Below are 576,716 nucleotides of genomic sequence, written 5' to 3' on the forward strand. Positions count from 1 at the left end.
CAGTATTTGTTTCTCATCATAAGGGGCTTCTTGTGGCAGCTTGATGCACCAATTTTTAGTATATTTTGGGAATTATTGGTTTTACTATAATGCCTCTTTTACAGGACTCTGTCAGTGGAAAGCCACTTAATGTTGTGGATTTGCTGGGTAGGGAGTAGAAAATTGTCTTGTTGCAAAGAGAGGTTGGCCTTTGCCTCTAGTCTGGAGTAAGGCTTGCAGAGCTGTGTGTTGCTTTATGTGTTTTGTTAACAATGAGTTAGACTGAGAGCATCAAATAGATCCAGCATCTGAACAACAGCTGCACTAATTTCTGTGACCATGGGGGAAAAATGCAAAACATGTAGATCCAAGGAACAACAATTAAAGGTTTTTCGATTGCAGAACCTGAGCAAGGCTCAAGCAACAAACTCAGCATGATCTCAAAATTGTAGTTCATTTTAGCTGTCTGAGTGTAGTTACCTCAGATTGGGAATGCACATTGGGCAGTCTATGTCCAGTCTTTGAAGCATTTCTTATAATCAAACACAATAATTTTAGTATTTCTGTAACATAATTATTTCCCTAAGGATATTTCCAAACACCAGGGAATCTCTGGAGAATGTCTGAGCTCTACAAGTTGGCAAGTGAACAAGCTGGTCCAAGCCTTTTCAAAAGCTCAGATCCTGGAAGGCTGCATTAATAGCTCTGGGAAATTGTGTCATCGGCACCTCAGTTCACATCTCCTTACAGTGTCCTCCAAAAGCTGTCACAGATTCTGCATTGAATCTTGCATGTCTTGCCTGTCAAAAGTCACAAGGCCTGAGGAGCAACATAGTCAAAAGGGGAAAATGAAAATATAACAGAGCTGATCTTAAACAAAGGTGTGCAATGGAGCAGAGATAACTTATATTGTGAGAAAATCCAAGCTTTAAAATATACTCAGTGTGCCTAAGACCACTATTTTCCACACCAGCAATAACTGAAAGACTTGGTGGCAGCTTTGTGGGTTCATCTTTTCCAGAAGTGCAGCCAAATGATGCTCATCTATGAGAAACAATTTAGGGATAATGTAATCATTCTGCCAGTGTGATTTACAACAGATTCCATTGACCCAAAGGTCACTGTAATTCCTCAAGCACAGATAACTTGCTATTATTTCATGGCCAAAAAATCATTTATATATATATATCTTTGTATATGTGTGTATATATATATGTATACACACATATATATAAAAGCCCTTTATTTACTGTAACTAACTGTAGAGATCTGATCAGGCATCACTGCCTCAGCAGAGGCAGCCTGACTCCATAAAAGTACATTAAATCATTGCTGCTAGGATTATGAATAACCACTTATGGGAGTCCTCAAGAAAGTCCTATAACCATTTAAATTAAGGAAAGAACTGTGTGTATGCTGTTCTCCTTCCTCCAAGAAAAACTTTTAATTTATAAAAGCAGTGCATTGTTCAATATCCATTGTGTTTTCTTCATTAACTCCAGGGTTTGCCTCATTTCATTTTTCCACCAAAGGGGAAGAATATATTGAGCTGTCAGTGATGTTATCTATGAAGAGAGGCTGCGGATTTCATATATTGAATCTAGGCTGTACAAATAGTCAAGTAATGGGAAAGGCTTTGTAATAAAACACGGGTAAAAATAAGCTTGCAAAACAAAAGGGAAAAGAAAAACCTAAATTGTTTATATAATCAGTTATACTCCCCTGAGTTGTTGATCTGTCTCTTCCTTTTGAAAATTTTCTCTTGTATTTTCCAGAGTTGGTAAACCAGTATTTGAAAACGGCTGCAGAAAAAGATTATCTCAATTGCTTAGCAGATATTGTGATCCAGCTCTTATCCATGTGGGAGGAAGCTCAGATGTGCACATACATGCACAGACTCTCCAATCTGATTGGGTTTTGGAAAAGTGAATTAGGAACCGTGTAGGCACACACAGTTTGTGGTGATTGGGAGTGGGGCTGAGGCAGAGCCTCATCCCCAATGGGCACAGCTGTGAGAAGCAGGTGAGCAGCATTGACAGCACTGAGCCATGGAGTGCCCAGGGGCACTGACCAACCCCCAAAGGGAGCAGAGGGCACACAGGTGCAATGCATGAACGTGAGGGGATAAAAGGTTGGGCTAAAGAACAAGGAGGGCAGATGACTGAAACCTTCTGATGGGGTATGGTGTTACTCTGTTTGGGTTGGAGCTTTCTGGAATTGTGTGGAGATACTCTGTGTATCGTGGCTGTCTCAGCTATGACGGAACAGAGCAACATTGACTGGGTAAGATCACAGAGAGTGAAAGGAGGTTTCTGTTAAAAGTTGGGCTTTGGTCATTTCATTTGATCCTGAACCATTTGACAGGGGAAAACCTGCAATGCCAAAGAAAGGAAATATGGTTGCTAGGAGTGAGAAGAGATTGGAAGCGTTTCCATGAAAATGGCAATTGAACAAGTTTGAGTGAGTGGGAGAACTAATGCTGGGGAGTAGGGAGGTATCCTGTGAGGTTGGAGGAACCTCAAAAGTCTTAAAAATGTATCATTATGGGGGAACTAGCAAAACTAATTGAGAAGATAGAGTTTAGATGACCAGAAGGACTGAAATGAGGTCAAAAGGACATTTGAGACTTTGGGAATAGCCATTTCAACACAATAAAAAAAAAAAAATCAATTTACAAAAATAAACTACTTACATGGAAATAACAGAGGCAGAAATCAGGCAGCAACAGGAGCTGGAGGCAGTGTGGGGGTGAAATTGTCATGAAGCTTTGTGGAGAATGGCCATTGAGTAAAATATTTCCTACAGTGAGATGATAAAGAGCCATAAAAAGGATTGAGGAATGTGAGTGGATGTTTCAAACACCATGGGAATGGGAGAAATAACAATCTAGTGCAATGACCAATCCACAGGTGACTTTGGAGCCTGTGGCACTTCTGATAACTCCAAGTTATATAATAAACTACCTTGATATATTAAATTTTATCACAAGACATTGAGGAACATAGCTTCACTTAAGTAAATACAATGTGTTCCCGAGCAAATGTTTTCCAGATTCCATCCCAGCTGTCTTCAACTCTTGGGATAAATGTTGAGGCACATCACAAAAATAGTGCAGACTGAGATAGGAATATTACAGGTCTGCCAAAACTTTGCCTGCCAAACTGACTAGAGAATCAATATAACAATAGATGAAATTGTGTTTACTTATATGCCCCATGTATTTGTTTCACACACAGTCCCCCAGCAGTCTTGTATTCTCTCCAATTCTCTTTCCTTTTTCTTAAGTCTAATTTTCTTTGTAGCAGTTCAGCTCTAGATGCTAGAGACTTTTGTTTGCTTGTTTAGTGAATAATCATCCAAAACCTCTAGAGCTTATCCTTTTCTAATCTAATGTGAAATGTTAAAAGCTGCTTACCAGCAAATTAGCTCTTTCCAAATTATGTGCACACCAGATCCTACAAGTCAAATAAAATTAAACTGAAGTTTGGTTTCCACTTTGGTAGAGATAACTTTAGAAACTGGCCCTGGGGCGCACAGTCAACTAGCTGGCTGTCTGGCTTAATAGCACAAAGCACATTCTGTAATTATGCCCATCATTTCCTCTTAACCACTCATTCCTGCAAAATGAGCATTTCAGAGAGGTTTACCTGCTTTTTCAGGGGTAAGGTACACCATGAAATTCTACTGGCCAAACACACTGCAAGTCACAGTTTATAGCATGCTGCTTTTCAGGAATATTCTTGAGGTGTTTGAGAGCTAAACATCATTCAACATGAATGACAATAGCCCAGAAGTCTTCTGCTTCCCCAAGCTGCATTTTTCAACCCCTTCTGTACTTCATTTGGAGTATCCTGCTTATTTGCACAAGGGTGTGCTAGAACAAGACATTGTAAAGAATTTCATGGTTCAGACATTGTCTGACAAGGATTTATCTGCTGCTTTGATTACAAATGACTTTTTATTCCAAAGTCTGGGTTTCTGTCTCACAATCACAGCCTTGATGATAGAAATGCATCAGGAGAAAAAACTCTCCCACCCTTAAAGGGTAAAGCCCCACCTCTGCTGAAATCAAGGGCTGTTTGACCCCGTGCAGCCTGCAGAAACTAAATGCAGGGAGAAAGGTAGTGGGACAGGTTAGAAAAGGGAGTTTCCTCACTTTGAGAAGAAGCCTGCCTGTTTATCATCGTTCACTCCAAACCAGAAACCTTCCACGATGCAACAAGAAGCTAACTCAGAACAAAAAAATGTGAGAGAAAGACGAAGAGCGGGACACTGCAGGGTTTTGTTGTTGGTGGTGCCAAGCAGTCCATGAACTCACCTTTCTCAATACCACTACATGAGTTCAAGCAATTATCCTGATCTGAATCTCACTGAGCTTCTGCTTCTCACAGGCTTTGGGTCAAGCCCATAGTGTGTGTTAACACAAGCATGTGTAGTTGTAACACAAGTATTTCTTTAATTTATGCAGGTTTAATTGAACAAGTGAGTGCCACTAATCAGCCAAGGTGAGTTCACAAGGACAGAGAAAATCCTCATGATGTGCCTTTTCAAAGGACCAGCATGTTATCTATAAAAAAATTCTTAAATTATTTCTAATGGTTGAGTTCCTTCAAACTAGATTGTCAAAATACACCTAAAATGCACCTGTGAGGCTGAAGCTATTCATAAAACATAACAATTTTCAGCTAGAAAAAAAGTTTTAAAGTGATGTTTGTAAAATTATAGAGGAGGGTTTCAGAATAGAGCAGCTCCGTTTAGGGTATACCTGAAAGGATATTTTTCAAAAAGAATTAATTTATGAGTGAAAAATCAGTTCAGATTGACTAAATTTTAATATATGATGGGGGGGGGGGGCAAGGTCTTTTTGGTTTTTCAGTTTTGTTTGATGGTTTGTTTTCTTCCTCTTTTGTCCACGAGTCCATGAGTTTTACTGCTCAGCTCCTAGGGGAAATGCTATTTTTATAAACAATGTGTTACCAGAATATATGCCTAATAAAGCAATGTGGTTTCATGATATACTTTTAAGACTACTAGCCCTGTCAGTGATTAATTCAGCCTCTCTGAAGTGGAATGCAAAGCAGAATATCAAGGAAGATAGATAGTAATCAATCAATATTGTAAATCACTACTAAAATCCAGAGACAGCACAAATGTAGAGTAAAAGCAACACCTTTATATGGAATTCATGTCAAAGCAGCACTGCTCTGGCACCCTGGGGTTCAATTATATCTACAGTGGCTCTCTTTAGGATTAGCCTCTCATCTCTGGGAGAGTGGAGAGAATGGGAGAGGAGAAGGAGAATGTCACCCAGAATTGTCAAACCTTGAATGAAAAATGTAGGTGTGATCGTTCTTCCTGGAACTTTAAAGTGAGTTTAATTCAAATGAAACAATCCAATAAATAATACCTTGCAGCTGACTTTGAAATGTTTGCACTGGCACTACTGAATTCTACAGCTGCAAACTTTCATTCCCATCATAAATGACACGCCATAATTATATTTTTTACAGGGTCTCTATATATGTTGATTTATTTTTTTAATTTCTTTTTCATTAATAGCTTTTTTCTTCCTTGGCAAGATAAGGTGATCTGAAAAAATGCCCACTGGCTTATTCAGTGACCCTGTTTTTATGGCATGACAATACCAATAATAAAAACTAATTTCCTCCTCTGATTTCCTCATACATACAAAGCAAAGATTACTTCTGTCTGTGCTTGAAAGCTATTGAGAATGCAAAGGCCATCAAATAACTGGCCTAAAACGCATGCATATTTTTTCATCTTCTCTTTAGAAGCTCACTTTTTAATCCATTAACAATCACAAGCAGCAAACTGAGTCACGGGTGGTTTAGGTTCCCTGTTGTGCTATGTCACTGCTGTAATTGATTGCCAGTTAACTTGTGTTAGCCAGCCAGTTCAGTAAGCCACAAACATTCATCTCTGGGAATAAATGTTTGCAGACTGTCTATACTAGCATTTACAAATGCATTATCTAACCAGAGTTAATTCCAGCCATCCTTTAACAAAATTAAATCTAGTATAGAGAAGAGCTCTGTTATCAGTTCTCCTTGTACATCTGCTTCTTGGAATGTTTAGATGTGCCATTTGTTACTGACAGTATTGCATTATGGACTCTCACACGGGGGTTTCCCTGGAGCTGGCCTTGTCTGTCTTTCCTCCTTGGGATTTTTGTCTTCCATCAATGCTTTTTCTCTGTGATGCCTCCTGGGAGCCCTTCCTGAGCCCATGTGTGGGTCAGCTGTCTGGCACAAATCTGTTTTACCTGTGGGGGTGGTCTGCTCCTCTCCGTGGTGTATGTACACACCTTGATGTGCATCAGCACCAGACAGAGGGCTGTGGAATTATATGATATACTGTTTCTGTATCCCTAAATGTAAATGTGGGTTAAGGGAGGGCATGCAGACACGAGAAATGATTCTTTCCCCAGGAAAATTATGAAGTGTCCAGCTGACATGGGAGGAAAGTCAGGGAGGAAGGACACAAGACAAATTCTGTGGTCCTTGTTTTTGATGTTGAAGGAAGATAGAAAAATGGGAGAGATAAGGGAAGTAACAGGGTAATGGCAGGAAACCATCAGGAAAAAGTGAAGGAAGAGCAGGTAAAGTCAGGATGGTAGCCAAGCACATTTTCCAGTGGATGTGAGAAGTGGTGCTCATGCTTTTGCTGCCATTTCCCAAGGCTATTGAGCACTGAGGGAGGTAGTAACAGGTAGTAGTAATATGCGGTAGAAAAAAGGTCATAATAACTAGTCTTACAGGGACTAAAAAGAGGTTTCAAGTTCACTGTGAGTATCCCGAAGAAGCTGCAGAGGTCTGTGCATTAAAGCCACAACACTTTTACCACTGAGCCTCTGTGTGAAAGGAGAGGTTATGAAAAGCAGCTCTACACAAGAAAACATCTTTAGGAATGAGCAGAGAGGATTCAGTGATCCAGGGAGAGGTGCTAAGCCAGGCTTGTACCTGTATAAACACATAGTTTGAATGTGTTTACAACCCCTTAAAGCAGAATTTGACTTCTCTTCACTAAAATGCCTCCAGACAGCCTCAAGGCTGCTTAGGTAAGGACATAAATGGTTTGTGATGCTGAGGGTCCCACTGACAAATTGCCAGGAGGCTGAGTCACGCTTAATTTGCATATAAATTGCAACCATTTTTATCAAATATAAATGCACACAATCATAATAGAGCATTTGCTTATTCTTCCTTCTCCTTTGAGAGATGAATACAAATTGTTTGCCTTTAAGTTTAATATTAAATAGCTGCAGCATCTCAACATTGCAGAAAATGGAGGAGGAGACGTTTGCAGTGGAACCTGACTTCGGATCTTGGCAAACCAGGTCTGACCAAGCATGGATTTAGTGGATATTTACATGAACCATTTGATACCTTCAGGCAAACCAAAGGTGAACAAATTCAAGCCCAGGGATATGCCAGATCAGTTGCACAACTACCAGAAAGTTCAGACCAGATGCAAAACTTAATTGTATGTGAGATTTATACTGGACTCAAGCCCGATTACTACTGCAACAGGGCTCCTGCAGTTCTGGATTGAAAGGTACAAGCTATTTTACCCAAGGAAAATTCTGGTAGTGGGGGTGTTGGCTCTGTTAACATCACTAGACTTGTAGTCATAGTTTTAGATAATGGGATAAACACAGTTCTTAAGACACCAAATTACACTGTCCCAGGTTCCTAAAAAACAATGCCCTGAACTTCTCCTGCCCTTCCTGTGCTTGCTGACTGGGGATTGCAAAGTGTGAGAGCATTAATGCCTAATGTTTTCACCACTGTTCAGAACTGATTTCATTCACAATTAAACACTGTGTCTACTCTTAGCCAGACAGTATAGTCTGTGGGGTTTAGTGTCTTTGTTTGACAATGACACAGGTCAAGAATATCACTATTAGCTTCTAATCATGCATACTGATAATAATCCCTTCTTATCAAGTGCTGGGGGCTGTGAGGAGACAGAAGGAAGGAATCACCACTTTAAGGCCAGAGGGAAGGATGCTGATGAGCAGCACTTGGAGCCTGTGCAGAGATCAAGGGAGAAGGCCCTGAAGCTAGAAGGTAAGGAGAAAAATGCTGTATTCATGAGCCTGGGACAGAGAAAGTTTTCATTTGTGCATAGGAAACATGGAATTAGCTGAATGCACATTGACAACAAGAAAGAGTCTCTCTTTGTAGTGGATGAATGAACTTGTATGACCTCCTGCCATTGTTATGGAGCAGCTAACAGACAAGTTTTCATTTTTGATGCTGAGTTTTCTTTTACAGTTTGGAAGAAGCTCTTTGTCTCTTTCCTTTTACCTTACAGCTAACATTTCCCTCTCCCTTGTGAGGAAACCACTATACATGCAGTTTCTTTTTCTTCACAGCCAGTGCTGTGAAGATACCCAGGGCTAAATTTGGCTCTGAGCAGTGTGTCCTAGCAGACTCTTCCAAACTGCACTGATAGCTTCCCCAGATTCATGGAGAGCCTGTCTTTTGTTTTTCCATTGGTAACATGGAAGAAACTACAGACAAACTGCTACCAGTTCTGTATGCAGAAAATGAATCTGTGTATGCAGAGCTCTGGAGAGTTCATCATCTATTGAAGAGCCTTTTCCCACCCTCCTCCAATAAAGAGTGACCGAAACAAGAAGAAATTTAGGTTCCACAGTCTAAGCACAATCTTCCCTATTGTCATCTCCAACCCTGGCAATGTGGTGAAATCAAATGTTCATACAGACATACAACTTGAGGGGTAGATGATGGCAAATTAGAGTCCCACATGCAAATTTTTTTGCCAACTTCTAAATACCTAAGGATATTCATGGCATAGAACTGTCCTCCTCTCCCAGATGACTATATCAGCTATCACAGCTGGGGATTTGGTAAAAGGGACGTGTGTTTTCTGGATAACATAAGATTTAAAATGTCTCTCAGAGGACTTTGAATCTTCTTTGTAGCCTTTAGCTCATTTCTTGCTTATTGAGCAGCAATTTACATCAGAACTAGCAGTCAAAAATGGGTTGCTGTGATGTACATGCTTCTGGCAGTGTAACAGGGGTTCAATACATAAATGAGAATAAAGTCAGGTATTTCAAGCACCTGCCTGAGAATCAGTGTTGCAGGAGAGTGTTTCTGGCTGTGGCTTAGTCTCACTAGGGAGAAACAAATGCCATATGCAAAAGAACATGAGAAAAAACACAGGAAGGAAGAAAGTTTGCTGCCCTCCTCTTTCCAGAATTGTGGGATTTAATATCCTCTGAACACCACAAAGTTTTGCTTGTTACACATTTACACATTGAATAGTCTTGGCCTTTGGTATCACTGTAAATAGCATGATTAAAGGTACTCTGCACCTCAAGTAATAGTGATCAATACATATAGCAATGGCCAGCAGTCTGACTTTTCATCATTCCAGAGCTGCTCCCTAAAATGTCTAGACATTTATAATTGCAGCTTGTTGCTATGTAAATTAGTGCTAATGCTAGGAGAGAAAATGTTATTTACAGCAGAAAGGTCATTCCTTCAAAAGGGGTCTTCAGTCCTACATATGTCCTAAGAAAATGTGTTACATGCAATTTGTACATTGCTAAATTATGTCAACAGTTGTGGAGTCTATTGAAAAAAAAATTTAAACCCAGCAGCAAAAACATTAATCATATAAAATGTCTAAATGAAGAATTGAACTGGGAGTATTATCAAGAGAAAAAAAAATTAATCTTTAACTACAAATAAGTTAAACTATGTGTGTCAAGAAGTCAAATATACCCAACAGGCAAAAGAAAATGCCAGAGAAGGACTCTTTTGGGCCTGGCTTTAACATTTTGCTTGGTCTCTGTGCCAAGGCTGACAGCCCACCCTGAGTTACTTGGTGGCACAGGTGAGGAAGAGGATCTTACATGGACCCCAAGCATCCTCAGGTGGAGCTGCTCAGGTTGATGATGCCTTTCACCCACAGCTGTAAAGGCAAGGAGGAGCCCTAAGCCCCATCTGCTGTGGTGTGACAGGGGCCAGCAGCAAGGGAGCTCTGGCAAACCTGCCCTCTACCCTGGGGGTGACCTCAGTGCCACCCCTCCTCATCAGACCTTCAGGGACCTCGTGTCTCAAGGTATTTCCACAGGGAGGTTGGAGGGGCCCTCAGCTGGGGCCAACACCTTTCTTGGGTGGCTTTTCTCAGTGAAGGGAGCCCTTTCCCCTTCAGGGGGATGAAGCTGCACTCCCCCTTTAATGCTGATAAAATCCCCAGGCCCTTCCCTTTCACCTTTCCACCCTTTGGTACATCAGTACAAGATGAGTTTCTTACCCCAGGGCTCAGATATTGAGTCCAGTGGAATCAAGAAATGCCAGCTGCTGTGGGCAGCACACATGCTCTTTCCCTTCCTGGAGAATAAGAAATGCTCCTCTGTCTTCTTCAAACTAAACAATATCCCAGGCACTAATCCCATTTCTTAACCTCATATTGCTTTATCACTAGGGGATTTGACACTGTAGCATTTTATGTTATTCTTAGCTAAGTCTAGAAGAAATTAAGCCTTTCTTATTGTCCATTTGTGAAAATTTTCTTAATCCTAACAGAATATGAGAACCTATTTTTCTCCATAGTCTATAATGCATAAATATTTTAAGTAGACTGGATGATAGCTCTAAAGTTTCAGTAAAAAATAGTTAACTCAAACAAATGGACATTAAAAATAAATAAACTATTTTTTCAAGTAATTTTAGAGAAGTTAACAATACAAAATAATGATGAATGCTAAATCAATACAAATTTGCTGTCTTTATAATTCTTGTTTTCTTTCTGATAGATATGTTTTGGTTGCTGTTATAAAGTATATGGAATCTGATTTTTTTCAAGCAAATATTCTCCAAGTGATAAAATATTTCAGATGGAGCTTTTTGGTAGCCTTGGTTTTTGACTATTTAAACACATCACTAGTAAATAATTAAACATGAAAAATTGAACTTAGTATCTGCTCTAGTGAGAAGATGGCACATTTTACCTCAAAGGCATGTAATAAGAAATCTTGTTTCACCAGTTAAGCAAGCAGAAATAAAATCTGCACAGCCCATTGCAAAACTTGCTGCAGTCAATAGAAACAGACCTATTAACATCAAAGGGGTTTAGGTTATCTCTTTACTGAATAAGTGCTTGCATTATTAGAGTGGTCAGGGACAAAGGGAATCAGTTGTTACTGATAGGACAGCAATTCAGCTATCTTCTTTGTTATTCCTGCAGGATGCATTGCCTTTGGCTGTATGGGCATTGAGAGGCACAAGGGCTTCTCAAAGACTCAGGATGGGTAAGTTTTGATTTCTTTTCTTTTCCTTCCCGTGCAAGTGAAGGAGGATACTCTCCTGTGATATAACCAGGCCATGTGTTTTATTGCCTGATGTCTAGAAAAAGCCTCAAATGGCAGTTTAACTCCAGAAATTTAGGTGTACAAAATTTCTTTGGATGGAAGAAAAGATGTTCCTCCACCATGCACAAACTCTATGACAGAGCAGACCACAGCATCTACATTTCATGTCCAAGTGACAGATCACAGCTCCTCCTGCTGCTCCTGGAGAAAGTGACTGGGGTGTGCTGAGCTGGGCAGTGCCAGGCTCCACGAGTGACACAGCAAACACAACTCACATCAGAGGGTGTCCATGTCCACTTACATGTGCATCACCCATACCACTGTAACTTTGCTTCATCCACCCACAGAAAGGTCCTCAAAAGCCCTGCACAGTATGCAAGCACTCACTTTTGAGAATAAACCCAAACATCTTTTAGCTTTGGTGCAGTTTCTTATATAAAATTCCCTCAATTATCTTCTTTGGCTACTCTACTTTTTGTTGCTTCCTAGTCTGAAATGTGTGATCGTGACTGTGGGCTGTTTATCAGTTCACAGATCTGTGCTCCTCTTCAGCCACAGGTACATGCAGCAGTAGTTTTGTCTTTGCCCTGCTTCTGTTACCATCAAAATCGACAAATTTGCTTTGACTTATTGTAGTAAGGGCCTATTGACTTCCCAAGAAAGGTACTCTCCACCTTGTGCTTGACTCAGTGCATTAAGCTGTAAACCTGAAAAAAAATGAACTGTGCGTCCCTTGAAAAAGAAAATTGAAAGACCTTTTCCAAAAAAGCAGAGGAAAGGTCCCTTAATGGACTTAGACTGCATTAAAGCTGCTATAAAATACCATGCAGCTTATTATATTACTCCTGCCATTTGTATTGAGTAAGCAAAAAAAAATTCCAAACAAAAAGCCCCTAAAATTTCTAAAAATCTATTTTAATACCACCTGAGTTAACATTTAAGCAGTTTTGGGGTGTTTTTTTTTATTATTTTCTGTTTTTCTTCCTTTCATTTTAATTTATTTTCTGTATTACTGTGTTAGGAGCAACAATTTCCATACAAGTGATGGCCACATAGCTTATTGATTTCTCAGTCAGTTATGCCATGACATATCAAAGTGAAAACATTACAAATCAGTTCAGTGCCATTGATATTAGTTGCAGCAAAGACTTTAAATGCCTGAGTCAGCATTACAGCAGCTGAAAGATCACACCTCGGATATATCAGGTACCTCAGCAGGAAAAAGGGCCAGTAAGGAATCAAGAGACAGGTTTTGGGGTCCAGCTGAAGGTGTATGTCTGGGAGAGGTCATCATCACTGTGGGGACAGCACACACACACAAACACACACACCCTCATGCTGAGCACAAAATAGAGAGTCAGGATTCCCTTTGTCTCCAAGCCAGGTTGATTCAGCAGGTAGGTTTGGGGGGATGATTGCCTGGATTATCTCTCAATGCCCCATTCAACTTTTAATAGCAGGTATAAAAATTTTATCTGATTTTCTACTTTACTCTTTTGAAATATTAACCATTGATAAATTATTAAACTAAATATAAAGTGGTACAAATGTACATAGATTTCATAAAGAAGTCTGCTCAGGCAGGCTACATAATGGGACTGCTTCTGCCACCCAAACAGGTCAGAAACCAGCTCCTCTTGTCTTTTTTTTGTTTTAATGCCCATTGGCCCAGGTATTTCCAAGGTAGCTGCCTGTTAAACAATCCATTTTTCTCAAAAGGTTAATATTAAGGAGCCCCAAAAAGCCTATTCATGCATACTAAAACAGTTTCAGTACATTCTTGCTTTGAACCAGCCAATATTCAACTAAGCTGTTCTTAAGAGACCCCAGCAGTAGAGGCCATGAGGCCTCCCCTACTTGTTAGTACTATAATAATTTTTTGTCCCTTGATATCTAACTGAAATACATCCCTGATGGCCTTGTCAGACTGATATCTTTTGTTTTATGCCAATATAGAAAAAAATCTAAATTAAATACCATAGCTATTCTTGTGCCTTCATCTTCACTCTCTTTTCCTCCTGACTACACAAGCCATGTCCCCACAGCTCATACCCTTAAAATTTTGGTCGTTCTCTGCCCATTTTCCTGGGATTCCTTTAAATTATATTTGTGGAGGGACCTGAAACCATATTACCACAGCAATGTGTCTCTCATGGTGAACTGCCTCCCACAGTGGGTCCAGTCACCCTGGAAAATGAAATCCCACTTGGGACCCTGGCCACAAGACACAAGGAGGAACACGATGGCTGTGAATGGCAACTCCTGAGCACCATCCTGCAAAGGAAGATGTTGATGTTTCATGATTTGGCAGGCATTGCTTCATTGGCTCCTGAAATGCCAAGAATTCTGCCATAAAGATGAGAAAAAATCCTATTTTTTTAGTCATTACAAATGTAAAAAAATCAGGAAAGTACAGAACAAGTAGCTATTACACCAGCTCTTAGCAAGAGTTGTGCGCACCAGGGAGCAAAACTTGCGGCTTGCTCAGACATTGTATTGTGGACTTCAAAGAGACACAGTGTAAGTCATTAGAGAAAGAGCTTAAACGTCACAGCTGGTCATGTCCTTACATTTTTTGTCACATAATTCCAGTAGCTTTAGCACTATAAAGAAAAAATGTAAAATCTGGCCCTAATATGTATTTGTATTTGGAACCTGGTGAATTACCCTGGATATTAGCTGTATTAAGTTACCATGAAAATATAAGCCTTAGCAGAAGTAATTAGCACTGATACCTTGTTTTACATGGGCAATGCACTTTGTGGACAAGAGAATAACAGAGGTGTTAAAGTCGTGCACGTTGTGCTTTATCAGACTAGTGTATTATAGCCCTTCAGGTTAAAGGGTTCAGAATAATGAAAGAAAATCCAGGTGCAATTTCCTGCTGCTGTTTTGCTGTAATATCAAATCCTTGCAGAGTTAACTCTTTACTTGCTAGATTCCCTGAGTGTTTGCAGTTTCAAGTTGCCACGAGATCATTTGCAGAACCTATGCAATTGCTTGTTTCAAGAATTATGGGAAGCATTATGTATGAAAAAAGTGGGAATACAGATCAAGAAACAGGTAGCAGAAATCCATCTAGATTTATTTTCCCATTTTTAAAATGGGTTTTTTTTTGCTTTGAAGACCATAGGCAGAAGGATCACTGCATATTCATGGGGATATGCTTGCACCTCTATCTTTCGCACAGATTTTTATTTCTGCCTTTCCCTACAAGGAAAAGTAAGATGAAGAGCTGCTGCCCTTTCCCACAACTTGCCATAAATCATCCCCTTTTGTGCGGCAGAACATTTATTGGAAACATGGGTATAGTGACAAAAATGCTCATATGCAACTGATTTCTGGGTTAATTAAACCAAGATATAAACTGGGCTGTGAAGTGGCTGATGAGAATCCCAAGCCAAATCAGAGTTACCTGAGTGCAGCCTTTGGAAACATAGCTTACCTTTTCTACTGCACAACGCTGCAAAATTACTTCTTGAGTCAGTACTCATCTTTACTGCTTCCTCTCAGCTGACCTCCCTAAGAGAAAAACAAAAATCCAAGGTTGCTCAGAGCTCAAGACTTTCCCTGAGGAGGATATCAGACAATGAAGACATCAGCAAAAATAATCTAGGACCTTTTACCATCAAAAAAGTTATTTCATTGATCATCATATAACATATCACATTTTCTGGCACATGTAAAATTAAATGAATGCAAGTTATCTTTAATGTTCTCTCAACTTAAAAATAAACATTTCATGAGTGCTCTATATATATACCACATATATATTCATGGGTTTTTTCTCAGGAAGCATGACAGTTTTAACTATTCACATGAAGGAAGGAATTTTCTTATTCACACATGGGCATCCTGGGAGGCTTTTTCCCATAAGTTAATAATGTCAGTGTATTAGGATGGAATGGACATTCAACAGGTAAGAAAATCATCAGTCTCCTGAAAATCCTCCGAGAAGTATTTTACTAAACACAGAATTCTTGAAAGGGATATAAGCCCACAAACCCACATGCCTTAGGCTTTAACTCAGCCTCTAACTACCAGAGGTTAAAGCAGATTTTGTGGACAATCTTCTCCATAATTAAATACTGTGGGGTTTCTTGCACTGTGTTTGCAGGTTTTATCAGCCATTGCTAGAGAAGGAATTTATTAACAGACTGGATTACAGTCTGCTCAGGCAGTACTAATTTTTACTGTAGAAATTGACACCTTTCATAAAAGTAGAGGTATGCTTTAATTGAGGTATCAAAATTAATTCTAATATGCTTAAAATAATCATGATGGTTTGATAACTCTCTTAATGTTTTCTCCTAGGTTTGTTTGCTAATGTGCAATACTTGAGGTAATCCAGCTGACTTCTGTAACAGGACAGAAGGCAGGCTCAGTTCTGTCTCAGTATCAGCATTCAAAATACACCTCATATTTATAGGAGTATGGAGAGTGCGCCATAGAGGGGTGTACATTAGATAGGAAGTCCCATGTATTTATTTTTTTCTCACTGCATTCCATCCCTGGCCTGACATCCCTGGATATGCTCTTTTCCATCACCATGACATGCCATTTTAAAGTAATGCATTGTAAGTGAAGCAAGTGTTGCCATAAAGAAATCTTTCATAAAATCATGTCAATGGAAAGTAACACATTCCATTCAGACCAATCTCCTTGATGGAAAAGGGGGCTTTGAATAAGCAGAGATTGTCTAGCTCCATGGATAATTTATCAGTGCCACCAGCTGATCTCTAGAAAAGGCTTAAAAATAACAAAAGACAACTAATCCATTTTTTGAAAAAAAAAAAAAAAAAGATTGAAGATGTGTTTCACAAGCTCATTGGTGCCTCTGGCATTAAAAAGCTTACCCTGGTGCATTCCATCGATGGCATTAGACTATTCATCATATCATTTGCATGAAGAGGCTTACAGCTCTCCCCAGACAGAGAGAGGATTACAAATGTTCCTGAGTCAATAGCCTTCGCATTTTAAAGTATTTGCTTATTAAAGGCTACTTTAAAAAGTTCAGAATCAAAACCTTGCTATTCCTGTTTGACAAGAAAACCTTGGCAGTTCCCTAATTCTCAGTATAAAAATGATGCTTTACATTTCTTTAACAGTTTCTCTCCTAGGAGCTCCAGGTGCTTTGGATAATTAACATAACTCCAATATGTGTCCCTAGAAACATCCCTCTGCAGTACAGAACTCTTTTCACCACCCTCTCTCAAGAAGAGGTCACAAAGCTGGCATCAAAGGCAATCAATTCAGAGCTTGGATTCCTACTCATGGTTTTTGATAGATTACTGATGGATTTGATAGATTGTTTGGTGTTGTTAGGGCTGAAGGACCTTCCATGGGCACACTGGCTGACCTTCACAACAGTGAAGGATTGTGCCCAGTGAATCTCTAAGCTCTTAATCCCATGGTTATGGCCCCAAGATGTTATTCTGTCTTTGCCCAGATCTCAGAGGAGGAAAAGGCAATGTGATCATGCTGTCTGCACGCTCCAGAGTGTCCTTGCAACCCACAACTCTCAATCTATGAAGAATTCTAAGCCATTTTGGCATAGCAAAAGAGACCTCACAGATGCTCAAATAATTTTATGGGGAAAAAATTGTAGGTCTCAGCACTCAATCTATTACTGCAGGGGAGCTCTAGGGATATAAGACACAAATCCACAACAGACTCTCTTCATTAGCCAGGATGCTCATGGACCAGGCTATTATACTGGGACAGATAAAGCAATTCAAATTCCAACAGAGACAGGGAGAAATGTGTAGGACTAATACTACAAAAACATTGGAGTGATTGCACCTTTATCTTAATTCTCACTAAAGGCTGTAGCAAAAGGATTATTCTGTATTAAGAAAAATAAAAGTATTTACCAGATATAATAAAATTCAAGGTGCAAATAGACTGTTGCAGAGTCAGAGACAACATTTAGTTTTACTGATTTGCAAGCTGTAGCTGTAGCCAGAATTTCATCCTCTTTCCAATAGGGACAAGACAGGCTGGTTTGGAAAACTAGGAAAAAAAATTGAAAAAACAATTGGGCACAAGGCAAATAGCAAATATTAGATCAAAAGAACCTGGTAGAGTAGAGGAGAAGTGGCATCTGTTTTACAGGTGATAATTTTTCCTTTATTGACTCTGGCCAAACTGAAACATGCTGGTTTTGTGGGATTACTAAACTGAATAAAAATACAAAGAGAAAATAATGACATTCTAGTAAGAAGCCCTTGTGCATGATGTTTACAGTTGAATTTGGATCATATAGATGGCTTAAAAGAACATTGCATTAGTTTTAACAATCCCTATTTTTTCCCAAATGAACTCACTGGTAGGCTGATTTTTCTGCAGAGTCCTTCCTAAATATTAAAAGGTAGAGAAAAAGAAAAAAAAAAAAAAAAAAAAAGAAAGAAAATGCCAAATTATGCCTTTCCTATGTGGAAGAGCTAAATGTTCCTAGTGTTAAAAGTTTCAAGTTCTCCTACAGACCACTACCCAAAATAATTTTACCAGTACATTGTTTCACTTGCAGAGAACATGCCTTTCTACTGCAAGAGAAAATCAATACCATTTTATAAATTGTATCAGTGTAAAAGTTCTTAGTAGCTGGGTAGTATATTGCCCTTTCTGGACAGATATAAGATCTATTACTACAGGTACCTTAATACAGATATACATGACTCTACTCTTATAGTGCTATGTCTTATTTATACTAGAAATTTTGAAAGCAACTTCATATTTTTTACTATAAAAAGATGATCTAATATTATTTAATACTTGTGCTTCAGCTCTCTCCCTCTTTTCTCCCACTCAGAGTGAAGAAGAGTTTAATATTCTTCCACCCACTGCATGTCTTACTTGTCTAAATATATAATTTCTTTAGGTCAGAGTCTTTTACTTAAAGTGAGCATGTGTGTATCTACATATGCTTTGTGCTGAGCAACCTGGGCACAGTGATAACTGCTTGGGAAGAGCTGGTGAAGGGATGCACGGCCCTCCACCCCATTTAAATCCTTTAGAGCTGTTGAAGTAAACTCAAAAGATGCACCCTGGATGAATCAGTGGTCATGGGTTCAAAGTAAAATTTCCTGAGTGAAACGCGAATGTCTGACAAGCAGCCAAAGAAACAGTAGATAACTCTAATGGAAACTAGTGTATTATTTGGATCTTATCTAATCAGGGCTGCTTAGCAACATTATGATAACAGAAAAATTAATACTAGGGAAAACCTTCACCACAGACTAGCTGCATCTGGGCAGATATAGGTGCAAAGAGATGTGGATATAGATGTAGTTTAGCTGTAGATGATGGATATGTAGATAAAAAGGGGGGCACTTTTCTAAGTATTGGAAGCCCAAATGCTAGGATGAAGTAGTCTCAGAGTCTCCATCTGTGGCACAGGGAACCACCACACTGAAGACCAGTAGGGAGCTTCCAGATGTCTATCAAGTCAGTTCAAGCTGCTTCAAGAAATATCAGCTAAAGCATGTTGGCTGCTGTTTTACCTTAACTTCCCAATGCTGGCATAAGTGACTGACTTATAGCACTTGCAAGCTGAGGATATGAAAGGGGGAATGAGACTCTTGACTGGCTTAGTGACAGAGTTTGTCTGCTTTGGGGGATTGTTAATTATTATCCTCTTAACTGAATCACCCTCATGTGGAGCTTATCAGTCCAGGTAAGTAGACAGACGGCTATTGAGAGCAAAACTCTGCATCTCATTTGACCTTCATTTAGCACTTTCTTCTTTAAAATGTAGCCCTAATGTGTAAGGTATTTATCCTATTCAATAGCTGATTGCACACCACCTAATCCCTTGATGTTGGTCTAATCCATCCCTGCCATGGATTTTTGTTACTGTCGCCAATACTGGACTGTCTTTATTTATCACAGTCGCTCTCAGTGCATCTTCTCAGAGAGCCACATCAATCAAGCAACCATTCTGATTTGCTGCATCCCAGGGTAACAAGAAATGCTTTGTTCTAACTGTATATTTCTAAGCTATTTTGAGTTCTCCCACAAATTAACTGAGATGGCTCTCTGTGTCATGGGGGGGAGCACCACAAGCTGTTCACAGCATTAGGGTGGGCTCTCAGTGGTGACAGGCAACCCCTACTTACCCTGAATGTTTCTCTCAGGGGTTTTCTCAGCCACCCAGGCTCTGTTTCCCACAGGGGTGGAGAGGAGGCTGGCCAGACACCCCAGTGCAGGGTTCACCCTAATGTCCCCATGGACCTAAAGACACCACCTCCCCAGGGACAATAGCGCACAGGGACTGTCCACCAGAGAGAGGGGCTCTGTTGTCCTCAGACAGTTCCCAGCTGGTCCTCAGTTCATTTTCATCTTTCCAAATTTGTCCTAAAATTTTCTCTGCAACTCAGAAAGGCACCATGGAACACCCTGGTGAACCACTAGAGTCTCTGGGCTGATTTACCCGCCCTGGTCTCGCCATCCAAACCAGGGGTCAGTGTTGAGGGGCTGGGAAGGGCAGGAGGGGTGGGAGGAGGGCAGAGGAGGGGATGCTTGGCTGAGTTTTCTTATCTTGGGCAGGATTTTTCTGTCCCTCACAGGGGCATCAAGTTTGAGATGTAGGCCTGATCCAGGAGCTCTTCTAAAAAGCCTCACTTTATGAATAAAGGAAACAAATGTGTAAACTCTACTAGAAAAATTACACTCATCAAAACATCCATAAAGCCATGCATATTTGCACACAAATCTAAAAACTTATAAAATTACAGCCTAAATCATTTTCCAAAGAAGTTCTCTTTAATTGGCACAAGGTGTTGAATTATGCAGAACAGATCTCAACAGAGATTTTTTTTAATATAAAGTTAATTACCTTATCTTGGTGTGCATGAGGAAGCACAATACTTTTTGCAGTGACTCTTTGTATCAGAGACAGCCAGTATCCATGTTAGTCTGTTCATGTAATAAAAATCAAATTGCATCAATTCCTTAACAAAGCACAGCAGAGGCTTCTCTTAATGGAATCTTTATTAGAGAATCAGATACAGCTATCTCCAAAGAGAGGATTTTTAAAAGGTACTGGGATTTCTCTGTAGTTTATTAGCTAAAGCAACACTGGGATTAGCTGCTGGGAGATGTCATATTGGAATAAGAACTGCTGGGTGGAAGCAGAGGCAATTGGGATACCCTCTGCTGTTGACATGATTCAATGGAATTTTTTTATTTTATGAGCTAAGCTGGAGAGGTGAGAGGTGCAGAAGTGCTGCCAGTTGACATTTTGACTCTTCCATTTCCATCTGCAGAGAGCTCCTCCCTCATATGCATTTCACTCCCAGCAAGACCAGGGTTGCAAAGCAAAACCATTCAACTCTGGAATCATTCCTGATATCCCATCACAGGAAACACAGGGAAACAGGGAACTCTGGGGGTTCTGCTGTGATGGGATTTGGCTTAACCTTCTTCCTTTGCCCCAAACAATTTAACAGGCCAAATCTGGGCTTCAGAATCTGTAAGCAAGCAAGTGAATTTTGCACACCTTTGTGTGGAGAACAGTTCTCACAGGCTCATCCCCAGCCTGAAACTGTGCTCAGTTTGAGCCCTGAAGCATGAGGATTGACAGCCCTGTTGTTTGCTGCCAGCCAGTGTGGGTGCCTTATCTCAGCAGAGCACACCCATTGCAGTGGGACTCCTCTGGGAAAACAATGAGCAGCAGCAGTAATGACAGCAGGGCCATGCTCAGGCTGGAGGAACAGACCCCCTGTGCATCTCAGAGCTGCTCTCCACAGCTCCCCAGGCATGGCTGGGATGCTGCTGGCAGGAGGTTGGCAGGGTGTTAGGAGGCTGCTGTCAGGGCTGCCCAACCAACAGCCACTGCAAAAGCCCCCTGGCAACTTCAGTACTTCAGAGATTAGGGTTTTGGAAATTCTAACTTGTGACATTTTAAATTACTGGTGCCAGACCCTTCAGTCACCACTGCTTATGGTATTCTTGGCCACTGCCCTTAATTTGTTGGTCCATGCAGAGTTCAGTGTATGCCCCAAGCTTGTGTTCAGCCTGATGCTGATAGTAAAATGCCAGGCAGCACCATGGCACCCAGGGTTACCCTCCTTCCTGCAGCATCCTCTTGCTCCAGCACTCCAGAGCTGCTGAAGTGGGGAAAGTGAAATTGCTTCTAAAACATCCTGCCTCTTCAGAGTTATATTTTCCCTCCTGGCACGCTGCTATATAAAAGGTTTTACAGACCAGGATTTGAAAATGAAACTAGTTTTCCCCTTTCCCCTCTGGCTGTGGTGCTTTAGAAGTGCATGGACAACACCTGCAATACAGAGGAGGTTAAAGAGTCAACAAGAAAACTCTGTGAGGGTTCCAGGATTTGGAGAGGGAAGAGACAGCCAAGGGAAAGGAGTAGGAGCAAAAGCATTGCTTGCCAAAGCTGAGGGTGTTTTGAAACTGCTGTGGAGCTGGATCAGAGGGAAAATGGCAGAAAGTTACACATTCCCATCTCCCTCTTTGTCTTCATTTTCCAGATAGACAAAAAGACTGTTTCTCTGCTTGGGGACCTAACAAAACCAAGGCAGGAGCAGCTACTGATACCTGACTGTCACAGAACCAGAGATGTGCCAAGGGTGATGCTGAACCCTCATCAACTGCCAAACTCCAAAAAAAGCAGGCGAGATGCAGTTCAGCAGCACTTTTTGTATTCATTCCCTCTGACATGAGGTGTCTAACTGAGCTGTCACCCTCATGCCCTGCTACAATCAGCAGCACAGACAGGACCTTCCACAGACATGGTGTCTTGTGTGGGCTGAGTCACACTCCAAAGATCCTAATTTCTGAAACTGTTCCCCATGCAACTGTCTGGGAGTGCAGCAGGAATCTCCAGCAACTCTGTCCCTATCTCAAACCCTGAACAAAAAAATCTGTAGCAGCGGGTGCAATGATACAGGTTTGCGTAACCTTACCTAACTTAACCATAAATCATCCGCTTAAATATGTGCCCTGATGAGCTGCACGTGCTGTTTTTTAAGTAAAAACCTACCTGTAACAATTTTAACAAGCACTAGCTGTTAAATATGAGCATTATTAAGCATGTTCTAAAATGCTCATGGCCAGAAGAGAGCAGCAACATGACTTTTGGACAGTTCCAGCTTCAACCCCTTCTCAGTTTGCACTGTGGGAAAAAGGGAATCTGGTCCTGCCCTCTGAATTTTTGTTTCCCACCTACCTCAGGCAAATACCAGGAAAAAGTGTTAAGTGCTTGTTTCCAGCTTGCAGACATTTGAAGACAAGAGACAAGTTTAAGTGGAGCTTGGCATCCCGTGGGGTGAACTTTTTCAGGCAGCCAGAGCAATGATATTGAGCACTATCATTCTCTGCTGTACACATCTTTGCCTGACCTTATCCTGGACGCATCCCCTTTGACTCACTTCTTTAAAGAGCCTAATAGATTTTCTTTAGCTTGAGGCAGAGCAAACCTCTGCTGGATTGAAATAATGTAGAAGTATTAGAAAAGATTGGTGCTGGGAATTTTTTTCCCCTCTTCCCCTTGCTGAACGATAGGAAGAAAATATATGACCCAAATCTGCCAAGCACTTTCAAAGGGAAGGAAGAAACACATGTGGAAAAGCATTAGAAGGCCACCCATCTCCCTTTAATTATAATGAGAATGCCACCATTGCTAAATGAATAGAAAATAAACGGAATAAGTATTAAATAATTATGGTTTCCCTCACATATTTCTTCTCATCTATTCAGCAGCAGATAGTTTTACAACATAAATAAATCTTTTGAGATGTAAACAAGTCTGCAGCAGCCGGTGCCGGGGCTGGCGGAGGGCGAGCGGCAAGCCGCGATCTGCAGCACCCCCTGCAGCATCCCGGCACGGCTCCCATCCAGCCCTGGCACCTTCCCGGGATCTAAAGCGCTGAAATGCACTTACATGCAGGGTTCGCTACTGCCGGTTTCTCATTGTCTCGGTCTCCGCCCCGCAAAGAAGGAAAACTTGTTTTGGAATCAGAAGGTTTGTGAAATGCGCTTTGTGCAGAGCCCTCGCTCCCCGCGGGGCCATTCTGCTCACAGGGTCAGCGGAAGGGAGAGGGAAGGTTTGCAAATCCCTGCAATTTGGGAAGAAAACAATATCTAGATTTTTTTAAGAAACCTCAATCTCTTCCCGAGGCTGGATGTAGACTGCTGCATTGCTTTCCTTTGGTCTGCCTTCTCCCTGCACTAGAGACACATTCCAGCCCCCAGGCCTGACTGGCTCTATAGGGTGGACCAAAAAAATATAATTACACTCTTAAGTTCTTGAATTTTCCAATTTAGTCCTTGATATGCTGACCAAATGGCTTTCCATCTCCACAGATCCAGCACCAACCTGCTTACCTATTGAAATGCAGAAAGAGCACAAGAGAGGGATTATATCCCTTTAAATTCACTAAAATGAGTTAGAAGTCTAGTTCCCATACAGCTACACAGCATCGGGTACCCTGTGCAGGGAAACATCAGTGTGGGGACTGTTCCAGCTGCAAAATCTATAACCCAGTAAGAATACAGAGCTGCACTGCAGCAGGGCTCTGTCCCACCCTGTTGTCCATCAGAGATGCTCCCCAGTTTGGTTTGACCCCTCTAGGAGAAGGACCACCTGATTGCAGAGCTGTTGGCTGCCAGTGAGCCCCTTTGCTGAAGTGCAAACAAGAACTTCAACATATTTTCCTCAGAATCAGGATGGTCTGAGCCTGTTTTTTTGCAAACACAAGAGAAAAGAAAATTTACAAATTGTTCTTTTCTTTTCCAGACTGCTTGCCAAGCAGGTTTTGAGCAGAGTTAATTTGACACATCCCCACAGGCCTCCCTGGTGACAATTATGCAACAGACCCCTCTCATGTGGGGCATTTCACACCACTCAAACATGCATCTGGGAAGAGACCTGTTTATATTGTATTTATATCCTTCTTTGCATCCCTGAGCTGCTGAGTGCTGCATGCTCCTCTTCAGCTGCCCACAGTCTCCAGCCCTTCCCTCCTGCCCCTTCTGTTGAGCACCTAGTGTGACTTTTCTCCTGTGCCCTGTCCCCTTGTCAAGTCACCCTCCTGCAGAGCAGCTGCTGCTGGAGCAGATGTAAAACGCTTCAGTAACACTCACTAAGATTAGCATTGACACCAGCACAGAGAGGAAATAAATTCTTTTCTGGGGGAGAAGTACAAATTACTTAATGCAGCAGATCAGAGCAGCATCTGTAACAAAGATGGAAGAGAGCTGGTTTAATATCTCCTTGAATATAACACACCAAAAAAAGCAGAGTCACCTGCCCACCAGCAGCCATGGTACAGCCTGTCCCAGCAAACCATGTGCAACCTGTGGTGATTCTTTCCCAGCCTTGCAGGACTCTGGTCATTAATCTAGAATCTATTTGTCATTCCATAAAACACTGCTTCCAAGGGCTTTTTCCATGACAGTTACAGCTGGCACTAGCAGCACTGGAGAGGTGGGTGAGGCATGTGGAGATGGAGGGGCTGCTTGCTGGTGTTTAATCAGGCACAGGTCACAGATCATGAAGTGGGGTGACAAGCAGCACCCAGGCAGGATCAATCCCCTCCATTCATACTTTGGCACAAGCCATGCAAGAGTCTGGCAGGTCAGTGGGAGGAGCAGAGGGGTTTACAGTGGCTAGGGAGCCCAGATGAAGTGTTGGAGTGACTTGAAGAGGTTTCAGCTTCCTCCTCAAGGAAGAGAAGCTTCTCATGGCTATGTGCATTGCTCAGCAGTCAAATCCCACCTGTGCTCTGTACTATGAGGCCTTCAGCTACAAAACCTGCTTTGCCAGTGATCCTGGTTCCAGCCCAGACAAAAAAAGGGATGCAGGGATGGAGCTGCTGCACAGGGTTCAAGGACTCTGAAACACTTCTGCCTGCAGGAGTGTCCTGTCCTCTGCTGCTCCAGCACACCTCCAGCCAGAGAAATGGATTTACTCTGCCCTGAGTGACTTTTCCAAGGCAGGAGTGAGGCCAATGATTTATGGTGGCCTTGAGCTGGAGAGTAATCACATCTCATTCCTGTGTTACGTGCCAGGTTTTCTGTGCGTACCATAAAGATTTTCACCTGCCTCTGAAATCTCATGTACAAGAGGGATTCGACAGGGATGGGATGACCTAGTATGCAAATGATTACATTCCTGACCTGGAAACTCCCCTTGTTTCTCCTTTGTTCTGCATTTGGGATGAAATCAATGAGAGCATTTCAGCAAAGTCAGTACCAGCTGCCCTGGTGGGAAATACCTTCAAAGAGTCCCTTTTGCTGGTGCTGCAAGGCTGAACACAGCTCAGGAACTAAGGAAACACATCAAATTTAGGAACTGCAGCCACTGACACCACCAGTAATTGGCCCATTGTCCCTTTGAGGAGTTCTAATGGAAATCTGGGCCGGTGATGGGAGTGTTGATGTGTTAATCACCAGAGCACACACCCGCCTCCATTGTTGGCCAGCTCTGTGAACAATTTCTGCTCAAATTATAGATTGGTGCACCATGTGCAACACAGAGCAGCATATCCAGGCAGAAAGAAAATAATGAATTCAACACAAAGAATCAAGAAACTAAACTGTTTAGATAACCTCAGGCTTTTTCTGCTAAGAAAATCAATATGGTTAGAAGCAGGGAAACTACCCGTATTGCCAGCGGAGTGAGGGTGCAGAGACACAGAAACCAATATGAATGACCAAAACAGTTTAGTTTCCTTTTCTTTTTGCTTATGTTACCTTTTTAAAACACTACTAACAGTACTAACACTGTAGTTTACACCTATCTCTTAAGGTACCTTTGCCTTAAAGGTAAAGTTCAATATTATTTGTATCCAAAATCTTGGTTTTGCAAATACTGAGAAGTCTCCTGTATCTGAAATGCTACAGCCCTACGAGTTCCCTTTCCTTTTGATGATGTCTGTTATTAGAGGAACAAAAATCTGGCATAGAAAAGACTGTGTCAACTTGCAGCTTCCCAGCGTGGGTAGTTTATTCTCTGTATTCCATTCACACATTTCATGTCCTCGCCCGACAGCCAACATGGGTGCTAATTAGCAGCTACACTCCTCCTGGCAGGTTGTGTGGGCACCCTTCAAGTAGAACTTGACATGAATTTAATTCACATCACGGATTAACTGCTGTGTTATTTGCATTGCAAAAACACCATCAGGTCCCAGGTAGGGCTGGGACCCCAAGGCACAGAAGACTGAGAAGGACAGCATGGAGAATGTAATCTGGAAAATGTAATTAGGTGTGAGGGCATTAATAGGCCTCAAATAACCCTAACCAGCCTCAGCTGGGACCCACAACCACACCCTGCCCCCTGGGTCTGAGGATCCCACTTAAGCAAAGGCCAGTGGGTTCAACCCTTCCCCAAGCTGTGCTGTGGCTGTATCTGCTCTCAGCTGTGCTGCAGAAGCTCTTTTCAGACCTGGCCTAGGGCTGTAGGTAGCATCTTTCCACCCCTGTCTCATGGATGGTACCTGGACAAAGGCTGCAGCCTTGTCTCTCCTCTTTTGCTGCCGTGTACGTTCTTTGCATGGATTCTGGCCTTGATGTGCTGCCTTTCTTTATCTGGGATTGTTGGTAGACCCTGTTACCTCCAATGCTGTGGTCTTCCTCAGCTCACAGCTTGCCTTCTGCTCTTGCTGCTCCCTGATAACAAGACAAGAGAAGTGGGGAGGAAGGAGTGACTACAGCAGGGAGCACTGGAGGAGCTGCCACTAAAGAGTGAGTGGACAAGGAAGAAAACCTATCCTCGTGTGCTGCAGTGAGGAAGAGAGGTATTTGGTAGTCTTCATCCCACAGGATGGACAGAAGGAATTTGTGGGACTACCTGAGCTTTCCTTACCCCTCAGGTAAGCATTCAAGGAGGAGAAAGGGTGTCCATACCACCTCTTACTCCAGCAGTCAGTGGATGCAGTCATTGCAGGCAGCCAAGGACAGCAGTGGGTTGTGCTTGCTGTGGATCAATCTTTGATCCTTGTCTAAAGGTGCAGGGGAATCACGGGCAGGAGTTCTGAAACCCCTGGCCTGGGGACCCATCTCTGGGTGTACCCAGAGCCCCCTCTGCAGTGGGAATGCCAACAGTGCTTTAGCTGATTTCATGTCTCCCTCTGCCCAGCCTGAGAGACTGAGTACATGCTCCTGGTTTCCTGAGTCATTCCCACCTGATAAAAGGCTGCAACACGCTCTCTTTAGCTGTATAGGTATGCCCTTAAGTTTGAGATGGCATACAGAAAGAATTCTGATTAATGGAGGAGGAAAAACATAAGAGCAAAGAACTCTTTTTAAGCAAATAACAAAATAATCTTTGGAAGAAGTTTGATCCCTCTGTGTTTTAAAGCTTATGCTGCAGAAAGGAGATGCCATTTGCTGCAAGTTTTATTTATTTTTTTTTATCTTGGGAAGACTAAAGACAGAAGTACTCAGAAAAAATAACTATCTACAGACACTGAAGAGTCAGGAAACAGTGAGATCTCCTCCCTTTCCATGCTTTGTATGCCAAATGGCTACCAGTGCTTGTCAGCCCTGCAGAGTATCAGGGAGTGTAGCAGACTGTGTGCTCCATACGGAGAGCCAGCTGGGCTGCCCCATAAGGCACTGCCTCACTCGGTGCTGCTGAGCCATCTACATCCCAGCACCAATGTCAGGCTGGTGAAAACCAAGCTGGGCCCCCCCAACAAAGCTCAGAAAAGGGAGTTCAAATCCCTTGTGGGGGTTTCTTAAGCTCATCTTGCTGAGCTGCCAGCCTGGAGCCTGCATGGAGCTGCATCAGCCCAGGTGGAATACTGTGTGAAGCAGCTCCACATGCTGTGGGGAGGAAAACTTCAGAAGATTTTTATTGAGCAAGAAACCTTAGATTTCCCCCTAGGGACCAGGGATGTGCATAGTGAGGTGTTGGCTGATGATATAATCTATAAAACTCTCATGCAAAAAGGTGTTTCTCTGTAAAGAATGAAGCGATGCTAAACAGTGGGAGATTAATCACTCCTCCTCCCCTTTCCTCCCACTTACCTCGTGGATCATTAGGTCTCAGGAAGGTTTTAATTCTGCATGTACGTGGAAAAATTGACACGAGTTTCACCTGACTGGTGACTAGGTCATGTTAAGATCTGTATCACAATCAACACTCATTAGTCCAGAACAGCAAAGAAACAATGCATCCTACTGGGAGAGGAGGAGATTTATCAAATTAGAGGCTTTTATGGGGGAAAAAATGTCAAAATCTTGACAGCTGTACATACAGCTCTCCCACAAAAGCTTCCACTAATATAAACAGGAGGCAGGGAAATCTGGTGTCCCCTGGCATCCCTCTCACTTTAGTGACCACAGCTTTGTGTCCCAGACTGCTTCCCCCAAGGAGGGTTTCCATCACAGGAGCTTTGGGGTGAGAATTTCAAAATGCCTTTATCAAAACTCTTCTGTTTAGTGCTGAAGTAATGTCTCACTCAAATGCAAAGCCCTGAAGACTGTCCTGGATTGGATTTACTCCAATCTGAGTACTACTTTGTGCCTGGAGTTATTTACGGTGGAGCTGTTGGGAACTGGACTTTGCCATGCAAAACAACAGCTGTGATTCACCCTCAGTCATATATTGATCAGATTTTGATCCTTTTTCAGAGCAAATGCTCCTGAGAATCTATTTCTGTCCAGAAGAGATTGAGTTGTGTCTGCTCTTTATGGGTTAACAGTTGGATTCTTGTATTCATCTGCTGGTGCTTCAAGCAATGCTAATCTGTGCAGAGAACAGGGACAATAATATGGGATTTAAGGGATCAAATAAACCAAAGTAAAAATCAAGATTGCAGAGGAAAGATATTTGACTTAAATGTTTGAACTAAGATAAAACTCAAAGGCTGAAAACTTGCAAGTAAGAAGGGAAAATATTCAAATATAATCTTTATTTCTTATCCAGTGTTTGAAAAATAGAAATAGATTTTTTTTCTAGTTTTGAAGCTTCTAGTTTTTATAGTATTGGTAACTAAAGTTAGAACTAGCTTAGAACTTTAAAAATCTTTAAAAGTAGTTTATAATGACTAGACTGGTCTTTTACAGAGAAAAAAAATCTGCTGCTTTCCTCCCCAGTTTACCAAAAGAGGCATCAAAATTCAGCCTTTCCTTCTGCAGATTAAACTAGAAGCAATATTTTACTCTGCCTATTCCAAAGGTGATTCCACTGGTAAATGCTTCCATGGGGGGGTTGCAGTGAATTCTAAACAGTCCATCCTCCTTCTGTGAAAGACGTTATTGAAGTGTATTACAAGCTGTTATCAAGTTTACAAAAGAGATTCACTCTGGAGTTATGGTATTTTATACCAACTTTCAGCTTAAACTAAACTTTTATAGCCAGGATATAAACTCGTGAATATGGGGTCTTCGTAATAGAAAACTTGTCTGACTAGAGGGTCAGGAGGAGCAATGGTATAATCCAATTTATGGCCTGCTCAGCCTGGATTTACACTTCATCACAATACAATATCAGGAGCACATGTTACAATGACAGTTCTTTTTTTTTTTTTTTTTTTTTTTTTTTGTTGCTGTGTAAAAACAACACTTTTTAGTCCTTAACCAGAACTGCTGTTTTCCTAGTGGGAGAGGTGGGGTAGCTCATGTTTCCCAGAAGTATTTTTATAAGCATAGCTTTTGCAATAGCAGCCCCTCAGATACCCCCAAGCCCCTTCAAATACAGGGGCATTCAACATAAAATCTCTGGATTTGGCCTGTGAAATTAGAGATTAGAAGCACAGGAAAATTAAAGGCTGAGCTTTCTTGAGACAAAGATCAAGCTGTAGGGGCTCCAGGTGTTGGGAACAGGAAGCCTATTTTAAAGATGAGAGACAGGGCATTTGCCATGGGTGGAATTATTATGTTTGGAAAAGGAGTACTCTGACCAACACCTGCTCAAAGCAGGGCCAACAGAAGGAATAAAGTCACTTTTTAATGGTCCATGCATATAACTTGCACTCAAGAATGTTGCAGTGCTTGCTCAGTGCCCAAATCAACCAGTTCAGTGACAGATATGTCACCCTAATGCTGCCTGAATAGAAACTTTCTCCCTGGATCGCAGTGCAGTGTGCATGTAACAGATAAACTAGAAGTGCTGAAGCCTTCCCTTGTCCCCTTGCAATCCTGAACCCATTTCCTTTTTACTTTGCTGATAGAACAGAAATTAACAGTTGCTTTAAGATATGTAATAATTATAAAAACACTCTGTTTTGAACCCTGGGTGTTGCTGTTTGGGGGAAACTAGTATGCATTACAGTTTTGATCCAGTCTGGCTTGTCCTGTGATAGCTCACTGGGACCAGATAGTTTTTTGTTCTGTGCTTGTTCAGAGTCTGATCTGAGAAGGGAGAGTTCAAATACACAGCTCCCAGGCATAACTGGAAATTAAATAATGATATAGGAATGTCTCCCAGTAATTTTCAAAAAACTGATTATATGATATTGACTGCAGAAAATCAGGTATGTGACTATTTCTGTCTTTTTTTCTTTATTTCTGTCTGCAAGGCTGAGGGAAGACCAGTCTCCTTGCACCACCTCTTTGTCACTGTTTAGATACTTTCCAGGGTACAGAACTCCATTTCTTGCCATCTACCAAATTATAGCTCTGAGGAGAGGGCAATGTTGGCAATATTAGCTAGGAAATTCTTGGGTGAGACTGAAGCTTTCTAACAATTCAGCTGGTGCCCATTGTTGAGGCATCATTACCTCCATAGCTGCTGGTGCTCTGTGCCACCAGCAAGGCTAGCAGTAAAACAATGACATTTAAAATATATCAAGTGCATTCTACTCTCTTTAGCTAGCTCCTGGCTGCAAGAAATGCTGTGAGCTACCAATGAACCCTGGCTGAGAGTTAATGCCTGCCATTTCATGCTTTTGGGCAGGTTCCCTGGTGTTTCCTAACAGTGCTGCTGGCCTTGAAGGTGCCAGCAAATCCATGCACTGAAAAGGGCAATGATGGTGTCTGTTTGAGGAGGTCAAAGAGTGAAAGCACTGAAGGGAGAAGTTCAGACTGTTGCAAGAGGAGACTGAAAATACACCCTTGTTTAATATTCTGTTATGTGCCAGTGTGTACCAAGACCCATCCTGGGTCCCATCCTGGGCAAGACATCCAGAGCAAGGTTCAATTTGCCATGTCCTGGCTATATTGCCAGTGAGATTTGACTGTGAAGCTTACAAACTCTGTACAGCTAAACCTCCAAAACATTCAGCCTTCTGATTTGCAAATGGCTACCCAGACTGGCCTTTTACTATAAGTCCATGCATCTTTTCCCTTGCAAAGTCTTTCCCAGGAATAAACTTCCTGATGCCATTTTGGCTTGTCTGAATTGAATATGCATGCACATGATTTTCAAGGTATTGTTTAGAATTTTTAAAGTTTTCTAAGCATTAACTACAAGGGAAGCAAGGACTATATGTGGTTATAATAAGAGTTTCTCCTGACTCTATGTAATTTACTGTTGGTCATAAACCAAAGCACCAGAATGGATCTTCATGGCATCTGTGATGATATCTAGTAGGCTGGGTGCTAAAGGACAGAGCAGAAGCTCTGGTTTTCCCTGTCAGTTCCCCTCACTTTGCTGCTTTCCTTCTCCACAACTACTCTGCTTCCACCCTGACTTCCTACCAAGTCCTCTATGTATGCACAGTTTGTCACTCCATGATAATCTTGATGGAGGCATCAAGGAGAAATCAGCATGAAAGAGAGGTAGGATGAGTGATTAGAAAATTTCTGGAGGATGGGATGACGGTGAATCTCATAGGCAGGAATTTTTCTCCCCTCCCATAATTCTGAAGAACCCAAGACTTTCAATTAGGGCAGATGTGTTTTGTGTTTTCACACATCAATCTTTCATTGTCCTTGCATCAATCATTCACTGGTTTGTGCAAATAACTTCTCCCAAACAATATTCTCCTGTCAGAATCAGGCACTGTCATCTGCAAATCTGTTTGAATATTTCATTATTACCAGATGATGCTTTTTGTTGAGGCTTTTTGTGCATTTTTCTGAGTGACATAGCAATATAATCCCTGTGCTCCTTGTCCTAATGAAGCTGGAAGGCAAAGGTAAAGGCAGACAGTGACAGGGGCTGTGTCCTAGAAACCTTTTCTTTGTAGTCTGTGCAGGGAGGAACAAAGGTAGCTGCAAACAGGGAGCCCTTGTTCACTGCTTGTTTGATTCCAGTCTGGCCAGGCTCAACGTAGCTGATGTCAGGAGTGACTAATTGGTTTTATAAATCCAATTTATACGCATACAAAGCTTACTTTAGATACCTATTCCTTCAGGCAAGTATTAAGCCATAGGTTACAGCTCCAGCAGTTGTCAGATTGCTTGTTTGCTGAAGGTGCTACTGACCAAGCTCTTTGTGCATGGTCCCTGAGAGGCCACGCTGGCCCAAGTCTGGGTCAGTATGGCTGAAAAGGGCTTACCTGGGGAGAAGCAAAGCACAGAACTGAGGGGAGTGCTGGTGAAAACTAACCCACCCAACAGCTTCTGAAAAGGAGGTCTGGCCAGCCATGGGACACTACAGTAACTTGGCTGATCTGAGTACTGAAAACTAGGCTGTCAGCATCATATCTTATGAAAAATCCTCTTTGCCCAGGATTCTTCTCCTGGGAAGCTGAGAAGCCTCAGAGAAAAAGGAAAACAATATTATCTGATTTGCTTCTCCTGTGTTTTGCTGCTTTGGAATGTGGTTGGAGATTGTTTATCCAACATGTGAATTGTTTTTACTTAATGATCAATCACAGTCAGGCTGTGTTGGACTCTGAAGAGAGAGTCACAAGTTTTCATTAGTATCTTGTTAAGCCTTCTGTCTGCATCCTTTCTGTATTCTTTAGTATAGTTTTAGTATAGTACTCTTTAATATAATATCATAAAACAATAAATTAGCCTTCTAAGAACATGGAGTCAGATTCATCTTTCCTCCCCACGACAGGGGACCCTGAAAATACCACCCTAGGCCTGCCCAGAAAGTGCATCACTGATGCAGTAAGCAGTAAATGCCAAAGAACAGGGCTAGCTCATGGCTTGGGCAGTGCAGTGTTCACCCAGTGACAAGAACATGACACTTATAATGGAAGAGAATTTTTATTCCTGGTGACACAGAGATCACCATTACTTTCTGTGATGGTAAATAGCCTCTGCAGGAACAGTGCTTAACTCAATATAGGTCTTTTCAAAAGTGCATCAACAGATCAAAACTACAAATTAACACCATGTTGCTGTGTTCCTGCAGTCTCAGATTTCCCCCTCAATATACAACAGCTCCTGCAAGTGTGTATCAAACTTTTTTGTCTTTGTGCTCTCTCACCAGGTTTCTTGGTGCTATGCTTCTGCAGTAGAAAAGGCTTTGAAATCAATTGCTGAAATGTAGCTCAGTTTATGGTTCATAAAGGGCTTTGAGAAACCATTTTGTATAGAATGTGTAACATAAATAAAGGCAGCATATTCATTCCCTTTTCTTAGTTTTGAAATTATCCTATTAAGCTGGCAAACATGTCAAATATGTAACTTAACTTACTGAAGCCCTACCTACCAAGAGGCACTTAAGTGGATGCTTAAAATTAAGCGTGTGATTTAATCCTGCCTTATACAGTTCCTAACCACAGGCATAAGTCTCACTGGAGTCAAGGCAAGCACATTAAAGCTAAGTGTGTGCTAAGCTCTTTGTTAAACCAAGGCCTAATTCTGGTTATTTTCATATGCTTTTTTAATGCTGAAAAACAACAAGTATGCCACAACAGGCAGTGACATCTCAACTTCTGCCCCCATTAAATAAGTTTAAAAATCATGAATCCTAAAGCAATTGTATTGCCATCATACTACTTTTCTTTTATGATTAATCCAGAGTTTGATATGTCTTTCTATAGGATTAATATCTTAACAGCAAGGTAATAGGTAGTGTGACATTTAATCTCTTTGATTAAATTCCATACTAAAAATGTCCCATAAATAAAAGAAACAATTGAGGCAATCATAAATTACCTTCATTGTTGCAAAGTGATGGATTTAGTGGTTACAGAGTGTAAAATCTCATGAGCTCATTAAAAGCTATAAGGGTTTTTTCCTTCCAGAGCCCTAGAAGACGTTGTGGCCTACGGCAGGTTTTCTCACATTGCTTTCATTTAATCAGTTGAAACCTTAAGAGGAAATGGGAGATGCTTTATGTATGTGTGCATTTCATTTCCTCGTAGAGATTACCAGAACCAAACAGGGCTTTCTATCTCAGGTGCCTCCTGTGCCTTCAGTACTCTGTGCCTAATGAGAGAGAGTGCATTTTTTGAGTTAACAGCCAGAATGAAATTATTTCAAAATCTGAGCTTTTCAACTCTGGCACTGACCTCCACTGTGACCTTGGGCAAGTCACAGAAGGCCAAGTATTCAGGAGCTCAGTATCAACCACCAGAGCCAGATCAAAATGTATCAACCATCCATACTGCCAAATTAGCATGGTTTGGATGCAGCCCAGCAAGCTGCTCTTTTGAGTACTTGCCTGAAAGCATCACAAGGGAGATGCTTATCTGAGTGTCTCTGGAAATCCATGTGCAGGTGAAGGTCCCAAACCTTTCAAGGCTCCACTCTACTACTTAAATGCACCTAGAGGATTCATTTCTCCCTTTCCAAAATTAGCAAAAGGTTGTACCCAACCAGAAGGGCTTCGCTTAGCATAGTAAGACATCATTTTTCTGTTCAATTAGAAACTTTTTACTACAAATACTAAGACACCTTTGACCTTTCTATTAGACTCTAGCAGGTAAAAAAGTCAAGTGACAAGGGCAATAAAGTGAACAAGACTCTCATCCAAATTGCTGGGGGTTTCAAGGGCTCTCATAAGAACTTTTCTTGCTCCTGAAATCTGTGCTGTCCCTTTGATTCCTCACAATGAACTGTCATGACATGGAACCCCTCCTCCAAGAAGAAGCACACAGATGCACAGGCTGCACCATGCCTCTGCTGAGCTGCAAGGTTAGGTATGGACAAGAGGCTTCTATACTGTCTCACAGTGCTGCTAAAGAAAAAAAGAATTAAAATGGGATTAAGGACTCGAATGAAAAGCTTTCTGTAAGGAAGCATTTTCAATATAAAAGGCTAACAGCAGAGAAGTCCCCCATGGTGCAGTTTGTAGGATCTTGTAAGAGTTTAGCAAGATTAAGTTAATGTAAATTACTTGAGGAGTAATCTGTGTAACCCACAATGAGGTTGGTTTTGCTGCACATTCACCAGATGAAATGCTGCATTTCAGAGTTAAACCTCACTCAAGTGCCCATGAAAACAGCACAGCTGACAGTGCTGGGAGCAGCAGGCTTCCTACTGGGGAATTAGCATTAGTGCCCATGGCATGGGTGTTCTGCACAGCTGGGCCAGGAGTGGTTTTGCTGGAGGTCTTTGCCATCAGCAGAAAGGGGAAAATTCCCAATTCGGCCTCAAAAAACAAACAAAACAACAACAAAACCCAAAATGAACAAGAAAACCCCACAAAACTATCAAGGAAAAAAAAACTCTGCCCATACTGACCAAGAAATTCCTCATTACTGTCTCAAGGGCTGCCCACAGCTGATCTCCCTTAAATTGTGGGAGGCCTGTTTTAGCGAAGATTCATGGTAGGCAGAAGCTTGCTGACAGGCCCTGATAAATCAATCAGATCTTGGATTGCTTTTTAAAAACTTCAGCCTGTTTTTCTGAAGTCTGTTATTAAGCATGCCCTGTTCTGACCAGTTCCTTTCACAATGACCTCCAACATTGTTTTGCTGGAAAAGATATAAAAGGAGAATGGGCTTAGGGCCAGGGACCCTGGAAAAAATGCCTTGCTATAGAGGATGGCAGGACCTCCAGACAGTGCAAGAGTGGGCCAGGACTGCATCAAAAATTCCTGTTAGTGGAGATTTAATAATGCTTTGGGTGCATTACCAGGGAATGCATCCCAAAGAGTCCAAAAAGGGAGGAAAACCATGACTTAGCATCCCTGTGCTTTGGTTTTCTTGTCTTTCTTTGTGTGCCACCATACTGTGACTGGTTTATCACAGACTGGGCCAGTGCAAGCCTGGATTACTGTAGAAATCACAGTAAATCTCCAGACATGTGGATTCTTCATAATCCTTGCCAACCACTTCTCTTCCATCACCCATGTCACCCATGTTGGTCTGAGTCACAGCCTGGGGCTGGGGATGGAGATATTTTGCATTCCCAACAGGACTTCTTTTTAGATTTTCACACAAAACCCAAACATTTTTCACTATGACTGAATTTGATTCAAAACTCAACTGTCCATAGGGAGGGGAAATTCAGATTTTTTTTCCCCACCTCCTTTGTTATTAAGCTGATTATGCTCCAGGCAAGAACTAATAGGATTTAGAGGGAACTGGTAGCTACCAGGGCAACTTCAGTAGTTTGTGACATGACCTGAAGAATTGATTGATTTACACAATCCCTTGGCAAGGAAGATAAGTCATGTGCAGGGAAGGAAGCAGCCAGGCATCTGAGGTCAATTGACCAGCAATCCTACAGTGCAGAGATGGGGTACAGAGCAAATGAAGCACTTTCTTCAATAACAGGAATTCAGCCCTGGTTTCTTTGAAGCTGAGAGAATTGTTTTCAATGTGTTCTGATTTATATTATAAAGAAAGAACCCATCTCAGGAAGCTGAGTTGTGTAATTCAGACCAAAGGAAAACATTTCTGACTGCTTTAATATTTGTTTGGCAGATAATATTTTAGACTGAAACAGGCAATTTTTTGATACAACTAAGTCTTAATGATTGCTGGTGTTTTCAGTTTACATTTTTTCTAGTTCCCTTTTTCCAAACAGACCACTTCACCCTTTGCTGGTAATCACAAATGAGCTATAAGTGTAGTCCTTGCTGCAAACACAGCATTCCTCTTTCATTGCTCACTTTCACTCTCTCCATGTCAACCTCATGCCATGTGCATTTTAACAAGTGAATTTCCAAAGTTTGTATGGACAAGTTTTTACAGGAGCTTCTTGTTTTCCCTCATCCTTTGTATATCTATTGAGCCTGGTGCCCTATTTGCAGGTATTTGTTCCCATAACATATTTCAATCAAGAAAACTGGCATAGTCATAAGGGCTGTCATGAGGGTCACCCTAAAGCAGAGGGTTAGTACTTTTTCAGGTAGACTCTGAATTTGTATTCATATTTAGGGGTGATTTACAAGTTATTCTCTGTAGGGTTTTACAGATACTTGTTTTTTCCCCCTTCCCTTAAATACTGCAAAATGTATCTCAGGTTGGCTTGAAGAACTGTGCATATTTATTTGATTTCTCTTCTGGAAGAACATAACTGTAGCAGATTCAGAAAATGAACTGTAAAACAGAAATCAAAACAGGGAGCTCTGGCATTGCAGGCAGTGTCCTGCTTGAGCTAGAGGCTTGAAAAATGGGTGAAAGCTGCAGATATGCTGCCACATTCATTGGGCAACAACTAAGCAGAATGAGAATTCAAAAGAGGGATTGAGCTAGGGAGAAAAGGGATTTACTGGATGTATTTCAGTGGACCAGCATATAGGATTTGATGGCATCCTAGGATTGACCCCAGCACTGTAGACAGCCTTGAAGACAAACACAGTGTTTCTGTCATGTATTTGCAAATACCCTGGAGCAGCAGGCTCCAGCCACAGCCAGAGGGTTTCTTTGGGGTTGACAATATATATTGATAAAACTTGGCATTTACTTGCCAAGTTGAGAATTACTGGTGCTGGAATCTTTGTCTGCTTAGTTAAGGAGAGAACAGAATTAACACAATCTGATTTCCCCAGCCATTCACACCTTCACAATGAAGCCTGAGCTTCTAATGCTCCTGGTCCCGTTGCTGTGTAGGCTTTCTTTAAACTATCAAGTTCATATGATAAATAGGTTTGAGGAAATCTCTTCATTTCAGTGGATCCCATGAGCAAAAAAAGTAGGGCTGTGTATATGAAATAAAGTATTAATTCTGAATTATTTACTCAGCTCTACTTACTTGTTCTCATTTCCTTCTTTTTTACTTAAACTAGATCATTCATCTTCTCTTCCTTCCTTAAAGATATTTCAAAGGTTTTTTAATCATTTTACACATATCAAATGCAGTTAGATACCACAATCATACTTCTGTCTGGGATGCCTACAAATAATATTATATACATTGAAGATAAAGAAACCTCATTACCTTTATTAACTCTATTAATCACAGTTAATGATGTTAATGAAGCTTATTTTAACGTCACTGTCAGAGATTCAGGACTAATTGATCTCATTATTAACTTTTGTGGAATTACGATAATCTTGAAATTTACCCCTCAGTACTATCAATTTTTATGTGAAGTCAACATTTTCCTATGAGATTTTGAAACATAAATTAAATGAAAAACATTGATTTTTGAAGCATTTTGAAGGTTTTGAGTTTGATGGCAAAAGGGCCTAAGAAGTAGGAAATGAGGAGGACTGGAAATTGAATGGGAAACTACAGAGAGTCAAACTTCTTCTCTTCACTTTTTACACTCTATTCCCCATGTGACAGAGGTGCCACCTGAGCAGCAGTGTCCCAAATCCCAAACAGGACTCAGTCACCCAGGAGCCAGGTCTGACATAAAGATATTGACTCAGAGGCACAAAGGCCACTCCAGTGGTCTCCAATGCACATAGACTTTACCTCCTATTCCCTCCCAGGCTCTCCTGAATACATTTATGCACTTGGATCTCCACATCTGGGGGGCTGCAGGAGGGTGTTAGCAGACTAATGTATTAGTCTATTTATAGGCTGCACTAAAACAGTTTTATTTAGCAGATTGTACAGGCCTGACCTGATAAATTTAATTCTATACAGAGCCACAGAAAAGATTACTTTATTTTCCTTAAAATGTTGTTCCTTTTTTTGGTGAAATGTTGACAAAACCACTATATTACATTTCCTGAGCATCTTAAAATTTAAAGCAGCACCTCTAATGTTACACTATTTTCTACTTTTGATGCCTTTTTTTTTTCCCCCATATATCTCCCATTCTGTTTTCTGGCATGGATTAGAATTGGCAGTATCTAAAATAGCTTGAAAAATATGTCTTCCAATAAATGTTTGCAGTTGAAAGTAGGAATACCCAGTGATATAAAAGAGCTAGTTTTGCAGTTAGACTTGATAAGTATCTATTCACATTAATACATACCAGCCTTCTCTATGAGGTACCCAAATCTTTCTCAAGCACAACAGCCTTTCCTTAGAGTTCTCCCATTCCCACAGCATGAAAACAGATCAGTTGCTCATTTCAAAAGTGCTAATCCTACATAAACATAGTTTCTGTATTTTGGTCTCCAGTTATAAAATGTTAAATGTCTGTGTTGGGCTTGAGGTCAGTCAGTTTGAATTTTTTAAGAACCAAAGCCTGAAGTATCTCCAGTGTGGCATTCCCTCAGTCAGGCAGCCTTAAATCCCTTTCCCACTCCTCATGCTTCACAAAATAAGACATTTTTATTCCTACATAATTACCAGGCAGAAAGATTCAGGGAAAAAAAAAAAAAAAGGGGGGGGGGGGAAGCAGGGGAAGACACTTTAGAGCTCTACCTAGTGAACTGTCTGAGCCTTTCCATCAGTTCCCTTTAACTGCTCTGTGCTTAACTTCCCAGGTTTCTTTCAGTGACTAATGCTGGTTGTTAGTTTAACAGGTCATAGTTACTGATTGGATCATAAATACAGAAATCCCACCACTAAAGCTTAAAAAAAATCCCTCAGAGCTATTCAAGAGGAAAGTAAAACTCAGCACAGCAACCCAATATAGTACACAACTGTTGGCTTTCCCTTGCCAAGAGAGCCTTTCCTGACCCTGCTGCACTTCCCCTATGTGAAAACGGTGGTTATTTCCTCCAGAAGTCCAGATTTTATAATATCTTACACCAAATTATATTTCCCTTTTCTTTGGAAGGGAGGGGGATCAAGGCAGAGGCTATGAGTACAGGTCACTGGAATGACTTAGAATTTGTTTAGAATGATGAAGATCATCAGTTTTGCCAGGTGTCAGTGGCATTTCTGTTCCAGGGCAGTCTGATACAACCTCCTTATTGCAGTGCTTTATTGGAGTCTTTGAGGGGTAACTAAGGAGCTATTTGCATTGACCTTGACAACACTGGCCTGAGGCTGAGAACAGCATGGCAATATTCCTTGCCAGTAGAGCTCTGCAGAGATACCTCACACTGCAGGAGGTGGGAGGGAGGCAGACAGTGCTGGTACAGCAATGGCCTCAAAGTTTTCCAGGTGCAAGGACTCAGAGGTTCAATGTGCACCAGTGCCTGGGGGCTGTTTCCAGCCCTGCTTGTGTCCCTTGCTCCTGCTCTGCAGAGGTGCTGCACTGCCATGTGCTGCAATGGAACCACCTGCTCATTCAAAGTTTTAAGACTGACATTGCAGACCTTTGTGAAATCTCACAGCCTCCAGGACTGCATTTTACTTTGATTTGTAACTTTTGGGTAGTATTTGATCACATTCACACATCTCTTTAGAGCTGTAAAAATGAACTTTAAAAACAAGTGAATACTGAAGCTCACTGGGCTCAAGTGTGGAGTCTTTAAAATAAAAGTATTTCAAGACTCCAAATCCAGAATGTGAGTAGTACCATCTGAGTTGGGTTGTTAATGCTCTTTTCTCACACTATAGATTTGCTCAGGAACATTCATTGTATCAGCTACTTGCATCTGAGTTCCACCTTCAAGGAAATATGAATCTTAATGAAATATAATTTCCAGGGACAGGTTCACTGTCTGGCATGTGTTAGGAAGAACAAACCAGAATGTGTATATTTTTACCACATTTAGTCTTCTTAGGACTTCCTGGGAAGGAAAAAAACCCTTGCCTTTCCTACCAAAATCCTTGCCTTTCAGTCATGTATAGACACACATTAGGGGGATGCAGATGTAAAAGAAGCATGCTATCCATTTCTTGTAACTTTATTTAAAGCTTTCTTTTCAACACAATGTTTCAGTATGTTTTCCCATTCAGAATCTGAGCCAGCCATATTAGCTTTCAGACAGGCTCAGATGAGTTTTCATCCTGTGTAACAGAATGAAAACCTGAGTATGATGTGAAAGGCTCAAGAACTCAAAATTAGTTCATTGTACTTTGGATGAAGCAAATTTCAAATTCAGGAAAAAGGCACAAGTCAAATACAGCTTGACAAAGATTTATCATCTTAACAGAAATGTAAGAGTAAAAGAACTTCCTGAATGACAAAGTTTAGTCTCCTGCTAATACCTGCATGATATAATCCCTTAAGGAAAAATTAAAAAACAAAAGGATAAACTTTAAATGGACTTTTATTTTAAAAGATAGAGTAGTACTTAGTGAAAAGGAAAAGACTGAAAGTTTTTCAGTCCTGGCACAAATAGGTAGGCAAGGGTTAAAACAGAAAACAACAGCTTTAGCGATGATCTTCTGTATGAAATCAAGGTGACTGAGGAATTTAAGGAGTGCAAGGTGGGAGGATCAGTCGCGTGCCCAGCAGAAGCAGATAGGAGCTTCTGCTATCTTTTATTCTAACTGGAGAGGAACACAGGCAGTGGCACAGGAAAAGACTGTCTGCAGTGATAAAGCATCCTGTAAACCTTGTAATTCTGTGCCTCCTGTGAAGTATGCCAGAACTGCAGCAGAAGCAGCACACCCAGAACTGAGCGACACTTTGCCAAGGAAAGGCGCAAGCGCAGGAATGAAAGGGTTGCCATCCTCTCCTTACAGCTCAAAGGCCTCACAGAGATAAAGGTTACCATGAGTAACAAGTCTCATCTCCCAGGGAGAGAACATGCACACCACAGCTCCTCACATACGGAAAGCGGTAGTGGAGCAGTGGGCTGGGTGCACACACAGGCTCGGCATTAGCAGCACCAACAGAGCTGACTTCCCCGCTGTCACGGCGCCAGCTGCAGAAGTTCCATGCTGTTCCTAACTGATCTCTCAGTAAATCTTCAGGAACATGGAAGGAAAACCGCACTCTGAAAAATTATGCACCCTACAAACAGGAACCCTTGCTGTGTCATTTCAGAGAGCTTTGAAAATGCAAAAAATAGTAGGCTATAGGATCAAAAATAGTATTGGCTTTGCCTCAGGCCTCGGAGAACTTCTGAAGTCATAAGGTCATCAGAGCTCCTGTTTTCTTCAGAATTTGCCTCAATCCCTTGTAGCTACTTAATTAGACTGAAATAATCAAGAAACAATTGATTCTGCATCCCAGTTTAACTTCCTGATGGAATATGAGTCCGTCACAAAAATTAAAGCATGAAGTAAAAGACGCACTTAATTAAATGTTTAGAAGCTTCAGGAATAGACTATTACATGAGGCAGAAAAAACAATCCTGCATTTTACTTAGTATTTAATATTTCTCCTTGAGCATCTTATAATAATTGATATTTTGCTAACAATTAGCCAGCAAGGCCATCTTTGATGTGCAGAATTATCCCAAAGAAGTCAGGAGCACTGAAGGTGATTTGATCATTCTAGGATTATTGAGGAGGTAGGTGAAATTACTCTTCTTGTGTTGTTGCCTGATGCCCAGAGATAAATCTAGTTGATGTCAGATGCCCTCTGCCCTTGCTCTCCACAAGTTAAAAAAAATCCATGAGTGAAAGCAAGACTATTTCAAGACTTCCTTGTTGAATGTTCTACATCTCTTTCTAGTTATTTTGCCATCCTTAATTTTCCTCATAGTAAATACTCTGGGGCTTTTCGATGTGTGCTGGTAACAGTGTTGATAATTTAGGGATGTTTCCATTATTGCTGAGCAGCACTTGCACAGAGTCAAGGCCTTTTCTGCTCCTCACCCCACCCCACCAGTGAGGAGGCTGGGGGTGCACAAGAAGCTGGGAGGGGACACAGCTGGGACAGCTGATCCCAGCTGACCACAGGGAAATCCCATCCCATATGGCATCATGCTCAGCACATAGAGCTGGGGGAGGAAGGACAGGGAGATGTCCAGAGTGATGGAATTTGTGTTCTCAAGTCATCATTACATGTGATGGAGCCTGGCTGTCCTGGGAATGGCTGAACACGTCCCTCCCCATGGGAAGTGCTGTATGAATTCCTTGGTTTGGTGTCCTTGTGTGCAGGGCTTTTGCTTTGCCTATTAAGCTGTCTTTACTTTGACCCTGGAGTTTCCTCACTTTTATTCTTCCAATTCTGTCCCCCACCCCACTGCAGTGCTAATTGCTGACAGGGGTTAAACCATTATAAATACTTGCACTTTTCTCCCTTCTTCTTTCTGTCTTTTTGTCTGTCTACCTACTAATACACTGACAGGATTAAGGTAATGCTTGATTGACTGCTTGTTGTCAATCAAGCCTCTCTGCCTTAACAACCAAACAGTCATTTAGGTAGCAAATTCTCTCATAAATAGGAGGTGTAATGGAGGGAAGGCTCAGTTTAGCCTCCCAAGATTCATCCTTATAAAAGAGGGGACAAAATTCTCTTTCTGATTTCATCTTTGTGTTTTGTTTTGTTTTGTTTTTTTAATCCAGAATATGCCTGTTAGCCATTTGTGATGTGCAGTACGTGGTAACTGATGCTCCCCACCTCTCCAACAGGCTTAGTGGTATTCCTCCTTTCCCAGTTAGGGAGATTGAATTTCTTCCCTGTTTTCACTAGTGTTATCCCCTCGGCAGCCCAGTAACCTGTGCAGCTGCAGCAGGGAGGGGGCGGGCGGTTCCCTCCTGCCTCTGCTGCTCCGCCGGAGGCTGCGGCCGCATCCGTGTGCGCCGTGTGCCACCGCGCGGTGCGGCTGCGGCACTGCCACCCGGGCACTGCCGCCTACAGCGCTGCCACCCGGGCACTGCCACCCGGGCACTGCCACCCCCAGCACTGCCGCCTACAGCGCTGCCAACCCCGGCACTGCCACCCGGGCACTGCCACCTGCAGCGCTGCCAACCCCGGCACTGCCACCCGGGCACTGCCACCCGGGCACTGCCGCCTACAGCGCTGCCACCCGGGCACTGCCACCCGGGCACTGCCGCCCGGGCACTGCCACCTGCAGCGCTGCCACCCGGGCACTGCCACCTGCAGCGCTGCCAACCCCGGCACTGCCATCCGGGCACTGCCACCCCCAGCACTGCCACCCTGGCACTGCCACCCGGGCACTGCCACCCGGGCACTGTCACCTGCAGCGCTGCCAACCCCGGCACTGCCACCCGGGCACTGCCACCCGGGCACTGTCACCTGCAGCGCTGCCAACCCCGGCACTGCCACCCCGGCACTGCCACCCGGGCACTGCCACCCCCAGCACTGCCACCTGCAGCACTGCCACCCAGGCACTGCCACCCGGGCACTGCCACCCCCAGCACTGCCACCTACAGCACTGCCACCCGGGCACTGCCACCTGCACCCTGGCAGCGCCCTGAGCCAGCCCGGCTGCACACACAGCCCCATCACTGCTGCCCCCCAGCCTGCCCTCGGCCCTGGGGACGGCTGCTCCTCCAAGGCTTCCCACGGACCATCAAAAGCTCCCACAGAGAAATTAGTGAGTGGCCAAGGAAGAGGATGGTGGGATCTGCCTAGAGGATTAGTGCCTGTCCTGACTCCCAGAAGGAGCAAAATGGGGACTCATTCTTTTTCTATAGAGCTGTCTTCATTTGGATTTGGGAAAGATACAAGGAAGCTGTATTGGTTTTTAAGCACTCTTTACACTGCCAAGTGATCAGCCCTTGTCAGGTCCATCAAGAACATCAGGGATGTAGGGCACACAGTTGTCTCCTGCGCTCTCTTTTGGCTGGCTTGTGCTAAATTCTGAACTTTTTCTAGTGCTTCTTGCTATGTAAGTAATGGCAACATTAGTGAGGTTAGAGACTCTAGGAAATACATGGCTAATGGCATTCTAGCATATTTTCTAAATTGCATTATATTTTCCAGTAGGTTTTGACAGGGAATAATCTGTCTCATTATCCTGATTTTCTGTAACAGCAAAGTTTGCAGGACTGTAAGTATCTCCACTATTCTTTCCTTCAGTTTGAATTTGTTTGACACCGTGGAAGTTTTAAAGACCTGAAATTCCCATACATTTTACAAAAATAAGAAAAGATCAGAGAGACTCTAGTAGAGCTTTTACCCAGAATAAAGAGCTAAAGAGCGGAGCATAAACTGACCCTTGATTAGACATCAAAGTATGCACTTGAGAGAGCAGCTGGAAGACAAAGTCCATAGAATCACCGTCTCCTTTTGATATGTTACTTGAAAAATTACATGTTATTCTCCCCTATTCGTGCAGAGACAAAGCAACATAAAGTGAACATCACAAGTGCTTCTCACACTGCTGCAATTTCCTAACGAGTCATTTTATAAGGTCATGGCAATACTCTGAAATTGTTAAAATGGCATCTGGGCTGCCTTTTGATCTAGAGGATTCCATTATCATTCCTTTTTTACAGTTTATTGTAGCAAGAAAGCACAGACCCTGAAAATCTATAATCCAATATTTGCTTCTCAGGAATATTTATATTCTTATAAATATACAAAGAAAGAATTCTTCCAGATAAATAATTTGTACTATAAAATTATTTCATGTAAGGCCAAATACAGAAATCCATGTTTCTAATGAAGTACAGTCTTCTGAGTGAGTTGTCACAATAAAGCAAACAAAACAATTTTAGAATAAAAATTCCTATTACCTATAGATAGTAGGAAAATCCTTAAATCAATTCAGAAGAAAGTGTCCCAAAAAAGGGCATGGACAAAATCACACACCAGAAAGAAGTGACATATTGCTAGAAGATGGAAAAGGAGCCAACTGTATCAAGTAATTCTGCAGTGCTTTGATTACTCTTTTTTTTTTTATATTTAGCTCTTTTGAATCATAGGTTTGAGACCCATGGTACAACAGGAAGCACATGCCCATGCTATATGCAAGCCAAACTAAGTTACACCTATACAGCTATACCTCTTCCCCTTGGCCCCTTTAAACTCTTCCTTCCTGCACTAATTGTCTTCATGAAGTTTTTCTTAGAGTCTCTGTTCTCTCTTTACTTTTTCCAAGTGATGAGAGGCTAAGGAGTCCATGACAAATAGCAATTCACTCAGCTCTATCTTAACTACTTTTCACTTTTACCTTTATTTCATCTTCTCAATTTCATCTGCCTTTGACTCCCTGAAACAATTCAGTTTAGTTTGAAGATTTTTTTCTTATTATTAATACAATGGCTCATTAGATTAATCTCTGCTTAAAATTCATGTCCTTCTCTCTCACCTCTGAGAGACAAGCACTGAAAAGTGGCCTCCTCTGATATGTATTTTCTGGCTGTTGAAGGTCACTTTGTGAAAAACCTATTTCCTTCCCCAAAAGTCTAAAGATTCAGGATGAATGGATGATAATCCATATCCTGTCCTCTTCCTTTATAGCTTGTTGTTTTAGATTTGAGGGTTTGGGGGTTTTTTCAATCAAAGGAGATTTAGAAATGCTTGCAGGAATTCAGTATTTGTTATTCAAATTGTCTGTGCCACTGTCTTGACAAAGCAGCTGTGCTCTGAAAATGATGACATTTTACCCCTCTGGGCTAGAAAAGGAAACTTCTGTCCAGGCTACACGGATCTCTAGTGACATTAGAAGAGATTTTCATGAAGTGGAAGGCAAACACCATTAAAAGCTGTAATTTTTGCTCTTAAGAAATTATGCATATTTAACCAGATGTCTTTGAACTCATGCCACCTATGTAAAAAAAACAAACAGCTTTTTTGAGAATTTGAGGATTATTTTACATGAGAATTTAATTTGTTTTAAAGGAAATGAATATGGATGAGGATATTTGAATAGGTTTGGTGTGTTTGTCAGTCACAACTGCCAAGCAGGGACTAATCTTGGTGATTAGTACGGGTAGTGATAAAAAATATGCTTGTACCCAATGTGCCTCCTGATTGGCAGTTTATTGCTCCTAGAGGACCAGATGTCAAAAGCCATATGCTAATACTCAGCACAGAACAATCCTCTGGTTTATGCTTTAAAATGCACCATCATCATATGTCAATATTCAGCAGAGAACAATCCTCTGGTTCATGCTGGAAAAGGCACCGTGGCTGTCACTGCTGAGCAGTGAGCGAGCAGCAGCCCTGGAGGACAAGAGCCCTTTCAGGCAAAAGCAGCATTTGCTGCAGCAGTTGGCAGAGGGGAAGCAGGGGCTCCTGGGGCTGCTCCAGGCTCTGCTGCCAACTCCTGGCATCCTATGGAGACCATCAGGGAAGGGGACATAAAATATTTTACCTAAACTGCACTTCATACTTATTTCAACCAGGAATTATTTTCTCTTTACACAGCATCTGGCATAGTGTGGTTCTGCCTCATTACTGGAGGTGCAGCAATGGAGTTACTAAATCAGAATTTAAAAGTGTGTTACGTGAGAAGTGCATTAAAAAGAAAAAAAAAAAAACCTTTGGATATCAATGACTTAAAATGTCTTCTGTTTATATAGGATCTGAGTTCGTGATCTTCTTGAGCAGGGGAAGTTTATATTTTTACTGGAATGATGAGTTTTGAATACAGAATTAACAATGAAACAAAAAACCTCCATTAACTGGTTTCTTTAAAAATAGAAGTGCAGGCAAAAGAAAAAAAAAAAACAAACCATGGAGGAAGAAATACCCTTGAAGCATTTCACTTACATAAAAACAAAGCCAGCTTCTGCCTGCAGTTAAACCTTCCAGCCCCAAAATTCAGTGATACAAAGTTTGACTATAGGCAGAATTAGGACAGATTTATTCTGGTACCATTTTCCATATGCCAAATATATTAACTATAACTATTCCAGGTAATGTTAGCCATAACGTCAAGGAAATAATTGTCAGAGCCATCAGCATTTGCTGTCCACCCAATCAAACCACAGGGACAGCAATGGGCAGGTCTCTCTCAGGACAAACCAGGCTGTAGAAATGCAGAGAACCAACAAGATTTCCAGCCACTGCCAGCAATAAGCAAACCCACCACACCATTCTTTAAGGCAATGGTGTTCTGCAACACACTGCTGCAGTTTCCTTAGGATTACTCTGAAGTTTCAATTCCCTCTGATTTGATAGCTGCTGCAGAAAAAACTTCTATTTCAAAGATAGCTGAGGTGAACAGTACTCACAGTAGCTGGCCTTACACGTGTTTAACCTGATTTTACATCCCATTCTCTTGTACAGAGACTGAAACAAGCAGACTTTTGTAGCTGTGTAGTTCCATCTCCAAATGCATCTACAGCCACAGCCTAAATGGAAAGTGTGTCTTTGAAACATCTCCATTCCAGGCTGTATTTTGATGTAAGATGAGAATTACAAAAGCCTTACAAAGAGAAGATCACTTGAGTTTTTTTCTTTAACGAGAATACTCAGGTTTCAGTGTGTAGGAGCCAGAATTTCAAACTTTTGTAAAGTTTGGTCATCTTGAAATGTGCTCTGGAGTACATTTAAATTGGAGCAGATACCCAGTGATAGTCCTGAGTGCAGTTCCTGTACAGCTGTATTACATCTGGCATGAGCTTCCCCTTACCTCTGGGCTTTGGAGAGCTCTGTCTCATTCTAAAGGAGAACTGTCAATATGCTCTGGGTGAAGGAGATATTAATCCCATTCTTATGCTATTCCCCTCTATTTTTTTTCTCAAAGTAGAAATATAGTGAGGTCATATGCTTCTTCACAATGATCATTTGATTTGCACTATTTAATGAAGTTCTTTTCATGAGTTATGTAATTCCACACCAATTAAAGAGGGCTTAATAGACCATTACATCTCCCTTGTGTTCCTCTTGGAAGGTGTCATACACAGGGAGGACTGAACAGGAAGGAGCTCAGTGGGGGTAAATGAGCTTCTGGAGGCAAATGGTCCTGTGTGTCTGTAGGAGACAGTGTTTGAGGACAAAGGTGTGTGTTCCATGCTTCAAAGTATGTAGATTATGCTTATCTTACTGTTGTTCTCTCTTGGTTTTTAGCTTTGGGAGAGGATCTTGACAGAACATGCTGGAAGGCCCTGGGCTTCAGAGGATGCTGTTGGAGCAAGAGGTATTGTTCACTGTGACAGTGCTGTTGGGATTGTGATGGCTGAGGTAAAAAAAAAGAGACTTATAATGGCATCTTCAGAGAGTGCATGTACTCCTGCACAAGTAAGTTTTAAGTTGTGGACTGTGTGGCCAGGGAATGATGCACAGACGGAGGTTTTTTACAGGGCTTTGAACTAGAGCTGGTTTGGAGCCTGCCAGCTGGGAAATGCAGGCAGAGTTGGCATGCAAACCCTGAGCCCCAAATTATTGATGTGTTCTGTAACACCTTAGTTTTAATGTATTTCTTGAGAGCTGGTTTAATATTTCACCAAAGGCTTTAACAAGGTGAAGCTTCAGCAAATTCCAGACTCATCTGCTGTCTTAGTCGGGTGAGCAGAATGTGCTTTAAGATGCTCCAATGATTTGTAAAAACTAGTCTTGGGCTGCCTGAATTTTCCCAGTGTTTTTCAGTCTGATAGTTTTATTAACTGCTTTTCTAGTACTGTATTATAAATCCATTAATTTATTTAGTTCAGGCTGTAATACTGACGTGGGTGGTGTTCTACAGCCCTGGCTTTTAAGAATAGTAGCTTAAGAGTTTATTGAAAAGACTAACAAAACTACAGTGGTTTATTTATGGGCAACCAAACTTCTGTAAAGGATGTAGGCTAAAAAGGGTGGTTTTCAATAAGTAGGATCACTTGTAGTTTGTTTTTTGTTTTACAAAGAGGGAGAAAAATCAGTCAGGATGAAACTCCATTGTGGTTTTCCTGTCACATAAATGAGAAATGCTGAAGCCTTCTCCTATGTATTATGAGTCCCTTAATAAAATTGTTTATGGTTAGGATGAGCACTACATAGACACAGATATTTTTCTCATGTACTTTGATAAGGTGATTAAAATCAATGACTTAAAATGTCCAGAGCATTGCACCTCAAGAGAGCCCTGTCCCTGAAAGTGGTTTACAAAGTCACTTACAATCTTGCTGTGAATCATAATTGATTAGCTGTTTTAAACACCAAGATATTTATAAGAATCTAGCTGAAACTCATGAGCTGTCAAGATCTAAAGGGCTGAGGGATTTCTGAATTGTCTGCTATTAGATTGGATCAAACTTTTTTAAGAGGTAGGAATACAGGGAACCATAACTGCACACAGATAATTATCTCTAGGGATGTTAATTAATTTCTGCCTGCTAAAAATCACTTGACTTTGGACTTAACAAAGATGAAACTTCCCTTTCATTTGTTACAACTCCATATATTCTGCAGCATTAGTACTAATATAATAGACATATTTTATTTTTTCAGCATATACTCTAAGAGGTCATGTAATTTTCAAGTTTCTGATTACTCCAAACTTAATGATTCTGGGGAGAAAAATCTCTCAAGTTTGATTCACTAAGTCTTAACAAGTAATGCAGATGCTACAAGTCACAGTCTTGTAAGCCCTTAATTTACAATTCTTTTGAAGCACATTATATATCCAAGTCACCTTGCTAGCAAGTGCACTTGGTAGAGGGAGGATGATGCTCTCAGGGGGGTTATTCAGGCTCTGTTTGTTAAGCTGAATGACCCTGGTAGACTTAGAATGACCCTGGTGTGGCTGAGACTTTCAATATTTATTTGAAACCCCATTCTATATTCTGGTTGAACCTCCACTAAACCCAGAGCCTACTTCTAACTAGCTCATAACAAGGCTGATGTGTCACTTTGGGGAGGCCATAGGATCACTTTTTCAGTGGAGCTGGGGAATCCCTTTTTTCTGGAAGAGGCTCTGGGTAGGAACCATCTCCAAGTGTCCAGATATGCCCTTGGCTGTGTTGAGCTGGGCAGGCCCCTGGGTGAAACACAAGCAGGGAGCAGAAACAAATGACTCGGAGCAGGGAGGAAGCTCAGGTTTGTGTGCTTTCATAATCTGGTTTTTGATACTGAAAACAGCATTCTGATGTCCTGAGGGATGCCTACCCAGGGTAAACTGAGAGTATATCTGGATATTGCTAGACTTGCCTTCTGAATGGGATGTTCTGAAAAATCAGTGCAGGCTGGACTGGATGTGGTCTCATTGTTTTCCTGACACCCTGGTGGATTTTCACCTGAGGGAAAATTTCCTCATCCTGACATCATTCCTTGTGGGGTCTTTTGAAAAGCAGCTGTCATCTGGGCCTATTTTGTGTCCTCTTTCTGTCTCAGGGGAGAAGCAGATGGAAGCTTTGTGCTTCTTCTCTTTTTAGATACAGTATGTTAAGAACACAATGGTTTCTGTAACCAAGGGTGGCTCCTAGCCAGGCCAGAAGCCAAAACATTTGTTTGCCCCATATGTGGCCCAAGTGCTAAGTTTTAAGGAATGTCCCACAGCTCAAAGTATGGGTTTATGAAGAGTTTGTGCTCTGTAAGACAGGTGTGATGAGCTGTTCCAGCTTCTGTGTGTAAGAGGAAGTGGCTGCTGTAGGTGGCTCTTCAGTGCTTACTTTGCCAGGGACCCTTGGCACACCTGGCAGCACTTCAGTCCCTCTCTTCTTCTGTTTATTTAGACCCAAATGTGTCAGAAACCAAACTCTTTCTTTTATCTTCTTTTGCTGAATTTATCATTTAGCATAGTCTGCAAATCCTAATTGTAACCGCAAATTTTTAAAATTGGAGGGAGGACACAGTTTATCAGCACATTCATTTTGATTTCCCAAGTATTACTGTAGACAATATTCTCACAATCGTAACTCTGTGGAGGCCAAAGAAGTTAGAAGCATAGAAATATCACTAGAGCTCAACTGAATTACTTGTGCTAAAATAGCCCCATGCTCCTGCAGGGCGCTCTGAATCATTTCACTTGCAGCTTTAATTTAGAAGTGTAAGTACTTTTTTCATCTCTCAATCCCTGCAAAGCTGTTTCTAAGGCAATTCCTGCAACTTTTGGACAGTCCAAATTGATCCCAGACTCAGAGCAGTCCTGAAATCCTTTACAGGTCCCCTTGACATCTGCTGTTCCCAAAACGGCTGGAGCGGCCATCTGTCAATTTTAAGCCTACAAATGTCAAGTAGCCAGGATGAAAACAACCAGGAGAGGGCTGCAAACTCTTCCCAGCTGTGTCTGTTGACTGAGTGAAAAACATCCTTTGCCTGTTTATATCTCATGTGTGGACTGTCACCATTGGTGTTCCTGGTCTCCCTGTTCTCCTGCCTCTTCTGCCTCCTGACTGGTCCAGGTCTGCTCACAGCAGAGCTGCCTGCTCCTAGGTTCTACTCCCTTAGTAAGGGAACAAGGAACCGAGCACACAAGGGATTAAATTTCAATGCTTTCTGATGCCAGAGGCTTTCTCTAGCTCTACTTAGGCTGTCTCATCCTGCCCGTGCTGGGAAGTGCTTGAACGTGAAGCATTCACACATTAGGTGGTGCTAAACTCCAATAAATGTGGGCAAAGTGATTTCTGCAGCTGTTTCTCATCTCATGTGCTGCCACCTGCCAAGGCTCTGGACTCATCCTCATGCTCTGAATGCTGCCCTGAACAGAAGTGATTGCCAGTTCAGAAGCTTGCCAGTTTGCTGTTAAACTTGCCATCAAATAATTTGAGATTGGAACTTTCCTGAGTACTTTTTTTCTTTCCAAAAAAATTACACCAAATATTACCAAGTTTAGGAGCCTGAATTTAATGTTTTGGGACTTTCCTGCTCTGAGCTACATCTCTGTTGCATTTAAGGGGCAGCATAATAGTCAATCTGCTGTTGGGTATCTGGTAGAGCTTGAGACATGCTGCAGGACTATGAGGAGAGAAGGACATCTGTGGTCTTCCCTGTACACTGCTGAGCACAATTTTTTCATGCTCTGCACACACCCCCAGGCTGCATAAAAGGCCATGGGATGCAGCAAGAATTGGCATGGAGTATGTGGAACTTGCAGACACCTATCAGAGTTTGCTTGTAAAACATTTAAGACTCACAGAAAGTTCCTTTGTGTTCTGTTGCACAGGAGAAGCTCTGCCTTAGGAGATCAGGACCTTACAGGAAAATTGTGGACAATATTAGGAATGAAAGCATGTAAAATAGCTGAAGAGGTGCTTTGAAACAAGCTGCCAAGTAATGAATAATCACAGGGAACTTAAACGAGACTCACAGTACAGCCTTTTGTTTCTTAAGTCTCTTGGACTTCTTTTCCTCTCTGAGAACAAAAGGCAGAATCAATAAGCCAGTCAAAGAGACTACTGGAAATTACTTTGAAGTTGATGATGAAAGAGAATTTTCCTTCCTGTTTGAATTGCAGATTCCTTAAAACAAAATGTGGCTGGATCACTTCCACCTCAACAAATCCACCTGAAGAGTCTGAGTTTTCACTCTACCCTAGCACCCAGCCCTCCTGAGCACCACTCCACCAAATGAGTTCAACCAGCTCAGTCTCTGCTGCAGACATTGCCTTTCAAAAGAGGAGCTGAATCTGCTGTTTCACCACCACAGCTCTCAGGAAGTTTTGCTGTGGCTATTTTTAAGTTGTTATATATTATAGGGCGGGGTAGGGGGAGGTTGTTTCTCAAACAGTCCTAAGATCTTTAACCTTTTGGGTTTTGCCTTTAGTTTGTGTTCATGGGTTGAGAGAGCTGCAAAAGTACCATAATCATTACCAGTAAATTAAGAGTTAAGTTATATTAACATGTAAATAAGCACTTCATAGTTCCAAAGGGTCCAAATAGTTAATGAACTATTGGTTGGAAACTGGTTGGACCAAAAACCATATAATTCCTAAAGAAGAACAAGTGCTACAAATCATATCAGTCTTACTTTCACCTTTTAAACATATAACACAATGAAGATGGATCTCTTGACTTTCTAACTCAAACCTGAAGGACACCACCACTTTTTCCTGGCTGATTCTGGCAGCTAGGGGATGTTTGCTCATGACTTGGCTCCTACTTTACAGACACTCAGTCTCTCTTCTGCAGTTTCAGAACTGCTCAAAGGCAGGGCACCAAGGGGAGTAACTGGTTGTGGTTATCCAGGGACTATTACATTTTAATCTTATGATGTTCTTATTCTTTACTGCCATTATGAGTTAGTAGCCATGACAGAGGCATGGGTGGTCTTTATTGGCATGCAGTCATGCAATACCAGATTGTCCTTGACCACTTCCACTTCAAACATATCCCTGACAGGGGTGGCTTGTATGCTCTGTATGTTTGCAGCACCTTTCCATTGAGGCTCACTAATTAATATTTTACTCCATTCAAGTATGAGACCTTGAACATTAGAATAGCAACTTCCAGATAGATGAGTAATTGGCAAGGCAGAATTTATGTAAGCTTTCTTAATCATAAAAATTACCTTGCTAACCCTGGATGGTGTGTAAACTAATCTTGCATCTTACTGCATAATCACTCAGGCTTCATTTGTTGAACTACAGCCTTTCAAACCACCAGGACCTGCTTTCTATCTGCAGAAGTTCATGCTGCCCTAGTGGGTCTCAGGAGAGCTGCCCACATCCCACCTAGCAGCTCCCTGTAGGTCCTGTTGGGTCCTTCAGTTAATCTCCTTTTAAGAGGGGAAATGCAGAATGACAAAACTTGGTCCCTCTTACTGATGGCAAGATGGACCCAGGATGAAGAGCATTTCAGAGGCCCAAGAGAAGACATCTCCACCTTCCCTCAGGTTCTCCCAAACACATTTCAAAAGACCAGGTATGCCACAGACTTTGAAGGAAGTTCACCCAACAGAAGTGCTTTCATACTGCAAGTGACCTTAAACACCTGGGTTCCTTCTGAGCTAAGGTAAAGTTGCAGGGAGATTTCTTCGAGTGAAGGGTGGGAAACAAAAGGTTAACCAGCTGACTGCAAAGCCATTCCCTTTAACTGCAGGCAGGGAGGCATGCTGCATTTTTTATAGCTTGGGACAGAAAAGTGCACAGCATGGCATGGATGCAGAATAAATGTTTCATGAGTCTCCTAAGAGACTACTCCCTGAGAGGAAGGAGCTGGCATGGTGGTGGCAGCCTCAGGGCCTGCAGGAGCAAGCCATGAAGTCTCTGGTAGCTGAGGCAGCTTTCTTAGAGGATCTTCCCCCTTGGGCTTCCATTGCTTTTCTTTAAATAAAACTTGGGCCCTTTCTTAGCAGAAGGGTGCTGTGCATCCAGCACACACTGCACTGGACACAGAGGCAGGCAGTACTGGAGATGTGTTTGATGCAGCTCTGTGAGCCTGCTGGCCCTGTACTTGTGAGCACATGAATAATTGAATGCTCTGTCAGACCACGCTCTTATTTTTAGTAGCATTGTTGCCAATACCCTTTGTGCTACAGAGATCTCTTTCTGCAGAAAGAATGTCATTTGCAATCTAATTTCAACATGGTTAGCAGAGTTTGCAAACACGATAATAGCCTTGGGAAAAATTGTTTCTATGAGAGAAGAACCTTTGGTTTAGTCTGAGACTGTTATTATTCTATCTCTCATGGTATCTCTGTTCTATGGCAGAAAGATTGCAAGGAATTTGTTACAGCTTGCAGTGAAAACAGATGGTGCAACAAAGGAGTCAAAAAACAGGGATAAGAAAATAGACTGTGTTATTAGATTAGATTATGTATATATTATTATCTGAGACACTTAGGTCAGTTCTTTTAAAAATGTCAAGCATCAGCTTTCTGGTATCAAATATAGATGTCAGGTAGGTTTTTTTCAGAGTAACTAACTAAATTACTGCACATTCTTCCACAAAATCCCTTTGCTCCAGTTACCAGGGAACAATCTTTACCCCCTGACTGTTGCAAGTCCCAAGGTACTTTCATAGTCCCACCACAAGAAGGTGTCAAAAAAAAGAATTGTCCCCTGGCAACAGCATCATGATCTTCACCACTCATAAATGATGACACTCCACAAGCAAACTAAAAAATTCATTCATCACTTCCCATGGTCAAGATGTTCAGCCACCTCCAGTGTAAAAGCAACTGAAGAAAACAAACACCATCACACTGAACAGCCCCTTTCCTTCTCCCCCCAGCTTTATGCTGAGCATACAGGATATCCCTGTGGCCAGTTGGTGTCCTCTGTCCCAGCAGTGCCTCTTTCCAGCTTCTTTTACCCCCTCCCCAGCCTCCTCAGTGGTGGGGTGGGGAGCAGAAAAGGCCTTGGCTCTGTGTAAGCGCTGCTCAATAGTAGCAAGAGGTGTGGAAAGGTGTTTAGGAGGCATCTGGATCTGCAGCTGGGAGATAAGGTTTAGTGGTGTAGGGGTTACAGTGATAGCTGGTTTCACAGTTGGACTTGATGATCTCTTCCAACCTTCATGACTCTACTGTTCTGGGAGAACATCCCTAAATTATCAACACACTGGCAGCACAAATCAAAACCATAGCCCCATACCAGCTACCATGAAAAAAATTAACTCCATCTCAGCCAAAACCAGCAGAATCACACTGAATAAAATAAAATATTAAAATATTAAACTATCTAAGTTGGCATGAAGAAACACATCTGGAAGCGTGGAATAACAAGGGTTGTGATGCTCACACTGCCTGGCGCAGGGACCAGGCTGTGTCATTTATTCTGTACAGAACTTGAGCAGTACCTCAGTGTGCACATCTGGAGGCCAGGAGTGCCACCACTACCTGTGTGAATATTTTGCTATTTGGTCTGGCCACAGACAGCTCCAGTGACCACTAAAACCCCGGTTTTGTCCTGGTCTCCGGGCATGGGGAGCTGCCCTGTGCCAGGAGCCGGCTGCAAGCTGCTGTTACGGGACTCTCCACTTCGCGTCCTCGCTCGCCTGCTTTTGCATCAACGAGGAAAAGGAAGGGCTCTCGTTTCAGGAAGGATAGAGGCTGAAAAGCAAGAAGACCTGAGTTTACCCGCATTTTTTACGACAAGAATTAATCTGAAAAATTCAGTCCTCCCCAGGCTCTGACTGAGCACCTTGAGGTTGCAGCATCTTTCCTGATGCCTCTCGGGTTTGAATGGCTTCAGGATGGGACCCACACTGTGTAGACATTGTAACCCACATTCAGGGGCTTATCTTGGCTCCTCGAAGCCCGTGGAGTATGGCAGACTGATCTGTAGGGTCTGATACAGAGCTGAAAATCCCCGGGAATCCCCTCTGATCCAGACATGTCTGCCTCACCGTGGATAAACAAGTGTGAAGCTTTCACACCATGTCTGCTAATTGGGTACTGGGCAGAAGGTATTGGTCTCATTTTGAGTCCTGATTCTCTAAAGCATCAGTCTGTGCTTCTGCTGAAGGTAATTCTTCCCTTGCATGTTCACTGATAACTAAGCAATCCAACTGGGAAACATCCCATAGACCTCTGTGTGTATTTCAGAATGGAGGAAAAACCTGACTCAGTTTTCACAGCTGTCTCTGTTAAGCTCATATTACTACCTTTAAAGTTCAACTAGCTTGTTAATAAAACCTCATTCCCTGGATGTTCTCAAGGGAGAATAAGTTCTGTGCAGACCAGCTCATGTATTGCAATCACCTCACAGGACATGTGGAATTGCAGGGGAATCTCTTCACACGTCTTCTTTGCCCAATTCCACAAACCTGAAATGGATCCCCTTATAATGGAAATTATTTTAGTAAATGTAATGGAAGAATTTATAACTAATTTTATAACTTTAGTATGATAACTATTGCTCAGCATCATGAAATGTCTTTGCAGCTTTTATATTATGATAACAAGGAGTGCACAGAACAATGCACCTGCTCCAAAAGTTTCCACCAGATTGGACAGAGGAGGATTGAACGTTGCTGAGCAGCCCTGGGCCATGCCACAATAATTCTTTCAGGAATCTTTCTCTACTTGGGAGTCTGGAGCCCTGAAAGTTTCAATTCTGTAGCTGGTAGGAGACAAAAACCTATTTTGAAACTGAAGTCTGTCATGAAGGAACAACATTGTATTTCATATTATCCTCCTTTTACCAAGTTCTCCTATTTTAAGGTCAAAACCTGTGGGTTTTATTTCAGATCTTTTCTCCATACAAAAGCAAGAATGTGAGACAATCCAGCCCTTCCATTTGTTCCAATCATAAAAACTATCTTGCCCTATTTCTTTTGTGAAACTTTTCCAGCTTAAGTTTGCAGCATGTTGCTCAAGTACTGCCAATGCTGTTAAGGTAAACTTCAGAGGGATAAAATCATCCTGTTAATGGTAAATATTCATGGCATCAATTCAGGAGTTGGACTTTCACTCCTAATAATAATAATAAGAGGATTATCTCCTTTAGTTCCCATTCCTGTTCCCCAAACTCAATGCTCATCAGTCCAAAGTCTCTTAATTATTTTCTAGAGCTTCTGACTTTTGTTCAATGGAACATTACCTTGACTAATTGTATCTTTCAATATTTTATGTCTATTTAAATCCAGCATAATTCTCCTTTGCCATATAATTCTTGATTCCTTTTCTTTGTCCTGACAAATACCAGGACACAGGCCTTTAAGCTGGGTTTTTTTTGCAAGATCAAGAACAAAACTGAAAAAACAGAAGCATTTATTTCTCCAAGATATAGAGCTAGAGCAACTAAAAGGTTTGGGCAGTCACTGATGTATTAGGTGTGAAATACCCACTACCTTTAACAAGGTGAATCTCTGACAGCAAAGCCTTTTATTCATGGCACCAGGGAGAACTGCATCCATGGGCCAATTTTCTGTGCAGCTGAAAATCACACTATATTTCTTTACAGAAAATGCACTTTCCATGCAGGAACTGATTGTATTTGGGTGAGTTCTACTAAAGGAATTATTGCTATTTTAAAAATAACTGTTATTGGCTTTATTTTGATGTGGAATACAATAAAAACTAGGCCAAATTATGCAGGGTTACTATAATTATTTTGAAAGCTCAGCATGGAAAAATTTGTAACAGCTCATGTGCTCACATCAGGGTTCATTTCAATTTTACCCTCATGAACAGTTGTTCATTCATTGCTGATTGCAACAATCTTTTAATCAAGAAAACAGTGTGGATATTTTACTCCAGCTGGTAACAGGGATTGGGGGAAATGGTGAGATTAATTTTACAAGCTGAATTTGAGAACCAAATTCTTCAAAGTAGTAATACTTGCTAAATAGAAAGAAGTGGCTTTAAAGCTTCTTTAAAAGGAAAGGCAGTGTCAAATTCAGCCTTTAAGTAGTGTGTTGCAAATGTTCTTGTTAGTTATTGAATGGCTTCAATGGCCCAAGAAGCAGCAGTGGGAAGGTCTGTGTCACAGTCAGACCACAGAGGGAGCTTTTCCCCATTGCTCTTCATGTGGCAGCGATGGGCAGCAGCTCTGGTTTGCTTCACCAGCAACAAATTATAAATCACTAAATGAATGAGACAACACACAACAAAAACAGCTGGAAGCCAGGATCTTCCCTTTCCTTCTCCTCAACATTGCAATTAGCTCATGCAGCGCTTATTTACTCTTCACTGTCCAACCCCAGCATCTGACTGACTACCTTAGAGCTGGTGTCATCTGACAGCAGAAGGGTGGACAGACATCTCTGTGCTTCCCAGAGAGGCAGATATAGGGAGAGGACAGATAACAAGTCTTCTCTCTGTCCAAGTCCCATACTCCTTGCATGTTACTCACCATCACAGCTGTCTGGAAAGCACCTTTCAATATTTTCCCATTGTTAATGTGAAAGAGGGAACAAAGGCAGAGAATGTCTTTAGATGTTGTTGTTGTCAACTTTTGTGGATTTTTACCTCTGGAAAACGTTGAGGTTAAAAGTACTAGAGGTATCCAGTGAAAGCAGGAGAATTCTTGATGAAACCTGGCTTAAGGATTGACCCCCAAACACACACACACACACACACACACACACACACACACACACACACACATGTACTTTCTCAACAGAAAATGGTACTTCTGGAGGAAAGAACCCAAACTTTTCTGACCACTGTTTGATCAGTTCCAGGATGACGGCAAATCCTTCAGATTATGATTATAGTCTGATGGATTATAGTCTGCATCATTATTTTTAAGTAGGGCCCATCCAGATATTGCACAAGAAACAGCACTTGCATTGCAGAATTCCCTTGAAGAAGGACACATTTGGGCATCACTTGCACCAACACTGTTCTGCTTCAGGTTGCTGCAGGGCTCAGTTGCCTGCTCTTACTATGCTGGCTTGTGTTTGCTCTGTCTCTGCTGTTGAACTGTTTGGATCCATTCTTCCCAACAGGACACTGCTCCGCTCCGAGAGCAGGATGCTAATTAGGCTTCTCAGATGGCCCATCTGAAGAGACAGCAGCAGAGTTTACCCCACAGACCTCACAACTGTTCTCAATGACCAGGTTTGGAAACATGTGAAGGAGATGCCCAAGAGATTATAATTTACTCTCAATTCAGTTTTCAGCAAATAAGCAGATTTGGAACCAGACAAATATCTGGTTTGCAGTCAGGAGATATGACTAAATAGTCTATGGGACACAATGCTTTTATCAGTGATCTTGTACTCTAGCAAGCAGAGGAAAAACTGCATCAAAGATGTACTTTTTAACAGTAAAGTCCCACTGCAAAGTTATATACAAGTTGGGGGCTTTCTGTCAGTGTAAAAGGATAAGGCCCAGGCTCTTCAGCCTTCCCAGGCACAGCTGGAGTGACACCAGATATCAAAGGTGATACTGATAGGCTTCACTCCCCCTGCCCTGGTTAATGCTTGGTGGCTTCACTGGGGATCTTGCACACCTGCAGAATTCAGGTTGGGGCTAGTCATCATTACTACAACAAAAAGCAAATGAGAAATCCCTGCTTAGGTGTGTTATTAGTATCTGTTTTCACAGATTGCTCTCCAGACTGATTTATTTGGTTTAGGGGGCTGTTTTTTCTACTGGTTTTTCTGGAATGCTAATAGGGACTGGGAAACTTGAACCTATTCAAATTGATCTCTTGATATTTCCCATTCATTTATGTATTGAGATTATTCCATCAAGAGAAAATGTTTGGATTTTTCATACAGAATCAAGCAGCTTTGATATGCCATACTTTACCCCAGCCAGTATCTTCTACATAGAGGGAGTATAGATTGACCTCTGTCATGGTGATATTTTCCTTATCTTTTTAGCAGCATGAAAACTGGCAAGTAAATCTTCTATAGAAGCTCCCAGCACAAAAGTGAAAATGAAATATTTAATCCCCATGGAAACAGCTTATCATGGAAGGAGGATTTCCCCAAAAATCAGATTGTCAGCTTCCAAGAACACATCCTAAAAATGGTGATTTCACATCAAAGCTGAAAAGGCAAGTGGGAGGAGAGAGATTTGGAGGAGGAGGGGGAACCTGACTGCTGGTGTTCACCAGGCCTGTGCAGTCTCACCCTCCAGGACCTAACTCCTCTGGATTTAGTGTACATTTGAGCACTTCCTCAGATTTTAAGCACTATGGGCAGAAGTGGCATTGTTAGGTATTTAATCTGAAAGTAAAGAGGATTGTCTTTCTTCCTTTCAAATCTAAATCCCTTGTTAGCTTAATTTCTTAAGAGGGAAACACAATCAGATGAGGTTTTTTCCCCCCAGTGCAATTGAGAGTCAGGCTTCTTTTCTGTCCTTACTCCCAAAGAAAAGTTATAAAGGAATGCTTACTTTTATTTGTAGCTTTTTTCTGATCACTTAAGTGCACGTGATATGTCCGTCCCTCAAATCCCTTTATTCTGTGTCTGAGTCTGCTCTCGTCCAAGTATTTTGTTTTCAGTCTGCTGTGTCACTTCCCATTTTCCTCAGAGGTTCTCCTTTTACCTACAGCATTTTAAAGCTCAGTAACCACATCCTATCACACAACTACACCATCTTCTCTTAAGTTTTAGATTTTCTAATCTACTTCTAGGCAGTGATCAATGCACTTGATTGCTCATGCCATCTACCAGTAGTGGAAGAAAGGAAAATCTGTCATGAATGGCCCAGACCACTTTTCACAATCCATGGTTGAACTAGGTCCTTCTGCCTTTGTGTCCTGGAATTTATTTTCTTTCTGCAAGTCACTGAATTGTCCTCATATACTTTTATGATGATTCCTTAAGTGTCTCAAGTCATGGCACTTGGACTCCTCTTTTCTGTGGCTTCTCTGCTTTAGAAACAGTGCTCAGGCACTCAAGTTATTTAACTGTTCATGATCTTTGCACAGCTGAGGGAGAACAGATTGTTCCCAGCAAGTAGCCCACTTCAGAACCTTTTATTCCTAATCTCACTGATGTGGATCTTGGCTGATGTCTGAGTAAAAACTGACATTACTTGACAGCTGGTTTTGAAATGAACTGGCAGTTTCTGTTTTCTAAAGGTATGTGGTTGATATGGAATACTGGAAATTTTGGTGACACATTCGTAACAGAGAAGAAGCCAAGGATGGAATTAGCATGCAATCTGAATTACTGCAGCATGATGAAACATCTCTTTAGATCAAATTAACCTCTTGTCAGTGCAAACCACCCCCATGTGTTCAAACTGTTTGGATTATTCCTTTGGAACCTGGACTATTGCAGAATTCAAAAGATTACATTGTCAGATATAAAGACCTGTGCAAGCAACAGAATCCTTTGGACAAAGGGACTTTGGAGTGGCAATATACGGAGGGTGAGGTGGAGCCTCAGCACTGCAAGCAGCTTTGCATGTGCCCACCCAACCACATTCAAGCAGAGGCTCTTCAAGCATTGGAGGCCTTCATCCTCCACTGAAAGCCCGAGATCAGCTTTGCTTCTTGGAAAGACATATTGTGGAAATGTCTGGCCTTCCAAAAACACCACCCAGTCCTAGTGAGTGAGGGGATGGGGGTGTGAAGGGCTTAGTCCTTCCTCACTCAGGCAACATATCATTAATTTCTTTCTGAAAAGAAATAGTTCACTTTTATTAAAACTTGGCAGCAAACAGAAGTCTGAAGAGCAGCACAATCCCAGCAGAATCCCCATGAGGTGTCCATGTGGGGCATGGATGCTGGGCAAGCAGTGTCTCTTCAGGCTGAAATCATTGCTCTGCCTTTGAAGCTGTGCCAAACTCAACTCCCCCTGAGGAAGCACTGAAAAAGAGTGGACTTGTACCAACCATTTGGGGCAATTTTAGTGACTTCCATTCCAACACAGTCCTTCTTTGAGTAAGGAGTTTCAGTTTGTTTGTGACCTGATCTAATGCCTGCCACATTCACTGAGCTGAAAGGTTGTCTCCTCAAATTTGCTTTGCTTGAAGGTTTTCCATCAATTGCCTGTAAAACAGTGAGGCAAAGAGCCTGTTTTCCCATTTCCCAGTGAGGCTTGTTTGACTGATGTTTGTAAAGCACATGGTAGTTTCTGCTTGGGGATTTCAAAGATTTGCACTTCTGCCTAGTCTAAGTACCCTGACCTCAGCAAAGTTATGAACCAGATTAATATCTCCATCTTGTGCTAGTAACTCCTAACTAATTTTATTAAATCCTTTCCAGACCCAGATCAATATCTGAAATGCACTCTGTCCTGTAATTAATCTGATGAGCCATGCTAGCCTTGTTTATAAGTCCCTTCAAATTTTTTCTTAAGAGATTTTTATTTTAAAAAGTAAAATGGCTGTCTTAGAAGAAGCACAGTCATGATCTCTGTTTCTCAGTAGCTTTTTCATGCCCTTATTAAATCTCCTGTGCTGAGTGCATTCAGTAATTCAGTGATCCTGCCTGGTGAACAGGGTTGGACACCAGGTTCTTAGAGACCCTGCACAAGGGCATGTTTGGCAGTCTGATGTCTCATTGTGAAAGGAATTGATCAAAACAACCTGACAGATTTGTGGATTTGTTCCTCAGACACATACATATGTGATGAAGTGTGTGGAACTACACAAGTTAGAGTAGTGTCAGTAGTCCTGGCTCCTGCCTCGTGCAGCCACGTGTCCTCACCAAGGCTTGGTCTGCTTCAGCTCTTGAGGACAGGGTCCACCTCTTGGCAAGGATGGTTTCCTGACACCTGGCTCTTTCAAAGTGAAGGGCTATTCAACAATCAGTGATAAACCACTAATCAGTGCTTAGTGCTACTAATTGATTAGGGCATTAGACCACCGTCCTTAAGCTTCATTGCTCTCCAGAAAATTATCTTTGTTTATTAATAGTATAGATGACAGCAGGACTTAGAAGTAAGCTTAGGAACAGAAGGAATGAACGGAGCAATATCCTGACCCAATTCTGTTGCCATTGACCAACAGTCACATAGCTCACGTACATGAGAGTGCAGGAAATTAACACTCCACTGTTGTGTGCAGGCTCAAACCCACAGCTGTTGGTCTGCTGATGGCAGTAATTTCCAGTCTGAGCAGTAGGCTGGACTGCAGACCTCCACAGGTCTCTCCCAACAAGCCTTTTCAGGAGTCTATGTCCCTGCCCAGGAGTCCTGTCCTGTTGCGTGACACACAAATGTTCACACTCTAGTGAGAAAGAAAGGGGTCTAAGGATGGGGAGAAGCTGTTGGATATACACACAGGGAATCATTACAGATCTGAAAACAATATCATGGTGTTGGTTTCTTTTCCTTCATTGGTCTTTAGTATTCTTCTTTGGAAGGGACTCAGCTAATTGAAGACATCAAGGAAGTGCTGAAGAGCCTTTTGGCAACAAGGGCATCAAGCAAGGTAAGGCTGAGACAAAGCACTGAGATACTGAGAGCAAAGCTTACAAGTATTTCCAGGTCCCTAGAGCTTTCTATGGAAGTCTGAAGTTTTCCCCATTTAAAGAGTGGGACCCACAAAGATTTTTGGCCTCAGATTTAAGATTTCTCCACGAGACACAAAGAATATTGCACAGCTCAAAATGCAGTATGTGCAATCACTGAGAAAGTGTCAGCTCTTGGACATTGCTGTTGCCCCTAAAGGAGGTCAAAGGCCCTGTGAGGAGATCCATGCCAACCCTTTTTATTATTTGAAGCTTATGTCATCATAGAATTGTTTAGGTTGAAAGAGAGATTTAAGATCATTGAGTCAAACCATTAACCCAGGTCTACCAAGGCCACCACTAAACCATGTCCCCAAGTGCCACATCCACACATCTCTTAAATGCCTCCAGGGACAGTGATTCAACCACTTCCTTGGGCAGCCTGTTCCAATGCTTAACAATCCTTCCAGTGAAGAAATTTTTCCTAATATCCAATCTAAACTCTCCCTGTTGCAATTTGAAGCCATTTCCTCTGTCCTGTCCCCTGTTACCTGGGAGGGGAGAAGAGAGAAATGGGCCTTTTTGTCTCTTCTGAAGAGACTTAAGGCACTTAAGTCAATAAACAGTTCAGCTAATGCTTCAAGTTTGGCGCAGCTCTAGAATGTTCTTGTGCCCAGTTCATGTATCTTGTAGCTGATACATATGCTAGTTTGGATTCAGAGCCCATTTAAGAACATCTTCCTTATCTCTGAGGGAATTTGCATGCCTCACTGTTCCCCTTCCACAATGAGGAAAGTCTGACCCTCCAGCTTGTGAAAATCACCCCACAGCTTGTGAAAATTACCCCACTTTTGCATCAAATTTTTTGCCTGGGTCTAGTGACCCGGCCAGCCCTGACTGGGAGAGATAACTTGACCCGCCAGAACCGTACTGGGCTGAGAGGAAATTGGCAAACTCAGTTCTGCAAGGAGCTGCTCAGCTGGGCTGCTGCTGCTGCTGTGTGGGATGTGAGGATAAGAAATCCATCCAGGATGAGATCTGGGACACAGCCCGACCCTGTGTGTGGGCTTCCCTACCAGGGTCACACAAGACCCCTGCTCCTGCAACAGAATTTGAGAGGAGTGCTCGGCATAGTTTGAATATCCCAGCGTGGGGTGGGGGTAAGGGAGCAGCTGGGGGGCTCTTCCTATCACCCTTCATCCTCATGGGAATTAAACATGAGAGCTAAGTGCTCCTTTTCTGAAGCTATTATTGGCAACCAATGCAAAATGTCCCTTTTCATGACAAGTAAATGACCTGCTAAGTACAAGCTATAAAAATTCAGGTCATGTTTTCTGTTTCATTAATATGCTGCCTGACAAAGCCTTTGCCTGCTGGGGCTCTCTGCTGGGGAATGGGAGTTCGAAAACCCTTAAGGATTTCTCACTGTCATTACGAGATAGAAAGGCAAACAGGCTTCTGAAGGAAAGACGGCTCCCAAAAGACAAGGCTTTGTGTCCTGATCTCATGAACAACCACAGGAGGAGGCAAGTAATGCCATTTACACACAGTCCCAGTAGTGTGGGGTTCGAATGCTTTTATGTTTCACTAATAGCTGGGCCTGACTGTCCCAGAAGTCAATAGAAGGTTCTTTTGATTGCAACAGGCAGTGGACCAAAAACGCTATTTAGACACAGAAATGTTTGTTAAGTTGGCAAGGAGGGGGAGAAGAACAATATTAATCAGAAGGAGAATTCAAGGGAGAGTCTGAAATGTTTTTCCAGAAAAATCATAGAAGGGTTTACATTGGAAAAGCTCTCTAAAATCATCAAGTCCAGCCATTAACCCAGCACTGCCAAGGCCACCACTAAACCATGTTTCTAAGTGCCTCATCTAAACCTCTTTTAAATACTTCCAGGGCTGAGGACTCCACCACTTCATGGGCAGCCTGACCAAGGCCTGACCACCCTAACAGTGAATAATTTTTTTCTAACAAACATCCAATCTTAACCTTCCTTGGTACAACTTGAGGGCATTTTCTCCCATCCTGTCCCTGGCTGCCTGGGAGAACAGACTGACCCTCCTCTGGCTACAGGCTCCCTTCAGGGAGTTATAGAGGGCAATAAGGTCACCCCCAAGCCTCCTTTTCTCCAGGCTAAACACCTGCAGCTCCCTCAAATGCTTCTCATAGGACTTGTGCTTCAGATCTTTCACCAGCTCCCATGGTGACTGTAGTCTTTGGGCCAGCAGCATCAAGAATTTACTGGAGATTTTTTAATGTGGTTGTTCTTACCACATAAAAATGTCTTTTAGAAATCAGAGAACTGTCTCTCTGCAGGAGACATCCAAGGTGGATTCAGAGGGTGCATCACTTCTAGCTGTAACTACAGGGATTTCCCATAAAGGATGTAGCAAGGCTGGACCTTCATTCTCATGCTTGGCTTAAGCTGGATGAATCTAAAGCTAGGTTCTGGACCTAAAATCTTCTTCCAGTGTAAGGAGTTTGAGCTTGAAGGACTTTGAAGAGCATTAGGTTTTGATGTGTCCTGCCTTCCTGAGTATGTTCTCTGGGCTTGCAGGGTGGTAACTGATGTGCCTAGGGCTGAGGTTTGGCTTTCCACCTCCAGGTCAATTCCCATCTTCTCACCTGTCCTGCTTCCTCGACTACAAGCTGATAAAGTGAGTTTCATGTGGAGAGCATGGAGGCTGAGACACAGCAGGGAGATCCAAAATGTAACCTGAATGCCATTCAAAGGGTTATAAACATATAATTTATAAATAAAAATCACTGCCATTCAGAGGGCTATAAATATTTCCTTGAGCCACCAGGTATTTCCATGTTTGGCATCCAAATGTCCTGATGAATTACTTCTTGCCAAAGGTAGGTTTTAGGGACCTGGCTGCTTTGTGCCCTTTGTGTGGTTCACTACCATGTATTTTTTTCTCTGCAGTGCTCTTGCCCAGAATGCCAATGTTTTGGAGCAGCACTATCAGCCTCATTCCAGGGATACTCAGCCTGCAATGAATGCATTGATTCATAGTTTATTTTCAAAGCCAGAAGGAATTGCTATGCTGATCTGCTCTGACCTCAAGCATTCAGTGGGCACAGGAGTATTTATAGCTCTGTTTACAGCACTCTGCTCTGTATACAAGCAAACAGGGACAAGAGCAGGTTCCCTGTCCCAATGTAGGTTTGACAGCCACTACAAGTTCAACTGCTTTATTAAGGTATTGCCCTCAGTAACTGGCAGGGCAGATTAGAGAGAGCAATTCCAGAGCACGTGGGCAGGGAGTCACCCACACACAGCACTTGTGCATACAGTTATGGTCTGCCTGCAGCACAAGCAGAAATAAGCTCCAGGTGCAAGGACAGAGATCTGGGAAATTCTGGGTTTGTCTTTCTCAGTCTCCTTGCTAAGCCTGTCTTGTGTCTCCTCTTGGGGGATCCTCTGTCCTATGTTTTAACCATAGGGAAGCAGCTCAAAAGATGCATAAGATCACTGGATAAGATGACTGAAAAGAGCTTAGTAAAAAAAAATACCTTGTAGGGAGGTTCTAGAGAGCAGCAGGACAGAACCACGACCAACTGCAGCTGTTTCAGCTCCCCCAGTATAATATGTCTCAGACACATATATGTGTGTTCCCTGCTTTGTCCTCAGAGTCACGCGCCAGGACACAGTGTGTTCCAGAGCACACCACGCTGCTGCATTTCAGATGTGGTGATGAACAGACCTGCCCCAAGCTCAAGCAGTCCCAGAAGATAAGCTCACTTCTATGTGTGCAACTCAGACGATTAAAATGGAAACTGCTGAAAGTTACCTCACTTTCCACTTGCCATGCCCTGTCTTCATGCCTTGCAGCACACAGCCAGTCTGCATGACCATTTGTCCTTCCCCTGAGCTTAACTCTGTTCCTGAGCTCCTGATGTGTGGTGAATGTCCAGCCAGAATCCTGAGCAACAACCAAATCTATTCATTAGACAGATTAGCTAGTTTTTCTTCCTGTTCAAGGTCAGATTTCTGCAGGTTAATGCCCTGGAACTGCCAGTGCAACATAAGACACCCGTGTCACTTTTCTCCCAGCAAAATGGAATTTGCTACATTCCTTAGAACATTATTTTCATAGCTAAATTTTGCTAGAGTTATGATTGACATGTGTCCTGTCAGGTTCAAATTCCCCTGAGAGCCTGCCTTTTTCACCAAACTGTATTTGTGAGTGAACACATAATTGTCCAACATTGTACAACCCTCAGAGGAAATCCCCAAGAGGAAAAGTAATTGCTTTTTTACATGCACCAAAGTAAAATCAGCTGGAGCTAATGCTCTGATAGTTAAGAGAAGCAGTTATTAATTTTTCTGCATGGAGGCAGGACAGCCACCAAGGCCTTGCTACTGTGAATCTCACAGTCTTGCTCTTGGGCAAAGTATATGCAGTCATCTCTAATCTGTTCTATCTCTCCCCAAGCAGCTTACCCAGCAGAGTGAACAAATTGCCTGAAAATGTCGTCATCGGGCTTCATCTGGCACTATCTCTCCTTCTGTCTGGGTCATTGATTTCCTCATCTCCTCTGCCTTGAAACTCACATCACACATTAATTTGTGGCTCTCTGGTACTGAAGCAGCTGCACTGTGCCTTCGCTGCTCAACACCAGCAGCTTTCAGCCTCTGAAGTGTCCTTCACTGCTGCTCACATGAAGACCTCCTGAATGTGTCTCAAGTGGCCTCCCTGCCTGCCACATAACAACATGTGCTCTGCCAGCTTTTGTTTCATCACAAGAGAGCTTAGAGCTCTTCTGCTTTCGGAAATTGGGTAAGATTCAGTCTCCTTCCTACAATGACTCAGTGTGCTGCAGAAATTACTCCTGCCTTGTATGAGCAGCTACTGTGGATCTCTCAGAGCTGTGCCAGTCTCTGCTAGCCACCAGCCGCCCTCTGGAGAGCAGAGCAAAGACCTGGGGCTGCTCCATGCTCTGGTCTTATGATTCCTAAATATAGTCCATTGATAAATAACATAAATGCAAGAAGGGCACAAAATCAACAGCTGTTGCAGGTGCTAATGCAGCCTTTTCCTCTGTTCTTTCACCCGTCTCACTGATGCCTTTCAACATCACCCTTTGCATTTTGAGTAGGTATTGTAGCTTTGCACAGCTATTTCCAAGGATCTAATCTGGCCAGCAGATTGTGTTTGCAACCTCCTGCTTGTGTTTTATTAGGAGTAATAAAAGTCTCACCTTTCCTCAACACTCTTAAACTGAGTGCATCTGACATGGAAGTAAGTACAAGATGGTGAGACCTCAAATGTGAAGCCCTTACTCCTAAATTAATGGTGATCTTAATGGGAATAATTCCATTCAAAGGAAGTGTCAGATAAAATGAGTCCATTTCCTTAGGGAAGTGTGTTCTTTTATAAAGCTCTGACAATCCTTGCTTTTTTAGAAACCAAATTGGCAGTCTCTTTGTTTTACATCCAAATTTCTGATCCTAGGCCTGGAGTATGTCTGGGAAAACATTTTTAGAGAATCCCCTGTTATAAATAACCTGGAGGAGGGAAGTATCCTTTATATCCTTCCTAGAACAAAGAGCAGCAGGCTGTAAAAGGGCATGGAGAAAGGGCTGATCTCTTGTACTAGAGAAAAAAAAATCTTGATCTTGAGGCTGATGTTTGCAGCATGTGCTCAGGATGAGTCACATGAAAGGCAAATTGAGATAAGAGCAAAGACTCCTGAAAGAAAACGGCCGATTTTAATCTCTGTATCCCAGTTTACATGGTCTTTGCTGTAGAAATAAAAGCTCTGCACTCCATTGTAATGTCTCCTTAAAAGATGCAGCACCACCAGCTCCCTTGAGGTTCCTACCTGTGCCCTCACTGTATGTTCCCTAAGCCTCTCAGGAGCTTTTTCTTTGTGACCCGTTTATAGAGGGTGCTCATGGTCAGCCTGTCCCAGCCCTCCTGCAGCTGTCACAGCCACACCGTGTCCCGTCTCCAGCCATGCTGACTCTGAAGAAGTCACATGAGAAATTTTATCAGTTTATGTAGTTTATGTAGTTGCATGGGAATATCACTAGATGTCCTCTACTGCTAAGCAGCTTCACCGTGGTCTGTGCCAAGCACCAGGGAAATCTGGTGAAATCAATCTCAGTTGTTATGGCTTCATTGTTCCTAGTCCATAGAAGCAGAGCAACACTGTTCATCCATAGCCTGAAAGTGTGATCTGTTTTCTCTGACCAAATGGACTCACAGTGGCAGCAGAGCTACTGCATTGGCTTCATGCAGGTTTGGAGTCAACTGGCTGTGTAGGAACACAACGTTTTCCTTTGCAGGTCGTTTGAGATTGTGCCATCTGACAGAGCTCAGGATGTGGTCTCTGTGCTCTTCTCCAAACTCAACACCGAGGGTCAAGCCCACAGGGCTCTGCTCTATCTAGCAAGATCCAATCTGGTGCAGGATGGTGCTTTTATCTCCACAGGGTGCAGCAGGTACAGCTCCCTGCTCCAACCTGCCTGTCCTCCTGACAGTGATGCCAGCAGCACCTTGCGTTAGTTCCTGGGAGGGCCACTGCATCCCCTCAAACCCCATCTCCATCCCCTGACTTCCCTGAAGTGACCTCTTATCCCCGGCTATATGGCACAAGCAGGAACTTGTACTGACAAAAATCTTACGCGTTGCACTGTTCCTGCAAGGAAAACTTTTTTCCTTTTTTTTTTTTTTCTTTTTTCTTAAATTTTGTGCAAATAGTCTGTCTTGCTGTGGTGCTGTGCAAACCCTTGTGTTTGCAAGCTCCTGCTGCAGAGCCTGGGCAAGGGAAGTGTCCCCAGCAGCCCAAAAGACAGCTGCCAACAAAACAAGCCAAGAGGCTCATGCTGCACTAACCCACTCAGCTTTAATATGGGATAATAAACAGCCACATTCATCTAGACCTAATAGTGAAATACTATGCTACATACATAATGCATCCTCTGATTTAGTGAGAGCTCGCCTGAAGTATAATCTGACTTGGGGAGTTCAGAGGTTGCACGGTCACTTTAATCTATTCACTGAAGCTGAAACAGACTGGAAATGTCATGTGCTTAAATCTGTATGGGGAAAATGTTGGCTGAAATTTTAAGGCGCTCTTTTCTTTTAGCTTTCTATTTCATTCCAAGGTTTGAAGTGTCGTCCATCCTGCAGTCACATCCCCCAGGGAGGGCTGGTAAAGGGGAGGCTCTTGATGCCACTGCCTCTGCTGTCAAACTGAACATGATGTTTTGTTTGAGGGCTCCTTGGGGTGACTCAGCAGGATACAAAAATGCACTTAAAAAGGAGTTGTATTGTATAAGCGCTCAACCACAGCAGAAATTCCCCTTTAGCAATGTTGTTAACTAATACGCACTACAAGAAATTTAATGCTGCTCCAGATACTGGATGGAATTGAAAGAGGACTTTTTAGCTTTCCTCCATCCATAATTTTAGTATTTCTTATGGTAGGAAGGCTCCTGAGAACTGAGCAATAAACTGGACACCTGATGTAGAGGAGCCAGGCCACAGAATTCCTTGTTAAGTGTTACTGACTTTGGTATGAAATGCATCAGAGATTTTCAGGTTTAGATGTCTGAATATTGGGCTTGGGTGGCAAATGCAGCTATCTCGACAGAAGCAAAAGTGTGCAGCTCTGAAGGGTGATTTGTTTGAGATGCCCAAATAGAAAGCTGGATGCTCAGATTTAAAGATCTAAACCTGAAATCTTTGGCCTACCAGTCCCAGGACTGCTGCGTCCCCGGCATTTAGTGACAGCATTTCCACACTTCTGAGGGTGTATAAATTACCTGCTGTGTGCAGCTTTGCCAGTTCTGCCCTCCCTGGTGGCAAGATGTGCTGATAGCAAAAACCAGATTCCTCGTAGCCAGTCGCCTCCATCACTGCACTGCAGTCTGCCCTGGGAAGATGAGGAGACTGTTTCATCCTAGATGGAAAATTTGTAACCAACAGAGAAGCTGTTTCACATCAAATTCAGGTGTAAACATGTGACTCCTTTTGACGAATGCAAATCTTACAAACCCAGCTGTCAATTCACGTGAACAAAACACATCTGTCCCACAGTTTGGTTTGGAAACCTGTGGGGTTCTTCTGGTCTGCTCCCTCTCTCCTCTTCCATGCTGCTGGACCAATACAGGTTTTGAGGCAGATACTCACGTATCTTGTTTGTAAAATGGCAGTACACTTCTCTCTGCCTCTTACACATGTGGGAAAGATAGCACGGAGGCTGTCCTGTTCTGTGCATGCCGCAGCGCTGTGCCAGACTCCTTGGGTAGATCTTTCTAGGGACTACTGGAGTGTACACAATGCTCATTCAGCACAGGGACTGTTCACTTGGGTTAAAGAACCATTTTGAGTTCCTGTACCTCTGCGTAGCACACCACCAGGGAGGTAAGCACTGACCTAGCATGGTAAATCAGCAGGTGACTAAATGTACCCCTTGAGATGCTGTGGGCACTCAGTCTGTACCTGAGCACCACCCAGGGTTGTGCCCAAGGTGCTCCTGTGGTAGGACACATCCTTCCTGTCATGGATTATTCTCACACAGCCATCGCTAGCATCCTCTGTGAGGACAGCATGTGTCAGCAGGTGTGTGTAGCGGGAGCAGAGCTTTTGCTGGTGTCAGGTGCAAGGTCTGAGGTGGCAAAGGAGCCCGCAGGTGGCATAGTCAGTGCTGCTTTGGTTCTGCCTCCCAGTGCCAGCCAAGGGCACACATGAGAGGAAAGGAAAGTAACCACTGCCCATGTGTTCCCTGGGCGCTATATAGGATGAGCTCTGGTGTATTAAACACCAGTTCTCTTATTGGAATTAAAGTTGATGAGGCTTCCTCGTATTAAGTATGAATATATACAGATATATATATATGGGGGAGGGGGAGAAGAGGGGTTGTGTGCGCACAGTAGCTGGTTCTCAAAGGCTCGGTGTGTGCCGTGTTCATGCGGCGTGAACGGTGCTTGTGACAGTCCGTGCCCTCCGGCTGCTGCCCCGTCCGTCAGACAGAACCGGCTCTTTACTCTCCTCCTCCTCCTCCTCCTCCTCCTCCTCGTTTGCTGGCGTCTGCACAAACCCGGCGACCGGAGGGTCGGTCCGCTCCCTTCAGCCACAGCCCCGTGGGGCCCGGGGTGCCGGGCGGGGAGAGCGGCCCGAGCGGTTTGGTTTAAGGTGCCGCCGCCGCTGCCGCCCCACTCCGCTCCACCTTAACGCGCGGCGGCGGCGGACGGGCCCATTGCCGCGCCGGGGGTCGGCGGGCCCGGGCCCCCGGGAGCCGCGCCGCCGCCGCGCCCGCCGGACAGCGGCCCCCACGCGCGGCCCGAGCGGCCATCGCGGCCGAGCCGTAGGTGACGGCGGGTCCCCGCACAGCCGCGAATCCCCCTCGGCGGCGCCTGGCCCGGCCCCCGGCGGCGGGGCCGGGCTATTTATAGCAGCCGCCGCGGCGATATAAGGGATGGCGGGCGCGGGCTGCGCGGCCGCGGCCGCCGGGGCCAGAGCGCTGCCGGGCCGCGGGCGCCTCAGGGCGGGCGCTGAGGGCGCGGCCCCGCAGCCCGGGTGAGCGGGCGGGGAGCGGGCTCGGAGCGACGCCGCTCCGTTCTGTGAGCGGGGCGGGGGGACACGGCCGAACAAACAATAACCGGGTGCGATCTGCCCGTCCTCCGCGGGACAGCGCCGCGCACTTTCGGCACTCCACGCGTGACAAGCCCGCGGGAGGGGCGGGACCGCCGGTAACCGCGGCGGGGCTTCCCCCTCTGCTTCTTTCCTCTCCCCACAGCGATTCCTGCTGAAATGCGGCGCCCCACGCTGGGATGAGCCCCGCCGTCGGGAGCAGCGCGCCCCGGGCACCGCCGCTTTCCCTGGCCGCAGCTCGGTGTCGGGAGAAAAGCGCTGTCGCCGCGGAGCCGCCGCTGGCGGCAGCGCCGGACGCCGGGCGAGGGACGGACGGTACGGACGGGGGCTTCGTGCGGCGGGCGGGCTGCGGGGGGCTCGGGGTCCCTGCCCCGCCGAGAGCCGGGGAAAGGGAATGTATGGCGCAATGGTCGGAACGCCGTGCGGAACGTGTCCGCTCCGGGGTGAGCGCTGGGGAGAGGGGTCGCTCTGAGTTACGCGGTGTAATGGAAGATCTTTGTAAGTTGAGGGTTTGTTGGGTTTTGCTTGTGTCAGGGGTTGTTCCCCCCGCCACAGATTCAGAGTCATGGTATTATTTTAGGTTCCTACCCCGGGTGTGTTTGGATGTGATCTGGGTATGGCGAGGATTCTTATCTTACATTAAAATTGCTCTTGGATCACTGAGTACTTTGTATAAGCTTCCATAACTTTTAGAAGGATAGAGATGCTATCTTCAATTACAGAGAAAGGAGGAGGAGGTACGGGTTTGGGTTTGGTTGGTTTTGGTTTTTTGTTGTATTTTTTTTTTCTGGTTTTACTTCACTTTTACTTTGCTTTTATACTTTCTACTTTAAGAAAACAAACTGAACCACAGACAGGACAAGGATTTTTCAGACCTTGTGATTGGGATTGCTGGGGATTAGAAAGAAAACTTGTAAGTTTTTTGTTTGTTTATTTACTTTAATCAATGGCTCAAGAGCCCTAGAAACAACGTATGAAGCCCCGCTTCCTAGGCAGAGAGAAACTAAGATAAAGCCACGCTGGCTGCAAGCTGAGGAGCAAGTTAAATGTTAGACCTCGAGTGGATCACTCTCAAGCATCCTGCACTGCTCTGCTCCAGTGACTCCCCTTGTCGTGTAGCAAACTGGAACTTCACACCAGCAGGTCTGAGTGGAGACAGGGCTTTTCTTGGAAGAGTAAAGCTCACAGGGGAGCCTTGACTCTGGCGTGAGGCTTTTTCCCAGCACAGGGAACTGCAGCCCTTCAGCACTGTCAGCTGGCACTGATCTCCACTAATGCCACGGAAATACGAAAATCTAAGCCACCAACTCGTCAGGTAGCTTAAATCATCTAAATTCGGATTTTGTCGGCAGGCTTAAAGGGATGCTATTGACTGGCAGTGTTTATGTACATCTTACCCGGAAACTGTTGTTCATACAAGAGCTGATATTAAGAAAAGTGAATCAACTTTATAGTTGTATCAGCTATAGATGTGCTTTCTGAGTTTTCACTCTGAAATTACCTGGTTAGCTCAGGCTCTTTTTGCATCAGAGAGATGCATTTCAAATGCCTAAAACTGTTATTTTTCTTTATGAAAGGTACTTGCCTCTTGCTCTGAATCTGTTAAAATGGATTTGCAAAAACGGGGTCTGTTAATTTAAGAAAGGCTAGGAGAAAGATAAGAGAAAGAACAAGGGGTGTGGCAAGGAAATTGCACGAAGTAACAGCTTTAAAGAAAAACTCTCTGTAGGAGAGCTTCAGACTGCCTGAGAGGTAAGATTTCTTTCCAGATATTTGAGTCTCAAAATACCAAGCTGACAGCATCTCCTTAAAAATAATAGTGTATGTAGAAAATAGGTATGAATAGCTTCATATTGTTGTTCTGCATCAATTTGTCTTTCTTTGATTTTGTTCCTCCATTCCAGGAGCTATCCAATATGATAGAATGTATACCCAGATTGCAGAGAGCCAAACACCCCACCAGCATCTCTCCTGAACTAGAGCAGCTGGGTCAGAGCTGGCCCAGCACCTCTTTTTCAGAAATTATCTGAGATACAGTTCTATTTATTGAAGTTTTTGGTGGGTGTTTTCGCAAGCTCCAAATTTTTTGCAGAGAATGCTAAGAATTGCAGGAACTAAATTTCCTTCTTTGGGGGGAACTTTTTGGTATGTGTTGGATTGGATGTTCTTTTCTTGACCTGAGGGACTGAGGCTAACGCTAGGGAGGAATAACATTGTATCAGAAGAAGGTGGTTAGAGAGGACTTTCTTCTTTCTCCCCACCTGTTTTTTTGGCTCTGATGGACAAATGGCATTTGGGGACTGGAAGGAGGAGGATGAGTCCTGCACGTGAGCTGGTGTTGTCATTGGCAAAGGCAATGTAAGGCAGGTGGATGTAGGAAAAATGGGTGTGATGATTCATTATTGTTGTCATTGTGCTGGGGTTTCTTAGACTCCTCTTTAACAGCAGTGTCCTGTACCAAGTCCTCTCTGGCCCATTAGCTGCTCCGTGTGCTCCTAGTGGTGTTTCTGGGCTGACAACATTTGAGCAGAAACTCCACTCCCTTTTCTTAATTCTAGAAGGCTCCTTGAGGAAAACTGTTAAGCTTTATTCAATTCTGCCCTTTTATTTTTATCTTCCTTCCTTGGATGTGAAGTCCTTTTTGTAGCTGGATTCAAGCCAAGAACTTCTACCCACAGCTGCCAAGCCTGGCATCCCTACTGGCTCCAGGTGAGTCAGTTCATTAGGATGAATCAGTATGCCCTGTAAAAGTTTTAGGCTCCAGACTTCAGCTTGACCACTCTTAATAATTTGGTTTTACCTGGTTTATTTGTTAGTCACTGCTTCAGCTAAGCTGTCACTTCTGGTGGCTCCTTGCTTCAGACTTGCTCAACCTTTGGAGCCATGCAGGGCCTTCAGTCAGTGTCCCTACACTTTGTGGAGCTGCATTTGCCTCAGCATTGTAACTTCTCCATGACCACTCATCCCCTTATCTCTCTTACCTGCACAAGGGGAGTTAGGGGGGATTGCCTCAGCATGGGAATGGGCAGCTCTCAATGCAGGGAGTACTTCAGACTCTGGAGGTGCAGAATATCAACATGAATCCACAGGAATGAAGAGGGGACTGTTTTTGCATGGTGGAGGTGTTTGCATAAGCTTTTACAGTCATAAATAAGTAGATTGTGATTCAGGGGACAGATTCAATGTGAAAAATAGGGAATTAATTTTCAGGCTTCCAAGGCAGGGCTGAAGAAGAGAATGGTGTTAAAAGATATGGAAATGTACCTTGAAAGTAACCTTGCAAAGATGGATGACATTATTTTTGTTGTATGAAGCACCCAAATTTAACGAGGTATAAAGCAGAAGGCTTGGGAGGATTTGGTCCAAGTGAAAACAGAATGAGCGTGGGTCTGGCAGATGGGAGGAACATTAGCCCACTCCTTGGTGGAGTTATTACTTCTTTCTCCTGTTGTTGCTTACAGGGGTGCTTGAGAGAAGATCCTTACTGGGGAGGGAAGAATAGCCTTCCTGTTCTACTTGAATGTCACTGGCTGTATTTTTCTCTGTGGGGAAACAAAGTTCCAGTGCTCCAGTGGGTCACATCCTGAGTGTCTGTATCCAAAGTAAATCTAGAGCAACACTGACTACTTCAAAAATATCTGTAATAAGCCAAGACTGGCTCTTTCTGAACAGAGAGGATAAATGAGCGATTGTAACTTCAGATGCTGAATTTTTTGGCATACTTAGTTTTTTTCGAGATTTATGGCTCTTTTATTCTCTGTTTGAGAATGTAGTGGAGCAATTGCTGATCTGTGCATGTGTATGTGTGAGAAAATGTCAGTGGAGGAGTAATATATATGGAAATCTTGCATAGAGATACAACAGGCAGCCAGTTTGCCGTTAGATAATGAAATAATTGTACAAAAATATATCTCCTGAAATAACAATTGAGGGAAGGGGTAGGGACAGGGCTGGGGGAGGTTAACAGTATTTTTGAGTAATTTGCTCTACTTAGAGTACTTGTTACTGACTCTCCTGCAGTTTTACTGCTTCAGACACTGCTTTTCCAGCGAGTGGTGCTTAGTGTTGTGCAGGCAGATAGGTTCCATCTGAGACACCAGCCCAGTTCCTGGAGCTAGGTGAGGGGATGGGAAACTGTCCCTGAGTATTTTCTCTGTGACCTGGCCACCTCTTAGAGGTACCAATGAACCTGCCTTTCACTAAGTCCACTCTTCTTTCTAAAATGGGGTAGTAGAAGTTATTTCTTTGTGGGGTGTCTTGGGAGCATAAATATAGCTAAGATACTTCAGAAGGCATCTAAGTATTTGAGACAGTCTTGGATGAGATTCCCCTTCCTGCTACTTCTCTTCTGGCCAGAACTGACCAGCAGAAATGTTCATTGCTTGTACAATTTACATATTCATTTTTGGCTAAATTTTGTTAACCTTGAAATTTGACATTGATAGGCTCAAGTGTAAAATCTTTAACTACTTTCTTGTACTTTCTTCTACTATAGAGCGGCTTAAAAAGTTCCTGGCACTCTTTCACCTTCTCCCAAATAACACAATACTTGCCTTGGCTTCTGTTTGAGAAGGTCTGCTTCTGAAAAGAATGTTGTACCAAATATATAACTTTATGCAAGGTGGTAAAAATTGTTTATTCTTTCTTCATCCCAGCTCTTGACTGCATCTGCCTAGTTCTTGGTCTAGAGATAAATGTCAATGAGGACTGCCTGGGGACTATTTTGCATATGAATGGTGACTTGTAATGATTCAGGTAATGGGCCAGACCACTGTTTTATGTAGTAACCGGTGCTAGTCCACTGAAGTCCAAACAGCTGCTCCAAGTTTCTATCATCTCCAGTGAAAACAAGTGCAACAGCATCAGCTTGCAGCCAGTTTACAGTAAACCTGCTCCCTGGGCTGTGGGTTAACCTCCTTAAATATCCCTGTGGTCAGGTCTGTTAGTCTTGTATGTGAAAATAAGTCTTGGTGTGCTTTCTGATTTACTGAAGTGTAAATAAACCAAGAAGGTCTTTCACGTTCAGGCTCTCTCATCAGCATATATTAGTAACGCTCATCAGCTCTTGACTGGAACTTTGATGGCATAATTACTCTGAAGTGGTAACATATTCAAAACTACCTGTGTGACTTTGGGAGTTAGATTCCTCAGAGTCTTAGTCATTATTTTAAAAAGCAATTAGCTTTTTAAGCTACACACACTCCTGGAAGTTTTAAGCAAAGGCTTCTGTTTATCTTATCTTTAAAATGCCAGTTTCTAGGATGAGAGCAGTGGCTCTACCACTCCACTTATTTCAGATATTAAATAAGAGTGTTGGAGAAACAATTAGAAAAATACTGTGGTAAATAAATTATCATGGGTAATCTTACTAGAGAGGTCCAAGAGGTAAAAATGTACTTTTCAGTCACCTGACAGCAGGATGGATATGGGCATGCATTTTCAACTATGTCTTTAGGACAGCTGAGAGGATGACTGATGTCTCAGCTGTTATTGGAGACAGAGCAAAGCATGTATTTCTCTAGACAGGATTTGGTGTGCTTAAACAGCTTGTGACTAGAGCAGTTCAAGTCACTGGGGCAAACATGGTTATCAGCAGAAGCAGATAAACTAAGAAAACAGTCTTGCATACTCTAATGTTTGTGTAGGTAAGATTTTAATTTGCTATCAGTCCTAGGGTTCTTTATGAGCAGTGATGGATTAGTCTTGATACTTCTGCAAGTTTTAAAGCATTCCTGTAACACTTGTAATGCAAAATCTATTTATTTTGCAGCATACCTGTGAGATAGGGACCTGCTATTTATCTCATTTGTACAGCTACGGAACTGAAGTATTCAGTAAACCTAAGCACAGCATCAGGGATTGATCACACAAGAAAGTCTGCAGGAGGGCGCTCAAACAGTCTTAATTCTCATGAAAATCAACAAGCTCTGGTCCTTGCTTTTCCCATCTGATTCTTTCTTAGCGCTTCTGAAGCGGCTTGTGGCATTTGCTTGGTTAGACATGGGTTTGGCTTTTCTAAGGAAGAAAGCTCAAGCCTGGTGATGGAGGGAGGGAGGTCATGTGTGTCTGGGGAAGGTGAAGAGTGGGGAATCCCCCAGCTAGAGATTCCTCCACCACCACTACTTCAGTGAGTGGCTTCCCCAAGACTGGCACAGGCTGCTCCTCAGTTACTGAACTATGTTCCTCTCTGGCAAATCCCTGCTCTTCCTGTACCCAGAGCCAGCTCTGCTCCTCTTAATAAAGTTGGTATGAGTGGCTGGGTTGATGATGGAGCTTCCTGCCCAGCTCCATATCTGCTGCCACAGTGCTGAGTCCCTGTGCTGCCTGGGTTCCCTGATGGAGCAGAGCTTCCACTGCTCCATCTCAGCCATGTGAGGGTCACCAGTGCTTGGAGTTTGGTGGAGGAAGTTGTCCAAAGCTGGCAGGAGGAATTTTCTGCCATGGTTGCATGATGAACAGTAACAATGTGAGTTTTATTGCTCAGAATGTATCCACATTTATAGGATGCTATATTTAAAAAGGAGAAAAAATGAGTCATGGGGAGCTATGCTAATGCTAAGTATTTATGTCTACCTCTTGTGAGACTGAAGGCAGTGGGAGTTGAGCAACATTCTTGTGAAGTGTCTAGAGGATTTATGGATCAAACTAAAGCCTGCTGAAGTCAGCTGTAAGTCATGCAGTGCCTTGCTTGGGGCCCATGTCATGTACTGTGTGTGGGTTACAGTGAAATATTCCTCTTGGGAAACCCAGGAGTGCTCTGTGCTGCCGGCTTCCCTGGGCTTGGGCAGGAGCTTGACTTGCTCCCAGTGGTTATTACTCTGCCACTGGGAAGTCACTCCTGGCTTGCTGCCAGGGCAGGAATGTTGCTGTGCCTCCCAGGCCATGCCTGCAGCACCATAGGTATGGTTACCTGTGCCCTGAGTGGGAGCAGGCAGAGCCTGGCATGTCTCAGCTTCTCCTGCACTCCCAAGGAGATGTAGTGTCAGGGTCTGCTGTGGTACAAGCTGCTGGAGCTTTCCTTTCAGAGCTGGCTAGGGTCACAGGGATGCCAGGGTTCAGATGCTTTCACTTCTGGCATGTCTTGACACTAATTCAGTTGGCTTGCACTTAATTATGAAGTGCAAATGTTGGAGTTTGTTTTATTTAAAAGTTCTTTAATGAAATTGCGATCTGATTGAGAGCGCCAGTGAATTCAGCTTTCCAGGCGTCTGCTTGCCAGCATGCCTCAGCTCCTGTCACAGCTATAAGGAAGGACTGGGAGCAGGATTTCAGTGGTGGGTGAGCCAACAATGGAGTATGAAGAGGGACTCTGTGAACAAACCCTGACAGAGCCATGTGTCCAAAAAATGCAGATTTGGCAACAGCAAGAGGATCTGCAGATCCTCTGTGTAATCCACATATTGGAAGGAGAAGGTTTTGAAGTGAGCAAAAAATAATTATTAAAGTGAAATCTTCAGCTTTATTGGACTTTTTAATTTCGTTTTCTTGTGATTTTTTTGTTTTTTTTTTTTAAGAATTGGTCATATCAGTATGAAAGTGAATGTATTTAATCTTCCTTGGATATAGTTTTGAGTGGTGCACTATTGCAACCTCTTTTGTTTTCCAGTGCAAGGCATGCTCTGGTTTATGGAAACAACTACTTGTTCATCTTGCAAATATAAGAGGGGTTGAAAGGCTTTTGAATAGGGATCTGCTCTTTGCACTGCTGGAAGCACTAAGCCTCATGGTGAGCAACAGATGATAGGCAATAGCTGGAACAAACACCCACCCATTTCAGAATAAAAGGATGTTAATGGACATCAGTGTAGTGGGAATCACAGCCACTTTTTTCTTGAACTGGCCTTCCCACATAAAGAACAACTAAAACACCACTGTAGCATGCCTTCAGGTACCTGGTGACTTCAAGGAAGCATTTAAAGGATTTTTCCCTGTAAACTTGTGATCTTGTGATACAAGTTGTTTACCAGTTGGCTGTTGAAACACTCACTCTGAAGGGGTACCAAATGACAAAAGTAACAGGATGCAGATGGAATTTAATCTCTTGGTCACATTCAGACACTATTATTGGGTCTATCATCTGTACTTAGCATACCCAGATAGCTCTTGAGTGGTCTGCATAGACAACTGGCAGTTTAGTAGAGATTGTGATCTTCAGAAAATATGTAGCTGATGTCTTGTGTAATACTCGCTATGGAAGTATTGGTGTCACCAGCCTAAGTGCAACACTTGTGGGGTGGGGAACACGTGTCTGTAAAGCAGGACTCTTTGGAAGATGTTATTCAATACCCAAGCACTCAATCCCAGAAAGAGACCTAAGGGCATCCACAGAGCTTGTGCTGCAGGGTGATGAACTGGGAGCAGGGAGATCACTGAAGGAATCCCTTTGGCTCAGCAGTTGCTTGCTGCTGGCTGCAGTTGCAGACTGAGGCTGGTTTGGTGGCTGCTGGTGTTTAGTAGGGACGAGAATCCCTAACTAACCTTGGAACAGGAGGAGACATGCCCCAGTGCTCTGGAAAAACCCTCAGCTGTTGTGAATTGTTTTTGTGCAGCAGTGCAAGGTCAAACACTGCTGTTGTAGCTCTCAGAATAGTGCATGATCTCGCTGTTAAGGTACCTGCCTGCATCTGACACAGCTGCCCTTGGAGAACAAGGCAGGTATTGCCTGAGCCCACTCTGTGCACTTCACCTGAAGAGACCTTGGTGGTAGCTGGGGAAGGATCATAGCTTGGAATTCGAGCATCCAGAGGTTGTGATCAGCTGGAGGATAAGGTGGACTTGAATAAGTACTTGCAGCAGTACTTCTCTAAGAAAATATTCTGTAGCTCAAGGGCAGAGTGCTTTGAGAGAGACTTCTGTTTCCTCCACATGCTGTGGATGCTTTCAGATCTAATCTGCAAACAGGGAATATGTCAGGCATGAGGAACTGTGCAGACCATTTGCTTTTCTTGAGCTCTGGGCAGGTCCAAAGAGATACTGAATGCTCTGTTGAGATGCTCTGCTGGGCATTGCTTCTTCTGCGCATCCTGCAAAATAGGTCCAGGAAGAACAAGGATGCTGACAAGCTGCTGCATCACCCTTGTCCTGTGAGCAGCAAGGGTTTTGTTACATGAGATTTACTTGTAGAGTATTAAGTCTGTTTTCAAAAGTTTTCCTTGGACCAAACGCCTGTGGAGCATGAAAAGGCTTTCATGTTAATCAGCCAAGTTAGCTAAGAGAATATATAATTCCTTATTCTTTTTGCAATGTAGCAAGCCTGTTTAATTAGGCAACTGGGATTTGAATTATTAAATAACAGAACAGTTTCAACCTACTTTTCTGTTGGTAAAGATCTCCAGCAACCCTGTTTTTATTCCATGGATTTTTGAATTATGAGTTCCAAAAACTCTTTGAACCTCAGGAGGATGACTTACTGGATCCAGGAGGACAGAGAAATAGGACTCTTATTTTAAGGTCTGGTGAGCACAGCAAGTTACTTTCTGTTGTTTACATACCAGCCTCACAAGAATATGGAAATAAATGCTAGGCTATCGAAGCAAAGCAGAAAAATTGTGGTTTTGGGCATCTCCTGTGTTGAAGCATCTGTTTGGTTTTGTGCAGCATAGGAATAAATCCTACTGCACAAAACTCTGGGAGCAGCTCTCTCTCTGATTTAGAGTGAAAGAGAATAGAGCAAAGTAACAGGAGCCACAGTTCATGTGGGCTTGGGAAGACTCTCGAAGATGAACTGGCATAGCTGGGAGATGAGAAGTGATGAAGAGGAGCTGTCTCAGCCAGAGCAGTGAAGAGCTGCTGAACTTAGGCAGTGATTGGAGGTCTGCCACCTTCAAGGCAGTGACAAAAAGGCTGAGGAAATGCCTGCTGGTGTCCATGGTTGGGGCAGACATGCCAGCAGCCCTGGGCCGGGTGTCCTTGTGGGCAGCAGGAGGCGAGGGACTTGCTGACAAAGCCACTTGGACCCAAAAAACTCCTGAAATATCTTCCAGCCTCAGGCTCTCCAAGCCCTCCTGACCCTAGGCTAATGTATTCTGGCTCCTGTTTGGGACTGGTGCACTTCAAAAGCCTTGTTGAGTGGATGGGTGGGTGGAACTGATGACCCAAAATACCATTTCCCCTTCCTAAGGCTAGGCGTATACCAAACTTGTGTCTCTGTGTGGTAAAAGAATATGAACCAAAAGTGCTGAGAGATGCAGTGGTTAAATTGAAACATGCTGTGGCAGGATGAAAGTAATCTTGTCCCTTACAAGGCCTTAATACTTTGGGGCTTTATTTTTTTTTTTTTCCAAGTGGCTGCCATCCATGCTGTCTCTATCTGTGATTTTAATAGAGATATTTTTATATGCAGACATGTGTCAAGATTAAATCACCCCATGTTATATTATCACTCACTAGGTCGATATAAAAAACCAATTTCTATAGCTGTGTTTTATTTAAAATTTGAAGTCTGAATTGTCATTGAAGGTGCTGAAGTATAAGAGAATAACTGTGTTAGGGTCTGTGTCCCTTGCAGTACAAAGAAGGAAGGGTCAAATCCAAATTTTTTGCTGTTTCTATGAGTCTGGTATGTAAAATATGATGCAAATCAGAGATTTACATGGATTGCCAAGACTAAGGCTAATCCATAATCTCTTTGCTTGGTGTTTAAAAATAATGGCGCTGTACCTGCATAGGAATGCCATATGAGATCTACCCTAAGGCTAGAGCAACATAATGCTGCATCCCACTGGTTTTGAGAAGAGACTTTGGTGTCTTGACTTGGTTACAACTTTGCAGCAGGGTAGCTGTACTTTGGAGCTGTGTGGTGGATGGAAATTATAAATGGGTCTTATGCCAGAACCTGAGACATTTCCTTGGAATTTCTCAGCCAAGGTTTTCAGGAGACTGAACATGTTTCCTTGCTCAGATCCTTCTGAGTTTCAAACAGGAGAAGGAGAGCAGAGTAATTGAACCAAAGCAATGATTTGGAAGAGCTAATGAAGGACCAGGGATTCTTCTTTGAAGGTAGCTCTTGATTTACCTTACCTAGATACAGAAACTTTGTCCGGTTATTTGCTTTATTTGGTTCATGCGTGGCCTTACCTGTGAAGTGACCCGTCCCACTGCTCAGGTAAAGCAAAGTTCTGTACACTGCTAGGAGCTCTGAACCACTCAGCTACAGCTGCAGTGTCCAGTGGCATTGTAGTACCACTCACAGTGAGAGAAAGGTGAGTGTGCTCCAGCCCCAGAAGATGACAAGCAGCGTCGTGATACCAGTGTTTAACTGATGCTTTATCCCCTTGTCCCATCCAAGGTCCTTACTGGCCCTGTTGCCAAGACTCAGAGGTGTGTTCACTGCCTGTATTGCTCTGTAGCCCAGCACATCTTCTCATTCCTTTGGGACAGCATCCCCTCAGGGAATCTGACTGTGCAATTTCTGCAAATCTGTCAGTGTCAGCCTGATAATAAGACAGAAGGAGGCCTCATGTTGGGCGTGGAGCACTGAGTACCTTGAAAGCTGACTGCTGAAATGAGTACAACCAAGTGTGGTATGCTTCTCCCATGTGAAAACAGTTTATAGGGCAAAAGCAGATGTTATTGTTTGGTGTGTGTGAAAGATGCTTTGTGGCAGAAGCGGGTGTGCCTCTCTTTTCCTTTAACTGGCAAGAGAATCTGCTGTTCCATTCTTCTTTTATTTTTCTTTCCTTTTTTTTTTATTCCTCCATGCAATGGTGATTGAGTTTTGAGGGGGTTTATCTTTCCCTGAAGTTGTGGGTGAATTTCTGATGTGATTGCACAGTGTAGTGGTGGCTGGAGCCGTGCTGTTGCCTTGTTCATCAGAGCTGCTTCACGAGAGTGCAGAATACTTTTGAGGTATGATTTCCCATCACATGCTAATCCAGTGAAGTGCTGTAGATTCACTTGCTGGCACTGTTTAAATCCATAATGCAGCACCACCTGCCAAACCACAGGGCATAATGGAAGTGTTAATGAATGTACATATATACCCTCCCACATGGCTGCAAGTTGAATGACTTAAGAGTCAAGGCAGAGAATTTAGGCTGAGTGTAGAAGGAACCAGAATTAGGGTATCCTGATGCAGATCTCAGCTGAAACTGGGGAGTGAGGAGTGGCCACAGGGGGTGTAAAATTGGGTCAGCTGACTTACAGGGTGCTTTCAGATGTGTTGATTTTCAGCTGCTGCTCTATGGATTCGTCCAGTCACGACACCTGAGATGTAACTTGGGCATTCAACACCAAAGTGCAGGTACTGAGCAGCACCAGCTGGGGCCCTCGTACCTCTCTTCTGAGGGGTATTCTCATGGGATGCTTCTCTCCAGTGCTGGCAGGGTGAAGGCACTCGATAGGAGAGTGGACTTGAGTCATGCAAGGCTAAACTCTGTTCCTCAGGGGTGGTTTGGCCAGCTGCCCACTGGTTTGAGTGTCAAGGTGTGTGTTTGCCACCAGGATGGCTTGTCCAGGCTGGCACAGAGCGGAAGGAGAATACCAAGGAAAGAGCTAAACAGGGACAGCCAAGGGGTTTGCCAAAGAGAGTGGCTAGGAAGAGGCAGCAGGGCTGGCCTGGCATATGGCTGGGATGTTGGCATTTCCTGCACCCTGTCCTCAGGCAGGTTCAGTGGAATGCTGTGGCTTTGCAAAACCCTACATCACCATGTGTGAGGCAGAGGAGGGGCCCGTGCATCCACCCCTCATCCCACTCCTCATCCCTGTACCCAGCCCTGAGTTCTGCCCACCCTCCTCTTTGAGACAAGCAGTTGGATTTGCCAAGTATGGAGTCACCTCCTCAGCAGGCTGTTCGTAAATAAGAGGCTTATGCTCTTGGCAGACACTGTAACAAGCCTGGAAAAAATTACTGTTATGGGTCCTGGCCCAGTGATGAGATCTTGGAGTCTTCCAAGTGACAGAGTAATGACATGGACCTGGGAAATGCCTGGAATAGCCTTCCACACAGTTCTGGGATTTAGCGTCATTAGATTCTGAATAAAATAGGCCATGTGCCTATTTGGGTAAATTTGAGAGGCAGCTGTTCCTTCCTCTTCTGAAGTCCATGCTGGTGAAGCTCTACTAAATCTCCAGCATTACAGACCACCATACTCTCTGTTATTCTGTACTTGTGAGTATCAGATGTGTTGTGGGGAACCAGGGGGACTGTCCTTGATCCAAGACCCTGGGAAAATTTATAGAGAGCCGTTCAAGCCTGTCCTGTGCCTTGGGGTGTAGAACTATTGAAGAAATATCAGTGCTGCCCCACAGCTCACAGATAATTTCTGGGAACCTTGTGATGCAAAGTGAACAGGCAATGTGTCTTTTTCCATATGTTATGTACAATAGTATTTTTGCCTAGGAAGGACATAGACATGGGTCAAGTTTTGGAACAGACTTGCAGGAAGAGGAGAGATTTTGTAAATAGCCTGAAGATCCCTACTCTCCTCACCTTCCTTCATCTGTCCCTTGGACTTGGTAGGATTCACCCATCCCCTAGTGGAAATGCTATTACCAGGGAACTTCACAGCCTTTATCTCTTTGCAGCTGTCTAAGAGATGCAAAGTGTGTTTGCCAGGAGGGAAGGGAGTCTTTAAAAAGCCATTTACATCCTGAAAGACATCCGGTAGCAACACTGGAGATGTAAAAGCATTAAATACTGAATTGAGCCTGACTGGAAGACAAATGTGGAGCCAAATGCATTGATTGATTTGCAGAAGGGTGACTGGAATGAGGTGGCCCTGTACCCTGTCTATCCATTAATCATCTCCAAAGCATCCATGGGTGCCATGAAGTCTGTGCCTTGGAGCAGCCATGTGTGGACAGCATGGTGCCCATGAGGCTGCAGGGCAATGAGCCTTCAAGGAGCTGGGCAGAGGGGTGGATGCACTCCTTGTTTGGCAGGGGCTTTGGGACTGATGTGGGAAAGGCAGGGTGGAGCAGTGAGGAGGTCCATGCTGGGCAGTCCTTGGTGCTGCTTAGGATCCCCTCACAGCTCCATGATGCAGCACAGGAATTTGTTGCCTGGACCACTTCCACCTGCCCAAGGTGATGCTGGGTGAGGCCAGGAGGGCTGTGCCATGCACATGTGGTTGCATTGCCAGTGTCCACATGCAGGCAGCAGAACATCTGGGCTGCAAACAGGACATTGCTAAAGCACTGGGCTATTGCTTCAGAAACGTCACTGGGCAGTATTAAGAGCAGCAAACCACCCAAGGCAGTGAATTTGGGGTCTTTTCTATTGGTGTGTCAGCAGACTGGGATGTTTAGGAGGGAAGCTGCCCATTTCCAGGGATTGTGCAAGCAGGAAGGGCAGCTATTGGAATTCGAAGCCGCTTCCTCCACTAAATTTGTTCTTGCTGTGTTATCTCTGCCTGGGCAGGGCAGGGGAACATCTTGGCAATCTGCTTTTTTGCTACAGTATGTTTAGGTCAGCTTCATTGGTTCCATGATAACATAGGAGCGGCCTTCCTGGCCTCACTAGCAAAGAATTTGCAATAGTAATGCAGGAATCTGTCATCCTCTGATGTCTCCTGAGAGTTTTGGAAATAAATGAGTAAGGAAAGAGATGGTGGATTTAAGCACACAAGAAGTAATGGAGGTAAGAGTAGCTGAGCCAAGCCCCAGTTACTGAGTATGATGCTCTCATTTCATACCTTGGCAAAAGGCTTGGATCAGCCTCCAGTGGACACCCCTAAACTGGCAACAATACAGTTTTATTTGAGGTCTTAGAGATCAAGGAATGGATCTTGTGTAGCTGCTTTCTGGTCGCATAACTGGATTCTTCTACAGAACTGGTAGTGGCAGAGCTGTAACTACAAATGACCCAAATCTGGCTGAAGTACTGCTTTTAATAATAATAATAATAAAAAATCTGGCATCTGCACCTGACTGTTAGTTTGTCAGTGACGGAACTCTTCTTACATATTTTGAAAAGGACACTACGTCACCCGGGGAAACGGGCTGAAGATTAATGGAGTTGTTGTGGGAGGTGGAGGAGGAGTTGGGAGAGGGAAGCAGAGTTGGTTTTGGATGACATTTGTCGGTGTGATTGACTCATGCTGTGCTGCACTTTACATACATTGAGACACCGACAAGCACGTGCTTCCCAGTAAAAGCAAATGAGTCCCTGAACCCAGGCTGGCCAGGGAAAGCTGCTGCTTAGCTCTTCAGCAAGGGATCCTCCTTACATCACTTAGGGATTCGCAGAGGGGGAAGGTGGGGGGCTGCCTACTACCTAAGCCACTTCCAGTGACGTGGCTTTTTATTATTATTATTTGTTCAGGCTATAATTCTGTGTTTCCTGAAATAACTACCAAGTATTCATCAGGCAGCTCTTGCCTTTAGCTGCCTTTGTGTGAATCTCAAGTGCTTCATTACTCCCCCGGTGCGTTTTCTTTCTCTTACAGTAAATCTGAGCAGCATCTCTGTGGTGGGGGAGGTGATGCAATTTTGGGTTGAAAGGGAGAAAAGGTCTGGCTGGCACAGGAAGCCAGTGAGCAGTTTAGGGAACATAACACTTGGGGTACAGCATCTTTTTGCACAGGAGGAGAATTGATGAGGCCACTTCCAGGACCCACAGTTACATCCCCCCACATTCAAAGCCCAGCCAATTGCAGCTCTTCATTGCTTGGTAGAGGATTTTATTTTTAAACGACAGTTGGTTTAAGGCTTTCTTTTTTTCCCTCTCCCTTTTAGTAGCAATCTGATAGTGCTTTGATCACTACTCCAAAAGGAAATGCCTGTAATTTCCTGTGCAGGTCTTACCAGGTGCTGGGCTCCGTCAGATCCGGAAGCTGATGGGAGTTGGGAGCACCTGTTAGAATCTGCCTTCTTAGAAAACCTCAGAGACTTGAAATTTCATTTGTGTTTTGCAAAACCTAATGCCAGAGCTACAAAGGGCATCAGACTCTGGCTTCCCACGTGACAGATCTGTTCCATGCTGCCTTCCCACTGAAGACTGAACACAGTCCAGCTTTTGTTCAGTGTGTCCTTTTGGAGGCATTGACTGGGAAGGAAATCTGACAGACTGGAGAAAACTTGGCTATGAGTTATTCATTTTTATTTAATAATAATTGGCAGGTTTTTTTCATACACCTACGAGTCCTTTGGCTCTTGATGGTTTGGGACATGGTCATGCCTACTTGAGGGAGAAATTCCTGAAGTTCATTCAGTCCTGATCAGCATGACTCAAGGGAAGTAGCAGCCTCCTAAAAGGGCATGTCCTGTCTTTCAAGGATTCTTAGTAGTTCCCAGCCCAAGGGATTGCCTACAACACATCAGGCTGAACTATTTTGGTACCTGGCTGGCGTCTCTGGGTGTGTCGTGGTGGTTGTGTGGCTGCAGCCAGCAGTCTGCAAGAGGAACAGAGAGGGAAGTGTTCAGATTTTGCAGAGTTTCAGCCCTGCAGGCACTGCATGGAGCTGCTAATGCTTACAAAGTGGCTGGGTAAAAGGGTGTAATCGAGTGAGCTGTGGGCAGGGGAAGAGTTCTTAATTGCAACCGTAGGAGGAGTTGGCAGCCTCGGTGGCTGATAGTCTTCCTCAGGTGAGATTGGCCTCCTCAGGTATTCAGAGCTCTGTCAGGCCATGGGTGAGGAGCCATGGACCAAAACAAGCTGATGATAGGAAAATTGTCTTGGCCATGGGTTGATGGAATCATCAGCATCCGAGCCTATATATTAGTGTGTGCTAAATCATGGCCTGTCTTGCTGAAGTGGACATCAGCTCCCTAAAGTTGTCCGCTTTGGAGATCTGCAGCAGAGGAGGAGGGAGCTTGGTAGTTCCCACACAGGCCCTGCTGTAGCTTTTCTTGGAGGTTTTATAACAGAATTAAGCAATTTGTGTTGCATGTTGCCATGGAGACTGTAAATCACTGTCATGCTGGTCTTCTCAGCCAGGGAGTTGGTGTCTTTAATTGCACTAACCTCCCCTACAAATCCAGGACTTGGTTCTGAGCTTGCTGACCTTCTGGAAGGGCCTCACCCTGGGAGCTCAGCCTTCAGGACAGCAGAGCAGAAATCAGGGAAAGGGGTGACAGCACATTGAGTATCAACTATCTGGAGTCCATTTTATTTTTTATTATTGTCTTATGTGGCCACAATTCTGCTCAGAAGCTGTGCTTGGACCCACTTGCATTCAGGGCAAGTTTTGTAATGAGGCTGGGAATTAGATACGCTACCTACATTTTGTGGGCCAGTCATACAAACTAAAATGAATTTGGTGTTTTTATGTTACTTGGCTGCTCCAAGGGGATAGCTCAGCCCTTCCACTCCACCTCCATGTCCAGACAGGTAAATGGGGTTTTATACAGTTTGTTCTGCCTCCTAAAAGAAAATACTTTTTGCTGAGGAGGCTCAGTTTCAGTGACACCCTCGGACCAATGTTTCTTTTTTCTTCCCATCCACCTACCCCAGAAGTAGCCACACTTCTGACTGTCTCAGCATTACTGGCTTGTGCTGTCAGGCCACCAGTCTTGCCAGTGTGTATGAAGATGGTTGTATAAATGGCTGTATAAATCAGCCTCCTTCCAGTGATTAAACCAGAGCCCTGACAGCATTTGCCAGCGTAGGGTATGGATCCTTCTCTGGGCTGCCTCAAAATAAACAACTATATAAATTGTAAGATGATTATCATCAGACCTTATTAGTGTATTACCACATGCTGCTTTGTATTCAGACAATAGATAAAAACATTTGTGCTTCACTTTTCTCAGTCAGATCTACAGCAAACACGCTGATTCTTGCTCCCATCTGAGGAGGACTGTGTCAGTACTCTTGCCAAAAACACATGAAAATTAGCCCAAGTCTTTTGCACTTGCCTGTAGCTCTGTGCACCTTTGTGAGTGTTCAGTCTTTTCCAGGAAATGATATATGTTGTTTTAAAGGTTTGAATCATGAGCTGGTTAAGTTCATAATCTTGTCAAGGCATGAGTTGTCTTCGTGCTTTGGTTATCAGGGTAGATGGAGGGGCAGAGGGATGGAAGTGCTTGACTTTCTGAAGGTTTTCTTTATGTGCGGGCATGGCTGGAGCATGAGACCTGTCATCTCAGTAGAAAGAGTAGTGTTTCCATGAGCAGCAAAAACAACCCTGCAGAAACATCTAAACTTGCTGCCTTTTGACACTCTGACGTTTTCATCTGTTGTGTTAGCATCACCTAAGATACAGGGAATTGTGCTCAACAGGCCAGCCTACAGTTCTTGACTTTTTTTTTTTTTCAATTGTTTTTTTTCAGTTCAGTTCTTGTTGTTTTCCCCAGGCTATGTAAGAGTCAGTCTGGTGGTTCAGACACACAGCATGACCAAACTTCTGGAAACAACGGGAAGCAAATGCCCCGATTCAGCCGATAAGCATGCTGGGCAGAGACACAGTTTGTACAATGGGCTAAACATTATCCTAGCACTTTGGGGAGCATTTCATGCAAGATAAGCTTGAGGCTTCTTAGGAGTGGGTTAAAGGGCTGGCACAAAATGTCAGTAAAAATGTAATGCTTGTTGCCAAGCAGCAGCTTGTGGTTTTGTGAGGAGGTCAAAAATCGTGCACAAACGGAGTATGTTTTTCACATCTACAGACTGTCCCCTGCCATGTCAGTAACAATCAGTCTTTCATTCTGCCTGGCTGGAGCTGCTCTGCTGTGTAAAGAAGGATGGGGTGAAATCTTGGCCATGGGCAAAGCAAAAAATGGTCATTAACTGTGTTGGAAGGAGAGGCAGAGCTTTAGCCAGGATCTGTGTCTCAAAAAGCCTGTGAGGATCATCTGACCCCAGAAGGATTACACAAAAATAAAACTTGGTATTTCAAGCAAAAATAAGACATTTACTTGAAATTTATTGGTTTTTCAGTAGCCCAGCCTGCTGTGTATTGATGTGTGGTCTCCTAAATATGAGAAAGTGGCTTACTCAAAAATAGGGCTAAGAAACTTTTCCTTGGGGTTGTTGTGAGGAAATGCAGTGAGACTGTTTGAAACTTCAGCTGGTTTGGTCTTCTCCCCATCCAGCAGATGTTGCTTGCAGTGGAAATTCTTGCTATTCTCAAGAATTTCCTTCAAAGGTGGTTTAGAAACAAGCAGACTTGATCATGTTTCTTGCTCTGAAAATGTTGGCTGGTCTTAATTTGGACAAGAGGTCTTTGCTGTTCTTAGACTCAGAAATCTCATCTTCTGTCTCCTTATGGGCTTTTCTTTTTAGCGGTGGTATGGGGTCTCCAGTGTACTGAAAGAACATGAGACCCCCAAGTTCACCAGGTCAAAAGTGCTTTTATGATTCAATATTTTGGATTAAACCAAAGTAATGATTATGGAGAAAGGGACTAGAGGAATCAAAAACTAGATTAGATGATTATGTTTTTGTGTTTTCACAAGAACACAGCTTCTGTGGCACAGAGCACATCAGACTTGCTTGGTGGTTTCTGAGAATGAAAAAGTTGTATTTTTAATGAAAAAGAAATCCCTAGGGTTATTGGGAAAGCCTCCAAAAGCTTGTATTGGTTGGTGGGGATACAGGTTTGGAGCCAACAGTTTATGGAGGTCCCCTCAGAGCAGTCTTGGTCCCACCTCAGCGCTGACCCCAGCCGGTGCCTGCAGCCCAAAGGGCACCAGCAAAACCAGAATGTCTGGGAGCAGGTGCCTGCAGAAAGTGTCACCACAGCTGCTGCTGCACTGAGCAGTATTTTCAAGAAAACCAATACCAGGAAAATCAACTGCCTTGTCTTCAGCCTTATCATTATGATGAATATTTTTTTTCTCTTTAAGTGTGTGAAAGACCTCGCAGAAAATGCAACGGTCATTCAGATCTGGGAGGTGGCCACCTGTTTCCTCTGAGATCTGAGTCAGTATCACTGCTGCCCGAGGGTGGGTGGAGGGCACTTACATGCACAGAACCTCCTGTCTTCCTTCTCCTTAAGTGAGCAGTTTCTGCTGCTGAGTGTTGAAATTGGCCAGTCAGCAACGGCTGCCTCTTCTCCCTTCTCCACAAACCTGTGCTGTTGCCCAGTTTCAGCCAGGGAATTTTTTTCATTTTTCTTTTAGGAGGTAGCTCTGAGATGAGGGAAGCAGTGTGACCATGCTGCTGGGAAGCTGCTCTCTAGGCTGTGTCACAGCCACAGGCACCAGCCTTCCTGCCACAGCAGGGTTGAGGGTTTAAAAAAAAGGCAAAACAAAAACCACCTGTTATTCCTGGCCTGCTGCCTTCTTGGTTTTATTTCTCAAACTTGAAAGTGAGAGAGAAGAAAGCAGCTAAGTGCATTTTTGTGTGCTGTCAGAGCCGGGCTTGGACCTTTACCTCCAGTTTCATCCATCACCAGCAGCTCTGCCTGCAGGTCTGGCCCTAGGATGTAACATACCATTTAATGTTTGCTATACCTTGGGTTAAGCAGTGAGGAATAGCACAACTCTGACTTATCAATGGGATTTGGTCACTGGCAACAGGAAACTGTTAGGAGCTTGATAAGTGCACTGAGCCAGGGTGATTTTTGTCATTGCTGTGTGGACCCAACCCCTGTAGGAAAGGTATTCAGTGGCATAGGTGTTGCATGTGCATTTGGTGACAATTAGCAATGCTTGCAGACAAACAAGGCACAGAGGTGGAGATCTCTGCACTTGTAAGTGCTGGGTGTGAGTTGCAGTAGAGCTGTTGGGAAGGATTGGTGCTGCTGCTCCTTTCCAAAAGGATTTTGGATGTCAGAGCTGCCTTCATTCTCACTTCTTAGGCAGCAGGTAAAAGCTGCCTAGTGCATATTGCCCGTTTGTTGTTGCTGCTGAGTGATTGGAGATGATCTGTTTCTCCAGCAGGTACAGCACACTGGCAGCATGGCTACAAGCGCTGTTCCCAGCGAAAACCTGCCCACATACAAGCTGGTGGTTGTTGGAGATGGTGGTGTGGGCAAGAGTGCTCTCACTATTCAGTTTTTCCAGAAGATTTTTGTGCCAGACTACGACCCAACTATTGAAGACTCCTACCTGAAGCACACGGAAATAGATGGGCAGTGGGCAATTCTTGATGGTAAGCAAGCTACTCTCATGATCCCCTTTCCCTTCTAGGTGAGTGCAATTGCAAATAGTCCTCAGTGTCTCCCACAGCATGTTGTGTCTCTGTCCCTCCTGCTCTGCTGTGGGCTGGCAGGATCTGGAGCTGCAGTGCATGGTCTGCAGCTGGTCTCCAGCAAAGCTTCTGCTTCCAGTTGCTTTGGTTCCAGTTCTGCACAGAAGTGTTTCTTGCAGGCCTGTGAAAACCTACAGATCCTCATTGACATCTGGAGTAGGCTTCTGCAGCCAGTGAATTACAGCCCTGCCAGGTGGCTATTGCTAATGATACTTCATTGAGGCTGAACTTATTCCCTGGGAAATAACTGTGAGTGGGTAACTGAGTGAGTGTTTATAACCAGAAAGAATATTTAATCAAAACTGTTGTCCAGTGACAGTGAAGAATTTTTACAGCTCTTAAACTCAGTCATTCAGGATGATGTTTTCATATTTAATTAGCTGTCTCATTTCAATATGGGTAGGGTAGCAGCCTGGAGATCTGTTGTAACCAAGTTTTCAGTTCTTTGAAGAAAAACTGCCTTTTTTTTTTTAAACAAAACAACAACAGTGAAACACACAGAAAAAAAACCACACACACACACAAAAAAAAAAAAAAACAAACCAAAAAAAAGCCCAAAAAAATCCCCAAACCAACCACCTTGATTAGCAGGAGAGGAGAAAGCCCTGTATTGCCTAAAGCTGCAGCTTTTTCATTTATGCTTCATGAAGCAGACTAACTACAGCTACAAAGGGAGTCTTGCTCTTAAACGTTGTAAGTTTTGTTTTCATTTATAGAATAACTAGGTAGTACATAAAATCTAGCAAGTATTTTGTGCCTTAATTACCCAAGTTTATGTATGTGGCCACTAACATAACTGAGCTAAATTTAGCCTCACTTTTGCCAAGTTCTACCTCCGCCCTCTTATCGTGAAGGTGCTCAAGATCTTTGGTGTCTCTGCATAAGTGTCACTGGTGTGTGGGGACAGAAAGCTGGGGAATTGTCATGAGTGGTGGAATATGGGTGCTGGTGGGATTTGCTGTGAAGACTGTTAGCTTGGTCTGGAAACCTGAGGTCTTAGTTGCACTCTTAAGGATTTATCAGGTATAATTTAGTGAGTACAAATGGCCACAAAGTCCTTAAAAGAACAGCTTTTATTCAGAATTAAAAAAAACAAAACCAGCAAACAACAAAACGAATTAATCTTGCCAACATTTGTTCATTTGAATATGTTAACAGTTGATATGAGGCAGTATTTGTGAAATTAGTGCTGAAATGTCTATTCTTGTCATCTGCTTTAGAGATATCTGCTCCCAATTAATCATCTCATAATGTATACATGTACCTTTATTTTTAAAATGTCAGTCCTGTATAAAAGAAAAATCCAGTCCTGCTGTAAATTTAATTCATTATTTTGAGTCCAGAATCCAGCCCTCTAAAATGTGTGACCTTTATCTTCACTGGTATGCCCCATGTTGTGATATATGTATACCAGCTGCTCTACCTGTTGGTGTTAGCTGAAACAGCCTTGGCTTTGCAAATTACTGAAAAGTAGAAAAGGCATCTTTTACTGAGTATTTGGAATTTTTGTTTATACAAAACAAACAAAACTTCAACAAAAACCCCAACCAAACCTGATCAGAGTGGGAGTGATGAAAGAAATTGTTTTCCAACGAGCAGAAACTTAACCCTTTGTTTTAATGACAAAGCATTTCTTTTGCTCAGATGGAGCTTAATGGCTGTACTTGGGCTGAACAGAATTCAGCTGTGACCTTGAATGGCATTTTGGGAATCCCTGACTTCCAGGGCTTGTGTGCCCACAGATGCTTCACAGCCAGAGAAGTGAAACTGCAGCTGCTTCTCTTTGCTACCACTTGAGATTTTGAACAATCACAATTTTGGAAGAAAGGCAATATTCTTGCCTGAAAAAGGATGTGACCCTTCTCCATCTGCCCTGAAAAAACAGGGCACCAGGACTGACTAACACTTGTGTCATTTGCCTCAGCTCTCTGTCACAGGCTTTGGATCTAGGCCATTCTCAGAGGTCACCATATCCTGGGACAGCTGCTCTGCTCTGGCTGCATGAATCACTTACGGGATAAAATTAGGGACAGACATGATAGGTAGGGTCAAGATGCATCATGATAAATCCTAGACTTTCCAGTTGTTCTTTATGACCAAAGCCTTTACGAGCTGAGGTTTCATGCAGTGCTTGGTGGGCAGAAGCAGCTGCCCACCCCCAAAATAGGAACTAGTTTTGGAACATGAACAAACAAGTTCACGAGGAGCTCTATAAGCTCTCAAACAAGCACGAGGAGCTCTATAAGTTTTGAAATTTTCAGAAACAGTTATTATTAAAAAAAAAAAAATACATAGACATCCAACAACTTTAAAAAAAAAAGGGAAACAGTCCACCCTTTTCCAGGCTGTTGCCTGAGCAGTTCTGTACAAAGCATCTCAAACATTTTGTAACTGCACCAGCATTATGTTGTAAAAAAACCCTTCTGCTAGCCAGCTTGCATAAAGCATTTGGCTTCCCTCCATGAAGACCTTCACCCACATTTATTCAAGAGCACTAACTGCCTGCATGATGAAATGTTTGACTTGCATTTTTTTCTCTAGCTGAAATCTCTCAGTGAAAGTAGACTGAAATGGAATAAAATTTAAATCTTGGAGCAAAAGCTACATTCAAAATCTTCCTTTACCTGTTTGTTCTTTGGCTTGGGCATGTTCCATTTTTCTCACCAGGAGTTGTCTGTGATAGTTCCCTGCCTCCCAGAAGATTATGGGACCTGTGTTTGTTGTGTTCACGTTCCATACTACACAAACCCACTTTGTTGTTGACCTTATGCCAGCTTTAGAAGACCATCAATGCAGTGTTTAGAAGTGTTGTAGAGTGGAAGAGGGCACTTAACCTGAATCAAAGATGTGCAGGCACTTTGTGGCTAGCCCATTTTTTGGTTGCTGCCGCTCTAATGAGGCTTTAGGACCAACCTCCAATTTTCTCTGCATATGTTATCTTGGTTTATTCCCTGCTGGTAGTGCTGAAATCAGCACAGTGCTGTGTTCAGTGAAATGCACATAGGTGCTGTACAGACATGAGGGCAGAATTAAGTGAGGGCCAGGGTTAATCTGCTTTGATTAGCTCTTGCTCCAGTTGCATTGCTGTGATTAATTTTGCACATTCCTTTCTGTGTGCAGGCTAACTTAGCAAGTAGCAGAGGATTTCTTTTGGTGTGGCTGCAAAATGCCAGTCTGGAATTATTAATCTGGGCATGAAGCCAAAAGTGGAATACCTTAATATGGCAAAAAGTTCCCTATGGTTCAGAATTCCTTATGGTTCATACATCACACAGAGATAAAAAGGTGGCAAGCAAAGGGATATGAAGAGATGACCACAAGCACATGGCTTGGTCTTGTTGGGAATTAGGCTGAACTCTTAGCTCTCAGTAGGGCTGTGCCAGTTGGTACGAGCCAAACAAGGAATTGTGTTGGCTGAAAGGAAGCTGTGGTCTCCCTTCTCTTCCCTTTCCTTTCCCTGGTATGATTTTGATCAAACTCTCACAGCCTAGAAGTTGTCTCTGCTCCTGAGGTTCAGTTTCCCTTCTGGTTCTCTTCCCAAGACCTCCTCCCAGTCCTGGGGTGCCCTTGTACTGGGCTGGACCTGCACAGCCTGGTGTGCACCCCTGTGCATCACACCAGGCTCTATTCCTTCCCCCACACTCTATCTGCCCTTCCCACCTGTCTATCCCTTGCATCCCTTTTTGTTGAGGGTTTTTGCTTCTAGTCTTTCCTGGGCACACTGTCTGCTTTTCTTCTGGGGAAACTTGAGATCAACTCAGCCACAAGGCCAGAGGGAGATCAAAGGTCACTTCAGATTTGCAGGCAGAAGGGTTGGTTTGTGGCTTGCTTTCTTCTCGTTTTTGTTAATTTAGAGTAGCATCACTAAGAGCATTAAAATTCAAGTTAAATTTGTACTTTCATTATTTTATTTGTGTGTACAGTATTTGCCCTCCCTTAATTGCTGTGATTTTGCAACAATAAATGAGGGGGTTTTGTCTTGGTTTGGATTTTTTTCCTGCCAGGAAAATTTTGATGTTGCAACACGGAAAACACAAAGCTTTGAATACTTGCCCTTTGTTAGAGAAAGGGCTCCTTTAAGGGCTTGCATCTTTTTTCTGTTTATTGATGTGGAAGCCTTTCTTCTTTTTGCTTAAAGAAAGGGCAATAATTCAAGTACTTGGGTTTTCCATGTTATAACTTCTGTGTATTTAGCTAGGGCACAGAAGAAGGGCTCATAAAAGCCCCAGTGTTTTCCTGTCATGTGTTTTTTGCTGAGGAAAGCTGTCATGCCAGGGGCAGCGTGGCTGTGTCTGAGAAGGAGCAGAAGCATCAGAGTGACCGAGTGAAGCATCTGCCTTGCTTTGCACATGGCAAGGGCACCTCATACCTCTTCAAGGTGACTTGGGGTGTGGGGACACAGAATAGGAGCTGTGACCCCAGTACCCCATCTGTGCAGTGCCCAGAATACCAATTCCTCAGCTCTAGCCAGTGGCTGATAGGAGTGCCCTCTCCCATGGTGCTGCTGATGGGAGACAGAGACTCTGGAGGTGGCTTTCCTCAGCCTGAGGCTCATTAGTTTGACTTGGCAATTCAAGCTCAATTTTCCCATGAGCTTAGGTACCAAGCTGCAGGGCAGTGAAACCCAAAGGCTGAAGGACAGAAAATGGGTTGACATGCCTGTCAGTTCATCTTTATCCCCTCTAGATGCCATGGACAGTGGAGAAACTCTCTTGAGGTGACCTATACACCCTGCTGCCTGGCAAGGTAAAGATGTAGGAGGACATTTCGCCTAGATTTGAAAAGAGAAGAGCTCACCTGCACAACCAGATCTGAGCTCCTCGAAGGCTGGGAATGCTGTGTTTGAACTGAATCCAGCCTAGGCTCCAGAAAAAGCCATGCCATTGCTGGCTTAGAGTTCACAGTGTGTCTCTGCCTTTGGTTTAGATTGACCAAGTGCCTTTGTCTCTGGATGGGCACTTGGAGCACTGTCAGTTGCAGAGACATTGCCACATGGTACACCTTGAAGCACCAAGGGCTTCTATTTTGGACCACAATTCCCGTGTATTCCTGGGTTCCTGTGCTTGCTCAGAAGTGCTCTCTAGGCAGCTGCACTCTCGCATAACCCATCAGGATTCACATAAAAATGGTATGGAGAGCTCTAAAGGGGCAGGATTCAATTAGCAAGGAGTTCATCACAGCAGCTGGGGGTCACATCCACTGGAAACTCGAAAAGGCCATCTCTTCACTCAGCAACCTCTTACCTGCAAAGCAGGAGACATCCCTGCTGGGCTCTCACAGCCTAATTGCTCTTAGTTTAGTCTCCAGCTGGTCTCATGATAGCTCTAAATGGCTTTGCCCTCTTTGGATGTCTGTTCCTACATCATACATCATCCTTGGCTTCTCTCTCCTTCAGCTTATCCAAATGCTTTCCTAATTGTTCCTCCTTGCTTCTTTGGTCAAATCTGTGAGAAGTTTATGAAGTTTTCTGTTGGAAGTCCCTGACTATGTGCAGCCTATGAGTCTGATTTCAGTTCTTGGAAGAATGAGGTAGAAGAAACCCCCTGTGCTTTGGTCCTTGTTTCTGTGCTGGCATTTATGTGCTGCCAGTGGGGCAACTGGTGGTTCAAAGTGTACCAGCTCACAGTTCTCTGCTCATGGTTCTTTCTGTCTTCTGGCATCCTGTCTGTAGAAACAGGAATTTTAAAAGAAGGTGAATGCTGGCTAACATGCTAAATCTTCTCATCCCTTTGGGAAGACAATCACCTTCTGAGCTACCCCTTCCCTAGTTTCTCCTTGCTCCTTCCCATTTCTATAGGTAGGAGTTTTCTTGAAGCTTTTATGCCACAAGGTACCACAAGCAAAGCCACTTATATCTGGCCCTTTTTTGGTGCTGATGCTTTTCAGGATGGGGTGCTTTCCTGCCCACAAAGGATCCAGGTCCCTTTCCTCTGTTGTTTGCAATTCACAAAGCACAGAAGTGTTAGGCTGGGGGTTTGCCTTGATGAAGAGCACATTTAATGTTAAGACAAGGTCTTTCTCTGGCCATCTACACAATGCTTAACTTTGTATAAATAACCTTAACCTTCACACTGCTGTGTGTCTTTTACTTACACTTTCAAATTGCCATTTTAAATGCTGCCTGGACTTGCTCACCTTTTTATCAATGCTGCAAGTGAATTCCCTTTAAATAGCAGCTGCTGACACAGCAGCTCTGCCTGTGTTTAGTGTGATGGCCAAGATCCGGGCAAGATAGGAGAGCCCCATGCAGTGGGGTATCCCCACAGCCCCTACAGGGCTTGCCCCCTCTCCCAGGGGATGCAGAGCTTTGGAGAGGCAGCAGCTGGGGATGGGTTGATGGGTGCAAAGGCACAGCTGGATGCTTCTTATGTGTTTCATGAGAAGTTTGCAAATGTGCCAGAGCAAGGGGAAGTCCCTAAGCAAATTACCATGCAGGATACAGCACATCCATCTCCACCTTCCTGCCCACAGCTTGTGCTGGAGCACCTGCCCTGTCTCAGGGGGAGGGAGGGCAGGAGGGCTCGGCTCTCAGTGGGGAGCTCTCCCACTCCCCCACAAGTTGGGTTTGTGTGCTGGCTGTCAGCTCTCAGCCCTGCCCTGACACCGTGTCTAGCTGCTGCAGGAGTCAGATGAGGGCAGCCCAGCCTCTCTGGACAGGTTGGGCAGGTAGGAGAGATCAATTTCCTCTTCTGTCCCAGCTCCAGATTCCTGGCCTTATTCCATGGTAGCAATTCTGCCCAGGGCATAGAAATTTACCAGCACATGCGGTCTCTTTGGGTTTTCTATTTCTTTTTTTTTCTTTTTTTTCTGTACAGTCCTTAAGAATAGCTGAAATGCCTTTAAGTTGAGACCATTGTTTCCTAGATTTAGAGGAGAGGAGCAGGATAAAAGGCTTTGAAGAGGCTCAGGTGACTTTCCACCAATCTTGGCAAATAAGCCTAAATCTCAGCATCTTTGCAAGAGCCTGGAAGCTCTTTTTACCTTAAGAGCTCATGAAAGCAGACATTCAACGCCAGTTAATGCAGGAGAACATATGAGGCTGAAGGCTGTAAAGGGCCTGCCAGCACCAAGGATGGTCTCCAGGTCTTCCAGTGTAGCTGTCTCTCCTCCAGACACGCAGGGGAGGTGTGTGGCTGTCTCCTGGGGTGTGCTGTGACATGTAGCATGTCCACCTGTGCTGATGCAGCAAAATGGTCTTTATCATGGTCCCATCTGGAAACTGGGGCAGCCTGAGCACTTCCCCTACAGGGAACACCTTGCTGGGTCTGTGGCTTGGTTCAGACCAGACAAACCTGTATGAAGCCCTGCTGCTCTGTCAGCAGTATGCTCCTGCCACTGTCTCCAGCCACAGCTACCCTGGGCTTTCCCCATCACTTGTGGGAAGCAGATGTTTATACCACGGCTGTACAGCAGAGGCAAAACAGTTTTCCCACCCAGCCCAGTTGACTGGGATTTGAAAATGCTTGCAGTCATCATGAAGGTCCCATGTTTGCCTCTGGGGTGCAATGATGCATTAGGACTAGTACTTCTGAGCAGCTGGTGCACTCTGAGTGCACCCCATGTTGGTACTGGCACAGCCTAAACTGATGAACTCCTCTGCAAGTCCAGACAAAATCCTGGCTGTGCACAAAGCTGGGGCTCAGGAGCTAGCACTGCTGTGTGGATGTGGTGTTTACCCAGAAGGCTGGGGTAGCTTGTTCCACAAGTGATGGGACCCCCTGCAAGACAGATCCATGGAGAACCATTGAGTTATGGTTCCATTAAGTTTAATCTAGTGGGGAGCAGCATCTGAGTGGCTGTCACAACTGAGGTGTTTTAGGGCATTTGAGCATGGATTTATTCACCAAAACGTGATCACTGTATTGGATGTGCAAGGTACTTAAAGCTTTTCCATCTGTTTTAGTTACCTCCTTAGTATCAGCACACCATTTGAGACTAAATATTTAAGGGGAGTTCCCCAAGGCTCACTCTGAAAGGACAAAATTGTCTAGAAATAATATCCAGGTGTTGAGAAAAAGAAAATGCTTGTAGCTTTTACTTTGGGTTGTCTCCCAGCTCTGCTTCACCAAGCATTTTTTAGGTTATCCCTGACATTTAAACTGGCTTTTAGCTAATCTTCCAGTCTTGGGTTTTCTTTTCTGGGAGAGGGGAAAGTTGGGAGGGTTGTGAAATACTTTGAGCTGTATCTTGCCAGAGGAGCAACTCTCCAAGTTCAGTGATCTGTATTTGGTACTGGAAAAGGAAAATTAAATCCAGAGTGTCATCTTCCCCTGCTCCCAACTTAGGCATACAAGGGCAAGTGAGGTCTGGGACAGAAACCCCCTTGTCAATCCAACGTGATTTCATCACATCTTTGCAGTCTTTGAGGAAGCCCAGCAGAGGCAGAAAGGCCACAGGACGCATAGTGGTGCCAGCAGCTACAGGTCCCTCACAGTAATTAAAAACCTTTGTCTCTTCTGTCCTAGTTCTGGATACTGCAGGCCAAGAGGAGTTCAGTGCAATGCGGGAGCAGTACATGAGGACTGGAGATGGTTTCCTCATCGTCTACTCGGTGACAGACAAGGCCAGCTTCGAGCACGTGGACCGGTTCCACCAGCTGATCCTCAGAGTCAAGGACAGGTGGGTGCCATGGGGCTCCCCACCATCCTGGGGGATGGCTGCACGTCTGACCCCAGCTTCTGCCTTCTGCGTGTCCTGAGACAAATCATAAGGTGGCATTTGTGGACCTCATGTGGTGAATAAGAAGGGGTTTACTTCTGATAAGCATGAAGGGCTTTCAGTGTGGAAAGGGTCAGTGGTGTTACAATGGAGTGAGAATGTGTCAGAAGGGAGAAACTTCTGCCAGAGCAGTGTGAGGAAGAGAGATCAGACACCTTTGAAGGTAACCAGCTCAGCTCTGAAGAGAGGGAAGGATGCTCTGTGCACAGTGCAGGCACTTCAGGATCACCAGCAAGGGGTCAGCAAGCATTTCAGCCCTAATTATTTTGTGTGTCCTGGTACCATCTTCCTGTCCCTGGCTTGTGCCACACACACCTTCGAAGGCCCTGCATTATTTGGGGGTGTGAGCAAGTGTCTTGAAGGGGAAAAAACTTGTGCTGGAACTGTATTTGTTACCAGGGGTGTGATGTAGTTAATGCACTGTGCTCTGCAGTGAACAATTACATAGAATAAAACATCTGTCTGTGCCTGGGGAGACAGCAAGTGAGGTCGCCTCTCTCCTTCTTGCATGTGCAGGGGAGAAGGTAGCACTGGGAATTTAATCATGGTAAATAAATGTGTCCTGGCACAGTGAGGGGAAGCTGCTGGTTTATCTACAAGATAACTCCCTCTTCCCATCCTGGTTCAAGAGGCAATGGATCCATTCTCACTGGGTGGGGTGTGAATTAAGCCCTTATATGTCTGCAGCTTTGAATCACTTAGTTCTTCCGTTCATAATGACTTTTAATTATGGAAGTCATCAAGAAAAGTCACCAGAGGGTTTGGGCCTCGTTGCTGGCTTCCTTTCACAGCTCTGAATAACTTCCCCACAGGAAGGGTGGACTCCTATCATGTGAGGTTCACAGCTGACAGCTCTTCCAGTAAGGCATCCAAAGTGTAACCCACAAGAGTGAAAAGTAAAGGAAAAACCACCCTTTGATTTCATTGAAATGAAGAAGAATGTCAGTCCCTCAGTCAGCCTCTCAGATCACAGCAGCCTCAGCACTGCTGGCTTAGCTTGGGGCAAAGTAAATCTGTTTCTAAAAGCTGAAGGAGACGGGACAGAATTTCCTGTAACCTGCCCCCAATCTGATGCTGATTTTATCTAATTTAACTTGGTGAAAATAAGATGTGGCATTCACTGTTTGCTCTGGACTGAAACTTTTGCCCTCCATACACGCTGTGCAGTGCTGCAGCAGCGTGTGAGAGGCAGGAAGTGAAACGGGCTGGCGAGGCTGTTTGTGCTCCCCGCTCAGCGCCACTCCGAGCGTGAGGAGCGTATTAATGCTTCACCAAAACCTGAGCTGGGGCAGAAAATCGCAGCAGTGGGAGCAATGTGAGTAAAAAACCCTCCTGCTAAACCCACAGCGAGCTGGGAGCAGAGCATCACCCTGGTTTTCAGTCTGGCAGGCAGTTTTGGCAACTTAAAATCCAAAAGAATTGCAGGCTGCTGTGTTAGCAGGGCTGTTCAAAGCCTTCCTCCCATTTTCTTTCCACAACTTTCATTATAGTAAAATTTCCAACTGTAGCAGCTTTGTCCAACTAGCAGTTGTACAGCTTACAATAGGGAACAAAGTCCCCATAGAGTTTTATGCCTGATGTAAACAAGGAAAATGAGATACCATCCAAAAGTAATCCCTTTCTAATCAATGTGCTGCAAGCCACAAAGCAATCAAATAATTCAGACAAGCAAACATTTTGCTCCAGAAGGATCAGAGTCAAAATATATCAATGCTCAGGTATTAACATTAAATCACAGTCACATTATCAGAATGAATAACTCTAAGACTCATTTAAAATGCAGAGTGCAGTACAGTATTTTTCCAGCCAGAGCAATGGGGCAACATGCCAGAGGGAAGATGGAGCTCTTATCATCTCGATGAAAAATGACCCAGAAACGCTGTTTAAAAATCCAGAGTTACCAGGGAAGTGTTTTATACAGAAATTAGTATGGCCAGCTGCTCCTTACCCCAGTAAAATCAGCTCTGTTACAGCAGAGAACACTGGGATCATTTAGGAGGACTTAAATATAAGACAACAATACTGCAGTAAGTGTCAGTGATCAGAAGGGACCTCCTCCCTCCCAGCAGTGGCCAAGAGGCCCTGCAGCAGCTGATTGCTCTGTTTCATTAAGCCAGAGGAGAGAGTGTGGCACTGCCAACACCTCCCTCCCATGGCTCCCAACCTTGGTTCTGTTTATCACTGGAACAGTGGAGCTTTCTGCAGGGGGAGAGGGGGAGAGCCTTGCACAGGACATACTGTGGATAAATGGATCTCTTCTCAGGTGGTAGCTGAAGGCAGGCACTTACATGCCAAGTAGTTAAGGAAATACTGAGTATTATTGCAGAGGGAGATGGGTTTGGTATTTTTTTCTGGGATTAGAAACAGGAGATGGTAGGTAATAGCACTGGAAGCTTAACAAATCTCTTTGGTTCCTTCCAGCCTCCTTCCAGCCACCACTGCCAAGCCCAGTTTGTCTTGGGGTAACAGCTGATGGGCTTCTCTTTGCACCCACTCATTTTCTCCACCATTTGATGCCCCTCTAAGCACTAGCTCCCAGAGTCCATCTTTCTGTCCCCCACAGTTGCTCTCAGTAGATGACCAGGAAAGAAATTACTCCAATTCTTCCATCATCCCTCAGTATCTTGCCAAGATATGCAGTCACTGAGATGCCTTAACTAATACAAAAGAGTCCCAGTCTCTTGTCCAAGATCTGTCTTTATGTCTCAGTTGATTTTCTGGCTGATTCTCTAGATCTTTCTTCACCTAGTTGGATCTTCAGGCTTAGTTATCATCAGGCATTGCAGAAATTGTGACAATAAGTTCCTGAAGTCTCTACGAATAACAAGGAATGTGTGCATAAATGCAACTTGTCAAGTAAATTTTTACAATATGAACATATGTATAGCACAGCCTGGGGGTTTCCTTTTTATTTCTTTACACATATGTGGTATGTCTGTAGCTGAATGTTAGATGATGTCAGAATCGAAAAGTGAAATTTATGCTCATAATTTTTGTTGTACTGTGGTAATAATTGGGTGGTGGTTTTGATGTTTTCCAGGGAGTCTTTTCCAATGATTTTGGTGGCAAACAAAGTTGATCTAATGCACTTACGGAAAATTACAAGAGAACAGGGGAGAGAAATGGCAACAAAACATAACGTAAGTTTGCAGGATTATTTAATGGCTTCTTTAAAGTCCTATTACAGGCATTCAGAATCAAAAGCTGTGCTCATTAGGAGCTGCATTAAAGCTTACAATGAAACATTTGTAAATACAGTTTTGACTACTACAAAGTAGCAGTTCTGCAGTTTCCTTCCAGTAGGGCCAATTCATCACTGAAACCAGAACCTCTGCTGTGCACCAGGCTGTAGGAGAGGTGTGGCCATCACTGAGACTTCTGTACAAGGTGTCTGAAAGTGCTGAGAAGTGTTCAGGATGAGGGAAGAAAGTGCACCTCCCTGGAGTGAAAAGGCAGAGTCAGGCATTAGGAGGTAAATCCAGGTGCCTGAGCTTGTTAAAGATAATGAAGTTAACAGGGTTGTTAAGCCTATATAAACCTGGCCCACCATCTCAGCTCTGCATTATTCATGCTGTTAGTTTAGCCTGAGAAATTGGTCTTAGATGGGTGTAGATCACATGCTGCTCCACTAATCACCTCGAAATGCCAGCAGCCCTGAATACCCAGAGGGATACAGCAACTCCCTTAGGAGGTGGAACTGAAGGAAAAGTTAAAGGCAAACAAGCCTGAGACCTCTTGGCAGCTTGCTGTGCCTAAAGGACAAGTGTGTGGTGGTTTCTAAGCAGACCTCGATGGGAGTTTGGCAGGGCAGGTTCACTCCCCCTCCCCACGGAATCTGGTTTCTGTCAGAGCCAGGACACCTAAACTGCAGCACAGCATGTTGTATCCATCTGTATACGCACGCCTTGGAAAAGGCCATGCATGAAAATACCTTATCAGAGGCAGTTTTATAAATCTGCCAGTGTGCTGGACAAGCACTCTAGGAGGCCCCATCTGGCTGTCAGACTTTGAAGGGGAAGATCATTTTACACTGAAGGGGAATTGTAGTCATGAAATATTCATGCAGTAGTCCCAATAAAATGTGGCAAGCAAGAATTTTTGGCAAGTGCTGGTCTTTCAACAACCTTTGGCTATTTTCATGTCTGTGAGCAGAGCTCAGGGGGAGAGAACATCTGACAACATGAAGTCTGGGATTATTCTCCCCCAAACCCACACCTCAATAGCAGCTGTTTAGCCTGGTGCTTATTCCAGACCTTTTGTAAGCAGTCACTGACCTTGCTGCAAGCGTGAGGGTGTTGATAGCAGTGTCATGGCAACACTTTGTTTACCTGTATTTCTGTGGTATTAGCAGCCCGTTTCTCCAGCCTTCAGGCTTTTCATTTTGAAACTGGTATTATCACTGATCTCTTTCATGATACACTTCTCTCCTCCAGATTCCTTATATAGAAACCAGTGCCAAGGACCCACCTCTGAACGTGGACAAAGCCTTCCATGATCTCGTGAGGGTAATAAGGTAAGCTGCAAACTCCTCCCTTCCTTACTGCCCATGGATGGGACGTGCAGGAGTCATGGCCCAGAGAGTCAGGAGCCAACTTCTGGGGAGCCAGGTTTTCTTGGGGGTGGGATATTTCTGGTGTTTATTAACTTTCTTGTCCTGTATCTGCTTAGGTCTGTTACTAGCCCTTAGCTACCTGTGCAGGACATCAGTACCATGCCCAGTAAGAAGTAGCTGTGGCTGTAATGAAAATATTTTATTCAATGAACAGTGCAAAACCTACTATAATGGTCAGCTCTAAAAGGCTTGCATTGAAAGCTCTGGACCAGTAATTTGGGTTTTCATAGTTTTGTCCTCTCAGGATCTTGCCTTGCTAGAAGTTAAAAAGGACCAGCAAAAAATTCTACAAAATTCTAATTCTGTAGGTGACTTCTAACATTTTCTGCTCGCTAAATGGAAAAAATTAGGCCATTTTGTATGAGAAACTGCATGACCTAATGGCTAAGCCCCAGGTTTCCTCAGACTGCAGAGGTTTGTTCCCAGTTCTGGCATGAGCTGCCTTTGCTCGTTTTGGCAGACGCGCTCTCCGGGCGAACCCCTGCTCGGGCTGCCAGCAGGGAGGGACTGCCTTCCCAGAGCCCGGCTCCCCTGCAGGAAAAGAGCTGCACACACATCCCAGTATCTCCCTGATAACCTCAGTTCTCTCTGAGAAGATTTGTTTTTCTGGCACTAGTTGTCTGCCAGATTTTCTGGGCCCTCATTTTTCATGTTTTGGGAGGGCACTGAGCTGAAATCATGCTCCTCCCTGCCGCGCAAAGCGCCTCGCCCAGCAATTAAACCACAAGGCACTTATTCACAGCATATCTGTACTTGTGAATATCCTAGCAGAGCCTCAAGCCAGCCTCCATCAAAACCAGATGGTACTGCCCACTCTTCCCACATGTCTCAAAAGCAGAGGGCAGAAAGTCTTTGGAGAACTGAGTTGGAAGTGTCCCAAGCTCTTTCCCAACTGTTCTCTAACTCAGTATTAGCTGGCTGGATATTACTTTTGTGTTGCAGCAAGCTCTTATCACCATCTACTCTGCTCTGCAGGAAAGAAAAACAGCCAAAAAAGATGGAAAGGCTTTGTTTGCTTTCTCCACGTAACACAGCTCCAAGCAGGCTGAAAGGAGTATTGTAATGAGGCATTACTAATTTCAAGCCCTGAAAATGCACTCCATAACCTCAAAAATAAGTGGTACACCTCAGTTTCCTGAGTAGCTACTGTGAAATCCATGCCAGCCTGTGATGTCAAGGGCACCAGCAATGTTCACAAGAGCTGGAACTTGGGTTAAGTCAGAGAGCAGGAAGATGCTGTATGATCTGGCTGGTCATTGGCTACAAAGCAGCTTTGCTTGGTTTTTGGACTTTACAAACTGTCCATAGTCAAGGGTAGCATCACCTATCAGGTATTGTTTTTCTGGTTTTCAAGTAAGCTTTTTCAAATAAAATGCAAATTTCAGCTCCTTGATAACTGTCATTGACAAAGTGCTTTGCAAATGAAGTGCTTCCTCAGAGCCCTTGTGAGCTCTCAGGGTGAGGATGCTTGTTCAGGGTTGCACTGTTGGTGCTTCTTGCACTTGGCTGATTCCCAGTTTATTTAGCTTCATGCAAGAAACTGTTGTCTGGAAGTAATCCAGAAAGGAGCAGGGTGATTGAGTCCACTCAATGGATGTTTTAAATTTCCTGTGCCCCTTTTATGCTGCAGCAGTGCACACACAGGAACTGTCACAGCAGAAGCCCTGAGCAGGCCCAGGGTGTGGTTTCTGGATCTCTAAAACAGATCCAGAAGATCTAAAACAGATCCACAGCTTGTGGTCACTTAGTGTTTATCCAGATTTAAAGTATTTTTTTAAATTACATCTTTGTAGTTTTGAGCTTTAAAGTCTTATGTTTTTCACATCTCCAGCCCTCATATTCACCAAGAAAAAGTCTTACTAGTCAAGGCTGAGTTTTTCAGGTAGTTGCAAGAATTTGGAAGCTGAGGCTGTAAGAGAAACACCAGCTAAAGCCATAGTGATTTATGCCCCAGTGATGTCTCATCCTGGTCTGGATTACTTGGTATGAACACTTGGTTTAATGCCTGGAATATTACATGACCAAGAGGCTGCTTTTGAACTGTTCAGACTCTCAGGTTTGAATCTATGGAAGCTGCTGGTGTCTGTATGTTTTATCTTGCACTAAAATCTGCATCTACAGGCTGCCTGTCAGGTGTTTGAGCTACAGAGCCTTCACTGGATTTGCACTGCTGGGCTGGCAGAGTAGCTGCTGCAGCTGGGTGCAGCTGCAAACAGGCATTTGGACAGTACCTCACCTTACTGGACAGGGAGAAGTCCTGAACAGAATGCTTCAGAGGCTGCTCACAGCTCCAGGGCACACTGCTGGAGGGCTCTCAGCTGTGTGTTCCTGGTGGCTGTGACTTCAGACAGCCAGGGACATCTTTCTGGGATCAGCTCATTCTCTGTGCACCAGTGCTCTTCACAACATCAGAGGAAGCCAGAGTCCCTTCAGCAGCAAACTCAGTTTATTTTTTAGCTCCCCTCCATCACCAAGTCTGCATGAGTGCAGCTGGCTAAAGGCAATGCCAGCTGAATGGCAGAAGAGTGTATTTCTCTGTGCTCTCTGTATCTCTCTCATCCTCTTCCCTACTGAGTGTCAGCAGTGTAATGGATGAGATTGCATCGCTTGGAGCATCCCTGTTTCCCAGAGGAGCCCCCATGGCAGGGGAGGAGGCAGCAGTTCACCATGGGCAGCTGGAGGCATAGTGCCCTGGCAGGACATACATCCCTGCCATTATCCTTAATGGCTTCTTTCCTCTTTCCTGAAGAATTCAGGCCAGGCCCAGCAGTGTGGCATGAAAAGCCATGCAGTGCTGGAAGGGTATATGGAGAAATGTATACACATATGCACACCAATATACTGCTCTACAGGCTGCCCAGGGCTCTGGATCCAGCCCAGCCTTATGTCTCACCTGCCTGCTTTCTTCTCTGTCTCCCAAAACAGGCAACAGATCCCAGAGAAAAGCCAGAAGAAGAAGAAAAAGACCAAATGGCGGGGGGACAGAGCCACGGGCTCCCACAAACTCCAGTGTGTGATTTTGTGACAGGACACCTTGGGAGTGTCTTGGATGCCTCCCTCCTCCCCTCCTGACCCCCCAGCAGCCCGGGTGAGGAGCTGCAGCCCGATGCTGATGCCCACAGGGCCCCGTGGTCCCCGGGCTCCTACGGCGGCTCAGACCCAGAGCAGGCGGCTCAAAGGGTCCGGACCCTGGAGAGGGGCTGCACGTCAGGGCCAGCGTGGAAGCTGTGTCAATGGGAGGCAGAAGGGATCAGCAGGACCTCAACTCTCAAACATCCCCAGCACCTTCCAGGGGCCTCCATAATGTTTATAAAAACAAAACAAAACAAAAAAACAAGGCAGAAGTTAAAAAAAAGTGTTGGTTTGATCTGCAAACATTTCTCTTTGTGACCCATTTCTGAACAGCCTTGAATAGACCCCCTGTTTGGTACAGTTGTCTGTGTTTGTGGGGGAAGGGAAAGGGTTTTTCTTTCTCTTAATTTTTTTTTTGTCCTCTTCTTCTTTTTTGTTGTTTGCTTAGCAAGTGCTGGGTTGCAAAGAAACAATGGCCAGGCTTAGATTTTTTGCACTGGACTCTCTCTTGGGCAGCAGTGCCAAAACACAGCTTCATATGAAAGTGCATAGATTTGGAGGAAGAAAATTAATTCCAGCTGCTCTGGGTGCTCCAGACATTGTGTCAGACTCTGGAGGGTTGCCAGCTCACAGACCATAAACTCCAGTTTAGGAAAGGAGGTTTGGGCTTGGATTATATATTTTTTTCTTACCCTTCGTCAAGAGGTTTTGTTTCTGTTTTGTAACTTCGGACATGTCAAACTTAAGGCATTTTGTTAACCTTAAAGTATTTAAATTAAAGCAATTTACAAATGGAAGGGTATTTCATTTTTGGGGGAGGGGGGTGGAGGGGAAGGGAGAGAGGAAGTAAAATCTGAACTGAATTTGTTGTTTGGGTGTTGAATTTCTCCCTCATAAATGCATGTAAAGTGGTGTGATCTAAATCACTCTATTATTCCTTAACCTTTCCCTGCAAAGCCACTCGTGGGTAGATTAATTGTTTTGCTTTTCCCAGGCTCATCTCACACACACAGGAAACAAAATCTGTTTATGGAGTTTGGCTCAATGTTTCTTCTTCTCCCTCCTTCACCAAGTTGGTGACTTGAAAGGAAGAGGTGTTTTTAAAATTATTCAAGTGGGATGGGTCTCTTCATAAGCTGACTCTATCTAAAATGTCTCCCTGAAAACAGCAAGGACTAAATATGCCTTATGAAAAGACAAGGCAAAAACCCTGCAAGCATTCAAACTGCCATCTGTAGCACCAGAAATATGGCTGTGCACATCCTGGAGGGGCCACGTGTTCTTTCACACCTTTCCTGGCAGGAAGAACTGCAGTAGCAAATTTGTCTTTAATGGTATGTCATGTGCTGGATTGAATCCATTGGCTCCATTCACATGGTCACCAAATCTGTTTAAAAGTAGCAACTTGCTTTTCATCACTTGAATCCTATTCAAATATGCTTTGTGGGCATGATTTAAAATATTGGCAGAGTATGAATGCCTGTGATTTATGTGTCTGAGCACAGAAAATCCTGGTATTGGATATTGAAGATATCCATCCAAGATGATGATCATCACAAACTTAGTTGTCCGTACTTGTCTATTTGCCCCCAGATTTAATTTCTTGACCCTTTGCCAGGCCACTTTTTAGAAGTGAGTTGGCTGCTGATTATTTTTCAGGTGAATGAGGGTAATGGAAACATGTTCTTAATTTGTCCAGTCTTCATTGCAGCCAGAAGATGGCAAAGGCCTGTGGCTGGCTCAGCAAGCTGCTTGGAGTAATGCTGGCTCTGCTGCCTCTGTCCCCTTTGGTGTGGTGACAGATGCTGGGGATGGATTAAGCAGAGGGATATTGGAAAGAAGTGTCTCTCACAGACTCTTAGGTTGGATGTGGGCCATACACTTCAGTGAAGTAGCAACATGCTGTGTCAGCTGAGATGTGGCTCCCAACCATGGCAGCATTTCTCCCAGTGCTGGCTGAACAGAACTGCAGCAACTGAAGCCATCCACTTCAAATCCAGTAAATCAGAAATTGTCTGATGATCTTTGCAACCACCCCATTTCACCATCACCCCTGTAACCACTTCCCTACCAGAATCCGTGTCTAGCCTGACTGCTGGCTTAATAGTTTTAATTATACACTACTAATGCTATGGGATCCCACACAGAAGAAGATTATGGCAATTTCAGGGAACTCTTTTAATGCCCCTTAGAGCCCTTCCACTTAAAAATAACTTGATTTCTGCTGAAACACCTCATCCTTATTATTTTTATCTAAACCCTTGGGAATGCTTGCCTGAAAACAGCATGTGTGTCTCTTGAGTCACATCTGCTGCGTACTCAGCACGGCATGTGAGAAATTATCTGTTTTTTCTAAAGCTTCTTAATTGTTTCTTCAATTCCTTTAGCAACTAACAGCTGTTGCAGAATAATGGAGAGGAGGAGGAGGGGAAAGGGGCAAATTAACAACAGAATATGGAGTAGTGGCCAGTGGGGAAAGCATGGCTGTTTTCTTCTACGTTCATCAACTTGTTTACAGCAAGGAGTGTTTTCCAGCAAGGATTGTATCTCTGACAATTCTAGGGTGCTGAAAATAGCAAGGTATACAAAGCCTTCTGCCACCTAACCCACCCTGTCATATTCAGGGCTGCTGGGAAATGGAGAGCACAGCACCTACAAACCTGGTAGGGAGACACCAGTTGGTGACACAACAACTGCTGCTGTGGGTGGCTTATATTTTTCTGTGGAGCATCCAATGGATAGGGACATTTTTGTTGTGGTCAGGGGCAGTCTGGAGAAGGATCCTGTAAGGGCACACCTGGGGCTCATTGCCAAAGAGCTGATGGTCCAAGTGACCTAACATCATCTGATGTTAGACCTGACCTTGCTTTCAACACACAGTTTCAAACAAGATAAAAAGAGGAGTAAAACCTTACAGATTTATTGGTATTTAATAGCTGAATAACCTCCTTTTTCTATTTTAGACCCTGAATAATATTTGTAGAACAACAAACCAAAACTATTAAGCCACCTAAGATTTGGCTTTGCAAAGGTGTCAACACCTCCCTGACCTGGGATCCCATAGCGTTTGTACCACTGCCATCAGGTAAATCATGTTGCTGTTTCTTCTCTCTGGTCCTGCCTATAAGGTAGCCACTGGCTTTGTTTTCTTACCAACTTCTGAGGTGCAGGACATTTATTGTACCAAGCCAAGTCACCTGTTTTTCTGTTGACCTCATGTCTCTCAAAAGGGGGATAGGAAGGAAGAAAAGGAGAAGTACCTGGTTGAAATAAATACACATTCCTTTGGCATGAGCAGAGTTTAATTGTCCCTCTCTGCCTGCCAACTCTAAATGGCACAAAAGCCTCATAACAGCAAAACCAAACACCACCACCCCACAGCTGAGGAGGCCTGCAGGTGGTGGCCACCTACAAACCTGCTGTCTTGGCTGCCTCAGCCAAGGCCAGGGCTGTCACTGGCAAAGCTGCTCTGTCATAGCCTGGGTACATATAAATAAACCATGTTCAGATGATGGTGCTCAGCAGCAAAACACTGGAGATGGTGAACAAGAGAAGCAAGTATTTAACAAGGGGCTGAAATTGCTTGGTTTGGATCAGATATCTCAGTTTAACAAGAGGCCATTGCCGTTTCTTGCTCGGTTCCTTAATCTGCAATTATTAATTTGGCCGGCTCTTTTAGCTTACAGCTGTACTAGAATTTGCAAAGTAGGACAGGCTGAGGGGTTTAGACATACATGGTGTGTCTTGTCTGGAGAGGAAATGAGCATTATTGGGCACAGAGAGGACAGCATTGTAATGCCGGGTCAGATTTTTTTGTTTTAGCTTGTTTCCATCCTCAGGCCAAAATGGACTGCCCAGTGATTTATTCAGCTCCAGTGATTTCAAGGGATGGTCCCTAAATGCTGCTGAAGTGCTTGGGAAGAAGGTGATCCTCCTGAAAGCTCTGCTAAGAGTAGAATATAATGGGGAACACAGAAGATACTTTAAGAGACACAACTTACAGTCTACCCCAGATATCAGAGTTCAGATATTTATTAAAGAGGGAGACAGAGGGCTTGAGAGAAGTTTGGCATTAGGGAAATAGCCAAGGCCTTTGACAACTGCCACATCAACCTGTGTACCTTGGAATGGACAGAAGAGCTTTGTGTCTGGAAATCTGCTCTCTGTGAGCTGGGTTCAGTGCCAGCCTACTCTATCTGCTGCAGGCTGGGCAGGAAGGAGGAGTTTTAGTGCATTTATTAAGGACTGCATTAAAGTGCACAGCAAATATGACAGTGAAAAGGAGAGGAAGGATGCTGTGGCATGGGAAGTGTTGCTGTTCTTGGTCACTGCTCCCTGTGCTGGGAGGTCTCCAGCAGTCACAGAGGCTAAATTGAGTGTTCTGCATTTATGCATTTAATGCCATCTGAAGGTGCCTGGGCTATCCAGGGCATTTACCTGTGAGTTTCAGCTATAACACAAGACCTATGGGAAACCTGGGCCCTTCTGGAGCAGCAGCCACCAGCCAGGCAAGGATTCACCTGAGCATCTCAAATGGCTCCACATGTGTACCTTGGGCAGCCAGTGGGTGCTCTGAGAATCCTCTTCTATTTCCCAGCAGTGCTCTGAGAGAAGTCAGTGGATATTTCAAGAGTCTCTGGATATCCTAGTACTTCTCCTGCAAAGTGATGTCACCTGTGTTTTAGGTGACAATGCATCTAGACAAAGTCTGAAGTAGAGGTCACCAATTTTGTGAAATGTATGAATTGCATTTTGCAGCCTAGGCGATCTCATGAGTATCAATTGCACAATTAGGCTGTAAATAATTCAATATTTGGCTATCAGGGATTCCATCAATATTATGCAGGCCTTTTGCTTCCTTTTCTCTTGCATGCAAGGGAAAGAAATATTTCATAGATGATCTCACAGATGGCTTCTGGGATGACACAGAAACCATCTTGCAGCAGGAGATCAGGGATAGTGATGCCTGCATGTGCTGGATCCCATGATAGGGAGGCACAAGGTGTTACAGCAGAGAGGTAGGCTCTGTTCTCAGGGAGTTTCCCACCACTGTGGTAATCACTGCTGCTTCTCTCCAGCTCCAAGAAGGCACTCATGAGTGGCCAGAGGTCAGGCAGGTCAAGACTTCCTGAGGCAGGAGAAACATGTAGGCACTGTGTCCCTGCTGTGCCAAAGGGAGGGACCAGGGAAGGAAGGCTCACACCCAGCAGTGGGACCTGCCAGGTGGGTGAGTGCAGGGGTTACTGCTAATGACAGGAGGGGGATGTTCAGCAGTGCTGAGTGCAGAGAGACAGCCAAAATCCCGTAATTCTTGCAGTTTTGGGACAGCTTTTTAATTCTTTTGAATTTGGGGATCCCTTTGCCAAATCCTGGGGGATCAGCAACATCATGCCCAGCCAAACACAGCAGTGTGACTTTCCACAAACATTAGTGCTCCTCTGGTTTCCATCCCTCCTCCCAGGTCTCTCTCATGCAGACCAGGACATGTACAACATTGTCTGAGAGCTCGCACTGGGCATGTGGTCAGATCCAGGAGCCCGAGAGAGGGACTCAGGCAACATCCTGGATTTGGTCAATAAGAGAGCAGGAGTAAGAGGTGAAGGAAGGAGCTTTGTGAAACAGAACCCTGTCCTGTAAAGCCAAATCCTCTGCAAATCTGGGCAAGAGACATTGTACAGCTTGTGATTAAGACAATCTCTGCTGAGAAGTCAGCCCAGCTGAACGAGTCACGAGCTGCTCCTTGGGCTGCCACACACAGAGGGGGTTATCATGTGGCTGCTGTGACAGCAGCTCCTCTCACTACAGAAGTCAGGCCCAGCCAGCCCAGACCCAGGCAGATACTGGGCATGCCTCTTTGCAGCTCAATAGCCCATGTCCCCACAAAGCAGGGAGCTCTTTTCTGCCAGCTCCATAGTAAGAGCTGTGTTTCAAACAACAGTCCCTGGGATGGAGCCGACAGCAAGCAGGAAATTCGAAGTTAAGGCTGATGCTCCGGGCTTTGCTCACACAATTGTTGAGGTTGAACAAAGCACAATGATGTGAGCTGGGGACAGGGTGCTACTCACCCTCCCCTGGGAGCTTCCTGCCTTGCCTCGTCTCATCTCAGTCTCCAAACTTTCATGAAAGCTTGTGCTGGTTTCTGGCATTGAGTTTCCCACAGAGCTGGTCACAAAGATTTGTTCCCATGGTTTCCTTGCTTGGCTTGGTGAAGTCTCTTTGTCTCCCCCAGCACCCTTTGGGCGGCAGGGTAAGAGTGGTGCTGGGGGTGTCTGGGCAGCCTTTGGCAGAAGGTGCTTTGTGGGGAAGAGGAGGTTCAGCAGGAGACAGGGAAAGCAAAGCAGTCACATCATCAGCATAAAACACTTAAAGGCAAAGGTGGCACTCAGCTAGGTTTTTGTTGATTTTACTTTAGCACATAAAAATTGTTCTGGGAAAATTCATGTGACACCTGCTATGATAAAAGAATAGAGAATAGAGAACTAGAATAGAACTAATGAAAGAAGTAGAGAACTAATGATTTTTCACTTCAGGATATTAAAGCATTCAAGAAAAAATCCAACCTCTTGCAGTCAGGACTCTTAGAAGCAGCAGATCCTGTTCCATAGGCTGAAGAAACAAGAGCACAGACATCTGAAATGTAGACAAAGAACAGGGGCTAGTGAGATGCCCAAACATCAAACACTGCTGGGACTTGTGACCAGTTTGTTTCAAGCTGTAAAACTATAATTAACATAGACTTAGCTGAAGATAAATATTAAATGCAAAAAGAAGAGGTCTAAGTCCAGCTATCTCAAGAGCTTCAACCCCTGATAAAATCTGTAAATACCTACTAGATGTAGGCTGCTTTCATAAGTGGCATTTTCTCAGTATTATCAAATGATTTTTCCCCCTAAGCAATCTATTTCCTCCCTAATTTAGGATTCATCTTATCACATCATAGAGATAAACTAAAAATGGAAAAGGTCACAAGTTCTACTTAATTTAGGGGGAAAAAATACCCTTTGTAAAATGCCTTTGGACTTATTTACATTACTGCTTTTGTTTTTCTTAGAGAACAAAAGCTTGACTCCTGCTTGTCCCATGGAGCCCTCAATACCAGTGACTGGATCAGGGACGGGCTGCCTGAGGAAATCAAACCTGTGAGCACCACCTGGAAGCTGTGTGAGCCCACAGATAAGTTGCTGGTTTAGGTTTCCAAGGGTTGGAGGCTACTGCTTAATTTTAAAATGACAGGTCCTGTGGTAATGTTCTCCTAAGACAACAACAAAGAAATGGCACCTCCTAATGCCAGTGACTGTCCCTCCCAGCAACCAGAGGGCCACCAGACCTGGCCGTGTAAATAATGGCACTGATGTCTGTGTGGAAAAAACGACCTCTGCTTCTTGAGACAGGAGTTAGCACCAGCCTGACCAATGCTCCAGGCTGCTGCCTATTTGTTTATGTTTTATTGCCAACTAATGCCAAACTCCAGGCTTAGTCAGGTCTACCAATACTCCAAGTTGGATTTCCTCTTACTGTGACTAGGATGGGACTTGTAGCACTGAAAATTCACTGGAAAGTCAGTCTAGGCACAGCACAACATTTTGTTACTGCCCAGCTGCCTCTTGTCTGCAACAGCCTTTTACCACGGGCTCTGAAAAGGTGGGACAGAGCTGCTGCTGCTCCCTGGAGAGAGGTAAGTGCCTTGAATTTGATTGTGTGCGCCTGGGCCTGTGTCTGCTGCATGCCTCTATCATTAAGGGGATCTTAGCATCTCTTTAGGGCAATTTGGCTTTACAAGAAATGAATTATCTGCATTGACCAGCTGAGGGCAGGAACAATTTGTCTATGTTTTCAGGTGGTATCAGAATTAAGTGGTGGCTTATATATAGATTAAGCCTCAGGAGAGCATCTGTGATGAGAGATGACCTTACCTGCCAGGTGGACTGACCTTGTCCCAGCCCAGGCTCTGTCAGTCACCTGCCCCTTGCAAAAATGTTCAGCAGCAAACACACACACGGGGTGGGTGGCACCTGGCATGAGCAGTGAAGTCAATGCAGCCCAGGACCCCTTCATGTGTGTGCAGTGCATGTGCTGGCAGCAGGAGTGCTCAGCACCACTGGGAATGCACTGGGGTCCTTAGTAAGGGCACATTAAGCTTTTCCAGATCAGTCCTGCCTCCCTCTCTTGCCTGTTGGTGCAGAAAATAACCCAAAGAGCAACTAAACAGCAGACAAAGAAAGCTTCCCTAACATCTTTGTGTCCCTTGTCAGTGAGGGCTGGGAGTAAAACTGTCCCAGACACAATGGTTAAAAAAATGCTGAAGGGGGAGAGTGTAACAGAGAAACTACAATGTGCACTTGTGCTGGTGGCGGATGTTTTTTATTACTGTTATTGGTTATTCAAACACTTACCCAAAAAAAGAAAAGGAGAAGTGGAGACAGCAGCCTCAAATCAAACAGATTTCAAACACTTCACTAACTTTTTCAAAATATATTAATCTTCCAAGTACTCTTTATCCTGTTAGTTAGATTTAAATAATCATGACCTAGTACTTACTAAATAACTACAATCTTTTGAGAGTTCATATTTATAGTCCAGATCCCTGCAAAACAAAGGGCAGAAAGAAATCCCATTTGGATGTGAATATTTAATGCAGCATTTGGAAAGCTGCTGCACTGACACTAATTTGAGCAGATAATCAAATAAGTATTAAAACAAACAATTGTGCAGACATATAATTAGAACAGGAAAAGGTTCTAAGTTAAGCCAATAGAAAATGGTTTATAAAGCCCATTTGATCACAGCCTTTCAAACAGAACTGGAACAAAACACCAAGGCTGTTACTTTATATAATTTGGGATTATAGATCAGTGGAGGTACCAGCAGTGGCTGGAATGTAAATACAGGATGGATGCTGGGTCTGTTCCTCAGGGATGCATTTCAGAGCCTGCAAATGTTAACTGGAGCCTTTCTGTTATGTCAAACAGGCTTTGGGTCAGGATCCATCACCCTCTGATGAGGGAGTCCCACAATTCCTTTATTTGGCAGCTTGCAGGAGAAGCAGAAGTAAAACATATTGCAAAAGCCAGGCTCCAACAGGAGTTCTGTTCAATTATGTCTTAACATTAAACTGTAGCTAATGTGCTTTTACCAGATGTCCCGATGAAATACTATTACAAGCTGGTGCATTGCATTAATTAAAGTGAAATTTCATAATGAATTCTTTTTTCAAGGCAGCAGGGATGAATTGATGACCTACATAACCTCCCTTTGCTTTCCAAACTAATGAAATGAATCCCCCTGGTTGTGGCAGGGGAGCGGAGCAAGCTGTGCTTTGCATCCCAGCTACACACTGCGACAGGAAAAAATCTGGGCACTCTCCACAGAGATTATGGCTTGCCTTTCATTGTGTCTAGCAACAAGAGGGAACTTTCAGAGGCAGGAGGACTCTCCATTAAGGCACCTTGCATAACGGGAGGCTTTTGAAAGCTCCATTAAAATTCTTGGACAGTGCCCTCACAGAGAAGCTGGGGGATAAGCTGGCTGACCCTCTACCTTATAAACTGGCACAAATGCACAGACAGTTAAATGCACATTTGTTCAAGTTTAAGAGGCTTAGAATATGTCATTAAAATATAATCCACAAGGGACAACAAACATGCCCACAGCTGGCAGGCTCAGACCCGTCTCTGCGGCGAGCGCGTCGGGAGAGAAGCGCGAGGATCAGCATCACACAGCCCGTGTGTGTGGGGAGCTGATGGGAGGAGGGGAGGCCTCTGTTCCCAGGCATATGTTTTTAAAAGAGAAAATATTCCTGTGAATTCTGATTATGCCTGTGTTAGTACATTTTGATCCATGGTGGTTAGAGATTAAAAGCGATTTATGGTGTTGCTAAGTCTCAGCAGTCTATATTTCACTGAGCCATTGCAGTGCAATCAAAACAGTGCCTCTACCAGTGCTGGATTGTGCCAGTGAGTCCTAATTGCCTGAAAGATAATGGTGTCATTAAAGTCTCTTGCCTCTGTGAGCCTTGTACTCCCCGACAGAAAAGATGCTTTTACTGTTGGTTTCAAAGGAGCCCTCAGTCACTGCTAAAGCACATTGTCCATTCAGAGGTATTGGGAGGCTCCATTCTGTAGCTCCTTTATTTCTCAACTTCTCCCTTCATAAGTAGTGGGCAGGCAAGAGCAATGGAGAGAAATGCAGAAAAAAATATTGACTTTTCAACAAGCAACACAAAATATAAATCAGATATGATTCAGTTAGACATCATAAGGGAAAGAATTGTCTAAGATCTTGCACTGGTTTAGGCTTCTAGCAACGGAAATGGAGAATGCTTATGTATAAGGAGACACACTCCACAAAAAATGCCAACTTCACCAATAATTTTCAAGTCAGTTGTCATTTTGACAGAAAAGCTATGACCAGCTTCTTTATTCATACAAGAGGCATGTGGCCCTGCAATTACACCTTAACTCATGGCCATTCTTCTTTCTGGACAATTTCAATTAAGAAATGACCTCTCCATAAAACATTCAATTCTGCTACAAGATTTATTCCTGTCTTCATCTGGCAACATCTTCCTGAAAACCAGACAGACACTTATGCAGGTAAATTTATCACTTGTCTATTGGTGTGAGTTTTCTTAAACAGAAGAAGGTTTTGCTATTATTATTTGCCTGTACTCTGAATCTTGTTATTTCTTGTGCTTTGAGAATCACCTTTCTATTTGCTTTGCACAGTGCCCTGCTCACTCATGGAGCCTGTCTTCACTGGCTCAGCAATACCAGACCACATACATATGACAGTGACATGCAGAGGAGCCTATAACAAGAGTTTTCTGTATTTGTGCCATCCAAAACTGAACAGAGATGTATTTAATCTCTAAGACCACAGCAGTGTCAGGACATGTCATGTCTGCTGAGTACAGCAAGAAGCTTGGTTTGCACAGGGGCTATAGTCCACCCAACCCGCTATCCTCATAAAATCCTTACAGCTAAATTTACACTCAGCTACCCTTAACAGACTTAGGGAAGGCCATTATAACATAATCCAGAGTGCTCACCAAGGCATGCATTACACAAAAAGTGCTTGGCCTTGCTGCTGCAGGGTATTTTCAAGCAGAGAAGAGCCTCCACAAATCAGCACTCAGATAATTTTCCTTTCATACTTTCCTTCTCCTGGTCGGCCTTTCTCCTAGCTGTTGCTTTTACTCCTCCAGCTGTTATCTTTCCATCTTCTATCCATGTTATCCGTCATGGTGGGTATAAGAGCCTTTCTTCGTCGCATCACATTTCCGGAGTACTTTGGAATATTCTGTTGTAGTTTTGCCAGATTCTCCATTTGTTGAAGACTTACTGGCATTTAATGTTTTTTCTTTGCTGAAGCCTTTTGAATGTTGTATCTAAACTACAGTTTTGCTCAGGGCTGTGCCTGTAAGGTGGCACCAGAGCAGGGGCTTTTTCTGAAGGCAGGAGGGGTCTCAGCTGGATGAGTTAGAGGGGCCTTTCACATGGAGGGCAGTAATTACACAGAAGAACTTAATGCTTCTTGCCTGAAATGTAAGTGGCAGAGGGCGAGTGTTTAAACCTCAAAACCAAATTTGGAGACTCCTCCTCTTCATACAATGCAGTAGCCTGGAAAGGGCCAAAGTGGTCATTGATAACCACACCAGAAAGCCCAGGGCAGCAGCGTGGGCAGCTCTCCCCAGCCTCTCAAATCCATTTCTGCACACCAGGCCCTGCCAGGGACTTGCTCTGATGCCCAAACCCTGGAAAATGTGAGCTCAGATCTTAATCTAGTGTATTGAAAATAGACAGAGTTTTACTTGTTTTTACAAAGAACCAGAGCACGAACAGCAGTAAACCCATGAGCCTTTTGGCTTAATCCCATTTCAGACACAAAAAAGAAACTCCTGCCTGACAGCCACAGCCTCTCTGGGAAAAGTCAGCTCTTCCTATGTTTCCCTAACTATATTTACTCTGCCATGTGCTGTCATCCTCCAATCCTCCTTGAGTGTCACTTGAAGAAAAAAATCTGTAGTGAATTATAATGACAATACATTGAAGATGGCTTACAGCAGAGAATGGCACTTCATAGCAGCAACTGTGACAAATCTGGGTTGGGAGAGAACATTGTGCATGTCCCAGAGATTAGAGCTTTTAAAATAAAAACCTCATTCGTGTTCCCTGGGGCTTTTTAATGAATTGCCACATGCAACAATGCCTTAAACGAATCATTGGTGATTATCCATCTGACTGTGGCTCAATGATTACAGAATAAAAAAACAGGCAGCATCCTGAAAACTCTAAACCTACTTGAAGAGGTCCACTGATGCTAAGGATAGTCCTATTTAAAAGGCAAAGAAGTAGAGGTCACCAAAGGAGAGGTGGGACGTCTTACTGTGGTTAACATTTCTCAGCAAGACAAAACTCCCACATCTGAGCCATGGACCAGTTGCACCACACACAGAATAAGGGTAATAAGTGCCAGTCAGATCCCAGGATGATTCAGACACCTGACTATATGAAACCCATGTTTTGCACTTCTGGCAAGAGCTAGAACAAGGCCAGGAGCAGCAGTACGGCTGGTGTGACCCAGAGGGAAGCGGTTCTTGGAGCACGAGGATGCAGTCCAGTGAGGGTTACAGGTCTTACATCTAGGACAATGGACGTCCTGTCCCATCCAGATATCTGCTTAAACACATCAACACTATGGCTTTTCCCTCTTGGACAGATATGCTGGTCACAGCATTTAACTCTGCGTTTGGCTTAGGGGTGCAAGGGAAGAGTCTAAACTACCACGGCTCCCTCTGCAGTTGCTGGGTGAGATGAGCTCCTCTCCCTTGTAACGCAGGCTGTCCTGTAGATCATGCTGCAGCAAAGTCTACCACTCTCCAGGGACTGTACAGGGGTTCTGGAGACTATAACCCAAAATGCCTCAGCTTGGGCTGTGCAAATACACACCACAGCACCAAGTAGCAGTGGAGACTTCCAGCTCCCTTTTCCATCTTTAACCACTTTTCCAATGCCTGTGCACTGGCCCTCTGGGACTCTCCCAGTGCTCCACAGTCTGTACAGCCCTAACCACCCCTCTGAGTCCAGAAGCATGTTTTAAAGCATCCCAAACTTGATTGCTCTGAATAGCCTCTGCACATACAGAAGGAGGCTGATGCATCCCAATGCACTGGGCTTGCTGCTCATGGAACACAGTGTCCCTCTGCCTTTCCCAGGATGTCCAGATGCCCAGCAGCCTGGCTGGCACATTCCCAGATATCCACTAGCTCACTGCCTGTGCCACTGTGGAGCTGGCAGGTCCCCACACTTCCTCGACGTTCGCCCCGCATTCATTTTCTGTTGCTCCTGGGCTTGGCAGTTTCCAGGGTAAATCTGGGTCAACATCTTTCCATAGGATTTCTGTTCCCTTCCTGCCATGGCTGGCAGAAGGGGATGTGCCAGGACAATACTGAAGAGCCATTGACTGATGAGGAAGGACAGGCAGGGAATGAGGGTTTTTTGGTTTAACTATGTCAAAGCTGTGCACAAACACAGACCCACAGGCATTGCAAGCAAATGTCAGTAAAAATCAGGCTGATGTACAAAAATCTCTTGTTGTCTCCAAAAATTGCACAGATTCATTTAAATCCAGTGGGAAATTCAGTGTTTGCTTTTTTACTGTGATTAATAGCTATTCAGGTTTTCAAAATTTTAAGCCTTTATTCCTAATATATGTAACAAAGTAAGTTTAAAACCATAGACCACTTCAACTCTGAATGCTGGGAAACCCACAGGAAAAAACAGTCCCAGCCCTATTTCTGTAAATGTGCAGGAGGATCAGTATGAGTAAAAGCTCCTGTTAGTTCTCTCATGCTTTGCTCTTAGTAATTGGTTGATATTTTAGGAATGGAATAATCTGTGGAAGTTGCTTTCTGTAGCATGTGCTGCTAACCCTTTTTTTTTTTTTTCTGTCAGAAAATCCTTTTGAAATTAGACCCAACTCCTGGAATCAACCCAGACACTGCTTTTCAAGCCAGAAGCATATGTATAAGCATCATCAATCATGCCACTGACTCTTATCACTACTCTATATTCACTTTCTACCTGGTTTGAATTCCTAATTGGCCCTGCTGAGCAACTTAGAGCCCTGAAGAAAGTGGTGGAAGGGAGGTGGGAGAGAATGTGACTTTCCAGCTGGGACTGGGAGGGTTTTCTGCAAATTACACTGATAAAGTCTGTTTCCTGGGGAAAATAGACAAGAAGCAGTTGGCAACAGGGTGAGTAAGAGTTGGATGCAATGGGGTATGATGTACAAAAGTGTGTACAACTGGCTCAATTATCATCTGAGCAGTTGGCCTGGCAGCTGCTTATATCATGTGTTTCAGGCTCGTGTACTGCAATGCAAGCACACGAGGAGTCACTTGGACAGGAACGGGGTAAATAATTCAGGAGACAAGGCTGGGTTTCTGATTTAAGTACAGGAGAAGTTCTGGAAAAGGCAGGCGATTTCCTGTGCCACCTAGAGCAGGATTTCTCTTTCTCTCCCTAGGAAAACACTGATGTTCTCCCCACCCTCTAGCTGTCATTTACAGAAATCTCTTTCTCACAGTAAGGTTGTCCCAAGCTGCCTAAAACCATGCAAATTGGGTGGGAGCAGCCTCAGGGACTGGTGACCCAGGACATGCTGATGGCTCTGGGCTGTGCCAGGGAAAGGGCTGCCTCCTCAGGCAGGGATGGTGGGTCTCAGGTACAGCTAACCCAAACAGGGACTGGGGCTACCTCTCCATCTCAGGTGCAGAGTAAGCACCAATAGTGTGCACACAGAGCAGTTATTGCATTGCTTTGCCCCCCTGCTGTCCCCCACCCTCTTCCCATTAAGCAATCACACATGCTGCTGAAAGCCAGGGCAGCTGTATTCATCTATCAAAGCCTGTCAGCTTGAGAGCATAGGCTCTTCCCATTAATTAAGCAAATGTAATGTGATTAGCTAAGGCTGTAAATGTTTCTAGGCCCATTTAGGAAGCTACAAAACACTGAGCATCACCATCTCTTGTTTGCATGTGCTTGTGCTATGTGGGATGCTCCTCTGGGGCTGAGACTTAAGCTTTAAAATTTTTGTGTGTGAGAAAAAATAGGGAGATGTAAGAGAAAGCACAAAAAATGGGTCATGTAGTTCTAAAATTGCTGTTTGAATCTGAAGAAGAAATTAGTTTCTGCACTTTTAAAAGACTTTTGCCTACATTTTTTTTTAATGGATGCAACAATAACTGCTAGAAGCTGAATTTTTGGTAAGAATCTATATAGCTCATTTAAGTTTTCTACTTGCTTTGATGAAAAATATATATTACTTAGCAGCTAAGTATCTAAACTGGGGTGCTTTAGGCTGTCAACCTGAAAGCAAATGGAACAGCCAGTGGGAAGTTGTACACAGAATAAGAAAATTCTTGAAGGAAATTTGAGTGTTATGAACTAGAGCTACTTAGGGATTTAAAGCTGAAGTGGGATGCCTAAATCTAATACTGTGATACTGAATGCAGCCCTTGCCAGACTTTCAGTGTGTACGAACTCCAAAGGCTTAAAGCTCTCCAGATGTTTACAGTCATTTTGATCTCTGGGTCTCAAAAGTGCTCCCACCCCATCCAGGCTGAGCTGCTCAGGAATGTCATGTGAATCTGCAGCTCTTTGGGATCCAGAAATTTAGCATTTCTTTCCCCAGTTCCTTGCACAGGCTTAGCCTGGTAGGTATGCACTAAGAATACCTCAGACAAAGGGGAGCAGCTTAGACCACTCTTGAGCTCCTACAAGGACTTCCTAGAGGCTGCATCCACACATGGATCACAGCAAGGGAAGCCCAGTGCCTGATGTTTCACCATCTGTGGGTTCTGTGCCAGCTCTTGAGATCAAAGTCTTGGCACATCACATACTTTAACGTGGATGTTAAAAAGCCCTCAGGACTCAAATCATGAGAGTCATTTCCTGAAGCTGAATTCATTTAAATGAACCATTCCATCAGACACTGACATCCTCTCTAAAATCTCTTATATTGATCCAAATTCCCAACTTTGTTTCCAGCATGGGTGAAGAAGAAGCTACCATCATGGCAGGCAAGGCAAGAACAGGGATGAATGCCTGGTAAGTTCTTTTCCAGCAAGGCAAAAAGCTTTAGGGAGCCTGGGATAAGAAGGTGCTCCCTGCAATCCTTATCTCACTGCTCTCACAAACATCCTGGGGGACAAAGGGAGGAAAATGCTCCTTGAAATCACTTTAAAGCTTTCCCTGAAACGGGGCAGCACAGCAAAGAGCTGCTGCTCTCAGCAGTCAGGGCCAACAGAGAGCACATGGAGGAGTTTCATCAGTGGCACCTCACAGCCTGGTGCTTTCTGAGGGATTGCTCCTTTGACTGCCCCAGCCTCTTCCCAGGGAGCATTTCTAACTGCTGAGGTAGAAATGGAAGGGGGAAGAGAAAGCTGTTGCTCTAATTATCCTCTCATCTAGATGAATGTGTGATTAGATGTGAGGTTTGCCCTTATGGGGGGTCTGTGGTGCTTGAGACCAGACTGGGCTCAAGCCCAATCCCTGTCAAGAGCTGTTTGTGCAGCTGGGGCCACAGACACACCTGGGCCTTTCTCTTACAACACATGGCTGCAGTTGCTAGAAAGGCAGCAGCAATGCCACATTTTGTGTAGTTTCCTAATGTTGGGATCAGCAAGAAGCAGGATTCAGAGGAGATTCAAAGACCTCTCATCAAGACAGTGCCTTGCTTATAGGAGTTTTTGAGTGGAGAAATTTCCCATCTCTCTTGGATCAAAAGCAGAGAAAAGGACTATCAGGGTTATATGGCCAAAGAGCACTTAGAGAATAGGACAATGCTGGAGTTTCATGTTTTGGGCCTTCACCTGGCTGTTAGCATAACTGAGAGTAAACAGATCTATTGAAATACGGCAGCATCTCCTGGCAAATCCTTTTAATGCTGTTAGACCCAGGCCATCAAATGTGATTCCAGTGAGTGTAAGACACCAAAATATCTCCTCTGACTTATTAGCTTTCAAAGAAAAACAGGTTATCAGTCTGATTTCTGGGGGTGTGTTAGCACTGGAAGCAACACAGAGAAACCTAAGTGGCATTTGGACAAGGTACCCTTGGGTTCCCAGGCCTGGTAAAAACCATGGAAGCCTAATAAATGGGATGTTGTGAAACTCTACTAGGTGTCACTCTCCTTCTTCAGGCAAGATCCCCTGGAGTGTTATAATGCCCTTAAAAATCAGTGGTGCTTAGATGGCTGAATGCTTTCAGAAATCTGGCCTCCACCTTTCTCAGAAATGGGAAATTTTCCCTATGATTTATGCTATTGAGGTGTAGCCTCTGACAATAATAGTAGAAACCTAATTTTACTCAGAGGACTCAAAGAGCCTTTTTCATACCTCAGTTTGAGGTTGGCATTCAGTTAATGTTGATGTAATGTCTTTTTTAAAAAGACTGTAATTAAATTTACCGACACAGTCACCAAAGAGCCATTTATAAATTGTATATATAGCTGCAATTCAGCATCTGTTGTGACTATTTCATTGGGTTAGTCCTAACATCACAAGCTAATAATACTAGAAACAGGGCTATGGATAATTCACAAAGGACACTGTACTCAGTATATAGCTAACAGTGATTAAGTAGTCTGTGCTCTCAGAAGAAAGATAAGGGCCAAAAAGAATAGGTCCCTCGATAATATCAGGTAATTCTTTTATATGGTCCTTCATGACACAGGCATAAATCACAATAAAACCCATCTGCAGATCTAAGGGGTGAAACCATAAATCCTGCTTTATAAATGAAACCTGCACATCTGATAGTGTACATTGCTCCAGATTTACAGCAGCTGTAAATGATGTACAAAGGTTCACAAACCCATTTGCACTCCCTGGCTGAGGAGAAGGGAGGTGAGATTTTACTGGGAAGGAGAATATATTGGAAGATGCAATGAGAGGGACCATATGGGTGTGTGTGTGCATGTGCAAGTGAGAAATGTGTCTTTTACACAGACTTGATTTTACATTTGAGACTCCCTCCTCCGTCCCCAGTTTCTGTAAATTCATGGTGCTGTGTTATGCCTTCCCATTCACTCCAGGTCTGACAGGGTAAATGCAGGTGATGGGGCCAAAGGCTCAGCATTTGCTGCTCACTGGAACAAACTGGGCTCAAATAAAACCTTTCATGCTGGCCAGCAGCCTGTGCCTTTTTCAGGCTGCAGCTTTGCCTGAAGCAGGTGAAACCCAAGTGATCATTTAAGCAAGTGCAGGGTGATGATGATCCAGCACCTTTCCTGGTCATGGCCCATCTTCTGGACAAAGCTGGCCAGCTTGTCCAGCTGCTCCTTCTCCTCTGGGCACTGTAGGGTGCATCTCCCCTGGCAGCTCCACCTTCCTCTGACCACAGAGCTGCCTCTCATCGGCAGCACTGAGCCCCCTTGGGGCCACTCCCCACTGCACCCACAACATGAAACATCTCTGGGGCTGCTCCCAGGATGGCAGGTTTGGGATTTTGGCTTGCCCAGCTCCTTGTGTTGCTGTAGCTCTCCCATGACTGCATTTTGCAGGGTGTGTACTTGTCTTTTCTGTTGGCAGCACAAGACATTATTTGCCTGGTGCTCTTCTGTGGTTTGACAATGCTGAGCACAGGGTAGAGGCTGACTGGGCACATTTTCTCACCTGTGAAATGTTGTTATTTGGATTCCCTCTCCTTCACACTGATGCCTCTGCAGGGGCTAACAAGGGTTAAAGTATTTGTGCCGGCACTTCCCTCACACTCTGCTCCAGCTCAGACAGTTAAACCAAGGCATGGTCCAAAATGTATGACTGATTCTTTCATTTTCATTGCTGGGACTGGGGCCTTGGAAATCCCCTGGGTTTCCTATAACATTTGAAATTCACATTCATTAGGATATTTTCCCAATGGCACTCTCGGAGTTTGGCTTCATACACCCAAAGAAAGGTGGCCTTCCTCACACAAGCTTTTGCCACAAAAGTCTTCTCTAACCTTCATTTTTAGCACTTTACTGTGAAGTTCCAGTAAACTCTGCAGCCAAGGTTAGTGTAATCCAGCAGTGCTAACTTCTCTCCCTGTTTTGGTGTTGCTGCCATCCCAAATTTACATTTCTAAATAATTGAGCCCAGCAGTGTTGCTTCTTTCAGAGCAGTTGGAGGTCCCAGGCGTGAGCTCTCTGTGTTTCCAAGTTTCATCTATGTAAAGTTCAGCACCTCCTGAACAATCAAATACGTTCCTGTGTTTTCCTGTGAAATGCCTTAGGGAATGAATGTAACCAAAATGTCAGTCTGAGGAAGAAGTGTCTCCCAAAGAGCGAACAGAGTGTGTAGAAATATGGACTTTGTTTCTCTAGGGGCACCTGCCAGAGATCAGACAATGCATATAAAGCTATTTGCTACCTGTCAGCTCCCCAGAAATCTTTCTTTTCAAGCTAGTAAAGACCACTTTATTTTATTACAGGTTGTTTGGTTTTTTTTTTTTTTTCTGTCATACATAAATATAACATTCTAGCTTTTTAACATAGCTTCCTAAGACAACTGAATCCATGCAGTCCCTCTGTGGTCTGCCTGTGGTAATCTGAATTTCTTGTCCATATAAACACGTATGGCAGACAAATGGAGGCTTCCAAGAGAAGTTTCCATAAGCTCAATGTAGAAATCTATGGCTGGAGAGAGATGAAAAAGTTATTAATGCCTCTACTGAGTGAAAATTGAGGGCCATCCCCTCTGCTTGCTGATGGCTGATTGCCAGCTAGCCCAGTGTAGCTTCAGATCAGCCAAATCCCATAATCCCTTTTGACACGGCAAGAGGAAAAATACATGATGGAGGGCAAGGAGGCAGCTGGGAAGTTGGCTTAGAAGCCATATCATGAAGTGAAAGACAAGGACAAATGAGAAAAAGGAGAGAAAAACATGGGAAAAATACCACAGAGAGGTGTGAGGAGCAAGGTGTGCTCTTTGGGATGTCCTAGGGAGCAGCAACAAAGAGATGGACTATTGCAGGGGGCAGTGCAGGAGCGTGGACCACAAACTGTCAGTGGGCTTGCTTCTTGTGGAAGACTTATTTCAGTGGTGATGGACCTGTGTTTCCATTGCCTCATTAGCCTCTACCTGGCCTCAAAGCCTAAAAGCAAGCAATGTGCCAGCTGCTTTTAAGCAAACTCTTTCTGAAATCCTGTCTGTGGCTCCTGGAAGGCATTCCTGAGTGCTACTGGGGCTTCTCAGACCCCTCTCCCCTGCTGTGGGCACCTGCTTGATATATGAAAAAGGTTGTGAAAATGATGGTAGTGTTTTCTTCATTCAGAAGGTTTATAATATATTTGTCACCTTTTCATACTGCCTTATCTCTCTTCATTGTTGCTGTAGTGTCCATAACTTGGCCCTTTGTGCAAGTCAGCTGAAAGCTATTGGAATTGTCAAGCAATTCAGAACCACTTACTGATACACACAAAGCTGCTTTCCCACTGCTGTCTTCATCAGTTTTGCTGACATTTGCAGCTAATGAGGACAGAACAACAGAGGGTCTAAATCAGTTGTCTTCCATATTTCCAAAGTTTAAAATACAGGAGGGCTATTAACTGCCCCTTTGTCCCACTTTAATGATTATTTTATTTTATTTCACTTTATTTTGTTCTATTTTATTAGCAAGCACTCCAAATGGCTCGCCCTAGGCCAGCAGTTGTGGTCAGGGCTTACCTTACTGCCTGGGGCAGCAAGGGCAGTGGGGTGGCTCTGAGGAGTTAAGTCTCAGTGATATTTCTAGTAGGTGTTTGTCGTGGTTCCTCGGGGCTAAAGGAGGCAGGAGAAGTTCCCTGTGTTTTAGAAAACGTGAGGAGCAAGAAGGGGCCTCCCCAGCTAACAGAGCTGGCACAGGGCAGGTCCTGGTTGCGTGCCCGGGAGCGGCGCTGCTCCAGGTCGCTGCCAGGGACTGTTTGTGTGAGCTGCAGTTTGAAGTTGGCCGAGGGGAGCTCTAGGCAAAGCTCTTTTGTTTAGGTGCTGGCTCAAGGTTCTGCTTGGACCAGAGCTGAGGAAAGAGCTTTAACCCCTCCAGCAGGCCACCAGCTACAGCCAAGAGGAATCACCAGTGGTCTTCTGGGCTATAAAGCAGGGGGGAGGTGGGCTCTGTGACCCTGAGGGAGCTGTTAATTCCCAGGGGTGCTCATCTGAACTGCTCTTGCCAGAAATCCAGAGGATAGGATGTGTTGTGCTTTAAGGGCCTCTTACTATTATTGAAACTTGAAGAGCAGTGCTTCTTGTTTGTCAGTGCAGCAGGGATAACTCAGCTTGGCACCTCTTGGGACTGTTTCACATGAACATTAAGTACATGGTTTAGGACTTCCTCACCTCTCCTTCCATCCACACACAGTTTGCTGGAGGGAGCAGCTGCTCATGTCCCCCAGACAGCAAAGGATGTTTCAAAGTGAGTTCTGTTACAGTTTCAGATATTAACAGATCTTTAAAGTGCACGTTTAATGCTGCTAACCCACTTCAAAGAGAAGCAGTACCTTCTAACCATCCCCTCCATAACATGTGAAAGCTTTCCTAAATTCTTATTTCCCCTGAAAATTTGTTCACAGCCTTATAGACGTGTTGAGCATCTTAACCCTCCTGGATTTTCAGGGTGTCCCATCTCAAGAACTCAGCTGCCTGATTTCAACAGCCAGACCTGTTCCTTGTCTCTGTGCTCTGCTTTGATAGATCTGCTCAGCTTGTCCCTGACTGTTTGGATACTGTGGTTCTTCCTAATATTAGGAGCTGGCCAGGATGGGAGCACTGGACCTGACAGCTGTGGGCACTGTGGCCATGAAGGAGCAAACAAAGGCTTTTCTGTTTTGGGGGCTGTCAGTCTCCAGGCAGGGAAAGGATCACTTGCTGTTCCCTTCCCCTCCTGTTCCCTAAATGAATACAATACCCCATTTTAAACGTGCAAAACTTACCTTCCCCCGCTTCAACTGAGCATCTGGGAGCTTAAAACGGACTCCACTAGTAAATAAAAAAGAAGCAGCTCGATTGGTTTTATAGCAGTAAAAGGGGGTTAATCACTAAAACGGCTTCTTCTGCTGCCATGGTTCAGATAAATGTGTTTAGCACAGCAAGCAGCCAGGGCACGCATTAGTGGCTCGTTCTGCAGCAGAGGAGGAGAGCTGCTCAGCCCATCAGCCCTCCGGGGCACAGCCTGCTGCCTGTGAGCATGGTGGCAGACTTCCTGCTGACTTCAGTGGAGCTGAGATCGTGCTGCAAATAAATATATGTGCTTCCAAAGGGTACAAGAGACAGATCAAACATGAGAGAGCTTTTCTGGTATCTAGTATGATCTTTTCCCTCTATTTCCTCCACGGATTTCCACAGCATTAAAGCTTCACTAAAAAGAAAGTGATTTAAAAATTGCATTTACCTAGAGCCTGTGACGATATGCAGCCATATTGCCACATAAAATTCATGTGTATTCTCAGCTCCTATTGGATTTCAATTGTGGCATCTATAGCACCTGGGCACAGTGATATCCACTCTGACTCTGCCTGTGCAAGCCCGAAATCGAAAGCACCAGCAACTGGTAGCCAGTACCAGCTGACTGTTTGCAGCCTAGAGCCAAAGATAATTCAGGATAATTTTGTTAGTCTGGATGCAGGACTTGGAATATGCTAAATGAGTGGCTGTAGTCTGTATTTGTTCACGCAGCAGCTGGAGCAGGGAATGTGAAGCCAAGGAGGGAAATGGGTATCACCTTCCAGGCAGGAGGGGAAATGCATGAAGGCTCAGTGTAACCTTTGGAGTCTAGAGTTTGGCTAAAACTTTAGGGGGGAACCTTTGAAATATAAAACATGAGGGGTTTTTATGTCCAACCTGTTGTTGGCATAAGGTAAAGCTGTTGGTAAATTATTGGTAACCAAATTTTGAAAGTATTGTATTCCATTAGCACACTGCTACAAACTCTTCAAAAGCAGTTTTATGGGGTAGGGAGAAAAATGCAAGATAGATTTCCATTTCCTGAGTGAATAACTACAACAACTCCTCCAGAACAAATACTTGCATAGATGGCTAAAGGATTTGATTTCTGACATTTCATGTGCAGCAGTGGCATTCACTCCTGCACAGCAGACTCACTGTTCATAAACACAGCAGAAACTCATCATGTTTTGGTGCTTATTGGCTTTGGTACTGGCTTTTTGCTGTGATGTTATTTATCCATTTTTCTGGCAAACTCTCACCTAAAACCCATTAAGATGCAAGAAATCATTAACCTGTGACTCTCATCTCTTGTCAGTTCACCAGGAGACAGCCACCACAGCCCCTTTCCTACAGCATGCTGCTCACTTGAGAGGCTTTCCAACTAACCCTGGGGATCTCACCAAATCTGCACAGGTGGCTGTCAGACAGCCACACCACCCTCCCCTTCTTCACAGAAAGCAGTAAATGAAATCTATACTTATTGACTGTAGCAGACAAGCCATTTCAGGTGCATGTGGAAGAGAAAAGCCATTTGGTGGGTTTTCACTTCAGCAAAAAGCTCTCACACCAGCTGCAACCCTCAGCTCTGCTCCCAAGCCCTGCACAAGCCTTCCCTCATCCCCTCCTCTCACAGTGCCAGTGCTGAGCAGGGAGATGCTGTGTGTATCTGCTCTCAGAGCAGCTCTCTAGGCTGGTGGGAACTGACAGATGGTTGCTCTGAGATATTTCCAAAAGAGGGAAAAAACAGGAGCCTCTCAACCCACTGCAAGTCCCTTGTTCTGGCTGCATTGGTAAGGCAACATGCTTAAACGAACCAGGGGAAGCAAATGAAGTAAGGGGAAGGGTTTGGTTAAAGTAGGTCTCAAATCAGAGTCCTCAAGGCAAATTTTTGTGTAATCTAAGTTTCCATTCTCTTCCCCAATTGCTCAGCTGTTGCCCAATTTATGAGGGAAGCAGACCCAAGCAAATGATAATCAGAAAAATCTTGGGAACTTTTCCAGGAATCAGTGTTTCTCTTTTAGCCACGGCATTCAGATTTCTTATTTCTTCATTTGCCGTTTGGTTGAAAGGAGTAAGCATGTCCCAGCAACAGGCACTGAAATGGGAAGGCCTTGTGTCTGTGCTTGAATTCCTCACTGTTTCTTGCAGAAGGCTGCTGACACTGTTGGATGCCCAGGGGCTCTGTCACAGCTGCTCTCACTCAGGGCTGGTGCTGCTGCTTTGTGGTGAGGCACCCTTACCCTGCCCCACTGCTGCTGCTTCCCTCTTCTCTGTGCTGTGGCTTTTCCACACATCCAAGGCTTCCCCAGTTTGTCTCTTCCCAACACTTTCCCTGGCCTCAGGTTAACCCTTGCACTGCCAAGATCCCTAGATTGCTGATGAAGGAGGAACTTTAAAGATTCCACGTCCCTACTGAGTGCTTTGCCTTACAGTAGGTCTCAACTAATTTGAAGTGGATATGGAGCTATTATAACCCAGAAAAAAGGCTGTTAGTGGGGAAGGGGAGTTGAAGGACAAAATATCAAAACACTGTGCCTTTGTAGCCCTGGGAAATACAGAGATGTCACAACTCTTTGGGAACAGTATTATGCCACTGACAAAAGCTATTTCAGCTTCTCCTTCTTGTTTTTTAATGATATTAAATAGCATTCACTCTCTCTCCTCGGGGCACATTCTGGATAATTCGTATTTCACTGTAAACCAAAAGCATTTCCACTAATTTCAGCAAAGACTGACTCAGTGGAAAGTAGGATTTTTAACCAGATAATTAGGGCATGAAAAATAGGGTGGTTGTCAGGCTTCAAAATTTTTCTCCAATATCTTTGCAATAATCTTTCTGCAAAGATGAACATGCAACAAAGGAACCTGCTTTAATAATTAACTCAACCCTCCCCTACATAAAAACTATGCTGATATCTAAATTAAACAACCAAAAGTCACTCTTAGAATGGCTACTTTGTTACACTGACATTTGTGATGATGAAAACATGGTCAATTTCAACACCTTGCAGCGCTCCTCATTGGCAGAGATTTGATGATGCCTTTTATAACTGACAATACAAAACACCAGACTGCTCAGTTTTTAGCCATGTTACCATTTGAAAACAGTCTTATGCAACAACCCTGTCACCCACATCCTTCTTCTCCCAGTCCTATCACTGTCAGCTATATCACCCAAATTTAAAACAACTGATAGGGGAGGAAAATAGAATCTGAAATGTTATGCAGTGCCCACATATTTAATTAAATAAGGGAGAAGACAAATGCTATTAAGGACTCAGCTTACTGCACAGGGTGAAGGGAAGGCTGGGATGGAGATGACCCTTCCTAGATCTAGGAGGGTCCATGCTGGAACTCTGCCTGTACATGAACCCTCAGGAACAACATGTCTGTGGACTCATTGCTCAGGCTTTGATGTCTCTGTGCATGGCTTTCTTCCCACCCCATTTAACATTTTAGATGAGAAGGCATCCTCCTAATGTGGGCTATAATCTCTGTTATTTCCACAGATCACTGATGGGACCACGAACAAGCAAGTGAGTACATCTGGGTTTCTGTTCCTCCACTTTCCTCCCCTGTCAGCAGTAGCAACTCTTTCCTCCTTTTCCTACCCCAGAGAAGCACAAACACCATGAACATTGTGAGCACCCTCATTTACCACCTCTGTTCACTCCAATCCCAAATGTGTTTTTATGCTTACAACAGAAATACTCCAAACACTCTTTCAGTGCAGGTCCCCGCCTACAAGACAAAGACTCTGAACAAGTGTGTGCATCCTTGCACAGACCATGTTGTCCAAGCAGGTCCATGCATTTGCTATGGGCCTTTGGGGACCTATCCTTTATAGAGCAAGTGCATTTTATATGATGCTTACACACCAGCACTTCACACTTCCTCCCACACCCCCACATTAGTTTGCTCAGGTTGGTAATTCACCATTGCTTTGACATCTGGCACTACAGTCAAAGCAGGATCTCACTTACTGAGGCTGCAAGGCAAGCACATCTCTGTTTCCCTACAGTTTTGTCACCTCATCATGTTTCACAGCAGAAAGTTCATTGCTGCCCCCATGACAAGGCTCTTCTGCTACTAAGGAATTGGTTTCCCATCAGGACTGCTCTGGCAGCAAAGCCTGTCCAAGAAGTTTGTCTGAGTTCAAGCTCCCACCTACAGGTTCTTCACCCCATTCAGGTGTGCTAACTTAACTTTTTCCTGTAGTTATGCCCTCAAACGTTTTTTTTAAGTGGATTTGCTTCTGGGAAACTGTAATGTAGCATGTCACAGAGATTCAACTACTCTTGCCAAGCAAGTAAGATTTCCTCTTACACTATACCATAAAATACTAATGCACACACAGCGAAGCCTGGACAAAAAAAAAGCAATTTGGTATAATTTTGTATGTTTTGGATGGAAGAAAGGCTGATCAAACTTCTGGTAAATTAGGGTTTACTCCTATGTTGCTACTAAATTAGGGATTATTCCCATGCTTCCTACCCTACAATAAAGTATATTAATTTCCAGACCAGAATGTGCACATAGGAACTTACTCTGCCAAGCACAGAATGAATCAGAGGGATATGAGAGGATCTAAGGACTCAGCTCAACTTTTCCCACTGTGCCCATTCACAGCTGCATTCAGTGGCACTAAGTCACAAGACAGATGTTCGTCAGCCCTTCCACACATGACCCTGCCCCAGGAGCTCTGTGGTCAATGCCCCCAAATAAGACAAATCCTTCACAGAAGTACAAGAAAGTCAGTGCAGGAATGAGGGCACAGGTAAAGCAGTTCTGTATCTGAAATGTGATTTGTTGGGATCTGTCATCTCTTTTGTTGGAAATGAAATCAACATTTCAGCAATAACTGCTCTATCACACTGTATATATATATATATATATATATATATATGTATTAAAAAAAACTAACAAAAACCAAAACCTTGAAATTATATAAGAAAAACAGAGCTAGAAAAATTTTAAACTTCCACCATTACCAGCCTCTCTTGGGATCTAGCTGATTTTATTTCCATCATCTTCCCCAACCATGCTATGTATTATTTCAGTCAATTTGATGTTGAGCAGTGTGGTTACCTACCCTTTAGGAGCAGGCTCTTATATTTGCTTTATAATTGTCAGTTGTCACTCTGTGTTTTTCCTGCTATCTGCTGCTTATGCTTTGGATTTCTTTCCCACTCTTTGTTCCCAAATGCTGCAACTACAAACCATGGATCTGTAAACTTACAGCCATTCCTTCATTTACAGGGCAGGCACCAACACATCTCTGAGATCTGTCTGCAAGCATCCAAGCAAAAATCAATTCCAGACATACTGTATCAATTTCAGCACTATGTAGGAACTGGCAGAGTTTAAATCTCTTAGCTTTGTACATCTTGAATCAACTCTGCCTTTCCCTTGCATAGATACAAAGGTAGAATAATCTTCCTAACTTTGAAGGGGTTTGATTCATGGGTACATCTGTCTAAAGAAATGAAATAAATGTGTTTCTCCCAATTCATACATTTTCTGAGGAAGGGGGAAGATGCAATCACTTGATTTTGACACTTCTAGTGACCATCAGCTAATTTTACCTTAGTCCCACATTCTCTGAAGGAATCACAATGGAATAAAAGCTTAATCTTGTTCTCATTCAAGTCAATAAAAAATTCCCATTGGTTTAAATTAGAGCATGAGTGATCCTGAAATATGAGTCAGAATTGCACAACTCAATTTTCATTGGGCTAGGCCTAAAGAATCTCCTTTAAACCACATACTCACTCAAGTTCCTCATGTGCAAAAATACTGGTTTACCAAGTGAGTCCCCAAACCCTGACTCACTGAATTCCCACTACAGTACTGTAAATATTACCTAGGGATTTAGAGATTTGTTCTTTCACCTTATAGCACCATCACTTTTTTCCTTCCCTAAGTCTTCTCCTCTGCAAGCCCCTACACTTTGCCCTGTGCCTTTATAGAAACAGCAAGAGCAATAAACTTTTGTTTCCCTCTACAAACATTATGAAGCTGCTTAATTATTAAAATGACTGTGTTGTTTCACTAGAGGGAAAAAGTCAAGCTCTGCATGTTCTAATTGTTTGTTTTCTTCTCAGTTTCCTTGGCATAGGTTTATTTTTTTTATAAAAGCTTAAGCAAACATTTCTTCAGGCTCAGAATTCAAAAAGTTCCTGGTGAATTAAACCAGTTGCGACTCACCAACCTGAATCTTTCCATGCAGACATGATGAGGGGAGGTGATTTCATTTTATGGTAAGATGCCTGCAGGACATCTATGAATCTCTGGAAGTGAAAGAATATTGTTGGCCTTTCAAACCCCAAGAGTTACAGTCTAAAACCTTCTTGAATCTGTAGCTGAGCTACAGGCAGTGTATTGCAGAGGGGGTTTTCTAGTCAAGATGTAGCTGATGCTGTAATAAACTGTGGTTCACGAGATCTTTGTGGCTGCCAGGCCCTTGCCTGGGCCATCCAGCACAGCAGCAGCTGTGCAGAGAGGCTGTGCAGGCACAGCTTGCCACAGCACTCCTCACAGCAGTGACACAGGACATGGCTCCTGTCTGGAGAGACAGCTTCCTGTCAAAGAGCTCAGGCCCTAACTCTTGCCCCACATCACTCCTGCCCATGCTGGGAGCTGCCTGCAGGAGCTGCAGGCAGGAGAGAGCTCTCACTTCCCTCTCTTTATGAAAATTGTCATCACTAAGGTTTAAGCTCCCTTTCTCTTTGCCTTTTCAAGGCCCCTCAGGCTCAGCTCCAGCAGATGGGCAGCACAAACGTGGTGATTCCAGCAAAGCTGAAGCCAGCATATGCAGGGGATTTGAGTGTGCTCAACGGATCCAGTCCAAATGTCAGCCAGCCTGGGAGGGGTTCCAGCCACAAATGAGTTCAGGACAAATGGCCAAAGTCTTTTTTCAGCCTGGAGAAAGTTGGCTTTGTGAAACATGCCCAGTGAAACCTGCACATATGGTAGCTTTAGCTGCAGAAGACTTCATGTGCATAATCCGCCTTCCCGCACTTCTGTCGCTGACAGCTGGGAGGTCACTATAATTATCCTGAATTTGGATGCTGAGCAGCACTCAGCACTTGTCTGTTTAGGGGAAGAGAGAAAATCTGTTTGCAAACGGCTTGTAGCGTAATGCCTTCAAAGAGTGCCTGCCCCTTCTCCTTTATAAGGCCTGTGCACTGGGAGATCAAGCAGAGGATTAATGGAGTGGGTACTCATCCACTCGAGGTTTTGTTAAAGCTGAGTCACAAAACCCAATTAGTCGTTGGGATGTCCAGGCAGGATTAATTTGGGATTGGAAATAGGCTGGTAAAGAAATGCTGGGTGTGTTTCTCCTCCTCCTCCTCTGTCAGTGCTGTGAGAAGATTTCGTGTGTGTGGGATGTGGTGTGATCAAGTGGCTAGTCCATGAGGGAGGTTCTCAGCAGCAAGTGGAATAAGACATGTTACTCTCTAAGCTGCAAGGAAAAACAGAAGGAAGGTCACTTTGTTCTCTCTTTGCAATATTTACCTGCTATTTTATCAGAACTGCAGAATCCTTCTCTATTAAAAAAATTATCTTAGACTCTTGATGAAGCTGGGCAATTTTTAATCAGAGAGAGATACACTTAAGGGGTTGTACAGTTTCTCAAATTTTTTTCATGACAGCTAAGTCCTGTTCAGTTATTTATCAAGTAACACCCAAAAGGTACTTAAAGAAGCCCAGAAGGATCCAAATTTAAGGCCAAGAAGACAGCAGAACTGTCCTGATCTTCCCTACTAGAAAGAGAGCACATCATCCTGTGTGCACTACTCAGGTTATAGCAATGCAAATTTTTCAGGATCAAGAATCTTTTGGGATGGTGGCAATCAGAGTGGGATGTGCACAGTGTGCACTTCCAAGTACATTCCTCAAAACCACATTTTTGTGTCAGTCCTTCCCTTGGAGGGCAGTAGGCTGGAGGACCTAAGAGGATGGACATGACAGGTCAGAAGCACTGTGGTGTTCCACAAGCAACTCCCAGAGTGGCAATTTGTAAAGGACCTCCTGTACCTGGGACTTTCTCCAAATAACAATTAGACTTTCCAGGAAAGTACACACAAAAGTGTGATGTCGTGACTTCTGAGAACACAGCACTCTCTGCTTCAGGATTTGTCCTTAAAATGTACAGTGCCTTCAAACAAAGAGAACTGGGGCTTCATGCCTCTGTTTAACTCTGCTCCTACGCATAGTTACTCAATGTTCTTCAAAGTGGATGACATTACCTGCTCTCAGCTATGCAGGTGTACTGTGCAAGCAAGGAACTGTAACACAGAGCAGCAGGATGGCATCAGAAGGAAGGGTCTTTCATTTTTGACTTATTCATGACCCATACAGCTAATTTAAATTATTTGTATAATTCTGTTTAGACAGAATGTGTTGATGTTTTGCTCTCTTAAACCCAGAGGGCATTTTTAGGTGATCTAATATGCTATTCCAATGCTTTCAATACTAGTTCTTGAATGAACTCTCTGATCACAGAATCATCGAATGGTTTGGGTTGAAAGAGACCTTAAAGATCATCTCTTTCCAACCCCTCCATCTTCTAGTAGACCAGGCTGCTCAGAGCCCACATCCAACCTGGCCTTGAATACTTCTAGGGATGGGGCATCCACAGCTTCTCCAGGCAACCTGTGCCTCACCACCCTCACAGTGAAGAATTTCTTACTTATATCTAATCTAAACCTGTGCATTCGTCTGTCAAACAGAAGTATTTCCCATAAAATCTAAAGGGGTACAAAACTGTAAAGGGTATAGTGACCCATTGTTTGTACTTGGGAGGAGAGGAGACCTTCTGGGTTAGCACAAAGCTTTAGAAAACAGAGGCCTGAAACACAGCTCTCTGCTCTGATGTCTTCCTGCAACAGCCCCTGGAGAAAAGTATAATTTATGAAGCACTGAGCTTGCAAGTTAAATGAGCCATGTTGTGTGATCTGTGCATTCAAGAACAGGCTCACTTCTTACATGATATGTGAGATGCCGCAGGCTGCTCTTAGAGAAGCGAGTGACACTCCTGGACCAAGATGATTCAGTGTTTCTGCTTTCCAGGTCCTGCTATTGTGCAGATATTAAAAGATGGAAGAGGCACAGCATACAATGTTTGTTGTGCACTGCAGTGAATCTCTTCCCAGTCACACAGCCAAGTTTGAAGCTAAATTCAAATGAAAACAATTCATTTCAATGAAGATAAATTGAAGTTTGCAAAAGATATTTCCCAGAGAGTGCAACTGAGACAGATGATTTCCTCATCATCTTTGGAAGGAGAAGGTCACTTGGGAAGAGGTGAGTGAAAATTAGTCAAGAGTGCCTGTCCAACAGCCCTTCACAGGGAACTGGATCAGATTCAGCTTTGGTGGATGAAAAATAGCGAGACAGGCATTCTGTCAGCTGCCCTTTCCCCCTTCCTGCCATCAGGGGATTCTCTGGTACCAAGCTTTAGCCTTTCTCCTAAGAATAATTATCAGATAGAAAACCCTGTGGACTCCTCCAAATACCTTAATTCTTTCAGTGCATAAGGCGCTGCCACTGGGGGTGACAAGATGAAACCACCCCTGGAGAACTGACAGGGCTAAGCCCATGCTGCTTTCTGCCAGCTTGTGATCCACTCCACTCTCTCATCACATGCACCAGTCAATGCCCGTGCCAAAGCAGACAAATGCCTCTCACTCAGTAGCTGGGAAGTACAGAGACATCTTTTCCTGTTTTCTGGACCATAAAGCACAGGGAAATGTGCCACGGATTACCTGATCTGCTGGTGCTTTTTCCAGCAGAAACCCCCCAAAAGGTGGAAGGTAAGAACGACCTCTTGCAACTGCTGCCTTTTTTAGGAACAGTGGTGCCCAGGGCTGGCTGGCAGCTGATGGAAATGGGCATGAGTGGTACAGAGCCCAGCACCCAGAAGGTGCTGCAGGGGAGGGGCCACTGGTGCAGGGCACAGGTAAAATGCCAGGGGTCAGCTGGAAGAGGGAGGTGGCCATGTGTGCATTAAAGGTGAATAAAATGGGAGAACTTATTAAATCATTGTAAGGCATTTCCCCTTGAACAGACATTCCTCAAGCAGAGGAAATGGAGGTGGAATTTGGGATGAGTTTTGAAACCATTCTTATCTATAATAATGCAACAATAATCAATAATCCTATTACTTGTGCTTCCCCCCATGGTGATCTTACTTGGCACACTGACTTTTTGGAGCCTTGTGTCCAACTTTATCTACACAGTGTTTAGGGCTCTGAACACATTTGGTTGTTGCATGAAGTCCCCAGCTACTTTAAACTAGTATTAATTGAAGACCAGCATAAGGAAGAACTGAAGAGTCTGTTTTTCAAAAGAAAAAGTCTCTTGGACAAGTCTAAGCAGATCACTCTTCTGCTTAGAAAAAGAGAGTAAACCCCAGGTTAAACCACTGAAGAGCACATGCAGCCCTAGTGACCTCCTGGGAAAGATTGTGAATTGAGACCCATCCGTGTGTTGTTTATCAAAAATGATTATGTCAACAAAAATGCACTTATTTTTCTCTGCTGCTTTTCTGACAATCTCTTGTAATTACCTTGGTTTGAGATAGCATTTGATAGCATCTAGCAACTGAACAACCTTGACTGGCACCTCTGATTACAAGAGACTAGATGGTGGGAAACCTGAAATTTAGCTTTATTTGCTTTAGAGTACTTATTCTTTTATACTTGATCCAAAGCCCACTGGAGTCCAAATGAAAGTTTCCATTTCTTTAGGTTTTAGTTCAATACCTTTGCCAAAAGTAATTTAGTCACAGACTGACTACTAGCATATGGAATCAAAACCAATCTTACAAAGAGATGTTACACAGTGTTTGTGGACAGCAGGGGCTCAGCATGGACTTTCACATGGGAGAAAGAGGCTCTCTAGGTCACTCCTGAGGTACTTTGGCAGGATAAAGAGTAGTACCACGAGTGCTCAAATGTTGTGTTGTCCATCTGGCACAATTGGGCCAGACAGATTGATTCTTCAATGACCTCAATGCAGCAAACTTTCCCCTAACAAACCCAGATTCTGTTATTTCTTGTCTGGACCTAGAGTAACTTAGGAATGCAGATTGTTAGAGCTTAAACATGTAGTCTCTGAAAAACAAACCTGCAGGCAGGTTTTGTTACAGCCATTTAAATGGATTAACTCTAATACAGACAAAGTTGGTTACTCTATTTATTTCCCCCTGCCCTGTTTTCATGCATATTATCTTACTTCCTGCAATCCCAGTGGCATAGAAATCAAGCATCTCTTCATTAAAATTCAGAGCTAATAATTTTGGCATCCTCTGTGCAATGAGCAGCTTTATTTCAGATTGCACATAGCCTACATTTTGTACCATAGACAGCTTTACAGAGTAAAGCAAGATATATAGTGGCCAAATAAAAGATGAAAGGAGCAGGTTGAACCTTTCAGGCACAGAGGGTTTTTGGCTAGAAGGTCTGCCAGGACTACATTGTCCTTGTGGTCATTATCAGAACAGGGTTTTTAGGTTTAGAGTTTTTATTAGACTTTCCCCAATACTAACAACAGTATACACACAATTGAGATCTTGATTTTTGTGTAAAATGGCTAACTAGTACTGCTCACATCTTTAGAAATGGTCCTTAAGGTTCGTAAATTTGCAGGTTAGAAAGGAAACAAGACTCAGGTGGCCTAGATCATGAGATGAATCAATTAAACTGGGGTACATTTAAGGGAGAGAGAGAAGTTGTTAGTGAATGAAGTCTGTTTTGGAAAAAAAGGGTATTTCTGTTTGGTCTTTGTATTGGTTTTTTTTTTTTCCCTATGTTGCCAGTTGTTCTGCAAATGAAGCTTTTCACACTGCTCCTGACTTACTGCATTACTGAGGATAGGCTTGGACAACAAACAGGTTTGTTAATTTTTTTTCATTTAAAAATTTTTTTTGGTCTGCACTATAGTTTCTGTCTGTGTGTGCATTTCCATGAAAATTGTTCGTTGCTGTTCTTCCTTAGTATGGAGCAAAAACAAGTACCTGAATGTTCTCCAAGAGTACTCAGGAACAGTCTTCCTGTCCTGTAACTGGATGGAATGTTGGCATCTGTGTGCAGAAAATCATGGTATCAGAGGGATCTGTGAGCTATAGTCAGCTCTTGCTGGTTAGAGTGCTGTTCTGCACGTTCTCCTAAACTTAAATCTGTTAACTTTGAATGAGTAAATCCTGTGACATAAAAAGATACATTTATTACAATTCTTTTCTGTGTTTGAGCTGTGGACACTATGACTCCTCACCTGGTTCTTAGATGTTGTCCCTCATCTGTGAAGTTTCTCTCTGTAAACCACTTTGGCTATCTGTAGCACTTGATATGGCTGCTCCTGACTTTAACATTAAATTATCTATGACATACTATCCAGTGAGTAGCTATATTATGTGTTAAGTTTTCCTTTGTTTTTATGGGTAATATGGACTGCTCCTTCAAACACAGCTTCCAGCTTTTTGATTGACTCTCCAGTTCTCCAGTTTGTCAGGTCCATGTGATTCTCCAGATGCAATTGTGCAATCAGTCACTGTTATCAGCTCCAGATTAGCAGGGAGATTGGTTTGCATTCATCAGAAGTATTCTTGGCATTTACCAACTTATGTTTCAGAATGTGGATTATTGGTTATCCCTGTGTCTTCCCATGTGACATACAAATGTAAACTTCAGTGCTAATAGCCTCTTGCAGGTGTGGCCTAACAATCACAGGTCCCTGCCTTGCATATTCTTAGTCATAGAGTTTCATACTTGTTTATCTGCACCTAGAATTTTATCCTCACCATAGTCCACTTTCTCAGTCCTTTGTTTATATTTTAAGGTGAAGAATACCTTCAGTTGGGGAAAAACAATGGTTTCTACTTTGGGTTTTATTAATAAATTGTTAGGAGGCTTGAAGAGAATGTAACACCACTGACACAAACAACAGACTCTCTGAAACAAAACTGGTTTCTGCATACCAATGCACATCCCCTTTTGTAGGATGCTGGATGGGTTGAAGTTTGTCTCTGGGTTTTTATGGTTATTTCTCCTCATACAGAGTTATTTGTAGGATATTGTTTTATACCATGAATATGCGTTATCACTTTAAAGGACGCTGAACCTGTGGTCCTTCACTTTTCAGTACTGAGATCTGGATGATTTTAGTTTTGGGCAACTCTTGGAAGACAGCAAAAAATTTGTTGTGGTGTGACTGTGGGTGGCAATAACATCAGCTGTGTAGATCTTCAATGCTTATTTTAAAAGGTACTCACAACATCTTTCTTTAGAGCTTACTTTCACAGATTGGGATGCTCATGCTGCAAGCCAGCTATAGGAAATTGTGTGTAGCCTGCACTTCATTAGGCATCATCAGCAATATATAATTGGAGTGGCAGTAGATGTATAAATGAACTTGATATTATGGTATCTGGATTTCCCTTTAGCAGCTATCCTGAAAAAGCTATTGACCTGGAAAGCTAGTATTTGATTAAAGAGATGCTCATAAACCATGTAAACAAACCTATCTCTTTCAAAACAAATTTACTGCTTAAACAGGAACGAGTCTCTCTGGATGATACTGCTTTCTTAAGACCTTTTATCTGAGAGAGGATCTCTTCAAAACTTAATTTATTTGCAAGCACACAAGAACTGATCCAGTTATATATAAAGCTGCAATATGTGCAGTCTCAGAGATCTGTGCAGTCTGAAATACAGCTCAAAAAGTTTCTTAAAGTACTGGAAGATCCTTAAGTGACTGATGAAATAGAAAACATGGACTGTTCAGTGGCCGAACACGTTTTCCCAAGAAGAGTGTGTGGGATCAGACCCCTTCCCTCCTACACACTGCCATACCACAGTGCTAAAGCAGACAGATTTCACCTGGTTTGCAGGGTGGTTGGTTTATGGAGAACAGCTTTGGTTTACTGTAGCTGCTCTCTGCTTCACACACTCTGTGTAAGACTTGATCAGCTCCCACTCAGAAGCTGTTATTTTTCTCCTGTTACACATGCTGTCCAAGAAAAAAGCTGTGTGTTACAGCTATATGTGATCCCATCTTCTCATGATGACCTTTTCTGAAGTATTTTAAAGTAAGACCTCTGACTGAGGGGAAAAAAACCTAGGTGCCACTTTGAGAGAGGGTAAAAAAACTGTAGGCAGGTGTCTTTGAATTAGAAACTCAACAGACTGGGCCTGAGTCTCCAGCTCCCCACCAAAGCACTGGGCAATCAGTAGGGTAACATAAAGAAAATGCTGGATTTCCAGTGCTAAAGAAAATTATTTGTGCATTAACAGAATGTGTCTTTTGTTACTGTTATCAGCATGAGTCTCCTTTTCCTAGACAGTAAAAATGTGGGTCTGAGCTTTGGTAATAACACTGAATAAGACAAGTCTTAAACAGATTGAATTAATAGGAATCCAATGTTCCAAATAGATCTCACTTTAACATTCATCTTGCATTTTCTCATAATTTAATTCTGTTATTTCTAGTGATAGCTCTTCCCTAGAACTGGGATGTCTTTTCAACTGACTTGAGGCAGAGTGGAATCTCTGGTCTGGTACTACAGTAGAATGTACTGGTTTTTAGACTAGCTGGCATTCTGTCTGTAGCTTCCACAGCTTTTAATGAGACAGGAAAAATTACCTTTATCTGCAGTGATAAGGACCTTCCTGGAAGGTCACAGCATTTGTGAAGTAATCCAACTATGGAGTAGTGCTCAGTGACCACCTAGGCTGATTGACTCAGTGAAACAGCCCCAATTTCTGCTTGCTTTCAAATATTATTACCTTTGCAGTAACTTCAAATATTCCCAAGGTTAGACAGTATGATTCAATCTGTTAAATATTATACCATTGCCTCAAAGAACTGGCATCCTCTCCTTCCCAAGACACACTTCTTCCAATTCTGAAGGGAAACGGTGCTAATTAGCTGTATTATGAAGATATGACATCTTAATTCACTACAGTACCTTCCTTTTAGGAGAGCTAGCTAAATGCAGGACCAGAGCTCTTTAAAATAACTGTATTAGTTATAGACAGTGAACAATTGTCCTGGTTAACAGCTTGGCTCATGTGCACTGCCAAGAAAACCCAGGCTAGACAATGAACTTATGTTTGTCAGTTTTCATTTGATTTCATCAAATGACATCACAATGGTGTCTGTAGTACAATTAATGCAATATGGTATAGGGTCTGTCTGCACAATGTGGATACGCCTGAAGCAGTTTTAAAGAGCAGTAGACTACTTGCAGAACCATGGGCTTCAGCATGAATTGATTTGACCAGATGCTGCAAGTGGTTTTCTTCTCAGCTCTCTGCTGCAGGTATCCAGATTTTCTACTAGCACCCGTGTTCACCTGCTGGATATCACAGAATCAGCAAGTTTGGAACAGATCTTCATGATCATCCAGTCCAACCATCAATGTAGCACCACCACAGTCACTCCTAAACAAGGTGGATGTGTGTATTAACCTCAGCAGAGATTGCAAAGCACATTCAGATCAAGGATTGTTTGATGATTACGCTCAAAGGAATCCTGCTTGAAGGAAGGATTTTCTATTTTACTTCACAGGGTGCTCACTCTTTATCAGCTTCTGGTACATCCAGATAGAGGTGAGGGAGCTTGTACAATTAGCCCCCAGCTCTGAAAATGCAGTAGCAAAGAGATAAAAACCTGCATATTTTCCCTTTTCTGTGTCTGCTGCCACAGAGAGCCTGTCTGTGGTTTAGGCAGGTCTGGATCAGCAAATCAATACTTCAAAAACTCTGGAAAGAAAAGTTAGTCCCAGAGCTGTGTAGCCATCCAAATGACTTGCAGCCTCTTTATGGCTTCCAAAACACTAGTTTTTCATTCCCTGATCAGTTCCAAGCTGTGATATAGTAGGAAGAAAATATCTTCCCAGTTCTTTAAAGACTCTCTGCTTTACTGTGATCTATATACCTGCCAATACCAACAACAAAATTAGTCATCTTTTTAGTCCTTCTTTAATATATATATATAAATACAGGGGTTTGAAGGTTTGATTTGAGACCAGAAATATAACTACCTCTTCTCATGGCTGTGTTTCTGAATGTTTATCCTTTATTATGCTTGTCTACATTACCCATCTTGAGAGGAAACACAAGGTACTATCTTTAATAACATGAACATACCCCAGGTATAAGAAAAATAGTTGTGAATAGTTCATCTTTTTCAACAGAAGAGGTCTAACAAGGAAATGGGAACTTTTTTTTCCTACTACTTCTTATACATGGCTTTGATTATCAGCATAAGAATGCCATTTCAGCCAAACCTTGTCCGTAAACCTGATAGAAAGGAAAATGTGGTTTCTAATCTGCGTTAACTGAGCCAAAAGCAAACTCCTGGTATACAGGCAAAATTTGCAGTTGTGTTCCCCATCAGCTGGTGAGTGTGAATGTTCCATGGGTGGAACACACGGGACTATGAGGCACAGTGGAATGGGACATGCAGGGATATATTATCAATATTTGCTGCTACCTCCCCTTTCCAGCAACAGAAACTGCTGAGATCTGAAGAGCTGCACCTTCATGCTTTTGCTCAATGCCGTGTATGCTTCAATCCCACTGTCACTGTGCTATTTGCTGCAATTTGGAGATGGGCAACTTGCTCAGAATGACAGCTGGAAAGCCCATCTTGCCACAAGCTCTTCTTCCCCTTCAGTGCAGTTCAAGTACGAACAGGCTCAACCTTTTGGCACCTGTCAAGAACATTAAAGGTCACTTAATACAGCAATTTTCAATGCATTTTGTGCTGAGCTGGAAGTAGTTCCAGCACAGGCCGTTGTAAGTCACCTTAGTACAGGTACTTCCTAGGCATATGTTTTGCTTCAGAGCATTGCACTGCTTCTGCATGTTCATTACTGAAGCACTGCATTCAGCAATACTGAAAAGTGGGCCAGGGAGCTGCTCTTAAAAGAAGGCTCACAAGTCATACCCTTCCTGCACAGTAGGATCTTCCCCAGATCAGTCAACACATCTCACTTCAGGATCTTTTTGCCCTCTAACATTCCCTCTGTTCTTCATCAGATTTCTCTGTCCTCATGTCCTGTAAAACTCCCTAATGTCCACGCTCCAGTTCCCTGGCTTTCATGATTACATCCATAGGTAACTGGTGGATGATCTGTGTCCTGTAGGCTTTGGAATCTCTCTCCTCCTGCTGCTATCAATGCAACTCTATAGACATGCATAGTGTAATTTCCTAATCCCAGACTCCTGCAACCTCTCATCTGACACCTGGGACATACAATGTTGCATAAATTTGTGCCAAAATTATAAGGTTCCCTCTGTTAAAGCTCATACCTAGAGGATGGATTGTGGAAAATCTTGCATAAAAGGGCAGATAAATCAGATAAACAGACTCCATAAAGTAAGAAGATGTTGAGGGGAGACATGTCTACATCTTGGGCTCGTGGACACTCACTGATCACATTTACATTTCTACTTTGGAAATCACATGAGCAAAATAGACTGCAAGACCATATAAATCATTAAGCAAAATGAATGATTTTCAGTTCTGTTTTTAAATGTCAGCCTTTTTCCTAATGTAGCAACAAGGCTTCATACATACAGATTGCAAGTTAGAGAGGCAGATGATGGTAGGTACCTCTATCTTATGGTAAAATATGCGAGAGAACTGGATCATGTTCCTGAATGAGTAAGGCAGAGCGTGTCCTACAGCACCACCTAGCAGGCTAATTTAGAAGTGGTCCATATCCCTGGATCCATGACTGCAATGATGTGTATGTGCATTAAAACCAGGGTGCCCTTCGGTCTTGTTTCACCTTCCTTGGTGTAACAGCTGCTTCTTGAAACAAGAACCGTGCCAGCGTGGTGATTAGTAAAGCTGGGGTGCTGTTTCTCCCAGTTGTATTAATTATAAATCTCTTAAGAGAAACCATAGTAAGAATGCAATGCCAGATTTTTGAGGTTTAGTGTAAGAAATCTTTGTTTTCTAGATCTCTCCACCTGGTGCAGACACACTTCCCAAAGTCAGATTTCACAAACCCACCCAACCTTTTCTCTGTATTCACCAGCAGGATAAGTAAATCTCAGTGTGATGAGGGATTTTTAAAGACTGAGAGTCTCTGAGTGTTTCAGTTAGTGGGAGTCTGTTGTCTGTCATCACCTACATACATGTTTTCTTTGTGCATCTGCATGAAGTTTGAATACCAATGCCAGCTTACAAATTGTAAGTTTTGGCAGATGATGAAGCTCCATGCTGAGGCTGCAGAACAAAGACTGTAACAGCTCTCTGCTGATATAAAGAGGGATGTGAAGTTTTTTAGGTTTTTTGGTTGGTTGGTTTTTTGTGGTGTTTTTTTGTTTTTGTTTTTTTGGGTTTTTTGTTTGTTTGTTTGTTTTTGTGTTATTTTTTTTTTCTGGCTGCCTCATACCTTGTTAGAACCTTGGCACTTCTCAGAGCTTTCAATGCCCCCATTCTGCTGGATAACCTAGCAGAAAATGATGCCTTTTTGTCGGTTACTATGTTTTCTGCTAATAGTGAGATAAACGTGATGCATAAGAGGGTCTGATGGGTGACAGAGCTGGCAAAAAGTGGCTCACAGGGGGACAGGTGAAAAAGGTGGGATCTTTTCTCTGACTTCTCCCTTTGGGTGGCAGCAAACTATTCACCTGCCTTGCCATACTGCATAAAACCATAACCTAAGGGTAGAACTGTGCCCTGTCACAATGGAGTGTGTTTTCTTAGCAACCTGCTTATTGGAAGTTAAAACCAAGGCTGCCATTTCCAGCTTCTGTTCACAACAGGCTATGCCTAGCCAGGCCTGTTTAGTACTAGCATTTCTAAAAATCAGGTCATCTAGTGGGAAAACATAGGATAAATGTATTCATTTGGATACTTTCATGAAAGTCCTAAAAATCCCCATGAATTTGAATTAGAACTCCTAAGTAGTCAGTTTACAATCTTAGTCCTTTAATGTGAACTCGAGTGTCATGCTAAAATGTCTGGAAACTAAACCTTTACTGTAAGAAATGCTTAACTCAGGGGCTGCTGCAAAGAAAGCAAGACCTGTCAAAATGAATCACAAGTAGAAAGTAGGAACAGCTTGCTTTTATTTCTATTCTGTTGCCTCTCACCCAGCATAACTTCCATTTGGATAGTGAAAAATCATTACCTTATGACTGCCTGGTGTGGAGGAACACTTTAAAACAATCATCCAGCATGAGTGCAAGCTTCCTATAAATGAGACAAACCCAACCTTTCACTATCTCCATCCCAAATAAAGCCCTAACCTGGCCAAAACCTATTCTGTATTCTGTCTTTGCAAGGGCAGCACATCCCAGGGGCAAGGCTGGACTTCCCAGAGCCCAGCCCTCGGATGCCGGTGCTTCCAAAGGGTGCTGCCCTGCCACCCACCTCCTCTAATTCCACGTCTTCCAGGGCCTTCGGGGTGCCCAGGCTGTAGATCAAATCCACAAGGACTTACTGAGAAACCACACTGGCCATATGCTTTGAACAAACAATAACTGTAAAGCAAATTTTAAAAAATCCCTGCGTATGTTATTTTACCATAAGAAATGACAGATAAATCCTACACGACGGATGCCAGCTCTGCCACTTGCTGCCTTAGCGGCAAGCATTCCTGCCCTGCAGCGGAGAGAGCTGAATTAACAATACAGATGTAAAGTATTTCGCAGGAAGAACGTTGGGACTTAGAACACAGAAAAAAGTCATGAGGCGGGCAGAGAGCGGCAGTCCCCGCCTCATGCTGCGGCTGCCCTTGGAGGAGTAGGGGGGGTGTCTCTTGCTCTTCGCCTGCAGGGGCAGCGGGTCGGATCCGCCCCTCGGTGCGTTCGCCCGAGGCCAGGTTCAGAGGGTCGGATCCGCCCCTCGGTGCGTTCGCCCGAGGCCAGGTTCAGAGGGTCGGATCCGCCCCTCGGTGCGTTCGCCCGAGGCCAGGTTCAGAGGGTCGGATCCGCCCCTCAGTGCGTTCGCCCGAGGCCAGGTTCAGAGGGTCGGATCCGCCCCTCGGTGCGTTCGCCCGAGGCCAGGTTCAGAGGGTCGGATCCGCCCCTCGGTCCGCTCGCCCGAGGCCAGCCCCGGGCTGTGTCACTGCAGCCACACCCGGCCGCTGTGAGGGGAGCCGAGCCCCGCCCGCCATGGCGCCTCCGCCCGCCCCTTCCGTCCGCAGCCCCGCCTCGGCCCGGGACCCGCGGTAGGTGCTGGGCGGCCGCGGGGCGGGGGGGGCCGGGGCTGTACATTTGTATCACTCTCCTCTGCTATGTTTTTAATTTCGTGACAGCCGGAGCCCTGGAGGTGGGTGCGGCCCGCGCCCTGTTTCCTGATGGATCGTGCCTTAAGCTGGGCTTTCCCTTCGACTACGTGCGATTTTAAAGCAATAAATTCAGTAACACACACGTGTTATGGCCAAACCTGCCCAGATATCCCTCATCTGAACTTTAGCTGATGCAGATCTCTGAATTCAAGTGAGAATTAAGTGCTTGTGACACCGCAGAGATAGAAAGTATTTCAGCATGTGGGGGAGGGCGCCGTGTAACCGTGACTTCATGGTTACTAAACGATTAAATTAGCAGGATATGGGCCACATAAATTGCCTTGCAGTTTCCGGTTGCTATCCTCATACATAAATTGCACAAAGTTTATGAATAAAATAAAGATGTTGTGCACGGTTAGGGTTGCAGTGGGATATCTGCAGGAGCTGAGCATCTGCACTGACCCCTGAGGAAGGTTTGGAAGCATAAATGCTAAAATGTTTTGTGGGCAGTTTTCCTTTTATTTTCCTGACTATTAACTATTATGAGAAAACAAATGTGGCATTTCCTGCTTACTTTTGCATTCGATGTGCACTATCACATTTGATCATGCAAGGAAGGAGTTTTTATTAGGTGATGCAAGAAAGGAGAGTGGAGTTTTCAGTGTGGTCTGTCCTTCCCCACACGGGTATGGATGTAAGCTGAAGGGGGACTTTTTCCTTGAAGCATTTCTAATCTTAAAACGATGTTATCTGTCTCCAGTGGGAGGCCATTCTCTGACAGGAGAAACCTCTGAAGTCCCTGCCTCAGCTTCACATGAGGATCAAGTGGTAGGCTCCCTACAATCATCCCCTTGGAAGTGCTTCCCCCTGCACTGTAAATGACATGACCTTTTCCATCAGATCTAAATACCAGATTTGCTGAGAGGTCATAAACTTCAAAATGGTCGTTTGGTATTAAGTACTACCATTTTCTGGGTTTTAGTTCTATTATCAAGGAGATTTTCTCCTGAAATTTGGTTTCATCCAAGGTCTCGGCTCTTTGGCGTGTTTTTCTTAAATAAGATTGTCAGAAAAACACTCACCTCTGTCTTCAGCAGAATATAAGAATACCACTAGTTATTACACTAAAAAATACATATTAAATTACTGTATGATTACATACATCATTGTTTTTATTAAGCACTCAGTGTGTGTTTAGTGCAGCATAAATATTAAACAAGATTATTCTCCCCCTGGTGGGTTTACAGTCTGAAAGATCTTCATAGGAAGGAGTAGTAATAACATATCATTAAAACACCCCTTTAAATTAATCTCTTTTTGTTTCCCTGTGGTTAACTTTCATTTGCTCTTGATCATGACTGGTGTATCCTGGCATGTTCCTGTGGTGCTGTTTGATGATGTTACAGACCCCAGTTGTCCACTCTGCCCCTCTGTGAGAAGTTCTTGTTCAGCACATGTGGAAGGAGAGCATGTGTCCCTGCTTCAGCTGCTGCCACACAGAGCCCAGCAGCATAGCTGAGACCCACCTTTGATGGCACTGCACGCTCAGACTTGGTTGTATCAAAGCTCAATTCCCTTCTTCCACCTTGGCTTTCTGTGAGGACAGCTGGAAACACTCATGTCTTTAACAGCTGCAGCAAGATTCTGTGAAGCTCGTATGTGAAAGCCCTGAGAGAAGAGACTCTGCAAATGGAAAAAGTGGTGCCCAGTTTTCACTGATTTCTGCTGGATTTAGGTGCCTAATTCACTTTTATACCCTCCCAGTAGGATTGTTCTAGGCGGGAATTTTGTATCCAATAGAATTTTTTTTAAGAGGAAATTGGAGCTTTCCTGGGAAGAGCATGTAATACGGCTTGGACCATAAAAAGAACTGATGTTTCCCAAGGGAAGCATGACTCTTGAACTGAATGAGTTGGCAGGTTTGAAAGTTTTTAAGTTTATTTGCTTATTTAAAGAGTCATAACATAGTCATAGGCCCTGAAACAATTTATCTTCCAGTTTCTGCTCTAGACTGAACATAGTATTTGTCAGAGAAATTATTTCAGAGTCAAATTTTTAAAAGTAGCTGCTGAAAGCATGCTGCTTTCTGAAAATACCTTTTTGCTGAATAAGCTAGAACCACTGCCTGGGAGTTTAAATCTGAAAGAAAAGAAAAAAATGTATAGAAAGCACATACTGTTTCTTGTTGGTTTTTGATTGTTTGGTTTTTGTTGGTTTGTTTTTTTGTTTGTTTGATACTGAGCTTGACTATCCATGAGTACAAACTCCTAAAGGAAAATTCTGTCTCCTGAAATTTTTCAAATCAAAATGTGATCCTGTTTGGAAAGTTGTTGTCAAACTCAGCTTATTGAATTTAGTATTCAGGTTACTGATTAAAATTTTTGCAGCTGTACTGTAGAGGAGGTTGGCATAGACTGATCTAATTATTGGCTCTTTCTGACCTCAGTACCTGTAGACTGTATAGTGGAAGGCAGGACTGGGATTGTGCTAGCAAGGACTAGACAAGTATGTTGGGTAAATACAGGGTATATATTGATTGCTGAGGGAGGAGGAAGTATGGTGGCTTTAGTATTGTCTTTATTGTGGTAAATTGATTTACTGGAGGAAAGGGAGAAGTTAATTCTTCGTATCAATCATCCTGTGTTGCAAGGCCCCAAAAATTATTGTGTATCTCTTCCTCTTGTAAAATTGTTTTGCATTTTGTTAATGTAAAAAATTGTTTCTTTGGTTATTGTGCTCTGCTTCTTCTCATGTTTTCTGCTTTGGTTGTTTGGGGTTTTTTTTAGCACTAGAGAGATGACAAGCCTATCTATGCACACTTTAATTCCTGGTTTTGTGTTACAAACAGGTTAGGATTTGACTATGGCAGTGCGGTTCCTGTGGAAGGCATCAGTGTGGTTCAAGAAGCACAAGATCACTGTGTTGGCCGTTTCTTGCATGGGACTGCTTGGCACTAACCTTTCCTATCACGTGTTTCCTGAGCAGACATTCAAACTGCTGCATGAGTGCTGGTCAGAGGGGCAGCCAGCTGAGCTTTCGGAGAAGCTCTGTGGTGTGTTTCAGGATGTCCTTCAAGATACTGGTGTGAAGTCCACTGGCTCCTACAGAGCCTTTGCAGCTTCTAGCTTCCACCCTGTGAGCGCTGGAATTCCCTGGCTGCCTGAAGGCTGTTTGGTGGGCATCCCGCCTAACTTTGATAGCACAGCTGAGGATAAAAAAGGAATAGTCAACCATGTTGTTGTAATAAATGGCAAGGAAGTAGACTGGGAGAGCAGTGAAGGTGTGGCTTTGAAGGGAGCTCTCACATTTTCCCTTAAAGCTCAGAAGTTTGCCATTGCCAGAGAAGTTGTGTACTTGCAGAATGGCAGCCCTTTAGCAAGTGCAGTTGTGGCTCCAACTTGCTTGGTTGGGACGTTTGTCTGTGGGAGCGCTCTAAAGCTGCTGCTGGGGTTATCCAGTGGCCCTGTGATCCTCCGGGGCCTCTGTAACCTTGTCACTGCCATGGGAGGACTGCTCTGCTACTATGTCTCTTCTGATGCCATCACCTATCACCTGGACTGCAGGGCGGACTCGAAGGCAGCCAGGCTTTCCAAGGACTATGCTAGCGGTGGCCTTGAATTTTATGATAAAATCTTGTCCCGCAACAGGATTTTTCGTGGTTTGATGGGCAAAGAAGGGATGAAAATGTATGCCCCGAGTGGTAACCTTTTCCCAAGGCACTGGTTCAGAATAAAGTATACCCCATACACTTACCGGAGAACTTTGATTCTTAATATTTTAAGAGAGCTCCAGGCATCTGATGGGAGTGCTTGAATTTTAAACTTGTGAATTATGTATTTTGGAACACTGCTGTGCTGCTTTTTTTCTTTTTTTTTTTTTTCTTCTGTATCTTCATTAGAATTTTGGGGTTTATTTTTGCATATAGTTCAGAAAGAGTTATTGCACGTTTCTTGAATAAAGAATTCTCTCTTAAAATATTAAAGACTTGCTTCCAAAGTGCTCGGTTCTGTGTGCATCTCAAATCACAAGACTGCTGAGAAGGGAAACTTTTCAGACACTGATCTGGAAGTTCTGCTGTGCTGCTTTGCCTTCCTGCCATTTCAGTCTGGCAAATTGCAAGGTGCAAGTCCAGCGGAGGTTTGGGGATCATTATAATTTAAACTGAGGTGTTTGCTCTTTCTCCTGTGGAACAACACAGATATTTAAAAAAATGGGCGGTCTGTATCATGTGGTTACATAAATATCAAGACAGAGTGTTTCTGTTCTGTGTAAGTTCTTGTGCTGTGTATATTCTTATGCTGCAGTCACCATTCTTCATGGTGAGACATTAGTTATGCTGCAATTCCTACCAGTACAGACAGTTTATTACCAGCACCTGCATAATTTGCTTAAATCTAGTTCTGCTCTCTCTAGTACATGGTGACTGCAATGTCCCCAGGAGTGGTAGTGTGTAAGAGGACTGTCCTGGATTGTCTTCTCACAAGTAGGATAAGCATGTTGAGAAAAGGTTTTTCTGCTTGCTTTGGTAGAGTTTTTTGTTTCATTTAAAAATACGTGTAGATGTATGTCACCTGTTATGTCAGTGATGGCAAGGTATGAGACATAAGTCTGACATTTGGTGCAGAAACTGGTAAGGTCTTGGATGCAGAGTTGCCAAAGGAGATTATTCTCCTGGCTCAACAAGATTTTGTCTGGCAGGCCAAGCTTTGCCCAGGATTACTTATCTTCTGGAGAAGTCTTTAGTGCATGGGCAGTAAGCTTTCCACTATAGTCTCGCCTTGATTTTCAAGGTGATAGTTTTCAAACTTTGTGGTTCCTTCTTTCCTATGTTTCTATTGCTGTTCCAGTAGCTCTCCCTGGTGACGTCAACACAGTTCTCATCTCTGTCGTCATTCTCACCAGCAGCTTCTATTATTTTTTGTCTTCTCAGTCAGAGATGTGCTGAGTGTCCTCTCTGCCCTGGCTTTGTCCTTTCTTCATCTGCCTCAATAAGAACTGTCACACCTGTGTTTGCTCAAAGCATTACTGAGTTCTGTTTCCCTTTTGAATCACATGGTGACATAAAATTGATATTCTGGCTGCTGAAGCACTGCTGTTGCTTTCCATTGCTGAAGCCATGTGTGTGAGATGTTTGAGTTTCTGCTGAAGTAATCTGTGCCATATGCTTCTGAAACATCACCTATTGCTTGCACTTATCCTCAGCAGGTCATGAGATATCTCTCTGGTGTTTTTCTGGCTGTAAGGCATAAAGCTATTGTTTTTGTGTCCTTTTTGAAAGAGTGATAAAATTTTCCTGGTCTGTGGAATAAGAAGAGACTTTACTTTTAGGCAGGGGTCTTTAAAAGCTTTGAGCTTTTTTTTTTATTATTTACTTGTCTTCCAGATAAATCCAATATAAGACATCACAGAAGTTTGTTGGTAGTGACATAGGGACTCAAGATTGGAATATAATTCCTGGTTTATATAGTCTGTGAGTTTATTTCATCCTCCTGTTACTCCTTCATACAAATCTAAACTCTGTGAAATATTCTGAGGGAGAACTTGGCCCATTTAGTTTATGTGGTTGAAGGAGCTGCTGCTACATAAAGAGTGCAGAGAGGAAATCAAGGCCTTCTTGGCGATTTACAACAAGTAATAGTTTAAACAAAATGAAATTAAAGTAATCTACTTGTCTTCTATCACTCTTTACCGTTGCTTTTCATCATGATGCCTGCAGCTAGTGTGGTTATTTGACATTGTTGGGGTGTAAAGCCCCAGTGGTGTAATGGGTTTTGCAGCTGTGCACTTCACTAGACTCTTGCAGTGGGATTCTCCAAGAAGCTCCATGTATCTATAAATGCTGTGTCCCATTTAACCTTCTCTGAACTGGCTGTGGCACATTGGTGTTGGTAAGGAAGGGCTGGCTAGAACTAAGATGCATGACCCTTCTTTCCACAGACAGATTCTTGCCAAGGGCTTACACACCTCCCTCTCTATACAGTTGAGCATAGTGTCAATACAGGGAAAACAGGAACTGCAATCACAATTGCTTAGTAAGATTTCCCTGAACTTTGGGAATGTGCAGGTAGTCCTGGAAAAGATTTTTGTGTGTATGTGTTGCTAGGTAATTGCTGTGTGCAAGATCACCCGTGCTATTTGGCAAGTAAGGATAGCACAGATCAAATACATGGCCATAACAGTACTCGTGAAAAGTCTTTTGTTATACTGCAGGTGTTTTCCTGTAGGTAGAACTATCATTGAAATCAAACGTGAACTCTACATACTGGTAATAAAAATGGTCTGGTTTTGAGAGTATCCCAGAATTAAAGGTGGAAATGGAAATGTTCCATATTAAGAATGGTCTGATGTAGAAAAGCAAGTTCATTCAATGGCCCAGAAAAGGCCAAACAAATCAGTTTTCAGTAAATCGTGTGATATAGCCTCCCCCAGCTCTGAAGCTAAAAATCTGAGGAATTTGAAGAACTTGTTTTAGTATTAACTGGCTTGTCTTTTGCTGCTCAGACAAGACACACTTTGTATAAATTTTTGTGTAGAAAAGCAACAAAAAATGTTAAGCTAAAAGGAATTGCTAGGAGATGTAGATAAAAGAAGTCTAAGTCTAGAAACTGTAAAAGCAAAGATGTCAGTGGAATAATGAGCTCTCATAAAAATGGATACTATCTACAGATATGAACCTCTCTGTCTGGTGAAGTGATTAAAGGATGAAGAAGTATAAGTAGCAAATGACCAAAATGAGCTGCTAGTTTAAATTTAGATAAAATCTGGTTTAAAGAGGGATTTGCTTGACTGGTTTATTTGTGTTATTATCCTGAATGTTCTATGTAACCGGAAAGAAAATGATCCTTGTAACTTCTTTTTTATATAAATGCAATTCTTGCTGCTTCATAAAGCTTTAGTGGGTGATGCTGCAAGAGATGAGGGTTGGCCACCAAGGTGCTTTGCTCAGAATTCCCACTGAAGTGTAAGAAATGTACTCCAGGACCTGACTCAGATATTTCTTTATCCTAAAAATTGCAGTTTCTTGTTGTGGAGGTATTTTCAGATGGTTTAATGGTCAAAAAGATAAAGTTGTCTGAAAAGAGCAATATTGAGACCTAGACAGTTTTCTTGAAGACAAACAAGTGGAAGTCATCTGATTACAGCAATTCCAGAATCAGCTGCTATGGGTATCTGGCTTCTCTAGCAGTTTACAGAAGCAGGAGCTTCAGAAAGAGGGAAATCTCTACCCAGGTGGCACTGAGTAAAGCATGTGGACTTGCCCAGAGGAGTTCAGTTGAAGGGCAGTGGTCCTTTAGAAAAGAGCCTTTTTTATTACAGTAGAGCACTGCTATCACCCCATTTCACATTAAGGTGGTTTCCAGAATTTGACAGGTAAGATGGTGAGAGAGCTGACTGCAGAGCTGTGGAGCTTCTTGCCCTGCAGGGAAAGCTGGTGGTGTTGGGAGAAGTGATGCTGAGAAGAGCCTACTACTGTTTTGCCCTTGGCTGCAGCAGTTGTGAAACAACCACAGTGACAAAGTGTGGCTTGCATGGGTGGGGTGTGAATTTGAATGTATGAATCAAATCATAATGACTGAAACACAAGTGGCTTTCACCAGAGGAACAAATGCAGAGGATCCATCAAGGAGTGCGTACTGCTATGTGCAGAATGTGGACCCTATCCTGCAACTGTTATCTGCTCCTGTTCACTAAAAGCTCCATGTAGCAAGTGTGATTACATTCATATAAAAATCAGTAAGTTGCAGACAATCTGCTATCCATGCATCCAGTCTCTCCTTGATTTCACTCATCTCAGCTGGAAGTCTATATTATTCTGCCTTTCAAGCAGAACAGTGCTGATGTAGGAAGACATACTTAAGATCTTGGAATAAGGAGGGCACCTTCAGGGAGAGAGAAATTTGGTTGTTGTCAAAACCAGACTAAAGAATAGAAAAAACTTATTATTCTCCAGGAATTGGTATGTTAGACAAATTCAACTGAAGGCACTGAAAAATGGCTTATGGATGTTTTGCTGGGCATCTTTTTCACTGACAATATATTGGTTTGTTAAGTTGAAGTGAGTATATTTGGGCTGCTCAAACTGCCAAATCCATAAAGTAGAGAAAATTACTAAAATTTGGCCAGAAATCCATCTGTTTTTCCCATCTGGAAAAGTACAAGCCAAACTCTTAAGCTTCGTAGCCAGAAATGAACATTGAAATATCTCAGCAGTTGGAATTATTTACTGTCCTCAGTAAGACCAAGTTTGCCAAAATCTACCAGGTCTTCAATTTTGAGAGAAAGTGTGTTCTTAAAAACTCAGTTTTGTGTCCAAAAATGCACTTTGATAAACACAGCCAACCCAGGTGTACTTTTTTTGATTCCTACCTTAGTTTTTCTGTAGGAAAAACATACTGATAGAAGAATTTGTGGTGCTCTCAGCTTGTCTTGAAAAAATAATTGTCCCCCAAATCATGCTTACTGGAGAACTTTTTCCTGTTTATTTTTTTTTTCCTCCCATGGTTGAACTTCCATCATCTGGAAAGTTGATCCTCTTTCCAGTCCTGACCTGGTTTCTCAGAATCACTTTCTGCTTTGGTTTGCAGGAGTATTACCTTGTTAATGTAGTCAAGGTGTTAACAGCTTCTTTCAATATAAATAAGTAACAGATGAAGCTGAAGCTGTGTCCTCCTTTGTGTATAATAAAACTGCTTCTGTAGAAGTCTTACAAAAGCAGATCTCATTAGGTTGACTAAGAGTATTTAGAAAACACAAGACATTGTGAGCCTGATCCCAGGTTCACAGTTCCAGCAGTTCTTGCAGAGTGAACATGAAGAAAGGAAATGGAGTATCCAAACAACTTTTATCCAGTAACTGTTTAGTGGTTTAGTGCAGACCTGCTGACCTCTAGAAGCTTTGTTTCTATCATATGCTGGAAATTTTCCAGTGGGAATGTTGTTGTTTCTTCATTCTCTGTTTCATTTCCCCTTGCTCTGTTACTCTAATTGCCTCTTCTGCCTACTGACTCATCTTACAAGCTGCTTTAGCTTGCTCAAGCAAGATTTGTGAACTTTTTAGTGCTCACTTGCTGCTTGCACTTTCATTTGCACCTCCTACTTTTTCCTCAGTACTTACCTGCCAAAGACCACAGCAGCTTCCATTTTCCTGTGTTTTACTACATTTAGTCTACATGTTTTCTCAGGGAAAAATGCTTTTGACTACATGAAAAATAGGCATTGTAGTTAAAATCTTTCCTATTTTGCCATAAGAAAATAATTTGATGTTACTTTTGAAATTTCCGCTTAGCTTTACTCTTTAAAAGATGTATTTCTTATTTGCTGCCTATGGCACCCAGTTCACTTTTGATCTTAATTTGCCTCTGTCACTTTTAAGCTGTTATTCCCTTTAAGCCCTTAGAAACTGTTTCCTGTTCCTGAAAATTGCAGGGTATTTCATATACTTCTGGCTAGGTGAGGTATTGTGAGTTGAGAAGTTATAACTTACGCAGTGCTGTTAGCTGCTTGTACTTAGGCACATCCATGTGCTGGTTTTGAGAATTGTGGATTCTTATATTGCCAGTTACACTGAGGACTTTATACATGGGTTTTAATTATCTGCCACAAGCAGCAGCAGAGGGGTCTGCTGGGTTTTGTCTGCTGAAAAGAACACTTAATTTTGATAAAATATTTTTAATGAGTCTTGCAAGGATGAGGGGTTTGGAATGAGGAAGAAAAGTGTAGGCAAAACCAAAGAAACTAATCCCATGTTCCTTACATGCTCTAAGTCTTGATGTTTACAGAGATGTGTACTGCACAAGAATTGCAATGCATTCTGTAACCAATTGCATCTGATTTCTGGGTTGTCTGTTCAGTGCATCCTCAAGCAGCACCTTTTCCATCCTTCTCAGCTCCTTGTATGCAGGCCTCTTCCAAGTATTCCAGGTAACACAAAGCTTCTGCTTCAGCCCCCTTACCCAAACCAGTTGCTCTTCAGTGCTCCTTTGCCCTGGAAGCAGCTGCTGCTCTGCCACTGCAGATGTCACTGAAGCAAGCCCTGATTTAGAGGAGATGAAAACTCAGTGTGATGGTTCCCTCTCCAACTTGCACTGAGCAACATGGCAGTTCAATATCCCAATGGCACTACCAGGTGTGCTGATCCAAAAAGCCCATGCTACTGCTATTTCCAGCCAAAGAAAATGGAACTTTGCAGAGTTCTGTTACCACAAATATAGTGGTCAATATCAATGTGAATTGGCTAAGACTGAAGCCATAATTTGTGATATAAAAATCTGAAGTGGGATTTTAGAAGTGCAAACTAGTAAATTACACCACTGTAGCTATTAAGAGATTCAACTTATGAGGAAACAAAGATAAAACTATAACCTGCATTAGTATTTTAAAGCTACATTGATTCTTAAATTAATTACTGCACAGTGAAATACTGGATGCGTTTCTCAGGGAAGATTTAAAATTAAGATCAAGCCATGTTGTAAATAACAAGCCTGTTTTTTTTTTAAATATCTTTTCTCCCCCATTTTTTTATTCTTCATTTTCTGACTAGACTGGAGGCAGCTATATAAATATTTCAGACAACAGAGCAGGGTAAGAATTACTCTGTAGAAAGTTTTCCTTGTAAGATCTTTTCTCATTTGGGATGAGTTTCATTGCCTCAGTGACCATGTTTTAAAAGTATGTTATATAATTCTCTGTAGATACCCATAGACAGCTGTATTTATGGTTTTTGGAAACTTCATGTAATTTAGGCATAAATCTTGAAGTGTATTTTATAGTTCCTCATTAATAATAGTTGAGAATTATGCTCATCTAAGGCAGCACACATAAATTCTTAATGTTCAGACATTCATTATATGCCTGTGATGGTTAGAAGTTGCCATAGGAAAATAAAAGCCAGTGATCCCAAAGATTATTTTTATATATTCTTTTAAGCAACTTGGAAAATTGTGTTCATCCCCTAACAGTTATTTCCCTTTGATTTCCACATTCTTCATCTTAACCTAAAGATATCATACTGAATATTGAAAAAGTCAAGTCAGCAACCAGACAAACTTTTTATTGAAGTTTTCATTAAGCATGGTAGAACCTTATAAAAGGAAATGCTGAATCCATCATTTTATGGAAGTTATAAATTCAGGTAATTTTTTTGCAATTGCAATTTAGAGATCCTAATCATGTTTGCCTATATCTTAGATGAAGACAGCTGTGGCACAGTTGCAGGTGGCTGGATGAAAACTTGGCATGTGTACGATGGCTTTACACCTGTGAAGGTGAAAAGACAAAGGTTTTTTCTTGCTTTTCTAGCCAGAACATAATTTATGTATTGCAAATTTAAGTCATGCTTTAGCAATTGCAAATTGAGCTGTAAAAACATTTCTTTCAATTTTTTTTTTTTTTTTACTTTCCAGTAGCAGAACTGGATATATAGAGGCATGGAAATTATCTGAGAGGTGAATGAGAAGAAGAGTAATTGGGATTTTCTACATATTAGGGATTTCTTTCAGTTAGTATTAAAGGAAAAAATCTCTGCTGAGACCTCACAATAGATGAATCAAAAAGGTACATTTTCTTCTGGAGTCACAGGGGACTAGATCTTTTTTTCTGCATATGCAGAAAAAAAATGCAGTAGCCAAGCATGATGCCATTTTCTGAACAAGCAGTTCAGCTGGCACACACATTTATTACTTCCTTGATCCCCATAAAAAATTTGCTTGCACTGGAGAAGTGTTATGTAGAAATACTAAAGGGAAGTTCACCTGTAGCACAGATTTCCCAAATTTTAGCATGGCTGTCTCTGAAGTTTATTTTATTCTGAGGCTGGAAAAAGATTTGATGCAGCTTTGAACTCTGCAAAAATGTATGTGTGCATGTTCTGTGATTGGATATGTCCAAATTTTTTCTCCTTTTACTGAACATTGTCATGTTGGACTTTACAATATGTTGTCTGGTCTGAAATAATTGTTTCTTAGCTGTTTTTTATAGGTGTTTGGGTGCATGTTGGCTTCAGCCTAAACTATGAAAGCTTCTGGAAAAGAACAGACCTACTATGCACTAGTTTTATTTCCTGGTGTTGCTCTGATTTTAATCTTAAAGATTTTCTACTCAATTTGGCTTTAAATGGTACAGAGAGAGCCAATATTGATGGCCAAATCCAACAAAGGTGCTTCCCTCAAACCAGCAGGAGGCATGGCTGATGCTGTGATACAAATTGGAAGCGAAGGAAGGTGCATCACCCCAGCACAAGCTCTGCTTACCTGGCAGGCAGAATGCCAGGCTCTGCAAGTGACCCGGTCGTGCTGCTGCCGACCAGGGAAGATTCCTGCTCAGCCCCTGGGTCACTGCTCCTGGATCTGGGGAGGGGATCAGACTGCTCTGTGCTCAGAGCCACCCAAAGCTTGGCCCATTACCACTGGGATCTGGGATGTCCTTTTATCACATGGCTGCAGGAGGTGACACTGCGCCCACTGTGTTGTGCCACATGTTAGCGTGCATGTTGAGAATATAGATCTGTGCTAAATCGTCTCTTCAGGCTTATGATTTGTAGATTTAAACCATAATCTCCTGGAGATTATATGAGAGAGGGAGTTGCAGGCACGAATGGATGAAGGGGATCCCAGTGTCATGGTGCAGGAGGAAATTTAGGAATTGTGGCTTTGGAAGAGGAAGAGACAGAGGGAATATTATGGTGGGTTAAACAGAATGGGGACTGGGATACTTGTGTCATGCAATCCAAGGAATATTTCCATCATATTCATTGTAGCTAATGTGGAAAGTGTTTAACTCCTTGGGAAACAAGGGACTGAAACCAAGTAATCCCACAAGGAGGCTGACCTCACCACAAAGCACTAATCGGGTTTTCCTTGGACGGATTATTTTCAGCAGTGTGGAACAATGTACCCTCTGCCTCCTTCTCAAGTCTTATTTTACCTTGGGTTTTCTTTTTATGTTGGCTTCCTAAAAAGAAAAAAAAAAGAAAAAAGAATCAAACCAACACTTTCATTGCTACTAAATAGGTTATGGAGAGGAAAAAGACTGCTAAATTATGATAAAAAAAGCCCCTTTCTATAGACTTTGGCACAGAAATATTATCACCTTGTGTCTTTTACAATTTTCTATCTTTACAGCACTTTTTAGTACTTTGTAATTTCCTTAGGATTAGTTTCCATCCAGGCTATCAAAGAGCATGCAATATAAATTTCTTATTGCATGAACAGGTTCCATGAAAAGCAACGTGTCAAATACAGATTATGTTGTAGCTGTTTTATTTTCTTGGTGTTTAATGTGTGCATCCATCACACCATCAGAAACTCATTGTACATTTTGTAACTCAGCTATTAAAGGTTTTCCACCCTGCAGTTTGTGGATGGGTTCATGGGCTGTCAGCTATGAAACAGTGATTCCCTAGCTTAAAAATGACTGCTCAATGTCCCTATAAATAATTTAAGGAAAATCACAAATTCAGAAGTTTTCCCCTGCCCTGTTTCTGGGGGCAGGGGAATAAATATATTGTGGACCAAAGAGCAGTGGTTTGCCAGGCAGAGAACATCCAGGGAAGCCTCTGTGTGTCAGATGTGAACTTTGTGTCCCTCTTTGCAGGCAGGCAGTCACACATGTACTGGCAGCAAATCAGTGATGAGCATATGTGCTTGAGTAACTCCTGCCCAGTGGGGATAACACTTGACATTCTCTCTGAAAGAGAACTTTTTTCAGGAATTCAGCAAGGCACAAAGACTTCGAGGACATGACTGCTTTTCCTGGAATTAACAGGCTGAATGGAGTTGCAGGCTGAGATTCTTTGGTTCACCTAATGTTACATCTGCCATGTATAATCCTGGGATTTTAAGTGCCCAGGCCATGCTGATAGGAAAGCTAGTATCTAGCTCGAGGGCTTGATTAATGAGAGTCAAACCAAGGGGAAGGGAGACTGGCTCAAGGTTGCTGTCATCTAATTAATAAGACTAAAATGAAGAGTCTGCATTGTGGCAACTCTGAATTATTTATTTACCACAGATGGACAGGATGCCATTTGAGTCAAGAGGGTTTGGCCAGACACTGGCTTTGCTTAAAGCCTGGTGTCAGGCACATGCAGCAAGTGTCTTGTCTTGCCAACTGAGCCATTTTCTTTTTCCCATGGAGCCATGGCCCTTTAGCAGCCCAGATGTTGGTCCCTCAGAAGGAACTGAGTGATCCTTCTCTAAGAGGCAAGACTTTTATTTGTGCCAAATTTGCCATTCAAAAAAAATAGGGTAGTTCCAAGGTGCCTTCAATGTTCTGTCCCTAAAAATTTCTGTTTGACCAATAATGGAGAAAAATGATCAGCACAGCATTGCTATTTCTCTGTGGTAACTGTTTGCCAAGTAAATGGTACCATAGGTTTGATGTGTAGATTATTTTCAGGCAGCTCTCAGTTTGTGCTTACCAAGATAGCAGGGGAACAGGTGCCACATCCTGGCTATGGCTCCTACCTGGATTTTCAGTGTGCTGTGTGTGCCAGCCCAGCATGGGCTGGTGAGAGTGGCAGGCACCATTCCAGTCCCCCTGACCTCAAAGCAGAATGGGTTTTGTGCACCGTCAGCCTAAAGATCCTGTATTTGGTCTGGTTTGTTTGGTGACTGGCTTTAACAAAAATTAATATTATAGGGAAAAGCATTTTGTCCAGTTAAGTATTCACCATCACCAAACTGGTTGCTGCCATCCAACTTTCCAAGTATCTCATGTAACTTCACTCCTATGTGAGGATGAGGATATCTTCTATTTGGAGATGTTTGTCTGATGTCTGTCCAGCATATTTAATCTTTCTTGTATAACAGAGGACCACTAACATGATATAGTTTTCTAGACAGACAGAATCCACTTTCTTTATGCAAATATGTTATTTGGAGTCAACAAGAAATAGAATGGTTGCACTGGAAAAGGGTTGCTAGCTGTGAGTTCAGAGACAGAAGGGTTTTGCTGCAGAACAGTAAGAGAGCTTGAGACTGTTTAAAACTATAATATTTTAATGTGCTAAATCTCAGTTCCCTGAACTCACAGTCTTTTTATATTATGGTAAGCTTGTCATAACTTGCAGATGTAGGCTGGTAAATAATCTTATATTTAGCAAATCGGAAAAGAAAATTAAACTTTCCCTGTAGAATTTTTTTCTACTTAAACTTACTGGAAAAATGCAAGATGACATGAACTGTGACGTACCAAGACAGCAAATTTAGATGAGCTTTTTCCTGGGGATGAATATTCAAGGACACTGAAGCATTTCTGCTTCAATTCTGAAAAAGATGCAGACAAAGTAAATTCTAGGTTTGTACTGATTTCTTTTCTTTGCACATCAGGTACCAAGGCTTTTGCCAGTTTTTATTTTGGCATGCCTTATTATGAGGTTTGCTTGCCAAGGCTGTAGAGAAACATCATTTGTTGGCAAGATGGACTAGATGACATAATGTTCATGGTCGTTCCTTGCTGCAGCTTCTTTACTTCTGCTAAACATTGCAGCACTGTTGTTTGGAGGTTTTGTTATTGCCCACTGAAGTAAAAGCTACTTGCTTATAATAAAATAAAGTGCAATGTATTTGAAAGATATGAGCATTTATCAAAGCTCTATTCACAGGGTTTGGGTGTCTGTGGGTCACATTTTCAAAGGTGCCTAAAAACATAATAAACATGTGGAGAAACATGAAGTGACTGAGAGCCTAAGTGATAGTTTGCTCTTTGAACCCAATCTCCTGGTAATGAATGTTTCTCTACTGAGCAAAAGGATTTGGAAGAACAGATTTCCACCTATTTTACCACGTGAGAAAAATCTATTAATCTCTCTCCCCTCTGCAGGGGTGCTATAAATGCACCAAACCATGAAGTTAAGTGTTTTTATACCTTGTAATGATAAATTGTCCATGTTACTCTTCTTTTAAAAGCAGGAACTATATAAGGCACTTCTTCAGGAAATTGGCTCTCTCCTCATTAAACTAATCTTTCACCCCAGAACATGGAGTATTCCACGTGTTCACAATCACTAAAACATGCTCTCACCATTAAGTTGTTAATGAAGGTACCTAAGTAAGAGATACCATTACAGTCATTACCTAGTGACAAGATATAAAATTATTCTGACACCTCATCTTTTAGGCTGAATTCTGTTCTCATTTGGTGTTTCATTATCAAGATAGGAATTAAAATAATACAGACAGGGTTTAGCAAATTTGTTTCTGATCTTGAAGCCATATGGTCCTGTTTCATGATGGTAAGTGCTGCGACCTTCATCTGTAAGCAGAAGAGTGGCAGTAAATAAAGATGTTAAATAATTCCTATGGTTATTGTTCTAAAAAACATGACATAGGTGAATGGGAAATTGCCTAAACTAGAACTGGATAATCACCATTTACTTTGGCTGTCCCTGGACCACAGGATCCTATCCTAATCCCCTCTCTCTCCATCACCTGAGATTTAGATCTGGCCAGAACCTGTGCTGCTATTATCTTTTCTTTCTTGACACATCAGTGTTTTCTTTTAAAAGTAGCTATGACTTACATTTTTCTATGTTCAAAAATTACAAAGTCATAAATATCTGACTGATCTGTCCGATCAGAGATCACAACAGACTTTTAGGTAGTTGGCAGAGTAGACAGAGACCCTGTTCTGTGAATTTGCTTTCTGTTTGTTTATTTATTTTGAGGACAACATGTAGTAATGTGCATTATATTTAAGTAATGTGTGGATGTGTTCGATGTGTTTATTTTCTTTTGCTTCAGCTGCAGTGATCAGCAAATGCAAGTGCAAAGCTGAGTAGAGATAAATTGTAATGCTAGTAAATGGTTTGCCAGAGCCTCATTACTGGGAGGAAGCAGTAATGCCAGTTTGCAGCTAGAAGCATTTTTAAAGTAGCATTTCATTCTAGCAGAAGGGAGCTTGATCTGCTGCAGGAGAGTAACATCTGTGCACACGCTGTAGGGTGCACCTGCACCAGCATTTCTGTTTGGTCCTGGAGCATGATTTTGAAATGTCTCTCCTAACTCTGCTGAGTGTTACTCCCCATCACCTTGGCTGGTTATCCAGTGTCACCCAGAGCCCCCATGTTCCTGCACACCCCACAGCAGGCCAACAGCCTGACCTGTAAAAGCCTTGCCCCAGGGGGCTGCAGCACAGGCACCACGTTATTTCACACGTGGTGATTTGAAAAAAGCCAGCTCCCTGTTGTGGCATTACCATAGCAGCAGTAATAACAGTAATAATGACAGTAATGATGGTGTCTCACAATAAGAAGGGCCATCCTGTAATGTGTGTGTGACCTTTCTAAGAGGGAGGGAGCCCTGATCCTTATGGACACAAGCCGGCCTGTGCCTCCAGGAGCTGGGAATCACTGGCCACATTTTACCTCACGGTATGCACATCTTGTCTATAATTTATAAGAAGAAATACTTTCCCTCAAACTTGGAAGTACAGGCTGTCCACAAGGTTTTGCACCACAAAATGCCAGGGCTGTCCTGTTTTGACCACTGATGACAAAGGTGAATTTTGTTCATGGTGATGGTGTGTTTATATTTGAAAATTAAAGGAAAGGAGACAAAAGTAGTACCTGCATGTCTTGGAGAATATTTGCACGACTGGAGAATTATTTAGAGTTTTGTATGTACAGTCCTGCAAGAACAGCATTTGATCAGAAATTCAGGACTAATTGCAAGCAAATATAAACTGGTCAATCTCAAACAAATAGACAAGAAAATATGAGATTGAGTGTATTCAGGCATTAAAAGAAGAAAAGGACAGAAAGACCAAAACCAACATAAAGAATGTCAGTCAATGGAATAAGGACATAGAACTGATACATATGCATTGACTTCATATTTTGAACTTTTGAGTCACTTTTCCTTGGTTTCCTGTGTTTTTTTTATCTCCATGTTGATGCCAGAAATATTGTGATAGCATGGAGATCTACTGTGTGCAAGAGTTTGCACGTATGAAGCTGAGATTGCAAGTACTTTGGGGCTAACACCAAGTCTGTTTATTAGCCTAGAGACAAACAAGCTCCATGAATACCATTTATTCATTTGTAATGATTAAATAACACAAAGGAAATTGATTTGGAAATAACTATTCAAAGGAAGAAAGAGCTAATATTTCAGTGCAACATTTGCATGAAGAATTATTTGCAAGGTGTTATTCAAACACACATCAAGGTACTGAATAAGGAAAATATTTATCCATAATAAGTATTTGATAAAAATATTGCCCAGCTTTGCAATGAATAATTCAGTCTGCATTAGTAAGATGTGCATGACTTTGCACATTATTCATATCGTTATAAATGCTATGGTAAATTGCTACAGGTTAATAGGTACTTACATCTTTTTCTGTGTAGAATGCTATTAGGTCCAATTTCTCAAAGGAGTTGAGCCACCCAGAAGTTTAAATATGATAATGAGTTGCAGGTAATAAATCTGTGTGTAAATCAGGCCATGGTGATGTTAGTCACAGGGAGGCTGTTTGGGACTTGCATGGAGGAACAATGCAGCAGCCCAAACCAGCGATATGTTTTGTAGGACTCTGTGTGTGTTCGTTTCACCCTAAACATCCCTTTCTTACCAATACAAAAGGCATGTTTAAAATGGATACAATTTAGTGTTTAAAAGATGATTAGAATCTGAACAGATTGCTGATGGGAAATACCAAAGGATGGATAAGACTGGTTATTGGACACTGTGATGAAAGATGAAACCCTTGTGAAAAACAAGACACAATAATCTAGAAAGCTCACTCAAAAAGATCTCCCCACCATGTTTCTTCTTCTCTTTCATTATAATTGACATTTAGGCAGGCAGTGGGAGTCAAGCAATGTAAATAGCTGTGAATCTGGCATCCTGTTGTTAAGCCCTGGACAGGCAGTGAACAAACCCATGTTCCAAGCCACAGAGGTGTATATGAGGTATGTGTAAGAGAAAAAAAAGAAAAATATATTGTGGAACAGTAATAACATTTCCTTTAGATTTAGATTTTTAAAAGCTTGTCATTCTAAAGCAAACTGCAATTGCTTGATTCCAAAAACTGTGTGAGAGGATTTAAAGTTAAGCTGGTTCGATTATTCACCCTCTGACTTCAAAGAGCTCTCTAGACTGTATCAGCCCATGTGTCTGGTTAAAAGTTTGCATCTGTTGTAAAGCAGTTTTGATAACACAGCAGTCATACTGCCATAATGAAGATACATTAATAATAGAACATTAGGAAAACGTTGTATCTATTAATATCTCTCTGCTTATCTTTATGCACGTCCCAACGGACCATTATTTCTGTACATTGAACTATCCAGTGACCTTAGAGTGGGGATGTACACATTGTGCTAGTGAAACATGAGTTATTTTATCAGGAAGCCAGGCCTCGAAGTTCACTGTAAAAAAAGCAGGGCAATACAGTGCAGGCCACCAAAAGCACAGGAACACAATGTCAGCAGGGCCTTGAAGGCACAGGACATTACCACAAGCCTAAAGTACACATCACAATTAGTAAATTACTTTTCTCAAGAGAAATGAAATCTTGAGAGCTGGCTGAAACCAGTTTTAGGGACTAACTGGGACATGTGTTGAGTTGTGTAACAGCCTATTGCAGCTGGCTGGCAGCACAGGTGGAGGCTCCTGTAGATGGAACAAAAGATTGCAATAAAACCAAATAGTCACACAGGAATCTTATTTCAGAATTGGGTATGCAAATTGATCACTCTGATATCCTCTATGGATGCATATTTAAAATTATTTCATCATTGTATTTGCTCTTGTGATGTATTGCTTTTGTTTGGTTTGAGCCTTTGGTTTAATTTGGGTGCAGAAAGCAATACCCTTTGGTTTTTCTTGGAAAACAAACATCTAACTGCTGTATTGCTTAAAACACCTTTGCTTTATACAAAGCTTGCAGACCTTCATCATCCCTGATGATGCCATTCCATATGTCCAATTCTAGCATAATTGGCATTGTAAATCACTGGAAAAGACTGCAAGAAGCAGATATGTTTAGACATAAATATGGGTTTACAGCCTATATGGTCTTTGTAGGAACAAAATTCTTGTGACTTGATTTTTAAGCTAAAGAAAATTCATGTGCCTTTCTACCTGCTTTTATTTTGTGCTGACATAGGCTGATATAGCAAATAAATAAATAATGTCTGCACAAAGCTGTACTAGAATCATGTAGGTTTTATAGCATGGTCACACCTAAACAGCTTGATGATGTTGAGTATTTAAATTAAAGATGTTCTTGCTGCATAAAAAGATGCTGCATGTTGTAAGTGACAAAGCTGAAACACTGACTTACAAATTAGCCGTGCCATCCGGTGAGCTTGTTAAGCAGCATCCCCTCAGGAGACAGTAGTAATGTGAATGATCAGCCATGAATCCACTTAGTGGATATCCTGTAAGGATTCATTTTGAGCCCACATTTTTTATCTGCAGACAGTTCTGAAAAACAGTATCTGTGAAATGATTCCTTAGTGCAGACATTTGGTACAGGGCTGCTGTTACAATTCCAGGACCACCTTTTTCTCAAAGTAATAATAAAGGATTTGACTAGGAAATAATGTGAGCAGGATTCTGATCCACCAGAAGTTGACAGTGCATGTCAGCTGTGGGTACCGGCAGCCAGCCTCCCTTGGGATCACACAGGACTCTGCGTTAAGGCAAATCTGCTTTCCCCCTCCCTTGAGACAGAAGTTCCCACTTCAGCTCTTATTGACACCTCATTGCCAGAGGCATTACTCTTTGATTTTGAGACCTTCTTACCGCTTTTCCAGATTCGACCTGCTTTTTCTTTTCTTCTTGAGAACTAGTGTTACATGCTATTCTAAATGAGACACTTAAACATTCTCTGAGAGATGCCTTCTCAGAGCTCTTCTTTGGGGTTTTTTCCCCGTGTTGTACCTGATGTTATCTACACAAGTAGTCTGTGTTTTTAGGAAGTCATTGAACTCTGCTGTATCAAATCTTAGCATGTTCATTAAGGACCTCTTTCAAACGGGCAAAATCCTCTCAACTTTTCCTTTCTATCCTTGGTATCTGGCCTCTGGCTAATGTATTCTGTCTCCTCACGCTGCCTCCCTCAGCAGCCTTCATTCTGGAAAGCTTTGCTTGGTAAGTACCTGACTTCCTCCGAAGACCCCTCTAGGAGAAAATGAGGTGCTATTGGCAAGCTGAGGAATAAATAGCTGCAGCCTCCATGCTGAGACAGGACAGAGTGCCTTCAGACCAACTCCAGGGTAGCTCACGCTGCGGATCTGAGCAGGCTCTGACACGAGGTTATTTAGTCCAAGTCACAGTTCTGTAGGGTGTTTTAGTCACCTCAGCTCTAACAGGCTGTGTGATGTAAAAGCAAAAATGCATCTATTTTGCTGAATGTCTGAGCAGTTGAATCTTAAATATATATTTTCCATTTATATTTTCTCTTGAGAGGCTATTCGTGCAATAATAACCTGAATTGGTTTGTACTGAAAAGACCTACTTTTATGCCATTTCTCAGCTTCAGAAACTATGTTTAAATTTTATTCTAGCAGGATCTAATTCCTTATTTCACTCAAGCCAAACCCAAGATGTTCACGCTGCTAAAAACAAACAACAACCAAAGAAACCTCAACCTGGCAGTTTCAGCACAATTTTAATAGTATTAAATGATGCATTAGCCAAGACCTCATTACTCTCACCAGATATAGATAGCATGGTGTGTTATAACTATTAGCAAAACTGACCTTCAGTTGTGAAATTAATAGATTTGAGGCACATTTGGCCAAACTTCTACACTTAGTTTGGCAGGGCATCCCCCGAGGCTACTCTGAGATATGCAGCACCTTGGCAGTACTGCTGGCATGTCAAAGCTGATAGTATAGAGCTGTATTCTCCTCCTAAGGTGGGGTGTGAAGGTAGAAATCACAAGTGATTAGCCTTCAGGTGGGCTCAGAGCACCTCCCTATGTGGACCTTATTCCAGGGTTAGTTCCAACATTTGGGGCCAGGTGAGGTTACAGGGACCAGTCAATCTGACCGTCCATCAGAGAACTACACCCACTGCAGTTGGTAAATTTGCCTCATACAAATTATATTGCTGCACCTGGGCTGCTTTCAATTGAGCACTATATTTCCCTCTTTATTTGTGCCTCATCTTTGGCAAAATCACTAATATACAGTGACAAAAAGCTCCACAAAAAATACTGTGAGCCTGGGGTAAAATGCCAAGAAGTGTAATTACTGATGTGCACAACAAACCATTTCACTTGTGGTGGAAGTGTGATCCTAGCATTGGCTTTTTCCATTAAACTTTGTGTATGATGCATTAACAGTGCTTCAGTGGGTAGATATAAAAATCTGTCACTTGTTAGAGCTGCCTCAGTGCCTGCCTTCTAACAGCCTCCAAACCTGTGCTGTGCTCTGCCAGGGGTATTGCAGTGGTGTGAGAAATGATCACTTTGACACATAAGAAACCAGATAGTGAGAGGGGACATGGCAGCACATTCTGTGTGCAAGATTGCATCTGCCACATCACCCTGAATGGTGCAGGCAAGGGAGTCAGGGGGTGGCAAAGTGGGCAGGAATTAAATGAGGAATCTATCCCCTGAGATGGGGAGCTGACAGTGCCAGTGTATCCTGGCACTGCATGTGGGGCACAACCTGCTATGCTTGAGGTTGGGTGAAGCCCTTTGTCTCATCCTCATATGAAAGCACTGATCCAAGGCATGAATGAAAAAAGAGCATTCCCACAGTTCCTATTTCTATGTAAGGACATTTTCTAAATCCCTAAATATAACTTCTGTGTTATCCACTTGGTCCACCTGCCAGCAAATTTGCTTTTGAAACACACAGTAAATGGTTGCTTCATGTGGCTTAGCCATGCTGCATAAAGTTTTAATTTCCTCCCTGCCCCACATTCAGAGGTTCTTTACTTTCCTTAAAATATGTGTGAGGTGTCTCACTAGGATCTTCAGATCCACAAAAAAGGACAGCAAAAGGAGTCAACGGCACACTGGACTCTCCATCTTCCAGAGGTGGAAGTTTTCGGAAGGAACAAAGTGTAACAAGAGTCAAGGATGCACTGTCAGATGCTGTGGTTAGAAGTCTGGGAGGGCAAGAAGAGGTGGGAGAGTGCATCAGAATCCACGCAGCATTTGGATGAATCCAGAAATAACGGTCTTGTACCAGCCCAACCTATGATCATTCTGGAAAAACTTGCTCAAGTTCAAGAGGTTACAGACAAGATAGTTAGCAAAAGATACAGTGGAACTGGGAGAGAAGCAGGGAGGATTGGGAGAGTGAGAGGGGATAATGTGAAGGACTAAGTTTTTGTAGATTGTGGTTTAACCCCAGCCAACAACTCAGCCCCACACAGCTGCTCGCTCACTGCCCTTGGTGGGATGGGGGAAGAGAAATGGAAGGGTGAGAAAACTCTTGGGTTAAGAAAAGTACAGTTAAATAACCAAAATAAGATTAAATTGATAAGAATTTGTAGCAAAAATTCTTTTTTTTGAATTTATGAAAGAGAGAGAAATAGAACCCCAGAAAGACAGGTGATGAAAAAAACCCCAGCTGCTCACCACCAACAGACCAATGCTCAGCCTGTTCCTGAGCATTGTCCCCTCACCAACGTCCCCCAGCTCCGTATGCCGAGCGTGATGCCATATGGGATGGGATATCCATGGGGTCACTTGGGGTCAGCTGTCCTGGCTCTGTCCCCTCCCAGCTCCTTGAGCACGTCCCAGCCATTTCACTGGTGGGTGGTGCAGAAAAGGCCTTGACCATGTATGTGCTGCTCAGCAATAATGGAAACACTGTGAATTATGAGCACTGCTTGCAGCACAAATCCAAACCACAGCCCCAAAGCAGCTACTGTGAAGAAACTGAGCTCTACCCCAGCCCAAACCAGCACAGTGCAAAAGCAGTGCAGTATTTCTTGAATGTGCTAAATGGAAAAGTGGTAATCTGCAGAGATTTTGTATCATAGGGTCAGTTTATGTGTGCATGTGTGCATGCATTTTCCAGTGCTTGATACCTGCAAGTGGTATCACTCATCCAGACTTTCCTGGGACTAGTTCTACCATAAAATGACAGGCACTCAACAATTGTGATTTGAAGATATGTTAAATTTATTTAGTATCAGCAGTGCATCATTCTACATGGCTTGGGGCAGTGTGATTCATCACATGCAAGGCAAGAATATTAACTAATCTTATAGGAATATAAATGTGTTGAAGAAATTAGGCCTCAAAAATGACTTCCTTGTTTTCAGTAATTCCTATTACTATTTCTTTTTAAGTAAACTTTCCAATACTGCAAACTGCAACAATTCCTGACTTTGTTGCGGTTTCTTGTATGGAGCAAAAAAGGTCCATGTAATGTTTGGGTTTCTCCCTACAAATGGCAAGAATAAGCTCCAACCCAGGGACTTTGAAAACTAAATGCTTCCTCCCTGGTATTCCTTAGCAAGCAAAATTTCTCCACCCAAAAATTGTCTGATGCTGTGCAAACACAGAAGCCAGCAGAAGTGGAAAAGAAACACAGGGATATTTTTGCTTTCTTCCCTAGTACAGGCAGGTAAAGAGCAATATTTGTCTGCACACATGAGATCACTTAAACTTTTGTAGTACCCTATCAAATTTGTATTCCTCCTATCTCCCCCACTGGCACCAAATGAGTTCTCTAAGTCACCCCTTGTGATGCTGCCTCTGTTGGTCTGACTCCACAGAGTCACCTGTGTGGTCCTGCCTGCAGTTACCAGCAGCTTCGTGGAGGTGCTCAGCAGGGCCATGGGAGAGGCTGCCCAGCCTTGCTGGTTCTCTTGTGATGGTCTCTCTCCAGTCTGTTCTCTTGCCATGAACCACCTCTCACAGGGGAGACCTGGAGCAGCCCTTGAACTTGCTGCTCCACTCAGAAGACTGAAATCCCTGCCTGAACAGCAGAGGTGCGAATCTGCTGCTGCCCAGCCACATCTGCCTTTCCCTGTGGTCTGTGCCCCCCATGTGTCTCCAGCTTTGCCAGGAGGATCCTTACGGCTGCTCCTCAGCCTGACCTCTCTGTTGGAAGGCTGCCAGCAAAATTAGAAATTAATTTCAGGTCTAGTGGTGGTTTTACGCGATGCAACTGCTTGTCTGCTGGGAGCATGATTCAATTCCCAGAGTCACTGGGCACTGAACAGACTGTGCAGAGTAACAGTTTTCAATCAATACTGACCTGAGCTGGAGATGAACCCATCTGGAAAAGATGAAAGCTCTGCAAAGCTCCCATTTACAATTCCCTTTGACATGCTGATTCCCTGCCACTGGCCGATCCCTTCCTTCCCAGGTTCATTATGAAGCAAACTCTATTTCATTTAGGTCATGACCTTATGTCTGATTTTTCAGAGAATTATGACCTACTTTGAGGCTGGGCTTCGTGCTTGTTTTTAACTCTTCAGATGGAGTAAATAGAAAGTAAGTTAATTACCTGAGGACAAGCATTTATTTTTAGTACTTTTAATAATTTATTTTTAATATTTTTAATAGCTTCTCGGTATAACCAGTGCAATGTAAAAATATTTAGGGCCCTTCTTAGTAAATCTGTGGCTTTTACTCCTAACCTTGACTTTTACTCCTCACTGCAGAGTATTACATTAAATTCTGCCAAAATGAAACCTCTGGCCTGAAACACTGTAGAGTCCATAGCTTAGAATAAATAATGCTGCATCTTGCCACTGGCTAAACTGATCTAAGCTTAACCATGTCTACAGGAAGAAAAGAAAAACAAAAAAGGAGATTCCCCCTCACCATGCTCTTAATCCACCTTTCTCTATACTAATCTGAAGATGAGCTTGTGAATGGTCAATAAGGAGGCCAGGGCCCAGTTTGCTGAGCATGTGGCCTAGATCCTCAGCTGATGTATATAATTTATATTTTGAACCTCATGACACCAGCAGCAGATTATGTTCCTGAACAGTAAATATTGACTGCCATTAGGCCCTGTTGAGCTTCAACAAACCATTCTTTTCTATTCTAGTTCTTTTCCCAGATTAAGACCAGATAAGCAAATTAAAGCATGTCACAGCAGGACAGGCCAATATAGCAGGGTTTGGAAGCTGTGTTTTGATTTTTGCTGGAAAGGAAGTATATCACTGATGCTGTACCTTAACCAGGTCATATTGCAGTTTTCTCAAATTACATTTACCCCTTTCTTGAAACAATAGAGGTGCTGCTAATTGGGTTATAACACACAGCACATTTCTGAATAGTGTGGTACATAATAAATAGACCTTTAGGAATGGGGGGTAACCAAAGACCTGATAGACACACAGCCCTGAAGACCTCAATTAGCTGAAACAGTCTCCGACCTTCACTTCGCTTTGTCCAAGTAGAGCCTCCAAGACAGGCTGGAACACATTCATCCAATAAACTTGTCACATGAGAAAGGCTCTGCAGCAGTGCTTGGTTGGGCCTGCCTGCACTGAGAGGTAAGAGGATCTCAGGTTGTTTACCAGAAGGTGTTGCACAACGCACAAGTTAAAACCAGGCTGGCAGGCTCTGTGGGAGCCACACTGCATAGCACTTCCCCAGCTGCCTGGGTCAAAGGCTTGCATAACATCAAGAAAAGTAATGTGTATCTGTGATATTATTTGAAGAAGCTTCATAAAAAAAAATATAATCTCGTGTAATTTTCCAGCTCAGCATGCAATTTTGAATTTCTAAGATATAAAGAGAAAAAAGGACTAGCTCATTGTATTGGCATATATTATTTGGTTAATTTTAGATTTTGTGGCACTCTCAGTAAACCATTTCACACATTTAGGTGATTTCTTGATACAATTGCATATGAATAATAATGCCAGTAAACACAAACTTGCTTTATCCCTCTTTCATGCAGTGCCAAGTAAGAATCTCTGATGAAGTCAGAGCTCTTACTCCAATGTGAAAAGCACAAGTCTCACCCTCACACCACACAGAGCAATGCTGTCACTGTTTTATTTTAAACACACTATTCTGCACTAAGTCTTCAAATTTATGTTATTTGACTCAATAAATGTTTGATGGTCTCAGTGTAGCATCTAGTGGAGAAAGGGTAAATAACAGAAAAAATGCAAAGCAGAACAGTGCCATTAACCCTGGTGCACGGTGGGGATGAAATTGTGCCCTGTTGGGGAGGGGGAATACTGAGAATATTCCCTCAGATCATTCAGTGGAACACTTTGGGGGTTTCTGCAAAGTGGCTGCAGTTAACTGGGTACAGTACAAGGCTTCTAATCCAGGCAGAGCAGGATGGTATCACTGGCCTGAATTCAGCTCAGGACAGTCTCTGTGTCTGAGGTACACAATTGCTATGAAGGCAAATTGTCCTTTAGAAACTTCCCTACTTAGTTTAAATTTGCTTTTGCTGCAGCAATAATGTTTCTGTCCTGGCTTACTCAGTTTTGTGTTTTTTGAGTTCATGCTAATACCGTCTCCAATTAAACTACAGACACAGAGCTGCTGTTCCCCAAATTTTGTCCTGACTTAGCCCTTGCACAACCTGAACGATGTCAGTGTTTCTGCAGCACCTGGTCACACTGGAAACACCACAGCCAGATCTGGCTCACAGGGGACTTGGCTCAGGACTGGTCCAGGACCCATGATGCAGCCAAACCTTGCAGGGCTCAGGGAAGTTGTGAATACACAAGCAAAGCAGGAATTGTTCCCACTGCCTTTGCATATTTAATCTGGGATTCAAGGGCTTAGCTTTCGAGACATACCAAATCTCAGTAGGTCCTGAAAATGGGGTCCTCTGTGTAATTACTTAACAGTAGCAAAAAAAAAACTTAGTGTAACATTTTTAATATATTTTTTTCAGAATGTTATTACTATATTCTGTTTCTAAACAAATTAGAGTAGCATATCCATGGCAAAAGAGAAGAAATCTTAATTTTCAATAACTGCGACCTTAACAGAGTAAAGAATAGAAGGCTTGTTTTATAATTATTTTCTTTAAACTTTATTGTGACTTTTTAAGTGCATAATGTCTTCAGTATTTCATGGGGAGGTGAACAAAGAAGCACAAATCCATACACCAGAGTCTGCCTCTAGGCACAGTTCATTGTGAAGAGTCCTCCACTGTTAGAGGGGGGGAGACAGCTATGAAATTAATGATGGCTTTGTGGAGCCAGTTCCTCATGATATGGCATGGAAATGTGCTGCCTTGGGCAGGAATACAAAGTAGAGGGTATGTCCCTCATTAAAAGTACCTCTAGAGAAAACTGTGATTAATCCAAAATTATCTAAGATACAATTTCTTTGCAATTCATGGGGCCTTTGTATGTTGCCACATATGTGTAGCAAGCAATTACAGAAGAATCTACATTAGCCTTGTGGCACTAACCAATAGGCAGCAGACTCAAAGGTTCCCCATTCTGTATTTGTCCTTACTAAATCTTGGGAGCAAGATAGATCAGATCCGCTACCTCCTTAATCCCCATTAGCACATTGGAAGGTGTAAAGTAGGGGGGATTCCTATTTTCCTACCTTGGTGCAAAGAGTAGAGATGATAGTGCTGCCTGCAAGCAGTGGGACTGCCCAGCTGTCTTCCAAAATGCCTCCCAGGTCATCTCCTAAAGTACCTTTCAGCTCTGTCCTAATCTCTGTCCAGCCCCTCATTACTTGATGTTTTCCTGCTCCTCTGAACTGCTGAGAGTCCTGTCCTGTGATCCCAGAACAAGTTCACTGCAATGAGGGTAACTATACTGGTTTTTGAATACTTAAGAAATGGCAGCAGACATCACCAAAAAACCCCTCTCACTGCAGTCCAGTCAGTGACTGCTGAGCCTGGAGCTGGAGAGAAAGAGCTACAGATTTTTACAGATTTTTACCTTTTTATGCAGACAGGAACATAATCACACTTTCTAGTGTCTTAAAAGTGACTTGGGAGTATCAGTAACAACATTACTGGTAAAGGCAAGCATTCAAAAAAGAGTTTGTTTCCAAGATTGTGAAATAATGTAGGTGCATTTTAATTTTCATTCTGTTGTTCTCTGGGTTTTTTTCTGACTTATTAAACTTCCACGTTTCCAAGTCCCCACAACTATTATGACTAGAAACTTCGTCATTATCACTCATCATCAGTACCATGGCTGTTGGTAACACTAGCACACAAAAACTAAGATTCTTAGATAACAAGCAAATTTTATGAGCTGTGGGTAACATTACAGACCTGCTCTAGATCAGATAAAAGCCACATTCAATGTGCAAATAAATGCTAGCCTTGGTGGTGGTGTTACCGGAGCCATGAAGCACTGAGAGATCCTGTCCTCCATGTGTGGTCCCTTTGGGGTTGAGTAAGGAAGGTGCAGGTAGAGTAGTGGTGTAAGAGCAATACTGTGCTTTGCTGGTTTCAATGTTGTCAGTCCATAGGGCTGCTAACTTACCCTTTACTGGCATCTCTCTTCTTCTATTCCCTGGTAACCCAGAAGCCACTTTTGTGTCTGTGAAAGCATCTTTCCGGGTTCTATTCACCAAATGGCAGTTTGAAAACTCCCGATGGCTCTCTGGTCCTCTTGTCTTTGCTGAAAGTTTCAGATGTTATCTGGTACACTCTACCCATGCTATCGTTAGGACACAAATATTTTTATATAAAAAAGCAACACGTACAACATTTTGCATTCTTGATCTGAAAATATTTTTCTGCCTGATTAGAAAATGCAGTGAGCTGAATTTTCTGTAAATGTTGATGCTTTTTTATTATAATTAGTCTGGCTAATTTCTACATGATCAGCCCAAGCTTTCTAAAATTTTTTCTGCTTATGACATGAACTTTGGAACCACTTCAGGAAGCCAGAAAGTGAACATTCTATGAATCAAAAGTGCAGAACAGGTTATACAGTTCTTGGAAGAACTTAACTGGTCAAAAAATCTGTCTTGGCAATTTTTTTTTGCAGGAGGCCAGAACGAGGGTGTACCAGGAAGTATTTTGCACATATGTTTTGTTTAGTTGAGTTGCTGCTGTGCCATCTTCGTCCTTTTCTTAGGACAGGCCAAATTTGGCAGTTTTCTGTACTGCGCTCTAATTCAAGGTCAGAACAAACCACAACAGTCAACACATGCTCTTTTATTTTCTTCTTCAAAAATACTTGTAAAGAACACTTTGGAAACATGTCATGTTATACTGCAATGGAGAAAGGCATTTTCAGGACTGGGGGTGCATTTCTGGCTATGTTTTACCAGTGAGGGAAAAGCCCTGCACTGCTGCTGGCTGTTGGCAGACAATGCCAACCTCAAAACCACAACTGTGAAACTGCGGCACAGTGAGAGGTGACACATGGTCTCCACTGGGTCTCACATGAGTGAGGAGTTCTGTGCAAACTTTTATAAAGCCTGGGAAAGGCTGAGGTAACCAAGCACTACAGTATTTTTTTTAAATCCTCAGGAAAAAAAACATGGGAAGGGATGACAGAAAGGCCATTTCTCCTCTCTTCTTCTGTATGTACTGGTATTTTTCAAAAGGTTTCCTGATGTTGTACTGGAAACAGGGCTGAAATATGAAACTGCCCATTTGAAAGTGTGAGCTTATTCCAGTGTTTGTCTTGTAGATCAAGGAAGCAAAACCAACTCAAGCAACTTCTTTACTGATGTACAGTGTGCACTGCTTATCTACACAAGTTGCTGTCACCTTAAGAGAATAAAGTGCTGTGGCCTTCACTCAGGGATCTTAGCAACAGAAATGTAAATAGCATTGAGTATAAAACACAGCAACCTGTGCGCTTACATCATTCTTATTAGAACCAGTGCTATCTGACTTTCAGCTTTGAAAGAAAACTGTCTGCTTTCTGGATAGTTACCTACAAGTCAGTCAAATAAAGGTCGATGTAAAGTTAGGGAAAAATAAAACAAAGCCTGTGGAGGTGAAACCTGTATGTGTCAGCTGCTCATTTCAAATATTACTTCAATTATTTTTTATCACTGCAGAAAGAACTCAATAGTAGTATTGAACCAATTCCACACAAATGGAGCCCAGTTATACTCTGCTTTTTGCATGTATTTTTCTCTCCTCCCAAATACTCCAGAAATTTTCTGAAGAGTTCCAAATCCAGAAGGCTTTAGTGGCAGTTGTCAGTGCTGGGTTGCTTAATGATGGGCTTAGAAAAAGAAAAAAAAACTATTTTAAAATTTGCAACACAGCTCAAACCAAAGTTATAGGCTGTTGCAGAAATTACTGGGTGAGGTTCTTTGGGCTAAGTCAAAATGAAGGTCTAACTAAACCATCATTTTTGGCTTTGTATCTATGCAACGCGTTTGCTAAATTAAGATCTTAAAATGTTGATTAAATCCCTTTTAAAGTTCTAAAAACGTTCATTAGATGTTCCATTGATTTAAATGTTTTACTGGGATTTCTCAGGTTCAGACCCCACAGGATATGATAGGAAGCAAGAGGTTTGAGGTGGGGACATCTTTCTGCTGCAGCTGCAATACAAGAAAGGCTGACCCAAGCCACACCAAAAGTCCAGGTAACCTGGTGCCCTGCAGTTCCCTAGAGTGGAAATATAAGGATAGAGCAGTTACAGCTTAATTTCTCCTCCTATTTACCAGTTCAATCTCTGACTATCTAAGGATGGAATTGGAGGCTTTCACCATTTCTCTGCAAAGCAGCCTGTTTTTCTGCAAATTTGTCTAGGAACTTCTTGCAGCCCTAAGTATTTTTGGCACTAAAAGATCTCATGATGATGAATTATCCAAATTAAGCAGATGTTGTTTAAATAGTACTTCCTTTTGCTTTTTTTACACTTCCATTTGAAAAAATATTATTAGATTCATCGTTGTTCTCGTAAGAAATGAGTAATTGTTCCCTATTCACCTTTCCCATGTCAGACTTGATTTTTGATACCTGTATTGCATCTGCCATTTCTCATCTATTTTCTAAGTAATTCCAGAGTAATTAACCTGTCTTAGAAAGTAGTCTATCTTTCTGATCAATCTGGGCACTCTTTTTCCTGTTTTTTTACGTTTTTCCAATGCTTAAGATGCTACCACGTGTCAAAATGCTATAAGCAGAATTTTGTCTTGTATTAAAGGAAAGAACACGATTCCTGAAGATTTATACAGTAGCATTTTATTTTATTGTTGCTTATTAATTCTCTTCTGTCCTTATCAGTCCAAACTGCCTCTCTGAGCACTGAGATAACAATTTCAGAAAACTTATCCATAGTAACTTCAAAATATCTTTGCTGACTGATATGAACTAATTAGAGCCTACTATGTTGCACAAGTAGATATTTTTTTTGTTTTACTTTCATTGACATCTGATCATTTCATTTTAGCTGGTATTTTATCACCTACTCCATCTTTATCATGATGTTTTTTTCTGTTGGCTACTTTGTGTCAGCCCTTTTGGTTTTGATTTTCCTAAATAATTGTGAATCCCTAGTAAACACTGTCCAATCCTGTTTCACTTACCACTTGTGAACATGTTGTAAAGCTCAGGTGCACTTGGAATCTCACCGGTTACTCCCTTTGTGATCATTTACCCATCCATCTTCCCTTTGAAGCAGTTACCAATCACAAAGAGAGCTTACCGCCTGGGCTTTTTAAACTGTTTGGGGAAATCTTCATATGTGATTGCTTCGTCCAGGCTGCATGTTAAATGTTCTTCAGTCATGTCCATAGCTTCTTTATGGATCAGACGGGGAAGATACCCCAAACATGCTCTGTCTCCCCTGGTGCCATACATTTGGGTTTCCTTTCTGCAGCAATTAGACTGAGAGTAAAAGCAAACTGGGAGGAGGAGAGGAGGAAGAAGATAGCAGAAGCTGGTACAGACTTGGTCTTCTTCCAACAGGGAGTTGATTAAGGCTGAAGACTCCAGAGTCCCAATATTTATACAAAGTCTACATAAGCCAGCTCCTCTTTATCAATATTTGTTGACTTTGCTGACATTTTTAAAGCACTACCAGGTTTGCAGTTTCCACTTCTTCTCATTATATGGTGATGAGCCATGTGTTAGACTGACTGGGTTGTCATTTTTGTTTTCTCTGAAGTCTTGTCTAAAAATTTCTATTCTTCCAGAACGGGGTTCACTCCAAACCATAAATTACAAAGCACAGTTAATAGTTTGGCGATTTCAGATCCAAGCTCCTTTTGAACTCTGGGGTGAAAAATACATTGTCCTGGCAGTCAGGTACTGTACAGTTTACTGACTGGCTCCAAAACCACAGACACGCAGTTTTTGCAAATATGTTTTTTCTGACCACGCCCCTAAAAAAGGTTTTGTTGTAGCAATTACCTCAAAATCTGACAAAAAGAACAGTGACAGGAAAAAAGTACTTCGTTTTCTCCCGTTTTCCCTGAATGCTTCTGTTACATCTCTGTTGCCTGCTAGTTCCTCACATTCTCTGGCAGATCTGTTCTTGATGTGTTTGGGGAAAAAAAATTATGCTTCAAAATACTTTTTACCTGGTTTATTATGGTTTTGTTTTGCCAGTTTCTGCTATCTGCCAGCGTTTATGCTTCTTGTGGACAGAAGCAGAAAATAACAGCGTGCCCATGAGTGAATGCACAAGCGGACTTCACAAAATCACTGGGCTGTTTGCAGTGGGTATCTAGCAATTCAACCTTGTGGTACTTTGATGTGTATTAAAGGCAAAGAAGTTTGTCAAAGGCTGGCTGGAGAAAAAAAGGACTTGGTGGAACATGGTCCAGAAACTGTAAGTACTGATGTTTCCATTATCTTTTTGTTTCGGTGCATTTCTGAGCATTATCTATAACATATATTTATAAAATAAATACAGCCAGCCTCCAGACTGGATGATAACTACAACAAGCTTATTACCACAAATTACTATTTTGCAGTATTCTAACAATTAGTACTGTGGAGCCCTATGGCACCAGGTATTGCACAAACTTAAAAAGAAAGTGAGTCCTTGTCCCAAGCAGCAAAATTCTTCTGTCCCCATAGCTTAGGACACTGCTGAGCACTCACGTTCAGTATTTATGTCCATACAATGCTTTGTGGATATAGTAACAGTGATCCCAGAGCCATGCTCCAGCACAAACTTCTCTGCCATTAATGCTGAGCAGTGGCACTGCCCACGTGGGATTTGGCCAACTTTAAGGTTGTTCCCTGAGTAATGTGTGTATGTTTAAAAGGCTTTGCTGAATTAGGACCTTACTTTATAGAAAACCTATCTGCTAACAAACACGTTATGCTTGATCAAGCTTAGCGTTAAGATTAAGTGCCTTGTCTCCTGTTTTCACAGCTAAACTCCACCTGTGGTGAGAGTAATTTATCTTGAATTGCTTTAATGCAGTGTTTAAGTATGTCTTCTTGACCACAAAGCAGTTTGCATGTATTTCAGTGAGAGGCTTAAAATCCCATTCACATTTTTAATATACAGTTTTCTCACATAAATTAATCACAGCTTGGTTGGCAGGCCTTGCATGAATAATAAGGTTGTTGGCACAAACACATACCATGGGTCTGTTAGGTAAAGGAGAAGCTTTTGTTTGCTTCTATATTTACACAAGAGGTTTAACTTGTACAAAACGGTTTAAGATAGAGGTGCTTTACTAGCAGGACACAACAGGCCATGAGATAACATATCCTCCCCAAAATGCATCAACATAGTACAGATAAATCCCCACACACTGCTTTGAAAATTAAACTCTTGCTATGCAAAATATTTTCACAAAATGCAGCTTCCATTGCTTATGTACACAGGCAGACAACAGCCAGAAACTTGCTGTTATATGAAAGAGCCATGCTCTTGAAAGAGAATTGAGCTGAATGCATTTTTTACATGAGAAAGGAATGTACTCTTTTGAGTAAATAATGACAAAATGACATTTCAGTTTGCTTTCTCTCTTTCATTCATAATTTTGGGAAGTGATTGCTCAGGGTTTATAACATGTAACTCAGAATTCTGCAAAGTAAGTTTTTTGCTGAATTCATCTGAGCAATATCTGCACTCAAACATTCTGCAGTGCAATTTTGCTCCATTGCTGTTGTAAGAGCATGAGCTGGAGAGCTCTGTTTCAATATCTGTTTAGTGCTCTTGCAATGTAGGCCTGACCTGAAGTACTCTGCACATGGTGGGAATCTGCCACTGCCTTGATTTAGGGCTTTCAATCAAGTCTTCTTTAAACAAGAAAATTCAGAAAAGACAATGTATTGCAAGGAATTAACATTGGAATGCACATATAATATCTGTATGTGTCACTAATTTTGTGTTAGATCAGCAAAACAAATCCCTTTGTAACACTGCAAGGTTGCATTTGCCAAAATGATGTTGTGTAGCTCCACTGTCACCACATGGAGTGCTTTGGGTTGCTCCTCCATCACACACTCTGTTGAAAGCAATGTATTAATTATTGCTCTTCTCAGATGGAACATAACTGTATGTCTGACACAAACCATGCACAAGAAAGTGATATGAAAATGTGAGAGGCAGAATTGGAATCTCAAATGCAAATTGATTGAAATGCACATGTGCAATTTGTGCCTAAATTTGACATGAACTGAAAAAGAATTATCAGGAAATCAAGACAACTCTGCAGCCAAGGATGCCTTTAATGCACAGAGGAACATATGCCCTGCTCAAGAGGCTGGCAGCAGCTCGCAAATGCAGGATACAGTTGCTGTATGTCTCTGCTTACACCACAATCGGTCTGTCAGTGTAACTACAGAGATGTTCAGGAAGAGCTGCAGGAACAGGAATGCAACAAAGAATGGCATTACTGATGCTGTGTGTATTATTTTGGGGCTTTATGAAATCATCAGTCTAGGAAGTGTTCGATCCAGGGGAATCATTCACATTTTCAAGCTTTTAGACTTTTGTTAATAAAATGTAAATCTCAGCAATTTATAACTGTTTTCTATTCATTATCATTAAGAAGTCTATTATTTAAAAGTGCTCCAGAGATGGTGATCTGAAATTTCTGCTTGACTGCTTTCCCCAAATTCGGTCTTCTCACCCCTGATTCAATTTGTTCCTGAAAGAAATCGTGTATATCCTAATACTCTAAGGAAATGGGAAAGGTTACAAGTCCTTGGATTATTTAGCCCATTAACATGGAGGGGGTACGAGTGCTTTATTAAAAGTAATTGAGGCAAAACACTGCTAAGAGGGAAGGGCTATTTAAGCAAAAGAACAAAACTGGCACAAGAACAATTTAGGCTGGAAATGTATGTAAGGTTTGCAAACATCAAACGAATAAGATTTTAGAAAGCTTCCTAATTAGAAGAGAATATGCAAATTCCTTCAGTATTACTCCACATCTTGCTATGGTTAGAAATTTAATTGTGAAATCCAAGAACTCATTCCCAAACATTGGACTCAGTAATCTTAAGGGTCTTTCCCAGCCTAAATGATTCTATATATTTTATGTGTCTGTTACTCGGTAAGGAGCTTGTTGTGAGAGGTTGTATTTTAATAAGTGGACATTAAAGACATTTTTAACCAAACCCTTTCATACACAATATAAGTACATCAAAGGACCGGATTGTGTTAAACCACGTCTTTGAATGCAAACCTTCCCATGGGCCACATATGAAAATGTTTATGTGGCCAGGATGCACAATATACCTCATGCTCTGGAAAGCTCCGGCAAGGACCTACAGGCAGTAATGACCCTCTGGAACATTTGCAGGGTGAGGCTGGGTGGCCATGTGACCAAGACGGAGGGTTACGACATTAACACACCCCCACTGCTCCACTGTGGCTCATTTTTCCCTCGGAACGGAGCGGGTCAGAAGAGCAGCCTGCGGCTCCCACGGGCACAAGGATCCCTCAGAGGGCCGCGTCCCCCGGGCGAGCTGAGAGCGGCGAGAACCAACCCGAGGCACGGAGCGCCGCGGAAGGCCGCCTGCCCCAGCGCACCGCTACAGGTGCGAGTTACGGCTCAGCGGACCAATCAGTGCTCACCGCCGCCTTCCGCCGTGGTAAAGCCAGCCAATCAGACCGCCAGCTGCACTCCCGGTCCTGCCCCCTCCCTTTTACGGACACATGACGGACCAATAGAAAGGAGAGCACAGCGCCCGCCCCCCATCGGCTCTCGCGAGCTTTCGGGGGCCACCTCCCGCCCTCCGCTGGGTGACTGCGCAGCCGCCATGTTCGTTGCTATGCTGCCCGCGTGAGGCGGGCAGGAGGGCGGCGATGAGGGGAGGAGGCTGCAGGTCCTCCCCCCTCCTCTCCCACGGGCGCTCGCTCGCTCGCCGGCAGGGAAGGCGCCTCCGCAGCGCCCCGGCGCTCCACCTCCCCCCGGTCCCCTTTGCCTCCCGGCCGGGGCTGCGTGCGGGGCAGCCGCCGGTCCGTGCTAGGCAGTGCCGCGCTCCGTGTGGGACAGCCCCGGCCCCTGCGGCCCCTCCGGCCGGTCGCTGAGAGGAGAGGGGGGAAGGAGAGGCCGGAGGGTGGGGGTGTCCTCCGCCTTCCCCCCGGGGCTTCTCCGTCCTCTTCTCCCCCAGCTCTTTTCCCTCTCCTCCCCCCCCGCTCCCTCGGCCCAGTCGCTGCAGTACGATGCGGCGCTCGCCGCTGCGGTGGGGCGCGGGGCGGCTGCTGTCGCTGCTCCCGAGGCTGCGGCTCCGGCGGGCGCTGCGGGAAGACTGAGGAGGGGGCGGCGAGCGGCGCCTCCGCTCCCGGACTCGATCCCGATCCCGCGGGGGGGTGCGGGCGCTGCGCGTGCCCGAGCGTCTGCGGCGCGCGTGCCCGTGCGCGCGCCCGCGGAGGCGGGTTGGGGGTCGCGCGGGGCGGCAGCGGCGCGAGCGCGCAGCCCCCGCGCCTCTTCCCTCCGCGCTCCCCGCTCCATCTGGAACCAGGACGTGGATGTTACATGAAGGTAAAGGCGGCCGCCGGCGCCCTCGGGGCTCCGGGCTGGGGGGGCGAGGGGTACTGCGAGCCGCGTCTGTGGGTGCTGTAACCCTCCCCGGTCCCCCTCCCGCAACTTCGCGCTCAGGTCGCCGCGGGCGGAGAGCGACTCTGCCCTGAGCCCTTTTGGGAGGTGGCGGGGGGGTTTGTGTGTGCGCTATCCCTCCCCTTCCCTCTCCGAAAAAGCAGGAGAGCCGGCTCCCCTCTGGCCAAGGGGGTGTGGGGCTGTGTGGGGGTGGGGGGCGTAAATAGCCTCGAGGGGAACGAGCTGCGGGGGCAGGTCGGGGTCTAAAATGCAGTGAACTCTGCCGAACGCCCGAAACGGATTTTTATTTTAGCGTGTTTAATAAAAAACTTTGCGATCCTGTGCTTTCTAGGCACATGTGCGCGTTGCCCTGGTTATGGGTAGGGAAAATAGGTTTGAGTGCTGTCGCTGCATTCCTCTGGTACATTTTTAGTGTCTCCCTCGAGCAGAAGGCTTGTATAATCGCTGTGTCTATATGCGACAGAGGCTTTTCGTGTACCTGGCGATGGGTTAACTCGTGCATGCTGTTGCAGCACCGGCTGGAAGAGCCATAACGTCTTTTTCCTTTAAAAATCTCTAAGAGCTAGTAGCTAAAACTAGATAGCTGCCAGTGTACGTGAGATGTTCCCGTCTCTGGTCTGTTCGAAGGATATACATCGTTCGGATGTAAAATACACGTGAACGAACTTTATGCTGTTATTTATACCCATCCAGGACTTCAGTGTGGCCAAGCTGTTACAATTTTTTAAACTGTGAGATAGAAAATATTTGTGTGACTTGGTGTATTACAGAAGTGCTAATGGATCTCAGCTGAAGAATAATTGTTAGACTGCAGTGTGCACATACATTTGCTCACCCACGGGGCATTTCTCTTGCCCTGAGCTAAACTCAGAGTTCAGTGCTGAGGGGGTTTTGTGAGTGCACGTTTGCCTGCTTGTTTTGGCAAATTAATGCTCTGTAATGTTGAGAGCCACCGACGTGTTCACACGCATGCAGACATTGTGTGCTCGTCACATTGTAAATGTGCGTTGCAGGAATACAGGAAGGAGTTCCATTAGAATTGGTAAAACCATTTTTTGTTAGATATGTATATTGTAGGAAAGTTTTCCAGTTCATTGCTTGAACATAATATATTCAGTATTGTAATCTTATGGGTGCCATTTTCTTGACAATGGATTTCTTGCTTCACTGACCTAAAAAGTTGTTTTTACATATTGGCACGACTCTGGCTTGCACCATGTTGATAAAATATGATTCTGGGTGATAAGCTTACAAATATGTACATGTGTGTCAATATGTTTCCCAGGCAAGTTTATACTTTATGAACTCAGAAGTGTACTGTTGGTCCGATTTTTTTTTTTTGCTATAATTTTGTTGTCATTACAGTTTCTTTGTATTTTTAGATGTGTGTTTTTAATTTTAGTTTTTCAGAGTCAGATTAAATATTGAAATACAAATGCATATTCTTCACAAGCAGAAATGTATTAAATAATTTTACCTTTCAGTATGTTTTCCTTACGTTTGCAGTTAAATTTGTTTGGAATCGGATTTACCTGTTTAGAGTTTACTTCGATGGTTACTTCGTGTTCAACAAAATTGTCCATGGAATGTATTGTTTGTTGCCATGCTTTACAATTCTCATGTCCTGTTAATGCCTAATTTAGGTTGTACGTAGCAGTATTGATTGAACATCCTTGCTAAAAATACTTTCAGGGTTGGGTACACTTACACCATAGTAGCAGGAAAGTTCAGCCAATATCGTTTTTCTGTGACTAGAATTAATTAATTATTAGCAGCTATACTTTTAAAACATGAATAAAAACCAAAATCCTGTAATCTTAGAAGTAATGCTAATGGCTCTGTGGAGTGGATGAGCTCTCTGTTAATGAGCAGGGTTCATGTAGTACTATTTACATGTTACTGCCATTGCCATATTTGAAATATATGGTAAGTTAATACTCAGGGTACATCATTTTGGCTCAGATCCTGCAGCGGCCCCTCTTTGGGCAGATGGATCCACCTGCACAGAAGTTGCTGCAGGAACTTGAGCTCCAGCATTGGTTCAGTAGACATCAGGCCTGTGTTTGTCCTGGGCATTTGCTGTGTGTGAATGTTTGGTTGTGTTTGTGTGATGTCACAGGGGCTTCTGGGCATGCAGAGCTCCAGGGCTGGCAGCCTCATACAATAGTGTGTGACATGATTACTGGGGATAAAGGGACTTCTAAAAGATTGCTTTCATATTGTAACAGCACTGCTGAAAGGTCCTGAGCAGCATCTGGGGGCTCCATTTCACTGGGCCATTATTTATGGTTGCTACTTCATAAGGATTTTGTTGAGTGTACATGGGAGTTTTGTGCATTGGTTTGTGTGCACATATAGAAGGTGGGATGCACACTGAGAGCTGAGGGGAGGTTACACTGGAGGGGAAGGTAGCCAGGATGGGTCAGCCATCAGCTCACCTATGTGTGGGAAAAAGAGCAGCTTGCTTGGGGCAGTTTAGGCTTTGGATGTAGTCAGTGGGTTGGGCAAATGTCTTCTTAAAATTACAATGGATTAATAGTCTGTTCTAACTTTTCAACTGGTCAAATCTTTAATTAAAACAAGCAGCAGACATGTGCATGGCTTTTTTTTGGTGTTGGAATCAATGTTAAACTATTTTCCCTAAACTGATAAATAGTGCATTCCTATGGTTTGTCTTCTTGGGTCTTCTTACTACCAATAGTTTGATCCTCTGATTCATCATGATTGTGCCTTGCTCCTCCCCTCCCCCCGTGTGGGTTTAAATTTGGTGCAAGATCATATGAATCCCATGCCTTCACATCCTGTTTCTGTGTCACCTCACTTCCATTCTCACCAATTAAAAAATGGCCAAACAAGAGAATCTTTCAGCAGATGGTTGACTGTGCTTTTTTTTTTTTTTTTTTTTTTTTTTTAAATACAACACTTTCACTCTGGTGCTGTCACTTTTCATTAAATGCCCAGACAAAATTCTCGTGGGTATTAATGTCCTCCAACCTAAATAACTGTAAAAATGGTTTGTGTATGTATATAATATGGAATTGTTCATGGGGGAAAGAAGGAACTGAAGGTGGAAGAGCAACGGGAGGGGAGAATGGCCTGAGCAGGAGACAAAACCCAAGGAGCTCAGCAGTGTGCTGGTAATACAACAGCAGGTCTTTACTGTCTGGACCAGCTGTTCATGTATGCTTGTTTGGGAACAGAGGCTGTTTTTCCTTCAGGACTTGTAATCCACTGAAGTAGCACAAAAACAATTTTTTCTAGGCTTTTGAAAACCTTTAATTTCTAAAATTTTGGAGTTCTTTTAAGTCTATATATATATACACACACATATATAATTATTACAGTGTTGTATATGCAGGTACATATTCAAATTCTCCATCTTTATTTAGATGGAGAAAATTAGAATTAGAAAACTATTGCTGTTTCCTATTTACAAAATAAATTACTTCAAGTTTATAGCAGTTAAAGGGTTCACAGAAGTTTTACTGATGTGCTGACATACCGGAATTCAGGGTCCAGATGTGTAGGTTAAAAGAATCTGGTTAACAGCACACTGAAGTCTGTGCTGGTTGTATGCAGTGTCCCAGTACATGCCACAGAATGTTACAGCTGGTGGTCACAGAGATTCCCAGTAGATCAGACAAACATAACTTGATGAATTTCTCTTTGAAATGTGAGAATTGAACCAGCTTCTCCTTTCTCAGCTTATGCACCTTCAAACAAAGACTTGGTAGGGTGATGCAATTAGGCCTCTCTTGGCACCCTACTTTGTCTCACACTGCAATTACTCTTGGACAAGTTTACTGTGACTATTGGATGATAAATGCAATTCCATTTGTGTGGTTTATGAGACACTGCCATCTCTACAGTTACATGAGGAAGCGGGAAATGGCTAATATCCATTTAAAAATAAACAGTCTTTTGATTATGAGTATTTATGATCTGTAATGAAGAATGCTCTGGGAAATATTTTTCCTGATTGGAGTGTGAAGTGAGCTCTTCATTGCCACTTGACAGTTTTCAGTCTGACCCTAAGATTGATGAGGGAGAAATAGACAATCCACTTCTTATGGCACGTGCGTTCTTACATTGCCTTTCTGAGTATTTCTTATCTTTTTCAGGGTAACTAGATTAGAGAATAATAACTGAATTATTTTGCATGACCAAAAGCCCAGATCTTCAAATGACAATCAAATGTAGTGCTGCTAGAGATTAACATTTTCATACTTGGAATTTTTACTTTTTTAAAATTCGTTTAAGGAGGATGTATTCAGTTCTCTTATTAGCCTGGATTTTGGACTTTAAATTAAAAATTGCTCAATATCTGCTAGTCAGAACCTTGTTCTACTGGTGCTTTTTTTTTTGAAAAACATCAGTTAAAGTCTGAAGGTACTGAGTTCTATATGATTTTGCTATTTTGTTTGATAGTTTTAGTAAGCCAAATTGAAAAAAAAATAAATATAAGCTCTTTTCTGGTGTTTGCTAGAAGTAACAATTTTAACTGGTTTGGTTTTGTGCTGTTAGCTGTGCTTGGATTAAGCAAATGATCCTCATTTTGTCTTTAGAAGGATATTAACCTTTAAGACAGCTGAGTGTATTTTAGCTTTTCCCGAGTCCTTTGGCCAGTTTTTTGCCTTTGTGTACCGACATGTCTCTGATCTACAAATCACCCACCCTCCCAAAAACCCACCCACCAACCAAACCTCCAAGGAGTGTTTTGTGTCTGCTGCAAATGACAGAAATGAGAAACAAATTATATCAGTAGTGCTCTGAAGCTTGTGTCAATTATTGAGTGCAATGAAAGTTACGTAAGTGGTGTTTTCTTAAATGAGAAAACGACTCTTAGTTGTTTGCTTTTTTTATGTCAGGTTTAAAACCAGAAATTGAAACTGTATCTGCAGCAGATCGCTGTCCACGCAGCTGCTGGTAAAAGAGCCTGCTGTGGCTCCTTTGTCTCAGAGATGTGCTGGCATACTTTGTCTTGGAGGAGGTTAACAAGCGAGATTTCTGTTTTTTCTGGCCACAGTGGAAGGTGGTATGTGCAAAAGTGTCCAGCAAATGGATTTGATAACACTGCAAAGCTGTGTTTTTCAAAGGAGAAATTCAAGTGTGACGCACCAGAGCTTGTGCTCTCTTGTATGTGCCAACAGACATACAGTGCTGAAGTAACTTCATACTTAGTTCAGGCTTGACTAGAACTGGAAATGTTGTTCATTCCTGTCCTTCAGGTAGAGAAATTACCACATGATCAGTAAGAGCACCTGGAAAATATACCAGTCAGTGGAAGAACAGTTATTGCTACTGATGCTCTCTGAAATTCCAACTTAGCACAGTTTTTTATCCAGGCCAATAGAGAATTTCTTGATGGTGCTTTCCCTTATATTTTCCTAGGCCATGAAGTTGCAAAACATGTTAATTTTAATTAAAGTTCTTATAACTGATTTGAAAAAAAAAAATAAAATCCAAAATGTAATGTATTTCTTTTGGTACTGAAAAAAAATGCTTCTCAGATTTTACAGCTTTGAGTCAATGCTTTTGATTCAATGCTTTTAAAAATGACCATTAATGAGGAAGATCACATAATAAAACTGGGTTTATTTTGTTTCTATTAGCCTTGTCAGTGAATTCAGAGATGTTTTTGGGGAAAAAACCTGCAGTCTTCCCATGAAAAATTGGCTTTGGAGAGAGTTAAAATTAACATATGTCACTTTGCATTTGTCTGTCTTGATACGTGCAACAAGCTTGTAGTGTCATCTGAAAAAGTGAGACATATTTTTGTCTTTTGATGTGTAAATAGGGTTAAAGATGACCAGTGCTGATGTCCAGTGATGTGTTGCATTGTAAGTTGTTTTTTCCCATACGAATTGTGTGTGTGCACTGCATATGCCAGTTTTGCATTGTCTCTAAACTGCATAGAGCCTCAGTACTGCTCTTAAAATGTTTTTCTGAGTTTATTGAGTGCCCCTATTTAGAAAAGCTTTACTTTTGGAGAAGGGATGTGTATCAATTTGTTTGACTTAAAAATAAAATTTTATGGAACTTGGCATTTGAGTTTTAAATCTGTGGCCTGTAAGCTCCAAACTATGAGCTGCTATCAAGACTTCTCTTGGAAGAGGCTCTTGCCTTTTTTTTGGGAGGCAGGCTGCAGTTAGGATTGATGCCACAGTCTGTTTTTAGTACTTGAGTGCAAATGAGGCTATGGATGGGAATCCTAATCTACAAGTAATTCCCCACTTACTGTGTTTTAGGCTTGTGTGTTGATTCTGTAAGGAGAGAGTGCATCCTGTTAGCTCATCCAAGTGCACCTGCTTTCCATGGAGCAGATCTCTTTAATGTTTGCAAGGGTGTAGTATTTATGAAAAGAAGGTTTTGAAAGACTGAAATGTGTCTGCCTCCAAAACTGAAGGAGCGTATCATCTTTGTCTAAGTTGGGATAGAAAAGAGAGGAAAGAGAAGGACAGCTGCCCTGCAACAATTTTAAAGTGTGTTGGGTTTTGGTAAATGTAATGAAGAAGAAGAGGTAAATACTTTTTTTTTTTTTTAATTGTCTGCAAATCTCATGACCTGTTGTGAAGTTTGTGCTGAAATAACTGTGGCACGCACCACCACAGAAGGGAGAAACTGAAATGCAGAAGTTGTGTTACAATGGAACAAACACACCAGATGGTTACATTATGGGGTCTTACCTCCAAGTGATTTGAAGTTTTTTTTGGGCTTATTTGTTTCCTGTGGGCTTAAGTGAGACTACTGATTTAGATTCTCCAGTACTAAGAGGTGATGCAGTTGCTGCTAGTGGTTCTGTCACCTCTTCTCAAGTTTGCTATACATGCAGCTGGGTGAGGAGGGACAGAACATTAATGGTGGCAAAAGCTTCTTACCTTTCTTAACCCTTCCCTAATTAATATTTTGCTTCTCCTTTCATTGTATGATATATTAAAATATACCATGTAGTCAGATTTGTAAACTACTCAGGCTCTAAATGGTCTTAGATATTCAAATTTGGACTAAGGAAATAATTTTGGAGTTGGTTGTTGGGAAAAGGTTATTTTTGCTTTGCTTTTCTGGGTGGTGTAATGTGGTTACAATTTTTGGCACCTTCACCTTAAATGGTTTGCTATTACTTAAGAGACTGGCAGTATTGGTGATACTGTCTCTTCCCTTTTCTCATAGTATAGATTTGAGTATTTTGTTCAACAGTTCCTGGATCTGTCTGGGGAAGTGACCATGTGAGTGTGTGCCTGGGGAGGGATTCACTGTGGTGGATGTTCCCTGGATTCTTTTGGTAAAGCTGTTTTGGACTTTCCACAATCCCCATGCTTGCAGAAACTCTGGATTATGTTCAAGCTTTTCAATAGTTAAGTAAATTGTATAGGATTGAATAACAGACATCATAAAGATATTAATTAAAATATCGCTGCTTTCAAAGACATGCCACTTGAAGGATTGAGAGCTGTCCAGTAAGAAAATGAGGTGTGAGTAACCACTAAGGATGTGTACATACAGTTACACTTAGAACAGAATTCCTCAGTAGAGGGCTAGAAAATAGATTGAAAATGAACATCTGACAAAAAGTCCTCCAAGAGGAAATTCCTGCAGGAGAACTTCATTTTTGAGATTAATTAAATGCAAGATTAGAAATTCTCTAGATAGCTGTAAGCTATTTAATAAAACTGAAGTGAGCAATTAAAAGGCTCAGTTGTAGTTAGTAGCAGAAGCATTGCCTCCTTTTAATGATCGTGGTGCTGTCCCCTCCCCAGTTACATGTGTTCTCCCTCCTTTTACAGGAAAGCTATATGGGAGCTCAGTAATGCTGGATGCTTTCTGCAGGATTTTCATAAAAAGCATCCGTCTCTGAATAAGGGTGATGTAGATTATAACTTCTTTGGCATTGGAAACACATACACAGTCCTGAGAAAACAGAAATAAAAGTGCTTTGTAGAAATTATACTAATGAAATGTATGTGAGAGAGTAGCTTGAAAGAGAGACCTGATTAACATCTGAAACTTCAGCTCATGTTCAGCCACCTTTGAATAGAACTTATGTTGCCAGTAAAGCTACTTTGTCAAATCTCTGTTTTCTATTTCTAAGTTACATTGATGTAAGCATTTTCCAATCCACCTTTTTACAGTATTTTTCCCTTTGTTTGCCAGACAAACAGATTCATTCTAACTGTTGTGGGAAATGATTGTAGCTGCTCTGGTATCTGCAAAAGCCTTTTTCCACTGAAGTCTTTCATATTCATTTGAATATATTTTGTGTTGTGGTGTGCCATGATAACTGTGTGTGCTCCAGCAGTTGTGTACAATAAGCTGGGATGTGTTACATGATCAGAGATCCATCCCTCATTGGATAGTAGTGCATGATAGCAAATTATGTCATCATGTTAGGGACAAAGATGTGTAACTGCAGATTCAAAGAAGTTGCTATAGTTCAGCAGAATGAGTGTGCCATGAGTAATTAGGAAAAATAGAAAAAAATTAATATATGTATTGAGTAATGCTGTAATAATAATTTTAAATTGCTTCAAAATAAGGTACTACTTAAGTTGTTGAAGAGCACTCTGTGGTAAGATTATTTTAAAAGTGCTCATTACTTTCAATGAGAAAACAAATGTGGTTTCTATTAAAATAAAAATAGGCTGATACAGAAGTTCTGAAGATAAACTTATTAATGTTACTATTTTTCTGCTGTAAACAGAAAGCTACATTCTAAAAATCTGCTTTCCAGACTTAAATGTCTCTTATTAGTACTCAGAAAAACCCACAGTGAAACCTTTTCTTTTGGCATTGTATAAATATCCTTATCTTCTTAGCATAATTAACATAATATACACTTTGGATATATCTGTATGCATAATAAGTAAAATATCATCATATTGGGTGTATAGTGGATAAAAAGATGGAGAGATTGCATTTTAAAATTCTGTAAAATAAAACTATGTTTTACTATAGATTATATTTCAAGAGTATTGCAAGTCATTAGAAATAATGTCTGAGAAGCAAATACCAGTGTTTATGCTTCCTCTTCAGGAGTGATGGGGAAATGTATTTTGAATATTGTTTTTGTATTAGACTTACTTTCTGTCAAGCCATGCCATACATGCTTGCAGTTTAAAAAACATTGAAATGTTCTGTTGACTTTTTGAAACTTTTTGGCAATGTAACACTCTCCATTTATTTTGTCCCTTGTTTAACAGTTTTTGTGTGTGTTTTCAAAAGCACTTCCATTCACCATTCAAGGAATTCAATAGAATTCTAATAGGAACTGCACATAAATAACTACAGAAATCAATGCTTCAATTCAGCCAGGAGTTTTTTTGTGACTTCAAAAGCCACAAGAGCATTTATTATTAGAAACATACAATTGACTTTTCTTGTATTATGATTTTGCATAGTGATTTGGTTTTTACCACTACAACAAGATTGTTTGACAGTTTCATTTGAAAATGATGTATTTACATTCGGCATTCCAAAACAGTGTAATTTTTATCTTTTCTCTCAAGCTCTATTCATGTTATTTTGCATGTTGAGCGCTGTGCTAAGGTTGTTAGTGAAATATTCCCTGGTGGATTTTTCCTCAGAGATCAACCAAATGTTAGGCACAATCTCCTGTTCTTATATTGTGATGAAAATGTAAAAATAGTCTTCAAAGAGTGGGGTTTGGTTAATTTTCATTTGTTCAACTCATGCAGTGTAAAGCATATCCTCTCCTCCAAAACACTCAATTTTCTGATGCTAGCAATCATAGAAGTGACCAAACTGTGATCATGCAGGGTTATGCTGGAACTACTTCCAGCCTCTAGTGTTCATATTACACCTCAGGCCATGTCATCTGCAACAGTTCCTTTGATCCTGAAGTTTTTAGGTGGGTTCTAGGAAGTGAGATTATCTTCAGGGACGTAGTTTGAGCACACCAGAAGCTTTAGAAAAATTGATGCTTGTCTTTTGAAGTAGTCCCAAGATGATGTGATGTGAAATACAGCACTCTGTGTTCAGTAATGCTTTGCTTTTATAAATGAGCCCTTTGAGTGGTGTTGCTTTTGGGCAGCTCGTGCAGTTCCCCTCAGGTAATGGTGCAGTGTTACCACCTGGGGTGGGGAGCACATCTACAAGGGAAGAGTTTTGTTCTGGTTGTCAGCAGGGTACTCAGATTAATGGATTTTTCTGTGTTCTAGTTTTACTTTTCACTGTTGCTGATAATTCAGAGAACCAAGTGAAGGTACCAGCAGGACCTTTTAGATGATAGCTGCCTTTCCCCACCCTCCCAATCTCCTAATTCCTCCTCACTAGACAGTCTGGTTCTGTGTGAGGAGAAGGAGGTGTTAAGAGCTGCTTTTTGGAATTTCATCTTGAGAACCAACTAATGCTGAGACTTGCTGCCACCAGTCCAGTCACCTTGAGATGCAGACCCACAGTCCCCTCCTCACCTACCTTGCTGCATGAGCAGGTGCATGTTTTGGCACTTGAGAAGCATTTCAGCTCGGTAGAGATGTAGGGAAGCATGGCCTGTCTCTAGTCCTTCCCTGTCCTAACACTTGGAGTGGAAACATTCTTCAGCTGAAATTTACACTGCACCCTGAGAAGTGTTTTGCTGGTGATGAGGGGAAAGAGGGGCAAGGTAGAGTATGGTGAGGAGCAAGATTGGTACCACAGACAATATCATAGCTACAGAGACACTGGTGTTCAGTGTTCTCATTTGGAATTATATGCATTTGGGATTTAAATCCTGTCATGGTGTTACCTTAAAAAAAAAAAAAAAGTGAAATGAAATTAGATCTTCTGTTGGTTCCTGAAAATTCTTCCCCATTTCCTTTTCCACTTCTAATTCAGATTGCATTTGAGTCAGCTGCTTTCATCTTGACACTTATGTCATTCAAGGATCCACAAAGTTAGTATGTTAATGTCTGCATTTCAACTGACTGATAGGTACACCAAAACCTATCTTAATTTTGTCACTGCAACATGAAGCTTCTTTTAATTTCCCAGGCTGTTCTGCATTTATCAAAACAAGATAATGGAACGTTGCTTGCACAATTTGCAATCCTAATGTTTAAAGTTTATTAAACATGACTTTTTTTCTTAAAACACATTCTTGCCCTTCCTCTGTTCTTCTAGGTCCTTTGAATGTCACAAATTTATAAGCTGGAAGAAATAATCATGGGCATCTAAAAATAGTTTAGTTAGGGAAACTTGGTTCTGCTAAAGGGCAAAAAATAATTTTAAATCTCTCTAAAAGTGAGCATCACTCTGTATTTTTAGGTTTATCTGTGTTCTGTTTCTTTATGAAAAACAGTTCATGGCAGTAAGCAAGACAAACCCAGTACCTCATATTTTCTTTGACATGGATCAAATATTTGTGGGGATTATCAATCTTCTTTGGCAGTGCTGTTCTTAGACAGCCAACCTCAAATATATCAGAAAACATTTTGATACATTTTGCATCAAATGTTTATAATTTATTTTGAATGCAAGAAGAAGAAACAGAAGTGGAAAAACCAGAGAATGCCAGAAGTGGTAGGAGATGAGGACGACTTGGAAAGCAGCAATCTATCCAACTCATGCAAGTAGGTGCCAGAAAACCTGAAACAGAGATATAATAAAATATAGTATTGGTATGGAGCAAGAAAGAAGTTATTATTTGATATAGCATAGTGTGTTTCATAGCTCCCCACTGTCAGGTAATCCCTTTTATTGAACTTTGTTTCGAAGTATATACAAGTATATATCTTGTTTGTGGAACAGGTAGTTAAAAATTTATCTCAGGGACAAAAATACGGTCCTAAATTTGAACTAAATCCTTCCCTGACCACTTTACTGTGTTTTGTACTTGTCATCCCTTTTCCAGAAGTGCTTTCTTGTGCTAGGGCAGGGTTTGTGAGTGTGTTGCACTCCTCCTTACCATAAGAAAAGAACTGAGTCTAATATCTAATTGATGTAATATTGAATGTCTTAGTAAGCATTCTATCAGCTATATATGGATAAAAATTGTTTCAAAGTGCTTGAAAGCTGTAATACATTCAATTTCTGTAGTATTGTATGAAGTAACCAGACTGTTCTTATTTGACCTGCATCTGGTTTAGGAAGCTTAAAACCAAGTCCATTTGAGGTTTTGCAATGCTGAGAATCATGAGAGAGGACCTTCATCTGTCCCGTGGGCTGTGCGCCTGACTCCGTATCCTCAATGAGGAATTCCCTCTCTACAACAGCATGACATAGTTGGTTTATGTTTGTATCTTATGACCTACTAAAAATATTCTCTTGCCTTCCCACTTACCTTCTAAGATCCTTTTCAGCAGAATTGGTGTATAACCACCTTGTATGCAATTCCGGTATTTTTGTAGTGAATCGTGCCTGCTTGAAAGAGTAAAGAAATTCTCCAAACTTATGAAGGAAATGTATGTTTTCAGAAAATAGTTTTCTTTTATTATTCTGGATTGAAAGCTGAACATCTGAAGCCACTTGCCTTGATATTTTGGAGGAGGCCTTTTTGTTTTTATTTCTTGAGGAAAAAGATTTTGTGGAGTCTTTTTATGTATCTTGAACATCTCATGTGTAAAAATAGAGAGATGCAGAAAATATCAATATGTATGGAACATAATATTCAAACAAGTAAGAAATTAATTCATGTCATGTGATAGTTATAAACTTCTATTCCTTGACATGGACTCCTAAGCACTTACAACTTTTGTTATGGAAAGTAAATTTAAAATACTATTTTAGTATCAGCCTCTCTTTTAGAAAGAAAATATTGCTCTCTGCAAATCATCTCTCAATTTTTAACCTGTAGCTAACTAAGCTGTCTAATAGACAAGTACACCTAAAAATATATAGGGATATGCCTTCTCCTTTCCCTATGCCCAATTAAACATTGGCTACTTTGTATAAATATTTTTGTTCTGTAGCAATTACTGCTCCATGCCAGGTAGTCACTTTCCAGAAGATGTTAGTTTAGCCATGCATAGTTAAGCCCGTGTCCCCTCAGCTATTCTCACTGCTGTATTGCCTCTATTGACTATAGCAGTTATACATCCCTTGAGCACTGCAGATCCTGTGAAACAAGGTTATCTATGGCTATGTGGATTCCAATGTGTGTTTAAAAAATAGAATTATTCTAAATGTTATGCATACTTTGGCTTTTCAAGGGAATGTATACATTTACTGGCAACTAATGAGTTGTATTTGTACATGAGAAGCTTAAGAGCATGTGTACAGGAGGGGCTGCTCCCCCCACCTGTGGGAGCCTGCAGCGGTTCCTGGAGGGAGATTGTGTCATCCAACTGCCTTTGCCTTTGTAAGTCCAGTGCCACCATCTCAGCACATGTCATGATCTTGTGTCACCAGGGTGTGACAGGGGTGTGTGCTTATTGCTGATGTGGATTGATAGCTTTTTGATTGGCATGGTGCAGCAGAAACAATCACGCAGGGGCTCAAGATCCAGGATCCTACATTTAAATATCTGTATGAAAGAGCCATACCCTATCTGTTTGAAATAATGACAGATGTTTGGAAAGGATGGCGCAGATCCTGCTTTCTCTCTTCCTTCAGCTGCTGGTGGTTTTCTGCTTTACCCACAACAGGTCTTTGGAGTCTGTGTCTGTACAGTTACATGGCATTTTCAGGTGGGAGAAGATGTATCAAGCAGCTACATAATCAACTTGGCCTTGCCTGCTCACCCTCTGTTGCCTGATCTGAAAGCTGTGAGCCAGTTACGTTGAATGCACTGGCATGAAACTCTTCATAGCCCAACCTCTGTGTTTCCATACATCAGAATGGCATTCTTTGTTTTTCATTGGCAAAAGTGGCAATCATTATGTCCAATATGAGTTTATCTATTTGGACTTGGACATGTGCAGGATAAGAAAAATTGTGAACTAAAAGTCTCGACTCCATCAGTATTCTGGCAAATGGTAAAACTGAATGCACAGTAAGAAACTTCAGTGAAAGTGCTGCTGCAGAGACTAGTTGTGGGAAAATGTATTAGCACCAATTACAACAGTCTTCCTTTTTGGAAAGGTCTCCAAAGTCATTGATGAAGATAAAATCCAACCTTTCCTGTGGTTGTGTGCCAAAGATGATATGCTAAAGGGATCATAGAATTGATGCCAAGTTCTGTGGGTTTTAAGAATTGCTTGTTAACTAGAGGAGATTTTTTTTCTTTGAGTTGCATAAATTAACCTTTTTTCTAACAATTCATCTTTTGTTTATGTGTTACTGTTCCTTGTTCATTTGTACTGTCATCGTCATTCTCCCCCCACCTCTCATGCACTAGTCACTTTTCATACCACAGGGGGAAAATTTTGCATCAAAAGGGCTGGCACAGCACGTGCTGCAGATAAGAATGGGAGTGCACTCTTGGATCAGATAAAAGATCCGGAACTCAGTAATCCTGACAGTGGTGAATAATGTGGAGACCTATCAGACTCGTGTCCTGTATACAGAGAATCTTCCTTGATGTAACCACATACAACTGATTATAGATCCATTCCTAGGTTTGTGTGGTTTTAACTTGTAGCTACTCATAGCTATAACTTTTATTCTGTAGAATATTTAACTATTTTAAAATGTTCATTGTAAACCCAAACACAAAAGCATTCCTGGTATCTTTCAGTCAAAGAAATACTGGGCTGAAAAAAGAAGGCACTAATGTGTTATCTTTTAAATAGAGTGCATTGTATAAGCTTCGTGTTCATTTTCTGAGCAAAAGAAAGAACGAGCATAAATTTGAAATTGTGAGGATCATGTTGTTGATACATATGGATGTAACTATTATAAAAGACCTTATTCTAATGCCAGTACCTGATAAGAACAGCAAGAGATGTATGACCAGTGTGGGCTGCTGCCACTGACTCACTGTGTAATGACAGGCAAATTACTTGGTTTTCTGCATCTTGTTCTATTCCTCTATAAATGAGAAATAGTTTCCCAGTAAAACTCTGAGATCATTGGATAAAAGAAGATATTTTTTGTACGCCTACTGAGTATATAAATTTGAAGATAGAAAGTGCAGCAAATACCAGGTTCTGTGCAAGTCTTTTACCAGTACAGACACAGTAGGGTGAGTGTTGCTGCTCATTATGGATTGTATTAAGCCACGTTGTACTTTTGAAGACCTCTTAATGCACAAAGAAAAGTAGGGGTTTTGGTCAGATTCAGCACTTCAGGGCATATTCTGCTCAGTTTCTTTTTGTAGTTAAGTACAGCTTCAATAAAACTGCTCTGGTGTCTGCATTGGTAACTACCATTCCATTTTCTTTGATATGCCAGACGTTGCACCGCCTTCAGATGAAACAGTACAGGGAGCCCTTTAGAGTAGCTCACTGTCAATCTCCATCACCTCTGTCATGTTATGTCTTTGGCTGCATTTCATCACTGAATTTTCATAATGTTTTGGGGAACTTGACCTTTTCAGAATTGTCTGTATTAACACTATAGTCTTAATCTTTCCCCTGGCACCTCCTGAAACAAAATACAAATTAGTGATTCAGACACCACAAAACAAATCACATGCCACTTGTTTCTTCCCAATGATTCTTCATTGTCATTGTTTACTGTATTGTATGCAAGTCCTTGTGTGTTCTGTGGTGAAAGGGCCTAAATAAGGCAGGAAATTTTTAAGGGAGGTCTGTAGCAGATAAGTAGGAAAATGATGCAACAGTTTCAGGTATATATATATAAAAGATGATTTGGATAAACATATAAAAAAGGCATTATTTCAGCACTGGCATATGGAAATTAACAGGTTTGATGTGTGCTTTGTTTTTTTAATAAAGTTGTACTTTTATTGTGATAGTCCATAGGTACCTATGGAACAAGTGGGAAATACATGAAATTTCTGGTCTCCAGTGCTGTTTTTGCACCTTCATCTCCTTCCATTCTGTTTGTCATCATTCTTAATTCCTTTTTAATTTGCTCACTTTCTTAGATGTTTTTCATCACATTAAATGTTTGCTTTAGCTTCATAATTTAAAAAAAATCCTGTTGATGATTCTAGTTATCACCCCACTTTATCTGGTTGTATTCTGCCCCAGATTCAGGAAATGCAGAGTCGAAAGCTTCAGTTTTGAATTTATCTTCACATTTTCCTCACCTTTTCAACATTTTCCACCCTTTTGTTCTTTTCTTGAAAAGGCATTTAACAAAATGGACGAGTGAATTATATAAATTTGGCTGGATGCTCATACCACTACTCTTTTCCTTGTTTTGACCATGAAGGAAGCCTTCCTCTCTTCATGGCCACCTGCTGCCCTCCTTGTGCTGCTGTAGTGCTTTTGCCGCTGCACAGTGAGTCATATTGGGGAATTGGTCTGACTGAAGAATAATTTTGCCAGAATTGTGTTGCTTCTTATTTCCCCACTCTGGTTTACCATATGGCTGTACAAATGGCTATGTCAGCAGTAGGGAAAGAATGATGCAAGGCTGGAAGCAAGAGGCCAGACTCAGGAGTGGGTCAGGGATGCTGTGTTAGCTAACACTGCCAGGTTATGTCAAAATAAAAAGAGTTTGTCAGAGTAAAGTCTAGATGTCTGTGATACTGTCACATCCTACTTCTAGAAATCATGATCTCTGCTGCTTTTTTCCTTAACCTCTCTACCTCTCCCCCTTACTGTTTGACACATTTTACAAAGCTCCTTGTTTATATCTTTCTTAGAATAAGTGATCAATGACAACATCAATAGAAAGCCTCCATTTCTCAGTGTGCTCAGGAGGTGGAGCCTGTTGCTCTCAGGATAGGTTGAAAACCTGTTTGAATAACTTGTGTGGACATCGTGAGTTAAACCTGTACTGTCATTTGTACATACCCATAAAATAATTACAGTGAGGTTTAGACTCATAAGGTGTTTGAGTTAGATATGTATAAGTTTAAAAAAAAATATTTAAATCAGTTGTTGTCCAAATCAGTACAGTATGGTACCTGCTTATTGTGAAATTTGAAAAACTTTAGCCATTGTGGTAGAATCATTGGTAACAAAAAAATGTAAGGTTGCAAACCTAACCTGCTTTCATAGTGTCTTTCCAACAGTGACTGGATATCTTGATAACAAAATATTTCATGTCCCTGAAATTAATCACAAGATGTGCTTGGCAAACCAATGCACTAAATAATCCCTTCCTTTTCCTAAGTCTGCAGAGATGAACTTCATTACTTTGCAGTCAAGTTATTAACAAGCAGCATGAAAGTGTTTGTTTGGTGTTTTTTTCTTCTTTCTATGTTTGTTGGGGGATGTTAGTTTTACTCTACAGATATTAAACTGATGCTGAAATGGTAAAATGTACATCTGAATTTAAGTTACCTGCAAATATGATCATTTTTCTGAACTTAGGTTAAAGTCCACCAAAAATATGAATTCCCCTCTAAATGCAATTCTGCATTCTCCCATGTAAATAGACTTGTTCCAAGCCTGTGAGTAATGGTGTGGCTACAAGTGTTGAAGTCTCCAAACATCTCAACTAATGTAAGAGCAGAGTAACTTTTTGTTGTATGTTGCAGTGTGATGCCATTTCCTGTTTCACCTATCCCAACCCCCCAGGTGTGCCAACCTCTCCTTTCCCCTCCCCCTGTCTCCGGGCTTAAAAGGAGACGGGACCATGCGGTCTGCATTCTGAGCAAGGGTCAGATGGGCCCACGCACATCCCACCCAGTAATATTGGGATTAATATTCCACAGTTGTTCTTAAAAATTCATGTATATTATGTTCCCTCTATTCCTGTACTTATTTGGAAAAAAATAACAGAAAAAGTGGCATTGTTTAACAGTGTGATGTACAACCTTTCAGAAAGGAGTGATATTAGTTAACCTCTGGTCTGTCATATGAGCTATAGTTCATTGTCTTGTCCATGCCTTCTTTCTGGCTATCATAATCCCAATTATTGACTTTGTAAATTTCCATTTGTTTCTATACAAATGAGTCAATGTTTGGTTCTTTCAAAGATTGAGCTAAGAAGTAAAACAAGAATGTGAGCTTAATGCACCAAAACAGACATGAGCTCACTCAGGCTACACATGATCATTCAGTATTGGGCTTTTTAGTAAATAGGTCATTTTCCAGAGTTTAATACCAGGAATGGATGCACTGCCCTGATGAAAGTGAACCACCAAATTCCAGTGTCTTGAAGTATAATCCCAAATTGGAAATAGAAAGCAAACTGTCTGTGGCACATAAGGTGTAAATAAATATGACGTTTTGTGGGTTCCTCTCTAGATCTTCTCCCAAAATATCCTATGGCCTTGTTATGTGCACACTTGGGGATCTGATGCTCAGATCATCAGGCTGGCAGCACTCCTCTGGGAGCTCTTTCCATCACCTCCCTCCTGTTCTCAGTAGTTGTGTAATGTCTTTTTAGCTTGTATCAGTTCTGTATTGCTCGTGCCTGCTGATAACATAGATCCTTCTGCCTGCTCTTTTCCATAAGCCCCTGGACCCTGTTCTTTTTTCCCAGCTGAAAGGAAGGCATGATCTTCATTCAGGAGTTGCTCTCAGATTTCTCAGGTAATACTTTCCTGGATCTGCTGCCAGTGGAGACAATGGTTGTGTTCTCTTTACCTTAATGTTGCTGACAAATTTTCAGCTTTGTCTCCTGTTGCCTTGCCTAGATTTCATATAGTTTCCATAGATGTTGTGTTTTTATCTGTAAATGTTCTGAAAACAGCATTTAAGTAATAGCTCTCTGATCATCTCTAACTCTGATATAGTTACTCTGGAAAGCAATTTTTTATTCTCTTAAACTCTCAACCATATTCAATAAAAATTGAAAGAAACTTCTTAGTGAAGCCAACAAAACAGGAAAATAAGCTAACTACAACAGTGAATTTTACATAAATGTTCAAACACCTACAATTTTAACACTTTTCTCATTCCTTGTGGTTGAGACTAAAAATTCATCAGTCCATGGAACTGCAAGATGAGATGTAAGAACCAGATTTGTAGTGGTATTAAAACTTGCTATGTAATGGTGGTATGGCTGCTCCTACTCCAGCTACCAGCATCTTCCCATATCATTTTTCAGAGGACTATTATGGTCATCTTACAAAGTGGCTTAATAGAATATATAGTGACAAAAATATTAGTGGCTGGTCATAGATTTTTAAAGTTATTTTGCTGTAGTGACCACCATGTGACAGAGATGTCCAGGTAGTGTAGCCTCTATATCTGTTAAAAAACAAAGCCTACCACGAGGTATGCATAAGCTGTAGGTTTTGGTGTATGTGTTCTTGAGTTACTTATTTTGGATTTCTTGAGAGCTAGATGAGATTTTTCTGCACTTTCATGAGCTCTGTCAGCACTTGTTCAGTCTAGTTGGCACCTTTTCATTTCTCTCTGTTTTTTTCAGCAGATTTTCTTACAGAAAGGCGGATGATCTAAGACTGTGAAGAAATTCTAATTTGTGTTTCTCTTTATATACTTCCAGAGGACAGATGGACACGTCTGTTATTTAATAATGCTTATGTTACATCCTTCATGAGGAATCAGAATAGCTTGTAGCAGTCTGCCTGCCTGTCAGTAGCAGACAGAAGCTTTTTGCCGATTTTGTGTTAAATAACAGGGATTTCTGCTCTCTGGGCTCTCGGTTCAGAATTTGAGAACAGAAAATTCTCAGATGGGCATTGTAGATTGTTCATACTCTTAGCTGCTGAGAAGCTCCCTCAGATATTTTTGGGTGACCTGGTAAATAGGCATGCTGTGCTGGTTCTTGGAGGGTGGGAGCTACTTTTCATAAGGATAATGTGGTGGTGATATTAAGCTCTTTACCATTGCCTCTCTCCATGATGTACATAACATCATGCTCATCATTCTTAAGAAGTTGCCAGAGCACCCTGACACTAGTTTCTGCATCTGGAAAGGACAAGCCTTGATACATTTCTCCCCTCTGAACAGTCAGAACTAAAGAACCCTTCAGATACTCTTCAGCTTGAGACACCCAGCCATCGAGTAATGCTGAAGGAGTCATGGTGCATGACACTGACCACCCACTGTTCCATGGGCAGTGCATATTCCTGGCAGCCTCAGTTCAGTAATTGTGTGATCCATCTGGAGCTGCATCACTTCTTCCTTGGTTTCACAGACTCCAGCTTTGGACACACTAAGACTGACTTCTGAGGAGAGGACCCGTTACAGCAGTGGACAGAGCTAAAACTTGGCAAACCTTTACTGGACAGTAAAGGGGCTCATTCATCTGTTTTTACTCTCTTTGCAACTTTCTGGAGCTACCAAAACATTTCCAGTCATGGGTCACCAGGATCTGCTTCCTGTGGTCTAGGGAACAAATTGTGTCGTGTCACGTCTTTCCACAGAAGGTATTAACTATTTCATGGTATGTTATCATTGGTGCTAGTGTGCTGACAGTTCTGAGACTCTTGAATTCTCCTGTCATCCCATTTCAACAACTGCATGGTTGTACCTAGGTGACTACTCCATATGTATTTATCCATGGCAACAGACACTTGCTCAAGTGTGTACTTGTTCTGTAGTCAGTATTGCTAATGCTGCTGGTTTGGTAGCTGGAGTTCAGAAGGATCAATTCAATCTGGACTTTGTCAGACAGAGTGCTCTGCATAATCATAATGCAAATGTGGTGGCTTCAGTCTTATTTTTTATTCTGTTAAAAAACGTAGTTTCTATGTCTGTTCCCAGGTTTAACCTGTAATGGGAAAAAGAATGCTTTCCTTTTTGTGGGTTGAAGTTTTTTGCCTTTTCATAATACAGCAAGCTTGTTCATCTCTGTCACTGATCCACAGATTGTTTCAGAGAAGACATAACTGGGAAAACTGAACTAAGAAGCCAGTGGTTTTGGTTTGGTGCTCTGCACTTGGTGAGCCTTTTTGTTCTGGGCTGTCCTGTACATCTTTGTTAAGAGGAAGCTTGTTGCTAACTGAGTTTACCAATGCAGTTTTGAAAATACTGAATTTCCTAAGGTCCCAATTTAAAGTACTTTTTGCAGTGAAAGATCTGAGTTCCCAGAATAACTGAGTCTGATCTCTGATACTCTGATGAGTCTGTCTTGCTGTTTAGAGAGAAAGTGACTGTGTCTCACTGGTGAGTGTGATGGCTATGGTTAGTGTCTTTATTTTTGGAAAATACCTCTTCTGAGCAGTTCTGGGAGCATGGGGAAGAACTTTGTGTCCATAGTACCACTGTTCAGAGAGACCTTCACTGCAGACCAACATTCCTGCTGCCTCCACCTGTGGCTCCTGCAGCTTTTCTAGGGGACCTGGGCTGTGCTGCAGAGCTGCCAGCAGGGAAAAGGGCATGTGAATAGACTTGGAAAATAGCAGAAACCAGTTGCTTGGTTTTCTTTGTTAATGTGCATGTTCCGTATCCTGCCATATGTCGCTCTTCTGTAGCCTTTTAATTCTGGGATGCTATAGATGTAACGAGTTTGGGGAAGCTGAGTTTAATTACAAAAGAGTGCCTAAAGAAGCAGGTGTGAGAAAGCCATTTTGGCCTGACTGCAGGGGCACATGAATGAACAGAGTTCTTAAACACAGTGCCCAAGAGGAGCAGTGCAGATGTGCTGACTCAGCTTGTTGCCTTTTAATGCCATCTTCATTTGTATGTTGGTAGACTGTTCCTTCTCAGTGCACTTGGTACAATATTTTCACTGTAAAGAAAGGTGAGTGTTATTTTTTATCATCTGTCTCTTCACACTTAGAATCTTGGAATTGTTTAGGTTGGAAAGATCACTAAAGATCATCAAGTCCAACAGTTAGATAGCTAAGTCCAGCTTGATAGATAAAAAGCTTTCTTTTTAGGTATCAGAAAACTTAACAAATTACTCATGTCACTGTCAACGTGTTTGTGCATGTTGAGAATAAATGTGTACTTCATCAGTTTTCCTTTTGGGTCTTCTGTTTTGAAAGTCTTTTTTTTTTGAAGGAGGTTGTCCCTAAGCATTACAAGCTTGACTTAATTTTGTTGGTGAAAATGATATAAAATTAAAACAGATTTAAGTAAAAATGTATGTATGTTGGAGACTGCTAGGGTGAAATAACTTGACTGCATGTTCTTAATGGATTTTTGTAATGGTTTGGAAATCTTTCTGTACTGCATGTTAAAATGTGTGAAATTTAACAGCCTTTTAATGATTTTTGGTAATGCTGCGTAGATGATTAGGTTGCCATTTATCCCTTCCATTCATAACCACATGGAAAGCATCTCAGGAGAATGCATCAGACATCTGTGCTGTTACTCTGACTGTGGATGTACCTGGCAGGTCTGTATTAACCTTGGGAGTGGACTTGGGCATGGCTCTTGTCTCTTGGCTACAGTTTCTCTTATTGCCTTCAGGCAGAACCTGTTTGATTTTCTGTGCATTTTGGAGACATTCTTGTGATTTCTGTTGCTGTTCCATCTTCTGTACCCACCCCAAAGGAGGAGGGCATCGAGTAAGCCAGAGGAAAGTTGAAATGTGATTAGAGAAATGGACAAAATGTAGGAAAGGATTTGAGTGATGAAGGAACCTGAACAGTTAGAAGAGGGACTGTTAGAGCCTTAAGAAAGAAAAAACATACATGGAAGAGATCTGGAGTATTTGCAGGAAGTGAATGGTAGGAAACTGATGGTTTAAGTGATGAATTTATTACCTCTGTAGTTTCAGCATAGCTACCTCATCAACCTGTGAATCTGACCCATGTTTGTACTTGCCTATCCAGGGAGAACAACAGGAGCAAGAGCCACGCTATTTTAAGATTAGTTAATATACTGTTTAAATTGCTTAATAATGCCTAATGACTTTTAAAGGACCCCATTGAAATGTCCAAAAATCTAAACAGTTTATGTTTTATGTTCAGCTTAATGGTGTGCTATCTCCACTGTCCATTGTTATCTGTTATTTGTGTTAGGAATCACAGCATACTTGCTAAGACAAAAAATCTTGCTTTTCATGTCAAATATTTATAGAAGAATGATTCTCCCAAAGGACACCATGTGTCATTATAAAACAAGAAAGTATATTAGAAAAAAATGTATTTTTTTATATTATCAACTTAGTAGGCTGTTTTTTGACCATAATGGTATTCATAAAAATAAGTGAAATATTCATTATTGTAACTTGTTTTCATTTCTGTGCAAGTTTCTGTTGATACCTTTGAGCTTTTTATTGTGACTTAGCAAACTCTGGATGTAAGCAAGAATTGTAGTGGGAAATATTAGAACTGCACTGTCCTTTATATAAAACAAAAATGTCTTGAGAAAGCTCTTTTAGAGCTTTTGGAAAACTAAGCCAGAATTTTGTCAGAACTTGCTCCATTCATTATTTTTGATGTTTGCTTATTGAATTGTTCTTGCAGGTAAGATTTCTCATTTTTTCAAGGTAGCACTAGTGGTGAATAATCACACCTGACCTAGTGGTGACATTTCTTCTAAGGACTGCTGGTAATTTGGGGCTGGCCCAGGCTGACCCCGGGTTGAATTGAAGATGTTCCTTCCTTTGACCATCAACAACCTCTGCACTTGTGTTATTCAGAGGGCTGCACTGGACAGATAGTCATTTGTGCTCTGTACTTTGAGAGGTGGAGGCTTTTTTTTCCTTTTTCTCCCACAGTAGCTTCTGTTCCCTTTTAGAAAAGAGAAATGAACCTGTCCCAGAATGTTGACTGCTTGGCAGTTAAGCAGAAAAAAAAGTGTTTAATGGTGGATTTAAAGGAAAGGTATTTAAGGAAGTGGTGATTGTACTTGCTGGCAGCTTCCCTTCCACTGCTTTTATAGACAACAGCTAAAAATCTTTATTCTCACCTTTACCAAAAGGATAAGAAGCTGGGAAACTTGGGTGCATTCTGCAAATCTTTTTCTCTGTAAGGACACTTAGGTTTATAATTTCTGTAAAGAATTTTGAGGTTTTTTGGCTCTACAGGCTTGGAGGAATTTCAGAGTTCATTTGTCAGAGATTTGCATCTTCACAAAGCAGTTCACACTGCAAGTATGGGTCATAGAGATCCTTGAGAACTGTAATGCTGGGCAGAAACTTGTCTACTGATGTAAGTCCATTGCTGTGTTTGGCTTTACCATAATTACACCTGAGGATGTAGTTATGTCCTAGATTTCAGGACTGCAGCACAGTTTCTGTGCTTAGTTCTGACCAAGGAGTTACTGTCGTCTTTCATAGTGATTTAACATCAGCATGTCTACGTAAAGCTCGTATGAATTACCAAATGTTGAAGGTATACTATCATAAAAGTACATTGACTTGTGTAACTGAGATGCTTCTCAAGTAGCTTTGGAGTCAGGATGTTGCCCCGTGTATAAAAATAACAAATATGATACCAGGGTGAGTTTTACACTGTGACAGTTTCTTATGCTGTCATTGCCAACAGTAGATCGGCTGCTTGAAGTGTGTGTTCCTTGCATGCTTTTGGAAATTGTGGGATGTTTGTTTTTCCTTGCAGATTTACATTGCCTTTTTACTTGGACTATGAAATTCCTTTCTGGTATTTATAGTGTGCCCACTTCGCTGCAGACAGGCTCACTAAGCCTTGCTTTGGGTCTCTGCTGTCAGGTTTTTATAGGCTACCACATGCTTCCAGTCGTTGTTACGAATTTGAAACAGAGAGACATGCAACGTTCTTATGTACTTTTTCAGTAGAATGAAAGGAGAACTGAGAGCACTGAGGGAATCGGTTCAATTCTGTCATTCAGACCTGCTGCCTTGCATAGCCCCTGGCTCAGCAGGGGTGGGGCTGGGAGTTGAGCACTTGCCTGGGGCAGCAGAGAACTCACCGCAGGGAAAATGGGACAGCCCTGCAAAGTTCTGGTTTCTGACAGCCTGGAGACTATAACTGCTTCTGTTGTCTTACAGTCTCTCTTAGCCTGCAATATAGTAGAAGAGACTATCCAAATGGATTTTTTGCTAAGCATTTTGTAAAGCTGCTGTATGTTGAAAGGTGAATTAGCTTGTATACAAGGTGTCTAAATCAAGTTTACAGCTTTAGTCCTTTGATTTTAAAAAGAGTGCTATATCCTTAGTTTTATTATAGTGGGAAAAGATTGTTGAAGACTAGAACATGGCAATCTCTCCTGTATACAGCTGAACAGTAAAGTTCATTTTTGACAGTAATTTTCTGTGCAAGCACTATGATTCTCTGGCATAGAAAGCTAAATTAATCACTGGATTAAGACTTCTTCTGAGAGCAACTATTGTGCTTGGATTACTTTATTATGAAGAAATAGATATCAGTTATAGGCACTATAGTATAAAAGTTAATTTGTGTTACACTTACTCAGAGTTTAGTGACTAGATATGTAATCTTCCCTGACAGCATGGTTTTCTTAGTATTAGGCTTTATTGAAAAGAAAAAATAAATAAAATTGGTCAGGTCTTTCATACCACAAGTTGGAGAAAATTTGAAGTGGTGACGTGGACATCTGTATTGGGCTGTGGTTACAATCAAGATGGCATTTAGGGTTGTACTAGGAGAAAAAATCAAAACCCAAACTTGCCCCCAGCCTCTTGGCAGAGACATAACTGTGTGCTCTCAGCTGCAGCACAGTGAAAAGGCTCGAGGTGAGGATTTGAACCATACTGCAGTTTTAGTGACAGAATACACGTTTTTACAGGGTCCTTCCAGACCTCTGGTTGTCTTACAAGGAAGAATAAGAGGTAATCTGATTACTGCCACGAAATCATCAGTGCCAATGAGCTCTCCCCACACTGGTTTGTGGCAGGAGGTGTGTGCTTGTGTCCTAGCAGGGAATCAGTTTGGCCAGATGAAAGGAAGTCCTTGGGAGCAGCAGAGAAGTAAATGCAATTGAAGGCCCTGTGACATGCAGGTGAATAAACTGCATTCAAGGTTTTGTTCTTGCTTAGAGTTGGTAAATGCATGAGAGAAAGCATAAATAGCAGTGTGATTAAATAGTAGCATGACATGAAGCCTATAAATAGCCTTTTATAATTTTGTAGTACTTTCTCCTTTTAATAGCCTTTTGCTCTTTAACTTCAGTGCACACAAACTCTACATGTGGGGGTTCAATTGCCCTTATTGGTAATGTTTTATTCCACTGGAGTTGTGGTGTTTCTTTTATTGCTTTGTTTTTAGTTGAATAACTGGTTTGTACCATGGTTATGTGCCTGTTTTCTCAGCGGATGTGAAACTTGATACTGAACTGAGTCAATATGATAAACAAGCATTAAAGCCTCTGTGTCTTCCTGAACATGAATGCATTAGAGGAGATGGTAGAAGTTATTTTCCTTCTAAAAATATATTCAGTAGTTGATAGGATAATTCACTTCAGTTAATCTCAGACCAACCAAATTGAAAGTTTCTTGCTGGTTCTGAATGGCAGCTGATTATAGAAGTTTCCAGCTCCAAGCAAAATGGTCAGGTAATTTTTCTCAGTTGGTATTTTATTAAATTCAAATACACTAGATGGCTTTTTCTTTATAGTACATGTTTACTTTATACCTGGAAAGTGATTTGCTAATATGCTAGTAAAAGAAATCTAACTTCTAATAAAAGGTTTGAGGTTGAATAGATGAGGTATAATGCAGAAATATGTATATATGCAGTTTGTCAGTGAATTTTAGTTTCACTGGGGTATCATGGTGTCTTCAGTCTGGAGCTAGAGTGCATTATAAACTTTGTGGTTTTGGCTCTTCCTCCTTTTCCAATTGTATACCTTCAACTTTGTGCCTTTACTTTTTGGATTTAGGGATGTAGGGATTTCTGCTCCCCCCTCCCCCCACAGTATATTCATAGTTAGCCATTGCAGTGTTATATTTTCACACTGTTAATAGTGTCTGCTATTTTTGTTAATCTTATTTTGTGAAAACTGTCAAGTATTACTGTGTAATTCTATAAAGAACAAAAGCTAAAAGGAAGAAAACAATCATATTCAGAAACAAAAAAATTAAACTTTAAGGGGGTTTTTGAAGTTTGGTTTGATGAACCCTGGTAAGAATTACAAACTTTTATGAAATTTTGGATCTTGTCTTTCCTCTTGCATTATTCCCCTTTTTTTTTACAGATGTTTCTGTAAATTTGTCAATTTATTTTGAAGAGAAGGAAATACATCCCAAAGTGAAAAGTATTTTTAGATACTCTTAGAAATATGCATGAAGATCATTTATCTTCTTATTTATGTCCAAACTTGAGTGTAGCTTAACAATTTTCAAACCTCTGAATGCATGAATATGAGTGCAGGGGGTCTGCAGTCTGCCCTTAACGTGTAAGCGTGTCATAACCCCTGACAAAGGTGTGCCTGTTGAGGTCAGTATGCCACAATTTTGGGAAACTTTTGATTTGGCTCAGAGTTTCACTTTGTTAGAAGTACAGATACAATTGTTACAAAGTGGATTTGTACAATTTACAAATCTGTGGAGTATAGACATCTTTAAGATACTTTGCTAAAGAAACTAAACACACAAAAATGTGATTTTTATATTTCCTGTTTAAAATTCCATTGCATGTGAATGATTATAAGATTTGATTGCTTGAACATCATATGCATGATATTTTCATTGTCATTTTATATGCATGATAGATTCTTTCAGGTAATTTTGAATTTCTAATCTTGATCTGGCTTGAAAATGGAAATTATTTCCTATTAAGAAAGTCTTTGAGAAGAGGCAGAAGTCAGAAGAAAACTTAAACTGAGGTGGAATTGTGAAATGTAGTAAATAAATAAATAAATAAAAGGAGGCCTTAAAATTTGGGATGATGCAAAATAGGATGGTTCTTTTGCAACTGGACAGGTACACCAGCTAGACTGATCTTGCCTCATGTGGGGAGCTCCTTGTTGCAGTTGCCTGGTTTGCTTTGGGGTCCCTCGAGTGCTCATCCCACAACCACCCAAAAGGTGACCTGCTGCCTTTGACAGCCACGGCGCTGTGGAGAGGCTGAGTGCCCGGAGTGCAGGGCAGGGTGGCTGAAAGCCAGGGCCACGGATGGACTGAGGTCACTTTTCTGAGCAGCACTGCCAGAAGACATCCCTTGGCTTGTTTTCTGCTGAAGGAAGAAGCGGAGTTGACAAGCGTTTTCCAGGCAGGTAGCCAGATAGGCATTATTTCAATGTTTCCTGCAGAAAATTGGTGGGTTTTGGCAAAACTGAAAATTTCCACGTGAAAATTTCTATTTTATGGAAATGGTGTTTCTGATTAAAAACTAATTTTGATGGAAAGTGTCCAGTTGGTTACACTGAGCCATAGAATTAGCATCTGCTGTGTTTAAATCTATTGAAGATAATTTGGCTTAGGTTTAGAAACTCTGAACAAAATATACACAGACAACTTTTCCTCCCCCTGTCTAATACCTCAGTTTTAGTGCCAGCCAAAATTCAACTTGAAGTTGGCTATGAGTAGAATACAAGCTTTTTCTGAGTTTTGCCAGTTTGTTTTCAGTTCAGACTGCCTTTAACTTCAAAGGCTTCACAACACAGGTGCTACAGCTGGACCTACAGCTGCCGGTTCCACTGGCTGCTCTGGACTTGCGGGTCCTTCAGCGTGCAGCAGTATTGATCCGTGGGTGCTCAAGTGGCTAGTGGCAAGCCCCCAGATTTTCTCCATCGTATGTTTTCTGTCAGTGTTGTTTTCAGATAATTGTGGTTGGGGCTTGTGCAACATACAGGACACAGTGGGACTTGTGTTCATTTACAGTCTCACCAAATTAGAATGTGTAATTTTGCATCATTTGGTGTTTTACCCGTCTGCTTAATTGTGTACCACTGTTGAGGACCATCAGTTGCTATTTGCATGTAACTTTTCTCTTTTTGATTTCTTAAACTGTGTTAAAATACCCCTCTTATTTGTTGATGGAAAAGCTGAAATCAAAACCTAATTTTCACTTGTTATATTTCCTCGATTCAGGGTGTGTAGTTGGGTTGTTGCTCAAATTTAGACCTGTTAATAATTAGTGTCATGAAAGGACTGTACTTGGTTATCCTAGCTACAGGCAGTTGTGCATTGTCATTAAAAGCTCAAAAATTTAAAAGACTCCTTTTATATATCGAGGAGCTTTAGTTTTCTACTAGGTCTGTGGAGAAATGTAAAGTCTTTTCTTTAATAGGTGGAGAATTTTTTTTAAAGTCATATTGCAAAGGGGAATCAAATTTAATTATGCTTTGAAACCTTTGAGGAAAACTGTAGGAAGAAATTTGGATTTGGGGGGTTTTGAGGTGGCAGTGTATATTCTCCCTCCCCTTAAGCAAGACATTAAATACTAAGTTATCACCTGGTGCTTCTGAACTTACTCTGATTTCAGCCCTTTTTTCTTTTGATAGGTAATATTTAGGCTTCCTGATCTTAGAGTCGTATCAGAGCCAGATTTCCCTTTAATGAAAGATCTATTTAAATCTATTTAACCTAGTTTAAGAACACATTTTAAAAAGTACTGGGGATTTATTTTGAGAAGTCTCTATCAAGATATTTTAGTAATGTTTCGTTATAGTCTTCATTTACTACATCTTATTATAGGTTTGAGTCATAAAAGCAAGAATAAGAGATCCAGCTCCAGGAATGGGAAGAGATAGATGTAGTAATCATCTGTGTGAAGGTCATGGATTACCATTTTTAATGCTACTTTCAAACAAGGGCAGGTTATGGATAGAATCAAGTTTAAAATAATGGAGGTAGAACTCACTTGGAAAACTTTTCTATTTATTCCTAGTAATCTTTAACATGATAAACACTTCCAAATATCATGAACTGAGAGCTGCATACTGGCAAACAAGGAGGTTTTATGTCTTATAAATGCATTTGCATATTTGTTTAATTTAGAATATTTTTTAAATATAGAAGGATAGTTGAAATCATCATTTAGTGATATTTAAACACTGCTCCTCTTCCTATTCTTGTTTTTCCTGGCAGACGAATCCTTTACTGACTGCTTCAGCTATCTGCCCTTCCACAGGGATTGGTTGGCTTTTTAAAAAAAAAGTTAGATTTAATCTTTTTCCCTGCTAGCTTTGCTGTTTCCATCCTCAGTGGCTCGTTGCAGGAGTGTGGGTTGCTGCTGCTGCTGTGCGTGTTTGCTGCCTGCCCGCCTGAAGTGGCCACAGCTGTGCCCCTGGGGCCTCTTCCCCCTCTGTGGCCTTACTGCCTGACAAGCTGGCACTGCTCGAGCTGGTGCTTGCCATCAACTTGTGTTCTCATGTAACAGACCTTACATGATACCAGTATTGTTACATAAAAACATTTCTAGCCTCAGCTGCCTTCTCTCTGTTTCTTCACACCAAGGTATGGCTCCCTAACCCATTCTGTAAAGCAGTCATGCTGTGATCAGGTGATTCCTGAAGATCAGCTATAGTCCATTGCTTAACAGGGGGATAGATGTGCTCTTTTTTCTGATCCTTAAGGTGTGTAGGGGTGTATTGCATATTACAGAGAAATTTTCTGTGGTTTTGCTCAAAGTCATCTCTGAAACCTCATGTGAGGTTCTTCACACATCTTGTTCACATGTATTTGTGACTTGTTCTGTAAAACCTCCCTAACTCCTGAATAGCACCTAGAAATGAAAAGTCTCCAGGTCAGAAACAGAGCTGCATAAATTCATGTGATGTTTCCACTCTGATTGTGGCTTCAGTGTGTCACCTGCAGGACAGATGGGTTTGTGTTGCTTGTGAATAATCACAGGTGCTCCCTGTGAAGCTTTGCCTAAAGGCATGTGCACTCCAGGCATTTTTCTTGTATTATGTGAAAGGTCTTGTCTCTTCTGCAGTATTGTTATCATCAAGGCAGTGAGTACTGAGCCATGAGCTGGCAGGAATAGCTGGAAGGAGGTTTTCTGTTGTCTTTACATTTGTTCACACTCTGACCTGTAAAACTGATGCAGTGAAAAAGGAGATGGGGGCCCTGATGAAGTAGGATGGGGTGGGGGGGAAAGGTGTGTTTTAATTCTAGCACTTTCTTGGTTGCAGACTTTTAGTCTATTGGTTGAGTTTCTTCAGCCACTCTGACAATCCAAAGCTGTAATGTGTTTGGACAGGTGTTCACTAAGACTAAATCTGAAGCTTAAAAATGGGTTTGAGCCATATTGAGCTGTTTGGAATTTATAAGTTTATTTGCCTTTTTTTTTCCCATTTCTTTTTTCCTTGCCAAGGAAATTTTAATATCTTCTCAGGCCGTTATCTCATCTAGAGTCCTGGATAGTGAAGATGGAAAGGTTATTGTCTGCATGTGAAACATGACTGAGCACAGAAAGGGAGGACATAAAGGGCTTAGGTTCAAAATAATGATCAGTGTTGATGGCATGGTTTCTAAAAACTCTTTTATTTATTAATATTGCTCCTAAACTGCCAGTAGGTGTTGTAATCTCTAACTAATGAATTTTACCTTGCTGTTATGTGTTTCCTGAAATGTTGCACACAGGAGCAAAGCAGATACCAGTCTTCCTGTACTGTCCTGCTTCTGACTCAAAACAGAGAAAGGGATCAGCTGAATTTGAAAGGCTTTTTTGTGAGTGTGGTGCATGCAGTTCAAGCATAATGAGTATTGACATTTAATTAGATAGAAGTGTCATTTATAATAGGCTTCTCTGTTAGCTGTGCCCTTCTTGGGGGCAGGGAGGAGCAATGGAGGGAGTTGTCAAATTGTCCAAATAGTTTATTTTTCAGAGGAAACAGTAGCGTGCTACGGTACTGTCTCACTAATTTGCTGTGTTCTGGTGTACAGCCTCCAGCTGTCTCTAGCAGATCCTATGTAGAGTGATTGAACACTCATTAATTATTATTTTTATGTTAGAAAGTATGAAAATCTGGGCGTGACAGAGCAAGGTGTTTCATCTTTAACCTTTGTCTCTATCAGTAATTATGTGATTATAACAGTGAGCATCTTGCTGATATCACACAGCAGTTGTTCAAATTGGAAATTCCATTTCAGAGAAGTAGATAAAAAGCATTATTCAAGGAGGTCTTAGTTTAGTAAAATCCTTGAGTAATTTTTTAACTGAGAATGCTTATTAATTTAGGCATCAAGACTGCACTGAAATCCACAGCAACCCTATGAAACCCTCGTGTTCCTGAGATGCATTAACAGTCTTAGAAATTTATCTAAGTGGCTAGAATATTAAATTAGTTCTTTGCTATTGGTTCATGTATAGGAGAAGCTGATGGTGGAGGAGAGGGGCTAAATTCAACTTCTTTTCTGTCAGTTGTTGGACTTTTGGCCCAATATTTTCAGAAACTGTCCTATATACATAAGAAATAATGCTTTTTTTGTTAGATTTGGCTCTTATGATTGAGGATGTGGAAAAGGAGGATGTAAGAGTAGCTTATGCATGGAAATGCAGGTGAGATAATGGATGTTCTGAAGAGAACATAAGTATGTTTCTCTTGGTGACATTGAGAAGTGAAGTAGGATTTTCCTTTACTGTTTTATATTTCTGGCATCCATGAGGGATTTGCTCAAGCAGCTCAGTGTCTGCAGATAGTAGAGATCTTGGAGGAATGTGTAGAAGCAGCTGCAGATCAGCTCAACTTGTGTGCTGTTTTTGCACAGGAAGCGTGGAGACTGCTCAGTGCCAGGCTGTAAGGGAGGATGCAGGAATGCCTGACCCAGGAGCAGGAGAGTTTGGAGTCTGGGAGCTGCCAGCCCCATGCAGGTACCAGGCTAAAGAGCACAATCTGGTTACCCACCAGTGGAGAGAAGTAGTGGAGGTTTTGGGAACTTGAGCTTCCTAGCTTCCAAAGGCGGATCTCCTTGTATCCAGTGCCCTTCCCAGAACTGTGTAGGAACATAGTAGCACTGAAGAACCAGTGGCTGTAGTTACATTGTATGGTCAGAATAATTGTCCTAACAATTGAGTTGGGCCAACAGTGTACTGATGGTCAACAGTAAAGATGTGATATCCGTTTTCTTCAGTAAAGTTTTAGGAAAAGTTTAATAAGTGGCCATATGATAACTTTTCAGAAGTATATTATCTTCCTTATGTAGAATGAATGTGGTTGATTTATATGTAACTGATATTAAATAAACTTAGAAATAAAACAAAAGGGTCTGATAGAGCCTGGAATCATTAATGATGCTGTTGCCTGGCTAGAAGTCTTGCTGGAATCCTTGCACCTGTGACTGCAAAGTGAAATAAGTCAGGGTTTACATATGAACTTTAATGATACTTTCCATTATTTGGTCAGCATAAAGCAGGAAGGAATCACAGAATCTTAGACTATCCTGAGTTGGGAAGGACCCACAAGGATCATCAAGTCCAACTCTCATTGGAAGTTTCAGGATTGTAGTGCATGGGTCGATTCACTTAAATGAAAATGCATTTCTGCTCTGCTTTCATTTATAAGCAATGTCCTGAAGCTGTATACTGCATCAGAATTGCTGAAAGCTTTCAAAACAAGACAAGAACATTTTCTTTGAACTTAATGTGGAATTCCCTCAGAAAATGCATGACCAGCTAATGTTTAGCATTTTCAAACTAGTCTGGATTGAAACATTTAATGTAGTGTCACTAATGTGTTTTCAATAAACCTCTATGAAGATGGGCTCTAGGTGTATCTCACTGTTTGTCTGAATTGCAGTATGTTGTATTATTCTATTTAAACCTTCATAATTGTCTTTGTACATTTAAAAGGGTGTTTTTTTGTTTTTTATATATATATATATATAAATAATTAAGTTGTCTGGATAATTTTAGTAACATTGGGGTCTGCATTTTACTTATTATATTCAAGCTGCATCGTGTTATAAGGACATGGGTCTTCTATGAGTCTGACCTACTTTCCTACTTCTAGTAGGAAATTCATGTACTGTGTTGGACCCAAATGAGCAGGTGGGCTACAGTGCAAATCTGTGCCTTCTGGGTTGCTAAAATACAAGCTCCTAAACAAATGGAAATCTGACAATGCGTGAGCTTCTATAGCTGCTTTAGATGAGCCATGAAAAATGAAATTTCTCATGTCCTTGCATGCACATGTGCATACAGTAATGTGTTAAGGTGGTTGTTTTTCTGTGCATTACATCAAGAGTTCTTTTAAAGAAAGTTCGCATCAAGTCAGCAAATTGGCTGCACTCTTGGATAAATTAAATTTCAGTTAATTACCTGCTTAACCAACTGCTTATTTATTAAGCTGCTTAAAATCAGTTAGTTTATTGTATGCCCAAGCAAATTGTCGTTATACTGGATACATTTACATAAAAGAATAAAGGATGCCGAAAATTCACTTGTGAAGCTTCTGTGTGCTCTTTAGTGCCCTAACCAAGCCAGTATTGCAGGAATGTTCTGCCCTTTGATAGGGAACACTCCCTGGAATTGCTTCACCACTTGAAACCTGAGCTCAGGCAGGAAATGTACAACTTACTCCCTCCACAGACCTGAGAGGTAAGTGGAGTTACTTTGCACGAGTTCTGTCCTTCTCCAGTTGCTGTACAGCATGTTCTTTAGATTGTTCATTCACATAAATATTACATGCTTACCAGAAGATGCTGAAAAATTATAAGCAGAAAACCTTCACCATATGAGAAGATTAAGTCCGGTTTAAATAATCCACTTGCATGTATAAAAATATTTTAGCATTAAGTGGCCGTGGCACTGCCCACAACATGGATATGCACACACAGTAGTACCTTGCTTAAGTTAGCCTGCTGTTTAAGCCAGATGTTCTCAAACTGGTTTTTTGGTTAAGTCTCAGCTTTTGTTTTTACTCCTATTTCTTTTGGGGATGCAGATTTTACTTTGGAGCCTAAAGCAGTCCTCTGTTCTGTACTAACATTAGCTATAATATTTTTATTGCAGAAGTATGCAATGAGTGTAGCTGAATTTCTGTCACATTTTCTCATTTTCTATATCAATATTTGTTAGGAAATCAGCTGTAATTTGTAACCTTATAAGCAAGAGCTAGCCATCTCACTATTAGTAAGTTTTCAAAATATATAGCAAGAATGGCAATATGTGTTTGGGAGACATAATCCTATCTGTGTTCTTGGCTTATGTATTCCTGAAAGAAAGAAGTTGCAAAGATGATATGGGTACAGTTTGGGGCCAATTATGTTGTAAAACAAGTGTGTCAGTAAAACCAGTAATTGCAGAGTCTATCTGTGCTTAACAACCGCGTCCTTTTTGTTAAGTGTACATGTGCTGATAGAGGTTTAAATATGGGTTGTGTGCACATGATTGGCCACAGAGCAGTTCTGTGTAATAACCCTGGCAGGTCTTAGAAGGAGGAGTATTTTTGAAAGTGCATGTGATGGTGAAGGTGTTTTAACATATTCTTACATTCTTCCATAGTTTCTTTGCTGACATAGAGGGAAAGATTAACTTGGAATGTGGCTTACAGAAGACAGTCAGTCTCTTGTCACCTTTCTCTCTATTAGTTTCATGGCTGTTTATTTCCGTTTTGTAGGTGCATTTCAGGATTTGAGTCATTATACTTGTTAAACTGTGTTCTGTAGTTGCAAAAACCTCTTTGTTTCATGCAAGAAACTTGTCTGCTATGAGATGGTGGTTCCAGCTACGGTGTATTTTATATGGGACATAGAATATAATGTTTCATTGCATAATCTGAAAGTACAAAACATAGTTTCTTAAGTCTACGAAGAAAACATTCATGAATTGCTGATGTCCAGCATGGTGGAACTATGAGCTTCCCACCGGGAAGATGCTAAACTCCACTGGAACAGCATGAGAAGTGTGTGTGCCCTATTTGTTTGTTTCTTCCTTAGAGAGAGTGGAGAAGGCATTGCCCCTCCAGTCTTCAAGATACACAAACTGTTGTTCTGGCCCAATGTAGCTGCTCCTGTTTCCATAACAAACTCATAATACAGTGCTTCTTTCTTGAATTTGATCATTTCATTTATGTACATTGAAGAAAATCCAGTCATTGTGCGTAACTATGCAATATTTTTTTGTTTGGCTGGAGCAAAGATGATCTGTGTTACAGCAAGAACCTTGATAGATCTGCAGGTTGGGTCTATTGAAGGGACAGAGTGAATGGTTTCATGGTGATAAAGAATTTTGAGGGTCACTAAGGGATGATTTTCTCTTTGCTCACTCTTTCGGATTTGTTGCTGTGTCTGAAACCAAGTTTTCTGTCTAGTTTAAGGCAGTGATGAGGAAGGAAAAAGTATTGCTGGTCTTGTCTTGATCAGCAAATATGACAAAAATAGAGGAAAGAATAGGAGAAAAGGTGAGACTTACCATTTTCTTCTCTTAAAACATGATGGTTTTAAGATTGTTTTCTAGTTTTTAATAAGTCCTTTTTTTTCCCCTCTCCTGCAAAACTATGCTTTGTTGAGTTACTCTCCTAGCTCACTACCAAATGCATTTGTGAGGACTGCAGTACTTAAATTTGAAAGCTGAACATTCCTTTGTGCACTAGTCTTTGTATTTGTGGAAAAGCACTCTGAAGATGACACTCACTGTTTCTTGGTTTATTTGTTACTTTTTCAAATCCTTGTATATTACACCTGCCAAGGGGTTGTTTCTGTGGTATGGAGAAATTGGTTTTAATCAAATTGTGTGCTTTCCTGAAAACTTCTTAGTTTTAGCTCAGCAGCAAATAGCATCCTAACATTTTGGCTGTAGTTCTCAGTTGTGTAGCTGCACTGATAATGCCAACCTTTATGCCATTATGACTAGTAAGGCTTGTAGATTGTGTGGCAAAACACTAGCTACAAGCCTTACTACTGAAATGTACATTGTGAAATGTTACATGGTTGGCTTGGATCACTGGTATGGAGGTTCAATTCCTCTTTGGTGTTTAAAGGTTTTCTCCTGCTTTTTATCATTGAGGTCTGTAGAAAGTATAGCAGAAGCAGCCTCTACATGAGGAGCTGTCAGATGGGCTTTGTTTTTAGGTTTTACTTGAGAGTTTTAATGTTTTGACACAATTTTTCATAAATTTGTCATTAAGACATAGTCATAAATTTAGCAGCTGGTGGCTTTATCTGATGTCTGTATCATTCAGTTTGTCTTGTTGGTTTAGCAAAACAAAAATAAACTTGCTGGAATTCTACATGAATACAGCATTTCAGTTCTGAAGCCAGTGACCAAGTAGCCAAAATAAAAAAGCTGTCTGGTGAGGAAGCAGTTACTAGTTAATCTGAAAATGCTGAGTAAGTCAAAACAAGCATTTTGCAAGGATGGATGATCATCAAGCAGATTTTTGTATGTCTTAGGTGTGTGGTCATACTAAAGAGCTGAAGATGTGATCTAGAAAAGCAAAATACCTCCGGGATTTTTAGGGCAGTTGCTCAGGAGGTTGTCTGCAGGCAGTGGAAAGATGATGGAACTGCAAAGTCCCAGCTTGGTTCTTGGTATTCCACTTTCCCATGAGAGCCTATGTATCTGAGTTACCAACTATTTAGGAGGAATTGATCTTTCATTTCTTACCCCTCCCTCTTCTTTTATGTATATTGGAGCATGGATACCTCTTATGATACATGCAAGCTCTCTAATCACTGCTGGAATATTTGCTGTCCTCTGCTAAATTGTCCTTTTTTTTTTTTTTTGTCATCATATGCTCCTGTCCCCCTCCACAAATGTGAAGTTAATACATAGATGTGTTTGAAGGCTTCATAATTTTATGCAAGATCAGGAAAATCAATCTTTTATATTTGGTTTTGAATGTATATGTGCTCTTTTGCTACTCTCAGGGTATTTTAATTTTATGTCTCAATATATTCTCTACTTAAGTTATGAAACTTTCTGTTTGCTTACGCCCTTGTCAAAGGATGTAGAAATAGTTTGCTGAGTGTGTAATTAAGTGAATCACAGGCCCTGATCCTGTGAGGCACTTGAGAAAGTAGCTGGTATCATTGGATAGAGCTGATAGCTTCAGGTGGGCCCGTAAGGACTTTGCTGGGCTGGGGCTGGATGATAATCACAAGAATCTTAGATTAGAAAAGTGGAAGTCAATTCTTGCATTCTGTTGATTGGCTCTCAGCACAGGGCATACACTTGTGATGGTCATGGTTGCTTGCTGAGAGGATGAGAATTGTTTATGCTCCCAAACTAAATGTGTAAATCCAATCAAATTGACATAGACAGAAGATTCAGTAGTTTGACAAACATTAAACTATTCATGTTGTAATTAAAAAAAAAAAGGGGGGAAACAATGCTAATGTTTTGTTACCACTGTACGTTCTCATATTTTCTGATTTTATAGTGAATGCACAGGCCTTGCAGAATAATGCATCAGTCTTGTTTGTTTGCTGTTTTCTTTTTCTCTATAAAGCTTTTTATGTAAGCATTTTTTGCTGTTTTGCACTGAAATTAGTTACTTAATTGCATCTAATATCAGGAAGCTAGTAGCCATAATGCCTAGCAATTACAATGCTTTTTGAATTGAAAATGTTGTTGTGAATCTTTAAAAACAAACAAAAAATGCAACGAGAAAACAGCAAACCCACAAAACAACCTTAAAATAGGGAGGGTGTGGACAATGGGCAGAAAGTAAAGGACTGAGTATTTTGGTATAAGGTTGTGTTGTAACATGTAAGGCGTTGCTTTCTTATTGGCTACTGTGAATTTCGTATTCACTTTTCTTCTGTCTGTAATGGACTTTTTAAATAATGGACTTGCTGTCTTTTCACCTTTCTTTGAAGTGAGACACTCTTGCATTTGCATTTTTTGGCTCTTTTTAAATGTTCTGTTGGTTTTGCCTGCAGACCCTGTGTGGACAGTAATGACCGCACGTTTCCGATTGCCTGCTGGCAGAACCTACAATGTCCGAGCATCTGAGCTGGCACGAGACAGGCAGCATACGGAGGTGGTCTGCAACATTCTTCTCCTGGATAACACTGTACAAGCTTTCAGAGTTAGTGTAAGTAATGCTCTTACTGCAAATCAATATCTGGCTTATTGCAGATCAATATCCCGAGCTTGCCTTCCTTTCCTGCGTTTGTATGGCTGGAGTTTGACTTTCAAACAGTGTGAAGTAGAGAATAAAAGGGGAAGTTGTGTTCAGGCAGGCATGCTTGTACACGTGTGCACAGTTACTGGGAACTTAGTCATTCTGGCATCCTCTGTCACACTAACACATCTTCATTTCAAAATCCATTGTATGGAGCATAATTTATTTCTAGTAATTCTCTTCATGGATTAAAGTTGTCCAGTGGAAATGGAGGACAGTTTTGCCATTGAGTTGAGTGCAGCTTTTGTTCTGCTGCATTCTGGTTTTTATATTTTGAGCACAAGTAAGGTGGAGTGGGAACTCTTCCCATAGCTGTGTAGCTGTGTTCAATCACCTGTATGGTTATACTTGGTCACAGCTGCCATCTTAGAGTATCTCCCTGCTCTTTGCTTTCCTCAGATAATATTATTGTTCTGTGATTTCCCTCACTTCAGCTCACCGCCTTCTACTACACTAATGAGAATGACAGGAAGGAAAATGGAAAGCTGGTTGCTGAATACTGAGAACTGCTAATGGAAAAAAATCAACAACTTTTACACGTGAACCAGAATTTAAAATATGTTATTCATCCCATTTTCTAATGAAAATGTTCATGATGTTGTGTATATGTTACACAAGCGCAACCCTTTCTTTCAGCTTCCTGAGGGGGAAAAAAAAACCCATGAAAAATAGGCAAGGACCTCACAAGAAAACATTAAAGCACTTAAAGTCATCTGTGTGTGAGAAGAACTAGAACTCCACAGGAAAGAAGCTGTAGGTTTTCCTGTGGTAGTAGAACTCTGCTTTTACTTTGAAAGCTATAGAATTGATGACTTATATAGAGAAAGGTTGAATAATGTGATGGTGAAAGTTAACAGGTGGCATAATAATTAAAATTTTTCAGAAGGAAATTGAACTTCGGCAAATGGAGTGTAGGAGTATCAAATAAGGCTGTGGCACTTCAGATGGGAAGTGAGGGAGAAAGTGAAGCAATTGTCAAATCTATATGGAGAAATACAATTCAGAGTATTTGAAGAAATTCTAATGCTCAGTAATTATATTGAATTATATTGAAACCCAGTGTTCAGCAAGGATATTGATAGATTTGAATGTTTCAGGGAAGATTTGTGAGAGGGATTGCCTTTTTCTGTTCTGTAATCAGTGGTTAGAGCCTGCAGCTGCTGATCACAAGTGAAAGCTGTTATCTGGCAAAAACTTGCAAGAATGCAGCATCCAGAGGCTTGAGGTTCAGAGGCAGATCTGATGGTTATTTGTTTTGGATATGTCAGTCAAGATGGAAGGGTTTAGGATATTCTCTTGAAGTATTTTTGTAGTTCATTCAAAAAATACTTAATTTTCCTGGACTTCTGAGTAGTAAAGTGTGGGAATTTTGGATGATGGAGCTGAGGGACAGATTTTTAAAGACTTGAATTTATTAACATCAAGCCTCCTTTCCCTTCTGAGATAATTTTTTCTATATGCTTTCCCCTTTTCTGTATCTCTTAACTTCTCATCCTTGCTAATAGTTTCCCAGTCTATACTGCCTGCCAAAAAATCACTATGTGCAAAATGTAGTTGGATATAAAGCATTAGAAGTGCATAAGAAATTGTAAATGTTGTCATCTTTGCTTTCAGGTGCATGAGTTTTCCATTAAAGTATCTGTCTTGTGTTTTTTTCTTATGAAGAAAGTAAAAATAGGGAAGAATAAGGAATAATTGTTGGGCAGTAGGTATGGGAGATGTGCTTCCTTCTGATCTAGGTGTTCAAAAGCTGTACATTTTTAGAGGATACTAGTGCCTCTAAGAAAAGCAGAATCACCAGCTATAAATCCTCAAAAGTCTGTTCTGTCTCTCCCAAGAAAAAATTATGTAATATGTTCTTACCACCTCCCTAGTGTACTAAATATTTTAGTTGCATGGATCATGCTTTACTGCTTAGACAGATCAGCCTGCAAGTTTGTCTATTAAAACTGAGTCTAGGGAATTAAAAGTTCCTTGATGCTGAACATCTTGATCTCATGTCTTAGCCTCAATCTGTTTTTTCACAAATAGGGAGTAATAAAGTATTCATTTGTAGCAAATGTAACCTACATGCCATACAGGTTCTCAGGTTTTATAACTTTGGTTTACTTTATTGTGGTTGACACTATACTTAGCCATAAATATTTATGGACTTGTTTTCAAAATAGGAAGAACAAAGTTAACATCAAATAAATTAGCACCTTTTATTTTTCTCCTGGTGATTGCTATAGGTATTTTGTATGCTAATGATTGTAAAAATCATCTGGAGGATGCAGTGATGTGTTAATAAAAATGTACTCAAATGCTATTTCTTCTCCAACAGCAAAGTGCTGATCACAGACAATGTCTCTCGATAATTTATATGATGTTCTAAGTTCACAATTCAACCAGCCCTTTCCATTGATCTGAACAAAAGGCACCTTTGTGCTAAGCCTTACCTTGTAGAGAGCGTAACAAATCAAACCAGATAATCCCCATGGTTTATAGCCAGAGAAATGCTGCATTGCTTGCAGGCAGAAGAATCAGTTAGAATGTACCTGTGCCTATGTTTAAGGAGTAAAAACCCTTTCTTTAAAATGCTCTGCTTACCAAATGAAGAAATCCTCCTTTCATCCTGAAAAGCAGATTTCAGTAGATCATGCAGCTAGAAGAAAGAGGGCTGATGTGAGTTAACAACATGATCAGGATGATTTGCATTACCGTAAAACTGTTTCTTCGAGATCAAATTACTTTAATTTGTTTTAATTACTTGTTTAAATACGTAAAATTACATCTTTCCCACGCAGGCTGGCTTACTTATATTTCCTGAAAGCCAATATGTCAAGGTAGATGGGGTGGGTTGTTCTGTGAGAAAGGCTAATGGTCATGGACAAATGTTTCAATTTGGAGCCTTTACTATCCCAGAACGTCAAACTTTATGAATTTACACTCTGATGGAAGCAAAGTGTAAAAACCTGTAAAATAACTCAAACCAAACAAGAACAAACCAAACAAAGAAACCCTATACCACCCCTTTGTAATTTTAGACCTTTTTAGTAATTTTTAGTAATTTAATCTTCAGCATTACTTTGATACTTGCCCTTTTTTCTTTGACCAAAAAAACCAGAAATTAAAATAATAGCATCCATTGTAGAAGGAAAGGAGAGTTGAGCAGTGTTGGGGAGTGCATCTCCTGGAGCATTAGCCCAGGCATTGTGGTGAGCTGCAAGGGAAAGGGGTTGTGTTGCCAGTAGTGAAGGAGCACAGCCTCCCACAAATATGTGAGCAGCAGAGCTGTGACCCTCTCCATGAAAGCCCAGAACCTGTCATCCCCTTCCTCTGGCATCAGAAATCCAAATTTTTTTGGGCTGACACGGCAGCAATGCCTCGTGGTGTTTGCTGTGGGTGCAGCCAGTTCTGTGGGCAGCAGCAAAACCAGAATGTCAGTTATGGGGATGGAGAAAAGGGTGGGAGCTGCTAAGCAGGCATCAGACCTGTGTAATGTGTAAACCTGCAGGTGTCTGCCTAAATTTTCACACATGGTGTTTGTGAACAAGTGACAATCATTTTGCAATTAAAAATTAATCTGTATATATCTAGTGATACTAGATGATAAATAGCTCATAAAATGCAGTCCATGTATTGATGTCTAGTGTCTATGTCAAATTTGACCTAAGAAGCCAAAATTTGTGAGACATTCTGCCTCCAGCAATGACTAGTATGTGCATATAACCCTCTAATTCTTCAATTCAGAAAAAATTGGACATTTTTGTGTCTAACTCTTGTGGTTTTGTCTTAGATAGCTCCCATTTTTCATACATGTTTTCATTATTTCTTGTTTTATGAGAAAATAATAACTTGAATCTGTAGCAACAAAGCAAGTTTCTTATTATGCTCATTTACATTTATTTGGTTTGCTTTTTTGTAAAAAAAAAATCAGATATTTAAACATGCTTTCATACTTTATATATTTTTGAGCAGCTGGTCAGTGTTATGGTAGTATTACAAGTATTTTGGATCTTTCTCAACAAGCAGAATTGTGACCTTCACCTGCTTTGGCAAGCTGCAACATCATTACATAAATATCAGAGATGGGTTAAGCTAAGGTCTGGTTTTGCTAGATGCTTATCTTTATTTTGCACTAAGTAAAACATTGTGATCCAAACAAATGCTTCATGTTGAAACCTGTCTTCTCTTACCAAATTTGCTGCTCAATTGCAGGAAAAATACCTTTCTTGCGGTTGTGGAATGATGTTCTGTTTTTCTTAATTCAAACTGATCAGCCAGTTCTAAGCTTTTTTCATTAGGAAGCGTTTGTTCAGGTTTTTAAGAAACAGTATACATTGGCAGGATTAGATTGGAAAAAAGCTACAGAGATGGTATCTGCATGCTGTTAGAGGAAGTAACATGTCAGCTGTGGTAATTGCAAGACTAAACTTAGGTTCCAGACATCTCCCATTTTCTGGTAGTTACTGTTATAAGTTCTTAGTTTGTGTTCTTATTTAAATCTACGTGGGAAAAATGCCAAGAGGCAATTAGTGTTGCTATGTAATTTTAAAATTAGCTTTATTTGCTGTAAAAACTGTACTGATTATTGGTTTATTTCAAAATATAACAGAAACTTCCAATTTAGTAAAAATTAAAGTGACTATATTTGGATTGTATATAAAAAATGCCTTATGCATTTATGCTGTTGTACATTTATTGTGTTAACATCTGGTTTTTTCTTTGCTTGTTTTTAGTAATTTGTAAAGTAAATTTTTCAGTGGTGGACTTCTTATCAGTGGTGCTCCTACATTTTGTAAGACATCTTCTCTGTACCATTTAAGGAAAAATAAGGTCTTTGGCAAAGTAAATACTGGAATTCTTAGGTCACTTCAATTTAGCCAGATTTATATGGGACCTGAAATATATCCCTTATGTAATTTCAACTTTAAGATATATGCAAAGTTATGGGTATGATTGTCCTCATGGTATTATTTCAGACATAATTTGTGTACAATTATTCTCTACTTTTTTATTATTTTGAAATAAATTATCATGCTTCTTGGAGGTTTTAGGCTCAAATAAAACTGCCTCTGACAGTTTATTAAACTTCAGTTGAATTCAGTGTAGTTTCATCTGAATAAAAAAAGTTAGTTGTGATAGGATGCTCTTAGATGTTAAAAGATGTCTGAAGGTAGATGTGTAGATTTTTCTCTTGTATGGGTATTAATGGAATTCTTGCAACCTTATCTTGATCTTTTAGCTACGTACTTCCATTTCATCAGCTGTAAAGGTAAACTGTTATGTAATCTCTATGCAAATCAGGGTCTTTTGGGAGCAGAACAGCAGGGATTTTTGTTCTAAAACTCTAAAATTATTCTTACTGCCTACAGTAAACAAGGCACGATGTATCAAATCCACTGTAGCTGCAATAATACTTGGCACCTAGAAGATTATTAGAAGCTTCTCTGCTTGGTGACAAAAAGTAGAAAATCTGGGTGGAAAATGTATCAATCATCTCTTTCACATTTCTTCTTGTTTGACAGTTCTTGCAGAATTTTGCTTGTCTTTTGTATTTCAAGGTGCTATGACACTTTTAACTTCTTTGGGAAACTCCCTTCAGATTTCACCAAACGTATTTATTGAGTCCTGTCATAATGGCACACTCAGACTTTCAATTACTATGTTGGCAGTATTTCCAGGTTAGGCAAAAAATTGCTAGGTACTAACAACTACAGATTCTTTTTATATCATTTTGTGGGTAACATTTGTCCCTGTAGTAGAAATCAAGTTTGTTCACTTGACTCTGAAAAGAAGTGTTACTGCTACTCAGTTACCTTAAATTAATTAATATAGAGTGAAGTGCTATCTTAGAATGTATGTTAATGATACTTCTTGGTTAGGTATTTGGCTGTTTCAGCTGTCTATGCCATTAAACTTTGGAAACATTTTCAATATGCTGGTTCATTTAAAGTCAGGAATAGATTTTGAGATCAGGAAGGATATTTTGTGTAGACCTGTACATTTGAATTCGGTGACCCAAACAAGATTCTTGTTTGCACTGAGTTCTTTATTAATTCCTGACTGGTTTTTTTTCCTTTTCTGCTCTCCTTTTACATATCAAATTTGGCTAATGAAAGGCTTTCAGAAATAATCATGTAGCTAGCTGAGAAGTGAGAAGTTCTTACTGTCAGAAAATGTCAGAGAAGAAAAATGATTTCCTTACATATGTTTCAAAAAGAGATGAAGCTCGTTTAAAAATAGTGCTGCTGGGATACACTTTGTGGTATTTTAAAAAGTGCTGCTAGAGCACATCTGAAAGAATTTATATGTGCTCTACCTGCCTGAAATCTGTGTGTCCAGTTATATACATTTATTGATTAAAGAAAAGGTCTGTATTTTTTTTCTGCAGAAACACGATCAGGGCCAAGTTCTGTTGGACGTAGTCTTCAAGCATCTCGATTTGACAGAGAGAGATTACTTTGGTTTACAGTTGGCTGATGAATCTACTGATAACCCTGTAAGTTATCCCTTAAAAAACTCTGTTTTATAAGTACAGTCTTTAAAACTCATAATCTTGTTCATCACTGTGGTTTGTGTTATTTAAAGAGAGGTAAATAGAAGCCATTGCAAGATTTTGCTGTCTTCCCCAGCTGTCATTTGTGAGGGTATCTATCATCTTTTATTGTAGTTACGATAAAATTGCATGTTAATAGTCCCAGGTTTGGAGTAAAATATGGAGTTCTGTGCTTATGAAGTAATATCTTAAAAGGATATTGCTTGTTTTATTTTATCTGTTTACTAGATTGCATTATCATTGTCAAAAAAAGTGAATTTGTTTTAGATTTGTTTAGTAGTTGTATTTGTCATTAGGACTTAGAGAATAACAAGGGAGTTTTAGATTGTCGTGTATGGAGTTTCTGTTGGTAGCCCAGATACCTTGGTGATCTTTCAGTAGTGCTTGGTATAGTCCAGTATCTGACAAGGGCAGTCATTTTATCACCTTAACAAAGAAGGGACTCCCTTGGAAATGAGTATTTACAACAGTTCATGGGCTTAATTGGAAGGAAATTCTACACAACTGAAAATTTCATGAGTAGAAACTAAAAGATGCAAATGTAGCATTCACTGCACTAGTTACTGGGTCCTACTGGCATCTTGATTGCCTGAAGAGCACTTCTTGGATATTTTCTTTTATAAGTATCAAATGGTCGATACTCGTTTTGCAAAGTGCAGTTTAGCTAAGCATTATTCCTTATAAGACAGTTCTTTACCTAATTCTTACTATATGTGCAGCACAATGATGGGGTCAAAACTTACTTCCCAATTTCATTCACTTGTTGACAGTTCTGTTAAGACATTGGTGGACTGCCTGTGTAATATTTGTATTCTAAACTTTGTTTCAGGCTTAAAAAACATAGGCAAGCAGAAGAAAGGCTGAATTATTTTTCATCTTTTTAAAAGAAGTATTTAATTGAATATTGGTCAATATTTCACTCAACATTCAGAAATTTTTCTGGCTTTCCAAAGGGTAGACCTCTAAGCTCTCTTTCTTTTAGTTTATCTCTCTGGAAGCAGCTGAGTACAACACTGTAATACAAGGATCTGATTAAGGGTTAGTCTGAAGCAGTGACTTATCAGGTATTTGGTACAAGAACATACTTTAAAGATTGTTTTAAATTTTTTTAGTTTCCAAATATTTTGTCTCTTCAGCACTATCTAGTTGCCATGAAAACAATGTGTCAGAGCTAAAAAGAAATATTACCGATATTAGTCATGCAAGCTTGAAGAATGCATGGGTTTGAATAATTTCAGGTTTTGATGCACATTTACTTTTACACTTGATTCATTTGGACAAGGACACCATATTGGGTTGATGAATATTCTAGTTATTTGTGAAATAACACACCAGAATAGTGCTAAGATATAGTTAATGCAGCAGCAGATAAAGATGATGAGGAAAAGGGGATTCTGCTAATTGAGTGTGAAACCTCTACCATTGTGTTTAAACATGGATTTCATGAATTGCAGAGCCTTTGTGGTTTTTTTATAGTATTAATATCGAAGGGAAAAAAAAGTATCTGTTGACATGTTTTGAAAGACTCTTACATAAATTACCTATATATCCCTGGCTAGAGTGTTCTTTAAGCTTTTACATTTAGTCTTAAAAGTTAATTGATCCTGTTTGAGGCTTTTTTTTTCAGGTATTCACACTTTTGAGGCTGCATCAAACAGTCTCTTTACTTCCTCTTGAGCTAACTACTACAAGGATACAGCATGTGGATCTAGTCATCATTATTTGTTATTCCTCATGAAAAAATTCAGGCTAATGAATTAAAAAATGACTAAAAATTACAGGACTAACTTCAGATCCACAGTGTGTGTAAGGTAGCTCAGGTACCTGTGTGTTTGCTTCCTCATCCCTCACCTGAAAAAACAAAAAAGCCCTGTGATAAGTGTGAGGGAGTTGCACTCTGTAAGGGTTAGGTGTCTGTCAACTGCTTAGGAACTGTGCCCATATAACGATTTCCTCAGGCTTGTGGACTTGCCTTGCAAGGCAGCTCAAGGAATTGAGCAGTATTTATACCAAAGATAGTCTTAGGAGTTACCTGGACTGAGTTGGTGTGTACAGAGACTGCTGGGTTGCTGATGGGCAGTGGTTTAAACAACTTGCAGAACATTCCAGGCAGTCGTACTTTTAGCTGAAATTTGCCACATTGATTTTTATAAAGCTCTGCCTGTATACAGCAGTGTTCTCTTGCAGAAATAATCAATATTTGGAACTGTTCAGTAAAATTATTCTGTAGTCCTTAATCCAGGAGGCTGAGTGCTGAGTCTCTGGCTTCCAAGATCAAGGTAGTGATGTAGCAGTGCTGACACAGGCTGACAGTTTGAGCCAGTGGGATCACTCCCTGGATGTGGCAGACTCACAAAATCCAGAGGCAGAAGTACTGGAAGTAGTTGAACAAGTTAACTTCTGAGTTGGGTAAATGAGCCCGCTTACAGCTCTTCACTAGCTTAGGTGGTTCTTCTTAAAGAGTAGCTGACAGTTGTTAAACACATCTGACCTCTCTCAGGCTCCTGTGACAATCACGGAAGCAACTCAAAGGGGAATTACTGCTGTAAAACAGGTATCTGAACAACATAGGTTAATCTTGGGGAAAGAAGAGCAGTAGCAGTTGTTGATGATAGTGGTGATGTCTCCAGAATCAGTAATAAGCCTGTGTATGCCAGTGAGGCATTTTGGTAAAAGACCAAATAAAAAGTAATAAAAAGCACCAGTTTCTTGATGTATAAGGCTGTGATTTGCACTTTGTTTCTCTGAAGTTTGTGTTACAATTTGTCTCTTTCCAGAGGTGGTTGGATCCAAACAAACCTATCAGGAAACAATTAAAAAGTGAGTAATGTATGTATTTCGTCAATTCATCTATTGTTATTATGCTGTTTTTCCAGGGTGCCCTGATTAATTAGAAATAACTTTTCTTGACCATAGGAGGATCTCCTCACAGTCTGAACTTCAGAGTTAAGTTTTTTGTAGGTGACCCAAACAAGCTCCAAGAGGAATATACAAGGTAGGTCTGGTTGCTTTGTCAATAAAATACTTCTCTAGAACTGTCATTAATTTCTTGAAGGTATAACATGGAAATTTTCTTTCAACTCATTTTTGTTGTATGTACAAGCTTCTAAGTTTTGTGTAATAATTACAGATATGAGCTATGCAGTAGTACCAAATCAGTATAACAAAAGGCCTCTGTGAATAAACTTATGAGTTTATATGCAAAGTGAAGTAACTACATGAAGCAAATGCTACCAAGTAGAAACAGAAAAGGGAAAATAGAGAAAAGAGGAAAAACTTAATCCCAGTATTTACCAATAAGTACAAATTTAATTCTATCCTTCCAAGTTCTCCTTTGTGACAAAAAAATTGCTGAGCATTCTGCATGTTTTCCTCCCCAATTTTCTACTTAATAGTAATAAAATTAATCTCTCTATGGTTGTAGTTGTAGTTTGAATCACGTAAGTTTATTTTGATAGCAGTGTGTTGAAATCTGTTAAAGAAAATGCTCAGTGTGAATCAAAATCAGAAGCTTGTGAATTGCAATTAGTCCCTGAAGAAATGCCTCAAATTTTCCATATTTTTAATTACTTCTGGCCCTCTACAAAAATGGCATGAATTGACAGATTGGAATTTCTGGATGTCGGCCATTCTGAAAACAGGTCAACCCCATTCAAAAAAATGATTGCGGATAGCTTTGGAAACCTGAGTACCAAAACTGTGACAATTTGAGTCCACATTTGTTTGTCATTGCCTTTAATTTGTCATGTTTTGGACAAAATTCTGCACATATCTATGCAGACAGAATTCACTAAAATAACTCCCAGAGATTCTGCATGAGACTTTGTTTTACTGAAATATTTACTCTAGGAAAATTTGGCAATTTACTCTATCAAAATAATGAATAAACATGTTTTCTGAATTAAAGGAAAATATGTAATATTCCTGAGGAGATGAAAAAAAGGATAAATGTTGATGAGTGTGAAGTAAACCATAAAGAAGGAGAAAACCAGAGAAGTGCTATTCTCTAAATACAAAGCTATAAACACAGCTTTCTTTTAAATGGGAAATAATGTATGGTTTCTGTATCTAGGTCAGCTCTGCCTTTTTTGCTAATAGACCTAATTGCCCCTGAGAAAACTCATTTGTATTTGGAATTATTGTAAAGAGATATTATCCATGGGCTTTTTTGGAGTGAAGTTAGGATGCCATGTCACAAATATAGATCCTTTCACATAATCAGTATTCCTGCCTCAAAAAAGGGAAAGAAAAGACAGTGCAACTTCTGACAATTCCAGCTGAAGCTGAGACTGCTCCAAAATGCTCAGTTTTTACAAATTCCATGAGAACAGAGGAATGGCTCAACACATGAAAGCAGCATGAAGAGCTGTCAGGGAAAGGTTCAGTGTCTTGTCAGCTCTCTGTGCGTTCACGTGAGCGAGGCAGGTTTGAATGCCCTGGGTCAGGAGAGGTCAGTGGGAGCTCAGTGTGTGCTGGAGAGCTTTGCTTGGAACTTGGCTGGGGAGGGAATGAAGCTTCATTAGTGCTCCTCGTGGCAGGGAGAATTGTTTATTAATGTTGACTCCATTAGCAGTAATTCTGTCCTGCCCTTCTCTAGCTATAGCTATATAAGCAAGATGAAAACATGGTCATGCAGTGCTGCCTTTGTTGTTTTAGTGGAGTCTGTTGTTCAGGCTTTTGCAGATCTGCTTTGCTAAAGCTTCTATTGATTTCCCATTTTGCTCAATAATATGAGAGGCTTCAGTGTCCAAACTGGTGATTGGCTAACAAACCATTAACCTCACTGTTCACTGAAAACAGTGGACAGAAGATGAGCTCTGCTTGGTGTCCCTTAATCAAGATGTCCTTTAAGTACCATGAAATATTTCTAATAAAGCTTTATACCAAAAAAATCCAAATAAAATGGAAGTGCAGCTGTATATTTGTGAAGAGATGCTCAAGAAAAGCATGTGAAGCATATCTATTTAATATATGTTTAACTTGTAATTTATTGCATTTATTAATCAGTAAAAAAATTTGCTTTATCTATTTTTTTATTTCAATATGCATTTTAAGTATTTGAAATATTTGAGATCTCTAAAGTCTGGAGAATGTCTAAGTTTTAACTTCTTGAGGTTAATATCTTTTAACTAAGCTTCTTGCCTTTTTGGTCAGTTAAAGCATCTCTAGATGTTTTTGTAGGGGTTGAGCTTGTCAGTTCACAAATGTTTTCCCTCATATTCTTACAAACATGGAATGTTTTACCTTTCTGCTGTTATATAGCTTGTAAATAATTGGATTTCTCTGTGGATATTTGTAAATGTTTGTGTAAGACTTTAAGTGGTAGATAATCCACTTTCTGAAGACTACAGTTAGGAGACGTCATGTTATGTGTAATAAAGTGATATATTTTGGCTTTAATTTCTTAGTTGAAGTTGTTGTTGGGAAATAAATACTAAATATTTAGTGCTTTTCATATGTAATATTGGTGTTTGTAATGAATTAGTATGGCCCAGCTTTTGATTTAGAACTACACAAAGGAAAACATGATTGTTATAATAGTAATAATTTAGGGTTTAAATTTATAAGAAAGCAGAAATGATGTTTAAATTTGCCACTCAGTTATACTTTTATTAAAAAATTTAAAAGGCAGTGGAGACAAATTCTACAGCAGCTTTTATGTTCTGTTACAAGGATTTTTATTCTGAAAGTTTAAACTTTTGCTAATATCCTGTCACCTTGATAAATCTTGTTTGGTACCCCAGTGCAATCTCTAGTTCAGTGAAGCTTTGTAGCCGGTGTGATTTGCCACTTGATGTAAATGTTATACTCTTGTCAAATTTTCTAAAACCTCTGAGTGAAATACGAAGGAACTAAACTGAATGAACAAAAGATTCATTCTGAGACATTAACAAAATATTTGGGGTTTGTTGGAGAAACAAAGGAAGTAATTTAGAGGGAAATTGGTTTGTACTTTCTGGCTTGTTGGAGTTCCAAGTCATGGTGTTTCTGGTGCTCCTGTTTGGTGGAAGTAGTTGGTGTTTTAAAATGTTTGGCTGTTCTTTTTGTTCTATCAATCTCCTTCTTGACTTGAAAGAGTGGGCATGAAAAAGCTAGATTAATTTCTAAAACAAGCATTTTCACATCATAATTTAAAGAAAACTTGAGCTTCTGAAGGGAAGTTAACTGAGAAGTGTAATAGCATGCAAAATGTCCAGTGTTAGTTTTACACTATCTGCTAGCAAATTATATTAAATTGATGAAAAATGATGGAATAATTTTAATTTTAATTGTAGTGTTTTTTGTTTGCTTTTCTAAATAAGGTACCAGTACTTTTTGCAAATTAAGCAGGACATTCTTACTGGAAGGTAAGATATTTTTCTTGTGTTAAGCATTAAATGCAAATCTGGTCAAGAAAAAGTTCATAATGGGAGATTTTGCCTGCAAAAATAAAAACATATTAAGATTAAATCACTGTCTATGCAAGTGGAAATGTTTATAATAATTACCTGTCAAATTTGTCCATAGACTGTAAAAGACTAGGGTTTTCAAAACCAAATGTCATATGAAATATGTAATTTTATTTATTTATCATTTTAAAAACAAAACAGATTGCCCTGTCCTTATAATACTGCTGCTCTTCTGGCTTCCTATGCTGTTCAATGTAAGTATAATTAGTGTTTGTGTAATTGCTAATACTGAAATATAGAAAAAGTCTTATTGATTAGTTTCCAAAGAATGTACTTTGTATAGCATTATACTTTGGTGTTTGTGGGCATGGTGCTAATTTTCTCATGATTAAGGACATTGATTGGTTGTCCTCCCCCAGCATGTTTTGCTGAATTGGATATGGAAAAAATACTTAAAGCCACACTGTTAGAAAACCCCAAATCAATACTCTTTAATTCCTGTGCATTCTGAAGCATGGAATTGTGGCCTTGATAATGATACTAAAAAGTATTTCTTAAGACACTAGAACATTTTTAACATTCTATACAGTGAACCTCCAAATAGGTGTGGAAAAGGGAGTTCTGGTCTTATCTGGCCAAAAGGTTCAATACCTTTCTTTGCAATTTTAAGCCACCCAGTGAGTAGATGAGTCTTGAAAACAGATTTAGTTTTCTTCCTCACTCAGTTTTTCTTCATAAGCTGAAATGAAGCAATCCCAATATATTCATTCACATTCATGTGTTTTTTTACTGTTGAAGATACATCCACGTTAGTACTTTGTATACTTTGTACATATCAGAGAAACGGTGTCCATGTTAATACTTTCATAAAAAATATATAGTAATGGTGATGTCATGTTTTATGCATGGTTTTTCTCAGTGGTCACCTTTTTGTAGGTCAATCAATAGAACAGTTTCTCTTAAACAAAACTCCCACACTTCAGCTGCCTGAAAAATGTACTGCAAATGCTGTCATACCTTAGGAATTTGTCTTAGAAGAGATGAAGTATTTGATAACAGGACCTATGAAAACTTGATAACATTCTAAGCTTTTAAGAACACAATATGGGTTTTTCTGAAATATTGTAGAAGTGGTGGGTATGCACAATGCATTGTATTTACATTTATCCATGACATCCTGCTGCTACTAAGTTTGCCAGCGTGCAGAGTTCTAATGATTCCTGTACCTGCAACTTCCTGGATTCTTTATAAATACATGTAAATAGCAGATCTCAGTCCTTTACTCTTGGATTTCAGCAAGGAGTGTATTCTGCTATGAAACCTGGTCCAATTTTCTAGTTTTTAAATTATTTAAAGTAGGATCTGTTAGAGGTGATGCAAGTGACCTTCCCTTCCTTTCCTCATCCTCCTGCTCAATAAGTGCCTTCTTCTGTCTTGTCAGTGCTGCTAGGCCTGCCCAGGACCCCAGATCATGATTTATTACTGTTATCTCTCCTCTTTTCATTTTATGTTTCTTGTCTATCACTGTGGATCTGCTACATGGATTGCAGATACTTAAAGCTGATTTTTTTTCTACTGTGGTTAGAAAACCTCAAAGAATTTAAGCAAATGTTGTTAATATGTTGTTTTCTGACAAATGTGATTGTAATCTATTTCTTATAATTTTAGGAAAGTGTTACAAGTTATGTAAACACACATTTTAGTAGTTTCAAGTAGAATAGTTTCAATGTAGGTGTATGTATGTGTACTTTGTTTCATACATACAATTGAATGTGCAAAGAATATTTTTCTAATGCTTCTGAGTGTATTTTGGTGCAGAATGAGTAGCTGGACTTTGCAGATCTTCATAACGAAATAGCAGTTGTAGTGCTAAAAGAATAAACTTATGTAATCACATGAAAACAAGCAAAAGTAAAATGTTAAGAGAAAATTGAATACTTTACTATATATATGTGTATATATGTATATGTATATATATATATATATCCTACTTAGTGCTAGCTGTAATGACAGCATTTATGGATTGATTTGTCTGTTAAAAATTAAACACTTTGTGGACTTCCTTCATAAGTGCATAATCAAAGCTCTCTCTAAATAATCTCAATGATATTCACTGAGAGTATGATTGTTCATTCAAAAGGGAAGATGGGAGTCCAAATGTCTTCTCTATTTTTCTTTGCTGTGGATCATAAATTTTGTGGGAGCAAACTCGTGTGAATTTGGGGGCATTGCACAATGCCAAATACATCAGTGATAAACAATAACCTCTCTCTTTAATATTTTAGCCGAGCTGGGAGACTACAACCATTCAGAAAACTTGCCAGGCTACCTCTCAGAATATTCTTTCATCCCTAGCCAGCCTCAAGACTTTGAAAAAGAAATAGCAAAATTACATCAGCAGCACATGTAAGGATTTACATCAGAAGATACTGACTTTGTCAAATCCTGACTGCTGATGCTGTGCTATTATACAAAACAAAATAGTATTTTTTCCTAAAGGTTTTGGGGTGGGTGGGTTGTTGGGTTTTTTGGTTGGTTGGTTTTGGTTGTTTCTTTTAAGATAATGTGATTTTTTCTTTTTCTAGATTAAATACCTGTATAATAAATACCATTGATGGTCTATACAAAATATGACTATCTAAATTAGTGAAATAATGAACATGTTGAGTTAAAGGTTCTCTGAAAACAGCATTTGTGCATATTATGTTGGGTATTAACTTAGCCAGATATATTTTCTTTAAGATTTCTTTTCAGTCTTTGGGAATGTTCTGAGCATAAGGGCTTTGTTTTCATGATTCTCTTTCCAGTAAAAGAGTTACTTTAGAAGTAACAAAGTCCTTTTCTTCAATATCTCCTCTTTCCTGTGTACGATTCTCTGACCTTTCAGAAAGAGGAAAAGGCAGTGAAGCAATGGAAAATATTTTTTTTTCAGTATTTAACGTTGTGGTACTTTCCAGTGATGGTTCCTTCCGATTTTAGAACTTAAGTGCCTTTTGTTAATTAAATTTAACAAAATGTAAGCAATATTTATAAAATATTTGCTTGATCAGGTCATTTTTGCTTTCAAAAGTACAGAATGTTACATTAATTTCAGATAAAGGCTTAGAAGATTCTCTTAGCTACGTTAAAGACACTTGAGTGAGCTGATGGTAATTTAAATTACCAATGCCAAATAGAGAACTGTAAAACTAAATTCCAGATTCTAGGGCTCCACAAACATTTAAATGATAAAGTATATTAAAATAAAATGTGTTGTGAGTTCTTGTCAAGACTTCTGTTCTTTTGGAAACATAAATACTTTTCTGTTAAAATTTTTGGGTTACAATCGGTTTATCATAAGAAAGGAAATTCAGATTTCGGGGTGGGGATAGAAGTAGTAAAATGAATGCAGATTTTCTGTCTGCACTCACCTGGGGAGCCTGATGTGGGAGGTCATGTTAGAACATTTCTGATTTAGCTGCTTTCTTTCAGAGGGTTGTCTCCTGCAGAAGCAGAGTTCAATTATCTCAATACAGCACGTACCTTAGAACTTTATGGAGTTGAATTGCACTATGCAAGGGTAAGTTTGGATGAACTAGTGTTGCAATGTAAAAATGTATTCCTCTGAGATCTATGGAAAAATACACTTTTCTTTTTGTGAGCCTTCCTGGTTTTTGCTTACAAGAGAAAATAAGAGAAAAAATATTATACTGTTAAGTGCCTTACTGGGATTTACTGATTGAATATCCACTGTTTCACTATAGAGAGGGTATTTCTTTGCTCATATTTGTGCTTAGTTATCTGTGTGTTAATCAGGTTGAACTTTGTTGCCTTGAATGCCATATTGAGAGTTCTATAGCAGGTGCTTGATTAGAGTGCAAACATATTTCAAGAAAAAAGTGCTACTTAAATATGCTTGCAATATTGTATGTTTTAGACTCTCTCTTCTCTGTGTTCTGAGATTGCAATTTCCTTTCAGGTAGGAATTAAAGTTGCTGGTTGCTTTTAGTGTAGCAAATGCCAAGTCAGTGTATTAGTGCTGCTATTCTTAATAAACCAGAATACCCTTGTATTTATTTCATCAAAGTAGGTGAAAGACAGAAGATCTAACTTGAGAAATTAAAATTTTGAGGTAGCTTATAAGGAACTCAGAGCAAACATTCAGGTTTGTCCTAAATAGGAGGGAATAATTTAATTTCTTATTTGTCTTATTAAAGCACATTTCCTTCCACATTATTTTGTGTATTTAGAGAGAGATGAGAATGAATATATATGAGGTTTGAAAAGATATTTATACTGTTTTTCAAGTAATTTTCTTTATTCTTTTAAAGGATCAGAGTAACAATGAAATCATGATTGGAGTGATGTCAGGTGGAATACTAATTTTTAAGAACCGCGTACGAATTAACACCTTTCAGTGGTAAGGACAGCTGTCTAATGTTTTTATTTGCTATTTCAAAATATTTTTACCACTCTTTAAAAGACTGAAACTTATGTTGTTTTGTATCACATTGAAATTATTTATCTCATGTGCCATGGGGAATTTTGTGAGGGGGGTTTTGTCCTGGTCTGCATGCTGTGCTGTTAAACAGCTGTATTAATTTCAATACTCTTTTTCTTCGGGGGTTTGTAAGCATACTTTACTTTTAATTAACTATATAGCCAGGGCCAGTGTGATGGGCTAGCTTACAGTCTTTAAAGAGACAGGTGAATTGAAAAATATTAACTAGAGATTGACTGCTTTTACCTGTTTTGTGATCTATAAATTAATTGTACTGTGTGCTTGAAATTTAATGTAGTTATGGTACTTGTGAATAACTGGTGGAGCATTTAGGATATTGTCATCTCTTCATCTGTAAATAACCATTTACATTATATGATCAAAAAAGTGCATTTACAGCAGAAAGTCTTTGAATCTCTAAATTTTTTAGAAGTACTCTATAAGCTCTGTGGTGCTCTGCAGAAGTTATGTTGCCTTTCTGGAAATGCCTTTCTTAGTTCCTGCAGAAGTAACCTTCCCTTGGTTTTCTTTGCTGGTTTGGAGTTCACTTTGACAGCCTTATTCCTTGTGTTGCTGAGTTGCTATAGCTGCATTCTGAGTGGGTGAAGTCAGTCATATAAGATTGTCATAGCAGACATTAGTTCACCAGGCACAAAAGCTGTTCATTCAGGAGAACTGATCAGAACTGTTCATTTGCTACTGATTTTGCATTTTTCTTTGCTGCTGATGTGTGCTTGATCTTTTCTGCAACCCAGTGAATTTCTGAGATATTCTGGTTTTCTGTGCTAAGCTTAGTCTCAAGGTTCATTGTAGGAAGTTAGATATTTTGTGGTTTACCAAGCTGAGAAACAGTGTCATTGGTCAAATTTTAGTTGATTTTCGTAGAGAAAGAAAAGATGAAGCTATATCAAAGTGTTATCTGCAGCCAATACAACTGAATGTGGTGAACATTTTACCTGTATGCCTTTAAAGAAAAATAAGACTGAGACAACTACAAAGCATTTAAATTTCCAGTCTTCATGGTTATTGGGTAAATTAAAACTGGAACTTGCAAAGGTAAACCTGAAACTACTGTACCAGTCAGTCAGACCTGCCCTTATAATAGTGACACGTTCCAGGAGAGATATCCTTCATGTGGTGAGAGTTTTGAGATGTTGGAGCCATTTCTGGGCTAAGGCTGCTTTACAAATGGAATGCTGTAATAATCAGGAAGGTTTTATTTCAGTCTGATTTTACTACTATTATTTTTGGGAAAACAGCAATAGTAGAAATAGGTTCTGTAAATCACACTGGTAAATTACTGAGTACATACAATCTAAGTCATAATTAAGCTACACGTCACTAATGGAAGTTGGAGGTTTCTCTGAGTTCTGCTTCATATTGTTTGCATGCCAGGGATGCTGATCTAAACTTTTAGTGTGTTTTTTTGTGTGTGTGTGTAATTACCTAAACAGTTCTCCTTTGTATTCAACCATATCAGCTGACACTAGGGATATTCATTTCTTGCTGTGAAGACTATAGTTCCAGCATAATTGGTCTTTACAAAAAAACCCAAAAAAACCAAAAAACCACCCTTCCCCATTTCACCCTGTTAGAGGCTTTCTTTTGCTATGAGTAATAATCTGAAATACCAATTTCCACAATATAGCTCAATAATAGACATATTACCCTTTCTTTCTATCCATAATCATGTTGCTGCTCTTGTGCCACTAGTACTGATACTACTTCTTTTTGCTTCCACTTTTTCTTGTTCCTATGCAGCTGGAGCTCTGTAGTGTCTTCCTTGTGCTTTATAGGTATAGTAGATACTTGGATACCCCTTTTTCAGTACTCCTGAGTTTTGAGACAAGTGAGAGGATAGAAATTCATGTATGCAGGAGGAAATAAAGATTTAACTGTATTGCTTAGAGAAGACACAAGTAAAATGTTTTTGCCCTCTCACTCTTAAATGATATTATATCTAAATTGCTTTTTATGAACTTTTTGATCATGGGGAGAAATTAAAGAGGAGGAAGACAAGAGAGGAATAGAGGAAAACAAAGGACGCTGCCTTTTATCCATGTGTCCTAACTTGATCTTCCTGTATTGTATATAATTCTTCCTTTCCCTAAACTTTGCTACCAGGCACAGAGACCTGGGAATCCAAGGAGATTGAAGACCAAAGGAGAAGATCATGGAGTAGGTCAGCCTTTCCTTTGCTACTAGACCACCTGTTCAGCAGTTGGAAACGTGCTTTCCTTAGCTTCTTGTTTGTGGTTGATGTATCTCTGGAAAGGTTTGATGCCTTTTGCACCCAGTGCCAGTTGTAATTGCAGTTGTGCTGTGCATCTCCTGGTTTTATCCCTCAATGATTAGTGGTACTGTGCTCTTCCTTGGTCATCTGATCCTGCTTACACATCTTGTACACTTCTTCATGTGTTTGAGCCCAGTCAGCAGTTCTGAGTGCATCTCGGCTCGCCTCTTTTCATGCTTGCATATTTTCTAACACATCAGGATTGTTCTTGATTGAGAAGATTGTCCTTTAATACTGACTACCTGTTCCTCTGACCCAAAGGCAGCTTCTGTGGGATTTTACCCACCAGAGCTCTGAACAAACTGGAGTTCCTGCTCCTGAACCCATGGTTTAGTCTGCTGCATCCCTCCCCTTCCTTTCAGATCTTTAGCTTCACCATCTCCCAGCTGCTGGAGCCAGCTTGTCTTTGGCTACTCAATCTGGACAATCCTTTCTTGTTTGTGAGTTGAGCTACCTCGAGCATCTTCCCTGGGTGACTGGTTTAGAACCTGTGTCCAAGAGGTCTTGCTCAATAAATTTGCTGGATTGCTCATGTTCTGCTTTATCACCCTCCCTAGGGTTGGGGTGGCAAAGCCCTTGTGAGAACCAGGGCTTGGTATCAGGAGATTCCTTCCACGTGTTCGAGGACAATCTGCATTTTAGACTAGGATTTCAAATATCTCTTCATTTAAAAAGATATATTTTATTATTTAGGATGTCTGAGGTGACTGTAGATGGGAAAACCATACCAGGAAAATAATATTGATGCCTGCTTGTCCTTATGCTTTTCCTTTTATGTCCAGCATTGCCAACAGTCAGAGACAGGAAGCATAGACAGGATGCCTTTTCCTTGGGCTGAGTATGGATGTGCTCACTCAGTGCCTAGCAGGGTGTTAGCACTGCATAGGAACTCTCTCATCTGCTGTATTTTTTTGAAATAGCTGGGAATCAGCTTTGCTGAGTCATTTCTTTGTATTTGAATGGTGCCTCTTTTGAGTTGAATTAGACCTTATTGGCTAATGTTACAGCTTTGAGTCTGTTCCAAATGGTTTCAGGCTTAAAAGTCAGCTGACCTCACTCTGTAAGCCTAAATTATGGGATGACATTAAAACCCTGTATGTATTATTCTCTTTGAGTTTGAAAATCACCAAAAGTAGTAATTTCTTTAGCAGAAAAGGAAACCCCAGAGAGTGAGAGATAGTAAATGTCTTTATAAATGGAATAATTGCTAAGTAAATCTGATATGTTGCAAAGTATGTGGAGCTCCATTTTTAGAAAAGGTATATATTAAAATGTTCTTTTAATTGCCCTGTACACCAAAGTGTTAGAAAAATTAGTAAAAACATACTTGTTGATTAGCTGCAGCCTAAAGAGTCTATTATTTTTTTTCTGTTTTTTCCCACAGTCAGAGTGTTAATAAGCACTAGTGTATGTCCTATCCAGCAAACATAAGACTCATCCTACATTATCCTTAAGCAGGTTTTTGTCACAGGAGGTTCTAAGAAGTTTGGTGCATTGCCAGTGGAATAATTTGATTTCAGTAGATAAGATATAACACACCTTTAAGTGTCAAATCCTTGAGAAACTAACTCTGATAGCAAGAATTTGTTAAGAATTAAAAAAAAAAACCACTAACAAATAGGACAGTTATTGCTGCTGCTTTTTTAAAAAAATGTTTTTATTGTTAACTGTTAAACTAATGGCAAGGCTGGGAAAGAAAAAAGAAACGGGAAAATATGTAAATAACCATAATTTAAATACTAATATTCATGGAGTGTCTTTATGTTACTGCTGATAAAGACTCTCCCAACAAATTAGGACATCCCACTACAGGTTCTTGTTCTGAATAATCCCCTGGAGAAAAATGTCTTTATTTGATTTAGTTAAGAAGATAATTTCTATATATAGATATCCAACTTAGGTGTCTGTTAATGTTTTGCTTCTCATCCTTCCTGGTCTAAAGGGTTTTTTATTCAGCAAGTGATAAATATGCAAGTAGTAATTCCAGTCAGTTTGCAGTATTTTATCAGTTGTTCATTTTTCAAGTAACAAAAGTTACCTTGTTTTTCTTTTTACAGTTTGAACCTCACTTTTTTACTTGACCAAAGTGATACTCCTGTATATTTAATAAAATATATGGACTGTCTTCATATTACATTTCTTTGAAGAAGTGTATCAGATTAGATTGTGATGAAAATACAGCCTGTCTTTTCCCATTTTGTATAACTACTATGAGAGTGATCATCTAAAACAGTCTGGAATTAGTGTCAGTATTTAATATGTATATAGATAACCTGAAAGGTGAACGTGTCTGTAGGCAGATTTTTCCCTGTCATGTGATATTGTAAATGTTTTTTTTCCTCCTAATAGTGTGATCATTTTTTTAAGATTGTGAGTCCTATCTCTGTGCTTACATCTTATCTTAACTATTTTACTAAAACAAGTTCTGGTAATATTTAAAGACATGTAAGAACATAGAGAAAGAATGTTTTTCAGTGATCAGGTGAAGTTCAAAGGATTTTTTTCATATTCTAAGGGATAATGAAAGCAGCCTGAGAAAAGAGAACATCTGCCTGGAATGACCTGAGGATAGAAAAGCTCTTTGGGCTTTGGAATGGGGAAAAGATACCAAAATTAGCAACTGCCTTGGGTTTGGAATGTAAACAAGTGTATTTGATGGATAACGCAAATACACAGCTCATAAATTTCAAATTATACAAACTATTTTATATCATCTTTGATACCTAATTTTTTGTCCATGGAAGGGAAATATGTTCTCTCTGGAAAGTATATTTTCAGTACGTGTATTCAAGCCTTTAACCATGATTCAGTGTATGAAATGTTTTAATATTGTGATTTTGTTTTTCATTTAGGTTGAAGATTGTAAAAATTTCTTTTAAGTGCAAGCAGTTTTTTATTCAACTTAGGAAAGAACTGGTGAGTACTGTCTTAAATTTGATCTGAAAGCAATGACATTTCTTCTACTGCCTGTCTGCATTATACTGACTGATACTATGCTGGTTATTTGTTTTTTCTGCAATTAAAAGTCCAGTTTCACCAACATTCTGGCTCTTTCATGTTTCAAATAGACCATTACAATGCTTTATAAGTTTTCTTTTTAATTTGATTTGCCTTTTATTTTAGATGCTTCTAGTTTTACATTTGTATGCAGGAAATGTAACTTGTTTATGTAAGATAAATGTGGAAAAGGTTGAGCATAAATCAATATTATATTTAAATTTCATGAAAAACCAGATTCAAGGGTTTTTTTGAAGCAGCTTAGTGCTGCTTCAGTTGTATATATGCTTGTAAATTAATGTTTGATAGACATGTTGATTTGTATTACTCAGATTTGGTAATACATGATGACTTTATTACTTATATTAAACAGAGGAGATAAGGATTCCTTAGTAGTTTTATGCCTACTTCTGAATTTCTTGTGAGAAAGGTTGGAGCTGCATGTTTCACTGCTTGAGATGTGTGTTTGCTACCCCATGAAGCAGCACAGGACCACTGAGCATTTAATTCAGCACGAAATTGATTGTTCTGTGCCCCTGAGAGATGAGCTTCCATCACAGGCATAGCACTGGGGAAAGATGGAGGAATTTATTAAAAATATGAGTATGTGATTAACCTGTCAGATTAGTTAAGAGATTTTTTGCAATTCTTACATCTGAGAGGATTTACTGTGAGGATGGTGAGACACTGGAACAGGTTGTGAATGCCCCAGCCCTGGCAGTGTTCAAGGCTGGGTTGAATGACCTGGTCTGGTGGGAGGTGTCCCTGCCCATGGCAGGTGGGTTGGGATTAGATGATCTTTAAGGTCTCTTCCAGCCCTTAATGTTCTATGATTCTGTGATTTGAAGACCTGAAATGCTAGGTTACAGACTAGATATAAAAGATGTCTCTAGGCAGAAATGCATCTTGAGTACTGTAAGGCTTCGAGATTCCAGGTTCCAGGTTTTGAGACAATGTGGCTAAAGAAGAGAAATACCTGTTCTGTCAGGACAGGCCAGTGTCTGGTGACTGCTACTAGTGCTGAAAACAGGAGCATCTTAAAGGAGTGTCTTAAAAGGGGTATCAACAGGTGTATCTTAAAAGCACATCCTTCAAAATCATGAAGTGAGCAGGTCTGTCAATGTGAGCAGACATCGTGCAACATGACCAGAAAAGAGGTGATACAAAAAAGGTGGAGGGGGAATGTTTTATTGGGCTGACACAGTATTTTTGTAAAACCCCACTGGAGCTACAGGCCTCTTCTCAAAGGCAGGCTGAGGTCAAATTTTGTCATTATACCAGTGTGTGTAACTTCCGTTACATTTGCAGGAAAGCTGTATTTGCATGTGAGATGAAAATTTGGGGTTTTTTTGGAATTCAGAAATTATGGACTGCAGTTGTTTCCTAAATTAGAACTTGATGAAAATGCTGTGGTAGCAGAGTTCAGAACCTTGAAGAGTAAGATACCTAGATATAAAATAGGATTGGGTACTGGGTACTTGAGTATTTTCTCTACTTTTTGAAGAAAATAAATCTGCTTATAATAGAAGGTAATACTAAGATAGCTTTCTTATCTTATTTCTTTGTTGCGTTTTAGTACTCTACATATTGATGCTTGCATGAGAATGTAGTTTATATAATTAATGTAATTTCTCTTCTGAGACATCTTATCCAAGCTGACAAATTAAAAAGCCTTGTAGTGTTTTTCTTTAAACTCTGTGTATCAGATGAAAACTGGTGGCAAGAATTTAATTTTCATTTATTCCATGTCATGAATATCTTAAGATCAAAGCTCAAATTTGGCTTCCAAAGAAGTCATACTTCAACTAATTTTTTAATCACAGTTAATATTAAAATTATTGTTTCCAGCGTTACTTTCCCTGACTAGATTCATAGGATAAGATTCATCTATCTCACCTATATTCTGCTTCAGTTAGGTTAAAAGAACATATTTTCTGATTTGTGATACTTGGCTCACCAAAGCTCATCATTACATTTCTTCTGTAATAACCACATGCAAAGGCTGACACATCTTGCCTGAAGAGGAAGTATGTTTTAGGATGGATTAAATTGTTCTCTGGTGGTATATTCTTCATTTTGCTTTTGTTTTCTCTCCCATTAACAATAAAGGGAGCCTAAATTACTCTCTTTAGGCAGCAGAAACTAGGTGAAGTGACTCAGTGATTGCACATTTGGTATGTAAAATATCTCTGGTCTAGTGCTTTGAGTGCATATTTTAAATCACCTATTTACAATATGGCAGGGGAAATAGATTCATGGTATGCTGATGATGTGTTTCAAACTGGTGTGTAAATATATAACAAATTGTACATCTGAGAAACTGCATTTATTTGAATGCAAAGCTGAGATGCTGTAGAATATTAAGTTAGTGGACTTGGGAAAGGAATTTTCCACTGGTTTTATTTTTTCCCAACTGTGTTACATACACTTTTATATAATTCTAAAAAGATATTTTTCAAATACTGCTAATAAGTGCTGAGAGCTTTTAATTGCAACTGTCCTCAAAAGTGCAAGTGCCTTATCTCATAATCGCCTATTAAATTTATTCGCTGACTTGGCACAGCTTAAAGGCATCAACATAAGTAAAGAATTATTTGCCTACTTTCATTAGATTATATCTCTGTTTAAATAAATCACTTAAATGAAGGGAGATAAGGCAGTTGAATGTCACAGTCATTTTCCAGTGGTAGTATAATACAATCTTGAGTGGAAGCTGGTGGAGTATTCTGACAATCATATGACTGGAGCATATATCCACCGGAGTAGGTTTTTTTCCCTGTTGTTTTTTTTATGATTTTGTGGGGGAAAAGTATGTTATATGTGGGACTTCTTCATCCAGCATTAGAAGCCCCCTGAGCTATTACTACAGTAGCATTTTTTTCCATCGTACCTTACTTTGTTCTGCCTGCTCTGTATGCTGCTTCCCTTACATGCTTTGAAGCTGCTTAAGAATAATTCAGTAGTTTCGTTTTTCTAGATGTTTCCCTAAACTTCTCTGGTTGTATTTAGTTGCTTGGCTGTAGTAATATCAATAGCCAGCATCAAGCTCTTAATGCCATCCAGCATGTTTTTGTGATCTTGATTCTTTGACAGCCAAAGAAGCTGTTCAGCATTTTCTTTTGCTCTTCTAGAAAGCAGATGTCCATTGAAAAATTACTTGAGTCTGGAACTAAACAATATGATAGGTTTCTGGCCATAACTGAAACCTAGTTTCAGTGAGTTCAGGACAATTGATTTTTTTTTTTTTTTTAATTATAGGTTATGTATCTGAAGTTTGTGCTTTGAATTTTGACTGACTTTTTTTGACTGACTTTTAGAAAGAACTTGGTCTGAAATCACAAGGTGGTGCATGGGCTTATCTGCCCAAGTACATACTAGATCTTAAGTGGCACTGGCATTAATTAGATGCCTACCTGATTGCTGCCTAATTTATAAAGCACAGGTCTGTTTGTCTCTCTGAGATAGGGTAGGGAATTTCTGCTTTTTTTTCCCCTGGGATTTTTCCTTGTTTAGCCAAAGTAAAAGAGTAAGTTTTTCAACCCAGTTTCTTTCCTGAGCAGCAAGAGATTGGAGCAATGCTCTGGAGTCACTGTTTCAAAGCAGGCAAAGGTGGGTTTGAAGGAATGACCCCACTCAAAGTGCTTATTCAAGTACTGTGGTGTTCTGTGTGAGAGGAGCACCAATATGCAGGCTGCTTTTTTGTTGGGTTTGCATTTTTAGTAATAGGAATCACAAAGATGACTTGGACTTCACTATATCCTACCTCTATTTTTCTTACTGTAGTTTTGTGCTGGGGCCCAGATCTTCATTACCAGTATTGCATCCCAGCTGCTTCACTCTTCCTCTCCATGGCAAGCAAACTGTTTTCCTCTCTTTAATAAAAACCACAGACACAATTAGTAAGATAATAATTTTGGAACAGAATCCTGCTGTGACTCTCTGACACTGTCTGACACAGCAGACATAACCCCCTGAAATGCCTGCATGTCATTATCAGACTATAGAGCATTCTGCATCTTGCTGGAGCCTTGTGTTGTAAAAGCATTCCTTGGGCTGCAGGGCTGCAGTGTAACTGTCCTGTTACTTTATGTGCTTTCAGCTGAAGTACCATGGATATTACAAATGTCAGCTTGGGGTCCTGTACTAAGCCCACATTGATTCAAGCCTACTGTTTCCAAGGAATACAGGGGCAGCCTTTCTCTAAATCCAGCAGTAGAACCAGATCTTGCATCCCAGAATCATCAGCTAAGATGAATTTCAAATGCCCAAGTTACACTGGAATATTACAGAGCCTTCAAGGGTGACTAGGAGAGGGATAAGTGCATTTATGAGCCAGTATCATATATTATTCTTTATCTTAAACAATGTTTCCTAGCTGTAATTGAGATGAGGGGTAGGGTTTGAGGATCAGTTCTCCCTACACTGCAATGAAAGCTTTTAAAAGCTGTGAATAGAACTATTGTTAAGGTACCTTTAAAGCTCTAGCACACCAAGTTCCTGTGAAAGTGCTGTCTTGCATTACAATTAAGTTGATCTTGCTGCAGCTCCTTCTCATCCTGCCATACCAGCTCCTCCTTCATGCTTCATGTCTGATCTACTGATCAGATGGTGGAATGAGATTCAGATCAGCTCGTTTCTGGAATACAAACTAGGGGAAACAGCAGGTTATATTTTTTTTCCCCAACCCGTAATTATAATACTTTGAATGACATTAAATGCATGATCACCAGCTCTTGTAACTTGTCAGATTTTCTTTTCCAACTGTTTAAAAGGCTGACAGAACATGAGAATTTGCTACATCATGATTACTTGTTGATAGAATCTAAAATTTTAGCTGTTTCATCCTTTACTGGATCCAGATGAAGGCAGTCCATAATTATACATAGTTGCTTTCTTGCAGAATAGTAATCTAGCTTGTTTATATTGTTTGACTTTTATGTTGTTGATAAAGCCTTTTATAACTGCATAGGTAATGGGCTTAATTTCTGTTATCTTGTTTCTGATTTCTGATTTTTAAATCGTTCTGTTCACATGTCTAGAAAATACGGGGAACAGTTGGCGATACGTGGAAATTAAAAACACATATAAGTAATCTTTGTAATTGAATTAAAAGATCAGGATTTAGTTTCTTGAATATAATTTCTTGAATTTCATCAATAAGGAGTTAGAATTTGCTGTTTGTTTTAAATCCATTTTATTTTGCTCTAAATTTGTCCGGTGGCTGAAAATAGTGTCATTCTTGTTCCTGAATACAACACTGAGGGAAGAATTGCAGGTCTCTGTGCCTTGGTTTCTCAGAAGATCTGAAGATGGGCAGACCAACAAAAGCTTAACTAGGAAAAGGACTTTACTGCTAAGTTAAATCAGTTAAGGTGTGCAAAATGTTGGGGAGAATTTAGTACTGTGAAGAGAAAGAAAAACGCTGCTGATATTTCTGGACCTACAGAGGTTGTTATCAAGCTCTCTCAACAGGCAGAACAGCTTAGCTTGCTTTGCTATTTTGCTTTTTGCATTTCCCAGGAATCTAATCAATCATTTTGAAGTAGAAACTGTCAGTTGCTCTTGAGATCGATACCTGTTCCCAATCTTCAATTGCCACATGTTCATGACAATTACTCATTTTAGCTGTAGTTTTGAACAGCTCATTGTCTTTGAGCTCCCAAATCACGGAATTCTTTTCATGTAGGTTGGGTCATACCTTTGAGAGTTGTTTCTATATAACTAAACACACCGTTAACCTTTGAACAGGCTGTTTTTAAAACAAAAATAACTCAGGGGAACAAAAAAAATTCTTTAAAGAAATTGTAAAGGTATTCCAAAAGGGTTTGTTGTACATAAAGTTAATAGAAAATTAGAGTCCCACTTCAAAAAGCATTATTAAAAAAAATACCCCAGAGCCAACAATATTTCTTAGTTTCAAAAAGAACTTTGAATAATTCTTATCTAAAATACATTTTTCTAATTTTTTAGCATGAATCTAGGGAAACATTACTGGGATTCAATATGGTGAATTACCGAGCATGTAAGAATTTGTGGAAAGCTTGTGTGGAGCACCACACGTTCTTCCGTTTGGACAGACCACTCCCGCCACAGAAGAACTTTTTTGCACATTATTTCACTTTGGGTTCCAAGTTCCGGTACTGGTAAGTGCTGATTTGAAATATATGGGAAAAAATACGAGTAGTGAGCTCAGGGAATGATCTAGAATCTTCATTCAAATGTAATTCAAATAAGTTTTGAATCCTGCAACTGTTCCCCTTCCCTGTTGGCCTGAGTTTCAAATGTCACTAATTTTTTAAGATAGCTTGAAAATACAATTATTACATTATTAGTGGTTATTATTGCACTAGTGCTCTGAGATTGTCTCCCAAGCTGCATTTCTTGGCCTGTTTTCCTGCTGGGTTATGTTTATCTTAAAAATGTTGTCTCAAAATTTTCAAGTCTTTGACCTGGTCTTTTTGAAAACTGTTGAGTCTCAGGTACTGCATGCAGCAACAGCAACAAAACAGACCTAAATAAATACCAAATACAAATCACTGAAAAGAAACTTGTACAAGTAAAGCCCACTTATCTCCATGCATACAAATAGGAATTAGGTGAAAACAAAGGACATAGATGTTCTGTATCAAACCCAGAACTTTAGAAAATGCGGAGGAAATTAAATCCATAACCTTTAAGGATGAACTTAAAATAATAGGCAAAAAGCTTGGAGGTGCACAGAATGACTGTGGAATAACTATAATACCTGTAATGCTGGAGTGGGTGGTTTTGGGTTTTGCTGGTTTATACTTTTTATTTTAAAAAAAAAAATCTGTTCAGTGACTGAATTAACTGTCTCTGCAAGTAATGCAGAATGCCAGTGGTTTAAATCATGCCTGAAACAGAGAATAACAGAGCTGCTGCTAATCATCCATCTAGAATGGCAGTAGTGTCTGTGACGTACAAAGGGACATGATGAAAAGCTAGACAACAGAATAACAGGCTATTTCTGTCACACTTGTGAATTGCATAAATATATAAAGAGGAAAGTAATTCAGTGGCTAACTGTTTATAGCATCTGTTTTTGACCAGCTTTCACAGTACCCATTTGAGAAACAGCATTCTATGATCAGAACAGTGTTTGAGACTTGACTCAATGTTGCTGTAGAGAATTTCAGGAAGCTTTTTCATTTCTGTAAAGGTTTTGAATCTGAATCATTGTGGTTACTATTACAGCTCTTTGATGATGACATTTAAGTTAAGTTAACATAAGATGAAAAGGGAAACTGCATAAAAACAAGGAAGGTCATTAAAGTTTCTGGAACAGCCAAAAGGCTGGAATTTCTGCAAGTAGTTTGAGAGATTGTTGAGAGGCAGTGTAACAGGAATAACATGGCCCACAAAGAGAGGTTGAGGGCACTAGGCTTGTTTAATCTGGTGAAGAGGAAGCAAAGGGGATTCAGCAGCAATCCTAAAGCTACTTCAAGGGTAATGTCAGTACTGATGGACCCAAAGGTGCTGGTAACAGGCAGGTGAGATTTCTGAAGATTGAAGATTCATGAAGATTCATGAAGATTCTGGGTGGACATGAGGCAAAGTGTTTGGTTTTTTCTAGAGCTGTGTTGCTGGAACACTGTTACCTGCACTGGCTGTGGGTTCTTTGTTAGTGGAGGCTTTCAAAAGTCAGCTAGATAAAGCCATGGCCAGAGGTGACCTAGTGTTTGGGGGAGATTGGACTAGAGACTTCTAGCCAACATCTGTATGATCAAAAGGAGTCAGTAAAATACAGAACTGACTGGTCTAGACAGAATTATCTCCACTTCTGAAAGTAATTGAGGATATGAAATTTTTGAACTATTGAATTGTTACATAACCTATTTCTATTGGTCTAAAATACTTCTATGCATCAAATTTTAAAGAATATTTAGGATTTTTTTAATAGAGCTTCCAAGAGGGATCTAGAAGATGGTTAGTGAGCAAAGGTGACTTCTGTACACTGTCATTGGATTTTTCAAAATGGTTCTTACAGTATTTCTCACCAAATACTTGTGAAAAAACATGAAGAGTTTTACTGTGTATTAGCATCTCTTTTAACCAGATGGGAAACAAGCAGGTTCCTTTTTCACAATGGAGGGAAGTTACCACTGAAGCAATACAGAGTTTTGTAGTAAAATCTGAAATCAATAGTAGAAGGTTTTGGTGGTTTTTCACAGTGAGGGGTGAATAGGCAATAAAATAGTAGATCAAGTTCAGTGCTGAAAAAGAGAGAGAAAATAGCAGGAGCATTCTCTGAAAACCTTAAATCAGTTATTAGTAGCAGTTATAGAAGGACAAATAGAATGATGGAATTATTTGAAAGGAATAGAGGCAAATACAGCCAACTTACTGCTTGTTGGAGTTTAAAATGTGTAACCACAGCAATTTAGCTGGCAGCAGGTTTGGAAAGAGAAATTTCCTGGGTTTGCAGCATGGCAGGGGTTGGAGGGCAGCTCTGGACACTGCTGAGTCCAATGCCCTGTTCTAACAGGGTCCACTGTAGCATGTTGCCTGGGAGCATATGCAGCCAGGTTTTGCATGTCTCCAAGGAGGAAAAGTGCACCATCTCTGAGCAACCTGGTTCAGTGTTAAACTATCTTCAAAGTAAAAACGTTCTTTTGTCTTGGTAGGCGATGAGGCTGTTGCTTTGTAGCCCTGTCCTTGCTGCCTGCCCTGATTAAGATGTCTTGTATTTCTGTTTGTGCTCATTGCCTCTTGTCCTGTCTCTGGACTCCCTTAAGAAGCATCTGGCTGTATTTTTTACTTTCCCTTTCTGGCATTTGATCCTCCTGAGCCTTCTCTTCCTGAGGCTGAGCAGTCCCAGCTCTCTCAGCCTTTCCCCATCCATCAGATGCTGCAGACTCTCAGTAGTCTTTGTGGCCCTTTGCTTGACTTGTGGAGCTCTGGAACTCCACCAGGCATTCCAGATGTGCTCTCACCTGTGCTGGGCAAACCTGCTCTCCAGCCAGTTGACACTCAGCTTGTGCAAGGGGTTATTCCTCCTCAGCTGCAAGTCTTTGCATTTCCCTTCACTGAATTTCATGAGATTCCAGCTGACCTGTTTCTCAGGTCTTCGCACAGCCACTAGCTCTGTAATATGAAGGTGGAAATAGCTGATTTTTGGGTTTCATTATGTAAATATCCCTGTAGGAGGCTCTGTGCTTGTTCTGAAGTTATTAATGGAGAAGTGGCTACAAGAGTGAGTGTTGCTGGTATCTTGTCACCAATTCTTAAGTGCTGATAGATACTCAAAAATGGTATTTTTTCTAGAAGAGAAATGATGAAATATTATTAAGAATCTTTGATTTGACACAAGACATCTGGTCTTGTATGAAAAGTCAGCAAGTTCCAAGATCTAAACTTAGTTTTGACAAGTTGCATAGAAGAATACAATCCTGATATGCTTATCATGTAATTTTTTTGTGTTATTTTCCTAAACTAAGTAGCAACTAAGTTACTAGCAATTTAGGGAATAGTTTAGGAAGAGCATGGAAGAGATGCTGTAAATTTTTAACAGTGGCTATAACAGGAACTATTATTATGTGTTACCCAGAGATCCAAGCAGAAATTTCTTATTGCTTTGAATAAAAAAGCAAACAAAAGCAGCTTTTGTTGCATCTAAAATTATTTGGAAAGAAGACCTGCATTTCTACCAAATGCTTTCTAAGGTTATGCTGTACTGAAGCTAGGGCAATTGCTTGAGCATGACTGAAAACAGAATTTAGGCATTTTGTTGAGATGGTTCAATTTTTAAAAAGAAATTGTTATTTAATCATGTTGGATTTAGTGGCTTGATTTTGTTTTGCTTTCCAGTGGGAGAACAGAGGTCCAATCTGTGCAGTATGGTAAAGAAAGAGCAAATAAAGACAGGGTCTTTGCAAGGTAAGTAGTTTACATTCCTTAATATTTCCCCCATTTATGTATTTTAAAAATCTCAGATAGCCTTCAGTCTACATAGTTTGTTGTTACCTGTATTACTCTCTGTGCTGTTTTTATTACAAAGAATGGTCTCCTGCTGTTAAAAGACTCCATTAAAATACTGAGTTAATGGGTATTTTTTTCTGTGATAATATCTTGCAACTGTACACGTGTATTTCCTTTAGCAATAAGTACAGTGAGTCTTACTTGTGAGAGCAGCTTTATCACTGTAGTCTCTGTGAGGCATTTTACTATGAAAAGTGAGCTGCTTCCAAAGGTATTTGGTGATAGAGTAGTTGGCTAATCAGGAATATATTGCTTAATTTTATTCCAGGCCCCTGAGCGGTTTTGTGATTACAATAAAAGATTCAAGACATAAATTTAGTTATGTATTGAGAAATTATGATGCTATTTTCCATAGTAAAGCACCTGCTACATCCACCTGGCAGTTTGCTCTGATCATGAATTGAATCCTTGTGGGGAGGGGGCAGCCCTGTCCTCATTTTATGATTTTACTTTTACTGAGAGATCTGAGATGTCTTTTTGCCCTTTAAGGAGCTCCAGAGTTCAAATTTACACTTGCAGACTTCTAGTAGTGAATCCAGCAAAGTGCTGCCATTTTCCAAGTGCCTGCAGATACTGTTCCTAAGAGCATTGGTGAATTCTGCCTTGATTTCCTTCCCTGTCTCCACCCCTTCTTTCCCTTTTCTGTGCATTAGAATCTAATTTGGGTTTTAGCTCAGCCCACCAAAGATAGATAGCTGCATACTAGGTTTGGGGGGCAGAAATACTGGTTCAACAAATAGATTTTATAAAACCATTTTTTTCTGTGTAAAACTGTTTTTTACTCCATTTAATTTGCTTTGGAAATGTGAGTTAATTTAGATTTGTACTTGGAGCAACTTTTTTTAGTACTCAGGAATCTCAACACTGTGACAGGTGAGCTTTACTTCACTAAATGACAGTTGTGAATCAGTTAAAAACTGTTTTTCTTGTTGCACTCTAAACTTGGCAATTCCCCACAAGTGCAGAGAGTGGAGGAGAGCTGATAGTTTGTTTTGAGGAGTGCTTTTATCATTTCAGAAGCTCTTATGCAGTAGATGGCACTCTTCCCTTTGCAGCAAAACCCAGCAAGTGCTGCTGGGGGTCACTTTTAGTTTATAAAATATAGCTGGATAAAGTGGATAAAGTTAATAAAATCAAAAGCCATGGCTGGAACTGCTCTCATTTTCATAAATCTTGGCTTCTTTTAGTTAATAAAATGCTTGGCTCTTCCATCCTCAGGAATTTTTTTTTCCATTGTTGCTTTTTTTATTAAAAAATAGAGCATTTATCCACATATTTTGAGTTTCTAAGAAGTGTTGATGATTGATATCTGAGGCATATATGTTTATATCAGTGAAGTGAAATAATGGTGTATTGTAACAAATACATCTCAAAAGGCTTTTAAAAAATCAGCTGCTTCTTCTGTCTTCCTCATGACAGTGTGTAATTAATTTATTTTCAATTTTAAAGACCTTTAATATTTTCAAGAGTGAAAAAAGCTTGAAAGAGAAGACATTTCTAGAATGCAGTGTTGTTCAAGAAATTTAATTTTAGAACATTAGTTCTTTGTCTTCTAAACATTTGCATCTCAGGTTGACATGCTGAGTAGCTGTCAGCCCTTTTGTATTCATACAGAGGATAAATTTTGTTTTCTAAGATTTTCCAGCTATAGTGTGGATTTTATTCCTGTAACCTGCCTTTCTTTTTCATGGTGTGTCTTTATCAGGCAAAGTCATGGTAGCGTTGAACAGCTTTTCAAGCTCTCAGGCAGTAGGATTCTTTTAGTGGGTTTTCAAGGTCTTTCCTGAGAACTAGGTGAGCACATGAGTTGAAATAATTGCTGTTGCTTTTATTATTATTGCATAAGAAGATTAATTCAAGATCAGTTCAAGCAATATTTTTGGTGGTTTTTTGTAGAGTTATCCAGATTTACACTTGGATTTCTTAACAATACCTAATTAGAAACTGCCTTATTTGCTTAATGCTGTTTAAGGAAACTTTTGAATCATTTCATGGTAAGAAAATGAACATAGAGAATTACACAGAGATGTTACTACAGTGATCTGTTTGCTCTAAGTTGGGAAATGTTGATTGCCACAAGTAATGGCTAGCTGCTCTGGCCTTTACATGCTGAGTGAAACGTGGGTGCAGAGCATGAGACAGGGAAATAAATTTTTTTAACAGCCATTTAAATAAAACAAGCAATTTTTATCTACAGGAAGCAGGCTTAGCTGTTTGTTCTCAGGATTTTACTTTAAAATTAGCTGAAGGATTTTTTTTTTCTAAGTTGTAGAAACCTTTACATTTAACATTTAAATATGGAATTATTACTGTGAAGGATATATTCTGTAATAAATCTCATACATTATGTAGGTGTTGTTTTCTTAGTCTTCATGCAGCACTAAGTTCAGCATTCAGAAGACTGTTGCTGCAGTTGTTTAGGTTTTTTGTGGGTGTTTTGGTTTTTTTGTTTGGTTTTCGGTTTTCGTTGTTGTTTAGGGTTTTTTGTTATTTTGGGAAGGTTTTTTTATAATTTTCATTACAGCTTTTCTCTTGGCCTCATTTATTGCAGGATATTCACAATCCATGAAACTTCATAAGAATTCCCAGAAAATTAATAAAAGCACATAATAAGAATAGAAAAGGTTCAATCAAGTCATGAATTGAGAGAATTCTTAAAGGGTTAGGGTTTCTCTTAGAGTCCTTGCAAAATATTCTAGGGCTGCTCAGTTCTGCTGTGCACGGGGGGCTGAGAGCAGGGACTTTGAGTAAGAGGGTGTCAGTCATTTGTATCTGCAAACTCCCTATCATAAATTGGAGTCTCTGTTTACAAAAATTCAATCTTGCTTTAATTATGCACTTATTGAAGTCTATTAAATAATTTCTCAGGTTCTTTAAATTGCATATGTCATTTGTGCGATGTACCTTGTAGATTTGTGCATAGTTTTGCTCTCTTGGTTTGCAGCAGTATTTGTCAGATTTGCTGAGAAATGTGTTCCCTGTACTCCTTGTCAAAATACAAAGCAAGACTGTGGCTTCAGGTTATGTTTCTTTTTGAAAGAGAGATTATTTTTTAAATTCCCACCTGTATTCCCAAACAACACCTTTATTCTTTCCCACCTTGTGCAAGGTTTTAGCCCTTCAGCTGTGGATGCCAAACAAATTCTCTGTTTGAAGGCTTTTCTGTACTGTAGCTGAGCTAATATAATGTCATGGGTTTTTTTAGTTGCATTATGTAATTCCATCCCTGCTACTCAGTTTTGAGTGTTTGGGTTTATTTTTTGTATTTGCTGTAACATTGCAGCTCATAAGACTTGGGGAGAGGTAGAGTTTTCAGTTTTTGTCGCTACTCAAATAGATGGGACTGCTTCCAACTTTTAGGAATGTCTCTGCAGGTACACCAAAATTAAATCTGTAAATGGCTTATTCTGTTAACTATCAGTGCCCTGTGCTAAGTGCAATAGAAGCATCCAGGTTGAGCAGACAGAGGTGAAATTTAAAATTCAAAAATTTCAAAGTTTTATGCATCTTAGTTCTCCTCTCCTATCTACTCAGCTGCACTCTGACATGACAAAATTGTTTTAATATTGCTAGAAGTCAGAGATAAAGGACAAAATTATAGGTATATTTCACAACAAATCTTAAATGTTAATAAAAAAAAAAAACCCTTATTGTTGGATTTAGAAGTGTTGACAGGAGAACTAAAATTGGCACACCACTAAGAAGTTCAGTTCTGCAGTGTGGTAATTTTTTCTTTGAAATTTCTGCAAAGACAGGAAATTGGGGCAACAAACACGAGTGGGTGGGGACTCTGAGGTTAGAGCTGTTAATAAAATAATTGAGACGAAGCTTTGGTGATAAACACTGCAGCTGTTTATCATGATGGTAAGGTGATCTTCTGAAAGATCAGACCCTATCCACAATAAAAGGTGAGTGTTTTCTTGACATTGGACGTTTTCATAGGGAAGAAGGTGATGCTTTGCTCATTTTGGAGTTGTGTTCCTTTGTTGTATCGATTGAGGAAGTTTATGTAAACATAGTTACAGACTTTGGCTTAAGATGCAAAGCAATGGGGGTTTTTCAAGCAGTCAAAAATGTAACTGTTGGAAAAACTTGGATTTTTTTCCCCACCCTATGTGCTCCTGTGTCTCTCTTTGTAATTTATCTAGTTTCACACAGGCAAGGATGGTGCACTTATACTGTTGTTGCATGTTAAATAAAGAAAAGCACCACTTCCAACTTTCCTACATTCCATTTGTTGCTTTTTCACTGAAGGTAAATGAGGTTCAGTAATTGCCTTTACATGTCTGTCAGCAAATACTGTATGTGCAGTCCTGTACTTATCTAATTCAGCATTGGTTATATTACGTTCTTCTACATTTTTTCCCTCAGACTCTTCTTTGGCTGGTAGTAGAATCCACCTCTTGGCCGAGCTGGCTCTTGGTGCTCGTCTGCTGGCTGCAAAGAGATGATTAAGTGTCAGCAGGGTCCAGCTGATCAGAGCCCTGATCAATAAAAGAATAACGAAAGGCTGGAATCAGACATGCATTTTAGTTCTGCTGTTTCAGTTTCCTGTTCCTTTACCTGTTCAGAACTGCTTGCATGTACATATTTGTGAAGAAAGATACCTTAGTGGTTTGAGTTGCTCACATTTGAAGCAAATTACAGAAAGTTGAATTTTGGTTTAATTGATCTGATATCAAGCTAATTATTTTTCAAATCAAATTAATATTCCTTAAATATAGTGAAGCATGCTAGGAATCTGGATGTGCTTCTCTGGAGGAATTAATTGATATTTCCCTCTTTTCAAATATCAATGTACTATTAGATTTTTTTCCCCCAGGTTAAATAACACCTGAAATAATAATATTTAAAATAGCCCATCTCACTTAATTGCCTGAAATTTGTCTGCTATTACTCAGTAAGACTTTAGAGCAGTAAAGCAGAGTGCAATAAATGTTTAGAACTGCTTGGTGGGGTAAAAATAAAAATAAACCCTCCACAAGAACACTACCACTCTCAGTACCAAACAGTATTGACATCTTACTTATTTCTGTCTGTGAAGCTTATTCAATATAGTACTTGATTGGTTATTGTTGTAGATTTTTTTGGTAATGGTGAGGACAATATTATCTGCTCAAGGTGGTGACTTGCATTGAGTTTTAAGTTCTCTGAGAAGCAAAAATATATTTGTTAGCAAGTTTCCCGTTTTCAGAGGATGTAGTTTGTGTGCAGGTAGTTCCTTAATTTCTTAAGGTTCCTTCTTTCTGGAGTCACTCTTTCAGTAAACCAGTAATAATGACAAAGATAAAGAACAGTTACCATGTGTCACAAGGACAGTGAAGGCAGAAATTATTTTTTGATATGGGTGTATGGAGCTGCTCATACAATAATATGTTGTCACCTCATTGTGCAAAGCTGGAGAATTTAGTGATAGAATATGAAAGCAAATGGAAATGAAATTATTATGTCACAAAAGATTGAAGTATCGCTGGAATTAGAGATCGTTGATTAATGATAGATGAGAAATCTGAACTATGTAGCACCATGAAAGCACTAGAAGTAAAGTAAAAATCTAGTAACACAAAATGTACAGGACACATATGGATTGTTTGAAAGTATTTTTGTTATTAGCTGAAGAATTTTCAGTTGAAAACAACAAGCTACGAAAGTTTGGGTGTTTTTAGTTGCAGGATGACTGAACCATCCAATGCATTGCTAAGAAAAAAGCAACCACAGATGATTCATTTGCTGCTTTCCAATATAAACTGGAAATGTTGTATTTCATGAGAGATTACAAGTATGGTTTCATTTGTGCTTAAGAAAGAGGTGAAAGAAACAGAGGAGATTGTAGGCATCCTGGAATGACTGAAGAATAGGAAGAAGAAGTTTTGTTAATGTCAAGAGAGGGCAACAACTAGAAAACAGAATTCCTTTTGTATAAAAGCACTGCTGAGAATGACCTTTAACCTGAAGGACATTACTGGCGCAAAACTAGATTAAGTTCTGTTACCTACAAAGAAGTTTAAATAGTTAAATAATATTATTGTATCTGCCTGGCAAGTGACAAGGCAGGTTCTGGGAGAAAGCATGTGGTCTTGATTGAAATCTCTGATGTCTAAACAAAACGTTGCAACTCTGTTGCCATGTTGTTGATTACCTCACTTTCAGTTCTTGAAAGTCTTTGGAAGTATTTTGGCCTGATGTTTTTGCTGCTTTATTTTTCCTGAGGTGGCTAAACAGTTATGTTACTTAGAGGGGATTTTTTTACTTGCCTTTTTGTTTGGTTTTGTTCTACATTTATTAAGTTCAGATCTCTCAGTGATTATGCTGTTTGAGTCAGATTGTCTTTGAGGCATTAAAAGTCTAGTGAGTTCAGATTCTGTCTTGCCTGTCTCCCTCACAGCCTACAGTAGTTTATTAGTTTTTCAATGGCATTCTTTTCAAAGTACATTAAATGAAGTACAGTAGATGGAGAAAATACAGAACTGCCCATGTAAATACAGCTCTGCATTATTACGTTTCCTTTCTTACATATCGTTTGGTTTCCTGTGATAGAACATCAGTTTCATTGTGGTGAGTTTTATATAATTTTTTTCTTACATCATACAGTTTTTGGTTAGTCATTTGACTTTCTTCTTCTAGATCCCCCAGTAAACCCTTGGCACGGAAAGTAATGAGTGGGATGGATTGGGAAGTAGTGAGTAGGAACTCACTGTCTGATGATAGGTTGGAAACACAGAGCCTCCCGTCACGGTCTCCACCTGGAACCCCAAATCAGTGAGTAGCATCAAATCTTCTCTCCCTACAAGTGACTCTCTACCTCTAATGTGAGTGACCTACTTGTGTAATAAGGGGATTCATGTGTTATGTAGACAAATAGCTTCAAAAAATGTGTGCCAAATATTCTCTGTAACACTTGGCTTCAGATTAAAAAAAAATTTTTTAGGGATAATTTTTAGGTGCTTCTCACTTTTCTCACTTGACCTATAAAGAGTGTAGGATGTATCACACTACCCTAAATTTGAGAGTTTGAGTTTTCTTAAGCACAGTTAAGACTAAGTTATTAATTTGGTTTTAAAAAGACCCTGATGATAAAATCTAAGTGATATTTTAAACATAATTTATTTCACTTAATACCACTTTTTTAAACATTGGGGAAAATTACTTCATTGGAGATCCTTGCAGGTTTATTCCTCTCAGCTTTTCTGCCTTTCTTTTCAATGTTCACTCTTCATATGATAGAGCCTTCTGTTTTAAGTGAGTGAAAAAACATTCTTGATTTCTTTTGGAGGGTGACCAATTTTCTCAGTGTGCTGAAACTTGCTTAAGAATCAGTATTATTCAATTTTGTATTACATAAATGACAAGATTTTAAGATTCTACAGCATACTAGTCACAAGATCAATGTTGTAAATACCTGTAGCATTTAAAAATTACTGAAAAATTGTGTAATAATGATGCTTAAAGCATAACAAACTTAATCATGCATGTTTGAAAGAATTTTAATATTTTCATGCTTGTTTTCAAATGGGAAAATACTGGATTCCAGAAATTATAAAACTCTCAGTGCAAAGCTTATGATTCTTCTAGGGGAAGATGCAGGGGATAAATTGTTCATCTTAGTGGATTCAGGTTAAGTTCTGCCATGAACAGAGTCAGGATTTGTCTTCTTAGGAATCTGTTTTTCCTCTTGTTGACTGGGCTGCCGGCTTGTTCATTGGAGCATAATGGTTTCAGGCTTCTTTAATTAAAAGTAAATAAATTTTTTCAATAGCCCTTAGTGTTTATTAAAATAATTTTTGAACACTTAAAAAAATGAAATACATGTTGATCTGACAACATAATTTTTTCAGTGATTTTTGAAATTTTAATAAAAATATGTGTATGAACATGTGCTTGCACTGAGAGGAAATTTTTTTAGCATGCCATTTTAGTGGGTGGTATCACAAATGTAGATTAACAATAATATTGTTATTACTGTCACATTGCACTGCTCTGCTTTCCCTCTTAGTCGCAACTCTGCCTTCACTCAAGAAGGAGCCCGGTTACGACCCTCATCAGTCGGACATTTAGTGGATCATGTGGTTCACACCTCCCCCAGTGAAGTGTTTGTAAATCACAGATCTCCATCCTCCACCCAGGCCAACAGCATCATACTGGAATCATCCCCGTAAGTTCTGCTCTTACTACGCCACTGTGGCATGCAGGGCTGCTGAAGAGAAGAAAGAGACCTTGGCCTTGAAAAATTTATTGTTAAATGTGGGGTCAGGGAGAACCGAGCAATCTAATAAAAAGTGGTTGTTATTTAGGGGTCTTAGTGTAGGACTTACTGTGAGAAAGAGCTACAGATACAGATACCTGTGTCTGACATATTCCAGATTCAGGATTACAATACCATCCCCACCAACCCAAGCTGTGGGTTTGCTGTAATGTGACCATCGGTCCCACATCGTCGGGATGTGGAACGAAAAGTTGGGTTTTTGGTAGAATTAAGGCAAAGTTTTAATTCCCACAAGTCTGGAAATGTTGCTTTTTTGTCAAGGCACAGAAGTGAGATTTACAAACTACGTAGCCAAAATACCTTTTTGGCACCCAGGCATTTGGAATTTGGACATTGCTAGTTATTTGGTATATTGTTACAGAGTTTATTTTTTTAAGCTGACACTGTCAGGCTTTTTTTTTTTTTTTTTTTTAATAATGCTGAATATTCTTTGTACTGTAAGCTTACTTACCGTAGGATACAATGGGTGAAATAAAAACTATTATTCTGTATTGGGTCCAGAAGGAAGACAAACAAAAAAACCCCATTGAGTTATTCAAAGATACTGAAATACTCAATAAATTGTGTTCAGTGTACAGATTAATTAGGAAAAATATTTCAATATATACCATTTTATCACTGGCATTATACCCTTTTAGTATGGCTTAACATGTAATGCCAGCTATGCCCTCATAGTTTTGTATCATAATCTCTGTTAGCTGGGAAATCGTACAAATGGTTTCAGTTGAGAACTCTAAAGCAGCATGTAGCTAATTACATGTTTATAAACAAATGATATGTCTCAGGAAAAATTACTCTGGAAAAAGTATTTAAACACAGTTGTAAAACCTTGCTTAGACTGACTATGCTTTCAGTTTTAACAACTCTGTGTAATTTTTAGGAGGGAAATAGAATACAAAATTTTAAAAGTTTTCTAAAATAGCACATGATGCTTTTTACAATAGACTACAATATTTACAATTTGATTCAGCTAGTTACTTAACTTTCAGGGTTACGTAATGTTAATTCGACTTAGGCACGTAAATTCTCCTTTTTTTGGTGGACTTTTTAACATATTGATGTGCCAAAGGACTCTCAGATGAGAATCTTTTCTCATATTAGAGTTTTATTGTCCAAAGGCCACACAGGGTCAGGTCCCTTCTGTTCTGAGACTTCCAACTGAAGTCACTTATGAGAAACCCCTACTGAATGACACAACGATACAGTGAAGAAAGCACAATTTTTAAATACTCTCTTTTATTCATATGTCTTTACTTGAAGTTGTACAAGATCTTCCTGGGTGTTCTTAGGATTTGTTTATTTAGTACTTGATTTATTGAGTAAGTCACCATAGAAATGAGTCTTAGAAAGAGAGGAAGTGGTTTTGTACAACTATGGCTTCTTTTTCATGTTTTTGCACTTTTTATGCCCAAGCAGAAAAAGTATTGCTCTTCCATCTCTAAGTGTTAGGGGTTCCATTTTTGGGGTTTGTTTCCTCTTGTTAGAAGCTTAAAACTAAAATTTAATATTCCGGTATAGATCTCTAGTATAAGATACTTTTAAGAAAGGAGACATTGACTTTCAAAAATATATGAATTTCATTAAGGTATTTTGAAGGTTTAAGCTGATGTTATTGATTCAAGATTTGCCATTTATGAAGGAAAATAGTTGACATGAAGTTCATAGTAGCTATATAATTTTAAACTGTACTGTTCTACAATCCAAAAAGCTATTTCTTAATCAATTTGACCTTTCTGGCAGAAAAGACTTGAGTAGTGCATGTGCTAATTTGTCAGAAACTCTTATTTATTGATCAAATTTATATGTGTGGAAAAGAGGGGCTAACTTGACTGGCAATAGTTTTGGTGATCTTTTTGAGTTTGGAATCAACATAGCAAAAGAAATTAACAGTTTGCATGCAGTTCAGAAGGATATTATAGTTTAGCTAATATAACCTTTAACTGCACGGCTTCTCTCCATCCTCAATCCTATTCAACACTAAATGGAGAGATAGTGCTTGTAGTTCCCTTAGCTAATTATAACCTAAAATTCCAAAAGCACGTGGTAAGTGTTTAGTTTAATAAATTTATGGGGGTGTGTATGGAACTTTTGCTAAATATATTAAAAAGATCAGACCGGATATCTGTAACAAAAATACCCAAAGCTTGCCAGTGCCAGGGTTTGTATGTTATTTTATTATTATGTAAATTGCTGAATTCAGTAACAGAGAGCTGCTTTGCCTGCAAAATAGGCTGCTTTCACTGCCATTGTCTGAGCATTCATAAGGAAATTCAAAGCTGACTGGGCAAATATAAAGCACTGAAGTTTATGCCCGAGGCTTGATTGTTCGTTCTCACAATTCATTATGCTAATATATTACAGAACTTGCATTGCTGGTTGTAAAATGCTCATTTAAGTAACTTTTCAAATCTTTTCTTTAAGTTTGTGTGTTCAGTAGGAATTTACTTGTGTTTGTTGACATGTATGTACAGACATCTAGTCAAACATCAGATCCATCTTCTGCTTTTATCAGAATAACTTCATTTATGTTTCTATTTATGTTTTCTGTTCCTTTTTTCTTTGGTTCAAAACTCTCAGGGGTAATTGTTTTCAGGAAAATACATAACTTAAAAGACTGAGTAATCTGTGCTGGCCAAACTTGAATGAATGAATACATAGGCAGCTAAAAATCTCTGGGTGACCTTTGTTAGTCGATGTCTAAATAGTTTCTAGCTGCCTTGCAGATTTGTTTTGCTAATGTTGACAATCATCATATTTTTCTCTCCACAAAAATGAATTTAGAAAAGCTGCTTATCTTGAAAAATGAAATGTGCTCTTTTTTCTGTTACTTGCACTGAAAAGTGTTAAGAAATACTATTTTTCTTACCAACTGTGTTTTGAACATAAGGTTCTTCAGACATCAGACTGAATAATTAGTGCTCTTTTTTTCTTGTAACACTTCATGAAAAAAATATTTTCTGAAAGTTGAAATAAAGCAGAAAAATAAAGAAAAATATTGTTGGGATCTTTAAGAATGTGCTGTTTTCTTTCATGCACTGACAAAAATGTTACCAGTTTTGTTTTCTAAGACTATTGACTAATTTTTTTTAAACTGAAGCAGAAAATGTTTGGCATTTCAAAGTGAAGTGTTCTATTTCCCAGTTTTCATGCTTTTTGAAAAAGTTTCTTTTTTTTTTTAAATCCGTATACTCCATTTTGCTGAGATTTTTATTTTTGAACATATATCTGAGACCTGCCTTTCTTGAATTGCATAGAGACGAATTTTAAGGTATGAAGTTTGATGCGTGCCTTAGGTTTTCAGATTTGCAGCAATGTGAAATCCTGTGCAGTCTCATACTGAAAGTCTTGCCCTGCTAACGGTTCACTGAGGCAAGACTACTAAATACAGTGGAGCTGCTCATGTTTGTGTGTTTTGGAGGGAGTTAGGTGATGAGTTACCACTACAGCTTGCTGATAATGAAAGGAGCAGTGTCCTCCTTTTGCCTCTGGGAGTGTCCTTCCCTCCCTGCATGGTGGCCAGCCGTGAGATAAACCGGAGGACCCAGGTTTGTCCAAAAAGTGGTTTTGGTTGCTTGGTGTAAGCTGCCTTAGCCAAGGGAGGAGGAGCAGGCTCCTCAAGGAAGCAGCCAGGGATGTGGGTGAAAGAACAGACACCCCTATTTTTGGTGGTAGCATTCTCTTTAGATTTAGCTATAACCTGTAAGTTCATTCTTGATGGTTTATGGATCTGCTATCAGTGGGCTGTTGTCTGAAATCGTTAAATGACTTAATAGCACCTTTTAATGGGGTGCTTGTGGAGGAAGATATATCCTGCTGGTATTTAGAAACTAGCATTCAAACCAAGTTACTGGGAACTGTGAGCTCGCTGCCCTTTTGAGCCTTTCCAAATGTTCTTCTTAGTTCTTAAATATAAATCCATATAATGAAAGATGAATCATATATCTATGTAATACGAATTACAGAGTTTAGTTTTTATTCCAAGAGGATTAACAAAAGGAAACTCACCATATTATACAAAAACACAGAGAGCGTTTTTATTAATCTACAAAGGAGTGTTTGCAGATCAGAAGTAATGGGTTAAGCATGCTAAAAACAATTCTTAAGAAGGTTATAGGTAAAAGATGAACTTGCTGGTTCTGTGTACAGTTACTTGTTGAGAAAAATGCTGCAACAGGTGCAAACTATAAGCTGCCAATATATTCTACTGCACTACATTTTGAGGTTCTAAAAATACCTACAGATAACCATCTCTCAAACTCTTGAGTTTCTTCTAACGTTTTCAGTTTATTTGCAACCCTGAAAGAACTGTCAATATCTCATGATTGTTCCACTTCATATTTCTGTTTTGATATTTAGATCTCAAGAGACTCCTATAGATGGGCAGCCTCCAGCATTACCACCCAAACAATTTAAAAAGAACAGTTGGAACCAAATTCATCATTCACACTCACAGCAAGAACTGGATAACCATATTAATGAAACATTTGATGTTCCTGCATCACCTGAAAAATCCACCGTAAGTTTTTTGATCCAGTTGAATCATTCTGCTTTTTACCAGAATGATGGTCCTTCTTAACATGAGCTTGGTTCTAAGGCATTTCAGAGCTGCTGTGTTTGTGCATTACCTTGCAGCATTACTGTTCCTTCACTGGCTCCTGCTGGTTTTACTCTAGCTGCTGGAGTAGTGCTTTGTCAGTTGACAACAAATCACTACATTGGGATGGCTTTGGAAACCTTTTGAGCATTAGCTTTTCAGCACATGCAGAAATTTCTGCCTAACCTCTTCTTTGAGAAGTCATTTACCATCAATTTTAAAGAAGACATTGCAGGTGTTTAATCTAGCTTTAGCTAAAAAGCTAAACCTGAAAATGCCTACCAGCTTCTAAAGTAGTTTTATCAGGAGAAGCTTCTTGAGTCTGTGGTTGCATTTCTCATCAGAATTTCCAAGAAAGAGAGCATCAAGAGGCCTGTGATAGCAAATACAAAAATATGAGCAGAAGTTCTTTCTCCATAATCAAGCATGTGTGAGATGAGTAAGATAGTCAGTTGGTTGTGTGACTGAGGAGAGATCTCCCTGATCACTTTTGTGTTTTTTGTCCTTCCAGAAGTTTTCCAGTCGTTCTAGATTTTATACCGATGTGAACAGTAAATAGGACAAGAAATGTGTTGGAGAATGGGAAAACATCCAGATGTAGCAAATACTGTGTAAACAGTTTTGTCAACCTCAAGCATTCAAAAGTATGAGTCACCTCCCCAAACTGATATTTAGAAATGCCTTAGTTTGGCTTTTTTTGCATCCTGAACTGTAAACCTATGGCGTTCTGATCTCTTAGGCCTTACAACAAAGTTAAGATTCCCATAAAGCCCCTGTTTCATTTCATAGCTGGGGTTCTAATGAAAGACTCAAAAGTGAAAGTTTTAAGTTTTTGAGTGTTTTGGGAATGTTGTAAATTTTTTTGTTATAATTAAATAATGAAACAAAATTTGTGACAGCTTTGTCTTCAGACAGTGCTTACCTGAGTCACATTAAAGTACTGTTCGGTTTTGAAAGATAACACTACTTTAGTCATCAAGTTTTTCTGCTCTGTATTCAGTTATCTTTACCAAATTGACAAAAATAACTTTCGCTTGTTTTTTTAACTCCTTTTAGTTCTGCAAAACCAACACAGCTGTGTGAATGAGCTGTTTTTTTCTCTGTGCATTGTCAGTGTGATTGTTTTCTGTGCTCCAGCGGGACACATTTATGCAGGCTCGCTGAAGGCAGCTCACTGTTTTAATTGAACATCTAATTTGGTCTGCTGATGACTTTTTATTTTGGGGATTGCAGAAGAAGGAACATAGCATGACTGAAATTTTTGGAATGTTGTTTTGTTTCAAAATTGCTTTTCTGACCAGAATTCAGGTTCCTGCACTGCTAAAGTCTTCTGCTGTTCCATTTCAAATATTTTAAGAAAACCCCTCACCATTTTGACTTCATAAAGCTGTTGAATTTTCTTTGTTGCATGTATGGAGGGTCTGTGTTGAAAGGTAGTAGGACACGTATGGGAATGACAACTTTTTACTCCATGTACAATCCTTAAGTGTCCAGTCTGAGAATGTCAGAAGTACTTGAAAGTAATTGAAAACAGGTGTGGTCAAATCCCTTCAGTCAAACACATTAAGGATGGCATACAGTTCTCTCTGCACACTTGCATTATAAACTTCTGCTCAAAATAGCATCTTAAAGCAGGAAATTAGCATTTCCTTTCTGTCTGGGAAATGCAGTGGCGCAAAAGCTGCCAAATGCTGCAGGTGGGTAGATGTTCATTCTGTCTGATCTCCCACACCACTGAGCATAGGCTGAAATGATTGGCAAATGATCAGGCTTCCATTAATATCTCTTGTGCCATTACTTTCCCAAATGTTTCACTTTTTCATTACTATGAATGCATTTGGCGAATTTTGTCTTGTTTTAACCAAGAACAGAAGCCACCTGCAGCTGAGTTAACTTCTAATGAGCCAAGTTGTGCAGACTTCTTTAGCCTAGTAACTCCAGATTCTGAACTTTCTAACATATAAAAATACTTGCTTTTCTAAGTTTTTTGTTTATTTTTCCGAATATGAGTCTTCTTCTTTGCTGTAACTGGTAACATTGAAAACTTTCTTGAAACACATTTCTTTATTACTTTGCATTCTCACTTTAGGAACTGTGGAAATACTAGCTAATGTTCAGTCTGTGAAATAAATATAGATGGGAACCAGCTAAAAATCACTTAAATGGCACTAAGTTGTTTTATTCAGATTAAAAAGGTAGCTAATATTTCTGAGTTTATTGGCATCTCCTTTAACAGTGTTGTTGTCATCCCAATAAAACGAAGAAGAAAGCAGCTAAAATTTTCAGAGGTGAATCAGTGCAGAGCATATGTCACACCTCATACTCCAGTAGACTGGAAATGGAGTAAGAGATAGGGAACCAGGATTTCCTTGCTTACTACTGGCATATTGCAGTTAAAAGAAACAAAAGGACATCTTCAATTATCTTCCTTTTCATTGTATTGCATTCTTATTGCAGTTCTTCACTGTGGTCATAATTAAAATTAATTTAAGAAATTTCCATTTGGTAAGCTGTTTTTATTAGAGTTATGAAGCCAGTTAGTCTTTTCTCATATTCTTTCTTACTTTGAGCTTACTTTGACAGAACAGGCCTTTAAATTAGCTATGTCCAAGACTCTTAAATGTGTAATTTTTCCCTTTTTTTTGCAAACCCAAGATGTTTGTGTTCTTGATTGATATATTCCCAAGTGTCCAGGAGCAGTTATTTGATAAAGAAACTGCAGAATTACTAAAGACAATATCCTCAAAATCTAACTGTGAACAAAATATATACTAATGTATTATAACTTTTGTCTATTAGCCCAATGGTGGTGTCCCCCATGACAATCTTGTTATGATCAGAATGAAACCAGATGAAAATGGAAGGTTTGGCTTCAATGTAAAGGTAACAGTACATCTATTTCCTTTATGTTTATTAAGGTTATTTTCTGACATTTGGGATTTCTTACTAATTTAATTTGTTTTTAAAGGGTGGATATGATCAGAAGATGCCGGTAATAGTGTCCAGGGTAGCTCCAGGAACACCTGTAAGTTATCAAAAAAGCAGACTTGGTAGCAATATCTGTGTATCTTGAAGGATGTACTGAAAATGATAAATTATTTTCTAGCTGCCTATGAAAATTAGGTTTTGCTATAACATTATCAGAACAAAGCAAATTACATGCAGTAAGAATTTGATATTGCTGTATAATATATATTTTAAATATGTTAAATCTTTAAAAGTATGTCAAATCTTTAAATATGTAAATCTTTAAAAGTATTTTTTTTCCTGCTGAAACGAAGTTTAATTTCTGAAAATTACAAGGCATTACAGATGCTCAGTATGTACTGGTACTTGAGCTGTGCCATCCTAAAAATACTTTTACTTTATTGCTTTTTTTAGATATAGACATTCAGTAATTTCACATAAATTACATATTGAAAGAGTGTTAAAAATAACTAAAATAGCAAATGTCTTACTTCAGTGACAGATGTAGCTGAGTAAAGCCAACATGTAGATTAAAACCAGACATTATGAATCGTTCATCAGGTCTGATTGTGTGTTGTTACTGATGTTTAGTGACTATAAGATTGTCTTCAAACTAGGCACAATATTTGTCAATTTATTGCCAGAAATACTGACCTGGTATTCAGCTGACTGGAGTCAGCTCTGTCCATAGGTGTTAGTGAAGTTAACTATTTATTTGCCTTTTTCTTTTTTTTTTTTTTTTTTTTTTTTACTCTTTGAAAGTATTGCAATGTTTGCTGAAATGTATCTTGTTAATTATTATCCCTGAAATATTTAATAATGTGAATAGTTTTGGCTTTAAATATTCAGTCTGTAGGGAGAAGATAGTTAGTGATGGCTTGTGCTCTTTCTTTTCTGCAATGATGTTTAGACTATGCTTATAATAACAATTTTTATCACCTGATTCCTCTCCCTGGGATTACTAGGAGTTGTGCATTGTTTTTTTGCCATTACCATTACAGTATTTCAGACCTGAAGCATTTAAGCCTGTGAAATTGATTTGGACATGGTTTTGCCATGTTTCTCCCCTCCCTGCAAAGATAAAAACATCCTGCTTCTTAATTGCCTGTACAAAGGGTGATTCAAACAGAGGAGCTTTCTGCATCAGCTGAGGGGTAGAGTAACAGCTGCTGAAAGATACATTACAGTGCCAGTCACCTCCCAGCTGCAAATGGGAATGGCACTGCCTGTGGATTGTGTAACTCTTGGATTTATCATTTGAATACAGTGCAGCAGCCATAGCAACAGAGCTGTTAGGATTCGAGAGCCCAAGTATAGTTACTTTAAGTTGTTATTTTAAGGTAAGAAATTGGTAATGGCTTGTGTTACAGATGGTTTTGGTTTTTTCTCTCAACCTTGCAGGCTGATCTGTGTGTCCCTCGTTTGAATGAAGGGGACCAGGTTGTCCTGATTAATGGCAGGGACATAGCAGAGCATACCCACGACCAAGTTGTAATGTTTATTAAAGCTAGCTGTGAGAGACACTCAGGGGAACTGGTGCTCCTAGTTCGACCCAATGGTGAGTGGCTTGTACATCATAATTAAAAATAAAAATCCACACCCTGGTCTCATTTTCTAAGCTCCATTTTGTGTCCTGGCATGGAATGTGTAACCTGTAAGAAATAACTCCCTTCCCTGAAAAGGAATTGCAACAACACAGTGTATTGATCCCATAATCTAAGGAGCTGTGTGTAACTAAGTGTTGCAAAACAATAAAGAAGTCAGCCATCAAATATTTCTGAGAGAGCTAATTTAAATTTTGTTCTCACTCTCATTGATAAAAATGTCTAGAAAGCTATATGGATATTGAATGTATTTCATAGGGTTATTATTGTTATCTTAAGGAAAATTTAAACCAAACACAAACAAAAAACCCCTCACCAAATACTCAGTGTTCAGGTGACATTAGAAGTCAATACATACAATATCCTTCCATATATTTTTAAAACAGTCCAAAACTACTGGTAACATTTCTACTTGAGGAGTCTTAGTAGAAGTGCTAAAATGCAGTCTAAATAAAAGCTTATGCAGTGTATTCACGATATACACTGTTGGATCATAGCCAGCAGATGGGCACTGGATTTAATTCTGCTGCACCTCCTAACTACAGTGGAGTTGGAGAGGAAAAAGCAGAATGAAAAATATTGAAATAAGTGCAATTACTTTTGCAGAGTACCCCATTCACCTCATAAAAATTTTTCCCTTTTTCACTAATTTGCACTACCCACTTAGATCTGCTGTCATTCTGTGTATAAGTTCTCTTGCAGCTTTTGTGTGCTTACTTTCTTTTCAGACAAAATTATGAGCTTTGTTTGCACATTTTCTAAAACAAACTGTCTTTCCCCTTGCATGTTGATTATTTTTGTGGTTCTGGATAAAAACATGTGAGTTGTAGAAGTGAGGAGTTGCCAGTTTCCTTCTTTGTAGTGATGTAAAATAATTCAAAAACAGGCTTTTGAACAGCATATGTCTGTTATGTGTAGCAGAGGATGCATATTATTTCTGAGCTTATAGTCAAGGCACACATAGAGCATTGATAGTTTTATAATGCCATGTATTAAATGCAATTTTCTCAGGTGGTCTGCACATCTTGCCCAATTACTGAAGCCTAAAATGAGTTCTAAGTGAATTGTAAGTAAAATGTAAATGCAGCTATAATGATATCAGAGGCATGATGTGAGAATCTGAGATTTGAGAGTTATATCAGACAAGGCAGGGTAAAATGTAAATTTTGATCAAAATTTTAGCTGTCAGTGATGGGCTTTCACTTAAAATTACTGTTACACCAAAGAAAAAAATAGTTTTATCATGGATTATAATGATCAGTAAAGGCTTCCTGTCCTTGCTGATGGGGACTAAAATCAATGTGCTAGTAAGTGTGTATTTTTCTACAGGAGAAATGCAGTGTTTCTGCTGTTTTAAATAAATGACTTACAGCTAACTTTAGTCAAACAGCATCTTCAGAGCATTCATAACTTTTCTTGTTCTAGCTGTCTACGATGTTGTGGAAGAGAAGCTGGAGAGCGAGCCTGATTTTCAGTACATCCCTGAGAAATCTCCCCTTGATGGTGTCCATCAAGATGATAATGCTCTGAGGGAGTCCATGATTCAGTTAGCAGAGGGGCTCATCACTGGAACTGTCCTGGCTCAGTTTGATGTGAGTACCGGATCGCCTGGAGCCGGGGGCCAGTTCCACCTCTTTTGGGATAGCACTTATTTTAAACAAAGCAGATTTCAGTTAAATTTCAGTACAGTCAGCATCCTTTAGGAAAACAATTGCCTTACACTCTCAAAAGAAAAATAACCAAGGGAAAATCAATCCTGTATTGTATGTGCAAATTAAGAATACCTAATCCTAGGTTTTCATTTTATGAATAGTTCTATTGATTACTTACACTTTTTGTGGTTATCAGGGACATACTAATAAAATACTTCCACAAAGATGAAGGTTGAAGAATGTCTACCAAAATATGTGTTCTGTACTCAGGTCTTCATTCCATACCTAAGTTGCTGTAGAAACTGAATGACACTGAGCTGTTGACATTCTGTAGGCATTCTTGATGAGGGAAGGTAAAATAACCAATGGAAAATACTGCCCTAATGTTAAAGGCTAGTGTAACTGTGTTTTTTATAAATGGTTGATTTTTATTGACATATTTCAGAACAGTAGTACATTTTCTGTGGGACATTAAGCTGCTGATAGCCATGGTCTTTCTTCAGCTCTGACTTGTGCCTTGGTGATATCCCTCTTAAATGCATGAGATCAAGTGGCTTAAAGCAGGAAACAGTAGGTTTGTAAAACACAGCAGTGCAAATTCTGTGATTTCCTCACCAAATGGAGACCTAGCATTGTATTTTGCAACATATATCTGTAAAATACATTTTGTATACTATTCTTTAAGAACTTTGGTAGAATTTCCTTTTATATTTAGAAAGAGTGGATTTTTTTTTCTAAATTATTTAGAATTCTGCTTTAATATAAGTTTTATTCTCCCTAGCAGGTTCAATGTGTAAAAGTTTTTTAAACTGCTTTTTTTGAATCTGGATCGTTTCACTAGTATTTTTTGTAGCACAAAAAATAGGTAGTGGCAATGCATGACTAAGGCATGAAAGGGCAGAAACCTCTCAAAAGCAATTTTGTACAGGAAAAGTGCAAGGTAACCAGGATTTGCTCTAAAGTTATTGGAATACAGAAGTACGTCTGGGGAAAAAACCAAAAATTCTAACTGAAAGAAGTGCAATGCCTATACACAACATAATCTGCTTGCCCCAAATGACCAAGTGGGATGTCAATATCAGTGAGTTCACTTACCACTATACAATACTACTTTTTCTCTGGATCAATGATCTAGTGGAAGATTGAAATTTAATGTTCACTTTGTCTTTAACCAAGTTTTGGCTACATCTTGGTCATTTTCAGTGATCCCAGAGCATAACTAAATTTATAGTGCTTTATTTTTGAACGTATGTTTGTGGAAGCTACTGTTGCTCTATAGTTTATGTTCTAAAAAGCACCACTTTTTAGAAAAAATTCTATTTAGGTAATAATATAATAATAAGACTATTGCATCTATTGTGTTCTGACCATCTGCTTTGTCTTTTAGCAATTGTATAGGAAAAAGCCTGGAATGACAATGTCTTGTGCCAGATTACCTCAAAACATTTCCAAAAATAGATACAGAGACATTTCGCCTTGTAAGTATTGCTATGTCTATATGTGCTCTGAAAGTATTTTACTGTGGCTACTAAATAAGTAACATATTTCTAAAATTATTTTCAGATGATGCTACACGGGTTATTTTAAAAAGTAATGAAGATTACATCAATGCAAATTATATAAATGTGAGTAGTATTTTTCAGAAGTGCTTCTGACATTAAGTAATTCTATAGTTTTTCAATGAAAAAATTGATTTAAAAAAATCTTTTTTTATAAATCTAGTTCAGGCTGGAATACTAAGCCTCTAGTCAGGTGATTTGAAATTTCCTGTAGATATATTTCCTTCATAATGTTGGTGGCACATCTTTTCAGAAATGTTTAAAGTCTAGCCCCGCATTTAATGTGAAAAAATGAAAACTGAAGCCAGCACTCTCCGGAGCAATTAATTCTTCTTTTCTGATTACTTTCCTGACAGTTGTGTTCAACAACAGTAAAGTTTAATTTGGTATCAATTTCTTTTGCTTCTTATTTTATTAATTGTTAGTAACAGAAAACTTACAGCTACTTACTTTAATGAAAAAAACTCCAGATATTAAATTCTGAGATCTGTGTTTTAAAAGCTAGTGTCAAAAAGCCACAGAGCAAGAAATAGTTGCACCGGAATTATTTGCCAACTGCTCTGTAATTTCTTTTTTCACCCATTAATCTTCATTATGGCAACTACATGACTGTCAGTTCATATGTAAAGTGTATTTGAATCTTTGTAGTAATTTTGCATGTGAAACACTTAAAGAATTTTTATCTGTGCCAGTTCATATTTGCTAGCCTTTAAGAAATAGAATTAATGTCATGGATGGTTTTTTAAAAATTAGTTACTAAACTGTAAAAGTCTGATGCCTGACTTTCATTTGCTGTAGTGTAGGAATTGAAATAATGGCTTTGTCTTCTTTTAGATGGAAATCCCTTCTTCCACAATAATAAACCAGTACATTGCTTGCCAAGGTCCATTACCGAACACTTGTCCTGATTTCTGGCAGATGACTTGGGAGCAAGGCTCTTCCATGGTTGTGATGTTAACAACTCAAGTAGAACGGGGCAGAGTAAGTAAAACATTTCCTTAGATGTCACTTCCATTATCTTCTAACAAACTGTTAGTGATTAGCCTTTAAAAGATTAGAGGAATATATTGTGATGGCATATATGTCAAGGGGATAGTAGGAAGTAGTTTTAAACTAGAAAAGTGTAGGTAGAGTAGATATAAGGAAGAAATTTTTACAATGTGAGTGGTGAAATACTGGCACAAGTTGCCCAGAGGTGGTGAATGTTCATCTCTCTGGCTGAAGGTCATGTTGGATGGAGCTCAGAGCAACTCAGTCTAGTTGGAGAGGTCCCTGCTCACTGCAGGGGGCTGGACTGGATGGTCTTTAAAGGTCCATTCCAACCAGAACTGTTCGATCAGTCTGTAAGTGTTTTTCGTAAGAGCAGGGCATTCCCAGTTCTTTTGCAATGATGAGTCTTAGATTTTAAACCTTCTGGTGTTGTTAATGCAGCCAATAGTTAAAATTTGTTCAGTCTTGAAATGCACTTAACTCTTCATGTATTTCCTCAAATACTTTCAGTCTACTCTGTTTAATTCCTTATTGTAAAGTAAAAAGCATCTAGAATTTAGCTTCATAGAACTTTTTTTCTCCAAACTGCAAATGAAGGAACTCCAAGAAGTTCCATCAGTTTTCATAGAGTACTTCTTTGATATGTAGTGAGATTAATTTTTAAGGCAGCCTAATACAGCTTTTTAGGGTTAATATCCCATACCTGGATGGCTGTCTTATCAAGGATTTTCTTAAACATTTTAAAATTTCCCATAAAATGTTATTCTGTTATAAAGATTTGTTTAATCATGTGAAGTAATCATTGCCCTTTAATTTGTATATGAAATGTGTTAAAATAGAATACCAGTAATAGAGTAATTAAGACTTAAAATTAGTAAAAATAATTGTGTATGATACTATAAAAGGCCTCAGGTGATTTTTTTTGGCTTGTTTGGTTTTGGTTTAAGCTGTAGTTTCTCATTAATAGCTTTGGATTTCATGCAGTTCTATCCTTTGCAGATAGGCAAAACAATCAAGTGTGGTCATACACAGTGTAATTCCTGAGTTACTTGGTTTAGTCTGGAGTATTCACAGTAGCACTGGCTGGTTAAGTGTGTGGACAGAAATGACTGTCTGCCATAATAGTGTAGTGGAAATCCTCCATATCAGGGTTTCTTTTGAAGATGGATTTATAGTGGGTTGTGGCTGTTCTGACCAACTTGAATTGTAGTTCAGCTGCCTGTACATATTCTGACTTTTTAACAACCATATACTTGCTGTGAGGTCAGGACTCTATATAGAATTAAAATAATTGAAGGGAAGTTGCAGTGGTTTTAAACCATTTTCCAGTGACTCAATGTTTGCATGATGCTGCCTGCTCCCAAATAAACATGATTAGAGGGAATTTCAGTACAAGTGCCCTTTTACTTTGAGTTTTCTTTGCAGATCTGCTAAGAACAGACTTGCAATGGCAGTTCTCTGAGGTTCCCCCACCCCTTCAATAATGATATTTGTGGAGTTCTTTAGAGAGCTGCTTAATAATGAAATAAAAGGCCTTATCTGTCTTATACCCATAGGCAGACTCCCTGCTCTAAAGCTGATCATGAGGCTTCTGACATCACTATCCCACTGCATGCCGGGATGTCTCAGTGGAGCAGGAAGTCTGCAAATCTGGCTGCTCTTAAAGATTCGCCAGGTGGGTTGGAAATGCAAAAGTACACTTGAGCTGAAATGACCTCTGTCATTAGGCATTCAAACCATATTTCAGAAAATCAGTGTTTGAAGTTTTCATTCACATTTGAGGACTTGACTGGGAGTCCCTGAAGTCCACCATCCTCATCCTTATTTTCTGCATTAGCTTAGCAACTTTTTTGTTGCATATTTCCCTTTTTTTTGTTTGTTCTTTTCCCATATAAATGTACTTTGAGAAGATCAGATTAGGATTTTGGAGGTCAGAAATATTTATAAAGCAGCATCTTTGTCAGTCAAGTGTTAAGATGGAATATTTATAGATAAAGTCTTAAAAAAATTGTAATGGATGTTAAAGGCGGCATCCATCTTCAATTAAGCTAACTGCAAGAGTTGGTACATGTGTCCTCTTGGAAGGAGAAACAGGAAATCTTTGTGATACCTTATTTTATAAACAGTAATTAGGTAACAAAGTCTATTTGGTAAGTAATTAAATAGTGTTTACAAAATGATCAAAATAATCTGTAACAAATAAAGGTATAAAAACTAGAGAAAATGAAAATTATACTCTGAATTTAAACACAGGCATCTTTAAAAATGTGTTGACCTTAGGTTAAATGCCATCAGTACTGGCCAGAGCCATCAGGAAGCTCATCATATGGGAATTTTCAGATTACCTGCCATTCAGAAGAAGGAAATCCTGCTTATGTCTTTCGAGAAATGACATTGACTAATCTGGAGGTAAAATCTTAATATATTTTCATGTATTAATCTGCAGAATCCTCGGATACTACCGAAAACATACATAGATTTTCTTTTCAACTTGGTGGCATATCCATATAAATGAGACTGTTTATTTCTAGAACCCTCTAGAAAACTAATTGTCATGTACTTTCCTAGGAGGAATTCTGTCCATAAAATGATAACAAACTTTTCACAAGCGAAAATATCACTGAGATTCATTTTTCATAATCATATTAATTGGATCACATGAAGGATATATTATCCTAAAAGTTTTTATTGGGGTATTTCATAACAAGGCCAAAGAAAAAGAGTAATAAAAGAAGTTGAGAAACTTGTTATTCCCTTGATGTTTTCAGAACTTGAGACATTAGAGGTGTTTCATCATCACACTGATGATGAAAAGTCTTTGTAAAGACAAATAATTCTTAATAATTCCATCTTGAACAATGTGTGCAAGAAGATGGAAGATAAATCCTGCTGAAAGATGAATCTGGAGTGGTGGCTACATGTAAACAAGGACCTTTTTGTACATGCATTGCATGATTTTCAGGGCATATGTAGTTTTCAGAGCTTCGTCAGCCACCATTTCAACGTCAGAAATGTTTGGAAATGAGTATCTGGAATTTAGTTCACGTAGTTATTTCTCACTGCTTGAGTTACCAGTTGAGAAGCCAGTTTTATAGAGCTGCCTTTTAGTCAATTTGCAGTTAAAATTCCTGCCCTGTGTCCTGTTGAGACAATTGCTCATGTGCTATCAGCCGTGGAATCTCTGTAAATGATTCAGTGCCTAAAGGCTATTTAAAGTGCAGTAGCTCCTCTTCTTTTGAAATTCGACTCTGCTTGCCCGGGCTGTCCCCTCCCCCAACCAGAGGCCATTGATTATATTTGTGATATCGCAGCAAGGGCCGGGAGGGAGTGGAAAACAAAGTCATTGTGCCTTTTAGGTGTAGGAGGGTCAGATCAAGCCAAAACACTGCTGCTGTTCACACAGGGTCTGAAGGAAAGCTTTTATGTCTGATCTCCCCTCCTTACCCCACTTAAGTCGTTCGATCTTGTAAGATGCTATCTCGTTCTGTTAAATTTGGCTAAGAATATGACCACCTTCTTGTACATCTAGTGTTCACTTAGATTGCTGGTATCCTTTAACTGCTTTTCTATTACGTGCTCTGTAATTTTTTTCACCTGTTGAAGATGCAAGCATTTGTGGATTTTCTTTTTTACTTTTAAGGAGAAAAAAAAAAAGTAATTGTAAAGTCCAAGATGACTGATGGTTAACGCTCACAAAGCACTGCTAGTTGCCTGAAGCCACTTTGAATATGGTACAAGGTGCTATAAATGTACTATTGATTTTTTTATTATTATTTTTGGCACTTTTTTAAAATGGGACTTGAATTACCCTTGGTTGGATTTCATGTGTCTGATTAGAAAGAAGAAAGCCGCCAGCTAACCCAAATCCAGTACATTGCATGGCCTGATCATGGGGTTCCTGATGATTCCAGCGATTTCCTCGATTTCGTGTGTCTTGTGCGAAAGAAGAGGGCTGGCAGAGAAGAACCTGTTGTTGTTCACTGCAGGTATCACATTTTTTCCCATTTTATTAAATCATCAAAGTGAACTTTTTATCATCAAATAGCTGTTCTTAAAAGCTGTGCTTTGTTCTTGAAATAAATATTTAATAGTATCTGCTTTGGGGATGACAGGAAAACTCAAACCTTGAAATAAATACTTAATGTGGTGATCACATTTCAATAAGCAAGATTTTGAATAGCAACATGTGTTGATCTGTTCAGGCAGTTTGCTGGGATGTTTTGTTTTTTTTTTTTTTTTTTTTCCAATTTAAATGCTTGTGGTAACAATCTACGTAATAATTCAGGGAAATGGCAGAAGATGCTTGGTAACTGTGAGGAATAGGTTCCTATTCTATAAAGCTCTAGAGTAGTTGTGTAAATGATCCATTGTGGAAAATGTGGTGGTTTATTAAAAGATCAATTAAAAGACATTTTCTCTCAAGCCTGTAGTCTTAGGCTATGTGGTATTTTGAGACTTATATTAAGATGAAACATTTTTCTCAACAATTTACCTTTGTCATGAGTTAAAATAACTGTTGTTTAGATCTTTTCACGCACATGAAATGTAATTTTCTTTTCCTTGTGCAATACTTTGTTATAGCATTCTCCATTTCTTTAGTGAATTTCAAGACCTTCATCATTTTAAAATACCTGATTAGCAAACTAGAATAATACCAGTTGTTTTCAAATGAACATGTGCTATCACAATTCTTGGAGAGCAGTTCTGTGAATATTTGACCTCTGAATTCTGAATACTCCTCAGAGAGTCAGTGTGCCTGAGTCAGGCATATATCGTTCTTTTCAGAGAGAAGCTGAGAAGTGTAAGGGATAAAACAAATTTGAAGACTACAAGTAAACTAGACATGTATTGAAGGAGATGAAAGAAAAAGAAAAATACACCTTGTATATCAGAAATTGTATTTCATTAGTTCTGCTCTCAAGTTCTGTTTTATGCAGGTCAGGGTGAATTTTACTGACTAGGGAAACCAGTACCAGAATGCCAGTGTCTTAACTGATACTGCTTCTCAGCTTCCATTATTGATATACTTCTGGTTAATGTGGTTGTGAAAAGATGGTGAAAATGGGCAGCCAAATACACCCTCTATGATGTAAAATGTGCAGAAACACTGGAAAAACAACACTGGAGAGTAGGAACAGTTTCATTCATCTCAAGGAGGCACCAGTTCAGCTCCAAACTGATAATTTCAATTGAAGCTTTATGAAAAATTTATGTTTCACAGAAGAAAAGAGATGGATTATCACATAATTTACTTAATTGGCCCAACTTGGTGGCTGTTGGGAAGTATAACCAAATTCCAGCAGAGAGTCAAGCAGAAGGAGCCCAGGTGTTCCTCCATATGGTGCATGCACTCTATTTTTAACACCTCTTCAGTATAATAGGACAGGGCATTAGTGCAACAAAATTTGTTTTCAGGACTAAGCCATCAACCTTATTGTGAGGAATCAAAGTAGCTAATGGAAAATTATTTTATTTTGTACAATAATAATAACTTAAAAACAAAATGGTCCAAACTCATAGAGATTATAAAGCAACCAATACCTTAAGGCGTTGGAAAGGTTTTTGTTATATTGAGCTGCATAAACCACTAGTTTCTGATGTTGTGTCATGTGGTTATTTTTATCTCTACAAGCTCTTACTAGTTTTGTTGAACAGTTTCTAATTCTTGTTCTAGATGAGATAGGAACCACCCATCCTGCCCATGCCCTTCATGATTTTCATGCCCTGTCTCAGTGTTCTACTCCATCAATCAGCAATTGCCTTTTCTAAGCTGAAGAGTCCTACCCTACCTTATGTTTGTCATAGGGAAATTATCACATTTTCTATTGTTGTTGCCCTCTGAATCTTTTGAAATTGTAAAATGAGTCATTAGGTTCTTTGACAGTTACTGTTTGTTTGTACTTGGATTTGATAAAGCATTCTACATTTAAGTTCTATATGCATAAATTCTAGAAATATAAATATTACTGAATCATTTTATATAACCAGCAAATGTACATCTTGTCTTAAAATTCTTGTGACATCACTGAAATATAGAGTAGCTTTAATGCCACCTCCTGGACAAAGATTTAAATAGTAGTTTATCCAGACTTAATTTGAAGTAGCTTTTTAAAATCAGAACAAGTGACTTTCAAAGTTTGAAACGTTTATATTAATCACTTTAGATCCAAATACTTTGATTTATTATATGAGTTAGAATAATGCTGGCATTTCAAAATATGTATTTGTTCCTATATTGCAGTATGGGGAAATATTTGTTGTCTATTTCAAAAGTGCATCATTAATTGAAAAATTTCAAACTCTTCATTGAATTCAAGATTAAATATTCAGTCTTTAAGGCTTGCCACTTCTGGAAAAGCCTATGTGTATATAAAAGTAGATGAATCTTTAGATTTGTTTTATTTTTAAGGAAAAAATGTTTGTCTGTTAGCTCTCGATAATTTTGCCATTTTGATATGTCTATCTTATGGTACTTCCTTGTCTTGAAAGGGATTGCTATCATGTATCCCTCTTAATAACAAGAAAACAGTCCTTATTGTCACCCTACAGAGGTTTCTAGTAATTGTTCCTTTATTTACTTGGAAATAGGAAGGTATGCATTGCTTGAAGGACATGAATATGATTTTATTGGCCCAACTTTGCAGAAATCATTTCAGCAATGGTCCAACTGACAACGTGTCCGGCATGCACTCGTGTTTTGTTATCCCCTAGATGTTAGTGTGGTTTGTAACGGGATCTCAACAGACATCTATCTCTGTCAGTTCTGCTCAGGGGAGTGGCTGGGTGAGGCACTTCCTCCTCCAAGGAGGGGCAGTTCTGATGGGTGCTGATGGATTCTGCTCTGTTCAGGCAGGACTGAGGCTGCTTCCAGACACACACACAACCAGTCCTGTCCCTGCCCCAGCAGTATGGGAGCCACAATGGGCAACCCTGAGAATCCAGGAGAAGGAAGATCTATAAGCATGAGCAGTACTCCAGACACTTGATTTCATTTTCCACTTTGTGTTTTTGTTGCTGTTCCAGTGCTGGGATTGGCCGGACAGGGGTTCTGATCACGATGGAGACAGCAATGTGTCTCATTGAGTGCAATCAGCCTGTTTATCCTCTAGATATTGTAAGAACCATGAGAGATCAAAGAGCCATGATGATCCAAACACCTGTGAGTATCATCCCTGCTGTTCTGGGCTGCAGAACAATGATTTCCTGTGATCCAGTCATACTGGATGGATTTTTAATGCACTTGTTGATCATAATGCAGAGATCACCTTTACCCAGTGTAGCTGTTACCTTGGCTCCAGGTAAAAATAAATTCTTAAGGCTATTGGAAAGGAGCAGTTCTTTAAATTTCTACAGAGAAAACTTGAAAAAAGAGCAACAGCTGTTTCAGGGATACCTGGGAAATAATGACAAAAAGGGTTAATTTTAAGCAGTGTAAAAATTACTCAGAGAAGAAAGAAGGAGCGTAATTCCAGGTGTTAAGAATGGGAGTAGTATAAAAGATAAACACAGAAAGAACCAAAGTATGCAAGAAAAAACTTCAGTGATGAAATTCAGTGATTTTATGATGCCTTAGTTGTAATGGAAAAAAGCCTTAATTATGCTCTGTAAATGACTTAAAGACAAGTTATCAGATAAATAATATTTGTAAACATCAGTGTATTAAATCTCATGTGAGATGCATCAAAGCAATCCTAAGTACCTTTTTCTTTAGTCTAAAAAGAGTAACTTACTAAAGGATTCTTTTGAGGGTTTCATACCTTAAGATACCACAACTTATTGTGCACCTGTAAAGTTTGAGTTTTGTGAGATAATTCGTGTATTATATTTCAGATTTGTATGAGTTTTAGAACAGATTTAGAGACATGTTATTGTATCAGTCAGGTGTTTCTTATCTCTAAGAGCACTTTAGTTTAGTGTTTACATTTTTAGAAAGTACCTAAAAAGGGTGAAAAGTTTGAGTTGTGTTGTCTTTCAGAAAGAAAAAAAGAAGAAGATTGGATTTTTGGTTGTTCCAAACTTTGGATAGTTCCAGTTTTTTTTTATTTTTTTGAAAGAGTAATCATGAGTAATTGGTGTAGTTTTACTCACAGTATACAGCATTTAGAGAGAAAGCATCCTGAAGGAGAAAAGGCACTAGATCCAGTATTGAATCACAATTACTTCAAGGTAGTTGCTGTAGTAATTTTCATATCTGCGCTGCTGTTCCTTGAATAAAATTTGAATAAATTTTTTTTGTTCTTCAGAGAGTGCTAAGGCTGACAAAAAGTATGTATGTGTCTCCATTTCTAGTTCATCAGTCATTTAGTGGTGCTGAATTCATGTTCCAGTACTCATGTTTCACTAAAAAGTTGTTGTATTCAGGTAGCACAGGAAGGATGGGAAAGGTGATGATACATGAAAAATAGCAAAGGATGGCTCTTGCTGTTTGTCACAGTTTTTTAGGATGGATGGCTGTCTTTCTAACATATGTGGAGGGGGAGAAAGTGTTATTAGTAAAGGTAGGAGTTGCACTGGTGAGAGTTCTAACTGCATTTTTTCACAGTATGTGCTCAATATAATCTGGCTTCCTAATTTTTCTTGGAAAACAAAAAACTTCAAGGTTCAGTGAAAAGCAGGTGTTAACTGCATCGGAGGGAGAAGGTCTAATAAAGGAATTGGGGTTTTTTTAAGGTTCCATGCCCATCCGCCGTTCCCATTCCTCCTCCGGCAGCCGGAGCTGGGCCCCTGTGTACGGCGCGGTTCGCTCGCTGTCCGCGGGGGGGCGCTGTGCGCGGCCCGCTCCGCCGCCCTCGGGGCGCGCTGGGGACAATCGCGGATTTACCCCAAGGAGAGAAATGAACTCCTTTATATACACGCGACAGGATAGCAAATAATGGCTCTAGTGCTAGATGTGTTCATATGTTAATCTCTTAAGATCTGACATCACTAACTGCTGCATAGAGAGGGCTGTTCCACAACACTGACAGTGCAGGTGTGCTGGAGTTCTAACTAGCATAGACTCATTGTGCAGGATGCAGTGTGAGTTGTGGTGCTTTGCATTCATTTCAATTTGTTTTCATTATATTCTAATTTGATTACTGTCGGGTTTTTTAACTGTTATTTGAATAAAATAAACTTTTAGTCACCTCTGTGTATGCAGGTGCTAGACTTCAGTGCCTTGAAGAGTTAGACCTATAATGTTAAGAAACAGAAGGTTTGGGTTTTTAAAACATGAAACATTTCTTTTAAATCAGATCTGACAGGGAGGTGCCAGTAACATGCCTGAGTTAATGTAAGTATGAAAAAGTGCTTTGAAACTATGGCTTCTAAATCCAAGGGCATGGAAACCTCAGGTCAGTGAAATTTCAGCAAGGAAATAAAGAGGAGAAAATGGCTAAATAGGTGATGTTGTAATAATAATACTGGGGTTTTGGGTAATGACTTTCGGTATATATTTCAAAGTGCCATTCATCCTATTCTTCTGCTGAGAAACAAAATGCTGTCATCTAAAGTTCCCTTTGTATTATGTTTCCTAAACTAACTTTGAAACATAGTTCTTGGCCTGTCAAGAGAATGGGGTGGGGAAATCTTAGAGGCCTTTTCTGTTTCCAAATGACATTTTTCAATTACACTTCTTTTCAATTTACTGAATCTACTTTCCTTTTCAGAGTCAGTACAGATTTGTATGTGAAGCTATTTTGAAGGTGTATGAAGAAGGATTTATTAAACCTTTACAAGCATCACTGCATAAGTAAAGAGCAAAAAACCTATGATATCAATTGAGGAATCCTGTCCTCTATAATGAACTGGCAACATTCTTTGTGCCATAATACTGCTTGCAGGAAATGATAGTGAAGTACAGCAAAGAATTGACAAAGGACTTTGAAAACTTCAGCACTGTTGCACTTTACGTTGAAACAAAATCAGTCTCTGAAACTCTTCTAACCTTCATCTGTTTGAAGACTTTATTTTCATGATTTGCTCCGAACAAACCATGGACTGAAAGAACTGATTGTGTTCAGGGTAATCGCCGATATTTCATTGTAGTGCCATATACTGCGCTTCTGGTTGAATTGCTACAAACAAGGCTTGGAATTATTTCACTCTGTTTTACACCCATGTCTCTTAAAATGAAAAACAAATGAAAAAATACACTAAGCCATGGTCTTTTTCCAGTGCTAGGTTTATTTACTATGTACAGACTCTCACAGTTTTGTTTTTTACAACATTAGCAATATTGCCAATACTAGATAGATACACACTGCCTACTGATGCAGCACACTTTGTCCTACACCCTTACTAGAGACCAGCTGGTTGTTAGAGGAGAGCTGGCATCTGTTAACCCAGCAGTAGCTGCATAATGCCCACTTACCAGCATCTTGTACAAAATAATAACAATAAAAATTTTAAAAAACCAACACATAAATAAACAGCATTTCTTTGGCACAGCTTGTGTGTCATACACTGGTGTATTCTGATTTGTGTGACTTCAGATTATGTGATGGGAACTAGTGCATGCATTATGTCTTAACCCCTTAAGTGCCTTGAGACTTACAGCGTACATCCAGTGAAAGGCACTCATGATTCCATGGGGGTGGTATTGTCCTGTCATATTTATCTTAATGGGTTCAGATTTTTTAAATGGCCCTTGGTGCTTGGAGTATGTTACCACAAGGGGTCATGGAAATACCATTCCCTCTTCTGTTATACAAGTACCTGTGTGCTACTCTGTAGCAAAAGCACCTCTACCAACATAATGAATGAGCATTGTATGCTGCTGTGCTGTAATTATATCAAAAATCTGACACATTCCTTCATTCCTTCCAACTAGTAACTTACTAGCATCTTACTACAAAATGCTGGTAGGTCATTAGAAGCTGATACCTTGTTTTATCCTTTTATTGAGAATAGCTGTTTTGCTCGATTAGACATAACTCTTTAATAGCACTGATAATTAAGTTGAACTTACAATCAGATGTGACTTAATTCCATTACCTTCTAATTAACCTATTCAGTCCTCATAGTTGATTTCAAGCCATGTTCGTACAGGTCTGCCTTTATTTTCTTTTATTTGTTTGGAGGGGAGAAGGGAGGAGAACACTATGAAGTTATCCCAGAACTTAATTTTAATTTCATAATGACCCCAGTCGCCTTCTGTTATGCTTGTGCAAAATTGTTCCAGTTGGTATGGGTCGCATCTTATTTAAGTAGGTAGAAGATTTGTAAGAAATGTCTGTCTGATACAGTATCTGAGCTCATTCTAAAGATGCATAAGTGTCCCCATTTTTAAATATTTTTCTAGTATAGCAGAAACCAAGTCAGAAGCAAGGTACCCAGTGTAATATACTGTAAGAAAAAAAGAGTCACTTATTTGACTGCCCTCTGACAGCATAACTTTGTGCCCTCTATTTAAAAGTTTTAATTTATTGTATTGGTTTCCTGAAAATGTTTATCCATTAAATTTTGTTGTAAGCTATATACATAGCATAGAATTTAAATGGAAAGTTCTACGCTAAATAATTTTTAACTATTGAAGAATTATATTGTATAATATACTTTGTTCTATGGACATTTGAAACAGATCAGCTATGAACTATTAAATGAAAAGGGATTCAGACAACGTGAAATCCTGGCTTATGACTTAGTAATGAACAAGAACTACAATGCCAAATGAAAGATAGAGTTTTAAATATTTTTAGAAAACAAAATAATATTAGGAGGGCTGTGGCCCTGTTACTTATATTTCTAGATTTGATGCTGAAGTCAATGTTATCCCTCAGTGAAAAATAAATTTTTCAAGAATCTCTGGATCTGAGCTGAACTGAAAAAGAGTAATATGGTAGCTTTAATCTCAGTTATATTTTAAGCCATTTGCAACAAATGAAAATTCTTTTTTATAATTCTTTAACTTCCATATGATGAGGTCATTAGCTGAGTTACTGGCTAGTTAGAAGGTTATATTGAACTCAGCACTTACTGTCCAAAAATAAAAAAAAAAAAATCATCCATTATACTGAAAGAAATTTTCTTCATAGTTAAGTTGTAAACAAAAATAGCATTTGCCCTGTTATCCTGAGGGAAATCAGAAATGGAGTTTATGCAGCATTATATAGCATTGGTATGGCACATATTTAAATATTCTTATGTAAAATTGCCATAGCAGTTCAAGTTCAAAAGTCCCATTTATACCACAATTAAGCGTGGGATATGTATTATTGGTCATCTGTCATTACTGTTTTGATTACAAACACAGGCAACAATAGTAGATCTCCTCAAAATTTTCCTCTGCACTGACTTGTAGGTTATTAACTAGCTGCACTGGGGAAAAAATTGAAACAAAGTACCTATTCTTAATTAATTGGCCATTAGCAACTCAGTGGCTTTTGGCTTCTCCAAAGCCAGGATAAAGGTAACCAAAAACTGCTTGGGAAAGAGAATAGCACTGAAGCCTTTCTACAGCATAAATCAGTCATTTAAATTTTTCTACCTGTTGTGGTATAAATGGCCTTTAAAATATTTTTATATGGCCAAAAAAAGCAAAACTGCTTAATATTTTACTTTGGGTTATGAAGATCTGTATCATCCTTAAGAGTTTTTTAAAGAAGTTTTTGTATGTTTCATGCTGTACAAAACATGAATGTATCTTTCAGACATAATGACTTATAGAGCTATATGTGATTGGTGTTATGACTGTTGGATTTTATGAATAATTATTTTCATACCATTTGATTAGGAAAAATGTTGGGTGGGTGTGGGAAAGAGTATGTTTCTAACACTTCCATGATGCAAATCCAGTTAAAGAAAAAAAAAACAAACCAGTAGTTTTCATTGTAAATAAGAGCAATATTATGACAAATTTGTGCCAATGTAAAATGTTAGGATTTTTGGTTTTATTTTTAGGTTCAGATTGAAAACTACCACTACCATCTCTTGTTTAAAATGGATTTGAAGGGGGTTTTTTAGTAGAAAGACATGGGGCTCTAGTGGGGGCTTTAAGTGGTTTTTGGGAGCATTTTTTACTTTTGCTAAATATGAAATAAGATACAGGTATTGTTTAATAAACCACCTACAGACTGTCAGCCAGTCCACTTTGAGAAATACTGCATTAGATATCCCAGGTAACTGAGGGCTGAAAATTTCATTTATCCTGAACTTGGAAGCATTTGGTATTTTCAATCACTTGTAGGTCTTAAGCAGTAAAATACTGCTTTTATGCATTTTATTTTTATCTATTCTCTCCCCATTATGAAAAAGAGAACGCCTGGGGATTTTTCTCGCTAGATTTAATGCTAGCTGACATTTCTTCCACGTTTCTCTGTTAAATCTCAAAAGCTTATATGCCATATAGATAAAGCAATAACACTTCTTTTAGATTATCTGATTACAGTCTGGCACACCATCTAGTAAAGAAAGGGTGAGAAAGCAGTTGGGACATTAAGGAACATGAGGAGGTTGTTATGGAACTTGTGTAGTTGGCAACTTTCCGTGGAGACCTTCCAAAAAGCTTCATGGTACCTGTGGAAGGGCCAAAATGCAGCAGATGTGCTGCAGTTGTGCTGCCCCAGGGAACAGGATGAAGGGAAGGTCTGGCATAGAGATATTGGAGCTCCAGGCATGCTGTGGAGCTGAATTATGTGATATTTTTATGCTTATGCAGTGTGTGCAGGTATGTGGGTGATGTTTGGTGGCTCAGGGAATTAGCATGAGCATGAAAAGCTCTACAGATGCACCAAGCTCTACAATTTCCAAGCAAAAGAAGGTCGTCCAGTACATATGCTGTAGTTTTGACTGTAGAGCTACTGTGCAGGCAATCAGCAAGCCCCTCAGCCCTGAGGATAAAAGGAGTGATTTGGTTATGGTCCACATGAAAATTTTGCATATTTGGACTTCTACCAAGCAGAGGAATGATGTCCTCTAATATCAGTTGCAGTCTTTTTTATAGCTCACATCTCAGGTCCCCAGTCAGCTGGGTTGGGTGTATTTGCCAATTTTAGTGTACCCATCTTTTGTCTTGAGACTGAAAAAGTTCTTTCCCATTGCTGCTTCTAGTGCTAGGATCCAGTATTAAGATTGGTAAAAACATATTCATTGATTAACTGTGGACCTTGCATGAATATGCAGGTATTTATAATTAGTGGTGATTTGGAAGCTGTTAGAAGGAGGAAATGGTTGGTTTGTTTCAGTGTAACTGTTCTGTCCAGTCTCTGTTATCCCACTGCACTTAGTCACTTGTTTGTTTAGAAGTCTGCAAAGAAGGCCAGTTCCTTATCACTGGATTTTACCTCTGTGCTTGTTACTCCCACAGGTGTCTATATTTTCATAGGACTTCTCCTGCTACAAGTTTTGATCTGGTGCATAGGCTGTAAGTTCTGACTATTGGCTTTGGCATGTTTTGCTCATTGAGATTTCAATGGTAAAAAGGAGACATTAGCAAGTTTCTCAAAAAAAAGCTGAAATATTCCATTTTTAAAATTTAGACATTTTGATTAGTAGCCTTATTTGAAAAAGCCACTAAAATGTCTGATTCTAGTCTGCTGTAGCAAGAATGATGGTTCACAGACTGGCTGGCAGCTTGTTGGTTGTGGTATTTCATATTTAGCAAGCTTACACATTTTAAAGGATAATTTTTTTCAAAGTGTTTTGATGTTTGAATAGTAGCACTTTATGTCATGCTTACTACTGACTGAACTATGGGACAAAATAAATTGGGTTTGGAGAGAGATGCTTAATGGGTTTCTGTACAGAGATGATTTGGCTTACACCCTGGTACGAATGCTTGCTGTTGTTCCAGCCATTTCTTGTTGATTGTTCACGTGTTTCTGAGGGATGTTCAGAAAATAGATATTAATAAGATAATTCTATCATCTCAATTTTCCTGTCTTAATACAAATATGAAGCCTACATTTGGGAAAAAAAAACAAAAAAGGAAAAAAAGGTGCAAATAGAAACTTACAGGGTACTTGTAAATTTATGTGATCTCTCTCATCTAGCTGCAAATTAGCTATGTTTACTGTAAATGTTTCTGCTAAGCATTATTTTTAACATTAGATCAATTACCTGGAAATCAGTATTTTTTTTTTTTACTTAACTTATTTGAATTTTGATAACTAAAGATAATGCACAACAAAGTTTAAGGAAGTTGTCACCCTTTTGCACCTAGGCCAGGGGCCTGAGACATGAGTGAGAGGGTTAAACAGTTTACGTTAAGCTCTTTTGTTCTTTAACTAGAATATATCCACAAGGACTAGACTATAAATGATCCAGTGCAATTATCTCAGTACATTGGGGCACCACAGTAACAACCCATAATAATGTTACAGGAAAATTAAGGTAAGAGAGTGAAGGTTTTATCTTATCCAGTGTATCCAGATTTGTTTTCCATTTGGTTTGCTTCATTTACCAGTGATCCCATTTTAACCAGTCAATTTGGCAGGGCTGTTTGTGTAAGGTTTGGGGTTTTTTTCTGTAACAGGTGCTATACTGTGTGTAAATACAAAGGGAAGAGGATTATTTAGTTCCATCATTAACAATCAGATGGTGGCAATATTTTTGCCAGTTACTTCTGGTAATTAATTTGCATTTCCAGCTGTGGATTTCAGTTGTCAAATTTCATCTCAGTTTCATACTGCTGAATGATGGACTGCAAGTGTGGAGTAAATCATCTCAGAGTTGAACAGCTCTTGCATTGTTTAGACTAACTCTTGTGTATCTTTATTAATACTGGGGGGATGCAAAGGCTCTTCCCATAAGTAGACTTCTGCCTATAAATTTGTTCAAAAGCACATGAGGGGGAGGGAAAAAACAAACCAACAACCTAAATGCATCATCTTGGCTAAGCAGCCAGGGTGATTGATGGAAAACGATGGAAACTTGAAATTGGTCAACACTGGACAATGTGAAAATAAATTCAGCTTTTGTCACTGCAGCTACTGTATGCTTTAAAGGGCCTTATGTATTTGTCCTCATTTTGATAAAATTAAAATTCTTGCCATTAAAATTATACACTAACTTCTACAGAAAACCAGCAGTTCCCAGGATAAATATGCTAATTAACATTTAACAAGTCTTGTTTTAGTCTTAAGTAAAATTTCATTCTATTATGTGAAAAAATGCTGTTATGCATATTTTGTGGATATATTTAATTTAAGTTGACAAATAGTTGTCTAGGTACAGACTTGAAAATATTATATAGTTTAGTTGTGGATCTTAATTGTTTAATTGCAAAATAAAGATGTGCTTTAGTAATTTAAAGTTTAATTTTTTTTTTGTGATTTTCTTGCTACTGTACACATGGTTTTGCTGTGCCACATTTATTTGTGTCTGGTGCCAGATAATGTTCACCTTGTATTTTCCTTCTTGGCATTGTATGACATAAATACACCCCTGTGGATTGTGCATTAGAAGAGGTTGCAAATTTTCAGGAATTAAGTTGCTTGGTTAAAGCATCAGCCCAAGTTTTTGTCTGAAAATATGTAAATACTGCAAGATTTGCTCTAATGGAAAAATAACTTTTAAATTACCTTTTATGTAGTGAGTGTATTTGCGATAGTGTTCAGTAGAGATGATAATCTGATCAAAAAGCTGAGGGTATGATAAACACTCATGTGAAGAACAAAAACTCCAGATGGAACCTTGTGATGAAGTATTTGCTGCCACAAAGTGAGGGGATGTTCCAAACAAAAGTGGGTAAAGATAATGAAAGGACTTAGGACACAAGACAGAATTCTCGGGAGGGATGAGTGTCTGAGACCCCTGTATGTTCTTACTGATAAATACAGGACTTTAAAGTGAGGACAGGGTGTTTGGATTTGAAGTACAAAAATATAAACCAGTGGGAAAGCACTTTAACGAGAAAAACAGATGTAAGAAGAGGTTTTTCAATAGAAGGAGATTTGTTTAAACTGGAAGACTGGATATAAGACAAGCAGCAGATAACACAGCTGAATGTGTACTGTGCATACTTGGACTGTATCTGAGTAGCAAAGAGCAAGGAAGGAGTAGACTGTAATTACAGGAAGAGTAGCAAGAGGGTGGTGTGAAGTAGAAATTGCAAAAATGAGCTACTGAGTCATTGTGTCACTAAAGCTACAGGAAGGACATAATCTTTGTGAATGACTGAGTGGAAGGAAGCTCAATTTGAGGAATAGTTGAAGATGGTTAGAACATTTAGGGACAACGTCCAAGAATTAGGGAATTCCCTACAATTCTTTGTTGTATAGGAGAATGTGAACTGGTGTAGACTTAACTGGCAGGAGACTCCCATTTACCTGGCAGATCTCCACTACATACTAAGCATCTTTGATATGCAAACCATTGGTTAGTTGATCTGAGAATTCAGATATCTGCCAAACCCTCAAGATAAATTATTTTTCCACATTAAATATAGTAAGATTTTGTATGGTTTCTTTGGGAACTTTATTGCAAGCTCCCACAGGTATTTCATGACAGGCTACGGAGAGCAAGCATAGTCCTTGCTCCTCTGATAAAAAGTCAATATCTAAATTACCCCCCCTGTTGTAATTCACCTTTCTGAATAAATAGGCACATGAATGTGAATCTCACCTTTCCTCAAAGCTCGCCCTGCTCCTCCCCGCGGCAGGAGAGTGGTTGTCAACCTGTTACTTCGTCGGCAAATGGTGGCCAGCCTTTTTATTCCCCCCCGCCCCCCATTTCAGTAAATGACATCAGGGTTAACTCGATGTCTATTCAGGCACTGGAGCTGAGGTATTAATGTGGGTTTCATGATGCCAATTCCACTGCCTGGCAGGGACTGACCGGTGTCAGCCCGCGATTCAGAGCTGAGCATAAAAATGTTGTGTTATCTTTAGCCCAAGTATCTGCTCTCCCAGGCTATTAGATAGGCTGGAGTCCCAGTTATCCCGGGATTTTGAGGTGTCTGGAGCTCCTTTACGCCGAGCTTTGTCACTCTTAGCAGGCATTACGCACGAAGAGTTTAATATTGCTTTTCCTCAAATACTGACTTGGACACAAATATTTATGTAATAAAAAAGCACAGTCTAGTGCAGCCCTCTGTAATTGCTGCCGAGGAGCGGGGCTGGTGGCCCGGGCTGGAGTGACACGTTAGAAGAGCGATGGAAGCGCGGAGCACCGGCACAGGCTCTGCGACTGCATTTAAAGTACAAAACTGCATTTTGTAGTCGCTTATTTCAGTGTATAAATATACACTAATTTAGTGTATAATAGCGTATAATATACACTTATTTCAGTGTATACATATTAACAGTGTTCGCTTGTAGACGGCTCTGCTTGATCTAATACACTGCTACCGCTGCACTTTCAGGCACTGTTTAAAGATAAGACTTTCTTACAAATTTTATGGCTTAAGCGCGCATTTGCCTAAAGGTTCCAGTTACCGCTGGACAGCAGAGGGCTGGTCACAGTCCTGGCCAAACCACCGAGGGGAAACTTCCATGCCGCATTAGCAAAAACTCCAGAACTTTTGGGAAATAACCTGAAAGGCGTTCCGAAGGCTCAATCCCCAGGGGTGCCCCATCCCCGGGGCCGCCCCGCCGCCCCCGCTCCGCGGCCCTCGGCCCGCTCCAGGCTCCGCGCTGCCGCCCCCCTCCGGCCAGCACGTGGTCGGCGCCGCGCCCCCCACCCCCCGCGGCGGCCCCTCCGCCGGGCGAAACCACCTGGCACGGGAGGGGGGGCGCCCCTTCTCCACCGGGCCCCGCCCCGTTAAAGGGGCGATGGGCTCCCGGCGCGGCGGCAAGCACAGCGTTCCTTCTCCCGTCCGGCTGCCGCCTTCCCTTCCCGCCGCCCTCCGCCTCCATCTCCGCGCCGCCACCGAGCAGGAGAGCGTGGCCGGGGAAGCCGCCAGGTAAGTGAGCGCGGGGGGAGGAAATGGCCGGCGCGTCGCTGCCCGTTTAAGGGCCTCCCACGTCGCTCCGCCATGTCCGGCGGCCCGGCCCCTCCCGGGGCTCCTTCACCGCCCCCTGCCCGCCCCCGGGGCCTGGAGGAGCCGCCGTGGGGACGCTCCCGCCGCCCCGCAGGTGAGCCCGGCAGGTGGGGCCGCCACGGGGCCGGAGCGGGGCCGCGGGGCCGGGGCGTTATGTAAGGGCGGGGGTCGGAGCGGGCGGGGAAGGCGCCCGGCGGGGCCGGGTCTCGTCTGGGGTCGCCCCTCGTGCTCGGGGCTGGCTCCCCACACAGCTCCGTGTGTGTGCCGGGAAGCGCCGTGCCCAAGGGGCGCTCGCCGGTCCTGCTGGAGCCATTCCTGCTCGGAGAGCTGGGAGCGCGGCTCTGAGGCGGGAAGGGTCGCTTATCGCTTGTTTTCGATGGGAGAGGTGGAGCTGTGAGCCAGGAGAGGAGCCGGTGGTATGTAGCGCTCAGTTGCCTCCCAGCTGTGCAAGATCACCGTCTCTGAGGAGCGCGCCGTGGCGTTTGTGCTATTGAAAGATTGCGGAGAGCAGTAGGTGATCTGCACGATCGCTGTGTTTTCCCTTAAGCGTAGTTTCGTGTATTCCCAAGAAGTCACCCAGCCGTCTTCACAGTTCTGAAGTTTGGGTTTTTTTCAAAAGTCTCTTTCTAAGACTTTCACAGCCAAAGACTGTGGGTGTTTAAATATAAGTGAAAATCTGTTTGATCCTTGACGGTTCTTTATCAAAGTCTGGGATTCTCTAATAACTTTATTGCAGCTTTTTTTCTTTTTTTTTTCTGACTCCGTTTGAGGTTTGTTTGTTTTGGTTTTGGGGTTTTTCTTCTGTATAAAACTTAACCCTGTTCATTTTCTCTGTTGGGTGTTGTAGCAAAGATGCTGAGCTTTTTCCGCCGCACGCTGGGACGCCGGTCCATGCGAAAGCATGCGGAGAAGGAAAGGCTGAGAGAGGCCCAAAGGGCTGCAACCCACATCCCTGCAGCTGGGGATGCCAAATCCATCATCACCTGCCGAGTGGCGCTGCTGGACGGCACAGATGTCAGCGTGGACTTACCGGTATGAGTGATCCAAGTGTGTTTTTGAAATACGCTTGGGTTGTGTTATTCTGATGTGGATTGCTGTTTGCAAGTTAGGTAAAGGCATTGCTGTTTGCTGTTGGTAGTCGGCCCTGTGCCTTGATGTCCACTAAGTTGCTGCTCATAAAAAGGTTCTGAAAGAATAGTTAACTTTGGTATTCACTGAAATTCGAGAATGTTTGCTGGATGTCATCATGCCTTATGCACTGAACACCTTCTAATGTTTTAATGCAATTTTTGTGCCAGGATAAAACTTAGAGAGAGCAGCCTGTTTGGTGAATTGGGTTTTCTTTTTGGTGAGCTATCTGTCTTGACAAAGAAGGTGAATCTCTTGGTGAAACTTGTTGACGAGGGGGATGAGCAGAAGTACCAGCAGGAATTTCTGTGTGGGTTGGGTTTGGTCTGGTTTTGTGTCAGAGGTGGACACAGTTTTTAGTGCTAACTTGAGAGGGGAGGGGAAGAGGAAAAATCTGCTTCCTTCCCCTCCTCAGGGCAGATTATATAGTAGGGATTGTCTCATGGCATGGTGCTTTATTCCGAGTGAGGTGTTAGCCACTGTTTTACATTTCTAAAGCTTCCTTAATATGCACGTGCCTATTCTGCTTGCCTAATTGCATACCTGTTTTTGGCCAACAGGATGAGCAGCAGCACCAGAAGTGATGTGCTCTGTTTTTCCATTACCATGTGTTATAGTTGTTTGTGACTTGTTTTAAGCTCACAGAACTGAGCATTAGGAAGTTAGGAAGGTGTGGATCTGCGAGACCTGACTAGTTCCAGAGGATTTTGGCTGCAATCACAGTTGTGCTGGTGTTGGAACTGCTGACTAGAAAGAAAAGCTGCTTCAAGACTGGCTGCTCCACACAGCTCTTTCTTCCCTTTCTTTTTTAATCGTGGAGTGTTTAGGTAGTGCTAGGAAGTCAGCTTGATTGAGCAGTGCTGTTGACTTAGCAGAAATAACTCTTATGATATCCTGAACCCCAAATAATCTAGAGTCAGAGAAACCCTTTGACATCTTTATTTGCAAAGTGACTGTACAGATAGGCGTTTATAGAGGGTGGTAAAGTCAATTTGTAAATCTCTGAAGCAATGTAATGAATATATCCAGTGCTGCTTAGTGCCTAGGATGTTTGATTTGAGGCCAGGAATGCCCACAAACACTTAATAGCAAGAGTTAACACTTAAAAAGTACTCAAGTTTAAATTGGTGTCTCTGCATAAGCAGAGCAGTAATCTTTGGAGCTGGAGTCGGCTCTGTAGGCAAATTCCTGGTGGCTCCAGCAACATTTCTAAGGCTTTGAGGAGCATAAATTGAACCTGAAGAGGTGTCACGACCTGCCACCTGGCCTATAAATCTCAGACCGGGGTGCAGTAGTAACTGTTTACTTCTCCAAGAAACTCTTTTCACTCCAGATTTTTTTCTTTGAAAGCCAGTATAGATCCTTGACTGTGAACATCTGAGTTATGAGTAACAGTAACCAAATTGGCATAGCCAGATGTGGTAATTAGAGTGCATCGTCAGTGGCTGACATGTACCAGTTTCTTAAGTGATTAAAGTACAATAAATTAAAAGTAAATTAAATGTTTCATTTCAAACTTCCTAGAGTGTTTATTCTTGTTTCTCCACTTTCATCATTCATATTTTGAGGTTGACTCTTAAAAAGGAAAGAAAAAAGGGTAGGAGAGACAGGGGATGAACTGGGGGAGGATACAAAATCCTCGCAACACAACATCACTTTGTAAAATATGAAGCTTAAATTAAAAATACATGTGTATATTTATTTTCTTTTACAAAAATTTTCTTTGAGAATCTTTGTGCTCTTTGAGTTAAGATATTTTACAAGATTGGTACTGTTACTTTTTTGGCAGTAAATTTGCTTTAAAATGAACTCTTTCTCTCCAAGAGGTGCCCCCTGCTCTGCCAGTTCGTTTGTGCACAGTCGCATTGTCTACCTAAGCACTGTGAAAATGTTCAATTAAAAAAATAAGTAACAAAGCTTTTCTTAAGAATGAATCATTTAGCAAACAGGTTAGTTCACAGCCAGAGAAAGGGTTGTCTAGGCAGGAATGAATGCCATACCTTTTTAAATCCATGGCTACACAAATACTTTACAGTGGCATAAGCTGTTGCTGCCACAGGAAGAAAAGATGTTGCTTTCGTTACTGCGTTTGTCCTTGTTTTCTCATACCCCTTGGCAGAAGAAACAGTATTTTAGCAGCCAGGCAGTAAGCTAAGTCAAGAAAATGCTGTGGCTGAAAATAATCAGTATAATTTCGTTATGTAGTTTCCAGCTGGAGCAATTCTCCAATCTGGTTCCCCATGTGCCTCCCCAAATGTGGTGAAGAAGCATTTAGAGGTGATACCAGGCTCAAGTTTGCTCAAAAAGCTGTTGAGCTCTATCCTTACAGTAAATTTTTTACTGAGAAGAGTATTCTGCATTTACAGTCATTGATATAATTGAACCTGAGATTGCTGAATTTCTCCTTAATTAAAAAAAAAAAAAGGCAAAAACAACAGCAAGAAGCAACCACCAGGGACGTTGCTATGTAAGCCAAACACTTTGAGAATTATGAAGTAGCAAAGACTGATATTTTATGAATATTGACAATGAGATGGAAGGGACAGGTTGTAAATGATGCAGTTGAGATTTAACTTATTAGACACAGAGCCAGGATTTGAGCAGTAACTCTGCTTTTTGTCCACTGATCTTATCTTTGGTGTCTGTCAAGCCACTTAATCTTTCTGCTTTTCTATGTCTTCTGTTGTTTTTAATTAGAAAATGCCTGACTTGAACTTTTCACCAAAGTTGCAGTCATACACAGTACATAGACTGGATTCTTTGCAGGAATCTACTGCTTGTGTAGCTATGTAAATGACTGAAGAATGTCAGTGTCATGTGTACTATTCACTGACATCTTGGTATGTTCAAAATGGGAGGCATGAACTTAATGCAAGTTATCAGTGTTATTTTGGGGCAGATTGAATTATGTCAGATTTTTTCCCACAGCTTCATATCAGATTTAAAGTTGTTTTTTGACCTGGTAGTTTCCCTCTTACCATTCTTTTGAAGCTTTGCATTCAGCCGTTTTTACAGATTTACGTGCCTAGTGAAACACTAAGAAGCTTGTTACTTTGTTAATCTTAAAAAAGTTTTTATAAGGTAGATGTTGTCTGTAAATGCTGCTGTGGATGTTGTTCATTATACATTCTGCTTTTCTGTTAACTTGAGTTAAGCTTGGACAAACGTCAGGTTGTGCTTTTTCTTCCCATTGTTTAAGATCCGTGGGTGGAATGTTTACTGAGTGGTATGAGTGGTGAGAGGACAAGAACTCTGTTTTGCTGACATCCCTTATCTCACTTTTCATCCTGTTCCCATGCAAAACTAAACTACATCTTCCCCCACTGCACCTCTGGAATTCCCAAGGCTCAAAAGCCATGAACAGCCCTGGTTTATTACCTGAAGATTCCATCAGCTCAGTCATACCACTCTGATCTGTCAAGGGAACCCCTCAACAGCTGGAACACCAGCTCTCTTGGTGCTCGTGGTTTGTGAGGAAAGACAAGTTGGTGAGGGGTACTTGGAAGTACACAAAACTTTTATCTGGCATCACCAACAACTTATGAAATAATTAGGAACAAAAGTGTTTGTCAAGAGTTTAAAATAAACTGCTGTTTTAAGTAATAGAGAGCTCCAGAGGATTTTAAAATCAAAATATTTTACAATTGAGTATTTGTTTACTTAATTCTATGCTATCCATAGTAGTAATTGGGAGAGGGAAAAGATAACGTAGATAGGGGGAGAAATGTTAATATAAATAATGTAAATACGGGCACTTGAAATATAAAATTTTTGGTTTGCTTTTTATGAGGGTGAAAGGTCAGCCTTACAAGAGAGACAGATAGTAAGTGCAGGGTCTTATGGAAACAGAACTGTACTTGTGGAAGCCAGCTGTGTTTCAGTAAAAAAACCTGACCCTGCCTAACCCACAATTTACATAATCTTCTCATGGATAATGGAGCGTTAATTGTATTCCAGTTTCTGTATGTGCAAAGTTTTAGGTAAATGCTTCCTGGTGGTATAAGATGAAAGAGAGAAATGATGAGAATGGATGCTCTCTCTGAGTAGTTTTTTATCTTGGAATATTCCTTATTACACATGCATGAAATTTGATATGGAGGTTGCAAAATGAGATGGTTTTGTCCTTATTATAATGAAGTATCATTAGAACAAGGTCTTGTATAAACCAGTCCAGTGGTTGTGTGTAAGAGTGGAATTGAACTAAGCTGTTTAGACTTTTGGAGTATAAAACAAGATGAAAAAAGGACTGTATCTGTGGTGACTATTTTAAATAAAAATTAAGAAATCTATCTGGAATGTAAAAATCATTACCGAGTGCCAGTAGCTTTTTGTTTGGTGAGAGATGATTTGTGTTGATCTGACTGCAAGATCAGAGATGCATTGTGGTAGTTGATTTTACTCAATAATCCACTCTGGTTTATTAAAAACCTTTGGAATATTTATGGCCACTTGCTGAATATTTGTGGATGTAAATGTGAAATGCAAAATGCTCTTCCTGGCATGGATGCTGATGAACAAGAAAATCTCATACTGTTAAAAATGCTAGAAAATCAGTCATCAAATAAAATGAGTACTCTGTGTTCAAGGCTGACCTCTAAAGTTTCAAAATAAAGCTCAGCTGACAGAAGTAGTAACTACATAAACATTTGAACGTGCCCCTTTTTGTGTGTGCTGAGGCTATAAAGTTTTGGATTAAAACTTTATTTATTTCCCATGTGATCTTCTGTCTGAAAGTATTGACATGCTTTTGAGTGTTTGCTTAAACTTCTGAAAGAGCTTTAGGGGACTGAAAGTGGACAAAATGATTGGCGAGCCGCAGCAGAGGCGCTGCTGTCTGGGCGGTGGGAGGGGGCCGGCGGCAGTGCAGGGTGAGCCGGTGCTTCCTGGGGTGCCTGAAGACTGAAATCCTTGCTGAGATCGAGCCTGAGCCAGGGGATGCTGAGTGCCTGTGCCCTGTGAGCAGCACAGGCTGCCCGCACAGAGTCCTGCTCACAGCCCAGCCGCTTCGGGGCCGGGGCAGGCGGGCATTTCAGGCTCGGGGCAATGCTCCGTGCCCTGGCACTGGCGGAAAGGAGGGAGGAAGGGAGCAGCTGGCAGCAATCTCTGCTGCTTGAAGAGAAAATTGTTTGGCCTGCAGTGTGCTGCCAGAGTGTTTCTGGGGCTTGTGCTGCAGGCTGGTTTAGTTGCCTGAAAGTTTCACATTCCTAACTCACAGCGAATTTTATCTGGAGTCTTGCTTTCCTGCTGAGCTGCCTCTGCAAAGAGCTCAAAGGCTTGGGACTCTCTGGTGCTCTTAATCAGAGTGCTCGTGAGAAAGCTGCAGGTGGAACACCAAATAAAACTGAAATGTTTGACAATATAATAGGGGAGGCATTTAATCTGTAAACCTTAATACTGAACAAGCAATGTGGAAATATTCTGTATTAGAAAGAATTAAAAAATGGATTAAATCAAATTGGTAGTTAAAAGATAAAAATGGTCAGGAAGTTGAAACAGAGGTTTCCACAAAACAAACTGTCAGACATGAATGTTTTGAGGCTTTGTCTTATGTAATAGGGTCAATAAGCCTGAGCACAGTAAATTAAAATCCTCCTACATAGCACTCTAATGATTGTACAGTTAGGATTGGGTATTGAAAAAGATTCTTTATGACGATTTTTGGGAAATACCTTCTTTCTCCAGAGAATAAAAGAACAAAATATTTAATCCCAAATGTTTACCTTCCTGTACTTGTGAGACACTGAGTAAATACAAGAATTGATAAGCTGTGTCTGGAGGTAGAAATTCTCTCCAGCCTTCCAGCCTGCAGGGTTTTATATTCACAAGTGTGTATAGCAGTGTTGTCAAAAACTGAAGATAAACCAGAGAAAGAAGCACTAGAAGAATTAGTGTTTTGCTGCCAGTGGCATCTTTAGATGAAGAAGAAAATTGACTGGAGAGTTTGGAAAAGTTATTTGTAGGAGTGGTGCTTGGTGTTTGAGGAGAGGAGCAGCTCCATTTGTAGGTCAGAACTTAAAGCCATAAGAAGATCAGGGTGATACAAATAATGTGTACTTCTAACGCTGCCTTTGTAACAATAAAGGGTTTTAACCCTCCAATTCTGCAGCAAACTTTAATGGTGTTAACTATAGACACCTTTTGTGTGATATTGGTATGAAATCTTCTTCCTTTAAAGCTCACTGTTGAAAAACCTGTTGAAGCTTTCTCACTGTTGAAGCTTAGGTATTTGAAACCTGTGGTTTCAGAGAAGAGGATTTACTTCATTTAAAAAATGGGCAGGCTTATCTGCTGCTTCTGTGCTGCTGTGCTCTGCAAACATGCATAGGTGACATCCTAGCAACTGGGTAGCTGTAAATCCTGAATAGGGACCCATACCTTCTCTGTGTGTGTAAATGGTGTATTTCTAAGGAAGCTCGTATGCATATGAATGGTAACCCTCCTGGTAAGTTGACAAAAACCAGGAAGGAAAGTTTTTGCCACTTGGTAGCTATTGAAGACAATAGCTACTGTTAGTTATTGTTAATAAAAATGTTAACGTGATCATTTGAAGAAATCTAAACAAAAAGTACAGCTGCAAAGATGCAAGGGATAGTTAGTCCCATGAAGGTAGTGTTATTCATCTATTTTTTCCAAAGTTCTTCTTGTATAGGGCCCTCCATTTCCTCACAAAGAAAGAAATAAACAGGAGAGATTATTTTCTGATAAGTATTTAAATTAGTAGTTTTATTAGGTGAGTATTTTGATCTTGGGTTTTTTTCCCCAAGTTTTGGGAAAAAAAGAACTACTTTGCTGCGATTAAAGACTTGAAGTGAGCCATTCAGCTGGTGCTCACCAGCACAAGCTCCTCTCCAATGACTGTGAGCTTGTGCTGCTCCTCCAGCGCTGCTGTGTCCTGGCTGCTCTGTACTGAAAGAGGCTTTGACCTTTGATCAGGCAGGTTTGGAGCACCTGGCTGGCTTCTCCTCATGGATGCGTGTCCATGAAATAGCCGATACTCTGAGACCGTGAGAAGAGGGTATAAATGCTGCCTTTCAGGTTTTAGGCAGTGGCTGCGATGCCTGAGCCGAGGAGAATGTGCCGGGATCGCCTTAGCCGGCAGTGAAGGGACAAACCAGCGCGCCGAGGTGAACACCCAGCCTTGTTGCTGAGCTACCGGGCTGAGCCCAGCCTGTGGAACACCTACTCAGCCAGCAATTGCAGTTATTAAGAGCAGCAGGAGATGTCATTAGTTGGGAGCATCCCTTTCATTGGGGAAAGGGGGGGAGGGGGCGGGGTTCGTGTGATTCATTCCCAAGTGATCAGAAGATGCTTTTATCCAGTGTGGCAAAACCAGGAGAGGTCCTGCCCTATGTATATGGTGTATTTTGTTTACATTTTCCTGTTGTTCATTCTCCGGCTGTGAGATGTTTGCTGTTGCTTCCTAGAGAGAATAGCAAACTCTGTAAGTCAAATAGTCAGGTTTTACTGAATTGCAAACCCATGAGAAGTTTAATTTGTGCCCTGAAGGGAGGACCAGCTGCTGGCTGGACTGCTTGTGAGTGGTGTTGTTAATAGTTCATCAGTAACCATTAAACAGTTTAAAAATATTTGTCCTTTGAGTGTAACCTGAGCTCTGCTGTAAGGGAAAGAAAGGAGAGGAGGGGGGAGAAAGCATAGGACAGCAACAGGATAAAAATGTCACTTTCACAGAATCACAGAATATTCTGAATTGGAAGGAACCCACGAGGATCATCAAGTCTAACTCTTAATGGCCCATACGGGGTTTGAACCCGCAACCTTGATGTTATTAGCACCAATGTTGCCATAAGAAAGTTAGGGCAATTTTTTACAAGAAAATGTAATAAAAGTGTATCTTGGCTCTTTGAAAACTCTTGAGATCTCAGTTTTATTGAGTACAAAAAAAATTAATTTTGATTAATGAAAGTTGACTGGTTACAAAGCATTAATATTTTTGGTTGCTATTTGTTTAAGGAGGAAGGACTTAAGTAAAGTAAAGCATGTGTGACACTTCTGCTGACTTGCACCAAATACAGCTGCTGATGATTTAAGTCATATGCAAAGTAGTGCACAATTAATTCCATGTTGACAGCCCTGGTGATTTAAGTCAGAGAACAACCAGAAGTCCTGCAGGTCTTTCCACAGCTGCTCCACTGCTTCTTCAGGGGCTTTACCCACATTAGTCTTTCAGGGTCCAGTTAATCTTCGAGTCCTCTGCTGAGATTTCTGAAATGTGGAACACATTCTGAGACTAATCTGACACTGCAGAAATTTAAGTTTTGCTCGTGGGTAGTCTGAAGTAGTATGTGTAGTATTCCAGGCTGGAGTCAAAGTGCTTCTGTCACCAGCAGGGAATTTGCTGAGATAACTGGTTAATTCCACTTTTTAAAGATGATCTACAGAGAAATTGAGAAGGATCTCAAATGTTCTGCTCAATAAAGGGAGATTTTGCACTAGTTTTAGACAAGCTACTGAAAGCTTCATGCAACATAGAGTGTTTTTCTAGTTTTGCTGTTGCAGGTGCTGAATTGATTTCACTTGTATTATTATATTAATGTTTAAGTAGAAGATATCCTGTGTTGAGAAAAATATCAACAATTTGATGCCTTGGTCTTTCCAAACTGGGGCTACAGACTCTATTAAGAAAGAAAGGTATAGGTTTGTATGTGTAGATGGTTTGCCTTAAGGTTTCTGTTTGAGCTGGTGTTTAATAAATCTGTTATTGCCTGAGAAATTATTTTTTTCTGAGACCAACAGAGGACACTTTGTCTGAATGAATTTGATAGGTTGACATTTAGTATTTGTATTATACAATGTTTTGTAGATGCTATGGTTTGTGAAGTTGCCTGCTGGCCCAAATGCCTTCCATTCCTGCTATTCTCCCCAGTACCTGGAAAGAAATAACTGTGTGAGAATTTGCTTAGACAGGCTGTTTGCAAACTTTTTTTTAGGATTTTGCTTTCATCTTTGGTATGTTGTGTTGGATTTAACTGATACATGAAGTAAACCAATGATGGTGATTGCAAAGTTGAATATAAAATATTTGAAGATCAGGGTAGAAGAAGGTGACAAGAATTACAGCATGCAACTTTACTTACTTAGGTATTACTGATTAAACCAGATTATTTCTGAGAACAAGAATTTGTCTGGCCCAGAATTTTGAGAGCTGTACTAAATTTGCTACTAGCTTACTAAATATGTGCTTAGAAAGTTACCCCATTTCTCATGTTGTGAATGTATAAATATTGAGGTAAAATCTTGCAAGATGGTGGTTTTACAGAAATAGAGAAACCCTTCAGCTGCTGGCAGAGTAAGCATAATGTCTGCATTTCTTTGCATTTAATTTTTTTTACACTATGACCTTTACTCTGATCTAATAATTTATTAACGTATTTTATTACATTTAAGCATCTTATATATAAAAACTCTTTAACTATTATTTCCATTTTTTGTTATAAAGGAGCTCACAGCATGAAGAATATACGTTGTGTAGAAACTGCTCAGTGCTATTTATGTGCCTTCTCTTTAAAAACAACTGTTTAATTTTTTAGATCATCACTGTAAAAATGAAGTTTCCTTGGGGCTAGAGCTGTTTTTTTCATAAATTATGTATGAGCATATGAGCTGGCTTTTTGCACCTGGAAGTTAGTTTTATGAACTTAGTTTTGTAAATGCGATATCTCAGTGCTGTTGATTCAAGTTGCTTGCCCCAGACTGTTTCCTAGTAGTTGTTAAAAGCACTTGCTAATGGAATGCTATCTCCTAATTCAATGGGTTTTGCTACCTGCTTCTAAACGGGTGAAACACCTAGATACCAAACAGTAGTAAATTCATAAGCAATTTGCTGTACTTGGCTCCTAAAGTTTTCCAGTACATTGGTTATTGCAATTGTATTGGCTGTGTGTTTCCAGTTCTATTGAATGTCAGTGAGTAAGGAAAGCCTAAAAGCAAAAATGATAAAATGACATTTTAACACTTTTGGCAAGTCAGTGCTGACATTTTCCAAGAAAGGAGATTATGCAAGTTCTTTATGGATATTCTGTGTTTCTTGTGGGGTGTACATTTGCCTTTCAGAGAAGAAGCCATCAGAAAATACAAGGGGGTGAAAAAAGGTGTCCACATTATATTTTCAGAAACTAAATTTTTGTAATTAGAATATAATGTGTGCAGAGAAAAAGGTAGATGCTACAATAAATCTACCTGCTGTGTACTGAGTCCTGTTATCTTTTCAGAAAAAAGCCAAAGGCCAGCTCCTGTTTGAGCAAATCATGTATCATCTGGACCTCATCGAAAGCGACTACTTTGGATTGAGGTTCATGGATTCAGCACAAGTGGCAGTAAGTAGTTATGCTCTTTTTTAAGCAACAATGTAAAAGTTGAATCCTAGTACTGACAAAAATGCTATAAGAAAGCTGCCTTTTGTGAATTAAGTTTTGTGCAGAAGCTCTGTAGCGTGTGATTTTCCGTGTCCCCAAGTTTAATTCTGCCTCCAGCGCTCTAACATATGACCATGCTGTTGTGTCTCTTCCTTTCTTGTTTCCACATGTTCCTGTCACACTCCTGTTGTCACTAGGCAGGCTGGTCCAGTTGGACCCCAGAGCCTGGTGTGTGGTGTAGAAACTCTTGGTGCTGATGATACAGAGAGGATGGAGCAAAATTAGAGTGTGCTTAGCCCTTTTGTTGTGTGCTATACAGAGAGGAGAAGGTTTTCCTTTGCAAATGTTGTCAGCTTTCTTGTCAGCAAAAGTCATCTTAATATCTGCTTGCAGGAGGGGTATACCTTTGATTTGTTCAAATCATTTGTGACTCAGACCTGCAACTGTAAGTTTTTAGGAGGCTACGGGTGTGTTTGGATGTATCACTTTGACTTGAGGGCTCTTCCAAGCCCAAGTTTGTTGATGTTTTATTGTGTGTTTCTAAAAATGTAAGGTTTTGAAATCAGAAGCAGAGCATTGTCAGTAGTAACCACAGTTCTTTCACTTGTGGGCTATGCAGTTTTATATAGATGCTTCTTATAGTCAAGTATTTATTCCTACCTAGGATAGCTGCAAGTTAAGTGAGCCTTTAGGCAAGGAGGGTTTTTTTCTTTGTCCTGAATCCCTGCAACTTAATCTTGTATTCACTTAGCCCAACATCCCCAGGTAGAATGAGATTGGTGTTTCCTGCTGCATATGTCAATCTTATTTGTTAGATGTATAACCTAATTGTTTTTGAGTTTTAAGGCCACTTCAGAATTATTTCATGCTTAGGATGGCAGAGGGGAAGCACAGACAGTTGAGCTAAATATCAGAATTGTTCAAGGTCAGCATACAAAAATGGAGGCAGTGATTTATATTCCTTTATTTCTATGAAGATCTGTGTCCATAACAGTTTGAAGGTGATCTCTTAGTTGTTGCAACTTTGTATAAAGGCAAAAAAAAAAAATCCACAAACTTGAACCTTTGAAAGAAGCTAACAGCTTTGGATGCAGTGCTCCACCCCAAAGCACTTATAACCTGATGGCTTCTTTCCAAAATTATTGTGATCAAATCTTATGCTTAGCATGTAATTGTAGAGATTATGCTCCTCAGAGAAAATTGTTGGTGTTCTGCATCTGAAGCAAACTTCATGGCCACTGGGATTAGCTGCTGGTGGTCTGTAGTTCCCAGTAGTGAAAGTGGTCTTAAACCCCTTGCAGAACAGAAACATTTAACACTAAAGATACACTAACAGATGGATGGCATTCAGAGCCATGCACAGAACAGAAATGAGGAAACAGCCTATTGCATACCATTTTATATTTCTCAAATCATTTTAGCTGTGCTCAGCATGTGCAGTCCCAAGATGCTGAGTATTGATAGCGAAGTACTCTATTGCATTTATCTTTTTGTTTCAGAAAAGCAGTGGTCTGTATGGTTAAGGTATCCTAACTCAGTTTCTGCCTCGTGGCTTCTGATGTATTTCCCTGTCTCCAGGATCTCATGAGATCATAGTGGGTTAATTTTAACTGGTAGAATTATCTATATGATAATTTTTTTCTCTTCCTGATCTGCTAGAAAATAAACCTATTTCATCTTGAAATGTGTTAATAAGAATTAATCTTTTCTGCCACAGCAGTGGCTCATGCCTTGCTTTTTCTAGCAAATTATTACTGCCAGTCCAGAGGGCACATGATTGAATATTTGATACTGCACAATCTACCAGGTACAGGGGATTTCAAACTCTGTTTGCTTCCTTTTTTTAACTATGTGTGACTGAAAAGCAGCAGAGTAGAGATAACAATCTGTTTAAACTAGACCTTAATGATGAGCTGTGTATAATGAAGCAGAAAAGATTGAATTTTGCCAGAAGAGCTGAATGCAACAGCCAGCGATAATTACTTGCTTTAAGAAATGAAGAACTGTTGCAATAGCAGCCATTCCTGCAGAAAGAGCTGGCAAGTTTTAGCAGAAACCCAATGTGCAGCTGGAAACAAAGAACAGAGACTAATCAAGTGACTTGTCCAAGATTATTCAGGAGACCTGTTAAATAAACTGTGTAAGAATCCAGTCCCTTACTGCAGAGAGAATTGTCCACTGGCTCTGAAGGATATAATCTTTCTGCTATCCAATTTCAATCTAAGAACATTGCCATACTTGCTAGTTACTTTTACTGATACAAACTAGCAATACATAGTTATGCAAAAGTTTTAGAAATCCCACGCTTGTTTTAAGTACAAATAAGTTTTCAGTAGATCTGTTGTGAACAACTGAAGGATTTCTTTTTTTTTCATCCTTTTCTGCTGCTGAAGTGATCACTAGTTGGGTGTTAAAGATTTCCTGGGGAGTGGGGCAAACCCAGATAATGGAAACTACCTGGCATTTTGGAATTTAGTATTCAAATAATAGCTTCTTTTAAAATGTTCTTGAAACCATTAGTGAAATGAAAGAATTGTTGTTTTCACGTGATTTCTGTGTTCACTCTAGTCTGCTGTTCAGGAATAGATCAATTTTAGCCTCAACATCTTGTCTAACAAACCTCCTTTGCCCAAACTTCTTGAAATGTTGCTGGGTGAGGATTTGAGGGGTTTTTGTATGTGCTTTGTTTTTAATTTCTGGAGCACCAAACCTTTAGTCAGGACTTCCAGTACTCTGCGCAGCCTGTTGTTTGTAATGCCTTCTGTTTAGCAAACTTTATCTCTGATTTTCAGCTGTGCTGTGCAAACCCTCATCAAAAGTAAACTTTTTTTCCAGGTCCACTTGGATTCCATTATAATCACTTGGAATAAATCTCAAGCTTCTTGACGTCTGTGTCTGTCCATTCATTTGTTGGTTTTGGGGCTGGTTTTTTTTTTTTTTTTGTTTCATTCCCACCCCCACTTAAAAGCAGTTCTGTTTCCCTTCTGCCTTGCACATCATCACCATTGAGCAGAGCTCCTGTGGGCAGCAGTGGTCAGAGCCCAGCAGAGTGAAATGCTATCGGTGCCTGTCATGGGCCTGCCTCTCTGTTGCCTTCCCATGGAATGTGGAGGAGATGAGAGAAAACAGGAGGGAGATGAAACAGGGGTCACAGCCAGCCCTGGAGCCTAGAAAGGGCTCTCCTTGCCATTTCAGTATCTAAATCACCTGCAAGCCTCCAGCTGTGTGGTTTCTATATTTTTTTGGTAGAGGAAGGAGTAAGTAAACTCTCTCTTACAGCAAGTGAGTTTACAGAATAGGAAAAAAGATTATATGATTTCCTTGTAGAAAAAAAATTGCTTAACTCCCATTTCACTGGTAGCGTAAGCAAAATTTATGTAAATATTTGCTTCATTCCTCCTTAAGCTTCCTGCTTTATTTTAAAAATGTATTAGATACATTTCAGATAGCTCTCTGTAGCTACTTACTTTGAATAGGCAATGAGAGCATTCTCAGCTGTGTGCACAGCAGCAGCAGATGGTTTAAGCATTCTCATCTGCAGCTAATACAGCAATCAGTCACAGCCCGGCTGTGTTACAGGCTGACTTCAGCTCTCTGCAGAAGGCAGGGCTGTTCTGCAGGCAGGAATGTGTTTACACTTGGCAGTGCAACCTGAAAATACTGGTTCTTTTTCATACCCTTCTTGCTTTTCTGTCCTCCCTGGAGCTCCCTGTGAACTTCATGTCACACTGTTTAACAAAAGGAGTCTTACTAAGTCTATAATTCATCGGTATTAGTTGCCTGGTGATGTTTGGGATTGATCTGATGAGGTGTTGTTCCCTGGGCAGGTGAACCATGCAGGACATGGTGTGTCAGGTAGTTGGCTCTGGCTGTTGAGTCAGTGCAATTATGCTGGTCAGGGTGCCATGTTTCCTGTTTGGGTGAGTCACCTCCTTCGGAGGAGGGAGCTGTTGGCCCTGCACAGCACTAGGAGGGAGATCTGTCCCGCTAGATGTGTGTTGGATTTCCAGCTTTAACTTCTGCTATAAACTCTTCAGCAGTGCCATTATGTGCAATTATTTTGGGGAGCATAGTGTACATGTGTAGGTATTTCAATCTGCCAAGAATAGCTTTTTCACATGCTGTTGTACACAGTGTAAGTCAAGCCATTATTTTGGCTTCTTGTCCAGTATATAGCTTATAATTAGCATTAGTAGGTGAGGCAGTAACTTGTCCTCCCATGTGACAGTTGCTGAAATGTCACCCGTGAATAGATTTTTGAGAATTAGGTAGAGCTGACTCTGATGTTGGGACACATCAGACAGCTCTGCTGTTACTGCACTTGAGTCATCAAAAGAAAATGCCTGAAAGCCAGCAATATTTATTTTGTCTCTCCCCTTCCTGCCCCAAGTAAACATCACACACAGCTGAGTGCCAGAGTCTTCAGCTATGATTTGTGCTTCTCTGGCTGATTGTCACTGGCTGACCTACTAATGTGTGAATTAAGTGTTTGTCTGGACAGGATGAAAATCTAGTGAAGTGGTTTGCTAGTATGTTTATTTTTCTTTTAAGTAGACAATGCTGTCTTGAAGATTTGGTGTAAATAAGGTACTACAGGATGTTTCTGTTGTTCAAAACTGACATTTTGCATTACAAACTTTGAGCAAAACAAACTTCAGCAAGCACAGAAAGCTATGAATTGTGAAAGATTTGAATTAGATTGTTTTAACAAACTACTTGTTATTCCAAGATGGTCTTCACACTTCCTTTTTTGTTCTTTCTGGGAGATTTCTCTATTGATAATTCAGTGAAATTAATTTATTTTTCAGCATTGGCTGGACAACACCAAAAGCATTAAAAAGCAAGTTAAAAGTAAGTGTCCTTTCCATTTTCTCTTGGGACATTGTATTTAACATACAGAAAGCACAGCCAGTTGAAATGGGTGGTGGGGGCAGTGTCCTGTGAGGGAGTGAGGGTGACAAGTGACAAAAGCCCAGCATGGTGCTACTGATTGTTTAATGGCATCTTCCCTCTGTAGCTCATACTACCTTATTTTAATGTTCTTAATTAAAGATGTTATGGGCACATTAATTATAATTGAAGTGGAGTCAAGGCAGCTGAAGATGTTCTAGGGTTATGGAGCATTTTCCTGGCTGTAGGAAAACTTGTCTTGGAACCTCATGCATGGGGCAGTCCTGCATGCTTGAATCTGTGTCCAGTCCACCAAGTCCTCCTCACCTGCTGCACAAGGCTTCAGTGTGGCCTGGTTGTGGCAGTGATGTGTGCCTGGTGAAGATGTTGTTTAGCAGTTTCCTTGCTCTGCTCTGTGGGAAGTCTTCAGGGATTTGTGGTGTTGTTTTCATACAAGAGAGGTTTTGGAAGCAGTGAGAGGGAGAAAATTCCTCCTGTCAAATGCAAGAATCAGCAGAGCGATGCACATTTTTAAAGAGCTATTAATCCACCCTTTTGCTGAATTAACTCTTTGGTTTCCAGAAGAGATGTTTCTTCTGTAGAAGGGTCTCTTAAATTCCCACAAAGTATGTCTAAACTTTTGTGGAATAGAAGGGCCTGAGTTGTCAGCAGTGAGTATTTCCCAGAGCCCTGGGAAGGTGTTGCAGAGACCAAGTGTGCCTGAAGGTTTAGTCAACTGTAGAGCCAAGATGCTTAGCTTTTGTTGTGATGGATAGAGCTCTTAAATATAACGATTAACCTGGATTCACATGCTCTTGGCAGGAAGAATCACATTAAAGTGATATGATCATTGGCTTGTCTTGTAACACATAAAACTGTGTGCATATTTAAGTGTCCTTTCACCCTGATGTTCCTCATGGATTTCCCTGGCATAAAGGAATTCCTGTCTTAAGACCTTGTGTAGAACATAGCCAACCAATTTCAGTCAAGTTTTGTGATGTGATTCTGTGTAATAAATAAATAACCTGTCTCATCCTGTAACTGTACTGCTGTCTTGCATGAATTCTGCTTTGCAGTTGGCCCCCCATATTGTCTGCATTTTCGTGTAAAGTTTTACTCATCAGAGCCCAACAATCTACGTGAAGAGCTAACAAGGTAAGAGGGATTTTGTGTGTGAGAGGGGACCCAAATAAGGCCAGGGAAATGTTTTCCATAGGATTTATTTAAACAATTTGGAAAATTCTTTAAAACTGCTTACTTACTTTACTTTCTGTAAATGTAGTTTTCTTTTTGTAAAGTGGCTATTTTGTGTGTGGAAATAAATGTGCTGTGACACAGAGAGATCTAAATATTTATATATTACTTAATGCACCATTTTTCATTAGGCAATTTTGGCAACTGATCTGAGTAGCTTATACACGATGGACAGAGGTTTTCACTGAAGAGAACAGACATCATTCCTCTGTCTTTTTTTTTTTTTCTTAAGCTGTTCGTTTGAACTGCATGCAATCATCCTGTCTCCAGGCAGAAAAGCATTGAATTGCAAGTTAGAGGTTCTCTTTGAAAAAAGGAATTTCAGTTAGCATTTCATTGCACGTGTGGTCCTCAAAGAGCTTATGGAAAGGGAAAGTAGTATTTTACTGCCATGTTGAGCTGAGTTAACACTACTATAGGTGTAGGTTTGTAGTATCAGGTGAGCAGCAGTTCCTCTTGATTAAAGCATTTCACAAATCCATTCATAGAACTGCATTTCTGAATGGGCTGAGACAAGGAGGGGAGCTTTGAAAAAGAGCACAACCTACCACCTGTCAGGAGTATAAATCTGTTGTAAGAGACAGCACTTCCTTGCGTTGTTACTGCTGCTGATCCCTTTTGGAGAGTAAACAAAGTTATGTTTTCATGATAGCTGTAGACATTTCATACCTCAGCCATTTGTAAGGGTGTGAAGTACATTTGTTTGTTGTTCAGGTTTATGTCTGTGTGGATCTTCAATCTGCACTTTAGCCAAATCCCTTGGAGTGCTACCAGGAAGATTATAGTAGCATTACTCCTTCCAGCCATATGTACCCTGTGCAGCTTCATATTTACATGTGGTAACATAATGTGGTAACTGCTGCTTTTTAATGCTTTCCCGCTGATCTGGGAAGAATGTTTTACCTCCCCATACATGTTCCTGAATAATCATTTAACTGTCTTTAAAACCAGCAACTGAATACAAAATTCAGACCTGTATCTGTATCTACTACTATGGAACGTTTTCATCCATTTTGACTTGAGTTCTGCCAGTCAGACCTTGCTGTGCAGGTTTTAGCCGGGCAGACCTGAAACCTGAGGGCTTTTAAACACTGTCTGCCTGCTTAGCTAATCCTCCAGAACAGGAGAGCAGCAAGTTGTCCTTCTGTCTTGAGACAGTGTGACACCTTGAAATAGCAGAAGCAGTGCTTTGCTGTGGGTTATAGGTGTCACTGGCAGGGGCTTTCCCAGGGTTCTACCTTTAAACAGCAGGACACCCAGCTGGAGCTGTTCAGCTTCCACAGGTGCAGCTTGCTCGTGTTCTCAGCCAGTGGTCATGTAGCACAGCACGGGAAGTGCTTGAATTGTGTGGAAGTGTTATGTGGCTGATAAGCACAGACTGGTCACACCCACTACACACTGGAGGCCTGTGTTCATTTTCATATCTGAGGTCAGTACCAACCAAATTTATTCCCCGTGCAGAGGCTAGTGTTCAAAAGGTTTAGGTTAATAAATGATTTGGCAAAGTATTTGTGCAGTTCTGTGAAACCTGTAGGAAAAACACCTGCACCTGTTTTGTGTCTGTATGAAAGAGTGAGGAGACACAGGCACATGTTGAAGCAGAAGTTATGTGTAAGGTTTCTCTACTAGAAACCTCTACTAGAGGTTTCTCTAGGAATCTCTACTAGAAGGAATCTCTGCTAGAATTCAGACTGAACACCATGGTGGATGCCAATGTTTTATACTTGATCAGAGCTCTTCTCTTGATAAAGGAAAGCTGTGTACCATAATGGAGCAAAGGGCTGCTCTTCAGAGGTATTGGATCAGAATAATTGGTATTGCACACCAAAGGGATTCTTACTCAATATTTGCCCCATTTCTAAGCAAAAAGAGTAGAGGATATGCAAGGCAGTGTAGGAAAGCTGGCTCTGAAGGGTAAACAAGTTGAAAAGGCTGCAGCCTGCTATTTATTTTTAGTTACTTTGCAGTCAGCATTCCAGGTTAGATTTTAACTAAGCAATCCATAGTAGAAATATTTTTTTTTCAAGACTTAAAAATAACCATTCTTTTATGGGGTTGGTATGTGTATGAATAATGAAGGAAATGTGTAAGATGCAATTTGTTCTTTGCTCAAGTAGAATCAGAAGAGAAAAAAAAATAGTTACCTCAGTACCCTGTTTATTTTTCCATGCAACACTGTAGTTCAGCTTTTGACAGCTTGTACTTTTGGGTTTGCTTCATTTGAAATGCCTGCAAAACACACAAACCCAACTGATGAAGCCTTGAGAGGTAACAGTGCCGTTTCTTTCATCTTGGAAACCCATATTAAGAGTAGAAAACATTTTTATTTGTCAAGCTCTAACTTACTCCTGTTGACTAAGTGACACATTAGCACTATTACTCAATGACTTATTTCTTATTTAATCCTACAGGTATTTATTTGTTCTGCAGCTGAAACTGGATATTCTTAATGGAAAGTAAGCAGCCTTTTAAACCATTATAGTGTGTTTAGCATAGAGTTTATTACATTTATATTTGAATAATTAATACGTTTTGCTTAATAGTGTAATTTTTTTTTTCCTCTAAAATACTATTTTCTATGCATGAATATCAAGAGAGGAATGCTTAAATAATGTATTGCTTATCTCCTGATAATTTTCTGAAAACCTACCAATACTTTTAAATTTTCCTATCCCAGACATTTGCAGTTTCTTACTGTCAGTTACATAAGTTGTCTGCTAATGGTGTCAGTTCAGTTTTTAACAGTGCATTTCTCTTTTGGCAGATTGGAATGTCCTTTTGACACTGCTGTCCAGTTGGCAGCTTATAACATGCAAGGTGAGTAGACGCAAGAAGGGAAGGGTGAAGTTGCACAAACAGTTTTGTGTAGACTCTTATTAATTGTTTAAAAAAGTCTGTCCTTGTTATGTCCATAAAATAGACTCTGCCCAGCCATTAGTGATCCTGTGTGAAGTGCAGATCTTTTAGATTGTACTTGTGCTTGAGAGTATGTACCGAAAATTACTGAGTTCCTCAGGAAACAACAAGGAGGTTCTGAACATAAACAGCTTTGCCCTAAAGTTGTTTTCTCAGGTGCTTATGTACAAATCTGTCCACTTTCACAGAAGATACGAGGCCTGCAGCCTTCCTGAATCACTTTGGTGTAGTAACACAGCTCACTTCTTTTTCATCATATAGATTCTATCAAGTGTTGTCTTTGTTGTCAGATACATCACATAAAAATGGGTTTTGTTTGCACTGTGTATAAAATAGCAGCTTTTGATTTCATCTTATTTGTAGGAACATCTTAATGCCCTATGTCTCCTGCTTGTACTTGAGCATTCCAGGTTGCCAGGTTGAGCTGCACTTGTTAGGATTTCAGATTCTTCTTTGGCCACAAGATGTGACATACTCTTTTTTCCTCAGCTATACAGCACTGTGTTTGAATCATTTGAGATTTTGTTAATCAGCTGTCTTTAACTTTTGATTCCAGATGAGAATGTGTTGTTTGCATGAGGGTGTGATGTTAACAAATGTGGAGTTTCCTATGGTTTCAAGCAGAGGAGCTCACAAAAGAAAGAGGGGAGGCTTGAAGTGTTAGAAATGTCTGCTAGAGTAGGCTTTTGGGTCCTTATTTGAGGGTATAGATATATGGATATATGGCCTTATTCAAGCCAATTGATGTGCCATGTGTTTGAGCCACACAAATTCTCCACACAACATTTATCTCATGAATCTGCTGTACTTACTCTGCATGAGGTAGGACTAAGTCACTGAAATTTGTCTCTTACAAGTATTTTTCAAAACACTTTCTTCTTTTCGTGCAGGAAGTGCTAATGGCCCTAAATCATGTGTAGGTATGAGAGTTGGGACTAAACTGTGAAGACACTTGCCTTTTTAACCTGCTCTTTTGTGTGGAAGCAAAGCAGTTAGAATACATTCCACACTTAAAAATATTAGCATTGTTAGAGCCTTAAGATACAGGTTCAGTAAATAAGATTTTGGAAGAACAAAGTGATTTAATTAGGCCATATATCCACTGCTTTTTGTGGTGGTCTTTTCTTTCCTCTCTCCACAATGAGGCCTGTAGCAGGGCTTTAATCTTACTGTCTGACAGCTGTGTACTTTTATTTAAATCAGCTGGAACCTAAGCTGGCTTTGACAGCATTCCTTTGAACAGAGGCAGGCATTTTAGTGGGAGTAAATTATTATAGAACTACAGACATCCTCAGTCAGCATTAAAAAAAAAAAAGAAAAAGGAGGGGGTAAAAAGACTGTTATTATGCTTGCAGCATTCAGAACCCAAGAAATGGAATTTTCTATCAGTAAAATAGAAAATGGTACATTTTTGTCAAGGTTTCTAATTGTCAATTTCAGCATTTAGATATTTATCTGTCTTTTAAACCAGACTTGTTAGCATCTGTGGGAGATGGAGTTGTATTTTTGATGTGGCAAACCCTTTGACTGGTATGTTCTTGTATGTTTTCTACATAGCATCTCTGGATGTAGGAGAAAGACCACAAAAAGAAATTTAATATTTTAGACAAACTAGAAAAGTGTGCAGAAATTCTTCTGTCTGCAGAAATTTGCACTGTGTTTGTTGAGAACAGTGCCTGACAGTGTTGTTCTTTTGTAGCTGAACTTGGAGACTATGATCCTGCTGAACACGTCCCTGAGCTGGTGTCCGAGTTCAGATTTGTTCCCACTCAGACTGAAGAGATGGAATTAGCTGTTTTTGAGAAGTGGAAGGAATGCAGGTACTAGATCTTCCAGGTTGTACTCAATGCTGTTTGCACTGATTTTTCTGAGAAGATAATCTATTAAAAAGATACTGCTGATGCTTCTTCTGTGGCCTTGTTCAGAAATAGAATTTTAATATGGCTCTGTCCTATTTTGTAAAAGAATATAATGTGATAAATTAAGCTTTTCAAAGGTCTGAGTAAAATGATGAGATACAAAATCTTGAAAAACAGTAATTTTTGCAGCAGCACTTTCAGATTAAAACTTTAAAAAGTGACCTTGATCTTCAATAAAGTGAACAGGTGTCACCAGTGTTTACATTTTTCACAACTTTCAGGAAGTTCTTTTCCTCTTTCCTCATTTACCGGTTTTTCCTTTCTGTGCTTTTTCAGGCATCTACCTAACAGCAAAAATTTTATTTCAGGGGCCAAACACCAGCACAGGCTGAAACTAACTACTTAAACAAAGCTAAGTGGCTGGAAATGTATGGTGTAGACATGCACATAGTCAAGGTATGTTTAACCACAGCATGGTGACCTTTGGAAATGATAGTGTTAGTTCTGTGTTGCATTTCAACACTGGTTCTGCTTTGAGGGGGGAAAGAAAAGGAATATTGTTCTCCTGCAATCCATGTAATAAGTGAGCTGGCTTTGTGTCAACATTCCACTCTTTGGTATATGTGTCTAGAAGGTATAACTTGAGTCCAAGCATATCTGCTGTATGTTAAATGTGTGATTGATGTGGAAGTAATACTACAGTTTGTATTTAGACTTAGGAATTCTGTGAAAAATCACAGTAATTCAAATTTGCTGGGGTGTAGTCAGCTACCAGCTGAAGAACTACAAATAAGCATAGATCTCCTGTGGAGACACAAGTGCAGCAAATGCATAAAGATGTCTTTATTACACAGACAGATCTAGAAACTTTAATATTCCTCTTTTGTCAGCCTTATTGAAGGATTGCAAACAAGAAAAATCCATTGCATGAGATCATCAAAATATAAGAATTTTGTTGTATAAGATAGCAGACGTGTGTGTAATTATAACGCTTTGCTTGGACAAACAAATTACATTAATCACTCTAGTAAATTGGATAGAGGGTCAAACACCAAAATAAATCTAATTTTTATTTTGTGTCAATTAGGCAAGAGATGGCAATGATTACAGCCTGGGACTAACACCTACAGGAGTTCTTGTCTTTGAAGGAGACACAAAGATTGGTTTGTTTTTCTGGTAAGCTCTCTGATTGTACTGTTCTCGATTTTGGTTCTTTTTTTTCTTTTATGATAGCAAAAAATAAAATTGTTTGGGTTGTGAGAGCACCATGAATATGAGGTACTTTATCAGTAAGTTACTGAAAGTTAGACATAACCTGCAATTTCTGTTCATCTGGCAGGCCAAAGATAACAAGGCTTGACTTCAAGAAGAACAAACTCACTCTGGTTGTTGTGGAAGATGATGAACAGGTAGATAAATATCTGTTTAGTTAAATCTCAGTCTTGATTATACACTGTTAGTGTACATACTCCTAATCTTTCCTTATATTTAAGTTTTAAGAATTAATGTGGATGCCTGAAAGATTTTTGATTGTGGCTTGTGGGGGAAGGACAAAAATGAAGGGACATAAGTAAAAGATAAACTTTTCTGTCATCCATTTTTTAAAAAGAGAATGCCTGGTGAAACTAGAGCAGGTACTTTGAAAACAGCATGCATTGCACAACAAAGTTTTAAAAAAAATTCCACATACCACATTTAGTAGAATGAATTACTTAAGCAGGTTTCAGAATTGTTTCTATGGGGAAGAAATTGCATATACCTGAGACAATTTAAAAAGTGAGCATTGGTAATTTGAGAAGATTAGATTTGGAAATGAAACAGTGTTAGCCTGATGAGCAAGTACCTTCCTATTGTAATAGTATCTTTAATTTGTAGTTATTCAGAGGTTTGGCTTGTTAAATATATGGACTCCAGCCTTTTCCAACTTTAGACTATATAGCACTTGTTCATTATAGCTTCTGCAAATGTTGATTTTCCTGCCTAAAACATTTTTTTAAAATATTTATTAGGAATCATAAAAACCAAATTTTATTTGGCTTGCATGGTATTTTAGCTTGCACTTATTCCAGCCCCTTGTAAGTTGTCAGTGTGCTTTGTGTGCTTTAAGGGAAAGGAGCAGGAGCACACTTTTGTCTTTAGACTGGATCATCCCAAAGCCTGCAAACACTTGTGGAAGTGTGCAGTGGAGCACCACGCCTTCTTCCGGCTCCGGGGGCCTGTCCAGAAAAGCTCCAGTCGGTCTGGCTTCATTCGCCTGGGCTCTCGCTTCCGCTACAGGTCAGTGTCACTGGCACTTGGCACACACCTCCTGGCATTCCTTGCTTTCCTGGAGGCTGGGGTTTAGCCCCATTATCAGCTTTCTCTGTGACTTTTGGCAATATTACTTAAGCTTTATTCTCTCCTAGAATTTTCAGCTTCTCCCAAAATTCGTGCAGTGAGATCACAGAAATATGCAAAGGGCACACATGCTTTTGTCAGCAATTTAGTATTTAAAAAGATGTTGCTTCTGCCATTTGTCTTGGGGAAATGGGGTGAAGAAGAGAATGTTTCTAAAACTCTTATCCTCTTTTGTGAAAGGTCTTTTGAGGTGTGAAGTTTGGGATGTTTTTTTAGAACTGTCATGAGATAGCTATGAAGTTTAAGTAGAAGTGTGATGTTTTTATGAACATTATCTCTATTCCATCATTAAAAATAAGTGATTTATTTTACTGCTTTGCACTCTTACATGGCATTTTTAGTGGGAAAACAGAATATCAAACCACAAAGACCAACAAAGCCAGGAGATCAGCATCCTTTGAAAGAAGGCCCAGCAAGAGATACTCAAGACGAACTCTGCAAATGAAAGGTAAAAGAACTTCCATTCTGAGAAGTATAATCCAATGTGAGAATCAGGTAATCATCTCCTTTAAAATTTTTGGGTAGGAATTCTCCTGTAGCTGTTTGCCCTTCTCTTGAATTTTCAAAATTAAAATAGTTATAAATTTTTTTAAAATTTTAATTTATTTTTTAATTTTTAATTTTTTTTTAATTAAAGCCATGTTTGTCTTCAAATACTTGCTTAAATCTGGCTTTGGTTTGCTTTTCAGATTTTTTATTTTATTTTCCAATTTAGATTTTGTTTTTCACACATAATACACGAGATTTGTGCAATTTTTGTTCTTTTGGTTCAACTTTTGCTCTTTTGGTTGCCTACTTTTCGGCCATGCTAGGCTATTTTTATTAATCATATAATTAATGTTTAACTGGTAACCTAATTATAAATTAAATTTTAATTAATGCTTTATATTTTTGCAGCATACACTGCTAAACCAGAAGAAACAAGGTAAGATGCATTCCAGTGTTTGAATTTCTGTCTTTGGTGTTTGGCACCTGTACTTCAGCACGTGCAGAAGGAGGATATAGTGTTGGACTCTTAACTGTGGTTTTGCTGTGGGTATTGTTTGCTTTATATAAAAGTTAATGTCCAAAGCAAAGCTTCTATGTTGCTGCACACAGACAATTTTGCCAGACTTGTTTACTAGCTAGCAAAGAAATTTGTTTATTACTAGCTGTGATTCTTGCTGGATATGAGCTGTAGTTGATGTGCTGCCATGTAAAGAGATCAGGTAAAAGTTTGTGACTGAAATAACTCATTCAGTGAAGGTCAAAAACAGGGAAAAGATAGTAAAATGAGTCTTTTTGAAAGAAGTTGATGGGTTTATATTCTGTGTTACACTTGCATTTATTTTCATGCATGATCAACATTGAAAGGGAAACCTTTTGGTTCTTTATTTCTCTACCAAAAGTTCCTGGATCTGTAGGTTCATAGTTGCTGTTGCAATGTAAATTACTCATATGTATCTGAATCATATGATTTTCATACCCTTCCTTGAGGGAAGAGAGGAAACCAGGTTAAAAGGAGCTGCCGGGTAGTGAAGAAACCTAGGTCACTCAGTTCTGGTTTCTGTCCTTTGCCTTAATAACTTGTGAACACTTCAATGATCAGTTGCAACCAAATTATTTTTTTAAAAGTAGGTATTCATAGATACTGAGTACCATGGAATGCCAAAATAACATTTCAGAACAACAGATTTAATGCAGCCCAACATTTTCTGTCTGTAGTAGCAGGGCTGGTTCTTTCAAAGAGCAGGAGAAGTCTGGAAGTGGGGGGACAAGGCTGCAGTGTGACTTCCTGTATTGTTTTTAATTTCTATACAATGGGAAAATACTCTGCAAACCTGGGTGTCATTAAGATCCTCTGCATGCAAAATGTGCCTATTTGATTGGTGCTCTTGTCACACTGTGTTGTCATGCCCTTCCCTGAGTTTCAGATTGCTTAGGTCATTCTGAGGGTGGGAAGAGAAACTTCATGTGCAGTTTCTCCTCCTGATAAGACTGCAGACTCCTGATCTGCACTTAGGTGTGGCAGTGTTGTGTCTCCACAGCAAGCTATGCCATTTCTGAAACTCTACACTCCAGTGTTGCTAATTGAAATGCATCATGAAAGATGTATGTTGTTCCCTTCTTTGTGTTAACCCAGCACAGGAGAATGTGCTAGTCAGAAGACACTCCATAATATTTCTGAAAATTCCGGGGTAGCCTCCACATTTGCTCAATAGAGAAAGGGTGAAGGGGGAAACAGGCAAGGAACAGCTTGTTCAGTGTTGACATAATGGTGTTTTAAATAAAATAATTCTAAAGAGTCACTGAAGTAAATACAGAAATCTATTTGAATTGTCAGCTTGCCAGGTTGGATAGCTGTTATCCAGACCATAAATCAGAAAATTAACAGGTCGTAAGAGATGGGAACCTTTTTTAAAGGCTAGAAGTCTGGGGGAAAAATTTGCTTAGCATAAAATCTATAATGCATAATTACTGCTTTTAAGTCTCTCAGAAATGTGCAATGTCTCTTGCAGTTTCAGAAATCATCAAGAATAGGGATATGGGTCTTATTTAATTCATCAAATATAGTAAATATTTAATAACATAAAATTATTATTAATGCTATGTTGAGATGCTGTGCATGTAAATTTGAATAGCTGCTTTTAAGTCCTTTAGAGGTTGTATGCAGAAGAAACTCTTTAATTTTTCTGATAAACTCTTGTGATGGTGAAACATCAAATCAGGAGGGTTCTAGTTATGGAACAAACATAATATCTACAGCGTGTAGGTGAGCTTTTCACAATGTCACATTTTGCTGGGTGTTTTAACTAGAACTGTATCATTTTTGCTTTAGAAGTGCCACATCTTACTGCTGAATCAGGAAGACTTTAAACCAAATGGGTTTAGGAAAGGAAGAGTTAAAAACAGATGAGTTGCAGATAAACTACAGCTTGAACAAAAGAAAACTAACTTGATACCCTTTGTGAAAAGAGATGAGTACTTTGGAAATATCTTAGACTGTTTCATTCTGAAAGTCCTTACAGTTCTACCAGCCTGCAAAAGCAGTTTGTTGATCTGATTCAGTTTTAAATTCTTCTTGTCTTTCAGTGCTGCAAACAATGCTGTTATCAGCCAAATTAATGGATCACAAGTAAGAATTCTCATTCTTTCTAAAGGCAATTTTCATGTGTCTCAACAGATTTGAAGATTTTGTTATTTGTTCTTGAAATCCAGTGATTGACCAATTGAATGTTACAGTTAACTATTAACTATGTACAGTGCTGGAAAAGACTGGGCATAGATATCCAATGCTAGGGAGATAAGGGAAGAAAATGGCCTTGCTTTAGCTTTGTGCTTAAGAAGAAGCGTGGATATGTTTTGTTCACTTTAATGTGTCATCACTTCATTAATGTGTGTATAATAACTTGTCTGTATTCTGTCTCTAAAGAGCTGGAATGCAAAGCCAAACCTACCTGTCCTAACAGCGGTTCCTTCTGCACCAGTCTTAGTGGAAATAGAAAACCTCCCAAGGAGCCCAGGAGCCAGCCAGCAAGATAAGAAGTGGTATGTTAAGCTTTGCTGGGAAATGAATTCTGGTTACTTGTGCATGATTCAAGTAGCTTTTCCTTTATCTGTGCTTAAATAAGCTGCCATCCTTGTATCTCTAATATAAGTTGACAATCAAGTTAGGGATGATGCAGCTGATTTCTTCCTATGAATTGTGAGTGGAGAGGTGAGGACAACAGGCTTAGTCACTGCCAACCAAAAGAAAATTTCTTCAGGGGTGGGGCTAAAGGATTTAAGGAGGAATAGCATTTTAAAGTCTTGGAGAGAGTTGGGTCCTTCTCTTTGCCATAAGCATGTAACTCTTTGCTTGGTATCATGGGGTCCAAGGATTTAACCTTGATCCTTAGGTAATACAGAACCTTGTAAACTTATATCCTTGTGAATTGTCTTTTGAACCTTCTGAAATAGGCAAGCTGACTTTTCTCATGAGCTTGTGTAGAATGGGAGCTTGAGGAAAATTACACAAGCTGAAGATAAGAGCTTTGATTTCATGTAATCAGAGTATTTGTTTTATGGATTAGATGCATCTCAAAATGAAGAGGATTTGTTTGAAGATAAATGACATGTACATTTATCTATCTTTTCTTAAACTAATTCTACATTGCAAAGCTATTTTCAGTCCAAAAATTGGCATATATCAACCCAGTACTTGTGCACAGATCAACTTAACCTCTTTGGCTTCTCTTGCCTATGGCTTCTCCAAGAAGGGAAATTCTGGCTTCTGCCAGACTCATCAGTCATGGTGGAATGGAGTGACACCAAAGCTCTTATCCTAAGCAGTTTCAGCCCTCAAGAGAAAGGGTTTTTCTCCCATTGTCAGGCATATGAATCTGCTTTGCTTCAGTATCTCTTACAAGTAGATGGTGCCTGTTTCTAACAGTGCTGTGACAAATGTACTTCAATTGTGTAAATTGTATTAATTTAAAGACTTCTAATACTATCAATTTTGAATGATAAAGGGGATGGTTATTCTGCTTTGAGTTGCATTTTATTGACATTTCAATCAGAACATATGATGATAAATGCTGTTTTTCTTTCTTTTACCCTTGATTTATCTAGTATCTGAAATCTGTGCTTGTCTATGGTGGGATCCTGTTGATCGCTCGATTCCTTCCATGGTGGTGGGTGAAAGGTGGTGGCATCTTTCTTCTTCAGCATTCTCAATATGGTTATATTTTTATTCTTTTGGCCTAACTGCAAGATGAGTGCTAGTCACCTGTATTTCCTTTGGTGGAAATGTTTGACTTGGCTCCAGACCAGCTCTTCTTGGGTACCTGATTTGTGCTAATGTTCCTGCTCATGTTTGCAAGGCTGCTGTTGCTTACTGAAATCCTGCTTCTTTGGTTCTGAAGCAGAGAAGGCTCTATAGCCCCTCAGTTTTGGGTTTGTTATGTGTGTTTTTAGGATTGAGAGCTTGAGCCCGTCTGTCTTAACATTGTCCCGGAATCTCAGCTTACATGCCAGCTGCTGCAGGATGTAGTGTTTGTATAGAAGAGTGGGAATGAATGCAAAATATACCTGCATGTAACCCAAAACAGTGTGTCCTAAAGAAAAGAAGCTTCTTGGCAACTGATGCATTTTAATTGAGAGTGCAATGCTTCTACTGTGTCTGTGTTACATTTCCTTGAGACATTGTTAGTGAAAGTAGTTGTCTTCTGGTTTTACTGTGTTCACTGGAAACAGTACTGCCTGCAATAAAAGGCAAATCCAGCTGTAGGAAAAAGGCAACAGTTTGGAGCTGAGTCAGGAATTGAGCTACATTCTGATTTCCTAGATGGGAAGTGGGGTTAGGTTAATGGAATTGCCAGAACATACATCTTTATTGCTGGGGGCTGTGACTTGGCTATTGTGCCTGCAAGGGTGTCTCCACACTGCTAACAAGATCTCCTTTCAACTGCTACTGTCTTTAATTGGCCTGTTTCTGCATGAATTATCTTTGCTTTCTGTCAGAAAAATAGTCTTCTTTTAGAGAGAGCTTGCCAAAGATTGTTGAGAACACCAAAATTTTCTGGCCTGTGGATTTTGTAGATAGTTAGATTGAAGGGGTTTAGAAGTAAGGTCCTGACCTCCTGGGTTTCTGTACTCTGCTTGGCAGATGCCTCTACTGGCTACCTTGCAGCTTAGATCCCTTCCTAATGTCAATGTTTCCTTTAATTTAAAATGTTAATGCTGCAGCTGCCAACAGCAATTTTGCCAGACTGTAGAAAATACTTTGCCAGATAGGAAGGATTTTTTTGCTAAGTTAGGACAGCAGACAGAGCTTTAATATTTACTTCCTTACTATGGGATAAATAGGGAAATGTTTTTTTTTGCTAGTGGATGTAGCTTTCCCTTAACCACATCCATGAGAGAAATGGTAAAATAAAGGAATGAACTGTTGAGGATTGGAGCCCTCAGTATTCACGGGTCACTTCCTCAGTGTATTTCACAAAAACCAAAATTCTGAATTTACACATGGGTGATCTTTGGATAAATCCTGTTTCTTTTCTAAAGGAGGACTATCCCCAAATGTTAATCATTTACCACTGTTGTGAATCCTGCATGCTTTTCTGCTTGCCTGCCTTAACACGTGTGATCTTCCAACTCAGCTGTCTGCTTGGCTATTCTGGAACATGAGAAGGTGGAATTTGAGCTGAAGGCTGTCTGACCCCTCGATGTGAACAGCAACAATCCTTCCACTTTGTTTAGATTTGGCTCATTAAATCGAATCTTTTACATTAAACTGAAGGAATACCTTTGTTTTAGGAATTTCCTTACTTGAGTAGTTTATGAAGTGCTTTTTTCCAAGCACTTTTTTGATATATGACTGTACTTTTTATCAGCCTCTCTTAAAACATACTGGTGAAGGACCCTAGTGCTACACAGACAACAGTTTACAGATCATTGTCCATTTTTCAAGTATTTTAAAATTCAGCTGTTTTCCATTAATTGCTTACCCCTTTTGCTTTGGAGATGTTTGTGCCTAAAGCCTTCCAGTTTCCTAGCTAGGGGCTCCTGCATAATAATATTTTTCAAAAGACTGAATAAAGTGATGTTCTCCCTTGCACCTCTTTCTAGCTTTTGGAGGAATTCATACCAACTGTGGCAAAGAGTGGCCATAACTGTGCACAGCATTTCTGTGGGTTTGATTTTAGGAACTCTAAATTTAAAACTTACAAGCCATTGTGCTTTCATATGCAAAATTAGAAAGTGAGGTCTTAGTTTGTGTTGTGACCTTTTGTAAAATGGTTCTTTTCCAGCTAAATTTAAATGTTAATGCAAGTTATAGCTGCAGACAGCTTCTTAAATAGTATTAATCCCTTAGTCACCTAAATTGTGGATGATTCGTTTGCTCTACTGTTTGTTTCTGCACAGTAATGTTCATTTCTTCTGAGCTTCTATTTTCTTCTACTTTTTTTTTTTCAATTTGCTTTAGAATCTGCACTTCCCAGGCACTTTTAAAACTGGTATTGCTTTAGGTGTTTGCTTCAGGTGTACATTTAGAGCTACCACTTAAACTTGCTTTCTGCAAACAAAATGTGCTGTATATTTGAGGTCTGTTTCTCATTCCCATTATTTTCTCCCATCTGTAAAATGCACATAATTCTTGCTTACTTCTATGAAGTGTTTTGAAAATGAAGTGTGCTTTACATTTGGGAAGTGTAAGCAACATATACGTGAGAGTCAATTCAGACCTGTGCAGAAACGTGCACGATGCTGTGCAGAAAAGGGTTTATTTGGCAGCGTCCTCATGTGCACCTGCGCTTGCATGCCTCTTCCCTCCCGTATTCACCTTCCAGGAATGCCCCTTTTCCTTGTCTTTTCGCATCAATCTCCTGGCCCTCACCTTTGCTTTACTTTCCCACCCTTTCCCCTCGTTTCTCGCTGACTAATTTTCCCCCTCCCGCTCCCCACCGCTCCAGGCCCCCCGACGCCGCCGGCCGCTGTCAGCGTGGTGGAGCCGCGTGGGCCCCGCCGAGGAGCCGCGCCACGGACGGACCGAGCCCCGCGTTGGTGCCCGAGCGCAGCGCCAGGAGCGCGGGGCTGCCCGGCGCTGCCTGCGCGCTGCAGGCCGCCATGACCACGCTGTGACTCGTGGGCCGGCCGCAGCTCGGGACTGCTCCCCGGCACAGGCTGGGAAATCGCCTCCCGAGCTCCCTCTGGGACAAGGACTACGCGCCCGGAGCTGGCTATAGAGGGGCAGAAGCTTTTATTACAAAGGCTCTGCAGATTGTGCTGCTGGTAGTGAGTCTTCAAAGAAAAACGACATATAGACCAGAAGCCACGCATTACTCTTATTTTAAAAACAGTATATATATCTATCTATGTGTGCATATAGATAGATATGTTTTTAAGATTGTGTTAAAGTTTTTCTTAATGAGCGAAAGATCCAATTTTTTTAGCTGGGTTTGAGAGACATGCAGGAAGTCACATTTATTTTAAAACTGCGTATATGACCACTGGGTTATAATATGGGTTCAAAAATCTGAGAAATAGAGGATGTAACTGGCCCATCTTTTGAACCATGATCATGTAAAAATATCTTAAGATATGTGGTTGATCTGAAAACCAACCTTTTTTTTCTCAATAAGACCTCTTCTGAGAAATATTGTTTGGAAATGGAATAGAATTATTTTAAATTTTTTTAAGAATAAATTTAACAGAACTGTCAAAAAGGCAAAGAGTAATTTTTTAAATTTTTTTTTGCTTTACAACTTTTTCTTTCTTTTTTGCTTTTCTGGTCCAGTTGAAAAGAAACAGATTTCCTGACAAACACCAGTCCTACCATATGATTCACAAGGTTAATTGTTAAGTCAGAGGTTAAGACTCCAGCTTCATGGGTCAGTGGTATTCTTGGGGGCCTTTAACAACATGAAGAACAAACCTTTACCCTTGAACAAACTTTTTTCTTGTGTTTTGTGAAGTTTGTTGCTTTTAAATTGCAATATTCTTTTCCTATTAAAAAAAAAAGGGAAAATGGTGACAGAGGGCTTTTGAAGTTAATATAGGATTATAGTTAATTATAGTTAATTATGTAGCTTTTAGGATAAAGGTGTTGTTTGAATTATTTTCAAATTATTTCACTATGTTTCAAATTGCCACAGAGCCCAGAAATAAAAAAAAACATTATTTTCAGATATCCAGACCTGAAGAACCAAGAAATAAGTGTCAGCGAAGACATAACTTAATATTGCATGAGATATTTTGGCCTCCTCACCCCCACATCTGATGGGGGGAAAGTGTTTGCTAATGAAGTATGTCTCTCTATTTTACAACACTGCTAAAAAAAAAGTATGAACAAGCTGTAAACTAAAGATCTGTGACACCTACCAAGCTAATTGGAACAATCTCTTGTGCTCTTTTTAGTTTTAGGTTTGGAATGGTGGATGTTGTAAACTTCTGGAGTGAAGCAAACCCATTTGTTTCTTTCTTATTTATAAAGTTGCATGAGAATATGCAAATGAAAATAAGTTGTTTACAGTATCGTATAATGTCTGTGTAGTTGAGCGAGAAAAAGACAAGATATCTCACACCACTTTTAACTGAGAGCTTTCTCAGTCATGTTATACACTGAATGCAGTGTGGTACCTATTTATACCAATATATGGGCCAGGCAAAAAGAAGGGGTAATGCATTAGCTACTGCCTTAACTGTGTGAGCTCCCTGAGCATGTAGTGACTTACTAATGTGTTGATAGACCTTTACATGCATTGCAACCCTTCATTATTCCTATATTCATCGTTATTTATGTGGCTTGAACTCCTGGTATCTTTTATCAGCATTTCCCAGAGAATATTTCTTAAAATATGACGGTAGAAGTTGGTTGAAGACATAAAGCCTAGCAGTTATTACTATGCAAAGTTCAAAATATCCCTTTGTGTGTGGGTAAATGCAGGTTTGTGGAAGGCTAATACCTGTTCAGTTCCTGAGTACTGGGAGCTGACTGGTAGAAGCCCTAATTTTCCTGGGAAGCCTTGGACAATTTCCCTTATGGCTGGTGTGCCAGTTTGTGAGTATTTTGTAAGAGGTGTCAGAAATTCTGTGCAGTGATTCAAGTTTTTTGTGCTTTTTGCATTCATGATTGAGCCATTTATGAAGCCTGCCTGGTAATCTTCTTGCTGGTGCTTTGAAGAGGGTGAAGGGTCTGGGAGGCTTCAAAAGTTTTGCTGCTCTTTGGAGAACTCATGCCTGCAAATTCCAGTAGCTGAGGGTCTCTCAAGTACGACTTTCCTCTTACTGACTGCCTGTCTCAGGTGGCTCAGGAGGTGTTTCAGTGGGTCTGAAGGCAAGAGGGGTCAATTCCTACTTGAATCTTGACTTAGGAGGCTTCCTTTAGTTTATCTAAAATTCATTTCATTTCCCTGATGCCCTGTCCTGATGTGGGGTGAAAGTTCCTTCAAACTGTCATGGTGTCAGCAACTTAATGGTGTAGGTAAAATCTGAACTTCTTGAAATGGTGGTCGTATTAAAGATTGGAGACTATTTACAGAAAATTGTCAGAAAATAGGAAGAAAATTGTTGTCTCCACGTGAAGATTATAAAACATTTTGACTCATGTATCAGCAAAGTAAGGTATGGGATTCAGTCCCACTTTCTTTGTTGCCTTAATTGGAAGAGCATCTCTTCCTGTCTATTAGTTCTAGCAATTAAATCTCTGTATCTGTCATTCCCTCTCTGCAAGACTGTGTGCTGTTTGCCTTTTCCCATTAGTGGTGCAGAGCCAGGCTGCACAGGAAGTTGAAAAATTTTCCCTATTATTTGCTTTGCTAGTAGCTTCTTATTCCACTGCTTTAAGAGAATCAAGCCAGTGGCCTCAATATGCCTCACAGCAATAAATTGACTTAAAATGATTTGTACATTATTAGCACTAGAACAGTGATATCCTGTAATCTGATTCAGAGGTATATATTTAACATTGAAAGAATTCTTTGTGTGCTTGAGCTGAAGGGGAAGGAGTTTTTCCCTGCAGCCTCTGTAGTGACAACAGGACATTGCTTCCAGGTTCCAGGGACTGGAGCAGGGCATGAGGCACTAACCTGGTAGTGGTAAGGGAGAAGCTGGTCTAAACTGTCAGGTAGAAAATGTCTCTTGTCTGTGCTTAAGGGTAGGTTCTATTCTGTTGTGGTGGGTATGGGCTTGATATCATTGTTCTCATATTTGGGACAGGACTTGCAAAAGGGATTGATAGATTTTTCTTAAATCAATATTGCAGCCAAACTGTGATTGTTGCTAGAGAGTGGTTGTTGATTGAGCTGGGCAGCAGTAAAGCTGCAGTTGTGTGCACAGGCTGTCTGATGAACCATTGCATTGTGCAGCAGTGGTTTCTGTGTTTGCTCTTAGGATAGCTTTAGCTGTTTCCAAGCTTTAGAGAGATGTATGAGATTCTTGACTGCTTGCTCAACATAAACATCGTAATATAATTTTTGTTTTTGTAACTCTTTTTCCTTGTTCATTGAAAATAGAGCTCATAGGACAAAATTAAAAGGAGACATTTCCATCAGAAACCAAGAGAGGTGAAACAAGTGATCCTGACAGGGTACAGAGTACACGCTGTGGTTCACATAAAACACTGTGACTGCTAAGGTTTCATTCATTGCTCTGCCTAAGTTAACAAAACTGGTTCTAGGTATGCCTGACCATAAGTGTCAGAGCAGTCCTGTGCAGTGCACCCTTCTGCCCTCTGTTCTGCTTACCAGTGTTGGGTGAAGTGCTGCACAAACAGCTTTTTGTGATACCAACTTCCCTTGCCCTAACTTTTCTTTTTTTCTTGTAAAATCCTAAAGGGTACATTAAGTTTTTTAGAAAAACTGCAAGTGTTTGTTCCAAAGAGTGTATTTCATGGATAAAAACTTCCCTTCTTCTCTCTTCACTTTTTCCACTGCTATGTAATGACACAGCAGGCAACATGGACCTGTTCTGTTAAGAACTCTCTTATACAAATATGAAATGTTCCCTTTTTCATGTTTCTTAAGCTCGCTGAAAACCAATGTCTGTTAGGTACCTGAAACAGTTTTTCTAGATTGTGGCTGATCAGCAGAAGACAGCTTTAAAAAAGACATTGCATGTGTTAAAGCTATTTCTTGTTACAGGAAGAGTGGTAACATGATTGTGCATCTCTCTGCCCATCTTTCTGCCCTTGCAGCATACCTCTTGTTGATTTGCTAGACAGCACAGACTTGCCCGAAACTTGTGTGGATGATGCCCTGGGCCGTCCAGTTGTTGGCTTGGCAGCAGGAGATTCAGAAGAGGCTGTTAGTCCTGGCACAAAGGAAACTGCTGCAGACAAAGCAGACTCTGATCGTAAGCAAACTGACAGATTTTTCCATATTGTGATGTGTGAGATCAAGATGAAATAATAGATTGATGTGAGATTGTTTCCTTACGAAAAATGCAGGATTGTTTTAGGATGCTCCCTTAGATTATATGCATAAGGACAGTTTTACCTATTACTGGAACAACAAGGACAGTGATACAAGTAAAATGTCAGTTCTACATTGGATGTGACTTTGTCCACAAATACAGTAAAGTGCAACCATCTAAGCAATTAACTCTGTGTTTTGTTGCTCACTGTGAGGATGGCTGGGTCAATGAGCCCCCAGGAGTGCAGTGTTGTCGTTTGGTGCACACAGTCTGCAGGCTTGAAATTTGCACCAAAGCTTGAGCAAGTAGATTGTTCCCCCATCCCTGTGCTTTTTTGCACAACTCCAAAATTATGTAATTAGTATTCAGGAATAAGGCAAGTTAAAAGTCAAATAAGTCCATGGAACATTAGGAAGATTATACCTTTTTTGTCTTTTTCAGCATTTGAAGACACATTCCTGAAACTGAAACAGCTGGAGACAGAGTGCAGCAGCCCCGTGCCGACTGAGCGTCCCAATGTAAACATAAACATCCAGGTAACTGGCCTCCATTCCCCTGCTACAGTCCTGGATCTTGTTCAGATCCTTCTGAAAAGCCTTCTACTTGCCTTGCTCTGTTTGCAATGAGTGAGTCATACTGGGGGATAGCAATGGAAATACAAATGCTTTATGATCTATAAACCTGTGTGTGACAAGGCAGTGAGATAAAGATGGGGGCAGAGGTGCATGTGTGCAGACTTGTACCCTGGTGAGATTTTCTAAAATCAGTGGGAGTAAAAGGCATAAATGCTTGAAATGTTTGTCAGTTGTCTTTATCTGTAGGTTACTGCCTGCATGGTGTTGGGTAGTTCACCCTCTGTCTGGAAGGGCTGAGCTGCTTTCCTGGCATTTTTCAATTCCAAGAAGAAGCATCAAAACCAAGATGCTTTATTTTGAGTCAAGTTTGCTGATGATCCATCCCTCCTGTTAAGTGGCTAGTTTGTACCTGCTCTCTGATGTAGGTGTTGGTGTTTACACAAAGAGGAGTTGATATGGTTTGATTTACTGCTCTCAAATCACTCTGAGCAAGCCAGGCTGCACTTCACGGGCAGCTGAGCCAAGTACAAGCCTGAGTGCCCTGAACAGGGTGGGGGTTCTCTTCTCCCTCCTTCCTCTTCAGCTTCCCTCTCTCCTCTCTCACCACCAGGAATCATTGCAGGTTTTACTGAACAAATATATCTACAAACTGGCAAAACATTTTTTCCTGCCTTTGTTTTGAACTTTTTGTCGAGGTGCTGGGTTTCTTTAGGTTTTTAGTTTGCTCTTTAAGTTGGTAAATAATGAGTTAAATAGGTTCAGGGAAGGGGTCAAAGAAATGCCAGGGCCATAGTGAAAATAAGTGCTGTTGCTAGAAGGGATGGAGAAGCCAGGATCCTCCCTTAACAACAGCAGTGAACTTTGATAGATTCACTAGTTATCAGACAACTACCTCCAGACAGGATATTCTTCTGTGTTTTTTTAATGAGCTTTAAAAATGAAATTTATTTTTCATTACTCTGCTTCCTTTGATGCAAAATCCTTGGGAGATTTTTGTGTTTTGAGCAAGCAGCGAGAGTGAAACACCTGGCAGTGTTATCTCTGTTTAGGCTACCCTCCCTTGCAGGGAGGCCCGAGGATTTATCTAGCTCTGAGTGAAGCAGCTATGATTTTTCTTGCTCCCTCAATAGTAACAGGAACCAGGTGCCAGGAGAGGTGTTCAGCAGTGTGTGTTTGAGCTAAGCCCATTCCTAAGCGTTTGTTTTCCACCTCCAAGTGAGAGGAGGCTGCTGCTGTGGGTGGTGCTGCAGGCTGCTTGGCTCATGTCCCCTTTAAGGGCTGCTGTCAGGGCTGCCTGGTGCACCTCTCTGCTTGGTGAGTGCATTAAAAAGATTACCAGGTCTCTAAGAAGATTAGTCAGTAGACTGTCAGTCCTGTTATGCTGAAACACTGCTTCTACATAAACTAAAGCAAATGAACACAGTGTATTCAAGAATATTTTAGCCTGTTGAGCTGCACTTTAGTTCAGACAGAGAGAGGGAAAAACATTTAATTGGTTCATTGAAGAGAATGGCCTGGACCTGTTTCAGAGGTTTTTAAATTGTGGCTGATTTATAATAAGCAAGCTAAGATTCCTGTAATGAGCTAATCTAACAAACAGCTGCCAATACAGAACAGTCACAGTCATCCAGCTGCTGTCACATAAGGTGCCAAGGAACTTCAGAGGTTATTGATACTGGGAGGACAGTAATCTGATTAGAGAGCAAGAACATTTGCATAACAGAGAATTATGGATCTACAGTATGCCAATAGGTGATAAAACACAGTTCAGCTTTCAAGAAGGAAGTGCAAATTATATTAGGAAAATGTAAGAGTAGATCATTGGAGGTTTTTTTAGGGTAGAAGAGACAGAATAAAACTTTTCCACCTATGATGTAGCTTACCAAGAAGTCACTTGAGAGTGTTTGTTTAAAAAAGATAGACAAAGATTAGAGACTCTCTGCATACTTGAAATTCCCAATGCTTCAGATTGCAAAGATATGTAGGTTACAGTAGCACCAAATGAGCACGCCCTTCAGAGAGGAAGGTTAATGGTTTGAAAACCAGTCCTGAAAAGAGTGACCTAAAAGTCACCATTAAAAATTCTGTTTCCTGCCTTTGAAGGCTGCTTTAGAAAACATAGAAGCTTTCATTTATGGTGTTTGTTATAAAATGTACCTGTGGGCTCTTCTCCTGTACTTACTTTTCTTCTTAATCTGTTAGTAAAAGTGTTTGTGCTATCCTCTTCTGGCGGAATTGCATAAGACTGCAATATATCTGCTAAAACCTTGCAATAAGTTTAGATCCTGGAGCTTGCTATTATTTCAGAGGGAATGCAGTATTACAGCATTCTCTCTGAAGGTGTGTGATTACAAATTTCAGCACATGCAGAAACTGTTACAGTACATAAGAGGTTTGGAAAATGCATTGGGAGAAAGTGTTATCTTTCTACTCCTGAAGGCAGAGCTGCATCCTGAACTTCATGACACTGTTATATGCCAACTCACTTCAGCTTTGTTAATTAAAAATCTTTAACTGTTTTCCATCAGGAGATAGAGATGGCCTGACAGTCACCTTTATGTAATTCTATGCTTGCAATCAATCAATCCTGATTGATTCCTTTGATAGGGAAATATTTATCTAGCTACCCTGTTCTTCTAGAGAAAAAGAGGAAGCCAGGGAATGAATGGCTTCATTTTTCTCTGCTGCTCACTGCCAAAATCTGTTGGGATGGAAGAATGAGACTTTGTCCTGTTCCCAGCTTTCAGTAGTGCAGTGACCAGATCTGGCGAAGAGAGCAAATAGCTTTAAATACACCAGTGCTCTGCTTTCATCAGCTTCTGAAGGGAAATGAACAATAGAGGTTCACCCTGTTTGCCCGTCTTCAAAGTCTGCTCCTGAGTCAGAAATACAAGGACGTGAGGGTTTACTTTCTCTGAATTTGTTGTGATCTGTAAATGCATGGAAGTTGGTTCAAAATGTACCTGTATTAGGCTCCATCTTCCTGCACAAAGTGAGTTTTAGTGGCACTGGGAACAGAACTCAAAAGCACAAAGGGTTGGGATCACATGCCTTGTTACTGCCTTTAATCTTTCCTTGCCTTTTTGCATCACTGCCTAGCTCCATGTTTTAATTGAAGAACACAGTACAAGTGTAGTTTGTCTGGTCCATGGAAACAGCAAACGTTCCTAATGAGCTGGAATAATGACAAACCCCCGCAGCTTCAGCGTTTTGTGTGAACACCTGAAATGTCTTGTAAATTAGACATCTGGAGGCATTAGCAGGTGCTGGATGCTTTTCCCTCTAGCTACATGCTTTTTTCATTAAAAAAACCTGTAAGACACCTATGCTTTTTTCAAGTGCAAAATAGGGTCGAAAAAAATGGATCATTAATATTGAGGGAAATGCTTCCTTGGTGGCAGGAAATTTATGCTCTATTAAATTAAAATATTCTGTAATTGTGCTAAGCTTTTTCAAAAGTCGGGAGTCTAATTGTTAATAGACTAGAGTGACCTAATTAAATTGATTTTTCAGGTGGAGGAAGCTGAGAGGAAGTTAAACAATAAAATGGTACTTCAAGCACCAGTGTACTGATGTGCTCAGTTAAAATGATCTGATTTATTGTATTAGTGGAATAATGCATTCAAAATCCTGTACAGGTAGTGTCACACATGGCATCTGCTTCAGTGAGGTCCAGTAAAGACTTAAAGATTATCTCAGTGGGTGCTGCAGCTGTATAAATAATAATAATTTAGTTGTAATTATTCCTTTTGGTAATTCCAGCAACTTCTCTGAAATAAAAGTACTTAAAAGTACTGTTGGTCCTCATAGCTTTTATGCTGACAGTGACCCTTGAATATTTTGTGAAGTTCATTGCTGACTGGGTCAAAATTTGAAAATGGATTCTCCTTTAGATAGTCTCCTAAGATCTTGTTTGGATATCCCAAAAGGCGATTTACAAAGAGACAAAAAAAAAAGAAAATGTTTTTCCCCTCTCTAAAGACAAAATAACTACAAGTTCTCAGCAGTGTCTCCAGGGAATGTAGAAATCTGACAGTGGATGGAGAGGTGTGGGGGGACAGGTGTTCACCTCTTTTTAACTCCTCTGTTCTGCTCTTCTCTTTGCAATGTGCTCCATTCCTCCTGGGCACGCTGCAGTTGGTGCAGGTGGCAGTGCAGCAGGGTTGTCCCTGCTCGGGGCAGTCCTGCAGCACAGGGGGAACAGCCTGCCCTAGACCGTGGCATATGGTGAGGAAAGCAGGACTCTGTCTCCCCCTGCTGAGTCATACCCTCAGAAGGAAGGTCACAGGGTTTAGTTTTCACTCAGCTAATTAACTTCTGCCACTATTCAAGTAGCAATTAGTAGATTGAATGCTTAATTAACATTTTATAATTAAGAAATGAAATTCTCATAATGAAAGATACTGTAGTGAAAGGTATCTCGTTCTTACTTCTCTTCATTATGTATCTGGCTGCCAGTTTGCTCTGATATAATCAGTGGTGGGAGAGGTAGTTAGTAGCACATTAATTAAACTCTTGGTCTAACTTACAAGTGGATTTTAAATTAAAAATCTTCCCAACTTGCATTTGAGAGTAAATGATCAACTTTTACTTAGGCTACACTGACCTGATAAAATGGCTGTTATATTAATCTCCTCTCAGTAAACTAGGCTGCAGTTTTAGGATGCACTTCATTTCTTGCACACTGTATTTTTAGCACAGCAGTTTGCATATCCATATTCAAGCATTGTGCTTTTTTTCCTTTGTGTTGCTTAACATTATAACTGAGCTCCAAAATAAAGGAAAAATTGCTTTTTCATTTCAATATAAATCTGCTGACTTCTCTTTGGCTTCAGAGCCTTGTTATTTAGAGATGTTGATAAACTTCCACCCAGACTTGTCCATGTGGAAACTGCTTCTGATAAAGATGTTTTCCTGTCTAGGATGAAGTGGTGAAGTTGACAGATAAATGTCTTAACAATGCAATCGAGAGCCCAATGGTAGCAGCCAAGTGGCTTCCAGCAGATCTCAAAAGCAATATCCTGAAGGCCCAGGCAGAAGCAGGGCACAAGGTAAATACTCGACTGAGCAGAGCTGTGACGCTCTCAAATGTTTTATTTCTCTTCAATTGCCTGGTGTTGGAGAAGGTGCCTTGCAGATAAGGGTGTTCCAGGAGCCTTGTCCAAGGCAGAGTCAAGGGCTTCTCACAGTGATAATGGTTCTGTACTGGAATGGTTGCCCAAGGAGGAATTTCTGTCCTTGATGATACTCAGCAGGTAACAGGACAAGACCGTGTGTAAGCCCTGGTTTGAGAGGTCATTGAGACAGGTAACCTCCAGAGGTTGCCTTCTAATCAAGCAATTAAGTCACTAAGACTGGGCTTTTTGCATGTTGTAGTAAATTCCTTACCAAATAACAGTATTTTATTTGGTTTTGTTGGTGAACTGTTTTTATTTCTGCACTGAAGTTGTCATGGAATTGATGTTCTAAGTCCCTGAGTTGTAGATGAACAGCACTTTTTTGTGCTGGGATAGAGACTCTACTGTGAATCTCAGAACTGACACAAGATGCAAACAGGTATCAGAAATGTCTGTCTCTGTTCATTTCTTCTTCTCAGGTTGGAAAAGATGACAGCATGACAGGTGTCAAGAATTCCAATATTCAGGAGGCTGCTGCCAGGTAGTGAATAGATTTGTAAGAAACATGTCATTTAGTTCCTCACTGCAGAACTGAGAATCTGCAGTTTAGTGTGGTCTGCCAGTGGCTCAGTCACCATTGCATTTTACCTTGCATAGGGTACCTTAACCTCGTGAGTGTGAAGTGGTTTTGAGAAGAAAACCAGGATTATAACTGCTAAGTGTTATTATATACAAGATAATACAGATGCTCTTTATTCTCCCATACCTAATGACCATTGTTACAACAGCAATTTCAATCACTAATTATTTCTGAAATGTGAACAACTTCGGTGTGGGGAGAGGGGATGAGTCTGTTCACAGTAGATGTTTTCTAGTGGAGGAAAAGAAATTGTATACAAACTCCTGCAGTGCCAGTTTCCTGAGAATTACTAAATATGAAATGATTGCAGGTCCAGTGGGACAGCAGGAATTAAAAAATGTAAAAGGTTACCACATCTAACTTCTTGACCATTTGTGACGATGCACATGTGGCACATCTCAAAGAGCAGAGGGTGATACTGTAAATAAAATGTACAAACAAAATCTACATTAGCAGTCCCAAAACTTTGTTGTAACAAGTGATTCATAAAGAGCTTTCCATGGAAGGTTGTACCTGTTTTCTCTTTTTGTTTTTTGTTGGTTTGTGCCAGGAACCTTATCCTGTCAGGCAAATCACAGAGCAGTCCCCCAGCAACCAGTCCAGTATTTCAAGATCCAAGAGAGCTGCTGAAAGCAATCCCTGCTTCAAACACCTTTGTTCCGTAAGTGACTCTGGAGAAACATGGTTCTGGGGTAAGGGGACCACGTACAGGGTATGATGAGGGCTGAAAAGATGAGGAACAGTTGCTGAGCATTTCTGCTACATCTAACTAGGTTTAGGGATGCATTTTTAATTACCGTTGCAGCAGTTAATCAGTGGGCCAGGCCTCGGGGTGAGTATCCTTGCAAGCAGTAAGAGAATCTCTCTCAGCTTGTGAAAGGACTGAGATTCCTGACATCCTGCTGCCCCTTACTCTAAAGAGGAAGATAAGAGGATGACAGGAAAGGCTTCAGGCAAATTAGACACAGGGGCTGAAGAAACTCCTTTGAGATAGAAGACATGGGTACCGTTGGGTCTATGCACAGCTGTAGCTGGAACTGTGGGAGAGAGCAGTAATCTGTGGAGGTAGTTGGAAGGCATTTACATTAACATACGAACACCAGTCTTTTGTCTGCCTCCCTGGAACTGGTGTCAAGGTTTTGAGCTGTCTGGGAAGCAGCCCTGTTCCATGCTATCCGGGCAGAGTGCTAATGAGGATGTTTTCCCCTTTCAGTAATACCTTGAATGAGGACAATGCTGACTCTAACCACGAGGACCTGCTAATTCCAGCTAATCTGGCTCCAGCTGAGGAGGCCGCTGTTTCAAAGGTATCACCACCTGCCAGCCTGGAAGGTTTCTGTCACATTCTGAGTTCTGATGCCTCCAGGCAAGCCCAGCAGACCTTGCTGCATGCCTCTCATAGCTCTGTGAATGCCAGCCGCTGGGGAATGCCAGAGAGTGCTTTCTGAAGCAGGCAGGGACACTGCAGAGATCGTTCCAAAGGCCATTTCTGCGTGTCCTTTCCAGTTCATGGCATAACTCTTATTTTTCTGAACTGGTTATTTTTCTCACACTGGAGGGAGCCCCTTGCATCCCAAGGATTTCATGCTCCAGTAAGAAGGTGGTAGGGATGAAATTCTGACATAGGCAGTTCCCATCAAAAGAACTACAGAAGGAAAAGTTTAAATTTACATGTTCATTTGTTATGTTCTAGTTACCTTAAGGTATTTTTTAACTGGATTCCATGAAGAGCACAAATTCGGGGATTAAAATTTCTTTTGTCTCTCTCTAGAAGTAAGCAGAGTCCATCCAATAGCATTGGACCTGTGCTGCCTTTACTTGAGCAGACTGACAGGTTGTTCTGGATGACCAAAACATCCTTCCCTGTAGCTGTTTGGCCTCTAAACCAGTATTACATAGTTGATCCCACTGAATAATCATAAATTTCACTGAATTAAACACCCCACTCTAGACCTTGCTGAGCTTTCAAATGGTGCATACCCCACCTTCACAGAGGGGAGGGGACAGTTTCACTGCTTGCTTACAGTAGCAATCATGTTTTTTCCAGTACATTAATGAGAATAAGGGAAATCAAAAGGCTATTTTTAAAGATCAAATGGAAAGACATGAAAAAATAAGCCTGATAAAAAGTAATGTTCATTAAAGATACTGGTCTATAACTCAGGAAGCCACTAGAGTATTCAGTAGACCTGTGTGGTTGCTACTGGGAATTCAATTCAAAACTGATTTATTCCATAGAGCACTCCAGATGACCAGGACGTTTCCTTAACATCACTGACAGAGAATCTAATTGACTTTACAGAAGCCACACCTCGGGTAAATGTATTTCAAACCCAGACTTTTTCCTTTGCACATAACAGTGATTTTTACTCATGGACTCTTCTCTGGCTTTAGTGTCTGTCTGCCAGGCTTGGATCTGCAGCAGTGGAAAAAAGTGATGGACAGGGATCACTGCTCACATGGCCCCCACCTGCAGGGTGGCTGGTGTAGGGATGTAGATGTGACAGCTTTGCAGGGAAATGAAGGAGCCTGGAGAGTGAACCTGTATGTGTGCCACAGGAAGCTCTAGTACTGTTTTAGTAGAGCTGCAAGTGCCAGCCTGCTTCTCACACTTAATAAGGGATATGTAAGGGTTCAGAAATACATAATTCAGAAATTATATTTTGAAGATGTATGTACATGTGTATATGTCTGTGTATATATAGATATACACACAAATACTTGATTAGTAAACTTGTAATACTAATCAAGCCTTTTATATAGATAAAAAGAAATCTCTTGTAATCTATGCTGGCAAAAATGAGTTCTATTGTATGCACCAAGAGAAAGGGGGAAGTAGGAGGACTTTTGAACTCTTCACAGTAGTGTCCTCTGGATTAAGATTGTCCACAAAGCACTAAAAGATGATGGATTCTTGCCTTTGGAAGGGAGCACTGAGTTGAAACTGCACCCAGTGAGTGTCTGGCTCTGTGCTCAGTGGGTGCCACATCTCCAGTTAATCACTGGCGTGATTCAAAGGCTAACAAAGGGCAAATATCTGAGATTGGTTTGGGGGAGGTGTTGTTTTGGGAGGTATGCTATTTTGACAACGTTTCTTAACTGCTTTCAACCTTTTAATTGAGTTTTTGTTTGCTTTTTGTAGGTGTCTTCTCAGCCCATTGTAACACCGAGGTGGATAGTGCCAGTGAGTTACTTAACCATTTCTTAAAGAAAAAAGCGAAAGCTTTTGTCATGATTAAGAAACAGGAGTTCAAGTTAAATAATAAAATACAATAATTTTTAATAGTTTGATCTGGTACATTAATTTATAGATCTTCAAAAACAAAGCAAACTAATTCAGCTGGAGTAAATCAGACAACATACCCTTTTAATAGTTAAACTTCATTTTTGCTGTATTGTACTGCAGGTAAATGCCATAAAATTTCTTAGAGAATTTGTATTAGTAAAGCCCAGTCTGGAGTTTAATGAATCCTATTTTTGCCGTTTATATGTAAATCATATTGAAATGTTAGCTTGTCTTGTCCTGGCTGGTGTTTTGAGTTTCTTATCTCATTCTTCCCCATTCAGACTGGACTGATTTCCAACGGGCCTTTGGGAAATAACGTTGCCTTATCTTTGAAGGCAGTGAAAGGCAGCACAGAGACCCTGATGTCCTCAGCTGGGCTGACGCCATCCCAGCAGGCACCTGAAGTGAGGTGAGCTCACTCCACAGGTCTGTGTGGGCACTCTTACTGCTTCCACTGATATAGTTACAGTGGCCATTTAGACATAATGCCTTGTTTTGCTGTGCTAATAAACTGTAGCTCTGTCTCAGTTTATAGCATTTCAAGTATGACAAATGAATGGATGTGTGTATGTTAATTCCAAGCTATAAGAGTGTCAGAAAACCCAACTGGTAGAAGCCTTTTCCCTTGCTATTCCATTCTGCCATGCTGGTGAGGCAGAATGATGGCAGTGGCAACCACCCTTGCAGTGACCACCTTTAAAGAATGGCAGTGGTGCTACTGCTGCATTGTTTAAATTTATTCTGTTTGCTCTGCTGCAGTTGTCCATTAGAAAAGTTTGTCTGTTGGTCTCATTAAGTTACATGGGGAACAGCCATGAATGCTGTCTGAAGCAATACTCCTCTCTTGTAATGCATCATGGCAGACCTTTTTGGAGGAATGTATTTACAGAGCCTTATTTTTTTTTCACCCCTTTTAGCCCAGTTACTGAGGATGCTACAGTAAGAACAAAATGTTTACTCACCACTGAACTCTGAAAGAAGGAGTCTCTGAAACTCTCACCTTGTAAAAACTCAAATCTTCTAACATGTCTTCATGGGATCCTTCCAAAAGACTTGCTTGGGATCAAACTCATTCTGAATGGGAGTCAGACAGCCAGCTGGTTTGCCAGGATATCCAGGAAGAGGCTTCTGCATTTTTCACAATAACTGGAGCTGCAGCCTGAACTGGGATGTAAAACCACATGCACATTTGATGTTCTCCTTCAGGAGAAGTGAACTGTCACACTGGCGCTAGTTCTGAACTGAGGAAAAGAAAGCAGCTGTGTCCTGCTGGTGCTGGTTGATTGTTCCTTACCCTGAGCTGGCTCTGGTGCTGTAAGGTGTCGCAGAGCTCTGGGGTGTGAGCTGGGGCCCTGATGGCTGCGGGATAATGAACGTCGCAGGGATGAGGAGAACTCGCAGGGCCACCTCGTGGCCGTGCCCTGCACAGGGCTCTCCGTGGTGGTCACTGTCCCTCCCGCACAGCCAAGGACATTTTCTTCTGTGTGATTATTCTCTCTGGTTTTCCCTAGTTGTACCAACACATACTCTCCTTTTTGGCCTTAACCCCCTTAATAATCCTTGCACACCCGTTACAGTACCTGGAAAGCATGAGAATCTAGTCCATCAGTGACCAGCTGTGTAGGCTGGATTTGAGCTGCTGCTCACTGCAACCAGGAAAATGGAAATTACCTGCCAAACAGCTTGTAGCATTAGCAGAATACAGCAGAAGACTTATACTGATGATTTCATTTTCTACATGATTCAAATACATGCATTTTAGACTAGAGATCTGTATGTTTTAAGAGCCAAAGCAGTGAAGGTGTGAGTGCAGCTTGCTTCAGGAATTGCTTATTGATTAGTATTATAGTCTTCTAGGACTAGAAAGGAAAACAGTTTTCTTGTTTCTCTTCATGCTGTTTCTGGGTGTTTTTTCCAGACACTGTGCTTAAGGTATACTTACCAGGTATTTTTGCAGCCTGAGGATACAACTGGATCAGTTTTTAACGCCACTTTGAATCCTGTTCCAAGTGTCATCTAATAGTTGTATGTGGAACAAATAACAGAAAGACTAGGGTGAAAATAGGAAAAAAGGATTAAAAATTCCTTTAAGCAATTCACTTCTTTGTAGAAGGAAGGTAAGAGCACACACTGCATAGTGTGAAGGCATTTGGGTGCCCAGGTGAAATTTGGGGTACAGTGCATACAGTTCAGAGATCATTTGAGCTCTGGGCAGCAGTATCATCACATAGACCCTGGTGATGTAGCCTGTGAAAAAAGTAATGCAGAGTCACAGGGAGGAGAAACAAAGATGATAAATCCCACATCTAACAGAGAAGCACAGATAAAACAACTGTGATCTTTCTTTCTGAGGAAGAGGTTTGAACCTGTGACTGAGGCTGGAGGGTGTTTTCTGCATAGTGCTGCTGTTTGTAGATACTTATATGCATGTGGTTATTAGAAACAAACTTAAATGTGAAAATTGGTTCTGGATCCTGTATGCACAACTTCATTTCTGCCCATTGGCTGCCTGCACGGTGTCTCAGTGTAAACAAAGGTTTGGACCAAACTACTATGAGCTGTGTAGGTGAGCTGGGCCTAGCGAGCCTGCTGCATTCAGGCCGAGGTGTTCATGCTGCTGTTGCTCTCGTGCTCTTCTTTGCAAGATGCTGAATGAGTGTTAAGGGAGAAGCCACGTGGATTTTACATGACCCACTGCCACGTCTCAAAACCCCTGAGGCCTTAACAGGAATGTAGGGACCAGAGAAAGCTCCTAGGACTGACATACCGGAGTGACTCTGCAGGCAGTGATTTGCAGCCATTGCCTCAAGAGCCAGGATTTCAGGATTAGTGGCAGGTGCTGCAGGTGCCTCTCCAGCCAGCACCAGGGCAGCACACGGCAGGTCCTGCTCCCGCACTGCCGGATGAGCGGAGCCACTGCCCCTGCCAGGCACAGGACTCCTGCTCCCAGCCCTTCAGCTCTCTCATTGCTACTTTCAGTTGAGTATTGGCTTTTTTTATACTTTTAAGTCTCAGCCTTACTGCTTTTTAAAATGTAGAAGATTCCTGATTCGAATATCAAATGTCTTAGTCTGGATTAATAATGCAGTTGCCAGCAAAGTTCCTGCAGGAAAAGGGAAGCAATGGCTGCAACAGTCTGCTTTCTGCACAAAGCCAGGACTGTGTGTGGAAACTTGGCACTTGCTATTCATCTGTTTGCTCAGCAGCTGAGCTGGCATTCACCAGCTACATGTGTTGGGTTTGTAAATAGACAGAATGCAGTAGCATTTTCTTAGGCATGTTTGATATTTGGCTCTTCCCGTTGGGTTCAGGAGCTCTGCGAACTGTCAGCTTGAATCCCTCCCAAAACTGGAATAACAGAAGTTTACAGTTTTCCAGCACTGTGTGTTGAATACCATCCTTAGATTCCTCCCAAGCCATCACAGCAAATAACAAGTAAATAGCGTGTGGTGAGTGTGTCCCCTGAAATCTAAATGGTTCCAAATAACCAACTGTTATTTCAGCATGGTCAGGATAGCCGTGTTTGGAGGGGAATGTTGTGATTACATACATGCACGCACACAGAAACTTCAAAGGGGCGAGGCTTTCCTCGATTTTCAGAGGACTAATATTTGAAACTTCACATAAAAATGCAAACATTTCAGCTGGTAAATTGGGAACTTGCAAAATCTTATAGATTTGGGGCTACAAACCCAACTCTTCCCAGCAAAATCTGATACTTGGAGCAACTATTCACTCAATTTACCTTGATGTAGCTTACTTATCTAACCAAATCATTGCTTATGTAGGGAGCCTGGCGAGACCAAGGTGACACAGGTTTGTGATCTGAACATCCTGCAGTTTGGCATCACTGTTCTGGTTTGCAGCTAGAACTACTGTCTTGCAACATGACTGCCTAACAGGTAATGTAGCATTCCTCATCACCTGCATTTTATCAAACACAAATAGGGATAATAGTTCCTACAGTTAGTGTTATAAAGTATCAGTTAATGCCTGTGTGCTACTGAGAAAAAAGGATTTTCCTGCCATTGCTATACTATTGATTGATTGGCTATAGGGTCCAAGCTTGTTCTTAAAGTCTATTTTTTGGTATTTATTTAAAGAGATTTATAAATAAAGCTTTTGTGTGAATTTGGTGTCAGGATGTTGGCAGGTCTGCCAACCACTGAAAAGCTGTAAGAGTTGACAGGAGTGAATGAATGAATGCTAAGTGATTGCATCTGAAAGTAAAAGTGATTTTACTCCAGTCACATTCTGTGACCGGAGTAAAAGGTTTTATAGAAATCTTGGTGTTTATAATAACAGCATCCCTGCCCTTATCTCAGACTGATTAACCTGAGAGAGATGCAGTTCAGTCTCACCCATTTAGGACCATCAGAGTCTGCATGTGCTGTGTGTATTTACAGGCTTAGGAAATGGGCATTAAATTGTGGGAGTTGAGGCTTTCATACACCAGAATTAAGGAAATCTCTTCTTTAGTTCAGTGGTAATAGAGTTTAATATTAGGTAATTTATAGCAAATAAATTACCTACTTACCTGTTAATCAGTCATGGTTAATGAATTAGCTTGAATGTATTTGATTTTAAACTTAAATTTTTCTCATACTTTGTCAAAGACAGACAGCTATGTAAGATAATTTTGGACAATTTTTTGGACACAACTTGGGCAAGAAAATTTGCAGCCCTGTTAGAGCAGCTCAGGTGAACAATGCAGCTATGTGTGAGTCTCTATACAAACTGTTTGCAGTCCTTGCCTGCTCTCCCTTTGTCTGCACCCTGCTCCTTCCTTCTCGTTTCATGAAGCAAAGACGTACTCTTGGGATGAGCGTGTCCTTCACAAACAGCACTGGATGTATTTTTCACATTGTGAACGTTTTCTGGTACAACCCAAATCTACTGGTGAAGTGATAGCAGCTAGCAGCCAGCTAGCATTTAAAGCTCTGTCTGGGCACATAGTGTTTCTGAGTTTAGGAAGCTGTAGTATCTATATACATATATATATATATGTAGCTGTTAGACACTGTAATGTCACAGCTTTCAAATGCAGCTGGACAATCAACTTTTCAACCAAAAGATAGACCAATATGTACTAATGGCCTTTCAGTGACACAGGGGTGATCCGGGTGTGTTTGCTCCAGGTGTTGGCACCACAGACAGGAGTGCAGGGCCCTCCCCACAGTGCCGGGCAGAGGCAGAGCTGCAGTGGCTCCGGGCAGTGCTGCTGGGGATGCTCAGCACGGCCCCTTAAAGCCAGGCCCGGCTCGGTATCACAGGCGGCTCCGTGTGGCTGCTGGCCTGAGGAGCAGGCACTGCTGGCAGCGCTGCCACACCCACAGGGCCGGGAGCCACAGGATTCTCCTGCAGAATTCACCTCCTTTAGACTGCTTGGCTTGAGCACTCTGCTCCATAAACACACACACCACCCCCACCTATATAACTGGACAAACTTATTTTTAAAGTACATAAGAATATTTTTTTAGCTAGATTTGTTTTGTTAAAGCCGCACTAACTACTGTATTTTTACTTTTTATATGTAAAGCTTGGCAATAGCTCTCAATGTATAATTTATTTGTTGGGTTTTTTATAAAACAAAGTGCACCCTCTTGCTTCTGTTTCACAACACTGGTGACGTATGAACTGTCTTAGGCACTGCACTGAGATCTGTATTGAAACTGTACATGGGAACAAGTAGATTTGTAGTCCACTCAACCCAGTCTTGGAATGTTTGTACTGTAGTTTTGTCTTAAATACACCATGTCAGTGCAAAAGTCTTGCAGAGTCATCTTTGGGCCCCCTGTGTTAAATGGCACAGCACTCAGAGGTGGTTAGCTGGGGCTTAGGACACTGGGTTGCTGCTCTAAACTTAGCCTGTTGTCAGTTAAAGTGTAACTTAGGACAGCACCAAAGCTTGCAGGTAGATGCTAAAGAATTAAATGCCTTTTTTCCAACAGAGCTGAGAGTGTCCAGGAGGACTGTCAGGTGTGCAGTGCCTTTGAAAGGCAGCCCCAGGCGTGTGGCCAGAAGGAGAGCCCGAGCTGCCCAGTGTGGTTCCAGTGCAGGCCAGTTAACCAAGCACCCTCACTCCAGTCTCCAGCCAGGGACTGGGCTGTGCTCACAAGTGCAGCAGCACTGATGATTGATTGTTTAAAGGGAACTGTTTACTCCCAAGCCCTGACTTTGGCTAAATGCTAAAGATGGTAGCAAAGGGCAACTAAACCCTTTGATCATCTTTGTTTCTCAAAAACTATTTGGAAAGTATCAAAAGGAAGAGAAATTACTCCATCCTAATGACTAAGCTCATAGGAGATAATTTCTCTTGTGGCATAATTTGTTATGTAGGTCAAACCGTGATCCCACTGATAAATCACTGAATTGTTCTTCAAATCCAATTACAATTCAAAACAGTGAAACATTTAGGTGTTTCTGTTAGCAACTGAAAAAATCTTCTTTGAATATCTGCATTTTAGAAGATAATATTTCTGCCATTCATACATTTTAATGTTCAGAAACCGAATGTCAGTTAAAACAATGAGTTTGTTGAGATGTTTAGTACTGATCAATTTGTTCCCTTATATAAAATTTATGATACAACAGCACATCTTATGTCAGATGAGGTTGCCAAGAATTCTGCATGCTTTTGCATTTGTTCTATGGACTGCATTTCTGTGAGCATTGCAGATATGTGCAAGGTTCCCTGCTTTTCATAGACATTCTAAACAGCCAACTTCAGTGGCAGCCCCTTCAGTCCCAGCCAAAAATGGGGTGTTGTGTTTTGTTTCTAAATATTTGCCACTAGCTGGAGTAATTCCATTCATTATTTCATGCAGGCCACCACTGAGCTTTCAGATGGCAGCAGCTTTTAGTCACTCGCTTGGGCCTGGGATGAATTCTTATTAACTGCTACAGTTATGGAGAAATATCATAAGCACATCCACAAAGGCTTTTTTCTGCCTCTCTGAAAAGGTGCCTGCAGTGGGAAAAGAGGAGTGAGATGCTCCTGAGAACCTTTTTGGTGTAGCTGATAGCACTGGCTAAGGTTTGAAAGGGGATATGATCAGGAAGTGTCACAGTGGTGTGAGCAAGGACTGTGTCCCTAGGTCTGGACACTGGAGGGTACCTGAAATATGGTTTGTGCATGGCCAGAGTGGACTGAGGTGTCAGGCACTCCTGTGGGCATTTGTGGGATGCAGTCACTTCAATTCCCAACACCCCTCTCTTCCAGCTTGAGCTCACCCTTGTTTTCTGAAGACCTGGGAATGGGCCACAGGGGGAAAAAGATCCTCCAGTAGCTTCAGCAAAGCTGCTGTAGCACAGAGCCCCACTTCAGGATCCAGGCTCTCTTCCCTTGCACAGCATGGCTGGGCCCAACTCCAGCTCAGCCTCCCAGCCCTGAGCTCCCATCCCTGCAGCCAGGCCTTTCCCGAGCCCCTGCTCTCCTGGTGTCCTGTCCAGGGCAGGGAACAGCAGGGCCCTTAGGGCCAGCTCGAGAGGTTTGGCATCCCTTAGTGATGGAGTGGGTGTGGTGCTGCCAGTGCAGTGCCCCCACCTGACCTGGCACACGGGCAGAGCCCAGGGGAGCCAACAGGGGAGATGGGCTCGCTCCAAGCTGCTTTTCCTGCCCGTGCCAAGCCATTGCCTTTGGGCTGGCTTCTGTCCCGCCTGCGTTGGCTCGAGTAAATGTTAAACCCTTCATGGGGCTGCCAAAGGGAAGAGAGTTTGAGGGGGCAGGAAGAAAGGAATGGCAGAGGCTGGATGGCATTTTCCTGGGGCTCTTGCACATCCCCAGGATACCGCTACCTGCCAGGAAGCCTTCGCGTGACTTGGAGAATTCACTGGTTTATTGTTGCCCTTTCCAGTTAAATTTCCTTCCCTTGTCAATCCTGGATAAAAGGCTGTATGTTACGGCAGCTCCCAGGATAAAGCCAAAACAGACATGTCAGTCAGCACCAAGAAAACAAGCTGCTGATTTAAGACTGCAGTGCTGAGTACATGCTCAGCTCAGTCGCTGTATTGATGTCCCTTCCAAACAAACCTCAAACTGGGAAATTCTTGTTCTTGGAGGAGAAATTCAAAGCCTGGGCAGCCCTCGAAGCTGGCTGAAGTGCAGGGAAATGACTGGGGCTTGCAGAATTGTGTTCCTTGGTCAGAAAGGTAAGTTCCTTGTTCAGTTAGAAAGTACACATATTTTAGACTCACAAAGGTGAACATGAGCACACAGTGATAGGAAATGGAGCAGGCTTTATTCATGTGGTAATGTACAGTCCTCTCTGTTTCCAGGTAAGGGTCATGGATGGTCCAAATAACTCTTAAGCAGCTTTTGCACATCCACCTATAATTTTCCTACTGAATTCATGTGACAGTTACTTGTGAAGAGATGATGAAAGTATCTGTAAATATTCTTGAAATCTGTAAATTACTTCAAAGTCGTTATTCCTATGAAACTTTTGGAAAATGAACTTTTCAAATATTTGGAAGTATAAACTTACACTTTCAGGTAATTTCAGATACCAGCAGCTCTTACAGACAGCTGCTGTTCTGTCAGAAGGCCGGTATTTAGTAACTTCTATGGAAAGAAATGCTTTGAATGCTGGACAATATTACCTTGCAAAACAAGCACTTTTTCTTTTCAGCAAAGAAAAACCATATATGAACTCAGAACTTACTACTACAGAGAGGAAATGTGTAACAAGTGCAACGTAGGGTGATAAAAGAGAGATGGAGTTGGAAAAGCAGAAATCTCTTTAGGGCTTAAACATGAGTTACCAGTGGAAACAGCCCATGCTTTGTGCCACTCTGTCAAGCCCTCCTCTTTCTGTTCCCTCCCCACCCCACTGTGGGAAATCAAGCCCTTTTGATTCTGTGTTCAGCCATTAAAGCCAACACTCATTTGGCACATCCTTTGTTCTCACAGGTATAATGCCCTTCCTCTGGTCCTTGCTGATGATTTCCAGGGGGCACTCATTGCTTCACTTCCTCAAGGTTATATACAATCCTTGAATATCTTCTAGAATTCAGTTGCTGATTTGTCTGTTGGGTTCTGTTGTCATAGGTCATCTCATGTTGCCAATATATTGTACAAAGGACACTGAAGAATATAAAATCTTTAAAATCTTAGAGAACATTCATGTTAAGACTAATTGAACGCCTCAAATGTGACTGTGTTTCTCTCTTATGCCATGCAAAATGAGCAAGCTTTGTCCCTGAAACGTCATCTTGTGGAGCCAGCATGGGTTACTGCAGTTCTGATTCTCAAGGCAGCCGCAGCCATTGCCAATTTGAAATGGTATGAAGTGACCAGGAGAAAAGTAACAAAAAGAGCAGCATTCCAACAAGCTCCTCTCAGAAATCACAACTTACATGCAAGTTGTGACTTAAATATATGTCAGGTTTTGTTAACATTGTAAAAAATCTGTTCACAGCAAGTATGAGAAGGTTTAATTATTTTTTTCCCCAGTGTGCTGATAGGAAGCTGAAGACAGTTGCAAGCAGTTGGTTTTCCACCTACTGCCACGGTGGTGGAAATTTATTCCTTCACTTTGCAAGCAAAGCAATCACAAGCAATCAAACTCCATTTGCCTGAAGGAGATCTCAGAGAAGCTGGACAAAGGTTTGCCCCCGATGAGCAGCAGTGTGTTGGTCCTGCTGATCCCACCCCCCGTGGCCACACACCCCCAGTCAGGTCTCTCCTCTTTACCCACAGCCTGAGCAGCAGCAAAAGCCTCTCCTGAACAGGCCAACAGAGGGAGAGACTTGTCCTTGGACAAACAGCTCCTGACTCTCTTTGGGCCTAGTCCTGTCTCTGAAGTGGTCTGGGAGGCAGGGAATTCTGCTGGCTCCAGGGGCAGGCTGAAGGTTTTCATTTCGATGGTGTTGCTCCGCTCTGTGGGCTGTGGGCAGAAGAAGCTGCAAAAGCCAGAGTGCCTCAGGATGGGCACCAGCTGGGGATGGTCCCTCTGCTCACTCTTGCAGTGGCTGGGGAATGCGTCAGTGAAATCTGAGGTAGTTTGGAAATCCACACCAATTCCTAAGATGCAGTGATACATTTTAGGAGAAAAGTTTCCTTTTGTAGTACTACTAAGCTTCTTCCATGTCTGCGTATGGAAATGATACTTCCAGAGGTCATCATAAGGGCTGGAATTTGAAATCCCTCCACCAAAAATCAGCATAGAGTCTTTGCAGACTATTGAAGCGTGACCTACCATCGGAGGAGGTCCTTGGCTGAAGGTAAGAGAAACCAGCAGTTAAGGGGAGACCAAGAAGAAACTTAGCACTGATTTTAGCTTCTGTTTTCCTTTTGACTCAGAAGGATGACTGCTGAACAGCTGCATTGGGACATCAAAATTACACTGCTGACAGCTGCATCAACGCCTTGCCAACAGCTCTCCCGAGCAAAGCCAACTGGAGCCCCAGGCATGGCAGCAGCACTGCATCCTGATCTGAACAATCCCTGCAATTACCAACAGGGCATCGGCTCCCTCTCCACCCGCGCGGAGAATCAGAGTAAGATGAATTCTCTTTCTCTGCTCCTTTAGTGTAACAAATAGAACAGTTTACCTTGTTCTGATGCTGGACCAGCTGCTGCTTCCAAAGTCCCACCTCCACAAGTCCCTCTGTTCAGTGAGCCCCAGCAGCCCCCCAAAGAGGTACATGGCTGTGTGATAAATCACTGCCGAGTGGCCGTGCCGCGCTCCGGGACCGCTGCTGTGACAGGGGCTGGAGACACACAACCACTTCCTTGTATCTGAAACAAAAACACTGATTTATAGATGGATCAAATTCACCCTATTTGAGAAAGGATTTGCTTCCTGGAGGAGGTAGCTATTCAGTTGGAGAATAAGGGTTTCTGCTCTAAGTTTATTATGAGTTAACATATTAAATTCTGACACTGAAAAAGTGCATTTAAAAGAATCAGTTTTGAAATAAACTTTTAATGAAAATGTCAGATGCTCTGTGACAGATGCCATGGAAATTTTATTTACAGAGCAGTTTTTCCTACAGCTTTGTCAGTTCATTGACTCTGATACAGAAAGATACTTTCCTGGCTGTTAGAGAGAAAAAATCAGTCAACAAAAACATTAATTCATTAATGTCTATGCTTATTCTCCCAGTGAGGGAAGGGAGGATGAGATAAACCCATCATTTATTTCAAAATAGTGGCAGAATGGCCATCAGATAACAAGTTATGCATTTAGGAAATCTCTGGGAATCATCTCATTTGCAGTAATCAGACTGGTAATGAATATGCTAAGAAACTATCTCCTGTCAGGTTTGACTCCCCATGGTCAGCTGGAGATTGGAGATCAAAAGATGACATTAATAGGCTGAAATCAGGGTCCTTGCTCGGTCTGAAAGTTTTTAGTAATCCTTGAAGAATTTTAGTGGGTAGTAAACAAACATTCTCCCCGATTTTGAGCTGTAAAACTGGCAAATACTGCAAAATGTATTCCAGTGTAATAGTCTAATTAATTTCAGCCAGAAATTAATTGAATTTGACACAATTTATTACTAAATGTTGCCGAAGAGAAGCCAAAACTAACTTACAGGATTTCTATTGACAAGAATTTTCTTAGCAGAGCAAGCTCTCCTGCTGCAGCTGTTGTTTTACACTGGATCAAAACCTTATCCTGCTTTTTTAACTTACCAAAATGGAATTCCCAAAACTCCTGAGAAATGCCTTTGATGCCAAAGTATCCCCCATAGATGTACATGCTGGAATGGTACACGACTGCACTGTGACCTTTTCTGTTAGCTGGTGCAGAGCTCTAGAACAGTTCAAAAATAAAAGCCTATAAAGTCATATCAGCAGCAATATCTGTCTTGGAAATTCACCTTTATTTTTCCCCACAAATAACCCTGCAGTCCCAAAATTTCTCTTGACTCCTCCATCAAGCAAAAGTAACCAGAGTGGCACCTGTGTCACATCTTAAAAAAAAAAAATTCTGGGTGCAATTTCCAAGGTATAGAAGCATTGTGATGATGAAGTTTCAGTAGCAAGAAATGAGTGATTCCTAATGTGTAGTGATACAAAATCAATCTCAAAAGACCAAGCCACAAATGCTTCTACTCAGGTTTCAATTAGAAGTGGCAGTAACTTGGTGAGTCCACGTGTTCACACTGAAGAATTGAAAAATGCTGCAGCACTTCACGTTCCAAAACGTATTAGCGTGGCTGCCAATCTGTTTTCACAACCCTACTTTTAAAAGCACAGGCTTCACGTATGGTTGCAATATTCCATTTAAAATTAGTTTTCTTGATAAGGATTTCAGAAAAACAGAAGCAGCAGCAGAGGAGAGGACTTAACTTCTTATATAGGACTTAAAATTTAAGAGCAGTATTTTTAAACACTGTTTTGAAGAAGGAAAAAGCCTTAAGTTATTGAAAGTGCAAAGAAATAAAGTACAGCCACATGTCTCTGAAGAGATGAGATTGGAACTGTTTGGGGGAACATATTTCAAAGCAATCTGTTTAATCAACAAAGCAACAGGCATTTGATTCACACATTCCCCACTTCCTGGCTCCTTACCTCCGTCTCTGCTGGTTCGTTGCAGCTCTCTGTCCATCTTGCGGAATCTGGGGATTGAGTTAATAAAGCGCAGTTTAGATCCCGCACCACAAGAGGACACTCCTCCCACAGTAACTGCTCAAATTGCACAGCTCATTTTCAAGGAAGTCTCGTCCTGGTGTTTTCTACTTGACAAGGCTGAAGAAATCCTGCTAGGACAGCAGCACTGACAGACTTCAGGAGACACAGTTTGAACAGTTTTCCTCTATCCTTATCTGATACAGAATCACATAGGTGCCACACTGTATTCCTGTTTCCTAAAGCTGAATTTCATAATGCAGAAGTAACCTGTGATTTTCATCATTTTGTGAACTTGTAGGAATCCCAGATTTCCCTATGGATGTATGACTCCTTTTGCTTACCACACACACACCTTATTATGGCACACTTATTCTTTCTTGTTCTTTTTCATAGGTCCCTTAAATAGCCCTCAAATAACAGCCAGCAATCACAGATCTGCGATCACCGTGAAGGAGAGGAAATATCAGATAACACAGCACAGAGATACAATGAGGAATCAGTGCAGGCTTGCATTACTTAAAGCTATTCTTGCCAAAAGATTTAAAATAATAACTATGAAACAGCTAGACACACAACCAATGTTGAATCACTCATTTCCAATTTCCACTGGTAAGTACTGTGAGTAATAAGATGCTTTCTCCTTTAAAATATATTCTGAGGCTTTTCTTTCTTCCAGCAGGTTATCTCAGACAACTGGTGTAAAACACAAAGGAAGGGTTGAAAAAACCCCATTGACTTAAAGTTACATAGTGAAGTAGCAAAAGAAGACAGGAAACTTAAATCTTGGTCTGGACACAAGATTTACCAGCTCAAAAAGAAATGAGCCTCTCTCTCTCCCCTCCCAGTCTAACATCAAAATAACAGCTATTACTGTACACAGGATTTCCAAAGGGCGAATCCATGGTGTATGACATTGCTATTAAATTCAAATACTGCACTGTATTTATTAGAATACACACTTAAGAGATCCCAAATTTTTGTTCTTAGGAGAAAAAAAAATACATGTTATAAAATGTTGATGTTAATTTCCCACCTTATTTAATTTTTGATTTCCCTTGCTCTAGCTTATGTGTTTCTTCACTAAAAGTACAAATGAGATATATTTTACTGATCTACTTTCTTTCATAAGAAAGTAGAAGCCAAGAAAGCTTGGTTTTAAAATATATGTGGCATTAAAAATAAAAATTAAATAATACATGAATTATCAGGTCTTATGATCAAATAGTAAACGTAAAAAGGAGTGAGGGAGAAATGGAAATTCTGAGACTTTAAAATACATACAATTTTCCCATATAATCCTCTCTAATTGAAGTAAGACCTGCATCTCTGATAGCTGAACAGCCTAATTTGGAGGGGAAAATATGTACACAGTTTTACACTCATTACTTGTTGAAAAGCTTAATGAAGGCTCTGTTACAAGCAGCAGAAAACAGTTTGGTTCTCATTATTTATTACTGCCTATGGAATATCCCATGGAAAATACTGGCTATTGTGTATCATACCAATGTCATATATCCAGAGAGGAGTTTTTGCTTGTGTGAAAGCAGAATCCACCATCCCACCAAAAATATACAGGCTGCCCTGCAAAATAGACAAATATTTGTCACTTACAGGAAGGCACATAGCATGCAAATAATTTTAAAAACAATTCTTAAATGCAAAGGTTGCTATCGGCAAAATTTAGTTAACAATATGATGATCTTTTAACAATCCCAAAAAGCCACCAATTTTTAATTATTCTCTCTTTATTCTCTCCCAGGGTGAAGCCCTGAAGAACATTGTGCTGTTTAATGGGAACAGTATTTCAGAACTGCTCGTTTCTTGTCAGCCTGGGGCAGCTTCAAGGCTGGGAATCTGAAGCTCTCTTGAGGCATTGCTCAGGTATATCGGATTATGCATGTTTAGAGAAATGTTTCCTTGTGTGGTAGCTCTTGATATCCTAAATTCTGTCTTCCCCTCACAGGCAGGGCTGTAATTCTTACTGTGCTTTACTCCCCCGTCCCTCTTCTACACGAGTTCTGTAGTGAATGTTTTTGTGCCGTGGCTGATCATGCAAATGAATTCAGAGCAACTGTTACAACTGCACAGATAAGTCAGAGAAAGTGCTGCCAGGGTCTTTATCTGGTATTACTGCTACTTATTGAGCACTGACTGAGGAAACCAGGGGGCTGCTGCAGAGCTGAATTACTTCCACTTTGTTCAGAAAGATTTCCAAACATAGGTACAGCTACATCCAGAACTGCATCAACACAAAAATGCTTTCTGGGCATAGTATTTCAGTACTTAATACCTATGGCATTTTATTGCACTGTTAGGATATGGACAATTGCACTGTTAGGATATGGACAATATAATCCTGGTCTAGTACCTTATAAGCCACCATTGAATGTTCTTCCAGTTCTTCTGGACCATCTCTTGAGCAATCCAACATTTCCCATTCATTTTTCACTATAAACCAAAGCTGAAGTTAAGACAGTGGGGCACTCAACACATTAACAGTAGGGAAAAGGTGGGCTTTGAATGTGGCTGTGCTGCTTAAAATGAAGCATTTTGTCATCTTTCCTCTGTTAAAAATGAAATATATGAATTTTTCTATTTAGCAAATTTAAATGTAACAGTAATAGTTACATTTAAATACAATAATTGTTACTGCTTGTATTTTAATTGTTACCTACGTCAAATTTGGACAATTCCATGAGCATGAACCCCAGTACAATTCTGTTTTATTCCAGTAACAACTGACCATGCAAAACTATACATCAAGTAAAAAAATACCAAGGCTTATATTTGATAGTGCATTGATACTACAAACCTACAAGGTATTCTATTCACATGTTCCCTTTGTGCACTCTCATATGCATGAACTATTGCTGTGTTAGAGAGTCAAGAAAGCTCATTGATATCCCTTGCTAGAACCAGGATATTTTAAATGACTCAGTATTTTTGGTTGAGGAAAAAATACCCCAAAACCAAAAGGAACTGAACTGAAATCAAAACTTTGTGGGACACTTGCAAGAGGAGCAAACACCCCCCATCTGCCCAATGAACAAAAAGCAGTTTATCCAGCCCTGTGACAGAAAGACCTTAAATGAGGATAATCTGTTAAGCACAGAGCATCCTCAATTTCACGATGACTGATGTGGAATGGCTTTAATCCAGGCATTCAAGAGAAGGGGCCAGCTCACCTGTGTGGTATCTCCAGAAGTCCCTCAGCGTGGTGCTGCCGTGCCCTCCGTAGAGATAAACAAAGCCTCTGCAGACGGCACAGGCGTGCTTGTACCGGTCACAGGGACGCGGCTGCTGCGCCTCGGCCGCTCCGCAGGCAGCTCTTCCCTTCATGCTGATAACCGGGATCTTATCCAAGGATCAGCTTGCAAAGGGCTACCATGTCAGAGGAGGGTCCCAAAATATCAGGGACAGGGCTAAACCCTGTTTGGTCTGCAAAAAGACAAAAAAGGAAAAAAGAAAAGTCTCTACCTTATGATAAAATGTTACTGTGTTTTCTTTTCAATACCCTCAAAAGCAACAGTGGACAACTTTGTCCATCTGTGATAGTACACTAACTTGAGTAAAGCACCTGAAATTCTGACTCAGATTCTTGTACCAGTGAGGCTGGGACAGGAACATTCCTGGAGCTGAAAGTTTTCCAAGGAATATCAATAAACTGAAATCGGTGAAGCTCCAACACGCTACATTTACAATACCAGGGCTTGGTCTTTTTTCACAACTAAAAGAGTACTTTAGACAAACCTGTACTAAAAAAAACTTTGGAAAGAGTGAATATTACAGATGGAAGTAATGCATTAGCAGTTGTCCAGAATTTGTTTAGACTTTTATCTGTAAACCTGCTGAAATGAGGATGCATCTGGAAAAAAATGACACCAGCCCTTCCCATGCCACAAGATGTCACTGTGTTCTGTGAAGACATAACTACCAGGAAAACATTCTTCTATTAACCCTCTTCAAAACAGTGGCTTATTTTAACATAGATTATTTTACAAAGCACACCCAAAAAGCCCCCAGCATTAGACCAGATTTTGGAATTTGTGTTGATAATGTGTCTGAGGTGGCATGTCACCAAATGAAGTGACAGTCTCCCAGTTCCAACGCTTTTCAGTGGGAGCCAGATTCCAGCTGCATTGAGAACCCAGGATGGAAATCAATAGGGAAGAGTAATTTACCTAAGAGTAATGTGTAAATCCAGGGCAAGCTGTACTTAACTTGAGGAAGAACAAAGATTATAGTAAAACAAGCTAGATACAAAAGCTAGTTATATTTCATATTAATATGAAATTATTGTACCTAATTTATCATCCAATTAATCGCTAAAACTTACCCTTTTTAAGACTGGAATATATTCAGTGACAAAGAGATGCTAGAGAATCTCTTGCAGCATATTTGGGCAAGATTAACTACTTCAGTTTTGTTGGGATTTTTTTTCATGCAAACCAGTATTGTAAGCTATTACTGTAGAAACTGAAGCATATTCTTTGTATGTTTTCTCAGAAGGAATACAAAGATGGGTGGCAGTTACTAAGGGTGCATTTCTCATGTCCAGGGGAATTAGCAGATATGAAGTAATGACACATTATAGGTGTGTAAGTCCCTAATGCTTTCTGGAATCCCATTGAAAAGTGAAAAGCAGCTGAAGGCATGAAACAGGGATTATCTCCCTAACTCTGCCAAGCTTCTGAGCAACCACAGCCAAATCATTCACTTCCACAACTAAATGGGGACAGTCACTTCCTTAGTACAACACTTCAAATTTGCTGATGCGGTGCAGTGTAACAGTGCCAAGGTATTACTGCTACTGATATCATTAACTCTGAAAAGGGTGATAGGTTACTAATATTTTACATAGGTAGAACAGGCTTGTCCCCTTGCTGTTTGTGGTTTCTTTCTCAGTTATAAAGCTGGTTATTCTTCTTCCTACGTATTTCTCCTTGTTTTTCTTCCTCCAAGCCTTGCCTCCTATTGTACAAACATTCAGAGATGATGACAGCCCTGATTTCATATAACAGATTAGCAATGAAGTCCTGTCCAGTTGTTTATCTAGCCCAGCTGAACTCTTGCAAGGCAGGTGAGCAGGATGGGATAACAAAAGGCCAAGCAGTGATGAACTGAATGGGTGTCACCTCTCAGTCACACCTTTTCAGCATCGCCTGGCCCTTGTGAATCTTGGCTATTTACTCTCAGCTGAAGCATTCTTGGAAGCAGACCTACAATCCTGAACAATCAGTTAACTGCTCCACTTCAGAGCTGGGGAAAAAAACCCACCAAGTTAATCATAAATCTTGCTTTTCATCATTGGTATTTTAAACTGCAAACTTGACTCCCTATCAAGTTTGTCCTGTCCTTGATTGCCTGTCTACAGAACCCAACCCATCAGAGTTCATCTACTGTCAACCTGAGCAGTCCCATTTCCAAAGAAAAGCTGCTCCTCTTCTGAGAACAGCACCACTGAGCCTTGTCCTCTGTGTCCCGCACCACTGACCTCAGTTTCAACTTGATACAATATCAGTTATCCAATAGGAAGCTCTGACTTCAGAAAAAAAAAATCCAAAAAGACAACTCTGAACATTTTTATTCAATTTTTTTTTCCCCCAAAACAGCTGTAGCACACACAAAAATGTCTGCTGCTCTCCAAAGTCTTCTGCCATTCCATTCTAAAAATAGCTTCTGTGCAATCAATCCCAATTGTTAAAGGGCTGGAGGAGCTGAGTGGAGGGCCTGGAGAGCTGCAATTAGTGCAGTAACTATAGCACTGAGTGTGTATCAATTAATGGCGCCCCACTACTGTTTCATAATACAAATAATTCAGGAAATGTAGCAAGACAGGAATTACTTCAGGAAATGTAGTTTATATGTTCATTATATAATTATTTATATTTCTGATAGATGTGGTTTCTCAGACAAATGATTTATTTATTTAAAGTATTGCTTAAATAGATCTTCAGTAAAGCATTTTTCTATCTCAACCCCTTGATTCATTTCCATCTGTTTTCAATACACTCAGAAAAGTTTCATTTTTAAAATGATCAAGCTTTTTGGAATATAATGAGATATGAAACCACTAATATGGGGAGGGGCCCAAGTAAGAAATCTTGTTCTGTTTTGGGGCTTTTTTGTTAATGACCCAGTTTTCTGAACTCCAGCCTTGAGCCTTTCCAGGCAGAACACTGCATTTTCTTACTAGGCAACTTGATGTTTTACTGCTTTTCAAAAATAATAACAGATCTTCCCATTTGTACTTATCCCAGAAACCTTGGCTCTGGAGGTGGTTTTATTGTAAGTCTTGTTCTAACGGGACTGCCTGCATGAATGAGGAAACTCTGGTGACTTGCAAGGCCCTTACGAAGTTTTAGAAACAAACCCAACTTGTTTAGAATAGAGAAAAAGGCTTTTTTTCAGTATATCATGTTTACTTGCAATGCTTCATTGTGTGTGATAAATTTAGTATCCTCTGGTTTGCTATTTTATTTTTTACTAAACTCAAGATAACCTGAACTGTTTCTGTGGTGACGTTTTTTTGTTTTGGCTTCGTTTGTTTTCAAAATACAGGAAGTAATTTTCAGAGATGCTCAGCTTCAGAGTTTCACCCTGAAAATGTGAATGGCTCTGGGACTGTTGGGTGTCTGTGACAGTTCTGTGTTATTAGCATTCTGTACTGAAATAAGGGCCTGGCTTTGCCCCGTGTTGTAAAACATGCAATTACCACATGACTGAGCTTACAGTGCAGGAGTCAAGACAAAAGGAAGGGAACAGAAAGAGGTGTTGCTCCTTACAGGGAGAAGCTGAAGGACAGAAGGAGGGTTTGTAAAATGACAAATCAAAGCAGAAGACACGGCTCCATCCTGATTTCAGGGTTCAGAAGAAAGACAGGTACTTTCAAGTACAACAATAATATCCCTGTTGTCTGAATAAAGCTTAGAGCAGACATACTAAAAACTGACAGAAAAAATGGACAGCTTTTATTTGAATAACTCTTAGTTGAATTTTAAGAGTTTTAGGGCACTATTTGTAAACATGATCACTGCTATATCTCAGTGCTTCAAAATGCTTTTTGACATGAATAGGTATTTTAAAGGGGGCAACTCTTCTGAGACAGCATATATTGCAGTTTCTATAACATGTTCTATTATATGTTACAAAGCAAATAATTACAGTTTCTCTAGGCTGTAAGGCTCTGTATGTAACTGCTCCTTCTGGAGAGAGCAGTGCCATAGCACCGAGGGCATTGGCACCTTCACTGCACAACAGAGAGAACATCATCAATCTCTCCCAGAGAAAAGCTCACTGCCTGTTTCTGCAGCTCTGCAGGCAAGAGATTGCTTTTCTTTAATTCAGATCACATTAATATTAAAGCTTTAATTTTAGAAGTTCATAATAAATTTATGTTTGTGTATCATTGCAAAATTAAAATTTGCAAATTGACATTATTAATACATTGTCTTTTTTTTTTCTAGAAGCTTTCATCCAAGAATGAAAATGCTTTAGTTGTTAGTGTTTTGTAACACTATTTCATGTCTGTTACAAAGTGAATTCTTAAGTAGTAATAAATTAACTTATTAAATAAATATAAATATATGCAGTTGTATTTTCTATATGCTAGGTATAATTCTTATTTTTAAGTAAACAAATTTATCACACACAAAAATACAAACTTGGTTTAGAATAATACAGTAAATATTTCCCAAATATGGTGGAGGAGGAAGTATCTGGAAAAAAGAAATTCAGTATTTTAAATATTTCTGGGCTTGTTACATTTTTACATACACTTCTAGCATATGAATCAGGAAATTGCCTTTTCCACTGTATTTAAATATGTTTTATGGTAAGATGAAAGTGAATACATTTTTCCCACCTTAGTTTCCTTAGTAAATTAAAATTTCATTTGCTGGGGATTTTTTGTTTAGTTTTTGTTTGTTAGTTGTTTGATAGTTTGTTGGTTTTCTTTTTTTTTTTTTTAAGAATGGGGTTTTTTTATAAACTAAAAATTAGAATATATAGTTTTGATTAGTAGACCTCCCCAGGTAATCTGTTGATTACAATTTACATTTGCAAACAATTATTAAACTGCATCTCAATTTTGAATGAAGTTTCTGACAAAGAGCTTCCCTAAATACACATCCATGGGTGGCACAAGTATAGCATCTTATGGATATAGAAATCCAGGGCAGCAACCATGTCTGAGCAAAAGTTTATGCTCATATTCAGTGTGTGTATGGGTTTTATTTATTTATGGTCCTTAATAGGATATTTACTTCAGGAACCTAATCTGCTTTTTAAATCTTATTTAGGGTCCTGTTGGTGACTCCACCCCTGGGCAGAACTCAGTCTCAGTTGTGGTCTCAGCACAATGCAGAATGGAATGGACACCCTGACTCTGAAGTGCTGCTGCAGCAGGGAAGCTCTGCAGAAATTACCCGAGACAAACTGGTGATTTTGCATCTTCTAGGTATGATAGAGGGAGGAAATACAGTTCCTGGTCCTCAGACTTTATGAGAAAAGAAATGAGAAATTCCCACCATGTTCTCAGGGCAGTCTTAAGATGTATTTGGCCTTTTAGCCTTTCCTTGGAAGTAATTTGTACTGTCACCACTGGAGCAGGTCATTTCAATGCACAGGTCATCACCCTTCCCCCAGAAATAGCAGTTCTCAGTGTTCCTAGAAGGCATCATTTGGGGATTTCACAAAAACTAACTGGCTGGATTCTTTCAAGGTACAGTAGGCAGGACCCCTGGAGACTGAATGTAATAAATCTGTCCTTAGGTGTGACTGAATGCATCTTCTTGACAGCTTGTGACCTGCTGCTGAAGTAACATCAAAATAGTTTATTTCCTAAGGGAGACTCTACTCACACTAATTCACAAAATTTTCTAGCTTAGGAAGAAAGACTGTGGTTGACAAAGGAGTCAGTGGCTGCTCAGCCTGACTACTCTCCTCAGGCATGAATTAAGGTACTAGTTTTATGCCTGACAGCTGAGAGTCTTCAGTGAAAAACTGTTATCTTCCATTAAAACAAAAAAGTCAGCATTGAATTTTACTTGGTTGTTCTTTATATCCCCTGACTGAGGAAAAGAAGCATCTAATAAAACACTCAGTCACATTTGCAACTTAATGCCACACTTCATGGAAGATAGACATTGTGTTTTTCTTGTCCCTGTGACATTTTGCCCTTAGACAAAAATGCAGCAATGAGATAGAGAAGACATACAAAGTTATGAGAATAGCAGAAGATGTAGCTTAAAGAAATATGAAGGAGGAAAGAAAGGGCATTTGACAATCAGAAAAATAAAAAGTTCCAGCTGGCAGATACTAAAACATTCAGATATCCTGTTAGAATCAGTATGAGTTTAGATTATTCTGTATGGGAGAAGTCATGAGAGACTTGTGAGAAAAACTCAGACAGCACAACTGGAATGACTGTCAGTCATGACTGGAGAAAAAGCTGAGTACAAAAAGATCTTTTATGGGGAGATGAATTTACACCATCAGGTGAAAGATGGTTGCATAAAAACATGATATAATTGCATAAATGAAATAGATTGCATAGAGAGGAATAGCTGCATTTTAGTCTGGCAAGGAAAACAAAGGTGTCAGCTGACAAAGAGTAATAATAACTGTGATGGTTCACTATAACCTTGATGCCAACAGTTACTGGGCTGCACCATCAAATGGAAAAAAACGAAACCCACATCATTTCAATATATAAAAGAGACAGAAAGCATATGAGTAACTTTACACATACACGTTGTCGCTCCAAATTCAAATGGAATTACTCATGTGAATAAAACCAGTGATATGCATGAGCCTGCACAATGTAGCCTAGATACCAGAGCAAAAGAAGGACCAACTCTTTTGTCAGAAGCCTGAAAAAATGTTTTGCAAGCTGTTTTCATATTCAGACTCCAAATGACAGGGTCCGTTTTGGACTGGAGTCCAGCCTTCTGAAAAATTCTCACTCCCAGCTGACATGATCCAGTATTCATCCCAAGCCAGATGCACTTTGGCTTGGGTTTTGGATGGTTGCATTTCTTTGTTTGTCTTTTGCTCGATAGAAGGCATTTTGTGCTTTATGCTCTTTGACTGTGGAAAAGGGAATGAGCAAAAAGAGGGTGGTGAATCTCCTAAACTAGAAGGAGGCAGCAAGAGCTCTGGCAATTCCTACCACAGACCTCCTGCGCAGCATCGCGGAAGCGGCAGGTCCCTGTCCCCAGCGGTCTCCTGGCTGCTGAGCGCTGAGGGCGCTTCCTTCCTTTCATGCGCTTTGTTTCTTTTCGTACCTTTGAGTGAAAGCGACTTTGTGCACAGCTGCCCACAGCCCCGCCGCCCAGCAGTGCCGCGGTGTGCCAGGCCAGGCTGTGCCGGTGTTCCCCGGGCTGCTGGGCGTGCATGAGCGCTGCTCAGTGCCCTCAGCGCCTTTCCTCAGCGCCCTTCTCCCCCTGCGGCCCGGGCGCTGCTCCTCGGCGGGCCCGGGCCGGCTCTGGCTGCTGCAGGTGCCCCCTCCGGCCTCTGATCCCCACCACGGCTGGGCTTGTCCCCACCGAGAGGGGGGCAAGGAAAAGAAAAAAAAGGAAAAACAACCTCTAAGCCGGCATGTAGCAGGGGTGCACCAAGCCCGGCCGCGCCCGCTGCCGCCCCTCGGGCCCGCCCCGGGCACTGAGCCCGGCGGGGCAGCGCTGATCCGCGGGCGGGAGCGGCGCGCCCGTCCCGTACGGCCGGGAGCCCGCGGCAGCGCCCCCCGCCTCCCGGGGGCAGCAGCCGGGCGCCCCCGCCCTCCCCCGGCCTTACCCTCCCCTCCCCTGCCGCCGGCGAGCCCGGGGCTGGCGGAGGCGCGGCCGCTGCCCGGAGCCTGCGCGGCGCCGCCGGGGCTGCTCGGGGCCGCCCGCGCCGCGGGTGGGGACGCGCTCGGGGCCGAGCGGGCGGGTGCGGGTCCCGTCCCTGTCCCTGCGGCGGGGAGGCTGAGCCGAGGATGCGCGGGGTGCTGCGGGCTGCGTTCCTTGCGGGCGGAAAACGTCTCCTAGTCCTTAACTGCCCTGTTAGTCATGGGGAAAGTGCAAAATCTCGTTTCTGGCCTGAACGCAGCCAGAAGCAAACATCTCTATAACTTTTGGGGTTTTTTTCTGTGGTAGCGGCTGTGGGAAGGGGGAGGACGGAGAGCGGTGTTTGTTGGTGTGCTCTGTTTCAAGCCCTTTCAAGTCAGCGTTTAGCCAAAGATCCCTTTGCACGCTTCTCAGGGAGCCGCAGCCCCAGCGCTTGCTTGGACTTGTGTCCTTGGCTTTCCGTTGGGCTGCCACCGGCTCGCTTTTTTGCCTGTTTCTCGTTTACAGCTACATAAGGCTTCAGAAAACAGGAATGAAACTCCCCCACCCACACGTGCATCTATTTTCCATGCTGACATATTTCCCTGCTTTGAGGCGGAGGCTAAAGCTTTCCCCTAAGCATTGTTCCTAAAAAAAGAGTTACTTAGGTAGCTGCAAGTGAAGGCCGACAGATAGACCGGGTCCATAGCAATGCAAAGCATATGGTGTGGAGTATATAAATAATGCAAATACATTTGATTTTAATATATTATGTATATTATATCTGACTATAGTAGTGATGTGCACTTCTGAACTTTTTTATTCTAGAACTCAAGTGTTATTGAGAGGCCAGTCCAGAGCTACAGTGCAGCTCTTTCTCCAGCCTTAATTGTGTTCTCCTAGGGATTAAAAAAAACACCAACAACCCAACAACAAAACCCAAACCCCAAACCAAACCCACACATATTTCATAAAAAGAACTCTGAGATCATTAGCTAACATTTGGAAGTCCCTCAAATTAACATGCATGAAGGACTGTGGCCAAACTCCCACTGGCTCCCATAAAAGCAGTAATCAGTCCTTCAAGTAAGATTCTCCACAAAATAACACCCAGAAGCCCCTGCAGAAAGGATTGCCAATCTCACCATCTGACTAGATTAAAAACAGCAGTAACAATGTGATAATTGACAGAAGAAACTTCCCTGACAAGGAATGAATCAGTGTTTATTTTTAGCCTTTCCCCCAAAAGGCTTTATTTAAATGAAAGATTAGCTAATTATTTCCGTCGTTGTATTGTCCACACTAGAAACAGGAGGTGGCAGATCTGCACTTGTCTTTGGCTCTTCCTTTGAGGTCTGCACCCTGGAAGGGTGAGATTCTGCCAGTTGTCTTTTCTAGTCTGATCAAATATGAACAGTGTGAAGGTTTCACTAAATTTAGACACCCCCCAATCATTTTTTTTTTTTTTCCTGAGTAGAAAGCCCCAGCAAAGGTGTCAGAAAATGTAAATTGTGATTGTGTCCATATCCCACCTTGGCTCAAAGCTTCTCTTGCCAGCAAGTCATTAATCCTGTTGCTGCAACTGCCCACTGCAGCCTTTTGCACTGACAGAGCACTTGCATTCCAAGAAGATAATTTCCTTTCCCTGTACAGGAGTCAGCAGTAAAAATTTATCTAGGAGAAAGCAGCTTAGCTAAGAAAAGACTAGAAAAATATTTGTTCTTTTTTACTGGTCAAACGTGAGGAAACTGTATTGATCCCTTAGACACCAAGTAATATCTCTGTTTCTGATAATAAGCATTTGGGTTCTGCTTTTTTTGAAGGGAGGACTTATTTTTTCTGATTTTCTTTTTCTTCTTACATTTTTTTTCTGATTTTGAAAAATTAATTGTGGATTGCAGCATGGGTTTAATGAACAGAAAAATAATCAAACTGCTTTGAAAATGTCTGAGGATACTTTTTTTTTTTTGTTATTGACTTAACTGCTGTGGAATTAAGACAAGTAAATTACTCATTGTTTCATTCCACCACATATCCATAATATGATGATGGCTACAAAGCACACAAAGAGCTGATTTACCAGTCTCACTTTCTGGGTCTCAAAGCAATTGTACCACACAAAATTCATAAGTCAAATCGCATTAATTTTAGTCCTGGAGAATAAGTCTCATTTTCAGCATTTGAGTCTTTATTCTTCAGTGCAAAATGTTTGTGTATGTTTTTTTCCCACACTTGTTAATATTTCACACAATTTTGAATATTACTACTTTGGCTAGACCAATTCTAGGTAAAATAGTTTATTTGTACTAATTTAGTGTATACTTTTCATTCTTGAACAGAGTGAAATGTGAAGTAGAAGTGATCATAAAAATGTGAAATTCTCAGTTTTATGTGCACCCCACTGATCTTTTTCAGAAGTTAGAGGGAGAAACTCTACTGTTGTTTTGCTCTTAGGAGCAGCCTGAACATTCAGCTGCCTGAACATTCAACTGCAAAAGATGCATCAAAATGGAATTTTTCCTAGAAAGAAAAGTATTGTTTTTCCTGTTTCTGCACCTCCTAAAGAGACCTGGCAGAAAGGGCTGCTCATTGGGATTGCAAGTATTTAACAGCAATGGTGCCTCCACAACCCCAGATAACTCAGTTCCTGTTCAGAAGTAAGATGCCTATAATGCTAATGGGAACATTGTATGAAATTATTTAATCTGTGGGCAATCGGGCCAAACAAATCCATGAATCATTCGCAATCATTCCTACACATCTGCATTGCAAGAGATACAGTTAAGTACAAAGGAAAACATTACAGATGGGGGGAGGGTAAAACAGAGAATAAGGTAGATCAGTACAACTGGCATGAAATACATGGGGTCCTAACCAGAATTTATTTTTTTGGCTACAAGCCAAGTCCAAAAAATAAGTGGTTAGAGCAGAATTTGAGCTCCTAAGTCTAAAACTGAGATAGTGGAAAAACCCCAGTGAGCTGTGTCTGACCTTGCATCACGCCTAGATTCCCAAACCACGTTTCCTGTTTATACAGGAGCAATATTCTGCTGTATAGAGCCTCTCTGTGTGCCTAGATCTGCACCAGTTCAACAGGGCTGAGCAGCTTGGCACTCTTTCATATCTCAGCTCAATCAGGAACTAAAAGCTTTGTGTTGCTTTGTTCAGTTCCCCAGAGAGGCTCAGTTCAAGAGGTAATCCTCAAACCTCTCTAAAGGATGCCAAACAGACTGAGTCTTGACAACTGGAGCTGTACCTGTTCCCTCTAAAAGACATTTCTGTGATCTACTAGAGCAGGTAAAGCATTTATCCAGGAAGTGGAAGGTCTGAGTTCAGGGCCTGTTCTTTGCAGATCAGAGGTACCAGTAGCCATATTGATGTCTGGGTAAGTATTCACATGAAACCAGCCTCAAAGCTTGATCACTCACAGTCTCAGCTCCATCCCCTGCACAGGGCACTCCAGAGCAGGTGATGAAGCTCTGTACAAGGATGCTTAAATGAGCACTGGTGTGTTCCTCTCAGATCTGACTAATGCCATGCCAGCAGAGGGGGCTGAAAAGTAGCTGAGAGGGTGGTGGTAGTACCTCTGAATATAGCTGTGCCAGGGGCCTCCCCCTTCAGCATGTTCCTGCTGTTAAGGAAGCAAAAATCTACATACATCTAAACTATTTCAATATGGAAAGCTGATTTTTTTTTTAAAGAGATAAGTTATCAATTTTTAACAGAAATGTTCCTCTCAGCCTAGCAATAGCTACTCAGGAGTTTGAATTTGCAGCTAACAGGTTGGTAGATATAAGCAGCACTGGCTGCTGGTCAACTCTCTGGGAATGCCTTCAGTGAATACAGGTTTGGAAATTACCACTGGATGGCAATCTTGTGCCACAGAGGCTGTAACCACCTGTGATTTTATTTGGCTGCAAACATAGATGTTTTTTAAAGGCTTCCACTTCTTCCAAACACCATCATAGAGGTACTCCATGTAAGGCATTTAGTTTAATTTAGAGTTGCACCAGCATAGCTGGGACAAGAATATGAACCAGATGTTGAGAAGTGATATTTTGACTGCTAATTCAATTATTAAAGTTTTGAACCATTTATGAGACATAAATACAAGGAGCAAGAGTAGAGGCTCTGGCCATGAAAGACCAAGAGCACCCAGTATCATACTCTGTTATTACAATCTACACTAAATTCTAATCACTGACCTTTAATGCCTGGTTACAAGCAAGTGATTTTGCCCTTAATACTGCTGTATTATACACAGTATTTAAAGGTACAAAAAATTTCTACTATGGCTGGCTTAAAACAAGAAGTTATCTGAGTTCTGAAAGTTAACATTTGAAGTCTTTGTTTTAAACTTTCCAGTCTATGTATTTAAAATGTTTGGAGAGTGTTTCAATAATTTCTAATCCCAAATATTATGTTACTATTTTGAAATATTTGAATAATGGCTCATTTTCTTCACATAGCATAATAATTGTGTAAAAGTCAACATTTTTTTTTGAGAAAGTATTTAGGTTTTTTGAAAAGGAATCAATTTTGGACTAAATCTGCATTGTTAAGAAGTGGTGATTTTTTCAGCTCTCTAGTGGAATAGAATCCTATTCCCAATAACTCTTTAGTAAAGATAACCCATTTGGTTTAATGTTCTTTGTGCTTGTTGTGTATCAATGGGGTGTATGGGAGAACACCAGGAAATTACTGCAAGTACATTTGAACATCAGGGAAATATCTTCCTTAAATTTGTGCTTCTGCTCCTTTTCTGTTGGTACTGATGGTGACACCTCTTTCCCATGAAGAGCTTCAGTTCCCCAACCCCAAACTTCACAGTACTCTGAACATGAGGAATATCTGACAAGTTCAAGAACTCCTTCAGTAAAGTCATCTTCCCTACCTTCACTTTCACCAAAACTATCACAAGAGCTGGTAACCAATTTAAGCTGAGGTGTTTTCTATTTTGGGGCTGGTAGCATATCTCTGGTTTCAGCCAGGGAAGGAAGTGCTCAGAGTTTTATCACAGCCAGATCTTGTGATTTACTTGGCATAACTGGAAGAAGGAAACTATGTAAATATGGGCTAAAGCTTGTTCTTGGGAAATGCACAGTTCCATGGACTTGAGATCTTTAATGTATATTTTTGGTTATTCCTTGCTGTCACTTCAGTTCTCTATTTGTAGTACGAGAATAATAATCCACAAATTCTGTGATGCTTGACAGAAGAGTTATTTCCATGGGCTAAACGTACTCAGAGGCAAACCTGTCAGGCTCAGGGTAAGAATGTTTCAGCATGCCTTTCCTTCCCTCCCTGGTTTTTAATTCTAAATTAAGTCAATTCTAAATTACACTCAATTGACTGTAATGGCTGAATAACACAGCAACTTGAATATACTCAGAGAATAGGCTGGAAACTATTGTCTTCTCATATTTCTGCCCTTCTGTCTTTACACTTGATGCTGGGACTTAGAGCATTCCCAGTTGACAGGATAGTCTGCAATTCCAATTCACTTGTGTCTCACCCACTTTGGTGTATGTACCCTTGCCATTAACTGAATAGCTGATAGTTAATTTAATTTTTAAAATCTATTTTGTGGCAATTCCCCAGGTCTGTGTTCTTGTTTGTGGTTTCTATGTATTAGCTATTGTAGGTATTGGTAGTTGAGAGAGATGCTCTTAAAGGAAAGTTACAAGCTCTAGGAAGCATAAGTGGAGAACTGAGATCCAGGGAAATAAAGGGATTTGTCCAAGGTCACATGCAAGTTTTGTGGCACTGTTAATCTACCTGACCTGATTATCTAAGGCATGTAGGCACCACTGCGTATTTAGGTGCATGTATCAGCCCCAGGAATGCTAAACTGGAGAAGTTAGTTTGGGAAAATAAAGGGGGGGGAAAAAAGAATAAAAGGCATGTTTGGCACTACTTGAAGACTTTTCAAGAAATTTCTACTTTCCCATTCTTTGAATACTTTGGAAATACATAAACGCTTGAGATCTGCATTTTAAAATGTTGTTTCAAGCTGGAATAGCATCTGTTAAATGCAGTTAAGAAACATCTGTTTTTCCATTCCTGGAACCCTGAGCTGAGGCAGCCGTTTTCCTGTCAGCTCTGCTGTGGAGCAAAATTGGTTCAATAGGTCATTCTGTTCTCTCCATTTCTTAGCTCTCAGTTTCCTATTAAAAAGATGGCCAACAGCATGAGTAAGCAGGAGGGGAAAGGAGATTCTGTGTAATGTGTGTATTGGCTTGTGGAAAAAAATCCATTTAGCTTCAGACTGAGTTAGATAACTGGTGAGAGCAGAGTTATTAAGCATTGCAATGAACACCAGGGATTATGTGGAGCTGGAAGATTTATTAGCCCACAAATAGTTTATCTTTCATCAGTGGAAATAACAATCTGATATAAATCCCACTGAAACAAAACAACACTTCACACTGATGGGCACTGGGCTCTGGATCTGACCCTCTCTGGTATTGCTGATAGATGGCCTGGTGGAAACCGGTCACCAGTACACAATATATTGGTAGCAACTGTTGTTAACTCTGATCTGTACAGCTCCAGACTGGATGCAGCAATTGGAGGGCCAGCAATGGTTGTATACAACCATCTTTTCAACCATCACTCACTCCAGTGGAGTCAATCTGAGAACAGCTGGGAAGGAGAATCAGAAGAAGAGTTCAAAGGCCTCCTGTAGAGAAGACCAAAAGTATATTTTGTAGGTTTAAGTTCTTACATTCCTAGCTCTCTGTGCTTTGACAATGCCTTGGACAAACAAATACATTGTTGAGAACTGTGTATTTTTTCCCTTCATCTTTTAAGAATAGGATCAAGACTCATAAAGGCATTTAGCTACTTATGCTCCCCCTGAAATAATCAGGCATTAAAAGCATGAATAACATTGAGATTGTGCACCATGATCTGATATTTAATTAGCAATGAAAATCTGTATCATTCAGTCAGTGGCATTAAAATTAGGTAACAAGTACACTGAGTTGGCAGAACCTCCTATATGTATCCTTACTGAAAAATGACAGCACTCCTGTTTTGAAAACAATTGGAAAAGGACATGTTGTGACCTTCTGTCATGAACATTTTGTTAACAAAAAAAAGCCAACAGGCCATTGGAGTCCTGTTTCTTATATGGATATAATTTGGCATCATTCACATTACTTAAAAAGCAAGACTAATCCAGAGGAAGGGTTTCTTCTTTTTTTTCCTTAGATGTGACCTTTCCCTTCCACTTTGTGAATTTAAAATACTGAGGAAGTGAGTCCGAATCGGAGGAAGAGTTTCCAAAACAGAATTGGAGATGCAGCACTTTCTGTGGCAGGGTCTTGAAAAGTGCTGATGGTATAAATTAACTGAGGGGAATCAGGAAACTTGTGAAAGGCAGATAGGGTGCAGGAAGGGAAAAGGGAGTTGAACAACTAGTGGGCAGTTGCAAGCAGCTTCCTGACACCATTTACTTGGTGAAACATTTTGTTTCCTCCAGAGCAGTGTTTGACTTTGCTTTCATCATTGCCAGTGTAAGTCAAATGCTGTTATTTATGTCATGTCTGGCTTACATTGCCAAGCATTCACAGTCTGATACTGACGTGATCATTGCCTCGCTAGACTGGAATTATCTAAATCTACAAGGTGATATGGTCCTTCCAAACCCCAACTAAACTACAGACAAATGTATGGTTTCATTAAATAAGACCTGACTGCCATGAGAGACTATGCTATTTTACTTCATGAATGGCAAAAAAATAATAACATGTGAATATGAATAATGCTATTGTCAATGTGTAGTTTGGGATGGAATGATGGCGGTTTCTGTGATGCCTGGGTTTCTGGTCCATTTTCCTAAATACTATCTTCATCTGCTTTCTTCAGTCTCATCTGATTTTTGTATTTGCCATATATGCACTTTTTTTGTGCAAAAGGGGAGGCTCAGATTGAATATTAGGAATTTCTTCACTGAATGAGTTGTTAAGTTGGAGCAGTTTGTTCAGGGAAGTAGTGGAGTCACCATCCCTGGAAGTGTTCAAAAAACAGGTAGGCATGGCACTTTTTGATGTGGTTTAGTGGGCATGGCCATACTTGTTTGAAGGCTGCACTTGATGATCTTGGAGGCCTTTTCCAACCTTGATGATTCTTGATTTTGTAATTTGTCTTAACACAGTTACTGTTGTTGTCTGTTTGGAGCACCAATATCTGGACCTGCTGTGACTTACAGAATCACACTCGGTGTGATTCAAAGGACCAGCACCTGTTACAGAAAAGTCCTGCCTGATGTGAACACAAACGTGCTTCTGCACTGCTTGAGTTCCACCTGAGTCCTGCTTTTCCTCATGGATTGTCTCCCACCTGGAGCTTTACGTAGGAACGAGGGACATCTAGTGGCTCGACAGAACATGGCAAAAGAAGATGTTCTGCCCCAAAAGGTGCGTTGTTGTGCAAAGAAGACGGTTCAGTGAAAATTAAGCTAAAGACTATCTCAGTAGTTGAAATGTAGTTTCAATATATGTAATTCCTTTAGCTAAGAGTCAAATAATCAGTGATGAATTTTATTTTTGTGTTTCTGTCTTCTTTGAAAAGATGGGCTGGCTTTGAAACTTACACAGGTTAAATGTGTTCAGTACCTAATTTCAGGAGGACAAAACATCCTCTTGCACTAGGAGAAGCTGAGATACAGCATATGTGGATAAGAAACAGAAGCAAATCACACAACACAGTCTTATATATTTTTTGATCCCCTAAATGAACAGATTTATTTTATGCATGGGAATTCATGATGTGATTAATTAGACTTGGTGATACCTAATAGCTTTCAATGACAAGAAATGAATGTGCAAAGCAGTTAAATGGAACTTTTTTCTTTCTCTGCAGTGTGTTTCCTATTTTAATATTAAAATAATGAGTTTCTTTAACAAGCAACCCACTCTGAGACATGTTTTCCTCTCTCCCTTTTGTTCTTATCCTAACCAGTAACTGCTTGTCATCCCAATAGCTTTTATTACAAGAAATGAGGTGCACTTAAGAGAAGCAAAAATATCTGCATTGACTTCTACACTGGTTTTGTATTGTGAGCCCATTTGTGCTAGGTTTGCCATTCTGTCTTTTTCTAGTCTGTACAAAAATCTGGATGAAGTCTATTGTAATGCTCAGACCAGGCAGTGTTTGATCTCTCAACTTGCAATAACTAAAACTGAGAGACCAGTGTCAGGTAGTCAAGGATGTAATCTCTGAATGTGTCTTGTTCCCATCCTAACCCCACAAGAAAAACCAAATTCCACTGATGCAGACAGAGCTGGAGTATTTTGGCTGGGGCATATGACTAAAGAAGGCAGCCTACATATAAAGAGGGAGGCTTCTCTGCAAATGAGAGCAAATCATTGCCAAATATTAAGACAGATAATCTTCAGAGAGCATCAGGAGGCATTCTGTCTCACCTGAAATGCTGATAAAACCTGGAAGCCATGGGAGTGAGAGTAGACTGAGAAAAGACGAATGACTTGTTATTTTGCGAAAATGTGTAACGTGGGAAATTTTTTAAAAGAGTAAGGAGTGATGATTAAGAAAATCCTTTGCAAACCAAGAGGATTTTGTCTTCCCTTTCCCCTCTGAACAGACTAAACTAGAAGCTTGTAGGCATTGGTAGTTAAGCTAAGGAAGTCGTGAATAAGTAAGCAAATGGCTCTCCCAGCCCAGTTCCATGTGGAGCCCCTCTGAAGACCCTCTGCTAGGGGTCAGGGAGGTTTCTCAGTCTGTGTGTGTGCCATTAAAACGATACAGGAATAGTTATTTTAAAGTTATTCAGCTCGCATTAGAAGCTTGGAACACAGAAACTGGGTCCAGTGGTTCGGGCTGGTGTTGCTGGGGGTGGTTATTGGTTATTGTTTCATCAAGATACACTGGAAGCAGGAACTTTATTAATGTCCTACAGTTAATGAGTAGTGGAGAGAATATGGCAGCAGAATGATCTTATTAAGATTAATGAAAATATTTCTTTACAGTGGGGTATTAGCAGGCTTTGTTTATGTGATTTAATCTGCAGGTTTTAAACTCCTGAAGTTTTAGGTGAACTAAGAGGCACAAAGTTATGTTGTTGAGGTCCCATTTATCTCCAGATTTCTTTCAACAACAGTTCATTGTAGAGAGAAGTTGCCATGAAGAGAGCTTTGAAAGATTTCTGTTTGAATCTCTAGTGAAGGCTACATTAGGATGTGGCCCTGGATATACCATGTTGCTGGCAACATTCAAACTAGTATTAGGAACATGTGAGCTGGAGTTGGTTTAGCTGGCAAGTAATTCTTTCTGTTTCAGAAACTTCTGGGAAAGAATGGCAAAGCCAAGGTACACCTGACTATATATATGATCTATCCTGATGCAAGTGTTGTCAATGACCAGAATGAAGAAAAAGAAGCAGACTGGCTTTTTAACAAATATTTTTTAAATGCAAACTTCTTAAATCTCTACTTACCTTTACCACTGTGAGACGCTGGTTACCACATTACTACTTTACTGATGAAAGTAAATAGGGCAGTGCAAAATGCTTGCAAATAGGGCAGTGCAAAATGAACCTACAGTTACCTGAGTTTTAGAGAGAATAATTTTCCTTGTGAAAAGATCTAGGAAAAATTAATAGCCCTGTACTGACCTCGGATGAGGTGAAAAGAACATGTTTTGGGGAAAGGTTGGAGTATGCCTTGGACAGATTTTGAGCAGAAAGGGTAAATGGGAGAGCCGAGACCCACTACCTGACATCCTTCACATGTAAACTCTGTTACAGTACTGGAAATCAGCCTAGCACTCCTCTGTTCTTACTTCTGTTGATGCTGAAGTGCCAACAGCAAAAAAGCTGTGACTGCTCCATTCAGCCTTCAACCCCCACTGCCCTGGTGCTTTGCCCCTGGCCCTGTGCAGGCATGGGTACATATTTACTGACTAATACAGGCACACACAAATTTCCATTGACTAATCTTCCTCTAGCAGGGTGAGTCATCACATTGGAAAGGTTGTTTCTGCTTGTTCTTTGTTCAGATTGAATCCAGTCAGAGTTCCAAAAAGGCCAGGCCAGTACCTTCAACACCTATGACCATCTCTGCTCTCCCATGGTAACGGAGGGATGCTTTGAAGGATGTCTGTAGCTTCAAGATTTCTGAAGGGAAAGATCTTCTTTGGAAACTACTTTGAAAGGAGCTGGCAAAGTTCCTGGTAAGAACTTAGCCTTTTCTCCATCTGTCAAAACAAGGCATAATCCTTCCCTGCTTCACAACAGTCTTGGGAGGAATCATCAGTTAACATGTTTAAATCACTAAAAGTGATTTCCTATTATAAATCACCTAGGCTTCAGTTCTTATGAACACAAACTCATCTCACCCTTCTTAAAGATCTTCTCCCTCTTTTCACACATCTGTATTCTTCTTTGCATTCTGCTATTGCAAAGTGCAATAGCTGCTAGCACTGCTTTTATACACCTGAGAGCAGTTTTAACAATCACACTGTATTTTCCTGAACAATTAAATACTCAGCAAAAGAAAATAATTCTTCTTCAATTTCTGTTCTCCTTTTTATCAGTATTGGAAAATGCTTCCTACCTAATATTGCTGACTACTAAAATTTCTCATTACTGCTCCAACTCCTTGGTATTGTTATGAAGAAGAATATCTGCATATATCTATAAAGCATTTTTTAGTCCAGCAGTCTTTAAGAGAATTAACTGTGATTGAAACTGGAGTTATCTATAAAGAGTGCCCCTGTAGTGCCCCTGTATTAATATTATGTGTTGCCTATGTTTGCATGCTGCAGGACCTGTAGTTCTTTCTTCAAAAAGACAACTTTCTCTAGAACAGAACAGCAGCAGACCAAAAGATCAGCACTGTTTAAAATGTGAAGTACTATCCAACTGGAATTGCACAGGGTGCCAGGAGAGCAAAATGCTCTGGAAGCTCCTGCAATCAACTTCATGCCAGAACTGGCAAGATATTTTTAGTTATGACACACTCTTGAAGATTTATTTAGGGTTGTGAGAGGTACCCAAATCTGGGGGTGGTGACCACTTCAGTTATGGTCCTGCCTCGTCATCATCCAAGTTCTCCTCCCACACATGACCTTGCCTGACCTGTGAAGCAGTCCTTGCTTTTCTCTCTCACTGCCATGATTCCTTTTACTCCTGCTCATCAGTGTCTCTCCTACTATAAATGTTAAATCTTGGCTTTTCCTCATTTCCCCATGCTATAAATCCCTTCCACCTCTTTCCCAAGCTCAAAACTTCTTCCCTATCCAGGTTTTCTACCAGATGCTGTATGTTAGCATAAGGAAACCTCCCATCCTTATATGTGTTACACTTCATATGGACTTCACAGTGAGGGTGGTCAAACCCTTAAACAGGATGCCCAGGGAGACTGGAATGTTCACCCTTGGAGATATTCACACCTAGACCAGGCAAAGTGCTAAGCAACCTGGCCTAACTTTGAAGCTCTGTTTTTAGCAGGTAAAGGATGAGGTTATCTCCAGTGATTCCTTTTAATCAAAATTATTTCATAATTCTAACTAAATCTTGAAGAAAAAGAGGAAGAAGGAGAATACAAGAATCTAAGAAAAATATGGTTTTCTGGCAAGAAGCAAAAGGAATGCAACAAAACAAAACAGAGCTGTGCACAGTTATCCTGCTTCTCATGCTCACACTGGAGTAACTCAGGATGCAATCAGAGAGATGCTAAAATCTGCAGAGAACCAAGAAGAGAATGAACACCAACATGTCTGTGGTTAACCAAGGCTTACTTCATCTGTTTGACCTCAAAGCCTGGTTAGAACTCAGTGTGTTGTCTTCAGAATATTCTCCTCTGAAATATTCCAAGGCACCATCTGTTTTATTTGCTGCAGATTCAGAGTAGGAGAATGATGCAGGCAGTACCCACCTCCTCAGAGCTTGGGCTGAGCAGTGACCTGGGTGCTGCAGCCAGATGTTCACTGGAGATTAACCCCTTTGGGGCTGCAGAGGAGTAGGAGAACACCAGAGGTGCCCCTGCCCCCTTCATGGCAAACAACAGTTCCAGCTCTCTTGTCTTATGAACAATTCAAAGGTATGGTTTGCAGTCCAGGGTGTGAATACATGAAATGTCCAAATCAAATCCAGACCTGTGACAATTGTTTGCTCTTTTAGGAAATCTCAGATCCAGGTGATCACCTCTTTAGGTTTCCTAGTACTAGTAAAAATCAAGGTGAGAGCAGAGAAACAAAATACACACGTAAACTCTGTCACAGTTTTTTTAGAAGGACTTCCCAAATTGTACAAAAATTAATGTATTAGTGATCTCAAATCACAGTCTTCCAACTCATAAACAATTTGAGAAGTCATTGCCCTCAGATCCTTCATTCCAGAGTACAAGTAGTTAAACAGTCCCCAGAATCTTTATGAAGAAAATGGTTCTGTGCTCTGGTTTATTTTACTACTGCTGCTGGTTTATTTGGGAGATGCATCACCACCGGATAAACGAGCATTGATAATACCAGCATCTGTTTAATAAATAATATGTTATAAAGTATTGTTCTCTTACCCTCTTAAATAGAACAAGTTCCTGAAATTGAAAATCCACTAACAAAAGGTACAAATAGAACAAGAAATCTGGCAGCAAAATATTTCTTCTTTAACAATAGAGCTGCAAGAGCAACACCCTGTTGTGCAGTTCAGTACAAGTCCTGACAAATACTGAAATGTAGAATGCCTGATCCCTAAACTGATTTAATATGATAAGTTTAATATGATATGATGTCCTCAAAATCCCAGCCATTTAACTAAAAGCCAATACATTTATGAAAATTATTATAAACTGTAATATCACTCACAGGTGGCGTTAATGTTGAGTCTGGGATGAGTTGCATAAACAAAAATCACTGGAAATTTTTAATACAAAAAGAAGAAATTTGAAAGCCAAGCACAATGACCACCATAACAGAGAATGTAGCAATTCCTAACACAGCATTAAAATGTTGCTTGCTTGAAATCTGGGCTAAATTTTTCTATGAGTGTGTTTTATGGGATTATAATAGAAACAAAATTATCCTGACAACTTGAAAGAAAAATGAGTGTCTTGGTAGATGAATTCATAAAGCTGGAAAGGACAAAGAAGCTTCCAGGCATGCAAATGCTGCTTCAGATCTGAAGTAAAAACAGAAAAAGCTAAATCCAGGTAAAGAACAATTGTGCTGAGTTAGGACATCTACTTTGCTTCAAATGCTTATTAATTTCTTTTTTAAAAGCTGTAGACAATGACCTGGTAAGTACATTTATAATAATATATCCCTGCAAATAATTTCTGAAGCAGACTTGCAATTAGAAGAGGTCTGAGGAGTAAAACTTAACCTGGCAAATCTGCACAAAATCACATTGACTTTTCATAAGAATTAAAATCCTGTTTGCTTACATTGCTTTAGAAAATATTAATTGGATTCCTGAATCACTTAGATGCTTTAGAAGATTTTACTTTTGCTGAGAAAGGCAATGAACAAGTCAGGATACTGGCAAGGAGTGGATACACGTGGGTCCCTGTTGCTTACACAGACCCAGCTGTGTTGGGCCTGGGTATATTTGCCTCATCAGAGCCGGCAACAAGCTCAAAGCTTGAGCTCTGACAGAGGCAGCAGCAAGCATTGCTCTGAGGTGGCTCAGTTGTAATGGGTCTCCTAGGCTAGTCCTACTAATGATGAAAACATAGTTTTCTAACTTTGTAATTTTTATTTATTGAAATGTTTCACTGGAAAAGGTAGGAGATGAATTTAAAAAGTAATTTTCTCTTATTGGCCATTCAGGATTTTTAAGCTGTTACTTTTTAAATTATCTACAACAGTTTCCTTGTTTTTAGAATGAGTGCATGATATCATATCCTGAGCCCTTCCCTTTTCTTGTAACTTTCTGAGGTACTAGGAGGCATCCAGCTACAGTCATCATGAGAATTGGCCTGTGAAACTGCAGTGAAGCTCCTTCTGCCACCTCCTGCCTCCCTGATTCCTACTCCTGAAGAAACTGCTGCTCTAGGACAAAGGATCCTTTAAGCACAGTGAGTATCAGCTGAGAAAGCAACCAATTTATCTAGCTTGTAAAGTTGCATCAGAGAGCAATCACTGCTCTGTGTGCTTACATTTCTGTGTAGATTGGGACACAAAAGTAAAATCAAAACTTGCTGTCATTATTTGATACTGAAGTGGAGAAGGGAGTTCCCTGGCCCAGCTGGAGTGAGAAAAGGAACAGCAGTGACATGGGAGGATCTCAGGGTGCAGAGATTGGATTAAAGGTGTGGGCTAGGTGTAGAAAAGCTACATGTATTGTGCCAGGCAACATACCTATTTGCTGTGGGTGGACAGAGAGACAGGAAAAAAACAGCTGCTAAAATGTATGTGCAAGTAGCTGTGCCCAAGCACATGGTACTGTATTAATGCTGGATGACAAGCGCCTCTTGTTTATTCTTAATCTGGTTTCATATAAGGAATGTAGTAGTACTAGCTAGTAATAAGCAAAATAAAAGGAGAATAAAAGAAAGAGTTGTCTTCAGTAATCTTCACTCATCCCTAAAGCATGCAGGTCAAGTACACATTCACAGTGAGTCATTGACTCTTTTTAGTATAACTATAACCTCTGGTGGTGTTACTGCTGCATTTTTCCATCTTCATCTGTAGCTCTGAAATGTGGAGCTGAAGGTTCTGCTACCATGGGTGGAGAGCCTAAGGTTTTGTCTAGATGTCTCTGGCATGATAATTTAGTAGAAAATAGGTAAATATATAAATAATAAATTTATGATCATGATTTCTTATTATATTTAATATTTGTATAAGTAAGGTAGTATGATCCATGTTTCACAGCATAAAAAATGTTATAATGAAAGTAAATAAATGACATGCATTTATATCTACCAAATGAACTTGTAGAACTCCTTTATTAACCTAGAAAGTTGCTTTTAAAAGGATAGAGCATCTGAATTTTCCTGTGTCTGTTGTCCTCATAGAATACCAAGCACTTCATTCCAAGGTTGTAAAAGACTTATGACCATGTTTTACATAAAGGCCTCGATCTAGGATTAGCTGAAAGCAACAGAAAGCAGCAGTGATATTTCTGTGAAGGCTTAAGATAACAATAACTGTCTTCAAAAAAAGTCCTTGGTGATGTGAGCAATTATAGAGGAAACACATAACCTCTGCATATGTCATTGGTGACATTACTTTGTGTTTTTACTTTGCTCACTGTGGTTTTGATGAGCTCCTTCATGGGGTCACAGCACAGTGTTAGTAAAAAGCATTGCTTTTTGTTGTCTGCTAAACTGCACTGTGAGGTAATAACTCCTCTTTAGTTAAAAAATTGCGGATGTAGTTAGTTTTATGATCGATCAAACCTGATATTTTCTATAACACAGCCATGATAAGAGTAGCAGGAGGCTAAAGATGGGCTGTGTGCTGCTCAGCCTCATTAGCATGGAGATTGCTGTACCAGAGATGACCACTGGAACACCTCCTCCAGGCTTCTGCCTCCCACAGTGACCTGATCCAGCTCAGTCCAGAGAGATCAGCTGTCAAATAGGCTTCACAGGTCATGTTTTACATGCCTTCCAATTAGTACTTTTACATGTCTACTGGTTAATAATTGTCTTGTACCTTGCAACATGACAGATTTGTAACTCTTTCATTTAATAGAATATCACAGTGGATGTTCATGTTTCCATAGAAATGTTTGTTTCTTGAATTCTCTGAGATCTTGGTTCCAACAAAGTTGTGTGGCCATGAGTTGAGTAAAAATTCTATTTTAGAAAAAACATTTATTTCCTTTCTCTGGATTTAAATCACTGCCATTCATTTCCATTGGATATAAACTTGCTTATACATCATAGAAAAAACTCAACTTAGCATTTCGATTGTGTGATCTACTGAAGAATAATATATTTTTATTTCTACTTATAGTTTGGTCTGTCTAGTTTGTGACAATGATTTTTTTCAACTTATAAACTTATTTCAAGGGCTTGACTCACAGTTTTAGAGTTCTAGAATATGTGATGTAGTCAGGCCACCTGGTTGGCCGCTTGCCCTAGATGAAGCCATGCTGAATATCTCAAATCTCCTCCCTGTCCCACATGTCCTTTCCTGATTTCTTACACCTGGGTATTGAGAGCTCTTGCACTCTATGGAAAATGTCCAGGTCTGCCAGCTCTGTTTTGCTCCTTTTTCTCTGAGGATGGTTTATTGGGGGCTCCTTTTGCTAACTCCTTGAAGAGCTGGAAATTTTTTTCGCTTTACTAGAATTCAGGGGCCTGACTTTACTCTTGACCTAACTCATATCCCTGGGGACTGGAAAGTCCACCAATGTGTGATCACAGCAGCCCAGGGTGCTGCCAATATTGATCTCACCAATTAGCTCACTTGTGTTGCTGACTAACAGGTCCAGTAGTTAATTACGTTGTTGTCATGCTTTAGAAATCCAAAGAAAAGAATGAATCAAATGAAAGAGATGTGTATTTTCCTTTACAGAAACTATCTGATTCTGCTCTTGTATCCTGTTTTTATACATCTTCAAAAATAAATTTTCCAGCACCTTGCCTTTAAGACATGTTAGGTGCATAGCAAATGTTTAATTAAGTAATCCCACACAGCACTTGTGAGGCAGGCTCCTTCATTTTACAGGTGAGACAGAGTGAGGCAGTAAATTAAGTGACTTGCTTAATATCACACAGTGAGTCAGTGCTAATGCTGAAAATAGACTTTGTCTTCTGGTTCTTTTCCCTGTATTTTAATCATCAAAGTAGACTCAACTCTAAAGTTGAATAAACTCCTTAGTCTATTAAAATAATAGTTCTAAATTTTACTTAATGTTTTAATCACCTAAGCAGTACTGAAATATTTACAAAAGTTTTCCTTGCTTAGGACCTTTTTGTCTTTCTTGTTCAGATTTTGCTTCAGGTTATTAGCTCAATATGTTTTGTTTACAGTGATCCTGAACTTCAAAAATATAATCTAGCGAATCTCGACAAAAAAAAAAAGGAATGCACTTTAAAAATGCACTTAAAACTCAGAGCAATCTCCTTCAGTCAATATTACTTTCCTCATACTCTTGTGAGTATAGGGCTGTTCCACTCAATAATAGCCATAGCTTTAATTAATGGAGCATGCTGAACTTACTGGCCCACAGAAAGCAAAAGATTGACTGCTGGTTATACTGTCATGACTAAATGAAAATGTATCCTGAAGCACAAAAGAGCAAACAGCATGTTAAGAAATATGTGCTTAGAAGTGCAGTACAGAACTACATGCTGGGTCATCTCTGAATAAACTGGTAGAGAAAGAGATGCCATCCTTGCAGACCTGTTTAAATTAACAGTACCCATATTCAGGCTAATGAAATGCTCCTGCAGTTTTAGAGCTTTCCTGAGCATGGTCCACAGATTTGTTTATGCTGATAGGACATATATAATTTTTTTCCAATCCTTGCCATGTTACTTGTTTAATAGTGTTCTTCAGCATAGGATAGAATAAATGGCCCAGAAAATATGTACTTAGGTATAAGACTTAGAGAGGCTCAGGAAAGAGGAATGAGGGAATGATATTACTGTGGCTTGCTTCCTATTAAACCTGAGTTCAGACATAGCTGTCTGTTACACAGCCTTATACAATACTTTGTATCATACAATATTTTTAGTGTGGGTGAGACAAGCAGCAAAGGATGTGGTCAGCTCCAACATTTTTGTCAAGGCTTTTGCCACATGTAACGAATTTACATTTTACATTGTGATGTAGGCAGCCTTACAACTTAATTGAAATTTAACAACAAAATACCTTAAAAATTCAACTGCTTCATTGCTGAATGAAGCAGTTGCAAATTGAAGCACTGCTGCAAATAAAGCAAATTGAAGCATTGCTGCAAATAAAGCTCCTAGGTGGCAGAATCAGTCAGTAAGCATTGGCATGCTATATTTATAGAAACAACTCTAAAGTAATTTAACATGTTGTACTTGTAAAGAAGATTGTCACATCTTGCCTACTGAATTACAGGCTAGACAGAATGTTTCAGGTAAGATGCTAAGGAGAGATGTTCCAATAAGGACATTCTGTTTCCTCTTTGGGGTCAATACTTCCAGTTTACCGTGTAGTTTTCCTTTGGGGTTTATCTTCTTAAAATGTTAACTATGAGCATATTTTGCACTTTGCCACTTGGGCTGTCTAATCAGTGATCAGCTGTCCAAGATCCATCAAAGTACCACTCCAGCTTTGCTTTCTGTTTTTGCCAGAGAGTAAGAGGTTTTTCTCAGAGATTTCAGCAAATATCCTGAAGCCAAGTGATGAGCTGTTTGCAAGACAGCGCTGTGTCTGTGTACCGCTATCAGGGACAGAGATGCTGCCTTTCAAAGGGTTTTTGAAAAGCAGGCAGGAGTTGTTCAGTACAAATTGGGCAAAGATAGTTTTGTGACTTTTATAGACTTTGAAACCAAACCCAAAAAAGCAGTACAAATAACTGATTTTTTTTGCTAGCTCTTCATTTATGTCTCCTTTTATCTGTAGTTCCTACTATTAACCCGTTAAGTGAAATGGTAATAGTGTTTGAGAAGTTGAAAACTTTAATCAAACATTAGGCAATATTTAAAAAAAAAACAGGGTTCAAAATAAAATGCCCAGGTGTTCTCTTCCTGACTGGGAATAGGGGAAAGAATCTGGTCTGTGTGTCTGACCAAAACTAGCCAAACCAGTAGAAATTAAATACATGAACATTCAGTTCATGGGTAGAGATTCATTTTCATTAACAGTTCAGCTAATAAGTATGAAAATGAGTCAGTGTGAGAAAAGCATTACTTGTGGATAATCTGAATGAGAATGGGGGATGCATAATACACTATCACATTTGAGAGGAGTTCTGACAAAATATGGGCCTTGAATTTTGGATGCAAAGAGTTATACTTGCTTCATCTATTATTGAAGAGAATAGATACAAGCCAGCTTCTATAATTAAGTAGATACTGTGCTTTTTTACATAATTAACATTATTTAAGATCCTGCTTTCAGAGAAGACCTCACTGTGTCCTGCCTACCTTGAATAATCGGATTATTGGTCACTGCTCCCTGGCAGGTCTGTTGCAGCCCTGTTCTGTTGATTCAGTACAGAAAGAAAGCATTTCATGAATATCAGTTCTTCAAGTAGTGGGGATTATAGGCATGGTAACAGTACATGTTTATGAAAGGTATATGCTGCCAGATTTCATTCCCCATGATGGCAAGAGGGAAACTGAGGTACAGCCACAGTGCTGCTCTGAAGAGTTCATATAGTTAATGTGTAATTCTTTAGATTTGATTCACAGAATTGAGAAAGCATTTGTGGTAATATGGCGCTTATACATGAGAGCCAGAAAATGAAATGGAAAAGAAAGTGAAAAGAAATGCATAATGAGGGAGTTGGCTAGTTTATTTCCCAAGCTCTTCTACTGGCCAAAGCACAGTGAAAGGGGCAAAACTAAGCATTCAAGTTAAAAAAAATCCAATATGAGTTACCTTAAGCTCTATTATAAAATATGGTGTTAGCAATGCAGACAAGGAAGATTTTTTTCTAACATTCCTTATTATGTGTTAACATGGCACCATAAAGGTCCAAGAACCTTGGATCATCACACAACTTGCAAAATACCCCTAGAATATTTTCTTGCTGGAACTAGGAACAGCAAGATGAGTACAAGCCGAAACTGTAAATATGGGGAAGACCTTCTCTGTTCAATAAAACAGGTGGTTTCTGCTGAAACTAGTTTTGCTTGAGGACTAATTTGTAGTTCCAAGTGTCTTTCAGTGCTGACAGCTGAAGAAGGTAGCTCGGGGCCAGATTGTAATGATGTTCACCCCTTGATCTAATGGGCGGATGTGTTTAATTAACCTTTGTTTCTGCAGAAGCAGACATTCTGGCAAGCTGTAGGAATGCTAAAGAAGGGAAACCTAAACTGCAATGAACCTAGGCATATTCTATATATCTAGTACTAGATAAAGAATGTTAATGTAGATAAATACTGTTTCCTAGGAGATAGATATATATATAAGCTATTTATGTAAAAGAAATTTAACATGGATCCCCCTGTAGGACTAACCCTTATTAATTTCACAAGATCCAGCCATGATCCCATGCCCTTCAGACACTTCTCTCTTGTGTCTGGCACAGTTCTTCAATAGGTGGTCAGAAAAGCATGTATTTAAAATGAAAATATTCTGTTTAGTATCTCTTGGATGGAGTAAGACCTGACAGCCTCGTTGCTTGTTCCATGTCCTCCAGTGACTCTTCCAGATACCAGAGCTTGGACTGACCCTTCCCAGAGCTTCCTGTAAAGTGCAGATCTTAAGGTTTATAGCTAATTCTTCAGAAGGCTTACAGCAAGTCTAATGCAAAGCAGATATCCTTTGCATGAAATTGCTGAAGGCACTGATTTTTGCTTGAAAAACTAAAGCACTGTAGATTGCAATCATGCAAGCACATCAAACTCCCTGGCCACAATGTCCCTAATTTTACACTAAAAAATCACCAACTTTGTTGAGTGTTTTGAAAGAATGCAAATCAGAGCTTATTGTCTCTGACCTTCATCAGCTCTGCTGCCACAACAGCATCATTGTTTGCTATCTCCTCCCTTTAATAAGAGACACCCTGCATTCCTCTCACTTCCTTTCCATCCTAAATCTTTCCATCTGAGAGGCTTTTTAAAGCTCTGCTTTGTCATCTGGTTTTGCTACTACTGTGATCTAAATGCCAAACTACTTCAGTCCTTCGTCTTCGTCTCAATCAGCCAAGTCTATGTTTTCACTTAAAAGGCATCTTATGAGCTTGAATGTTGGAAATTCCTTCTACTCCTGTAGTCTAACAAACAAGGTATATTCCAGCTGAAAGAAACATTTATGTTGCAGCATTATTCTTACTAAAACTATGGTGCAGCAACACAGTATCAATAGGAATCATAAACAGTACTTTTTCCACCTCAGCACTGTGACACAACTCTTTCCTTCATAATACTGTGCAGAAATGTCCACATTGTTACAGTACATAAGGACTAGTGCTAAGGGTGCAGTTAGATTACTAATTTACTGATCCCATGGTTTATCCACTGGGTTTCTGTTCCAGAATGAAGTGTTGTGACAACAAATGAGGTAACCAAGGAAAAATCAAACTGGCTACAGCTGTCAGAATTATGAGTTCAATATAATTCTTCAGCCTGTTCGTACTGGTCTCTGTTTGTTTCTAGTAAGGACTGATGACTCCAAAAGCCACAAACTGTGTGTGAATTTCTTGGGTGATGACAATTTCCTTTGTAATGTTGCCCAGTATCTGAGACTATCCTGATAGGGTTGTGTAGCCCTGCTGTGAGCAGTGTCCTATTGCAAAGAGAAGGTTTGCACAAAGACTGAGGATGGAATAAGAGTCTTTATGTCCAGATATAAACAGTGATCTCCAAAAGCTCTTAACACTGAGCACAGTCAGTTGATGTAGTCAGGCTGACACAGATGAATTTGAGATTCTTGACCAGCATGGTTCAAAATGCAGCTCTCTGGCCCAGTCTGGTCTGTAGGATCTTCTGTCTTGTTTGAAACACCTCTTCTATGGAAATTCCAACTAGCAAGCTGCTGCCTCCTCTTAAAGAGAAGGAAAGGAGTGAGGATTTTTCTCAGGATGAGCTGCTGCCTCATCCCAAAGAGAAGGAAATGTGGGCAAGGAGAGCACCCTAATACAGAGAAGTTGTTGCTGTGCTTCTGTCTGAATGATTGTGAGTGCTTGGACATGCAAAAGAAACCCTCCTAGATAGCCGCTGCCTTATCTCTTTGCTGAGCAGGTAGGAACAGCAGCACCTCTCCACCTGTACTGTTCTCATTTGCTGCTTGTTGGGGGGTAGGGAGGAGGGATGGGACACAGAGTAGGGAGCAAGGGACAGTAATTTTCCCCTGCAGCCTGTTGCTCCACCCAGCCTTCCCCTCAAGCATGATTCACTGCCCAAGTATGACAGTGTGAATGGTAGGAGGTATGAAATCACAGTCCTGAGCTGCTATTGATTGTTGTCTCAGGCAAGCTAGCAGGGTCCCTCTCCAGATTTTGATCAATGGCAATTAATTCTGTTTTTCCTCTTTGGAAGTGGTATACACTTCTTTTGTTAGCATGTCTGATAATGGCAGGGGATTTTTTCTGAAGGTAATCTTGGAACAAAACAGCAGCTCCAGGCACTCTGTAAGAAGCCAAATCCAAGGGAAGGGTGGAGCAAAGTTGCTATTTGATAATAGGAATAGTCTACAAGAAAGTTTCCTTATCTCTCTTCAATGCTTGTTTTTCAGAAAGTAACTGTGATGAAAAGGCAGCAACTATTCTTCTCTGAATGTAAAATCTTTTCTGATAAGATTTCTGGAAGAACTTGCATTCAAATCTATCTTCATTCAAATCCTTCCTAAGATTCATTTCTTCCATAAGGTGTTTCTATGCTAATCCACTAGGCGTTGCTATTTACATCTTTAAAAGAAACACAGGACTTAATCTGGACTGATTGTAGAGTAAGAATGACTAAGTGCATGCATGTCCCATAGGAAAGCATAGTCTCTGGAAAGAATCTATTGCCTCCTGGCAGTAATTCTTTATATTGTGTTTTAATTACTTATTGTTGATTATAATCTCCACAAGGAAGGGGCATTTGTCTTTAAGCATCATTTATGCCTTTTAAGGCATCATTTATGTCTGTAACTTTCTGTAATCACAGAATATTCTGAGTTGGAAGGGACCCTAAGGATCACTGAGTCCAACTTCTAAGTGAATGGCCGATATGGAGATCAAATCCATGATCTTGTTGTTATTAGCACCATACTCTGACCAGCTGAGCTAATAGTGAAGATCAAGAAGGAAACAAGAAGTAATTTTACAATACAAAGTAGCTCCATCTCAAATAGCTGTCAGATTCTTCTCTGCCATCTCTGTGCATATCCAGATTTGGTGCTAAAGTCACTGGAATGGAGTATGGTCATAACTCTTGAAACAGAGAGACTGAAGGGGAGAGGAGGCCAGTAATACTGCAGCTAATAGATTCATTCCCAGTATCTCAGACTATGCAGACGTTAAATAAGGCTTAGTCAGCAGGACAAGCTGAGTCTGTGCTGCCTTGTGTTACAGGCTGCTAATATAGCTCAGAAGTGCACATCTGCTATGTAACAGTGTAAAAAGGTTCCCAAACCAGGCACTATTCTGTTGAGGTCACAACTTCATGAAATTACATTTGGTCACATATTTAGGCTAGTATTATTTGGAGTTGCATTAAATTCCTTCTCTAGCAGAAGAGTAGCATTTTTTTCAGTGAAAGCTTTGGGAAACTTTTGTGATTTACTCTGTGAAAAATTGCTTGGAGAGACTATTTCCTCTGAGTCATCACTGGGAAAATCCATTATTACAGAGGTGAAACATGTACTAGAATTGAAAGAAAATAATTACAAGTGTAGGTATTTTGAACATACTCAAATTTTTGTAGGTATATTGAACATACCCAAATCAGTTGATACAGCATATTTCAAACCCAAAGGTTTCAAAACTATTGCTTTCCAAAATTGTAATTAATCTATATGACCAAAATTTTACATTGCTATAATAATTATCATAATAAAGTTTATCATAATAAAGATTGGTCCTTCACAACCAAAATACTCACTACTAGATAAAACATGATGGTTATTTATACAACAGAGAAGAAAAAAGAAATAAGATTATTGCATCCACCAGAAATGTCTGCACTCTCTATTTTTTAGCAGCATGTGGATATCTGCTCTGTACTCTGGCAAGGAAGCCCTGCCAGAAGAGGCATAGGGTGTTGTAGAGGTAGCAAGCTTGGAGCCAGGAAGGAAGGCAATACTTCCTGACACTCGTTAGCAATCTCAGAGGAAGGACAGCATCCTGCCTAGTCATGCTAAATCAGCTAAAGAGGCCCTACTAACACAGCAAATCCCTTACCCATCCTTGTTGAAGCAGAAGGATATTCAGATTTGGTTAGGAAAAAGAAGCCATGATTTTGGATGTGGCTGTGCAAAGTACCTATTAAACTTTACTCTCCTACACTGTGACTTTCTAATTTGCTCAAGGAAGCTGTGAAATGAAGAACCTGAGGGCTTACCTACCTTTGTTTCATCTCCCTCTATCAAGATTTAACAAGCACACTTGGTCAGTTTTCCTCTTTTTGTGCTATGCCTTGGCTTAAATATTTATACCATGTCCCATTCAAATTCTCAGCAGAGAACTTTCATTCTTTCAGCAGCACAGCTCCTGCAGGCCATTTGATAATTTGAGAAATTCAAATATATTTAATGTGACTAAGTAGCAGAGTTTGAATAACAGTGGTTTGTCTTTACACACAGAACTTCTATATCCCCTAAGCCAAGGTGAGTCCTTAGAGTTCAGCCTCTTGTGCCCTAATAGCCCTTCACTTCTTGTCTAGCAACTGCCAGTTCCACAGACATTTTGTAATATTAATGTTTCAAGAACCCATCACAGTCAATCACACAGTTTGTTTTAACTGTTTAGAAGTGAATTTGGTTGTCTTTTTAGACAATTGGTCACAAATGGCAGCTTTAATGGAAGGTTTAAAGCTGCCAACCTCATGAGGTGATTCCACGTGAAGTTCTTATTAGCAACATAAAATTCCAAAAATACTTGTGAAACATTTGTTAAATAATATAAATTTAAATTGGTATGTGCTCAAACCATAACTTGAAAGTAACAAGTTATACAGACTAGAATACATTAAAAAGAGAACAATCACCAAAAAAAAAAAAACCTCAGGAAAAACAAAGAAGAAAGGTGATATTAGGTGAATATATCTAAAATCTCAGATTATGTTTCATTACTATGACTCTTACCATTTATCAAGGACTTTCAAGCCAGTTCTGATATTTTGTCCCTTTGAGTTTGACTGTTACATTCTCAACTGTTGTGTTCTTACCTAAACTATCTCTCTTAAAAGTTTCTTTGTCCACATTATTTCTGGTTGGATTGGAATCAGCAAAGCAGAACATTTCCTGTCCTGGGTGGGATGAACCCACACTGGATATGAGGACACTGTGTCAGCACTAACAGGATGCAGACCAGGAAACACTGCATTTTATTAACAGGAACTAGAACAAGAGTGGCAAAGTTTTGGCAGAATTAGAATGAAATGGTTGTACATGGAACAGAGTAAGAGCTGGAACTAAAACATTTTTTTATATAACTAAAACAAGGCTGCCAGCAGACTGGTTCGGTAGATTTGGAATACATCAGGAGTATATGAGAAAAATGTTCACTCAAAACTTAGGGTTTGAATGAGAGCTCTGGCTGCCCAAATAACTGGAGCTGTGTCTCCAGCAGGCTGGAAAAGTCTGCTTTAGTGAATTGAGAATACAAATGAGTTATGTCCTGGAGCAATGAGCCATTGACATTCTCCTGAAAAATGAATAGTCAAAAGTTTGGAATTCACAGAAATGGAGTTAGAATTAATATTAGTCAATAAGAATAAAAACAGACTCAAAATCTCTGTGCTGGAACACAAAGCATGCTTCTCAGAGAACTAGAAATGCACATGGACCAAAATACAAATAGGAAATAGCTCTGTGGTGTGGATCTAAAATAAGATCAGGAGTAGCCACAAGTGTGGTGCCTTCTAATGTATCGTAGCTCTGTCTGCTGCTCAGCACTTTCTAATCTGGACTAGCATGCTTTCACACCTCTTCTAGCAGCAACTTCAGAGTCTCTCCACAATCCAAACCTGTGACACATTTTTGAAATTTGCTAGATGGAAAAGGAATGTACATCTTAAAAAGATGACAGATTTTTATTGGTCAGCTTTAAAGGCTGGTCTTCCTCTTAATTATGGCTATATATTGAAAGAAGTCTCTAAAGAGATAGGTGAGCATGGTCCTCCTTTAGCTGACTGGAAAAGCACAAGTCTTATTTCTTCTGTAATTAAAAGAAACTTATATTTAGCTTGAGGGAGATGGAAACCATCTTTTTAGAGAAATAAATTTTACAGCCTTTTTAATTGTTGATTTGTGACCTTGAGATCTGTAAAACCAGGCAGTATCCTCCTTTATGACAGCTGCTTTTGTAACAACTGACATGGTAGGAGGGCAGCCCTTGTATTAAAAGGGCTTTTATTTTAGAAGAGAGGAGGTGAAATTGATGCTGTAGATGCAGCAACCAAGGACAAATAATGGCAATCACACCTTGTTTTTACACTTATGGCTTTTGGGAACTGACAGGAAAGATTATTTTTGATTTATACCCATTCCTGAGAAGCAGACACGATAATTATCAGGTAGTTCACCTGTGTCATGCAACAGCTATGTCAAAAGCCAACAGTTAAACTTCATGTCATAAGGATCTTGTGTGTGGAGTCACCTCATAAGAACAGCTTTAAACAAAGCTGGAAAATTCTGGGGATGAGACAGAGTGTTTCCCACACTGTTATCAAGCTGTTGAATAAATCTCATTTGCTTTTAACTGGAAGAGACTCCTGGATCTGAGATCTCCTAAGGCTCTCTGGAATCATATTATAATGATCCCTGACTTTTAATGCTGGTAATCAATTCTTCTAACGCAGGTAAAAGCTAAGTGAATCTTTTACTTCTATTTGCAAAATAGTTCTCCATCAGAAGTTTTGATTTTTTTTCCCCATGCTGAAATCTTTACCTGCTTCTACTTTTTAATTGCTGTGTTTGCATGAGAAGAACTAAGAAATGAAACTTCCATAAGATATGTGGAACTTTAATGGCAGAAAAGCTAGCTATGTCTTAGTGAAACTGAAAACTTTTGTAAAATCTCTGGGCAAGAAATTATAAGAATTGTAAAGATGAGCTTAATTTAATAAAGTATTAAAGATGAGTCCTGAAGTTTAAGGAAATTTTAAATGCAAGTAGAATAGTGCTGCAACTCTTTCTTCCATGATTCAGACTGTATTTAGAAATGCTAGCTTAGACCTATCTCCACTGATATACAACAAAGCAAGAAAGTGCAAATCAGCTAAGTGGAAAAGGAATTGAGTTTTACCATCTTTTTCTGAATTGAAAGTTTCCCAAGTTATCCCAAGAAAACCCTTGGAGAGGTGTAAGAAAAGCCACAAGGAAACTGTTTCTGAGCTAAGAAGTCAAAGAAGCCCAGCTGATCTAGACAAAGGATTCTTTACATGCTAAAGAGAGGGATTCAGCAGGTGGTCACATTGCTTAGGCTCTGTGAAAGGAAACTGAAAAGGCAGAACTACATCAAGCTGAATCTAGCATGGACGTGACATGACTGTTGCATTTTGCATCTGACATGATGGATATCTGCAGCCACAATGGTCAAATCCATGGCACTTTTGCTTTCCAAAGAGCAGCAAGGACTGCTTTTTTTTTTTAAAGGATGAAGGAAGATTCCACATTAATTTTAATGCATTGTACACTGCTTCCAGAGAATGGAAAAATAAGATTATGGGCCACCTCTCCACATTATGTGACCATTTCTCTAGTGATTAAATCTCTATCAATTGACATTTAGCATTTTGCAGGGGTTTTCACAGACAGGAATTAGGGGAAAAGCAGGCCTTGTACATCTTATGACCTAGTTATCATTCCATTTAAAATGTTAGTGAACTATTGCATAGAAAATGGAAAGCCTAAAAAAAGGCAAGAGTTATAAAGGGAATAACTGTAGTTATGTGAGCCAGATCAAACCAATTCATTTTCTGCTACTGAAAATCTGATCAGGAAAAATAGACTAAAGGTCTGTTGCTGCCCTTCAAGAAATCCAGCTTTAAGATAAAACTCATGCCTGAAGGCAGCAAATCAATTTTGAAAAATCAGAGTTTGATTTATCGTTCCCTGAAAGGTTGCGTGAAGCTTCTTACTAAAGATCTCAAAGTTACACAAAGGTATTTTGTATGATTAAAGGCAATCATAGTTCTCAAGGACTTTTAGAAGATGCAGACATAGGTTTATTTTTCACTGTAATTTTTAGGGTTTCATTCTGAATAGATGGAACTTTTTGCATTAATTTGCTCAGCATTTGCATTACAAGACACACTGATTCAGCAGTAGTACAGGTGCAGATTTGCAGTAAATGATATACACAGATTCTGCTCTCATCTATTAAAATGTCACAACAAGAAAACAAGATTTGAGAAAGCCAAGATATGACACTATTCAATAAACTGTAGTTATCAAAAAATGTCTGATGAAGCCATTCTTTGGTCATTCTGCTCTAGGCAAATCTGTAACACAACTTGCAAGGTTTTAAAGCACAGTCCTGCAATGGAAGGGGAAAATCAGACTAAATTAAAGCAAATATTCACTGTTTCCCAGTAAACAGCTCCTTTTAGGCTGCAAATATGGAATGAATTTGGGATTTCAGTTATTTACTTTGAGGAGATTAGCCTAGGTAGAAGAGTGGGTGGATTTGCTTGTGACTACATAATGCAGTTTTCTTGTGCTACAAATCCAGTGTAGCAATGGATTCAATGAATTTTGGGCACAAACAGTATTTCTGTCCCTAAACGCTATTTCAGTTGTGCAAAATCACAACAGCTTCAACTTTTAAATTAGAAATGTATATATACCCACATAGATATGCATCTCTCTCTCCCCTCAGAGGTTCTTCCCTCCTTATATTTCCCCTTTGCTTGCTCACATTATCCACAGTATCAGAAGTTCAACTCAGAACTTCCTGGCTCTTGGCAATTTTGTTAGCCTTCATTTTACTGTAGTGCTCCTGTTTTATTTTTTTTATAGTATTCCAGAAATAAATCCTAATGAAATAACAAAAACTTGAGGATTGAAGAGAAGCTTATGCTGTGGTTGTGAATGAGAGTGTACTGTAGTTATTTTTTTGGCCAAGGTACACTGCTTTTGTAGACTGAGGATCCCACAAACCAGCACACCTCCTCCCAAGCTTTTCCAAAAGAATAGGAGATTTACTGTAAGTTGCATCAGAAGACAGAATGGAGTGGTGTTTGGTTTTTTTTTTAATTGACAATGTATTTTTTAATGAGTTAGTAGATTGAATATTGATTAAACCTATTAATATATTGAATCCCAATTTGCTACTAATGACGTAATTAGCTTCTAGCAATTAGTCTTTTCTAAAAAGTTAATCTCTGACTCTTCTGACAGATCCTAAGTGTGTGTTCCTGTTCACTGAAAAGATAAAAAACAATTCAGAAGCCCAAATGTTACAGGATACAAGGCATGCTTATTTTGAAATTGCTTTCCTTAATCCTCTAATGTAAAGCATATTGTGCTCTTATCAATTTAACATTGAAAAGAAGGAGGGGCTCTTTGTAGACTGTATTAGGAGACCTTGTGGACTGTAGACTTACCAACCACAAGTAACGTGTCTTTTCTAGAAAAGAATGCTGTATAAACTAACACAGGAACACTCAGCTCAGTAGTGAAAATTTCTCAAATGCAGCAGTATTATCATATGAGTGTATAATGTGCTGAACAAGCTCTCTAGTTGAGGACAATGTAATGCTATAATAATACAATACTTACATCAATGTATTCATAGGCACACAAACTTCCTCAAAAACTTCACTGGTGGAATAAGTTCCTACAGGATTACTACCCAGTTTACCCACTTTTTTAAGGCTTTCATCTCTGTGTTTAAATACAGGAATTAACAAACAGTGAAGTGTTATATGATGTAAATTTAGGGAGTAGTATCTGTAGCAAAGTGCAGCTGAAGAGGAATTTTTGTAGACAAAATTTGTAGCCACTTGTTTCACCATCCAAACCACTTCAAACAGAAATTCCAGAAGAGATTTTCCATTCAAGTTCCCATTTAGACCTTTTTTAATTAGACATTTCCCAGCACAATAGTGCAAAGTTATGTTGTAGGTGCAAGAAAAGTCTGATAGTTTTTAGCCAAGTCATGTCAGAGTTTATTCTAGAAGGAGTGCCATTCTTGAATAGGTAAAATACTGTCATCATATAAAACTGTGTTACAAAATTCAGTTGCCAGGATCTCTCTGCTAAGTTGTGAGATGCTTTAGAAAAAAAAACTTCTATTGCCACTTAAACAGTGAAGGGGCATCAAACCTTCCAAACATTTGCAAAAGATGTGATTAAACATGGAATAGGGAAAACTGCACTTCTAGTAATGAAGATAGTAGACTAAAAATTAAGGGCTCTCATGGTCAGAATATTTTTACATTAAAAAGTTTGGTTTAATTATCTGGTTTAATTTTCAGAAAGACATTTTAACCTCATTCTAAGTTACATCACCTTAATTAGAGATTGTAGACAGAAGTAAGTACTTAAAAATAATATAATTTTAATTGAAAATTATTTTTCTTCCTGAAGTATTGCTCCCACACTGCTAGGATGTTGGATGCTATAAAAGCCAGGAATTTTCATTATTAATGTAGTATATTTGTCAATATTTTAATCTGGAAAATTTGATTTAAAAATAAGGGGGACAAGATCTGTTAGCATGAATTTTTTTCTAGTATGCTCACACTACCTTCCAACAGAAGCTGTTCATCAAGGTAGCGCTGTTCAACTCAGGGAGGTAAATCCTCAACTCTGTTAGCTGCTTATTATTCTAAAACAAAAATCTCCTGCCTTATCCATTTTTGTAATAGTTCATGTTTTTACCAAACTGGCTTCAGTGTGATCTGTGAGACACTAAGGTACACTTTCTACTCTACATTTAACAGGTAAAGCTTCACTTAATGTATCTGCTTCAGCAGTACACTTTAGGAAACATCAGCCAGCTGGAGGGAGTCCAAAGGGGAAGGAGAGTGACTGGCAGTTAGGAAACACGATCTACAAAAAACAGCTGCAAAATCAGGTGTTATTTGAAAGAGGAAAAGAACTATAAAGAGTGAAAAAAGTAATGATTTTTGACCATTTATCATACAGGTGCAAAAAAGGGGAAAAAAAAAAAATCTCATGGCTATGTCCAGTATAGAACTAATTAATATGCTTAATCTGCAGAAAGTGACAGGTAAGGTGAATGTTCTTGGGTTTTTTCCTTATGATAAAATAGTCCAGTACTTTAAACAAACTGCAATGAAAATACCACAATCTTAGCTGCATTTTAAAAAATGGCATGCCAAAAATTATATATGTGTAACTGATCTTGGCTTTGGGCCATGGAACAACCTCTTCTAACTCTTTGTAGACCCTTTATTTTCTTTTGATTCTTGGCTATCAAGTTATTTACAATAAACTTAGCTCCTTCTGTAAAAGTTCCAAGATCAGGCCCTAAATCTGTCATGGTGTTGATAATCATGACGATCAGAAGTGTAACACTTGTAAAACTGGAATGTGAAATCCCTTACCTCACAAAATGTCAGTGAGAATCTCCTTAAAAATGACCTTGTGATATGATCCTGACAAATCCCAGCTGTATCTGAAATGGAAAGGTTATTTGACAGTGAACTTTATTTTAGTGTGGTGACTTCCGGCTGTTTGTAACAAAAATAAAGTGAATGGTACAGTCAAAACACCATAATCTCATACAAGACCAAAACCAGAGTCATATTTCATTGCTTGTTTCAGATATATTTTAGTTTATTGCTTTATGTTTTTTGAATGCTGAAGTTCATAAATCATGGTGAGGTCAGCTGCATTCTCTTAAGTATACAAATAATCTGTAAAATGTACTTCTTGTTAGGCTATTCATGCCCAAATAGAAAATCATCTTTGACTACTTTATTTTTAATATAGAACAAACTCTCTTTGAGAGCACATTATGTACATGTACCTCTTCTTACAAGTTATCTGAGCCTAGACTAACACTGGCAGCTGAACTCTGTACATGCAAAAAGCTGGGTATTTTGGGAACAATTGGGACATCACAGCATTCTAGATAACGCAGTGAGGGGGTGGTGTTTCTGTTCCCCAAGCATTCCTCTGGTTCCCCTATGAATACTATCAAAGAATAACCAGGTGTGCAAATGGTGTAGGAAAAGAGCTAAATATCTGGGATTTACATTTTTCCCATCACCAGTTTCTGGAACTAACTTCAGCTAATTTCTATTTAGAACTGCTCAGAAGGGAAGCATGAGCCCTAATCTTTGCAAAGAAAAAATATTTACTGTTCGGTCATCCCACCACACTTACTCTTGTTTATGACTCTGGCAGTGACATGCACTGCCCTCTTACATTCTTAGTGGATTAGAAACTAAATATATGCATAAAAATACTGTCCCCATCTCCAGGAATCTGCAGTTTAAAAGATGTTATGGTAGGATAAAGCAACAGCCAGAGACAAATTTTTCCATCTCAACTGAAATTTTACGTGTTTAGAAAGTGAAAGCAAATAGAATAAAATAAATGCAATATAAATGACAATGAAAAGGAATTTTCTCCCCTAAATTGTTCTATAGAATTTTTCTTCATAAAGTGCTGAAGCAAAAAATATATCGTAACCATGGAGATTATACCAGGCAACATGCATAATAATTCAAAATGTGGCATCACACAAATGTTCTTTGTCATGAGTGGATTACTACAAAGAAGTAGGTTTCCCCTAAACAATTTTCAGAAGCAGGGTAGATGTGGTTAATTTCTTAACCCTCTTTTTTGCAAGGGGAAAGTGGAAGTGTCAGCATTGTGGTATGTGCAGGAGAGTTGTATTGCATTCAGTTTGGAAAGACTCAGCTTCCCAGGTTCTTGGCAGTTTTTAATCATAGGTACAATTTGCTGAAAATGTTTGTCTGCAGTGAATTGTCACATCAGAGCAATGAATCCACAATGCCCACATGGCATGAAAGATGTCCATGGAGACACAGTTACAGGATAAACAGTAAACAGTGCTAATGAATTTTTGCTTGGGTCTTCTTGGGTTTGTTCATGTGCTTTTAGGACCAGAAACAAACGTCAAGAATCTACATTAAAACCCATTCCTGTTTAATCCTAGAAATACCACGAACTGGCTAATTTAAGTGTTAGCTGTAAAACAGGATTCCTTCACATTTGGCAGTATTTTTTTCTCTGTTTATTCTTTCATTGTGTGGATGGTATCAAATAGCACTCAGTCTGCCAGCTTCTAGTGCAGGATGAATATTGGTGCAGTTCTGATACAATCTAAAAGGCAAAGAATTGCTGTAATCAGAACCTTTCATAATACCTTAATTTCATAATTTCACTTTTCCACACAAGGAGTTAACTAAAATCTGGTGGTTTGCAGTTTGAGTTAGGAAGACAAACTGATGATGATGTAAGAATGATGTAAATCCTGTTGACTTACAAACAACATAGAAAATGTTGTTTCATTGAAAAGAGGAAAAATTCAGAAGATACTTCCTTTTTATGCAGTCCTGAAGTACTCAGCTGTTTCTCAAAACCACACTACTTTTTTTTTCTGCCTCTGCAACTCCTTTTTTCCAATTCCTGGCATTTTTTCCTGACTCTGAAATTAGAGATTTTAGTAAATCTCTTTCAAATTCCTCCTCCATGGTATTTAGCTTTGGCAATAGGCCATTGTTTCACCTATCACTTTTTTAAGGATGAATTTTTTTTTGCATTTATTTTAAGTGACAGGCCTTTTTTATGCTCTCCAACTTGAAAATGCAATTTCACCCAGCCATCAGTGGATAGAGCTAGAATGTAATTAATTCTTTCTCTTCTGCAGGAGAACACATAGAAGCCCAGTGTGAAAGCAGGAGTTAACACAGTTACTTAACATATTACTTCTGTCCCAGAGGAGCTCAGAGATCAGTGTAATCATAATTTCCATTGTTTCCCAAAGTGGGTGTTATCGTGAAAAGCATATTTTTTCAGAAGGAATAATTTTACCCAACATATTCACTCCTAAATTTAGTGAGTGGAATTCAAATAGGTCAACATTGAAGCCTAGAAAAATTAAGCAAATTAAAGCAATGAGAAAAGGTATGTTTTCTTTTGTAGCTGGCAAGATAACACACCTGTGAATGAATCACACACCTGTGTGATTAGTAACACACCTGTGTGGTGAATCACACACCTGTGGGATTAGTAACATTGAGATGGCCAGAGACAATTTGGATTTGAGAACTGATAAAGACTTGAAATAATCACAGTAAATACAGCAATAGCCATTACTTTCTTTTCCTGAGCAGTGAAAACTGCTCTGTGCTGCACACACGTGACAGTATTGCAGCTCAATGATTTAATGAAGCACTCAGCACTCCCGACCCGTATGAGCCAAGTCAGGGACACTTCCACTCCTTTGCATTCTGACTTCAGACTTAATTTCTGCATCTGTTGGTAGAATTTGCACTAAAAAATGTGATTTATTTAAGACAGACTTCTTCTCTCACCACTGCACTCGGCTCTGGTGAGGCCGCACCTCAAATCCTGTGTCTCGTCCAGGGAAGACATTGAGGTGCTGGAGCGAATCCAGAGAAGGGCAGCGAAGCTGGTGGAAGGTCTGGAGCACAGATCCTGTGAGGAGCGGCTGGGGGCTGGGGGGGTTTAGCCTGGAGAAAAGGAGGCTCAAGGGGAACTTTCTCGCTCTCTACAACTCCCTGATAGGGGGCTGTAGCCATGTGGGGGTCGGGCTCTTCTCCCAGGCAGCCAGGGACAGCATGAGGAGAACACAGCCTCAAGTGGGCCAGGTGAGGTTTGGGTGGGACATCAGGAGGAAATGCTTCACAGAAAGGATGATTGGATATTGGAATGGGCTGCCCAGGGAGGTGCTGAACTCACCGTCTCTGGAGGTGTTTAAGGAAAAGACTGGACGTGGTACTCAGTGACATGGTCTAATTGACGTAGTGGTGTTTAGTCATAGACTGGACTCGATGATCTCAAAGGTCTTTTCCAACCTAAATGACTGTGACTCTTTTGGGTCAAACCGAGCCGGCGGGGCTCGGCACAGACGGAGGCGGCCGAGGGTCGGACAGTCCCTCACGGCCGCTGCGTTCGCACCACCGGCCCCTCTCACGGCTGGGCCCGCCCCTCACGGCCCCCGCCGGCCCTGCCCCAAAGCTGATTGGTTCATGAGCGCCACGTGACCAGCGGGCGGGCGCGCGCTCGCGGGGAGCAGGGCCCGGCGGGAGCGGCGCCGGCGAGGGCGGAAGTGCGCGGCGGGGGCGCGCGGGCGGCGGCGCTGCCCCCTCAATGAGAGCCGGGCCGCGGTGGCTGCGGGAGCAGCGGGGACGGGGGGCACAGCCGAGACGGGAGCCGGGCTGGAGCCGCCGTGCGGAGCCGGGCTTTAGCCCCTAGGTGAGAGCGAGCAGCGGCTTCGGGATCCCCCCCACCCCAGACCCGGGCCGGTGGGGGCCTCCGCCGTCCCGGCCCCGCGCCCTCGGTGAAGGCAGGCGGGAGTCTCCGGCTCCTGGCCGCAGCTTGGGGACGTGGCTGAGCTCCCCCGTCTCGGCTCTCTGCGGAGAGGGAGGGAAGGAAGGTGTCAGCGGCGGTGCGGGGCAGCCCCTCTCTCCGGGGTGTGTCGGGCGAGGAGAGCCCCACGGCTTCTGCCCGGGGGTTCCTCGGCCCTGGGAGAGCACCGGGGCTGGGCGAGGGCAGTGCGGGGCAGCCGGTGACCGTCGGGCCTGCGCGGGAGCCGCAGCGGGAGGCGAGAGGCCCCGCTGGTGGATTCGGCCGCTCCTGCGGCTCCCGGTGGCGCCGGGCTGAGCTGGAGCCGGGGTCCGCCGTGGCTCCTGTCCACAAGTGGGACGTGGCGGAGGGAGAGGGCGAGGAGGAGCTGGCCTTGAGCGTTAGTGCAGGCTGCCCTGCCTGCTCTTGGTGCCGTCGGATAAGTGATAACGTTTCGTCTGCGGGAGATAAACAGAGGGCTTGGGATGCTGGCGGTCTTAGTTGAGCCAGAAGTTCCTGGCTAGTGTTGTTTTATCGGGTATGTTCTCTCCCTGCCCGTCTTTATCGTCCCCGCAGCCTTACCGGTGTAGCTCTTGTAGGAAGGAAGGGTGGTGCCTGAGTGTGACCTTACCTGCAGAAGGGCAGGGAGGCAGGTGAGACAAAGCGGCCCAGTCATGTTTCCTGAACAGCTGGTGCAGGCCTAACCCGGTCATTCTGCTGGGGCCCTGTTGAATCGATTCTGTTCTGAGAGCAGGAGACAGTCTTGACTGTGCCTGGGTGTTTTCATGGTGGAAGGGAACAAGGAGGCTGCACCTGCACAAGGAGCAGCCTTGCCATTGTCAAAGCTGAAGTCTGCAGTCTGAGTAGTTTTGGGTTTTGCTTTTTTTTAACTGTTCTAACATTACTTCTCTGGTTCCAAGATCCTTGTTTCTCTTCTGAGGTACAGGGAGGTGCCTGTCCTCATCCTCAGAGGTACATGATTTTCAAGAAAAGCTGTATTTTTTTTCTTAATGTCTTAAATACTCCATGCCCCGATCCTCCCCCTCCCACCCCCCAATTAAAGTTGTTAAAGTGAGAGTAGGAGCTAACAAATCAGAACCAGACTTGTGGTTCTTGGAAGTGATTTGCTTGAAGGCCAAAAATTTTTGTTATAGAGAATTTAATAGTACCAGCTCAATCTTCCTTGACAATAGCATCTTTGCACTTATTCATGCATAGCAGACTTGCTAGAATAATTTCAACTACTTGGATTTTTGCTTATGATCAGATGATACCAACTTACTATGGTGAAATATTTTGCATTTCTTTCCTGTATTAAATACTTCATTTAAAAATAAAATAGCCCTCAGACTAGTCCTGTAAACAAGTTTCCTGTGTTAGACTTTTAGTAGTAAATTGTTTATTTTCACTTCTTTTGGAGTAAGCCAACTTGATTCTGTTTTGCATGCCTGAAAGAAAGTGAAAATGACCTATTTTTGCTAGTGTTACGTATATACTGCAGAGGAATTTCTAGTCTAAAGATTTTGGTGGAATGCTTTACAAAAGCTCTTAACTGAAAGCTTAATTTGACCAGACAATATCCTTTCTTGGCTATCCTTTAAAACTCTCAAACTTGTCTCTAATTGTCAGTGCAGTGGTACTGGAAATCTCAGTAGAAGAGCAGTTGAGGCATTTTGATCAAATCAAGTCAGTAATGATGGGACACTGCCTGGACCACTTGGAAGTGTACACTGAAATCCTGGATGGTTTATAGTTTCTGTCATCTAATGCCTCATTTGGACTCAAAGTTTTTTCAACTGCTTAATTGATTTTGCACCTACTGTTGTTTGACCCAATGCTGGATAAAATTACTTGCTTCTCTAGGAACTTTTGGGGTCCAAGCTTCACATGGAGCAAAATTGTCCTGTGAATGGAGCAGAAATGGCCACATGAAACAGTGGAACAAGCTCTAGCATCATGGTTTGGGAATCTGGTTCATAGTTTGTTCTTGTCCTGTAAACCTGTTCACTTTCCTTGCAAGTGGATAATTGCACAGTGACTCAATCATTTCCTACTAACTAGATTCAAGCTCCATGTGACTGATTAAATGAATTGCTTTCTATTACACAACGGATTCATGTGAATTAATAGCCTCTCTTAGCAGGGGCACTGAGGGAGCCTGTTTCTCATGACAGCTGTGCAGGCACTAAGCACCCATGGGAGTGCAAGTGCACACTGGTATCAATCAGTAGGTGTCTTGTGCCTCTTGCTGTAGCAAGCAATTTGGGATAGCAGTAGTGGTGTCCAGGGGTTTGAGTGAAAGGCAGTGGCTGGGGAGGCCACAGAAGTGGAGAAATGTAGGTGCTTGATGCTTTTCATTCCCTGGGTGCCTGACTTCAAGTAACTTTGCATGGCTCACTTGGGAGATGTGCTGATCCTAATTATCAACCAGGTTATATAGCAATTTATATTCTCAAACTCATTCTGTGTTGAGTTGGAAATACTCTCCTACTGATAAAAACCTGCAGATTTTAGGTTTTCTCTTTTCATCCACCTTTGAGTCCCATGTCTCTGCTAACTGTTCTGCATCACTGTCAAGCAGTGGTGATAAGATTCCATTGCTTGTTGCCTGCTATTGCTTGGAGCAGCAAGGTCAACAAACTGTCTTGGTTGTCTTACTCTCCTAATGGTAATAGTCAATTTTGTGGCTTTTGTTGTATGATACAGTTGATGCTTGCTTCTTGATAAGAGGTTCAAAACAAGTATTTTAAAAGTCTTTGCTAATAGCTGCTGTAGGGCAATCATTTTGTTGGTAGCTCTTTTAGCTCATTAAACAGAACTAACCAACTTCCTCTGTGCCTGCCCCAGAAATATCAAGTTGTCTTGTCATTTAAGCAAGATAAGTCTGCATAACTCGTGCTTTATCTTTTCATGTTCTCCCAAATACTGCTTTAATAGTAATATTACAGGATCTGTTTTGTCTCTTGTGCTTGAGATGTGCAAATGTGTTTTTCAAGACCTGTCAAAATGAAAGTCATGGAGTCTTGTAATGTGAGGATGTTATTTAGGCTGATGTGTAAGTAGCTGCTCGATTCTTTATGGTAACAAAGTGCTTGCTTAGAACTTCAACTGTTCTCTGTGGAACCTTGAGCCGAAAGCCCTCCTTGCTGAAGCTGTTGACAAAGGAATAATGGTTGTTTACACAAATATGAGACTTAATGGAAATGCAGTCCTGACTAGGACTCTTTGCTGGATCACAAGTCGAAGACCGAAAAAATCAGTTCTGGGATTATAAGCATTTGTTAAAGACTTAATCCTGTCAGCCGTTACTTTGTGAATTAGTGTTGCTGTCAGTTGAAGTGATTAGTGTGAAATGTTTTAGGCCACTAATAATGCAGCGAAACTGGAGTTTTTAATATGTTCTTCTTAAATTTGGAATGTGTCAAAACTAATCTGAAGGCAAAGCATAGAACTGGAAAGCTGCGAACATGCTGAGTTAAGCAGATGCTGTGATTTCTCTGGTTTCTAGCTCTTTCTGTATATATTTTTACCTGCAGTAAAAGATGATTTTTCAGAAGAGTACTGGAGACTTAGACCTAGCCCCTATTTTGGGCATGGTAGATGGATATATTAAAGAATGTTTCCAGCTTGGATTTAATATTGATGGCTTTTTTTTTCCAAGCTGGTGGTTTGAATCACAGGTTTAACAGAGGAAAGAATCCCACTTTATAGACAAGATTGTTATAGAGTACTGTATTACAGGTTTATACTTAACATGACAAAGTGCTTTAAAATATTATTTGTAGGAATTATCTACCTGAACCCTGGAATTCATTCTGCAGAACAAACACTAAAGGACTAAAGTGGCTTGTTTTGTTTTGTTTTTTGGTGGTTTTTTTTGTTTGTTTGTTTTCTGTTTTGTTTTCTTTTTTTTTTTTTTGTTTAGTAGGTGTTTTATAAGGTTAGGGCTACCCTGCTCCAGAGGATGCTGTCTTGGGTACCAGTCTAAAGCAGACATTTAACAAGTGAGGTAGTTTTAGATCAAGTTGCATGCCAGTTGCCTCTGCTTTCCAGAAAAGAGGTGGTTTTGCTAACTGGGGAAGCTGCTCCCTGATTAAAATGAATTAATTATAAAGTACGTAGTGATCTGTGATGCAGCCTTTCCACAAAACTGCTGCTGCAGTAAGAAACTCCTCTCCATGATGGTACTCTTCTGCTATTTAGTGTTCTTGGCTTACTGTGAGATCTCATTTTGGGTAGGTAAGGAATTCTCATTAGTGTACTCACCAAGAAGTCTCACTGACTGACTTTTATGGCAGCTTTCTGCTTTTATCTACCATGTCATAAAATGGAGTAGCCAAGAAATTTAAAGAAATGGTATTTCAAAAGACAGCACCAGTTTCAAGCACACATTCCAGTCTTTCTTTGCACTTTATCATGTTTTAAAACACAGTTTAAGAATCAAATTTTTAAATAATTCTGCAGGCATTGGAAATTGAAAGTTTGTCTTATAAGGCAAACTAAATTCAAAGTAGGCTTTATTGGTTGAATCTGTTCTGAAGTTTTAATGGAAGGAAACTAATTAAAAAAATTATTAGGCAGACCAGTTGGTGGTGATACTGTGCATCTTTATAGTATTAGATAAAGTTTCTAATAAAGTGTTAGTCATGATGGATTTGCTTTAAGTTTTCTATCTCTGCTGTACTGCTTGTGCAAGCTGAAAAATGGGCCTTCCCACAGATAAGATTTGTAGCAACTGCGTTGCTGGGTGCATACTTGACTTAAAGTTGCTGAGGCTGAAGACACTTGTGGAGACTGCCTAGTCCAGTGCTCCAGCTGACTGCTACTCCTGACCCATAAGCTGGCTCATGATCATCCCTAGGCAGAGCTTTGTGCACTCCAGCTTTTCTGATGGGAAAGACAACTCTCCTGCCTTGCTCTGTCCTAAAGAGCCTGTGGCCATCCACACAGCAGCACTGCAGCCATGAGAGCTATCCCAGCTCATCTCTGTGGTCCCAGGGATGTTCTAGGCCCTGCAGCTATGCACAGACCCCAACATCTCCAGCTCATTCCCTGTACTACATGCATTAATGTATGGAAGCACACCCTGTTGTGCTGATTTCCCAGGAAAGGCACGAGCTCTGGGATGAGCTGGCTGTGTATCAGAGTAGTAGGTTTTTTATTCTGGTTAAGTGCTCTGCAGAGATAGGAAATGTCTCCAGGAGCACACAAGAATAAATGTTTATATTCTGCACTAGTTTTGTATGTTCATGTGACCTGTCATTTGCTAGGTCATAAAGGGAAGTGTCCTGAGCTAAATGTGTCCTAATTTTCTGTGTTGAAGTCAAGTGGTTCTGAGTTAATAGTCTGCCACCCAAACCCAGAGTTACCAAGCATGTTATATTGTGCCACTCTTAATTCTACAGCACTCTGGAGGCTGTGTTGAAGAGCACACATTTGGCTGTAAATGTTTTTTATAGTGGTAGGCACAGCACTCTATGAGGAGACCAAGGATAGTGCTTCTCCCATAAGTAAAGGCCTCCACAGCTTTTTAGTCTTCTTAACTCTAAGAATACTTAAATTGCGTAAGACCCCTGTACTGGTGTCATAATCCAGTTCCCATTTGAAGATAGAAGTACTGCTTTTGGCTTTGATGTAAAGTATATGAATGCAGAAGTCTGAAAAACTGTGTGTCATTGAAAACATTTGCTCCTAGTCCAGTAGAAAGGCAGCTTCTTGCATGTACAGAATACCTTGGTATGTATGGTATTCTCTACCTCACTGGGGAAACTGGAGTAAAGAAATCTTTTTAAAGATGACTTAACACAGCAGCTGAATTATGGATGCTAAATGTCACTCTTGTTGTTTTGTGTGATGTAAATGCATTGATTGAAAGATGGAGGAAAAGGTTCAGTGCTTGACACTTGAGTGATGTTGCCTGATTGAGGGAGCTTAGTGACTCACTGTATAATCTGTAAACCCTGCAGTGAAGTCAGTGAAGTGCTTAAAATAGTGGAAGTACCTTCACAGGCCATAGGAAGGTGATCCCTGAGTGCTCCTAGGGAGCTGGGATTCAGTGGTTAAGAGTGAGCTCAGGGTGGGGGATTATTACTTGCCTATCTGCATCAAATGTGGTCTCAGCAGTGGCTTGCATTTCCCCAAACGGAGATGTGAGCATGAGATACTAACTTCAGTTTGCTAGCAAGGAATGTAATTGTGTGGGCAGAGACAGTTGCTTCTGCGGGTATTACCTGAATAATGTTTGGACTTGTGACTTATCCCAGACATCCAGTTCACTAGGGAAGCATGATCTAGTGAGGTGAATCCTTTGGGAAAGCAACAGTAGCAGCTTGTGGTCTGTCTGCAGTGTCTGGTGCCATGTTTGTGGGACCAGTGTGCTGGGTCTGACAGCCCCAGGACTGGGTAGCAGTAGTGAGAGCTGCTGCAACTCTGTACCACACTTCTGGGTGAATGGGCATTTGTTGGAGTTTGTGAAATCAGTGGTGATGACTTTCTTGTGGAATATATAGCTGCAGCTTTTTCACTGAAGCAACTGAAGCATGTTGTAACCTCGTACTGAGGTAAAATTTTGGTTATTTTGGGCTCTAGAGTTCCACTTAAGACACTGATTGTGTGATCTGACATGTTTGACTTGGCTGTTGTATTTGTTAGGCTCTTGGAGATCCAGTTAAAAATTGGTATGAGATTAGCTATCTGAAACATGTCACCACTGTCTCTTAGTGGTTTGGTGGACTTTGTGTATGCTGTGTATCTCAGATGGACATGTTTCTGCATGGGTGAGCTTCCAAAGGAAGTGTAGTTGAAATACACTTTGCAAGTCAGTGGGAGTGAGGCTGTTGAGCAAGTCTGTTGCCTGAGTGTCACTTTTCTGGTATGAGCCAAATTAACTAGTGTGAACAGTGCTGTCATAATTCACCCTGAGTAATTAGGCAACTAGACTGTTATCACCACAGTGACAAACTCTTAGCATAGTAATACTGATTAATGGTATTAACTCAGTCTTTGTGCTTGTAGAAGAATTCTGACAGGTTTTTTAGCAAGATCTTGCAGGGTAAGAGCAACATGGTAGATCCCTCTCTGCTGTAGTCTGTCTGCAATGTGTTTTCTGGGTGTTTAATATTAGACTTGGAGGCTTTCTGAAAGTACTTGGAGAGGTCTGGCTAGATATCTCCCTACAGAAGAAGTGGTTTTAGCTGTAAAGGCACTCATGTCTTATGACTTTCACTCCAGGTAACACTATCTTGCTGAAATAAAGATTATATTCTGTCTGGTGCTACATATGCCCTACTAGGTGCTCTGTACTGAGTAATAATGAAAATCATGTGGAGAGTGGTTTCTTACTTATTTCCCCATAAAACTCTATGTAACTATGATGTTTGCATGCTATCTGTGCAACAATGAGGCAGTTATTACAACTGTGCTGCCTACATGCAATGACAATCTCTTGATACTGTTGATACCTGGCTATTAAGGACATTTGCTTTATAGCATGACATTTGAAACTTTATTTATTTATATATAGATGTATGTGATTTTTTTCAGGGGGGTTGGGAGAGGGTGCCTTAAAAGCACTATTGGAGGGAAGTCCTTTTTCTTCTCTGAGCTACTGCTCACAAACAAGTTACTTGGCTGTTTTTCTTTCACTCTGATGGAATTCTAAAAATAAACAGTCAATCAAAACCAAGCAAATAACAACAACAAAAAAAATCCCCCCAAAAAAACCCTGAACAAACAAATTCAGATACTTAAGTTCCTTAGGAACAGGGATATGTTTGCTTATATTTAACTTCAGCCTAAGATCTGAGTTTTAAAGGGTTGCTTTAAAGTGCTGCTTTTCTGAGCAATGGATCAGACTGATTCTTTCCTGTGACTAAATCTTTGAAGGTTGCAACCTTGCTACAGACTTGGACAGGATTTAGTTCCAGTTTTTCTTAGACATCAAGATTATTCTTAGCAAGGTTATTGGCTTGAGATTACTGCTGATGTGTAAGGTAATATCTGTCTATTTGTAATGAGTAATCTAGAATGGTCCTGTACTGAATGATGTGAGAGGGTATATATTTAAGAATTTCATCTAGTAAGTTAAATGCTGTCAGATTTGCTTTCCAAGCTGCATGGATGCATCTCTGAAAACTTGTAAGAGTTAAGCTGTGCTTGGCAAGGACGGAGGGGATTGTGGGGAATGTGAGTATATACAGGTATTGTGTACTTAAAATGGATCACTGTTGTGGTGGTCCAGATCTAAACAGAGCCTTGAAAGATGAAATTATCCAAGTCTAGCTATAACCTGTTGGAAAGAGCAGCATGCTAGACTTTGTAGGTTGCAAGGACAATGATCAGTTAAAGGAGCATTGCACCTGGGTGTCTCTTGTTCTTCCTGTTCTACATAATAACTGTAGGTGCCAAAAAATATTTTGTATACTAAGTCCACTCTTCTCAAAATCACTTGATCTTATTAAACTTTTTTAGTCTTAAGTGAAGAGCTGGAGATGGCTTTGCATGCAAATGTGTGGAACAGTGAAAAGTAAGCCAGTATGGAGACCAGGGTCGCTAGTAGGGATTCTTAATCCTAGTTGGCTGGCATCCAGTGGCTGGATGTCTGATGCTATTGATACTGTTGGAATATTTTAGTGTGATATCTGTGTCCTCTTCATGCATGCAGAGAGGGCTCCTGATCACAACTATATTAAAAATACTGGTTTTATACTCCCTGTGATATTTTCCAGATGAGCAAGTCTTAGGGACTTTCCTGCAGTACAAGTTCATCTCACAGTCTGCAGTCTTTCTTATTATGGAAGCTAATACTCCAGTCTGATAATTTTGATGAAAAACAATTCTGAATTGAAATGGCTCTGCAATCTGTGCTTATCATTTCCCCAACCTTGTAGGAGATGGAGAGCAAAAATGACCTGGCTTCAGGTTCTGGTTTAACCTTTAACTGCTGTAACAAAGTGAACTTGCTAGTCCTCGTCTTGCTTCATGTGTCTGTTAGCAGTGTATATGTAGCTCCTGCCTGAGCATATTTGTGACAGCCAATATCTGTAAGTGTACACACATTTCTGGGTGATTTAGGCAGGATTAGTAACTAATAATAATTGTCTGAAACTGGTGTCATGTAGCTTTCAGTGTATCAAATAAATATATTTATTCTTAGTTTTTGCCTGTAAGATTTAAGGACATAGTTGTTGCCACTTTGAATAAGAATATAGCCTATATAAAGAGGTTAGATCCCTTCAGGGTACAGGGTAAAGTAGTTCCTTGCTTTAAATTCTTATTTCTCATCCTGATATTATAAAGTATTAAGTTTTCAAAATCTGTTTTGAGTTTCCTTTCCAGTGCCCTTATTGTGGCAACTGCAAGTCTACTAGTAGATCTTGGGAAGAGAAAAAGCCTGATTACCAAAAGCAAATCTGGGGTTTGGGTTTCACTCCAGTGCTCAGCCTGGCCACTGAGCAGGGTGGTGGCTGCCCCTTGTCTGGGGAGTGAATTGTGATCAGGGCCAGGGCATTGCCCTGTTTCTGCAGCAGTATAAGCAACTGCTTGGCTGCTAAACCTTCTTTGGCCTTAGCTGTACAAACTCCCTTCACATCAGCACTGAGGCATGTGTGGCCTTGCAGATGTGAGTGGCAGGCCCAGTGGGCTGTGCTGAATGGCTCTGCTGCAGGAGGAGATGGGCTGGAACAGCCAGGGGCAAGAAAGAGGGGCCTGAGGGACAGGGGATAGTGATGGCAGCATTGGGTGATATAGATGGCAACTGCAAAAGTACCCCAGTGTGCTCTGGGAGGCATTTCAAGCTGAATGAATTCTTTGATTCAATTAAACATGGCTCAGAAAAATCTATAAGCGCAACTGAGAAGGTAGAAATGTCCAGCATTACATAGGGAAGGATATGAGGATATCCCAAGCAGGAATTTCTACCAAGCACATCATGATCTCTGTTTAGCTTGGAAACCATTAACTGAATATATGCCAAGAGTAAGATATTAGCACAGCAAAAGAGGACAGAGTAGCATTTGTAATTTTTCAGCCTGCATGTCCTAAAATTTTCAGTGGCATTAAATATGCCACTTAATCTCAAATGGGTTTTTTTAGTTGAATTACCAGTTGGAGCATTTACAGTCCATTGAAATCTAATGGAATTTGAGTACTTAAATATTTTCTAGGTAACCTCAGAATGGCTGAGGAGCTCTTACAGTTCATAGCTCAGTGAGATTGTTAATTAGTTTTGTGATCCAGGGAATTTCTGTGACTGCATTCTTATGGGCATATCACAGAACCAAACACTTCAAAGCCTCTAATTCATATTCTGATAAATGAGGATCACTAAAATACCGTTGCAAAACCTTACTCTTTCTGTGCTGGCTTTTGATGACATCATATTTAAGTCTTTATAATAGGTTGAATACCCAGATTTTCCTTTAAAAGTAGGTATCTGAAGGGTTTAACAAAGCTCTTCTGTCAAGCTATTGGGCTAAGGGTTTCTAGAATCCTGTTTAAAAATCCAAAGAATGGCTGCTTTCAGTGGCAGGATAGCAATGAAAAGAAATGTCCAAAGATATCAGCTGCGCAGCAAGAGAACAAGGGCTGATCTCAGCAATTTTGAGCTTAGAGCTTTATTTCAGTTTTAAATCTTAAACTGAATGGAAGAACTAGCAGCAATTCCAATTAAAGCCTTTGGAGGGTCTCAGATTCTTTTATTACAGCAGCAGAATATTTATTGGAAAGCAGGTAGACTTAGTGAAGCTTCTCTTTTTTTTTTTCCTCATGTACTTGGATGAACTGAAGCAAAGTTTCTTGTGAAGTGACAAGAGTGTTTTTCTTTAAGTGTTCTGCAGCTGTGGTCATCTTAATGCATGTGAAATAAACAGGGATCTGAAAGTGTGGTCTGATTTGAAATACATGTAGTTATTCAGTCATAGTCTTTGAATCTTGGTATTAGGTAAACCAGTCCTGTTTGTAAACTGTGTTCTGAGCAGTTTTGCTGTTTAGGTTGAGGAGAGGGTGGAGAAAAAGCAGTTTACTCAGGTGTTTATAAACAATTGCCTTGAAGTGCTCAGTTTCAAGAATGACACAACATTGTGCAGGGGGCTTTAGTTAACCTGCAGGAATTGTAATCTAAACAGATAAGGGAAGGCTGAAATAGCTGGTGAGTTTAGGGTTAGATATCTTACATTGAAGGTGGCATGGTTTGATTAGTCCTGGCCAAGTGGAGATCTTCAGAAGTCTAAATCAAAACAGCTGATTAGTAACTCCTATGGTTTGAATTTTAGATTCTGTGCTTCATGTGGGCAGCCTGTGGCTGGTGTAACCTTCCTTTCTTGATCTGAAGAGCATCTTTCACCAGCATCACAAAGCTCCTATTGTGCATAAGGCTGTGTGTTACCTATTGTAGAATAAATGCAGCATTATCAAGTCAGTGGCTTAATCCTTATATTTGAAAACAAATGAAACAGGTAATTACTTCTATTTTCTTGAAGAAGAAAGACTGCTAGAAAAAGTTTATTCTTTGTTTGTAAAGTTTATGCCTTGCTAGACGTGGCATCTGTGTAGCAGTTTATTTCAAAGCAGGGTGAATGGTAACCAGAAGGAGCCACCTCCCTACCTCACTTCCCCAAATAAACTTTGAGAAGGTTTGGGGTGTGGTGGGTATTTTGGTTGGCTGGTTGTGTTTTTTGGGGGTTTTTTGGGGGGTTTTTTTGTTCGTTTTTTGGGGGTTTTTTTGGTTTTTTTTAACAGCTTATGACACTTAGCATATGAAGTTCAACATGGCGTCATTAAACCTGAGGGTAAAGTGACAGATGGAAATTAAATAGATTGACTGACTGCCCAATGGATTACTTCTTGTCCTGTCAGAGGAAGGTGAATCTTGCTGGAAAGTAAACTGTGCCCAAAAACCAAGTAAAGAGCAGTAGGGGAGAGGAGGCATTTTACCACAGCATTAGGTGTCTTGTCTGGACACCTACTCAGAGTGTGCTCTTCAGCATATGCAATAAGACCCTTTGCCTTAAATCTGTGCTCCTTGAATGGAAGGGACCTGAGTAAAAGCAACTGCAGTTGTCACAGGTTCTTCTAGACACTGCTCCTTTTTTTGAGAAGTGGTTGAATTTCCCAAGACTTGTTTTTCTGTGAACAGATGAGTTAATGTCAGTGTCTTGACTGCCTCAAGGATGCCTAATGTACAGAATAGGAAGAAAATTCATCCTTGCCTACTCAGAGATATCAGAGGAGAGAGCTTCCACTTATGTTAATAGATTTTGGGGTTTTTTTACTTTTTTTAACCTCAAGGAACTGTTAGATGTGAGCTTTGAACCATGTTGTGTAAACTGTTTCTTGGGCTGCAGAAGTGGAGATAAAAATAAACAAACAGTTGGCTACAATGCTTTCTCTTGTTGTTTCATTAGAATATTCCCATTATAGTCTCACCATGCCCCTTTCTGAAGCAGTGATGTGCTGTCAGCGTGTTCTGTAAGCACTGGTACTTCTGCACTGATACTGACAGTGTTAATCCTGTGTCACACTGCTTCAGCCTTGCCTTGTCCTCTGCTCTTGCCTCCTCACTGCCTGGCTGTTCTGGAGCATGGCCCCCTCTGATGCCACCAGAGAGGAGCTGCTTTGTGTGCAGCTTCTGGGACTCACTAGTGCACACTGCACAGGGTCTGTGTTGGGAGCATACTGCTGCATTCACAGGGTCCCTGTAGTCCTGATCCTCCCAAATATTGGAGTGGCACCTGGAACAGCTCTGCAGGGAAGATCAAGTGCTTTGGCCATGAAGAGCTTTAGATGCAATCAAACTAAATTTTTATGCTATTGGGTGGATTTTGTTTAATATTATACTTTGATTATGAATCAGGTAATAGTGTAAGGCTGACTTGCAGTTTCTACAAGCCATTGTTGGGGTGGAACAGAGAAGGAAGGATTGAAATATTGTCTCCACTTACCTTTATGATGAACTCAAGCTTGTTGGTATTTTTCCTAAAATACAACTATTAATTTACCATGACCATGTAAAGATGTGGTATTTGTATTGACAGAAAGAAAAGTCTTTTCCCTTGCTATTAGTAAATTATGCCTTTATTGCTGCTGCATAGCACAGTGGACTTAGTGCTGCTGCTGCCTATTACATATTCCTGTTTGTGATGGCAGAAAAATGTCTAATTTGAAAACTTTGTATTAGATAGTACAATGTTAGGATGTCTGATAAAAGAATACACACAGGTTAAAACCAGTCACAACTATATGAAAAGTAGCTAAGGGTCACACTCCAGAAAGCAGCTTATCTACTACTGTGAAAGCCAGGCAACTCTTGAGCTAGGACAAAACAGCATTCTCTACAATTTAAGAGCAGGCTGTGTTATTTCTAGAACACTTAAAAGTCCCTGAACTATCTCATTGTGTGGCCAATCTGTAGCTCTTGTTTCTTGGGTATTTATGTCCAAGCAAGCTGAATTCTGATTTACCATTTGTAGACCATGTGGACAATAGGCAAAGCAACTACTTCTGGAGTTCAGGTGCTACCTGTTGTGGTTTTACACATTCCCTTGGCAGGGAAATGTTCTCTTCCTCTCTTGTCTCTCTGTGGCAATGGCTGAATTCACTGTCCCCAGCAAATATATGTTTGTGCTGTACAGGGAGAACCTATGCAGAAATAGGAATTGTCACACCCCATTTCTGTACTAAGGAGTGGATGAGGGAGCTGATGTATAACATAATAGAGAAGATTACCAGAGGAAAATATCTGTCTTCACTTACCCGTGTTTATCCCAGAATGAGCACTTAAAGATGATTAATTTGCATTGCTGTACTAAATGTATGTAGCAAACAGGTGTGAGTAAAAAAACTCTGCATGGAAAAGTACTGCTGCTCAGATGTTTGAAAATGCTGTCCTGAGGGCACTTCTTGATTGTTGGCATGTTTGTTCTTGTATGCATGAGTCAATGAGAGCTTAGTTTGATTTGTTGCTCTTCAGAATATCAAGTCATGACAAGGGGAAAAAAATAGTCACTATCAGTGTACTCTAAGAGCAATTGTCCAGACTGGTCATGGAATTGTCATCTCAGAACACAGGGCACATAAACTGGATTGCTTGGAGCAGACTGCTTTCAGGGAGAGGTTTGGACTGGGCAGTGTTCAAAGGTCCCTTTCCAAGCTAAATAATCCTATGGCATGTTTGTAGGCTGATGATCCGTTAGTCTCTTGTTAATTTTGTTTAGGCCAGCTGGTTGTCCTGAAGCTTTTTCCAGTATACTACTGACTAACTTCTACTGTTGGCCTCGTGTTTCCATTCAGTACCACTTGCTGATATGGCAGTTGCAGTGTTTTTCTAGAGTAATTGTGTCTAGGTAAATTTGAGACTCCTGGAAGGTCCATTGCTTCTGTGCTTCTGGAATAAAGTGTGCTGCTGTAAATCAAGGCTGGTACAGCCACTTCCTGTAGCAGTGTTTTCTGAATGATCTGCTGGTCTCCTTACAGCTCTGTGCCAGGATATGAACAGCTGGGGTCCTTTGTGGTACTCCAAGGGCACAAGAATCTCTATCCTGCCATCTACCATATACACATCATGTGTCTGAAATATTACTATTTGGGGTTAATATTCTTTGTGGGAATCCTGACTGGTGACACATCTTTGTTTCACTTATTTCTGCTTTTATCTTCAGTGTGCTGTCCTTAGAGATGCTGCTCTGTGCTAATCAGCATGGCAGCTGCTGCTTGTGCTTCGGGTACAACTACTGTGTCCAACTACTCTTAAAAAAACCCAACCAACCAAAAAGAAGAGGCAGTATTATTTTTAAGGAGCCTCCAGTATTTAATTACTAGGCTCACATAACACACAAACAGAGGCTTGTTAGCTAGGGCTTGTTTATTGAAGCTTACTCCTTTATGGCTTAGCAATATCAGGAGGAGAATAGGAATTGAGATTTTTTTTTGCAGTAAAGCAGGAATTTTTTTTCTAAGCAAATTAGATTTGCAGCATCAAAAGGCAGGAAGAGTGTAAAATAAATGGTAATGCCATGTCATGAGACTTTCTGCTAGAAGCTCTTGCAACTTGTTCCTGCCAATTTACTGTGTATCTCTGCTGTTCTCTTAGCCTATGTAGGGAGAAGATCAAAAGCCAGATTTCTGTCTGTGAGCAGATCTAAGGTAGCTGTATCAACATTAAAGAAATATTTTAGAAAGGTGTAATGCCTTATAACAAGAGCAATAAAAACCACTTAATTTCATATCTTTTGAGAAAGAGTGGGTTTTTCTTTAGAATCTGCTGTAGACACTAGTCTCATAGGCTGGGTTTACAAATTAAGAGTAGCTTGTTAGAGACCTTTGGCACTTTTATTCATCATACTGTTGTCACAAATAGAAGGCATTTGTTTTAATACCTTGTCCTACTCATACTTTAGGCATGGTTTACATGCCAGTGCATTGGAGTGGCCCATTCTTTAGGCTTGCAGGACAGGGTTTTAATCTGGTCTTTCAGCACTTGTGAGACACTTTACCTGCATGCTACCCTGATATCACCAATGTCATGGAAGGGTGACTGTGCTGCTTCTCTCTGCAGATCTGATTGGTTGCCTGGCACTTCGTCTGTGGCAAGCAGGACAATGGCTGCCAGCAAGAGCAAGAACCAGAGTTCCTTGGCCCTCCATAAAGTAATTATGGTTGGCAGTGGAGGTGTGGGTAAATCTGCCCTCACACTTCAGTTTATGTATGATGAGGTAAGTAACTTCAGTTCAACTTCTCTAAAGCACAAATTCATAGGGCTTGCTAAGCTTTTTTCTGTGGGACAGGGGAACTAAATGTGATGAGCAAAAGACCTGATGACCCAACTGGCAGGAGCAGGATGTAGGAAGCTGGGAGATGTGTCCTCTGGGAGCATCTCTGGCTAAAGGTGACAAAATTGATGCTTATTTGTGAAAGAAATGTCTTCAGAATTCATGCATAATGTATGGGTGCTTGTGTACAGAAGCTGTTACTACTTGGAGTTGAACTTTAATTTTGTAATTTAGGTCAGTTAGGGCTGAAGTCAGAAGTAAACATTCTAGCTCATTCTGAGCCAGGTGATGAAGTAGGCATGTTCATAGCATGAATTCTTCCATACTGGTTTACAGGAAGCTAGATTAGGCAGCCCGCACTAGTATGTGAAGGAATACATGATCCTGTAGGTCAAAAGTTAGTATTTATCTATAGGTTGCCCACACATGCTATAGTAGTGTAATATCTGAACATGATGTAGTCATTAATGAAAGCCAGCCAGCTTAATTGGGCTTAATTGTTGTGTTCTGAGGCTGAGAGGCTCTTTACCTCTCTACTTCTCTGCTGGATGTGTGCTGTTGAACTAAGTTGAACTGGCAGTGGCTTTGTGGATCTGATCAATTCTGAATGGACCAAAGTATGTGCCTGTGTAATTATGGAACAGGCTTTCACATTCAGCAGCTGAATGCTCTCATCTACACCTGTTAAAATACCTGTTCCTGAAGTGTATTCAAATGCATTTTCCTAAAGTGGGAGATCTAGATAATGCCAGTACATTGCTTAACTTATACTGCAACTCTGTTCTTAAAGTGTACTGAAATTGCTGACAGTCTTCTGTGTGGCAAAACTTGACTAGGCAAATTGGCTCTTTGATGTGTTAAGGGCTTAAATAATTTGCTTTTAATAGTAATACTGAAAAAAAGTGGTGGAACTTAGTGGCTGACTGAATTATGAGAAGGTTTTGGGGAATTTAAATGTCATGGAAGTGAAAGAAGGAAGATAGACAAATACTGAGCCTGTTTGACAGTAATTCTAAACACTGATCCCTTTCTTGTCAGTTTGTAGAAGACTATGAACCTACCAAGGCTGACAGCTACAGAAAGAAAGTAGTTCTGGATGGTGAAGAAGTTCAGATAGACATTCTGGACACAGCAGGACAGGAGGATTATGCAGCTATCAGAGATAACTATTTCCGCAGCGGGGAAGGGTTTCTTCTTGTCTTTTCAATAACAGAGCACGAATCCTTCACAGCAACAGCAGAGTTTCGGTGAGTAGCTTCTCTCCTAGGCAGGGGAAGTTACCCAGTTCCTGTGTTGCTCTTACAACCCTGCCTAAAAGCTACAGCTCTCTATTCTTTGTCTGTTACCATTTGATCAATAAAAGTGACACCTGACCATTTTGCTCTCAGTAACTGATAACCTAAACCACAGTATTCAGCCTCTGGCTTTAGTCATCTTCATGCCTGCAACTTACGAGTACACTATGCCAGCAGCAACTTCAGGCAAGTAACAAATTCTTGGACTCTTAAAACAGGCATATTCCAGCCAATTTTCAGTCTTCATGGATGTGAAGTTTAATTATCTTAGAACAGTACTTCTGGAAATAAGTCTGTATTTGGCCAGGTTTCAGACACAGTATTGCTTACTGCTAGAAGCAGGTGCTCTAAGGAAGGGAAGGATTAGCCTCCACTCTCAGGTATGGATTGGTGCCAAACAAGGGTTGGCAGCCAAGCATTGCTATTGTAGGCAGACGTATTCCTAGAAAGACACGGGGTAGTAGTAAGCACTTCCATTTTTCTTCTTGGGATTAGCAGGACTGATGTAAAAATTGGCACCAGATTGACCACAGAAACTGCTTGTGTAGTGTGGGGGGTAAATAGAAAAGGATTTAAACCACTTCTCTGGTTTTAGAATCCATGTAGCCACATTCTTTAGGGCAAGTGTTCTAACTCTTTTTGATAATACCTGTTGCCTCAGTAGAAGGTAATCCCGAGATTGCCTGGAATAGCTGTATAACTTGAAGGAAAACTTCCCAAAGCATAGGAAAAGTTTAGGAGTTCCTTATGCTTGTCAGAATAAAAGCTCTTTATCAGTCTGCCTTATGTTCCCTTTGCTTCAGTGGTACAAGGTTAACAGATACTAACTGGTAATGGAAGTGCTGTAGCTGAGGACACTTATTTCTAGGTTTTTCTTAAAACTAAGGCAAACTCCCCTTGCACTCCAGAACTTAACATATCATACTTTTTCAACAGTACTACCTGACCACAAAATCTTTCATGAGGTATAAAAATACTGGTCCTTCCTCACATAATACTTCTGTGACTTTGTTCTTCTTCAGAAGGCTGACAGTCATGGGACACACAAGCAGAGCTCAGTTTACTCTAACTGGAGCTCTGAAAGGAGCCAACTGTTCAACTGCTACAGGACTGCAAAACTGAGTACTAGGACTCTTCCTAATGTAAGATGGAGGAAAAGGTCAGGTAACACTCAAAGAACACAAAGAAAATGAGACAAGTGGAAGCAATTGGGTTTGGCTTATGTGCCTAAGTGAAATATAATGTTAAACCCAAAGTTTAAGGCTTTGAATGAAAGAGAGTAGGAGTATTTATCTTGGCAGTTTGGTTTTTTTGTCAGACTTCTGTAACTAGGTTAATGGTGTGTTGGTTCAAGATTCCAGCACAGCAAAACAATGAAAAAGCAATGCTAGCCCTGAAGATGGGCAAGAAGGGCCTAAGAGCTTTGTGATGCAGACTCTCCTACTTTTCAATGGTTCAGAAGTAAAATAAATAGTGAAACTAGTTAAATGTAATGTTTAGGCTCACATGCATGAACCAGCTCCTTGGTCCAGGAAGGAGTGTGGAATGGGTAGTATGAGTCACCAGCAGCCCATGCCAACCTGCAGAGTGGTATTATTTACTGCAGATCAAAAGGCTCCAGAATCCTAACGCTGTGAAAAAGTTGAATACTGAACAAACGATAGGCTTGTCTTTAAACCCTAGCTCTCCTGCTGATGCTATGCGTTCAGTGTTTGCTTTCAGTGCCTCTTTAATCTGAAAATGTGTGAAGATGCAGTTAAATGCAACAGCAGATTGTCTGCTTCAGTGTTAATGCTATTTTAGAGTCTCATGTACTCTCCATACATTGTTATTTTGTAGATGGAAAATGCAGGCATCTGAAGTAGTGTGGTGACTCGGTGAGATGAGAGGGTGTAGCACTGTGCTCATGCCTCGTTTAGCTCTTCTTCATAACTACTCAAAAATAGTTTAGAGTGGTAGAGTTCTTCCAGCATCCTAGATGGACAGCAGCATGTGTCAGTCTGGTTTCACCTTGTGTTTTACCCCGAACAGACTGAGACTGGTACGTAACATCACTCCATCTCCTTTCCTGGACACTGATACATCCTCGTAGCATGGTTAATGCTAGCAGTGGAATATCTTCTTGGAGTCTGTGAAGGAGGAAGGTTGCTAGCATTTTAGTTCAGAATTGTGTTGTAACTCTCTCCTTTGGGTAAATTTTATGTAGCCATTAGGAATGATCTCTGCCAGCTAACTGGGCTGTTTGCAGCCTACTGCCTTGGCAGACTTGATGTTGCCCAGACCGAGATAGAGATATGATGCAGACTGTGAATTAAAGATGGTGACTGAATGCCAAGGTGGAACTTGGCAAACGTGGCACTTGTACTCTTTTCCTCATTCGAATGTGAACTCCTGCTGCCAGTTGCTCTTCTGCCATAGTCTTCTTCTTTCCTAGAGCCTGATTACTCACTAAGTAAATGGTAAAACTGCCTTCCTGGAAGTGTGAGGCTTTCAGTAGTGTAAAGCCCAGAGCATTACTATGCTAATCTTGGAGTCATTTTAAATTGTGTGTCCAAATGTTGGGAAATACCCAGTTGTAAGCGCTAATAATGTGCAGACCACTTGATCCACTCCACATAAGTGTGATAGTTTTGTTGCTACTACTAACACAGATATTTTTATTTTGAATACCTCATGCCTTAGGGAACAGATCCTGCGTGTGAAGGCTGAAGAGGATAAAATCCCTTTGCTGGTAGTGGGGAACAAATCTGACCTGGAGGAACGCAGACAAGTGCCTGTAGAAGAGGCTCGAAGTAAGGCAGAAGAATGGGGGGTGCAGTACGTAGAAACCTCTGCCAAAACTCGGGCAAATGTAGATAAGGTAAGAGAAATGACATCTGCTGCTCAATTAGATCATCGCTACTCGTTTAGTAGCTGACTCTTGCTGGGACAAAAGCAAGTCCACAGTTTGGTTTCTGAAAGCCTAGTTTATTAAAAAAAACCCAAAAAAACAATGAACTTACTGTAATGTGTGCATTTAGGTACATACCTAGCTTAAGGGAACCTGAGATCTCAAACAAGTTAATGCTATTGTCTTGTTTTAACTGTTTGTACCTGAACCAATAGTTTTTCAATAGTCCTTTGGGTAAATGGTTCTAAGGATTCTCTAAGTATGTGATTTTGTTTGTAAGGTGTGTCCTTCTTATAACACCAATAAATAACAAGCTATGGACAATTAGAAATTGTTCCCCCTTCCCTATAAAGCTACGTGTAATGTGGTTAATCTTAAAAATTTTATTCTTCTTTTCTGCCAAGATTACTATGAATTGTGAGATCAACTTTTTGCTGTGTCCCTGTCCTGTTTTGACTTGTCCTTGTTGGTATAGGACAGTTATTCTCATGTTATTCTGCTGATGTTTTCTTGCATAAACAGTGGTGGTGGGATATTTATTCTAGAAGAGAAATGAATTATGACTATAAAGTGTTTGTCCTGTATAGAGGACAAATCAATTTCAGTCATCCCCTTTATTTTGTTTGTAGTGAGGAGTTCTTGAAGAAAAGGGTGTCTTTTTACTTCACCAATTCACAGAAGATTATATGAAATTACTGTTTGCACCCTAAGGGCTCCAAAAGTGTCTTACTAATATGCAACTGTTTCAAGATTACAAATTTTAAGCAGTTTTCTCTTTGGTTAAAGAACACTTGCAGCTAGCTATATTCTTTTAGACAGCTTCCTGTTCTTCTATATTAGTTCACTAGTGGAAATGTTGTTGGTGCACAAGTAACTGGCAGGAACTCCTCCTCTCATTAAAACTGCAGTATATGAAACTCCTGAATTGAGACTTCTTCATTTAAAGAACATGGCATAATTCAGTTTGGTGAAGTCACCGTCAGTTGCATAAACTGGGTGATGTAGTGAAGCATGAAATTTAGACTTGCTTTTTCCTATAAGCATCTCGTATTACTAATGAATGGCTAGCCTATTTTATATTTAGACTAATCTTCTGATCAGTTGGGATTAACAGCAGTGGAGCTGTGTGTCTGGAGTGTACTAGCATGGTGATCTAGATTTGCTGTAACAGGTCTTCACTGGCTAGTTCATGTGGCATACTGGTTGTCCTCTTTATAAGCACTGTTAGGTACATTGTACAACAAGATATTTCTCTTTGTGGTGATTGTGTGTTAGCAATGTGGCAGAATAAAAAAAGCTTAAGAGGGTTTTGAATTACAAACTAATCTACTTTGATCAGTAGCATGGTCTTGTTTCCAAGTATCAAAGGCTTGAGAGTTCCCTGTTTGGAAAAAAACACACTTTAGTTCTACAGGGTGATGCTAAGCTCTTATTCTGTAATCATAAAAATTATTCTAAATAATAAAATAAAATTATTTTTAAATAATTCTAAAAATAAATACCCAATGACTGTACAGCAAAACTGCTCTTGCATCTTAAGTGGTATGTACCTAGACATCAGGAATACAGGGGTGAAATTGCCTAAGTTTTGGATGAAAAAATTAGAGAGACATGAAAGGAAGCATGGCTTTCTCTGAATTTTTCTTAGAACATAGTTTTGAGAATTTTTTGTGCCCTGTCACTTGAATGCTGCACCCGTGTAATTATAGACGAAGCAGAATAGTAACTGCATGGAAAAGACTGGACTCACTGCTTTCCATAGTTAACAGCAGTGGAAATGTTTAAATGTTTCTAGGGCACAGACAAATGTTCTTATGAGCTCTGAATGCTGCTTTTGTGCAAGAATCATATTTAAAAATCCCTTAGAGAACAGGGCTGTTGAATTTTTTGATAGCCAGGTAAAATTGTGCAGCTGTTTGTTACTGCTTGACACACTACATAATTCTGATGTTGAGTTTGTCACAGGAATCTTTGTCTAGACTTATTTGTGCTGTGTTGAGTACAGTGTGGTTCTACATCTTTATTTGCTGCTGAATACGGTAGTTTTTATCTGCTTTCTGGTGGCTGATGTTGTTTAATCTTTCTTTATTTTTCCCTCCTAGGTATTCTTTGATTTAATGAGAGAAATAAGAGCAAAGAAAATGTCAGAAAACAAAGACAAGAATGGCAAGAAAAGTGGCAAGAACAAGAAAACCTTTAAAGAAAGATGTTGCTTACTGTGATGCTTTGGAACTGTAAATATCTATCTACAGGTGGCACGGATAAAATACCACTAAGGATATAGGGCTGGATTCATGAAAGGAAGTCTGTATTGACTCCCTTATCTTTTGCTTTGCATATCACACCTTCAAAATGTGAAAACAACTTTGCAACCATTTCCAGTATCCAACAAAACCTTTGCCTCCTTAAACTGAAATGGGCTCCATCTTCCAACTTTCAAAACTAGAAATAGTTTCAGAACTACAATCCTTCTGCTTGGTTACACAATGTACTTTTGTATTAACTTCCTTCTAATGTTTCTGTGTGTTTCTCTTGAACCTCTATTGGCCTTAACCAGCACAGCTGTTCAGGTTCAAACACTTTTTCCTGCTGTTGCTGCCCTCCTTGATGGTGCAAACTGCAGAAAGGCTAGATGACACCTAGTAAAGGGTTTGAGTCTCCATCTTCTCTTAGTTGTCACTGATATTTCTTACACTGAAATCTGCTGACTTCCTCCCCATGGTCCATGTAAGAAATAGCAACTGACAGTTGAGAGTCAACTCAAAACAAACTTTCTTCTGTGTTCTGTTTAGTCAATACAGCATTCATGAATCAAGCCTATGGACTCAATTCAGACTTATTTAGGAAATGCAAAAATTGATATTTAAATACAGGCTAGATGCATTCCCTGCTGGGGTCTGTCTTCTCATCCTTAAATTAGTGGTATGGGGTGAGAAAATGACTGTAAGCCTTTTTTCAAAAGGAATAGTATTATCACCATCTCCCTGAAATGCTGTCCTGGGTTTCTTCCATGTATTGTCTTGACTCAATTACACTCCACATCTGTCATCCTTCCCTTACCTTGTACTGGAATAGTGGAAATAGGTGTTGATTTAATAATCAGTTATGTTTATGTTGGAACACTTGTGATGATAATGTTGGAAAGTGAAAACATCTGCATCTGTCTCCTGTCTTGCTGTAGATGAAAATGCTGAATAAGGGTGGGTCCCATCACACAATCATGACCTGGAATAGGTGAGGCATATATGTTACCTCTCAATGATTAGCTGGCTAGTGAGCTGTATGGTGTCAAAAAGCAAATGAAGTTAAGCAGTTGCCACATCTGTTATTCACTGTTAATTTTCTATGTACTGTTTCTGATGCACAGCAGCCTAGCACATGATGAGTTTTGCTGTCAGTTATGCAGTGGTGGTCATGTCTGTTCAACAAAAACAGTCTAGAAGTGGAAGAGTCAGTACTTAGCAGGTTCTGTTGTCAGCTGAATGAAATGAACTTTCTGATGCAGTTTAAATGAAGTGCAGTTGCCAAAAATCTCTTCTGTCACTGTGGAAAAGAACTCTCTTCTGGTTGTGGAGTTTCTCAATGAATTATGGCTATCTTCTGCCTCCACTGAATAGAGAAACTTGAAGAGTAACTGTATCTTGCTGGTAACTGGATGCTTAAAACACAGTTGCTTGGTGAAAAGTTGTTCAATGAAGCTCATTGCAGCACTAAATTAACTAATGGTGTTTCTTCCTGAGATGGAGTAGGGGATACTGTTCAGTACTTAGTGTTGTAATTTGAGGTTGAAAAATATTTTTTCACGTGTACTAGATTGCTTTTGTGCATTCTGTCTCTGAACATTGAAAAAAAGTAAGATGTGATCTATATCAGAGCCTCTGTTGACCTGAGGTTTCACAGGGACTTATCACAAACTCATTGTCTTCCATCACTAGTTCATCTTGTCAGGCAACTCATTGGACTGGGGAAACTGTACTAAATAAAAGGTGCTGTAATCTTCATTCTTGTCAAATTAAATTCCTTCTTCGTTACTCTTATCTTGTATGGGCAGACAGAAAGGTTAACCAGCTCTGGAAATGCTTCTCTGTGAACAGTATAATTAATTGTGAAGTTGGCTTTGTAATGCCCAGTAGTGTTTTGAAGCAGAAGCTGGAAGCCTGCTGGCTTACAGAACTTGCCACTCGAGCTGTGTCACCTGTGTCTAAAGCCTAAGCACTGAATAGGACACTGGGAGCTGTAACACATCTAACAAAGTTTCCTATTGAACTTCCATGGATAAAAGTCCATTTCTGACTCTATATTTTCCATGCAGCAAATGAATGTCCTCTTCTGGAGGAAGGCAACTCAGTTAGGTTTGGTTTTAGTTGAGACTTAAAGGTTTAAGTCCTTAATTAACCTAAAGGATGAACAACAGTTGAGTTGATATTACAAGCTTATCTAGGTCAAGCCCCTCCGAGGCAGGTTGTAAAATGTGTATAACAAAACTGAATAAACTGACCTTACTATATGAATAATGAATTCAGCAAAGCTTACAATGAGCAGCTCAGCTCTGTTGGCTCAAAAGACTTCAATGCCTTGACCTTTGATCTCCATAGTCTTAAAGTACCTGACAGTATTTGATAGGACAGATGAATTTCTTCTCAGAACAGCAAGCCTCTCACTGGTGTTCTTACAGTCCATGTGCTGTTTTCACTCAGGTTAATTTTTTTCTCCAACTGATAAAGCTATGCCACTGAGGTGGACTTCCTTGGAAGAAGGTGCTTGCTGTTTTATGGCTTCCTGCTGCATCTCTTCAGTGTTCTGCTCTTGTCACCTGCTCCAGAAAGACTAGGCCTGGAGACTAAATAAAGCAGCTTTTCAGTTTTCCTCTTCTGTACTTGCAACAAACTCAGTTTAACTTGCCAGTTACAGCTGAAAACACAATGAACAAAGCAGCTACCTTGGAACAGTGGGCAGCAAGCTTTCTGATTTGTACCAGAAAGGCAGTAAAGCTGGTCCCCTGGACTGAAATCTTTCTGTCTCCACCTCAGGGTGGAAGTGCCTGAATATGCCCTTTCTGAATAGGGGCAGTATGATTTGGGGGTTCTTGAATGGCTTCCAGGTGTGCTTCACTGGACATCAATGGATATCACCATCAGGTGGGTTGAGTTGAGTGAATATAACATGGCACAGCATCCTGTGAACAGTGTGAACGGAGCTTTGAGTAACTGGGGGCCAGGTACATCAAATAAGGGATGACTTGGGCAGCAGGGGGTTCGTGGCTGCCTGCTGGCCCTGCTGTGTAGCTGAGGAGACTGAAGGCTGGATTGAAGCTGACGTATTCTATCAGCCTTTGCACGTTGGGTAATTAAAAACCACGGCTTCTCTTTGTTGGTATAATGTGCTCTTAAATCATTCTGGAGCATGGCTGTAGGCAGGTAACTGGATATTTGCAGCTGGAGGTCATGCAAGACTTGACTATGCACTTGCACTTAAGCATTCAAGTATTATTCTTGCGCAATGGTTTAACGTGAAGTCAGGGAACTGTTTACTGCTACGTGCAATCTTCCATATGTGGCTTAGCTTCAAGTGCTCCAGTTTTCCTTCTGCTTTGAGCAGAGCAAACAGGCCCCTGTTATAACAAGGGCTAAGTCATTATATGAAAAAAATACAGGACTCCAGGACTGCAAAGGCAGACTTGACTCTTGTAGAGGACCATCTTTCCAGGTGGGAGTACAGATGCAGCGTGAAGTGTGTTTTCAATGACTTGTGCCCTATGTGTTCTTACACAGACTGATACACCTCTACTGCAATTTCTAGGGGAACACTTGGCTTGATGAGGAGAAAGATGTGTGCATACATTTACTGGGCATTAAACTTCAGTAAGATCTTGATAACCATCTGAAGTTCCAGTTGAGTCCTATCTGGTTTAAGTATAATGCTCAAGAATACTTCAGGTCCAAGGTACAAAACTACAATCTGGAATGCAGTAAGAGGTATGTAGGGGGGATATGCATCTAACTAAATGCTCACCCAGAGCTCTTTTTAAAGCTTTTCAAAGCATTAACCCAGTTCTTAGGCCTGACAGGTCTATCAATTCTTGCTCAAAAAGAGGATACTGTTATCAGTTCAGCTCAGAGCTTATGTAGACAGAAGCTTTCCTTAATTGCTATAAGCATATGTTGCAGTGTTCACCTCCTGTTGACTTTATAGTTGGGAGAAGGAGGGAAGAGGAACAAATAAAAAAGCTATGATTTTTCACTGTAATCTCCACACTTCATGGAAATGGCAGGTGTTCCTCTTGGGATGGGAAGGTGTTATCTCTAACACCAAGTGAGAAGTTTAGTGTAGAGGAAGTGATTGTGATTGCAAGACTTAATGAAACTGCCTCTAAACTATGTATGCTATACTATACTATACAATGTAAATTCTTATTTTTTCCTTACATAGCTTCGGAGCTTTGTCTCTAACTTGCACAAACATTTTTAATGTCTGTAAAACTGGTCACTTTTCATTATCATGCTAATACAACTGATTTGTATTACTATTGATAATAAAAAGAAAAAATGAGCTTCATATTTGTTTGTTATTGGTTTTTACAGCATTCTAAAAGCATACCTAATCCCCAAATTCTTGAATGAGCCAGCCACTGATTTTCAGTGTTGGTAACTAACCTTTCTATCCAATATGTAACAGGATTATATTGCAGGCTATGGGAGGGAAGGAAGAGGTGACTGAGACACTCATCCTTGGCTTTCTGGAAATGGTATGCATGTTTTTCAGGACTGAATTGACATAGTTTGGTTCATTCACGGTTGATTTTCCAGAACTTAATTGGCTCAGACAGCTTGTATCAACTATATGAACGACAGAGTTGCTTTGTCTTTTCTTCAGACAGTCTTGAGCCTTTGAATAACAGAATAAGCAACACTGTGTGGAAAAAGTAGTCCTTAGTTTTTTGAGTGTGCCAGACTCATTCTCAGTGTAGGTTTGTGGTGAATGAACTGCAGGAGAGAAGCTGAGATGCTTCTGAAGCCGGATGGCTCAGGACAGACTCACTGCTCTCTAATGCCACTTAATTTGGAGTGGCAGAACAATGGGATTCAAAGTAAACTTTCAGGCAGTTTCTGTCTGTCTGTATAAGTTGGAAGTGGAATATTCTCTAGCTGAATGACTTCTGGCCAAAGACTACAGCAATTTACATAATCTTGTTTACATGGTGCTTGCCTGGTGTTTGCTCTGTGTTTCTGACTGCCACAGTGGTTTATGTTGCTCTCCTTCCCAGTGAAGTAACTTTTAAAATATTCCGTGGCAGAGAAAGGGTAGCATGGAAAGTGTCGCGTAGGAGGCAGGAGAGGGTTCTGAGCACAGTTGTGTTACACTGCTATACCCAAAGCCCAGATTGGCACCTTCAGGTAGTCTGCAGATGCTTGTGAGGAGCAGGCTTGCCTTTGGTTGCAGCAGGATAAAACAGGAGGATGATGACTCGTGCATAGCTTGGCTCCTGCCTTTGTGTTTGCCTGTATTCTGCCCCAACCAGAACATTTTAGTGTGGTTCTGTGAGCTGAGTGCTGACAATTCCTGGGATGGCACAGGCACCTCTTCCTGAGAACTGCTGGCTCCATCTTGTGGATTTAGGAGTTAGAAGCTCTGCTGTGGAGAGGGGCTGTTCAGCATGCTCAGACGAGCAGACAAGTTGCTGCTATTTATCTGCCACCTGAATTACATGTAGAAATCCACACTAGCTAGATTCTTCTGGTTTCGTTGCTTGGCTATATTATTCTCTCATGCGGTATGAGACTTTGTTCTAAAATTAAATTTTCCTTTTGCATGCAAATGCTAATGTTAAATCTTGCCTAAACATTCTTCTGTGCAGCAGAACACCCAATTTCTCATGAGGATGGTGGATTTACGTTTTTTCTGGCATTAAACCAGTTTGCCTTGCAAGTGTAAGTTTGTTCTGCTTGCTGAGCACTGATTTGCATGCCTGAAAGAATACTTATTGTTCCCTGAGACTGTGCAGTACTTCACTAAATGTTTTGTTTCTATGGGTGACTAAAGATGCTGGGCTTTCTTTGAAATATAAAGCCTTAATTTGGGGGCAGGGCAGAGAATATCCTATTTTTTTTTTTTCCTGGCCCATGGTCTTTCCTCCCCCAAACTACTCAGTGTCTGTTATGGGAATAGGATCTAGTAGGGGTATAGCAGCAAATGCCCTTAAGCATTGTAACTCCAAAGGGGGTTGGAACTAAAAAGTTGAGGTGAGACTGGGATCACATGCTCTGTACTTGCCTTCCTGATAGAGTTGATTAATCTGCAGAGTTTACAGTAAGTTCCCTTCAATGAGCTTTGTTACTTGGCTTTGAGGCAGAATCATGTTTTTGATATAATCAGAGTTTATGGAGTTTGTTTTTAAAGCCTCGCATTTGGGTATCGGAGGCTTTATGCATGTTAGCTCCATAGGCCAAATACCAGAATTCAAGGACAAACTTGTGCACACATGTAGCATCGAGAGACAAGGAAAGTTACTCCCTACTGTTTAATAGTGCTGTGTTTTTATTCTAGAAAGGAAAACACATACAACAAACTGAACCTGCTGTTTGGATGAGTGTTTCAACCTGTGGTCTATAAGAGTGCTCTGTAACATGATTACTCTCCCCACAAAATGATGGCATTACAATTCTATACTTGTAAACAAGGAAAACAACTGTGGACTGTGGGAAGGAGTAATTATCTGAAAAAATAGCCAAATTCTTCCTTGCTTCTAAATGAAAACCATCATGGTAACATTGCCCAAGATACCCTGCAGTTTTACTCCTAGAAATTTGGCTCTTCAGTTTTAAAAAGGCTGTTGAGAACCAGAGAGGCATGGTCCTGGTCAGACACAGACCTCCCTGACAGAAGTGTCTTTTCCCAGAATGACAGGCTTCAGGAATCAGAAATTAAAACTGTTTCTTGCTTGGAAGTTGGTGCTATGAAACCCCAAATCTTTTAGGTTGCTGAAAAAATGCCTGGAGGATGGACTAGGTGTTTGGTTTTAATTTTCTAGTTTTTGCCCTGGTCATTGGTGTGGAAGAGCCTCTTTCACTAAGGAGTCTCTGCTTTCATTTCTCTGTAGCCTGCGTGAGGGGGTTTGGAGGGTTTCCTCAGTCTGCTTAGGTTCAGGCAGCTTAATAAAATATGAGCCATTCTTTTCCTTTCACTCCTGGTGACTGCACCCCAATTAGGTGCTGAGCAGTGCCACTGTACTGCAAATACTGGGGTACTTGCATCCCCAGCTATGGTTGGCTGTCTCATTCCAGCTCTGAAAACTGCAGGACAACAGAATGAATCACACTATGGGAAGAACAACTACTCACAGAAGGATTATGAGCACTAGGAGAGCTGGTTACTTCAGACTTTGCTAATGAAAGCTGCTTCCTACCTGAAGAACAGCAGCAGAATATGTGATTCACCTACTTCTGCAGTCAGGTTAGAACTTTCTAATGTGGTACCTTGAGTAAATCTGCTTGAATGATGACAGTAGTGCACTAAACACTCGTGGAGCAGAGGGTAACACCGTGCCTGCTTGAATTGTTTTGATTTGCCTTTTTTCCCCCTTTCCCTCCCTGAACAGTACAGAGGGAGGAAGGCAGGCAGAGCTTCTCCTGCGTGGGAATAAAGGCCACATTTGCAGCTTTGCCTCAGGAGCTTGAAAAACCATAAGTCAGGCCTCCAAAACTGCATTTGGTTTAGAAATAATGAGATACTTTAGAAAATGAACTTGGAGTTCTCTTTCACAGTCTTTTTGTTTCCAAGCATTTTGAGTACCCTTGCTTCATGTTTGCAAGCTTGCTTTCTTCAACAATGATGGCAGAAGTACTTTTTTCAATGAAAACAAAGATGTTCTTATGCTTGCTGATTCCAGCACCTGGGGCATAAATTTTAAAATATTGTGGCATTTGGAGAGAACTGGAGGCAGGACACGCAAACCACTCAACTTTGAGCCCCATTTCTGCTGGGTCACCATCCTTTCCAGTAGGAATCTGAAGGATTGCAAAAGCCGGAACATAAGGATCCCCTGTTGGTGGTCCCAGTGTCTGTCTTGGCAGCTTGCCAGGAGCCCAAGGGATGCACTTAATTTTCTTTATTCATTAGCATATTTTTAATCAAATCCATCAAACCACAATGTTTCCACATGTCTCTCCCATGGCAGATGAACAAAAATAGGTCAGTGCCCAAATGTACCTTTAACACACTGCAGTTCACTCCCCTTCTATAGTTGCAGTTGGAGGACAGCAAATGACTTGTGTGCTGCACCTGGTGAAAACTTGTGATGAAGACTTAGCTCTTCTCCTGAAAGAGGTGAGCACATGGATTTTGTCCATGACACAAACTGCTTTCCATCCGCTGCCCAGTCAGAGGGCAGAAAGAGCTGTGTCTGAATCCTCTCCAACTTGAAACTAAGTTTACAGCCATTTGTTTAATAGTGAATAATCAAGCAGGTGCAATGTCCAGGGCTGAATTCCCTGGCCCTAATAAAGTTCCAAGACTGCTTACACCTAGTTTAATAACAGGCTTTTACATTCTTGTCACCTGTAACCTACCTTCATATACCTCATGCTGCCAACCCATCTCTAGCCAGGCAAGGAAAATGTTGCAGTGTTGAGATCATGTTCACACTTGCAGCTGAGACGTGTCTTGCCTTGTTTCTTATCTCTGAATTGTTCATAACAAGAGCTAAGTAAAAATTACTCTTCATGTTTTTTACATGAGCTTTCAAAGTTGGTTCTGGGTGGGGTGAATATTGCATCAACACCAAGTTAAAACTTATCTTTTGTTCTTCTTTTTTGGAAAGAAATGGGGATATAGATTCCAGGGAAACAGTCTTCCGTATGAGACACAAATTGGGTAAAGTCAGAAGTATTAAATAGGTTTGGAGTTTTTGAAATGCAAGTGTATGACAAAGGGATGTGTGCTTTACTTTGTTTTCTTTCTCTTTTGCTAAGAAGCCTTTCCCAGGACTTCAAATATAAAAAGTTGATGAATGCATATCCTAAATGCAGAAATTGGAATGGACTTGTAGCCTGTTCCTAGCTGCAGAAAAGCTAGGGAAGTGAAAGGTGAAAAGCTCTGCAGCCCCACCTCTCCTGGTAACCCCTTCCTGCTGACAGCACCATCAACCCAGACAGGCTGCAGCAAGTGACGCATGCACAGAGGAAACTCTGCTGCTGGCAGAGTCTCCCTTTCAGTCATCACAGGCTCCTTTGCGGTTCCTCTTGTTTTGGGAAGTAACCGAGGGGTGAGGGTAGGAAAGGTGTCTTAGCAAGACTGTTAATTTTGGCTTCCCAGCTAAAGGATTTGGGCACTTCCTGCTGGGAAGGCCTTTTGCATGTATTTGTGTCAAAAGCCCAAAAACAGAGTATAACCTCTAAAGGCAGGAAGTCCATAGTGAGAAGATAAAGTTTTCTCTGATGTGCACCAGGTGGTCTCTGCTAAATAACAAAGCATCCCAATTGTGGGGCTGGAGAGCTGTTTACTCCTGCCTTGGTGCATGCCTGTAATCATTCACAGCAGCAGTCCCATGTTATGGGCAAATGCTCTACCAATTTATTGTTCTATTCATTCAGCTCTTCCACTTCTGCTTTAAGTACTGTCTTGACAGCTACCAACCACTTGGTTACTTTCAAGTCTTAATACAGACAGTTAATGGTTTGCCTTGTCTAAATGACTTACGCCTGTATTCTTTTATTGTCCTTTAACCATTACTGTTAAACAAGCTCAGCCTTGCTACCTAGACAGAAAATAAGTTCCAGCAGGACTAATTTTACTACAGGCTTAGTCCTGCAAGTTCGTTCCTTGTCACTTTGAAAGGGAAGAGAGTCACTTGGCACATGTACCTCACAATCTCTCTGCTCTCCTGTAGTCCCTCTTTTGTGGGCAGACCTGGGCCTGTACAGAATTTATTGTGCTGGGGTTTGGACTCTAGGGGAGCTGCCTCTACTTTTGCTTTGTGGAGTGCTAGCATGGCAACGACAGTGATGTTTTAGTTTGGTGGAAGCAGGCTTAGAAAAGGTCTTGGGCATCACTGGGGAGTGTTGCAATGCCAGTTCTTGGCAGCCGCCACAAATCTTTGCCTTTTGAAGTGATGTTTCCTGAGCCATGCTCTACCTCAAAATGGCAGCCACCAAAACCAAGAGGCTGCTCCTCTGCCTGAGCATGCCATGGGCAACACAGCCTCTTAAATTTACCTTGCTTGGGGGCTGAGGATCCCTTGGGCTTCACAATTTAGGCTTCTCTTGGTTTTTTTCCAGGAACACAGCGTGGGTCCGTTCATGCAAGGGAAAGGCAGGGTGGTTGGCAGCACAGCAGTGTTTTGTATACACTGTGCTCAGCACTCAAAAGGCTAGTGCTGAACATGGGGAATTTCACATGGCTCAATTCCCTTCTGCCCCGGGGAATGTGTATGTCTCCTCTCCCAGCAGAGTGCGCTTACCAGGGTATGCTTGGTGCCAGGGAGGGGACTGCCTCCATCCTCTTAAAGCTGGTCTCATGTGAATTAGCTAGTTCCAAATGTTTTGGCTAGCAGGGTGAGAAGAAGGGAGGCCTGCGCTTGTGGCTCTCTGAACTGTCTGTTTACAGAGTTGTGGGTTCCTGCTCCCTTTGGTCATGCACTGACTCAGCTGGAGGCTTGAGGAGTGCTCCTGTCCCAGCACCACCCCATGGCCTGCTCCTTCCGAGAACACCTGAGCTGCCTCTCATGCTCCCTGGGATTCCTGTCAGGCAGAAAAGAAGACTGAGCCCAGCTCTTCTTCATGAACTGTTGGACTACTGACTAAATTAAGGTATGAATAAAAATAGCCTACGCCCATATCCTCCACCCACCTTGGGCTCTTTTAGAAACAGAGAAGAAAAAAAAATTGTATTTATTGCTGCATTTTTGGACACCTGATCTGGAAGGTGGGCAGACTGAAAACACCTGCTGCACTGAGTCCTTAGGGAACAAAGTCAGAGATGTTCATCTAGTCATTGTAAGGGACTTAGTCCGAGATGGATGCTGCAGGCTTTACAAGGCTTGGAGGCCTTTGGTTTGCCACTAAGGCCAGCCACAGGCACCTGGACATCTTAAATATATCATCATGGAAGTCACTGCCACATCAGATGCTCAAGGTTTCTTTGCGTTTTGCTATGACACAAGTGATTTTAACATAGAAAGTCAATTAATGGGGATATGAATTCAGCAGCGGCTAAAACCACACATTTCACAAATTTCAAGTTGCTCTAGCAAAAGTTGAATAAGTGTCTTCTGTCTCCTTGAACTTTGTCCTGACCTGCATGCACAACATGATTTGCACTGGGAGTGACAGGGAGTGGACATCCACCAAACATTTCCCCAAAGTGAAATCTGTGCAACAGCCTTATTTCTCTTGATATTTGTTCCAGTAGTTCACCTGGCTGTGGTCAATTTACTTAGCTGCTGTCCAAGAAATACAAGTAAATAGCATGCAATCATACTGATGATATTAAACAAAAGCACCTTTCCAGTGTGACTGCACACCATTGGCAGCTTGAGTGCACATTTTGTGGGGGGGAAATGCCTATGACCTGAGGAGCACCTGAAGCTGAATGAAACAAGAGCCCTTAGAAAGCAGTCCAAGCCATCATACCTAATGCTCAGCTTTTATGTCATTATGAATATCTTTAACACACATGCACACAAAATATAGGGGTACTGTGATGCCTAAATAACTGGTTATCTTAAATTTTTCTCTAACCCTGACATCTGGAAAAAGCTGTGGCTGTACAAAATACCATCTATTGCTAATTCTTTATGCAGCTCTAGCACCTTTCACCCTGAAGGACCAGACCCCTTGAACTCTGGCCCATGACTACCTTCCCATTCTCCCCGAAAGACCATAGTAAATGAGGTCATCTTAGAGAAGTCCAGCTGTGTGATAGCAGCTGCTGCCTTATGCTCCCCTAAAGGGAAAGTGGGGCCTGTTTTGGGGTGTGTTGGGACCAACTGGATGCAGGCCTTGCATTTTCTCTCAGTGCCCTTCACTGTTCTTGTAGAGGTGGCCCTGCAGAAGAGGGTCCCAAAGGGTGCAGCAGCCAAGTGCAGCATCTGATGGAGTGAAAATTTGTGCACAATTCAGAGCAAGTACCAGTTTACAATAACCTCCAGTAAAGAGGAAATGTAGAGAATAAAACAACTAATTGGGTCTGTGTCACGGTGCTTTAGTACCAACTATAAAATTTGGCCAAAGAAATGAAGCTCACACCTTTCTGTTGCACACAAATAAACCAATATTTCCTAGGGATCTTTCACAACCAGTATTGGTGAGGATTTATCACACATAATGTCCAAACCTGAATGCACCTGGCCCGGTATGGGATCCTTAGTGATTGTTTTTTGGGGTTTGGGTGGTTTTTTTAATATTCCATTTTCAGCTGGAAATTACTGATGTGACCAAAGTCCGATTCCTTTCAGCAGTTTCTCCCTTCCTCCCCCCACCTTTTCGCACTCCCTGAGGTCTGACCATCTGGAAATCCTCCTCCACCTCTTCATCATGTGTGAATTTCCACCTAGGGCTGAAAGTGTCACTGTACTAAAGTGTGATGCATTAACACATTGAGGCAGAAAGCAGAGGGGAGTTGGGGATTATAACACTTCATGACCCACTCCGCAGTTGCTCTATGATTTAATCATCTTTATCAGCTTGTATCCTTTTCTTTGTATCCCATATTTTCCCTGTATCCTTTATTAAAAAACTTCCATAATTAAAAAAAAAACAATTCTCTACACAAACATGTAGAGTGCAGAACCTTATACTGAGACTAGGATTGACTGAAAAAGGCAAATGTCTCAAGGAAAACATGCCTCACTCAGGCAATCTGGGAGACCTAGGTCCCTTTTTCACAACAAAGCTGAATAATTATCCATATCTCCTATTACAAACTTGGGTTTCTTCCTCCCAACTCTCATACACATGATCTGAAATATATATACGTATATCTAAAATGTAAGTAGTAAAAATGTTATCTTGTATAGAAATGAAACAAACTCTGCAAACCAGGTGCCATGTTGGTTTATACTTTAGGTAGAGTGGAATGGAAAATTCACTAATTTGGAAGTCAGTTAGCTGCCTAGCCTTCTTCTAACTAAATACTGAGGCTTATTATGCTTCAGATAAATATATATATATGTATTTTGTGGCTTGGTTGCTGTAATCATCTTGGATGTAATAATGTTACTAGCCTCAGGGCTATATTTATTAAGATTTTAATTTAAAATCTTTCTGTCCTTCAGCATTTAAACAGAGGAAAACCCCATGTGGAGTAGCCAAAAAAAAAAAAAAGTTCATCCTTTTCTATTTCATGCATTCCCCTCCCCTAGGCCCTCTCTCTCATCTTTTAAGCAAAAAACCCTAGAACACCACACTTTCCTGTTACAGCTCTGCACCCTACTAAGACTTCAGTACCTGTGTAGGTTTGTTAGATCCAATGTCTGCTTAACATGATCTCTGTGCTTCTGCTCTTGCCATCTCTGAAGTGGTGGTTTATTTTCTTATCCTGGTATAATGGTATCAGTATATTCCACAGTAATATTTCCACATATTATAATTTATTCTTAATAGTGTTCTTGGTAAGGATCTCAACCACAGCTGTAAACACTGAGGGGGCAAGATTATTACTCAGAAATGGCAAAGGGCTGTGGAGAATTTTGAGGGTTATTCTTTGTTAATAAGCTCCCCCACTTTTGGGAAGATCATGGCAGGGAAACAGCAGAACAAGAAGACCTGCTTGTAGCCTGGAGAGTGAAAAAGCTGTCACAGTGTAAGTGCTTTTTCACATGTTTTGGAAGAAATGGCAGAGGTTAGCACCCAAGTCATACAGCGTTTGCAACCCATTTTGTTTTAATCCTGCAGCATACTCAGGCACTGACTTATGACTGATAGATGCTAAGCAGGGCAGAAGGTGATTCAGAAATTTTTGTTAATAACCTTCTCCTGTGATTTAGTGTGGTAGCAGAGGACCTTCCTTGGAGCCAGTGTTCATACAGCAAACGTGAGGCAGTCTGAATGTTCTAGCTAGAGGCCTGCAGAGGCTAAATAGCACTGGGCAGATGAGCGTGAGTCGCATGGGGCAGCTCTCAGCTGGGCTGAATCTGTAGAGCTCCACTAACTGTGACAGTGCTACTGCTCTGCCCCTCCTTGCTTCAACTGGGGCACTTTGCTGCTCTTACAGGAATGCCTTGATCCTGGCCCTAGCAGAGAGTAAACCATATATCACAGTCATCTTTCAAATCTCACTCTGACATTATTTTGCAAACAGTCGAACTGCACAACAGTTTTCATTTAATATAATAAGATTCATGGAAACAAAACTGTGCAATTTAACTATGAACAGATTGAAAATTACTTTTGACACACAGCACCAAGGCCATGCTGTTTGTGTCAAGCTCCATGGAAAAGATGAATTCTTGTATGCCTCTTTTCTTCATTTCAAAGCAACTTCCAGAGGACTGAATGCTGTCATCCTAACTAACAGCTAGTGAAAATGGGGTAAAGAGAGGGAAGCTCAGGCCTAAGCCCAGGACTTCTGGCTGCAGCCTGTCCACAGGAAGTAGGTGTAGAGACTTCCTCTACTTGCTACTTGCTTGTGGGGAAAAAAAAAGTTTATGTTCAGGTATTCATGGAGTACTACTGATTATCCACTGTGAATGACTCGGGTACTCCATTTCTCTTAGGGCGTTCATTGCAAAGCTACCAGCCATTTTTTGCTTCTGAGCTTCATTTAAAATTTGAGGGAAACATTTCCATTTTGTCACCACTGCCTGATAACCACTGCTTTTCTCAGGACAGCTGATTTTAGCATTGCTCCATGCTAAAGTTCATTTTCTGGATCTATCAGATACATCAATCATGGGTGGATGACAAAAGAAAAGCACCCATGGACTTCTAAACGCGCTGCCTCAGTAAGTAGCGTTCAAATTACAAAAAGTCAGGTTTTAACTATTTTGTTTACCACTTAAATGCAGATTTTATTTTTACCCACTTTGCTACTTTGCAAGCCTTTTGGTGTGAACTTAAACAAACATGAAAATCATGTTCTTTACAGCATGTTAAAAGTGCTTATATGTTAAAAGTGCTCACCACAAAGTAGACACTTCTTTGTTGGGCAACCAGCACAGCTTTTTCATGTTCTCTGTGTGTCCTCACCCGCCCCAACCTATTTAGGTCAATACAAGCAACTTCAGAGGAAGTCACTGCCTGGTTATAAGGCTACGGCTTTGGACTGCAGAGGACAGACTGTGCGAGGAAAGCAAGAACACTCTGGGCCATCAACAAGCAGAGGATAGCTCTTGAATATCACAGGGGATATCCACCCGATGGCGTGTGGTCCCTTTACTCTGGGGACTGGAGCAGATCCCTGAAGTCAGCCTTTCTGGCAAAGGGACATTGCTGTGTGCAGAGACCTGCCTGAGGCAGGGACCTGCCTGCACTGCACCACGGGCACGAGACTCAGCCACGCTCATTCCCCACAGTGAACCTGGGGCTCGGCTGCAGACCCTCCCAGAGCATGGAGGGGTCATTGAAGAGGATCAACCAGCCAACACATTGCCCATGAAGCACAGCCAGGTAGCTGAGGTGAGGGGAGCAGGACTGCAGCTGTGCTGAAGCAGGTGCACTGGGAGCAGGAGGCTGAGGCTGTGAGTATATCCCTGCCACCCTGTCCTGCTGTCTCCCCCATGTCCCCCATCCTGCCTGACACTTGTGCTGAAATCTGGCATTCAATAGGTGCTCTTCAAAACCTGTTGAGGGCTCTACTGTATTTCTCTGTGACTCAGATTCTCGTTGTACCTGCTTTAGACAAAGAGTCCCCAGTTTGGTCAGGTCTTTTGTTTCTGTCTGCTAAACCCCTCTTCTTCCAAGTGCTGTTCAGAATAGGACCCTTTCTTTTAGAGAATAAATCTCTGTTAACAAACAGTTTTCAATTAAAGAAGCATGGGCAGGAGCAAAGAAGCCAGATTAATCTCTTAGTGTTTTTATTTTTTAATGAGTTAAGTCTACCTTTGATAGTTCAGAAAATGTCTAGGTCATTCAGAATGGCATTTACCTACCTGATTTTCAATAGGACTTTTCTTTCATACAGAATTATGCTGCTTTTGAAACATCCACTGTCTTTGTCACAGTTGTTCAAGAAGTAATTTGCGTAGTGAGGAATGAGTCTGATTACGGATACATAATTTCATCTGAAGCTAAAGAATGTAATGAACACAAATTCCAGATAGAGCACAGCACTCCCAGCCTACCCTGTATCTGTCTCAGTTTCTCTGTATTTCCTGCAAGATGACAATGGCCACTTTGTGAAAAGCTCTTTCAGATATGAGGCAGAAGTATATACTTCAAGGTCTAGCCTTGAAACTTCTGTGGGATAGCAATGCTCTTCTGAAGTGCCATTTAAAACAGATTGCGTTTCACTACGTGCAAAAATCCCCCATATAGATGCAGCTATATGAGCAAAAAAAAAGTGCTTTTGCCAGTATAGCCTATTTTATTTGGGAAACGCTTGCAGAAAAAGATGCTTGTGCTAGTAAAACTTGTATTTGCTGGTTATCAAAGGAGAAGCATTTCTAGTGCAAACCAGGCCTCTCATATGTGAAGCTTTTATTCAGTTCAGCCATCAGTACAGTAGAGAAAATCCTACCTCAAAGGGATTAACAAGGTTACCTAATAGATATTATTAATGGTTTAAGTGCATAAAAGGTGCTTTAGCTAAAGGTGAAGGGCTAGATCTTTTGCTAATGTAAATTGTTCATGGTCCCACTGAGGGCATGGTGGAAACACAGTGCACTGAGAGAGCTGCCTTGTGCCATCGCCTCCTGCTCAGTTTCTAGCTCAGGGCTGCACTGACTGGTCTCTCCAAGAGTGACTTCTGCTTCCTTGTCCCTGAGAAAAATTTGCATAAGCAAATATCTAGGTTATAAAGGAAGAAAGAGTTGTATCTAGGAGGACCCTGTTTGGGCAGGGAGGTTGGATCAGATGACCCCACGGGTGGTCCCTTCCAAGCTGACCTGTTCCGTGATTGTGCAGCAGTTGGATGTCTCGGGAACATGCCAACTTACACTGCCTGAGGATCTCAGTTTATCCTGTTTTCATTATATAGTAGCTTTTTATAGGCATCAGATTCCAGTCATGAGACTGGATGATTCTACAGAAAATACCCTCCGACGCTGTACTTTCTCACAGCAGGGCTCCCTGGCTAATCGTGTGCTTGCCCGTCAAGCACAAATCCCAGCCATTTCCTTCCCAGTTTTCCCCTGCATTTAATGTATGGAAAAGCATGACCCTGAATCAGATGAATAGCAGCCGGTTTGAGAAGGTGTGTGTGAAAATGTATCCTCACGCAGATGAGCTCAGAACAAATAGAATGGAGGGGAGGAGGGGAAGAGAGCCGAGTTGGAGAATGTGAAGCTACCCTCTCCCTGATAGCTCAGCCACTATGTGTAAGCAACAAGTTTATGCCCAAGGGAAAGAACTGAAAGCTGAGGAAATCTTAAAATTAACAGAGCTTTATGGCTCAATCAATAGGCCATGCTCCCTGAGCAAGATTAGAAATCAGATGGCACATTTCTTTCTGTTAACCCTGTTTGCTCTCCCTGAAGGCTCTTCTGCCTGAAAGCATCTGAGGTTTGATTAAGTTCTTCTCTAGGAGGAAGCCAGAGAAAGTCCATTGTGTGAGAACTGCCTCCAGAATGCTGTGTTGGACACACTTTAAATAACAATAGAGGTTATTATTGTATTAGTTTGTTAGTAATTGTGAGAGAAGATAAGTCTTCCCAATATTTGAATATGCAAAATGGCTTTGGCTGAGAGGGGGAAATGCAAAAACCAAAACATGCCACTACAGCAAGTAACAGGGATGATTTAAAATCCCCACATGTAAAAAAGAAAACCTCTACCTTGTTTTATTGTAGAAATACCTTGCCAGATTTGTTATCCCCACCAAACCCATTATATTTTCCCTCTTTGGCATTTCATTTTCACTGGGGTAACGAAATACTTTTTTGCAAAGGGAGATGGACTGTGTTTGCACCTATTTCTTGTTTGACAGTGACCTCTATGAACCAGTCATCACTGCTCTGCCTGTTGTTTTCTTGTTAGCTCTTTGCTGTCAAATTAATTACTGTGAAGTACTAAGCTTGTTGCATTCACGTGCTCTTATTAGCTCACAGGATGTCAGAGTGATTGGATTTTTAGCATTATTTCTTTTTTTACATTCCAGGCTTTCCATTCAAAACCTGTTACTGGCAGGGAGGAAATACTGTACCTAATTCTGATCTCTCATCAGGGTAGCTCCAGTGATGCTGAGGATTTACAAAGCTGTATATGCAATTAGACTTTGTCTATATTAAACCCAACATGAACAACTAGATTGGGATTGCAATGTGACTTTGAAGCACAGCACTGAATGTCTTTCCTTTTCAGTATAGAACAAGAAAGAAAACATTTATGATGAGAATAGCATTCATCCCCTCCATTCTTAAATCACAGTAATGAGCTGATCCTCCACTTGACCCTCTTCACACTCCTGAATTGCTTGTATTTGTGACAGCTAACAGCTCTCACTCGAGTGCAGTCCAGGGATCGATGAGAAGTTTTATTATTTTCTTCTTCTACAAAATGAAACGAGCAGAAGGGACTTCTTTGCTGTCATGCTTGAAATTTGTGTGTCCTGCATCTGCCCTTGAAAAGCACCATCTGCCTCGGTGAAAAAGATGAAGGTCTTGAGAGTTGTCTTCATTCCTGAAGGTAGATTTTTTTCTTTTATTAAAAAAAAAAAAAAAAAAAAAAAAAGTAGATGCGATTAGAAGGGCCGGGCAGAAGGCTCAGCCCAAAGTGCTCCTTTGCCCAGCGCTGAGCTCCGGCTCCAGCGCGCACCGCCCGCCCGCTGCCCAGCCCCAACCCCTCGCCTCTGCGGGACCCGGCTTCCCAGCCCGGCCCGCGGAGACCTCCCCAGCGCCCCCACGGCCGGGTGCTCCCGTGCATCCGGGGGCTGTCCCGGGATGCGGCTGTCCCGGGATGCGGCTGTCCCGGGATGCGGCTGTCCCGGGATGCGGCTGTCCCGGTGACCCCGCCCGGCCCCGCCGCCGCTTCCCCGCGCGGCCCAGAGGGGGCGCCCTCGGCCCAGGCTTGCCCTGTGGCGGCGGCGGCGCGCGCGGGCCCCGCGCAGGTGAGCGCGACCCCGCTGGGCCCGGCCCGGCCCGGCGCGGAGCGGAGCGGCCGCGGTGCCGCCTCGGTGGTGCCGCCGCCTCGGTGGTGCTGCCCTGGCCGCCGATGTGCGCCGGGCTTCTCCCCCCGCCCCCTTGGCCCCTGTCCCTGACCGCTGGTCCCTGGGCAGGGCTTCTGGCGGGAGCCGGTGGGGATCTCTCCTGAGCGCTGCCGTGAGGGGTGTCACGGCCATCCATCCCCTCTGCCCCGGTGCCCGCTCCTCCCCATCCCCAAAGCGCTCTCCCGCGAAGGCGCGCAGGAAAAGCCGGTCCCCGGGCGCGGGCAGGGCCGGTGCTGCTGGCGGCTCCCCTGCGGGAGTGCAGCGGTCCCGTTATTTCCCCTCCCGGCTCCCCTCGGCCGCCGCCCCGGTCCCCCTCCCCCTGCTGCCTCCGACAGGCTCCGCGTCCCTGCTGCCCCACGGAAAACACACACAGTGCCCGGCACCCGCCCCGGCTACCTGGCTCATTCAAACAAACAAACAGAAACCCCCCCCCGTCGCAAAGCCAACCGATGGTAAACTTTCTAATGACTTTCAAGTGCTTAAAAGCCAAGGAGCACCGGGGGAGGGGAAGAAGGGGGCATCCATCTCCCGGCCGGGACGGGAGGGGGCCAGAGCTGCAGCCGCTCGGGGTCCGTCCGTTCGTCCGTCCGTCCTGCCGGACGATGGGACAGGGACGCGAGCCGGTGTGGTGGGTGTGTTTGCAGGAACCGGGAGGGAGAGAGGGAGGGGACGGGGGGAGTTAAAGAAACAGCATAGTTAATATTTCCACATCAGGAAGTTACTGTAATAGCCCAGGGGGCAAAAGACTTAACTTAAGCTCCTAAATAGTGAGGAGCCCATGGCGTCTGTTATAGGTTGGAGTTCCCACGTGGTTTTAACTCCTGTATAAAAAGTTTCAGTAGAAAGTGCCACAATGTCGTGATTTTGCAGGGGGGGAAAATTAGCAGGAGGAGATCAGAGAAGATAAGCGAGGAGCAAGCAGCTTCCCCGAGACCTTTCACTGCGGATCCGAGAGGGAACATCAGACGCGTAAAAAAAGAAAAACAAAAAACAAAAACAAAAACCAAAAAGCCAAACAAAACAAAAAACCCCAAACAAAACAAAACACAGCGTTCAAGCCAGCACAAGGCGAGCGAAAGATCAAAAAGACGCAGAGGGAGACAGATTAACTGGAGCAGCAGCAGCAGCAGCAACAACAACAAAAATCACACTTAAAATAATAATAGCAATAATAATAATAAAACCCAAACCACCAACAAGGGAGATATTGTTTAAAAGAGCAAGCGAGGGAGCGAGCCGAAGAGCTGGTCTGACCGAGTGGATCCGTGCAGCTTCTCCTGGGATCGCCGGGATCGCGCCGCTTCTCCGCTCCGCGTCGCGCAGCGTGCGGTGCCCTGCCCGCGGCGGGGGTCCCCGGGCGCCGCCACCGCATCCGCGCCGGACTCCGGACCCTCCGCGCTGCTTTGAAAATAAAAGCATCTCGCTAATAATAAGCGGGACGGTGAGGGGAGAAGACTCGCAACAGTGGAGCTGCCAGCCGCGCACCCTCTCCCCGCCGCCCCCGGCTCCCTCCCCAGCTATGCTCCGGGTCAACTTTGATGGCACGTTGAGAAGCAGCGGGCGCTGAAGGGGGACAACCGAGCGGCGCGGAGGGGACCTCTACCCACGCGGGGGCGGAGTGAGCGGGGGGGTACAAGTGGTATTTCTCTCTCCCCCCCCCCCCCCCTCCAGGCTATAAATTGGATTGTATATAAATCTGCTTCGTTTATCTCCCTGACCCCCCTCAATGACGCTGGACTAGAGAGCTCCTCTCCGCGGCCCGCCCGGACCTGGCGAAACGAGCGAATGGACCACGAGCGACTGCGCCCGGGGATGCCCCTCTGAAGCGACGCGGGGCACCGGGGCAGAGCGGCGCCGCCTCTCCCCTGCTCCCCGGATCCCCTCGCACCTCCGGCTCGCTCCCCGCTCCCCCTCCCTCCTCCCCGGGCTCCGCAGCCACCCCCTCACCTGCTGCCGTCCCCCTCCCCCGTGGAGCCGGGCTCTCTCCGTGCACGCCAAGCCTGCTCCCCCCCCCCCGCCGCCAACTTCGCCCTCGGTGCCTGCGCGTGCAGCCTCCCCCCTCCGCCTCCCCGGCGGCACACGCCGCTTCCCCGGGCGCCCCCTCCCTCCGCCGCGGCTCCCCCCCTGCGCGGAGCGGTTGCGGCCCCCCAGCTTGGCTGCCACCGCCCCCTCCGCGCCGCGGAGCGCTCGGAGCGGCGCTGCCTGCAGACGGGCTCCCTGCGGCGCTCCGGGGCGGCCCCCAGCTCGGCCCCCCGCTCCTCCGCCATGGACGGGGCGGCTCGCCGGGGGGTGCTGGCCGCGCTGCTGGCCTGCGGGCTGCTCCTGCTGGGCGCCGCGGCCACCCCGACCCCGCCGGCCCCCGCCGGCGGCTCCCCGCAGGACACATGCACCTCCTGCGGCTTCCGGCGGCCCGAGGAGCCGGGCAAGGTGGACGGGGATTTCCTGGAGGCGGTGAAGAGGCACATCCTGAGCCGGCTGCAGATGCGGGACCGGCCCAACATCACGCACGCCGTGCCCAAGGCGGCCATGGTCACGGCGCTGCGCAAGCTGCACGCCGGCAAGGTGCGGGAGGACGGCCGCGTGGAGATCCCCAGCCTGGACGGGCAGGCGAGCGCCGGGCCCCCGGCCCACGACCCGGTCTCCGAGATCATCAGCTTCGCCGAGACAGGTGGGCGCCGCCCGGCCGCGCGCCCCCGCCGCCCGCACCCCCTGCCCGACCCGCCGCGGCCCCTGCCCTGCCGCGCTCCCCGCCTGTCCTGCCTCGCCCCGTCTGTCATTCCCCCCGCCCGACCCCTGTCAGTCCCCCTGCTTGACCTCTGTCAGTCTTCCCTCTCGCCCTGCCTGTCCTCCTGCCCACCTTCTCTTTCCGCCTGCCTGACCCGTAGCAGTTCCCCGGCTGCCCTTGCCTGGCCCCCTGCGCACCCTGCCTCTCCTCCCGCCTGTCCTTCTGCCTGGTACGGGCACCTGGCCGCCCAGCTCACCCGCTTGTCCTCCGCCTCATTCGCTCTCCCCTCTGCCCCGCACTGTCTCGCTCCGGCCCTGACCGCGCTTTCCCGTCCTCCCTGCTTGTGCCCCTGTGCCCGGGATTCTCCCCGGGTTGTGCCTTGCAACTCCCCTCTCTTGTCCCTCCATCCCTCCGCGGCCTCTATGCTCCCGGCTCCCCTCCGGCTGTCCTTGCAGCTGCACCGGGGCTTGTCTCTGTCCCTGCGTGTCCCACTGTCCCTCCTCTGCCTGTCCCGCTCCATCTCTTGCATCCCTTGCCTTGTCTGTCTGCCCTGCACGTTCATCTGGTTCACTGCCTGCATCTGTCTGTTGAGGCTTGCATTTGCCCATCCCCTCTTTTCGTTTGTTTCCCATTTATTTAGCTTTCATTTGCAGTATTGGCCTTGTCTGTTTGTCCATTGCATGCAGTGTCCTACCAAGTGTGTCTGTCTCCTGTCTGTCTGTCAGTCCGTTTACTAGCTGCCCTCCATCCCCACGGTACCAGCCATCTCAGTCCTGTCCAGCCATTGCAGTTACATGTCACCGAATCCCTTCAGCACAGCTTTCCAGTAGTTTAACCACTGTCCCTGTGAACTTTGCACATCTGGCTGGAACACCATCACTCTGTGAATTACCTGTCTATCTGCTCATCTCTCCTTTCCTTCATCACTCTATCGCTTGTTTCATTTTCCTCTCTCTATCTTCTTGTGGCATCTATATATCATTTGTCCACAAAATAAATCTCTTTCTATCCTGTATGCTGCCCACTCATCTTCTTTATCTACCCTCCCACTTACCAAAGGCATATACATTTACAGTATCTATGGGATCTGTTGCATTATACATATGCTTGTTATATTCACATACAAAATTTATGAGCGCACACAATCTCACACAACACAAGTGATGTGGATCGGTGCAGCAGCACCGTACTGTTCTTTTTCTGTCACTGTCACCACAGTTTACGAAAAAGTTGTGTACTTACTAACATGAGAAAGGCTTTCTTACTGTACATTTTGGGGGTTATTATTTTTTAATAGGATGTCGTTAGGAGATCGGGGGTGGGCTTGTACTTCCATTTGGTATTCAGTCAATCGCTGTCTTTTGTAACACTTCCAAAATTGACTTTATGTAAAACGTAGACAAACACAGTGAAAATTTTTGTCACTGAACTATTACAAGGTACTGAATGGGCTCTGGAGGCACATTTGAAAGGCATCTAGGGTAACAAATGAAGACACCGACTACGCAAAAAATCCCATTCAGAGATTGACAAAAATGCTAAAGATTCTTAGGGAAGGAAAAGGCAGAAAAAAAATCTACATTTAGCTCTGTACAGACGGAAGCAAAACTGATAAGGGCAGATGAGAAAATGCCTTTCCAGCAATAATTTTAAATAGCAATTGGGATGCTTTGATTCAGGGACCAGAATTACGGTCTCTGCCATAAAGGCCGGCACATTTATCACCTACGCCAAATTTAGTTCGGACTTTCATTACAAAATTGCAGGAAGGCCGCTGGTATTTCTGAAATGTTTCATGCAGCAGGCTCTTCTGTTTACAAATAAGGGGTTATGTCAGACATTTGGTGACATTTGGTTTTCTGTGACAATTTCTCTCCTTTAATTCTGGTGTTGCTGAAAAGCGTATTGAGAACAGCCAATAACGGCGTTACAGCGGGAACAACCGCTCCATTGCCTTGCCTCGTATGGGAGCTCATCGTTCTGGGGAGAAAAGGCAGAGATTGAAATGATTAATAATAGCTGATATTCTACCAGACTAAGTGGGGGTTAGCTTGATCTGTTGGACAAGCAGGCACATTACTGAAATATTTTCCGTTCTATCTCGTGAATCGTCTCCTTTAAACCGCAACGAGAATATGTGCAAATCGAAACAAAATCCCTGGTTTGGCATTGGCGTTTTAGTGGTTATTGAAAGAGCTTTCCCCTTGAGAATTGGCAGGTAGCTGAAAGTTAAAACTATTCTTAAACTGATGAGATAACAGAGTTCTAGAGCTAGTGCCCGTCTTTTTCAAAGTGCTGCTGTAGCATCTTTAATTCTTGCTTTCTGGAAAAAACATATATTCTGTAAAACCCTTACTGATGTCTGTACTGTGGATCTGACACATCCGACTATAGCCCGATGTTGAAGGCTTCTGTGGGAAGTCTCCTTTTCAATTAATTCTAATTGCAAATTGGGGATATCTGATGCAGTGCATGCCTTCTGACTGGCACAGCCCCGTCACTGTTTGCTCGATCTGTGCTCTAGTGTTGTCCCTGAATCCAGAATGGCACACAAGCTAACATTTCCTTTTTGACTTAATCTTGCTGATCTCTCCTTATCTTGCAGACGATCTGGCCTCATCTAGAGTCCGCCTCTATTTCTTCATCTCAAATGAAGGGAACCAGAACTTGTTTGTCGTTCAAGCCAGCCTGTGGCTTTACTTGAAGCTGCTTCCATATGTCTTAGAGAAAGGCAGCAGGCGAAAAGTAAGAGTCAAAGTCTATTTCCAAGACCCGGACACTAGCAACAAGTGGAATGTGGTTGAAAAGAAAGTTGATCTCAAAAGAAGTGGTTGGCACACTTTTCCCATGACAGAGGCGATCCAGGCTCTGTTTGAGAGAGGAGAAAGGAGACTGAACTTGGATGTTCAATGTGAGGGCTGTGAAGAGTATTCAGTGCTGCCAATTTATGTGGACCCCGGGGAGGAATCCCACCGGCCTTTTTTAGTGGTGCAAGCCCGCCTCGCTGATAACAAACACAGGATCCGGAAAAGAGGCCTGGAGTGCGATGGCAGGACCAATCTATGTTGCAGGCAACAGTTTTACATTGACTTTAGACTCATTGGGTGGAATGACTGGATCATAGCTCCATCAGGTTACTATGGGAATTACTGTGAAGGGAGCTGCCCGGCCTACTTGGCCGGTGTCCCGGGGTCGGCTTCCTCCTTTCACACCGCTGTCGTGAATCAGTACCGAATGCGGGGGCTGAACCCGGGCACCGTGAACTCCTGTTGCATTCCAACCAAACTTAGCACAATGTCAATGCTGTACTTTGATGATGAATACAACATTGTGAAAAGGGACGTTCCCAATATGATTGTGGAAGAATGTGGTTGTGCTTGATTTAAGGTGTGTTTTGGGGGGGGAGAGAGAGAGAGGGAGAGAGAGAGAAACATTCCCGTACAAGATGGTGTTGGAGGAAGTTTCACTGTGTATCCAGGCATCAGTGTTGGAAAGTCACTGTGGAAAAGTTTGACAAAAAAAAAAAAAAGAAAAAAATAATCATTTCACTTTGGTGTCAGGACAGTGGCAGTTTGTGGATCATGGACACTTATATATTCTATCACTTATAAGTTAATGCTATGAAATATCTTAAAGACACACACACACACGAAATGTGGGCACGCACACAAACACGCGCTCAGACACACAGACACACACAGACACACACACACGAGGCAGCTCAGAAAAGGGACATGAGCACAGAAAGTCAGTGACCAGTGACGATGGACCTAAATGCCTGCCAGTACGAGTGAGCGGCTGAGCAGCTGTTTCCCCGCCTGCCGGCAAAGCCAGACCGAAATGAGCTCCCTTTGCTCAGGCAAAAGCACAGACTGTGAGAACACAACGTATTCTTGCACGCAGGTGTCAAAAATGACCAAACTTAGAAAATTAAAAAAAACAAAAAAGGAAAAAAAAAAGTCGACTGTCACCTCTTAGGTCTAACAGGAAGCTGCAGGACACCTGCCTTGGGAGGCGATCACTTCCTCTTAATTTAAATTTATCTAAACATAAACATCACAGATACCCACTTCTTGCTACAGCACTTCCAGCAAGGAATCCTGTGGTTCCATCGGGGGGGGGAGAGAGAGAGAGAGAGAGAGAGAGAGAGAGAGAGAGAGAGAGAGAGATTGAGAGAAAAGGGGACAGACATGTAAGAAACTGCTGTATTTCTAACACCTGGCCGTTGCAGAGTCACAAGCTGGGCTGGCGTGATCCAATGCTTTTACTGCCCACTAGCAACCCATGGTTGGCTACACCCGCCGTGTCTTGGAAAAGGGAATCGATACCATATCTGGACTGTGTTGACTGTTGGCATCTCTCACTGTGCAAAGAACAAAAAGTCAAAAGTTGCAATCTGTGTTCTTCAGTGGGGGACTCGGCAAGGCTACGTCACGTGGGGGACGAGCAAACAAGCAATGGCCACCACAGCTAAACCAATGAACCCTAAAGAGGAGTGACAGCTACAGAGTGGAGACGTTCTGGGAAATGCAGTGCATTTAATAACAGGCGAGGAACATTTTCACAAGTCTTGGAAAGGAGGAGAGAGGAGAGTGCTTTCAATTTCCTTACCAGGAGGTGTCAAGGATGGCCATAAAGATCAGAAAATAATGATACAGCATAGCACTTGCAAACTGCTTGAATGCACGTATAATAGCACTTGCAAATTTCAATGCCTTGAAAAGTGGTACTTGATAGTGCACTTATCTTTGCTCACTATCTAGGTAAACAGGTGCCGCATGAGCTATGCAATTTAAAGTGTTGACCCATACTAGACAAAACTGGACTTATGATATGACTTTTTTATATTTTTTTATACTTGAAATTAAATCTTTTGCTTCTTTTTTAAAGCGAATGATTGCTTTTAATGTTTGCACTGATTTAGTTGCATGATTAGTCAAAAACTGCCATTTGAAAAAAAATGTTATTTTTATAGCAGCAAAAAATGAATACAGTTAAATGTATTATACAGAAATTTTGGAACCAAAGAGGCCAACATATTAGTTATAATTTTTATGAGATGGCAAAGCCATCATATATCATGTAGTCATACTGAGCAATCCCTCACGAGGCCTACCAATTGTTTCAGGGTACAAAATGGATTGATTCTGTTTGTTCTATTCAGTGTCTTTTCTATACCATACGCACATGGAATGTAGAGTGAAAAAAAGTGACTATTGTAGAATACATTACAATATGTGCATCCTTTAAATCCAATTTTTATGTTTATTTAATAAAGTTCCTTTTAGGTTCTGTTCCATAATAATTTAAACCAAACAATTTTCACTTAGATTTGCTGTTGAAGTATTTTACATTTGTGTACAGTTTAAATAAATAAAAAAGATTGAAAACTGGATGTGCTTTTTTTTTTTTTCAGTGTGTAACATCTGGAGGAACTCGCTTACTTTCGGGGCTGAATAGGCTGCAGACGGTGAACTGTCGCATTAGACCGTAGTCGTATTAGTCATTGCAGAAAGCCTTGTCTGAGAGCTCAGCTGCGATCCTAAAAATGTTACACTCCAGTTTTATTGCTGTCTATACATGTAAGCATCTGCTTCTTTCTCTCTGCAGCAGCGCAGGGGCTCTGGGCGCAGGAACGGCGGCTATTCCGCATACCTGCAGGTCATTTACAGCAAGTTCCTGGTTCACCTGCTGTGTAAGAATGTAACTTCTTCTCTGGGTCACTCCCTGACTGCTTAAGAAGAAGTAAAAAAAAAAAATGTGGAAAGCACTTTCAGGAATAAAGGACAAATAGTAAGTTTAATTTTTTTTCCCAAAACTAGCTGACACTAAGAAAGAGTTGTTTTGTTTTTTTTTTCTTTTTAGTAAACTATTTCCCTTTTACTAATTAGCCCTCAAAAATGTTGACAAATACTCAAGTACTCAGCTGCAAATATATCCCGATATTGATTTAACTGATTTTCACAGACAAATTCTTCCTCCTGGAGACCTGAGCAAATGCCAGCTGAAGCTGACAGAAGGACCTCTGTTGACTTAGTAAATGTTGGATCTGACCCTGAAACCTGAAAAGTGTTGAAGAAGCAAGATCATGCAACTAATGATGGGTTCTAGTTACAATTCACATTCAGGTGTAGCTCTGCCCAGCTCTCCTCACAGCCAGGCACTGTGGTTAAACGGGAGACCTGGAAGAGTCTAACTTTGTCCTCCAGATCAAATTTTTTTAATATCTCACAGCTTTCTTACCACCTACAGCTGCACATTGATTGTCAAAGCCACTAACCACTTGCTGCTCCACCTCTCAGCAGCCTTCTCCCTGGTTTTCATTCTATGGGTCAACTGGGCTACTGATGAGTTCAATAAATTCCCCTTGAAATCAGTGGCCAATACCCCCCCTTCACTCTGAAGGCATGTTTGCCCTAATATGACACCATCATTATAAATAAGACTGGGCAGCCCTTTAAAAAATGGGATATATTAAGAAATCTTGCCCATTGAAATACAACGCCCTGGAGGCTGGCTCCAGTTAGGTTTCATTCTTAATTGAAAGTGTTTGGTTCCTGGGGTCAAAGCCAAACCCTGCATGGGACACTGGGACTCCTGTGCTCAGGAGAGACCAGGGTGTCTCAGAGAGGGGTTTGGCCCTGCAGCCCTGGGGAGCAGGGAGCTGCTGCCAGCCAGGATGGCTCGAGCCTGGGCTGGCCAGGAGCGAGGGGCAGGAACTGTGCTCTGCATCCTGCTGCACACCCACAAGTGAGCTCGGGATCCTGAACTCTTTTACACAGGCCATCAAAAAGCACCCCTTTTCTTTAGGTATAAAAGTATTTCCCAGCTTTCCTCCCCTGTCCCTGCCTTCTCTGCTCCCTGATTTGTAGCTAGAGTCACAGTGTTTATGGGACAGAGCATGAATATTAGGATAGTGTGAGGGGCATCATCTGGGAGCGGGAGGAGCTGGATCATAGTCCAGGCTCCCAGATCCTTTTATTTTGTGTGAGACTCTAGAAATCAATGTGAACTGAACATGCTTAGAGTTTTCTGCAGCATGGAGTCACTTGCTGCTCTGGGCATTCTACAGACACTGAAGTGTTCTTGTATCCTGGTGCTGACAGCAACCTGTCACACAGATTTCTGAGGCTAAAATGAAATTAAATCGTCTTTAATTTTGTGGGACCAATCTGAGACAGTTTGACCTTGATTTTTCAGAGATGTGACAAAGCTACTGCTCTTGCCAGCTTTTTACAGGGGAGTGCAGGAATTCTGCTTTGTGCAGCTTCCACCTCCTGCATTTTTGAAATCAGGCAAAATGAAAAATGAGATGGCCAAGCCTGATGGCTGCTTTTCAAAAATTTTGGGGTGTTCCCATCTGTCATTTCCATCCTTATAAAACTGAGTATCCAGTTTCATTGCTTTATGCCAGGTTAGGTACTCTACCTCAAAAAACAGCTGGGTCATATCCATACCCCCCCCACCCAAAGGTGACTTGGTGACTCTCTCTAGTCTTTGATAGGCTTTGAACTCGATTCTACAAATGCTAAATCAGTGTGACAGAACCAGTCTCTTGAGCTGGAGAATCTTCACCCTTTAAAACATTCTAACCCAGGCAAAACCCCATCCTGGACCTCCCACTGCTGTCAGTGAGGATGGTGTGAACAGGGTGACTGTCACAATGTGATGCAACAGAGCACTTGTGGGATTAACTCTGCATACATCACGTATTTCCACACATAATAGACACCTGCTCCAAAACTGCCAGCTCTCACCTTCTTTGCTTTGTCACTTGTGAGAGATGAACTCAGCAGCTGAAAATTAATTGCTGCACTTGCCCTGCCACCAGAGAACAGGGAAACCCCTTGCTGAACGCATCCTTCCTAAGGATAATTTTTGTATGGAGTGGTTTCTACTGGGAAGGGTGGGAGAACATTTTGCAAAATGGATCAGAAATACAAATTTCTGTCTAAGAGGGGAGTCTGTTTCAGTTCATGCTGATGTCAGTCTACAGTAACTCCCCTAAAGTCTGCAGATGTAATTCAGGCTAGCACCAATTTGAATGAAGACACACCTGAATCCAGTTTTCTGGAATTCCTGATTGGGCCCAGCTCATTCTCAGTTCTCAGTGTTTCTAAAAGAAGTAATTTTTCCTTTGGAATCAGCAGCTAAAAGTTTTAGCAGAACCCACACATGCTGGGTGACAGATCAGAACAAGAGTAAAAGACATCTAACTTTGTCATGAATCTCCCTACATACACTGGAATTTGGCCAGGAATTAGCAATCTGCCTCAGTAAAACATGTCCCAGTAGCTTTCATTTGCTTGCCCAGTCAGTAACCTTGAACTAAAAGCTGGTTTTACATGCCTGCTTGTAACAGTAGGGGCCAATTTTATTTGGGTAACTTCATTGATTTCAAGGGAATTGTTTCTGATTTGTACTAGAATAAGTGAGAGCAGATTTAGGTTCTTTAATGTTCTTCCAGTTTAGCTCTTGGAATAACTTATATTTCATTATTATGTGTTTATGTAATTAGTGCAATTATATCAAATTATATAATTGGTACAATTACTTGGACTCATGTAACCACTGCATATAGCATTCCATGCTGTAAAATCTTTTACTCTGGGAAAAAAAAGAAAAAAAAGAAGCAGTCAATATTACATGGGAATCTTAATTTGTTTTTAAATTCCAGTATCAAATTTAGGGCCTGACCACATGCAAGGAACTTCTGGTTCACATCAGTGGAATCTCTGAGCAGGCAGCTTGCAGCCTTCACCATAGATATTGCATTTTTAATCTGATTTGGCCAATTCTATTCAACAGAGGCCCTCCTGGAATGTGTGCAGCTCTAACCAGCTCTCCCTGTACAAAGCAGAGATGTCAAGCTTTTACACACACACACACACACACCATATGACATGGGAGATCCCAAAGCCATCAGAGCCCTGAGATATGTATACAGTTTTTTTATACTTGTGAGCTGCTGTTGAGAATTTTAAACTAGTATTTTATTCAATTCATAGACTCCCACTTTTTGGTCATTGAAACTGTTTTGCTTCCCTCCCCTTCTATAATTTGCTTTCAGGCTACTTTGCTGTGAAGGCTTGGAAGTAGAGGAATCTGCTGTATCTGTTGGGGGCAGAGGGAGGTTATTCTGCCCCTGTACTCCACTCTGGTGAGACCCTTCCTGGAGTCTGCATCCAGTTCTGGGGCCCCCAGCATAAGAAGGACATGGACTTGTTGGAAGAGTCCTGAGGAGGGTCACAAAAATGATCAGAGGGCTGGAGCACATCTCCTGAGAAGACAGACTGAGAGCACTGGGGCTGTTCAGGCTGCAGAAGAGAAGGTTTACAGTGCCTAAAAGGGTCTACAAGAGAGCTGGAGGGCAACTTTTTACAAGGGCATGTAGTGAGAGCCAAGGAGTGATGGCTGTAAACTGAATAAGGATAGGCTTAGATTAGCTGTAAGGCACAAATTCTTTACTGTGAGGGTGGTGAGGCACTGGAACGGGTTGCCCAGTGATGTTGTGGGTGCCTCATCCCTGGAAGTGTTCAAGGCCAGGTTGATGGGACTTGAGCAACCTGGTCTAGGGGAAGATGTCCCTCCCCATATCAGGGGGGTTGGAACAAAATGATCTTTAAAGTCCCTTCATAACCAAACCATTCTATGAGTTTATGAAAGTCAAAGTAAGCACATCCAGCAAAACAGGAAAACCAGGTAAGAAGGAAATGAATTTGATTTCCCTAGGTCAGGCCAAGGAAGACCCAGGGTGAGAGCTATGATTGATAACCACCTGATAGACCGCTCCTCAGAAAAGATCAGCCCTCCCAGGTGCTGTGCATTTGGAGTTCTGCCCTGGCCCAAATACAATCATTGAACCCTGCTGCCAGTACACAGACCCCACGGGAGGCACTGCTCCACCTAAGGACATCTCCACAGAGTTTACTGCTCTTTCTCATTTTGGACCTGCTTTTGGAGAGGGTTCACCTCTATGTGTGCTCTCCAGCAGTCTGGCCTTTGAAATCAGGCTACAGCACAGCCATTTTACGGCTGCAGCTTGTGCTGCCTCACTGCCTTCCTCCAGCTGGTAAGTGTGCTCAGTGCCTGTTATTTTTATCTTGAGCTTTTGCTTTGTTTTTTGAGGATAATTACACATTATTGCTGCAATATGTTATAATAAGTGCTATGAAGATGGCTATTGTATCCAAGGGGAAAGAAGATGTGGCTGGGGAGCAAACTTAAACCTATGTGTCAGCAAAACAAACATGCAGTGTTTGGGCTGTGTCAGTCAAGTGGTACCAAAGTGGTGTTTAGGTTTTGCCCGCGTGGAGGCTGCTGGACTGATCTCACCCCTCTTCACTTTGTTGGCTGGAGTGGCTCGGGCCCATTTCCACAGAGGAGTTTGTGAGGAGCTGGGGAAGAGCTGCAGCAGCCGCGCTGTCCTGCAGCCACAGCTGAGCTCCTCACTCACTGATGGGGGAGCCGGTCCTGGGCAGTGCAGCAGGAGCCAGGTAGGAGAGTTGGATGCTGGAGGTAGTATCCCCTTGAGGATAAAGAGTTATAAATAATACTGCATCTGGCTCCTGTGAGCTGAAGCAGACTGGGCTCTTGGACTTTTGGACCCCCATATGACATATCCTATTCACTATATACTCTGTAATCTCATTTGGTCTCATATGGCCTGGTTTTGGGTCAGGTTTTGGAACTGATCCTCAGCCGTTGGGACTCCCAAGGTGGTCAAATATTCTTCAGGACCTTATAAATTAAGGCTATGGGCTCTTGTGAAAGGAAACAAACAATGTTATCTGTGTTAATGAGACTGTGTATGTGTATTTTGTATCCAATTGTATGCACTATCTTTAGTAGTGATACTTCATAAGACCGAATAATTTATGAGGTGGTTATCAGTGACTCATAAGTATTTATTTATGTCTTATATGCATTGTGTATGTTTGGCTTGATCAGGGTGGCGTGTTTGCATGGGTGAGCACCATTTCACCTGTAAACACACAGAACAAGAAACAAAAAGCTTTATCTAAGCAAGTTGTCTTCTGCCATGCTAATGCCCCTGTAATAAAATTTATTTTGGGGGATCCTGATGAGAGATTGGAGTAATGCAGTGTAACTACTGACTATTTTGAGTAGATTTCTTGTCTCTTGTGTGCCCCATCCTTGGTTAACATTCAGTGTGTGGTATGTAGGTGCCCTTGTGCTGGCTGGAGAGAGGCACTCTGTTCTCAGATGTGGCTCTGCTCCAGCCTGCTCCACATCCAAGAGAGTGCAGCAAACCACTTTTGCTCAACTCATGTTTTGAAATTGTTCAGAAACTGGTTTGGTCTTTAGCACAGTTTGGAGCAACCTTGAGGCTGCCTTTAGGACAGCTGTCAGGGGTCCCCAGTGTAAAAGCTGAGCAGGGGCTGGAATACCCCAGTGCCCTGACAACAAGCCTTGTATTTGGCCATGCTTCCTGTACTGGGAGCTTTTGGGTGGCACTTGGATGGAGTGGAACCCATCTAAGTCTCTATGCTGAATGTTTCTTATTAAGTACATGATAGGCACAGAGATGCAGGATTTAAACCAGCTCTGTTCCTCTTAGCTGTGCACCACAGTGGTTGAATCACTATGTTACCAGTGCGTGACAATGAATCAAGGCCTATATTTCATTTTATGGGTGGGTTCCACTTTGTTCTCATTTTCTCCTCCCCTCCTTTTGACAATTTAGACATGTGCATCTTGGAGAACATTGCTTCCAGACTGTATCCCCTTGAATGGGGTTACTGCATCAAGCAGGGAAAGTAATGCTGTGTTTAAGTTCTACCCTAAATGAAAGCTTTTTCTACTTTGCATGCCACAAATAGACTTTTAATTATGGGGAGCACATGCTGTAAGTGCACTCCAGGATTTGATTCCATCCTTTGTCTGTTAAGCCTGTGGATGTGCCAGCTCTTAGAGTAACCTCTTTTTTTTTTCAGCATCACCAGTTGTAATCCATAGTTAGCAGATAAAGCAACAAAAGGAATGGCAAATCAATCGTTGTGCTGATGGTCACCAGTTTGCTGCCTCTGGTAGATGTTCTTGAGGTGATATTGAATGTTAAAACAACATTCAGATGTTCTCTGTGATTTGCTGGGTTTAAAAATCTGTTGATGTTAATGTAGGGCTAGATTCAGTTATTCACACCTGTGGAAAGCAGGTTCAAAATTCTACCAAATTGGAATTCCCCAGTCAATTACAGTCAAAAGCAGACTGCAAGACTGTACAGAGCAAAGCCTGTAGTACTTTTGGTGCAATATCAGAGCCTCAGCTGAAGGTGCTATTACTCCATGAGCTTCTGTTCAGTTGCACCCATTTGCACCAGGTGTGAGTTTATCCTGTTGGCTTGAGGACAAATCCCTTGCTTTAGATCAGTCAGCAGTCAGGCTTCTGGTGCTCTGTGCACTTCTGTAGCTGGTGATAGCTATTGTTCTTTTCTGCAGTATGTTCACAGCATCAGGCATTATGACTCATGTCATAACACCATTGTGAGCCATTTGTTTAATAATACAGCATCCGTGTTGTGTCACTCCAGCAATGTTCTTAATTCTTTCTATTATTAACATCTGTTTTGAAGTGTTTATTCTTGTAATTTAGCTTTTCAAATTCTCACTGGATCTAAGCTGGTGCAAGAGGAAAATTTTCATAAACACATCTAAAAGAATCTGACACTTTATTGGCCATACCTGATCAGAAAACTAAGAAGTGTATTTGTTTAGGCCTCTTTTTGGTTTGCAATAAATGGTAATGCAGGTTTCTTCAGCACCTAGAAAGTAAAATGCAGGTGATGCTTTTTTGTTGGTTTTGGTTTTTTTACTCCCATGGGACTAGTTGGATTTTAATGGTATCTTTTAATTTGACAAAGCAGATGCTGTAAAAAAGGTAGCTTACCTCTTTCCAGTTGGGCAAGTTACTAATTTGTTAGGGTGGTGACTTTTTTAGACAGTATCTACATCCCATCTATAGATCTTTGAAGCTGTTTGTGCATCCCTGGCACTGTGCAGAATGTGAAGAACCTCCTTGGGTCCTTCCTTTCTGTCTACTGGCAAAAGAGTGGAGTGAGATCCAGCAAATATTTGGGCAGCAGCTCTTCTGTTGGAGCTGTTGGAGTAGAAATGCTTAGCCTATAAACAGTTTGGGGTCAGGGAACTTCTGAAAAGTTCTTTGTTGCTGTTGTTCTGTTGTTGTTTTGGTTGGTTTATTCTTCTGATTGGCTTGGCTTCTGGCGATGTTGTCATACAATGACAAGTTAGAGGTGTCTTTCTGGAACATAAATGTAGTTCTATTCTGCTGGGATGTCTGCAGTGACCCTTTATTGGGGCTCTGAGTAAATCTTGCCATAATTGATAGAAACAGCTTTAAAAGAAAAGCAAAACAGATCATGAAGAAAAGAAAGAGCTGATAAAGCTTCTAGCATCAAGAGTGTGCATGTTGAAACACTCTCTAATTATATATTTATCCAATCCAGTTAATACTACAGAGCTTGCAAAAAAAGCCCCATAATTAGGGGTTATGAAAATGTCTACATAGCAATAATATGGCACCTAAATATAGCATCTTTCCTCCTGAAGCACTTTACATCATTTGAGAACCATGAACCAGCTGGCATTCACAGGTGCAACCTTATTGATTTCAATGGAATAGTGCCATTTTTACCAGGGATGAATTTTGTTATAAATGGGAGTTTTATCTTAGGGGCTTCTAGGGCTGCCCATCACAATAGTATCTGCATATCTTTTACATCAAATTGGCTGGCAGTAGCAAAACCTTTAGCAGACTTCACAAAGTCTCTGCCACATCTGCCTTCTTATCCTGCAGAAATCTTTTCTTGGGCTAAACGCTCATATTTTTTGTCTTTTGGAGACTGGGAGAGAAGAACAGCTGATAGTAGTGAAGATGTACAATGCTCTTTTGGTGGGTAATGCGACAGTGAGTTTCATTCAATGTTTCTGCTGGAAGCTGAATTCGCAGTTGTAGTTTCTGGATTGAGAATATCAAGACTTTGGGACTTGTGTTGCTCAGAGCAACCCTAGAACTCAAACATCCTGTAGCAGGACCTGAATTATGTATTGGTCATGGTACCCATCACTGACAAAGTGACTGCTACATACAATTTAAAAAAATCCTAAGTGAACTTTGTCCAATACTTGGTGAAGTCACTGGGAATAAGGCTCAATGCTCTGCATTCCCCAGTGTCAGAATAGGCCCTGGAGATTTTGGTCTACTTCTCTGCGACTTTGCAGATTATGTATAAAAGTAATGACAAACCTGCCACCTACTTCCTTCTAACATGGGAAAGACAGTGTTTCCTGAGTATGAAGTAAAAAGGGTGCATTGGGAGCTCAGAAGCAAAGTAAAACAGTTGGCTTATACTTCAGTTGTATTTGCCACAACCTTCCATGTGAGGAAAATTTGATTAGGCTGAAACTCGTCAGCTTGAAGATGAGATGTTGGTGGGGTAGGAGTGAATCCTTCAAGTCAGGTGGGTAGGGATTGTTTGTTCTGTGGCAGTGTATCAATTAAAGTCATTAAATGAAACTAGAAGCAGCCAGGCTCAAAGCAAACAAAAAGAGATGTTCTCTATGCAAGTGGTAGTGGACACAAGGAATTCACTGCCAAAGGTGGTTGTGGAGGCTAAAAGCTTATTAGAGTTCAAAGGATGACTGGACAAGTTTGTGTAAAGAAATGCACAGAGGATTACTAAGTAGCTAGAAACCACATCTGGCTTAGGAAATACCTTGATCTGAAAATAGCTGGAGGCTAGCAGAAATGTGAGGGAAATAGCATAAGTGGTTCCCTGGCTTCTGCTGCTTTCTGGCTTGCTCCAGGAGGCAGTTATAGGAGACTTGATGCTGGGCAAGATGGACCGGTATGGCCATTCTTCTGTTTGTACTTGATGTGACAGTTCTGCCCTGCAGGTTGTTGCAGCAGGCACATGTGGGTCAGTGCTCTTAGAGGTGTTGTGTGCTCCAGTTCTCAATTTGTCATTGGTAAACTTGGTCCCATCATGTCTGTGAAAGTCTGTGTTCAGAACCTCTGTGAAATGCACCTGGATGATGTTTTATGCTGGAATACCTGCTTAGTGTGAATGGAATGGCAAGATTGTGGAGTACTGAAAATCAGTCCTGTTTCCTGTAATAACTGATTTTCCTTTGAGGCTTCTTCTCCAAAACTTTACAAGACAGACCCTGTGTAGTTCTGAAAGGATCGAGGAGCTATATAGTTTTATTGTGAAAGAGAATAAATTATATTGAGCAACTCCTACACACACATACGGAAGAAAAAATTTCACCTCCTCCCATAATATCAGATTGTTGATATTCCCTGCATAGAACTGTAGGGAATAAACAAATGCATTCATTAACATTTACCCAGTAAGGTGAACTGAGGACAGAATATCAGTCCAGATATCCAGGCTTATCTCTGAATTTCCTGGATTTTATGGGTTTAAGTCTGACTCTGAACAGGTCTTAAGGGCATTTTCTTGGTGGATTAGAAGGATCTGTGTTTGGACAGTCCCATCTATAGTACCTATGGGATTGTACAAAGCCCTAGTTTTACTATTTGTATCTGTTTTAAAATCCTGCTATTCATTTGCCTGAGTCAAACAGCTTTCCAACTAGAATTAGAGTTGGGTACATAGCACGAGGGGAGTACACATCTGGAAAGAGCTCGAAAGACTCAACCAATGTTTCACAGACAATGTTGGAAAACAAACAAAAACCTCTCTGAAAATGTGGTCTGCAGATGGGTCTTTATATTCTCTTCCCCATTATTTTAACAGGGAAAATTCATCTTTAACAGAAAGGCACTCAGCACAAAAACAGCAGGAAAAGGGCTCAATGGGAGTCATTTTCCAGGATATCTTTCTGTCTGGGTCAGAGAATAAATTCTTCTGTGCCAAGAGCTTCCACTCCTCACGGGGCAGCTGCAGCGTCGAAAACGCCATCATCAGTGTCTTCTGCTGGAGCAGTGCTGGGTGAAGCTGTAAATTTCCTCGGGATGTTTCTCCAGTAGCTGGTATGGGGCTCTGCCGTGGGCTCGCCCAGTTTGCCACAGAAAGCGTCGCGTGGCTCGGGCGGCCAATCCCAGCTCCAAAGATGGTGTGCTTGTTGCGAGCTCGTGCCAAGCCATCTGTAAGATTTGTCAGATAAATGTGACTAGCGAAGTGGCACTCGTGAGCAGATGAAGGGAAATTCCCTAGGGGATTCTTTATTCGCTCATCATTAGCAGGAGAGGCACTGGGAAAATTCATTGTTTAGCTGTTCAAAACAGTGGTGAACATTTGATACTGAATAATCTTTAAATCTTTGTCAGGGGATGTCAAACGTGTCTTGAGCAGCCCAGACTGTGCTGGAGGCAGAGTATCATGTTCTGCATGTCGCGCTTACCTTCATGAAGAAGGATAAAGATATCCCAGTTCCTCAATTTTGTATTTCACCTCAAAACCACCTCCCCTCCCTGGGGTAGCTTTATTTAAAGTGAGCTGAGGCATGGAGCAGCCTGGAGGTGCATTACTGCTGTTTACCTGTGTGTGTCCCTGATCCTAACTAGAAAATAAAATGTGTCCCTGCTGGGAGAAGGTACTGCCCATTCACTAAATGAAACTGGCTTGCAGGCTTTTTGGTGGCAGCTTTGCAGTGAGGGCTCAATCTCATTTACTCCAGTCATGAGGCTGACTTAGATGTGATGTCTTGTGGAGAAAACTTACTGGGCTCTGCTGCTATTTTGTGAGCTAACGTGGGCCCACTCTCCATGCTGATGAGAAACAGGTCATCAGTCTCACATGTTCTCTGTAGAACTCCTTTTGTGCAACTCACTTTGCTGCACCAAAGGGATTTTTTTTAAGTCTTAGAAGTGATTAAGCTCCTATAACTGCCTTCCCTAGCCAAGATATTTTAGGCAAAGCCCTTGGTTCTTTTACCTTTTTATGGTAGGACCAGGATGCTTTATGACATCTGTGTGCTGACAAGGGCACATGTGGCACAAAGTATTCTGCTTGCATTGTTAGCAGCCCTGTTATTCATTCAAATTCTATTTAGATTTATATTTAAACAGGAGCTTTGAAATTAATGAAGATATCATCCGCTTGAAAGATAAAACGTTGTTGTTACACTCATTGGGGTCTTTTCTTCCCAAGGAGGATTGGGAGAGGGTATTAAGCTGGTGTTTGGGGAGAAGGAGAGAGGGGGCTGCAGGATCCAAGTCAGAACACTCTGTGATTCTGTGAGATTCCCAGTTCCACAAACTCTACCACGGCTGGAGACCAGCACAGGTTTCATCTTCAGGGAGGCTGACATAGTGGAGAGGATGTAGGGAGAAAGGTGGTCTTTTACTGAACCCCATAAGACCATTCCCCCAAAGGCTTGCTGGTGTAAGGTACTGTAGAAGATTAAGGTTCTGTCTTCCACCACTTCCTCCCATAAGTGAAGATGAAAATCAAACCTAACAATCCATAACACCATTGTACCACAGCAAGGGTCCCATATCTGCATTCAGTATCTTCACTGTGTGAGCAGATTTGAAAAAGCTGAACCCCTTTGCAGCTCCACTTGGCTTGAGGGAGACAAGAAGCAGTGTCTGACTTTAAATGGTAGTATGTGAAATGTAAAGGCTATCAGTGAACCTTGAGGAGTGAATAGGTAGTTTTTCAGATGCAGTAGGTTTCAGCAGTGAAAAGTATTTGTGAATTTGAGTTGAATGCAGTGGATAGCTAGAAAAATGAGAATATTCCAACAACAGCTCCAGACCTTGCTTCAGTTTTTCTGTAAATAGATGAACTTCTGTTGACTCCAATACAATGTTGCTTGCTTGCATGACATTGGTCTTTTTTATTACAATGGAAAAAGTCACCTCACAAGAGACCTTTGATGTTTTAATGTGTCCTGGCATATCGATGGATACATCCAGTGGAGAAGAACAATTTGGGACACTTGGTCTGCATTTGTGCTTTGCTGGAGATTTGCTATGTAACCTCGAGCAAATCTATTAATCTCCCAGTACCTCAATTCCCCAAATGCAAAATGGAGATAATAAAACATAACTCCCTTAGCAGGGTAAACACATTAAAAAATGCACTTAAAAGCAGTTGGGTACTAGGTTAATGGAGACCTATATCTTGTGGGGAAGATTTGTTGTATTATAAATAATACATCTTCACAATTATTCCACTTAGTCTGCCTTGAAGCCTTCAAAGACATACCACGCAAATGTTTACTGGCAGCATGTTTCCCCCCTTTTATTGGCCAACAACATGTTTAGACCAGACTTTGCTGTGGCAAAGTATTTCAGCACATTGCACATGGCAAATGGCTCTTTTACGGTAAAAGTAGATTTTAATTTTTTTTAGAGAACACCCCAAATAATGCTGTACTCAGCAAAGGCCTGTGCACCTGGAATAGCTGTCTCTGAGCAGATTTTCCTTGCAAAATGTTCAGCCTGCTTCTGCCTAGAGCTTTCAACAGAAATGGAGAATGAAGGAGGTGTGGTGGGTACCAAGGACAAACTTTTTAAGGGTGAGTTAACTTTGCAGACCACCTGAAAGAACTTGGGTATGTCTCGAGTCAGCTAAGCAATGCTGGTGCCAGAATGTCCTGGACAAAAAGGCCAGTGTTGCTGAGCATGGTTGAATTGCCCAGGGTACAAAGTGGAGGTCTGGGGGACTCCACTGCAGTGTTAGTGCACAGGAGCTATTCAAGCCTTCAGACCACCCACTGTTTTAGCAGTGTTACTTAGCTTCCCTGGACTCTGTAATTGCTCTTGTCACATTACTGAGGATAATGTAGAAATATTGCAAGCATTTGCCTTGAACTTGGAGTGTTGAAGCTTATGTAAGGGGGGAAAAAGCTACACAGAATAAAATGAAGGGTGTGATTCTTATTCCACTTCTGCTTGTTTTACATTGGTTTTCCCTCTGCTGGAGTAATTCCTCTTTAATGATGTAATATGTTTAGAAGAAGACCTCTGTATGTTTGTGAAACATCTTTGCCTGCCTAAAAGAGGTGTGTTATGAGGGTATTTTGAGGAAAGCAGCATCCTGGAATTGGCATTTGCTTCAGTTCAGATAAGTTGGTTTTTTTTCCCCCCCTCATACAGTGAAAGGCCAGTGTGGTGTGCAGAAGAAGGAAAGCTTTGTTTCTGTGATCAGGATATCAAATAGAGAATTGCATTTTCTCGGGTGCCTTTCTCATGGGGATGCTCCCAAGGCAGAAGTGTGCTGTCACACCCTCTGCCTCAGGCTGCTGGAGATGGGCAGCTGGATTTGCTGGTGTGTGAGACCTGTCATGTACCTGCTGCCCAGATAGGGGGGGGCTGGTGTAATAAATCTGTGGTAGCTCTGGTGACACAGTTAATCCCAGGTCTGTGTCTGCTGCACAGCTTGGGAGGTGCCATGCAGCCAGCTAAGAAAGGCTGGGTACCAGGAGAGTTTGCTTTTAACCTCTGCCCTGAGGTACAGGAACTATGGAATTGAGGGGGGTTTTGGTATCTGCTGTGTAATGCTTTTGGGTGAGAGGCACCATGAAAGAATAAAGCAGTGCAAAAATAGGAAGGGCCCTAAGAAGAATACCCTGAAATGAGGATTAGATGGGAAGAAAGGTATCCCTGCAGAGGGGCTTCCACACTTGCCAGTAGCCCCTGACAATTCTCCTGATCTGATGCTAACAGAAACCCCAGCAAATGTTTATTTTAACCTCTGGCAAACATCTATTCATTGGGTAAGACTAAAAAGTTGATCTCATGCTTGGGAGGAGCTTGGGAACAGCTAGTACATGCCATTTGGCTGTGCTTCAGACACGGCTGGCCAGTTCCTCCAGCAGGTGATGCTGGGCACACTGGGAGTGCTCTTGGTCTCTCTCAGGCTGTGTGTGCAGCAGTGAGCACAGCTCTGAGCCTCCCTGCAGCCTGGTCTGCATGGGCTGTGCTAGAGGAACCTGAAATAGGGCTGAGGTTTGATTGTGTTTGACCCCTAAACATTATGGTATTGCTAAGAAGGTAATATTAATTTGTGGGTACCCCTGTGTGCTGCTCAGATGGCACCTCAGGTTGCACACTTCATTAATGTTTATTCCACAGCAAAACCCAAAGCAGCTGAACCACTGTCCTGTAATAAGGCAAAGAGATGTATCTACATTATTTTCTTAGTCCATTGTGGAGAGGCCCAAGAAGAGAAACTAGGTAGGAGTAGATACTCCAACCCTGATGAGTGATCTCCCAGTGATGCTAGACTGAAGGTCAATTTTTTTCATATTGCATAACTGCTACTGTTGCTCCTATATGCCCTAATGAAAAGCATTTATTTTGACCCTGTATCTTGGGTCTTACCATATCTTGATGCCTAGAGTCTATAGGTTAACTAGTTCTTTGTTTTATTGGGAAATATTTAAAATTACTGTAGATATTAATTTGCTGATATCATGACTGTACTTTCTATTGTGATTCAGATTACCTCCTTTAGTAGTGCCTTGTCCTTTCTCCTTGATTTTAACTGTGTTTAGGACATGAAACTATGAAATGCAGGGTCATTTTTTCTTCTGTCTTGTGATCATCTGTTACCTAGACTAGCAGACAACAAAGAAAAAAATGGTAGTGCCAATCTATGAGGTGTCACTATTTATGTATAGCACCTAGCACAGTTGGGAGTATATATTATCGACATTGCTGTGGTGTGAAGGGACCTTAATGCTCCTGGCATTACACAGACAGACAACAAAATATGGTGCCTCCCCAAAGAGCTTATGAACAAAATGTGGTTAATGATCAATTGATCTTCGCAGCAGAACCCTGTAGAACCCCAGTGGATGAAAGCTGCATAAAGCAGTGACACACACACAATGGCATGTTTGTCTGACTGACATGCTACGCTTGTGCAGAGGCTCAGGGCAGGCTGTATGCCAGATTCCTTGGGAAGAACCTGCAAGCACTACTTCGTGTGAGTAGGAGGAGTTAGAATGATGAAGTAAGGCCTAGCTAAAGGCCAATGGATCAGACAGAAGGGATGGCTGAAAATGGGAGTTTGCAAGAATCCCTTCAGAGAAGGCTAGACGCATATTCCTACCCATGCTAAGGTTCTTTACACACAAAGACAAGCCAGCCAGAAGCTGACACTTCTCTGTTGAACCAGGCAGAGGCTGCTGGAGAGGCTGCCTTGGTAGGTCTGGGTGTACCTGTTGTGCCATCACCCTGTGGCACATGAAGAGAGACACTGAAGGCCCAGGCAAAGCTGCTTAAAAACTGGTACTATGGAGAGGCAGGGTGGAAAGAAGGGGATAATGAATTTGAGGTTGTTAAAGAGGTGGGAGGACAAGGCTTTCAGAAGAAAACACAGATCTGCTGTTGTGCAGGTGATGATGAATGCTCAAGGCTGAGGATGGAAAGACTTAAACTCATGTTTCCCTAGGGAAGGTGCTCCAAGCCTCAAACTTCTACCTTTTAGACCAGCAGAGTGTAGGAGAGTGTTGCAAGATGATGAAACCATACTGCATCTTTGCTTGCTTTTTTTGAGGGGAAAAGATGCAATGGCATGGAAAGAAATTCATGGAGGCAAGGTTGAAGAAGTATCAAAAACTAATGGAAAAGCAATGAAAGTGCAGGAAGTAAGGTTCATTTGCCTTGGAGGAGCAAAGCTTGAAAAAATAGCAAAGCAAAGAGAGCAAGTACGGGGACAAAAATGAAAATCCAAGTCACAATAATGTGAACAGGAGGCCTTTGGAGAACATGTGGTGCAGGTGGCCAGCACCTAAGGAAAGGAATGCAATGGAGGTATAACCAGACAAAAGAAATTGAGTTAAAGTAGAAAGCACAGCTTGTGACTAAATTAAAACAAATATTTTGTATCTTGCTTTTTTTTTTTCTCCCCCAGATTTTACACACAGCTTTTGTAAGGACTGTGAAGTATTTTGAAATGTGTTGTTGGAAAAAGTAGTAATTTCAATATCAATGTATTTGATGATGATTTTAACTATTTGTTTTATGGTAGAATTTGGGAAAGAGTTGTAAATCCTCAACCTGCATTTCTTGTTTTAGCGTGGATATGTGAAATTGTTTGTATGAATAGGACAGAGCTTAACACTTAGAGGCACAGAAAGAAGGCATAAAAATGCAGATTAAATAGATTCAATATGAATCAAATAGATTCAGATGTGAAATCTGCAAATGCAATCTACTGCAGTGTAAATAGGGTTTATTTCAAGTTTTTATCCCAAGCTTGATCTGCACCTGAAAAAGCTTAGCCTAAATAGAAATACGAATCTGTACAAAACCTCTTGCCAGAGTTTAAAAAATAATTTCAACTTAAATTAGTGCAGCTTTTAGTTATAAACAAAATATGCATGTTAGAGTGGAAACTGAACTCTGATTTCTGCTCTTCTAATTCAGCACATACACCACAAGCCCTCTGCTTATGGTATGAAAATCAGAGCAAGAGGGGAAGATGCAGAGCACAGCAGCACAGGATGGTAATGTTTTGGTCTTTGTCATGCAATATCCTTCTGTAAGAACTGCAGATGAGGGGAGCCAAGAGAGGGCTCTCTGTAGCCCTTGGAGAGCAGAAGGTCAGGGTGAAGTATTTATATTGTAGTGTTGGGGAACTGAGGTTTCACAGAATGGGGGAGGGTGGAAGGGAGCTCAGTGGGTCACCTGGACCATCCCAGAACACATGGCACAGGACTGGGTCCAGACAGTTCCAGAATATCTCCAGTGAGGGGAACTCCAAAGCCTCTCTGGGCAACCTGTTCCAGTGCTCGGTCGCTGTGCAGTAAAAAAGCTCTTCCTTTTATTCAGGTGGAACTTCCTGTGTGCATCAGTTTCCACCCACTGCCCCTTGTCCTATTGCTTGGCTCCAAGAAGAGTTTGGATCCATCCTCTGTCACCTCCCCTCAGAGACTGTTAGTCTACAAATTGATAAATTTCCCTGTCATTCTTTCCTTTCCTCTCCCCACAGTGTGGAAAACCATGGCTAGAAACATCACCTGCATGTGTGAAATGCTTTTTCCCCCTCCCGTGCAGGCTGTGGAGGCTCAGAACTTTCGACGGCAAAGGGAAGAGCTGATAATCCTCTGCAGGGTCATCAGAGCTGCTGAGTTGTCAGACTTTGGCTGCTCCCTGTGTTCCCATGAGCACAGGTGCCCATTCTTCTTGCTTTAGGGGGATGCTGTATTTGCACAGCCTTAATCAGCAGAATGCTATGGTTTTGGCCAGTGCAGTCTGTGATGGTGACAAAGTATATATATATATATATATTTAATGCAGAATCGGCCCATGCCTCATTGAACAATGTACAAATAAAAGATAGGGAAATCAAAACTGGTTTGGCTTGCTGGCCAACACAGACAAGAATAAAAAAAAAAGGGTGAACAATTCTAACAGGTAATTCCCAGTCTTTAGTGGGTGCCTAAACTTCCACATTTCAGAAGGAGAGAGAGCAAGACTTTTCCTAGCAGCATTGCATGCATTTGGAGAATGACAATTATGACTTGGAAACATTAATTCTCATACAAGATGTTCTTCTTTGACATTCTAGTTTTATGAATATTAAAATCTTTATCATCTGGTCAACAACTCCTGCTACACATTTTGAGAAAAGCTGATATTTTCATGTTGTTCTCTAGGTGGGGATTACAGAAACACTGCTCTGTGATCCTGCACAGGCAAGAGTACAAACAAAATAGGAAGCTGGACAGAGTCCTCTGCTATAATCAATCTTGCTCAAAACTTTAGGTGAAATAATAAGGACGCGATTAACCATTTTCAGGTCTGACCCTGCTGAAAGCCTCTGAGAAAAAATAAATATCTTGCTATGTGGGCAGGCTGCTTTCAGTATCTATCTCAGGGAAAGATTTCACTTGATGACAGAATTATTATTAAATCATGTATTTGGTTGCTGGGAGTTACCTCAGACTTGAAATCCAATAGATAATAAGCTTTATGTTGCTGATGAAATAACTAAATCTGCATATATTATATCTGAAGTAAATGAAACAAGCAAAGGGAATCTACTAAACAGCTTAAAGACCTTTTCTACTAAATAGGGTTCACTTTTGGAAACAAGTGCAAAATGAAACATTTCCCGGTGCTTGGCTGAGTGCAGTTAAGCCCTTTATTTAAGGGTTTAACTGCAGCAAAACAAATAGTCCAACTGCTCTGTCTCTGCTGGGGTAGAGAAGAACATCTTGGGTCCTAAATGTGCTTATTTAGTACGGGATACTTTGAGAATCCTGAACTGAATTTGAGGAACATATCTGTAATAAATAATAAAATCTCATTTTCATTTTTTTAAATACCTGCTTTTCTGTTTCCAAGGTACATAATAATGCAATGTGATTGGAGTAGTGAGATCACTCTCTCTTCTCCCTAAGAAAAAAGATTATGTAGGGATATTAATCGTATTAGGTGTAACAGAGGGCAGCTATCTTTCCCAATACTTGTTCCACAACATAAATAATTTTTCTGGATGTCTTCAGGAAGGATTAAAAAGTCTGCTGTTAAAGAGCAAGGAAGATATGGACATTTTGATTTTGTCTTTACCTTTGTTAGTCTCACCCAAGATAAAACGTCAGCAGCAAATTTATCTCTGTTGTGTCTTCTGTCCAAGTCAGCTTGGGTCTCTGCTTCAGACTGTTCGGTGTTTGATAATTTGCATTTAAGTTAAAGCTCCTGTCACCTTCTGCCTGTAATAGCTGTCAAGGTGTAAAATACACAGCCTCCACACAAGCACTGCTTAATTGGCAAATAGTTCATGGCATAGACCTTCAGCTGTGATTGCAAATCAAACTGGTAACATGAAAAATCCTGCCGTGAATACGGCCATCATTATCTTTTAAAAATTGAAGATCACACAAGCAGTTTCTCTTGCTGGGGGGTAGAAAAGCTCTGGCCAAGCTAAACGCATCTCAAAATTCTGAGGAATTTGCAGGGAAAATGATTAGATGTGTAGCTTTCCCAGGCATTGCTATAATGGATTTTGTCTCAGAATAGAAAATGGAGGTCATACTGAGAAAAGGAAAATGTTTCTTTTATGTGGTCAAAAGTGGAAGCCTTCCAAATTTGGGAAAATACAGTAATAAATCTGCAGCCACCTAGAATTATGTGGTGCTACAAGTGAAGACAGCTCCAAACTTCATTCCTGCAGCAGGAGCAAAACTCCATTCCCCCACCTTGACTCCACCACTGCCTGAGCTCATCTTCATTGGCCCAACGTGCTCTCCAATGTGGAGCCAGACTGCCTGAGCCCCTGCCTTCTAGGGCACTGCTGCCCAGCACAGATGCTTTTGGTACAGTCACACCACAATTTTTACAAATAAGTGTTGCTTGTACTCTAACATATGGGACAGTGAAATTCAGAGGTCCTGTGGGGCTGGGTGGCATCTCGTGTGTTTCTGGATCCCTAGCTATAGCAGGCTACCACATTAGTTGATTTCAAGAGGGGAACTGACACTAGGATGGGTTTGGTTTCTCACCTCTGTTGCTCTCCAGGAAGTATTCAGCTGCTTCACCTCTCTGATGGTTAAGCAGTGGCTGCTTCCCCTGCTGAGGTTCTGCACTTGGTGCTGTGCACAAGCCTGGGAGGGCACCTTTGCTCCCTGGCAGCCTCCTCTTTACAGTTCTCTCTTGCATGTTTAATTCTGTCAATTCATTTCATTTTTTTCCCCCTTCCCTCTTGCTTGGGGATTTTCTGCCCATTTTCTCTGTGTTGCCAAGTGGTTCTGTGTTGTAGCTTGTTAACTGCCAGTGTGTTGGTGTTGCATATGGTAAAAAAGCGTAGCTGGCAATGTAGTATCACCTCCGCAAAAGAAAAAGATGTGAAACCCTACTGAATTCAGCCTTGAAGCTGCTTTTGCTGGGACCCTCTGGGGCAGAGTCCCTCGTGGGTACAACGAGTCAGGGATGCTGGGCAGCCTGGTGCACAGGGCTGAGGTCGGGCAAATGTCTGTGTGCTGTCAGGCTCTGCCACCGGGGATTTTAAAGGTTGCGCTTAAACACTGTTGCTGGAAATTCCCTGGGAAATTGTGGGGGGGACTCCAGCGGGAGCAGAACAGGTAACGAGGGCGGAAAGAGAGCTTTGCCCCCGAGCTGCTGTGAGAGGGGAAGGGGGCACGGAGGAGGAAGCAAGCCCCCTGCAAGGGAGGCCGTGTTCCTGCGTGGGGCCAGGTGGGAGAGGAGCAGGAGCCTACGGAGGAGAGGGCCCGGGGGCGGCGGGCTGAGGGGGCCGGGGGCGGCGGGGTGAGGGGCCCGGCGCGGCGGGCGGGGGCTGTGGCAGCGCCCGGGCTGTCGTTGGCACCTCGCTCACGTGCGTGGCGAGCACCGCCGGAGCACCGGGCCCGCGCGGCGCGTGGGTGCCCGTGGCGAGGCGAGGTGTGGGCCGGAGCCGAGCGGGGCCCAGCTGCTTCTGTTTATGCTCCGCGGCACGGAGGCACACACAGCGCGGCAGTGGCGAGGCAGCCGTGGGCTGCTGGCCCTGGGGAGGCCGGCGGGGACCGGCAGCGCTCCGCAGCCCTTACCCGCTCTCCCCGGGGCCGTCGTGAGGCCGTGGTGCTGGGCCAGGGGGATTGTGTCACTTGGGACTCGCCGCGCCTCCGCAGCGTTGCTGCCCTCATCCCTCCTTGCTCTGCTCCGGAGGCCCTGGCAGAGTTCAGGATCGCTTTTTGCTCTTTTCCATCTTGAAAACAATAGTGAAATTCCTGAAAAGGGGTGAGCATGTACCTGCATGCAGGTCTGTTTAGGGAGGGAGGCAGCTAAAGCTGAGAACCAAGTGGTGAAGGGAGGCAGCCCAGGGTCTGCGGCGATGGTCTCCTGCTTGCCCCAGTGGTTCTTGTGAGGCCATCAAAGCTTTGTGGAGTTGCATCACAAAACCCAGTTCCACTTCATTTGGCTTTTTCAGCCACAGTCCATTCCCCTGAGGACCATAAACTTTTAACACACCCCCCTCAGGCAAAAAAAAAACCCAAAAAAACCTCAGGTATAGTCAGTGATTGCCGGAGCGCTGGTCTGGTGATGGTCTTAATGGTGTCATGGTGGAAGAGCCATGTACCTGGAACAGACGTGAAAGGGAAAGGCAAGAGACCTGGGCTCTCTCAGTTTTGTCTCCCCATTTCAATTTGAACAGGACACGCGGCTCCTGACACATGTTGTCTAACCAGCTTGGTTTTATGTGCTACTTCAGTCAGGAAATTAATCGGGCAAAAAAAGATAAGGAAGCATTATGCTATTCAGAGTAAATCGCCGCATTACACAATGCTGCTCCCATTGCCTAGGTAAAGCTGTTTAAGAAAATGGGCTGGCTTGAGGGCTTCCTTCTGATTGTCTAATTAAACTTCCAACCTTTGCAATTATGAAAATAACCATGTGGTTAGAAGTACTCGTATATGCTATAGGTAACTGTTGAATTAGCGAGAAAGAGGCTAAGATGTTTGCATTGAGATCTTATTCCAAGATATCTTTTTTTAATGCGCTTTGGCTTTTTTTCCAAAGACACTATTTCAATGTAGAGTAGCACAAACTCATAAATGCAACTGCTGTGAAGACTAAAACTAGAGGTTCACTTGTTGCAGCTTCCCATTTGCAGCAAGACCCAGTTAAAAAAGGCCTTTGAGGAGACAAAAGACACAAACCAGGTGGGTCTTTGTCACCCATAATTAGTTTCCATTTAAAAATCCATTTAAATGATAGTCAAGCATTTGAAAGATGATGTCTTGTGTCAGAGAGTTCCATTGGTTAGCCATGTGCTGCATTAATGTAGAAAGCATTAACTATTTTCCTGTTTTCTGGCTTGCAGACATGCTTCATGTGCTATTATATGAGAAGGTAAAGTTGTAGCTTGGTTTTTTTGCATCTGGGAGCATTCTGGCTATTGTTTTGTTATCTGCAGTTTTGAATACACATAGTTTCCATATAAGTCTCAAATACTGTTGATTCATCTCACTTAAGTCAATCAAAGTCAACAAACTCCCTTAGGATGGGTATATGCCCTAGCCTCATATAATTTGCTATCTTTCCAAGACCTATATATCAGTACTGGAAACAGCTGTCTGCCTGATCTCCTGGGGTACAGTACTTTTTGGGTGAAGGTGACTCTGTTTTTCACAGTACACCTGTGCATGGTGCAAGCAGCATGCTCTGCCTACCGCAGCCATGAAGGTTTTCATTAGAGCAAAGCTACAGATGCAGATATTAAAAATCTGGTCTTTGAAAGAAGTGTCACTTCTCCCTTAAGTCCCTGGCTCATCACTGTGGATAACTGCATCAAAGGACTGGTACCAGAGGCTGTGTTGTCCTCTTGTGCATTGGAATTGGACTTCATGCCACCCAAAGTGTTTCCCATTAGGTTCTGTTAGCACCTTATCCTCAGCCTTTGCTGATATGAGTGAGCAGATCCCTTTGCTAGTTTGCTTGTGCTTTTATTGTCATGACCTTGAGATTAGCTCATTTGGTTATAGCACAGTGCTAATATCACTGAGGCTATAAGTTCAGTCCCTGTATGGGCCATTTACTTAAGAATTGGACTTGATGATCCTTGTGGGTCCCTTCCAGCTAAGAATATTCTGTGCCTCTTTTTCTCCTGTTTTATCTGATCCTCCTTAGAAAAACAGAGCTATGTCATGCACAGCTGGATGCGCTTTGAGAAATCTGCCTGAGTGCTACCTGTTCCTGTGATTGGAGGGGAGTGCTGAGCTGAAGAATAGAATATGTCTTTTGTGATTGATCTGCCAGGCGGGTTTGATAGCGCGGAAAAAAGTAGGTGTTGTACATAAAGGAACGTTAGGGCTTGGACTCTGTTTTCAGTATGAAAGATGAAGTGTTGAAATTGGAAGGGAGAGAGGGCCTTTGCATAACCACGTGGTAAGTGCAGATGAGTGACTTGTCTGGTGCGTTTGAGTGATTTTTCAGTTTCTAATGGTGCTGGTTGCAGTGCGGACTGCAGCGTGGTAGCCCGTGGAGGTACTGACAGAAGCAAGGATCTGGTGGTGAAGGTGCGATACATGTGGTATTCAGCCATCACTCAATGCTTCACATTCTTGTGAGAAATCTGCTTTAATCTGGGTCTGGTTCCAACTGGCAGTGCATAACAACAAGGCTTTCCAGCCTTCTCCTCCCCCGGGGTTTCAGTCCTTAAAGATGCAGGTTCTGATAGCATGTTTTTCTTTCTAATCCAAAATTTAGTTAAAAAATTGACAAGCACTTACAGCAAAATATTTAACCTTACTGCCAAGATGGAATTAGCCTGTGAGTTACTTTCTGCTATTTCATGGTTAACAGCACTATTGCAGTGAGAAAGCAGCACAGCTACTTCTCTTCTCTTTGCATCCAAGAGCGCCATGAGGTCACCCTGTTTTCACCGTGGCTTTTCTGAGATCTTTCTCTAGTAAGATCATCACCAATTTCTTTTCCTTGTAGTTTAATCATCCCCTTCTCACAAGGTCCCAGGAAGCAAAAGGTAAGGGATCACATCCCCTTGGGACACAGATGTGATCCTTCTTTTCCACTCCCAAGATGCACAACTTCCATATAGTGATGGTGACTGCCAGGATCTGTGCCGTGACTGAGCAGGGCTACATATGGGTAGAATATGCTTTCCCTGATTTATTTCAGGGTGACCTTTAGTATTCTGACACCATTTTTCATATATTTAGCAGAGTGAAGATAAAGTAGACTAGAGATTACATGTCTAGAAGTGTATTCCATTGCCAGCTGTTTATGCCCCTAGCCACTGAAATGGACTGTTGTCAGACTTTGTTATGTAAAAAAGTGCATGATATTTGGTAAAAATAGGTTTTATATGCAAAGTCAGTGCCCCAGTGCTAACTCAGGGAAAACCATTCTCTTTCTAGCTATCATAAGCAAACCAGGCTAATTTTGCTCCAAAAGGCCAGTTTTTCATGTCCTTTTGCAGTTGATGTGGTCTTAGGTTTGTTTGTGCTACAAAGACGCCTCAGTGGTTCTCTCACAGGGGTTGTTGTGATTTTTGGGGCTTTTTTTTGTGACCAGTACAAAATAGCTCTTGTCCTTCCCTGAAGATTTTTGAATTGTGACTGACTTTCATAAGTCCCTCTTTAGGGACTTTGTGACACTGTAGGAAATGCAGCCTCAGTGTCTTTAAAAGTCGTGATAACTTCTTGGTAAGATGACTGTAACAGCAAGGCTGTGCTGTGCTGGTAGCTCCAAGTTGACCTGGTGGCAGTAACACTGACTGTCTCAGCCCAGTCCATCCAAGGGGAAAGGGATCAGTTTTTGGAAGGTTTTACAGGACCCCTTTGTACAACATCTTGCTTTGCAGAGCCACAGTGAGCATCATAGGGCTCCACCCATAAAGACCTTGTGAGCATCAGTGCTGAATATGTCCCCTGATAGCAGGCATTGACCTTGGTACAGCTGAGCTCTGAGAGCACAAGTATTTGGGTCTTTTGCAGTTTGCAAATTACACTGATGCTCAATTCTTTGCTGGTCTGGGACCTAAAAATCCCATTTGTAGAAGTTGTAGGGGACTGAGTTTCTAGGCAGAGAGACTCCAGCTGACCTCTGAACAGTCCTCGTGAGTCTCTAGATACGTTATTTTTGTACACACTGCTTAGCTTTCTGCAAAGAGAAGCCATAGACATTGGCTCTCTAAAGCATACTTGATGTAGGTTATTTTCCATTTACTTTAATCATATTCTCAACCCATTTAACAAACAGACAAATGTGTAATGCTTGGGGCAGACCCAGTTCGCCTGTGGGAGAAATAGTTATTTTAAATAAAAACAGTCTGATTTTTCTGGAGGTGATGAAGACCCGCAATTCTGATTGACTAGTTCACCAATAGATAAAAATCAAAATATCATCAAACTTATCTATTTACAAATTGTCCAGGAGCAGATTGTGAAATTGTCAGGTTTGTCATGTAAAGTTATTCACTAATTTCTTCAGGGAATAATTAGATCATTAGACAAATATGCCATAGGCAATCTGTGTGGGAACTTGTGTAATTAACCAATCCAAAATGAGTGATAAATTGTATATCGGTAATTTTCACACTTAGCAATTTAAGACGTGTTAAGTAGTTTTGTCATCAAGTTAAGGAACAGAAACAATACATTATGACTTATATAACTAATTAGCATTCCCGATTTTACAAACACAAACAATTTGGAATTTACCTTGGGCGACAGTTTGCTCATGTGATGTAGGAGAATATTCATGAGCACAGAACTTTGCACTCACTTTTTGCAAATGCTTGAACGTTAAAGAGGTCATAAATCTGGTTAATCAGAAATTTGCCTTTCAATTTTAACAAATGTTCATGGTATGTTACTAAGAAAAAAAAAAATCTCTTTTCTTTCCCTGGTATTGGCTCAGCTTCTTGTAAAATCCTCTTGATAGCACTCACTGAATCAGAATTGTGTTGTACTAAGGAATGGGCCTGTGCATGTTTTGTAAGGTACTGGGTGATTCCTTTGTTCACCGAATTGCTGAATTTATGGTGCAATGCCAAATTATGATTTTAATTGTAAATTAACTTGGGGTGGGGGGGAGGGCAGAGGAGGTTGAAAACAAAAAGGTTTAGTAATTGGAAAAGGTTAAATTGAGAATGGATGGAAGTTATCAGGAGAGGTTAGACTGTGGCCACAAATAAACAGGAGTGGCACAAGCCTGGTGACCAAGTGGAGAGGCTGTGACCAGTGTGGTATAAGAGGAATGTAGAATGTAGCAAGGAGAGGTGTTGCACCATAAAGTGGTGAAAGAACAAGAAAAAAAACTCCAGGTGCTGCATTTCTTTTATGACCTCACTACAGCCATCTAAGAAGGTGGGATATGTGATGGTAAAGTGGGTAAAGACAAAGGATCTTGCTGTCTATATGCATGCATTTCTGTCTGTACTTGTCTATATATATATGCACATATATCATGTGAAGAAAGATGGTGCAGGAGACCTCCTGGTCCTCTTCCATACCTGAATTTGAGGTCCACAAAGCCCACAACCTTGCAAGCACATTAGGCACAAATCCTCTCATCCTCTCCTTCTCTACAGCATCCTTTGGATACAGAGTGAGCTCATCACTATAATATTAGGTCAAGCACTACGCAACACCATGTATATATAACAAGGCTGTGGTGTGTGTGCAATCCAGGGCTACTGATGATATCAAGGTCCCTGGGAAGAACAAGCAGCTGTCTGCTTTTAAACTACAGGAACTGTGAATGGTCTCTGGTTTGCTCAGAGCACATAATTAAACACAGAGACAAATCAGTGACACGGTCCAGTTGCATCAAGTCACCAAAAAATCCACAGACCTACCTGACTGGAAACTCTTAAAAATCAGTATGTTGTATTCTTGTTTTCAGCTTGAAAAACATGTGTTAGTGCCAGTATGGTTTTAGAGGCAAGAGTGTTGTGTATAGATGGTTAAAAATAACATTTTAAAAAAAGAGAAAAAAAGGAAATACACTGCACCACTGGAGAGTCAGCAGAGGGAGTGCGAGTTAGGAAGCCCCTCTTTTAATATCTGAATGGCTGCAGTGCTGGAGGAGGGAAGTAAACAAAAAGATGTGTGAGCTAGAATTGTGGGGAAGAAATAGGCCTAAACCAAAATCTTGATGATAAGGTGACAGCAGCACCTTGATGAAAACTGTGATACCCTTGCTCTTGAAGGTATGTGAGTTTGATTCAATTCATTTTAGAAAATGCAATAAATTTCACAAGGTTGCCTAAGCACTTTCAGCTCCTGTGATTTTAATTATTATCCTACAATATTTTGTATTCACACCCTCTGGTCCATCAAATCATGGTTACATTAAAATCCTTTCCTTTTCTGTATTTTTGTCTCTTTAGTTTCTGCTGAAATGTTATTGCGTCTCAATATTACCGAGATGGTTATGAAGTCAGGCTTAAATTGTGATCTGATTGCACTTAATGTGTGAAAAAGCCATAAGGCAAATAACAAGATTCTCAGGGCTTGAAAAGTCATGATGGTGCTTAAATGCTTTGAGCTGGCAGAGCTAGCACTACTTGAAATGACATTTAATGAGGGTGCATTTCTGGGCAACTCCACAGAATCTATTTTACCTCTGCATCTTGTAGGGTTTTTCTTTTCAGTTACAGAGAAAATATGTAATAAAAAAGCCTGAAATGGCATTTTCGCATTTGTGTTTAATTTGTCTGTTCCAAGAATACACAGTTATTCCTTAGAGACACACTCTGTATTTTTGGTCTGTTCAGGACTTTTCCTTAAGCCATGCCTGTAGTCAGTCGTGTCTGAGACCAGCTATTTTCTTGAATATGTTTTAGAAGGATGTCCAGGAGTGGCCCTAAAAATGAAACAAAGCTGCAGTTCTAATTAGGGAAAAAGTTCTTTCTCAGTCTAGAGGTAAAAAAGCAATGGCATACTAGATGGATAATATATTAAATGATTGACCGTTGTTTTGTCTGAAGCTTCAGAAATACACAATGTGTTCTTTTTACTTCCAAACATATCTGCATCAATGTAGATGATCAAAATGAAGATAAGCAGTCGTATAGGAGATACTTGTGGGCTACTTACATTTTTGCTCGGCTTTGAATATGGTTCTTTTTCTGTAACTTACTTTGAAGTATGTGCTCAGACAGAAACGCTCCTTGAGATTTAGGGGGCAATGATGCTGAAAATATTGCTGGCTGGGTTTTTTTGGTGTTTTTTTTAAATTTATATTAGGCACAAAAAAACCCTGGTAAAAATATCCAAGGTCCACTCTTCTTTTGACTACTAAAGATCACTCTTAGTAGGCTGCAGAAATGTGACTTCTAACTGTGTCTGTCTGGTATGGGCTATTGTGCTAGTAACTCCTCATGCATTTTCAGTTTGTTTCTTTCCAGTATTATGCTACCCAGTTTATTTTCAGTGGTGGTTTTTTTTTTCTTCTCCTCTCTCCCCTTCCTAAACTTCTGTCAATGTGTTATGGTAATGCAGCTCGGCTTTCCACTCATGAGGTGCCTGCATTCATTGGTGGGTGATACGAATAAGTAAAACCTGTCTCGTAGTGCGCATTCACAAGAGTGTTGAACTGAGATTACACTGACATCTGAAATTCTGGCAGTTTGTAACTCCAAGTGCTTACACTTTGTAAATCTCAATCGCGTCCTTAATGTAGATTTTGTTTCGTTTCCTGCTAAAGAGTAAAAAATGTAAATTTAGAAAGACTGTCACTCTCCCCCTTGGTCTTTGAGTGATTTAAGTCATTCCTTTGTCAAACGATCTAATGTGTTTTTGCAGCGATAATGTCTGCTTAGTCTCCAACATCTGTGTGCTGGACAGAAACTGAGATTCCTTGATGTGCCTTGGGTGCAACTGTATCTGCACCATAGCATAGTGACATGTAGGTAAAATACATGGCTTTATGCAACAAGTACAAATAAGACTGTTTTGAACTGGGCATTGTTTGAAAGCTATGATGAAAGAAACTAGTGTCAGGTGCAAGCTTTTTTGATTTTATTGTAACTGTCCTCTTACTTGAAGAAACTGGTGCCATAACTGGTTCTGGAACTGTTGACTCCTTGGGAAGGTCAGGTGTGGGTGAGAGTGACTCAGGGCTCCTTCTGGCATGGGCTGAGTCACAGCCCCAAGTTCATGTGCCTTTCTGTTGCCTGCAAAATCAGAGACCTGTAACTATGGCCTCTGCTAAGAGGAGCCTGAGCCATGTCCTGGGTGAATAGAGCAGTTCTCTGTGAAGAGAACATTTTCTCCTGATTGATCTGAACAGACATCTCTTGCTGGTGGTTGTTCCCACTGGGACTGCAGGACACTTTAGGTTTGTTCCTGGATTGAGTTTGACAGGGCTTTAGCTCTCAAAACTGGGCACGGTTTGTTTCCTTGTCTTTTTACTTTCTCCATAGATGATTGCCACCTTCTTTCCTGCCTCTATGTGCATGCACTTAAGAACTTTTTATCAGCTGAAGTAGCCTCAGCATCACTGTGGGCTGCAGGCTATCTGTGAATATGGCTTTATTATTTTTTTTTATTTAGGGCAGAGGGAACCAGAAGACTTGACTCCATGCCTCTCAGCTTCCAAGAGCCCAGAGGCTAAGCAGGTACCTGAGATATAATTTTAACCCACAGAAGATAGGGTTTTTTTCTGCATTGTGGTTTAGTGAGGCTGGAGTTAACACTGCCATGGGGGTCTTCCTCTGGTGTGGACCTTGGAAACAGACTGTTCCCAGCAGAGAACTGATGAGCCTCTACATGTCAGACCGACGACTGCCATTTGCCCTTGTACGGCATCACCTGCTAAGTAGGGAAGGGAAAGTTCCAGCTACAAAATTATACGGTTATACAAATACAAAATACTTCTTACAAAATAAGAACAACATGCCAAAGTAAACCACCACTCTCTGTAGTGGAGAAACGGAGCAGCTGCTCTTGGGCAAGATTAGGGGTGTAGCTGCAGATGCGGAAATTGGGCTCCGCGCCGGGGGACAGTGCTGGAGTTGGGTGGTTTCTGTTGCGCAAAGTGCATGGTCTTTAAATAAGTGAAGGGCTGTGTGCCCTGCTCTCGTGCCTTCCTGGGGAGAAGCTGTGGGACGTGGCTGTGCTCGCTCCACAGGCTCTCTGAGCTGGCTGGTTTCTCATGACACTGATATTCCCATGGGCCCCAGGCAGGGAAAAGCAGAGGGACTGGTGAGTGGTGGGCTCCAACCTTTGCCTGCAGCAGTGGCTTGGTACAGCCATGGGTGTCCAAGATGGTGCAGGAACAGAGCGAGGACAGGCTTTGTTTGCTGTGGGGTCCAGCACTCTCCACGTGCTGTAGTGGGGATTGGCCTCATTCTGTGTCCAGCCAGTCACTGCTGATGTCCCTGGGGACTGTCCAGTTTTGCTCAGTCACTTCATTGTTTTAATGACTTTTTTCCTTTTCCCTTTTTAATATGAGAGATGAAATAGATAGAAATGCTGACAATTTAAATGCAGCAAAGATCCCCTGACTCCTCCATTTAGTGTCTCCTTGTAAAAGTTTGCTTTGGACTTAATTGTTGAAATTGAAATGGACATAATTCTTCTGAGTGAAAATTCATCACAAGCAAAAGTTGCTTCTGGCCAAACCAGTGTCTTTAATTTCTTGTTATCTGAACCTTCATTAAGTTTATTTTAAAAAAATCAAATTAAACCCCATTTTTTATTTTAACTCTTCCCCCCAAACCCAGAACTCATTTAAAAGCCCGAGAGAAGCATTTTGACTTGTAGAAGTTGTTCTCAATTCTTTCAATAGATCCAAGTTTGACGTGCAATATCAAACCCTGTTAATTTTAAATAAATTGATAAATAAAATAGTTGTCAAGAATGTTGCCAAGCCTTTCTCATGTAGACTTCTTTGTGTCAGCTGCATTTGGTTCTTATTTTTAGGATTTCTCTGTATTGTAACAGGTTTAAGTCCCCAAAATGAGGACTGACATCTTGAAGACCAACATCATCATCTCTTGTAAGCTTAGGCAAAAGACAGGAATTGCAAGATCTCTGACTTATGTAACGATACATTTTCCTGTGTTTGAATAATAAAAATTCTGCAATTACTTTTAATTAATTTAAGCAAACCAAATTTTCAAGGATGAAAATTTCAATTTTCTGCTTTTCGTAATGAGAGTGGGCCGCCAGAATTTTACTTAATTGGCAGCATTTGACTTCTAAGCTATTGCAGTTCACCTTACCAGCTGAAGCTTACACGGTGTGTGGCGCCCATGGTGGGTAGATAATCTTCCTTTAGAGCAGGGGCTGGTCATGGTGGTGCCACTTGCACATTCACAGTATTCCCCAAGGGGACCAGGTTGGAGGAATGCTCTGATTTTGCAGCCAGAGCCAAGACCCAGGAGCTGTACTTTCAGTTTTGGTGTCTTTGGGTCCTATTTGCCTCTACTTGAAGAAATACTTGAGAGAGTGGCAGAATCTTCTGGATCTCTGTGTGTTTTACCTTCAAGACTTGCCCCATGGCATGAGGTATGCCACCTTCTGATCAGACCACGCAAGCTATGCCTTATGGGTTCAGGTGAAAAGTTAAACAGTGCAAAAGGAAATACCAGTGGCAGTGTTTGACTAGTTTCAACAGAAAAGCATTCACTGAATATGTAATATGAATTGTTTTTGGAACTCTGACCTTGATTAAGCAAATGCGTTTGTCTTTGGAAGCTGGCACCTGTAGCCACCCACAGAATGAAGAATATTTTTTCAGCACAGTCTCTTCTGCTGCAGAGAGCTCAGAGGGGAGCTGCTGCTACAGTCTAGTTATGTCAGCCCTCTGCTGTGGATGCTGAGGGAAGCTGCTCACGGTTGGCTGCAGCAGAGCTGATCTGTGGGGCAGCCAGCTGAGGGCTGCTCTGTTTATCTTCTTCACCCACCGGATCACCGTTTTCTGAGAACCCCTGATCTGTTTGGCCATGGGTTCAGGTTGTGCTTATACTTCCTGCTGGGTAGGAAGCAAAACACTAGGGACAGCTTTTAAGCCTGTCTGCAATATCAGCCTCAAGGGCCGTGGAATAGTTTGAAAATAGGGTATGTAGCTCTTTGTGGATTTAAGAATCTTAGAAAGAAAAAGGGGGATACTCCCCCCCACCTTTGTAATTAAAATTTTTTGGCATCTTTTTCAGTCTGAGTTGGACCAGTGCTTCTTCATTGATCCGTGTGAAGATTGCTGAGCCATATAAAGACCCTGCTGTCATATTCTTGTCAGATATCCTGTTGTGTTCCTGCCCAACTAGCAAAATGTCATGCACAACACAGCCTTTCCTACACAGAATAGCCTTAGGCAAATGCACTCTACTAGTGCCTAACAACCCATGGGATCTAATCTCTGCTCCCTTACTGACTGTTCATAACCTTTCTGTGCACTTCAAGACTTTTCAGACTAATCCTTCTGCATATAATCACAGCAGATACGAGATTGGGAAGGGAGTACTGGCTGGGGCTGGGCATCCAAGTGTCTGCTATGACAAAAATATAGGTTTACCACTTTACCACATTGCTTGCAGGAAGCAAAGTGTCTGTGATGATTTAACCACAGGAAAATGTTTAATATATTCTTATTGACAAACAGGCAACGACAACCCTTTTGCTATGGACAGTGCTTCCAGTATTTGGGAGACCTTCTAAATGTGATCCCTGAAGGTGATAGCAATGGAGCTTTATCCTACCTGGCTATTCTCCTTGGATAGCAAATTATTCTGTGTAGCAAGAAAAAGGCAGTTGAGGGGTTATTTGGCATTCAGTGGTAGTGTAGTCATTTCCAAATGACTGGATTTCTGTGGTCTGCCAGTGTTGGCTGATGAACCTGGAGATACATGCCTTTCATGAGCTGCAGTGGAGGAGACTTACTCAGTGGATGTGATGACTTAGTATTTTCTATGGGATGATCCACTTGGGGCAAGTGTGCCAAAAGTCCTGTAAGGTCCTAAAATAATTGCTATTATGAAGATCGTTTTAGAGTGAAGCATGTGCTGCAAGGTGACATTTGTGGCTGGGTGGAGTTGAGATACCTGATTAATTACTATAGTTAATTGAATCCACCTCTGAAAGTGGAGGGAGGTGGAGATGTTGGCTGAGGAGACATGGGAGTCCAGCAAGTGCAGCATTGTAAACTCAAGTGAGCTCCAAAGTACTGGAGTTTTCTTGATACTGTCTCATGTCCTCCAAAGACAAATCTCTCTCCAAAACCCAATGATTTTTTTGGCCTGGGTATCTGGTGGGATGGCATTAAGCTGCCTTTTTATTTATTTATTTTTTAAAATGTGTGAATCCAGCCCAGTTTACAGCAGCTGTAAGAAAGTAAATTAAACTAATGTGTGCCTGGTGACTGCTCACTGCAGGAACCTCTGTTGTGGCTTCAGCACTGCTAACAAAACTCACTGCTGTGAGTGGAGCAACTCAGAAGAGATCAAGGCTGCAGATACCAACTTCTGCTCTCATCTCCTGTGGGAAATTTAGCCCTGCAGGTCAGGGTTGGGCTGAGATGGCCTGGCAGCAAAGGTGCCTCTAGGTAAAGAGGTCACATTTTTCATCAGCACTGCCAAAAGGGTTCCTTTTGCCCCATGATAATTCTCTGAAGTATATTTACATCTACACTTTAAAGAGTTGCAAATTGGGTGATTTGTGTGTCGGTAACTAGTGCCTTTTGCACTGAAGCCACAGCAAATAGGGAGCTGCTGCTTCCTTTTTCTCCCTTACCGTTGATAAAACAGTTCCCCAACCTGTTAGTCATTCCAGTGAATTACACCTGGGATTAACCTGTGCTGTTGGCTTGACTCACCTTTGTGTAAAGCAAGCAGGAGCTCTGAGAACATCCACGGGATGGAAATGAAGGATTCCTGCATGTTGTGGTACATTCCAGGAGTAATGAAAGAGACACTTTGCATTTTTCCTTGCATAGGTAGCAGCTCTGAGAGTACCAGGGATCTTGCCCTGCCTGCTCAGTATGCTGTAATCCCGGGGGGGTGTTTGTGATAGCAGCTTCAATCCTCTGGTACCTCTGACCTCTACAGACTGGGGTGCTGGAACAGCTTCAGCCCAGCATGGCTCTGCTGGTTGAGGGAAGAAGTCAGAAAGCTCAGCGACAGAGTGAGAAAAACTGTTCACTGGAACAACTCATGTCTGGACTGATATACTTTCTTTAGTCTTGGAGAAAGTTCAACAGGCTTAGCTTCTCTCTCGACACACACTCCTTAGAAAAATAACTTCAACCAGGGGAAAGTGCCCAGACATCACATTTGCAAAAGAAAGTTTCCATTTTGTTCATGCGTTCATGGCATTTTGGTCCGGCTGTCTGAAACTGTAACTGTGCTGTTACAGCACGAGACTCAGGACTCTATCTTGCTGTATAATCTCTATGTTTAGGAGATAGCCAGAGACTGGGGTCCCTATGATGAATTACTGATCGAAATGATAGATGTGACAAATGACAATATAACAGACATCAGAAAAGGAGGGAACAGCATAGTGCAGCTTGTGGATTTGGGGCTGGAGTTTAGATGCACCTATATTTTATTGGGTCCTCTGTTTATACCAACACGGGAGGCCAGATTCTCATGCCGTGTGAACGACGAGCTCGGTGCAGGGCCTGCTCTTTGATGTTTGTAGGCAAAGGGATTTCTCAGGAGCAGTTTGAATGAGGTGAGGGGCTGATGTGTGCTGACTGGAGCTTAGAAAGCTGTTCCAAGCATGAGAGAAGGTGTGGGAGATGGTGCAGAAATGCCTCTGTGATGAGGGAATGAAGGGGAATGCAAGGTCAGTGCTGCAGGACTCGCTGGGGGGTGGGTCGGGTCACATGCAGGACCGTGGGCAAATCCATTAACTGCTCTGTGCTTAAGCTTTACTGCTGTAAAGTGGGGATGGTAATGCAATATCCTTGGCTCCTGTGGTAACTCACAGTTGATAACAGAGATGTCCAGAGTAAACACAGCTAAGCCTGGATCTGGGTGTGCATTTGGGTTTGTGCCGTTCATTCTATTTGATGCTTTTAGAAATCCTGCCAAAGTCAAGGGGCTATGAGAGACCAGGCTTTCTGTCAGCATCTGGAGGCCAAAATCCCAGCAGAAGACCAGTTATTGTGTTATTCTACTTCATTAAGTACCTTCTTGAGGGGTTAAAGTAGCCTGTGAAAATGTGTTATCATGAGCAGCGGAGTGTCTTACAGCCCTTTGGGAAAAGGGAAGATATGCTATCTGTACACTTCAAGATTCATTTGTAATGGCAGCCACATAGATTGCACCCCCCTCCCCCAGCTTTCTGCTCATCATAGCACCTGGACACTTCAGATATTGTGGATAACTCTGCTCTACAGAAGTTTCCCAAATAATGCGTGTTTAGTAGTTACTGGAAGAATCTCACGTACAGAAGCCCTGGACCCATATAGATCAAAACTCAACGTTTGACCAGGAATATATATTGTGTTGCCCTTGAAGCTATGGAGGTAGAAAAAATTTCAAATTCTTGCATCCTTGAAGGAAGCTGTTTCTTCTACTGACTGCTGTACTGACTGCTGGCATGTGTATGGGTTAGTGCATGCTGAGCTGTATGTTATCCTTTCCTGGTAGTTCCTGACCTGAAATGAACACTGCTCTGTGTTACCATTTTTCATGGAGTTTCAAGCAATAAATGCAGGGAACTTGTTTTCAGGACAATGGAAAGTTTAAATGTGAGTTCAGGAGTTTGTAGAGTAATAGATCCTGTCCTGTCAGATTCAATACCAGAGGGTATAAAATATGTCAGATAATTCATCAGCTGTTGGGATTAGATAACATGACTTAATTAAGGTACAGTTTGGCTGAAAAACATGCATTAAGACAGGAGTAATGCTATTACTGAAAACCATGTAGCAACACGTAGATGTCTTTTCTGGAACAATAGAAGAATAAACAGACATCAAAATGGATAAATCTTTTCACATATTGTTGAAGATGATCAAATAACTAATGGCAAAACCTATCTTTGTTTTTTTCCATTTTTAAATCCTTCATAATCCGGTCCTCTCTTCTATTTTCAACTTCTTAGTGTCTGCCAAATTGCTTCTGAACATTTTTCAGCTGATGAGTTGCTCATGAGGGCTCTGCTCTGTAACTAGCTGGTATTTGTTCATGATGTGCTTGACTGGCTGCACTCTCATTCTTTCTGAGTAAATGGCTTAAACTTTTTGAGCACAGAGGAATAATGGAGCCATACACACTTAAACTGCATAATTTGATGATTTATATTAAAGTCATGAAATCTTTGGGTTTGGGACTGCTTTCATAGGCAGTGATATAGGCAATCCAAAAAAGGAGTAAGTATGACTGGACTGGTAGCAGCAGCCAGATTTCATTGACTTTCCCTTCCCCCTTCCCAAGTTCATTGTATCATTCAACTTGATGAAAAAAAATATTTCCACTTGTGGTTCTTGTTCTTAGTGGGGTGCAGTGTGTCTAGGTGTGGTGGCTGACCTTTGTCTGGTTTCCTGTACAGATGTGGGTTGGTCACTGCCTCACTGTACTGCTCAAGCAGCACTGCTTGATCCCCTCCAGCTGTAGAGGTGGTCCTCTCTTTACAGGCTTGTTTTGGAAGGAGTTGAGGTGGCCTGACACCAACTGAACTAACAGCCCACTGCAGTGGACAACTGGGATTCTTATGCTTGAACTTGGTCCTTGGCCTCCTTTAACACTGTAGGTGTCAGGACCTACATGATTTATCCTTGACAAACAGCTAAGGAACCAATTCTCTCCTATCTTGGAGAAGCATTACTAGGGGATGGGAGAATATTATGTGGCAGTTGGTTTAATAATAGGCTTTTTTCATTTTTTAATGGGCAAAAGCAGTTAGAACCAGAAAACATTCTATATGCACTAAGGGAAACCTTCAGGATACCCAATGTTACACTGAAAATAGAGGTTAGCTATGGATATAAAAGGGAAGGAAAGTGCAACTTCTGCAGTAGTGAAAACCTTGAGATGGCCCAAGGAGAAAGGATATATAGGATCTCTTAGCCTGTAGGTCACCCCTGTCTTGTCATGAGGAGCAGGCTAATGCGTGTGAAGAATATGCTTATTTATATCTGTGGTTTTACCAGAGGGGGTTGTCAGATTATACTTGATAAAGCTTGAAAATGTTTCTGCATTTATGGCACTGTTGATTTGCTGAAAGGAACAACCCAGCAAATAACTGATGACTGATTTTTGCCGCCTTGTGCAAAAATATGTCTAAGTGCGTGACTTCCCTACCACTGCAAGAGAGATCAACATCAGTATTGCAGACTTTTGGACTGAGGGAGAAACTTTGTTCAGAAGCAAGAGAAGAGGAAAAAATGATCATTTAAGTATATTTCAATGGGACATTACTGTATCTGCATGTATTTTTTCTTGCTTTTGTATTAGCTTAGGTCCCTCACTTTGTTTATCTTTGTTCTTAGGAGGAACAAAGGAGTGATTCATCACCAATGTGCAGGGATACCTCACTTTGCATTTGTATGGTATTGTCTGTCTAAGTGGCTCAAAGGCCCTTACAGACTTCAAGGGCTGTGTCTTCAGCTGGTATAGCAGTGCTATGCTGACACCATCTGAAAATCTGATCCTATCTCACTTCCATTTTTGTCTGTATTTTTTGACTTGATATATCATAATATTACAGATGCAAAACTAGTCCCCCGCAAACTCAAGAGCAGCATGATTTACCCATGGATGACTTCTCTAACATCAGCTTTTAGAACTGCAGAAGTACCTGATTCTCTATTCTATCACATTTTTCTTGTTCTTGTAGTTTTATATATCTGTACTGAAATACACTGAGTGAGTCCAAGTTAGCAACTGATGTGAATTATTTTGTACAGTAGCCCTGCATTTACAGTTATTTACTATCTGTCAATCCTAGGGGTATGTCTCATGCATTTTATGATGGTTTGTCTTGTACATGATAATTTTATGTCAGTGAAAGTTTCAAAGCTAGATGTGCATTCAGATGTGGAGAGCTGCTCAGAACTCCCCTCTGTGATTGCTTTCTGTACCGTAGCTAATTATACATTAGTTGGGAAATGTGTGCTACTCATACTGTTGCAACATTCTAATGTCAAAATGTCACACTGGACCAAATGCTGCAATCCCTGTATTTCTCTGCAAGTAGCTATATTGATCTTGTCACTTCTGCAAAGAATTTATATATTTTATATATATGTGTGTATGTATGTGTAAGATTTTATATTTGCGTGTTATATATAATTATTTTCACTAAAATAACAGTGAAAGGTATTGATTAAAACAATCTGTATTTTTTATTAGCAGTTCTATTGGACTTTTTGTTTGTTTCCACTTGGCTACATTACTCTGAAAAATGTACAGGTTTTTTGACCACTCAACTATTTATCACTTCATGTACTTACTTATTCTTATCTTTGGGATCTTCTGGAACTGGTTTGATGTTCCACTCTAAAAAAATAATAGTAACATCAGTAAGATATTTTTCAGCTGACTATCTTTGGTATTTTTTAGTTATGAATTATTGGACCTATTCACTAACAAACATTATTTAACAGTTTTTAATAATGAATATTCTTCCCCATCAGTTGAAAAAGTTGGAAGTCTTAATTTCTAATAGGAAGTACTTCATCTTTGTAGTTCACATACATAAGAATAAACTGCAAGAACATTGAAGGCTGATTGCTGCAGGGAGGTGGTTGAATTGTCAATAACACTGCAGAAACAGCAGAAATAGTTTTGACTTCTTTGAGGAAGCAGCATTGGCTTTATGGCCTTCTGATTAGCTCCTCATTTAAAAAAATCACACTTTCCTTTGTATCTCTTGCATCTACTAAGCATTATCCCTGTCTTTTGAAACAAAACTTTATTAGTACTACTGGCTGTGGGCTGCCTGCACTGATGCTGAATGAATTTGGGTCCAAATAGTCCTTTTGGGAACTGCTGGTTTAGTAACTAGTTTATTTTGAACCCTTAAAAATATAGCAAATAAAAAATAGAAAGTCCACGTGTAAAGGTTTTCATGCATGAGTGTTATATTAAATATTACCTCTGATTTTCAGAAATGTCTCACTACAGTCTGTGAGGGTTTCCAGCAAACTGGAGTCATGTAATGCAGTTTTTAATTCTGAACGTTTAACAAGTGTTCAAGGATTAAATCATTCTGCTCCCTGATGTGCTTTGGTGGTCTAAAATAACGTGGACTAAGATTCCCCCATCTGGGCTTTACATTTCCCTGAAGTCTTATATAAGCCATGTAATACAACGGGATGCTGTGTCACTTATTCCAAAGGTATCATCACCAGTGGAGATTTGCCAGGTGACTTCATCCTCCCACTCAGTTTTGCCTCTGTCTCATGGCTGTGTTTCGGGGAGGGAGCATACCAGCTTGTTGTCCTTGTGCACGTCGCTAAATTTTCTTTCTGTATTTCCTCCTGTGGAGTCCTTGAGGATTACTTGCCCTTTTAGGAAACCTGAAAGGCCTCCTTTCATAGCTGCTTAATTCCTATCATAAAGATTTTTTTTTTCCTCTCTGACCCTTCAATCTTTCTTTCTTTCTTTCTCATTCCCCTCAAGAAGGATTCCTTGGTATTTGCTTTGCTAAATATTGGATATTTCTAGCTGGGTAAAAATGTCTCCTGATTCTTTTTCCTTGTGGTCACAAATCTGTTTCTTGTATCTCCAGTTCTTGTACCATCTGTCCTTCCCCCTGCAGCATGTGTGGCTGTAATTTGGGTAACTTATTGTCCAAGAAGTCTTTGTTTTCTCAGATGCTGTGCATTAATGACGTCTGAGTTTTAGACTGTGTGTATTCTTCCCTTTAATGGATCAGGAGTTTATTTGGACTACTATCAGATTGGAAAACCTGAGCACAGCCAAGACACTACCAGAAAATCTTGCCTGCTCATCTGCTCTTTACTTACAGTAAACAGTGAGCCTCTCCTACCCAGGATGTCTCCCAAATTGGGGGTTAACTGCAGCCCCTTCCCCAGAAACTCAAATAAGCTTCATTTCAAAGATTTGGTGACATCATTTTGCAGAAGTGCTGGGTGAAGCATAAGTTCATTTCCCTCGGCACCACTTCTTAATGCATTTTTGTTCATCAAGGCGTACAACTAATGTGAAGAGGCAATTCAGTCTCAGCAGTCATTCTGCTGAGGGTAAAATACTGATAGGTACTTCATTTAATAAAATAATAATGCTGTGCAGCTGCACACTGTCTCTCCCACAAGGATCTCTAGGTACCTGAAAGAGTATTAAATAATTAAGCCTGACAATACCCCTGTATTTCATTAGTTCCATTTCACAGGTGGATTAGCAGAGGTTAAGTGACTTGACCAAGGTCAGGATCAGACCATATTCCTGTGAGGGAAGCCTGTTTGGGGGATAGTTTGTATGTGGGTGGATCAGCTAGTGCTGCAATGGGTTTCTGTGACAACCTGGGGTCTGTGCATGGAGGCAGAGCCAAAGCCCATGGCAGAATGGGGAGGGAACCAGGGAATCCTGGCTCTGTTTTCTTAATTTGTTTCCAAATGTCCAGGCCTAGGATAATCCATACTAAATGCGGTGACAAGACTGAAGGGTTTGATTTGCTGAAGCCACAAAAATATATAACTTGCTGCCCAAGAGACCTGTAAGCATTTATTTAATATTCACTGACATCTCCTGTCCAGTTGGCTCAGCAAGTCATATTTTTGTAAAGTTATTTTGCACCATCTGTATTGAAAATGGCAACCTGGCCAATTACAATGGATTTTAACTCTCTTCTGTGAGAGAGTTTTAAAATGGAAAGAATCCAGGAGTGAGGCAGGGGGAGGAAATACCATATCTTTCCCAAGAAAAGTCGAGGTTTGATCCTGCAGGCAGCTGAAACTTGCCAAATTAGTTGGGTGCTGAGTGTTCAGCACCTTTTCAGCAATGCTCAGGACTTTGCAGAGTCAAAGCTCTGAGCTATAAGGTTAAGCATGAACATTAATGAAATGTTATCTCTCTACCAGATGGAACTAAGTGACAAGTACTCTGGCTGTCAAGCGCAGAAAATTGTGAATCTGTCGCACATCCCCTGACAACAGCAAGGCAATCTTCTTAAAACTGAACTTATGCAATAAGAATTGCTCTGTGGTGGGGTATCTCATTCATGTGGTCAGGAAGCTGACCTTTGCTGGGAACTATTTGTCCCTGTTTTTTGTTTGTTTTGGGTTTGTTTGTATTTTTTTTTTTGTGGGTTGCATCTAGCTTTCTGATCAGCTGCCACCTTGCAAATAATCCACTTAAAAGGATATTTTTCCAATGCTAAAATAGCTACAAGCTAAGGCTCAAATTGCATAAAAATTACATGTATGCTTGAAATCTTTACAACTGATGATTCCAGATAAGAGCAGATACTCTGTTCTGATCAGCCTTCGGCTGAAAGGTGTAACCAGTACCAACCTTTTGCTGTCAATGAAACATCTTCCCTGTCTACCAGGATACAACAAAAACATTCTGTTGCCATATCAGAGCACAGGAGAACTTTCCTGGAGCCTTAAGGGATTGCCTCATATTTTACAGACTGACTGCTGATAAATGAAGAACAACATATTTTTATATGTGCATACTCTACATGAATGATCATGTAGTATTAACATTTAATCCACAACTGAAATACCTGCTTTATAGAAGTGGAATGCAGAGGATATGGGAGAGCACTCACATATTTGAGGTTGGAACTGAGATGAAAAGTGGGGCTAGGAAAAAAAACAAGCTTTCAAAGGGATCGCAAAATCTAAGTGCACCTCTTTGGCCTAACATTGCATCTGCAAGCTGATAGCAAATAAAATGAGGTTGTTCAGAGGAAACTGAAGTTCCTCTGGAAGCTTGGCTTCTTGTTGTTTGGCAAATAAATTTACCTTTGCCGTGTAATTGACCTGCTGCTTCAATTTTCACCTGCTCTTAGGAGAATGCCCTTGTCTGATGTTCAAAGAAGGGCTCATTTTATCATTAAGTTTAGATGAATGGTTGGAGTGGAATCTTTTGGTATAAAATATTCATTATGAACAAACTGTGAACTTGTGAATATGCATGATTCCCCTTTAATCTGGTTTGGTTTTTTTTCTGAGAAACATTTCCTTTCCAAAAAAAAGGCAAAATCGGTCTGCTCAAACTGACCAACAAGACTTAAGTATCAGTTGCTGAACAATCTGCGCACAAGCTGCCTATGGGTGTGATTATTTTTCACGTAAAGAATTTGCTGAGAAAACCACAAACGTGACTGTGGACAACTTGCAATGGACTGAAACTTCCTCAGTAAATTATGTGTTTCACTTTAGCAAGAAAAGAGTCTCCAACCAATGGATGCGACACGATTAAGATAAGAGAAAGAAACCTTCCATACCTGGGAAGTGTGTTTTGTTAGTTTCCTTTCCTTGCAAGAAGGGGAATTGGTCACCAGGTTAATGCTTGGACAAGTGCATTTCAATGGTGGCAGAGAGCAGCCACATTCTTATGATGTGAACATTTCTGCATCAGGTGGTTGCTGAGATGTTTTCAGAGATTGACACTGTTTAAAATAGTGTCCATCTGGGGGAATTCCCCTGCTGTCATGCAAGGTGTCCATGAAGCTCGGCTTTAGCCCATCTTGCTCCCCCCTCACCCAGGCAATGCTGCTTGCCATGTGTCACTTTTGGGTGGCTGATCCTTTGTCCCAGTGGTAGGTCTTCTCAGAAGACCTTTGTGTGGGAAGTGACTGTGGCGAAAGGGAAAACTCCAAATGTCTTATATTTCAAACTTATTCTAGGAGCTGTAGAGGAGGGAAGAGTCACCATATCTGCACAACCCAGCTGAAGATAATATACATTCATCTCTTTCACAATACTCAGGGGTGGAGTTGGGGCAAAACATTGGGAAACATTAATCTCAAAACCATATTTAGCCATGACTATTCCATTTTATTACAAGGATAGCTTTCCAGGGACTTGCTGAACATGAAACAAGAGTTGTGGTGCTTTTTTAGAAGGTTAAACTTCTGTCTGAGGTGGCCAAGCTTTGGAGATGTTGACCTGCAAGTTGCTACAGTACTTTGAGGTCCATGGCTCCTAGATACATGGAAACACTCTTTGAGAGAATAGTGAAGAGAGAAGACTATAATCCTCTTCTATGAATTATATCTTCCCTAACATTTATTAAGTTGCATGATGTGGGTATGGAGCTTCTCTAGATGCTGACCTACTGTAAGAAATTTCTTACTTCTTTATGTAGTTTCAGTTGAAGCAGTGCAATAAGAGTGAAATGTTCTGCTTGTGCAATTGTTCCTGGTAATAAAACCTATGGTTCAAATGTATGCATTTACATTAATGAAAGAAGGTTGCATTGCAAGTAGTGGCAGTTTCCACATTGGTCGTAACTCACCACAGTCCCAGTTCAGCAAGTTTTAATTGGTGAGATTCTTGCTTTCTCACAGGCAATTTCCAAACCATCTCATTAATTTCATTAGAAGTTTATGCTGCTAGGAGATATTGAGCTCTTGAGGAGGTACAACCCTGAAGAAAACATGCTTCTGAATATTTAGCTTGCAGCCTAGGTAAGCACAGGGTAAGAGATAAGTGCTCTGATATGATAGGACCAGAGATATGTGAGAACAAAGTCTTGTTTTCCTTTTCCACAGCAAATACATAATTGAAAGCAACAACCAAATCAGCTGACAAAGATTGTGGGCAGCATGGGTCAAGTCAATTATGTGGGAAATCAAAACGTTCCTTTGACTTCTGAGTGGTGGGCAGCACTATGGCATTTCTGGAAGACTCTGAAAGCTTTCTGGGATGTAGTCCTTCACAGTTAGGGGAAAAAGGATCTCAGGAGCAGGTCTCCATCCTGCTTGTGAGATTTAGGGTGTGCCTCTTGTCCCCACTGCACCCGTGTACTCTTGCCTTAAACGTCTGTGTCATGCTTGCGATGAAGTGGGTGTCAGAGCTGGAGGAGGCAGGGATGTGCTGAAAAGTCATGTGTGTTTGTGAAGTGGATATTTAAGGGATAGAAATCTCAATTTAGATAGGAAGAAAGAAGACACCCTCTATATGCTGTAACAAGGTGAGAAGGTTATAGAAAGGGAAGAATTTTACTTCCAGAGTTCATCCACTCTCTTTTCCAGGGTATGACCAGGAACCTTGCATTTGAAAGCTGTCCAAAAAACAGAAGCTGTCAAGGACTGCTGAAGCTTCATATTACTGGGTTTTTGAGATGTCTCCTGTTGCTTAGTTTTGAAATGCAGCCAGTGCTGGGGTAGGTCGTGCAGTTGCAACATGCACATCATTTTTGAGCAGAATATCAGCTATGTGCTAGAGAAATCCAGGCAGAGTAGAAGCTGGCTTGGGCACCCGTGCTTGCATCTCTGGGCTCATGAAAGTGAAAAATGAAATATTTGACTATCGCAAACAGCTCCAACACAGTGATCTTCAAAAATGTGTTGTAGGAGCACTGCTTTGCTGCTGGCTGTGGAGAAAGGAGACTGCACTTCTGGAACCACCCCATCCTATCCTTTCCTTCCTCTCCCATGTGCATATTGACCTAGCTTAACTCTCTCTGGCAGGGTCAGGAAGCACATAAGTTTAGAAAGGCTACCTGCCAACTTTCATTTTTCATAGTTTAGTCATTCATGGTTTTCTGTGGAAGAAACGCCCTGTTTGGTTGGAAGGTAAACTTATTTTGGCAGAGAGGTAAATTCGCAATTTTCACTGTCAAATTATGGCTAAAAAGAAAGAGAAACCATTTTTGCATTCCAAGAATTAAACTCGTTAATGTATGTAGCATTACATTTTAGCAAAGTAATCACAGCTGAGCATCCAAAATGTTGTCTTGAATGCTTGAAAAATTTACTGAAAGTAGAAATGGAAAGGGCTCTGCAAAATTCTTTGTAAGAGAAGCTGCTAGGAATTCTCATATTGGGTCAGCAATTCAAGATGCTACAATTTTTATTTATATATGATAGATAAATTGTGTGTTTACTTGTAAGGGAAAAAAAATCTGACAATGAAAATTTTCAGTAGCTTTCCATATTTCAAGCCATACTTCTGCCTCAATCCAAGCATTTATGATATCCGTTATCTGAAGTTTAGGCTTTCTGAAGGGTACATTTATAAACATAATGTCATAATTCTATTATATAAATGTGAAGATATACCTAAGTAATTTTTAGTTATAAAAGAAGAAAAAAAAAATGGAGGGGGGGTGGGGAGGGAGAAGGAGCAGAAGCTTCCTAAACTGTTTTTGGAATTCCTCTATGACTCTGTACAAGTCCTTACATTGGAAAGGTATCAGCTTTAGACACCACCCTTAGTCTTTGGAAGTAGGGCACTGAATGTTGTACTTTTTTTGTGTTTAAGTAGAACTGTAATAAGCAGTATAAAAAAGTTGGCAAATGTGAAGTTTCATGAGGGCTGATTTCCAAGCCAGTTTTCAGACACTAAATTTTTGGGGAATGCTCTCATTGATCCTTGGCATTCTTGGACCTGAGAGGATCTGCCTAAAACTGGCTTTGAGGTGTTGTCTGAATAGGGATATGTGAGAACTCCTTAGGTTTCTGTATTTATGTGTGTGAATTATTTATCAGGGAAGTTGAAATGGATGCTTCATTTTTGTTTAGTGTAATTAAGACCCTAATATTAATGTATAATCAAACATATTGCTTAGGGGTTGACTCTTCTGATTCTCAGCCTCAGCTTGAAGATATTGTCTCTTTCTTTCCTCCTTTTTCCTCATTAGTAGCTTAGATAGGCATGAAAAATCTTTTGAGCTTAAATAAGAGATCTTTGTTGTTGTTGTTCTTGTATAGTTCAAAAGCAGTTAATTTTTAAGACCTCAAACTTGGCATGTGGCCCCTCTCAGCTGGCAAATACTCCCTTGCTATTTTTGCTGTGTGTGATTTTTAGTTCATCTGGAAGCTGCTGCCAAACAACTTTTGTCTAATTCTCCTGCCCCTTGCCTCTTCCTATTGCTCTCCAAGTGCTCTCATGTGCTTCCACCCAGTTAATGAACCATCTGTAAAATGAAGGAGTAGCTCAGTCCTTGATGCCTTTGCTGAATCCCCAGGCCATAATGGCAACTGTGGCGGCTGGTGGCTTGTGGAGCCATGCCCGAGTTGGCTGCGCTGGCAGCTCTTTCTTCTCCTCCGACCCACCCCGAGCAATCATCCCATGGATGGTGGAATTACAGGCACTGCAAGGCTGGTCTGCTTTGGAGCTGTGCTCCCCAGCTGTAAGGTGTTCTGCCTCTTCATCATTCCCCTCTGACATCCATCCGTGCAGGCAATTGCATCATTACAACCACATCATTTTGTCTGGCATTCAGGCTGCAGCTTGGGAGAAGATTCTTGTAGCTTCAGGTGCATGAAAGTAGGAGCTGGCGTGTTTTGTGAGCGGCAGGTGGGAGTTATTCAGTGGGAAAGTTAGATGAGATGGTAATTGAGAGTCTTCAGGCTAGTTAACAGGGCAGGAAAATTTGTGTGGATTTTATTTTCTGGTTTAGAGCAGTTTAGGAAATAAAGGGAAATACCGTATCAAATTTGAAATCAAAGCTGGGAATGAGCTATCCAGAGGCAGATTGTAAATACAAGGAGGCTGGCATGGACAGTAGAATTAAACAGTTATTATTCCAAAAGTTCTTCTTTAAAAGCAAAGGGTTTTTTTATTATTACTTATTAGATCTGTATTAATGCTATACAGTCTATCTGCTGGAAATTTTCTAAATTAAACTTCTGCAGAAAATACTAAAAACTCTTACAAATCTTTCATCTTTTTGCCTTGTCCATCTCCTTGTTTATCAGTAACAGTGAAAAATCTGTCTGGGAAAAGATGCAGAGAAAATCTAAACAACTCTTGTTCCATCTGTAAAAAGAAACCGTATCTCTTTGAAAAACTTCAAATGGTGTATCCCTCTCTTGTATCATCACACTTACTATATGTAATGTTATGGAAGTATTTAAAAAAGATTATATATTAATGCAATATATCACAAATCTCTTGTTTGGTTTTACCAGGAGGAGTTTGGTGAGCAGTTGATTCATTGCTGTGTGTGAATTGCTCGTGTGTCCCTTTCCAGATCTGAGTGTTATCTGCGCATGGTCCACCCACACTTCCTGGCATGCTTGGCAATGCTTACAGGCAAAGGTGACTGCAGGGCCCAAGTCCCTTTGAGATAGAAACACTGCGTAGGAGAGCAAGACAATATCCAGGAAGGGCAGAAAAGTAACCATTGAGTGACAGTGTGCGTTTTAAAAAATAATAAAAATGTTGGAGGGGGGGAGTTGGACGGCAATGTTAATCTTGTTCCCTCAGAAGGCCAGAGGAATAAGGAAGTGCAGGCACTGTCAAGGCACTGTCATGTTATGTACGTTGCTTATTTCTCACAAACACAGAAGGGTGAGCTTGTACTGAACGGGTAGTGGATTGAATTAAGCAGACAGCACTGGCAGCATAGCCATAACTTGCTGAGAGTGAAAAAGCTGAAATTGGCAACTGCAAATTAAACACACCAAGGTTTTTGATATGGTTTTGTTTAAGATAACAAGTGAGACATCTGCAGAAACTGATGAGAATTGTCTAGATTCCCAGACACTTTTTGCATCAGTCAGATTTTGGGAGTGTGTCTGTGTCTGCACATGTGATCTTTGCTATGAGTGTCTGGCACAACATGATCATCAGAAGCCATCTTCATTACATCTGCACTAGGGTCTCTGCTGATGTCAGTCATTAGGGGATTTTTTTTTTTTTCTGTTTTAACAGGACAATGTGGAAAGGATGGAGTTTATTCTTGCTGTGTGTAAATTCTGAAGACTGATTGTAAGTTCCTCAGTCCCTTCCCTGCATCCAAGATGGAAGATTATGAAAATGATGTGGGTTGCAGTATCACTGAAGCTTGGTTGATACTTGTATACTTGTATCTCTAATTGTCTTCTCATTGGACCTGTGTTCAGTGGTTCCTTTGCTTCCTTAGCTCTTGGCAGAGGTGGTAATAAGCTGGTTGCAGTTCTGTGCTGAGCAGGTGATAACAATGAGGATTGTTCAGGAAGAATGGGTGGGACCTTCTGCCTGCCTCAGCTTGTATGATATATGTCCTATACTATTATATGACCTAAAGGCTTTCTCTCAGTCTGGAAGAGAGAAATCAAACCATTTGAAATCAGTACTTGCTTTTAGACAAGTATGTATTTGTGCATCTTTAGCTTTCTTAAACAGAAAACACACAAAGTAAAAGAGAAGGGATAAAAATTTCACAGCAAATCCATATGTATAGTATGATTTTTTAAAAAGATAATCTGTATCCATTTCTTCTGATCTACTGGTGGCAAATAAAATCTTGAGGAAAGCAATTGGAAGGAGGATAGAGGATGGATGAGAACAAGAAAACAGGGAGATGAAGAGAATTTTGTCTTGGGACTTTTCTGATTTGCACTAAAGATTGTATTGTCTGACCAAGTTTGAATGAATTTTCAGTTGGATTGTTAAACTTGGCAATGTGGGCTGTACATTGAACAGGAGAGACTTATGAACTTAACTCATGCAGGTGGCAGACCTGTGTGCTGTTAGCTATAAAGGAGCCAGCAGCCTTGGTATGAATCCCTCAGCACCTGCTCTGTTGAAGGTCACAGTGTGATAAACCCCACAATGCTGCTGACCCCTGAGGAACCTGAAGGAAAAAGGCATAACTGCTACTGTTAATATGTGCATTTTCTCTGTGTTCAGCTTAGTTCACCATTCAGTTCCCACTCCTAACTGTAGATTGTACAATTGGTTTTGGTGAGCCTTAACCACCTTTACAGTGCTAATAAGATCTAATTTACCTTTTGTTCTTGTTCATTCACTCTGCCTTAACAGTGCGTTGAATCTTCCAGTATGAAAATTCAATCAAATGCAGATAGAATGTATTAGGCTGATAGCCTGAGTTTTAGGATTAGGATGCCCTTTTTTTTTCTCTCTGTGTAATTGTGTAAGATGCTTTATTCATTTGCTGGTGTTTATATGGCTTATATTTTTCCTGGATGTATTGTGCTGTTGTAATTCTTTAAAAAAAATCAACCAATTGTAATTTTTATGGTCTTATCTTTTACAGTGAATCTCCTCCTTGCAGATTTTTCACTGTTAAAGAGGACATGTATTTTCCACTTTAATGCACCATAGCTAAGTTAATAATACTCATATGAGGCTTTAGCATTTGGAAGCATGCTACATACATTAAATCCTGTAAAATTCTAATCAACTTAGTAAGTATTTTTTCCCACATTGTACAGATGAAGAAATGCAGTCAAAGTAGTTAAGCTACTTGCCAAACCACACAGTGAGTTAAAGACAGAGATGTGATTGGACTTTGTGGTTCTCAATCCATGTTCAGACTAGTAAATGATATTGAACTTCTGGGTTCTTTCAGTAATACAATATCCAAACTCTCTTTGATTTCTTTGTGTAGAGTGAAAATGTCATTGACAGAAAGACCATTTGATTTTTCTCAGCCTTGAGAAGAATATGAATTTTTTTAGAACTGAATTTTTCATCAGAAAATTGTATGCTGACTTTTATACGTCACAAATCCCATATGGACTCCTAAATATGGAGAGAGAATAATTATGAGCCCCTTTGTACTGACTCACTTCTCTGATTTTTTTTAAGCTCCATTTTAAGGATTCAAATGCTGATTGCCAACGTGGTGTATTGCTTCTGTTGTTAGATAATCTTAGCTTTTTAACTGAATGCAGCCATGCACTGCCTTATGATTAATTACATGTACAACAGGTGTTGATCTTGTTGGACCAAGATTATGAAGTTCTTTGCTATCCAGGTGGTCTGTTTTAATATAAAAAGACCAGTAGCATAATGAGCAAGAAATTGAACTAACAAGCGAGGGGAAAAATACTTGAATGCATTAATCACCTTTAATAAGCTTAGCCAGCTCAGCACAGCTAATCAGCTGGGAAGTCCTTGCTTTGAAGAAGCATCAATTGTTGTATACCCAGTAGGGTAAATAAAAGATAAGCCAAGAGCGGTGGGAAGGGTGTTTGTACATCTAAAAGCTTTCAAGATTTTCCAAATATAAGGCACCTGGTATGATGGTTTTTAGAATTATATTAGTCAAAATGAAAATGCAGTTACCTTTTGGTAATGGAGAGATATGTCATTCAGATATCGCCAGATGCAGTAGCATGGTAGTAATTATTGAAAAGGGTTGGTTATTTGCAATATAGCTCATTTTAATTTTCACACTTTGAAGGGAGCAGTGAGGCTAACTTAAAGCCCTCTAATGACCTCTGTTCATAAACCCTGAGCTCAGAAATTTGAGACTAAGATACTGTTCCTACTTAGAAAGATATGTGGATAAATCCCTCACCCTCCCTCCTTCCCTCCAGTATTTTACATTTCATATACATCAATTCTTTGTATTTCAAATTCTTTGACAGTGAATGAAGTGTCTGTCTAATGCTAAGTGAACAGCCCTTTTAGCATAGCATATATAATTTTTTCCTTAATGCCATAAATATATTTTCTTCTCTTAACTCCTGGTTTTGCAACTCTTACCCGTACAGTAGCAATGACTACACTCGGGCTGTTGAGGTGTTGTGGGCTATTGGACAATTGCAGTGTACAGATACAAAACAAATGCTCAGAATCGCCAATGATGGAATCTCCTTTTTTTTGGTTTTTTTTTTTTTTGTTTGTTTTTTGAGAACTTAAGCAGTGCTTCTGTGTTGCTGATATTAGGACAAAATGGTTCTGATTCTGCAGTTTGCAGGTTAAAACTCTGCATATTTCAAAGCTATTGCAATCTTTTTCACACATATTCCCTCAACATTGCTCTAAGCCTGGAAAGGAAGGAGAGAGAGCTCTCTCAATACCTGTGGTGCTCAGGATATGATTTCCTCAGGTTGTTCAAGTGTCTTTTCCACTACAACTGCTTAAACCCTTTCTCCCTTTCTTTCTTTCCTTCTCCCCCACTCTGTGATTTTTCTCTTCAGGAGTTGAGGGATGTGCTGTATTTGGAGGCTTCACCCCGCTATTCTGATAGTTTTGAATTTTTTTCATTGAAAAATGTTTTCCTTTGTTCTCCCATAATCTCAAAACAGTTAAACAGACCTTCTTCAGACTTTCCAGATCAATTTACCTTGTGGATAAAACCAAGAAAGCAGTTTCAATATTTCTGTATGAAATGAGAAAATATGATTGCCATGTCTGACCATGCTACACAGCCATCACCTGAGTGAGAAATCCTCATGTGCTGATACAGAAATGTTACTGCCTGTTCTGCAGGATTTTCTTAGAGAGAAATGGCATAAAATATTTTAAATATAATAAAATCTGTCCAGACTGATGCTTTAAGTTAGCGTTGTTTAAAGCGTAACTGTGGCTGTGTTAGAGGCACTTGGGTGCAGTGAGACACTTATACACTTAGCTGGCATCTTGGTTTAATTTTCCAGTATGGTAAGAATCTAGCTATTTGTGTGATCACATCAAGGCAAGAGCAGCTACTGTTCAAGGCAAGAGCAGCTCTTGTTATGTTTTCTTCTCACAACTTCCGTTTGATTACTAGTGGTGGTTATATTGAACTTGGGGCATGTCTGTACAACAACTCCACACAGATGAAGCAGGACATTGATTCTGTGGCTGGGTACCTTGGCATAGCCCTTCTGTAGCTAGCACAATCTGATGCTTTTGTAATTGGAGGTAGGCAACACCTAAAATACTGGCAGCACGTGGGCATGTACAGTAGCCACTTTTTACACAAGGCTTCTGGGTTTTTTGCAGCTGCCTGGCACAGAATTTGGCAGGACTCATGCTGAAGTGACTGAGGAGGTGATCTCACCCTCATAGTATTTTCGTGTTGATGTACCTCATTCTCCAGTAATGTTGTGATTTGACTGAGGCTGTCACATATCCCTTAACATGTTCAGACGAACGTGTTCAGATTTGGCATGCCGGGCTGAGATGTGCAGCCAGGATGCTAGAGGGTGAGGAAAGCCTCCAGAAGTTGCATGTTCACTGAGATGACCATGGTGTCATTCATTTGAAAGAGTCCATGCAAGGCTTCCCTTACTTTTCATTTAGTAGTTTGGCAGCACTGTGGCACAATCCCAAGTCTGCAGGAAGGCTGTCTTAGTCAGGGCTCTCAACCTGAGGACTTCACCCAGGGTGAGAGACAAGCTGAGAGTAAGAAATGTGAGGGGCAGTCTGGTACATGTGTTAATGCATCTGTGCTGATGGCCGTGCTAGGAATGACCTGGATGTTGTGACCACAGATGTTGCCTTCTTCAATTAGAAGAATTGGACTTTGTCCAAACTGCTGATAAATGTTGAGACTGAAAATGGCTGGTTCTTATTTTGGAATATCACCATCAAAGTCCTTGATTCATAATTATGATCCTTGAGGCTGGAGTACAGCAATTCACTTTTCCGCTTGGGTAATGGGAAGGTAGGGGGAACAGCTGCTTTGCTCTTCCCTTCTCCTCTGATGAAATCTACACACTCTCAGCAATTCTGGGTGCTTTCAGAAAGACACACAACCCACATGTTTGCTGTTGTTAACAATACTGGAATCAAGCACTCCTGTTTCCCTGAAATGGGAAAGCGTGCTTCTTCTGTCATCACATATTAGGTGTGTCAGTCATATCAGCTGGGCCTTGTGTTGAAGCTCCTACCAGATTGTACTGTTGTTTCAGAGTCCTGCATTTGCTTGTACCCTGTTCAGGTAGCATGGAAAAAATTTGCTAATAGAGAGCACACAGATAAAACTTCTTTCAGAAATCCTTGTCCAAATCCAAAGTCAAATCCTTTTGAAGTGTCTTTTCTCCAAGACTTGACTCTGGTTAAACTAAGGCAGAGTAAATTACCCATCCAGCACTTTACCAGAGGACATCAGATGCTGCAGTACATTGGGAACTTGATAGTGGGTTGTGTAAGGTGAGAAAATGGTACAATCAGTTTTAATAGTCAACTTGTATTACTCCAAATTCTCCAAAATCATTTCCCCTATCATTCAAGACATTTGTTCAGTGATACGATAAAATGGAAGTTTGATTGTTCCAAATGAGTCTTACTGAAAGTGAGAGAATAAGTGGGTGGGATGGAGTAATCCCTATCACCCTTACCCTCTTAAGTTTCACAAGCAAAAATGACCTGCAGTCATGGATATAAATTTGCCTTGTATTCCCTGAGCAATGCTATAATCAGGGATATGTACATTAAGGGAGCTGACCTTAAGCTACCTCCCTCACTGATTACTTTCCTTCCTGCAAGCTCACAGTGCTTGGGAGCATATGTGCATGCTGTCAAAGCATGATTTCAAGAGAAAAAATAAGGTTATAATGATAATTTAGGTCTTGGCTGTACTCAGATTATTTCAGTAGAGAATCCTTTTTATACTCAATTTTCATTAGATTTTTTAATGCCCTTTTAGATGCCAAAATTGTCATCTTTATTCAACAATCTATTGTTGAATACATGTGCAATTTGAGAGAGCTGGAAGTATCTTTCTGATTTTGCAGTGTATTATAAATCACTTTTTCTTCCACATGTCCTGCCAAACCTGAAAGTCCTGCAGCTCAGTCAACATATAGATGAATAAAACAGATTGCTAAAAACTTTCTTGAGCCTCTGTACTACTTTCAGAATTGCCAGAGGTCAAGCTGACCTGTATCCTTATAAAGGAAGTTAAATAGTAAAAATTTCTTTAGTCATACAAATAAAAGAGAACAAGGAACGAGGAAGTGATGTTACTCAGCAATGATGCAAACAAAAATGTAGTAGTTTCCTAATAAGTAAGTTGATACTTTGCCTCTAGTTTTTAAATAAATATGATAATTTGAAGTGAAAAGGTAAAATCAAACCTTCCAATGAGAATGAGTATGTATAGTGAAAACTGGCACATTCAGGTGGAATTATGACTGAAGAACTTAATGCACTCAAGATGCAGGAAGGAGATAGTCTACATTCCAAAAAAAATTTGAAAATTCTGGCAGTGTGCAGTGGAATTCCACCAGTGAGGATTTTTAATGCATTTGTCAAGCTGATGTTGTGACTGTGGAATAGCAAATGTATTTCCATAGACATTAAGGAAATGTGGAAAATTTATCCAGGCAACTACAAACCTGTTAGTCTGGCCAGAGAAGTATGCAACTTTTTGGAACAAATTCTGAGGGGAAGTATTATCAGACAAGATAGTGGAGAATGTGATAAAAATGTAGTGTATTTTTAACAAAAGACAATCATGCCAGACTAATCCTATAGTATTTTTTGATGTGATTGCTGATCTTACAGGTGAGCCAGCTTGCTAAGTCTCATGTATTTGTTTTTTAATGAAGCATTTAGTGAGGTGTTCCAGAGGAAAGTATTCGTTGAGGAGAAAGTAGGATTTGGTGTTGTAAGGTTGTGATGGGAAGAAAACTTTATTATTGGTTCCAGGCAGATGAATAATATTCAGTTTAAAGAATTGTGAGGCATAAAAGAGAGAAAAAAAGCAAAAAAAGCAAAGTGAGGTGCATTGCTGTCAACAATGTTGGAAGCGAAGTTGTGTGAAGCGTTGTGATGTCTGAGATAGCCTAGGTTTTAAATGACCAGGAATTTCATGTTGTATGGTTGTTGTGACTTTAAGAACACCAGCATTAGTTCTTGTTGAAAAATGTGAGTTTATCAGCCAGAAACTGAGTATAGAAGTAGTAATAGTTACACATTCAGAGTGTACAACTGCAGGGCACAGCAGTTTTACAGAGGATCATTATGAACTACCTTGTGATCCATCCATGAAAAAGACAAACAGAGTGCAGGCAACTATTTATAGTGGGGGTATGAGCTCTTAATGCTTGTAAATAAGGCTTTGTATACACAAAATAAGATGTAACTTTTAGTCACCCATATTCAGCAGAGAGTGGTTTACTGGAGCAGCTTCAAAGAAAGGTTAGCATAGAGGACTGGGAAAATGGAGAGTCTGTGTTATGAGTAGAGCTGAAAAATGTTTGGCTCTTTCAGTAAAAAGAAAGCACAGAAGGGAAATAATTGCTGTCTATAAGCAAATCACATGGGTAAATAATAAAGGGAAGGGGGGAAAGTTAATCCAAAGAAGAGTGTTGGTAGCAAAGCAAAACATTAAGTTGGTCATGAATATGGTTAAGATTAAGTGAAAGATTTCTATTGATCGACAAAACTGTTAAGTTCTGGAAAACCTTTCTAAAAGGACAAGAAACGCAACTTTTAAGATGCAGTAAAAAAATACTATGAGCAAGATTATGTCGTGCTTGTCCAGTTGTGAAGGGTTGTGTTGGATGATTCTGGTGTTCCTATGCCCAATGCTCATGTTATGGCTCTACCATGAAGCTGGTCTGCTCTTATATGTAGCCTCAGCACACTCTAAAGGAATTGTTGGTTGCAGGCATGAATGTAGAAACATATCCTATACCAATGTTTTATTACTATAAAAAATAATCTAGTCCATTGACAAGAATAATTGTCTAAATTACATAAAATTAGTTGGCTTTTTTGGTAATACAAGACCAAGTTATAGGCTGGTACATATTAGCAGACTTAAATCCATAATGGATTTAGATCAGATCCCTTGTTTTAAGCTTGTTGGTATGGCAACCTATGGCTGAAATTGTCCAAAAGGAGTTTTCTTAGCACGTGTCTCTTTGTCTCCATATCTGTATATGCTTGCTGCTTATTTTCACTGTGTCAACAAGTTTGAGGGGTTTGTGGTTGTTCTGGTTTGTTTTAAAATCTTTTCATCCTCAAAGTGTAACATTTTTACAAGGGCATCTTCTTTTTAAGAACTTAAAGCATCTGCTTTTGTGCTTAATCATAGCTTCTGTGTCATAGCTTCTGTGTTAGTTCAGCAAGTTGAATTTTGCTTTTTATATTGCACCAAGTGTGGTCTATGGGCTGTTTAAGAGCAGTTCCACGGAAAATGTGTTGTCCTTCAACAAGTATTGTTTGAAGACTCACCTTAACATTTGGAGCTCATAATGCCAGATGTGGCCTTTGAAATAGGCTTCATTACCCTGATCCAGCCATGCTGGCTTTGCATTGTTCCCAACTGGAAGTGTCTTGGAGGGTCGGGGTGGCACCTGGGGATCTCCATGATGCAAGTGCAATTCCTCAATTCCAGCAGTAGCAGTGGCATTAATTCCCAGCGTGGCTGTTGGGGCTCGGCTGGGCTGAGCCCTGCCTCCCTGGCGTCATCGCTTTTTTCCATCCCCAAATAGGTGATGAGTAATTACTTGGTCTTGATTTATCATTTAGATCATACTAGTTCTGTTACAAAGTAAACATTTTTGTTGGCTGAGTCCTAATGCAAAGACCATTTCACAACCACCTCTTATTTTAGGTTTTAATTGCTTTGCTTTGCTGTCAACTGATGTCCCCCTCCCCCATGCCTGGAGCCCTCCTCCCTTCTCCCCCTTCCCTGGCATGGGTTTTTTCCTGTTCCCACACTGCTAATGTGATGAGCAACAGTTGCAGTATCACGGGGCCCACTCTGAAGGAGAAGAAAAAAAAGAAAAAAAAAAATCCCAAACACCACCTTGTTTGCTTTTAGAGCCCTCGGCCTTTTCAGTAGGGGCTGTGTTAATCCTTACACTATGAAGGGAAACTCCTATGTAAATCAAACCAGTGCTCAGTGCTCTCCTCCTTCCCCCTTCCAGCTCCCATATATTAAGTGATTGTTCTCCTCCCTTAGAAATGACAAATGATTGGTTGCTTTACTCTTGGCTTTCAACATATTTTCTTTACGGCCCAGAATTCTGGGGTTAAATCATGCTTCTTTCTGTTCTGTTTCTATTCCCTCATATTATGCCATACATTCATGTGAATTTATTTTCCACCAACATGCTCAGAATAAACCAAGGCCTTTCCTTGATTTAAAGATGCAAAAACTAATGCAACTCAACCCAGAGCAGATTGCAACTATATTTTTTTTCTTTTTTTTTCCTCCTTTTTTTTTTTCTTTCCCTTTCCCCTAATGCTGTTTCTGTTTTTGTGCTGCATAGCCTTTTCTGGTTTAGCCTGCACTCTGAGGCTAGATTTTGATGTCAATGATTAGTATTTCTAATCGGTTGAACAAGGACAATGTCCCTTCTGCTGCGCAGAGGACACAAAGGCCCAGGCACTGATTCTGCTCCCCCTTGAAGCATTTTGGCTCCACTGGGCCTTTTCCCCCCGTTGCTGTAAATCAGGGGAAATTCCACCCATCCCTGGGGTTATAGATTAGAGCTAAAACCATAGGGGAGCTCTGGTTCCCCAAGGTGGGCAAAGCAGGGAAGCTCATGTGCACCTTCAGCCTGGGCTCTGCTCTTTGCTGTGGACGGGGACTCTGGTGGTCTCCCTTTGGTGTTGGCTCAGCAGCTGTGATTTGCTGCTTTGGGGGAAATGACTCTGGATTTCCACCTGTAAAGCAGATTCCAGGGCTTTGTTCTGCCCTGACAAGGCAAACTTTGCTTCTGGCAGCCCATGCCTGCTCAGCTCCTGGCGGCATCTGAGGGGCTGAGGCTGAGGGGCCCGTCCAACTTTCTTTGATATTAGTGGGATTTTGCAGTTCTTCTGTGCCCTCAGGATGGATCCATGAAGTGGTCGTACAGGTTCAGGCTTCACTTCTTTTATTTTTCCTGAAACAGTTAGTAAGTTAATTTACATGAGATGTGCACCCTGGCAAATGCCATCTCCTAGCTATTGTTTCAGCTAAGCAGCTGTCATTTGCGTAACATTATGCATCCTTCATTGTACCATGCTAATTTTTTGAGGGGCAATTTTTCTACAATGAGCACTGCGGCTTCTAACAGAAACCTCTTTATGGCATTGGCCCCGGGGAGCTGCAAGCCCTGCCAAAGCAAACAAAGGCTTATTGCTCCAACTGGGCATGTCTGTGCCTTTAATACAGCGTGAAGTTCACAGAACACTGCATCCAATCTGCACATAGTTAACACCTGGTCCAATGCCTTCTGGCAATTAATCAAGATATCAATCAGTGGTGACAAAAATTAATAAATAACCCATGCTTGCATATTGCACATTCTCAGAACGGGAGAATTTGCATTGACACTTACAGCCTATTTACATTTTTTGACTGAGTTTTCAGAGTGTGATACTGTACAATACAGTAATTACTGATGCGTATATGTAACTGGTACTTTGGACACTTATGAAAGTCATATTGGTCTGTCTTGATGAAAAAAGCTTTGACCTCATTGAATCACAGTCCTAAACTTTGATGTAGGACCACAAAACTCTACTGCAGAAAATGCATCAATGGGGCCAGCCTAACTTTGTCTTCTTTCAAAAGCAGTGGAGTGGTTTGGGGTTGAACATGGCATATTCTTATCTTGCTAATTAATGGGAATGTTTTCCTATACCTTAAGCTAAATTCCACTGTTACACCTTTATTAACTCTGAACAAGTACCCAAACTTTTTCCCTTTTGAAGTAACTTGGAAGCTAGCCACAACTTCAAAGGAAGGAAGATCTGTTCCTCTCTTCATGTAGAATACATAAAAGTACTCTGGACTATGTTTAATTTATCAAAACAGAGGCAGCACTTTGCAAATATAGGTGCACAGTCATTTGTACTGGCCACGCGAAGGTGTTATCAAAGGAGTGGCTTGTCTGCCCTGAAAATAGAAATCACTTGGTCGGATATGAACAAAGGTATCCTCTCTTTTGTAAAAGCTGGTACTTGTTCTCTAGTGATGCAAAAAAATATTCCTGGCAAAGAATGAAGCAAGTAGCTTTTGTTATCCTACAGTCCTCTACTACAATGGTCAGAAATGGTAATTATAAATCCCTGTCGCAAACGGTTCTTCTCCTCTGCAGCCCGAGAGGCCGTGGCTCTACAGACCTGGAGTTCAATATTTGCTGCTGCTTTTAGGTCAGGGTTGAAGCTCATTAGCGGTGCAGGGGTGGGGAGTTTGTTGTGCTTTCACAGCATGTTTCTGTCCTACCTGCTCTATGAATGAGCAGAGCTCTCCTTGGGTGTCAGCTGGGGTAATTAAACCCGCTGATGAATGTCATGGCTTTGAAAGAGAGGGTCATGCGTGGCCAGGTAGAACCAGGAGCAGGCAAGGAGGAGTTGTACCCTGTACTGACCTACTGCGCTGCCCTACTCTCTTGAGCAATAATCTGGCTATCGTACCACACTAGGTAGTGGCTTTCCAATGTGGGTAAATACAGCCTTGGAAATAGCAGTTTTGGTGAGTCCCAGTGCAAGTGTGAAATCCTGTCAGGACCTGCTAGAACTGAGAAATGTAACAGTTTCATAATAGTCTGGTACATGAAACAAGAACATAATTCTGCTACCTGAACCCAAACTATGGTATCTCTAAAAGGTAACTTCTGAAATAGTTCTGGTTTGGCTTCTGAATTATTTGGAGTATAACAGTGCCTATGAACTTCATGATTTAAATACTTTCCAGAACAAGGAGACAAGAACATTTAAATTAGCTTAGTAGAAAGGCATTTAACATAAAGAGAGCAATAAAAATACATCACCTGTCACATGTGATCTTTATATGACCTTAGCCACAGAACAATAAATATTACATAACCACACTAAAAGCAGTTTTTAACATCATATATTTATATTTAATAAGTCGTGATTTTCTTTCCTTCAAGATGCAATTTTGATGAGACACTTTAAGTGTGTGATCTAAAGGCAAAAACTTTGTGGCTGGTTATGTAATGCTTCTAGTGGGGCATCCTTTAAAGACTGTTTGAATGAAAACAGTCACTTTGTTTTACTCTGTGTCTTGCCAATCTAATAGAGAAGTAACTATACAGTCCCTTTTAAATATGATTTTATGTTTTCTACCTTTTATTTGTGTTTGACAGTTGGGCAACTCTTCACCCAGATCCATAAAATTACACTTGCTGATTTCTGCATAGTTCAAGTGATCAGTTGCTATCCCCAATTATCAGTTTAACTGTTAGATTTGCACTTGCAGTCTATAAAAGAAAAAATATTGCAAGCTAGTTAGACTTTAATTGTCCCTTTTAAATTAATTATGTGAGATTCAGGTTGCAGTATAAAAATGCAACAAGGGAAATCAAAGTATCCTCCTTTAAATTAAATTAGCTTTTAATTACATTAGAAAGTCAAATACTACAATTGTAATTATTTTTTAATTGAAGGAAGGCTGATTTTTTTGCATGTGCTGTCCTGTCTTACTAATTTTTTGGGGGGGGCAGTACCTATTAAGAATAATTTTGTATAAAGGAAAGGCTGATAGTACTTTCTATACAAATATAGGCCATAAATATTTGAAGTCTAAAACAATAATGAATTTTTTTATTTTTTGACTCATGTAAGCTTCCTTCAAATCTCAGAGTTTTATACTGGCCATTTTTAGATTCATGTTATCTGTCCTTAGATAATGCCCATAAATATGTAATAGATAAGGAGTTCATTAATCCAACTGGGGAGAAGACAAAGTTTGCCCCTTCTTTCCCCAACAAGTTATAACTATTCTGTGCAATCAGCCTTTAGGCACTAGTCAGCTGAAATGGAAAAAATATTTAATAACAGAAGCTCAATAGCCTGCAGATCTCTGATGTCTGAGATGACTTCAACTCTTGTGATGAGCTACATTTAACCTAAGAAATATGATTTAATTCCACTTCAAAAGTATACTGAAATCTTTGATATATGGTCTGTGGCCTATTAAGCTTGATCCTGGCCTGACCTCTTAAAGGAAGAAAAGCTTTGTTTCTTTTAAAAATGCACAACCAAACAAAGCAGAAATTTCTATGTGGGTTCCAGTAGTTATGGCTTCAAAAATGAAAAGCATTTAAATACAGGCTTTACTTAAGTGTTTCCATTGTCTTATTGACTTCACAGTCTAGATATTTCTTTCTTGGCTGTTGGGAAACATTGACCTCAAAATTGCTCCTTGCATTGGAGTTCCCTGATTGACTTCAGAGGATGTTACTTGAATGAAGCCATCTGAACTATGCTTGCTAGAGGGGTCAAATAAAATAAATTTGGATGCAGCTAAATTAAACTCTTAGCCACTTAATGCTCTCACATGCAAAGAAGGGGGCAGTAGCTATGCCAGAGGGAGTAAGCATTCTAGAAAGACTAATGGGGAGAAAGTATATTCAGTGTATAGGCTGGGTGATCAGTGAAGGGTTGGATGTACATAGAGCAAGGGACATGCTGTAATATACTGAAGGTCCCTTCTTTTGTCTTTCAAAGAATATGACTGAAGGACTGGAAGAAATATCTATTGCATCTCTGAATTTAATTTCCTGTTTCAGAGATAACCACATCTATTTATCACACTGTAAAAAAAAACCAATTAATCCTTTCCTCCTGCCTTCTAGTGATGGACTATCACACGTGGTGAGTAGTTACCTTCAACTCACAGCGTGCATTAACTCATGACAAGTTCATACCCAGTTCTCATGTCCCAGTTTTTTGTTTGACTAAATAGCTCTTCCTCCATGATGCTTGTCTCTGTGATCCATCTATAAAGAGCAGTCATAACCTTTCTAGTGAATGTTTGGTAGGCTTGCCATACCACACTGTTTGAGTCCTGCACAGACATTCATAGGGTTGTTCTTTAAAGCTTTTCCAGTAATCTGGGACCGAGACATGGTAAAAGGGAACACTTTGCTGCTTATCACCTTGATCCTGGGTGGCTGTAAGGTGGAGTGAAGGGACTTGTCTGGTTAGAAGAGCTATCATATGGTATTAAGGTCATCACAGACACTATAATTACAAAGGAATGGGAGATTTGATCATCAGCTAGGTCGTTACAGTCGGATATGGGATGACCTCAAAACAGCTTGGTGGCTTTTGGTTGGGTACAAAGTAATTGATGATAGCTGAGAAGAAACCTTTGGTCATGGTGTATGTTGACATTGGTGTAGGAGAGAGTTTTAGAGAGTTAATTTCTGAATGCTTCAACACAAGGTCTCTCTCTGATAGTTTTCTCTGGATGTTTCCCAGTGTTATGTGGTGCAGGGAGGGTGAGGTAATCTCAGATTCTGCAAAGTGTAGCTGAGCAGGTGTGGCAGAGTAGAGAGAAGTCAAGCTAGGTTAGGTGTTTGTAGACATTTTGAGAAAGAGAAGAGCGTGCAGGAAAGCAAAATAGAACCTACTTCAGGGCTTACAGAAAAAAAAATCAGGATAATAATTAATCTCGAGAAACTGATGGAAAATAAAGAACTTGCAAATGGGAGACATCTGCCAAAGATGTGGGTGAAACAAAGAATTACAATAGAGGGTGGGATACAAATTTTAATCAAATTAAGGGGGAAAAAAAAGGATGTGGCAATACATTATGTGAAGTCAAGTTAAAGTAAGTGAAAACCAGGCATGACCAGAGAGGTTGGAAAGCAAAATTGTGCTTGATGGTCTTCTACAAACCTTAATAAGAGGAAAGGTTTAGAAGAAGCATAAAATATTGGATTGTATATGGACATAATCATAACCGGAACCTTTCATATAAACCTGCTTTCTGATGTACTGGGCACTACTAGGTGAAAGAGGGCACAGAAAGTTGGTCCAAGACAGTTAAACAAAGGGATATTTTATCTCTTCCCATACAGAGTAACTAAAACTGCAAGAGGATCTATTTTATGGAAGCAGTTTCTTGATATTGTATATATGTTTTTTAAAGCGGCACATTTTAATGAATCAAAGTGGTTCACTCAATGTTATGAGAAATGTAGCATTTTAGTCACAGACTGATGATAACTGATCAAGAAGTATCAGAACTCTTCTAAATTACCTTCAGTACATAAAGGCAAAGTAGAGAGTGACGGAGTAATGCAAAAATTAAGGAAAAACATTATCAGTTAAATTAAGCAGTTGAGAACAAAACTCTGCCTTAAAATAAAGGGAATCAAATCTTTTTAGGTACCATGAAAAATGTTTCAAAAGAACATGTATTGTTTTCTTGGCTCCAAGGTCAGTTAGGTGAGAGAAAGCAAAGAATTGGATTTGAGGGCTCATTTCATCAGAAGAAAGTATCAAGTTTGATTTAGCTCCTGTGTTACTTAACATGCTAGTGGTCTGCAGAATGTGTGGGGAAAGAGGGAGGCAGCCGAATTTCCCAGCTGACGCAAATGTGGTGAGTGCTTTCTTTAAAGTAGTGAGGTGGGGAAGGTGGGCAGCAATGTTTACACATGGATCTCTCTGCAGTATTTCTGCTTTGCACCTAGACCTTACACAGGAGCTTCTGCAGAACAACACTGGGTTTTCTCCTACCATGGTGAAGCACAATGCTTACCCATGGAAGGCTTGTTTGATTTGCATTGGTGCTGGATAGGTTATATTTATTGTCTAAAATCCCATTAATTTTCTTAGGCTAGAAAGTATTGCTTAAAATATTTTAATATTCTACTGTAACAGGAGGCCCCAAGTATGTTAAACATTTATATGAAATCTAAGTTGTATAGGGACTTAATCTTGCACCAGTGAAGTTGAGGCAAAATTTCCTTCAATCATAACAGCAACAGGTTCAGGACCTTTTATTAGTCATATTTTAACTCAATTGATGTGGTTAGAAATTGCATGTATGCTTTTTCTTCTTCTTTCAAACAAGTAACAAAAGCTGAATTAGGCTGCAGTGATGAAATCTGAATCATTTCCTCCTCAGACTAAACTTGCTAAACTGGTACAATCTGGAGAATGATGTAATGAGGAAAAAACCTGTTTGTCTCTTGATACCATTCCTGAAAAAAATAATTGCTACGTAATACAAATATAGTCATCACCTTTTATATCCTTTCACCATTGCTGATATTGGAACCCTTCCAAATAAGTAGCATTCCAAAATTGGCTGTAGCCTTCTTCACAGTTTACTTACTTAATTATAGGTTAAACTGGCTTATTTTTCTTTTATTTTTTTTCTTCTGCTTTTAAATAAAGCACTACTGTTTAAAAGGTTGTTTCAACAAGCTATGTAACAATATTTTCATTCATTGTTATAATAGAAATATCTATCTTTAATCTCATTTTTGCATTGATTTAGAGCTCCATAGTATCTTGGCTAGACTTCCTTTAGTCACGTATTGCTACAGTTTTGATGCTAAAATAAGAAACTGAGGAACTTGAATTATTCATGGGAGACTCCATTTAGGACTCACAGCTAAAACACACAGGAGTGTAAAAGTTCAGAGGTGGTGTTTTTTTGGTTTTTGTTTGGGTTTTTTTTTGTTGTTTTTTTTTTTTTTTAATAAAAGACAAAACAACTTGAACCAGCTGGGTAACCTGTGGTAAGCTATAAATTGTAGATGTCTTTGACAAAGATGATAGAGATGAGCCAATGTTGTATAAAAGAAACACTCAAGTTCTTAAACTGTCTGGCACACATGCTTTCCCAGAAAAGTAATCAGCTTAAGGAATGAATTCTTTATTTCTGTTCGGCAGTTCTATCATGACTGCCAAACTTATTTATCAGAAAATGGAGAGAGCTTGAGGCAAGATAATTGATATTATTTTTAAGCATGAACTCGAAATGAAAATCTTCTGTAAGTTTTACACAATGACAATTTAACTTTATGATGCGAGTTTGTTATGTAACACCAGCCTTACACAGGCATTGCATTGCAGAAGTGATGAATTGCTTCAAAAGAGGAAAGGTAGCCTCCTGCATTTAGAGCCCAGCAGCAGGGGTCAGGAGATGCTAGTTCTGTTCCTTATCCTGCCTCTGATTTGATATATCACCATGGGAAAGTTTTTGAAAAAGACACTGGCCTTGATCCTGGAATAGGTGCTTTATGGGTAATCCTCTGAACAAACACTGCTTCTGTGCCTTTCTGACTCTAACAGAGGCTCCTATTCAAATGGAGCTTGTTGGAGGAGTAGGGTGATGGTGAAGATACCCCCTCTGCACAGATGGAAGAAAAATCATAATACTTCCTTATGTAGCTGGGGAATTCGTTTTAGAGTATTCTGAGCTCTCAAATGGGAGAGGCTTGTAATGTGACAATAATAGATTTTAACTGAAGAGCAATCTCTGGTGTCAGAAATGTGAATAGACCTTATCAAGGTGCATGAAATGCCATGTAGGAATTTCTTATGCAAACTCTTCATAGGGAAAGATTTCTTGAGAATAATGAATTGTAGGTAGCTGGAATATTGTGTGGAGCCAGGATGATATAAAGCAGAAATGGGTGAGCAATTACAAGAGGTAAAATAATGAGACTAGAGAGACTGTTGTGGGAAATGGTAAAGTGTCAATCTTGGCTACAATAGAGAGACAGCAGCTTGTTACTTAAAGACAAAACAGCCAGGACTTTTTTTTTTTTTTTTTTTTTTTTTTTTTTTTGTGAATCCACAGCTCAATTTGGCATTACAGTGTGAACTGGGGGGTGGGGGTGGAGGTGGTGTTGATTGTTACTATTTTTTTTTTCCTCTTCTTTTTGAATGTGCCAAGTCTTGCAAAGATAAAGGAAGTTTTAACTGAAGAAATAAATTTTGGCCTCGCTTGGAGCTTATGGTCAAGTAATTTGAATAGATGCAAAACTGAAACATAACAGCTATTGTTAGAAATACTGTGTGCTGTCCTATGAGAGTACAATCCAAAGGTGCTTTACCTCCTGAAGGCCTGATTCATTCTAGCAACAGGTTCATGCAGTAGATGTTTTGCATATGCCACCATCATATGGTTGAGCATTCAACTAAATCTATGGAATTGCTTCATACAACGGAAAAGTATTCTGCTCATTCAGTCATGAACAGCACATATGCAAAGTCTTTCTTGGGAAAGGGTGATCAGCTTATCTGAATTTCTGCATGGCACAAGCTGTCGGGTGTCACTGTAATAATTATATTCTGCATTAGTCTAGTATGCTACTGGTACCAGTTGAGGAGTCGTGGTGACGTTGGAGCACATCTTTCAGAGAAATATCAACCGTTGCAGGTGTAAGTTGTTCCAATGGTTTAAAAGTGGCACTGCTTTTCTAGACTGAAGTTGTCTGACACTTACAGGGCTGAGTGTCAAACATTTGTGAGATGTGGAGCTTTTTGAAATAGCTTTTTATGCCAATGAAAAGCTGAAAATACTAATTTTCAGGAATTTATGGAAAAAGGAGTTGGGGAAGGACTGAAACAAGGACAGAGATCACATCTTTATTTGGTGTCCCCCATGTCTGTGAAGACTGGACATCCCAGTGACTAAGGCATAAACCCAGGGCTTAAGGTACTCTGGTGCAGTATCTTTGCTGGGTAAGAGTTAGAATAGGAATTTGAAACTTTCTGGCTACTTGGGGCACTCCAGTACAGAACTGAACTATTCACTGTGTATTTGAGAAAAACAATAAAATTAATTGCTGAGTAACTTGATGATATATTAGCAACAAAAATGTTTTTATACTGTTCTCTAGAATATTTTGCTTATAGGTTCAGAGGCTTTTATATAATCATCATTGTTTTATTTTCTAGAGGTGGGCAAAAAAAGGAAGTATTGTTATCACTGCTTCTGCATTTCCCATGGCCCCAAAATCCAACTAATGACCAGTCTTGACAAGTTCATTTCTGTGGAAGACATTCTCTTACTTCCAATTCACTACCACCCACAGATGACACTTTACAAAATGTCACTGTTACATAATTGATAATCACTCAACAACTGAGAAAATGGAACTTGGAAAGAGGCAACATTTCTGTGTCCAGAGAGGAAATTCTCTTTCAGCTACTCCATCCCAGAGTGAATAAAGGTGAATGTTCTACAAGTTAGGAAAAAGTTCATTTTTGCGTGGAGGCATCTTTGCGAAATGATGGCCATAAAATTAAAAAAGAGAAAGAAATAGCTATTTAATACTTATTAAATAAAGTGATGCTCATCTCAAATATATCTTGCCTTCTGGAGAACAAAGACCTTAAGAAAATCCAAAGCAAACACTGTCACAGGGGATGCAGTATGCTGAAGGAGAATCTTGACAAATTTCAGTGGTATATTAAAGCTGGGACACTGGAGACAGGAAGTGTGAAAGATATGTTTTTCCCTCAGGTATTATGTATAGATAATTCCACTGTAACTGGACAGTCATTGTGATTGTACAATCAATCCTATTGGATTCCTAGGTGAAGGGTGCAGTTTTTAATAAGTCCATCTCTTCAGGCTCAATCTTTTATCTGCTGTACAGAATAACGCATCTGGCGCTTCCCCCCACCCCCATCTCTGGGTAAGACTGTTAAAAGCACGTTGCAATGGAAGATATAATTTCTTTAGTCTGTGATGTATACACCTGATCTCAATTAAACTCTCCTGCCATTCACAGCCTGATGGTAGCCGGAGAAGACCCCAATATTTGCACAGCAAAGCAGGCATATGTGCAGTATTTCTGGGTGCCTATGAGAGAGCTCTTGGCTGGTGTGCGATGAGCAGCAGCACCAGTGGAAGAGAAGGGCCTCAGTTTGCACCCCAGAAGTACAAGGGACGAGTACTGCTGTAATTAAGCAAGGTACTTACATAGCACTTATACACTGATATTTCCAAACTGGCATCCACAGGCACTTCCAATTCCTCTCATTTATTATTGAGGCTCCTCACAGCAGTGTACGGATTCCTTCCACTTCCCCCTGTGCTTGCATTCGTCATATGCATGACACCTTGGAACTGGTGCATGCATCCGTGATTTGTGCTGTGATTAACACATTATCAGCTTCCCGTTTCTTGTTAGCTAAAAATAGTCCTGGCTATCCCTGCTAGTCTGTCGCTCAGGTGATGGAGATGGAGGCTGCAGGAACCTTCTGTAGCATTTGGCAGTCAGGTCCATCTCTCTCATGCGTTTCCCAGATCTTTCCATGATCTCCTGGCATGGGTAATGGTTCAGGGTTATTTTTTGATGTCTCTTGCTCAAAGAATTGGAAGAATTTCCAAAACCTACATTTCCATCCTATCTTTCCTTCCTTTTCTGATGCTATCATGGACATCAGCTGTTTCTCTCCCTTTCCCTGCTTGCAATGATGCCCACATAAGGCACGTGAGGCTCAGTCCCTTCTTCCTGCAATGCTGCCTGTTGTGGTTGCACCACACAATTTTACAAGCAAAATACAAACACAAAAATACCCATAAGAGTAAATGCACCAAAAAGAGTGCTTTTCATCTGGTATTACTCAAAAAGGCCAAACAATATTTTTCTGAAACTTTCCTGGAATATTCAACCGTAGGGTGTATGCAAGCAGAAGAAGGTTTTGGGGAAGTAATGTATTTTGGTTTCAGGTTAAACTTGTATTCAATACACATTCTGGAAACAGAACTTCAGGTTGGTGCAAATATGAGGAGATTAAAACATTAGAGATCAAATTAGCCTCAGAATTAGAATCTACCTATGTTCATCTCTTTCCTTACCCCAGGCACTTGCTTATTGAAGCTTCAAAATCTTGAACTATTTGCAAAACAGAGCACTATAGAGAAATGAATGCCTATGGTACAGAAATATGAATTCCTGCCACTTCTGTTCTATGCTGTTTGCTGTCTCCAGAGTAAAAGCTTCTATTTCAGAGCTGTGTCAAGAACCATGAAGCGTTATAGCCTGACCAAGCATCGACCTAGCACTAAGCAAACTCTTAAACCCTGGAGACAAGTCAGTGGAGAGATTGAATAAACTTCTTTTAGAAATGCTGTCTCTCAACAGTGGCAACAGTAGCACAATTTTGTGGCTCCTCAGGTTTTCTTCAATTTCTGATTTATTTTACCCTTGCATATTCTTTTTTAGCAATTCATGCATCTTATTTTAGTAATTTTGTGCCTTCATGAAGAATGATATGCAGTCCTCTACTTGTTAATGTTTCTAAACCTTCCAAAATGCTGGGTCTTTCATCCTTTGACTTTATACTCCATTGTCTTATCTACTGCATCCCAGAATCCCCTGCTCATCTTTCAGCAAGAAAAAAAAATTGCATTTGGACTCTTTTCTGAAGGCTGTAGGAATAGCAACTGAACATGAATAAATCAACCAGCTAATTTGATAGTTTGACCACACATGTGACTGTGATGCTAGGTGCCTATTTTTACATGTATGTAGAAAACCTTAATGTCTGTTAGCAGAATATCTGCAGCTTAATCTAGAAGTTGCTGAATTAGAAATGTCAGATTTCTGGGATGCTTCATTGGGAGGTGGTTACTCCTCCCTTAAGTAAGTGTCTCAGCTGAGGTATCTTACTACAATCTTAAAATTCTTTTCCCACTGTCTGTGGCTCAGAGGTTTCCGTGAATATGTAGCAGGTGACAGCCTAAGGTTTAATGTTCAGAGATTTTTAAGACTGCAAAAGATCACTGTTGCAGTGTGATCTGACTCTTTGTATGCCAGGTCTGTGGGATGGAATCTAGTTCAATAACTGGATGAATTAGAACATCAGTAATGCTTAAACCTGATCTTGTTACTGAAAGCAAGGAGATGTGTTCCACACTGAAATTTTGGGATAATATCTGTTTGAAGTCTTGCACAAGGAAGGTGAAAGTTTGGCATTGCTTCAGACTGAGCCAGGGGAGGGTCCTCTGCCCCTGGCAGAGCTGGTGTGGGGAGACAATGCACTGACAAGGGAATGTGAGTGTTTCCATATGCACAAAGTCTTCCCATCCACTTAGCATTTGTTATAAATGTGTGTCTGAAAGCTGTTTCAGATGTTTCAGTCCTTTTTCTCCTCTTTGTCTTTAGGTTCAATCCTCATTTCCCCTTGTCAGTGCAGCATCCAGAACACTTGCAGACACTCACTGGGAAGTGCAACTGTTAGTTTGTGCAATTTTACTTTTTTTTTTTTTCCTCTAGAAGGAAGACAATGCAACTTCCAAAGCATACATTCAATCTGTTTGTGGGTACTGTGCTTTATTTGTTATTTAAGGGAAGATGAAATAAGAATAATTGTGCTTGATGTAAAAAAAGGGGTGTGATTTAAAATATTTTTCCTGAGTTTTGGATGTGCCAGGTGCAGGTGTGTGTGACAGGGAAGGTAAATCCCAGGTTCTGGGGTAGATTTGAAAGGAGCATTATGTACAGACAGAGCCTTGGCATGGTGCTTTTCTTCTGTTTGCACTTCCTTTGGGACCTGGCTTGAACAAATACATAAGACCCTGAAAACTTTCAAATAAGGCTAAATGCATGTGATGTTATGCTCCAGGGATGAGTGGAATTAGCTGTGCAAGTAGGATTTTTTTTTCTTTTCTTTTGCTTTTTTTTCCCCCCTTAGTTTTTATTTCGGAATGCTTTGAGTTGTGGCCATGTGTGGGTGTATGTCATTGGACTACAGGGCTGTTTAAAGTCAGCATGCATTGTAGGTCTGTGGGCCATATCTACATTTAGAGTCAATGCCACATGGCAGAGCTGGCTCCCACCTAGGAATCTGGCTGAATCTGATTAAACAATCCAGGTATTTTTCACACCTTATATGTTCCCACCAGCTAGACAGGTTTATCGTATAGCAGGTCACTAATGTCCCCAGGAAATCACTTGCTACTACTGAAACATATTTTGTATTCAACCTTAGCTTGTTGGGTGTTCAGTTTTGTTATGGAAATTAAAATTTTAATACCTAGTGAATGGGTCCCTCCATTCTCTGTCATTGGAAGTGACCATGATAACTTCATGTGGTAAAGCTTCACTTTGGAGATGGGGGAACAGGACTCTTGATGTCCCTGATCAACACAAGGTACCACAGGGCAGCATGTAGCACATAGGGAGAACAGGAAAGCAGCTAATCCCAGCCAGATCCCATTGCAGAACATCTTACTATCTGGCTAATCAGGATAAGTGCTGAAAAGCTCTGAGTGTGATGTCAGATTTATTTCACGATGAACAGGGAAGATCTCTTGATCCTCAAACACTTCAAGTAAAAGTTAAAAGGGGGGGTGTGAGGTGCGGGGGAGGAGGCGGAAAAAAGATATTGCGCTTTTTTTCTTTTTTTTTCCAAGTGTGATGAACTGTTTTCTCCTCTAAGTGTTTTAAATAGCGGCAGTGTGAAAATTACATTTGCTTTGAATAATTGCTAGTGTTTTTCCCATTGCAGTCCTTCTATCTGGAAGCTTTGTATCTAATATTGCTCTTGCCTGAAACTTGGAGGAGCAGTGTGAATGGAGCGGCAGGTCCATTTTTAAAACAAAAAATATTTTATAATATTTTATTTGCTCAACAGTTCTGCGCTGTGGCAACACAGGCTTACGCAGCAGTTTATAAGCGTAGGCCCTGGTCCAACAAAGGCTTATATGGCGTATGTTTAGCTTTACGCTGACTCCAAAGGGAATATCGTGTGTGATACGGACTGGAGGTAAGGCCCATTTCCTGCCCTGAGCAGCTTGCAAGTGAAGTAAGACAAGACCCAGAACAACCGTGTGCAAGTAGGAGTCTTGAACAGGGAAATGATCCAGGGGGAAAAACCCTACTTGGAGGGATTTTTAAAGAGGGAGGAGAAAAAGACAGATTTTTTTGTGTTGTGGGTCAAGGGCAGCGAGAGGGAGAGCGAGAAGGTGGCAGGGAGACCTTGTGGGAGGACAAGGCAATGGATGGAGGAGTGGAAGCTCTCTGAGGAGATGGGCTGCAGCAGAGTAGCAGGCCTAGTGCAGTCTCTTGGTTTTATCTGTTGACTAAATAAAACTGGTTGACACTTCAGGGCATTCATTTTTATTCAGTCTAATGAATACTGTCAAATCCTGAGAACAGCTTGTGGAATTCATACATAATTGTTTCACTGATGAAGAAACCGAGGCAGGGAGACTAAAGATTTTCCCAAGGCCGCAGAAGGAACATCATAATTTAAAAAAAAAAATTCTCTTTCCCAGGCCTGGGCTGAACCACTAGTTTATCTCTGAACAGAGGGCAGTATTTACAGAGGTGCTGTACTCTCATTTTTAAGTGATCTAGGCACACCTAGGAGTTTGTGTCATTGGAAGGCAATGCTATTCCTGAAAGGCTAGATCAGGTTTAAGAAGGAACTTTGGACTCCTAAAGATACTGGAAAAGATGATCTGATATCTGTATTTGATAAGAAATCATAGACACTTTATACCATAGATATAGCTGGGCTGAATTGTGCTCTGCTGAAGTCAAGCAGATCTGATCTGCTTCAACTTGCTGAAAAAAAATCCCAATTAATTCCCAGCTTGGTAATCACCTCTATCAAGTGTCCTGCTTTACTACTTTCCCTTAGAAGCCACGATACCCAGGCTTGATTTAGTATATAGTAGCACTTCGTTTTTTTTCCTCCTCTACCCATCAGTTTGGAAATCAGGTTCTAGTTGGCACCATCTTCCTCTTGTGTGGGTAACACTAGGAAAAAATGATTGTTAACTGTAGATACTCTGTTTAGGGAAACAGAATCTTTTCCCAAGGATATATATCACTTTCCAACTTAGTCATGTGCACACCCAAGCCTGTGCATGAACTGCATTTCTGTTGCATGATGCACACTCCCATTTCATTCAGGTGGAGTCCTGGTAATATCTAATAAATATCTGCTTCCGGCTATTTTGAAGAATATGCTCTGAATCACCTGCTGTTTGGCAATACATCCAATATGTAAACAAATTCGCTTAAAACCACTGTATGGATAAGCTGAAACTCGGAGGAGCTGCAAGCAGTATGCAGGATAAGTTGTTAGGAGAAAGCTTCTACCTGTTTGAGCAGCAAGATTGCCTAAATGATTCACTCTCAGGCGACCGTGCCCTGCCCCAAGTTACTGCAGGGTTTACTTTTCCCTGGGACAAAGTGCAGTGATGCAGGAGGAGAAGAAGCTGCAGTAGAAGGGGTTTAGCAGAGGGAAGACCTCTGGCCTGTGCCTGCATGAACACCACTGCTGGTTTTAGCTAAAGGTCAGGGAAAGCACAGTCTTATCTGCAGCCCTGCATTCATTCCTGCCTTTACTTTGCTGAATCAGAAATATCATTTGGTTGTAACTTCACTCATAAATCTGTGGGTTTGAAGTGGGAATCGGGTACATTCAATTAGGAAAAGACATAGCATGCCTTGCTGCCTGTGGCCAGAGAAGGGGGGGCCATATGATCTGCAGGTGAGATTTGGGACACCTGTGCATCTCTTGCATTTGGACATATGGGAGCTCTACCTGAGTGAGCCCTTTGAAACCAGGCCCTTTGAGTGAAACCTTATGTTATGAAAGGTCCTTGTGTAGTGTCCTTTGGGAAAGGGCTTAGTGTGCTCATTTGCATCTCTATACCCAGAATGCTTTTCCAGCTCATTGCTGTTTCATAGTCGCTCTGGTGTCAGTGCTACAGAGCAGCTGAGAATGGCTTGATGTGCTTCTGCATACTGCTACTTTCCCTCTGGAGCAAAAAGAAAGGATGTCTGTCTGGAAAGGGAGGATGAAACAAAATGTCCCTATCTTCCCCACAGCATGGGAACCCTCCTGGCCACCCAAACAACCAGCAAGTGCTGCTAGGAGGACAGATGCTGGTACTCAAAATCTTAAGCTGCCTGCAAAATATCATCGCGCTCCCAGGCAGAGACGCAGCTGTGTGAAATTGTGAACCTTTAACGTGATCCCACCTCCCTGACACAGACAGTTCGTGGCAGCTTGGAGAAGTGCTGAGGGTCTAGAAATGTAAAATCCTGACTTTTGTATCTGTTATAGGGAAGAAAATATGGTAGATTTTGCACTGAAACATCAAATGTGGCAATTGTGAGTGAATCTGGTAATGTTAAAAGCTCTGGGATCAGGTGTGAGGGCTACAAAGCATCCACTGTGCTGCAGAATGAGAGCTCAAATGGAAGAGAGCCTGACCAAGTGGTCATCAATTCCCTTCCCCAACAGGCAAGGGCTGTGCCCTGCAATGAATATTCTGGTTAAAGACATATCCTTGAAGATTCAGCTGTAATAATTTGCAAGTTGTAGCCTGAGATAACTCGGAGGAAGTACTATATAAATGTCAAGCTACTCTTAATATACTGGTGGTGGTACTATACACTGGTGGTGGTACTTTTTCAAGTAATTGTCACTGAAGTAAAATTAACATGCAAAAGATATGGCAAATCTACTAGCAAATTATGTAAATATTTTGCAAGGGGCAAACTTTCAGTGCCAGGCGTGAAAATTGGGTCACAATTCCCATTAACAATTACACAGCCTGCGTGCCTAATTTTCCAGGCACCATGCTGAAAATTCACCCCACGTTATGGAAGCAATTAATGGCTTAAAATTCTTTTTAGGCCAGTAAATGTGTAGAAGTGTTGATAGCCTTTTCTGTGTGGCATTTAATGAGCTATAATCTGATAACTAGATTAGATTGTTCTCTCATGATATCAACAAAGATTGCTTTATATCATTATTATTGCTATTTAAATACTACAGCAATGCCAGATGCAGGGATCAGAGCCCTGTTGCGCTAGGTGCTGTACAAATATCTGTGAACATGTGGTCTCTTCACTGAAGACAGATATAATAACTACTTTGCTATTCTGGTCTGCTTAGGCACCAGGGAAATGCTGAAGGTTCCCACACAGTATGAATCTATTAAAAAGATAATCTGAAGCTATTTTGGTTTCTCATATAGAGGATTTTTTTTTCCCCTTTTCAATGCTTACACATGACTTTCATTAGCATTAAATGTGTGTGGAGGAAGAGTTGTTCTTAACGTTTGTAGCTTGGTACCTATCCCTTTCATATCAGTTAAATCCCAGCGAATATAACTGTTTAGTGATTGTCTGGTATTTAATTAAAATACAATAACCCCTTTCCAGAGACGCCAGTTGTGAATCTGGTGGCCCAGTCATAAAGATGCTAATTTAATGAATATTCATAAATCATGAATATTCATAGAGTGTCAGGGATGTTCTTTTGTACCCTGCTGCTATGCCAGGTCTTGCTGGCACAGCAGACGGCACATGTTGAAGGAGCTTTGCTCCTAGGGGAGAAGAGAAATATTCACGCTGGAGCAGGACAAGTGTCTGGGTGTAACTCCGAGCGGAGGTGCTGGGAGGAGAGGCGACGGCTGGCGAGGAACGCACCCGACCCGCCAAGTGGGATGCACAGTCTCGATGTGGCTACCAGGTGGTAGGATGTGTTCCCTCTCAGGGCCTTTGGTGCTTTTACAGCTGATGCACGGCTCTGGCAGAGGTGTTGTGGTCAACCTTTGCAGTCACAGTGGCCACAGCCACCACTATTACCACCCGAGCAGAGCCTGCCTGCTGGGATTCCCAGTTATTCTTGCCCTGGCCAGGCTGTCCATGTGGAAAAGACACTGTAGGAAGCTGCCTTAAAGCACTTCAGCCTGCTGCAAGTGATAGGTATGACTTGCCCAATACTGGGGTGGGGTTCATGCAGGGGAGCCTCTCTTATCTAGGATGTGCCAGTTTGCTCCTTGTATTGGGATCTTTCCCCAGGGTTTCCAGGGATTTGGCATCCTCCTTGGTCAATGACAGTGACCCAGCTTGACAGTGATGTTGTAGCCAAATATTTTTTTCATTAACTTTGGGGTGTGTTGGGGAATTTAATGATACATCTCATTATTAGTCAAAAGGAAAAATTTTAAATTCCAGAAGATTGTATTTTATCCTGCCACTTGGGATACTGCAGAACAAAAGTCAGTGTCCCTCCACAGACTCTCAAACTCCATGTTTTCCTTGTGGCATGTTTTTAAAGAAACTGAGTGTTTATCCTAACCCTAGGAATCCCTAATATGCCATCTAAGGAGCAGGCAAGGGAGCCAGCTTTTTATTTGTTGCTTCTACAGGTTTCAGTTGCCCCCAGAGTTGCAGGTTGATGGCTGAAATATGCTTGAATGCAAATGCTGCGCGCCCTTATGGTGCCTGTGTGATGCCAGTGAGGCGCTTTGCCGCAGCTTCGCGTTGGGAGGCGCGTACCTATGGGTGCGGAGCAAGCCCGCTTCTCACCCCGCCGCACACTGCTGGGATGCAAATTTGTTCTTGTGAAAAAATGTCAGCGCAGAGAGTTGAGCTGTTTGCTTTGGCAAAGTGTAGAGCAGGAGAGAGCACCCGTCCCTCTGTCCGGGCTGAGATGTTGGAAAGTTTACGAACCCCGAGCAACACCGGTGCTCTGCGTACCTTGCTGCCTCTTCCCCAGGACCACCGCAGCACTCAGGCTCTGGCTTTGTGCAAGACATTCTTGCAAACCCCCTACCAACCCTTCAAATGTGTTTGCAAAAACTGGCAGGGAAAGGAGAAGGGAAGAAGAGCTGCTGGTGCTATCCAAGAGAGCTCTGTTTTCTCTGGTAATTTATTTCAGCTAATACACTTCTCTAATAGCTGCCGGCTCCAATCTTTGCTTACATAAACGCTTATTTAAAGCTCTTACGATCAAATCATTCATCTGGACTCAAACTCGCTTCTAAATTTGTGCATGTAAATTTTATTCATGGGCCCAGCTGTGTTCGTGCCGAATTTGCATTTGTGCATATGAATGTGTTGTTTTTTCCCTCTGTCAGCATACAACCACAGGCTGCAGCTGAAAATATGGACCTAGATTTCAAAAATTTTAATGACCATACACTGAAAGTTTTAGTTCCTTTCCCCCAGAGCTGGTAAACTTGTCTGCATAAGCCTTATCTTTATCCTTTGCTTTAGGGAGCTTGCTACTGTGTGTGTCTGAAGACTTGCTTGCACGTGGTGTTCAAATATAAAATGAGACTTTGTTTTGCCAATATGGGTATTGACATGAAAGGGCAATTAACTTTTTGTCTTGCTTTTTCTGCAACTAATCCTTCCTTCCTTCCTTTCTAAGTTTGTGCCACCTCAGTTTGTCTACCAAAAGATTATTTTGAGAAGAGCTGAAATTTATCTTGTTCATAGGGGTGGCAGGGCAAGAAATCAATGCACTGGAGGCTGGGAGGAGAAATACCTTTCTGCCTGTGTAAATAAATACACTTCAGAGAAGGAAACGGTAAATCAGTCTTGCAGAGCAATTTAGATATCTGATGTATGCAGCATGACTAACCTCACTTTGTGTACTACCAGAAGAGTGAAGCAACAGTGGTGCTGCAGGTTCCCCACAACTGTTAATCAGAAGGGTCTCACAGGATTCTTTGCCTGATTCTTTGTGTAGAAGATTATGATGAGCATTTGCCATCTTTATGCACTATTCATTATAATGCTCTTCCCTTATTGTCAAGAGTGGGAACCCAGTTAAATTGGGCTCTGGTAAAAAGTTGGTTAAATAAACTTGCAGTAATTTCTAAACTTTAAGTAGTTACAAATTTGTTAAAAATCAAGAACCTTTGCAATCTGCTGGGTACAAAAATATTGTAAATCAATTTGAGTGTACTAAAACTCACTCCAGTGCTTCTCAAATGAGTAAACTGAAAGGCAGAATAATCCAGAGTAGAGCATGGAGTCAAGGGGATCCCAAGCACTTTGCATGTAAGGGCTCTTCTGAGAGATATAGTTTTACATAAATTGCTTCTCTACCTTTTCATGTGGCATAGGCTATTTCTTTGGAGTTGGGGTTTAGGTAACAGTGTAGATTTTACCCTGGGAAATGCAGTTGTGAGTCACAAGTTGTTTGAGGTAAGTGATGATGTTTATGCATCTTCAGTACTCAAGTGCTGCACAGGAGCTGTAGGCACTGGGAGTGAAAGACACAAAGAGGTGAAGACCCCAGCATCATCTTTTGTTATCATTATAATTCTCTCTTCCAGTAGGAAATGTTGGGTACTCATAATTTTTCTCAAGACTGGGGACTTTGGAAGGAGATGAAGGAGATACTTGCTGATCTTGTGAGAGTTTGGGGACATTTAACTTCCTTTGGCATCTGACAAGACTGTGGGAGTTTTGGATGGTGACAACCACTAATGTCACAGGCATGTGTTGGAGGCACACTTCCTCTCCAGTAGTTTGTGGAAAGCTTTAGCCAAAGAGGTTAAAATAGGGTTGAACAGTGATTAAATGATAATTCTGGAAACAATCCAAATTCCACTTCTTTTACTGCTTAGATTGTTCGTGCAAGATAAGTAATTATATCAAAAATGTGGTATAGGAAGCTGGGCAATTCCACACTTGAACAATTATTCTGCATTTGAGGTGCAACCCTGCCTTTTAAAAAAAGTTGTTGTTTTTTTTTTTAAATTCTCTTTTCTTAGTGGTTTTGGTCTGGATTTTTTGTGGCATGCTGAGCTGTAGCCTGTTTGTGCACTACTGACTTGACAGTAGTACAGAGCTGTGGTGTCCCAGTGTCATTGCATGCAGGAAAGCATGAAAGGTGAAGTGAGAATTCCTTTTCATCACAATTTGCACTATGCTGAGGGCCACAGAGCATCTGGGATGTTCCCTACCTTGTGCTTTTGTGCCTTCACAAGTTTGGATGAATAAATTATTCCTTGAAATGATACCACTTATTTCTTCAGTGCAGCCTTTCTCAATAGGAAAATGTCTCAGACCTGTAACCTTTGCAGGCAACATCTGAGTTTTCCTTAGTCTCTGGCATACTCTAAAATTTGTCAGTGTAACTAATTGGAGTTCTAAGATTTCATTATGGACCCTTAAATGAAAAAGAAAATCCTATTGGGATGTATTTTACACAGACTGCTCATACTCTTTTGCTTAATAATCTAAAATAAAAGCATATTTAAGGAGGGCCTAATTACATATTTATTCAATGTTTTTAACTTAGATAAGAATTTCAGTGGGATGTCTTCACCCAGAATATTCCTCAACTTTGATGAGGAACAAAAGATGATCTACAGAAATCAACATTTTCTGCTTTAGAATCCAGTAGTGCTTGTTTGAAGAAATAGTAGTTACAGAAGGGAAAATGACAGTCTCTTTAACATATACTTAAGTATGGTAAGTGCAACGATGAAAGCAGACATAAGGAGTGAGAAAGATATAAATGGAAAGATTAATGACAGCATTAATTTATTTGCATCTATCATGGAGAAGTTATTTGCAACATAAAAAGTAGCAGTTTGTGAAAGGCACTGTAGTAACTTAATTCTCATCTGGGTATTAAACTTAATACGTGTAATATTTCTACAGTTTCACCTGCCTCCCTTCCTTTTTTGTTCTCTGCCTTGGAATTTACAATGCCCTTTTGTGTTCTTATTCATGGAGTGGTGAGCAATGCTTTAACCTCTTTTGCACTTTAGACATGAAGCATGTGTGTTACCTTGTATGGTGAGTACAGCCGTCTTTACGCCATTTAAAGGAAAAAAAATCATTTGTGCAAGCAGATAATGCAAATTATTTCTTGGAAAGTATTGCAGAACAGCAACAATGGGATATTCTCATTTATGTTGCAACTCCCTTTTCCCTCGGTATCCAGGCATGAGTTCACGTGGGTGCTCGAGGGTTGTGTTTCCTCCCCTGTAAGCCTGCCTGTGTGGTGAGCAAGGTCTGCATGTCACCTGGAGGGGCCACAGCCCCACGGTGCCCTTGCACCAGGGCAGCAGCTGCTGCCCTTTCTGCCACGGGATCCCTTTGCAGTTTCAAGTAGCAAACCTGTAGTAAGGATCGGTCTGATGCCAACTGACACAAAGAGGAAAACTGTGTTTCTTTGAAGCTGTGGGGGCTGGGCAGGAGGAGCAGAAGAGTTATTAGACTGACACAGAGTAATTGCCGGAAGCAGAATTTGGCCAAGCCTCGTGATTCATGCTGGGAGCACCTTATGCAGTTTATATTATAGTTATAGATTTTTCTTGTGATATCACTTACCTTAAATGACCATTGCCTCCTTAAATGACCATTGCCTGAAAGACAGTACATAATGAGATAATGTTCATCCTGACACCTTCCTGGGTAATGGCTCAATGTTCACTCAGGAAGAAAAATTCATTCTGACCAAATTACCTCTACAACAATCTGATGGCTTTTTTAAAATTTTTTTTCTTTTTTCCCTAGAGGGCTTATATCCAAAGACTGTCCAAACTTCAGGAAAAAATCTCACATGTTCACAGTCTGATTCAATAGTTTGCAAAGAGAGACAGCCCATTAAACAAATGCACAAGATTGTCTTGGCTTGGCATTTATTCATTGTTCAAAAATTTTAATCCAACAGAGGTTCTCCTGCGTTTGGAAAGAGATGATCTTTATGATATATAATGGCTTTTCCTTTAAAAAAAGGTGAACTTGAGTATCAATTCCAAAAGACCAAACCGTTATGGCAGCAAGGCCATTAGGCTGCAATTTGTCTTATAACAGATGTTGTAGAGTCTTGTCACTTCGAATGCTAAAACAGATGGGATATACACTTGAAAATGTACTAGAAGTATTTCATTTCCTTTCCAGCACTAGAGATTTCTTCTCTCCAAGGTCTTTGATGCTCTTTGCCTGTTTGTTAAATCCTGTTGCATTGGTTTGGTATGGTTTAATCTCCTTGGAAAGCTTTGTCTGAGTTTGTGTTCTAATAGAATTACTATTGAATTGCTTTGATTTTGCTGAATGAGACATGATTCTGTTTCAAGCTGACTTTTTATTAGCCTCTTTCAAGATCCCTTATAAACTTGCTATTATCACTATGTTATGTACAAAACTGTGGAGGTGACACAGTATCTGGCACTGATTTTCAGCAGTTATGAATAACATTAGCCAAATGCATATTATATATGTCTATGTATTGAAAAAAATCCCTAGATAATCTGCGATACTCATATGCACTTTAGATTACAGGCTACCATGTACATTGTGAGGTTACTGTTGTTTACAATAACTATGATTTCCCATCATCTGGAGGAAGACTCAGCTGACTTCATTGGACTCCATATCAGGTTTTCTAATCCAATGCAGATGCTTTTTCAAAGTCTGGGGATTATCAAGTCAATCCCCAGATGAACTGGGAAGTTGTTAAGTGAAAATGACAGTGCCGTAGTGGTGGAGGAGTGGGGGACTAAAAACTTTCAATGATTCTCCCCAAGACACGTGGAGGGAAACTTGGAGAGCAGGTATTGACTTTCATGAGCTGGCCTTGGGCTCTTAACTGTGAGTGCTGAACAGCAGATATTGCAGACACATCCATGTGTGTGCTTACATTTCATACTATATAATCAATTTTCTCCTTTTAAAATCAACTTTCCATGTAAGGCTTGTGTTTGTTTTTGTAAGTCAAAGGAAATGCCCTGATATTACCACATCAGTTTTGTTCTTGTTTAGTTTCAAGGCGTGCAGAATACTCTGACAAAATTTGCTTTATGAATATCAGTGTTTAGATAGCTAGCACAAAATTCAGCATCTTTAAAGTGCTCTGTGCTGCGCCATCTTGGGTCTGCCTCAATAAATTAGGGGACTGCACTGGCTGAGTCAAATGGCACTCTTATTTTCAGCTCCTGAGAGATTTTTAGTGTGCATGTATTTAGAATCAATTCTAGAAGGAAAGCACATCCAGAATGCAAAGGACCTTTCACTGTCTTGAGCTTGGCAGCTTCATTTTCTGAGCTCTGGAAGGAAAGCCATGAGTATAGTAGTTTATAAATGTTTTTATTTCTTCCTTTTCTTTCTGGGCTAGTGATCATAATTTTTAAAAACAGTAAGTAAAAGTTTATTTTATTCTTTTTCTTTTTGATAATTTTAATGAACTCATTTTCTAGAGGGGGTAGACCATGGAGCACCTATTAATGATTCCTTCTGTCATGTCATTAATGCTCTTCTGCCTTTACTCCTGCCTCACCAGTTAAACTTGAGTTTTTGTAATTTGAGGATAAAAACTAGGCTGTTATAGGCTTTGTGCTGACATGAATTTGTACTTTAAGTGGATTTCCTTATTGTAATACTAAAGTCAAAAACAACTGCACTATTTTTCATATAGCTGCATCTTTTGGAAACAGAAAACTCAGAGGACTGTTCCAATGCACTGAGCTGGTTGGTGAGAATGCTGAATAAGAAACAACAGAAAGACAGAAGACCCATAGAAGATAATTCCTTAGCTAAGGTGGAGATGGTGAACAAGGTGTCTTTCATGTAGCTCTTACAGTTTCTAGTTCTCAGGTGCTGCATCTTTATTGCCATATTTAGTTTCCTGTCTTGGAGGGGACTTGGTTGTATGGGGAGTGGGGGGAAGGTACCATTTCATGGAAATGACAGTTGCTCCCAAATTGTATTTCTCCTCCAGCTGCATGTATGGGAATGTGGTATGCTGCTGCTTTTCTTTTTTTTCTTTTTTCCCTTTCTTTTTTTTTTTTTTGTAATCTTTTTCTTAGATATTATTTAAAAGGGTAACACAATTTGAAGTAACAAAATACTTCAGGAAGTTTATACTTGCCGTTCTTTGAAGTGGACACAAATAGAACAAAACTTTACCACCTCAAGAAAATCAGTCATCCTCAAATAATTTGTTTATTAAATAAAATATTGATCTCATGTTTACTTAAGCTTTTTACTGTCCATACTTCTCCCATGAAGTTTTTTTAATCATCTACCATGTGAGTCAAGCTGTTAAAGCTTCACATGGCTAAAAAGTTATTTTAAGAATTTATTAGCAGCTTAAAGTGATTCTGTTAGAAAGATAACATGTACTTGAAGCTGATATGATTTGTGTACCATAAGAAGAACTATGGGAAGAGTAAAATTGTGTAAGGTTACCAAAGATTCAACTGAAGAGGGTGAGGCTTATACAGAAGAAAATGTAGGCCTTTTTTTTCCCTCAGTTAAACAATTTAAAGTAGTTAAACAATTTAAACACCAAGTTTAAAATGAGAAAAGAAATTGAAAAACACATATCCACGCAATCCAGAACCTATCAATAGCTTGCCATCTAAACTTTAACAGTGACTTCTCTAGAAACCATTTAGCCTGAAGCAAAAAGTCTAATCTTGCCTGAACCTATAAGTGACTTAAAATTGTAGTACAAATGGGTGTACAGTTTGGGTTTTTTTAAATATTGTCTGCACAGCAAGAATACAAAAGCAACTAGGTGCAAAAAACACTTCTCTGCATTCTAAATACAGCATCACCCACCTGAATGAATATTTTATACAAGAATAACCTGTATAAAAGGAATAAACACAGGCAGCAATGATATTGGTAGGATATTGTTTTTAGATGGAACATGTTTTAAATGAGTAAATGAATATCTAATAAAAGCACTAAATCCTTGTATGAATAAAAGTCTGATAGACCGGTGTTTTGTTGGCTATCCAATAGAAAACTTTTAAAACAGGGAAAATATACATAAACTTAAGCTGAAATAGAAAGAAAAGTAGGAACTTGTGCATGTTTCTCTAGCTTAGACTTTTTATTGCAGCTGACTGGTTCACCTGTGATGGAAAGCAATAAAAGGCAGATGTAAACACGGCCCTGTTGTGTACAGAGCCCAGGATGGATCAGGTAATGCCAGGGAGGATCCACAGGGTGAGCTCCCTCCTCTAGTAGGGGGAATGGAATGTTCTTTGGTGGTTTTGGACTAAATCTCTTCGAGGAAATATCCAGGGTCATGTTAGGCAACTGCTTTCCTTCCCAGAGCTTCACTTGCCTGGGGTCCTGCAAGGTTTCAGGCTGCTCCACTGACACACATTGTGCTGGCACGGGATTACTGAGGAACACAGTGTGGGATGCGCTAGGTGCAAAAATTACACCAACCTTTACATTTCCTCCACCACCTAGCTCAGATGCTCCAGTTAGGTCTTGGGCGATGTTTGGAGCATAAAACTGAAAGTGTTGGCAGGAACTTCACACAACAAAATGAACTGAACCTTAGGCTCAGGCCAAAGGGACAAGGAATGCTTGAGCTTGCCCCGAGCAGGATCACATTGTGTTCCCTGTGTGCAGGCTGGGGACTTGCTGAGCTCCTGCCTGGGAGCCTGCTTTGTCACTTTTGCAGTTGATGGGGAAGGTCAGTGGGGAAGCACTTTCTATGCAAGGACTAAAAATTTAAAGCTCACAGATTTTTGACCAAGTGTCTTGAATTTGATACTGTAGCCTGACAAGGGGATATGATGGAGAAGGGGGATTGATGAAGAGAGTTAAATAGATAGCAGAAAGGTGAGAAAATATCCTGAGGCCCAGACTGTAGGGATGAGAAAGAGATCTCATAAAAATTATGTGTAGAGATAAAAGGGGCTACGATCTATTGCAAAACACCAATACAGGAAGGTCAGATGGATAAGAATTTTTGGGAAATTAATGAGAATTTTACGTTCATCTGGAATTTTAAATGCTTGCAGACATCTCCTGAGGGAAAATCCATAGTAGGAAATGGATGATTCAACAAGTTTTAAAGAAGTAGTTGAGGCTTAGTCTTGATTTTTAAAAAAATATTTGTTTGTTTTGCAGAATGGAGAAATGTGTCAGGAGCAAAGGCTTTTTTAAATTTTATACAATGAAGGTGAAGTAGCTGTGAGTACAAAGGCAATAGGCAAGTTGGGTGAAATTGAGCATGAAATGAGATTTCACAATCTTTGTGAAGAGATGAGGAGGAACAACAATGTAACAAAAATGGACTTGAGAGAATGATAGCTAAGATTTCTCCAGAGACAAATTTAATAGTTGAAAGCAAAGGTGAATTAGCTGCCAGATCCTCAAAGATGTGACATTATGGTACGAGTACAAAAAAACCAATATAGAGATTAACTTGGCTAAAGAGCTGGGTTCTGCACAGGGAGAAAGAGGGAAATACATCAAAGGGAAAGAAATGGTACCCAAAATGGCACAAGTATGAAGGGATGAAAGGAAGGTCCAGGCACTAGGTTGCAATGCTAACTAGTTAGTTAGAGATGTTGAGATGAGGAGGAATCATCCTCAGCATACATTAATAATAAGGTAATCTAGTCAAGGACTGCTGCTTTGCTTACAGGAGAAAGCAACCTGATAATGGAACACTGAAGAGTCTTTTTTTAATCCTTTCCTTTTTTTCTTTTTAACTGAGACCTCATTAAGAAAGTTTTTTGCTTTCATATTATTGATACTATTAAAATCAATAGAAAAGGGATACAATCCTAGAAAAAATAGAAAAGACCAAGTTAGGGATTTACAGATGATTCAGATGTTTTCAAATGGACTGGTTGTGATGGACTTTGCTGCAGGGTTTGTGTAAAGGAATCTCAGAGCAATTAGTGTTTTCTTTGAGAGTTCATCTGAGATCAGTGATGTACCAGAGGCTGGGAAAAGAGAAAACATAATGCCTTTCATTTTGAAAAAGGGGGGGAGAAAGAGGAGCCAGAGGATTTCAGACCAACCAGTGCTAACTCCAGCTCCAGTCCACAGAAAAATTCCGGGGAGGGGAAAAAAAAATCAAAACCAAAAATCAAACATTTGAAAGCAGCTGAAGGATAACAAGAAAGTAAAAAGCTGCCAGCACAGATTTGTCAAGAATGAATTGTCAAACCACTTGGATTTCCTTGTGCAGCAGAGTAACAGACTTCATGGAAAGAGAAGAAACAATTGACATAGTTTCTTGAGTATTGTGAGATCTTTAAAGTTGGCTTGCAAGACATTCTCTGAAGCAAGAGAAACCTAGGCTGGATGAAAATGTTAGGTAAAAACAAAATTAGCTAGGGAAACGCTTTGGAGAATGAATTTTAGGAGGATGAAGTAGTATCAAAGCAGAAGTATGTATAGAGGAGTGCTCTACAGAGCTGTGCCCAGCTCTCATTAGACCATGACCTGAGTGATGCAATACACATTATACATGTTAAATTTACAGAAAACTGAGTGGAAAGCTTTATGAATAGAAATGGCCTTGAGAATGGGGAAAAGGGTCTATAAGAATAGGTTGAAACTTTGTAAACTGAGTATAGAAGAATGGTAGTTCAGCAGAAACAATAAACTGCAGGAATACGAGAAGGGGAACACCTGTTTTCACAGTAGTTCTTTGGAAAAATTACAAACCAACGATGTCACGCTGTTGCGAAAATGGCAAACATCATCTAGGAATTCATAAATGGCAATATAATCTGAAGGGTGTGTTAAATAACTCCTCTGCCATGCTTAGCACAGGCAATGTCTTCCCAAAAGATATTGACCACTTTGGGGATACCTCTGTCCTTCTAGAAAGATGTTGACCACTTGGAGACAACCCAGACAAGAGCGATGGGCGTGGTCACCATGTCCTGTTATGGAGACATGTGTGGATGGATGCTGTTTACTCTAGGTCAGGAAAAATTCCTGTAGGGTCCTACCAGTAATCAAACATGCAAAAGTATGGTGCAGAGAGGAAGAGACAGGTTTCATTTTGCATAAGAGGAAATGGGATGAAATCGTTGTTAGGAAGAATTGGATATTAGGAGAAATAAAAAAAACAAAACAGTTTTCTGATAATTCATGCAGGGCAGTTCTGGAACAGACTGTCCCTTTGTGGCTGGAAGCTGTTAAGAAGAGGAATGACAAAATGTAGAGCTGATTCTGTCTTGGAGCAAGAAGTCTTGCAGACAGTCTCCCCAGTCCTACTTTCCTTGATTCCACAGTTTCACTGCTAATGATAACCATCCATCTTCTGTAAGTACTTGGAAAGTATTAAATCATTGTGGAATTGCTGTTGTTCTAGGACTTTACCCTTGACAATGTCTGCTACAACAGGCATGGCTGTCAATATCCAAGTGAGATAGAAAGTACTTTGGGCAGGCAGTTTGGTCCAGCTCAGGCCTTTAACAGACAGCACAAAGCAATAGGTTTTTCCTGCTGTTCTGAAACTCCTCGCTGTATATTTGCAGATAATTAATCTGTCTGTCTCTGTCTTTCATGTACTATGTTGATGGAACTTCTGAGCAGTACAACTAAATGATTGGAAAATTGTTCAGTTCAGAGCTGGTGTATCGAGTTTTAAATCAGGCTAAATTTTTTTTCCTTGTTATCCCAGTCAAACTGCTCGTACTCCTTTTAAATTCCTTCACTCTGATTTTGATTCTCAATACCCCAGATTAAAGCTCTTTATCCATACCTTCATGCTTTCTCTTTTGCAGCTCCAGTGCAGATTTGCATAGCAAAGGAGATATTTGTGTTTCTCCTGACCTCATCTATATTCTGGTGCGCAGCGTGCACTTATATGATAGTTTATTCCGGGATGATGAACAGATGCAAAAGTGTCTTCAATTGTCTCTGGAAATTAGCAATGGTCAATACATCCTGCAAACACAATGCTGGATGCTGTGGTGCATGCAAAACATGCATGGCAGGCAGAGCACATAGCCTTTTCCTGCCTCTAGCACACTTCATTTAATTTTAATAGTAGAAGGAGATGTGGTATCTTTTGAACATAAATATCCTTGTAGGCTAATGTAAGGCTTGGACAATGAGAGTTTTGCATAGGAGAATTTGGCTTAACCTGTCAGTCTTCCAGAGATTAACAACTTCATCAGCCACTGTTGATATTGACAGTCAGTTGCTAGGCTACATGTTTACTGCTAAATGAATAGGCGACTTGGGGCCAGTGTGAATATTCAACAGATTGGCAAATAAGTAAAACGTGCTGTGACTTGATTTGTTAATTATAGTCAAAATAAATGGCTGTATTGATGACTATGATTTTACACAGCATTAGTCCTCTGAAAACAGCAATTAAGTCTGCCATGTAAACATATATCTTGCCTGTGACAAAAAAAAAAAAAAAAAGCTTTAAACAACTGAATACACCACTCCAAGCAGTTTCACTAGGACTCCTGAAGTGCTTACATTAGTTAAATTATGTCCTTGGGTGTTTTTACACCTCTGACTGAAGCACAACTTTCAGGCATGGTCTGGATTTTGAAAAGCTTTCTTGTTTGCTGCATGCAGTGCTACTTATGGTCAGAGTTTATCAAAAGAAGCATGATCACACTTGAGAGAGAAAACTCAAGTAGCTGGATTTCAGGAGGATGGTGGTTTTTTTTCCTGATGGGAGAAAGCTGAGCATTAATTTTATGCTCTATATGCTCTTTTCTTGTGAAAAAGTTCTCACATGTATACCCTGTTACTGTGTTCCAGTTTATCACCTGGGTTAACTAGAATCCACTTCCCTTGAGCCGTCCTACTCTCTCATTGTGTTTGAAACTCTCACTGTATCAATTCACTCATTTTGTGTTTCAAGACTTGCACACACTAGCAGGTGCACTGAGTATTCAGCATCACTCATTGTTCAGTGTTGCATGTGTATAGGCAATGCCACTGTTCTGGGCTGTACTGTGCCTTTTGGTTGAAACTTGGAAAACACATATTCTGTTCTCATTGCCGTTGACAAGTTTTGCTGTGGCACTGGTCATGCCTCTCTCCCAAGCTTTGGCTCAGTTTTGACATCTATAATAAATAGTTCTCGGGGTTTTTTCCTTTATAAATAACAGCCAACCTGAAGAGCACTGAAGTTGCCAAATATTCCCCAAGATTTGCAACAGAGAAAGAGAGGTTGTTTTAAGCTTGAGAAAAGTAAATGCGTTCTTGCATAGAAAAAAAATACCACTTTCCCTGGATAGGTCTGTGTTACCAATACCTGTTGATTTAGGCTGGTAATTATCTTTTTCCCAAAAAGAGGTGGGAAGGTGCTCCCCTGTTCAGACCTCATTTTTATTCCAATGAACATCGGAACGTCTGCCCTTCTTTGTAAGCTCTTGAATTGTTGTCTTCTGCTGTCTCACCATGGGGTGTCCAAGACCAAATTTGCAAAAGTAAAACCACACTGACCTGGTCTAATCACAGCTGGTCTGAGGCAGAGTGGTACCAAATGCTTAAGCCAAGAGGGAGTTTTGGCTTTTCTTTCAATGTGTTGCTGAAGGAGAACCCACCCAATGCAGATGCTTGGCTGGCAGATGTGTGGAGAAAATCAGGCTGAAAGGGTGTTAGAAATGAAGCTAGAAATGGAGTAGGACTAGCAATTGAGCTGGATATCTTAGAAGGCAGCAAATAAGAAGTGATTTGTACAGGGAGAGCTCCACAATGAAGAAATAGCTGGGAAACAAGTTGTTGCACTGATATCAATTTGATGAGGGGAAAACAAAAAAAGATTAAATAAAAACCAGAGTGATAATCAGCTGCAAATACTGTTAGCAGCTTTATCTTTGCTTAAGGATACGAGATCAGTGCTCTCCGTCAGCACATTGTCATACATCTGCATGCTATTCAGCACCTTTGTCACCAGTGCAGGTTATGTAGAAGGCTTGCAAACTACCCCGATTCCCAGGATCTACACTGACTGTTACAATGAAGGAGCAAGGTGCCAGGGATGTTGACAGCTCTGTGAATTCTTGTGTGCTCCGCAATGATTAAGGAAAAAAAAAGTTAATAGTTACCAGGGAAATCACTGAAGACAACACAAAGAATATCAAGGTTCACCTTGAATGCACTCGTGTTTTGGACCTTTCATTTTTGAATGCTTTTGTGGATAGGGAGAAAAACTTCAAAGGAAGACAAGGATGTTCCAAAGCATTGAATGGCTTTACAAAGTGGGTGGTAGACCAGCAGAGCTCACTGCCAAAAGACATTGTGAATGTGACAGGTTTACATGTTTAAGTTCATGAAAGACAAAATCAGGGAGAATTACTAACGGCATGTAAACTATACACGGGTCAGGAAGTCTCAGAGCTGAAAATAGTTGGAAGCTGAGAGGCTATGAGTCGGAAATAGGATTGCTCTGTCCTTCCTCATCTCCAGCATCTGATTATGGCCACCACAGCAGACAAAAGCACTCCTGATACATGGATTTTGTCCTGGACATTTTTCCCTGATTAGTTTGCCTTTGCCTGCACTGCAGCTCATCTGACTCAGAGGGGTATTTTGAGGGATTTCTCTCCCAAGGGCTACACTTACCAAATTAGTTTTATGTCTTATGTTGCACCATAAATACTGGGATCTCTTCTTGGGAAGATGACAAATCTTCTTTCACTGGATGAAGCATGAATATGTATGCTTCTGGGAATCATGGGAAGATGACTGTGTTTCCCCAGAGATTATTAACTGTAATGAGCTACTGGACCAGGCATAGTTTCATAACCAATGTGGCTATGCAAACATACATTACTGGTTCAGTCATTTTAGGATTCCCACAATGTGAACCATTTCTGCAAAAGCTTCTTCTATGCTGAGTGTGAACTTCCTTGCAGATCCAGCATGGGAAAACTGTTTTGTTGGGGCATCTTCTTGTTGTGGGGGGATAAATCTCTTCAGAAAATTTGAACTTTCATTCAGTAATCCACTTTCTAAGTTTTGTGTGCAGTTGCACTTGCCCCCAAGCACTAATGAGTGGACAGGATGAAGAAGCCTCAGGGTGCAGGTAGCTAAGATAGGAACAATTGCAAAAGCCCTTTTCAAGTCTGGAGACATTAACTTTACACTGACTTACTGGGATGCTTTCCCTAATCAATTTGGTGGTTTTGCAATGCTGAAAAATATGTTGATAGTCTTGAAAACAAGAAACAGAGTCCTCCCAGAGCTGGTGCCTATCCCTGTGTGGGGGCAACTGCACAATCTGGGCAGCTTCTCATTGTCCAGGGAAGTCTTGCTCCCTTCCTTGCTTGATTTGCCCAAGGTAAGTTGCCTCTTTTTGAAACAGGCTCCTAGCTTTTCTATTTAGACAGTCTAAGACTAGCAGCTTTAAGCTAATTACACTCCATTTATTAATGTATCAGTTCTTGTTCCAACATTTTACCATGGACCAGGATATCATCTAGGTATAACAAACAGGCTGAGAGAGGCATGCCACATAACACCCTCTTCGTTAGACTTTTGAATGTAGCTGATGTATTGCACTAGCCAAAACCCATCATTTTAAATTGCCACAGTTCTCGTCCTGCTGTGAATGTGTTGGGGTTTTTTTTCCCTGTCCCTCTGGATCTACTTCTACTTGCCAATAGCTACTTTTAAGATTCAGAGTAGTAAACCAGACCAAGCTTTCACCAGTATCTAGGGTACTTTTTACAGTAATAAAGGAGCACAGACTAAATGACTTTGTGTTGTTTTCTGTAATCTGATGCTGTCACCTTTTTTCCTTAACTGGACTTGGCCTGACATTTGGCTGAAGGGTCTGTTCTAGCTTCCTGACACACTTCTTCCATGGGCTTATAAGGCTTCTTTTCCGCTTCCCTGCTGAAAAGAAGGATGCTGTTTAGGTATCCAGGATCACTCTTGTGTGGAAGCAAATACAACTTAGGTGTTTGTCAAAGAGAGAATAATTTCTAACAAAACAGTCTCAAAACCATTTTTTGCTTCTCTGAGTGCTTTGTAGAGTGCCAGATTAAAATTTAATACACTTTCTGAGTGTTCACATGTTCACACCCAAACTTCCTATAGTTCATATCAATTTACAAGATCCATTTTTTGCCATCACAGTCTGCCTTTCCCCATCTCTTTCTGACTATTGTCAGAAGCATGCTGTAAATATATAGAGATTTGCTCTTGTTTCCAGATCCAGGAGAACTTCAGCAGCTAAAGATCCCCAGGGATCTGGGATCTCAAAGCAAGTTTCAAGCACTCCTCATCTTTCATTTGCTGGAAAGAGGCCACTGCCTGTAGTTCCTAATGGTATTTCTGCCCCTAAAGGTGGGGCTTGGGCATTGCAAAAGAGATCTGTAGGTTGAATGACCATTCCCTTACCTTCTATTCCTGGTGTCACAACCAAAGTCTGACTCAGTGATTCTTGTGTATTTCAGATAGTTACTTATTACACACTAAATAGCCTTCTCTGTTTATTTCTTCTTTTAATAAAAGTAACTGTTAAGCTCCCTACAGAAACTACAAACTGGTATGTGACTGGTGCTTGAACTCCTGGCTTGCTTCAGCTACATGCTCCCCTCCAGCCTGTTCTTCATCTTGGTGTTGGAGGTCTGTTTTGGAACATGCCATGCTCTATTCTCACTAGGCCTGTGTTTATAACTATTCTCCTTGAAAGGCATTTTTTTCCTCCAGGATCAATAATGACCTCATCTGCATTCCTTCATTTTTGCCATTGTTGCCAATTTCTTTTGCTTTATAAACTCAGATTGGTCATCACTCCTTCCACAAAGCATAATGATGGTATGAGCCATATTAAAATTGCTGAACTGAATTTGAGATAGAGAAACAGCACTGTAAAGATCTTGGCAAATTCCTGGCATCTTCTTCTGTTTGCAGCAGCTGTTTCCTTTTGTGGTATGCAGCTGTGAAAAAAGTTAGGGATCTGTAGTAAATTGTGCAGTCAGTACAATATCTTTTTGTCTTTTGCTGATCTTTATTTCCGGCTCTTACCTGAGTGTCTGCAAACTGGTGTATAGCCAATTTGCCCTTGAGGTCCTTGCTGATATTTGAGTATATCAGGGAAAAAGTTTGTTCCCACCTAATTCAAATGAAGTTTTGGGGTTTTTTTCTTTTCCCTTCCTTTCAGCATGTCATGGTTGTTGATACTGGTTCATTTTCATTCTCTGGGACACTTTTCAATTCCCTGAGCTCTTTCTGCAGTTTATCAGATAGCAACTTCCATGTTGGTCAAAGTTTTTGTAGCCCTTTTCAGTCTTTTTTTAAGCCACAACTATTGCAGCTGCAACTCTTAGTTTCTTTGGGCATTTTGCCATTGGCTTTCTAAAAAGGGCTCATCTTTACCAGTAAGTTTTCAGGTGCTGTTTTAACTCCTCCAGTTCTTTACATGTTTGAACTGTGTACTGCCTTTTGTTCTGCCCTGATACAAGAGAGATACCAGCTCTCAGGCTTTGTTCTTGGAAACCAGAACATGGGGGTTTTCTCTCTTTAACCCTCTTGTAGGAAGCCCAGAGTCTGAATGTTAAGAAGTGCAATTGATGATTGAGTCACTTATCTTTGATGCAATCCTGTTTATTTACTAAGTCCTGATTTCTGTTTCTGCAGGTAGAATCAAACAAAAGATAATTCCTTTGCTTGAAATTCCCAATCTCTTTCAGTCAGCACTTGCCTCAATAGCTTTCTTACGGTTTATCTTGAAGTCATGCTGTTGATGCTTTTGTGGCTCTTTTTGATGCTTCCTTTTGGCTTTTGATTGGAGATTCTCCCACAAACATCCAAAACAAGCATTCTGCTACCAAAGTCCTAAACATCTAGACTCCAGGGCTTATTTTCATTCCAAACTTCCCATATGTTTATGCTTTGGTTGTTCTCCCATTGTTTTGATTATTTTGCTCCGCAAATGAGCTTAATGTTTATTTGTATTTAGTACAAATGAAAAACAGTTCTTCCACTCAATGATTTCAGCAAGTTTTGGTCAATCCTGCTGTGATGCTTTCTTATTGCTCTTTGGATAAAGGCCACAGAAGTGCATAGACACTGCAGAGAGAAGAGGGCAGCTGCTTGGTGCTTAGTATGAATTCTTGTCTGACCTCCTCAAGTGGCCTCTTAGCTGCTGGCTGTCCCTTTGACTGTGTCCAAAAGGACTGATAGAGAGATTTGGTTGGAGAACATTATTTTTCTCAAATGAATAATTTAAAGATTTTTTTTTTCCTCTCTGAAAATGCTTTGTGGACTGCAGGAGTGAAAAAATCTTTAGCTTTTTGATGTTTTTAGTAAAAGGCACTACTTTAGGAAAAGTTCAAGATTCTTGATTTCATTTTCTTTGATACTGAATAAGTATGGAAAAGAGGAATAAAGTTGATTTCATTTGATAAACAATTTAAGCAAAAAGGGTTTTGGAGAAAATGTTCACTTAGAAGACTTTGCATCAGACCATTGTTCCCATGTCTTAGATCAACTCTGAAGTTAAACTCCAAATTCACTCTCAGCAAAAATGTGTTTTTGCTGAATATTTTACTCCTAGCAAAATTGCTAAAATCTGACTCTCCCAAGGAGATTAAAATTAAAATCTCCCAAGGATGCTTATGGAAAAAGTTGCACAAGGCACGAGGCATGGCATGGTTTAGTGCTGGCGTTTCCCCGTGGGATTTGGGCATTGTGTAACACTCCAGTCCCTCACACAGACCACAGGAGACTGGGACTTGCTCTCTGTGATAAAGTTCAGCAATGCTGCATGTTGAGTGATCACTACAGGTTTGCAGAGATGCCAGTTTGCTACTGACTAAAGGCAAGCTTTAATATTCTCATCATAATACTTAACTGAGTTAATCTACTCATTCACTTGTGTTTTAATATCTGATCAAATTCACCCTGTGGACTCAGAGTCCCTGGGGTTAGACGTGACTGATCCACCAAGTTATATTGCATGGATCTATAATAATCACAATAAAGTGGGATGAGTATTTGGCATGGAGTCTGGGAATGCAGGGATGACCAGGCATGTGGGGTGAAACAAGGTTGCTGTTTTGAGCTTTTTCACAATCTCCAGGCATGCAGTAGAGGATGGAAATGACTGTGACCAGGTGCCAGCAGCCAGTGTCCTAAAAGTGCAAGTTTGATAGGTGAAAATGTTGAGTTGTAAATTCTTGGCTTACCATGTCTTGTCCATCTTCCCAGATTTCATGCTTGCTAGAAGGGAACCTTACCAAGTGCACACCATGCAATCATCCTGTTTCTCTGTTTCTGGGTGGAGAGCAGAGGGGCTCAAACCAGGGTAATCAGAGCTTCTGGACTCAGTGGAGAACCAAAGCAAGCACTGCAGTGTTTGTGCCAGCACAAAATGCCACATTGCACAGAATACAACCTTTAATTCTACCAATTTCTTGTTTGACACTGGAAAACAGAGCGTGATTAAAAAATTGTGCCTTAACTGACTGCTCCATATTGTCATGCCAGAAACAATTAGCTTAACTAGAAAGTTAATTTAATTGCAAATGTGGATGGGCAAACTGTGCCAGCCACTTCATTATCATTATTCTATGTTATTCCTAATGCTTAGTGCTGTTTAATATGTTCTTATGGTATATGGTGGTGGAATTAAAAGATTGTCTCTGTAGCAGTTAAGGTTGCTACTGAAAATAACTTCCAGTCTCAGTTTTACATGTCTTTATATGTGGGGCTTTTAGAAGAAGTTCTAATAGAATTTTCTAGCTTCTTTTTCACTTCTATGGAAGAAAAAGAACAAAAGCAGAAGCACTGCCAGAAATACATGTAGCAGTAGGAATTGACCACAGATATCTTATGGTAAAATATTCGGTATTTTTCTAGGGGAAGAGATTTTCCCTGTTCAACTTTTGTCACAAATTTATAGATATTATAATTAATTTCTGTAATTTTTACAAGCAAAATAAGTTTGCCTTGAAACAGTGGGTAAACACTCAAACCTGAAGATTAAAATGGCGTCAAATAATTTCCCTATTTTCTGGTACAGCTAAGCATGGGAATGGACTCTTGCAGTGGGAGTTTTTAGGAATAAGCTCCTTTGGGGAGAAGAATCACAAGGGAAAAACTAAAATTTGGTAGGTAAACATGCAAATTGTGACTTTTTTCTTATGCAGTTACAATGGATGATGCTGGTAATGACTCAGCCACCTTTTATCCACGGACATTGTTATTACAACTGTTTTACCTCATATTATTATATTTTATTGTGCTCCTTAATATTTTGTTACCTGCATTTTATTGCTGGTTTTAGATTTGATTAGACTTGAAGATTGCTGTGCTGTAAACACACTGCACTGGCAGAATTTATTGCTCTTCTCTTTGAATAGCTTTGAATCAAAGATCCATCCTTGTCCTTCCTTGAACTGGAAAAATTCTTTTACATGTGTCTTCTTTTTAAGCAATATTTTGTAATGCAAAAAAGAAATAAAGTAATACCTGCTACATCAGGCTTCATCACGACAGTTCTAATGCACAATATTGAAGAGTGTGTGGGTTTTATATTCCTTATTGAACAAAAATTCAACCCCAAAGCCCTGTAAAAATTTGGATCCTGTGTGATTTAAGCCACCCACCCTTTGGCAGGCTCCCCTGCCTGAAAAACTCAGCTTGAGACAGGGAGTGCTACCAAGGTTGAGTGACAGAGAAAAATCGTAATAAAATGGTATTTGCTTTAGCAACATTGGCTGTAATCTTGTTTCGTGTACACCAGCTACAAAATGCATCTCAGCCCTCCTGCTTCAGACCACCAGCTGATCTTTGCTCTCAAGCTAAGCCATCCTAGCTGTGTTTTCTGGGTTTTTGGGGAGAGTTGTTTGCTATGGGGCGCTAAGCCTTTGCTTGCCGCGGTACACGGTATTAGCTGACAGAATATCTTGGACTAAGCAGGCCACTCATCTGATCCAATATGTCATTTTTCATGTTCCCATAGAAACTTAGATTAATCGCTCATTCCTGATGCATTTCTTGTACAATATTGTCATTTTGATGCTCTTTTGCTGCTAGTTTTGAAGGCAGCTTCAAATCCATTCAAGGAAATAGAGCCAACTTTGTGCTGCTTTTTAGCAGCAGGTACTTTGCCTGTAATGAGGAAAATCTCATTTTACAGAATTCTTGCAAGGTAAAGAAAACATAGCTTCATCTCCTTAATGAGAGCTTTCTTATTCAAGAGCGCTTGACTGTAAAGAGTGCTATCCACAATGGTTAGTGTGGAGAGGAAACCTTAAGTAGAACATGCTATTGTGGCCTTTGAGCAGTTCCCATCTCCTCTATTCAGAAAGCAGAGTTAACTGAGGATAGCAAGAACAAACTGTACATGCGCTTGAGAAAAAGAACTTGACTTGGCAAGTTGGCATAAGTGTAACACAATATATTACCACTTTCTGCTGGGCTTATTCTCTTACTGTCATTGACCAGATCTGTTCAATGGCTGCCATTTTCAGTTGCAAGTAGAAGAAATCCCAAATACAAACCCCCACCCACCCACCCCCCCCGTTTACTTTCCAAGAAAGACAGTTTATGTAATCGATACTAGGGTCTGTCTAGGAAGCAGTTCTGAAATTTGGGGGGTGGGAGGGATGCAGGGGGAAGAGTGAGGGCTGAAGGATTGAAGGAACAAACATTAGACCTGACAAAGCTTGAAATATAAAACAAAAAAAGCATCTGCGAGGCATAATAAAACAAAGTGTATATACGTGTTGTTCTCACAGAGTATTTGGCTGAGCCCGGGCAACGGGAAAGCATGCATAGCTAACGCTCCTGACTGTGTGAAACCCTTTGTATACTCCAGAGTCTCTGCAAGAGACCTTGATTACAGAGTTTGGCATGATACCCAATACATTTTTTGGAATGGTTTCTTGTCCATCACTGACACTCGTAATGAGAAATTTATACACCATCCAAAGCGGATAAATTAATTTCAAACACTTTTGACTTGGGTCAACAATGGCTATTGGCAGTGCCTATTATTTGCCTTTTTATTAAAAAAAAAAAAAAAAAACAACAAAAGAAAGAGGAGAAATTGCTCTTCTTCACGGTGATAGCATGGTAAAGACCCCAAGTACAGTGGAGATAGAATCTTGGCAAGCACATATATAGGTCAGGATAGATTATTTCACTTTTCAATGTAAATGAAAGTAATTTTCTTCAGTATGAACAGTTTAATAAATTCCCAGGATGGTTTTCATTAAGAAATTTGCATATTGGCTAGTGTAAAAAAATTCTGAAAGCAATCAGTTGGCAAAAATAATTTGATTCTACTTCTACTTTCCCAATGCAGTTAATAGTCAAGGAATGAAGTATAAATTAGCTTTTCCTTTGAGAACTCCTTTTAAAACTTGGATGCTTAAGTTAGCCTTTTAAAGATGATAATTGTGCATATTCTCATGCAGATACACACACCAGAAATGGGGAAAAGGCATTAAAACACACCTACACACACACAAAAAAAAAAAGTGGATTGGAAGCAAACAAGAAAATTGCTACATCTCCTTGGGAGATATTGAAATTATGGGGACATACAGATAAATTACTGTTAAGTTCCCATTATGTGCAGCCAAATTAGATAATTTACTTAAATTCTTTAAGTCAATGTAAATTCCAGGGTTTTGATTTATGTTAGACTTTTTCAGTGTGTTTTATTTTGTACATGCAAGGTACATGGCTTTATTGAAGGCAAAGCCCTGTTTATATACCGGAGGAATCCAAATGCAAGAATCTGCTAGCTTCTAAAATATAACTAGAGAACTTAATGTCAATAAATTATTTCATTTTTCAGAGCCATATGATAATAGAAAAACATAATGCCAGTAAATATTAAAAGGTGAAAAATAAAAATAGGATGTGGATTTTTAGGAAATGTAAAATAGGACAAATAATCAGCCAGGATTATGGAGTGTGAACACAGATGATACTGCATGTGCCCTTTTATTTTGTTGTGTTTCAGTTAGCTTCTTTGTGCAGGAACTGTTTACGGTTTTGATTTAGGCTTTTATGCCTGAAATTTCGGCTGTGTTGCAACAGGAATGGCAAAAATGGTATATGTGATTTTTCTGAGAACTGCTTTGGAGGCTTTTTTTCCCCCTAAAAAGGCCAATTTCCCTTTTATCTCCCTTCTTACCTACCTGCTTCCTTTGTGCAAGTAGGATTGCCGGAGGAAAGTGGTGGCTGTGAGTGCCTGGGCGCTTTGGAGTTGGAAGGATGCTCCATGCAGCTGATACGCTGGCTGCACTGTGCATAGTGACAACTGAAACACGAATCCTGGGATGCTGTGCTGCTAGGTCCTGATGGCATCGCATGGACACCCATTATTAGGGAAGAACCAGAGCAGGTTTTCAGATGAGCTCAGACTAGATGATCTAATGGTCCCATCTGGCCTTAAAATCTGTGAGTCTATGAAAGACAGTCCTGCAGTTATAAGCATTTTAGAACTGTCAATTCCAGATTTACTTCAGTGTAAGAGGCAATTGCTTCCATGCTGAAATTCTCAGTTATGTATTATGTACATCGTGGCATAAATGCTCTATAAAATAGAGATATGCAGTGTGAGCAAGGCACAACAAAGCAGAGCAGTTCATTGTAATGAGAATGAGGAGAGATGATTCTTATATTTGTAGAGGGTGGGTGTTTGGAAGAGATTTGAGAAAGGAGTAGAGTGCATTTGGGAAAGAAGAAAGAATGCATTCCCCCAAATATGAAGGACACTAAAGCTGCAAAGCCAAAGGAAGAGAGAATAAGCAGCAAGAGAAAAAAGGGGGTGAGTGAGATAGCAAGAAATTTAAAAGGACTAAGAGTAGCAGACAGTGAAGCTGCAGGATACAGAGGATGAATACAACTTGTTTATTCACTCCCTTTATCATTATGGGACTGTGCTTGTATGTCACAAGCTGTCAGTGGCTCAGCTGCTATGCTTTCTTCAACTCCCCAGCTAAAATATAGGAAGGGAGAGAACTGGGCTTGGGGGGGAAAGGTGGGAGGTGAGGGAAAGGTATTTTTTTGGTTCTTCTCCTTATTAATGGAGCTAGGTGTTCATACCTGGGTGTTGGAGAGTATGCTTGAAGTACAGGCCCTGTGGCTGAGAGGGGCCCTGGCAAGTATCTGACAGCTCATTAGAGTTGAGTTGAGTGGCTGATACTGAAAAGAGGGGCTGCAGGGTCTTTTCCCCAGCACCCTCAGAAGAGGGTTCTGTAGGTACAGTTGTGTTGTAGTCATGTGCAGTTGTATTAGTCACTCTTACTCTGTTCTTAATTTTTGTTTTTATATTTGAGATGAATATTCAACTTTTTGCTGCCCCTGAATATCCCAGTCCTTTTTGGGGGGGGTTGTTTTTTTTTTTTTTTGTATACTGTGGATTAATGTTAAACATGCTGAGAGGGTAGAGCCTCCTTGCCGGTGCAGATGTCTGCAGCTGAACTGTTTCCTCAAAGAACTTTCCCAAACAGCTCAGCAGCCTCTGTGCTCTCGCAAATACAGCAAAGCCTGTGCTGAAAATACACTCTTAAAGCAGGCTGCACAATACTAATGATGGAAAAATACACTTTGTTCAGATGAAAATTTCCTTCTGTAAGCTCAACAATTTTGAATTGTGAATTTTTGCTAAAAGATTCAGTGGTTAGAATAGCTTTTTCTGGGAAAATGGGGTCATTTTTTCTCTGGTTGTCAACAGCTTTCACCTGAGATGCTGGAGATGGTTTAAGACAGCGTTCCTCCAAACTCACAAAATCCTAAGCCTTATTCTTTGAGCTAATCAAAGGAGTGTGATAGTCACTTGACTATTAGCTCTGATACAGTATCTTGGGGTTTTTTGCTACAAAAACGTGAAATGGTCAGAATTTGCATAATCAAATATTTGTGCTATTTATTTTGTTTTGTTTATTTTGTAAACCAGTTGTTTCCTCACCAGTTCCTAGTTCCCATATCTCTGTTTGGCTCAAGCAATAAGGAAAGGTGCTATAAGGTGTGGCATGGCAAGGATGGGATTACGATTTTATTACCATTTTCCCCACAATCACAGAAAGCAGAAGTTGATTATCTTGTAATTGGTATCTCTCTAGGGTGATGCATTTCTTAAATCCTTGTAAGTGATGGCACTATCTAGTTACACTGAACAGACTACCTGCTGATTGCTGCTTCTGGGGTTTACTGATAATGCTGAATGCCAGAATCTTTCTTAACTGTGAGTGGAAGAATTAATTTCCACTGTCTTCATTTACTTTTTAGTGACAGTTAACACTGTATCTAGATTTCATTGTTTTAAAGCATAGATACTAAGAAATCTCTTTAGAACAGAGCAGACAGGATTTGCTGGCACTTTTTACCTGTTGCTTTGATGGGACAGGGAGTTATTTTCTTCCTAGCTGAATATCTTTGACTTAATGTTCACTCTTAATAAAGCAGTCACGTTTTACCATCAGAGGCACTTTCCCTTGTGTGTTTGGAAATGGATGTTACCTCTAAAGTCAAAACTGTGTACAAATTTCCTTGCTGTTTCAGAAGATGTTCATCCAGAGATTTTATCTTGGGCTTTTTTGCAACCTAGCTGACAGAACATTTTTTGTTTCCTTCGGGATAATAAGCTCTCTCGGTGTTATTTCTCATTCTTTTAATTTTATTTAAAATATAAGATAAGCAAATGTGATGGGGAGTAAGTAGGGCCAGGCAGATTCAGACCTGGTGTAAGGGGTAGAGTGCAGCTATTTACTGGAGAGCAGTGGCAGAACTGAAATGGGCCCCAAAATATTCCCTCTTACAAGTTGGCTCCCTGGCACGCCTCCTCCCCTGGCCAAAATTCCGCAACCCATGTGGCTGCTTGGTTGTGAACTGGGGTGCTCCTGAGGGACTGGGCAGGGCTTTGCTAGTAAACAGTGAGTGCTGGGGATGAATGGGGCTGGGGGATGGGGTGGGAGGGGAAGGGAAGGGGGCAGTGATATATTCCTGCCACCGGGAAGCAAAGCGGAACCATGCGCCGGGTATCATTGCATAACAGATGATGTATTGTACAGCCTGTACCCTCTCCTAAAGAGCAGAGGTGGGCACGCCAAGGAAGGCTTGAGCCTGGCTCCTGGTGAGTGCCTGGCTCTGGCCTGCCTCCATGGCTGTGAATAAAGACAAGTTAAGGAAGAGGCAAAGGGAGCATGCTGGCATCGCCGTACTCCCCGTTACTCACAGTAACGAGATTGTTGTGAGGGTGAAACAAAGCCTCGCTGCGGGCAAGGGACGGGCTTTTCTTGCCACAGAGTGGAAAGCCAGGGAGACCTGCTCTCTCCAGTGTCTCCCTGCACATCTCAGAGCCTCCTCTTCCCCAGGCAGAGGGGTGGGATGTCTCCTAACAACATTGCTTCAAGGACACGGGAACTTGCTTCCTTTTACCCCTTCGGAACCCCAAAGACTGTGCTGCTTTCTAGCATCATGTCCAGGCTCTAGCAGCTACTGCCACCTCAGCCCAGGGCAGCAGGACCAGTTTGCTGCTCCTTCTTGCACAGCTCAGACCACAGCTGTCTCCAGATCAGGGTTTGCAAAAATGCAGCTCATCTTCAGCCTTTAAACACTTAGCAATGAGCAGAAAATGGGTCTGTGAAAAAATCCCGACAAGATACAATACAGAGGGGATGTCTTTTCCCTCTTTGTGGCAGATCAAACACATTTATCTAAGGTTTTAATTTCTTTTCCTTTCACATCATAGTGAGGATCTTCAGCAGGGAACGGAACAGCCGGGTGATATATTTTTGGGTTATAACTTGAGAACAAAAGCTCATTAGGACTCAAAGATTTTATATGGATAACACCACCCACGGTTACTTTAGATAGGGTAGAAATGTTTTTATGCTTTAGGGCACAAACTAGCTATTAAATTACTAGGAACTACAAATATCTACTAGACATATCGATGGGAGTGCAAGCAGAACGCAGAGTACTACATAAAATAATTACATACAGCACAGCTAATATTAGATCACATGAAAGTACATGACTGTTCTATAAAAATCGTTTGCCTCTCTGTATTGGACATTGATTGAGGGTGGCATTGGTGTTGTTCAGGGAGATGCTGACCTAGCTTTCAAAGAGTCAAAACCTTGTAGCCTCTGCCAGCTACATTTCTCAGCACGGCTGTGCCACTGGAACTGCCAGAGGAGCCAAGTTTCCTCAACCAGAACAAGTCCTCTCTTTTCTGTGGCTAGGTGGGATGTAGGAAACCCAAATGAGAGGGGATGGATTATCCATCATGCTGAGGATCCACCAAGCAAGCGTGTCCTTGACGTGTGAGCCTGAATTGGGGTCGGTGACAAGGACAACTCTGACATCATATGAGTCATGTGAGGAGGGAGGGGTGTCGCTGCCTCCTGACGGGGGGACGCATCTGTTCCACGCTAGCTCGTGAGATGTGAAGAGGTTGCAGTGCTAAGATGCACATAGGGAGAGTGGGAGTGTGCCGCTTAGCAGGGCTTTTTTGAGTTTGGGAATCTCATCGGAGCTGCCTCTCTTCTGCTCTGTGATTCCCACCCCTCAGGCGCAGGTGGTTGTTGGACCAGAGCTGGCGTGGTGGCAGAGGGGCCAGGGGCCAGGCTGGTGTGGGAGAGCACTGCAGGAAAAGTCAGGACCAGATTTCCCACCTCTGTGGGACTTTGGAGGTCTGTGTGTTGTCCCTCAGGGGTGCCTGAAGAATAATGGAAGAAAAGCTTAAAGAAGGTCTTGTGGGGTGCACTTCTATTAATTAGAGGGCATATAGACCTTGGAGTAGCTAGCTGCCTGGTATTTCCATTAGAAAAGGCACACTTTCATTTGCTTATAACTTTGCTGAGCTGAGAAGTCAGGGCATGTGTACAAATGACACTTTCTAAGCTGCCATGTCTTTCTCTTTGTGCATCAGCGCTGTGCACTCCATAGGGAAACATTCTTCTGAAGAGAAAAAAACCTAGTATGTGAACTTATAATTAAGATCACCTAACAAGTGACTCCACTGACAAGTGGGGTCATTTCTAGCTGCAGAACTGTAAATATTTAATTTTCTAACTTAATTCTTCAGCTTAGTTACTTGGTGGCAGAGAGCTAGGTCCTGGGAAAGAAAAGGTGGTGAAATAAAATGTCTTCCCTCAAGTACTTTAGATGTGTGCAGTGAATATACATACAAGCTTCACTGGTAATTACAGTTGGGCTTGTATCAGTTTTTAAAATATTTTTTGTGGATATTACCTGAAGGCTAATAATTTTGAAGAAGACAAGATTATGGGCAGCAAGGGGAGGTTATGAGGGTATGTGTTTGCAGGAAGATGCTGAGGTAAGTCACTGTATGCCAACTAAAGTGCAGTGGTTGCAAGAGGGCAGTTCTAGTATGAAAAGGTTAAAAAAGCAAACAGAAGCGATGAGACATGACATGCTTGGTAATCTGAAGAACAGGAGCTAGTGGGGAAATGTAAAGAAAAAGCTGATACAGTCTAGCAAGGGATGAAGAAAAGACCCTTAGAAAGTTCTTGGTGGATGTTGAATCAAAACAGAAATAGAGAATTTGCCATAGGTTGAAGTGGATATTAAGCAACCTGCATAAAAAGGGCAGTGATTTGTATTTTTGCCTGAGATTAAGAAATGACAAGGTGTAGAGGAAGTAAAGAGGATAATACAGATGCTGTGGGAACTACTGTGATAAATCCCCTATTGTGGATTACTGGCAAAACCTGAAGCTAGAGCCCTCAGCATTTGCATGCAAAATGAATGCTGCTTGACTTCAGGTGCTTGACCACCACAGCCATGTGAGTACAGAATGGAACCAGTTGGTCCATGGAAGTAAAAAATCCTACTCCCCCAAGCATGGGCAGTGACTTGGGGATGCTGTGTGCAGACTTAGGGAGCAGCCATGCCTGTGTCCTGTCCATAGGGTTTCTGTTCTTGTTAGGGCCTGAGAAGTGAACTTCAAGGAGCAAAACATTTGAAGGGGAACTTGACCCAGTCCAGCTGCATTTCCTGTAGTATCTGCTTCTGCTCTGCAAGACTCTGCTATAAAAAACTTGTACCTAAGAGTCATTTATATACTTTATTTTTTTAGTGTGAAATTTTTCTGCCAAATTTTCCTTGGGAGCATAAGCTGGAAAAGTTTTGGGTACAGCTGGATAGTACAAAAGCCACAATTTATATCTTATCAAAATCAAGAAGGGATTTTGTGGACCAAGTGAAAAGACAGATGTGCAAGGTTGGGGCTTTGTTCCAGCTGAATTTCAAGGGTTGTCTATAAGTGCAAGTATGATAGCTTCTCACAAAAAGACTCAGTTTTGTGTACTGGAATTCTCACTGAGCTCTACTCTAAAGCCAGCATCATAAGAACTCATAATGCTCTAACAGCCAGTAGCCCAGCTCATACTGAGACCCTGTTGCTCTTGGCACTTGTCACACAGGGTGAGAAACAAAAGCTTCTCCTGATACATTGCACACAGCATGAAATGAACAAGTGTGCTTCTGACATGTCCTAGTTCAAAGAGCAAGCCAGTGGAATTCCAGGGACTTAGAGCACACCTGATTATGGGGATTTTCTCTTTGTATCTCTTAGGGTTTTAAGCACATCTTTGGACCTTAACATGTGTATTTCTCCCAGTCTGCTGCTGGTGCCCGTTGTACACCTCTACATATGGTAAGAGAGAGGAAAGCTCAGCCTGCTCCACTTGGCAAGGGCCACCCCATGGTCTATCCCAACAGCTTCCTCCTCCCCAGCAGCCCTTCACAGGCTGCTTCACCATGCTGGCTTAGTTGCAAAAAATCCTTTCTTAGACCTTAAAACTGATGCAATTTACTCCTATTTTCTTCAGTGTTTTGTTTTTGGGTTTTTTTTTTCCTTTTCTTTTCTTTTTCCTCAAAGGAAAGCCCCTAAATATTGCAGTGTCATATACAGAATTCTTCCTTCTCTTTCCCATTTTCTCTGATTTTCCTTGCTGCATGTCTTTGGGTCTAGACTGGATACTTATCCAGGAAAATGCTGGAAACATCACTTGTAAAGTAGTCACAGGCCACTGTAAAATGTGAGGGAACAATGAAGGTGTTTGGACTTGCTTCTTTTCTTATACAAAGATCTTTCAAACAAATAGCCTTGAGAATTTTGTTACATTTCAGTCCTGCATGGAGCCCTAAAGTAACCCCCATAAAAATATAGCTTTTGCTTTAGTGGCTGTCCTAACACTGATTTTCTTATTAATCTCCCTAGCAATACTTACAAAAATGCTTGACTGTGGTTACGCAGATTGTCTGATATGATCACTAGCAATTATGCTAATCACAGTCTTCTCACAGTTCTTTCCCATCTGTTTTATCCACCTATGGATACTTAGAGTGATATAAATGATAAGAGAGGCTCTGATCACATCATGCTTTCATTTACTAGTTGATGTATGACCAAAAATTTTGCATATAAAGACTAGGTAGAGGACAAGGAGTGAGGTAAAAGAAGTTACAGAGTACTGCCATTTTCTATGGAAGAGGAATAAATACCTTTCCAGGGATGCCTGTGGCAGAACTGTAGATCTGTGGCAGGCCTTTCGAAAACCTTTGCATGCAGGTATGAAGCCATGTAGGCTGAGCATCACTTAAAGGGAGTGTAGGGGGGAATACAGCCTCTGTGCTGTCATTTACTGAGACTGGAGAAAGAGGAATGCAAGGGCAAGGAGCAGATTTTGTTTGCCTGACCCTCTGATGTCATTAGCTGTAGGTGGAGGATAATAAAACATTGTTTTCTTTGCTGAAGAACTGCAGTTTGCCAAGTGCAACTGGGTTAGTGAAGACACGCACTATTCAAAATGCCAGCCTCGAAGAGAGAGGCAGTGCAGCTGGCACCTACCCCTGAAAGCAAAGGGAAAGGGATCCTTTTTCCTTCAGGGAGATCTCAGTGATCCTCCACTCTATAGCATTGCTTCTGCAGCCCAGTGACAGTGCTGTTTCTCAGCATCTGGGGAGAGAACAGGATGACCAACAGGGCTTGTAGCTGTGATGTGTCTAAAATTGTTAATGTCAGGTCAGTAAAGCCTATTTTGGGGGAGGAGGCTGAAGACTCTGCAGTGGCATTTTGGCCTGAAGGTCCAGACTGGTGAGGGCTGCATCCCTGATTACTCATATGGGGACTGCAGAGAAGGGGCACAACAGGACTAGATAAGAGGACAACATATTTTTGGGTGGTAAAGTATATCCTCTCAAAAGCTCTTGGCAGCCGAAACGAGCTCTGTGCTTCTGCACCTCAATGCCTCACTAACCTCTGATGCGACAATGAAAGAGATCTCAAAGAAGCACTTGTTTGTAGGATATTGCACTGCTTCAGGAAACTGAAGCAAAGGTTTATGACGTGAATTGCTGTGGTGAATGGCAGTAACTTGTTTGGAGAGTAATGGCCTGCTCCTTTTTCCCCTTCATAAACTTTTCCTATCTTTATGGGGAGACTTAGTGCTTGGGAGAAATGAAGTGTAGCCAGTAAAGCCTGGACAAGGAAAACTGCTGGAGTTTCCAGGTGGAGATGGGATCTGCTGCAAAGTGGAATCCTTAGTATGTTAAAAGTGCCTCAAATCCATGAAAAATGCTGTAGTACCTATTTTTCATTACATTTGACTGTGCACAAATGATGAACTTCTTGAAACAGGAAATGTGTTTTCATTATGTGTATGGACACACCTATCAGACTGGGGCCCCAGCTCTGACCTGAGGGTGTAGATGCTACCTTGATAAATGACAATTACTTTTCTGAAAAACTTGGATTAATCTTGGACACAAAAAAACGCAGCAGCATTCACTTGGAGATCATTTATGGCCATTGGAGAGAAGATCATGCTTTGGTGGAATATTACCTGTCAGAAAAGAACCCCTAGACCAAGAATCTTTCACGGCTTTCTATTCCATTCAGTAAAATCATATCCATCAGGAGATACTTTCCTGCAGCAGATCCAGGTCCGTGTCCCATTTCCGGCTAATACAACACACAATGGGACTACAGATTTTGAAGGAAATAAATTCTTTCCAAGCAGTTGTCGAAACTGTTGAGTCTAGGGAAATATATAGAGATGGATGGGATATGTCGTTCTTAGAGGGATGAGTTATTTAAAGCTAGTCTGGGGTATGCTATTCTTAAAGGAATGAGGTATTTATTAACAGACTTACATATTCCTGTAATGATTCCAGTGAGAACAATGAAAATTGTGACTGAGTAAACATAAATTTAGAGTTTAAAGTTAACTTAAGCTTGCAATTTTCAAAAGCACTTAATGTTGACCTAACTCCGAGCTCTTCAAAGTCACTGGAAGTTTTATGCCTTGTGTCAGTAGAAAGAAAATTACTCTGATGGAGAAAGCTTCTGAAATCATGCTCTAAATTGATAAATGCATACTTTCACTACATTTCTGATATACCCCGATAGATGCATATTATTCTAAGAATGGGATTTTTCAAATAAGTCTGATACTTCCCTTAAGAGTAATGGAATTTGAAAAAAAAAAAAAGAAATCTTAAACCTCTTTATGGTAAGGAATATGTCTTTTGCATCTTACAAAAAGCTTATGACACCAAAGCTTTAACATAAATAATTTAAAACTAACAGTGTTTTCAAATTAATTTGCTAAATGCCTAACCATATATTTAAGTCATTGCATATCATATGTAGTCTTAAAATAGTGTCTGGGTATTTACAACAAGCCTTAAGATACTCAGCTGATAGTTAAATCCATAACATATGCCCCACCTGCAAAATATGGCCCTGAAATAGCTGTTTGAAATTAAATTTCCATGTGAAGTCTGCATATTTTGGGCCTCATCTCCACCTGGAATACTAAGATTAATTTCTTTGAGAGTTAACTCTCTTACCCCAGCTGAGCATTGCATCCCAAACTTGTTTTTGTCCTTCTGGTTAGCTGTGATTTTTAGAAAGGCTTGATTGTACTTGGTCAGTGAGCACTGGGAAATATGTAAGATGCAGAGTGAAACCAAAGTGGCTTTAAGGGGAAACTTGTGAGTGAAATCTTAGTGCTCAGAAAGTCAATTGGAGTTTTGCCACCAATTGACATGGGGTCAGGATTTTATCCCTTAACTTCTCTAATGTCTTTACTTTTGATGACTTGCTATCTAAGTCTTTATGATACACTAATGCTAATTTATATGTTCTGAAGATACAGTGCCTAGTAAAACGTAAGATGTAAACCTAATACAAACCTCTAGTGTGTGTTTCTGTTCTGTCTTCTTCAGGCATTAAAGGATGTGTCTTTTTGGCTACTGCTCTGCTGGAGCTGAAACTTTCCCAAAACTCACAGCTAAGCAGTTCAGTGTGTGTTGCATGGGACAGCTACAGAATTCCAATTACTGCAATGGTGAGTAGCACTGAGACATGTAATCCTCAAATTTAAGTCATTAAAGAAGCTGTAAATGCACCCGGGAGCATTCAGAACATAAACCAAACACATTTAAATATAAATATAGAAAAAGACCTTCAGGCCACAATACTCTCTGTCAGAGGTATTATTTGGTATTTGTTTAGTGTATCAGAATGATTTGCAAAATGAGCCCTATTTCATTAGGCATTATAAAGTGCTTGCAGACAGACTCTCAGAAATCTAAGATATGTATGCTGAGAAAGCTGCTGCTGAAAGCACAATAAAGGAGGGAGAGAAGCATTCAGTGCAGTTCTTGCATGTGTGTGTTTTTGTCTTATACACTACTCAAGCAAAGATCAGACATCCTGATTTATCCTTTAACCTGCTCATCAACCAGCTAATTTTCTACAGTGTCTGTAGCAGAAATAAGTCTTGAGAAGGGATTTGGGGGAAGATTTAAAGACGGATTTGAAACATTTGGCAACTGGTTGGTCAAATTTTCCATTACTGACAGTTGACCTGTGACTTCTAGCACTGTGCTCACAGGAGGTTCAGATTAGATTTTTTTTTTTAAACCAGAGGTATGACTATGGTTTTGAATATAGATATAACTATGGTTTTTTTATATACATATGTATTATACAGTGTAACTTGATATTTATGCTGGTCAGTAGTAAGCTATTGAAATTAATTTAAATGAGATTATTAAATGTTGGATATGCCACTAAATCCCCACAGTGAGGCAAGAGCTCTGTGAACACTGCATGTAGCTGTACAGATACTTGGGTTTAGCTGAGTGATTATTTTAATATAATCTCTTCTGCAAAAATTATAACATTAACAATAAATCATTTGTCTTTGCTACTATCACCACAGCATTTTTTTAAAGAAAAATACAGATTCTTTTCCTGGTTGTAGTTTCTCAACTAAAAACCAGATATCTTTGAACTTATAAGCTATGTAGTGTTATTACTTGTGTCACAGCTTTAGCCAGGATTCTTTGCAGTGTTCTTTCTGTGTGAGACAAATAGACAGAAAAATGACTAAGTTTGTTTAGAAAGCCTTGTAAGCATTTCCCCTCTTGTGGGGTATGCTTTTCTTTTGCAGTGTTTTCTTTGATTTACTGAATTTGTGTCCTGTGTGATGAGCTGTTACGTTCTTTGATTGTGCTTTATTTTAAGATTTTTTTCGCTTGCAGCCAATGAAAGCTGAATTGAACACTTTGAAATTCTAAATGCATCTTTTTTATTATCATGGTTATGGTTTAAGCTGTTTTGTTTCAAATGCCAAAGCCTTGTGGCCTAGGAAAATGCTACTGCTCTTTCCAAACCCGTGTAGTGATGCCAAGTATAAGGACCAACTTGTGGGCAGTAAATGCAGCAATTTCTCCCAGAATTGCTCAGCATTAGGTGCAGAGATATTTACTCTTGTATGGCTGAAGATGCAAAACAACAGAAGCCAGGTTATGCCTTCAAACTGTAACCAGATAAGGGACCCTTCACATCATCTGCCTTCTAGACATGTCTCCCCTCTGTTTCCAAGCTCACCTTACTAAAAGGCAAACTTTATGGAAGAGGAACCTAATCACAAGCTTCATTTAATGCTGTGCCATAGCAGGCAAATGAATAAGCAGGGTTCAGAATAGGTTTTTTCGGCTGAAAACCGTATGTGCTGATTGCAACTTTGTTAAATACATAAATAACTGGAGCCCTTCCAATCAGAGCTAGCCAAACCTTTTAATCATATACAGAAGTGTTCCTCGTGACATAATTATGCTATCCAGACTCCTTCCCTCATTGGGAAATATTCTGTCAAACAGTAAAATAATTAACATGGATTTTAAAATCGGCATTGACATTCTAATGTCTAATTAGGTAATTGTCATTGGCACAGCAATACCTATTAGGAGCATGCAATTTGTGGAAGGGGTTTTGATGGAACAGACTGCAGGTGCAGATGGTCTAACAGCAGGACTCTTACCCGATGTAAACAAAGGTATTTTAATTAGCCATGTGACCCTGATCATTGTTAAAAGGTAAGGGCTGCACATTCATCTTCCCACCAGCTACTTCCTGGTCCTTTCAAGGGGAATGTTGAAATATCTTGACCTGTGGTAAATTATGTACAGACTTGATTGAAATTCTCTTCAAATCTAATTATTGTTTCATTCGGCTTCTGGCAACATTAGCGCTATATTGCAGTTGGCTCAGAAGTCTTACCTTCTTGCTGGGCTATTTTTGGTTTGTAGATCTCAGTTGCTAACCTACACAAAGATACCAACTTTTGCTTGGTATACTAGGGAAGACTTCCAAGATGTTGGGGTTTAGTTTTCAGCCAGTGCGTGCTAGAACTACTTAAAAATGTGCAGAAGACCTGAATTGTATGAAATTATAAAAATCCCTTGCTGGTGAGTCTGCATGTAACTCAGCACAGATCTTAGCTGAATGAAAATAAATTGGGAGAACAGGAATGACCATGCAGCCTCAGCAGCAATAAATAACCTTCAAGTTTAGGAACACAACAGACCTGATCGTCTCCCCATTCTGTTTGCATCAGCTGTGGTAGAAGATCTGCGTATGTTAAATGGTCCAGAACAGAGGCTGCACCTGGTATCTGAACCAAAACTTCATGGAAACTTTGTGCATTTCAGTTTTCTTATTACTGCAAAGTAAACAAGTAGCAAAAAAAAAAAAAAAAAAAAAAAGAAAAGGAAGTGAAGGAAAAGCACTTCTGTATTTTTTTTCTTTTTTTTTTTTTTGAGACTTTTATTTTGCCTAAATTATATTACAGTTCTTAATTTAAGAGTATATTTTTCTAATATACTTTGGCCTTAATCATGTTCAGGTTTTTTTGCACTTAGTCACATGTGCTTCACTGCAGTGATGTTGAATTGGAATTGTTCTTATGAGCAAAAAAATTAAGTATTTGTAGAATTGAGGCCTTAAGTTGTACAATGCTTAGTGCAGAGACAGACTCTGTGGTATGTTTTCTGCAGCATTTAGCTCAATGAATTACAGATTACTGAGAGCTGCAGAGCTGATATTCAAATACAGTGAAAGGAATATATCTATATATCTTCCCTCTCTCTGTTTATTGGAATCTGTTGGTGCTATGACAAGGCACAAGCTCTGGCTGACAAATCTCTCAGCTTGGCTATTTAATAAACATCTAATAAAAGTTTGCTAGGATAAGTCTAGGCCAATCTGAGAACTGGTTTAAAGTGTGTGTGTGTTGTTTTTTAGGACTTACAAAAATAAAAACTGTAAATATTTTGATTATAAATAATTATATTACCAAAGTTCTTCAAATTCTCAAGCAGCTGAGATGCATGAGAACCCAGCAAATACACTTTTTTGAAGACAGCTGCAATGGCTGCTCAGGCATATGATTTCTTTGGCATATGAGAATTCAAATAAATTTTTTCCAAGTTATTTGATTTGTTACTGGTTTTGGGGTGGGAGGATCTCTGAGGTGCTGAAGCATAGGGTGCATCTTAGTTATTTCATGAGGGACTTTTCCATCCTATGGCTTTATAAATGATGCCAGACAGAATCTCTGATGAAATATATGATGGTCTTTTGACATTGTGTTCAGATTCCTCCAGAGCTATAAAATGAAGAATCTATATTCCTGACACAGGTGATAAGTGCAATGGTTTTGGCATTTTTTTTAAGCTATTGAATCCAAGCACAGAAATATTTATTTAATCAGTGGTGAAAGATAAACTTTTGTTGTCAGTTTAGACACCTTTGGGAAAAACCTTTCATCTTGAGAATTGCATGGGATATGTCACTGCTTTCCAATCAATGTGAATGTTTTTCCACTTCTCTCAAGCAAGTGCTATAGATGCCTTATTGTTTGAGTGTGAAATAATGTACACTTGTTAGTTAATGTGTTCAACCACCATGAGATAATCCTCAGGTGACATGATGACCGTCTGTGCTTCAAAATAAATAAATAAAAGCTAGAAAGAATACAAATGATAAACACACATTATATCTTGCCTACTGATGCTGGGGTTTAATTATGGGGGACAATTACCTACCATAGTCAAAGGATTCGCACATTAATAACATTATATGGGGATAATGTCTTTCTAAGCTGCTATAGCATTTAAAAGCTGGTACTTATGTTGCAATCCAGATTCCGTCTACCCGTCAGTCCTGTCTGGATTATTGCTACATTATGTAATGTGGTCTCTTGTGGTTTTTTTACTGTGTAATTAACATGTGGATCTGACTTATCCAGTCCACTCTAATAAACCATCCTTAATGAGTGAAATAATAATAATGATAATAATAAATCCTACATGATTTCTGAGCTTCCCTGTAACTCTTGCTAAGACATTTGTATTTAAGCAACATGAAACCTCAATTAAATATATACGTATCTAATTCTAATTCATGTGCAGTAACTGCTTTGGAAGGGTAGAGTAAATAGACAAACTTTCTAACTCTGCATTCCCTGCTGCTCCTTAGTCCTGCACTTTCACAGAGGAGAGATACACTAAAACCCGTCAAAACTTAATCTCTTGCATATCCTTCTTAAATATTGTGTTTTGTGCTCTTCCCACTGTAAAATCTGTTACTGATCTCTCCTAGGAATGAGTGAAGGATTTGTGACAATATTACAAAAGCACAGGTAATTAGAAAACCACAGAAATACTGCTGGTTTCCTTTTTTATTTTATTTTTTTTTAACTTTTGTAAAGGTACTGATTTTTGTGTCATTTTTAGCACACTCATTGAATGAATGGAGTTTATTCTAAAAACAATATGACTTCAGTGGGTGTTAGATTTCAGCAGAGGAAGACAAATCAGTGGCTTGAGTTAATGACAGTTGCTAATTTTCAAAAGCTTTGGGGGGAAAAAAAGAGCCATAACTTACTCATAAAGAAATAATTCCTAAGAGTTGAGTACTTTCTTTTGCATATAGTGCAGGTTACTGTAAGCAAGTGTAGTGTGCCTGTGCTGTGAAGAGCTCTGTCTAATTTACATTGATAACTCCTGTGCTTTCTGCTGAAATTAAGGAAGGGTTTTTCTCGGTATTTGTTTGCTTCATGCCATATTTTTCCTATGTTGATGCATGAATAACTCAGATAATGATGCACTGTCATGATTTTTATGGGTACCAGAAAAATCTCTTCTTGGCTTATCACAAAGTTAAAATGCGAATATAAGCAGAACATATTGGTTTTTAGCTGAACTATGAACCATGGCATATATCAATGGAGTTCAGATTGATTCCAGAGGGGATTATTAAGATATATTACATATTTATTTAATTTATGCCAGCTCTAAATTTGCTCTTGGATTTTAGGGGTTCTACTTTTATTACTCACTGCTGCTAGGATTTTTTTTATGCTTTTAAAATTTGCCCATTCTCTGCAAATATCAGCATGTAATTGGAAGCAGAGCTTTTAAGAAGATAATTTCTGATTAAAGAAGTTTTTCATGAAAACTTGCATCAGCCTGCATGTAGAAATCCATGTACTAACGTAATAACTTCTTAATATAGATGCACCTGAATTCAAAGGATGCTATAGCATGTAATCTCTTTGTACATTAAGTATAGCTTAGGTAATACTTTCTCTTGGGATATGGTTTTTGCTAGTTTTATTTTTTTTTCACCAAACCATTTTTAGCCTTCAGAAATTTGTTAGCGAAATATTATATCAATCACCCTGAAACTGAAGGTAGAATGGTGTACTTTTATCCAAATTGCTTTAGCAAATATGTATGTGTTAGCTTTGTATAGCAAGGTTTGTAGGAAGTATCTTTTATTAGAACAGGGAAAATAGCTGGCAGAATAAAAAGGACAGTCTTAAAGAGAAACAGAAAACTTCTGCCAAAGAACACTTTGGAAACAGTTGTTTTAATTTAATTTCACGTTCCTCTATCAGAAAATTTGTAGGCAAAGCTAGCACCTGTGGAGCAGAGCTGTAGTACTGCTGAGGGAGATGCAATATCCTCAGTGATCTGTGACAGAGGAGGCCAGCAGCTGTGGAACAGCAAAGTGCAAAATCATTATATACTATAGAATAAGTGCTTGTATTGAATGTATCAATTCTTCTGGCTAGTACATATTCCCAGGGCTTCAGGATGGTGCTGCAGCAGTGATGGACCCAGGCACCACACCTCCTAATCTAGAGGTAGCTACAGTCCAGCTCTCTGAAGGAGTGAGAATTAACATTCTAAATGAAAACACAGTGTGGATTGTGACCGTCAGTTAAACTACAACACACTCTTTGAAGATGAGGATAGAAACTAAAATTCCTGACATGACTGAATACCAAGAAGCATGGGCTCAATAGATACTCTTGATTTATGGCATGCTATAACTTCCTTCATTAATCTAATTCTGCATTTCATGGGCTATAAACTACCTGCTTATTTTTTTCTGCTCAGGGAGAACCACATTACTATTTCTCTTGTCCTTTCCCTTTCTTTCCCCCCCTCTCTTTGCAAACATCCTCTCTGTTTCACTGGTGCTAACTACCTTTTATTTCAGAAATGGTCTTATAAATACTCGTCTTAATTACACTCTAAGCAACTGTTCTCAACTCGTTTTTAGCTTAGAAGTCTGTTGCTTCTATTTCAGACAAGAAATAGAAGAGGACTCGTATGCCCAAAAGCTTGTGTTCTCTCTAACTGCACCAGTTGGTCGAACAAGGGACATTGCCTCTAACTACAAACTTGTCTTGCCTCATTTCCATGTAATTGTGGGCCTTCCTGGATAATCAGGGTTGAGAAATTTTAGATGGAGCCATTGCTTTATGACAGACACTTCCCTGCTGGTAACTGAATATGTCTGATCATTATCAAGCCTCTTCCAGTGTATGTTGACTGTCCTCACCCCTATAGCTGCTGTGCAGCTTTACGGATGGATATACTCTGTTCTGAGGTGAATGTGTATAGAATGCTGAACTGATGTTTCTTTTGCTCATGAGCATTTATTTTTACTACTGGGAAGACGGGCTATGACTGTTTAATAACTTCTAGGGTAGGGTAGGATTAGCTGTATATAGGGTATTCACTTTGTACTGTAATGAATTAGAATAATATTAACACTGCTCATTCAGGGAGATGATCTGTTCCCCAGAGAGTATTCCTAGTGAATAAAGACCACGTGTAGCTTGGTGAGATTGGGTCTCATGTTTGTTCTTCTCATTGCAAGTATGATGGTGCCTCAGGGTTTGGGTGTCTATTTTGCCTTTTTAATATGTATTCTGAATGATTTCTGACTCCATGATGTAGGTCTAGAGGTTTTTACTAATAGTAGTTTGTAGGCTGCCATTTCTTATGCTGATCTGATTGTAGAACCGCAATGATATTATGGGTCTGATACTCTTTAGAAAGTAGATTTTTGTGAATTGTAATTTTATGGGAGTAATTCCAGATATACTTGGATGAAGAAATAGTTCTTACTGAATTTGTGATGGGAACAAAGAAAAGAACAGAACTTTTAGCCCTGTGTGTGTTAGTGTCAACCTATGGTTGCTGCAGTTACCTAGAACCTGTTCTTTGTAGTGGGATATGAAAGAGTTGAGGTTACATGATCATTTCAGTGCTGGTTTCCTAGGGTCAGACAAAGTCAGTTTGGGAAGTTAAAATGTAAATTTGTTAATATAGTTGGGTTTGAAATCTGATGGTTGGGTGTTGCTTTCTAAATGCTGAGGAGTCTGCTGTCACAGGCAGGTAGATAGAGGATGAAGTCACCTACAGCTGTGTGTAAGGCTGTAGGATGTTTCTGTGAATTTTGCTACCCTCTTAGCAAGGACATCATAGATACCTATAGGTCTCCAGACATTCCTTAATTATGCATCATAAGGACCATGTGACAAGTTTGGGGGATGAGAATAAGAAATTAGAGTACCATCTTTTCTAGCAGTTGTCAGGAAGTGGATCCAGTGGTATTGATCTGAGCTCTTAAATGAATGAGGCACTATAAAGTCTGTGTTAAGTCCCATGCACTAGGTAGGGTCTGCTAGTCTTATTCATACAATCTTTGCAGGTTAACGTGATGGTAACCTTATCTTTGCCTGCTCTTTGACTGAATGGTAAGGATTCTATAGACTTTAAAAGTGATAAAGGTAGGAAAGGGAAGAAATGTCCAGAAGTTTTTTTGTCCTGGCTATAAAAGAAATCTTGGATATATGATTGGTTTAAAGAAAATATCCTTTAATGTTTCATACACTTGAAGTTTTTTGGGGTAGCTTCGCTGTGCAGAAGTGTACATCTATGGAGAGGTTTATTTGTTATCAATTTAACAACTATGACAGCCTTCTGCCAGATGTGGAGAAGGTGCTCTGTGGTCATGGACATTGCAGCTTTGGGTGAGGTTGTGGTGTCTTGCCCGGCCCAATGGTTTGTGTGGTTTATTCTGTGTACTCTTTCTATGGTGGTATGCAGAACAGTAACAGAAATTGTTGATGTGTTTCTTATCTTAATATTGTGATTAAATTTAAATGACTGGAGATCAGCTAATTGTGCACATACAAAACCAACTTATCTTCTACAGTAATATTTGAGGATTTGCCAAGGTTGGGGCCCTGTGGTTCTTGGCCAAGCAGCATAAAACCCATTCCTAAAAGAGGCATTGCTCTGATCTCTCCTATCATTGTTCCTCAACATTGTCTCTAGTTTTTACACCCACTTAGTGTATACAGATCTAAATTAAAATGAGAACTTTTCAGGGAATGGCTTGTTTATTACTTTGTGTTACAATGCTTGCTGTAGTGGAAATTCTGCTTGCTGAGAACTCTGAGGACACCAGGAATATAAACAATAATAGTACTGAATCATGGAAAGTTACCCTTTCATCTGTTTGATATTTACATTCTTTGTGAGGGAGAGACTCGGCCGGGTTCATACTTTTGCACTGTGTGTGAAGAAGCCTTTGCTGGAGTTCTGGGATTTTCAGTTGGTGTCTTGCTGCTTGCATTGCCTCCTGCACTGGCACTGCTCTGATAACTTTGCAACAGCTCATATCCATAGCTGAGCGAAGAAAAGGGTACAAAGTTCAGAGAAAGCAGAGAAATATGGACTAGGGCTGAAGCTGTCATGGACCCAGAGAGTAAATCCACTTGCCTCATTCCTGCCTTGGTCCTGTACAGGGGAGCAAACATGCCTGGAAGAGATGGGG

General features: G+C 41.0%; 7 protein-coding genes and 1 long non-coding RNA gene across 16 annotated transcripts; 6 read left to right on the plus strand and 2 right to left on the minus strand.

Moving 5' to 3' along the window:
• Window positions 1–74,402: 74,402 nt before the first annotated feature.
• Window positions 74,403–112,711, plus strand: MRAS (muscle RAS oncogene homolog). 2 transcript variants are annotated; one of them, XM_066553622.1, is made up of 6 exons: window positions 74,403–74,754; window positions 95,200–95,413; window positions 103,978–104,131; window positions 107,271–107,370; window positions 108,664–108,743; window positions 111,768–112,711. In XM_066553622.1, the coding sequence occupies exons 2-6, from the start codon at window positions 95,221–95,223 to the stop codon at window positions 111,865–111,867; spliced, it is 627 nt and encodes a 208-aa protein (XP_066409719.1). In that variant the 5' UTR covers window positions 74,403–74,754; window positions 95,200–95,220; the 3' UTR covers window positions 111,868–112,711. The 2 variants fall into 2 exon arrangements, with proteins under 2 accessions (XP_066409719.1, XP_066409720.1); XM_066553623.1 differs by having other exon boundaries at window positions 95,203–95,413.
• Window positions 112,712–145,755: 33,044 nt separating this feature from the next.
• TMEM177 (transmembrane protein 177) lies at window positions 145,756–158,386 on the plus strand. 5 transcript variants are annotated; one of them, XM_066553558.1, is made up of 4 exons: window positions 153,657–154,072; window positions 154,160–154,960; window positions 155,539–155,867; window positions 156,981–158,386. In XM_066553558.1, exon 4 carries the CDS (start codon window positions 156,995–156,997, stop codon window positions 157,943–157,945), a length of 951 nt encoding a protein of 316 aa, XP_066409655.1. In that variant the 5' UTR covers window positions 153,657–154,072; window positions 154,160–154,960; window positions 155,539–155,867; window positions 156,981–156,994; the 3' UTR covers window positions 157,946–158,386. The 5 variants fall into 5 exon arrangements, with proteins under 5 accessions (XP_066409659.1, XP_066409655.1, XP_066409656.1 ...); XM_066553559.1 differs by lacking the exon at window positions 154,160–154,960; XM_066553562.1 differs by lacking the exons at window positions 153,657–154,072; window positions 154,160–154,960; window positions 155,539–155,867 and adding an exon at window positions 145,756–145,774.
• Window positions 158,387–191,789: 33,403 nt separating this feature from the next.
• Window positions 191,790–301,305, plus strand: PTPN4 (protein tyrosine phosphatase non-receptor type 4). The gene is made up of 27 exons (XM_066553124.1): window positions 191,790–191,889; window positions 230,497–230,651; window positions 237,118–237,225; window positions 240,060–240,102; window positions 240,199–240,277; window positions 243,585–243,629; window positions 243,873–243,925; window positions 245,957–246,077; window positions 247,143–247,230; window positions 247,982–248,070; window positions 253,297–253,360; window positions 259,412–259,584; window positions 263,270–263,338; window positions 270,065–270,199; window positions 271,434–271,592; window positions 276,060–276,219; window positions 279,097–279,180; window positions 279,266–279,322; window positions 280,666–280,822; window positions 282,294–282,460; window positions 283,908–283,998; window positions 284,084–284,145; window positions 284,914–285,060; window positions 287,350–287,478; window positions 288,907–289,055; window positions 292,093–292,228; window positions 294,717–301,305. The coding sequence occupies exons 1-27, from the start codon at window positions 191,877–191,879 to the stop codon at window positions 294,801–294,803; spliced, it is 2,820 nt and encodes a 939-aa protein (XP_066409221.1). The 5' UTR covers window positions 191,790–191,876; the 3' UTR covers window positions 294,804–301,305.
• Window positions 301,306–304,004: 2,699 nt separating this feature from the next.
• Window positions 304,005–356,041, plus strand: EPB41L5 (erythrocyte membrane protein band 4.1 like 5). Its single transcript, XM_066553212.1, has 26 exons — window positions 304,005–304,061; window positions 304,815–304,999; window positions 315,325–315,429; window positions 320,277–320,319; window positions 321,435–321,513; window positions 324,024–324,068; window positions 324,377–324,429; window positions 326,228–326,348; window positions 326,756–326,843; window positions 327,475–327,563; window positions 327,727–327,796; window positions 328,495–328,664; window positions 329,126–329,232; window positions 329,682–329,709; window positions 331,857–331,899; window positions 332,197–332,312; window positions 340,438–340,595; window positions 341,097–341,191; window positions 346,153–346,281; window positions 346,827–346,888; window positions 347,538–347,648; window positions 348,201–348,294; window positions 349,226–349,303; window positions 350,130–350,171; window positions 350,555–350,682; window positions 351,191–356,041. The coding sequence occupies exons 2-26, from the start codon at window positions 304,820–304,822 to the stop codon at window positions 351,246–351,248; spliced, it is 2,292 nt and encodes a 763-aa protein (XP_066409309.1). The 5' UTR covers window positions 304,005–304,061; window positions 304,815–304,819; the 3' UTR covers window positions 351,249–356,041.
• A 2,450-nt stretch (window positions 356,042–358,491) lies between these two features.
• Window positions 358,492–373,475, minus strand: LOC136558770 (putative protein tag-53). 3 transcript variants are annotated; one of them, XM_066553459.1, is made up of 8 exons: window positions 373,035–373,464; window positions 366,042–366,294; window positions 365,225–365,304; window positions 364,359–364,437; window positions 362,797–362,843; window positions 361,915–362,035; window positions 360,828–361,014; window positions 358,492–360,491 (listed from the first exon to the last, which is right to left on the minus strand). In XM_066553459.1, the coding sequence occupies exons 2-8, from the start codon at window positions 366,193–366,195 to the stop codon at window positions 359,825–359,827; spliced, it is 1,335 nt and encodes a 444-aa protein (XP_066409556.1). In that variant the 5' UTR covers window positions 366,196–366,294; window positions 373,035–373,464; the 3' UTR covers window positions 358,492–359,824. The 3 variants fall into 3 exon arrangements, with proteins under 3 accessions (XP_066409556.1, XP_066409557.1, XP_066409558.1); XM_066553461.1 differs by having other exon boundaries at window positions 360,141–360,297; window positions 373,035–373,475; XM_066553460.1 differs by lacking the exons at window positions 365,225–365,304; window positions 373,035–373,464 and having other exon boundaries at window positions 366,042–366,154.
• A 15,211-nt stretch (window positions 373,476–388,686) lies between these two features.
• On the plus strand, window positions 388,687–436,408 carry RALB (RAS like proto-oncogene B). 2 transcript variants are annotated; one of them, XM_066553208.1, is made up of 5 exons: window positions 388,687–388,702; window positions 425,455–425,611; window positions 426,707–426,915; window positions 429,646–429,823; window positions 431,956–436,408. In XM_066553208.1, exons 2-5 carry the CDS (start codon window positions 425,498–425,500, stop codon window positions 432,073–432,075), a joined length of 621 nt encoding a protein of 206 aa, XP_066409305.1. In that variant the 5' UTR covers window positions 388,687–388,702; window positions 425,455–425,497; the 3' UTR covers window positions 432,076–436,408. The 2 variants fall into 2 exon arrangements, with proteins under 2 accessions (XP_066409305.1, XP_066409304.1); XM_066553207.1 differs by lacking the exon at window positions 388,687–388,702 and adding an exon at window positions 409,686–409,814.
• Window positions 436,409–447,838: 11,430 nt separating this feature from the next.
• On the minus strand, window positions 447,839–452,778 carry LOC136559078 (uncharacterized). The gene is made up of 3 exons (XR_010783965.1): window positions 452,402–452,778; window positions 451,595–451,968; window positions 447,839–450,639 (listed from the first exon to the last, which is right to left on the minus strand). It is a non-coding gene; the product is annotated as an uncharacterized lncRNA (long non-coding RNA).
• A 634-nt stretch (window positions 452,779–453,412) lies between these two features.
• INHBB (inhibin subunit beta B) lies at window positions 453,413–459,267 on the plus strand. The gene is made up of 2 exons (XM_066553526.1): window positions 453,413–453,815; window positions 456,478–459,267. Exons 1-2 carry the CDS (start codon window positions 453,413–453,415, stop codon window positions 457,251–457,253), a joined length of 1,179 nt encoding a protein of 392 aa, XP_066409623.1. The 3' UTR covers window positions 457,254–459,267.
• The last annotated feature ends 117,449 nt before the right edge of the window (window positions 459,268–576,716 follow it).

This window comes from Molothrus aeneus, chromosome 7, assembly GCF_037042795.1.
Source record: "Molothrus aeneus isolate 106 chromosome 7, BPBGC_Maene_1.0, whole genome shotgun sequence".
NCBI lineage: Eukaryota > Metazoa > Chordata > Aves > Passeriformes > Icteridae > Molothrus > Molothrus aeneus.

Coding starts and splice junctions, on each gene's coding strand:
- EPB41L5 (XM_066553212.1), top strand. CDS start 304,820: ATGCTGAGCTTTTTCCGCCGCACGCTGGGACGCCGGTCCATGCGAAAG. Junction 305,000..315,324: donor ATGTCAGCGTGGACTTACCG/GTATGAGTGATC, acceptor TTATCTTTTCAG/AAAAAAGCCAAAGGCCAGCT. Junction 331,900..332,196: donor GCCAAATTAATGGATCACAA/GTAAGAATTCTC, acceptor CTGTCTCTAAAG/AGCTGGAATGCAAAGCCAAA.
- PTPN4 (XM_066553124.1), top strand. Junction 248,071..253,296: donor CGAATTAACACCTTTCAGTG/GTAAGGACAGCT, acceptor TTTTTCATTTAG/GTTGAAGATTGTAAAAATTT. Junction 282,461..283,907: donor CTGTCCTGGCTCAGTTTGAT/GTGAGTACCGGA, acceptor TTTGTCTTTTAG/CAATTGTATAGGAAAAAGCC.
- LOC136558770 (XM_066553459.1), bottom strand. CDS start 366,195: ATGAAGGGAAGAGCTGCCTGCGGAGCGGCCGAGGCGCAGCAGCCGCGT. Junction 362,844..364,358: donor TCTCTGGATATATGACATTG/GTATGATACACA, acceptor CTCAATCCCCAG/ATTCCGCAAGATGGACAGAG. Junction 361,015..361,914: donor GTTTTGGGAATTCCATTTTG/GTAAGTTAAAAA, acceptor TTTTTGTTTCAG/ATACAAGGAAGTGGTTGTGT.
- TMEM177 (XM_066553562.1), top strand. CDS start 156,995: ATGGCAGTGCGGTTCCTGTGGAAGGCATCAGTGTGGTTCAAGAAGCAC.
- RALB (XM_066553208.1), top strand. CDS start 425,498: ATGGCTGCCAGCAAGAGCAAGAACCAGAGTTCCTTGGCCCTCCATAAA. Junction 425,612..426,706: donor TTCAGTTTATGTATGATGAG/GTAAGTAACTTC, acceptor CTTTCTTGTCAG/TTTGTAGAAGACTATGAACC. Junction 426,916..429,645: donor ACAGCAACAGCAGAGTTTCG/GTGAGTAGCTTC, acceptor CTCATGCCTTAG/GGAACAGATCCTGCGTGTGA.
- INHBB (XM_066553526.1), top strand. CDS start 453,413: ATGGACGGGGCGGCTCGCCGGGGGGTGCTGGCCGCGCTGCTGGCCTGC. Junction 453,816..456,477: donor CATCAGCTTCGCCGAGACAG/GTGGGCGCCGCC, acceptor CTTATCTTGCAG/ACGATCTGGCCTCATCTAGA.
- MRAS (XM_066553622.1), top strand. CDS start 95,221: ATGGCTACAAGCGCTGTTCCCAGCGAAAACCTGCCCACATACAAGCTG. Junction 107,371..108,663: donor AAATGGCAACAAAACATAAC/GTAAGTTTGCAG, acceptor TCTCTCCTCCAG/ATTCCTTATATAGAAACCAG. Junction 108,744..111,767: donor GATCTCGTGAGGGTAATAAG/GTAAGCTGCAAA, acceptor CTCCCAAAACAG/GCAACAGATCCCAGAGAAAA.